The sequence below is a fragment of the Falco peregrinus genome, chromosome 5 (genome assembly GCF_023634155.1).
Source record: "Falco peregrinus isolate bFalPer1 chromosome 5, bFalPer1.pri, whole genome shotgun sequence".
NCBI classification, from domain to species: Eukaryota; Metazoa; Chordata; class Aves; order Falconiformes; family Falconidae; genus Falco; species Falco peregrinus.
Window position 1 is genome coordinate 83,443,985 of NC_073725.1, and position 497,399 is coordinate 83,941,383.

A 497,399-nucleotide genomic window follows, 5' to 3' on the forward strand; every position below is an offset into this window, starting at 1 on the left:
CCCATGTTGTGGCATCTGTTCCTCAGCAAAGATTCCCGGGGAATTCAATGCTTTCCAGCTGCTTATTCTCAATACTTTGTACTTATGCAATTCCTTACTAAAGGCCAATGAAGATCCTCTATAACATTGGTACATCAGTAATCAGAAAGGCAGAGAGGACATAGTGGAAGCTACATAGTGAACCTGGCCAAGTTCCAGTCGGGAAGCTGGGAGCAATGTTTCCAAAGCCCTTTCCTCTCAGTCACCCACCACTTCAGGACAAGTTGTAGCATTGTCCTGCTATGCTCCAAGCCCAACAGACCTCCTAGGAGCACACAGTCACAGCATTTGGCCGTGCCACATGTAGATGTCTGAGCTTGGTCTGTCACCTGCTAGCCACCATAACGTGTTCACTAGGAGCGTGTTCTTGCCCATGATATGTTGCTGGGCTGGAAAGGGAACACGTACACACATTTACACCAGAAGTTAATTTCTCAGTTCTTGCTAAAAGTGAAGTGCAGAACCATCTTCTCTATCTTACTGAATGTAGCATTTGTTTACCTTTCAGCAGTGATTTGTGATGCTGTACCCATCAATCTGGACAGCGAACTCCTTCTTTCTTGGAAATCAGTGAGAAACACAACATTAAACCAGAGCACAGGCAATGGCCCTTTAAGCATTGTCTGTTTAACTGTAGCATGATCTCTCCTGCACTCAAGTGCTTTCCATAAACAGCAAGTCATCCTGGAAGGGGAGGGAGAGGATGATAAATAATCCTGTTATTCATGCGACTGCGTTCTTTCATGAAACTGGGAAAAGGCAAAATAAAGTGGAGACTGCAAGACAGAACGAAATGCAAGGCAGTCAGTTGTGTTGCTGCAGTTATTTTGGGCTAGAAGAAAATCTGAAAAGAGAAAGGTGAGCAGGAAAGGTTTAAAATACCAAGAAGAAAGCCAAGAGACAAGGCATAAAGGAATAGCTTTCTCTGCATCCCTGCTTTCTGTCTCAGATAACGGCTGGGGCTGGCTGTAGCTCTGGCTGCCCACCGCCTGCTCCCATGACATGGTGACCTGTGCTGGAGGTTTTCTCCTGTGCACGCACCTTGCAGAGAGGTGGGAAGTGGGAAATGCTGGAGCTCCAATAAGGACAGCAGGGCAAGGAGAGAGGCAAAAGTGGGTAAGCCTGGGAAAGAAATCCCATGGAGCAATTGGGAAGCAAAGAAACCTGTTTGCTGAGGGTTCTAGCAAATGAGCTCTAGTTTTCCTGGGACAGTCTATGGTATTCTCTCCATCACGCTTTTCCCCTGTGCCAGGGGTGCCTCCCAGCTTGTGGTGGAGGCATTGGTGTCCACGCTGCAGCCACTCCAGTTCTGCATCTGCCTTCTCCATGCATCCCCCAGGCCCTGAGCTGGGACAGCTGGGGCCCAGGCATCCATCCCATTCAGTTGCTTCTGCTCATGGGTAGCCTTCTGCAGGGAGCCCGGACAGACAGCTGTGGGGTAATGTCTCAACCAGTGCAGCTGTTTGCTCTCTGCATGTGAGTCAGAGCCCTCCATTCCTAGGATGGTCCTGGAGGCAGCCTGGTACTGCTGCCGAATTGACCCATACCAGCCCAGTCTCTGGTTTGTAAGAGGATCTTATGCCGGGAGAGCGTGTCAGCCCTTCTGAGACTTCAGTAATGACACACATCCATTTCAGTGGCTTGGCATTGGGGATTAGGATAAGGCAGCCACATTCTTATAATCTTCCAAAAGTGCCTCTTCCCTGTGTAACTTCGGGCATCAGTGTAATTCCTTCAGGCTTATAAAAGCTTAAGCTGTTATAAACAAGGCAGCCTTGGACCCTAGGTATTGTAGAGAGAGAATTCCTCTCCATGTCCTAGATATTTCAGATGGAAAAACAAACAAACAAACAAAAAAAAAAAACCACAAAAATAGGGACATTTAAGATGTCAGCTTCTCTGCTAGTGTAAATGGGACCAGCTCCATCTAACTTCAGCCCAGTGTCTCTGTTCAACACCATCATTGTGCGAAGCTCCCGTTAAGGCAAATGGGAATTACATATGGTGTGATGAGAAAGCAACAGATACCTTTGTAAATACTGCACAATCACATGAGCCGCATGTATCTTTCCTGAGACACCCTGCCAAACTAGCAGGTGTTTTTTACATCAGGCCTTACGTTAACACACTCCTGCATATGTCTGGCTGCATCTGCTGCATTAACAATCATTCAGTGCATAATGGCTGGGTTAGTTTGGGAAGTTAAATACCACGGGCAACAGCCCAGCCACAATGCATACAAATGTTAAACTGCTTCTGTTTGTCTCACGGGGTTTATTACTGTTGTTCCTTCGCTATGACTTTTTCTTTTTTTCTTCCTCTTGCTGCATTTTTCCCTTGTTCCTGCCCATCCTTTCCCCAGTTTGTGCTTTCCACATCACCTCCATATCTTTATTTTCTCCATCTTTTGCCACAGCTTTCCTGTCTCATCTCAGGTTCTGTGGATGCCGGAGAAGATGAAGGCTGCAGCCAGCCATCTCCAACTTCTCCAACACACCCCGACAGCCCTGGAGCAACGGGATGCTCTTCCAGCTGGTGCATGTCTGAAGTCCAGGGGTAGTGCTATGAGGGCCGCTGGTTGGGGGTGCCACCATTTCAACTCTGGATGCTCTTAGTGGCTGCTGCAGAAGTGAAAAAGGCCAGATCAGGGACTGATGCTGATTGAGTGCCTGCTCCACTTCTACTCTGCATGCAGACAACAAGCATAACTGGTGGATCTGTGTCCAAGTCCAAAGCCGCTGGGTAAAATATGTGCCCCTAGCAACACCCAGTGTAAAATCCTGCTTTTACACAAGTCAGTGGTAGAAGTCTTTGGGGATTAGGCTTCTCTCGTAATTATCAATGATTTAAATTTTTATTTTTTATGGCCAGGCATGGAAGCCATTCAGAAACAAGGAAGGGCCAAATAAGAAGCCAACTATCATAGACTCCTACCAAACCACCGCCACCCCCACCCCGTCTATGTAGGGCTGATACCGAAGTCAAATAGAAATTCCCAAGGGCATCAAAGACGTGTGCATGTTCAGCTCCCACAGAAATGGCAGCTGGGGGCATTACTTAATGAGAAGGATTTGAAAAATACCCTTCTATTCTCCTTTGTTTAAAGTTAAAATGCCAAATTCAAACATCCATGCTAGCATGGTGTCCGTTTCCATTGCTCATGCTTTTAGTCTTGCAGTTGTTGTCATGGTCCTTCATGGAGGTCTCACCTTTGGTCCCAGGCTCTCTTGGCCTGAGATTTCGTGTTTTGCAGTACTTCCATGGTATATGCACATACACAAAGCACACCAGCTGGTGAGTCTTATTCACGGCTTAATCACTTCCCTCCGGAGGTGTGCGGTGTGATGTGTGGTCTTACTCAACCCTGGCTTTCTGAGGGATGGAGAGACAGGGTCAAACAGCGCAACCCAGCACTTACAAGCATGACTAACCCTGAGCATGGAGTTTTCTTTTGACATCATTAGGATGGACCTGCTTCTTTTCCTGGTGTTAAGCAAGCATTTAGTCTTTTGGAGTCTGCCTTACCACGCCCTTCCCATCTCATGCTCATCTCAGCATGACATTGCTAGTTGCCCACTGGGTTTCCACATATCTCTGCTGACTTTCCCCAGGCCATCCATCTGATCTCATAACCACATCTTCTCTGGTGGTTCACCATGTGCCCCTGGTCCCACCCTCACAGGGGTTTGCTGTATCACTGCTACTTTCCCATCCATCTGGAATTTCCCTTGAAGGCCCTGAGCCACCTACTCCCATAAATGTCATCAGAAACCTTTTGCTGGGAGGGACTTTCTGTGTTGTGTCTTGTGTTTTCTTTGCTTCATGGTTGTGTAATCCAAATTGGCTGTCAATTTAATTCAAAATGCCATTACACCAGAACGGGGCCTCAACATTCGCAGCACTTGAGAGATAAAATAGCGATAGGGAGCCAGATGGCTCAAGAGACTGGGAATCAGCGATGGAGTCTTTAAATTCTACATCACTGCTTCAAAATGCAGCTCTGATCCACAGTGACCTTTGTGGTCTCAGTCCAATTTCTAGTGTACGTATGATCGTGCCGGAAAAAATTCCCCCCTAAAACACCACCTGCTTTGGCTGGGAGGCCTGAAGAGGTACGTGGTGGTCTCCTCAAACCAGAGTGAAGTGTCACCGGCTGCACAAGGGTGACATGGTCACAGCAGCTCTGGCAGTACTAACGCATGATCTGTGGGGAGGGAAATTTTAACTGCAGCGCTGCCCACCTGGCCAGCTTCTTCAGGAAAGACATTTCCTTCTTGCCCAAACTACCTTTCAAGCCATTTTTAAAATAGCCCTGTTGCTAACTCTCATGAAGACTGTAACTTTGCAGTCCCAGAGGTCTTACTTTGATCCCACGTGTACCTAATGAAAGACTCCTCAGAGGTGAGGGACGCTTTGCCAAAGTAGCTGTAGAAAGAGTAAGAAGCAAGTAAGAAATTTGTCTCTGGAATGTCCCTGGGATAAAACTGGTGTGAGAACAAAATCTGGCCATGGACATGGGAGCCAAAAGCCTACTAAACTGAGCTACAATTTCATGCAGCATAGTCTTCCTTCCTGACAATGGTTATTTTCTAACCCAGCTGTGCATGAATTAGAAAGAAGCAGATGCCAGAGAAGAAGAGGTGACTATGAAATGACACTAAGGTCATTACACACAGAGCTGGAAAAAAGCAATCCAGCCTTCCAGGTTTCATTTACTAAAGCCATAATAATCTGATAGGGCATCAGATCCCTTACTGATAACGTCTTCAACTGTACATGAAGGTAACAGAGCAAAATGACTGTTCTTCCTTGCAAGGCTTCTTGGCTTGAATGTTGTCCCTCCTCAGCCCGTGGAGCTGTCTCCCAGGTTCCCCTTACCCCTGCTGGAAAGCTGCCCAGAAACACCCTCCCCAGCTTATGGGCCAAAACCAGAAGAGCCAAGACAGGCTGGTTATTTAGGTCTCTGCCGTGCAGGTCCATCTTAAGCCTTCATCCTTGTTCTGGCTGCACACGCTCGCTGCGTCCCTGGGTGCTCCTGGCTGATGGATGCACAGAGCCAGGCAGCCGCTGCTGCTCTGCGTGCCCCCCACAGCCGGTCCCACGCGTGTGTCTGCAGCCCCGCGGCGGCTCTGGGGATCCGCTTCATACCGTCAGCAATTGTTTGGTTTATATTCGTGTATCGGACTGTGACCCTGAACTGGCTTCTCCCTTTAAATTCCTTCCACTTGGCTCTGCCCACACTGTCCACAAAGCCACTCAAAGAAATGCAGCTTGGAAAAAAAAAATCTAAGAAGAAAACCCCCTTCACAACAAAATGTCCTTCTCTCTCTCCCAGCAGCTCTGCTTGGGTGCGGTTTTCTCAACACTCCCCCGCAACTCAGACGCAGAGTCTGTTCAGCGCCGCTCCCTCCGGCACTGCAGGCGACAGGGTCACCCCACGCCTGGGCACAAAGCACCCACAAACTGCCCATCCGCAGGGCTCATCCCGGCTCGCAAGGGGCCAGGCGCCTTCCCAGAGTCACCACATTGCTGCAAAAGTGCTCTTAGCCAGCTCTCATCCCAAGACCCGTATCACCCGTGCAGCATCTGCCGTTATGCGGTGCTGCATCTTGCGCTGAGCTCACGAGCGGGGCAGCGTGGCCCACAAGTCTTCTCGTCTGCAGTGAAGAGCCCGTGAAAACCCCTTTGCCATCTCATTCACTCCCTTATAGATATATAGGATTGCCCCCATAAAGCAACAGCTCCGTGCATGTGCTGGTGGGCGGATAGCTTTGCATTTGCCCTCATGATTTCATGCCAAAAACATTTGCAAGTTCAGCTCGTCGCTTGATTTCCCTCTCTCGCCTTCTCCCTTTTGCCGTTACTCACCAAGTCTAACAAAGGCACCCGGCCATCAGCTCTCCTGCCGGGGTTTCTGCTTCCATCCCTACAGCTTCAGCATTCCCTTGTCGTGCCCCGGGGGGGTTAAAGATTTTCTTAAAGACTTTCAGTAAGATCAAAATAAATCATGCCATACGCGTTGCTGTTATCAAGCCTACCCTTTCGCCTCTGTTTTCAGCAGCTATTTTGGGATGATTAATAATTTACAGCAAGGCTTGGCACAGCAATGGTTAAAGGGACGAAGCTGATCTGACGCAGGAGCCTTCTGGACAGAAGCAGTTTTATAAAGTCTTATAAGGGCTATTTTTTCTTTAGGAAAGGAGTGGATTTTATTTTTTTTTAAGTGTTGTGAGAACAGGAATGTTTCTTTTTTAGCCAATTCCACATACTTTTTGTTATAGGAGAAGATGTGGTCTGAGGGTTTTAGCAGAGGCTAAAACAGGGGAGAACTGGATCTATTTTGGTGGTGTATCAAGCAAATAGGAAATAATCGAAAGTGCTGCATTAAAAAATGACTTTAGCAGCAGCTCCAGGCAAACCCTGTCACGCAGATAGCCCTCCCCTTACCTGCATGGCACCCGACAGACCACGCCGCTGGGGGCAAACATGCAGGTTTGATCCATTTCCACCCTTTGGCCAAAATACATTCCTTTAATCATGCTCTCCTGGGAACTGAGGTTTCATGTGTAATTGTTTTTCTTGTTGGTAAAACGAAGCACGTTGGCTCCCAGAGGTTGTTGCAAGGCTGTTTTCAGGAGTGTAGGTTGGATGGTGGGCAGACAGGTCCTGCCCGGGGCTCTTCTGAGATGCTCTCACACGTATTGGTTAATGGGCAGCTGGTGGCTTTACTTGGGCTGAAGCACATTGAGTAAGCCTTGCTCCTCGGGGTGCCAGTGATGGCAGCATGGCAGCAGCCTTCTGCCTTGCATGGACTATTTTTCCTCACCTGTTGCTTGGGCTGAAATCAGAGCTCAGATTCACCCATTCTCGCCCCAGCACCCTGTCTCCATCACACCCTGCTCGGTGGAGAGGTGACAGTGGGTTTTCAGGACCCCACATGACAGACACGTCCCCTGCTAAGGCCACACACTGGTCCTATCACTTCAGACACACGTGCAGGTCTGCCAGCAGCCTCGCCTGTAACAATGGATGCAACGTGAAATGGATTAAAAAACAGAGGCCAGAATTTTTTTTAGGTTAACCTGCTAGTGCCAAAGGATCATGTCTGGCAGCAACATAAGGAGAGTTCTCATCAGTTTATATTTCTGCTTTTCTTCCCTTTAACAATCTAATTTTGTACGTTGCTGGGTGGAATCCAGATACGGATAATCCTCCTGCGGTTAGCACCACCCTAGCCGTGCCCTGTGGAAATAAGCGTGCTGCCTGTGGGAGCGGGAGGGATGCGGGTGCCGTGCTGCTCTAGAGACTATCTGGAGGGGTTCCAGAGGGTAACGGACAGCTCAGGGCCACAAGAAGGGCTGCTGGAGTCATGTGCAGAGCCTCTCATGAGCCATGGGCATTTTTGAAGAAAGCGACTTCTCATGTTTGCATCTCGCTTTCGTGCAGGGGAGAGTTGGTAGCTCTTGGAAAATGGAATACTTTGATTGTTGCAAAGGAGAAACTCACAATTTTCCCTGAAAAACTTCCACACCAAATGGAAAATCTCTGACAAACTATCCAGCCAGAATGACCTTTTGTACTGCAGTACAAACTGTGATGAACAGTTTTTCGACCAGGTTTTTCATCTGACATTATGAATCCTGATGGGGGATTAGCTAATATGGCTCGTTATCAGTGTATGCAGCATCAGAGAGGAAGATCTGAAGCTACATGAGATCTTGAAAACAACCATCCAATAATACCAGTATGCAATTAGAGGTGCTGCTAGAACCAAAAAGCAGGAGCTCTGGGCTAAAGTCAGTGCTGATGTTACTCCCGGCTATGGGTGAAGTTGCCCCAAGGCTGAATTTGCCTCAGAAGAGTCAAGCTGGGGAGCAGATTAACTTCTCAGAAACTCAGAGCGAATTAATTACAGGAATTAATTAGTATGGTCAGCAATGAAATCATGAGTCTATCGCAGAGGAAACAGGATGCGTTTCTAAAGGGCTCAGGGGGCCCCTTTGCTAGATATATGGGGCTAAGGTGATGAGAAGGAGGTCAGATAATAACCTTTCAAACCACCAAGGCAGACCAAATATGCTTTGCCATCGTCCGCTTGATTTCGATGTATGTGTGTCAAGTTTGGAAAACAAGGCTCCGTCTGTCCCTGCCGAAACAGAAGCAACAAAATAACGCTGCTTGTTAGGGAAATGCCAGAACAGAAAAAAAGATAATTGAAACATTCAGACTGGCAGCAAAGGGGGATAAAGGCAATAAATCTTGAAAGCACGCTGCGTTATCTCGGGTAGGAGCTGCTGGCGCTACTCTTTGGCCAGTGTTCCACCAGCCCAGGGAGGCTTCCTTCGGTGCCCGCTTATCTGGAGCGTCGGCCTCCAGCCAAGGCCACCAGCTTGCGATAGAAAAGGGATGCTGAATTGGGAGAGATACGTGCCCCTCCTGCTGCAGCTGTTTGCCCTCCTTGTCAGAGATGCTCTGTGTGGGGAAACTGCTGCAGGTGCAATGAGGTTTATGAAATAACCCTGCAGGAGCACAGTCAGAAAAATGCTGCAAACCGGGAGGCGGAGAAGGGTGGCTTCACTGGGGAAGGACAGATGGCCCCTTACGGAGCCGCTCCAAGGCCACTGAGCAGTCCTGGTGCTCCCGCATCGTCCAGAGGGCTCACTGGGCTGGAGGCTGCCGCTCTGGGACTGGCAGCCTCCCACACCATTTCAAGGGCTTTCTTGATATCTGCACAAGCCACTGTCCCCTAGTGATCCTGAACTTACTGTCACATGAATAATCTTGGAGTAAGTGGTCAAGGAACCCCCATAACTCAGCTACAAATCTGATACAAAAGAAGATGCAAACTTCCCTTCCAGATTTATGTGTAGCTGAAACATGGGCAATAGAGGGGGAAGACCTGCAAACAAAAATAGTATCCTCAAGTCTTCTGCCTATTACATGGCAACAAAGGTATGTGATGCTGCAAAGCTCTTGGCTCGTGGCCTCACCCGGCTCTCACACAAGTCCTGGAGAAGTTATGGAAGTCCAGTGGGAATGTGTGAGTTTTGATGAGGAGTATCCCTGCTTCCCAGTTGTGAGAGGAGTCAGCACAGAGATGTGCTGCAAGGCAATTGGATGCTAGTGACCCCTTCACTGCTGCCCAGCATCATGCCCCACGGCTTTGGTCACCCTGTTTTCCATGCTCAGGGCCTGCTCTCCTGTTGCAGTGCTAAGGTTTGTCCGTGAGTGATTTCTCAGATGGCAGGCTGTGCAGCGCTGAAGCCCAGCCTCAGCCAGGCAAAAAGGGTCACCTGGTGGGACATGGGCTCCAAGGAGCACATCAAAGCTGGAGGACTGCAATCCTTCTCTGAAGAGCAGCTCCCCTCTGGGATTTTTCAGAGACCCCCCTCTGCCCTTTTGCTTGCTTTGATGCTCTTCAGATGGAGACGGGATTTCAAAATGCTTCACTATAGGGAAAAAAATGTCGAGGAGAACGGTCGTTGTCTCCCCGCTTCTTTTCCCCATCTGCTTGAGGGCTTGATCCCGCAAGTACTACTGAGACAAAACTGCAGTCAGGGGGGGAAAGATGTTTTCTGAGACAGCTCCAAGGTGGGCAGTAATCAAAGAGCAATCAGCTCCTCTCCACGTTGCTTTACGCTTGTGAGGCAGCAGCTAGAGACCTGCTTTTTTGCTTTTTCTAAGGTGCCAGCATAGCTCCTTGCATGGAGCGCGTCAGTTTGAGGTCTCAAGGCATCACTGTAAGATCCCAGCTTGCTATGGAAATGTTGATCTGGTAAGGGTTACCTCTCTTCTGCAAAATGCAGCCCTTCCTTTTTTTTCAGCTGTAGTAATTTTTCTGCAATTATAACTTACCGCTGAACAGCTTAAACTGCAGCACTAATACAACGCAGGCAGCAGCCTCCCTCTACCTTGGGGTGGACAGCGTGTATCAGATGGCACCCGGATGGTTTCAGCATGAATCACTCGCTGCCTCTGTAACCAACATTCCCATAACTGAAATCTATCAAAAAGAACATAAACCACATCAGAAGCCAGTTCTCAGATACATATTTGCTAAGACTTTGGAAATCTCTTATATTAAACAGATCATCTCTTTGTAAGAGTATGAAGCTGCCCTAATTATACAAAGAGTGGGAAGGGACAAGCTTCCATCTGGGAAGGCTGTTTAACTTCTTCTGGCTTCCTAAAAAGCCATTGTCCTGTAAACTGAGCATTCCATCGCTAGCCTGGTAGACACAACATTCCCTGTCCTAACCGAAGGCCTGTGCAAGGCTGGCTTTGCTCTCGGCGGAACAGCAGTGCCCGCGCCAGCCGGCCTGGAGAGCCAGGGGACGAGGGGTGCGGGCAGGTGGGTGCTGGCTGCCCCCGAACTGTCCCCCCACCCCACCCCACCCCAGCACCATGTGCTGCCAGACACGGTCCTGCAGTGCCTTTTGCGGGTGGTCTCTCCGCAATGGCCTGTGGCCCATTGTTTTTTGGAAGGATGCGCTTTGCTCCAGGCACCTATTGCACATCGACCCCTTTCTCCCTCCACTTGCCGGTGCTCCCTGCCCCCCGCCCCTGCATGGGCTGCGCACCCAGCGTCAGCTCCAGGCGATGTGCAGAGCACGAGCTGTTCCTCTGCAGCCTTTTGGTTCCCTCCTTTGCTGGGCTGTGGGATACCAACAGCATTCCCATCCCTCACCTCCCCAGCGACCTTTTAAATTTGGGAATCAAACCTGGGAGCTTTCACATGGCAGGTCACGGGGCTGGCAGGGATGTCAGTAGCAGCCTCTGAAGACTTGATCTGCTGGCCCTTCGGCTTCTCCGCATGGCTGGGGGTATGACAAAACCCCAGATTGTCAGGGAGATTAACTGCTCTCTCTATTTTTTTATCTACCTATCTATCTTTATATATCTATAAAGGCTGCCCTGTTTCTTACCAGGTACCTGGGCAGCAGGCAGGGCCAGGTCTACTCACACTGACCACCCCAGGAGGGTGAACCCCAGGATACTAAACAGCATCTATCAAATGCCCTTTGCTTGCAAACCACGCGCAGGGTTTTTTCTGCAGCTAAAGAACCCGCTGTGAGTAGCAGTGAGGTGTCAGCTACTAACACCAGGTCAGATCTTATAGGGAAGATTTCACTTCCATGCCGTGATAAGCCTAAGCATTTTTATTCTGCACTGGCAGCTTTTATCCTTGGTTTCCTTCATCTGTCGGAGATAACACATTCAGTTTCTGTTTGTGTACATGCTATTGTACAGCTGCTGGGCCTTAAGTTCATGCTGCGTTGAAGGTGTATTTCTTTCAAAAGGTTTTACATTTCTAAAGGTAGCAAGTCACAAAATAAAACTATTGTCGCAAATATAATATGAAGTTAATCTTCATATAATCCACAGTAAATATTTATACACAATACAAAAGTGGCTGGATTTGTTTACAGTTTGAAATTGTTGGGAGAGAGGATTCCGTATAGATTAGCCAGCTAATCTGCTGTAATCTGCTTAAAAAGCAACTGAAATGGGTTTTCTTTCACGGAATCATGTTAGCCCTGTGCGCGCAGTGACTTCAGATATGGAACAGAGTCGAGCACAAAAGGGCATTTACCTTGTGGGCACTTGGAGCATTGCTTGCATTGCAGGAGAGCCATAAATTTCCTCTTCTGCCTTAAAGAATGGGACAGCTGCAGCAACTGAATTTAAGCCGAGATGGGTGTCAGGCTCTTCTGTCCCATTTCCTTGCTGCAGTGTTTGAACTCTATTGCCTGGGGATACGCTCATCTTTGATGAGGCACCTGCAAGGTGTTTGCACAGAAGCCGTCCTTTCTGAATTTATTCTGTTTCATTTCACTTCCTCCTAAGGAAGGTCTACATGAGGCGCCTCTGCTAGCATGCTCCCGAGTTAATAAGGAACGCATCCTGCTGGTTTTCTTGATGTTTCTGAGTTTTGGGAAGAATGGGAAATTATCCCATAATCTTTACTCACAACTCAACTTTGCTCACAAGGGAACTGCAGCTCAAGGTGGAAAAAGATTGTAGATACTCGCCCGACTTCACAGAAGGTCTCTGGCTGATCCAGGCTCCCACAGGACCAATGTGTTTCCTCTGTGCAGGGGCTGCCAGGTTTGGGCTTGGACCTTTAATAGCCCAAGTTGTTAAGAGCCAAGGATGGGCAACAGACTCAGAGATCCTCCTCCAACCAGGCATGGAGCTTGGCTGTGAGGTTCATTTCACACACGGCTGAGACGGTGTGAAGGGCGAGGAAATCTGCTTTTGTAGTTTTCCACAGCGCACCAGCATTCGGAGGTTGCAGAGGGATCCCTCCGAGCCCCTGTCCCCCACATGGCGATGCTCACACAGAGGTGACCTTGCTGAGACAACGTGCTGGCTGCAGCGTGTGTGAGTCCCAGCCCGGAGCCTGCTGCACCCTGTCCCTCCGGGATACGGGCAGGAGCCAGCAGGGAGCAGCCCCAGCTGAATCAACCCTGCCCTGGGTACCAGGCCACTTTATTTCCCATTTACACACCACACCTGGGATCAACCAGGTGATCATCAGCAGAGCCCACTGATGTAGAGGATGGAGTTGCTCACATCTCCCGGCTCCTCACTGGTTTTAAATCCCCCCCACCCCCCACCCCACCCCGTACACCCTGCACCAGGCAGCGGCGATCCCCCTGCCTGTAACCAGCTCCTCTGCCTGGGTCAGAGCAGTAGCCACAGCCCAGCTCTGCTCCTGGGGACCGAGACCCAGAATATCCCAGGGGAACCCAGGGAAGGAAAAACACATCGTGCCTCATCCTGTGGCCAGCAGCACCCGCAGGACTGCAGATCCCAGCCTGGGAAGGCTCTGGCCCATCACCTGTGCTGCCCTCTGGCAAATGTATCAGCTTTTGGTGTCATAGCTTTTTTTTTTTTTTTTTCCTTTTCTTTTTTTTTTTTTTTCCTACCACATATCCCCAGTGCCGGTAGATTATTTCAGTGTGGGTCCCTCTGAATAATACATTCATCCACAGTCCTTCCCCCACCCCGTCCTCAGCAAGGCCTTCATTAGTTGAATACAGTGGCTCGGCTCCAGCACACACAGCTGCCGTCACTGCTGCAATTCTTTTGCCTTGAGAAAAAGCATATACAATTTAATATGCTCCTGGCACAACAGCTTTTCTGTAGCAGAGGAGGCGGGTTTGTTTATGGCTATTTTGATAGGGCAGCTTTCATCCGGACACAGGTTCTGCTGCATCTCCCTGCTCACACAAGGGTGGCTTTGTTGAGCTGGTTCTCGTGTTCCTCGGGAACCTCTGGCCATTTCGGTACCTTCTCCTGCCCCCTGCAAATCCAAGTCTTAAATAGCCCTCTTTGGCTAATCCCGTATTTCACTAAAAGCTAAATCTCAGGCTTAGAGCCAGAAATGCAAGGCAATAGGCAAGGGTGCGATGCTTTACTGGGTACGTGTCAAGGATATGACCCATCCTGCCATCTCATGGGAATTCGGCCCATGGCAGTGTGTGCTGGACACATCTGAGTGTCCACGTCAGTGGGAGTGGAGCTCGTGATGCTGCTGGTGGCCGTTAGCGGTGACTTACAGCCTTGCCAGGCTCAGGAGCAGCAATATTGCTTTCTCAGATACCTTTGGCCTCGCCAAGAGCTGCACAAACCACGCGCGGGGGCATGAGTCCTTGCTCCCTACTGCAGGACCACGACCAGGGCTTTTCCCTCTCTGCAGGAGCTGGTGCTCAGAGGTGCAGACTCTCCTCCAGCAGCGATTCCTGCAGTCATCGTTACGCAAGTTAAACTGCAAAGAGCGATGCATCTCCCCGCTCGGCGCTTCTGCGGCACGTTCTGCTCCCTGGGCAGGGTGGGGTGCAGAGGAGATGCACCTCCAGGCTGGAAAGTCTCAATCAAATAACCCAGAGTCTGCAAATGCAGCCAACTACTTCTATCTGGCAAATTGCTTGAGCTGCCCCTGGATGAAAAGGAGAAATAATCTCTTGTATTTCTCAGCTGCTAAGTCTGTTCCCCCTCGCTGCCGTAGTGGAAATAAATGGTGGGAGGGTTCAGCCAGCACTAATTCATTGCCGCGTTCGATCTGAAGTGGCTGCGACTTTGTGCTTGGCCCACAAATACAACCAAGCAAATGAAACCGGCTAGAAACACAACTAATCATCCGATCATCGTAAACACATGGTAACGGAACAGAGTCACTCTGTAGCGCGTATAAATTCCACACATGTGGAGGAATGCAAAGCAGCTATTGTACCCCCACTTTGCAGATCCATTTCACTGTTTTCCCAGTTTATCTGGAAAATACATACTGCATGGTACTGTACGTCGTATTTCACTGCTATGCACCATGATGTCTTCTAATGGAACAATCGCCATGCTTGTAGTCTAAGGGCAATACAAAAGTGCTTTCAAATAATAACAATACATTTTCTGTATAAAGAGGATAGGGAGTAGCCACTTCCCAGAAAGGCTTGATTTCCCTAGAGCCAGCAGTATGAACATCCAGAGCGCCAGTAACAGCAGGCAGTGGTGAGAAAATCCCTACCTCATCATCAGTCTATACGTTCCGTCTCCAACTGCCAGTTCTTGCAAAGAGCGGAGGCTGTTGGCACCCACCGGGGGTAAGGTGCATGCACCCGGTGAGTCCCGGCAGCGCAAGGCTCGATTTATCCCCTCAGGGCTTGGGCGAGGGGCACTTTTTTTTGGCAAACCAACTCTTTCGGCTTCAAACCAGAGCTGTGAGTAGAGAGGAGCAGGGTTCTCACAGCCCAGCTACTAGAAATCACGAAGCAGCGCAGCATCTGCCAATTCATTCAGCGCTGCTGGCCCATGCAGCAACATGGCACGCGGCTGTTCCATGTTTGGAGACAGTTTATACTGGAATAGGAGCAGTCTTCTTGGGTAAAATGATTATTTTTTTCCTCCATGAGAGCTCACAACTTTTTTAAAGAGAACTCTGCACACTTAAAGTTGCCTAAGCACAAGAAGATGGGATGTGGGTTGCAGCTTGTCCGGGCAGTGGCATCTCTCTGCAATACTTTCGCAGAGAGTGATTGAAAACAAGGATTAAAACACAGCTGGGAAGGGCTGGAGCACTGGGAGGCGAAAAGTTACCAGTGCACTTCGGAGATAGGAGTCAGCCTATGCCCGAGGAGGCACTCATGCTTTGCTTTCCTTTCCCAGGCAACGTGCGGCCTCTTTTCTCAAAGCTGAATCCAGATTTTTAGACATCAGAAGAATCACTCTGGTATTGGAGCCTGATCAAGCGCAAAAAACATCCTCAGCCTTCACAAAAATACCAGATGGCTGCAGATGCCAGCTCCTTTTGGCCAGGCAGCTTTTTCAGAGAAAAGGCCAGCTTGTTGTGCGAGTGCTGCATCCCAGATAAAACTCTGCTGAGCAGCAAAGAGCCACAGAGAAACCCTCGGAGGAGGGGGAACGTGGAAGCCAATGCATTCCCGTAACATCAGCTTTTCAAGGCTACACATACGCTCACATCCAAATATGTTCTCCTTCTCCAGAGGGAAGTGGGACCTACCAAAGTGACTCTGGCTGTGGAAACGCTCTTGCGAGTTTCTGAGCAGTCGTACGCAGTTGAAGAAGGCGAAAATGAGCTCCAGCTAGAGCTGCCAAATCATTAGAAACAAATTAAAAAAACATGCCTGGGAACGTAAGAGTAGATAACTCGGTCTCTAAATGGTGAGCTGGTCTTTGGAATACCAAGTGTGAGCTTTTAAATTGGTCAGCGCTCGTTGGGCCAACGGTGCGACACCACTGACTCTTGTCTTTCGGCTCTGCTCGCTCCCCGCCCCCCTGCAGCAGTCTCTGGGGACGCTGCTGTGGGTGCCACGACCACGTTGACACGGCGCTGCGAGGCGCAGGCCACATCCCCTCTGGCTCTCTGTGAGGAGATCATCACGGCTTTGCCTCTGCACGAGACAATATTCTCCCTCTCTTGGCTGCTACACAGAAATGTGAGAAAACCACCAGGACCTCTCCCCTCAACAGGCCAGTGAAAGAATTCATGCACCAGTTAAGACTTGAAGAATGTGGCGCACGCACCTCGTGCAACCTTCGCAACGAGAAACGTCCCCCCTTGTGTGGCCACCCTGAAGACCACTTACCGCACACAGAACAAACCAGCAGCCAACAGCCACCCCAGCGTGTGCTGGGATCCCTCGGTTCTCTGCAATGGCTCGTGTTTTCCACCAGCTCCTGAGCAGGTAACACGGGGTCAGACCGTGCCCGCTTGAGGATCGAGGATTCCTGGGGTTCACGTGGCTCAAAAGCTTTAGGCAACCATCGCCGCAAAGGCGCGGGTGGGCGTGAGAGGGCCCGCGGTAACGATGCACACCCTGACACCCGGTCAGCCACGCCGGCTTTGTAGAAAACCTGGAGGTACAATTAGTTTCTATTCAAAAAAAGTCTTTTATTTTGTCTTTGGAGTCCTGAAATGGCTGCAACACAAAACCGACCAAAAAAGAATGACAATGAGGAGTGGTGAGATGCTCTTTTCTGGGGAGCGTGGGCTGGTAATGTCCCTCTGGAAGAACCTCAGAGAGAGCGGTCACTTCTGATTGCTACATCATGTGAGTAATTCTCTGGAAAGACGAGTCCTTCCCGCCTGAATCATAGCAAAGGGGGGAAAAATAACACGCTCCAAAAGTGGAAGCTGGTCAGCCCTTGGAGGCCGGGAGCCGCCCAGGATTCCTGCGCAGGGGCCACCGCGGAGAACTGCACAGAGTGAACCCACCAGCCCCGCGTGCTGCTCTGGGGCCATGGCTCCAGCACTGCAGCAAGCTTGGACCACGACACAGCCACTTAGGTGGCCACCAGAGCTCTTGTGGGTATGGCAGTAGCACAGCGTTTCAGGAGGCGCTGAATGCCTCCTGCTCACCCGGCAGCCCTGCTCTCCGGTGCCTTGACCACCCACCCTGATGCATGAGCTACAGGCGGTGCCTTCGGAGGCTCTGCCTTCTCCAAGAAGTTTGTCCTCGATGTAGTTCTTGGCCAGCCCATTGCATGAACACGAGCCACCAGTTACACCTGGCGCAGCAGCGCAGTTACAGCCCCAGTGCCAGCAAGGGCTTTGTGCTTCAGTCCCAGGGCAGGCGCCCGGCCAGCAGCTGAGGGGAGGAACGGCTGGGACGCTGGGGCACGGTGCTACCGGGGGGAAAGATGCTCCACTGGTACTGGAGAAGGAGCGAGCCTGTTCTTCCCAAGTCCTCCCACCGGCTGTACCCCAGACGCGGCAGCAGCCCCCTGGCTCTGAAGCCCTGCAGAGGGTCCCTACGACCAGCCAGCCAGCTCACACATGGCGTGTGCCACCTGTGCCTAACGCCTGGCCAAACTCTCATCTAACCACCACCACAAAGGTCCAAGAGACACCTTGAACCCCTGTTTCTTTACACAGACATATATGGTCACATTTAAGCAGAAGAAATTTTTTTCTTCATGCTAGTCCTCTAGAAAACCAGTTTGGTTTCCATGACTATATATAGCACAGGGATTCTTGGTCTATTTTTTGTCCCCTTTGCATCTGATTATTTTCAGTAGAGTTCAAACTTTTTATGATATGCAGATTTTAACTAGCACATGACTTCTATTCATACACACTTCCATTATTAATAAACCGACAATGGCCACATATAATGTAGAAGAATTTTATTCATACCGTAACCCTGTCTCATCGTTCACTGCAAATATTACAATTACCTTTAAAATGTCATTGAATATAATTTGTTCCACTTAAAGCACAGGAATCCTGGTGTTAAACAGTTACACTTCTCTTGAGATTGCTTATAACAGAACCATAATTAAAATGTATTTTCCATGAGCTGTAAAGGTTTAAAGCAAAGAATTTGGGGGGGGTGTGTGCTAGAGTAACTTCTGAAAACTGAGGCTAATACTTGGTGTTCAACAAGAAATGCACTTTGCATATGATGCGAAACACGGTTTTTTACCCATATAACAGAAATGCAGTAGGTAAAAGAACATACATGAGTGACTGGTAACCTTCAAAAAATATTTCTTTTAAAAATTGCACGAAAGAATACAAAAACAGTGAAGGAAATCAACAGTTTTGCAAATGCATATACATTTAGCTATACATGTATAATGGGGGTCTGCCTATATAAATGTATGTGATAAAAACTGCGAGGCTGAAAAATGAGAATGGTCGTATTTAATACCACATGCAAGAAGCATAACATAATCATCATAAATAGTAGCAACGAATATACACTGACAGGGCCACTGAAAATATGCTGAAATAAATTAAGCACCTTGAAGCGATGAGTCTGAAGTCAAGTAGCAGTTAGCTCTGTAAAAACCACGGTGGGTGGCTATTGGGCCCTCTTGGTGGGAGTCAACAGGAAAGTCCCAAGTTAATTTTTCTTAATTCCAAAGAAGAAAGCACATTGTATTACTCAGTAGGAGTAATTTTAGCCATGATCTTCACCAGCACCTCTGGTTTCAAAAGGGAGGCTGCTGCCTTATTTCACTGCATAACCTTTGGCATGTGAAAAGCACAGAAAGTTCCTATTTCCCCAGAAGAATGTTATCATAAAGGAGAAGGAGAGTTTTGCCACAACCGAAAAGCAGGCGGTGCTATCTGGGGTAGCGGAGATGCAGACCTGTGCTGCTGTTAGCAAGGACAAGTTTTCCTTCGAAGGAAAAGCTTTGCAAAGAAGAACCTAAATGATCCCACCCTGGAGGGCTGCGCAGCAGGGTAAGGTCTGGATCTGCAAAGAGCTCCGTGTGAGAGGAGACCCGTGTCCAGGCAGAGCAGCAGCGACTGCCAGCAAGGCTGCACGCCCCTGCGGGGATCTGGCCTCTCGGAGCCTCCTGCAAGGTCCTGGTGCTTCCTCTCCTGTGATACCTGACTTCGGCAGGACAGGCAGCATTCTGAAGCACATATTTGGCTTTCATAAAATCCTATAAAATCCTAAAATTTAGTCATATACTAGAAGAAAGGCATTTGAATTTGATTAAGTGGACCTTATTAAAAACACAGTGCTGTCGTTGCCCCTGAAGTACACCTGGCAGCACCTCTCCAGCACTCATACGATACTCAGGGAAGTGGCCGAGGACACTCTGCTGCAGATAAATAAGTTTTGAAGCTGCTTAATTCAGCAGAGAAGTTCCCATTGGACTTTTAAGGGATCTAATGCAAACCCTCATTTAAAAAAAGCTGAGGACAAATAACTTAGGTCCTAAAGGCTCCGTTTGAATTCTTACAAAACATTGTCCCTTGACCTCTTCACCCAGAAGACTGGAGCAGGCTGTTTGGCTTAGCATATCCTACAAAGCAGACCTGAAAGGTCTTGCAACACGGAGGAATATGGCCCCTATATCTAAGCCACAAACAAAATGACTCAAAAGCTCGACTTTTCCTTGGCCTCCTGGAATGATCAAAACCTTCCTCCACCTTCCTGTTAAGCTGCGTGGCTGTCACTCACCCCGTGGGATTTCAGAGACCTCCAGCCCACAACCAGTGAAAAGCCTTTAAAAAGTAGCAGGCAGAGGAACATCGCTTGGTCGAAGAAGTCTGACAAAAGGTGAGTAAGACCAGCTTTAAAGATAATGAGGGAAGTAGAAATTTGTGTGTATTTTAAATAGTTAAACCCACAGTTTTAAGCTACGTGATCCAACAATAGGTAAAAATCTTGCCTGCAAGCCAGGAGCCTAATCTTCCCTAAAGCTAGTCTTATCCAAACAGTTGTCTTCCTACTTACATGATACATGAGATTTGAACTGACATCCACTACATGACATAAACAGAAAAAATACGCATAAAATGCACACTTTTTTTTTTTTTCTTCATAAAGCTATGGAGCTGCACAGAGCAAATTTAAGTGCACAAGGTCACACAAAGGCAGCTTTCCAGAAGGAATCATTTAGACGGTGAGTGAAATGAAACTGTTGTATCTCTGAATGTTTCTCTTGAGGATTTCGGAACAGGGACCGAGCACTCGTTCGAAGCGGGGCCGATCCAGCTTTACGCACTTCAGGGGTCCGCGTGCCACCACCGTGGCAGCCCGGGGCCGATTGAGCAGTAACGCTATCTCACCTGGAAGCAGGGATAAATACACCGTCATCCCCCCCCTGCCTCTTTTTCGGAGGGTGCATATTCTAGCCACCATCCAGTTGCTTTGGTTGTAGAACATCTCCCTTTATATAGCTCTTGATAGACATTTTACATAATTCTGTTGACAGTACAAATGCATTACACATGCATAATGCATGCGTGCAAAATGCCTTTGAAAACAGATGCTTTCAGACTGTTTTGCCGATTCTGGATCTGTCTCCTGTCAGCTACAGTGGTGTAAACCAAGGAATGGTTTCAGCTTCACTGGAATCTCTCAGTATCGCTGAAAGCAGCGGCTGACCTGCGCATAACCCCTCTCATGTAAAAGAGTCGAACGCTAATTAAAACAATAACTACGACTCCATGGGCCTGTCTTTCTGAATCATACTTAAGCTGAATTTTCTTACCAAAATAATCTGACGGACCAAGTCTTCCAACTTCGACGTACTCCTCGTTGTCAGACCGGCGCTGCAGAACAGAAGCTGTGCCCTGGGAAGAGAAGCGCAGAGGGTCAGGTGGCTTTGCTTAAACCTGTTACGCATGGGAAAGTATCGAGCCTTTGGTGCCCCTTTTGCCTGTCACACTCCTTCAGTTCTGCTGTGAGACAGGCAACAATTTCAGTCAATTCCTCATCTATAAATGAATGGAATTACAAAATTTTAAAAAATCCATCAGTATGGCAAAGGATTTCTTTCTTATGAATTGTTTGGATGCAGACAGATTCAGCTCACACAGAAGAGAAGAGGAACAGGACAGAACTCAGGAACTCCCGTTTAACCAGTGCACATCATGCTGTGCAAATGTACACTTTAATGTAATTTAAAAATATGTTCTGGGTGGATGCAGAACCTTACAAGAGACATAGAAAAGATTTACATTAAAAGGAATAAAAAGGCAATTTTCCCAGTCACAATCTTGGAACACGATTTTGTAAGACAGCAACTAGAGTCTATTCCTTACTGGATCTATTGCTGAAATGGTTGGGAAAGGCAGTTTTTAATGCTTGTTGCAACAAAAGCAGTGATTTTTTTTTTAGTGGCTTTGCCCGCTTGTGGCCTGTAGTGATCTGGACACCTGCGAGTCAGTCGCTGGAGAGATGGAATGTGTCTTGTCTCCACTACCCTTAATAACTGCTGTACTTGACACGTGCTAATACATGTCAAAACTCAGTTACAGTCTATTTAAACCTTCAAAGAGGTTTTACATGCAGAAATATTCGAACCTGGAGGAAATCTTAAATTACTGTGGCACAAAGCTTTTGTAGAAGAATAGAGAAGGTATCTGCTTTTCTGCAAAAAATTACAGTAACATATGAAACTACCTTCTGAGTCCAAACCAAAAGCATAGGGAAAGGCAAATGTTAACATACTTTGATTTTCACTGAAATTAAAAAGATTTTTAAAAGCCAAGGTTTTTAAATAGACTGGGGAGACATTTTTTGACAGTGCAGTTGAACAGCACTGATGTTTTGATGTTGTTTTTTAAGATTTTCAGCTTGCAAAGTAATCTGTGAGGGCTGATCCTGCCCCAGCCAGGACAGGGAAGGGGAGGCAGCACAGTGATGTGGATGGACTATGCTCAGAAGATTGATGCCAGTTACTGGAAAATACCAGAGCCCTCACTCCGCAGTTGAACACCCAAGTCTTGCATCGCTTGGCTTGTCGGCACTGTTGGTGCCTGCAGCCAGCTGCAGGACCCCCCCACCCTGGAGCAGAAGCCTCCCTCCAGTGCAGAGTATTCAGTGCAGATTCACTGGCTGCAAACACCCTGCAGCTTCCTTCCACCAGCAGAAACTTGTGTGCCTCCAGGTGTGGTGGGGGTGCTTGAGGAGCCACCCAGCACCCTGAAACACCTTGGCTTCCATGCAGTTAAAGGCACCCAGCACGCTGCAGAACCAGCCCTTCACCTTTCCACTGCACATAAATACACCCTATAGCATCACAAACATCGTCATTGAATTGCAAATTGGAACAGCAATGTAAGGCTGCTTCAGGTCTGGCTTTTACTTTTCTAGGACCTGGGGGCCCAGGAACAACCAAGAGTGGTCCAATAGCCACTGCTCTGTAGCCAATGATCATAATTTGCTTTCTTCTGAACAAGCACACAACTAAGCTGCTGTAATACTGTTGTATTGCAACATGTCCTATTTCATAACAGGGTTATTTTTAAGCCCATACACTTTACAAATTGCTGGGCCTCTCTCTAGGTTAACTTATGTGCTACATAAATGAAGAGGTAAATCTTATTTCTTCTGTCAAGTTTCCAGCAAAAATTCCTTATCCTTGATAGAACTGAATTGTCCCGCCAGAGCTGATGTTTTTCAAGATCTTCCAGTAAATCTGCAAGGGCATGAACAGGCAAAGATAGTGTAATGAGTTTTGTTATTCACACTTGCTGCAGGTTTTCAGACCCAACATACACTCATAAGCAGCATTCTCGGAAATACCCCACACAGGGAATAACGCGTGTATCAACCTCTCTCTTGCCAAACTTCAGATCAGGTGCAGCTCACTAAATTGATGCTGTTCTTATTGCCTGCGCAGCGTCGATAGATTCAGCTTCAGAAGCTCTTCCAGCCCCTGTCCTCCTCTCTGTCCCCATATGGGGCCTGGCAAAAACCTAACCCCTTGACCCAAATAGCTGTCTGCAATCCATGTCTCCAGTCTCTTTCCCAAAACTATTTTTTAAAAAAAACCCTTTTATTACAGATGTCTTATTACACAAAACAAAAAAAAAAAATATCCCCAAAGTAATCATACTGGCCACTCAGGTCAAATGAAGAAAGGACTCAATTCCCCACTGCCCACCTCGAGCGTGTTGCCGTAAAGGTAATCACAACATCAAGCGATATTGCTTTCATCTCCCCAAGGATCAGCTTTTATTGTGGCTAATATTTTTTTGACAGGGTCCACATGATACAGGACTCCAATAAGCCGGTCTTCTGAAGCAATTTCTTCCACTGTTCCACTACAGTCGGCTTTTTTAATCCAAGAAACACCATGATATCTGTTGGAGGAGGACAGATGTGTCTGGCCTCCACAATAAACACTTGGCTTGGCAGGATAAAGCAATGCATATTCCAGATACATATTTTTCCACTCTTGTTTTAACAGTCACATAGGCTCTTCCCGTTGCCCAGTGAGAACAGGTCTATCATGGAGCAAAAGAAGTTTCCTGAAACCCTGACAGCCAGCACCCAGATCTAAGATCTGATTACACCGCGTGGCCTCTTGTTGCACCAGCCACCAGCTCCAGAAGTACATCCTGGAGCATTGTCAGAGTGACCTTCACGGGAAGACTGTCCACACCGTCAAACAAAGAAGGCGCATTTATAATTATCTATCCGTATCACCTTCACTGCATGTGTCTTATCTTTGGAATCAACGCTGTTCTGGCTGTATTAGAGGAAGAGTCCAATTGTAGATGACCAGTGCAACCAGGGCAAAAATAACACAGAAATAAAATAACAGAGAATAAAATACTACAGAAACAATCCTTCATTACCCACATATGTAATGACGTTGTCATACTAAATAAATTTGGTGCTGATCACTACCCTTGCTCCCATCACAGGTTTCATGGCTGTATTTTACTTATCAAATCTTTTTGACACAGTTGTTGAGCTTTCTATCTGTCTTGCACTTCAGCAAACCCCACCTCCTATAAATGATACAACTGAATAAATCTCCTGAGCCCTGTCCTGGGAGGTACGGGCATTATCTAGCAAGGATTCAAGGTGCTTATCGCTGTCACTCCCAAAAGCATTTGGTCTCGGTGGGAATGATTTCCCCTTAAACGGCACACAAACCTTGACAAGATCAGTCCCTCTGAAATAAATTGCACGATCCTAGATTTGCAGGGACAGGCTCTTTAGTGCTGCTCAATTTTAAATACTGTCTTGTACACTGATAGCCATTTCAGCCCCCCACCCCACCAAGCAAACCCTGCAGAGCACAGGCTCAAAGGCTGTCAAGATGTTTGACGCCATTTAATAAATCAGCACTTTGTGATGATATTAAACCGAAGGCAGACAGGCATGCCTTTCTGCTAGCAGACACTTGGGAGTGAAATTATGATCTTTGGTGGTTCCAGGAATATTCCCTTTCAGTAACTGGGGAGTGCCTGCATTCCCAAGAACCAATATCATTAACCTTCTCTCCTCTCCTCCAAGTAAATATGGGCATCTTATTGCAAAAACAACAAGAGTAGCAGTTCCAAAAGCACTGTGCCATCACCACCTCTCTGCCACCCTCACCCCACGCACCTGCTCACTCCCTCTGTCACTACTGTCATGGTGCTGAGAGTATTTATTTGACTCCTTCAAATGCATCAGCAGTTTGTTTTGTAAAAATTTATGGCTTAGATAGGGCACCATAATTTAAGATATGAAAAATAAATTAAGGTTTATAATCCATGAGCTCCCATCGTCTCCAAAGTAATGAGATTTTGATAGATATTTCACTTTTAAACTATCGGACCACATGGATGAGTAAGACATCCTACAGCATAAAGACAGTGACCCATGTGGATCAACACTGAGATTTCCCAGGCCTTATCCTGCATGTACTTACAAGCACTAATTGCTTCAGGAGCCCTAATTTATACTAAGTATGAATCCTACAGCCAGCAGTTGGCCTAAGTAGCCTGGCTACAGAAGACAAGTGTTCATGATGCCAAAACCTGATATCCTGCATTTACTCCTCCGCTGCAGCTCAGCAGGCTGGATGGGATCATTCCTGGGCAGCAAAAGGCAAAATGTGGAGGACAGTGATGTGTCTGTGTTACCTCTGGGTGGGACAGGCTGTGCAGTATGGTCCTTCACCAGAGGCAGTGGGTGGGAAGGGAAATTCAGCACAGTTTTTAAAACCTTTTTAGTTTAAAAGTCGATCTGGTTGATGTTTTGGTCTTGCTGGTCTAACCTCCCATTTTAAAGATATAGCAATCAGTAAAAAATACAGTGAGGCTCCACCTGCAATAAAGGACATATTTATCATTACTGAAACAAATACTGAATATTTGTTCTACCATGTGTATGCAACATCAGTGTCTATATCCTTCCAATACACTACGTGTACAGAATAGATTTCTGCTTTTAAAAGAAAAGAATCTTAATTTTCATAAGCAGGAAGACACTATTTCTATTTTCATTCTTACTTCATCCTTCTTTACTTACTGGTTTTTTAAAGAAAAGCATGGAAGACAGTTTTTCTTCCCATGCCCTCAAAACATTACATTTTTATCCTAGTTTTGAGCTTTAAAAGTTTTTCTAGCCTATTTTGTTTTCCTCTTCCCCATCCACTAGAAAAGAGCAGTGCAGCCTATAGAATTAGAGATGGAAAAGGTCAGGCTGATCCATCTGCTGTTGCTATTAACTCTATCAGTTGCTATTATGAACGTACCTTTGCGCTTTCTCGCTTTGTTAATCCGCACACTCTATAATTCACACGTTCAAAGGTAAGCCTTCCCTCACTCCACTCATACAAGCCCTCATTATATGTCACTATTAAATCTTCGCGAAGTTACTACAAAAGATGAAGGAAGAGGCTGTGAAGTGGTATAAACTGCTCCTGTTCACACAGCGAAGCAGATGGGACTGGATGGAAGCTATAGCAGATCTGAAATGAATTAAAAAATCTTTCACACAGTATGGTTCTGGGAGTATTTTATTTAATTGCAGGCAAGACAAGGTTTGTAGGAGTAATACCTTTTATTAGACCAACAGGCATAGCTAGAAAAGGGAGAACAGCTTTCAGGCACACATGCCTTTCTTCAAGATGCTGTTTCTCCAGAGATACCTAATAAAATACACCATTCACCTACCTACAAATACCCTGGGGAATGTTCTTACACTATGATAGCTACAACCATAATAAGTTGCACCTGATTTAATCATATCTGCCTGCTTACTGGTTCACACGTGATTAAATCATTCACAGAGCATCTCCAGATCATTACCTTAATTTAAGGAGAGCCAAAAGCTACAGCTCCTGCTGCTACAAAACTCCTGGAAATAGTGATTGCCTGCTGAATCTGCGAGACCTGCTATGATCTGTCAGCTAATGTTTCACTTCCCAATTAAAAAAGTTATCATTTAAATCAGTTGGTTGTCTGATGTGAAACTTCAAACAACTTTGGCCCGGTTTGGCAAACTTTACTTTTATGGCTCTCGTTTATGACGCACCTGTTGTAATGACTGTGGGGTGGGTTGCAGGGGGCTACAGGAACAGACCCCACGTTTGCACCGACTGGAAAAGTGGTGGTTGTTTGGTTTGTTTATCACTAGCAAGTTTATCTCCTTCCTGCATCCATTAGGGTTCACTACAGATTACAGTGCAAGACAATGCCCGAGCTAATGAGCTACTGAGAGCTTTCGAAAACAAATGTACACCATTTTACACATTCCATTTTTTAACTTGGTTGTGACTCTGGAAATCGTGAGTGCTGCTCATTTCAGTGCATTTTCAGAAAGCCAGCACCTTGGGAGTATCATTAGGTTTAATAATATAACGTCAAATGAGCTCAAAATGCAACATTAATGTAACGACATGTGCACCATGACACCTATACAAGCTCCTTGAGAGGGATCAATGCTGCAAAAAGGGCCTTTATACTGCAACAACCACAGTCTCAATGTATATGATTATCATTACGTTGTCACGATAACATTAATGCATCATATTCTTATTGGTCATAATTCTCAACAATACTCATGCACACTGCAATCTAGCAAAGATGGGAGGCGAACATCACTGCCCTGCTGGCACGGATCCCATACATTAGCTCTACAGCCACGCTTGATTATCAAACAATCTGCAGTTCGCCCTGTGCACCGGCTATATCACACCTGCATACGACTACCGTATGTATGACTAAATTTCCACCCCTTCTGCTTAGGCACACTTATATTAGGTTAGGAATAACATCCAGAGGCAAGAGAGAGGAACAAAGCTGTCTAGAGCAGTCACCAGAATAGCCACAAACATAAAGGTACTTTTAAAAATGACAATCAATCATAAACCGAGTGTAGCTCAGAACAGCAGAAACAACTGAGCCACAGGGCATTTCCTAGGGATATACGAGAGGCCAGGGTTAAGGCCCAGACATGACTACACCCAGCCCATCATTAATCACCAGGAAACGCCTTTGTCTTGATCGTTCAGTATTTAAAATTGTAGATGTTTGACACGGGAAGACCTTTTCAATCGTTTTGTTCATCCTCCCATTGCAGTATCTCAGACAACCTTCCCCTTCAGTGCTTCTTTGATACAGTCTGCATTAAACCTGTGCTGTAGCTATGTAACCCCCTTGAATTAAAATAAATGTTTAATATTTTACTATTATTATTTAATTAATCAAATTTTTGTTTTCTGTTTTATCTATGAATTTATTATTAATTATAATAATTTATTATTAGATGGAAGAAGACAAGATTCAGGCCGAGAGAGACCAGTCAACATAGCCAAAAGCCAAAAGAAGCAGAATATACTGTACCAACTGCCATTCGCTTCATGCATGGAGACTCCTGAAGTACTTAGGTGAAATAAAGTGGGTTTTGCACAAAGAATAAAAGAATAAAAAATTGGGATTTTGGGGTTTTTTTTAGCCTTTTCTGTTGAAAGGCTTTTCAGAATGAAGCCATGAAGTTTTATAGTCTTCTGACTTCAAAATGCTGCCCTTGAGCCACAGCAGCACAGCTAACATCAGGCTAGATCATGCAGGTGTCCAACAGAGGCACGTCCATGTGTTGAGGGACTCAAGACTTCACCGACAGTCACCACCATCCCTCACCACAGGCGGAGAGACACTGCAGTGGCCTCTGTGCTCCCAGCCTTGGTGCCACAGTAGTCCCAAGCTTCTCTTCCATACCACCCAGCTGCCAACTAGGACTGGGAAGCCCGGGAGCAAGGGGATGGTGACAGAGGGATACGGATACCAGCTCTGAGCCACAGGAGGAGCCCCTTGCCTGGGCGTGATCCTCCTTGGCTAGTTGTCCTGGCTCCATGCCTAGAAAGCTGGGAAGCAGTTGCACCACAGCCCAGCTTTTGGGGTCCCTCTGCATTTTTATCTTTACTCCATTCTAGGATTTTGGTTGTCCCTTTTATTACACCTTCAGTCCACCTGTCGCAGGGGTGATGAAAAGCAGATCCACTCAGTAAAGGTGGGCTCAGATGCTGGGTTTTAATGAATCATCTCAGTGATACTTGGCCTTGACTAATCAGTAGCTTCTGTGGGAAAACAACTGAATTAATATTCATCCCAGTGCCAGATTTTAAAGACCGTCTGTGCCAAACGCTGTGGATTATTGGCAACAAGACACTGTTTTCCTCCCTCAGACATGTCAGCGTACAAAGCAATAAAAGTCACAAAGGAAAAAAAATGTTGCATTTTAGAGATTCTTTCTTTCTACAAAGCTAGCCATTATCTTGACTCTCTCTGAAGCCAGGAAACATCCACTGAGTCAACATAAAAGTGACTCTGTAATGGGTTATTCATCAACTGTTCATATTTGTGACTGACCTGACAGGGCTCATCTCCTGGAAGCAGACAGTGCGGAGCGCTACCACCTACAGCCGGGGCAGGGTTGAATGTACGGGAGAGAAAACAAGAAAACAGTGCTGCACCTCCCTCACCCTGCCCGCAGAATCCTTTCTGGTGAAAATCGTTTTTAGCTGTTAATGTTGTTTTACGGCCCAATTACTCCTACCACCATCTGCTTCTTTGTGAAAACATTCTGTAGATGCTGAAGTAACCAGACCAAGCAAAAAGCTGAGACAGACATCGTCATTAAAGTCTCGTAACTAATGCTGTGACCAGGGCTGGGCGAGCAGCTGTGGCCAGCTAGGGCAACAGCTTCTGAGCAAAAAATAAAACTTGGAGCAAAGTGGGGGAAGAAGAGAAGAGAGTTTATCACGGAGATCAGGAAAATCCCCCGTGGAAACCTCTCCTTAAGTCCTTTCAGTTGGTGAGTCTTATGTATTCAAAGGACCAGATTCTGAAATTGAGAAGCAAAAATCTCATGAGCCCAAAGCTGCCTCTTCCTGGGGCACACTGTGGACAGCCTCGCATGCTCCCCAAAATCCACGCTACACAGCTGATGAATGAGCCCTAAGGGGTCTATTCTTCCCACAAATCTGCAGTCACCTCAGCAGTATCTGCAGAGGAGGGACAAAAGCCATCTCAGGAAGGGACAGCTTTAACACGGTCCAGAGAAAGTGATGAACTCCAGCAGGGATTAGGAAATTCTCCATTCTTCTTCCACTAGGTTAGACACTGCTGTATTTCAGGTCTTGTTTATATTGCAGTATTTTTGCTTAAAGACAGAGAAGCACTCCTCATGACAGAGCTCCTAGCTCCTAAGACTGCAGATGCCTATAATTTCAGTTTAGATTTAACGTGCCTCAGGCCATAAAGTTCTTGGTCACGTTGACTAAGTGTTTTGAATCAGGGCTTGTGAGCTCAGTCTTCAATGCCAAAAGAGCTTATAAGGATCCTGAGAACCTCCTGAAAACCTTGAGGGGTAAACAGCCTGTGCTGCTCTCCTTACTCGCAGAGAGGTGTTTTGTTACCTGGGAACCCCCGCTGCTTTTGGAGACTTCCCCAGTAGGAAGGCACTACTGGACAAGACTAAAGAGAGAAGAGTCAAAGCATCAACCATTCCTTAAAGCCAGTATTAGCTACGTAGAAAGTCACAGGCTGTTTAGAACACAGAGAAAATCTAGCACTGATTTTTATGAAAATTCAACTGGAGCACGTATATATTAAGAATGAAACTGCCAATTACTAACTTCGGGTTTTACTTCTCTGCGTGCCAAACAATCTCCCGGTTTTCCACATATCCTATAGTGGTAAAAGGCCAGGGCGTGTCTGTATTTCCAGCATAAACTTCAATTTTATGGGTTTACAAATCAGATGTTTTAAATTACAGCTGAATGAGACTGAAGACTCCTACACAAGTTGTCATGTCAAAAGTGAACTGGGGAAACATTCATACACAATTTTTTTTTTTTGCGCTGGGTATAGCATGTGCAAAAGAGAGGTTATGAAAACTACTTTTAAGCCTTTGAGAATGGTACGGCTACACTGCATCCTCCCGGTGGTTTTGCTTCAAGACCTAAGTTTACCAGCGTCCCAGTGACAGAGTAACATGGCAGGTCCTGCACGTACCTCATGATACTGGCATAAGCGATGTTCTCAGTCCCAGTGACCTGGAAGACCACTAGATCGCTCCTCAGCTGACATTTTAGCCCTCTGGGACTGCTGATAGCATCATTCCTGGGATGGCTTTTATTTTACAGCTAAAGATCAGCAGCTCCAGAGCTACTTTCCAAGAGAAGACAAATCCTTTGAACTATGTACCCAAAGACATTGCAAATGTTCCTTTAGCCAGTAAATAATCCTAGATTTTTATTATTTGCCAACCTTTGATTTATGGAAGACTTTTATAGAAAAACAAGGGAAGAAATAAGCCAATTTCTGTTAGCAATACAAAGTGCCAAGTAACTTCCACATAACCTGCAGTAGAAAATAATACCCATCATTTTTTGGGTGGTAAAATTGAACATAAAGCAAGCAGGATGGTCAGTCGATGTGTTAGCCTGGGATGCTGGCCATGGGGTTAACACTGCTTCCCTGCCTTAGACCTTCTGTGAAGGGCCAGACCTTCAAGGTGTCTAATTCCCATTAGTTGTTTTCAGCAGGAATGAAGAACTACTCGATTCTTGTGCCTGTGCTTCAGACCATCCCACTGCACCACACAGGTGTAGTGATGATAAACCCCATGAAGTTCATGAGATGTTCATGTAAGACAGACAAGTAGCTGGTTAAAAGCTTATATATATTATATACCAGAGTCACTATGACTCTTAAAATTATTTGGGCATACCACATGGATGTGCCAATCCAGGTGAGATTTTTTTCCGTAACAAACTATTGGCTGGGCTCATTGCTTTTACATCATTTTCCTGTGCATCAGACTGTTTTTTTAAAAAAAGCTTCATTTTCATACTACAAAAGCTAGCTGATCTTAATGGTCTTGGAGGAAGATGATGCAAGAGGACTTAATTCTGATTGTGGACTCAAGATTGAGTCATGACTGGGTTTGACAGTATTTTTTTAACCGTACATTTTTAAACTATTATACATTATTCTCCAGTCTCTTGGTTCATAGCAACTCACAGAATTTACATACAGTTGTCCTGGTTTCTGCCACAAATGAGGAACAAAATCTGCAAAGTTCTAAAATAGACTAGAAATATTGACTAATCTTAACAATTTCACAAAATTGTTAAGAAAATGCTCCATTCCACATCACTTCTGAGGTTTCAGATTTTGCAGAATTTACCATAGGTGACAGCATTGCGGTGGTTATTAGTGGGGCTGGAGAAAAGAGTTGGAAGGAAGGGCCAAAAGCTGCAGACACTGACATGTCCTCCATGGCTGGTGGGAAGAAGAAGGGGAGCAGCCAGTTGGTTCCTATGAAACACTGCCCCTTTCTGACAGAGGAGAGAGAAGGATACGCTCAAGACTGCGTGTATATAGATACTGCATGTATATATGCAGCCTGATCCAATGCCCACGGGAGTCAAAGTTAAACTGAGTTTAACAAGAGCTGGACTAAGCTGATGTTTAATGCCCTTTGACACAGCAAAACACTTCACCTCCATCCCCAGTCAGGATGGGACCCAATCACACACCTACCTTCCAGTCTCTGACGTCAGCTGGCCATTAAAAATGCCACCCTGAGCACAGATGAACATTGAGGCATGGCCAACGGAAACACTATTGCTCCAGCACAACTAGGTGATATCAAGAAAACTGAACGCACCTTTCCTGTAAGAGTTCCATGAGAAATTATGTGTCTGCAGTTAAAAACAAGGAAAGCTAAAAACGAGCCCTTGGTGATGGCTGGCTCTGTTTATTCGGCATATTTTGTTTATTAGGTACATTAGGAGTCGCTGTAGACTGCCTTTGACAAACATTTTTGGTATCAACAAAACCCCGGTAACACCAAGCAGTTCGGATTGTAGCCTTTGAAACTCCTTTTCTAGACAACATTCATCTTCCTAATTAATAATTAATCACACTGTGTTTTTAAAGAGATTATCAGGTGTGATAGCAGAGTGTGCCTAAGGCAGTGACTTCATTAACTATACGGAAGAGGTTTACTTTGTAGTTCTCCTGCCTGTTGCAGCGGTAGGTGCCAAAGGGGTCTCTCTTAGGTTAGAAAGTCAAAGAGCAACAATTTGGAGCAGGAAACAATTGTGCTATTATTTTTCTTTTTTTCTGTTACTTCTTAAGGAGCTTTTAAATCATAAATCTTCAGATGCTTGTTGTGCAATTGAAGACTCAAGTCGACTTTTCCTACAAAAAGGCCCAATTCTATGAAGAACGGAGCGCCCTTCCGAGTTACACCGAGGACCTTCCTCTGTTGGTGCACGTTGCCATGGTAGGAAGAGTTTACAAACACTGTTCCACCTAACAAGGCTTTGAACTGCATTTGTATAGAGACGCTCCATAGCGTGCCAAGAGTGTCAGCAGGGCTGGAAACACTGATTTCACCTACAGGACAGTATCTCAAGTACACTCTCAGCAAGAACTCGCAGCGGATCCTGCCCAGACCGGAGCCAGTTTGTGGCCCTGACTTGAAATGTCAACAGCAGCAAGAAAGCTAGCAGCCCCCTGAGGATTACAAGACTGTTTTCAATGTGATCAGCAAGAACAGCGCCGGACAAATAATCATTATCAAGTCATTTCATTCATTTCTGTCAATGAGGCAGCTCTATGCATTAATTTTGGAAGGATTTCTGCATCATCAATGAATTTTCTTCTCTTTATTTGTCAGTTTTACTAGTCCTATCGCCTGGTTTCAGTACTGACGGATACTTTCTGTCTTTTCCCATTAAGCTTTTGCTCACTTTCATGGAGCGTCATTAGGATTATTCCCACTGATGGAAAAGCAGGGAGGGTAACATTCTGCCCACAGACTGGACTGATAATACAGATGAGACTGAAAATCAGATGCCCTGACTGCCTCCTCTCTAGCCAGCAGGATAACAACAGAGAACACAAATCCCCAGATTTTTTGTGCTTTACACAAAGGAGTTGCAGAGGAGGGTGCAACTACCCCCTTGTAACTTAGCACTAATCTGCGATTAAATATACTAAATTTTAAAGTTAAACCCAAAAGTCTAATGTAAAACTACTTGGCATAATGGGTCCATTTCTCCTTGAATTTTCTCCTGTGAATTATCTTCTATTATTAGGTCTTTTATTTTTAGGCTGCTGCATGCTATTGCTGGGCAGCTCGACCAGCTATTAATTGGAAATGTTTTACTTCTTGTGCAGTTTTATTTCTCTGCTGTCTGCACCACTTAAACCAAGCCGTCCTCCGAGGGGATGACAGGCTGCGGAGAGCACATTTAAAGGACAGTTACAAGCTGTGCTCTTCGGGTGCAGTGTGGCACTATTATAAACCTTTTGCTGTTCTCTCCTCCTACACCTGCGTACGTTTGCGTCTATGCACGCATTTTTCTTAAGCCATGTCAAACTTTATGGAGTATTAGGGCCATATGGCAGCAGTTCAGCAAGCTCTCAGTATGCAACTGAGATTAAAACACTCCCTGAGCACAGTCAGCGGAGTCCCGTGACAATATCTGTGTGCCGTATACGGTGCTCGGTCATGGAAAGTAGATCCAAATGATCTGACATGGGGAGGGGTGGGAGCTGGAAGACCCAGCAGGGCACTTCACGGCTGCAGGTCCCTGCATTTTTGGCAGCTGCATTACAGGCTTCGAGGTACTGCGCCACCCAGCCAAGCTGGCAGCTGAACTTAAGAAGTGGTACATGATCATAACCGCTATTTTTAATACTATTGTCACTACCTTTCTCAGTAACCTAGACAACAGCAAAACCTCATTTCTTTCCAGTTTCAGAGCACTACTCCACTAGTCTGAACTACTGTTTCAGCTGAAGTCAGTGGCAAAGCACGAGTTGGGAATAAAATCAGCCCCCATTCAACTTCAACTGGCATTTCATTTAAAGGGTCTTCACATTTGCTGGGATATTTAACTCTGCAAAGCTCACATGCCTTTGCAAGCTACCACTTTAAAATGCTAGCTAAAAATATTTGCGTTATCTGAAGTCAGATGAATAAACCCTCCCTACTGCTGGGTACACAGTGTGGCAGTGTACAGTACAACTGCAAATTTATTTGTTAGAAACTGTACATCTGTTATGATTCACGCTTGCCAAAATATAATTCTTTATGGCAACAATTGTTTCATGGTGCTTACAGTTTTTCACCTCTGTGCCAGGAATCTCATATGGGATAATTCCATGACCTTGGAATCCAGCAGATACATTCCACATCTGTCTGGTCTGGGAAAGCCCAAGTTTGTTGTGTGAAAACCATAGTGGGAAAATAAGACCTGGAAATATCTGAAAAGACAGAAACTGTAGGGCTGCTTCTTTTTTTCTTTTTTTTCAACACCAGTTTCAAGTCCAGTAAATCAATCTCATTGTAGTGGTTACTTTGCTTTTGTAAGCAGACATTCACTTCTGATCCTATCTTCAAATTAAGGAATATGGTATAAAAATTAAAATAATTCTATCTCTGGAAAAAATCACAGCCTTTAAATTAATGAATATTAAAACTAAATCTTGTTGAAGGCTGCTTAAGATTTAGATGAAAAAGCACCCAACCCACTGCAAGTAAACATCTTACAAGTGCCTGTGCAGATTTAAGATGGCAGAAAACCTGTAGCTGTCCTGGAATCTCAGGGTAATACTTTTCTCATTACACTTTTTAACAAAAAATGAACCCTAAACAGCTTTGTGAGCAGTGAACTTAAAATTATCTGATTTCCTGTGACTCTTCCCTGTGCACATTTTCTATTATTCTAATAATTTGGCTGAGCTCCTGCTGCAGCCTTGCTCTCCATGGGGCACTGTAGCATTTTCATGCATACAGCCTGCACCTCAAATAACCTGCACCCTTCTACGATTTCTGCAACGCTGGAGACGAGATGGTAGACAGAAAGCCATGAAAGAAAGGTTACACTAAGAAAAACAGAGAAAAGGTGAATGTGCTTGCTTGACAGAAGGAGGAGACTAAATATTCTCGTCCATACTAACCAGTTTAAAGCAAGAATTGCTGTTCTGATCATTACCGAGGCTGGAAGTCTCCCTTTCAAAAGGGATTAATGGTTGCTCTTCAGTCTGTGAATCTTGAAGGTGCCAATTCCCTCACAACCTATGTCCTTCTGCAGGACCAATATACTCAAAAGATGGTATCCCAAAGGGATGTCACAGGGGAAGGCAGCATTGCAGGCTAACCAGAAAAGAACGATTAATTTATGAAGTTCGTACAAAACTGTACTTGCAACTTAAAATCCTCGTGTGAGTCCTGGTTGTCTTAGAGAAACTTTTATGATAGGAGTGACAAGATCCTACCTGGAACCAGTATTGGTGGTGCTGGTGCACCAAAGCTTTGTAAATTGATAACTGGTTGGTCTAAGGCATGCCATGGATGACCGTGGCTTAAAATAAATGAGTATCTTGCCCAAAAACTGTGGCAAATTTAGCTTTGTACTACTGGACGTGCTGCGCTCCAAAGGAGACTGCATTCCGGTGATATATGAAATGGTTTCTGCATATAAAGCAGCCAAACAAATTGGCTGCATTTCTAGTGTTTTGGATTATAAGGCCACAAACATCTAAAAACATACGAAAGAAGCTAATGGCTTTTCAACATACTGTGACAACAAACCAGCCAAAACTACTTTCAACCAGTTTGTAGAATAATGTGTTCCTGGCTGCTCGCATCGACTCTCCTGCAAAAAAGTTTAACATCAAAGATGTAAACTCCTGAGAACTCAGGTTTAAAATACGAAGCTTAAACTATGTGTGAGCAGGCAGAAATACTACTGCAGCACAAGAAACAGTTGATACTGGATGTTCATTCTTTAATGTAGAAAAATACAGGCAATTTCTAAAGTGTGAAACTATGTTAGATTTATAGCAGAAGGGTGAGGCGAGCAGATAGTTTATGATTATGCAGTATGTAGTGTTAATACTTTTCTACCCATTCAAGTCTTAACAGCTGTTCCATCAAGAAGGGGAAAAGAAAGGCCCTTGGTAATTCTTAAGCAAGCTGCCAATTTTCCACATGGGATTCGATGGCTAAGAAAATTAGGTTTTCCTAGTCTCACGCTGCAAGGAAGAACAGCGCACCTAATAACACTAGTAGAAATAAAATTCCACATTTCCTAATTTTTTCTTATATACTAAATATCTTGTTGACAAAAAAAAATCCTATCTAATAACTAGTCCCTTTTATTCTGACACTGTTATTTTGAAGGGGCACTGCTCATCACATATTTGAAGTTCCTTACCTGTCTAACTGTGTGACGTACAGGTGCAGTTATTTGCATTGACAATTTTGCGAGCATCAGAAGGAAAATGATGTTCATAAATCAAATATGTATTTCCAAGACACAAGAGGAAAGAATGACGAAATTTTAAGTATCAGATATTGATTATGAACCAAATTCTGGCTGCCTTGAATAGAGGCACCTGTCAAAAAATCTACAGATAAGGACCAAGCAAAGAAAAACCTGTTGGCCTCTAAGCCATCCAGAATGGGAGCTGTACAAGCTCTTTATCACCAGAGTGGGGCAGGGTCTTTCCTCCTAAACCACATGACAGCACAGCAGCCTGATGGAGCCAAAGATGTAGTCTGTGTACATACAACTGGATCCCAAGGCAAGACAATGATACCAGCTCCCTTACACCATCTGACCCACCCTCTCTCACAGTGAGGGATTCAGATCACCTCCTAGCTCCTGTGCCACCGCTGCCTCGTTGCTGGTCATGTAATACTTGGCCTGGCATATGCTCTTGAACTGTCACCACAGAGCCATATTTTGGTCATTCCTGGTCTATAGATTTGTGTATGCCCACTCATAGCTGGTAGTGAAAAGGTCCTACTTCAATACAAATACAACCATTTCCTAATGCTGTCTCGTTATTCGTAGTCTGAGACTCTCCAATACCTTTTTATAACTTTTTATATCACAGCAGCTAGGTATTTGTATGAGACATCAAGGATCTAAATATTTATGTCAGAGAGGAGGGAAAAAACCCTGTCAGCATCTGTTTGCAGAAGTGGGATGGTGGAACTGAAGTGTCAGATAATCTCCCAAAAAGATGTCAGCGTTTTCAGCTGCCTGACAGATCTGTCTGCCTGTGTGACAGTAAACAAGAAAATGGCTCAGCCATTTGGACTGAGTTTAAGGCAAAACAAAGAACAAATTATCCATTTTCAGATCAGGTCTCCTGCTCCAGTTTACAGATTTTCGTTTCTGATCTCCGAAGTAAGTCCCTTTGGGAACAATGATCAATGCACTGTGTGGCTGGCCAGCCTGGCTGAAGTATTGGCGATTTGGAACAAGAAAAATCTCATGTAGAAAACAAACCTTCAAACAGTAAAGGCACTAGACACACCTCAAAATTCCTCTGACTCTTCAATTTACTGGAAATCAGGGATCGTCCCACTTAAGACATTTCCATGGAACTGGTGTCTGAGTTCATTTGAATTGTGAGCAATTCTCCTGATTTGAGTGGGCTTAGTTTGGATTTATGCTGAAGAAGAGATTTAACTGAACCCGATTTCCTTTAATACAAAGTCTTGATCTTTACCAGGAAATGACAGCTTATCAAGATGCCAATCTTACCTCTGTAATAATGAAGAAGTCATCACCAGGCTCTCCCTGCACAACAATTTTTTCTCCATCTTCAAACTGGACAGGTTCCAGGGCATCAGCCACTGTCAGCCGCTCCCATTTGTCCAAGGACTCTAAAATATTGAAGATCATAAAGCTTTATTATAAAAAGACTCTAACTTTGGCTGAAGGTTCGTATCTAAACTGACAGCTCGGTTATGCCTGGTTCTGTTATACAAGAAACATTTCTTTCATCCAGGCACTTTGCATGAACCTCCAGTTGGGAAACATGAATGTATTTATTGTGTCTTACACACTTTAGCAACCACCCAGATACTAATCTTAAAAGTTGGGCACAAAAAAAGTTGGCTCTGGTTCCCTATGCCTGCGATCTGATCTGTGCTGCCCTGATGCTGCAGCAGATTGGAGCAGCCTAGGAGCTGTTTGGAGACACCAGCGATACGGGAGCACAGAGATTCTCTACCACATCCCACACCAGATGTCAGAACAAGTCCTACTGTCTTTTCATCAGTTGCTCTCAGCCAGTTCCTGATGGGCTGCTAGATAATGCAATGCAAAAATGCCAGTCTAGAAGATGACTCTTCCCCTGTGGGTGACACCACACACCACTGACGCTAACAGCAGGACCCAGGTAGCATGGGTGGCAGTGAGAGCAGAGGCTCAGTACAGTGATTTGAAGTGGCACCCCTGCTTCATTTGCCAGCGGGACGGTTTACAGAGTGGTTTTCTTTTCATTCCCCCGCTCAGAGAGAGAAATTATAAAACTTCCATGTAAACGACAATAAGAAAAAAATTACCAGTGTATTTTATGAGTAATAGAGCTAATACAGCCTGCTTCCTGTGGCCGGGTGGCCTGACCACCCACCTCCGCTGCCACAAATCCCCTGTGACACCTAGACGGCAAATTTGGGACAGCCTGCACAGCGGCTTAGCCAGGGCTGCTGGCTGTCCCACTGCCTTGCTCCTCCTGCATTCACAAGGGATGAATTTTACCTGTCCTGCCTCGGGGAGGGGAGGGGTGCCAACCTGTGTCTCTCTCCTCTGTCCCTTTACATGAGAATTCAGGACAATGACTTGTACTTGGACTTCTCTACTTTTATCAGGTTTGACTGAAAGAAGTGACAGGTTTAAAAGTTATTAAAAGAAACAGATAATACAATGATATAACCTTCACTGCCTTAAAAATCTGGGCTAAAATCCATGTACTAGAGCTCTGCTGATTCTTACTTATTATGAATTATTGAACTAATAGAAGTCAAGACATGGCTTCTGACACCAGGATTAGATCTGGGCTGTTCTCCAGACTCTGGTTTCCCATTTTGTTCAAAATATTGCTTAGAAGTACTGTGTGAGGTTGAGAGTTGTTCCTTAAAAGTTAAAAAGCCTTCTGGCTGAGCTCAGAAGTGCACAAGGAGTCTGATAACAAAACCAGATCAAAGTAATCAATGCACCAAAGGTAAGTTTTGAGTAGCCTGCCACCCGTATGTATTCACGTTTTTACTCCACTTTGTGTTGCAGTTTGGGAAATAATTATTTCTAATATTTTCCCCACATATGCACTCTCCTGGTGTACCTGGTGTATTTGTGACCTTTATTGCCGAAGCATTAATATTAAAGACCGAGCCCATATCGTCAATGCAACATTCAAAAAGTGCTCCATTTGACTAAAAAAAAGCTTAAAACTCTTTCATACAGACTAGAGCAGGTTTTATCTTTTTTTAGAAAAAAACAACTCAGTAATTAACAATGAAAAGAGTCTCTTGAAACAACTTCTTCAGCAGCTTTATGAAAAATTCAAAGCTAATTCTGTCTCTAGTCACAAAGCATCTCTCTTTTGTCTAAGGGAACTGCATCACCACATTTGGTTAATGATTCTTGCAAACAGAGCAGTATATAGAATATTGTACACAATAAAACTCCTAAAGTTTTAGTTGCAGAGTTAAAGTCAAGTATCAAATAAAATAGACCATATGCAATTTTTTTGCAATTTCTAAATTGTACATAACAATTCATGGCTTTACATTTACTTAAACTCCAGAAGAAAGAGTTAAAACGGCTTTATTGTATCTTGTTCGATACACTATAAGCAGCTACTGATAATCTAAAAAATCCTTAGATTTTTTATTTTTTTTTAAATTTGGCCCTTACAATTATATGGCTAGTTACAGACACTGGAAGGGCCTTGAAAAAAAAAATAAATATAAGAAGCAGGTAGAAGTTTTTCCACCAAGAAATCACCACGTTCTGGCCACATTAAGGCCTGAAGTGAAGTTGACTCCTCAGTGCTGTGTTGTGACTTCTAAGATATCTCTCTCTGTTTCTCAGGTGCCATCTACTTTTTAGACATGTGAAACAGATCCTTACACATTTCGCCTAAATCCTCTGTTCCTGAAATGATGCGTTACTTTGTCCACTGCTTTTCCGTGCTTAAAAAAGGTTCAAATCTTTAAATCCTTCCTCTTTTTTTTTTTTACTGAAATTCAAAAGCCGTACTAAAAACTAGGATATAATTACATTGCAAACTGCATGTTTAAGGAAGCACATCTTTGAATAACCTTTCTACTCTGGAATTGTTTTGAGATGTCTCATTGTTGTAATTGCCCCTCATTAGTGCAGGTGCAGAGATCCTTTTTTCTTTAAATACTCATTGTAATTTGGTATAATTTGTGCTCTTAATTTAGGAAGATTTAAATTAAGCATAAAAGAAGGCATTTAAATGACAAAACTTCATTAGTAAGTGAGCAACACACTTGGCCTTACTTTAAGCATACAAATATAATTGAAAATTTCATGGGTAGCACCCCTCAGAAGTTCAAGTGTATTTTCACTAAGACACTCTCATATTTCAGGCTCAAATGGTAGTTGAATACCATAAACAAGAAACGGAAATTGCTTATGTAGAAATATAAATACTTTAATTATCTAGCAAATTAAACCTGAACTGTTTTTTTCAAAATAGCCCCAGCAGAAACATGATGTTTCTCCTACAGAATCAACATTTCGTTGTACTGTCTAACACTGTCCTCCTCATTAGAAGCTTTTGTTCTCCTAATGGTGATTGATTGGTCAGGCATTATGGGTTTGTTGTTTTTCCTACTGAAGGCCATCAAGAACATGTCCAAATTTCGTGGCTATCACATTAATCAAAGGGAAACAAAATCCAAGGACAAGAAGCTAAACAGATGTTTTAAGAATGTGAGACATGGGCTATAAAATACACAGAAGAAAAAAAATCAGCCCATTTTGATTTCTAAGGTTAGTTTGTTTATGCACATAAATACAGTATTCTTCCAGAAAAAAGCTTCTCACCTATCACCTGGAGGATGTAACTAGACTTTATCACAAATTCATATCTGTGCACTGCTTTCTCCTCTATCCATATAATCCGTACTGCAATAGCAGCTACCAAAAGGTTACTGGTGCATGCCTGCTCCCGTATTTAAGGAAAGATTTCTCCTTCAAACACATGTTCTGTGCATATTAAAGAAGGAGAAAAACAAGTCCTAAAAAGGGCCTTTTATGCTTTCATTCCTTTGGAAGGGACACAACCGTGAGACCTTCTGTTTGACCACCATTGCTTTCATTGTGCCATCAAAGACCAAAATTCATTCTGCCAACATGTGTAACAGAGGAACTAACAGGCAAGTCCAAAGGGCAACTGACCCAAAATGGAGACCTTGCTCAGGAATTCTTCATACATCTTCCGCTTTCTCAGCGTGCTGCCCTATTATTAAAGAAGAGAGAAAAAGGAGGTAGAGCATTACACAAGGTATTTTTGTGATTTCTCCCTACAGCTGCTCTGGTTTTTTCCCCTGCCCTTCCAAATCTTAAGCATAGCCAGTATAAACAGCCTAAGGCAAATGTTTCCCCATAAAATGGGCGAGCTGTACTGCTGATAGGCAAAGAAGGAATCAAATTCAATCCTGGTGTAATTCCACTGACTTCACTGGTGTTACTGGACACCATGGATGAATTGTATCCATTATTTACAGGCACATATTTTAAAGCCAGAGAGCTTCATCAATTAACTGTTTAGTTAATTCAGTATATATCTTGTTACCAATGAGGCCCCACTAGAAGGGAATTTACGATTACAAAGTCGGATAAAACTTTAAATGTCCCCCTCACGGGTCCCATCCTTTTAGGTTAAAGTCTCTTCAATGCCAAAAGCGTTTATCTTTAAGCTTAGTCTATATTCTGTGTACTGTTGTATGTATCATTACTGCTGAGCAACCTATTCATATTATTATTTTAACAAGATTTAAGCATTTTGGAGCAGACAATCCATCAATGTATACACAGCCACCAGCACAGTCATTCCCACTCTACTAAGATTTTATCGTGTGATAAGTTACAGATACACCTTCTGCTAATATAGTGTTTGACAAACATAGAAATCCTAAGTAGCCATTCCAGCATCCATTATTGAAGGACGTTCAGGTATAAATAAATACAATGCAGTCTTACCAAAAATAATTAATTTATCCTTAACTCCTTCTGCAGCGACACAAATGACTTGAAAAGAAAAGCTTCCCAGGTACCAAAGAGGAACTCCAGGGTCTTCCTTGGTACCCTGCAGTTTACTCCACACTGTTATGTGCCAGCCTGCATTGTTTCTGCCTGGGTAGATTCCCTGTGGATGCTGAAGGCTGCCTGGTGCCTGCCAGTCAACTCTACAAAGCAGGAGTATAGCACAGAGATGACATACTCATCTTCTGAAGAAAGGAGAAATAAAGATGGCTTTTATTTATAGGCTGGGCAGAGAAGACAGAAGCAAATGTCAGTGTCTGCCATAGAAAAAGCTACTCCTCTATTCCTCCTCCAAGGGAGCACTGTAAGTGCTGGAAGCAGAGGCAGAAAGTGAGAACAGAGAAAGGAAAAGAAGAAACATCTCACCCTCCATGTGAAAGCGTTCAGAAATGCTCTACCCATGCAAAGGGGAAAGGCTAATGTACTCAAGTGCAATGACATAACTGAGAAATAAACATTGTCCCTCTTCCTACATGTGCTGTATAGATGAGGCTTGATTCAACGACCACCAAAGCAATATGAGTCTTTCCACCAGCATCAACAGGCTTTGGCTCCAGCTTCTGGCTGTGGCGCCTGCAGAAGGTGCCGGGTGCTCTCCTCTGGGGACAGGTCCCATTTGTGCCTCTCTCCTGGGCCATCCCTGCTCCAAACCAGCCGCAGCTTCAGCAGGAGCTGCCACTCTTCCCAGGTATCTCTGGATCAGCAGCAGCACCAGCTACCGAGGTCTCCCCCTCCACACCCTGTTCATAATTTCCGAGTCTGGTGATGACAGTTTGCCTCTGAGCGATAGCATCAGTAACCCTTGTCTGACCTCTCTGTCTGACAAACCTGGTTCTCAACCTCGGGGGCCCCCGAGAGCATTTGAAGTGCCAGAAAGAAAAAAATAAAAAAACTTCAAACGGAGGAGGCTCTGCAAACCATGCCAGATCCTGACAGCTTGCTGCGAGACAAAGAATGGAAAACTGGACACTGCGCAGTTGTTGCTTTCCTCCCTGCAATCGAGTGGAAACGAGACTAGCAAAATTGACAGCTGTGGAAAACCAGATTGGTGGTTTAGTCTGATGGGCTGGGGCACCCAGGGCCAGATGTGGAAAATGCTTTTTAAATGACTTGCGGACACAGATGAATTTTAAGAAGCAGTAATCAGTAGCCATAAGTGACGCCTGACCACAGCTTCAAGTATTTAGAGATGCAGACAAGACCCAGGAAGGTAAGAATTGCAGGCATCCCACCTGGCCCAGAGAGCAAAAGCCCATCACTTCCTACAGGAAAACAGGTGGGTTATGTCTTGGCTAAACTAAGCCAGGGCAGCAGCACGGAACCCATGGTGAAGACAAGTGCAAAAGCAAAACTGAAGTGGAAAGAATTAATTAAATGTGCTGTTATCATTTTTTGTATTGTAGCTGTTTCTAGAACCTCAGTGGGACTCCACTTAATGCACAGCTACACTGTCTTAAATATCCCATGTCTCAGAACGATACCACAAAGGTAAGGGAGAACAAGAGCCCAGCGAAGAACCAGTGGTTGAGACTTGTAAGTCCCATTTCCCAGCCCACGCACTGAAACTCAAGGTGACCCAACTGATGGCCCATCACTCACCCTGCCGGATGGCTCCATCCAACCCTCCATCTCTCCCAGGGGAGAGAACAACAGCCTCCAGGGTGCATGAGCCACCTGACAGCAGAGCTTCACCTAAGGGTGCCCAGGCTGGCACAGAAGCTTTCTCTGCGTTTTCAGAGCACATGAAGCTGGATCCCAATTGGCACAACCAGATCCCAATTTCTCTTCCAGAAAGGAAAAGCTTGGCTCACCCTCACACACATTGTTTTCACTTGAGTGTCTTTTCCTGCTCAAGATTTCACAAGCAGAGCAAGGGGAAGAGATTTTGAGCGAACATAAGCTAAAAACAAACCAACAGCAGAAATCTTACAACCAACCAAAGCATGTGCGTATTCCCATCAGTATTATTTATCTTTTTCTCCCTGTGAAAGAGAGAGAACGTGCCTGCTTCCCACCTTCCTTGATCAGCCTAATATTCCCTTCTAATCCCCTCCCACAGGCATGTCACGCCTGACTCCCAATGTCCCTTTTATACTTGTATAAATGTACATATCACCATATCACCATCATAACTACTGCTCCTACCCTTCAAGTCATTTCTGCAGAACTGTCAGTCGGCACATTCCCTGGGACATGTGCTAATTCTTATGCAATATTTTCATGGATCTTCTAAAAGGAGCAACAAATAAGACAGTAACGATATCTGCAGACTAGGAGATACTGTGAAAGCTTGCCAGAGCAGGAAAATAACAAGGACGGACCTGGAGACATCAGAAATGGGAGTAGAAAATAATAGAATGAGCTTCCATTTGGAAAACACAGCTAAGAAATGCAAAGAAAAAGATATCTAAAGCACAGATATTTGATGAACAGAAGAAAACTGGAAAGTTGTAAAGCTGAAAGAGATTTACAGACAGTAGGTGAGACCAGGTATGCAACATCAGACTGCAACAAGAATACAGCCAAGGCTATTCTGGTCTGTATACTCAAAGACATTATCCAGGAATGAAGTTTAGAGGCTACATCTCCATGGCTCAGATGTGACGGCACCTGGCGTGCTACACTCTGGTTTGGTACTCTCTCCTCCAGAACAGTGCTCCCAAACCACACAGAGCCTGAAGAAATGCTAAAACAGTTGGGGAGAGATGATAAGAAAGGAGCAAAACAAATTCAGCCTGTATATGTTAGCTCAACACTGGGATCACTGGTATGTCATCCTCAGAGCTAGCACGCATTGTTGCAAGGGTTTTAAGTAGACAGTAATAATTATCTACAGATATATGACAGAAAGAGAGGGCAATTAAGTACAGCATAACTTGACATAACTCAAAGTAATAGGGCAAAATGAAGAAAATCTAATTTAAGATCAATATCAAAAGAGTTTTCCCAACGTAGGAATTATTCTCTTGCAGAAAAGTCTCCCAAGGGAAGCAGTAGAAATCTTACTGCTTGAGCCAGATAAAAACAATAGTAAATGTACATGAATAATTCTGCACTGCCAGGGTTCTTGATGACATGTTTTAAAAAGTCTTTATTAATTCTGCTTTTTCTAACCTATTAATATCTTATTTCAATAGTCACTCCTTCTCCTTCTCTCCCCTTTCCTTTGTTCAGTTTCTCCCCAGTTCTGAGCTGTCATGCACAAGCTCATCTTCTGAAAAAATGGTTCCCGCTAACTACGAAGACTCGTTAATATTCTAAGCTGCAGTGCTCCTCCCTGAAACAGTCCCAAGGACAAACGAGACCATTTGCATTTGCCAATCCACTCAGAAAAGAGCTCAAAGCCAGTTTTAGGACCACTACAAATTGCAGCAAGCCTTAAGATTAGCTTAAACAATACACAGGCTAGGAAAAAAGTCCCAGAGATTATAACAGGTCTTGTTGAATAGGGCTGTTGGATCTCTTTTCCAATTGCCCATTCTTCATTCCCCCTGTTTTCTTCCATTTTTTCTTCCCATTCTTCCAGTCTGGTCTCTGTCTTCCCCTCTGCCCACCTCTTTGATTTGCCTCTCCAGCACGCTTCATGTCTTCTTTCTTGCTTCATTTTTTCAGGTGGAGTTGATTGGGTTCTTCCTAGAAATCCTCATCTTCAGTATGACGCCTAACAAATGGCTACTCAAAGTCAAAGCATGGCTCAAGTTTCAAATAAAAAGAGTTATCCTGGCAGGAGGTGCCGGAATGGCCTTCTGGACTGCTTCAGCCCTGTTTAATCCCTCCATAAACCTGATACTGAATGATGATTTGGGTGTTCATTCTTACAGGAGCATGAAAGAAAGAGTCACTGTGCACACTGGCCATGAAAACAAAATAGCCCACAAGATCCCAGTGCTATATTGCACAGATGTTGGATGGATTGCAGGCTTCAGATTTGCTTTATGTTTTGGCTACCACACAGCCCACATTTTATGGCAACACAAAGTCTTCTTACTATTTTATATAAGTAGAAAAAGGCACTAGTTGAAGAACTTGTTCTTAGGTTCAAAGCTGTGAAAAGGTGACAAAACAAAGCCAAAATAGCATAAATAAAGTGAGGCATAACATTAGGAGCTGACTAACCTTGATTTGTCATGACTTACATCCCAATATTACAAGTCCCTTTCTGCAAGCAGTTTGCCAAATAGGCAAAAAGTATTGTATCCCATGCAACTTCGCTCTCAGAACCAGGTATCTTGGACCATGGGAACTAGAGGATAGTTAAATTATCCTGAATCAAGCCTTCTTAAAGCAGAAATTACAAGCAATTAATACTTCAGATTTCCTTAGTCTGGGAACTGAATTGTCTGGGGGATCAATCTGATGTTGGGATACAGACGTTTGCTTCTCTGGTATTTGTGGTATTTGGTATATTTAGAATACAAATATTGTGCTGCCCTGGGATGTTCCCCGCTCTGTGATGCTCTTGAATCCCAAATGATAAGAAAAGAGCAGCAACATTTCAGCAACTGAATTACATGAGAATCCTATGACAAAAAACCCTTTGCATCCCTCCCAGAAGAATGTAAGCAAATAAATATAGAATATATACACAAATGTGTGAGTGTGTGTGCACACACAGAGAACATACATATAAAAAATTCTGCAATAGAGTGAAAAGTATGCAACTCAGCACAGATAATTTTAGGAAATAAATGGAACACACAGATGGACAGATAATTCGTGAGTGTACTGAGGGGGGAACGTGTTGAAGTGGTTTTTTGTAATCCATTTAGCACAATGAATTTCATGGTATAATACGTTGTCAAGAACTGCAGTGAAAGCCAAGCAATTTCACTGCAAATCCTGAAAAGCAAGAATTATCCCAACATTTACAATCACCACAGCTGCTAAAACAAACTTGAATGTGACCTTCAAGTCATCAGGGTACCTAAGCTGAGACAATGAAAGATAAAGAAATATATCTGTTTTAACAAACTTCCTTTGAGACAGGATAAATAATAAATGGATGACAAGTGTAACTAAAAGCCAGCAGGAAATTTTTGCATCAGGCTTTGTCCATCCAAAAAAAGGAAACCCCAAACTCCCAAACCTCCTGAGATGCATTTTATTCATGCCATAAACCAGTCAGGATCAATGAGACACGTAAGTGCAGAAAATAGCATTAAGCAGAAATAAAAACTAGAAATTACTAAATGCAAAGCAAAGAACAAAAATAGAGCCTGCAAGGAGAAATGAGGTAAAGGCAAGTGTCTCATGACAGGATAAAATCTTTTGGGCAAGTGTGGATCTGAAGGCATAACTTGGAAATAAATATTTACAACCTGAATAAAATTTCAACACTAGACTAAGAAAACATGTGGCTGGTCATGGCGGGGAAGGAATGCAGATGAAAGAAAAAACTATCTTGGGTTATGGAGAGGCTTTATCTGACTACAGAAAAAAAATGTATCTTTGGGAGAAAAAGGTCATTGATCTCTTGGACAAAAGTATTTGCAAACAGAAAAAAAAAAACTGCTCACTCTCAAGTTTTAAAACCCTCTTAAATGATATATTACAAAAGATATCTTAAATATTATTTCCCCTTATTTAAAGGCAGAAGCATTTCTACATCCAAATATCCAGCAACTTTCGAGAAACATAAGGTTAGGGGCTAAGTGGCTGAAACCCATGTTTCTGGAATTTAAAGTCAGCTACTACTACATCTTGAAACTGAGTACAGAAAAACCAGCCACATAATGGTGGACTTAGCTTCAAGTATGAAATGCAGCCATTGAAACATGATGTAATTAATTCTTAGGCTTGAGGAAATGTGCAGAGACACTATAACCTGCCCTCACACGAATGTACAAAGACAGATGTCTCATTTCACCTACAGCAATTATCCATGCTGCACCTACAAATAAATGAAAAGATGACAGAATTCACGTAGTCTGGATGGGTAAATTGCATTCACTGTGGACAGCACTTGAAATTGGTCATTTTCTATACCTGCAGCAATTAATTCACTATGCTACCTGAAGTATTTCCTATGTAACTATTGGGAATATTACAATTATACTGTCTCGGTATCTAATGTAATGTAACAGACCAAGGATTTTTAACGGCCCCAACAATTAAAAAACACAAGAGAGAGGGAGAGAAAACACCCCCATGTTAAGTTAAAGGTCTCATCAACTAGCAGAAACTGAGCTTGCTAGGTAAGGTAGAGTGGTCACTGGTTCAGATAATATGTAATTTAATTTGAAAACCACCTAGCAGTACACTAGAATCAAACAGTAGTATAACTGTAATATTCTAAGTTGCATGTATGGCTAAAGCTAGCATTAAAAACGGTGTCTTTTCCACTTGGGACTTGTGCTGGGTTTGGCTGGGATAGAGTTAAACCCTTTTAGTAAAATCCTGTCTCTGTATCAAATATTCATCTTCTGAAGACTGCTATCAGATGGTAATGGACATATGACCAAACTGGAAAGCTCACAGGGTTGGATGATGTTAGGTACCACTATTTTCATCAAGCTAAAACTGAAATTACCTCTAGGCTACAAGGCCTGTGAATCTGTCCTTCAATTCTTTAGTAGCAAGGTTACAGGCAGCTGTAAAAAGCTATGCTTAACAAGCCAAGGAATATGTGGCTTGTCTTGACATTTATTTCCCTCCTACATTCCTTCTCTTTTATACGTTGGATTCTTCCTTGCGGCATGCAGTTTCATCGCACCAGTTATCCCAGACATCCCTTCATTGCATCCATGTAGGACAAGAGACAAATAAGTTGAATGTGCCTCCTACATGTTAGGAAATTCTTCTGGTTTGTGTTTTAGAAGCACCTTGCAGTAAGGTCTCAGTTACTACTTTCTGCTTCCCCACACTGGGAAGCATTCACAACTATTCATCCTGCTTATCCACAAGAGAGAAGACAGTATGCTTCTCATCATTATCCTTCTATTTTGTCTTGGAGTGATCAGGCTGAATATTTTGGGATAGAGTAAATTTCCATCAGATATACTCTCCTAGACGTCAGTGTGATGTTCGTTTATGTGATACAGAACTCAGCCCATGAAATACAGACTGAAAAACAGCAAGGCTTCATACAGACATCCAACAGTCACCACACTATAAATAAAGATCACCCTTAATGCTCAGCTGCTTAAGAAAAAATCATTTAAGTTTAAAATCTACTCAATTCTTTTGGTAATTTTTCTGTTATCCATGACATCTACTGGAAATAGAGATGATCTCAAAATGCACACTCCTTTATTATTCTGAGAGCATAGTGTAATTTCCTTCAGATCAGAATGAAACAATGCAGCTTTTAGAGACAAGTCCTATTAGGAAAGAAGCTTTAAATAGAAAGATGTCTGCTAATTATCAAAAAGAAAGGGATATTTAATAGAGAAGCAAGATATGCACATGGACATCGGAAACAAACTAAAAAAAATGTTATGACATTGCTAAAGTTAATTATCTGTCAAAGTTTCCATTATAAACTCACCACTCAAAAACCAACAGCGAATCCACAAGCTAGCACACATCCCAGGTGCCCAGAAGGTCTGTTAAGCTTTCCTGCAGAGATGCGGGAGTTTGGAAGGAGCAGCGTAATGCAGCGTAAAGCAGGGACACTGCAGCTACCATCCTGTGATACGTGTGGCTGTGTGCTGGCTAACAAAGACGGAGGGCACAGTCCAACCAAGTTTGTTTGGTTTTTTTTTAGTAGAGTTGGATTTACTTTGTATTTCCTACCTTGAAGTGTATAATACAAGTCCAGACAAAGCCTTCACACGCAAGGGGCAGTGCTGAAAGACATTCTGAGGTTCACGATAAGGGAAGGATTTGCGTGGCTTCGGTGGGTAACAGAGGCCTCCTGAGGTTTTCATTCATGTCTAATAGGTATGCATAACATTACTCAGTTGCATTTCTGACTCAGCGTCTTGTCCCCTTTTCGTGCAGTTCAGTTAATTTAGTTACTCAATGTTATTGTCATGTCTTCTCTCTTTGATGTAGAAACACAGCCTGCACAGCCTTCTATCATCAGTGTACTCTGAACAGAAGCGCTGGCAGTACGAAAGCAAGTAAAAAATATCAACTCCATCAACAAGCCCTTCTCCATAAACTTACCATTAAAATGCGTCTGTAGCTGTCTCTGTCGATGCCCCAGAGCTTGAGATCTGTCTTGGCTTTGACGGTGGCGGCCCGGGGTGTTCCATAGATCAATGCCAGTTCTCCGAAGCTGCCTCCTTCTCCGATGCTGGTGACCCACTCCCCATTGACATAAACCTACCACAGCACAAGACAAAACAAGAAGCAAAACCAGTTTGGGGACTTAGTTGCAGTTTTCCTCCTACTGCCAGTTACCTAAAAAGCTATTAGCAATTTCCTTTCTGATCATCAACACTGGGGACACACAAGGAAAACAAGAGTATAACAGTTTCTGCAGTTGGTCCCCGAAGAGGGCAACAACCTGCTTTGCAGACAGAATTTCAAGTCATCTTGCTTCAATACAATGACTGTATTTACTCTCTGAGTTTTCAGCTCCCATGGTTAACTGGCATCATGTTTTCCCTCTTGTGTTCAAGGCTCAGACAGCCAACAAGCAGAACTGTCACAACTTTGGCTTTTTATTAAGACTGTCAAACTTGAAAGGAAGGAGATTTGTTGATATGTGTAATGAGGTTTGCTGAAAAGCACCATGGCCATGAAATGAAAAACAGTCAAAACAGGGAAGCAGCTTTTGAAAAGGAGTATTTTCTTCTTCCCTAAGCCTAGCGCATCCAAAACCCATTTAAATATAACTACTGAGACCCCTTTCTCCCTTAGTGAAGACTACTAAGTGCTTTGGACTTCAGAAGCTACATGCAGAATTACCCTTTGTCTTTAACATGAGATCTATAGGACTTACGAAACAGTATTTGACTCATAGACTATTTAGGTAACATATCTTCTCGAAACACGGTATGGATCGATACTGCTGTCACAGTATTTTTCCTGGATGACGTCTAATTTGAGAAGGATTCCTACACTTGAGTGCTATGTAAAACCTTCACTGGAGAAAGGGGAGCTCATGCAGGTGCTCTGTGGGCTGTATTTTCCTCTCTGTTCGTGGACAATACAGCTCATGAGACATACCCGTGTATTCAAAGACTGGTATGGACTGTGTATTCCCCCAGCATGCTAGGAGGCTCGCTGCTGTAAACCTACACAACAAACCCCTTCCCTTCCATAGGAAAGGCTGTGTGCATTTACCCAGTGCAGAATATATCCCAGTGTGTTACAGACCAGTAACAGCAGAAATCAACCAGAATTAATTTGATTTGCTTGGAAGCTCTGTGATGAAAAATAATATGAAGAAAATATGCAGGTATTCTCATCTCAAATAGAAAATTATGGAAAAGGAAAAGGCCATAACCTATTACCAATTACTGAGTAACAGACTAGCAGTTTTTAAAAAATATATGAATTTACAGCTGTGTTCAAGCTGGGCATGAGAAAAGACAGTGATAAAAATAAATGAACTGGGGTCAAAATTCAACAAACTCTCAGCATTAATTTTACTTCTATCTTCATTTTATGATGAAAATATGTATTACAAACTACAGGTGGCATCAATCTCAATTTATCTTCCCAATATTCAGTTAAGATCTGATCCAGCTCATACTGAGGCCAGTGAAATGCTGGTGCAGTAGAAGACAAATGAGGCCATGGAGCAGTTCAGCTGATCAAGAGACCGCTTAGGTATCAGCTGAAAAGGAGCAGTATTAGCATCACTGCTGAACTCCAGGCAACATTGTGGCTCTTGGTGTTCCTGGAGCATCTGAGGATTGAGGGGCTGAAATACAGGATAAAAATAATTCCAAACAGGCAGGTGGTAGCAGACTGCCGAGAAAGAGCTCAAGCGGCAAAAACTATAGCTTCATTTCTTTGCCACAACAGAATGAATGTCACGTAGGAGAATATCACACAAGAGAATAACAGCAGCATTTCCTTTCAAACTCTTACACTCACCGCAGAAAGAAAATCTCACAGGACACTGAATCTACTTCTGATTCTCCTCATGATGAAAAAAATAAAAGCACAAAAAGAAGTTTTAGAAAAGCCAGACAAACCCAAGCACTTCCCTGGTGGAACAAGCAAGTAATACTGTGGCTCCTGGATCTTTTTTTGTAAGACAAGCAGGAGAAATGGATGAATAAGACTAGGGTTCTGAAAGACATGTAATTGGAATGTACAAAAATTATTAAACTCAATTAATCCATTGCAAAATTTTCCAGATGCATACTTAAATGTAGCACTACTCCATTTCTGTGGGGATTTCACCAGACGGACCCAGGGTTTACTACAGGTCAATAATTCATGTCCTCAGTAAAGTCTCAGGGAAGAGACTGATAATTCCAATGAGTTTTGGACCACATCCTGAATGTCAACTGACATTGCATCCTTGACTTTTTCAGCACACCAAAACCACACGTTTCCATACCCTCTTTTGTTGAAAAGTGCAGGTTTTGTTATTGCAGAGGGGTGTGAATTAAAAGTCAGAAACAAATCCATTCCAACATGTATTTTTTTAAGAAATATGGTGAGATTTCTTATTAAAGCAGTATGCATGATACCATGCAGCCCAGAGAGGGGAATTGCCTTGGTAAAACTCAAGGTAGAGCAAGTGAAGGATGGACAGTTACTGTTGCACAGTTGTTATAGAGAGGCTACTACTGAACTGCTCTAAGACTTCTTTAATTTTGCTGTCTTACTTGACAAAGCTCCCCAAAATGTGTTTGACATCTCGCCTGCAAACAATTTATGCAAATGGCTACTCCTCCACCCTAAGGGTGTCAGGTTTAAAGTACTCTGAGGTGAAACCAAATCACTGAGATCTAACAGTCTTTGGGCCCAACAGTCAATCCCCCAATAAAAATGCCATTTCCAATATCAATCTCCAAAAGAGAAAACAGTTTGAGAATAACTGTTGTATTCTAGGAGGAAAACCATAGCACTTCATTTTCAGCAAAGGCCTAAGTCAACAAAAATATTTTGTCTTCATGATGAAGTTAAAGTGCATTGATGGCACATTACAAAGCCATTCTGCCCTTTAACAGAGAGATCAGTTCCACTGCGAATCCCTTTAAAATAGATTTTTTAAAAAAGTAGAAAGGAAAGTAGCTCTGTTTGTAAGGTGTGGGAAGCAAATCTATTTTAGGCTCAGAACAGCTTAGGAAAACCAATGTTATATGGCAGCAGCTCAGATGATCTTCTTTATCCTAAAAAATGCTGGGCTGAGGTTTTGGCTCAGGCAGTTTTAGGCATTTGTGAACTCTCACTAAAGTGGTGAGTACATAAATGAATTATTCCTAATTGTTACTTAACCTGCCAGTCACAGACCCCTAAGAGCAGGAACCTCCGTCTTTTGTGCAGCTGAAGAGCAAAGCAGAACTGCAGATGCCTAAATATGACCAAGCCATCAGGACCACCTACCTTCCACAGATCAAAAATACTATTCTATTGTTTTCCACCATGTAGTATGAGCACTGCAGTTTTTGCAGGCTTGAAAATCACACAACTTGGTTCATTTCATTGTTTTTTTTAGGAGGCAAATGGGAAAAATCTCCTGTGAAGATCAGCAGTTCCTTTCTTCATGGAATGTGATATACATAGGCGCTAACTGCGAGAGAAAATGCAATGAGTCACACAACGCTCAATGCAACAGGAATGCATCTTGGCCTCACCCATCTTCATGTTGTCTAAAGAAGCAGAAAGTAACCTTAACACGACCAGTAATATAGCCACTTTACTCTGAAGGCAGTATATGAACATCTATCTCTCAGCTTCATTAGAGTGAATTTACCTTTACTTTGATTTTGTATTGTTGATTTCAAGTTAACTTTTAGCTTTTTTTTTTTTTTTTTTTTTTTTTGCTGTCACTTTGTGATCTATGTGGACAATCTAATTTGTTCCAGGCATTGCAACTTTTAGATCTTAAATCTCCTCCCTCGGATCTGTTTGTAATAATTTGTGCTTTGTGTCTCATCAAGCCTTAATATTTGTTATCCAAAAATGAAGATGAGGTTTATTTATTCTTGGAAAAATAAGCAAGCCTTAGACATGAAGCATATTTATATGTGGGTAGTTTTCTCAAATAAAGCCAGTGCTTTATTTATAGTATGAATTTGCTTTTCTTAAATATAAATGTATGAACTTGGAGACTGCCTTGAGAATCCTTAAAAATTCAAGCTGAAAACCTCCAAACTTTAAAATGTTCTGTTTCAAATTTCAAAAAGCATCCTTCTGAAATTAGAAAGATCATTAATGATGGAAGAATTAAAGCAAAAAGCAATCAATGGAATGTAACCATAAAATATAACTGGTTTTAAAATCGAACAGTATTCTCACATAAACCACCATGTAATTTTCATCTTTGTATACACAAATTAGACAGTTTGTATATATATGAATAAGGGTGTCAAGAAGATTTGACATGCAATCAAAAGATTATCTTATCTATTGTCCACAGTATTAATGTATAGCTCCACATATAGATTTATATGGTAAATACAGAATCTATTTAAGAAAAAATACTGAAAAGTTTTCATTTTGATTTTCACCGTACTACAGTTTGGCTGCTGTTGTTTTACAAGAGGAAAACCTGAGAATGACTGTAGAGAAAGTTGCTGTGACATTAAATAGAATAGGAAGTTGTTGAGTCTAAAAAAAATACATGTTTTAAAAGTAGTTGATGGTGCTTTTTAAAGTACAAAAATGTGAGGTTATAAGATTAAAATAATAAACAGGAAATCACTTTTATATTTAGAAATACGGATTAGAGATTTCTGCAAGACACATACTTTAGCAGGTACTTTCAACATCTTTACTGGAAACTATAATTTAAGCTCTGCCAGCTACTTTTTGGCGTACGTTCATATTGCCTGAGCAGAAAAGCTTCCGGTAGACAACTGACCTCTAAGACTTCAAACCTCATACCATCATCTGCCTAGTATAAACATTACCCATCTGCGGGGACGGGTCACGGGTTAACAGTTCTCCTCAACCCTGAAGTGCTAAGGAGGCAGACTGCAACTGATAATGCTCTAATGTCCTTTCCCATCCAATGCCAGCTTTGGTCCAAGTACACCCGGTTTGTAGTATGCAGTATATGAGAAGAAACCCTCAGGTTCTCCAAGACCTACCTCTTCTTGATTTCTAAAAACCTTTCTTTTACCTGTGAAAGTCTGCGCCCTTTTCCGTTGGCCCACTGTCCATGCTGAGTATGTTTACCAACAACAGGGTATCGAGTCTTCTTTGGCTGTCCATATTGATGCCAAGAAGGAAATGTACATTCATGTATAAAAGAATACTTTATTCTGTGCTAATGAAGCTTGTTTATAACCGAAGAAAGTGTAAGAGCTGAGGATAAAGTGTTATTATATTTTAAGATATTTTATTGTACTTCTAATTTGACTCAGATAATTTTTAAGGGAAAATATTAGAATGCTCTCACTTACTCTTTGGGGTGCCTATGCCAAAACTCAAACAGAAAATTACTTTAAATGTTGCAGCTTTTTAAACTTAAAACACCACACACCAATTTCATTATTCTGGCTTTGTTAGCCGTTTCTGTTTGGTTTTGGTTGCTTTGTTAATAGATTATTATTCTTTTCAGTTTTGCCATGATTTTCTTCCAAGGGATGGGAATTTTATGACGGCAATTGCAACCTCCTTTATGTGTATCTTTGCACGTGTATGGAAAATCCAGGTGCTTAAGAGTAAGTTGCTCCTTGAATCCACCAGTCCCGGTATACCTGCCACTTCTGTGCAGATCATGGAAATGATGAAGGCACATAGCCTGGCCAGGGGTTAAAAGTCTCCATGCCTATGCCAACACCAGCTGAACTAGGCAGAAAATGGCTTGAGGCTTTAAGTCTCGGGGTCAATTGTCTGCACTCCAAGTCGCTTTTTTTCTTGGAGAAGGGTGGAAGCATGCCAAAAAAGTCTCTGGCAAGGCTTAAATGAACTGCAGCTCACTTACTAGCGGTCTGGATTTTTCTTCAGACAATAAGGATTTTAGCACTGCTGCCCAGAAAGTGGAACAACTCTTTCCTGGGGAGTACTATATATATATATACACTATATACCCCATACCCATGGGGTCTGGGAGGTGCTGCCTTACGCTGGAGCAAGTTACTCTGCACTAACTGCCCTGGTACAGACTTCATGCTGTTGGGGGAATATGGGCTCACCTCCCTGCAGCTTCCCAGCAAAGGTAGTTAATGTAGGTAACGTCTGCATCTGTCAGGGTGTAGTTGCAACTTGCTCCTGGATGAGCAAATGTTTCTTGCACCTTCCACAGTTATGTTGAAAAGGATTTCAGTGTGTGTTTTGGCTGAAGACATAAGAAAAGCTTAGGAAGGAGTGAGCACCTAGCTGAGGAGATGGGGAGAGCAGTGGTAAGGTGCAGCAGGATGAAGGAAGGGGGATGCTGAAGGGGAACAGCATGAGAACTGGTCACAGAAGAGTTCTGCAAGACTTAAGAGGGTCAGGAGCTTTGGTTGTTTCTGGAATAAGCTCAGTCTAAAGGACATCTCTTAAGTCTTGTTAGGATGTATTTGTCCCACAGGTCATGTCAGAACACTGTCTATATGTGTGTCTGTCAGGATTACATTATTGTGGATCTGTCCATTTTGATCTGTCCTAGCAACTATACACTGATTTTGGCAACAAGGGGAGTAGGAATTAAGAATGCTCGTGAAATTGAAATCTACTCAAAGAAACCCAGTTATTTCATTCATCCTCTAGTAAATCTGCTGTTGGAAGTCTCAAAGACAAGGCAGGAAAAACGTTATATCCTATATCATACATAACTGAATGGAGGACTGCAAACCACTCAGAATATGAAGAAAATTTCTGCCTTGAACTCCAATACCGTAAAACAAAGCCATGCACCATGCTCTTCATTTAGCAAAACAGTAAGTCCCACTGGAGTCAACAGAATTACTCACATGCTTAAAGGAGGAATGGTGCTTAGCTTGCCAAATCAGGGATCTGGGATAAAAATTTTCAAGAACATCAAGACAGTTTAAGAGCCTACGTGTAACTGCAATGCAGTGGCACTGAGGCCATTTACTCACTGTGGCATTTTTTCAAATCCTATCTCAGAAGCCTCAGGAGTCTCTGACTTGTTCTGGGAAATACAAGATTATTCTGCAAAAGACTTTCATGAACTCAAGAAACCATCAATGAAAAAAGATCTGGACATATGTCTCTTCTTGGGCCATTTGTGGTCGAGATGTTTTATGAAAAGATTTCAACTTTTCATAAGAAAACTGAGAACATCTGATACACAGCTAACATGATGTAGTAAAAGATATTTCGGAGTATATGCCAGGACATATCTGGGAAGGGAACCACGATGCCATCTCATCCAACAGAGGATACAGCAACTGGTGCTCTAAACAAGTTCTTCTCAACATTTGCAGAGCCACGGCCACCTCGGCCATTAGTGGCAACCACCAGTTACAGAAAATGCACAAACCACCTCATGCAACGGCTTCACAAGCAGGCACAAAACTGGGTAGGCCCTGTACATTTATTTTCCCCATTTTGTCACTGTTCTGTAAGAGCAATACGTCCATACAGAAGATTGTGATTGTCTTTTTGCAATTAACTGCAAGGGTTTCTGATATCACTCAGTCTCCCACTGTCCCTGAGCCAAATGCTGAAGAAAGCTTTCCTAAAGGTTTTGACTGAGGACAAATTATTTTTAAAGTGGATTAATCTACAACTTCAACATGTGCCTTTGCGTGTATTTGTGGGTCTGATTCAAAGCCAGTGAACTCATTAAGTCCAGTATCAGGCCCTAGCCAATTATTTTAAAATTAAATTTTAGCTCTGTTCTATAAATACTGCTCTTTTATTTTCTGGCCCTGTGGATGTGGCAATGTTTGCTAGTGAGAGGTATGCCTGATAGGAACAGTGAGTCAGACGGATTTCCTGAGGAGCAACTTCCACAGGCAGCGGCAGCATGTGAGGTTTCTCAGTTCCCAACAATACCAATTAGATGGTCTCCTGACACAAACAGACTGCTACAAAAAATAACTTTCACTAAAATAACTGTATGCCTCCTGCCTGGATTTAAAATACATCACTTTCTTCTTTAAATATGCCAAACAAAACTCATCTGGACATCTGAAAAGCAACATTGCTAATGAGCAAGCCTGTGCTATCTGACAACTGTGGATACGTAAGATGTGTGTAGAAAATTCAGTCAAATGAGGAACTTGTAGCAAAACTGCAAAAGTGTGAATTTCATACAGGATAAAAATGGTAAGAGGTGAATAGATTATGATTTGGAAAGCAGGTTCAGAAAGAAGCTTCTTTCCAAAGACTTGCTGATTAAACCACTGCATACTCCTCTAAACATTTTGTGGTCTAACAGATCACTTTAAACTTATAATAATCCTTGCTTTATTAATATGCTGCATTGTTCATTTATTTGGACCTAATTTTAAAAGCAAATTAAGGTTTCTAAGATGAAATTTGCTGCCTGAGGCTGTATCTCAATTTGGGAAAAAAACAAACAACACATAAGCTAAGCTAACTGATTAAAGAAAATATTTTCCTAATGGTTGATCTGAACCCTCAGGTGCATTCCAGCATGGTGGCCTGCTCTGCCAAAGACTGCACACCTCCAGGTGTGGTTAGGGTTCTGAAGATAATGTCATTTGCTTAGTTTTGATACCATATTTTCCTGCTTGGAATGGACAAATAAGCTAGGATGTAAAACATGCCAATTATAAAATTATGCACAAATGACTTAACACAACAAAAACAAAGTAATGAAACCAATCCTGGGAAATCTGTTTCAAGGAGACAGAACCACAGCACATTGTTGGATCAAGCTGTGTGCCAGAGCACACAATTTTATGATGCAGCTTCAAACTAAATATTATACTGTAAGAGTGTACTTACATCCACCTCGCCTTGGTCAATCACATAGAAGTTGTCTCCTTCATCACCTGGAAGCAAAATACAAAAGGTGATTGTTCCCTGAAGGTCTGCTAAACTACTCAATAATTTCCTGCCTCCGTATTTAATCCTGTACATATTTACACAGGTTTGTACACCAGATTACTTACAGAAAGATTCATTTTCTGAAACATCCTTGCCTATTTGCCTTCATAAATCACATTATCACTATGATTTATTCCTATTAATAACTTTTAATTGCATTAATGTCTCCCTTTCAATTGATTCAACACTTCATTCAGTGTAAACACACGAGGCTTTAATATAGCCTGAGGGTAATGAAGTACTCCACAACATGTGGCAGGCACGCAGGTAAGTTGCCAAGTGTGAGAACTATGATAGAGCACAATGAGGTGTTGAATATTCCCAACAACCATAAAAATATTTTCCATCTCTAATTACTCTCAGCTAGCCTGTGCCACCCTTATGCATTCTGAGCTGTGGTTTAGTTCCTATCTTTCGCTGAGGAATGAACACCTTAATTTGAAGTGCTATTTACCTACATTTAACTGTAGCACTTTGAAACCCTGGAGATCTACCAGTGTGGTTTTGTAGGAGACCTCTGCACATGTAGCAAAAGACCTGCATCCATGGACTTCCGACATAGCTGCACACTTAGATGCTTTCAGACTGTGGTTATTCTTCCCGTTAAGCAAATAGGGTGAAATCTCAAATGGAGAGATGTGAATTGTACAACCTTAGAAAATATACAAGGGAAAAAATGAGAGGAAGAATTACCCTGTTGTATGACTGTTTCTCCTGCAATGTGTGTGACGGGGAACATGGCATCAAATATGTCACTGGAAAAAAAAAGAAACATTTACTAATAAATCAGACCTATTTCTTATCTAGTCAGTAGACCTACCTTCATTGTTTCATTTAGCCTTCATTAACAGATTTTGCAGAAAAAGAAAAGGAAAATGTTAGTTGCAACTGGAAAATGAGCTGCTGCTTGGCAAGAAATCAAAATAACTAGTTAGGCACAAGCTGTGGTTTACAACTAAGTGAGACCATGATTCAGTGCATGCTATTTTGAAAGAATTCCTGAATTATATGCATATAGGCCACTTCTTATAGCACTGCACAAACTAGGCAGCCCAAGTATTTTATTGTCTGAGCAAACAGCTTTCAGATTTTCAGCTGCGATCAGTATGTGTCACAGCAGTAATTGCTAGATGCCTAAACGGGAGCTCTCCTCTTCTGAACATCTGGCCTCACATTTACAAGCCAAACCTGTTCCACAATACAGAGCACATTTGGAAAGGTAGATGGCTCTAAATTAATGTAGCATAAGAGCTGGCAGGAGATCGCGCTCATAGTGCACGAGAGGCAAAACTCTGAAAATCTTAGTGAGTTACTCGTGAGAAGGGAATTTGACCAATGCTACAGAAGAGCCTTGTGCTCATTAATCATCACTGAATTACACACCTTACTGTGGTCTCCAGCATACTGTCAAATATCCTTAAAAGGCCAGGCAGAGTAGTAAGGACGGGAACGCACCCTGCACCAACACTTTGGGCAACTTGCCCATATCCAGTCCTTTGTTTATTGAGGGAGACAGCAGGCTCTGTGGAGCCAGGGCTTCCTTTCCCCACATCAGATTTTGGGGAACTTATTTTCAGAAGCATGAACTGCACTGAGACGGGCGCTCCCTACCTCTCTTCCCCTTCCTATGCATCAGTCTCAAGGGCTAAAGGAAATAGCTCCCCGACACAAACAAAAGACAGTAAGGAGGAGTTGTTAACTAGTCTCTTCCTTGGTCTGGTCTGGGAATGGTCCGTCCAGGGACCACTGATGACAGCGACAAGATGAAAGGCTTCAGTGAATGGAGCAAAGTCCTCACGATCGTAATGGAGCGCCAACAGTGAGGAAACCTAACATTTTCATCAAAATAGCCAGAAGATCAGCAAACAAACCCATGCTACATTTCAATGCCTTATATGGGAAATGCATATTGTAAAATCCCATTATTAACCTATTTCCTGTTCAACTGTTCCAGAATTTATTCAGGCTCAGTTCTAGGAAATGTTTCACTCCTAAGTTCAAATTGGTCATGTCTTCCTCTTCAGCAGCCAGAATGTTTTTGCTCAGTATCACAGCTCTGTGTCAGCACCACCGGTAGGAGAACTGGGAGATATCAAACCAGGCACCTCCTGCCGCTCTGCAGTACCTGCAAGGGATGCTTAGCCCATGACCTATAATAAAATGTTCTGTTTTCCCCCTGTTGTTTCATCAAGCCCACCCTGTGCTATTCCTACTCACACTCAGGAAATACCTCCACCACAGATAAAAAGCCTGCTCAGAGGCTCTAAGGAGAAACCTCTTTCTCACCTCATTCTGAGCACCAATGCGAAGACCTATAATAAATTACTCTGAAAAGCATATGGATTGTATTCTTAAATCCACTAAACTTATTTTTAATGATCTTAAATGGGTTCTGCAGTTTCCCAGTTCAAGGGACTTGTCTGTTGGCAGAAGGCATCTGTCTGGTGCAGGCTGTGGAGCTGGTCCTGGGCCAGCCCTGGGTGCCCTCCACCTACAAGATATGGGTGAGGTTCAGATGAGATGGGGGAAACCACCACCACGGTAGGTGCCGAACTGGAACAACCACCAAGGGACCTTATGTCGATGAGGCAAGTTAGGCTGTTCTTCAGTAGCTCTGGGACCTGGAAATTCAGGCTCGTTTGCCTCCCTGTGGTTTCCCCTTGGCTGTGCCTGGGCACCTCACCGAGCTTTGAGAACAGCCCTGCAGCCTGCAGAAGATTTACTGGAGAAAAAGGGCACACTGCATGGCAGAGAAGAAAGTCTTCAATGCAATCCATCCAAAAATAGGCACAACATTGTGAATATCAATAACCAGACCAAAATGTGACTGTTCAAACAAACTTGGAAACCTTTTTTTTTTTTTTTTTAATAGAAATACAGAGGAAATAACTACCCTCAATTTTGCTCTTTCACCTTTGTTTTAAGGCTGTATTTTATTTATAACTAAACAATTGACTGTACAAACAGTGCCAAATAATTTATGTATAGCACTGCACCCGTCTCCAAAATGTTCCACGTTTCATTTCTACAATACCTTTTAGTTTTATCCAAAAAAACCTCTTTAAAACTCGCAGACTAAAACTTTCAGCTGACAGTGCAATGAACCCGAAGTCTATTAGCAGCAACAGCAGTTTTATACTAATATTCTGCTGTGTAGCAGTGTAGCAGAATGTTAGTGTAAATGTTCTAGCACCCCATATATGTTTTTCAGCAAAGACTTAATCTTATTAGACCAAGACTCAGATTTTTAAAGAGACCCTTGAAGAACATGTCATCAAACAGTAGTCTGAAATACATATGAACACACAGACACAAGGTAATCAAAGTTATGGTGCTGTTGATTTACATCTCCAAAGTGAAACACAAGCATACCTTTGATAAATAAATACATGTGATTAATAATATGACTGTCACTGGAAATACATCGTCATGTTTCTTTTCTACTAGGGAGCTATTGTTCTTAATTGATATGGTTAGGCCAAGGTCTCTCACAGTGATTAATGAGTCAGACTGTTTCTGCTTTTAGACGCTCAATTTGAGATTCATTAAATAGATCTCCAATGATATGGATCAGCAGGCAGCCTCAAAGTTTCTCAACCTACAAGTCTGGCAGCCAAGAACTGGGACATTCAGAATAAGACCAAAGAAACCCACCCTTCTGGAAATTATCAATTCCTAAAGTACCAATGGTCTAAGGTCCCTGTATGAAATCTGGCTTTTGATTTAATTCAGACTAAGTGTAGAATCTCTCTGGACATTTTTCTTACTGCCTTTATCCTGTGTCTGAAATAAACAAAAATGTCAGAAGGATCCATATACCAAAATACTTGGAAAATTTGAAAAATTTGTTCCTGACCCAAGCTAAAACCTGAAACTACAATAAACAGACATATTTTCCATCTCCCCAATAAATATCTGATGACCCATATTCAGTTTCAGCCATGTGTCCTGGGTCTGTACTATATAGAAAAAACAAACTTTAAATACTGAGTAAGTTAAGTGGCATTTGCTAAAGGCATAAACAATATGGCCAAGGCCAAAAATCTGGCCTCTTGTTTTTTCCTTTACCACGCACCTGGCTGTAAGTCATTCAAAATCACTCTCTGACCATTACAGTAAAAAAAAAAAAAAAGCCCTTACAAATACAGTGCTACAACCATCTCGCCACCAAGCAGAGATTGTAGCTATGCACTCCTACAGCTCTGCAAAAGTAGGGCTGTATTTCCTCAGTTTGAAGGTTTTGTTAAATAATTTGTGTGAAGCACATGCATACACATTCCTAACAACCAATTTTTTTTTTCAAGCACAAGTAGGTTTTTTATTCCAGCATAAACAGAAAGCCAGAAAATCAGTAAAGTCTTCACCAAATGTTGAACTACCATAATTTCATCTTCTGTCCGAGCTGCAGCACCAAGAACACAGCAGCCTCTGTCTTCTGCCCCTGCACCAGCTATTTAACTGTTGACACCAACCACGCTAGCAATGCTGGGCACTAAACTGATATGGAAACAGTTTGATTTTTTGCCAGGATTATGATGATTGTGCTGCAAATGAGAACTGCTTAGAGGGATTTCCTTATTTTGTGGAAATGTATCACTTGCCCTGTTTCCAAATGACTTGCTCAGGTGATAGAAGAAGAAAAGAGGGCACCTGGTATTTCAGCTGTTGTTTCATGAGACCGCAGCCAAGAGAGATGCACCGCACCCAGCGTGTCCCGGGCTCAGCATCAGTATTGGAGGGCTCCTCCTCACTATCTCCAGAGCCAAAACTTTTGAGAGGCTTACAATTTTCTCACAGCTTCCCTACCTACTTCCAGAGGCCCTCTGTCTGGTTAGTCATGGCACTGGGAGTCAACCATTTGTTCCCATAGGAAGGTATCAAGGGCAATTTTTGGCTTGGAAGTGTAGTTGCAGGTGGGACTGTATGTACCTGAATATGCACACTTGGATCCAAAGGGAGACACTAGCAGGACATTACTAATGTTTCCCAGGGGGATTTCTGCACATTAAATTATTTGTTAAGTTTTTTGATACTATCATTCAAAAACAAATTACAAGAAAAGATTGCGAGCAGTGTAGAACATACAGAGAACAGTTAACTAGTCCAACAAAATGAAACCAAGAAATGCGTTTAGACATGAAATCTCTATCTATTCAATCAAAAAATACCACCTGTCTTCTTAGGGAATATCAAAATTTAAAAGACTTTTTTAAAAAGGTCAAAGATATCAAAGGCTTGCAACAAGTTTTAACACATAAAGTGTCTTCCATGAGTGTACAGGAGAACTGCAAACAACTGTGATCAGAGCTGAAATCACAGGGGCTGATCCGCTGCTGTCTGTCACCTGCAATGACTTCTGGCCACCTGTCCAGGTTGAGCCAATTCCCTTCTCATACAAAGAAAGAAAATTCCACTCAAATCAATGACACTGCAGCTATTTAGACCAGAAAAGAGTCTACCACAGGGATTGCAAAATAAATATGATGAAACACTTTGCTGCTTTAATTCAGTAGCATTTTATAGACTGCATTTGCCAAGACGCAAATGACTGTGTTAAGAGGAAGCCAGGGCAGGGCCAAGGGTTTCTCTTTCTCAGGAGAAAAAGTGAATTATAAAAATAAATCATCTCATCTGCTTTTACACCAAAGCTGCCTGGAGTCGATGTAGTATATGGGATAGAAAAAAAAAAAAATGTGCACTGTAGGTAATATAGCGCTGGCAATGGGCAACCAAGAAGGAGCTTGTTAAAACAAAGAGAGAAGGAGGATTCCAAGCACTTTCAGAACCAGACCATGGCAATGGCCAAAATAGGGAAACTATGTAAGACAATTTATCAGTTTCACAATCAGATTTCCTTCCAGCCCTTGCTGTGCTGAATGCATTGCAGGAAAGGAAAACTGGAAGAGACAGAATGTATACGTGTTAGGCAAAAATGGAAAATCCTCGTTCTACCTGCAGGTTACAATTTGTCAAGAGTTCAATCAGAACAATTGCATTGTACAGGCAGACTCAGAAAGCCTTCAGTGTGTGCACTATACAGAGTTTTTTCTTTTGCTGTCTCTCTAGGAAAACAAAGCAAGCTCTGTATTGTTGAGGATAGCTTTAAAAGATATGTAGCTGCTCTGGCATAATTTAAAAAAAGACACATAATATTTTCTCGAGGTGAGGCTGCCCTAGCAGGAGGATTCCAGCATTTTAAACCTCTCCTACTTACATATCTTTAAAGTTTAGTAAACAGAGTTGATAGTAACTCCACCTTTCTTTAGCTGTAGCTCTCATATTGAGGTACTATTTTAAGATTTCTAAAGGTGGGGGTGGGGGTGGGGGAGGAGATTCTTCTCGTGTATGTCTAAGATTTTGTTATGATTCATTTCCAGAAAAGATAACAACTTTCTAGCAATTGTTCTACCAACTGCTTCTCCTGCTCTGTAAGGACGAAGAGTGCAGAATTTAAACCAAACTGGCTTCAATTAACATCTTTGTGGTGAAGGAATAAATGCAGTGCTTTACCACTGAATAAAATGCAAGGGCCTAAATATAAGGCTTCGATCCATACTGCTTGTTCCTAGGAATGCTGCAAGTCCTTGCTGATGTACAATACTGAAACCACCAAGAAACTATTACTACTATTTACTGACTACTGAGAATAAAAGCAATGCACCCAGGTAAAATAAAAGACTCCTTTTTTAGAAGTATTTAAAATTAACAGCTCCAAGCTTACAATTGCTATAATCAAATATGAGGTGTCGCAGGCATGTGCCTAAGAGAGTCAGTACTGAAGCCTTAACAAAAACATAACCCATCTACTTCTGTTAATCTATTTTCTTGTTAGGACAGCGACAAATTTAGTATAGCAGCATACAAAACTATTAACAATTGAGACTATTTAATTACTTCATCATAATGGCCAATGTTTAGTTATTATTACAATTAAGACATGCATTAATTTTATTATAATGACCATACAAGTCTTTGAGATGAGACATAAGAAGACATTCTGAATGGCAGGCTAACATTAGGATCCATGTCTAATTCCACAACATTTATTAAGTCACAAGTCCACATAACTAACCGACATATGAAACAGAAAGAAATAAAAAATTGTCTTCCATTTCTGTGAATTATTTCCATTTTTACTGTTTTATGAAGTCCTTTTATAAGTTCATTAATTATTACACCGAATCAACTGAATCTGACTTCATGAGCAAAGCATCAATTTATTTTACAGACTCTAGACATCTGTGTGTCAATGGTTCACATCATCTTCCACATGTCAACAATCATTTTCAAAGAGAAAGAGCTTCCGCAATGCCTACTGCAATATGAGATAAAAAAAGGGGCCAAGACTTGAGGCTCAAGAGTGACAAGGTCCAGTCCCACACCCTGCCCCACCACTTTCACCTTGGCCTGTTTTCCTTCCATCCACCTCTCAGAAGCATCACTTCATTCAAAGTCATGCTGCCGCGGCCTTGGGGTACCACACTTGTCCAAGAGGCAGGGCTGAGTGGAAATGTAACTCGGGTCCATCTCTCACCATCATCTCTACGAAACCTTTCACAAGGCTGAGGGAAGGCCCACACTTCCTTCAGCTACACTCAGTTCCAGACCCACCAGTCCGTTCACAAAAGAATCCCAGCGGAGAGGCACACGATGGATGCTGGGAGGTAGAGGAGGACATTACACAACGTCCATGTTAAACCGCGTATCGCACTGTGTCCAACGCCAGGCTGCAGCCACACAGCATCCCTCTAGCAGACCCAGCCTAACACCGGGCAGCACTCCAGTCTTTCACGGCAGAGTAGTTTCGTAGGTTTTTATACTTTGTAGCTCAAGGACAACTACAGACTGGGCCGTATCAACAGCAGTGTAGCCAGCGGGTTGATTATTTCCCTCTGTTCAGCCCTTGTAAGACTGCCCAGAGTACCATGTCCAGGTTTGGGCTCCCCCATACAAGAGAGAGATTAACAAACCGGAGAGAGTCCACAGGGGCCACCAAAATGGTCCAGGGCCTGCAGCATACAACACATGAAGAGAAGGTGGGAGAACTGTGTTTATTCTCTTATGAAAAGACAATCAGGGAGATCTTATTGCTGTCTACAAGTGCTTAATGGGAAGGTGTAGAGAAGACAGAGCCAGGCTTTTCTTAGAGGTGGACAGCATAAGGATGTTAAGGCAATAGACACAAATGTGAATGTAGGAAACCACCACCTGATATAAAAAAGGGAAAAAAAATCACTATGAGGGTGGCAAAACACTGGAAAAGGGGCCCAGGGAAGGGGACTGTCTCCAAACTCAGCTGGGCAATGCTACAGCACCAGTTCTGACTGGACATGCTTTGAGCAAGAGGTCAGAGCAGGGATGCCTGGAAGCCCCTTCCACCTGCTGGGAGCCCAGGGTTTGGCACTGAGCTTCTCCCAGTGGGAGAGACGAGGTGGTCCTGTGCTCAGCCGCAGACACGGGGGAGGCGAGGGAGCGTGAGTCAGGAGGCCAGCTGGAGGAAATCCCATGCATAATGCATGGAAAATATGCTCTCTGTGTACTGATGTAGGAATATCTGCGTGCTTCTGCATGAATAACTGCAACGAGACTGTAACTCAGCTTCACATCACTAATCCACAAAGTCTGTGCATATCAGGAGGCCTTGATTAGAAATTGGGTAACATGTTTTTTGGGGGGAAAAAACAGCTTGCTGAAATTGAATATTCCTGTAGAAAATGGCTGATGTAATTTCTCATTTAAAATGTTTTAAAAGTTTCAAAAATGTCTAAATGTCCTATTTTGATATCTTCAGAGGATCTACTTTTCTCTATGAAATGACTTCAAAATTAAGTTCCTTAGTTAAAGGTTAAAATCAAAATAAGGCATCGTTGAAAATGGTATGTCACTTGAGCTTAACCACATTTCTTTGCTTGTTTTCCATGTGTGAGTATTCACAAGGTTTTCATCTTGGAATTAAGATTCAAAATGGAGGAAAAAATTAAATGCCAAACCAAAAACAAACAAGAAAAAAAAAGAAGAAAAAAAAAAGAACGAAAAATGTAATTACTACTTGATTACAGTGTACTGATATATAAATACACAGAGAGAGAGAAACACACAAACTAAGCTTTTTTCTGGTTTAGCAGGTACAATATATTGATTAGGAACTGTTCCCTCACCCAGGAGGTACTGGACCCTAATGCAAAGATAGAGATGTTTCTGGAGGTTAAGTACTATAAGAATACAGCATTGCTGCAAGCATATTCTATCGAAGCTTCTACTTTGAGAAAGCTCCAAATACATTATTATTAGAAGCACAGAAGGGCACTATAACAAAGTCAAAGGAGTTATTTGTATGCGTTGTCATTGCAGAAGTGACCCTGGGAAACGCTTAGCACAATGACAAACCACATACTCCAGACAAAGTGGGCCAAATTCATCCCTGGCGTCACCAGAACAAGGCTGGTGTCTTTGAGCTGACTAAAGGGAAGCATGGCCCTTCAAGTCACAGATTAGTATATATGATTTACATTTTCCGCACAACTGATTACTTACCCTTTTCTCAAACATTTTGGAAAAGCAATGGCAGATACCACGCTGAAAAAATAAGCACTTTTAAGTTAATAGCTGAAAGAAAATTGCTTCTGGTGGGACAGAAAAACAACATCCCAAGAATAATTATCATCCCCAAAACAAGTCTCTGTTGTTATTAATACAAAGCAAATTTCACCAGTGATAAAGGGTAAGCATAACAAAGTTCCTATATGTGAACAATTTATTCCTTATGGTACTTTTAAATCTCTTCACTCTTTAATTTCAAGCTCCCTCTTCTGGACTATCCCAATGAAGCCGGAGAGTCACTATGCACTCCTCCTTACCCTTACTTTAGTAATCAGGTAATACAGCTAAAGAAGCCCTTGATAAATGGCACTGATACAGATCGCTAATCACTGTGTCCCAATTTCATGGTTACTACAGCTGAAGTTCTTTGAAAATATAGCAGTATATGCTGAGAGTTAAAGAGCTCCCAGAGGTCTGCAGTTATAAATGCACTATTATGCAAGCTCTTAGAGTAGATAATGGAGGAGATGTCCCTCACATAGGGACACAGGACAGATATCCCTAGGGATATCCTTATATAGGGATATAGGACATTTGAAATAATGAACTATGGTAAATTGTATTTCACATATACATAAGTAAATACACATAAAACCATACTAGGTACATTACCTTACTGCTCACATTATGCAGTGAAGAGAAATACCTTCCCCACAACAGGAACAGCATTTTGTTTTGTCTTTGAGATTGAGATGGAAGACATTCTTTCATGAAAATGAAATTATATATATTTATGTTTTCTTGCACCACTATGATTAGCAAACGGTTGACATAGAAAGTTTTATTTTAGTAATTCACCCAATTATCCTATTCAGAGCATGTCTAGAAACAAACTGCTGCGGTTGTGAAACTTGGACATGAACATAGTATTAATCTGTTGACATTATTTTCTTCTTTTTTTTTTCACTGTGCAAGAATCACTTCTAACAGTTTTCTATAAATATGGGAAAATTAAATTGCATTTGATAAGTATGGTTGTTCCTTCGAATCATATACTTACTGCTCCTACACACTATTTTGATGACTACAGCTTCTGCATCTGGAACAATGGCTTGAGTGCCACAAGACAGAACCTGTGCCTGGCAACTCTATCAGCATGAAAACAGATAAGAATTATCACATATTAAGTTAAATTATTTTCCCTTCCATGCCAGGTGGCTCTCGCTATTAACATAAAAATCAGGATACTGCAAGAACACTAAAGATGATGATGTCAAAGAATGACACAATGCTGAAGAATGACAAGATGCTCAATACAAATGCAGTTAGAGGGTTTTTTTTATTATGTTCATGTAAAATAGTTTTGTACATCAGCAAACTGCCAGGATAATTCTAGTAATATAAGTATCAATACACAGCACTGCTGAAAAAGCTTGGCAGTGATCAGAGACTGAAGCCAAGGCTCTGCAGAGCTGTAGTTCCCAAGTCACTCAGCATCATGCCTGCTGCGAGTCAGAGAAACGCATGCTGCAACTAATCAAGCAGTGTTTGACATGCATCTCCTCTGGCTGACAAGCACATAACATACGGCTGCAACCATCTCCCACATGTTGCTTAATTAATTTCCATCCTTGTTGTGTGCTCCCACACCTGGAGATATCAAACAGCTGCATATAATAAAAACATTTTAACCTGTGTTTGTGGATAGGATCCAGTTTATAATTGGATCAGTAAATGAAATCATTATAAAATAGCTGATAAAGGTTCTCTAGAATGAGTCAGAATGATTTTTTAAGTGTGTAAATCTAATGTTAAAGAGCTGATGAATAAAATTCATAGCTGACACAAAACCACATGTCCACAAGCACTTGCTTTTCTATTTGCATATCTATTATACCTTACAGACGTGTGCAAACTCATACACCCACACGTTTTTCTTATGTTTTCCTTAAGTTTATCGTTAGTCCCCTTCATCTCTGATTCACAGCATTTCTGAGATATAATCTTTTACAATAAAATGAACTAGAGATAAAATTGCCTTAGACAATAAATACTTCTTCTGTAGGAGCTTTTTAGTGAACTATCGCAATTAAGCAGATTCATTTTTTACAGCTCCACTCATTCAAAGGAGAAAACAGAGATCGATTAGATCAGACGATACATGCATTTTTTCTTAAGTGTTCTGTATTTGCAGGGGTCTGAAGGGAGCTTTTTAAGCATGAACTGCTGTTTAAATTTATAAATGCACAAACACAGACCTCTGGGTGTGCTTTCTTCATACCTATGTAAATAAATTCAGAGGCAGTTACATTATTTTGTTCCATCCTTCTTAGTAATTTTCTTTCCGAGTCTTCACTAACCTCCAAAACGTACATCAAAGACATCCTGAAGACACCCAGCAATATCACTGGCAGCAACACCTGCTACTTCGAACCTCACAGCATTAACTCCCCAACAGTTTGCTGTGTTTTAAAAACCTGCCTAGCAAACATGGCACTAATCTCTTTCTTCTACATTTTGCTACAAACATTAAAAAAATCAAGAGTGCCCTATATTAAATCCTGCAATGTAATATGCATGGGTCTTTTATCTTTTCATGACGATAGCAAATCTGGAAATCTCAGCTATGCTAGGCTTGCATTAGCATTGCTGGGATGGGAGGGAAAAAGCAGTGTTGTATATGCCTTCCTGCATATCTGCAGTACATTTTTTAAATGCCTGGTTGAAAGGGAACATGAAGAATTCATCGGGCAGACTGGTGGATCGGTATTAATGCAGACGTTTGCGGTCACTCTTAGTCCAATCCTTCAAACACCTTTTGCTTGGTTCTGCTAATTCTGTGTTTGCTTTTACACCAGTATCATTTTTAAGCAATTTCTGAGCAGGAAGAGTTACATTTTATGGCATTAAATAAACGAGAACAAATTCAGCCCCAAAACAAATTGCAAAAAAACCTTGCAGGAGTATATTATCACACGACTCGCGTTGCTTCCTCCCAACTAAATAACCCTCCCAGTTTACAGATTTCTGTTTAATTTGGCCTCTGGCATGACAGAAAGGAATTTTTTGCCCATTTACACAACTCTATGAATCAAACGTTGACAACAGTAAGCTGCTCTTCAATCTGACTTAGAGGCATGCACCAAAAAACAGCCAAGTGCTGTACTTGCTCCATCAGGTCTCTCACACAAACCAGCTACGATATGGCTTGTGGCATACAAATCCCTCGGGAAAAATAAAATGCTTCACAGTTCCTTCTCTTGAGGACTTGAAGTACCAGCAGGTATAATTGCTCCAAATCTTGAATCCTAGCTGGGTATGCTGCTGTGAACTGCTCCAACACTGGCACCTTAAAATACTCTGCCTGTAAGCTGAGAACTGATTTAGGTTAGGTTTAAAAAATAGTTTTAAAAATTAGATTTTGCTGTTTAAGAACCATACCTCCACTGGTTTAAATATATTTTTCATGTAGGTCAAGCAGGCTTTATCTGTGTTGATATGAAATTCCAAAATACAATAAAGAAATTAAGCAGAAATGTCTATACTAAAACCCACTTAAAAATAAATCCAATTAAAGGGAATAAATAGGACAAGAGAACAACTAATTCCTTGTCTTTGCTTCTCTGCAAGGAATATTCATGTAAATCCCCGGTCTGACATTTATGCTGTTTCATGTGACAGGGATCAGAATTCTCCATAGCAGAACCATTTACCCCGACAGCACCTTTATAACGCATAATAGAAACCTCTCCACATTCACAGAACATTTTCTATAGGCTCACAAAGGGTTTAACCCTGCAAGCTTTTATCCATGTGAATAGTCAGCACTCATACTTGAAATAAAAGGAGTAATTTAATGAAAAGGGGGTGGTAGAATCAGGGATTTGGAGTGAGAATGTTCGGGGATGAAGAACATCTCTTATCTGTGCTGGTGAAGTGGCTTGTAATCTCGAGTATTATATCTGTGCTTTGTAATGCAATAATAATAAGAACAAGAAGGAAAATTTTGAGCTCAGTGCCTGAGGTAAGTAACCATCCTGGATCCTTCAGGCTGCTTTATTTTAAAGAGAGGTTTCACAACCTGTGCACTCCCATCATATGCTTCCTTTATGTTTTCCTGCAGTCAGAGGAAGCGGAAGAAGGTCATAGGTGTTTAAACCCCACTTTGCATCTCACTCTTTTGGGGGAGGACATCAGGAGGGACCCCACTCATGACTGAACGGCTGGAGATAACATTTAGATGCAATGCTCATGTCTAAATATACAGGTAAGAAAGGGCAATGTCTGCGCGTGTTTAGGGGTGACAGCCTGGAGAGACTCACAGAGCAACTCTCCAGACTTTGGGACACTTCCGTTTGAATCTAGATTGAGATGTTAACACACCAAATCAAATGTAATTTGAAAAGAAAATTTTAATAAGAACACTGCAGAGATATTTCATCTTGGTGAGGGTCAAAAGAGAGGGGAGGAGGCAGGTGATGAAAAGTGTTTCTTAAATGGAGGAGATAAAGATGGCAGGAGATAAAAAGGTCAGGCTAGGTGGTCTAAAGATCCCTGCTAACCCTAAACTCAGTGACAGATACAGAAGAGCAAACACTTGATCTCAGGAACATTTGCTCATACAAAGCAAGTCTTGAAAAGAAGACCAGTAAAGAGCCAGCTATCAAAGCAATGCTTATACCCTGGTAGTAAGTAAATACATGATGAACCGCACAAATACACACTGGTACTACAGGCCACCTCCTTCTCCATGTGAAATAGCAACTTGCACTCACATTCCTGAGATCCCCCTCAAAAGCTGTACTGCACGCTTTCTGCAACGCCTCAACAGTAATATCAGAGGTTATTAAAAAAAATCTTAAATGAATAAACAGATCTGAAAAATAAACTACCAATGTGCCACAGGATTTGTAACAATAAGTTGACTTTAAAAAATAGACTAATACATGCAAAGGTCACTAAAATATTTATATTAATGATGGAGCTGAACACTAAGCAGATATTGACTTCTGTTGAGGTGAACCTCAAGATTTATTGGCCTAAGAGGTAAACACTGACTGAGATAAATCCAAGGTCAATATTTACTACCAAGGACAATAAATCTTGGTGGCCTATGAAACATGAAATAAATAAACATGTATGTGTGTATATATATTCATAGACACAAATATATCTACAGATATTTACATAAATTATTTGGAAAAATGATCATCAGCATGTTTTCTTAATCATGCTAGAGAGAACCAATGAGCAACTATGAACCAGCGTGAGATACATCTATTTGCATATGTCGGAACTGATGATATCGAAGGGTGACATTTCTGCTTTCCCAAGTGACTCCCTTTGCCCACTGAGCTGGGTGAAAGGTTTCTAAGACACAAAGGAAAGTCAGGACCTCAAGTGCAAACCAGCTGCTCTATTTCCATCTTCGCTTGAGAATCCATGCCTGTAACTTAACAAGCAGAGTTACACACAGCAAAGTAGTCTGAGTAATTGTCAAGCTCTGGACTTGTCAGTCAGAAAGATTTCTGATGGACCACTTCTGAATTCACTGCACCTTCATCTAAGGTCAAGTTTCTTCCCATGCAAGGCAACCGCAGGAGGGGAACATGTGGATATTCTGGAAGTGTTTTAACAAGAGGCACTTTTACTGTGGTTGTGGTCAATTTTGTATGAGCTCAGAACAAAGATGTATCAATCAAACTGAGCAAAATAAATAAAGAAGAGCATTGGACGACTTTTAGAGTTATAGGCTTTTTCCTTGAACTAGAAAAGCAAATAAATTTAACAGGAGTGCTGACAAAAGTAGACCTTCTTCCTCCAAACAGTATACAAGATCTAAGCCAAAAGGAAACAGATGACTTTGTGTGTTTGTAGGAAGTGATTAGAGAAGATAGAACTTAATTTATTAAGATGGGAGATGGTGATTCTTTTGTTGACTTTTCAGGTCAAGTGTTAAAACCTTCTGCAAATACTGCAGTAGATGCACTACAAGTAAGCCTTAATGGCTCAGGAGACGGCTTTTTTGATACTCTAGGTTTTTCTGGTTCTTTGAACAATTGTTTTGGAAAGCCAAGTCAGAGAAATCTGCAGTCCTTACCTATGCCTCCTGGTGGCCTCCCCTTTGCAAACTGCACCAGTTTGGGCAGCTGGAGGCTGGTTTGGACGAGCATACACTTACTGTCCCAATGTAGAACACTGCCTAAAATCAACAAGGACAGCTTCCACATGACTTCGGAATTTTTTCTGATGGACCCAAGTGATGACAGAACACACAAAAAAGGAAAAGGAAGGATGAAAAGGACAAAAGAATAAAAAAAAGGAAGAAAAGAGAGAACAAAGTGCTCTAAAAAAAATATTTCATTTATCTACCAGTCTGACAAGTCTCAGGGAGGAATGCGGCGCTGTGCAGGCAGCGCTGGCCACTGGATTTGCAGGAAGGAAGAGCAATTAGAAGTGCTGGCCAGGAAAAGGCCTGTTAGCACTGTTACCTTTAACTTAATCTTTAATCTCCTCCTATGCCTCCAACTTGTCACCACAGGCATTAATCACCTTGCAGGTCTTATAGCCATCTTGTGCTCATTTATATTATTTGTTTTAATGGCCTCTCTCATGACATTGGTGTTCGGTGGTGTATAGCTCTGCCCTTATTTCCTGCTGGCTGTTCTGCTATATCAAAGAGATGTGGTTTATTTTTACACAGGTTTCCTAAGGCTACAGTATAGCCACAGGTTTCAGTGATCATATCACAGTTGACCTCTACAGAGAGTACTCCAAAAATCCATGAAATTGTATTGCTCCAAATGTTTTAGATGCCTCTGAAGTCTCATTAATATGAACACTTTGTATTTCATTAAATTTTATTAACATTCTCAGTAATTCAAGGAATGGCAGAATGGCTGCACTTTTAAGCAGGATTTATTTCTTAGCTTGCAAAGAAAGAAAAAGTGATTTTCAACTATACAAAAATTGGAACATGGAAGGAAGATAATAAACTGACAAGCAAAAGACAAAATGTCTTTGTACTCTTCTAAATCCAGAAGAGATCTCAAGGTAAGTGTTCTCTCAACAGACAGAATCACTATATAAAACTTATAGCCAAGACTTTCAAAATTAGAAGCCAAAAATCCACATTTATGGGTTTTCAGAAGAACTGATAATTTCAGGACAGTCCTGTTCAGGAAAATGTAATGCCAAAATAGACTAAATTAATAAGCACAACTTTGAAATGCTCAGCAAAAGGACTGCTGTCTCCTTTGAGTAGAAGCTGTGTCCAGAACAGGCAGATCTTGTTTCTTGCAAATTATTTACCCCTGTGAGGATGCTCATAAAAGGGACTATCAGAGAACAGCGATAGCTATTACAATCTTCAGAATATTTACCTTTGATGTCACTTTCACTTTGAAATGAAATAGCACCAAAAATCTTCCTTCAAAATTGAAGTTCTTTTGGCTACTGTGAAAAGCCTGCTATGGATTCTTAATGCAATACAATATATATTTTATATGGTGAAACACTTAATATGGTAATTATTTCACAGCATGCAAAATAATGAGGAAATAATAAGGAAAGTTTTGGATGAAATTTTAAGAAAAGTAGTGACTCAGTGACCTGCTGGGAGAAAAAATGGAGATGCATAAACCTGTTTCAGTCTGATTCTTTTAATTAGAAATGAAGATTTCTAAAAATAGTGTCTACTTCACTAGCATTTTGAGGGGGAGATAGCTTAGTAGTTTGTTTTCATGCAGCTGAAAGCGAAATCTGTTAGACAACCCACAGTCTGAAATACTTATTCTGAAAGGTTCATGAAGATATATTTTTCCTGATGTGAAATCAGGAATGCAGCATCAATGCCTGACCTTTTATTAACCAACTCAGAAAAGACTGAACTAAAAGGCATTTTGTTCGTCATCTTTGATGGCTACAGATTTATGTCATCCCAAGGTAACCTGTGCAGCTATAGGTTCGCCATTAGTCCAACCTCAGTAATGCAAGGCTTAACAACAAATTTTGAAGGCAAGAATAATGAAAGTCATAGAGGTAACTGGAAAATAAGAGACACTGCAATATTTGCTTTGTCTCTTTATTTGATAACTGATATTCTAGACAAAATAAATCAATCCATTCTTCAAGGCATGTTCAGTGCTATGAGGTAAACTGCTGGTTAAAATGGGAAAGTTGATTAGGAAGAACCACCATAATGTATTTAAGGTGATAATTTAAAGTAGATTAACAACCATTGACATTGGAAGTGGAAGAACAAGCCCAGAGGTAATTTTATTAAGAATATTTCAAGGCTCAGTCTTAAGAAGGAGAGGTGCTGTGTTTGGAGGTATTGCACAGAGTATCACAGGAAAAAAATGGATGCTTTTGATGACTGAAGTAATAAAGTTGGAATGAAATTCAGTAATCTAACATGAAAGGCCATGCATGTTGAAGTTACAGCAACATTTTCTATTTTTAATCTGAATTTATTAAATCACTGGATAACTCAGAGCTATCCTTTTTATCCTTGGCTAGGAAAAAAAGCGAAACACCCTGTATCAGTATAAACCGGTTGCTTCCAAGTGAGCAAGTGCTAATGCCATTGTAAAAAGCACTTCAATATTGTGCAAAATTATAATCAACTGTGTGCAAATGAAACAAAGATAAAAGGTGCATTTGATTCAAAAAGATCCAGAAAAAGCTATTCTGGGGTGGTAAGTGTAATGGAGAGCCTATCTTTTATAAAAGAAGAAAAGAGTGAATCATTTACAGCAGCAAAAGGGGTAAAGAACAGACATCATTTTAATTTATAAATGCAGAGAGATGAGAGGCAAGGGTAAGTAAGGGTGAACATCAGAGTTGAAAAAGAGTTATTTTAACTAATGGATAATGAGGGCATGAAAAATCAACACATATAAACATTTAGTCTGGAAATGAGATACTCTTTTGCCATGGGAACAGTAGTGTTATGAAGCAGCTTTCCAACAACTGTAGCCCAATAAACTGCAGAAAATAAAAATATCTTCATTTAGGTTATCTGAGGGATCATACAACTTGGTTTTCTACAGTATCAGATGCTGAACTCAATGATTCAAGAGAACCTTTCAGACTGTATTCCCAAGGACAAGGAAAAAGATATTTCCTAGCAGGGCAACGAAAAATAAAACAAGTGCAGGATCACTGTCAGAGAAGACACGCTGACTTCTGACAGCCTACTCTTGTAACCGAGACAAAATAGCTGGAAACCTCATCAGATTTGTTCATCTCAACTTTTTAAAAGATGAGAGGCAGTGCCAAACACTCAAAACAATAACGTCTTGCCTTTATAAACAACCTTTAGTATCACTGGATATAAACCAGAGACTTGGACATCTGCTGAGCATGCCTATTGGATTGGCATCAGTGCTCTCCCCCTGGCTCGCACGGAAGGTGACGGGGTCAGGAATGAGACATCTTGTTCTTCAAAAACAATCTTCCATTTTGCCACTGGTAGCTTTCAGAATCCATTTCCTATATAGCTGAAGCCTGTTTAATTTTGCTTGCTTTAGGATGCTTTTTTGAGCATCCTCTAGACTTCAGTTAGAGCCAGAGAAACCATCTAACTGCACGTGTTGTGCTGAATTACTGACGATCAGGAGATGTGCGGAGTTCCATCTCTTGGCACAGCCATGGGTAATGCTGTATGTCCTGGTACATACTGGGAACAGATTGTCTGAGCCTGCTGTAAGAATTTCATGATTACAGATGTAGCTTGGGTCTGCCTTTCTCGCTGTTCCACCAAACACCCTTCTCTAGCCTTTAATCTATCTGCTAATAGATGTTATTTTTAAACTGGCCTAACATCCGTATTTTGCTCATTTCCGTAAGAGATGCAGACAGCCTTCATCCAGACAGACAGGGAATGAGAGTAACTCGGAAAGGTCAGTACCAGTGGGACAGCAATAAAAAAGGTGCAAGCCCCAAATAATGTTACCATTCCCATATCTTCTGAATTTTCCTCCTAATTCTTCCAACCTTGCAAGGAGACAACCCTACTTGGCATAACCCAGCATCATGCTCAAGGAGATGCAGAACAAACCAGTGCTGCATGCCACAGGGTTTTTCTCCGGCTAAAATTTCAGCACCAAAATAGAGTTGTGGATGAATACGGTAACTAGTAAAGCGCTGGGTGATTTAATCAGGTCAAGGGGGAAGGCAGGCATGGCAGTACTGGAATAAGCAGTGTGAGATCATTAACACCCAGCTGACGGATTAAAAGAAAGGCAAAGGAAATCTCTGAGGTCTCCCTGTTTCTTCTTTTTACCAGTCTGAAGACCAGACAGAAATATGGGCATGTGTAGGGGAGTGTGAGCTATTTTAACCAAAACATTTCATCCATCCCTAAATATGGTCACAAGATTTTAGATACTTGGCTTACTCTTAAACAGTAAGATTCTGAATTATCTCCAACTGTGTAGGCTGTAAAAGAAAATGCATAAACCAGCAATCCTGCAGACTCCCTAGAAACATATTCACTGCCAGTTTTTTTCTCTGTAGCTGTTATATTAATCAGTGTCTTAAGAAATTAGAATATCCTGTGATTATATCTCTTTCAAACCTAATAAGCAATGTTTTGCAATTAACTTCAACTCGCTTTCCTTAATATCATTATCTATCATCTAGAGCTTTAAGACATGGCAGAAGAAAATGCCAAAATTATGGTATCATGCATATAGGTTGCAATTTCCTTTCAATGAGCAGCAAACAGGAGTCTTTCAGTGGCATCTTGGTTACTCTCTTAAGATTTCTAACCCAAATGGAAAAAATGTGAAAAGATCAGCTGTTCTCAAAAATATTGCCAGAAAAACATATTCTAGGGATTTTGCCTGAATCGGAACTCAAATAATTTTCCAGATTCTGGCCTTGAACCAGAACTCAAGAGATCAGCCCAGATTTCAGGCTTCAGTTTTAAATCTTATCAGATATTCACATCTAAGCTCATCTCTCAAAGCAACATATTCACGTGTGTATAAGTGTGAGCATACACACAGTGAGTGTGACACTGGGGTGTAGTCAATGGATTTTATTTCTGTACTTGTAAATGTATATAATCCCGCAGAAACATCTCTCCTCATCTGCCATATGAAAGTGTTATATATACGGAATGAATGATATAAGGTATTATCAACATAAATTTGGAATAGTCAAATTATTTATAAACAGGCTTGGTAATATCAGATTTTAATTGACGAATGTTGATAAAAATGGAATTTATATTGCCTTTCAAGACCATGGGCTACAATATTTTTTTTTCTGAAACTGAACAGATGCCAGAAATAAATCAGAAATTGCAAAGTGGAAGAGAGATGTAAGGCAGCGCGCCGAGGGCCGGGAGGAGAAGAAAAGTGGAAAATTACCAGAATGTAAAACTGATGGATTTAAGGGAGAAAGGCAGAGTGGCATTGCTGTGAATACTGGGGAACAGACATAGAAAGAGAATCCAAGTTGACCAGAAATTATAATGAATAATGCAAGTCAGGAACTAAAAACGTTCTGTGAGTTAAACCCTGAGTTTTCAATAAAAGTAACTGCGATATCCTACCAACACCAAATCTCCAAGTGCAATAGATGGATTTTGCCAAGCAATAGACAAGCAAACATGGGTGAGTTTTCTCTCATATCTCATTGGCATTTTAGAAAAGCAAACTGTTATAAATTTCCTTTCATATACATGACCTTTAATTATGCTGATTTTTCATGACTCTCTGACTGGAAAGCTCGGTTATCCTATTACCAAGAGGCTGAATCAGGGAGAAAAGCACTAAAAAACAAGCAAACTAGGAGATAAATCAGAAACTTTCAAAAATGACCGTTAAGAAAATATACTGGTTTCAAAGTCATATAATTGCAGATATGTGGCGCAGATACAGTCTTATACTTCTGCATATTAAATCAACAAAAATAAGGAAAGGAAAAAGCATACTCCAGTAACAAGAAAACATTAATTCAATCACATTAGAAATACACTCTATTTTATGTAAGACTTCCAGTAACTATGAAAGGCAGCCAAGTTTAAACCACTCCCAGAATGTGTAAAAATGAATTAGTGACTTTCTGATTGAGTTAATTTTACAAAAGAGCTATCTAAAAGCACAATTTAATTCTCTCCTACCAATATTTTCTGTTGTTTTGCTCCCAGTCCACAGCTCCTTCACTTTGGCCGTCAATTTAGTATCGATTAATCTTCCTGTTCATAGTAGCTCCCACTGATGTCCACTGAGCTCCTCCAGATTGTAAGAGCTTTGTTTCATAGATCCACTTTCAGGATCAGATACTCACTTTGTAATTTTATTCATCAACCACAATAGCAAAGGATATCCAAAAAGTGTTCAACAGAGATAATGGTTACTTACCCTTGTTAATAAAAAGCCCAAAGCATAACAGCCAAAGAGCACCTTTTAAGAGTTGACTATTATTAATATACACTTCACAAAGCTTTCCATCATTCACTTTTCACTGTCGTTCATCCTTTCTACTGGTCTCCTGCACAGACTTTCTATCAAGCTACAGATCAGATCCTGCAGCTGGATTCTCCTTTCTCCTGGGAATTAACACAGTTAGATGTCATTGATAAGTATTGATTTACATTCATAAGGATCTTCTATGTCTGCCTTAACCTTTTATCTGATCCATTAGCAGCAGTTAACTGAGGACTATACAACAGGCTTTTGAGGGACTGCTCAAGTTCAACAGTGCTTAAACAACTTAGGTCACAGAGAAGGAAAATGTGCAGTTAGCAACTCCAAGCAGAGTCAGCAATTTATCTTGAATATAATCAACCGGTAACAAAACCCATCCTGCTGCATACTACTGCACTCGTGCTGCTTTGCTGTGCCAGCAGGACCAATCCTTCCAGTCCCTACAGCCACAAGCGGTACCACCACCTCCCTTTTGCCCTGCTCTTGTGGTGAGACCATGAGACTGGTGTCTCAGCACTGAATTTCATGTTTTCTCACCCAAAGGGTTGCAATTCTCTCTTTTACTTCGCATTCCACAGATTTTCACATGTGTAAAGGGAAAGCAGCTGTGCCATATTTTTAGCTTAACTAGCTGAAAGGAAAAGCAAAGGAAGCTAAAATCAGAAGTACTGTTTTGCGCTATGGAGCACATTAATGATGCCTTTCCAAGCTCATCAACACTCCCATCACAACTAACATGTTAATTTATATTCTTCATATAGTACTAATTATGTGTACAGCGGCATGATACCCTGTATGAGGAGCTATCTCACTATAAGAGATAAAAACATAATGTTCTGAACCTGACCTCATGACAATATAAGTAATGAATTACTCCAAAGAATACTGATTATCATAGGGTTAAAATATGGTCCTTAGAGATGCTTTAAGGATCATGTAATTAATAAAGATGCTAAATAACTGTATTTAGAGGTGGTGCAAGTGATGCAAAGTACATTTGAAAAGGCACAGGAGTAAGGCAATTCTGACTATATAACCCTTCAGTATTGAAAAGAATGGATGATTTCCATTCACCAAGAGCTATAGGAGGAACACTGCAATGTACGTTACTGTTTTCACCATCCTATTCTCCTTCAACTACACCTGTAACTGAAGTACTTGCCTAATCAAATGCACAGATATGTCAACAAAAGTATTAAGCAAATTACACACATCATTTCTAATTAGTAATTGAAAAAAGGGTCAAAATATTGATTTGCCAATTCTTCATGCTAATGAACAGCCTGAATTCCACGCAAGTCTTTTGTAGCCCCATTATCTAGAACTTTCAGCATTATTTAACTGAGAAACAAAAGACACACTCCATAGATGAACATCACTTTCTTCAGCTCTAACGGAGGCCACCCAGTGGCTAGGTACAGCAGTAAAAATACATTCTCTGGGTACCTACAGGTCTTTATAAAAGGATTTGTGAACACAAGACAGTGGGAAAAGGGATTCTGTGCCTTACCACTTAGCTTTGACTTTCTCTTTCAGACTACTAGGCAGCAATTTTGCAGCTGCTGTTAGACACAGCTCTCAAAGAGCACTGGGGATGTCCAGCTTCTGAGCAGCACACACAATGCTGATGCTGCTCTGGCAACAAATAGGGTTTGAAGTAGCATTTGCATCATCTGGAGCTGCTCTTTTCCCAGCACACAACCAGCCTTTTCTCTCATGATGCAGCACCTCCACAGAAAGATTTACATCCACACAGCATTCTGAGGAGTTTTAACATAAATACATATTTTGACAACTTTAAGCCTAGCCAGCTTGAAAATTCAGCTAAAGTGCTTTTAAGAAGTACTGCCAGTACATAATATATCATACGGGGTTAGCTGAGACAAAGGTTTAAATAATAGCGCACTTAAGAAATTCTGTATGATGGGTGCAGATTCAAAATATGTATTAGACTCACCTATAATCTCACATGTGTAAATAATATGAAAAGCCACTGAGCTATGTGCAGTAATTCCAGTGTAAAACAAGATCAGTGTCAAGACCACCGAAGACTTCTCAACCACAAAATTACACTGCTACAAAGATATTTAAAGTCAGTTGTAATACACTGAATGAACACACAGGAAGAAGAGCCAAGACAAAATGCAGCAAGAAAAGAGAGAAAATGCTTTTCTTGTGGTAGTTCATCCCTTGGTTTATACAAATTGCTGACCTGTTAAAGTGGAATTCTGTTTACACACTGAAATATAGGGCTTCATTTCTTCACACACAATAAAAATTTCAAGTAATTTGTATACTTACGGCAATCTCAAATCTAGCCTCTAGGGGTTAGGGTACCTTTTTTACTAGTTGTATTTTCTTTGTTATTTTATATGTCCCCTTTTTAATAACCTTGAACACAGTGACCCCAGGTGGCAGATACAACAATGGCTTCTTTCAGAAGCTAAGCCAGACCTTTCATGTTTCATCGTGAGACAGAAATCTCTGTGTCCTAACTCAAGAGTCCCCAGCATCAGTCCAGGCCAGCTCGGTCCTTGCTATGGGACTGGGGACAGTTCATTCCAAGCAAGTCAACAGAAGTCCTTACGGGACAGGTTTTCACCTCAGAACCTCGGTTCCCCATTTCTGCATTGAGGTTTCTCTAACAACACAGCCTTCAGCTTTGCTTGAGCACTGGCAGGAGCTGCGCAGCACAAACCTCTATATCTGGGCTAATTCGGGCTGCTGAGAAGCCAGGTGAGTAGCTGGCATAGGTCCTCATGCTGCTGCAGCCAGGCAGTTGCTTTGCCCTAACCTGACCATTTAGGTAGTTCTGTGCTATCAGCCTGCCCTGTAGACGTGCACAAAGTTGTGTATCAAAATGAGACACAGAACTAGATCCAACAAAAGACTACACATATTCTTCAAAACCTTAATTTGAATAGGACGTAGGCATCTTAATGACTTTCTCCATGCCTCAGCCACCCCACTTTGCTGTTCCAACTACCTCAACAGCTTACCGGTTTTTCTCATTATACTGCCTGGAAAAAAATTCAGCTGCAAGAAGTCTGCATTTTGTGACCCATAGTATAAAAGCACAAATAAAAGCATTACTAATGCAAAATACATTAACAGTAGGCAGACAACTCACAGTAGCTTTTCCATCTTTAAAAACCTGTGTTATTTCACAGGTAGAACAGATCAGTGAGTCACCTCTGTTCTGGTACGAGCCACACAGCAGCCAGAGCATCTGTAAGCCTTTGCTCAGAGGCTGCACTCCGAAGGAGAAAAGTGTGCTTCAGAGTTGATGTAAACAAATTAATTTAAGTACAAAGGCAGCCTTTTCAAGCTGTTCACCAAAAGAAAAGCTGCCCAACACTATTTATACTTTGATTTGTATCCATTAGCCATTACATTCATGTACAACATTAATAAGGTTCACGTGCGTGTTTTCTAGTCTTCAGCCAAACTAGCTCCCAGAGGGAAAGAAGCACAGGGCACACCAATGTCTTTCCAGTGAGATTACACTGACTGCTGAAGAGCTCCCTAATGGCAATGAAACTATCCTGCCATTGCCAGAGGGTGTCACTACGGCACTAGAACAAAGCAACAAAACAAAACAGATAAACAAGAAATGCGAAGAAATTTATCAGAAATAAGCTCTATGTAACCTTTGCGTGAATTGTTCATCATTTCACCCATGGGCTTTAAGAGCATGATTCTGGAATCTAAGAACAATATAATCCTGTATTTTCTTTTCCTCCCAGTATCTCTTGTGCTCTAATCTGATTTTTAACACTAAGTTTTGGAAGGAAGAAAGAACTACCTGTTAGACCTGTCTGCAGAATCTCTGTTGTTCCCACACAATTTAACTGTGTTTTCCACGAAAGCATCCTTTGAAAATGAAACTATTCTAAATGCACATCGTTCACATTCACAATAACTGTATTCGTCAGCCAATTGTTTTAATAGGAAGTTGCGGCAAAAGAAACCTAAATCTTCTGACATAATGATATATAGCCCAGGTAATTAAAGAGCCTACAGTAAGCATATTAAAGTGAAGATCAGATCTCAAGTGCTGAATTTGGCTAAAATCCTAAACCAGAAGAGGAAGGAAGTCCCAAAGCCCAACAGCACAGTAAACGAATGCACTCAGAAGGCAGTGAAAAAAAACCCTGCAACATAAGGAAGATCCTAAGGTGCACCAAATTCGTAGGTTTATTGTCTTTCTAGTCTAAATGCAATTTACTTACTACCAAAAAATGCCAGGAGTCAGATAACCATGAGCCTATATTAATATGGCATATTAACAGCCAAGAAAACTTGATGGATGTTGTAATCTACGAAGAACTCAGTTGGGACACGTATGTAAGGGATCAGGCATTAAAAAGGTGTATGTTGCTAGCTCCTGCTCTGAAGGTGACTGTCAGTATTAGAGGGTGGGATGAGTGTGAAAAGGAGAGCATTAAGTTTGGCTTATTGCTGCATATACTGCCCAAGCAATTGAGCAATTTTATTTCAGCTATATTTTAGTACCCGGGTAAACCACATTGCTGAGGACAGTTTTTATTAGGAAGGGCTGCTCCCACAAACTGCTGCAAAGCTCTTGTCAACCTGTCAAGGAATCAAACCCTGTGTTCTATTAATAGAACAATAATTTCATATTCTTGGAAATAAGTTCTAGTCAAAGCACAAGATTTAATAAATAAGAGAGGAGACATGACATGCCATTAAAGAACAGCAAGTAAACTTGGACAAAACACAACTTATCATTATTTTAAACTGAGTTTCTAAAAGCAAAGGAAAATCTGCATGGATGTTGTAACCATGTTGCAGAAAGCATCTGTACAAAGAACACGGGTCAACTGTGGTGATGAAACTGTCAGGACTTGAAATCAGGGCACCACTACAATATTTTGACATAGCAAATCCGGTCTATCGTGGTGAAGGTTCAGTTGGCTGTTCTGGGAATTATTAGGATGTCAAAAGGCCAAAGTCTGTTTCTGCATACTGAAAAGTAGTTCCCATTCACCTCATAAGCCAGTGAAGTGCCTCTGTTAGGGAAAAGAAGAGCAAACATTTCAAAGGTAGCGGCAAAGTCTTCTCACAAATCTTTTCAACAAAGAATAAAAAAAAGACAAAATTAAATTCAGGAGATATGTAAATCTCTTGTTTTGTTTCTCTTGTTTCTCCCTTGTTTTCATGACAAATACGGATCTCACAGGCTATCAGACAGATGAAAAATATGTGGAAACCTGAGCTGGAATTTGGTTTAATGACAGCAAACTTGGTCTTTCATCAAAAATGGAAAGAGGGATGTCAGGAGGTCTAGCCTTTATGTGGACCTTGTAGTAACTGTAAATATCAGGACAGTGAAGTGCTTTCCTATTAATGAGAATTATAGCTCTAGATTGTGCAGTTTATTCTGCTTACCTCAACTATCACATCTGGAAAATCATTCAATTGATGTCAGCCTTTACTCTAGGACATTCATTCACGTGAGCAAAGAACTTTCAGATCCTCTGGGGTCACGATATAAATCTACTTTTCTCACGTGGTCACATCCACAGACAGAAGAATAAACTAAATTTGATTCTGCAAACAGTGATGATAATTGCCAATCTTTTAGTTACTCAGCACAGAAGCGAGGTCTAAGAGTACACGGCACAAGAAAGCAGCTGATATGTGATCAGTAAAAGTGCTTTTGTAAGAAGCCAGCACTATGCACTGCTCGGAAGTACTGAAGTAAATCTCCCAGTTGCAAGCTTGAGCCAGCGTGGCTCTCTGGGCAAGAAAACTGAGTGTTCAGTGCTGAGACACCAGTCTCATCGTCTGAGCAGCAGCACTCTTCACGAAGCAAAGCAGAGCGCTCAGGGTACCACTTGCTGGGTGCCTTACCTTCTCCATCAGCAGCAAGATCAACCATGCTGTGCAACATTGACAGTTAACTGAAGAATAGATCCTAAGGCAACTACAGCTTTCCTGATACCATCTCACACAGACTACAAAATCTCAGAAGCTCCTGAATAACATCCCATTCTTTGTAATTGAACTAAAACAATAGTATAGCAGGAGTCCCAATATGTGCCTATTTCAGGCATCCAAAAATCAGTCAGGCTCCAAGCTGTAACAGCTTGGCTTTCAGGCGTACCAAAGCCATACGAGCATTTTGTTCACAAGAGATGGTTGCTGACTCTTCATTAAATGAAATAAATTTTCATGTCATCACATTTTGCCATCTTTGAAAAAAACCCCACAATATTCTGGAGCACTTCAGAAAGTGCTGCAAGAACTAGCAACAGCGGAGAGTCAAGCTTGATCCGAAGACTTCAAGCAATGGAAAATCTGCCACATCCCAAGCTAATTTAAATTATGGATCAGTTCCCTGATTACTCTAAAAAGAAAAAACTAAACTTTTCCAGTCTGAATGTGCCCAACTTCAGCCACCAGCTTTTGGATCTCGTGTGCCTCTGTCTGTTAAAGAGACCGTTGCTATCACTTACCTTTCCCTTCTAGATACAATAAATTCACCTTCATCCTGCTTTGTTAAACTAAATACACCCACCACATACAAAACTGGGAAGATACCGAGTGCCTTAAGATAGCATCTGATGCTGTTTTCTGGATTATACTTCTTATTTAATGCACCACACAGAGGAGCATGTTGTTTTATTTTTCTAATGCAAATTTCATCTGTCACAAGCATGTCTTCATATTGCTTATAAATCATAGGTTGAATAAATACAAAAAAATGAAATCCCTACAAAGAAAGTGATAGTTTTGTGGGGCTTTTTTTGAATTTCTGAAATCAAAAGGCAAACTGAAAACCCAATTTATTTTTCTGACTTTTTAAAAAAAGAAAAACAGAGAGAAAAGGGATCTGATGATGCCAAAGGGTTAAAGTATCCCGTTTCGGGCAGTCTGAAAATCTGAATTTAGCAGCTGACAGTGCATGGTGTGTCAGTCTCTTACAGCTGTTCCAGTGGATTCAAAGACCATCTTTGTTTCTTGAAATCTTAGCAACTGTTACTTTTTTCCGAAGACAATGATAGACCAGCTGTTACCTCACAAGATGTGAAGTACTTCAGGTCAAAGTCTTTAGTAAGGAACTTGTAAAACAAGAACTAAATCATTGTTTGGGTTTGTCAGATTATTTTCATTAAAACAAGAGTTAGCAGTCTAACAGACAAATAACTTACACTTGGTATTTCCATTAAGTGCACTAGAATGACAGAGCAATTTCATCTGGTTGCTGAGCTGAATCCTCTCTCTCTATAGGGAAAAAAATCACGATGAAACCTTGTAGTATGAGAGATTATTTTTTGTTTGAATGTCCGTTTCCTTCCGTCTTGCCAAAGATGGTGTTACTAAACAGATGTCACCTCATAAAGGAAATGCAGAGGTCTAACCATTCAGAGCATAAGATGGGGATTTTCAAGAGAAACCTGTAAGAGTTAGATGCTCACTTCCCACTATATATCAATCAACGTGAATATCTAGTTCCTTTAAGCTCTTTGAACATCATCTTCTAAATGCAAAACTAAGCAACTTAATCACACAGTTGATCCTCCAGTACCGGTACTGGTAATATTCTCACTTGAAGACACGTAGGCTTTCAAAGCCATGCAAGGTTGCAGAATCAATCACCTAATGAAGACTTATTAGAATAACAGTAACGGTTGACAAGTTACCTACAACCCTTCTGGGGGAAAAAAAAATAAAAGAAAGCATCATTTTAAAGAGCTTTAGTTGAAATAAACCCTTGTTCGTCCTTGCACAAAGACAAATTACTGCTTCCAGCTGCTCTGATGCAGAAGACAAAGACTTGCTGAGAGGAGTGGATGTTCTTTTATTCAACCTTTGTGTTTAATTCTGGAAAGCCTTAGCATTGAGTAATGCATTTTCAGAATCACTGCCAGCTAACTGTTGTGTAAAGAAGCACACAATGGCACGGTCATATATACTGCAGTGGTAGAAGAATTTTACAAGGCCTGTTAAACTCGGCAGTAGTCTAAATTTTTCTATTTTATAGACAGAGAGAAAGATAAGTTTAGACTCAAGATTTTTTCATGAGCATGCATGAACAGTATTTGTCTCAGGCTATTTTTTCTAGATCTAAGGATTTATGTAAATTACTTCTCTGTTTTAACTCTGTTTTTCAGAATGGGTGACATACTGCCCATATGTAAACCGCTACTTTATGCAGAATTAAAAATAACTACCATTAGGAATGGCGCCGCTAGTATTTGTGATGAAGAATATAAACTGTCTAACAAAACACTGAGGGTGAATCACAACCTCTAAAAAGCTATGAACTGACAGGATTTGTTTCTCAAGATAAAAATATCCATAAATACCAAATGTGTGTGCTTTCAGTTATGTTTAAGAGAATAACCTATCTACCAGGCCAAATACTGACATCACAAAGTATTTCCCTAGTACAAAGTCTGTACTATGTTAGGCTGTTGTGCAGGGATTGATACTAAAGTAGATACAATCTCCTGATGACTGCTGAGAGCAGAACTTTGCATAACTAATTTAAAGACTGCTGCCTGCAGGCACTACAATGGTAATTAAAGACAGTAATTCCTGGATAAATGAGATGGATGTACTGGAAAATAAAGTCAGTGTTAAATTCATGGCTAATCCTTGAATGGAGAATTGGATCATTTATTTTCCAAATGGCTGGGCAATTCTACCTGGTTTCATTTCCATCTCTGCTGCCAGATTACTGTTGTCTCCAAAATCCATAACTTTTTCTAGTTTAAGCAGTATTCCTCATTGGCAAGCTCCAGTTCAGCAGGACTGAATGTGCTTCCATTTAAACACATGAATAGTTCTTTTGACATCCATAGCAAGTCAATGGAACAACTCACAGTTAAACACGCACTTTTAAATACCATGCTGAATCAAGGCCATAAACAAGGGATAAAAGACACAAAGAAAAGCTGGATTGCCAGGCAGTTTACCTGGAAAATACCTTAGTGTTATCCAAAGAAGGAAAGATTTGTTTAGCATGCCTTGGCTGCTTTGAGAGATGAGTTTCTTCTTCTTGGTTGCTTACAAGTAGAATTCAAAAGACAGGCTGATCATCTAATACAACTGATGATCAGAAAAAATTCTTCCACACAGAGCACAGAGAGGTTTTGCACCAGCTTCTTCAGTACTAAATCTGTTACACATACATATAACTTGAACATACACATCTCCTCTGCCCCTACACTACCACGGTCTGCTGACCATCTCCTGGAGTTCTAGCACAGGTGGGACAGTCACACCTCTACAAACCATCAGAGGATGCAGCCCTCCCTGCTGTGCACCCTGCACAAAGTACAATGGGATGATGCTGCCATCCTCCACTCTCTGTTGCTACTCCCAAAAAAGATGGCGAAGAAACCCGTCCAACTCTTTGGTCACAAAAAAATCCTAATATAACCCCAAAAACCATGTTACTGACTCAACAAAGCCCTCCGCCCCCATTCTGACATGCTTACTGTCAATTTCTCTCTCATCTCTTACTCTTTCTCTTCATCTCTCGTCTTCTGAGTGGCTTAACTCTACATTTTGAGCATTCTTGGCAAGGAACAATAGCTCATTATAGAGGTATTCACACCATCTATTTCCATTCTCTGAGGGAAATTAAGGTGCAGTTTTGCCATCGCTTAATTTGATTTTGGTCCCTGCTTCTGCCAAGAGGGGAGGTGCTACCCTCTCCTCTCCTCCCTTCATCTAGCCAAAGTCTTTCTGCAGCCAGGTACAGGGTGGGAGGAAGGACCTGATCTGACTGACAATTAACCCTCCAGGGGAGGATCACTTTTCAGAGAGCTAATCTGGCTAACCGCAGCCATGAGAGCAACAGGAACATGCAGCCAAGGTTTGGAACTCATGGTGTCACCTCCTCCTTTGGTACCAGCTCAGAATTTGGCTTAAATCAATGGTGAAACCATACCCTGAGGCTCCTGAGGTGTTTTGAGCACCAGCTAACTTAGATGGCTACAGCAGGCAGAGTAAATATCCCCCCTTAACATCCATGCGGTTTTAGTACAACAAGGACTCTTGCAGATGCAGAAATACTAATGCAGTATCACGGGAAGGGCATTTTTCTTGCACTGTTCTGCACACTTAGACACATACGAAGCACAGGCAGAAGCTAGATTTATGTTTGTTTTTTAACAAAAGAGTTAGGTTACAAATGCAAGGAATATACAGGATGTCTACTGAATATGTCATAGCTGTGGCATCCTGTTTCTAAAATATCTTGCTCCTGAATGGTGCCATCTTAGGTTTCTTCCACATATATGAGGCTTTCCAGCTGGCCTGCAGCCAGTGCTTTAATAAAACATGGTATTATGCAGAAATGAATAAAACTTATAGCAATAATAATGTCCTTGAAATTCACTAATCACCACAAGTTCCAAGAATATTTTAATATGAGATCAACAGGAGAACAACTAAAAATCATCTGTTAGCTATGGAAAACCACTTTTCTAACATTAAATTATGTATGTATTGAAAAAAAGTGCCCAAGTCATTACTGACCTGGATAAAGACTGTGTTTTCTGAATTTGAAGACAATACCTGGCTGTAAAGGAGCTGTGAACACTTCAAAAAACATTAGGATGTAAAATGATTACAACTTGAAGAAATGGTCTGAGAAAATAGATATACTTTCAACAAAGACACAGCCGCTAAGTGTATTGGGTAGGAGTAATCAACAGCATAAATACATGCTGAAGATTCACTGCCAAGCAGCAATTCTGCTGGAAAGGATCCAGTGATTCCAGTGATGACATCCTAAATAGGAGTCAACAATATCCTGTTGCTGTGGAAAATATAAAGAAACCAGAAATAGGTGGACCAACTGGAGAAGACTGAGGAAAACAAAAAGGTCAGTCGTCTGAGGAACCTGGTCTGCGAAGGAAGATAGGGAGAAAGAGATTCATCTAGCTGCCGAAACAGAAGATGTGTGAAATAACAATAAACATTCAAGCAAATTAAAAAAAGAGAAAATAAAAATGTATAAAGAATGCACTAGTTTCCACTACTGAGGATCCAAAATAGAGCTAAAAGATTTCACCCATCCAGAAGACAAACTAAATTATGTTCACGATTTGCCTAACCTGTTTGTAACAATTATAGATTCTACAATCTACTGAAGTGTCCTTTCCACTAGAAATGACTACCACGTGTTTACATCCATCTTGTTCAATTTAAGTCTGATTCTGACGTTTTGTCTTCAGGGGACACAGGCACATGATTACTCATTCTGCCTCTGTGGCAACCCTTAACACATTTTAAGAACATTATTGTGTCTCAGTGCTGAGGAACTCTTAATTTGGACATTAATGTCTTTCAAACAGCATGTGTTTATGCCCAGTAAGTCCCTATAGGACCCCACTTTGCCACCAATCATGGCTTACAAAGCTGCCTGAATTGCAGAACACACGTTACTTAAAACACACCTGTAAGAAGGTAGTAGAACATTTTTCTGAAATGCTAACAGTAAGATGACGGTATCTACAACAACATGCCTCCAAGTTTATCTACAGTATCACAGTAGCATGTACCCTCCACATTGTTTGGAAAAAGGTAAGAATTTTTGTTTTAAGAAAATACTTGCTTGGCTTGCATGCCCAGTACAAGTGCCAATTTTCATCTTTACATGTTGGCCCCAACAAGCACATAAAATAAAAAATGCCCTTTATTCTCATACTTTTGCCACACAGGCAGCACACAAGAGTAAATGCAACATTGTGTGTTGCTGTAATAAATACAGCAGTTTCGTCTACTGTTTATTTTGCACCTTTGTAAGAGCTCAATATTTCAGTAAAAGCATTAAATACAACTTCCTGACCCTTGTTTCCAAAGAAGCTCCACACCAGTATACTGTTCAAACAAATGAATTTATTATTAATCCAATAAAATACACATAAGTATTTTGAAAGCTGCTGCAGGCATTACAGCTGCCTATATATTAGTAATGAAGAATAAATCCTGGTAAAAATTATGATATTAGCTAAAATGCTGAAAGTGGAGGCTGGCAGTGCATGTTAAATATTTATGTACTCTCTTTACTCCTTGATGAACAAGTTTTACATAGCATTTACATATACAATTTTACATAGCATTTACATAAAGATATGGTGAATGTTCATCTGTTCCACTCCTTTATGTGGTCAGGAGGTCACTGAGCTTCTGCATAGGGACTGACAGACGTGGCTCATGACTCACAGCAGAGCAGACAGGCACTGGTGACATCCTGGAACCAGGACTAACACTCCTGCTGCTCTCAGTCCTGCTCTCACCCACTGGTTATGCTTCAGTTCTGTTTCCTTCTCCTCCCCGACAATCATCAGCATTGGGTCCAACTTCCACTCCCACAGCAGATCACCTCTGAACCTTCTCAATGCCCCCCTTCTCGGTGGCTGCCCCCATCCACTAAAGACAGAACATCCTGTCAATGAAACGATGAAAAAATATCTTTTTTTATCCACAGAAGGAAGACGAACAATTTCTTCCTTTCCCCCCCCCCTTTATTATTCAGTATCTTGAATAGTCGCAGAGCCAAGTAGGTGTACTTGTATTCCAGCATTACATGTTGAACCGATAAAAATTCTTACTAGCTACACTGCCAGGTTAGAAGAGATTAAGACAATTAGACTAGCCCCTTGTCACCAATTTTGACTTTATACACCATTTCACAACTAGGAAGCCTTACAGGATGTTAATCTGCTGGATATCCAAGAATGGGAGAGGAAATAAAATGCTGCCAAGTTATGGGTGTAATTCTGTCTTTGCATAGATAGAAATCATTCACTGCTTGCTGACTGAACAAAACCAAAGCAGAAGAGAAGGCATCAGTACAATGCACCCTGCCTTGCTGATTTCTCCCATATGCAAAATTCTCAAATGTCACAGACCAAAAGAAGGGGGAAACTTATGCAAACTCTTAATGGCCTTCAGAATGGACCTGAACCATGAGATCATGTTGGAACCTGGAGGGATAAGATCAGCAACGAACTTCTTCCCCTTATTTAGCCATTAGAATCTGTAATGCAGGCCACCTAAGACAACTCTTGAATGTTAAGGTTAAATTCCCATCAGCATTCTGGAGGGACATCACAAATATAGATGCACTTGCTGAAATATGAACTTCTGCAAAGTCTGTAATTTCATCTTTAGGTTCTTTTTATCAAGGTACAAATGCCATAATCAAGGATTTTAGTTATTTTTTTTTACTGGAACTTCTTGGATCACTGTTGCAATGAAGAGCAGAGAAACAAGACTGCTTCTGCCCTCAACTGATGTTAAAGACAAACTGTCGCAAAGAACACTATCTATAAAAAATAAATCTATGCTTATAATGCAAAAAACCCTCACAGTTAGTGTTACCATTTTACTTTTCCCCAGTATAATGAAAGAGAGGGTGAATGCCTCTTACCTGGCTGTAGGTCCAGCTCCACCAACATTTTCTCTGAGGGCTGTTCATCCTTGAACAGACTGCAGAGCAATTCCTAGTTCTGGGTGCACAGCGCTGCCTTCTGTATCAGATGTTGTTCTACACTGCAGTGAGCTCCTTCAGAGCTGGCACACAAGAAGCCGTTTTGCAGGACTGTGCATATATACGTAAGGCTTTAGTGAGTACCAAGTCAGGACCAGAGTTGCTGATCTTGCAGTGATCATAACTACCAGGTCTTCAGAGTGCTCTCTGTCTGGGAAAACTGTCCTCTTGGTGGCCACCTCCACAGCTTCTGCATGATGTTTGCGCACCAGTATGAACTATGCTTTTCCAGAAAATCTTGCCACGGTCACATCTGAGCTTAACTAACATGCTTCACTGCTCACCAAGCAAGACAATTTGAGCCATCTCTTCTAAAAGAGTTTTTGAGTGGAGTCATGAAGGAAGTGGGGTACAGAAGAAACACAGAACAAAGGGCAAAACCCCCATGTGAACATAAGCCTGCCAACGTGTCATCATACAGGGTGAGGGAAAGGAGGAGAAATTAGAGCACACATGCCTAGGGACCTGTAGGATACAACAGCACTATCAAAATCCAAGCTTAACTACCCAGGCATTAAATACATCCTAACTGCAGAGTGAGTGAATAAGTCAAAGCCTGAGACAAAGTGAAAGGGCTTTGCCACACATGCCAATCAGGGCAGCAAACCCCACCAAGGCACACATTATATAAGGCTGTTCTGAGAAGACTGCAACTGTTTGGGCTGATAACCAGACAAGAAACAAGGATGAGCCCAAAGGTAGGCACACTGATACACATCTGCCCATCACCCCCTCAACATCCCTCCTTTCCCCACAGCTCATAAATATGCCTGTATCTCACAGAAATTTTTAATACAGTCCAGCATTTGTTAGCTGTGCAATATCTTAATAAACAATCAAAATCAAACTATACCTATTAAAACACAGTAAGAAATTAATTTGTAAAGCCCTGATGTTGCTTTAACTTTTTACAGCTGGTTTCTCATAAATTCAAAAAAATTTAAGGTAATGAGTGATATATCTATGTACATCTGAGGTTTTGTTGTCAGTGAGCATGTAACAGACCAGTTCTAGGCAAAGGAGGATGCACATAAAATACGTATCAGGTGCACATGTGTGGAAGCACAGTTAAAAAGCCACACATTCCTGGTTTTGCAAATGACAACAATAGCTCCCTTACAATTAAAAGCACATTTCCAGTTCAGATAATGGGCATTTTGCTGCTGTCTTTGAGAGAACCAGAACCCTACTCCAGAGTTTAATCAAGATCTTATTGAAGCCAGTGGAAAATTCTCATGAGAAAACAGTGGATCACCACATCACTTTGCAGCGCTGCACTGTTCTTTATAGTATTAGCAACTCCTGAAATAAACATTTTGGCAAAAGTTGCAGCTTTGCTGCTTTTAATACTCATGCAGTTTCCCTTTTATTGCACTCGTCAGTATAATTTTACACCAGAGACTGTGTGTATGTGCGTGTGTGTGTGTGCATGCATGAGATAGATGGCAAACCTTTTTTAAGTATGGCACATGAAAAGATGCTATCTAAAGTAAGACTTGAACAAAATTATTTCAGACACCAGTGCAAAAAGATACTTGTTTACCTTAACTTCAGCATGAATTCTCATGCAATTAATCATTGATATGGAATATCTGACACAGAGATAATGTGCTACAGACTGCCTTTATAAATAAGGGTTTATGTCAGACATAAGGACCTTCACAGCTGCCAAGCAGCAAGTGCAACACAAGTCACATGGACAGCACAGCCATAAAGTAGATTAAGATAAATATATTTTCAGAGAAGGAAAAATTTAAGAGTCATCCGTTGTAAATGAGGAATTAAGCCCTGCTAGTCCATCCCTCCTCCACCTGAACATCTCCTGCATCTTGGCAAATGGTCAACCATGAAATTAAATGAAACGATGATGCTGCCTTCAGTGTAGAAAGCACTAAGGAAAATAAACACCACCACTGCAGCACACTAAACGAAATATCCTCACCTAGCTTTCCACCATTCCAAGAGGACAGAACACAAATCAAGTAATATCTCACTTATGTTACTGAACTGAGCATCTGCATCAACAAGATGCAAACTGGAAGTGACGGCAATGCTATGCTCCAACTTGCTGACTTCTCCACACTTGACAAATGAAACCAGACAAGGGCAATAGCATGATGTCAAGAGTGAGCTTAGTAAAGTGCAGAGAGAACAGTTTATTCATTCATTGCAATCCTGCCTGCAAAAGCAGAATGCATGCATCCTTTTGAGTTCCTTTCCCCCGCCCCACTGTCAGCAACAGCTTGCCGTGCTCGTCATGAGGCTTGAATGAAGCACCTAGACACACCCCTGAGCAAGGGAGATGGTATACAGCTGAATATGCTCCAGTGCACAACCCAGAAACCAAGAAGCTTCTAAATCTTTTGACAGTAGAGGCAGCACACACCTGATCAAGGCACAGTTTGAGGACTGCAAAAGCAGACAGTCGACAACCCATCTGTAGCATAGACATGGGAATCTGTGCTCATCCCTTAATTCCTCATATATCCGTAACAGGAAAGCCTGGCTGATAGAGGTAAATGGGACATGGGGAATGCACAGAAGAGACCATGACCATGATGTACAATCAGCACAGTGCAAAAAAGCACTTCTCCTTCAATTTTTCTCTCTCAGCCTACTTTGATAACATAGTAAATGTCCCTTTTTCAGCCCTAAAACCTGTACTTTCAGTGTCTGTCACATCAGCCTGTCAATAACATAATTAGGATTTATAGCAGTTCTGTACAAGAATTCTCTGCTGTGGGTGAAAAAGATAGAAGAAATGTGAAAATTTAATCCTCTTCTAATTACTTCAACAATCTGCATGCTAATTGATATCCTAATAATTAGAATTGGAAAGTAATTAAACTGTGTAAACGCCTGCAAGAGGGACAAAATTTTGCACACGTGGAACATGCTTTGACTGAAAGCATTTGAGTAGCCCCACCAAATGACTGTACTGCTGATGTTCCACCAGTACTAAAAACATCAGTTTAGACAAAGTCTTTGTCCTTTCTAACCACAGGAGCACAGAACAGTACGGTTGGCAAGGACCTCATGACATCACTTAGCCTATCTACTGCAAAACAGGACTGACACTACTTATGAAATTCCTGGCAGACCATAGTCTAATCTGTTCTTAATGGCTCAAGTGGTCAAGACTCCATAACTTACCTAAGCAGCCAAAGACCTCATCTTAGTATGTGACTTGCCTCTTTCCTACAGCACTTCAAATCCATTATTATTTACCCTTTGGCATACACAGCAGTTTATTCCTCATATGCCATTATTCATACATAATTATAAGCTATTACTGTGTCCCTCTACCCCTGATTTTTTTCCTGCAGGCCAACCAATCCCATTCTTTCATCAGAAGTGATGTTATCTAGATCTGTGATCGTTTCCCACTGCTTTTCCCTGAACTTCCTTCAACTGTTTATTCTTGAAGTGCAGTGCCCAAACTGGACACTGTGTTTCAGTTGAAATCTTTCCAACATCAGGATATGTCTTGCATGTCTCCTGTTTAGTTAGCCCAGTAAAACATTAGTATTTTCTGAACTAATGTTCCGGCCACGATTCATAATAATCCACTTTTTTTTTTCAAGGAACTACCAAAACTACAAAACCATCTTATAGTTATAAAGGTGTTCTTTTTGCCTAAATGTACTTCTCTACTCTTGGCTAAGTGACAATCCACTCCACTTTTTCTAGAACATTTCTTCAACCTGTCAGCGTAATTCTGAATCCTAGCCTTGTCTCCCAATGTTTTAGCAGTTCTTCCGATCTTCATGTAGTCTAAAAATTCAACACTCCACCACTGAGGTCATTAATGACAAGAATCATAGAATCGTTTAGGTTCCTTAAGTAACCTAGAATAAAGTTCATCAGGCACAGCTGATTTGAAAATATAAATATGTCTGAATACTTTCTAACTTGTTATTGCCTTTTTTTAGCTTGTGATTTTACCCTCTGTCGTAATACCGTATGACAGTGCACCTAGTATGACTCAAATGAGACAGCAGTTCTGATCCAAGAGTTAAAATCTAATATAATTTCTTGTCCTTGATCAAGCTATAGACTCCTTTAAATCATAATGCACCTCATACCTTCGTTCATTGTCATCAAGATGAGCAAAGAGCACGTTCTTGGAGATGGCCTTTGCCAGAGCAGTCATAGTTTTATAGTCCTTTGGAATAACCTGTAGAGAAAAGAATGAAGGGTAATTACATGCCTGGTCGCATTTTTTCATAGTTCTTGAAATCTGTAGAAAATTCCACCGTTCAAGATAACTGATACAATTTGACTTCAAACACTAAGACAGTCTTAGATCATAATATAAAGCCACTAAGAAAGTAATAAATTACTGTTTTGATAATGTGAAGATAAGAATTTATGTGCTCAATATGACAACCAGAAAAGAAATAGAAGATCCAGGATGAGTGAGGAGAAGGATACCCATAAAATACTATAATTAGTAGGTACTGGCAGCTGTGTAGTCGCCTTTCAAATCTGTTGGACTGAGGAAAACATATTTCATAGTCTTCTTCCCCCACAAACAATATCAGAAGCAACCTCTTAAAACTAGAGAATGAGCAAAATTTCCTTAGGTAAAAGGTAAAAATGTGTTGATTAAACCACACTTTTCAGTACTGACAGCAGTATAAGGAACCAAGCTCCTTATAGGCCCACCTGGGTCAAAATCCTGTGCCTCTGTTTCATGGCAGACAAAAAGGACTTGCATTTGAGGATGAAGAGGCATTTTTATTTGTTAATTGGAGAGGTGGCAAAAGTTCTGTTGTACATTAATTTGCTCAAAATACATGCTGAAATTCAAGAGTATGTTTCATACTGGGTGAAGGGTTTTTTTATAAGACTTTTGCAAATTAGGCTTCCATTTTGGTAAGATATGAGTAAACACTGTATCTCTTTATTTACCAAGCGTCACCTTCTGCCAGTCAGAGACGGGGATTATGAGACACAAGAAATTTGTAACAAGGTTATGACTTGTAAAAGATGTTCTTTGACTTTAGTAATATGATTTTCCTTAATAGTTTCATTATAATGGGACACAATCAACTCTAGCAAAAGTTTTAAGTGTTAAATAAACTATACTCCAATCTGAAAATCAACACCTGTTTGCCTTTTTAATTACTGTACAAAAAAGGTCTGATAATTGGCATTTATCTTTCACATTTTCTTATAACAGAAATAGTACATCTATCTTAAGTTACTGTGTATGCTGATGTGTAGGTAGTTTCCTTTCCCCATCCAACCAGAAGCAGGATGCCTCAAATGGGAAAACTGATGTAGAACCAGTTCTCACAAAGAACTGATCGGATTTATTTCAAGGGAAAATACTGCACTATGAAGATCTAAAGCTAAACTCTGGCTTCAGGCTTAACTTATACTGACTGCTGTAGACATTAAACTACTCAAGTCTAGAAAAGCTTATATGTAGAAACTGAATATTTGTATCAGAGTGAAACATTATCTACCTAAAAGCTTAAATTCCTCAATGTTAAATGAAACGAGCATTTGGACAGTATCTTATTCTTGATTTTTGCCCTATCGGACAAACCCTGGATTGAATTGCAGTCCTGAATCCTTGCTCTATTGAGAATATCCTTAGCTGTTCAGCTCACTGCTAATGATCCAAAAGGGTAGATAATCAAATCACTAAGACATTGAACTCCAACCTTTCTGGCTGATTATGGAATAGTGTAGAGTAGCCTTTCACAGTCTAAATCTGCAGCAATGGAAGTCACAAGGCAAGAGACCAAAGTGGGACGGTTGGGGCAGGAACAAAGAAAACACAGAAGAGATTCTTTAGGTGTCACAGTAACCAGGCGTCTGACCAAAATCAAATGTTGGGAAGAATGACTTGGCCATTTCTTACAACACTCTTCCAACTAATTACTGAATGTTCTCTTCAAGCCGATGACCCTCTTTAGAGCAAGATTCCTATTCTGTTAGTTCTTAACTACATATTATGTCAGATGTATTGACAAATATTGCTTTCTCTAGTTTCAGAAATGAAGCAATGAAATAACCCTCTGCAGAGATCTTCCTTTGTGCTCCTCAGAATGGAGCTATGCCATGTGCTTGTTCAAATCCAAAGCTAAATCTCCTTTGATTTTCTCTCCAGTGACATAACTCGTTGCACTACCTTTACTACTACTTATCCTATAGCTCATCCCTTCAAGGGATCCTTTAAATTGGCATATGACCCAGATGTATTTCTATCCAACACCTGAATTCAAGCCAGTGGTTCTTCCTGGCTACTATCTAAAGTTCCATCTGTTTGCAATATTCTAACACAACCCTTGCCTTGCTTTTTACACTTTTAAATTAGTTTCATAATTTTCCCTTGCAGTGTCTCCCTTTATTTCTTTGTTCTAGAAATCTCTGTTACAAACACACATCCATGGGATTCATCTGCTGATGGTAGAAAACAACGCACTGACACAAACCCTCCCAGTGCTAGTTCAATACTCCTTGAAGCATCTGCAAGACAAGAAACCATCCCCTAAATTATAATTATTGAAGCTCAGTCAGTTCATAGGAAATTAAAATCATAACAGCCCTAGTCACAGAACACACAAAATATAATCTGCATTGCTTCTTCTGGCTCATGCCTACCAATGCTACTGTCAAGGCTTATTGACATCATTGTTGAAAAAGGAAGAAAATAAAGTTAACTTCAGGTTCCATTATAAACATAAAAGAATCACTCAGTGGTGTGGGAAGGAATATTTTCTTTGATTTTCAGAAGTCAGATGGAGCCCATATTAAGCAGAGACAAATGTGATCTCTTCATGGAAGTTTTTAAAGGGGATGTTGCAAACTGCACAGAAAGAAAAGTCTTTGAAAGTGGGTTTTAAAATATCACGCAAGTTTTTCAACAGTGCAGTGCATTAACAGCTTGACCACAGCGCTGTTAAAATTTACTGTATACTTGCAAGCATTACTTAACGGCCACAAAAATACTCTTCCATATTTGTTTTTAGAATGAAAGGCTCTCCTAATTCTTTGTTTCTTGGAACAGAAATCTCCAGAGCAGCCAGTGAACTTGTATCACAAGTGGATGACAAAAGCACATCTGACTGCAAAGGCAAAAAGTATTCTGCCAAAAAACAGTGACTGACAAAATGTATTTCCATAAAGAAAAAGCTTTTTGAGTTAAAGCTACTCCAGGCATGCACAAAAGCACATTAGTAGCATCTGTCAACCTTATGAAATGCATTTTTAGCCTAGCTCCCTAAACAAACATGACATATGCTATTGTAATGTCTGTCTTTTAATAACATTTGAAAGCTTTGGCCAGTTTAAAAAAAAAATTGCAGAGTTATTAAGAGGTATCAAGGATATAATATAGCTAGATATCTGTGTGAAAAAGGCAGTTAAAAAAAAAGAAATCCAAATTCGTGCTCCTACTGAAGAAATTATCTGATTTGGGATTGGCATTTCTTCAAAACAATGGTCACATAAAATTGCCCAAATACAGTCAACAGAATTCCAAAAATCCATGGGTTAGGTGGCACCAATCAACATGGGAACCATGTGCCTGAATGGTCTAGGGAATCTAAATGGCCTAGATTAGAAGAATACTTGAGCTAGAAGTACCTTTTTTTGGGAAAAAAAAAAAAAAGGAAATGCAGCAATAGAAAAGGCTGCTTCCCAAAACTGTGAGGTTCTGACAAAACTCAGAAGCTGCCAGAGTCTGTGAATATCAAGAAAATGGCTGAGAATTACCGACCCTGTTAGAGGGGAAAACAGATTAGCAGCACAACTCCAAAAGGAACAAATAGAGAATGCTGAAGCCACATTGATGGTGAAAGTACTTGGTCAAGGAGGCAGCAAAAGAACTTGGGTGTGAAGATGGTCAAGTCATGCATATGTGGGCATGAGGACACCATCCTACAGGCTGCCCCGTGAATCCAAATTATGAGCAAAATATGAGTCACTTGATCGTCCTGTACATCTCAGAATCAGATAGACAGTAACACATTACCTTTCTGACATAAGAAACAGCATCTTCCTCAGTGTACACTTCTGCACTGACCCCCCCTCTCCTGCGTCGGGCTTTTACCACTGGGTTGGGAGGAGGAGGGGAAATCTCATCATCATGAGAATCAGACTGGGAACTGGACTTCTGCCGAGCCAGTATTTGTTTGCATTCTTCCTGCAAGGCAAAAAAAGACAATGAAACATATCTTATTCATGTAGCTAACTTGCTGGATATACTCAATTCACTCTTTTATGACTTTTATAACTACCAGGAACCCCTTCACTTCTACCTTTGGGAAACTGTCAACTTACACATGTGTACTGCTGAAAGAAAATTAAAAATTTAATGTGAGCATGAAGGACTGACACTAACTACAATGTGTGTACAGGTATCATCACTCCAATACTTGACCTGTTCACCTCTTCCTTACACTGATGGAAACCAACGTATTATAAACTGCAGAAATATCTCTGCAGCTACTCCTGGCTGAGAAAGCGAAAGAACAAGCCTCTTTTGCTTACTTTCCAACATCACAGCTGTTATTTTCTCAGTTGGCTTGTACATATCTTTGTCTCTTGTACAGAGAACACATCAGAAGTCACACATCAATATATTAGATAGGTTTCTTCATCTTACTCTGCTTTGCAGTCTTACTGTCACCAGAAAGAACAAACATGCTCCCTACTCCAGAATTTCTGCCATATAAACATTTACAATCAACGGGACTACTGCCAAGCAAATAAGATCCAAGGTAGGCTCCAGAGGACTATGAAGAACGATGGCTGGCCTAGCACCAGCTGGCCAATAGGGAGGTTAATCTCCAAATTTCACTCTCATGGAATGGAGAATAAAATACAAAGGGGAATCTCTGAAGAGAGAGTAACAAGAGCAGGAAACAGTATAGAAGACCTTCAAGAAAGGATATCAGAGTTGCAAGACTGTCAATTCATACACTGAATTATTTGACTTATAAAGAATCAAGACAAACAAGATTACCCATAACTGTAACATTTTCCTGGAGCTCCATGTCCCATCCTTCAGCTTCCTGGGGTTCAAGGGAAAGCACACAGGAGTAAAACTTCCTTTGGATCATCCATGTCTATCAGCTAAAGAACTGGGGCCTGTCTGCTCGTTCCCAGGTGCCTGCTCATGCCCTGGTACCACCTCAGCCTGGCATCCTGCTCACAAAAGACTACACTGTTTTTGGTGCTTCTTCAGTGCCGCCTTAGCTGGTTCCTTCTAGTTTTCACTGAGCCTGCCTAACGTGGAGAAAAACTGGAGATAGGGTGGACCGCATGTCCTTCCTTGGCTTGTCTGATACGGGAAAACGACGGGCATGTACAAGAGAAACAGGAGCAGTGTAAGGGGGTAAGTCATCTTGTGCAGCAACAGTCCAGTAATTTTATTTGTAGAGATCTATTACATTGCCGTAATTGCATAACCCACACCCTGATAGTCTCAGGATTAGGTTGATCAACCTACACATAGCCAACTATCATCCAGTGACTCTCTAAACAACTCTGGTATTTTTGAGACAATTCAGATTAGCAGCATTGCAGGCTACCTGAAAAAAAACGTAGCAATGCTGAGGTCCCTGCACACCCCATAAAAGCAGTGTTCCTTTGACAGGGATGCCAAAACCTGGTCTCTGTCTTACACAGTTGATTTCCAATAAGACCTCCTAATCAGAGCTAATGTAAGGAGTCAGCGCAGGAAGGAGGATCTGGGAGCACCAGCACTAGACGTGGCAGATTACCAACACAGCCAGTTGGTCTCTTTGTCAGAGGAAATGAGTTATAGTGAACTCATCAGGTATGGCACCAGAAAAGAGCAGTACAGAAAACTGGCACAAATTCACAATTTCTAAGCTTGCAAGAAAAACAGATGAGTAATATATGTTTTGCCACTGATGTTTACAAATGTCTTACAAACCCAGTCATGCCACTTGTCTTTTGTGGTGTCATTCCAGTTTTTTTCCTCATTATCACTGATGCTGCCCCTCACATTAACCTAAGGAGCCTTTGACACCAATCTTTGATGCATTATTGCTTCCTGAAATAAATAACTAAATAGTATTTTGCATGCTGCATAATTCAAAGAAAGAAGTCACACATTCTTGTTTTGATTAAGGGACTACTGAAATATTTAAGAGACAAGCACAGAGATAAAGGCTGGCTAAAGATCTGACTTTTCAAGGTTCTGACCTGCCTCAGAAAGTGCCAAGTTCTTTCTAAGATCAGTAGGGTTTTTTAAATTGGGATTACAACACTGTAACTCTTGGGCCATTGCACAGTTGAGCTAGGTGCTGTAACCAAAACAAAAGGGAAAACCCCTGATCTCAGATACATTAAATCTCTACTGAAACTTTTTCATTTCCAATTCAATTTTCAAATAGCAGCACTGTCTATGTAAAAACTGACTCTGCTAGATTTTCCTATCATGTAAGAACTGCAAGTCCTATCTAAACATTCTCATCAACTTCTTCCCTACTCCTCTCTGTCTCTAGCTTCCTTGACTACAATTACGCACTTGTAGAAACACAAATAATTAAAATACAAATATGTGTGATATTAAATATAATATCTAGTCATCAAAACCAAACCTGCAAGAATTTCAAATAATATTACTGGCTACTGCAGCTTATGTATCTCTTTGATAGTGTTAAAATGCTGTTCATAGTAAATGAACACAACCAAATGCACCTTCTTCATAAGTGTAACAGAAAGGTCATGAAGACCTTTCTGGACAGCAAGCAGCTGAAAGTATCCTAAAAGGTGAGTACAACAAGAGGGCAATCAGGTAACTATTTCATGGTATGCAGCACTTACACTTTTTTTTTTTTACATAGCATATTTACTGATAGAGAAGTGGTTTGCCCCATCTGAATATCAAATACACACATCTTTTTCAGTACACATTGTATAAAAAGCACTTCCAAGGAATGAATAAATATCTCCTCTGCCCCAGCACAGATTTATATATGAAAGAAAGCTCAGTGAGATAAAATTAATATCACAAAGCATACTCTTAAATCCAAATACCTTTTAAAGTCAAAAAGATATTAAAGGATTATAAAAGTGAGTTACTATATGATTAATTTTAAAAGGAAGTCTCTTCACTACAAACTCCTTTTATATAAACAGCAGATAGTTGACGGGCTGGCTTTTCCATATGCTGCTATTTGTAGTCTAGGTAGTATTTCCATTACTGAGTTAAAGAGTGCCTTTTGAAAATAAAAGCCTATGTTCTGTCCTGGGTTAAGCTTTCAAAAAGCTGTCTTCCATATATCCTGAGGTAAAACTGCAAACATATAGCAAATATTTTAAAGGAGGAATGGACTCTCTGCAGAATAGTTCTTCAAACACTGATCATCAGACACAGCTTATGTGAATGCTTGTGCAGAACTCACTTTCATGTAAACACTTCACCATCTTTTGTTGTCATGACAACAAGCAATCGCATCCACTATTCAGCCAGCGCAGATGATTTATGATCATATTGCCCAGTTATGCCCACCTTAAAATGAGAAAACACACTGCAAAACAGTGTCATTGCCTTTGAGCACGCCCCAGGGAGCATCTTCTTCCTCCCTTCACACCAGTATCTGCACTGGCTTCAGTGGAGATGCTCCAGACTTGTAGGACATGTAGGGTCTGATCCAGTTATCCATAGTCCAGTGCCATTTCAGGTGACCTTGCTTGGCTTTCAGCTGCCAGCTGAGGAGGACACAAGTGTCATGCTGTCCTGTGTCACACCTACCAGCTCCAGTGGACACTGCACATAATTTAGGGAGTCTTAACTGACAGTAAGGGACCACACGAGCACCACTGACTGAAGCCTCCAGCATCACTGCCACAGTCCAATACAATGCTATATGAACACATCCAAAATCTACAAACCAACACTGACTGCCATGTGACAATAACACTCTATTTCATATGTACATAATCTAATCCTACTTCTATTCAAACCATGTTGTAAGTGACCAAAAACCTCGCTGAAGTTGTGAACAAAAGTCTTTCCTGGGATTTCTGGGGGAGACGGACAGTGAAACTGGAATACCATTACTGACTTTGATGACAATAAACTGGAAAGGAAATATACCATCATTGCCTCAAATTAAAAGAACAACTAATAAATACAACTGCCATGAACCAATTATCTTTAGAATGTCCACCTTCAGCTAAGATATTTGTGCTACAAGAGGCTGAGGTATTAAACACAGGAATTTAGCATGCTGTCCTTGGTGTATGGGGTCATTGCCTTTCCAGATTAAAGTTCCCACAAGTTTTTTAATGGTTTAAACGTCACAAGTGAAGCGGCCACAATGCTGAGACAGTTTTTAAGTTTACCTTTCCTTTCAGACTGCTTGCTGAAGAGCACTCATGCTTCCTGACCCAGAAGCTTTCTTCTCTAACAGCCAGAGCATTTCCAAACAGAAATTCCCCTCCAGTAGTTCCTCTCCCAGTCTCTCCTTTCAGGCTTTGTCACCACCTGGAAACTCAGATGTTTCAACTGAAGGAAGAAGAGCACCTAAGGAGGTTCCAAATCACTGTGCAGTTTTACATCAACATCCCAAGGAGACTTTTAAAAATAAGTCAGCTGTTTGGTATCACTGCTCACTATCTCTGCTCTGCCTCCTACAATTTATTCATTGCATTCAAAAGCAACAACACAAAGTACACTCTAAATGAACTAAGTTTTCTTCTTCTTTTTTTTTTTTTCCTCAAGCAGACTCATAAAGTTTTCTGACTGACAGACCTAGAATCTGCTTTATATTTATCCAGAGAAAATGTGCAGGATAGTTAGTTCATGCACATATAACTAACCTCCCTTTGAACTGGAATTGACCCAGAGGAGATGGTCTCAATACAGGAAGGCTTCTAACACCACCCCATTGCTCCTGGAGGCTGACATGATGATTTATAGCAACTAATAAAGGCCAAAGGCAAAGCACTTTGCTTTGTTGGAAGCACAGGACTGACCAGTGCCATCACTGAAAGCGGGAGAAATCTGGGAGGGCTTAATGTCCTTTCCAGTCTTGTCTTTGCCACGATGGACAACTCTATCTTTACAATCACTCAGCCTTGTAATCGGAGACTTTTCACACAATCCCAACGATTGTTCCACTGCCTTCCTGATGTGAAATGCCACCTTTTCTCCTACAGCATCACTAAGATAAATATCTTTAAAATCCACCCCTCCTACTAACGTATTTATCCACCTCATAGTAATCCACTGCTTTCATTAATACTACTGCATCCTCAGTGGCCTCTCTGCACCTCAGTTCATTCCCAATTTCCAATCTAGGCAAAATTCCCTTGCCAAAATCTACCTACTCTTCCACTGCTCAGCCTGCACCACTCGCCTTCTTGAGCCCCTTCACTGGCATACTTTTACCTCCTGCAACATATTAACACTTCTTGTCTTCCCCTCCAGTGTCTTGCTGTGTCTCAACCCATCACTACCTCTTCCCTACTTTCTTACATACACCTCACAGTAAACAGAGGTTATGTTACAAAACACAGACCATGTTTTTGATACGTAAAAGCTTATATAATCCGAGACAACTGTAGCCAACATTACTGATTTTTAAAATCCAGCCAAATAACAATATATGCAAGTACACCTTGCATAGGAAGAAACATGCCCACAGAAAAGCTCTATTTCTACTAGATAAATATAATTTCAACTAAAATGCTAAATATTATGCCATATGTTTCAGCAACAAGCAGAACACCTGTCACTCCGAAATTTCTAATCACTAGATATGCAATGCTAAAGCTGCTTATTAATTTCTTATTCCAGCCTTCTAACACAGCAGATCCTTAATTCAAGAAAAAAACACTAGTCTCAGTGAGGTTTAGATGTAAGAGGCAGCAGTAGACCATCAGAGCATAGGCAGAGATAGCTGATAACTGAGGTTATTGACAAAGAGGGAATCATAAATGCTGCTATGCCATTTTGCTCCTTAAAATACTTCTGTTGTGTAGGCCCCCTTCACATTTAGAAGCATACTGATGCCCTTTAGATCACATGTGATGTTAACAGCAAGGTTGGTTATTCAAAATCTTGTGTTCCTTCAATTATTTCAGAGTGGAAATTGTCTAAAAAACTTCTATATTTTATACTTCTCAATAAAATTTTACTCAGTTTATTTTCTCTGATGTTAATACACATGAAAATATGTGTGCTGGGCTACCCACCTTAAATATATACACTCATCTTTTTTTTTTCCCTTTCATCTTCCTCCCCCCCACAGGCATTTCATTTTTGAAACCCAAAACAACTTCCATCTGCTGTGAGTACTTTCATTGGTACAGGGGTATTAAGGCTAGATAGCAACATGAATTGCATGCTCAGGCAAGAATCCATGTGTCCCCCTTAACCCTTCAGTGGAACACTCACAACTCATTAAGTGTTTGGTTTGGTTTTGTTGTTGTGGGTTTTTTCCTTCACAATTTGCCAATAAATCCAAGCTAAAATAATTATGGACATGTTTTTATTTCGAGTTTCCCATAGCTCACTTTCTCAGTTCCCCAGTGTCTTGCCCAGGGGTGATGGAGCTGGCAGGCTGAGCTCCCAGGAGTTGCAGAACAACAGCTTGAGCTTACAAAGCTGTCAGGGTACAGCTCCAACACAGGCTGCCAAGCAGGCAAACACAGAGGTGCAGACCTCAGCAGAGCACACCAGAAAGCAATTAATTCCCCTGCCTCCAGCATTTCAAAATCTAAGGTCCTTTTCTTAATAGAAACAAAGTCAAATTTCAAATAACCTTAAATCTGCTATGAAAACTGCAGTTCTCCACCCAGTGTTCCTGGTGTCCAGTTGGACAGTCTCCACCCCCATCCTATGTGCCTAATTAAAATGAATTCATGCAGCATTAAAAATGTATTTCAAATAAGAAGTCATCTTTTTCTGCATTTAGGAGAATAATGAGGAATTACTTGAAAACTAACTGCATAAAAAGAGCAAAATCAAAATTCATCCTCATATTGGAAATCTGGTTTGACTAGTATAATTTTTTATATAGTCTTTCTCCTTGTTATCATTCCTATTTGGCATGCCCCTCGTTTTAAAATAATTATTGTGGGAAGACAGAAAAAGCTTAACAATCTCTGCTCCTCGAGTCACACCCTACAACTGAAAGAAAATAAAAGGAAATAACTTTGAACATAATTTAGTGCCTTCCAGAAAAGCTACTGCCTCACCTTCGCTAAGCAATCGGTTGCAATGGGAAGGGTCGGTAGCTGTCAAGAGTGCCATGCCCAAAGCTCTGACAACTGTAAAACAGAGAGAATGAGAAGGAATTGCAGGAGTACAGCCTCAAAACACTCACAATCCCTGAATCTGGAGTTTTACCTTGCCTGAGCAGAGTTGCTACATAATCTAACCAGCCTCTCAAAAAGATTAGCGAAGGATTTGCTGAGCTGCAGACAAGCAGGGGGGTAGGTACTCAGCCAGTTCTGCAGCCACAGACTCCAACAGACAGGATTTAAGCCCGGGCAAACTCTTTTTTCAAAAACTGATTGGTAAAATAAGGCTTGAGGGCCTCTACATCTCTTTGGGAGCCTATAAAAGGCTGCAGGCAGCTGTGGACAAATATGTGTATGTACCTGCTTCTAGCTGAAAAGGCCCATTAGTATCAAGAATTTTCTTTCCCAAAGTCTGCTGTGATCTAGTGAAACCTGCTGTCAAACAGTGCCTGACCCAGCACCATTTTTAACTTTACACAAATTTGGCAAGGTATTTCATTCATGTGTTTAAAGCTAAGTATGAACCTGTTTCCTTAAAGCCACTTAGATGCTTAAAGATTAACATGGATTAAGTATCCTGATGAATGTAAAACATGATAGCTGGAGATGCAAAACAAAGAGGACATCCAGACAGACTTCCCTTCTCATTCCATCACTGCACTCCATTTTCATGAGTTTTTGACTTTGAGACTGGGAAAGCTACTCACACCTGTAGACACACAAAGTAAACAGGGAGCTCAGCAATCCTCTAACATGTTCTGCATAAGCTCGTAAGAGCATGGCTTCATTTATAATCATATTTATTTTAGGAAAAAACTTTTTTTCTCTTTCTGCTCTTATCCCCTTTATCCTCCACCCTTCCTAAACCTCCTGTTTTAAGGGAAGTTTGCTGAAGTGTCCTATAAATTCACGCAGTTTTTCCTTTACCTGTTCCAAGAAAACTGTCACCTCTAATAACACTGCCTGTGGCCAACTACAGCAACCACAGAGGTCTGACCTGAGCTGATTTTCATCCAGCTCTCTCTGGTACTGATATCAGAGGAACGGCAGGAGCAGAGGCCACCCAAGCCTACTCAGAACCACAGTCACACAGCAAGGACAGCCAGTGCTCCCACCACTGCATTGCTATCAGCGTCTCGGGTAGCTCAGGTATGTTCCCACATGCTTTAGCAACATTTCTGACCACCAAGCAGATACTGCCAAATTGCTTTGCAAGCTTTGAAAGATACAAAAGTATTTGTCCTACTAGTCTTTATCAAACTGCTTAGTTAATGCATTTTTTCAATAGTCTTTCCTCCGTAGGATTTTCCTTCAAATCCATAACCTCTCCCCAGCTTATCTTAAAGGAATGAGTTATACTCAGTTGTATTTATACGAATGAATTTCATTGTTTTGCACAGGTTCTGGTGGAAGTGATTGAAAAATTTCTTGCTGTGAGAAAATGTAAATACTGCAAGAGACTACCATTGCAGAAGAAAAGCATGGTGTTCAAATTTTGATGCTCAAATACCTTTGGTTTTAAACCTCTTTATTATAAATAAATAAACTGTATTTTAGTAACGGTAATGAATTTGTAGTTTACTACATGCTTTCTTTTTAGTGCTAGTTTACAGCAAACCTGTGACACGCCATGACGTTTCTGAGCAGGTCTGTATGCAATACTGTCTAATATCAGTAGGTGGAGCTACGCAGATAATCTCATTCTGCTTTATTTAATTACAGATGGCAGAATCCAGATTTTTCTAAAACTCTCTTTCTGTATGGTACCTTAAGACATGCAGCATCAGTCTGGATCCATAAAACTACTGCCAATCCACAGCAACTCAAGAGAGTAAGTTCACTACGTGCAAGACAGTATTTCCTGTATGTGCACAGGGCAATAGCAGGGACCAGAAGAGAGGTCAGGTCCAAAAGGCATCAACAAAAAACACCTGGTTCAGCCAGCAAAGCCATTGCTCTGAAATACACTACATGCAAAATGACTTCAGCAAAGTACTTGGTAATGCCTAAATATATTCTGCAGGTTCCTGCTGCTTCCCCTTCTTCTGTGCCATTTTCTTACTTAGTTCTACTCTTTATTATAATTTTTTTCTGCTGAACAACAGTCTAGCTTAGCCTGGCAAGACAACTCCACCTCTGATCATATAATCACAGCACTAAACAGCCTGATGCTAACAAAAGTTTTGCAGTCTTGGTGTAGCTGAAAATACAAGGCTTTGCCTGTAATTCCTTAGTAATTAACTTTTTTACATATGGTAAGAACCAGAGATAAAAGACAGGTTCCCTGTTTCTTCGGCTATGCCTTTTTTAGTTCTCAAGTAAACAGGACCTAACTATAGCTGTTATAATAATGCCACATTTTATTAGCTAACATCTATTCCTCCACCCTAAGAAAGTCAATTAATACCCCTAAGGGAAAGGTTTTCCTCATCCCATCCACCAACAAGAGGTCCTATAGAGTCACAGGGAAATAGAAAACAAATTATTCAAACGAAAGTGTTACATAATTTTTAAAATCTCAGGTATCTAAACTGTTTTCCACTCTTTTCTGTGCTCAACGGAATGTTAGAGCTTTTTACAAAGTAACTGTTAATGTGATCAGAGGATATCATCTTGAAGTTTGTAGGTCACAGCATATGAAAACCGACTTGCAAACTTTAGAACATAAAAACTTAGGCTGATTCCCAGCAATTATTGGCATCTTAAGACAAGCAGGTCCTGCCAGAATTAAGTGAACAGAAAAAATATCTATTAAAGTTCTTGTACAATTATTTTCAGAGTTACGTTTTTTAATACTGTACTTGATACAAATAAGCTTCAAACTTCAAAAGGCATAAGGCGTTTCTATCTAACCTTGGCACTTCTCCAGCTGAAAACGATGACTGCAGAATCAAACATCAAACCTCAACCTCTAGCACTTTATTCGTAAGTATTTATTCATTTTCTCACTTTACAGCCCTCTCAGGCCATGTCTATACTTTGAAATAAAAAATGGCCCAGCTATGGACCTGAATACTAACCCAAGACAGTCCACATCCCTCAACTATTAGCTCATTCCCTGGCTCTGCTCTGAGCTGCTCATACTGATTCCTGCCAAAACAAACCTGCTCCTAGACGCATTAGACCTAAGAATTATATTTGGGGGCAGTTAGTGTCATATGGTCAGGGGTGAGTCCCTGGCCTTTTTTCATTTAGCAGTACAGATGTAGGCTGAAGGCAATGGGCCTAACTCTGACGTCATCAGAAGTAAGGTGAAAAGCATTTATGATCTGGTCTGATCTTGCATATGATAAAAAAAATCTTGCTTTACTGCGTTGATTTTATGAAATGTAGCTAAGAATTAGCAAAACGAAACAAATTTTTTCTTGTATTCACTTCTGAGGTAGCTCCAGTACAATGATATGGATCAAGCTCTACATGTTTTCCATAAGCTCTTTTTAACCACATAAAAAATATCCCACACTTCATCTCTCTAAAATGCCCACATGATTTTTTGACAGAAAAACCACTCTCTTCAGTGGAACATGTTGTCTATTTTATTGAGTTTGAAGAATAATCCCAAAATACCACACTTTGGTGGCAAAATGCATGACTTTGTTTAGACAATCGTGTTTAAACCCAAAGATTTTCACTCCTCTCCCCACCCAGCACCAAAATTAAACGAGCTAATAGCAAATGTGACACATCAGTGTATTGCTCATTCACATATAAAATTCTAATGGGCAATTGCTACATTCAGAATTCCATTAGGATTCTTCAAAGTACCTATGTATGACAAGTGTCTTCTAAAAACACAATAAAACTTATTGAAATGATTTCTCTATCATTACAAGCCTTCATTCAACTGTTATTATGCAACCAACCAAGTCAAAATACTATCCTACAGCACAGTGCAACTCATCTCAAGAAAGTCCTCAGAGGTGGTTGGGAAAGGAAGTTCAATTGCTATAGGAACAAGAATTACAGTGCTGGAAATCTCCAGAAGCATCCTAAAGCCTTTAGATTCAGCAGGCTTAGCTCCAAGGCTGCTCTAGAGAGTCAGTGGCAAGATTTTTTTCCTTCCATGCTAAGCATAACATTCACTGAATTCAATGCCTTCCTAAACCATCTTTTGTTTTGAGACAAGCAATATCCATCAGCTTCTGCATTTGCATCCTGTTCAATATCCTGCTACAGAATTCTTGTATCTGCTGTTCTTTGGGGAGTAACAGTAGATTACATGGAAGAATACATCATTACTCAATGGCAGGAACTGCCTTCCTGTCTCAATTCTGTGTACTGTGTTTAGATCAAGAAAGCCAAACTCCTCCAGTACAACAACTCAAGTAATTCCACTAGCTATGGAGAACATTCCAAAATACTACAGCGTATTTTAATATTTTTTGCAAAACCATCATTCCTCCTTCTTGCCAAGAAGTCCAGAATTACATAGATCCAGATGGATAACAGTTCATAACACAATAAAGGAAATTCAACAGATTTTATTCTCTTGAAATGGGCCTTGGCTCTCAGAAGTTTAGAATATGCAGAACTAAGATTATTTTTTTTAATAGTAAGCATTACAATCAAAACCCAATCTTTTATTTCCTACCCTTCTCTGATGTTCCAGAGCTTTTTTTTGGGCTTCCAACAGAATGCAATGTTTGCATTTTTTTAAAGCTATACAAATTTAGCATATACTCACTTATACAAAACTTTATCTGAAAAGTGGACGAGACGTTTAAAATGCTTGTATCACCTGTAATATATCAGGTCTATGATTTATTCACTAGTTATTATTGTTCTCGCTATCTCCTTACAGAATTCTGCCTCTAGAAGGAAAAAACTACATAAAACTTACATCTTAAGACTACAAAATTTAGACGTTTCCTTTAAAAAAAATCAAATGATCCTCTTCTAAAACTAAGTACATAAATAAAGTCTCTGGTAGACTGAGGACCTTCTGGAGGAATCCCTCCCAACCCCAGAGAAAAGTTGTGCTCACATAACATGCTCTTCCTCCAAAAGATACCCATAGGCTTTAGTAAGAATTTGTCTGGGAACGTTCTAAAATATTTCCCCCTCTATGCTGCTTTTGAAGGCAGTCACAGCGTATGAAGTCTAAGTGCATTTCTAGTTGGAGGATCCTGGAATAAGCAATGCAGACAGGCGACAGCAGTACATTAAACAGCAAACGGTTCAATGATCTTGAGAACTTGCTGGTTCCCTCATTTTGTTCACTTTTAGGGGAAGGGAAAACCGTATCACCTGACACTGGAATAAACAGGGAACAGCATCTTTTGCTTTCGTTTTTCACATAGAATAAAAAATTTAAGGATACCATGCGTCATAACGCAATGTATGCTCATAACTCTTCGGGTTATTTTTAACAAGGGCAGTTTGACAAAGAAATTTTAATCTTGGTGTTATGCACAAAAAATTCTATACAATAGCTAGCCAATATTACAGTAGATGTCAGCAAACAAATGGTTGGGGTTTTTTCTTCTAACAGCCTGTTTTTTAACAGTAGCCTGATAATTTAAAATTGAAAAAGGAAAAATGTACCAAAATATTTGAAACTTTTAAAATAGTCCTTTTCAGTTTAAAAATGGAAAATTGTAAGTCACCTGAAAATTACTGACCTTTTCTAATTTTTCAAAGTGTTCTCTGAGGAACTTCATGGGTCGGTCTGGCTTTGCTATGCAAAGGTTTACAATGCACTCTTTTAAAATCTGTTGGATGTTGTGCTTCTGAACATAGAGTTCACACCCCTTCAGGCTCTCATCTTCTTCCACACTGCAGGAAGAAGCAGCAGCCATCTTCAAGCTTGTAAACAGAAAACAGACCTAGGTAAGAAAATGGTGCAAGACAAAAGACAGTTCCCAAATCCTTTGTCAGAGAGATCTGAAGAGGAAAGACGTTTTAACGTTGCCTGTTGCCTATTCAAGACCTATCAATTCTGAACATTTTAATGTTCTGGGGTTGTACATGGAAATGCTGAAATGTGTCATTGTTGTACGACCAACATACTAGTAAGTACAAAAAGGGCATTTTAACTGCTAGATGGCGGTCAACCTTTGGAAAAAACGGTGCAATTAATCACACAAGGCCATGAGTTTCAAAGACAGCTATTAAATGACGGCATAAAGCTTTACTTTTCTATTCCCTCGGGGACTTCCCCTACCCCCCTGCCGCCACTAGAAACCCTGTTTCCCACAAAAGCAGGATTTAGGAAAATGCCAACATCTCCCCCTTTCACTGCAAACCACCCTTCCCGGTCCCGGGGATGGAGAGGAGGGGGCAGTTTGGTAACCGGGGAGGGAAACAACCCCCAACCCCTCTTTATTTCCCCAGGCGAGCATACGACCGCCCCATTACAAACCAACAACAGCGAGGGCAGTTTTTACACCGGCCTCCCAGCCGCCCCTGCCGGGACACCGGAACCCCGGAGGCGGCAGAGGCTGAGCGGGGCGAAGGGCAGCGGGGCAGGCCCTGGGAGGCGGGGGAGAGCCGAGGAGGCGTCCCCGGGCCCGGCCGGGCGTCCCCCGGGGCCCGAGGCAGCGCATCCCCCGGGCCCGGGCTGGCGGATCGGCCCTTCCCTGCCCCCGGCCAGCGCTGCCGGGGAGCGCCGGAGGGAGCGCGGGGCCGCCGGGAGACGCAGGGCGCCGGTAAATACCTGTGTGGCTGGAGCCGGCTGAGCGGCGGCGGCTCCTCTCTCCTTCCCCGGCGGTGGAGGCGGAGGAAGGGGCTCCCCCGCCGGTATCCGCACTGCAGCCGCCGCCGCCTCCTCCCCTCGCCGCTCGGCCGGGACCGCGGGGCGCCGCGGGGAGCCTCCCCCCTCTCCCCACCGCTCCCGCACGAAGGCTCCGGCCCCGCCGCCGCTCGCCCGCAGGAAGTGCCGCCGCCGTCAGTCACCGGCGGGCGCGGCCTCCCCGCCGCCTCCGAGGGAGAGGCGGCACGGAGCCGCACGGCATGGCACGGCACGGCACGGCTGCCCCACGCCGAGAACGGCCTGGCCATGCGGCGTGTGCCTCGCCACAAAGGGCAGCAGGGGCAGGAGAGGTGGCCTGCCAGGAAGGACAGCCTGGCCGTGAAGGCCAACAGCCAGGGTCACAAAGGACAGGCTGCCCGTGAGGTGGCCGGGCCAAAGGATGGGCTGGCCGTGAGACGTGGCCGGGGCACAGAGGATGGGCCGGCTGTGAGAGGTGGCCCGGCCACAGAAGCCAGCCTGGCCATGATGGAGGGGCTGCAGAGCCAAGGCAGGAACATGGCCCATGAGCCACCAGGCCCATTGCATCCGACCACTCGGGCAACTCGGGCTCACCAGCTTCATCACTTGGGTACTTAGAGCAAAGCCATCGCACCCAGCAGCACCTCTCTGCAAGGCCCCTGAGGAGCGTGGCTGTAGCTGGGACTCGGCTACGGGCCAGCGCATTTGCCGGGCCAGGTGCCAGCGCACCATCAGGAATGCTCCAGCACACGTTCCTATTTCCTCTGTTCCCAGGGAATCCACACTCATGGTTCCCACAGAATAGAAGGTGAATTAAGGACCCCAAAGGTTCACAGTCAAGCTAGGAAGAGTGTAACAAGAGAATAAAAGTCCTTGCTGCTAAACACAAGGGTATTTTAAAAGGGTAATTTGGATTAGTTCTGTAGTTTATTGCACTTTAAATTAAGTACAATTAGTCAGGAAAAAGACCCTGACAGCCCTTTTGGCTTGATGTGTGCTGATTGCAAGGTCACCAGAATGGCACGCAAAATGTTGTGTTGCATAAAGTGCACATAAATACAACATGAACACACTATAAATACATATTAACCAATACAAATGAGTGCTAAAAATTGTATAATGCCATTACAGAAACCAGTGACTTACTGCCACTGCAGTATTGACCCCTGTGGAGTAAACCCCGAAGTGATGCAAGCAGCATGTGACCCGTGGAAACCTCCAGGCGGTGCCAGCCCGGTCCGCAGCAGCTGTGCCGCCCTGGGGGGCACCGCCCGGCTGGCCTGGCCTCTCCCCTCAGGCCTTCCACTACCTACGGCCTCCCGGGGCTTTCTCTCACGTTTGCACGTTTTGTCGCCGGGTGATACGAATAACGGGTCCCTCTGCTGGCGGTAGCTACCGTACCTGCTGAAACTACCGCCCTGCCTCCTCGGTGCTTCGCTGCGGGGCGCGGGCTGTCCCCTCAGGGCGGTGAAGCGGGGCTGTCCCCCGCCGCGCGCCGGACGGCAAAGCGCGGCACCGGCTCGGCCGCGCCGCAAAGCGCTCCGCCCGCCGTCGTAAAAGCCTCACGCGTCTTTAGCAACGCCGCCGTATTTCCGTGGCGACGGTGAAGCATGGCGGCTGCGGTTGAGGCGGCCGAGGTGGCGCAGGCCCTGACTCGGCCCCTGAGCTGCCTGCAGGAGCCCGACTGCGGCCGGGCGGCGCGCCTGCGGGCGCTGGAGGCCATCCGGGCCGAGCTGCAGGGGCGGCCGCTCTCGGGGGCCGCGGTGCAGGAGGTTTTCGGGGCGCAGCTGGTGCGGCCGCTGGCGCGCTGCGTGGTGGGGGACGCGGCGGAGCGGTGCCGGGAGCTCGCCCTCCAGCTCCTCCGCCACGGGCTCAGCTACGGCGACCGGCCGGGCGAGGCGCTGCCCGTCCTCCTGCCGGCCCTGGCCCAGCGCCTCTGCCCGCCGCAGGGCTCTGAGCCCAGCGAGGAGCTGCGCCTCGGCCTCGTCCAGCTCCTGGGGGTCCTGCTGCAGCGCTGCGGGGCCTCCGTGGGGCCCTACCTCACCGATGTGATCCGCATCCTCCAGGCCACCCTCCTCGACCACTATGCCGAGGTCAGGCGTGAGAGCTGCAGGTGCGCCGTGGCCTGCGCCCAGGCCGTGCCAGGTGGGGCCTGGGGCCAGGCAGGGCAGGGGAGCCTTGGGCTGCTGTGGGCCTGCAGGCTGCTGGGGGGGCAGGGCCGCGGCGGGGACCGGGAGGAGCGTGCAGGGATACAACCACGAGAGAAGTTGCACACATCCTCACAGGTGTACTTTGCAGGCCTTGGATGATTTGTTGAACCATGCCAGGGATGCTGAGCACTTAGAACATGTGGGTAATAGTGGCAGGAGTGCATGTGGGCTAGTGTTCAGCTCTAATATGGCGTAAGGTTCAATCTGCCTGCTACCTAAATACAGTGGCGTTAATCGGACTGCTGCTCACAGTGTTACAGAAATCAGGTTGCTCAAGATGTCACCCATGTAGAGAAAGGTACATTTGAAGTTTCTGTCTCTCTGCCCTAACAGAGCACTTCCATATGCAATCAGAATCTCTCATAAAACCGCTAATGCAAACAATTTCGCATCAGCACTACAGAGTTCGTGTGGATGTAATTCAGGCTACTGGAGCAGTGATACAGTTTGGAAATGGAAAGTCTGTGGATGATGTTGTGTCTCATCTGGCCCAGAGGTTACTTGATGAGATTCCCAAGGTATGCCTTTTTTTTTTTTTTTCCTTTTTTTCCTCCCTGGATTTATTTCAAATATTTTAGAGTGGTTTTTTTTCATATTTCCCTCCCTCTCTCACCACCCCACCCTCTAATTTTCAGCTTTCATTCATTCAATTCAGATATGTAAATATGCCATGTACAGGCTTTGTCAACTATCGAAAGCTATCGAAAACCAAGGCTGGTAACCTATTCAGCCACTGTCTAATCCTGCAGGCTGTTGAAGTTTGTAGGCACCTTTTTGTTTTAATGCCTGTCTTCAATTCTATCTTAAATTCTTCTGTAAAATGTCTCTGGGACTTCATTCTACGGCCTTTTCAGATGCTAAACAAACAGGGTATTATTAAGGCAGTAATTTTAAAATGTGCAACTTAATCATAACTAAAATATTTACATTTTTTGAATGGGTATAGTCATTATTTAACTCTAGGTTTTTGTTATAGTGATCAAAGACAACTGTCTTCTGGAGATGTGCTTGGAAAGCTTTAAAATCCAGAGAAATTGACATTTTTTACATTTTCAGAGAGATTTAACCATGAGAATTTATAGAGTTTTCTGAGTTAGGTCTGTATCTCGTCGTCTTCTTGGAGATGTGGTTTTGTGCAGCAAGTACTCAACTAAGCCAGAGTGAGAACACAAGAGGGAGCATGATACCTTGTTTGTTACTTAAGGTGCTTGCTGCAAGTGAGGAAATTCTGAGTTCTTCTAATTTCTTCTGAGACTACTGATGCACTTTACCAAGTCTTACATGCCAAAATCAAATACTATCTTTTAATTTTTCTGGTATTTTCTTGACATGTTTAAAATAGTCCTTTTGTATCCATGTAGGTTCGACATGCTGTAACAACTGTCATTGGAGAATGGTTGTTGCATCTACGAGATAGATACTCATATTTCCACAAATTGATCCCTTTGTTACTTGGTAGCTTTACTGATGAAATTCCTGAAAATGGGTAAGCAGAACACCTTTTTTCCTTTTCTCTTTTTTTTCCGCCCCCTAAGGAGTAGTTGTATGTACAAGTGTTTGTATGTTCACAGATATATTCCTTGGAGGAAAAAAAAAAACACCCCACTCTTGTTTGTTTGATTTTTCTTCAACCCCAAACAATAGCATTTTCTTAAGTAACTTTTTTGCTGTATTGCCCTTTCATGCTACTGTTGTGGTTTAACCCCAGCCAGCAAACTCAGTATGAGGCAGCCGCTTGCTCCCTGTGCTCTGTGCCTGGTAGGATGGGGAGGAGAATTAGAAAAAGGTAAAACTCATGGGTTGAGAGAAGAACAATTTAATAATTGAAATAAAGTAAAATATTATTGTAATGATAATAACAACAACAAAAAAATGTAACTAAAAGGGGGCAGAAAGAGAGAGGAATAAAACCCAAGGGAAAAAACCAAAAAAACAAAACCAAGTGACACACAATACAGTTGCTCACCACCTGCTAACCCATACCCAGTCAGTCCCCAAGCAGCAATAGGCAGCCCTCATCCAACTCCCTGCATTTTATATACTGCACATGACGTCCTATATCCCTTTGGCTAGTTCAGGTCAGCTGTCCTGGCTCTGCTCCCTCCTGGCTCCTTGTGTACCTTCTCACTGGCAGAGCATGGGAAACTGAGAAGTCCTTGGTTTAGGGTAAGCACTACTTAGCAACAACTGAAACGTCAGTATGTTATCAACATTATTCTCATTCTAAATCCAAAACACAGCACTATCAGCTACTAAGAAGAAAACTTTATCCCAGCCGAAACCAGGACAGCTACATCCAAGTAAGTATGAAAGAGATGAAGATGGGGGAGTAGACAGAGACAGAATTATCCTTTGGAAGAGGTGACTTCTGTCCACTGAGTACAAAAGCATCATAAACTCTCAAGTTAATACACCTAGGTTAAAGGGCAGGAATGCTTCCCATCCTTCCAGCTGAATTTAAGAAGTCACGTTTTCTGGAAGTCTGATTTTAAAATGTTTTCCTTTTTGGGGCATGATGGTATAAAACTCTTCTATTTTATGTCTAGGAAACTGGCTTGGACTTACTGGGAAAAGATAGGCTTGCAGTGGGAGAAAGAGAATGAAGAAGATCTAAAGGATAAGATGGATTTTAGTGTTTCACCATCTCATTATCCCAAAGGAGGTAGGTGGTGTACTGAAAGTGTTTTTTAGTTCCTGAATAATCCCCAAGAGCTGCAGTGCAGTAATGACAGCAGAGCAGGATATGTAATACTCATTACAAGATGTAATATTAGTTAATGTATAGGGGTAGCATGTGTATATCAAAATAGAATATATAAAATGTATGTATATAAACAATTTGAATTACTTATATTAAATTTCAAAAACATTTGTTCAGTAACTATATTCATTTTTTCCATTAATCTGAAAATGCATTTTGGAGAAAGAGTAAATGAAAATGCCTCTGCTGCAAAAAAAATTAAAGCAGTGGTGCAGAAGCAGTAGGAAGTTCTACATTAGCCAGCAGCCAGGTGGAGAATGGGCATAAAGACAACGAGAAAGAAAGGCAGGATGAAAGAATTTGTGAGCTGTGTCCTTGAATAACAAGAACTAGACAAAATTAATGATCTGCAGAATTGCCATGGAAGAAAAATTTGCAGTGAAATTATTTCAGGCTTCTTTGAGACACTAGGATGCTAACTAAAATCTGCGAGTGTACATGAAGAACATGGGAACAGAAACAATAATTTCCTTTATTATACACAAAACTCCCAAGATATGCAGCAAGTGTAGATTGCTTTTAAGTACCATATGCTTTATAGGTAGCTTTAGAATGTTAGGTTTGCAGTAGCTTGAAGCTTGTTTCCTGTCTCAGGTTCTTAAAGTTAATGTTTAAAAATATGAGTATGGGTGTTGGTGAGAGAGGCTTTAAATGGGTCATTTATTGATTTCTAAACTCATATTTAACAGAAAAAAATAACTTCTGGTGTGAAAGCACAGGTTCATGCTTGACTTGTGCCTACGTGACAATCACATCACAGAATACCCAGCAGCAAAATCCTTTCCATGACAGTGGGTTCCGGAGTCCTTTCTTCTTTGAAATTACACTTCTTCCCCCCCCGCCCCCGAAGTTGTTTTACTCAGTAATGCTTGAATGGAAGGGGAAGCACTTCATAATGGTGACTGGTTTGACAGAACTGTTTAGCTTTGAAGACAAGCGAGTTGATCTGTTATCCTTTCCTTTTTTTTTTTTTTTTCTTTCCTCCTTATTTTATGTATAATATTACCTCAGGGGTTTGTAAATGGTGAAGAATGGTTTTACTTCAACTAGTGACGGCAGAAACATATTTCTTTTTTTTGGCAGTCGGGGAATTTTTTAACTGATGGAGTTGAGTGTCTAAGCACCAGTCAGTTATTTTGCAATGATCATGAGATAGTGAAGGTCATAAAAGGCTTCATATACTAGTCCTTGAAACAGTTGTTAACATTTGTATTGCTAATACTGTTCTTCAGTTTTCTCTAGGTGTTGGGTTTTTTGTGTACATGGTTTTGTTTGCTGGGGTTTTTTGGGTTTGGGTTCTTTTTTTGAAAGGGACATTATCAATTACTTCATAATTAAATTATATGTACTTCTGGAAATCTACTAAGCACAATAAATACACTTCACAAATTCAGGCAACATTCCAGCCCTGGATTCAATTGACGTTTTACGCATCTTGCTTGCTAGAATGATGGAATTAAGGCTTGAACGTATCATGTGCATGCACACACATACACAGGTGTATAATATATAATAAATTATTCTTCAGGTTTTTATATATATATATATATTTAAAGAAATGACCTGATAATTTTGGACTTGAGTCCCAAGTTAACAGTGACTTTAAGATACCATTTCCTGCTGTTTATCTTTACTTCTAAACTGTGTGTCTCATTATTGGTCAGGCTTTATGTGGTAGAGGAGAAGAACAATGAGAGGAAAGGATGACTGGCTGTTTAATCTCACAGATACAAAGCTTTATGAGAGACACTTGTATACCTTAGTTTTAAGTAATAATTTGTGGTGACCTACCAGACTGTATATGAATGGGTGTGTCCTTCCCCTTGTTTCCTCTTCACAAACATTCAATGTTGTTTTTTTTTTTAATATGATAATGATGTATTTTAACACTTTATTGCCTTTTCTTGCGATTTACTTAATATACTGGAATATCTTTTTACAACTGTGAGTTTATAGTACCTTTTACTACACTATCTTTGTCCCAACTGTCAAGCTAATGGACCTGACATACGAGCCCCACTGTGCTTTAATCTCATGATGACAGATACTGCAGGTCAGAGGAAGAACAGAGTTAGACCTCATACCTGGTGTAGTCCAACCAACTGAATAGCTCTCCACTGAGCAGCAGCAGTTGCTGTTAGAATATTGCCTTAGGATACAGGTGCAGACAGTTTATAGCAGGGAAGTCCTTGACAGGAGTAGCTACAGGGATAAGTGCCTGCATTTGAACATCTGAAATGAAGGAACTGCTGATAAAGGATGGTCCGAATTCTTTAAACAAAATTCTGCCTCAGGTCAAATAGGATGCCAGTCTGTATTTACTGTCTCAAGTTGATTTCTTTATTTGACCTTTTGCTATTCACTATCAGTTTTCATAATCCGAAGTGTGGTCCTTCGTTGACATAAGAAGCAGCAATTCTTGTCCCAATGCTTGAATTTAATTTTTTTTCCTGCTGTAGGTATTTCACAGCCATGTTTGTAAGCCTTTTGTGTTCTTCAGACCATTCACTTTAGTCCGTTTTCCTTTTAGCGTTTGTAGTTACATTGGTCAATGCGGCAAAATATCCTGAGACAGCTCAGCCATTTCCTTTCTGAGCATTTACAGAACTGTACCAGAAATAAAAAAATGTACTTGCACATTCAATGGTTTTTGACACCTCGTAATGAATAATGTCTCTTTCTTAAAACAGTGTGTGAAGATTGTGAGTGGCAATTATAAAACAGTGGTTCTCAAAGAACAACTTATCCGATTTTGTTTGTATAAGTAGATACAGTGTAAGGGAAAAAAATGTGGCCGTAGAAAGAGACACTTAAAAACTTTATTGCAGTTCTTTGGAAAACACTGTTATAGTTTTATGTGTAAAGTACAGAAGTGGAGGTTTGATAGTTGCTTGCAATATTGATCAATTGCTTCTGAGTATCGGTTATTTGTAAATGAACTAAGTAAATTGGATGATTACTAAGGACAGTAAGCATTTGTTGGGAAGGTTACTTTATTAGTTCTCTGGAAGTCTTCATCCTTTATTGAAGTAGGGAATATGTTTTTGTAACACTTCAGGATTTTGTTTAAAAACAAAACATAACCAAACCCCACTTTCCATGAAGTCTTTACCAATTAAATTCAATCTAAAGAAAAAAAAATCCCCATACCATTGTGAAATGTGTTATTTAATATAAAAATCAGACAGATGGAAGAGGCATATCAGTGAGCTGCTTTTCCTGAAAAGGCCTTAGAAGAGATATGTAATAGCTGTGATTTTTAAAACACTATCAGTTTGGTTGGCCTGATCTATTACATAGCACTTTGAAAATCAAGTGTCCTGGGACTTGTACATTTGCTAGACACGTTTTTTACCTTTTCCTTTAGAGGGCATGATTGACATTGTCTGTTTTACTGCAGTTCATGTCCCCTGTATTATTTGTGACTTCTACCTTTCTTTCCCTCTCCAAACTATATTTCATTAAGTGATGCCACAATGCTTGCATGAAAAAGTCTTTCTTCTGTGTTTCTTTATTGTTTTTTTAATGGGATTCGTGTTGCTGTAAAAATTAAAAGGAAATGACTAAGCTGGGTTCTCCAAAGTGGGTAATGTCCCATATTCATTTAAGTTCTCTTTCTCTTCTGTAAACTTTTAAAACATGTCATCTAAATCACTATCCAGTAATAAATAGAGATAAATAAATTTTCAGTGTGCTGCGTGGAGTTCAAATTCTGCAACATGTATTAAAGAAATGCAATTTGCATGGGTAAATTCCTCAGCAGCATTTGGAATGGTTTTGTTCCATGCTGAAGCAGACACCTATCACTCTTACCTTGGAGCCTTTAAACTTTTCTAACGTTTAATGTGCATTGGCTTTTCCTTTGATAGTTTTTTCATGCGTGTGTGGTTTCTTCTAGTGACTCGACCAGGACTAGGTTGTCGGGAACTTGTGTCAAGAAACCTCTACAAAATTCTTCCAGGTCTCTGTCATGATATAACAGACTGGGTTGAAAGCACAAGAATAAAAGCATCTGAGCTTCTGTATACGTTACTGCTACATACAGAGGATCACATAACACAACACATGGAGCTACTGCTTAGAACTTTGTACCAAGCATGCTTGGATGAAGAAAGCAATGTGGTTAAAAATGTAAGTTTAATCTGTTAAATCTATTGTGCGCTGAATAAAGAAGATGGACCCAGGACTATGAAGGACAGGGTCTGAGGGTTGACCTTACCTTAGGGCACTGCAAATTGCCCATGACTGAAGGCTCCAGCTCAGGTTTTTAGGAATGTTAAAAACATGTGAACATTATACTTGATTACTATGTTAAAATAAATGTATTCTTGTATTATTGGTATGAAGACCAATAATAACTTTATTTAAATACTGTTTAGTTTATGTACCAACCCCATGAAGCATTGATAATGTCTCTAAAAATCATAAACAGTGAATTAAAGTATAAATGCCTTGGGGCAACAAATTCAATTTAAAAAAAATGTGCAGGTCATGCCCCTTCAAGTTAATTTCACTTACCTCCCCCTGCTGCATAATCCAACCATAATTCCAACCAAATACTGAGGTATATTTATTCCATGTGATACCTGTATTCGTGTTTGATTACTTGACTTAATGCTTGTAAAATGGCTTTTTATTCATGTTTTTTTGTGAGGAATAATTAGTATCATTTTTTTCTAACAGTTGATACTCTCAACACTTTCAACAATAAATCAATAAAACAGATGTAGTTGAAGACATCAGATAAATTTAGCTCAGGATAGACGGGTGATACAAATATTTTTACAGTTCTAAGGCAAAATCTTCTGTTCATATTTCTACACAAGGAAGAGAACATACGTATAACAAAAACAAATCCATATAATTAAAGCTGTAAATCTTATTGCTTTGAGAAACTGGAAGAATGTGTTCTGCTTACTGGATGCAAGCAGTCCAGCCAATGTCAGAAAAACTGATTTCCTAAATCAGGCTTTTCTTTAAGATCCTGCTATCAGTTGAACTACGTAGACCACAAAATCAATCCATTTCTGAGATTATCCTTTTTCTTATTTTTTTCCCCTGCAATTTCTTGTGGTGTTTAGTCTTTCTTAGTACGAAGTGTTGTCTCCCTCCCTCCCTTAATTTTTTTCCTTACTAAGTTACCCCTTCTAGCTATTGCACCCCTTCCACCTCCCCTTTCACAACCAGCATCTGACTTTCAACCACATTACTCTGCAGTGAGATTGAGCTTGTAAACTAAGCCAGCCACACACTGATCAATAGTAGAGAGAAGTAATCCTGGAATACTGTCAGAAGTCATCTTTTTTCAAAAAGGGGTATATGGGCCTTAAGGGAAAAAATGCCCCAGGATTGAAATAAGATACATGCTACTTGTGGGTGTGCAGCTTCTCAAGTTCCTTGGTGCTTATATAAAAATACATAAGAAAACTTAAATAATTAGAAAAATAAACCCATGTAGCCCTTCTGTCCAGGTCAAATTTCCTATCTAGTGCTTGTTGCTATAAATGTAAATTCAAAAGTGTGTGTTCCAACAGCGTATAGTTTTCCCCTGCCTTTTTTTTTTTTTTTTTTTGACCATACTTGTCTCTTTCTTAGAATTCCACCACTAATCTTCTCACAGGTGCTTCCAAGAGATTTATTCCCAGTTAGGAGATGGTTTCTGTATTTAATCTTATTCTTCTTGTGCCAAAATTTAAGATTCAGCTTGTTGGTTTTTTTGTGAATGCCTTTTATCTCCTTTTGATGCTGCTTCCCAGGGTACTGTGATTATCCCCACTTAGTGTTTGTCACTGTAAAACCCATTTCAGAGCAGCCACCAACATGGAAAATATGCATGTCTTTTCTCCAACCTAACAATATCAAGTGAGATGTATAGGAGTAAAAGACCAGATGGTCTCTTATGCTTTATTTTCTTTTCTTGTTCTCCTGTTAAAAGGAGTAGATAAATTGATCCATAAAAATGTACCGATTCATATCTTTGAATTGTTTAATTGTATTGTCCTTTTCCAGTTTTCAGAGCACTAAGAGTCTTTTTCTTTCTCTGTGTCAAATACGGAGGAAGACAAGGTTCACATCTACGTAGAAAATGTCGTAACTGTTTTGAATCTTCACCCTTGTGAAAAGGAACAGCTATATATAGTGCAGATTTGAACTATAGAATTCATGGCTACATGCTTCTATTGAGACTAAAAGAACTAGGTTGATTTAGGTATTAATTAGGTGCAATTAAAAATCCATGGCTAAATCACTAGACTGAAAATTATACACAGAGGGAAGTAAGCTTTCATGTTTGGGGAAACGAGCCAACCATTAAATAAATGGGTTAGGAAGAAATGTTCCTGTTGCACAGATAATGGCACAGTAGTTGACTATATCTTTATTCATGCACCTGACTGGAAATACTGGGCATCGGTCGGGCAGTAAGCTCTGGTGTGATGGTATTTCATGTGGAATGCAACATACCAATATGTCTGCAAGGCAGAGATGGGATCAAAGGAAGCGAGTATCATGGGGAATACATAGTAATTTAAGCCTTCTCTGTTAAAGAAGTAAGAGATTGAAAGCACTGGGCAGTTACCCCATGGCAGTGCTTCCATACTAAGTGAGATCTGTAATCTTAATGTCAAAATATAGTACAACAGCAAAAAAAATTCTCTTTCTAGGTTTTATTGTTGTTGCTTTTAATAGATGGGTGGTGGGTGCATTAAGAGCATGCCTCAACAGCATTTGGAGGGCAAAATGCTAAACCACTAAATCTGCAACATCTGCTTATTATAAACTAGAGAGTTTTATTACACTGAAAGTTGTACACTTCATTTGTGTGCCTTACTTTCTCATGGAAGCTTGTCTGATGCTGAGAACAGTGCTCGCATGCCTTATGTTCTTACTGAACACATGTCAAGAAAATTTCTTCATGCATATAATCATTACTGAGTGGAAAAGGCTTACAAGGCAACTGCTGAAGCATTTAAAATAACAGCTGGAATCATAAAAACAAAAAGGCCATGATATGTTGAATGGTCTTTGTGTTTTCGGGAAAATCCTCAAGTTATTCCCATTCTTTTTTCAGTGTGTGAAAGCAGCAGAATTGATTGGGACGTTTGTCAGCCCTAAGGTGTCATTGAGATTAATCACAGCAGCCTTTGAGAAGACACCCAAGCCATCCTGTGTAATGGTTCTAACTGCGGTGATCCGCGGTAGCCCAAAAGGAATCTTACGGCCTCATTTGGCCGATCTTGCCGGCACACTGTCACAAGCTGGAGTTTGTCAACGATCTGAAGAGGTAAGAATCATGAAAATAAACAACAGGCTACAGTTTTAGATCGGTAGTTCTCCAACTTATTTTTTTGTTTGTTCTCCCTAAAAGTTCCCATTCCTATCCTCCTTGCACGCCTACCCCACCCTATCTCAGGGTATGGTTGTGGATATGTGTCTGAGACAAAACAGGAGCTTCCTTATCCTCCCTGGGCTATGTTGTGGTCTCCTGGTCAAATCTGCTATTCCCAAAAACTTGCTAGCAGTCCATCCTCACAGCAGATGTGAGTTCAAGTTTGAGAACTTCTGTAAAAGGCTCCAGATAGTGGGAGAAAAAGGGTGTTTAGTATGTACTGTACTAATAGAGGGCTACCTTGGCTGATCCAGAGGCAGAATTTAACCCATGTTTTGAAATGCCTTGTGTTCACAATCTGAAGGAGATCATATATTTCAATCCTAATCAGTAAAAATGACCAGAAACTTTTCACAGTTTGTTGTAATTGGTGTGTCAGGTTTCCAAGAAAGATTCCCTCTTGATACAATCTTTGGTTTGTTTTGTATTATTACTGTTTCCCACTTTAAAAGAAGGGTACCAGTGCTCTTACACATACGTTTAGGAGCATGCTTTCTAAACTGTTGGGCCTGGCTGCTTCTCTTTAAGTGAGAATCTAGGAGGAAGGCCTTTGTAAATCCAAAATTTAGTCCCAAGTGTACCCTTAACTAATGGCTGAGCCTGAAGACTATTTTCATTTTAGCATTTGAAGAATATTCATCAATTGCTATATAAGGAGGTGAGGGATTCTTTTCAACATGGAGATTTTTAACTTGTAGAATTTTTTTTTCTTTCAACTGTTTGGATGTGGAAACAGGTGTTAAAGATGCACAAAAAGAATCCTTACAATAATTTCCCTCACAAATGAAATCCCAGTTTTCGTTCCACCCAAAGCTTGTTAGACCTCTGCTCTTAAGATGACCAAAAAAGGGCCAGTGTTGTGTCTTCAGAAAACTCTTGACTTCATGTCAGATGCAGGCTTCCCTTTAAAACAGTTACTCATGTGTAGACTGAATCTAGCGTAATGGTCTTTTTGAGCCAATGTAAGATAGGTGTTTGAAGTTCTTCCCTCATTAGGTTTCTTCCCTAATGGAATATGTACCAGTGATGCAGGAATTAACCTTAATCTCCACGAAGTCTGTGATGATTAGGAACTCACATAACTGGAAGCACTATAAGCTGATTGTTCAAATAACAATTCCCTGAAGTATATCTGCAAAATTGCTGTGAGGTCTTAAGCTTACCGCTTCCATTTGGCATTAGATACGGTAGACACATTCATCCATAGCTGAAGCTTTTGGTGGAGTTGTTCTAACCTTTGGTCTTGGAAAACAGTCTTTATCAAATGAGATAAATTGGCTGAGGTAAAGGCAGACACTCAGGTTTTCTTGGTTTATGTATTTAACCATTATCTATTCAAAATAGTCAAACATGGAATAATTAAAAGAGTTCTAACAAATGCATTATTAATTAACAAATTACATTTCAGAATGAGAAAGTACTGTCAGTAAGCATTCCAAAAAGCTTTGATGTTTTTATTCACAGGGGAACTGTTGTGTGATTAAGAGTAGAGTCCTGTATTTTGTTAACAGGGCAAGGTAAATAAAAACACATGGTGAGGGAGGAAGACTATATTGTATTCTATAAGAAGTAGGATGTAGGTAATCAAAAGAACTAACATGAAATCATCAATATGTTACCAATTCAGGGGATTATACAATGTTCAGATTTTATTATTATCATTTCCCATCTCTCTCCCTTAAAGAGAATGTTATGTTTTTCTAACAAAACATAATAAATACATGCTTTTATTTAAAAATAGGTCTTTTATACGGAGCAGTTGCTTTGTTGTGTACAAGCATTGATTGAAGTATGCCAGGAAGACTGCAAAGAAATTAGCTTGCAGCTAATGAAAATTTTGGTGACAATAATGGCAATAGCATGTTCTCAGCACGTTAAAGAAAAGGTAAACTATGAGCTGCTTTAATATTTTGTGATGTTTCTGATTTTTGCTATTGATAAGACACTTGGTCTAAACAGAGCCATAATTATTTGTCTTGCTATTAGGTTTAAACTACAGAAATCCACAAAGATTGGTAGTTTGAAATTATTTGGTGTTGCGTGACCTTGAGTGTACCCTGTGTCTGTCTCCTCATCTTTTTCCGTAGCTGAAATTACTTGCAGTTTAGTCTCTTCAAAACGGGTAAAGACAACTTCTCCAGAAGAATAAATCATTAAAATCTTATTTGTGAGACCTAAGAACGTGTCCAATACTGCTAGTTTTATTTAGGGTTTGCTTATTTTCATTCTGTGTATGTACAATAATCTGTTTCAGAAATTACATAGAAATATAATAGGTAAACATTTAGATATACATAAACTTTCAAATTAATCAGATTCACCCATGAGAATGAAAGCAGCATGAGGGAATACTGGGATTCTGTGTTTAGTCATAAAACTGTTCTGCAAAGACTATCCCCATAGCACTGTTCTGGTGATTAGTTAATATTTAAAAGTCACTGTGAAGGCTGAAAGCATGTTATCACTTGTCAGTCAAAATATTGGTATTTCTGCTTGGCCAGTTCATAGTCATTAGATACTATGCCTGTTTCCAGGCAACAGTTTGAAGGTCTCAATTTAATGTTGAATCCTGCAAATCCACAGGGCTGTGATTAAGATTAACAGCGACAGAGACTAGGGTCTTACAGGTTATTTCTTTTGTAGAACTGGAGGACAAGGTAGTGCTAGGGTTAGGGTGGGACTGAAGTTGAGGTTAAAGTGCCAGAATTGCTGGATGTACTGTTGCATATCGCAACCATGACAAGACTAGAACATACACTGATGTTTCTAAGGCAAATACTAGCTCCTACATAAGTGTGATCTGCAAAAATCTGGTTAATATCAGAGTTTGGCTGACATAACAGAAAAGGATATTACTTGAGTAAGAAACTTAGGAGTTGGTCTTATTGCTACATCTTGTAAGGCTTTTTCACTGGCTGTGGGCTGTTCCAGTAGGGAGTAATGACTCGTGGCTACTCCAAGGTTGTGCGTCTCTCAGTGCATACTATATATGATTAATACCAGAATTATGTTTGGAGTTGGGTTTACAATTTGGGACAGCAGAGCCTGGAGAATTACATTTCTTCGTAACTGCTTGAAGGCTCACAGAGTCAGAATATGTGCTGATTCTGAGAAGGACCCTAGAATTCAATTTTATTTTGTGGCCAAAAACACCCAGCATGGGTCTGTAGGCTACAGTTGCAACTAGGTTTTGGTTTTGGTTTGGGTTGTTGATGTTTGCGTTAAAGTGTGTTTAGATTAAGTTTCAGATTAGATGGTTTGAAGTAGAACATGGGAAGCTCACAGTTGGGTGAGGGCTGCTGTTGGCCTAGAAGAACAGTTTACTAGGGTGGATATTAATCACTGGGCCATGGTTTAGGTGAAGTTTTGGGACAGGAGGTGTTCAACAGTTTAAACTTGTCACTGGATTCTGCAAAGCCCTGTCTGTGCTGTCGGTGCTGGTTGAGCTGCTGGTGCTTACTTTTTAGTTAGATATAAGTTACTGGATTATGTTAATGTTGGGTTCTACACAGGAGCACACAAGTTGCCAGGAAAAAACTCAGTTTATTTTTTGACTATTAAAGAACAATTCATCTATAGATCAAGAGTACCACTAGTGTTAAAAATGTGATAGTTTCATAATCAATTTTTTTTTTATTTTTAGACAAAGATCAGATTGATTTTTACAGTAGTTGACCTTTTTACCTCCCCACCAGAACCAAAAGCTTCAATGTTGCAGGAATGCCTTAAAATCAAGTACATCTGTAGATGCCCTGATAATAGATGAGCTTTTTTGGCTAAACATTATCTCAACCCCTTATTTCTCTCTTCCTCTTTCTTCCCCAAGCTAAATATCAAATAAATCAGTAAGCCATCCTCATGTAGCATAATTGTGACCTATCCAAGCTGTCTTTTTTTCAAACGTGTGCCTTAAATGCGATGGCTATTCTACTTCCTTTTCTCTTGCTCCCAGGCATGGTATTCCAGAGGCCTGCGTAGCATCAGTATTTACGGCCCCAGAGCTGACAGGCTGCTTCCAGCAGGCATACATTTAGAAAATTATTCTGCAAGAAGTAAAATAGAGCAAAGCTTGAAACAAGGATTGAAAAGACTTTGCAGGTCAAAGAGGGTACAGCATGAAGATCTGTCTCATGGAGGGCCAGTACAAGGATGGGATTTTGGCGGGGGGTTGTTCTGTGTGTGGTTTTCTTGGGGTTTTTTTGTTTTGTTTTTAAATAAACAATCTGTCCAAGTAAGCCTTGGACAGATGGATCTAGTATGTTTTGCCATATCTGGTCTGTTTAGCCTTACGGTGGTCTATAAAGTCAGCAACGAACCTTTGAAACCTTACAAACTCATACTCCTACAAAGAAAGCAGTTTCATGGAGATAAATTCTGATTTCCATGTACAGAAAAGTTAATCTCCCAAGATTATTAAAGGTTTAAGATATTCCTGCAGTTGCAGATGATTTTTAAACTTGACAGTACTTTGGATGAGAATCCTTTTTCTCATCAGCCTTTCTTTCAGCTAGACAGATAGAAAATCTGGCAACAAGATTACATAATTGCAATATTTCAATTTTGTCACAAAGACAAATATGGCTTGAATTTTTAAATTATTTTCTTTTCCCCAGTTACTGACTATTCTAAAACCTCCATGAGCTGTACAACTTGCAGAAGCCAAGAAGTCCCTGTTAAAATAGCATAAGACCATATCAAACAAATGTATTACGGCTAGCTTTACAAGTATACATTTGTTGTTTGGAAAAAATCTGCATAAAGGATCAAAAGATTTTGCATATAAACATAAATTGTTTTTTAAATTGCCGTATAGAACTTCAGTTCACACTTTACTATAAAGGGGACAGAAGATCACAGAGATAGCCAAGACCACAGGTGATGTGACCTGATTGTGAACACTCAGGGTCTTGCTTCATTTTTGGCCCCTTTGCTATGTGTTAATCAGTGTTCTGGTTGCTTAGGGCTAACGAGAAAGACCGAGACCACCAACCGAGCACTTCAGTATCGTGATGAGGAGTGTGGTTTACAGCCCCAAACAGACTGAAGCCAAATCAGTTGTTAGAGTCTGTTAAGCATGTATTGAGCTTGTCAGTGACTTAACTGGTGACCTAAAGATAAGAAATTGTTTCATTACCAGTGGCCTGTGCTATCTTGGCTCTTCTTTCGGCACATGTTAATTATTAGCATGAAAATAATGTATCACTGCATTTGTTAGCATTCAAATATAGGAAAGAAAATCACCCTTGCTATTTTATTTTTTAAACTGTGAAATACAACTTAATGGGAAGATATGCAGCAGTCTATTGGCATATTTAATTTATTGTCTTTATTTAATTGTACTCTTGAAACTAGTTTATTTTAAATCACCTGTGAACAATGTATGACTTTGTATTTCTTGTTCAATGGGAAAGAACATCTTGCAGATTGTGTGGGATTAATAATGGGGAACAGTTTCTTTCTAGACACATTCTGTAAAATTAATTTATGGATAAATTGATATTTTATATACAGGTTATTCTGAGTTATTTTGGCTAGCTGGCAGAATGCTTCCAGAAATGAGAAATCTATTGTGCTTGAGGCAGGCAAACCTGCTTTAGAATCAACCTTTGTCCTTAGCAAATCCTGATTTTTCTTATTTACCCCCCTCCCCCCCCCCCCCCGCCCCCGAGAAATCTCATTTATTTTCTCCACATCTGGTACTTCCATAATAACATCCTTCTCTGGCAAGTGATTAGTCCGTAAGATTCTAAAGGTCCTAGGCATGTATCAGCTAACTTGTGTGCTTGAGTTCAGCCTAAATATGTCAAAAACATGACTACAAATTGTCATTCTACTGAACCACTTAGGAGTCAAATGATGGCACTTCCAGCACTGCACTGCATCTTTCCCTGCTGGAGCTGCCCCTGCTGACAACATATGGCACTTCTCAGTGGGGTTTCTAACAGTGTCTTGCTCCCCATTCTCGATTCACTGTCCACTGAAATCACTAAGACTATAGATGCTACTTCCAGCCTGCTTTTAATCTCTTCCTTAGAGAAGTTTTGTACCTCTTGTAGGAGTCTTCAGGAATTGTAAAAGCAAATTTTCCTTTGTTTTGAAATAAATCTGCTACAAATGATTAAGAAAATCTATATGCTTCCTTGCCAAGCATGATCATGTCTGGAATTCATTTAGTAGTTCTTCTTACGTTTTATTTGTGTGTGTTATATTTGCCTGTCTTATCTGAATGTAAATATGAAGAAGGTATTTAAAATGTAACAGTGAATTTTGTTACTTCTGAGCAACACAAGTTGCAAATTTCAAAATGAACTTGCCCAGCTACTGGAAGGAGAGTGTCTTGCGTAATTAAAATTGGGGAGGTGGGGGAAGGGGGAGAGGACTAATACCATGTCCTTTCTGAGCTGCAACAGCAATAGTTTTTGGAAGCTGCCATACCCTGCTAGATGGGATTGTTAGAAATTCCCTCTATGCTAATGTTTTAAAGCATTCTTAAATGAAGGAGAAAAATCACTACATCTTTAAAACTACGAAGAGCGTTTTTATGATGTCGTTAGGTTTTGGATGGGTTTTCACACGGATTAGACATTCTTTCATTTTGCTGTTAGGTTGCTGTGTTCCTTATGATTTCATTTTGAAATCAGGACAAATGTTTCACTTCAAATAAAAGTTAGTGGATGTAGTATAGGCAGACACTAAATATCAGTCTTGATTGTCCTAGTAGAAACTATGGAAATCTTTTTATGTCCCTTCTATTCTTACAGTATAATTATGAGGTTTAGAAGTTGTGGGATTTTTCTTTAAAATTGTTTCAGTTAAGATAAAGTGTCCTGTCTCTTGTTTTGACAGGCAGAAGAAACGATGTCTTCATTAGCTGAAGTGCAGCAATTAGATAGTTCTCTTGATCTCTACAAGCAGCATATAACTCAGCTTATGGAATGGGTTTCAGTATCATGTGATTGTTGGACATGCTGTTCTCCAGAAATATTGCAGTTGGATGTCATCGCAACTCATTCAGGTACAATTTATTTAGTAGTTATAAAAAAATAAAATAATAATACAGTAATAATCTCCATAGCCTGAAGACATGCTGTATTTAATAATCAGAAACGTCACGAGACTGTGATGGAAAGCAAGACTGAAAATGTTGAAGCAGTTCAAATTCCAAAAGACTCCTTGGCTGCAAGGAGCTTACTAAAAGCACTTAAGCTTTCAGATGAATGAAATAGGTGAGGGTTATGTGGAGCCTAACTGATGTAGCTTATGTCTCCAAAAATTTATCTATTTTTTCCATCTATTCACTAGTCTTATAAAAGATACTATCTTTTTGTACGAACACTTCCTCACTTCTGTGTATAGATTAGTGAAACACTGGCATACGCTTTGCTTATGTTCACTGTGTAGATCTGAAGCTTCCTCTGACGCAGCTCTTCAGATTGCATCTGGAGGCAAGGGACACAGTGACAGGCAGTCCTTTTCACCTAGGCACCCATTTTAAGATTATTAAAATGCAAAGTCCTGTTTATTTGGTTTTTCCTTTCTATTAGTTAAAAAGGGGATGTAGATAGCTATTTCAGCTACATATGGGTGAAGTATTTTTATTGATTGCTACTGCAAATAGCTAAATGTGGACAGGTATGTTTTAAGGGACTATCTTCTGCATTTAATCCTGGAATTTCAAAAAGAGCCTCAACAAAACTATCTGAAGCACCTACTTGTTGGTTTGTGTGGCAACCAGCATTAAGTACTTTTTCCTTTTTCATCTGTGGAAAGAATCAGTGCAGGATCTGAGAGGCCAACTTTTCTGTATATTTCTGCTCCCGTTTCCATGACTGAGGAACTTCTAGACAGTTGTCTCTGTTTTTGTTAATGCTAAATAAATTATCAAATGTCTGGGCAAACATTTTGGCTTGTACCCAACACTGGTAATATGCTATTGTCTGTGTTTGCTGTCTGACACAGCAGTTCCTAGACCTTGGTGGGGTTTTTTTCTTAGTTTTCTTTTCATTCCCACACATAATGTTGTTTTAAATCAATTAATTAAGTTCACTCATTTCAATTTTCTGAGGTTTTACTGTTGTTCAGGAATATATGCTTCAGCTGAAATTAGCAATGTAGTTTATTTTCCATCTCTTGAATTTGCTCTTATCAGTTTGATATAATAGTAGTATCTTTTTAATGTCTCGGAACTCACATGAAGCAATGTATTTTGAATAAATGCTGTGAAAATAAAGACCTATTTGTTGGCAAAGAAATTTAGCAAATTGCAGTTCAACAGCCTGTATTGTTTCTGTCTAGACAGTGAAGATTTGGGGGGAGTATATTATTATTTTAAACATTAAATTTCCAGATATTATTAAATGCTATTGAACTTGTTTTGGAATCTTGAACGCTTCAATCTGTCCATTCCATGTGTGAGGAATATTCTTCTCATCAGAAATGCCAGTGTTGTGTCTCCTTCTGGGAAGATTTTCTGAGTGACTGGAGCTGAATTGGATGTGCATCACAAGGATGCAAAGCTGAAGAAGTTCCTAGAGGAAAGCAGTTTATTGCAAACGTAGAGCAGAAGGAGCATTCTACAGCAAGAAGCTTGCAGAACAAAGCATTTGTGTAGCCTATGTGTATTCTTCCTCTTTAAAACCATGCTCATGCTAATCATTATCAAGGAGAAAGGCACAAACTTCCTCCTGTTTTGGGAAAATAACTTCTTCACATGTTCAGATAACAGGGGCTTTTTGTTTGTTTTAGTGGTGAAAACAGAATTCATCGTAAGATGTGAAAATGTTAAACTAGAGAATGGATTTGGAAAATATTTTTATTTAAAGTAGCTTCTAAAATTCATCGTATTTCAGATTCTCTTGTAAAACGCAAAATAAGCATTATTTAAACATGGGGAAAGAATACTGCTGCAGTAATTCTGCTTTTCAAGTTTTGAGGTGGACCCTTCCAAACATGCCCTTTCCTGTGCCTCTGAGAGTCATGAACGTATTTCCCTGAATGCTACATGTGGAAAAACTTGAAAGAAGAAAAAAGCATAGTTAATGCTGCTGTTTGGAGTGGTGTCATGGTAACTTTGTGCATTAGCCTCGAGCTTTCAGAGCTACATAACTAATAGTGTTAATCCCCCCTCAAATGCATTAGTCTACCCAAAATGTCATCTCGTACCGGTGGTCCCAGCAACTAGCAGATGTCATTGATATGTCCATGCTATATAATGCCGTGTGGTACAGCAATACCATGCTGGCTACGTGAATGTGGGGTAAACCAATCTTCACGGAGCACCGTGCTGCCGTTGCTAAGACTATGGGTACCTGAGCCCCTGGACAGTTAGTCTGGGTATTTGTATATGGCCTAACAAGATGTAACATGGGTACATCAACGGTTGCCATGCAAGAGTGGAAAGTTAAGTACTATTTTAATACCAGACATATTACAGATTTTAACGCACTTGCACATTAAACATCTAAACAGAGCTTATTTGTACTCAGAAATAAGTCTTAAATGTTTATTTTCTAGGTCCTGTCGTAGGTGAAGCTCTAAATGATTTTATTCTCATTCTTAAGACGTGTCTTCAGCCAGACAAAGATCCCCAGATGAGGTTAAAACTTTTCACTGTTTTATCGCAGTTGTTCCAGAAAGCAAGTGAAACCGTCAATTCTCAGGGGTAAGTAGAGTTCTAATTTCACACAGCTATTTGAACAGTACAGTGGCATTAAAAAGTAATGACCGTGGTAGTTATTTAACCCCTATAATTGTGTCCATGTTAGCATGTCTGGAAGAAGAAAGACTTTCCCACCATCTTCTACTGCATATTTTTTTGCTGTATTTTTTAACAATGCTTAGAAGGGCAGAATGCAATAATTTTAAAAAAATTATAAATAAATTGAAGTCTGGACTTCTTCCACTGTAGTCTTCCTACTTCTGCCACTATGGATAATTAAAATGGATGTCATGCAGATCTGGATAGTCTTCAAAAAAGAAAGAGCTATAGTTGAAAAGAATACATGTTTGAAAGCCAAAATGGGGATTCTTAAGAGAGAACTGTGGAGGGCGTTAGTGGTTTGGTTTTTTTTTTCCTTTTACTCCCAGCCAGCTGCTAAATCCTTAAACTTTCCCTGTAGTCATTGCAAGGAAACACTAAAACACCCCCAAAAATGGGCATTTAAAAATGCCCGTGATGCAGCATGGTGTTTAAAAAGCATTGAACTAAATGTTTGATAAAGGATTAGTATCATTCTCAGTGACTGAAGATGGAAGTCTCCTGTTGCTTGGCACTTTATGCATTGCAAGTACAATCTAACTATAATTTATGGTGCTTATAAAACCACTCCATTTATAACAATGCCAACAGTGAGGCTCGTTTGTTATTATTAATTTACCCTTACTAGTAATGCAAACACTTCTGTAAAGTTGTCCTGAATATGTAACCCATATCTGCTCTCCTTTTCCTAGTGCCCGTTGCATTTAACATGTAATTGTATTCTTATGCTTTTTGTTTTTTGCAGTTTTAACTCTTAAAACAAAAAACAATCACAAGAAGTGTTTTTCCTAAAAGTACTTTAATAGGAATTGTCACTTATATTTAATTTTTTTTTCATTATTCTAATTGGCACTTAGTGGGGATTCTGTTATACTGAACATTTATTCGGGTTCCATGAGGCTGCGTTAGTATGAATGTAGACGTATTTTTACCGTTTTTAGATATATTTAGTATATTCATGGCCTACATCATACAGTGGGGGCAAGAGGAGGAACAAGCCTGGTGTTCCCATTCAGGGGGGGATTCCAGGTAAGCTGAAGAATCTCTGCCTAGGCATCCCTTAATGGATTTTGAGCTAGTGTGCTTAAGATGGAATATAATGAAGCTGTCCTTTTTTTAACTGAAAGCTTTTGTGCTGATAACTGGTGTTACCAGTTACTGTATTTTCAGGATCCAATGTCAAAATCCCTATTCATGTGAAAAAATCTTTGTAGTCAGTGGATCAGTTGTTTAAATAATGTAACTGAGCGGTAGTTACAAGATCCACTAGATATGCAAGAATCTTCCTAAAAGAAAGAGAAGCGAAGCACTCTGAAGTGTTCCAGGAACTGTTTGTTGTAAGCTAATCTGTTAAACCTCAGATCTGTATCATCTGAGAATGCAAAGATGTGGAGCCAAGAAACTCGTTTTATGTGTTCTGTGGTGCTCTGAGCACAACAATCATACTTACTAAGTGTGTAATAACGTAATTCAGTCTAAAAATGGGATAATGTGACTCTCCTATCTATTTATTTTCTTTTATGGCCTAATTTTACTGTCCCTTTATTTACTGCAGGATACATTATTAGCTCTTGTTCATCTGCTATACAATCACACTTACTATTTTCTACATTTGTTCATTCTTTCAAAGTATTTAGTCAAATTCAGACCTGGCCAACAAGTTAGTCACACTGGCATTTCTTCTTTATGCTATTTCTGAGGAGGAAGAGCAGGAGACCATTTAACTCAAAATGTATAACAGGTTACAGCAGAATAATGTTTGAAGAACAGAGTTAAATTCTTTGATCTGCCTCTTGTAGAGATCTGCAGAAAATCATTTAGGCTGCATCTAAGCAGTGTGACAGGTACGCTACATGGCATGCTACAGAGTCCTGATGTGCACTGATCCTGACAAGAGTGGCTAGAGGTAGGAAGGAGCTCTCTATTACCGGATAGCCTTATTCCTTCTTTATTTCTCACCTGTACAGCAGGATTGGTAGCACTTTGCTCTGAAGGTCTCTGAAGTGCTCAGGTAAGTATATCAAGTTAGGTCATGTAGGTACTGCTGGTAGAAAGATGATCAGTGCAGGACCATATGGAGAAATATCATCGAAGAGTGAACTTTTGTTTTGGCAGTAGTCAAGGTAAATAGGATGAAAAACAAAATCTTTCATCTGCAACCCAGTTGTTTGTATAAGTAATGGAACCAGAGAGGGGGAAAAGAAAACCAATGCAATAAGCTGCCAGCTTCACTAGGATTCCCAGGAAAGGGAAATTATCAGTGTGGAAAAAGTAGAAGAACATGTTTCAAAGTAATACTCTCAGTAAATATAGCCACACATCACACCAGCTGTACACAGGTAGCCACGAGGGAAGTTCTTGTGCTCGAAGCAGTATGAGTGAATGCCCTTTTGTCAACATTAGATATATCCATTGAGGTTTGTAGACCTGTTTGTATGAAGAACAACTCCTGGCTAAGGCTGCCCCAGTCTAACTCATAATGAGGCTCCCTGTCCTCTGACAACAAGAGCAATGCAATGAGTTTCACCCGTAGGTTTATCTTCAGAAACTAAAAAGCGGTACAGGGAGGTGAATGACTCTTTAAAGTCTTGATCCTACTTAACCATTGTCACAGCAAATGCATTAATGTAGGAACCAACATGCAAAGGTTTGAGGTTTGAAGAGGCTAGATTTAGACTAGGTATCAGGAAGAAATCCTTTACCGTGAGGGTGGTGAGGCACTGGGGCAGGCTGCCCACAGCAGCTGTGGGTGCCCCATCCCTGGCAGGGCTCAAGGCCAGGCTGGGTGGGGCCTGGGGCAACCTGGGCTGGTGGAAGGTGTCCCTGCCCGTGGCAGGGAGTTGGAACTCCGTGCTTTTTAAGGTCCCTTGCAACAGAAGCCATCTTATGAGTCAGTAATTACTGTGTGCACGGATCTTATTTTAGCTATTTCATATCCATTGGAGGATAAAGTCTCAACTCTGTAAATACAAACAGCACTGACAGGGTATGGTTCTTTCATGGAAATGACTTAATTAAGAATGTGACTTAGAACTAAGTTACGCAGATTTACAACTGTAGGATCTGAAAATGGAGAGGGGGGAATTTAATTGCATCAACAACAGCAAAAAATACATCTTAACGGTAATGAGAGATAGTGTAGTGAAGTAGTAATAAATTCTGGTTACACAATCACATTCGCTGCTGGCAGTAATTTGTTTAGCTCCTTAAAAACATTCTAACAGTTTAGATAGGAAGTCTTTCAGTTATTATGCTAAACACAGTTGTGTGGTCATTTGATTTTGTTTGAGTCCGACATGATTGAGTCGGATAATTGCCAGATACTGCTTTACTGATTCTATTTCAAGGCACTAGAACAAATATTCTCACAAATAGCATAGCCTTGTGGTTAACATAATGCTGATGGAATTTACCTTTATGTTTTGACAGATTGGTTTTTCTTTGCAGCTTAACAGAAGGCTTTATTAAAAACAGAAGCAGCTACTGATCAGATTGCGCAGTAGCACAGAGAGCACAAAACTTTTCTTAGCTTTGGAGCTAAGGAATTTTGGAACGATGGTGATCATTAGTTAAGAATTTTTTAATGGAAAATTATTAATTCTCAAAAATTTGTTTAAAATAACAAAGCTAAAGGTTTTTGATGAATTAAAGTGTGTCTAATGGGACATCAGATTTCTTGTTTATTACTGAGTCTTAAGTGCCACCTGCTGGGCAGGAAGCAGGAGGGGATCCCTGACGCTCGGACACGGTGCGCCCTTAGCCAGGGGCTGCCGCGATTGAGAGACGGGACGCAGCTTGATGCAAGCAAATGTCACTTTAATTAGCCTAATATCGTGATTATATACGCACAAGCAATTGTTACAACTTATTCTGATTGGTCCAAAAACTTGCTTATTCTATGACTGTGTGGCAACTCGCGCGAGGATCTCACACTAGCTATTAGCAATTCAGCAATAGTTAAAGATAACCATGTCTGCAGTTCTTGTACCATGTCCTTGAGCAAGCTGACAAACCCACCGCCTTATTCCTTGTATAGTCTCAACTTGATACTTAGTCCCTGTTTCTATACCCTTCAGTAATTTCTCATGTCCCTTATCACCAGAGCTTGTGACCCACAAGCTCGAGCACATTCCTTTCAGCTGATTGTTACTTGTGGTCCTGCTTCCCAGGCCCCCTCCTGCAAGGGGCTAAGCAGCAGCCAGGTGTATCTATTTCCATCATGCTGAAGATGGAGATTTTCAGTTTTGTCTGTGTGCATTAAATAGTTAAGGCTTGGCAGGCTAGCTGGTCATACTTCAGTCAGATTATACCAGGATGACACGGTCTAACTGCAGTGGATAAAGGGTAGTTACAAGAAAGAAGTAGATAACAATTAATTTTCTTTTTACATTGTTACAATATTATTATGGAATTTTTTAATGCTGGATTATTTTGTTTTTAAAATAAAGCTGTTGGGAGGATTTTTTTAAACATAGTGGTAATTGTTAACATCTACCCATTGTGGTCTTCCTGTGGCTTGGCACATCTCTGTAGGAGCCACTTATTCATCCTGGAAATGTAGGACTCCTAAAAAAAAGTCGGCAATAGCTTCTTCCTTTTCTGCCAAGCACCAGGGTGGTGATTTGCTGTTTTGCACTCAGGTGGCTGCAGTCCAGGTCTGTGGGAAGTTTGAGTAGAGTGGCACACCAGTTGAGGTAGATTCAGCCTGTTATTTCTCAGTCTGTTTTGGATGCTGCCAGCTGCTTTTTAAGGCAGAGAGACACAGTGAATAACCTAAGCCTTAGTTATCTGGTCACAGCCAGGCACAAATGTCTCTGATGCAGCAAAATCTTTTTTTAACTTGTGTGTAAGATCTATATCTTTGATTGAGCTGGAATTAAATAGGTGTGAGGGAATACTCCCTATTGCAATTGCCGACTCTCTAGGAACTTCTAGCATTATAATAGCCCATTCAGTAGAGGGGGAGGAAGAAGCATCAGGAAAAGTATCACAGATTTGTGTTTGTAATGAAAACAAACTAGTATTGGGACTGGCACCGCTGGAAAATCCTACAGACCTCTCATCCTTGAGGGAGACGAGTTTCTGAGCCAAGGGAAAGCTGTGTAGACTCCCTGCAGTATCAGTAGTTCGGGTCTCATCAATAGCATTCATACTTCTCACATTATAAATACTTTTCACTGGACAGTCTCAAAGGGCCTTACAAATATTAATGAATCCTCACAGCATTCATATGGGGTGTTATCTCCACTCCACAGACGGGGAAAATGAGACAGAGAGAAGGTAAGTAGTTTACCAAGATAACACAGTGAGTCATGGGCATCGTCTGAAGTGGGAGAAAGTCTAGCCTCCCCTTTCCATGAATGTTAGGTATTTGTTAAATATTATCTACAAAAATTAAGTTATGAAAAGCTTATCATAAACACTGCAATCACATTGGCTTATAAGAATTTTATTTTTTTACAGAGTCTTCTTTTTTCCTTTTCTGCCTATGTTTGTATGATGGAAAATTCTTTTTTACCTCCTGTCACTCTCTTTATCACTTTCTCATGAACCTTTATTTTGCTTTCTTATTTTTGGCTTCAGGCTGTTCCCTAGCTACCTTGAGACTGTGATAAAAGACATACTGGCTCCTAATCTGCAGTGGCATGCTGGAAGAACAGCAGCTGCCATCCGCACTACAGCTGTATCATGCCTTTGGGCTCTTATCCACTGTGAAATGCTTTCACCAGAAGAGGTAAATTCTCTCTTTCTCATCAAACGTACTTTGAAATCTTAGGCAAGAAGATAAAACAAATACGAGGGGGGAAAAAAAGAATGCATCTTTATTGTAGGTAATATTTCCAGAGGGACATCTAGTTTTCATAATAAAATTAATTAATTGTAATTGAGTATTAGTAATAGAAATGATCAGTAGTAGAGGGACAATGATATTCTGATAAGACACCTGAGGCTGGCAGTATGGTAAAGCTGTAGAACTCGCCATCATCAACATTTGTAGATCTTGTTGTAGTGTAATTATTACTCCTGTAGCACAAACTATTAACCACTATTAGCACAACAACTTGGGTACTTGACGTGACTGGACCCCTAACCAGCGCCTGTGCAGCGGCACTGGAGCTAGCCAGGACGTGTTTCTGTGTAGTGGGGCAAAGACAAGTTACCTGGTTGCCTTGGGGCCCACAGGTCCATTTAGGGAAAAAAAAAAAAATCAAAAATATTCCTGGAAAGGGCAGGAGGGCAGGAGAACTTGAGATGGGTCTTGAAAGGTATCTGAAGAAGCTGAAGTAGAGAGCTAACAAGGAGTACACTTGAAGAAATGTTACTCACCATAGTGATTAAGGATTAATTGAATCTGAGGGGGTTTTTGAAGCTGCTTTGCTAACAAAAAAGCATTTGGAAGTGATGCACTGGAAATACATTAAGGGCATTTAAAAAAAAATAAATTTAATTTAAAAGTTATTAAATGTTCATAGTCTGTGTTCATAACAAACCTTAATTGAACAAAGTGCTTGAACACATGTAACTGGCTGAGTTCACATATATGAAAACATTTATATCACGCTACTGTTCTAGTTAAACATTTTTTATGAATCCGTGCCTTAATGCCTGTTTTGCATTAATGTATACAAAATGTACATATTAATAGCAAATCACAAAACTCACTAAACACAGTATCACAACAGTCTTTACTGAAAAGGTTCCTTTTAGAATAAGAGCACCATCTACTGGTACGTGTGCATAACTTTAATCTCCAAAGTATTTAAAGTTTTACCTACAGGTTTTTTTTAAATAAAAAGGCAAGCAAGTGTAAAGCTTTTACAAGTTACGTAAAACTAATCTGCATATATACAGAGCATTCATGAACTGGATGATCGACTGGTGGATTTTCATTGCCCAAATGTGCTTAGAGGCAAAAATAGAGCTGTTTTATCTTCCAAGATTTTCAGGTTAACTTTCATGGTTACCTTTTTCTTTTTAAACTAAGCCAGCCATTATTGGTCAGACTTAATGGTAGCTTCTGTAACCAGTAAGCATATTGGTTTAGAGTGACTGAAAAGCTGTTGTTCTGTGTTTTTTCCTGTTAATTGTAGATCTTAAAAGTCAAAGACGGCCTAATGCCCCAGGTTATTGCTGCCATGGATGAAGACTCTAAAATTACTCGACTGATGGCTTTACGTATTGTTGGTGTATTTTTAAAAGTCTGTGGGAGGCAGTTTGATGAAGAAAAATTTACCAGCATTTACACAGGTAAGTGTAAAAGTTTAATTGTTTTACTCTTAAATAAAGATCTCAGTGTTGAAGAATTACCGTTGTTTTTATCTGAAGTATCATAGTTACCTTAGCTTTTAAGCATGAAAAGCTTCATGCTGGAGCAGTGGGCGGATTCACTATAGAGCTTTAGGAGTCACTTTGGAAGTTGCCCACCTCACCTACGGAATCACTGCAGCTGGTAGCAGTGAAAGCACTAAGGGACTGGGTAGTAGCAAAACCTGCTGTATGTCACTGGCGCCTGGCTTTAATGCCACGTAAAGAGCAAAAAGCCTTTGAGCAGTCTGAGATGCGAACAGGGGCAATTTTATTTAGACTCAGTTTTGCAGCTGTTCTTATTTTACTCCCATACTCTAATATTCTAATGCTATTTCTGCGTTCTCTTATCTAGTATTTTAACTATCTAGGTAGTTCTTCCCCAGGGTAATCTTATAGATATTAAGGAAATAAAAAAAGCACTGCACAAAATCGTACCATTAACAGCATCTTTGTATATGAGAGGCAGTTTAATGTCTTAATCCTGCAGAGACTAAGCATGGTCTTTAAGCAGTCTCATTATCAGTTTAAGCGTATAAAGTACACATACACATCTTAGAAAATCAAGGTGTTAAACGCTTCAGCAGGCATTGCTGGGTGTGACTCCAACAGCGCTTGCCTCTTGCAAGGCCTTTCTGTAGCAGCTTTTTAGCTGCAGTATTTCATTGCACGGAGGTGGTGTATCGCAGACCAGTGAACATCCTTTGGGAATGCCCTCACTCCCAGTTGAGCAGAACTGAGCAGCATTCCCAGCGTTATTATGCATTAGACCACTAGATGGAACTTCACTCAATATTACGGCCTTTGCAAGGCTTGCCAGTAGTTTATCTGCATTGCTTCCTAGTTTAGACTATATGAAATAATGTTCTAACTATAGTGAAAGCAGAACAGTAATGCATTATATAAATGGCAGTCACATTGTTCTCCTTGCTGTGTTTGAGGGCCAAGAGCAAGCCATTTCATTGTACCATAAATAGGCCTGAATAGGCAGTGGGTTGGGCTCTTTATTTAATAAAAAAAGGGGGGGGGGGGGGACCAGGGAGAGAAAAAAAACCCTAACCTAGAGCGCTGTAATGTCAAATAGAGCTATTTTCTGTAATGCTTCTTAGGATGATGTTTAAATGCTAAACAATGAATCAGGAGCAGTACAGTCTCTGCTATGCGACAGGATTTACGTTCTCAGAGATACACACAAATAAACCAGACTTTCCCCAACTCAGCATCTTAATGGCTGATACTTTTTCTTCCATGGCACAGTAGAAGTCTAACAACAAACATTTTTACTTTGGAGAAATACACGATCCGACAGTTATCAAAGTATATCTTTGCATCTTGCATATTCAAATAGTCTGCAATGCAGTAATATTTGATAGAAATACTGTGCTTTATAGAGCATAGAAATATTTAAGCTATGTACCTCAGTAATGCATTAACAGACATTCATAGTATCATGTTAGAAAGTACTAGAGATTGTTCAACTAATCTAAATGATTTTGTACATTTCTTTCAATGTTTTTGACAACATAACAATCCAATAACAACGCAGGGCGTGCTTTTTAGGAACAATGTATGCCATGTATTCACAATGTTCCAATGACAGAAATACATCATAAATTCAACAATCATTTCAACAATGACAAAAATACATTTGTTTTTTCAAATGCAAAAGATAACGTTGCTGTTCTCACAGTGCTGTTTGGTTATTTATATGCTCCTTTTTCAGAAGTTCTAAAGCGTCTGGATGATGCTTCGTGTGATGTACGACTGGCAGCTGCTCACACCTTAACTAACTGGTTTAAATGCTTAAAGGACAGTGATGTGAAATCTGCAATGGAAAGTCATATTGAGTTTCTGTACCAAGAACTGTTGATACATCTCGATGACCCAGATCAAAACACCCAAAATGCAGTCCTAGGTAAGACTTTCAGGTGTACGTATTTTTAACGATGCTTTTTAAATCATGTTTCAAGTGTTATGTGAAAGTAGCACGTGCAAGTAGAGACTAATCCTGACAGGCTAGGAGCTTTCCTTTGGGTTTCAGTGGGTGTGAGCTCAGACCTTCTGCCTGTGCGCAGCGTATGATGTTTTATCTGGCTTTCACCAGAAGGGGAATATCCGTGGATCTGATGCATCACAAGACTTTATAGATGGTGAACAGGTTATGGAGCATAGACACTAACCACTGCAGGATGTAACTGTATCCTAGTGTGCTTGATGGATTCTTTGGGATTTATGAATGTATCAGTCTGTGTTCAAGCATGTAAATGTCACAATACAGACCTCAGCAAATGAGGGAAGTATCGGGTTGTCATGACTGCACAACGTGTAGAACAACTTCCAGGTTAGGTTTTGGTTACTTTGAGGGAACATAAATAGTGAAATGCAGAGTGGCTAATGATTTAAAAAACATTACTTTTGTTTTACAGAAGTTTTAAAAGAAGGAAGCGTTTTATATCCAGAACTGCTCGTGAGAGAAATTGAAGGGGCTGTACGTAAGCATCAAACACCAGTGTATTGTAATAAACTGCTACATCACATTCAGTCAGCCAAAGAATCAGCTTTATGAATCAGTGCTGAAATTTTTTAGTGAACTGTATGTGAAATCTGTATTATCTGGATTACTTTAATCTTTTCATTTGCTTAAGAAAAGCTGAGTAATAAATTTATTGGTTTTTCTTTGTCAGTTCCCTATTAGCTCATTTAAAGTCAAATTGGCACAATTCTACGTTCTTTGCTGTTTGAACTGTTGTTTGTATTTGCTAGCAATAAAACTGTCTTAATTCACTTTGCATTGGAAGTTTTTCAGATACAAGGTTTAAAGGAGGAGTGTTTTTCAGGAATTTGACACTGCAATTGAGAAAGATTATTTAACAAATGTAATAGTCTAATGTCAAAGTTACTAATGTAATTCACTGAGGACTCAGTCTTTCAAGGAACATTTCAAACTGTGGATGAAATCAGACTTTGTAGAGTCGGTCTGTGAGGATCAGTTTTATCAGGACAAAACCCCAGCCAAACTCCTCTTGCATAAAGCAGCAAAAATTTTATAATGTTTCAAGTACTCATTATGCTGGTACAATAAGGAGCGTATTCTGAGTCGGTGTTACTAAAGGAATAGTTTTTATTGTCACTGCATTACATTTGATGACTAAGAATAAAAGACTTTTTTAAATTAAGGTTTACACATGGGAGGAAATATGTTTTGTCATTTAGATTAACAGTATTTATATTTTTGTATTAAATATACCGCATCTGCAGTTTTTATATGTACGCCGTTGTGCCTTGGAAAGCAAGAAATGTTTGTTTGCATATTTGAAATGAAATTCTGCAACATTAGGTTAAAGCTTGATTTATTTTGTAGAAGACTTGTGGTTTTAGTGTTGTCTTATTCTCAGCTGTGTAATAAAGTGAGCTGCTAGATTCTCGTCTACATCATTGTGGGGTAGTGTGCTATTTATTGTACACACAGATCATGGAAAATCAGGATCCTGATTTTTTTTTTTTTTTTTAATTCTCTGTATAACAGACAAAAAGTGCTCTTCGGCTTTGGCTTCATATCAAGTCTAAAACCAGAAAAATAGGCTCAGTAGGGTTTGGTAATACTCCTTTGCTGTAGGAAGTCCTCGTGTTTGTTTATCCTTCTGAGTTAACTTCACCTTTTCAGATTTGTGACATAATTGTTAACCCAACCATGATCTCTTTGCAGCAATATCTACTTGCATTCTCAAAGAAACATTTGAGAGAGATTAGCTAGACAAGACTTACTCCGAGCTTAAAAGCAAAGTCATGCAAACTCATGGCTACTTCTACACAATATGTTAGCTTGCTTTGAAAATTCAGCCAAAAAGGGACAATAATACTAACGATGCAGAATAATTGAGTAGTTTCTTATGGATCCAAAAGCTATTTTGCATTCCTGTAGAACAGGATACTCATTTTAGATCATATGTACTGTCTTAAAGTTGACTTTCTTTTCATGAAAAGCCAAAATTAGAACCGTTCCTGTATTGAGCAGCCTTTTAGTTTACTATTTAACTCACTATACCTGGAGGGTCAGCTGAAATTCTTAAAGGGGAAATGTGAGTAAAATAAAAATCCCTAGAAGACAGTAAATGGAGTGGAGAGGTGGTGGAGTCTCCAGCCTTGGAGATAGTCAAAACTTGACTTACCACAGCCCTGGGAAACCTGTTCTACCTGACTGTGCTTGGGCAGGGATTTGGACTGCATGATCTAGAGAGGCTTCTTCCAGCTTCAGCTGTTCTGTGATTCCATGACATCGTTTCCTTAGTCTAATTGATTAATAAAAAGCCAATTTAATTAGACTGGAAACAGACTACATAACTATCCTAGTTGACCCCATCGAGTTTTCATTCAACTGTTGGTTTCAACAAGTCTGTTCTCAAAAAGAATTGTTTCAAAGTGTTGCAAAGCAGCAGGTTCTTCCAACGCAACCTAAAGTTTTGCTTCAGCACTAAGAACCAGTTCTTATTGTAAAGTTCCCTTGAAAGTCCACCAAATAAATCCTACTTAACATTACTACAGGCACAATTTTATTTGCTTCCTATGTTGGCAAAATTTAGATTCTTTTACTTTACCACTAATTGTGGCCTCGTGATAGCTGCATTACAAATGTTGTACAGGTGCTTTTAATTATTCTTCTGATCAAAAGAAGAGATATTTGAAAACCCAACTTCAAATGTAGGATTAGAGGAAAGAACCTTCTTAGGGGAAGGGAAATCTAGTGAAAGTATTTAAAAATGTTCTAAACCTGGTACAGAAGTAGTAAGAGCTGAAGTATTCATCAAGCTTGATATCTCCAGCAGGCTGGGAAAATTTTTTTCTGCATAGGTTGAGCAATTTTGTTATCTTCCAGAGCAGTCTGCTGTGGGATGCCTCCCAAAGAGAAATCTCCGCATCGTCCAACAAACCAGCTTTTTTCTTGAGAGCCAGGAGAGCTTTTTGAATTGAATATTCTAATAGTCCTTCTAGAGACGTGTTAAAGAGCAAGCTGATCTTGTTCACAAATGTATGACAAACTAGATTATGTGCCGCTACGTCCTTTTATTAGAAAGTGTTCTCGACAGGAATTCAGCAATGCGCTGACCCTGCTTATAGTTTACCATAGTTCAATTCATATAACCCAAATTTCTCCAATCCAGTTATGAGGAAGTACTATAACTGAGTCTTCTGTGGATGGTATTTGAGCCTGCATTTTAAAGTTATGTTCTTTGAGGCTCAACTTTCTCAGCTTCAACCATTAACTGCATCAGTAGGAACACGACTGAAATGTACAATTTTTTTTTCTTTTTTGCTAGCTCAGCTATTACATGTACTAGATTTTATTTGCATTCATTGCCTAATGTTACTAAGATCATATTCATTACATAACTTTTTAAAGCCGGGACAATTTTTTTTGGGGCCACGCAGTTATCTCAAAATTTCAGACTCTTTAGATAAGCAGGCTTTAGCCCTGCCCTTCCTGTGACAAACAGATGTGCTTCTGTCTTCGTCCTTGTCAGCTACAAGACCTGTTGTGGAGGATCCGGGGACTTGGATTCTCAGCAAAAGAAAGGTTTTGGTAAGTGTATATCTAACTGAATATAGAATTTGTTGACTACCTGAAATAGAATCTATTAATTAGACATTGAGAGGGTACTGTCAAACGAGGCGCCTAGACTTTGAAAGTCTACATCAGAGAGCATTTCTAGGAGAGATGGGAGGTTAAGTATGTCCCCAGATCCATCCACTTCTCGTCCATGCAGGTCCTTACAGGCAGTCCAGATTTCCTCAGAAATGCTTTAGGCAGATTGCAGATCGCCTGTCTGCAGGTTTCTGGCAGTGCATCTGAGCCCGCGGTAAAGATGCACTGATGTACTTTGTTTGCGTACGCAGTGTGCTCCCCAGAGACTAACTGCTAGTTATGACCGGAAAGTTATTATAAACTATAATAACCCATCAGAACTTGAAGCCTAATCTCATCTCTCCATATAGAACTTCAGTTATTATAGTATAATATCTGTCTAGTTGTAAGTGGAAATAACCAGAAATAACTAGTATAGTATAGTACAGTTTTACTATACTATAGTATTATAGTATCATGTAACCATAACAGTTACGTTATTAAACTGTTTTATTTATTATTTACTGTATTTAAATTACTATACTATAATAGCTACAGTTCTCTATATGCATATTAATTTAGAGTTCCGGTGGGTTATTGCATAGGGTTTATCTCACCTGGGGGAAGTCCCTTGTCTGCACAATGCAAACACACGAGCATTGCCCCAGACCTACAGGACCGTCTTGGCCTGTGGAATTCAGCCGCCGCTTTCAGAGGAGCCAAGTTTCTGTTTCATTTGAAGAATCTGTGTTGTGATCACCGCATGGGAAGGTGAGCAACTCTTGGCTAGAAGAGTGGATCATGGTGGGTATGTAATGGACTGCTCCGTGCCTCAGCCCTTTCATGTGAAGCTCTGACCACATTTTAAAAAGAAAGAAAAATAAAGCAAAAAAAACCCATATCTTCATTATTAGACAGCTGAAGGATCAACAAAAATTAACAGTTAACAGGCTTGTGTCCATTTACTGAGATCAATCCCCCAAGGAAGCTCACGAACAGCAGTAACGGAGACGAGGCAGCAGATGAGAGCTGTGAGGAGAACGGCTGCTCCGTCAGCCTGCCTTGTATGTAATCGGCTTTTCTTGTTAATGTCTGAAATCCCCTGTAAGTCAGGACGATGGCAGGATCTAGTGGCAAAATGGAATTGAAGTACTTTACAGCTCTCATTTAACTGATAACCTAATTGTTCTCTATGGAGCGCCCGATGCCTTTGGCTGACAGCAATGATGGTGTAGAGGAAGGGCCCTGATGAGCATAACCATAAAGTGTGATGCAGATGGTGAGAAACTTTTTCTTTAATGAGCAAGAAATCATTTTTCCAGGTATTTTACACAATTTTCATACTCATGCATATATATGATTATCTCCGCTTGGACATAAGGTTACTGCACTTCCTCACACCAAGGAACAAACCCACAGCATCCCCCTTGCCTGGCACACCCCTGCCACGTGCTGCCACAGCACCCCAACCCTAGCATCCCTCCCCAGGCTGCTGCTGTGCTCCCTGTGACTCATTTCAGTGCTTCCCCAAGCCCACCACCTCCAGATGCTGAAGCAGGGATCTGGTCCCCTCACGGACCCATCACGGTGACGCAGTGCCGTCACTGGCCTGTGCTCAGCAATCCCCCAGCCCTGCACAGTGCCTCCTGGCACCCCTGCATCGGCATGGCATGCTGGCCCTCCGTAGCCATGGGAAGAGCAGCATTTCACCCTTTCCAACCTTCACAGTGGCATGCCCTGCCCAGTACCCAGTATTACCAGTCAGAAACACTTTGCCATACTGGTTTCTGTCACATTCAGTCTGTACCTTCACTTGCTGTGGGGACCTGTGCCTTTTGATAGCAAGGACCAGAATGCAGAGCAGAACAGGTTTGCTGGGTGTGAGTGCAGGAGTGTTATGGCAATGGGAGTGGGAGGGGAGCAATAATGTGGGAAACATGCTGGGGTGGGAAGGGAAGAAGAGGTAGGACTAGAGAAATGTGGACCTTGGGTTGGTTTGGCCTTGTATTGCAGTTTCCCTGTGTCCAGTGTTGGTTAAGAAAGCTTTTTTCCCCTAAATTCCTAACTGCCCTCTACAGTGTTAAAACGGAAACAATTTTAATAAAATCAATTTTTATTCTTACTGAACATTTTTCTACAGACTTCAGCTTAGCCAATAAAATCAAGTGAGCCCGCTTTATGTTCAGAGCTCGCTGGGCGCTGAAAAACTTTGAACTTTTGTTTGCCTCAGAGCGCTTTCTTCTGAAGCGTGGAAAAATTAACTCCCTATATGCACCAGCTTCTTTTAACAAAACAGGGACATGCAACCAAGTTTCCCTTAAATCCTAGAGGCCAAAGGTTCTATTGCTCCTTGTAGCTGAGGAGCGGAGGGAAGGCTGAATCTAAGCCACCCTCCTCCAGCCTCTTGGCCTGGGCCTGATGGAAAAACAACTGTTCAGGACACTTCAGAGTAGCCTGGGGAGCTGGAGCAGTGCCAGGGAGAGAGACATGCCTTGTCGTGCCGCACGGAGCGCAGCCAGCCCTGGCCAGGCTCCAGGGGAACAGGGGGAGAAACATCCCCAGGAGGGCCTGGCCTCACACCACCAAAGAAATTCAGGGAGATTGAAAGTAAGAAGTGATTTTGCCCTGACGATCTTAAGCCCTGAAACACTGTCTGCTCTAAAGACAAGAAAGCAGGTGGGGAGTAAGTACAGAAAAGGGAAGGGGTGGTCAGAAAAGCGAGGTGATTTACCCTTCTGCACAGCTGGGCGAGGGGTGCAGGTCTCCCCTGCGGGAGGCTTCCAGGTGTGACTGGTGTCAGCTCAGCTTTGGCTGCAGCATCTTGGGGCTTGCGCGGAGCTGGAGCCAAGCTCCTAAAGTAAACAGTAATTGCCTAAAATCAGTGCTACAGAGACGTCAGCTAATGTCTTAAGTTAATGTCTTTATTTTGCTGCTTTTTCCGTTTAAGGATGGGCTGATTTTACCCATTTTGAACACGAACAAGTACACAAGAGTCTATTTATTTGATAATTACGTATTACCCACTTTTTCCCAGCAAGTGGAGGCATTTCTCCAGCGTGCATGGGGAAATCACAACTTTCGGCCTGATCACCCTTTCCCAAGTGACACATTCCCTACCCTCTGTTTACCGCCATTTGCCCCGTCCCCGCTGCCCATGAGGAAACCTCTGGGCTGGGGGGCTGGAGGTGTAACGAAACGCGACTCCAGTCACAGGTTTCAGACTGAGGGCCTACGTCCCCCGAATACTCGGCCACCGGAGCCAGCTCCAGGCCACAAGGGCGCCGCTGACAGGGGCCGGCGGCCCCTCATCCCTGCGGGGCTGGGGCGCACCACCCGCCGGGCCCGCCCGCGGCGCCTGAGGGGAGGGCGGCGGGAGAAAGGGGGAGACGGCCCGGGACGGGCACGGCGGGGGGCGCAGGCATGGCGGGAAGACAGTCCCCGCGGTCGCCAGCGAAGCGGGGGGCGGCGCCCCGCAGGCCCCAGCCCCGCGGCAGGGCGGGGCAGCGCCGGGCGGGGCGGGGCGCGGCTCCCGGCGGCCTCGGCACGGTGGGCGGGGCCAGAACAATCTCAGCCGCCGCCGCCGCCGCACGGGCCCAGCGTTGCCCCCGCTGCACCGGTGTCAAGGTAACCGCAGCCGCTAGCAGCGGCAGCCCCGGCCTCGCCTGCGCGTCGCCCGCCGCCACCTGTTCGGGGCAGCGTTCCCTTCCCCGCCGCCGCGCCGGGGGTCTCCGCCGCCCCTCAGCGCTCGGGCCGCGTTTCCCCGCCGTTCCTCAGGGTCGGGCGGCGGAGCCCTGGGGGCAGCGCGTCGCGGAGCGGGCTGGGGCGGCGGGCTCAGCGCTGAACCTCTCCTCAGGGCCCGAAGCTGCTGGGATCGGCGCTGTGGAGCTGGGAGGAGAGCCACAGACCGCCGCCGCGGCTGCCTGCCCGCTCGGCCGCCCCCCGGCCTGGCGCTCGGAGCCTTTCCTTGCCAGAAGCGAGTACAGCCTGCGGCTTCCCGCCCCGAGCAGGGAAGAGCCCGTAAGCGTGCCGTGGTGCCTGCCCTCGCTGCAGCTGCTGCCCTCGAGTGCAAAGGTAACGTCCTATAACGGCTGTTGCGGGCTGGTGCTGGGTCCTGCCAAACCCATCCTCGCTGTCCCCTCGGCTGTCCCCTCAGGGGCCGGTGGCAGTGAACTGCTGCGGGGAGGGGTTGTTCCGCAGGCTTTCACTGTCAGAGGGTTTGGCATCGGTCACTTCAGCGAGCAGCCGCTTGTGGGTTTACTGCAAAATACGTCGTTTGGTGTTGCGCTTAGCCATAGAGCGGTGTTTGTGATGTTACAACAGCGTTTAGTTGCTCCTCAGTAACCACAGGGGTAGGAGGGTCAGAAGTGTGAGGCAGAACCTTGCTTCTGGCTGTATGGGTAGGTTTTATGCCTGCTGGATAGAAAAGGTGTTCAGTTTGCCTTGGTTTATGTTTGTTTGTTTATTAATAAAGAGGCATTGTTCATAACATCTTATAGGAAGGGGAAATCTTAACTAGCAAATTCCAGGTTCCACCTTTCTGAAGGCAACCCCCCTGCCCCACCATCTGGTTTTAAGTTTAACGTTGCGCAAAAAGGAAGTGAAATCTTTGCTCGTTTTGTAAAAATTTTCTCTCTCAGTGCTCTGCAACTGACTGTTACGAGCTAATGCTTCTGCTGAATCTCCAAGTTAATCTTCATGTCCAGTTCCTGCTCCCACCTACGGGGGTGTACTGCTGTCTGCTGATTTTCATAATATTGTGGAAGTGAATCGCAGGCTCCTTCCTCACTTCCTTTCCTTTTTCCCTGTGTGGAGGCTTTGATCGACAAGCTTACTAGGGCTTTGACATTGATATATTGGTAAATCTGGCACGTATGTGTATAGGTGTACCCCGAAATCTGCGGTGAGTGGTGAGCCGGAGGCAGTAGGGGGCTGTAAGAGGGGTAGGAGACGGTTAGGGGGCAGGCGCGGGGCTGGCGGCGTGTTGTCAGGCAGGTAGCGGTGGGGTAGCTTCATCGTCAAGGCGACCCTTCGGTAGCGTATCCAAATGCCCATTTTGAGCTGCCGGTGGTCCCGCAGAGCCCGGCCCGGCGGCGGAGGCAGCGCCCCCCCTCCCCCCTCCGCGGGTAACGCCCGGGGGCTGCCTGCGGCGGCGCGGCCGGTGGATTCAAACCCTGCGCGGCACCGGAGGTTGGGCCGGATCCCCCGGATCCTGCGGGCTTTGTTGGGGCCGGGAAGCCATTTTGGGATCCCGCGGTGTGGCATGGCACTGCACGGCCTGCCCGCCGGGGAGCGCGGCCTGAGCCCGGGCCTCCATCGCGGCGCCCGCGGCGGTGCTGGGCGCCGGCCGCCCCCCGTGCCGCTCCGGCGGGCCGGAGGCTGCGGGGCTACCCGGGCCCGCGGCGGCTGGTGGCGGGGCCCGCGGCGCGGCGCCTCCGAGGGCAGCGGCCTGGCCCGGCTGGTGCGGCGGGCGCGGGCCGGGCCGCCCCCGGCTGTCGCGGTACCGGGGCCGTGGCCGTGCGGGGCCGCAGGTGCCGTGTGCGCGGGCAGGCTGCGGTACGGCTGGGCGCTGGAGCCTGCCCCTTGCAGGGCGGCTGGAGGGGTGCTGAGCGCCAGCGTGCGGAATTGCTGCTTTGTGAAGACCCTCCGGTTTTGTTAGTGCCTCACAGATTATCGCCTGTGTCTGGGGGGTCTTTGCCTGTGTTTGGGGGGGTCTTTGCCTTAACGCTCGATGGTAACATCTGGTTTGAAATGGGGAATGCTATTGCTTGGGGTTTTCTTGTGTGTTTGGTCTTGTGGTTTTTGTCTGTTGGTGGTTGTTGTTGTTTTAAAGGAATACCGATGTTCTAACAACGCGTGTTTTAATGAAATGTTGGTTTTAGCTTGGAGCTCTTTGCCCTTCAGCCTGTTTAAACTAGTAGTTAATTGGGTACGTGGAAACATTCTTCATGGAGTATATTTACTTAGGAATTCGCCTTTCTTTTCTACCAAAAAGAGTAATTTTATAGGTTATTCTGGATAGTAGTAGAAAACAAACATTGAAATTACAAGTAAACAATGGCTTGCTCTCAGAAACTGATAGGGTTGCATACCCTGGGTTCATTGTTATTAATAATTTGCCCAAAAGTCCGCTTAGCTTCTTGCGGCGTTGGTATGTTAAATCATAATGACTTAAACTTTGCTTGCTTTAAAAGGTAAGGATAGAATAGGTTCTACTTGAAGTAGTACTACCAGTAATCTCGCTAAGACTTTACATGTATAATTTTTTTTACCCCTAGTAACATAAAGGATAAGACATGCAGTCTTGCAAATTTTCTTATTCTAAGACAGAATACTTTTACTCTGCAAGGGTCCCGTTTCGTGAAATGGCCATTTAGCACTTCCTTTGTCAGAAAGGGTTTGTGAGGAAATGTCTAGGTAGTATGTTTGTGAAAGTCTACTTACATTCCCCAGAATACACATGTGGGGGTTCATCCCTGTCCTTGCAAGGTGCTTGTAGTGTATATACAGTGTGTATTTGGTGTTGCCTGCCCCCATGATGCTTCTGTGCTTAAAGGCCACTGTCAGAGCATCTTGTCACCTGCAAAGCCAGGAAGTGTGCTGCCAGCCCTGCTAGGGTTTCAGTGAGGCTGGCTGATTCTGGAAGTGATTTTCAGATAAACAGGCTTAAGAGGTAGTGGTGCAGCCTCACGTCACTGGGATGCTTCATAGCCCCCATCTTCTGGAGGCAGCCGAGGGGCTTTGTGCAAAGGTAAATTCTGCAGCACTGATTATAGGAGGCCCTGTGCTTCCTTGTCTTCCGATAAGTCAGAATCGGTGTCTCCCCCGGCCCTCCTACTCTGCTGATGTATTGGAACACCGATTTAGTTGAATTGCAAGGGAGAGATGGTAGGTGAGATGATTGTTGTTGTCTGCCTCACCCAAAAAGCAAATAATCTTGCTGTCTCCTCTGCAGGAATGTGGAAGTTAGCTTGTAAGTCGAGGCACATCTAGCATCCATCTGCATTCTTGCTGAAATGTGTGCTTCTCCTTAATTTACCTTTAGGTTGTCTTCTAAACATATTCTTGTTACTTGGGTGTTTTTATGTAACTACATGCTTAGTTCTTTCCCTATACGTCCCTTAGTACTGAAAGACAGATATTTACAGGCTTCTGAAGAAGGAAAAAAGGCTACTTAAAGTTTGGGCACAATAATGCTTGCAACAAAGCTGATACTAAAAACCCTACACGAATCTAAGTCCAGAAGATCTGTGGTACCTGCATCAGAAATCTACTGGGTACCCAGTCATCTTTAAACTGGAACTAAGTAGTGCATCTATCTCTCAGGTTCTCTGCCAAGTTTTGTGGCTTTCAATTTCAAAAATATTTTATTAATATGTCTGTCTCGCTTCCAGTTTTATATGGAAGCTTCATAAACAAGAAGGATTAATACATGAAAGGTGGAGTGCTGTTATGTTTAACATTAACATATGAGTGAACAGATTAGAGGCAGTTACTGTCTTCCACCCACCCTGGTCTGTTCTCTAGTTTAAGCTTCTGCTGTAATGAGTATGTAGAATATTTCTAAAGAAATTGAGTTGATTGCTTGTTTTGTGGGGCTTTTTTTGAAGAGATGCATAACTAAAGCTGTTGAACTAGTAGTCAGATTTAAAAAAATACGCAGTTTTGTAGTAAACTTTAAATACATGTTTTTTAAAGTTGTGGTGGTTATCTGTGAAGATTATTTTCAAGTTCTGTTTATGTCAGTTAAGCCTGTTTTGCTGCTTTTAAAAATTGAGTAAAGATTTTTCCCTTTGACTCTTACTTTGTCTTATGCTCTAAAGTTAATTAAATCAAGCCCCTGAATCTAAGAGTGGTTTCTAACTATGTTGTGCTTTAGATGGCAAACCTGTTATCTTTACTGGAGATCTTGGTGCTATGAAAGCCAGCTATTAATAGACCTACGCATAAATACCTTCAAGGTATTTTCAGTTAGCGGTGCCATTGTCAAATACATATTTTATCTAGTACTAACTTAATGATATATTTCAAACCTTATCCAATAAGAAACACGATCTAAATTCTAGCACTTGATTACTTCAGCAATCAAGTAAAGGAAGAAGTGGTGGAGAAGGCAAAAAGAACAGGAAAGAAACTGAGCCAGTGTGTTATTTTTCAAAGTCTGCCGTTGCTCTCCCCATATGGGTAGCAGAGGCAGAGAGGAGTCGGGTAGCTGCTGCAAGCTGACTCGCATAGCCTAGCTTTCCATGCGGGAAAATACTGCTGGGTGTCAAAAGTACTATATCAGCTACTCAGCTACCAGTTAAAAACTAGGTTTTCAACAGTGACGTGTGCTAAGCAGTCAAGATCAGCTCCAGTGGAAACTCAACAGAGTTTTCCCTAGGTTGTGGTTTCAAAATAATTCTATTGGGATGGATAAATCTAAACAGATCAACCTTAATCATAGTTTTGAATTTCAGTAGGCATATGTCTGAGAAAACACTTGTTTTAAAAAACAGCAAAACAGATATCAGGTTATAAAATCCTTCATTTTGTAATTTGCCATCTTTCCATTTTTGTTACAGGGGAATCTGTCCCCACTTCCAACGTTCTAGAATGAGCTCTTAATTGTTATAAACATATGGCAGCGGTTGTTATGTATTCTAACAGTATTTGCTGCTTATTGTAGCAAGAGAATTAGACCGTTTTGCTAATACTTCCGCACTACTGATTCAAGCTTCCTCTAAACAACAAATTCTATATACAAGCCAGTGAAGGCATTATGGCTTTGGGATAAGTGAAGTAAGTCTAGAGAAAGATCACTTAATGGAAATGCTTTCTCTAGAATATATATATAAAAAATGTGTAAATAACAGGAATGAGACCTTATTTTTCATTAACCCCACAAATGCATGAGAGGTGCTTGCGTTCAGAAAGCTGCTACAATGTTTAGGCCTGTAAGTTTTGATTTTTAGAAACAAGAAGGAAACTTCAGTAATAATGGAAATATCTTTCCATCTTATTGACATAAGGATTTGGAGGCTACAGGTGGACTGGCTAAGAATATTTTAATGTTCCATATAGTAACAAATTTCTTTTTGAGCTGCTATTACCTGTACCTGTGACTTTGCTTTTTGTCTCTATTTCTTATGTACAAATGAAAAGTCTTTATTTCAGCATAGCCAAGTGCATCTCCAAAATGAGATACTTGATGTTTTGATTATAAGAATTGAAGTGTAGCTAGGGATATTTTTACCTTAATTTAGGCACGTCGTCACAGTTGTGTGGAATACCTTTTACTGCTGCTGAAACAGGAGCCGTGGATAATCTGAAAATAGCCAGGATTCTGATTTGCTAACCATGGACATCCAGGATAAACAAAGATTTGGCTACCACAAATAAGCTACTATGAAAGAGGGTTTTTTTTCTAAAAAAGCAGAACTTTTCTTGTGGCTAGTAAAACAGAGAAGACTTCAAGGTTTTCTGCAAGTATTTTGAACTTGGGACTCAAATGGTACATAATACCACAAGTAGTCACTCATGCAGCTCCGCAAGTTTCTTGGTATGACAGTATCAGGTTTTATTTTCTTCCTAAAGCTGTAACACCTTTCAAAGACCCCATGGAAATTTTTACAGGTGTTGGTTGGGTGGTTTCAGTTTGGCTGTTTTGGTTTTTTGGAAGCACATGGCACTCTGGAAAATGTACCTAATTCTAGCCATGCCACTCAGTTTGCAGTTGGCTCTTCTGCTAGCGTCAGTGTTTTTATTACAGGAATAAATTAACCAATACCAAATATTACAGCTCTAAGTGAAATGGAGGAAACTCCCTTACTGTGTAATGGATAGTATTCAGAGGTTGTAGAGTTAAGTGATTGGACTATAGGATAAAAACTTTCTCAAATTTCATCTCTGTTATGCTTTGCTGGGGCACAGAACAGCCTGTGCTTTGCTCAGTGGGCTTTCAAAGCAAAACTCATCGCGAAGAGATTCTCTGAAAGCAAGACTTTTTTTTTAAAAAAAAAAAAATTTTATGCTTAGTTTCTGGACGTGCTAGCCTAACTTAGTTCCTGTGGAAGTGCTGTAGTGTAGTTGTGGTAAGAGCTTGGCTCGTGTCACAGTAATGTTCCAGAGAACTCGGAAATTGCTGAAAATAGAGTATCATAAAGAAAGTTGAGGTCAGAAATACACTGAGCTTCATGCAGTAATGATAAGGGATATCTAGCACTAGCAGCAATACTGCTGACATACTGAGAGCTCCATGTTTCTGGTAACAGTACCTTTTTTATTTCAGTACTTCATAACACAGGCTGAACAATGCAAGGGCTCCTACATTGACTTTATGTAATTTTAAGTCGTTGCATTACTTTATTTTCACCTTTTACAGTATGATTTGAAACACTCAACATGGACTTTTCACGTCTACACATGTACACTCCTCCCCAATGTCTGCCAGAGAACACTGGCTATACATATGCACTCAGGTGAGAACTCTTTTCTTCTTGTAGAGAAACCGCATGTTCTCTGAATGTTCTTAATTCTGGAGAGTTTAGCTTTCATGGTAAGTAGACTTTGAAGAAGCATGCTTTTTACCTAGTCTGTTTTGAAAATAACTGCTGTGTCCTAAATGGAGGAAAGAATACATGTTGAACAGGACAATGACTAAGATAATGACTCAGTGTTTATTAGTTGCTATGAATAACTAGTCTCCGCCTAGTTACAATTGCTGTTTTATTTCTATAAATTCATCATCAAAATTCTTAGATGTTTTCTGGTTTGTCTTGTAACTTTTGTGCACTTGCTTTTGCGACTTGGCACCATTTTCACTTTAAAACACTGATTGGTACACACTCATCGCTACTAGTGCGGAACTTGGCTGGAAGTCACATATTAATTACTGCTTTTAGCAAAACTGCCTGTTATGTGACTGTAAAATCTGTATTCTAATGCACTTGTCTTTCTTGTATCTTTTTATTAAACTGACTATTATTAGACTGGTTCTGTTAAATCACTTTGGTTTTCTAAAAATTACTGTAATGTGCTTGCTGGTTTTTGTGTTATGTTTTAAAAATAAATGTTGTGATGCCCACTTGATGTTTTTTAGTCTTAATACAGCAGATTGTGGCTGCTGACTTAACAAGAGGAGAAGCTAGATAGATTAGTAAATGTATTTTGAAGCAGGTATAGATAGTGAGCCTGAGCTATCTGGTGTAGCTAATATTAAGTTAAAAAGACTAAAATTGTTTGTTAGGATGCAGTATGAGATTGCTTTTCTATTCTGTGTCTGTAAATTATTACTAAGTATTCAGTGTATACTAAAATGTAGTAATTGGTGTGGGGAATACTTGGCTTCTTGCCTATGAAACAGAAGTTTGCAAAAACTGTAGCGTTAAGAGATGGCTAACTTAATATTCTTGCTTTTGTGTACTCCAGAACTGTAGTGTTGACAGGTTGTCTTGGGGATCATGGGAGGGTTTTTTTTGGCTATAGCCTGATGTCAGTAGTGTTGCAAAATGGGATTTGTTTTATGTTTTATCAACTAAATTGCAACTCTTCCCAAACTTTTAGAAAAACATCAGTAAAATGTTGGTTAAATACAAGTGGGTTGACTGAAATTTCAAGAAAAGGCATGCTGGACAACGAAAGATGTTTTATGTGCCTTAAGTCAGCCAGCAGATTCACTACTATGTTACTATTTAGACAGCTCTACTACCTTTGAGATTGGTTGAAATATTTTAGCTCTCTTACAGAGGATAACTTCCCCACTGTGAGCAATGAAAGTATATTTTGTTTCTTCAGGTTGTTTCGATAGTGATTTTTAAGTCTCTGTGAGCATATCTTAAAACAAGCTGTGAAATTGTAATCTAATTTGATTGCTTTTCCTTAGTTGTTTTATTTGTCTGAAATGCTACTAGTATGTTCTACTGTATAATCTTCTCCACAGCAACTAATCTTTCTTGCAGACAAGAGGGAATAAGTAGGTCTTAGTATTAACTTAAGAAATTAAGATTGATTTATTGATTTTCTTTTTTTTTTCTTATGTGTATTTCCAAGAGTTTTAGCAAAGTAAAGTTCAGTGGCTTGCTTAAACTAATCTGGGGTTAAACCCCTTCTGCTCTGGGTTTTCCTTTTTGCCTACTATTTCGTTGGGTAAGAGCTCTGTTTCTCACTAAAGCGAACGAGAATACCACAGGAACAAAGATTAACCTGCCAGGAAAGGAAGATGCAGAATGATAAATCCTATTTGAAGCCTGGATCATAGTTCATTATGACTCTGGGTTTTGTGTAGAAGGCAGTTGGAGTGTTTGACTTCCTGTATAGACGAAGATTGTTGTTTTGCACAACTGAGAACTTGGGAAGAGGCCTTTGTGGAAAGGGAGACTTATGAGTCTTGAAGCTTTGTGGCCTCCTATTTTGCTGTGTTAAACTGTATTAGGTATAGATATTCAGGCATGGGTAGAGCTGCATAAGCTGAAGTTTAATAACTGACTTAATGAAGGCAAGTTTAGTTAAACTTGGTTGAAATTAACTTATTGTAATCCTTTCTTGTATAGAAAGGAGGGATTAGCAAGCACTTCCTTTAAAATTTCCTATTGAAAGATTCTGTGAAGCTCCAAATATTAAAATAATGGGGGAAAACTACTTGGTACACCACCTGCTTTCAAGGTGTCAAGAGAGTAAATGACAGTCTTTTGAGCAGACTCTTGTAGCTGTTCCTACCTTGGGTCAAGCAATATTTGAAGAATCTGAGGAAAGGGTGGGTTAGGCAAAGTTGCTAATCAGAAATACTTTCATGCTGAAATTAATTTTTTCTCCTCTCCCCCCACACCTGTATTTGTTTGCTTGCATTCTGATCTGGCTTGTTCTGCCTTTGACAGTTCAATCTTTATAAAATCTGTCTGTGAGTTTCTTTAAAGAAATTGGCTAGTGCTTGTAGCACTGCAGAAAGAAGTACAGTGAAGTTTGATACCACAGAGCTATTAATAGAATTGGTTATGACCTATTAATAGAATTTATATTAATGCACCTGGGATTACTGTGTTCATAGCTGTTTGTAGTGCTTCTGCTTGGTGCTTTTACTCCTCCAGCTCAAATCAGAAAAGCATTAAACTAATATAGCCAAGTAACCTTTATCTTCTTCAAAATGCAAGTCAAACTTGTGAATCTCACCCACTTACCAACATATAACTTACACCCCCTTTTCAGGCTAATCTTTCTTTTTAGTCACTGTCATCCTTTGAGTTGTTTTTGTCAATTTGGGTCCCTTTAACACTTCTTTCTTTTCACAAATATGATTTAATTGGATAAGAATTTGGTTTGACACGCACACCACACACACCCCACACCCCCCCCCCATGTCAGACACTAAATCGGGATGTAACTTTCTGCAAAACAGTTGAATAAAATCCTTTGGGTTTTTTGTATATGTTCTGGGACTGATTGAAGTAATAGCTAAATGACTCAAGGTAGTGGCCTTCTGCGGTTTATATAAGTAATGCCCTGGTCAGAACGCATATGAGCACTTGGATACTAATCATATGTCTACGTCCTTGTTAGGAGACATCTGTTTAGCTGTAGTTCTTTAGGTGTACTGCATTAATCTGTTGCTATCTTGAATAATCAAGAACATTAATGCCCATTTCATTCCAAGGAATACTTATAAATTAAATTACACTTAAGGTCCTCCAGGCAAAGCTATAGGCGTGCTAATATCTGCAGACCTCATTCTCATTCCAGTTATAAGTATATAACTTGAAAATTAACTCATTGAAGTTTAGGACAGTCTTATCCTGTAGACATCATGTGAAGGAGGTATCAAGGTAATAGCTAGGAAGCTGGAAATGTAAGACCAGATACTGTCAGCAGATCTGCCAGCTGCCATGGGAGCTGTTTTGTCAGGGGAAGGAACCAGAGTCTGCACTGTTTGTGCAAGTTATCTAGGAGTGTAGGCTAATTGCATCTCATCTTTGAGTTGTTTTTTTGGTTAGCCATATGTATTGAATAGAATTATCATAAACATACAGGTTTATTTCTGTCCTGTGAAAGGAAAGACAGGGGTTTTTGTTTGCTGTAATCTTTTCTGTAGAAGAAAGAAGGCTGCTTTCCAAAGTATGGAAAGTGAGATGGCAAGTTAGGAGACTTCTAGATACTGTCCTGCTTACAGAGGACAGATAATTCACATTCAGTGTGAAAATAATTATTACCCTGCATAAGCAAGAAAGAAACCCATTTTTTTTTTTTTAAGAGGAAAAGAGTCCATTCTTTTTTTAGTTAGTAGAGCCTGATTCCAAGATACGTATTCAACCCAAATTGGTATAAGTGCTCACTGAGTTACTTCATAACAGCAAGTGTTCATAAACAGAAACAAATTGAGGCTGGTCACAGCTGTTAGCTTGTCCTATGTACTTTGTGTTCTTGTGAATTGAGTATCTGTAAGAAGCATTGGGTGAAGAAGAGTGAAAGCAAATGCGTAGTACAAGTGTAAATAGCTAAACTGAGTTCTGAAGCAACTGTTTAGGGAGGGACTTAATAGTAAACTATTGTGACTCCGACCCTTTCAGAATGAACAACAGGAGGAGCCATATTTAACCCATGTTCTCACGTCACATCTGTCAGAATGCAAGCTAAATTAAATATTTTTGAAAACTGTAAAAATTATATCCTTCTGTACCTGACTAGATGTAGGCTAAATCTGTTTTCGTGTGAGGAGGCTTCTGTCTTATTTCTTCTCCCCCTTCCACCCAAATGTAAGCAAGGATTAATAAATATAATGTATACGGTAATGTGTGCTAGGTTTGTCTTAAGCTGTGCTCAGACTTTGGGTGCTGAGTGGTTCTAGAACTTGGCCTCCTGCTGCACAATAATGTTGCTGCACGATACCCCTTAACAACAAGCTGGGCTTTCAGTTCCATGACTGAATGTTTGCTTTGATTGTAAGTATGAGTATTCTGCTTTAGGCTAAACTTCTGTTTTAGTAAATGTGTTTTTTACTGGCTCCTGTTCAATCTGTTTGTGTGTGCCTTGTGTTGCTGCTTCCTCTCCATTCTAAGTTTCCGTGGAGGTTCTGAGAGCGCCAAGTGTTGGGTTCCTGGGCTGATGATGTGAAGCTTGTCTACATGTAAACTTGCCTCTGTAGGATAAACCAGAGAAAAACAGATTAAAGACTCTAAACATAATTTTATTTGTTCAGAGTTAAATATTTCTGATGATTTGTGTGAAGTTAAAAAAATGTTTTAAACACACTTTTTAAAGTAAGGATAGTTAAACTAATATAGCTAACATAGGGAAGTTTTTAAGTATCCTGCAGGGGGGGAAGTTACTACTTGTTGGGAGATGGAAGTTCAGAGTAGTGCGGCATGTGGATCTTTGGTTCTCGAAACAAGGAACTGGCAAAAAATAAACAAATATTTTGATTAAAAATGAATCTTTCCCCTGTAACTTAGAGTGCGTCATGATTTTTAATTTGCTGCTAGGCGTGGTGAAGAAACTGGCATGAATGGCTTCCTCTCTCAAACTGGTCCCAAAAGAACTAGGCTGTGTAATGAGTGCTTGCTCTGGCTAAACTTCAAATGTGGTTTCCATGGTGGCTGTTTCTTTCTAACTGTGATTTGCTTTCAGTCGTTAAACTTGCAATACAGATTGCTTAAGAGAACCTGGAATATCTACATACTGCTGAATTATTTGGGTTACATGGCATACCTTATGAGAATTGCTCCATAACCCTGAATAAACTGCTTTTAGTGGAAAACTTAAGACTAGCTTGAAGGGCATGTTTGTTACCAAGTTTAAAGAGAAAATTCCCCTATTAACTTTACTGTTCTTATTTTGCTGCAGTTCAAGTTACTCTTCATCTGCTTTGGACTTTGAGACTGAAAATAAAATAGATCCAGTATTTGATTCACCAAGGATGTCACGGCGTAGTTTACGGTTAGCTGCTGCAGGATTTAGTAAATCAGAGGAGGCACAAAATGATGCCCTTCGTGACAGCTCTTATGCCGGAAACTTTAGTTTCAGAGAACATTCTTCCAAGTAAGCATTTTTATCATCACAAGTTAATTTATTTGGTTTGAGTCTTGAGACTTCCTGTTTGATCACAATAGTATGAACACAGGTTACCTACTGTCTTATTCTTTGTTCTCAGTGTTGACTGCCATGCTTTGAAAATTATGTTCAGCATGTGTTTTTTAGTGAACTCCTTGTAAAAGTGTAGGTGCTTGACGGTGAGGATTTTCTTTTAAGCCTGATTTGGTCTGTCTAGTCACATCAGTGTTGAAATACCTTGACTGTTTATTCATTTAATAAAATGAGAGACAAACAGAAATTTTCATCTTTAGTTCTGTGTCTTACTTTGCTTTGTTTCCTAGGATGGCAAAGCAACACAGAAGTACAAATAAACGATCTGGCAGTGCAAGACAAACGCCAAGGAGAACTCTATCCAGCTCTTCCATTTTTAGCCAAAGCAGTTTCAATAGCCATGCCGGTGACTCATCAATGGATGTATTGGATGAATCTTTGATTCAAGAGCGGACAGAAGTTGGTCATTTCTGGGGTAAGCAATGACTGCTATTCCTTGTATCAAATTGTGAAAACTGTTTGGTTTCGTGTATATAAATGGATGTTCGCATCTCTCTTTTCCCCACCCATTTTTCCATCCTGCCCCCAAACATGTGCATGTACTTACACTTTTGCAGCAGATATCTGCTTGCTAAGATGCCTACTGTAAATTCACCGTCCAGTGTGTAAACTTGTTGACTATGCCAGTAAATGATTAGGATGTGTTGCACAGTCAGGTTAATATGCCAGGCAAACACATACAATCCATGGTGTTGCATCACAAAATTGTATGGAAGTATTTATCTCTTGTCATTGCTTTCTTCAAAATGTGCGTACAGCACTGTAGTTAAAGAATGGTCTTTGAAAAGCCAGAGGAAAAGCATTTTCTTGTTTGTTTATAGGCAGAAGCATGTTTTGAGTTAACATACCTTAATCTGAAAGTTTCAAATTGGTGGCACTTCAGGATTTCCTGAGAGGACTTTTGTGTGTGGCTGGCTGGTTTGGTTTTGCAAGTATATACAAGTATACTTTTCTGGAACCTGCTTTCTTCATTCAAGGGGAAAATAGGAGATGATCAACAACTTAGTATATCTCCCAATTCAGACTATTTTTTTTCTAGTCAGTATGCTCGTGACCTTCCCGGAGTCCTAATGTAAAGAATTGTTTCAATCTTAGAAGAATGCATTCTAAACTTTAGATTACCTGGCTCTTAAAACAGGATCTTAAAATACAGTAGTACCAAAGTAGTTACCAAGCAACAGAAACAGCGTCAGCTTGTAATTAGCTGCTTTAAAGTCACATGGCAGCTAAGAAAAGGTGTGGTTGTCATTCATGTTATTTTGTCTGCTGCTTCCTTGGTAGAATGCTTTTTACTAACTGTGGTCCTGCTACATTAATGTATGAATAGATGGGTCTAGTCATATAGTAGACTGCAGAATATATTAAATGCTAATCATAAAGTGGCTTTTATTTGCAGTCTTAAAATTAGTGGGACTTCTAATTTGAGTTCATGTCAGATATAGGTGATTACAGGACTTGGGAACAATTTTCTTTTCTTTTTCTTTTGAAGGTCTTGATGAGGAAGGTGACCCTAAAGGTAACTACACTTCCCTTTTCCTTCCAGATGCATTCTATTTAATGGTAACTAGTGATGGCAGTACTGATGTCAAGGCACTGAATGTTTTTTACTCTTGCTTTGCTAGTCAGTGATGCTGCACCAATACAGGGAAATGGTGATGTAGCAACAACAGAAGCAGAGACCTCAATGATCAATGGCTACACTTGCAGTGGCTGCAGCATGCTTTCTGAACGAAAGGAGGTTCTCACAGCACACTCAGCTTCTCCTGTGCCATCTTCCACAATTTACTCTAGGGATCGGAGCAGGAAACACGCATATAGTAAGTTACTTTCTCTTGTGTTTTATCTGGATAGCAGGATGGTATACAGTTGATGCATTTTCCATTCAAGCACTTTTTCTGCCCTGCTAAATTTAGCAATAACTAAATTCTAGGTATCAGCTTATATGAAATACCTTTTTCTGTGTCAGTTGAAACTTTATGTACTTGTCATCTTCTGATATATGATTATCAACTTTTTTCAATGCTGCTGTAGGAATTAAACATTTCAAAGTGAAGATGCTGTCATATCTTAAGAAGTTACTTTTCCAGACTGATTTGGAACACAATGGGTGGTTACAAGCAGCGCTAATCATGAGTCTCCTAATCTGGTATCAGATCTATCTGTGTCTCACACATATGATTCCAAATATACTTCCTAGTGACTATGTTCCTAAAGCTCAAAACCAAATGAATCTGCTGTAAAAAAAGGTTCTGCCTTTCTAAGGCAATCTTGTCCTCGGTGTCTTGGCTATGCCTCCTGCCACGTGCATAGTGTCTTGAATTTCCTGATTGTTGGTAGTCCTCAGTTACCATGAAGAAGTTGTTTCTTGAGCATCTTTGGATTAGAAAGGAACCAGTTCTGGGATTCTGTAGGTGTCTTATTCCTGAATGAAGTACATTTTCAGTAGCAAGTCAGTTTGTTTGAACTATAAGGTGTGACTTTAAATGCTTTGAGGCAAATATTTCTTTTTGGATAACATGTAGCACAGGTAGGAATTCTTTTGGCTTGGCATAATAAACTATTAAAGTGGCACTGCATGAAAAATGTTTTCTGTGCTCCTGAGTTTTGTATTCACGTATGAGAGTTTTCCAAGGAATTAATCTTTGTACATTGCTTGGAGCTTTAGTGCAGCAGTTTGGATTAAACTTGAAGGGGCAGGAAAAGAACATAATCATGACAGGTGTTTGGAGTATGGCTGATTCTAGGAAAGCAGCAGTATGGTGGATTGTAGCTTTGTACCCATGGCTCTGAAGAAGTGTGTGTGTGTGTCTAGCCCTTGAGGCAGACCACTGTAGTAACTTTCTCCAGTATAAAGGCAGAGAAGGGGAAATGTCCTCACCCTTTTAAATCCAAAATAAGAATGTAGTTTGTCTCTTTGGAGCTCTGACTCACCAAGTCAGTACCTACAGCTCACATCATTGAGAAATCCTGAGTTCTGTAAGCTGTTTAGAGTTCTTAGTTCTCACTAAGAAAAGGTATTCTTGCTGAAGTCATACATTCTGTCTTGAAGGTAGTTTCCCTAGGATGTGTAGTTCTTAGGAAAGCTTTGCTGTAATACATAATACATCCAGACTTATATTCCTGGCTAAACAAAGGCTTTCCATGCTTTGTCCTCATTCTTCCATAAGCTAATAACCACCATGGAATAGAAGTACATCTTTATGTAGGTGAATGATTTGTATTCACACTTTTTTTCATTAGGAGGAGCCTATTTCTACATGAGTAAGATTCTACGATCGGTCAAACATGCTACGGCATCTTTTGCATCACTGTTAGTGCAACTATTTCAAATGGTTTTGCTGAAGCTGGGTTATGAATTTAAAGGTACCTTTTCAGTTGTCTTCCTTGGTCTCCACACAAAGCTAATGTGTGTATATTGCTGGGCTTTTTCTTACAGACTTCATCTTCAGCACTATGGTGCTCTTTTTCTTCTAGTCTTTTGGCTGGCTCCTGTCTTTCTCCCTCTCTTACTCTTCATCTCAGTTGTGCTACCCTTTTCATACTTTCCCTGTTTTGGAAGTATCAAGATTAATGTATGAGAGATATGTTATAGTTAAGATTCACATGTTGGTTTTTACTAGGAAGTGGTAGAAGGTAACGTTTAAATTAAGAAACTTAAGTTGATTTTTAAAACCTGTTCAGTGTGCTAGTGTCAATCCTAATTTTTCCATGTCTTTTAGTTTTTGACTGTCTTGTTACGTTAAAGCCTACTGTGCACTTATGACTTGATTAGATCTGTTCTTGCAAAGCTAAAACTGCCATCATCACTGCGCTACTCTAAAGCACATCTTGTTTTCCCTGAAAACATTTTGATTCTTCTTTGGTGCTTTCTCTTCCATAATACATACTGTACGAGTGAAGATAAACTGCCATAGGCAGCAGATAACTGATTTTTCTGTGCCAATAAAACTTTGGTCTCTCCCATTCTTTCTGCCTTGTTGCCTTGCTACTTGCAAATGTTCTCTTCTGTCTTTTAAGATCTCTGATAAAACCAACACAAAGATGTAAGGGTTGGCCATTTTGACAGAATGATGGGAATAGGGACTCAAGATTTGACGAGTTGTTACTTAGGGTGTGCGGGTTTTTGACGAACTTTGCTATGAAAAGAACCAGAATATTAAATACCAAAAAGCCCCCTGTTATTTAAACAAGAAAAAGTAGTTGCACACAGTAGGCTTCTTCCTTGATAATATTTCAGGTTTTCTGTGAGTAACCTGGCTTTAATTGTGAACCAAGCCAGTTTTAGCTAAAATATGCCCATAGAAAAGGCTTTGAATTTGAGAACTGCATTCGTTGTATGCTTTTTGAATGTGTTGCAGCTAACTCAGACTACTGTGGAAGCATGAATGTAAAGGAGTTTTACAGAGAAGATAGCCATCTTGGTGTAAATGAGGAATCAATATGTAAGTGTAATGATCGATGTTGTCTTTTAGCCTTGGTTGTACCACAGGTTGTTGCTGTAATGTAATACCAGATGCCCCATGATGCTTTGGAAGCTACAAAGTAGATGTTTGTTTTGCAACTTAGATGTAGGGGGAAGAATGGTGATTGCCTGGTGTACTGGAGTATGTCAGCAAGAAGTTTTGTTCCACTGAAGTTTGCTTAGTGTTTTGTGGTTTGATAACTGATACTATGAAATAGAATTGTTCAAGCTATCTTGTGACAATCTTGATTTGGTCCTGGCTTTGTCCCATTAATTGACTGTTACCATAACCAACAGGTGATGACTGTAAGGGGAAGAAACATCTTGAAATATACACCACAGACCACATGCAATCCTCATGGGCTAAAAGGGTAGCAAGGACCATTTGGCACACCTTTTCTTATGCAGGTTGACTTGGACCTTTTTTCTTTTGCTTTTATTTTGCATTGCAATCTCATGATGTTAATCATACATAATGTTTTGTGGTTTTTTTCTACCTTCACCTCTCCCTAAAGTAGATTAAAAGTGTAAAGTGTCTATAAAATTAACTTAACACCTTTTTGACTTCTTGCTTTGATACTGGCTTTTGTACAAGCTTGGCAGACTGCTTACCTATTAGTAAAAGCAAGGTATGGAGACAGCATGCACCCTGAATGTTAGAAAGGACAAGTCAGATTGTTAATTTATTGCACTTCGGGCAAATCTGTAAGCTTGATAGGTTGAAAAACTGCCTTTAAATGAAAGCAAGGTATGAGGTATTGGTATGCAGATTATTCAAATAAAGGGGCTTTAACATTTTATTTTTGTTCTAGTGATAGTTAATTTTTACAGGAATCTTATATAGGGATAGAATCTTCCTTGTGAGATGAGCGTTCCCTAGCTTGAATGACAGAGGCATCAAGAATCTGTTGAGTGCTCTTTATTCAGCAAAGGAAAATGATTTGAGACACGAGTCACCTAAATGCTTTGCAAAATATTGGGTTGGTATATCTATAATCCCTCAGATTAGCAAATATGTCTGGGTTAATCTAAAACTGTAGGATTATTTTCTAAATGTATGCTACCTAGTTTGTTCTGTAGAACAAACAGTTGTAGTCTTGGATATAGTAATTGTTGGCTTCAGTGGGCTTTAGGTTACAGCCCACTGTACTCTGGTTTTGGTTTTTTTTAACACATGCAAAACTGACATACTGAAGAGTCTTGGGAACATTCAGTTTAATGAAAATTTACTGCTTGTAAGTTTTAGTAGGAAATGCTTTCTATTATTAATATTTCATAGGCATCATTATTGAATTCTTTCACTAGGATTTTAAAAATTTTATTGTTCCTTCTTCTACACATGAACCTGGATAACAAAGTCCATGTATAATTTGGAACAAATAAGATGCTTTTAAAGTAATGATGTGCTTAAAACTTTTATGGTAGAACTTTTTTTGCTATTCTTTATTATGCTTAGCATGGCATTGTTAAACGTGCTACAGAACGTAAACTCTGTTAATTTTGGAAAAGTGATATTCTAACTGCACAGATGCTGTTCATCCTGTGTATACATGAGAATTTTGTTTCTAAATTGTCATGGTTTTACTTGGCTTCATATTTATTAGTGGCTGGCTCTGCTTTTAAATTGTGAAGAACCAAGTTTGTAGATTACTGAAAGGTATGGTTTAAAATTATGCAGAACACATAATGGGCAGGGGATTGAGTCTTTTAATGCATACTGCAAAAGAATCTTAAGCGCATCTATGTATGTTACCACATAGAGTTAATTTGTTATGATCTAGGTTACTTTATGCTTCACGTGTTGCGAACAGTGGGAGCAACGGGATGGCTTGTTTCTCAGAAGGTGTTGTCTCTACTTTGGCTGGCCATTCTTTCTCCAGGTTACTATCCTAATCTGTGTGTGTGCATTGCCTGTTCTTGACAAACTAGGAATCTGCAGTATGTGGCTTGCACTAATTCAGCTATGTTTATGCCATAGCTTTTGTATCTTGAAATGCATGTGCTACTTCACTTTATTGACCAAAATATGCTTAATGAGAGGGTATATTTCTGTTCACAGGCATAATGGGAGACTAACCAGACTATTTCATGAGGGAATTAGTGCGTGATTAGTACAAAATGTGGGGTGTCAAGAATAATGGGGTGTGTTTGGTAGTCACTTCCTATCCTAGTACTTCTCTTAGCAAAAACTGATGCTGCTAATCTGTGCATTTGTTGAAACATACTGAGGTCTTCAGTGCATGGTAACTTTTAATTCAAGCACTAACACTGACTTTCCAGCAAGATAGCATTGTTATAACAGATGAGCATTTTCCTTTTTTTGCATGGCTGTTGGTTTTGTGAGTAGCTGATGTTATAAAGCTGTCATACTTGTGATATCTAGATGTTAGTAAGCTGCATGTGTTGCCTGTACTCATGCATTTCTCTGCCGTGCAATGTATTCTTGTCCACAGTTGCATGTCCCTCTGCTTGGCTTTGTTGAATGTGTGCCGCAGTAATTACATTTCACACTACCACTTTTTGTTTTCTAGGGAGGGCAGCTTCTGGCATGTTCAGTTTGCTTAGAACTAGGTGGTATCAACTTGTTACTCTGATGTCTTTGCCCAAGGTGGTTCTTCTAAAAAGGTGTGTATCCTTTGAAAAAATGTTGTGAGCCAATTATTTACTCAGTCATGTTTATAAAACAATAGCATGTGATGTATTTTTTTTCTTTTAAACTTTCCCCTCTCTTTCTCTAGATGCCTTCCGAAGACCTACAAGCTGCTACTGTTTCTTATCCCACTCCTTTTTCTACTAGGTATGGGAATTGTTTAGTTATAGTACAAATTGGTGTATCTTTACTAGAGTTGTTCCAAAGTAGCATTTGTAGTTGAACTTCTGGTTTATGAAGAAGATGCAGAAGCAAAAAAGAGCAAGTTTGGGAGCAGGGCAGTAACTGAACCTTTCAAAGTACTGACAAGTCAGTGAGCTTTCACCTTGCTGTGAAAGAAATACTCTTGAATTAATTTCATAGGGCTCTTTAGACAGAGCGTGGGTGAGTAAGTAAATGCACTGAAGTAATTTTCTCTTGCCTTCCTTTGTAAGAATAGCAATGATGTCAGAAAGAGTAGGCTGTGTATTCATTGCTTTGATTATTGTCAATCTCCGTGTAGGTGTGGTTAAGTTCTTCTACCGATCTTAAGTTTTTCCTTTGCTCTAGCGCATACTTTAGTTGCTTAAAATACTGCTATTCAGACTAGTTAGTTGACAGTGTTCCAGGCCAGCTGTCTACTTTGAAACAAACAAACTCAGTTTAAAATATTTACCAAAAGTGCTGGGCCATTTCTGAAAAGCAGTTTCATGTCTTGGCATGTCCTGAATAACTTGTAGCTACTTTGGGGAGAAGATGAAGCTTCTCAGAAACTTACAGTGGACATTCAAAATCCTCTGTACTAGGGAGAATAAGAAAGGGAGAAGTTACCCTGTGTAGAAAATACTGCTACTTCTCACTAAGATACTGCAAAAATAAGTGGAATCTTTCTGAAATGCTAGATTGTTTCCACAGAAGCCTAAGTTTCCTCCAACTTTTATTAGATACTGTGCAATGTGGTAAGTAGGGTATAAGGCAGGATATTTTCCATTGAGATAAAAATCAGTATTTACATCTGCCTTCAGTGAGCAAGGCTTGTCTTAATCAATAAATGAGATCTAGGTTCCAGGGAAGCAGTGGTGTGAGAATTAGGCTATATCATGATATATAAGCACAAGTTGCTTGCCTTATGACTGTGTGAGTGGTACTGACGGATGTTCCCTAAGAGTCTTGAGTTCTGGACTTAATTTTCAAGCTGGATCATGCTGATAGTCATTTAGACTGGAGTAGTGTCCATTGTGTGACATCTACCTTGCAAACTTAAGGTAGCTTGTGTCCTTAAGATGACTATTTCTAGATATAAGCAGTCGTAAGGGAGATTTTGTGCTTTTTGTTTCTGATCCAGGTATAGGGTTCTGGGGGTTTGGTGGCTCCATTTCATTATTACCTTCATTGAGCTGGACAAGAACTGACAGAATAGGGAGAATAGATGACTACACTCATCTTCCTGAACCGCAGGCTGATTCTTCTCACTCTGGAGGTTGCACAAAGGTAAGAGCAAGCCATCTAGGGAAGACCTTCCATATCTTTCAAGACCTCTTAACTCCCATGTCTTCAATATTTTGCAATAACTACTTGATACACAAGAGTCATGTAAATAAATGTCTTGATTTTTATATATTTTAAAAATATCTTCATACCTTAGGATACCATGACTGTCTTTGATGCTGGTCGTATAAGTCAGCTGGAGAAGCAGGTAGCATTCATGTCTGACAGATGCCATCACAGTGATGAAGAATATAGCAAAGTTTTGCTTCTACTTCGTAATCTTCAAGATCAGGTTGCCCAGATGAGCGACAAAAGTGAAACACTGAAGCTAATTAAAAATGTGGTGGGTCAGCATCTTAAAGACAAGGAACTGGAGGAAAAGGTAAGACAGTTATTGATGTTTTTTGATACTGATATAATTATTCTGTTTTAATAATGCAGACTATTAGCAATTTGACTCTAGGATTCTTTTCCTGTTACAGAGTTAACTGATAGGTAGTAAGTTCCAGGGAGTAGTCAGTGGCATTTGTTTCTCCTTTGGTATTGCTGACAAGAATTAATTCTGGATAGGTGGTCTAAAGTAGAATCTTACATTTCTGAAAAGCAGCTGGACTTAATGCTGTTTTCATACAGAGAAAGAAGACTATTGGAAGGACTGGTAACAAAGAAGGGGGTTTGTGGTAAACTTCCCTCTGTATAACCCCTACTACTGCTGAATCTGGTCTTCATATGTATTACAGATTCTATAATTTCTCACACTACCTGTAGGATAAATCACTTTAAGCACTCACAGAATTAAATTAAAATTAGGCTTTGTAGAAAATACCATTTCTGCTTTTTGTACTCCAAAAGAAAATACAACACCTTTTTCTTCCCCTTCTTTTCAAGACTGACTTCCTGGCTTTACATAAAGAACATCAGTTGCGCATCCTGACACTGGAAGAGCTTCTTGGAAAACTCTCTACTGAATCCAAGGTATTGAAAGTTCTGTTTGTATTAATTGTAACCCATTGATAACAAACAAAAACTCCCTTAGTTTATTTTATCCCAAACCCCGGTTTGTTTTACTCTAGCTACTACAGTTCTTTAAGTCTCAAAATTAATTTGTGTTCTTGCCTCCCCTTCTTGGAGGGGGTTTCAGTCCAAAGCTTAAAAATTACTACTTGACCAATGAGGCAGGTTCTATTTGGAATAAAATCTTAACTCTACAGAGGCACAAACATAAGTGTGGGGACACAGTCCTGTATGAGTGTTGCTAGAATCTCTCATTTAACATTATTTATTCTTTTTTCAGTCACTTGTGTTTCTTTGTATATGTTAAAACTAACTTTTGTATTTTTTAGGACATCCAGAAGGAGCTTGACGCAGCCAAAGCAAAACCAGTGAGGTATAAGCACTTTTCAAATATATTTTGCTTTTTCAGTCCTGATGCTAACTGATGGGGATATGCATGTTCTTCTTTGAAATATAACAATCCTTTCTGTCAGTTAACCAACCTTAAGAGTTTGTATCATCAGCAAGAGTATTTGTCTTATACTGGACTTTAACTGTGGTGCTGAACATCAGCACAAGTCCCACTTTAAGTGTGTGAGCAAACCTACATTTTATTTTATTTTTTTTTACTAGAGAAAGCTGTTCATAATAGTGCTGGAGAACGAGTGACTTCTCATCCTCTTATAAGTGCATTAGAATTTTTCTTCAGGTTCTTAGTGAAGTATACAGTAACTACTTTTGATAGGCTTTATATTTAAATTCTTGAATTGTATCAGGTCTAACCTTCAGCTCTTGCTTGTCAGCTGTACTACTTTCCACTCATGTACTGTGTAATACTAGGACAAAAACTGCAGCACTTAATTAAGTAGTTTCCCCATTGGGAAGAGGAAAAACACTTACTTGTGAATTGTCATTTAAATTAGATCTAAATTTAAAATGGCCTTAGAATGATGGCTGGCTGCTACCTTTTTCCATAGCATGTGCTGAATGCTGATCTATGTTGGTCGTTTGTGACCTGCTACTTAAGCTCAACTCTACACCTGCCTCTAAAGTTACTCTGGTTTAAGTAAGGTAGCCTGAAACTTGCTTTAACCAGTGGCAAACTCATGCAAATAAAGTTTGACTGGTTTGCCAGAACGCTTAAATTCCCCAAAATCTCTATATGTGTTTGAGTTATTAATGGTCAGCCTGGTCATATTCTGAAGTCATCACTGCTGGGTTTGTCCACAACTGCAAAATACTTTTCTTCGATTATATCAATCCTAAGTACCCCTTCAGTAACATTCTCAAGGAACTGCAAGCTCACAAGGTCTGTCACAGTGAATAACGGAACTAGAAAGCGCTTTGTATTAAACAAATACATTCTCACACCTTTGGAATTTGATGGAACAATTCAAACTACTCTTTGCTGATTATTTGCTCCTTGCTTTTATCAGAGATGATGATGAACATAATCAGCTTTTGTCCAGAATTAAAAAGCTGGAACTAGAGTTGACTCAGATGAAATCAGAGCTCTTAACTGGGGAAAGTGTGAAGACAAGTTGCGAGAAACTGGATGTCATTCCTGAAAAAGTAGGTTCTGTAACTGTCCCAGTAAAACTTCTCACTACTTGGTTTTGTTCACTAACTTTCTTGAAATGCAGTGCAGTAAGTAAGGCGGGGGCAGTACTCATAAAGAATGGTAGCATTTTATGTAGTGGTACTGTGAACTTTTCCATTGGTGCATAACATTTGAATAGACAAAAGTTTATGACTTGTTTTCTAGAATGGCAGGGGTTTTTTGCATTTAAGATACAGTGCGATAGTAGCTCTGTGTACAGTACTTTGCTGGTCTTACTGATGTATTTTGCTAACCTGTGGAAAAGAAACAATGTAAAAGCAAGTTAGGTTTGCTGTCTGAGCGTTGTATTAAAAAGTCACGCTTAAATTCTTTAAAAGCCATTTATAAAAGGTCTGGCTAGAATGTAGTCAACAAAATACAACAGTAAGTGTTAATACAAGATTATCAACTTGATTAAAATACCATCTTCTGATAACGCTCAAATGTGATCTAGTTGTTGTGTATGGAATTAAGGCATACCATGAGTGAGTGATTAACCAACTTGCTTAACTAGGCCTAACAAGTACACTGCTCCCCTTAAGAGTTGCCACAGTGCCTTCTCTGAACTGTTGCAGTAAACTTTTTATTCTGAAGTGTTAGTCAGACTTACTAATGTATACTGCATAGTTTGCTCGGGCTTAATTAGGTGTGTCTTGTTCAACCAAACTGATGAAGCATCCAGGTTTCCTGTATGTTCTTCTGCACACCTGACTGGTCTACTTTTCCTGTGTAAGTTAATGTAGTTAAAACACATGTGAAAGCTAGGCTTCTGTATAGTGCTCCATGTATATGTTGATTTCACATGTGCCTGTTACAGTATGTAGTGTTATTTAATGTTTTATAAAGACTTGTAATTTCTATTGTATTTGTTAATGGCTTCTACTAGGTAGACGCATGGGTCAAAGAATATGTCAAGCTAATGCTTTTTGGTGATCAACAAGAAGACTTTCCAGAATCGCTTCTCCAATGGCTTATGTCCAATTTTGTGAGCCAAAATGATCTGCAGACTTTGCTGCAGGATCTAGAGTTTCAAATCCTCAAGAATATTACTCTCCATATGTCTGTTACAAACCAAAAACTAACATCTGAAGTAGTAACAAATGCTGTGACTAATGCAGGGATTTCTGGAATCACAGAAGCGGTGAGTGAGTTTTAAGTTCTGTAAAGAGTCCTTTCATAGGCATTTTGTGGAGCATGCCTGTCAGTATAAATGGTAACGATTGTAAGAGATGTCAGGAATGTTAATTGAAATGGGAAGAAATACAGAAAACTCTTTTCTCAATTGTATTCTTACAGCATTGGTTGTTGCGAATGTTTGTGTGTTTTCAAATTACGTGATCTTGAAAATTCAAGAATTCCCAAGAAACAAGTATACCAAATAAATGCAGCTCAGGGTCTTGGGAAGGTGAGGGAAAGAATGTGACTTCTGAAGAAAACACCAGTCTAGATGCAGTAGGAGTTTTGTATTTTAAGACAGACAACCATGCATTAAAAATGGCCTCTGTCTTGAGGCTTTCAAAGACTTGTGATGGGAGTGCAGCATCCCAGAATTGTGTGTTAAATCTTTTTGATGCATCTCATAGATGTGTATATATCAATAATTCTATCACTTGATATTAAAATCTGTCTTTTTATTCTCTTTTTTCTTCTATGTGTACATCTGTAGCAAGTACAGATTATTGTAAACAATGCACTGAAACTGTACTCTCAAGACAAGATTGGTATGGTGGATTTTGCCTTGGAATCTGGAGGTAACTAGGAGAGGAAACACTGTTTTTACTACTCATGTTATTTGTGTAGTATTTACTAAAGATCTTAAAATGAAGACACATTAAAAATAACATTGTACTTGATAGAAGCATTGTATCCCCAGAAAACTACTAGACTCTAACAATACCTTTTAATGTTTTTTTCTTTGTACAAATCTGTGCCTTAAAAGTCTTCAGGAAGAAATGAGTAATTCTGCTAACCTGATACATCTTTATTTAGGTGGCAGCATTGTGAGTACTCGCTGTTCTGAAACCTATGAGACCAAAACAGCATTATTTAGCCTCTTTGGAATCCCTCTGTGGTACATGTCTCAGTCTCCTAGAGTGGTAATTCAGGTAATTAAAGGCTGAGTAAACAAATTCAGCAATGTTATTTTGTGTTAAGTGTTTGGATTGTTTTTTGGATGCTGGATGTTTGTCTGTAATATACTGGGGGGCATGGGTACTTTGAACTATGTTCCCAAGAGTGGGATTCTTCTGGTTGCTGGGCACTGCTGAAGTCCTACTCTGGCTAAATTAAGACCCTTATAGGAGGCTTGGGTGGTGCATTGGACTGCTGCAGAGTGAGCACTGGGAGGGTTCCTGTTTAGAAGTAATCTCAAGGTGGATCTTCAGAACATTTCTGGTAGTTCAGGTGGACATGCTGTCTTTCTGAAGAGTTCTACCAAATGGATTATATTCTGCCACTTGTTACCTAAGACTGTCCATAATAATCCAGGATTCATTACAACTCCTTATTATGAAAAAAATAATTACAAAACGCTTATGGTGTGTCCCATCTTGCTCTCTAGCCGGACATACATCCAGGAAACTGCTGGGCTTTCAGAGGGTCACCGGGATATCTTGTAGTTAAACTTTCAATGAAGATCTATCCAACTGCCTTTACAGTGGAACACATACCAAAAACACTTTCACCAACAGGAAATATTACCAGTGCTCCTAAGAATTTTTCAGTATATGTAAGTCTGTCTCTGAACTTAAGCTGATGTTTGTATGTGTAAAAGATGTGTTACTTATCTTGGAAAAGAATGACACGAGGGGGCAAAGCTAAAAAGATAAGCCTTTTCAGTCATTGCTCTTAAAATTGCTTACACTTCTTTAATGAGCTTTGAGATTAGGAATAAGAAGTGTTAAACTAATTTGGGGGGAGTTTTTTCTTTTCTCTTGCTTTATATAGTAGTAAACATTTTTGGAGGGAGATGGTGGCTTTTAATTTGGTATAGTTTTCTCAAACTGTTCCATCCTCGCCCTGCCCCCATTTTGGCTGTTTGCTTTATCTATGATGTGATTTAAATCTTTTCTGACATTGATTGTAGCTAGCATCACAGTTAGCCAAACAGAACACCACAGGCTATATATCAGCATAGCTGTGGCATCTGAGAACTTTCTATCCAGTTCTTTTAAATGCTTAAGCTGTCAGATGATCTGCAAGCATCTGAATCTTGACTTCTGTCTTGTTCATAACCTTGATATTTTCTCATTCTTGTTTGTTGTTAGCAGTTTGTATTGTACACTATGCTATAATAGTGGCTTTGCCATTGAAATTAAAGGGTTTAACCATGAAAAAGTATAAACATAGCACAACTATTTGCAGTGCAGGAAACTCAAGTACAGAGCCATGCCTGAACAAGCATCAAGTGACAGGGGGAACATTCTGATCCTGGTTTGACAGATCTGAGCGCTGTCTGTTGATACTTGGTTCAACAGACATGCTTCTGGTTTTGATTGGATTTCAGATTTGACGGAAGCAAAAACCTTTATCCTGTTGTTATAGGGTCTAGATGATGAATATCAAGAAGATGGCACACTTCTTGGACAGTATGTCTATGATCAAGAAGGGGAACCGCTGCAGATGTTTCCAGTGATGGTAAGTCTGGATGGTAAAAATGTCAGGAGAAAGGTACTCCTGCATTCTATGGTAGGGCACAATGAGCAGTGAAGGAAAAAAGCCCTGTTACCTGCTGGGCATTGTGGAAACTGAGGTAGAAAGTATCAACCTCATCTGCCTCGAAATCTGTGGTCTAAATAGATTAGAAGGGTGGAAAGGTTTGTGCTATCTGACACAAATGGTCATATGAAGAGTCTGTTTCATGCTGCTTCTGACTCCCTTCACAAATAACTAGTAGGGCAAGGAAGGTTCTCTTCAAAGTGGCAGAAAGCTCCCAAAGTGTGACTTAGTTTTTATTAATAAAAGTTGGTAGTTGCAGAATAAGAAAGCAACTTCAGTTGCACCTGTTTATACTGGAAGCCTAACTCTGGTTTGTATGTTTGCTTTTTCCTTCTCCAGGAGAAAAGTGAAAAGACATTCCAAATAGTGGAACTAAGAATTTTTTCTAACTGGGGACATGAAAAATATACATGCCTTTATCGGTTCAGAGTGCATGGGAAACCTGCCGAATAATCTCCTACACTACAGCATTGGTTTTTTTGTTGTACATTTTGTTCTCTGTTTGTATATACCGGAAAGCCTAGAACACTGGAATCTTTAAAGGATGAAGCTGCAAGATATATACTGCAGAACTATTGATCCTCTGATAAAGGCGGAAGACCGTCAGCAGAACTATATAGAAACTAAATTGTATTTGTTCTAATGCTCAGTTGTAATTGCCAGTTAGCTCTACATTTTTGTGTTCATGCTGAGAGAAGTAATGCATGCAAACTACTCTGGTTCGTAAAGCCCAGTTGGCAAATAAGTGCCACCTATTTTATTACAGATGAATGTATAGGGTTTTTTTAAAAGAATAAACCATACTTTCTGCAACTAGGAATCTGGTGGGGGTTTTTTGGGTTTTTAGTTGTTGTTTTTTTTTTCTTTAATCTGGGACTTAACTGCATACTTCTGCAAGGTTGGCACCATAAGCCAAAACCTTTGGTGCATTTTAAACACTGACTGGCTGAAGGTGTCCTTCAACTGACCGTTGGTTTTGACCTTTTTGGTAGATCCAAAAGGGCTTCTTTGATACATGTTGAATATAATAAATATTACTGTCAGGGAAAGCTAACACAACCAAAACTAGTTTAAACACCAGCGACTGAGAATGCTTAACTGTAATTTGTGGCTGTGAATTGCTCTAAAAGTCAGGGACAATAAGTTATTTTAGGGGGTTTTACCATAGCAACTTGGCCAGTTTGTTCTTTTGTGTTAATTCCAAATTGACCTTGATGCACTGACTAACTGGATCAGAGCTGATATGCCTGCTAAATTGCTTGGTAAACATTAGTATACAGCAGTTAATTTGTCAAAAGCGATCTCTTTGGGACAAGAATTCCTTAGGCTTGTTCACTGTTACACTCAGTAAATGTTGGACTGTGAGAATGCAATGTGTACAGGAAAACAAGACTGAAGTGAATCTCACTGCTTCACATTTACAAGTGGGACTTGTGCTCGGTACTGCTGCATTAAATAAATGTATGGGCATTTTTTAAATCCTCCCCAGGAACCTTAGTGGGGTATAAGATTAGAGTGATGTCTTGCTTTCACAAGCAACATTTCTGTATAGAATGAGATGAAACCGCTTGTTGCACCCCTTACTTAGAATTGCTACTTTGAAAATACTTCTTGGAAAAATTCCTAAAATGCATTTGTATGCAGAATTTTTCTTATTCTTCTAATGCATTTTATAGTTACACATGAACTGTTAACACATCAAACTGCTGACTGGTTTTCTGACTAGAGTTATGTATGTTGCACAACAGTCCTTGAATGTTTTTAAAAACAAAAGTCTCCATGTGCAAAACTTTTTTTTTTTTTTTTCACTTGAGCTGAGACAGAACCTATGGCCTATGCAGAGGAGCCAGATTACACATGTACAGGCATTTTCATATTACAGGTTACGTATTTAAAATTAGAATTATCCTGTGTAAATTGAAGTTAGGTAGCCGGGGCTGGGAATATTTTGAATAACACTAACTTATTTTTTAAAAATAAAAAAAAGTAAGATAGGACTTTGTGCAATGTATTTTTGTAAATGCTTTTCAAAATGTCTGTTACTCTTTGCTGCCTCCAAACTGACAAGATGCTATTGAGATGTTTAAATAAAAAGAATTTTAATTTTTGAAAGTGCATGTAATAATATTTGCAATAAGAAATAAAGCTTCTTTTTCTGTATTTTTGATCACCTCTTTACATGGCAGAGGAGGCTGTAAGGCTGAGGGAAGGTGCGGCTCGCTCGGGGTGGGCCGGGGGCACCTGCCTCTGCCCCCTGCCCCGACCCCCCCAGCCAGGGGGGCGGCGGCGCTGCGGGTGGGTGCCCGGTGCTCGCTTCTCCCTTCGGCCCCTGGCGCCCCGGGGCTCCGCGCCCCCGCCCCGGCCCCCGCGCGGAGGGTGAGGGTGCGTGTCAGCGCGGCCCCGCCCCCCCGGCCTTGCCCCGCCCCCGTGACGCCGTGCGCAGCCGCGCCGCGCTGAGCCTCGTGGGCCGCCGTCGGAGCGGGCGGAAGCCGGGCGGCGGGGCTGGCGGCGGGGCTGCGTGCGGCTGCGCTCGGCATCCCCTCCCTCCTTCCCTCCCCCTGCTCCGCGCTGATGGCGGCGGCGATTATGGCGGCGGAGCAGGAAGCCGCGAAAGGCGGCGGCAGGAACCGCGGCGGCGTGCAGCGCGTGGAGGGCAAGCTGCGCGCCAGCGTCGAGAAGGGCGACTACTACGAGGCGCACCAGATGTACCGGACGCTCTTCTTCAGGTAGGGCCCGGCGCGGCCCGCCGCCATACCCCCCCCCCGCCCGGCCTTCCAGAGCCTTCCCACGCACCCTACCCTACTGGCGCCCGCCGCGCCTACGGCCGCTCGTCATTGGCTGCTGTCTGTGCCCATCTCCGCCTTCTGCTTTCTCATTGGGCCGCGGGGGGGCGGGGTGGGGCGGGTACGTGCCGCACAGGGTAGGGTGAGCGGTGCCGGCCGGAGCAGGGCCTGGGCCCGGCCTAGGGGGCAGCGGGCGGCCCGCGGGTCTCTCCGGCCCGGCCGCCTGCCCCCCGGCCTGGGCCCGGCCGCTGCAGGGCTGGGGGGCGCGGCGCGGGGAGCCGCTGTTCGCCGCGGTTTGAAGGTGAACCCCTGCTGCGGCCCGAGCGGCCTGGCTGCGGGTATGCGGCAGTGCTGGGCCCGGCCCGGTGGGGACTGCCCGCCGGCCCCCGCGGCGCTCGGTGCCGCCATGTTCCCCAAAGGTCACGGACAGAGCTGCGTTTCCCGCCCGCCCCCCTGTCCCCAGACGTCTCTTGGCGGCCCCGCGGCACGAGGAGGCCGAGTAAGGCCCCCCCTACCGGGGGTTGGCCCCGGGGTGCCGCCCGGGCGGCCCCGCGGGCTCGGGCATGGGCTCGGGCCGTGTCCCCGGGCTCCCCAGCCGGCAGCTGTGCGCAGCCTGCGGGCACTGCGGCCTTGCCTGGCCGGCCGGCAGCAAACAGGGGCAGGGTTTGCAGGTTCTGGGCCGGTTGTGGCCCAGCCGGGACACAGGGCAGCTGTGTGTCCTGCCCGTCCCCTGCTGGAACCGCCTTGGGGAAGGGGCAGCTCTCGGGTGGCAGGGCTCGCCTGCACGGGGGAATTTTTTTTAGAATAAATTCAGGTTGATGTAGTATTTGTGTATGTGATAGTGATTAAGTAATATTCAGAAATATTACTACTGCCTGTTATAAGAAACTTATTGTTGTTGCCAAACTTCTTTAGATTTTTTAATTATTTTTCACATCTGATGTGACTTGTGGCGGTCACCCTTTCTCTCATCAAAATTTCAGATGTAGACCCTTGCTTTCAGGGACACAGAGTAAGGTGTTTCTTTTAGGAGCTGCTTTGATCGGTCCCAGCTTTGTTTACTTGGGGTTCTGCTGGTGGTGAACAGGTGAGAAAAGTGCCTTCTGAGCCTTGGTGGCACACCTGTGTGTCACCTGTCCCCAGACCTCATCTAAAAGTGTGAACAGGCCAGTGGGTATCTATAGAAAATAGCAGCCAGGCATGTGGCAAGAGGGTCTTTGCTGTACAGAGGGCCATGGGTAGTGCCCATAGAGGGTGTGTGGGCAGCTTCTGCTGCCACTGTACACTGGATAGCCTGCCCTACCCCATATACCAAGCACCATTAAATTAAAGCAGTTGTGTTTGCTGTAGCCGCCTGATAGGATCAGTGAGGGCACTGTCTAGGCCTGAACACTTAAATTGTATTTGAGAATAAATCTAAATTTAAGACAGAGCATGGCCTATTTTGTAGTAAGGATTATGTGATGTGGTGGGTGATGACTTGGCACAACCGGTCATTTCTCATCCAGTCTTCTGAATGTATTAGCTCACATACTTTACTTAAGCCTCACTGAATTAATTCGGAATCAAAGATTCTGCCTTCTCCATTATAAATGCAAGTGAAAGGAGGTGCTCAATTAAATGAGAAGGTGACATTAGCAAGGTGACTGTGAAATTTGTTTGGAAAGGCACAGAGGCCAAAAAAGGAGTCCTGTGTAGTCTTATCTGCCCTCTGTAAAAGGTATGTTAAATGTCAACAGTTTTCCAGAAGCCTGTTAACAGAGATTGAGATGATCTCATCTGAGGAATTATAATTGGTATAGCCAGTGCTTACTAGTTTTAAACAACAACAGCCTGTAAAACATTAGTCTGTTCGGTTGTAAGGTACATGTTAAACTTGAAATCCTGAATCAAGAGTTTCTAAAGTCATAAACTGAGATGTAGTTGAGGGTGGAGGAGGGGAAGAAGCGGAGGAGGAAAGATTACTGTAAGCCTGCCTCCTTCAGACTTATCTCCCTCCCTGGAGTACACTGAGCAGGTGGAAAACTGCTGTTCCTGCCTGACCCTGAGCAGTGAGTCCTGTGTTTCTCCGGACAGGAGTACCGGGGCCGGTATTGTTACTGTACAAGGCTGGCCAGGTTGAGCTGTTCTCTGTTTGTGACTTGGTGATTGAATCAAACTTCCAAGCTTAGCATCCTTGTTACGTTGGCATCTGTTTTCCTGATGCTTGTAGGCACAAAGAACAATGTGTTCCAGGATTCCTCTTGTTCGAAGTGCCATTTAGATTAATGTCATGATTTATTTTTTTTAAATAAAAGTCCTTTAAAAAAAACCAAGCACCCACCAGCTCTTACTATTGTAAAGCTGTTTTCAGTATCTTTTAGTGTCTGCTGTAATAGTTCCCAGATTAGGAGCTCCCAAACAGCATTGGGAATCTACTGGGAGTAGAATTTATGGAAGTGGATCCACACTGAATGTTCAGCACCTAGAAGCAAACCCCTGGATGTGAGGCCAACTATGAAAATGTTGGAGCTGCTGATCCCTTTGACTAACACGTGGAGCATTTACTATGGTGATTGCAAATCTGAATTGTTGAGGATACTTATTCCTAAAAGCCACTATTGTGCCATCTGTATTAACAGTTTGCTAACTCTTTTGGGTAAAAGACCTTGGGGGTTTTTGGAAGACGCTAAGTGGGACGGGAGGGCTGTCTCCTTCCTTGTTTGTTGTCTGATCTGATTTTACCAGTAGGACTTGTCCCTGGAGCTGTCACGTGTGACGGGAATCTCATGTGCAGCACAAGAGCTTTTGGGATCCACTGCTTGTTTTCTCTCTGGTTAGCGTGACCTCCTCCATACCCACACTGTCCCACTGCTCCTCTTGACTGCTGCCCCCCCAGAACCACTGACCCTCTCTGTTACCCTACGGGGATGCTCGTGCAAGGGGTGGGAGGGCTTGCTGCAGCAGGAGCAGGGAGGCTGCTCTGAGCACCACAAACAGAACGGAGTGAACACACAAGCTCAGCACAACCAAGTGTCATGAGGACAAGACGGATATTGCAGATACGAAAGCAGCATGGTAAAACTGATGTATTTTTTGATGTGAGCAAATCAGCTGCTGTTTTTAACTACTCAGAAAGCAGACTTCTTGAGAAGCAGTTAAGAGAAATGAAAATTGGAAACTGTAAAAGCAGTGTGGCAGCAGATGCAGGAAATGCTGCATTTATCATCTAGAGGTGTGAGTATCCTTTAGTTACCTTTAGTTAGCCGTAGTGATGATGTGCAGGAGGCTGCAATCACAGCACCATGGTAAGAGGCTCCTGCTCTTGAGGTAACCATTGGGAACAAATTCTTTTATTACCTGTTTCTTAGTTAACTCTTAAGCGAGGAAGGTTGAAGGAGGTGTTGTTTTGAAGCATCATATCTGAGAGCTAAGACTTGTTTCTTTTATGAATTGGTGACTGTAAAGTGTTGCATGGTAAATCTTGCTGGCTCTTCTTGTCTTATTGGAGCCCATCAGAGACAAGCTACTTTGGCTGAGCAGAGGACTAGTGTGCGCCTGATGTCCTGACATCCCCTGGCAGAGACCAGCAGTGGTCAGAGAGACTTAAGCCAGTCGAAAGGAGACATGGGTGGGGGAGGGCTGGAGCACTTGGGCAGCACTGCGTGTGCCAGCTGTCCAGGGTGTATTCCGAAAAGCATTTCACTGTGATGGCTTTAGTTTTGGAAAAGGCTCTGATGTGATGGTCTGAGCAGTGCAGTTCAGTGCATTGGCATCTTTTGCTGAGTTGAAATCCTGGGATCATTTCCTTTTCTTTGTTTCAGCCCAAATCAGGTCTGAATCTCTGTTTCTGTTTTTGTGCTCTTTGCTTGTATTCCATCAAGTCTGGAGCAGAAGACAAATTGCAGCTTGCAGTTAAATTTATATCATTATTGCAACTAACCTGATTTATAAGTAAATCCTTTATTGCCTTTATTTTAAATTTTAGTGGTCTTTAGTCCTTTAAATGTAAGTAATTTCAAGGATACACAACTTAGTGGTAATTTTTATCAAGGCTTTGGTATTATTTTCAGGTATATGTCACAAGGAAAACATGCAGAAGCAAGAGAACTAATGTATTCAGGGGCTTTGCTGTTCTTCAGTCATAACCAGGTAAGTCACTGGGTTTGTGTGTGTGGCTTTGGGGGTGGTGGTGTGTTATTCCAAGATATTGAGGGATGAATTCTCAGTGGTAATTGATTGGGGTAATTGCTTTGTAATCTTCTGTTTTATCTCTTTGTTGAGCCTTTCTCCGCAAAGAAGGATTATGTCAAACTGGAACATTAAGCAGAAGTGTTTGTGAGCATCCAAATGATAATTGTAACCACATTTGTTTTGCTTTCCTGGAGGCTTCTCTTTTGATGCCGTCAGATTAGTTTTTTGGTTTTTTTATAAGGGAAGGTTCAGACTTGATGCTGTGCCTCAGTTGTAGATGTTGATAAAAGTATCAAATCTGCCTCCAACAAAATTCTTACTGGCATTTTCTTTTATGTACTGGTATGTTAATCACTACCGACTATGTGTCTGTCTTGTAGCAAAACAGTGCTGCTGATCTGTCCATGCTGGTTTTGGAGTCTTTGGAGAAATCGGATGCAAAAGTAGCAGATGACCTTTTAGGTGAGGTGACCTTTGCGCTCAGTGTGATGGTGTTTAGATGTGCTTTCACTTCACAGTGATTGTTGTGAACAGTCTTGAAACCTGAAAGCCTTTTTGTATGCCCTCCCACATGGCTGAGGGTTACCTTCATCACAGAAGTGGACTGGGAGAAAACATTACTGGAGTGTAATGGATTCCTGATAATGTAGTGGGCATGCTTAAAACAAACATTGCTATCTTGTGGCACCATCCTCTCCATGATGCAGTGGTAATGTATTGTCTGTACAGTCATTGGTGTCCCCAGGGCTTTGGTGCATGGTGGTTTCCTACTCTAGCAGTGTGGTAGCGAGCACGTTATTTGCGATTCAGCTGTTTACAAGGAAATTTTTCTTCTTTGATGGTGAGATTTAGTAAGCAAGCAATTCGGGGAGACCTTCCTAAGAGGTGCCTGGCCAAACTACTGCTCCTATTAACAGCCCGTGTATGGAGACAGACTGACAAAGGCTGTTTGTGTACTTAGATTAGCTCTGACACTTTCATCCCATCTAATGACTTCTGGTGGAGCGTTTCCAAGCTATACCTCTCTGTCCCTTGCAGCTTCCCTATGAATGGCAAGCCATCCCCTAACCTGCAGTTTTTCCTCCTCCTTGGAACTGCATGGTCCTCTGGGATGTCCTGTCCTAAACAGTGAAACAGGGAAACTGTCGCCAGCTGACTGCAAGGCACAGCTTTTGGCTGTTAAGAGTCATGAATATTGCTGACTGATAGATACATGCAAGATTGACTTGATGTGTGGGAAGTGGCTCAAGTTCAAAGTCGCTCTTTTTTTAAGGTGGCTTATGGAGGCTGTTAAGGGAGCTTAAAGAAATGATAGCACTGCAACTTAAATGTTATATCTTGAAGATGAACTAGAAGCAGCAGATCATTGTATTTCTATTAATGCTGAATATTTGTGATTCTTAATGCTTCTAGAAAACTTGGCTAAGTTGTTTAGTTTAATGGATCCAAATTCTCCTGAAAGAGTGGCTTTCGTATCCAGAGCACTAAAATGGTCTAGCGGGGGATCGGGAAAGCTTGGACATCCAAAACTACACCAGTTACTAGCAATTACCCTGTGGAAAGGTAAGAAAAATCAACTGTTTTTCAGTGCTTTGTTTTAAAATGTTGAAAGTAGGATATTGTAAGATATCTACTTTGGAAATAATCTAAGGAAGCTGAGATGGAAATGACTGATTGAGCTCTGCAATAACTTCAGCTTGATGTTACTAACAAAAAAACCCTGGGGCTGTAACTATGTTAGGGCAATTCCCAAAACACAAGTGCTGTAAAGCTCTCTGTAAAAGGAAGGTTGATCCTTTAGACACTGAGGTAGTTTGATTGAGTCATTAGGAGTGTCGTGGTTTAACTCCAGCCTGCAGCTAAGCACCACACAGCTTCTCACTCACTCCCCCCGGTATCGGGATGGGGGAGAGAATCAGAAGAGTAAAAGTGAGAAAACTCATGGGTTGAGATAAAGACAGTTTAATAGGTAAAGCAAAACCCACACACACAAGCAAAGCGAAATGAGGAATTCATTCAGCACTCCATTCCCCATACCACCATGGCAGGTGGGTGCTCAGCCATCTCCAGGAAAGCTGGGCTCCATTACACGTAACAGTTACTTGGGAAGACAAGCGCCACCACTCCAGGTGTGTGTCCCCCTTCCTTCTTCTTCCCCCAGCTTTATATACTCATGATGTTGTGTGGTATGGAATATCCCTCTGGTCAGCTATCCCAGCTGTGTCCCCTCCCAATTTCTTGAGCCCCTCCAGCCCTCTTCCTGGCAGGGCCTGAGAAACTGAAAAGTCCTTGACTTAGTATAAACATTACTTAGCTACAACTAAAACATCAGTGTGTTATCAACATTATCCTCACACCAAATCCAAAACACAGCACTGCTGCAGCTGCTAAAAAGAGAATTAACTCTATCCCAGCTGAAACCAGGATAAGGAGGAAAATTGTTGGGGAACAGAGCTGTTCTGTTGTGGGTTTTTTGTTTTTAAATCGTGGATAAACATGACAAAGATTGAAATACATCACCTAGCATCTGAAAAAGTCTTTGGATCTGTAATTAGGTACTTTTTAAGACATGGTCAATATCTAGGCTTATTCCAGAATGAATGCTGTTGCCTTCGTTTTATGTGGGATTTTATCACTTGTGATGGTATGTAAGTTAAACCAAAAATGCACTAAATAATTGTTATAATTATGAATGATAGCCAGTTTTTAAAGTCTTCTATCCAAAACATAAACATGAGTGGGAACAGTTGAATAAGTGCCATCTCTTCTGTGGTTTCTTGTGAATTCATGACTGTGCAAGACGATTGTGTTTTAAAAATTTTTCAGTAGCTGGGAAGTGTTGATAGTGGTCTCATACAACAATCCTGACCCAATGGTCAACATTCCAGTTCACTGCCTTTCTGCAGGTCAGAGGCAAACCCATAACTGTTCTCATGGGACTTATATGTTAGCTTGGTGACTGCTGCCAGGCAGAAAGGGAGGATTTTCCTCAGAGCATTTAAGTTAGAAGCTGAGGTATAATTACGATAAGAAACGGTTGCATTCTGAAAGTAAAAATCCCCATTTTGTAGTTGTCTGCTCACTGTTCTCTTGAAGAGCAAAATGCATACATTTTCTGTCTGTAGTTTTTGAGCATTTTGTCAGAAAAGGTTCAGACTTTTAAAACAAAGCTTTTAAATTCAAAAAATTAGCCGCTAACCAGTTTTGATTTGTCATTGCAGTGATTTCTGCATGATGCTTTGCTTCAGGTTAAGTTCTAACCAATCTTGCCATTTTTTGCAACTTTTTTTCCTGTATAATTGCTCTTCTATTCAGCATATGGAAGCAATTTTAATTTTGATAGCGAGAGTGGGCTAAGCTAAAAATAGGAAATGCCTTCTTTCTGTGCACTTAGAAAGAAGGACGCTGAAGGTGCCGTTTGACTTCTTGGTGTACATGGTCTAATACAGAATTCCTTGATTTTCCTGAGCACTGATGACAGCACATGAAATGTCAACGTGCAGTTAGATAAAATGATGTGAGCACAGCTCAAGCTATTTGTCCCAGTGGTAGCTGTGTTTTGTGGTCGCATTGAATGGACTGTATTGTATAGCAGTTGTTCAAATGTATTTAGGATAATATATTTATCTCCCTTTGTATATTGTCTGTAACTTATAAAGGAAAAAGTCAACTCTTTGCTAATTGTCTTGTTCATATACCATGTGTGTAGCTCTTGTCCTTTTACCAACTGATTTGGTTTTGCATTCAGGTACGATGAACTGATTTCTTAAAAGCTGTTTTCTTTTTCCTTTTATAGAGCAAAACTATAGTGAATCTCGGTATCACTTCTTGCACTCCACAGATGGCGAAGGTTGTGCAAATATGCTAGTAGAATACTCCTCGTCCAGGGGATATCGCAGTGAGGTGGACATGTTTGTAGCACAGGCAGTACTACAGTAGGTGTTAAACTTCTCTGTAACTATTTTGCTAAGATGATACTGTGTTGGAGGCCAGTCTAATTTAATGATAACTGTAGGTTAAGCATGCAACCTTTTCAAAAGAAACTCTGAAACCGGCCAGAGCTGCTGAAACTCAAAAAAACGTCTCAAAACTGGTGTGCTGAATTGGTCAGCCTGAGGAGAGGAGAAAAAAAAAAAACAACCAAACAACATATTGGGGTTGAAACCTGAAATCATGTAAATTGCCTGAAGAATTAATGTAATCTGTTTTGGGCGCTGAAAGCACAATTCTTAGCTTTGTTAACACTGCTTTGTGTCTAGTTAGGGCTTACCATGTTCTTGCCAAGACTGGACCTAAGTAGGCTCTATACTCCCCTTCAGCGCAGTACTTGCTCTCAGTCTTGTCCTAAGAGACAATTTGTCTTGGGTCACCCTGGTCTGTGAGCAGCGGTGCAGTGGTTCTTGGTTTGACAGAGCTGCTGGTGGCTTTCCTTTACTGTAGGCATTTATTTTGTAGGAGGTGGGAATGCAAGCTATTATGTGCCTCTGCAGAGCTCATGTACAGTTAAGGTTGACAAAGCCAATTTTACTTTGCTTAATCAGCTGATGGCTTTCTTCAGTCAGGGAAAGCAGCTCATGGAGGAGTCTGAGGAGGAGGTGGAGACAGGACTGTGCAGCAGAGAGTCAGGGAGAGAGTAGGTGTTGGGGGAGAGGGAGGAGGTGAGAGCGAGTCTGTCTCTCTTTTGGCAGCAGGGAGCTGTCATGTCTGATTTGTCCTGCTTTCCATAGCTGGTTGATACAGATTGCAGTGATTTTTGAGCGGTAGAAAATCCTTTGTGGAAATCCAGTATGTTATGCAGGACTCTTCAGTTTTATGGGGCTTTGTTCTGGAGGGGGGAAATTCTGGGTGGAAGTTAATGAGTAAGAGGTTACTGCTACGGCATCCTTTACCGGCCTGTATCTCAAATACTGTGCTAAATCCTCTTAGGTGGCAGTTTATACTCTAATGAAAATAATTGCAGTTCCTTGCTCAGCAGTAAGGCAAAAGCACCCAGTGCCCTTGCACATGTGGGAGTACAGAGTTGGAGGCCAGCCTGCAACCAAAAATGAAGCTGCTCGTGGCAGCCTTCCCAGGGCTTGCTGACAGCATTTGTCCCAGTTAAAGTCTCTCGTTAGGCCTATGTGACTTGCAGAGATTGCCAGCTGAATTAACTGGACCTGCAGAAAGATTTGATCGGTTTGGGAAGTCGATCTGCTAACTGGTGACAGGTGGCTTGGGAGCTCAAAGTGTAGCTTTATTATGAGACTTGTAGACATTTAAGTGTGTTAAACTTATTAGTGGTCCTGGTGCCATGTTATTTGAGGTAGTGCTAATAGAATGACAGAGTCATTGAACACTGGCAGATACATACTGAAAAGAGATGTGTTTGGGAGTGGATGACGCCATGAGAGAGAGGTCTTTAATTCATTTCTTTACCTCAGCATAGTAAACTCTGGACCAGTCAATGCAATATCATGTTTAATTTGAATTACGTGGTGGCCAGTCTTCCCACATTTTGATTTAATTGATGCCTTTTTTTAGTAACTGTCCTGTATACAATCTGCTTAGGTCTCATTCTGTTAATATTTAATGTCAGTTCTCCCTCCCAGCCTGTTAATTCCACAATGTATTCTAGTAGTGATTTTCCCCCTTGGTTGATAGCCAAACCGTTGCCAAAGATGTGCATCTCTACCAGTTCAGTTTTGCCATCATTTTAAGCCTGAGATGGTTTCTGTGCACAAATGAAGTAGAGATGGTTGAGCTTTTGGCTTCCTGTCTTCCTTCTGCATGTAAAACTACTTGTCTGCCTTTTATTTTTAACTAGCCCTATTCTGTTTCCTTTTGCAGATTTCTCTGCTTGAAAAATAAGACCAGCGCATCAGTTGTTTTTACAACATACACACAGAAACATCCTTCAATAGAAAAGGGTCCACCCTTTGTTCAACCACTGCTAAACTTCATCTGGTTTCTGTTGCTGGCAGTTGATGGGTACAGTCTGATTTTTCTCATGTTGTTCTTGGTTTCCTTTGGAGTTGTTACTGAGATTACATTTTTGATTGTTTCCTTTCTAGAGGAAAACTAACAGTATTTACAGTATTGTGTGAACAGTATCAGCCTTCACTGAAAAGAGATCCCATGTATAATGAGGTGAGTTACTTGTACTTGTAAACAGGATTTGACCTACAGAATTAGTTAAACAATAGCTGAATGTCTCCTGGTTTGTGACTTGTAGATAGGAGTCAGTGATCTACCTTGTGTGGTGTGACTGCTGCCCCTAATATTTCCAGCTGTAAATGAAGTAGCTGATGATGTTGTTCATCTTGTGTCGTTTCAGTACCTAGATAGAATAGGACAGCTTTTCTTTGGTGTTCCGCCCAAGCAGACATCGTCCTACGGAGGATTACTAGGTGAGGTTTGTGCTGACCCTTGTTTCTGGGTACCACCAGTCTTTTTGGAGCAGTGGCTTAAATAAAGTGGCTGTGCTGGAAAAAGATCATTTGTTCTAAGGAATGTATCTGGGTTTTTGTAGCCTGTAGAAACAGTCCCTACTGTAGAATACAAGATTAGTTGGTCACATGTGAGATTTAATTGGGTGAAGGTGGTAGACTTTTCATCTTTGTGAAGGGGAGAAGCTGCAAATTACTCTTACGGTTGATTTTTCACATTATGATAAAACTTCCAAATGTAAAGAAAAATTTTACTTGTGTTAAAGCTTAATTTCCTCAGACTTCAGTGGCTGATTCTCCTTGAGTCAGGTCTGGGACTTTGGTAGAGATCTAACCAGTGCTGATAGAAAATGAATATTCCCAAAGTAGAAGTTCTGAAATTAATATTGCCCTTCTACCAGTAATGAAAGGCAGTGGATAAATTCAGCCGTCATTTCCTGACTCTTGAACAAAATGTGAGCAAATTGATCTGGATTACTTTTGTAACATTGAATGTTTTTCCTTGAGAACTAAACTTCTCTGTTTATAAACTGACTTGAGGCTTTACCTGCAAATGTCAATGCACTGATACCCAAAGCTGGATGAAAAACGTGAGTATAGATCCCAGATGTAAATGACAGCTTTTCAGCAATTCAGGCATCTTTAAATTGCATAAAACAGAGAAAACACATAAATGGTTTTGAGTCTCAAACAAGTGCTTTATAGTGTGATGCAGACCATTGCTGTTTTTTGGGAGTTTCACTGCTGGAGGTGTGTCTTTCCTCATTTCATTGTTGGGGTTTTTTTTCCCCCCCTCTTATGGTGCAACTATAGTACATAAGCATGCAACTTTGGTGTTTTTTTCCAGTGTATTCTTAGAAAAGGAACAGTGTCAAAATACAGCTTCCCAAATAATTAAATCCTTAATGGAAGCTGGTATGGAATAGTAATGCCTTGTTGAGACTCTTTTACTTCAAAATCCCCTTCTTTTTTTCTTTTTAGTACTGAAGTCTACACCCTAGCAGGATGGAAGGAGAATAGTTACAAGCTTTTGTGATGAGAATGTAAAACGAACAGTTTTGACTGTCCTGTATTTTATTCTAGGAAATCTTTTAAACAGTCTGATGGGAACTGGAGAAGATGATGACACAGAAGATGGTCAGGAAGACAGCAGTCCTATCGAGCTCGACTGAATGTTATTGTCATTGGGTGCCGTGTAAATCTGATGATTCGATGACTCCAAAGACAGTTTTGGAATTTGAATCCTGCAGTTGTTTCTTCGCGCCTAAAAGGGCTCCTCTGGTCTTTTAGAAATGGTTGCTGAAATGTTTATAATGTTTGGTCTATATTATTTATGTAAAAAAAAGAAAGAAACCAACAAAAAGTAGCCAAACGAACGAATTGGAGCAATTGTTAGCAGGTTTCCGATACAGCGGCTGGTGACCGATTAAAATATAGTCTTCTACGGTTTCTGATGCAGTATTCCCTTTTGCACAGTAATTCAGTAAAGCGTAAATATGGGTCCTGTACTTCACGGCCTACCCAATACCATCTTTGTTATGAGAAAGCCTCCTTGACCTCTGCCATCTCCAAGGAAGATCTCAAAAGGCAGGGCGATCGAGTAATTTATTTGCGAGGCTGGTGCCAAAAGTACTGTGAGACGAGCCAAGCAGCATAATTTGAGATGCACATCCAAGAGACATTGATACCAAGAACTTGCTTCCACTGCTGTGAGTAAGGTGCACGCCATTCCTACTGCCTTTCACTCTCCTTAAGGGCTGGCTCTGGCCAAGCCCACGCGTGTGTATAGCCAATACTTCCTGAAAAGCACAAGATTGAATTGCTCTCGAGTAAAAGCTGATCAGTGGAACATAGGTAATTGGCTTCCATGTGGATCTCTCTTGCCTAGGTACAAACATTTGGCATCTAAAATACCTCCTCTGGCTCTACTGCTTTGGAACAGATTATTTTTCAGCGTAAGTTCACAGCCATACGTAGAGGCAACGGCGTTACAGTAAGTGAAATGATTTGCTGCAAGCGATGTATGTGTTTGAACTGCAGCTGTATGTAGAGAAAAGGGATACTGCAGAACTTTTGGTTCTTTATGATATATTTATTTTTCTTGGGTGATTGAATCATTTAACACTTTCTGTAAAAAAAGAATAAATCGATGAATAATGGAGTAACTTCAACCCCAGTGGTAGGCATAGCCATTCTACATCTCCTCCTCTAATGCAGCACAGCAGATGTCGGTGGTACAGTGAACGGATGAAATGGTGGGGAAACACTTTATTTTTTCACGATGAAAATAAAAAGGCTTAGATTAATAAACAGCAATCATGCATGGGGGAGGGATTAATACAAATTTATTGACTGTATGAAAAAGGCATTGAAAGGAAGACTTTGTGTTAATTGTGAAGTCTCAAATAAACACTTTATACCAGGATGTGCAATACTGCTGCTTTCTAGTTTTACCAACAGAGATCTTACTTACCTTGCTGGTTTTTTGCTCCTCTGCATTTGGCTGTGGGTCATCCAGACCTCTGTGCAGCAATGGCATAGCTTTAGTCTGGCACTGTAATGTCTGGAGCAGATGTGGATTGCTTTGATTTGCAGCAAGTTCAGGGACGGACGCCCTACCCGGGATGATTGTGCAGACATTTAATAAATGATCTGGGATGCCGGCAGCAGTTCAGAGCCACGTCATTTCATTGCCTTTGTCGGTCTGTGAACATGCCTGTCTTGGGGCAGCTTAAGGTGTCCAGCCGCGGCAGCCCCCCCCCTCCGTGTCCTGCATCTGCGGCCGGTAGGGCAGCACCAGGCCCCCCCCCCCCCCCCCCCCCCCGGCACAGGGCAGCAGGGGGTCTGTATGCAATATACATACTCCGGAACTGCAGTGGTACATACAGATCGTGTGTGTGCATAAAGACTAAAATATATATATACACACACATAAACAGCCTTTGCATATATAATAATTTATAATTTAATAATTGTATGGTCTATATTTTATAATATTAATTATATTGAATTATACACGCACACAAACAATCTTTATAGCTAGCGATAAATACAAACAACTAACCAAGCCTGTCCTCTCCCTGCTTCTATCATGCCTGGGTTTTTAAATAAGTGACTGACTGTGTGTAAAATGTATATTTATAAGTCCTTTTTAATATAAATTAAATATCTATAGTTATGCATATACATATGCATGTTGATATATGTATGTTCATATGCAATAGTTCTCAAATTTATAATTATTTATACATTATGTACTTTATACCTATATAAAAACATGCATGTGTATATTTATAATATGGAATATTTTATGAATTTGCCATTACAAAAATGTCTCTACATATACAGGCATGTGTTTATGAAATGCATTTAGCTTACACATTTTACAAATACATATGTCTAATGATGGCTATGTGTATACATGTGTGTGTATGAACTATGGGCTATATTCAGCTCCTATGCACACGTAAGTGTATTATATATTCTGCTGTATCTACTATGCACATTTTATAGCTGTGTTTGAATATTCAACAGCGCTTTCATAGAATTTATCTCTATATTCCTAAGAACCATCTATCTTTTGTATATGTGTATGCATACATAAATAGAAAGTATGAGTATTACATACTGAATACATACAATATACACTATATAATACACATATGCAAATAAGTGTAATATATAGTATGTTACCCACACACACACACACACGTGTGTGCGCAGCTACTCCCCCTCCGTTCCCTGCTCCGGGCAGACGGTTCTGTGGGTGTCCCACACCCCGGGGCTCTGCCAGCACCCTCACCTACTTGTCATTTGTTTTTCTAAGCCCCCTTTCCCTCCCCTGCCCCAGCACCACACGGCCACGGCTCTGACATAATAATTTATTGGTTCAAATGACATTTAGTACCACAGTTGTCTTACCAGTGACAGAACGAATGCATACAGCCGATGAGATGCTCTCATTTACACACACCAACGTAAGAAATGTGTCGGACAGGTCTGTGTCTGGGGCCGGTACTTCAGCGGACGCTGGAAATTTCATTTTTGGGTAAAAATCCAGCACCTGGTATGCAGGTCCCAGCCCACCTGCCCCGACCGCAGGAATTACAGTGTTCAACACAGCGCTGAAACGTCACTTCAAGCAGCGGGTTTTTTTGTTTTTGGCAGGGAGGGGGGAAAAAGAAAAATCAACCAAAAAAAATAATTGAGATAATTAATGGGGAAAAAAAAAGTGCAACCACCAGTCCGGAGAAGCAACATGCCGTCGGCTGGAGGGACGTGCGCCAGCCGGGGGTGGGCTGGGGCAGGTTTTGCGGCACTGTCAGCAACACTGCACCTAAAGCTCACCCCCCCCCAGCCCACACCGGGCCCCCAAACGGTGTGAACCCCCTGAACCATGAAACAGAAACAACCCAGGGAACAGAGTACAGCCCGACCATGAAAGCTTTGCTTCCCCAACATCGCCTCGTGGCTCGGTTGCCCCTGTCCCACACCGGGCAGCCCTCCTCCGTGCCCTTCATTAACCCGGTAATGATGCCGACGCTGCCCGGTTCCTGCGTTATTTCGAAATGGCACCTGCCCCTTGCTGGGCACAGCGCCCCAAGCACCACCAAGCACCACCACTCCCCGGGTGAGGGCATTTACGGCTCATGTACCCGCTGGCCACGTTGCACGGTACCATTTCGCCTGTTCCCAGGTTGGTGCTTCACACCCCCCCGGGGGTGTCACCGCTCAGGGGCTGGCAGAGAGCTGGGGGCTGTGGGGTCGCTCACCCCCAGCCCCCAGCAGGGACCAGCTCCTGGAGAAAAGCCCCATCTCCTTCTCCCCCCCGATGTGCCACCAACAGTCTCGGCCACCCCGCTGAAGCTGGGGGTTCACCCCTTTTGGGGGTGGGGGGAGCGCAGGAGCACCTGTCCCGGCGGTACATCCCACGGAGCGGCCACAGAGCCCAGTGTCAGGTTGGACCAGCATCTTCTCCGACGTCGTTTTGCTGCCACCCTTCTTGGTTTCCGACATGATCAAGTGAATGATGAGGGGAAAGGGAAGTAGTATTATTATTATTACTGTTGTTATTATTATTATTCATTATTTTTAACATTTCAAATAAAACCACGTTGTGTTGTAAACAGAAGCTCACTCCTCAGGTCTGCCCAGCCAGTCCCCGCTAAGGTTTATGTTTGAAATGGGCTTCCACTGCAAGAAAAAAAACGGAAAATCAAGTTAAAAGCAGGACAAGCACCAGCAGGCGGCGGTGGCCCGGCACAAGCCCACCCTGCGGATAGTCCTTGCATTGCTGATGCTCCTTGGCTCTGATCATTCTTCTAACTGGGCGACCGAGCATCCTTACGGCACCACAGACACCACGCAAGAAATGGTGAAGAGGGAAGGAATCCATCCTCCTCCTCCCAGCGTGAGCCCCTTGGGCAGCCTTTGCATCCCTGCCCCCAGGCAGGGAAGGGCTGCCAGGCTCGCACCATGCAGGGGCAGCGATGCCACCACGTCCCCCATCCCTCTATCCATCCCATCCTCTGAGGGAAACCAAGGGGCCGAGGTTGGCATCCAGCCCTTGCCAGCACACACCTGCGTATTCCTGAGGCAGCATGGGCCGGCTTATAACTTTCTGAAAGGTCGTAATCCACTCCAGCTGGTCATCCTCCGTCTCACAGGCAAAGAGGAATTTCCGATCCGGGGTGACGATGGTTATCCCGTGCTGCCAGTGGTTTCCCTGTGTGGACGGCGGGAGCCCTTCCAGGACCTTGTAGCTGTTCTCCTTGCTCCCAATGAAAACCTCCCCTCTAGCAAAGGCGTCCTAGGAGACAGCAGAGTGGTCGGGCAGGCATGATTGCCAAGGGCAGCTCCGCATCCCAGGCAGCAGCCGAACACCGAAAGCACCAGCCACCCCCTGAATCCCTGCTCAGCTCTTCCCAGGGCCACCCTGCAACACCAGGGATCCAAAATCCAGATGCAGAAGTAGCTGCAGCTGGTGCACAGGGTCTCCAAAGCATTTTTGGTGAATATCTATGCACAGGGCTACTGCATGCTGACACTGGGCAAATCCACCCAGCGCTGATGGCTCAGTGCCCTCTTGGCTCTCCCATCAGCCTGAGCTTCACTGCAGATTATCGCTATTATTATTATTACAATTATTATTCCTGCAGGTAATTCCCAACAGACAGCCCAGGCACCTTCATCTTACCAGGGGATCTTTGAAATACATGAGCCGTCGGTCATCCATGGTGAACCATCGCTTCTTGAATCCCTCTGTTTGCTGAAGAGTCAAAAAATGCCAGATTAGGCACCACAGCAGCACAGCTCCTCTCTCACCGCACACGAGCCAGGGACATCGAGGCACTCGGAGGAGCCCCATGGGCTGGGGGAGCTGGGAGCAGAATCTGGGCCACCACAAGCCACCACAGCCAGGGTCCGGGCCAGCTATACCAGGTGGGCTTGCAGGAATGGGCAGTGAGGGGAGATGGGGTGATGGTTTGTGAAGTGGTTTGGGATTTTTTTTTAGTTTGCTCCCAGGTAAGGAAAGTGCACAAACACATTCACAGCGTTAAGACTTTGCCTCCCGCGCAAGGGTGGGATTGTCCCACCCACGGACCCTTCTCAGCCCGTACAGAGCAAGACTCATGTTTATGGGACTGCAGAAATGTTTTCTGTCCTACCTTTGGCCCCGTTTTCTCCATGTACCCTTCCTTCAGGTAGTTTCTAGAAAGCTTTGGCACCAGCTGGAGCAACCCAAGAGGAGAGAAAAGAGAGCGGCGTTAGACGGAGGGAGCGGGGGGTGCCTGGGCACGCAGGGCAGCGCTGGGGGTCACTGGAAGGAAAACCCACACCGAGCCCACCCCAGCCCCAAGCCCACCCAATGGCTCTGGCCGAGTCCTTCAGTCCCACTCCTCCAAAACACTCGGAAGAGGTGGGCATAGAAACACGAAGCATCTTTGAGCACTTCACCAGCCATGCCAGCAGCCTCCAGGAGAAGCCCCCTGGCCAAATCCCACCCCACCGGCCAGCTCTGGCGATCCATCTCTCGCGCTGGATGCAGCCGGAGCTCCTTGCACAAGCCTTAAAGCACCATCTGCCTGTAAAACCCCACCGACACACCGCCTGCGTGCCCCCCTTTCTGCAGATATCGCTGACAACAGCTACCAGCGCCGGGGATATTTTTAACGCTGCTTTAGTGAAGACAAGGCAGGAGCTGCAGGATCTTTGCAGATGCCTCTAAAAGCCTCTTGAGAGATGATGAGTCTCACCAAAACCAGGGCCAAGGAGCCTGGCCACGTGCCTCCCCACCCCTGCCTGTCATTGAAACATTTAAACGTCATTTCACCTGTCATTTAAACGGGTTATTAACAGCTCCGCTTGCCACACCACAACCCCGCAGCACCCAACTCTGCCCAACAGCAGCTCTGGTCAAGCAGGCGTGTGCTTCGAGGGCAAAGCCACCCCAAAGAACAGCCTAAAGAACCCCACAGCTGCTCCGGAGCAGACGGGAGCACCTTAGTCATGGATGCTTCACTGTGGGCAGTGAAGGGTTCTGCAGCATTCATAGCCCCAGCCTTTGGCTCCTGGGACACGGCTGAGGACACTTTGCTAAGCAAGGAGCTCATCGCCCTTGGCTCAGAGAGGTTCCTCCACCCTGCAGATGGGTCCCCAAAGCACCCTTCAGAGACCCTTGTTCCCCAGGAGGCAGCCTGGGCATCCTTAGGGTGCTGTACGCAATTTATACCTCTCTACTACATTTAACCCGGCTCCTGTTTACATTTAACACCTTTTCATCTCTCTGACAGGGTAAAGGAATCATAAATCAGATGCTAATGATGGCAACACCCAGGACGGAGCTACCTTGTGTACGTAACCCAGACTCCACAGAGGTCTCCCCAAGCTGAATGCTCTGAAGGGCTGTTCAGGATTTCAAGGTCATAAATTAAACCTCGTTAACATTACGCTCCTCTGTTTCCTCCGAAGAATAACCAATGAGAAGGGGATGATAAGTAAAAATTTAAATAGCTTATCTCCCACCAAAACTGCCTTAAGTATACAAACACCAACTGCTGGACAAACAGCAACTCTGTTAAGGTCTCTGGGGTTTTGGGGGCAATGTGGCTCAGACATGCAGCCAAATTTAACAGAAGTAGAGGAGATGGAGGGAGTAGAAATGATTAAGGCTGTACTACAGTGGGCTATCAAGGTTCCTCTTATGTTTTTTTGTATTTGCCCAGCTTAACTTCTTGCCAGAAAAGGAAGGTGTTGGCTCCAGGGGTCCTGGGAGTGCCCGGGCAGCCAGGGGACGGAGCCACCCTGCAGCTCGGAACCAGCCCCAGCCCACAACAGCACCCCTCCCAGGTAATTAACCGAAGGCAGGTAATGCAATTAGATTTCAAAATCTACAAAGTCAAGAAGGTCATAGAGAATAATCAACAACAAGCACCAGTGACGTTACACACCAGTTGCAGTGCAACTGCAACACAAGGCACTTACTGTCAGCTTGCGTTAATACTGCCTCGAGTATTACATTAGCAAAAGGTAATGCAATTAGTAGTTCCAGCTCCCGGAAAATACAAGACAGAGATTCATAGAACAAGCTGAGTGACCTCCACACAAGAACTCGTCCCAGAGTACACCACTGACATTCTTTTGCCTTCATTTTTCCTACCTTCCAGCCCTTGTTTCAGCTTTTAGAGCAACAAGCTTTGAGAAAGATGTTTATGGCTTCTGTACGTGTGACAACGCTGCAGTTACTCATCCGCATGACTCACATTTTGAGGGTGAACATGTGTGTGCACACACACACACGTGGTTTCCAAGGCTGGATGTTGGTAACAGGTGCTGCACGTGGGCTCAACATCCCACCATAGTAATTTCAGCCCAGTAATTGTAAAATGCTCTGAAGGATGGTGCACCCTCCAAGCCTTACAGCTTGCTAAAGTTAAACTTACAAGTTGCTAAAAATGAGCAAGAGGGAAGAAAAAAACATATAAAACCAACTCACATCAATGTCGCTGGCTCCAGGGAATGCCACTTGTAAGTAATGAAAACGTGCTGCCCGGATGGCATTGAACCAATCCACAATTTCCTAATAACAAGAAAAAAAAGCACAGTGAGTAACATAGTCTGCACATAAAATAACATGATCCTGCTCCGTTTCATCTCTCCCATCACTTTGTCCCAAGTGACAGAGCTCAGTTTAGTAGCAGTCCTAAAAAAATAAAGCACAGACATAAAAGAGAGCAGCAAATGGGTGAAGGATGGGGAACATCCCGCTGCTGTCCTGGGATGCGAGAGGCGTGCGGAGCTTTGCAGCCCCCTGCGAGCACCACGGGGCTTTCTGCAGGGGGAAGGATTTAAGCACATCTCTGAACTGGCAAAACCAGCAACAAATGAGCTTTTCAGATACTGAGCCCGGCATCGAGCCCGACTCTGTAAGCACTGCCTGGCTCGTGCTGGCAGGGCGCACAGACAGCCCGACACCCCTGCACCTGCCCACCAGCACCCCCCGCCCCCCCCAGCCACCCGCTGACTGCGGGGAATGCCTGAATCCCACCCACCTTCTAGCAACATGCTTCAATGTTCTGCTAAAAGTGTCTAAATATCTCCTTATCTTGGTGCTCCAGCCTATCAGTCATATCTGTGAGCCCTCTAAGGACAAGCACAGTGATACTGAAGTCACAGCTCAGTTCCCAGCAGCTCTGGCACTTCTTCCTTTCCTTGGTAAAAAAATATATCTCCATTTTTGGGTGTTGTTTTTTTTTTCCTACAAAATAGCTGGTTTATAACTTTGTTGGTTTTAAACTAATGTATTCCCTTGTCTCTGGTGGGACCCACAGAGCTTGTGCTACACGAAATAAACGCCACATTAATTTTAAGTGATCCACAGACAGGGAATTCTCAAACACCTCCTTCTGGTACGAGCCAGGGGCAGGGATGCTGGAAGGGCGGTGTAACTGCTGCCTGCACCGGGATGCTGAGCTGCGGGGAGAGGGATGCTGAACTCTCCGACTACCATTAATGCATGTGAAGCTTCACACGTCAGGGACAGGTTCAATGAGCCAGACTTAACCCTAAAATAAACAGTCACCCCTTCCAGGTGAGGTTGCTGTAGTGTAGGAAAGACCGTATCAAAGTACAAGTTGGCCTTTGGTAAGATTTAAACTTTTTTTTGTGCTTTAATGATTGGGGCGGGCGGGAGGCTTTTACGTGTAATTTTGGAGATCTCAGTTTCAAGGAGTTGAATTGGGGATATCTCAAAAACGGCCAAATGTGGCAAACAGCCATCCTCTACAAGGTCAAGTGCTTTGCTTTGGTTTGTTAACCTCCTTCAGGCTGAAGGGAAAAAAGAACAAAGTAACAGGACACACACAAACAATGTTTTGGAAAACTGTGACCTACTTCTCTGAGGTTTTACTTACTCACCACTTGCTCTCCTACCCTAAGCAGCTAAGCAGACCTCAGATAGCAGCACAAAGAGGATCAGCAAGAGGAACTGGCTCCTGAAGTTAACGAAGACCAAGCCAGGCTGGAGGTAATGAACAATAAGCTGTGATGTTAAAATGCTGGTATTTCATACAGCCACCAACCGGGTGGCTACATACACACACACGTGGGTCCCCTCCCAGCTCGGGGTGCGAGACAGGGTTCCACCCTGCAGAACAGCAGAGGCTGAAACCCTCACTGACTTCTAGCACTCCATCTTGGAGATGGATCTTGGAATATCGATCACCCATCACTGGAGGAAGGGGCACCGCCGCGTTTCTTTACACAAACCTATACCTGTGCATGCCAAGCCAGAAGGCTTAGTTGCTAAACATTTTCTGTGTGTATAATTACCAACAATGGCACGGATAGAGTGAGGGGATTATATCTGATGTACTAAACCAAAATTAAACTGCTAGGTGTTTTCAGACGGGAAGGTGTTGACTCGTCAGCAGAGATTCCTTTCACTGATTTAAGTCTCAGCAAACAGAGAAAATGAACTCCTGCCTGCACCTTTGCAAACGGCCTTTCCAGGCTCTCAGCTTCCTTCTGGTCTGCTTGCAGTGCCCCTGTGCTCCCCCTCCGCATGCCACCTGGGTGTCCCTCCAGTCTCCCTCCTGCACCAGAGACACCCCCATTGCCATGGCAGCCTCAGACTGACAACCCCTGAGACAAACAAACTTCTCACCATCCCTCCTGCCCATCCATCCCTGCAGCTCGAGCAATGAGCTGCTGATGATCAATACCACCTCTTCCCATCCTGAAAGCTCCTCGTGTGGCTTAGGAAAGAAGAAGCACTGGGGAAGAGATTTTTGCTAATTTGTCCAGAGAACGTCAACGATCTTGGTTTGCACCTTAAAGGGTGGCCTTTCCTGGAGACTCAGCCCACCTCCGAGCATCCCCGCATCCCGCATCCCGGTAACACCAGGGATGGCAGCAGCCACCACGGCAGCTCTCCCAGCTGCTCCTGCCATGGCTTTCAGAAGCCCTAGAGGGAGCTTCAGCCCTGGACAGGAGCTCAGAGCAGCAGGAAACACATTTCTGCAGCTCTCCTGCCTCCCACCCCACTGGAGATCTGGGGGCAGGTAAGGGCTGGCTCCAGCCTTGTGCCCACAGAGCTGTCCCTCCTGGTCCAAGAAGCACCAGTTCAGGTACCTCCAGGAGGGGTCACCACGCAGAGGATCGGTCCCCAGCTCCAGCAGGCGCCCCAGCTTCGCCCCGGCTGGCTTGGTACATCTGGTGGTGGGTAAGTGCTAACAAGGGACCACAACAACATCCTTTAAAATGGTCAGAGCCCAAGACACACCCTGCCCTGCCCCGCCAGGCACCTGCTGTTATTAGACACCCACGTGGCCAAAGCACCCAGATACGCCTGTTTCGAGGAGGGGGCTGGGGCTGGTTTCAGTCTTTGGTTTAGTGTCAGGACAGACGGCGGAGGATGAAGCCACCAGGCTGAGGTCACGCTGCAGCTCCAGCTCCAAGGACAGCATGATGCTGTCCCACCCCCTGCAGCCCTGGGGCAGCAGCACAGGGACCCGCTTCCTCTGCCCGTCCTTTATGGGTGCCTCACTCCAGCAAATGCCACCGGGATGGGGGGGGGGGGGGGGGGGGGCGGAGGGGCTCTCCCAGCTGTTTGAGAGGTTGAATAAACACACACGGGGTTATCCCACGGGAGAAGTGAGCCAGATTTCTTCTGGGGTACTGCAGCAGAAGGGACAAGTGGAGAGCAGCAGGAGATGCTCTGGATCACTGCTGAGCTCCTCAATGGAAAATAAAACTCCAAATCCTGCCCTGATGGAAGGCCAGCCCGGTCAGTGACAGGATCGGGCTGGGAGGGCTCAAACCCCAGAAACAGGAGCCAGGAGCCTGGGCCAGGCTCGAGCCCTTCGGGCTGGGGCGAGCAGCACCTCTGGGGTACCTGGGGACAGCCTGGGGCTGCTGGGGAGTACGGGAGGGAGCGAAGGGCAGTGGGGGACTACAGGCGAGTCCTGGGGGCTGCCCCTGATCCCAAAGGAGGGGGAGCTCACCCCAGGGAGCGTCACCTTCTGGCAGCCCTCGTTCAGCTGAAGGGGCAGATCTTTCCAGGGGAGTCCAAAGAAATTCAACCTGGGCATTATCTGACGGCATCAGAGTGCCTCCTGCCAAACCTCCGACACGAAGGCAAGAGCAATCGCATGAGATCTGCGAGACTGCTCCTTCCACAAGCCCCCAGCAGAAAGCTCAGCATTTTAAAGCCACAAAACAAGTAAGAATAAAACCCTGACTGCATTCCTTGCATGTAAGTGGGCCACCAAAGCCCAGCAAACCGCAAACACAGGCATGATGGTGGGATGCAGCTTTCACAGGAAGAGCTTTTTCCTCTTTTCAGTTTAAATTGTGGCCAAGGAGGTACCCCAGAGCAACCCAAGCGATGCTTTGCTGTGCTAAAAGCAGCACCCGGTGGCAAGCAGTTCCTGCTCTGCGCCATGGCACTTGCACATCTCACCAGGCAGCATGGATGGAGGGGAGGGTGAATTTGGGAGCAGCCCGGCTGGAGCATCTCCCCAGCACCCACAAATGCACGGAGCAAGACCCCACGGTGCTGCAGGGTGCAGAGGCCAGGCAGGCTGACCATCCTGCATGTCTACTATATGCATATATGCATGTGATCACATGCATATTACATGCACATTTCTGTGCATGTACAAAACCAGACGATGCACTAATTAACCTAATCTGAAACACTAATTGCCTTCTGCCAGGAGCACTTGCACTGCACAGGAACCACATTCAGCCTTGGCAGCACAGCCCTGTGGGCACGACAGGCATCACCCAGCTCCACTGCAACTGGAGCCTGAGCAGCAGCAGTGGCGAGATCAGCTTTGCTCATGCACAAGTGAAGAGTATCTTGGATTTTGGTGGCATTACTGGCCTATACAGTCTGCAGAGGAGTGACCGCAAAGAGCACGGACTGCTTATCCCTAGCAGGGCTGCCTGGCTCGCCATCCCTGGGCGAACAGCTGGGAAAGGCTGTGCACTGAGACAATCCTGCAAATCCCTGCTGTGCCTGTCCACGAGAGATCACCCCCAGAAAGCCCCTCTGACAGACAACGGGATGTAACATCAAAGGCTGAAGGCACCATGACAGCCAGAAGAAAGCAGATGCACTGTGAACGTGTTTTAGGCTCTGATTTTGCAGCCACTCCAGGGCTGCTGATATTTTATGGGGAGCCTCAAATATCTGGGGCAGGGAAGAAAGAGATGAAACTAAGGCTGTGAGATGGCATCCACTGCAAACTCCCAGGTCTGCTCTCTGCGTGGACATCAGTCCATGGAGACAAGACCCACAGGGCAGCGTGTTGACTGCTGCTGTTCTTCACAGTGGCCACCCAGGCTGGGACCCCTCTGGCAGCCTCTGGGGCGGCTGGGACCCCCCTCACTGCCCTGTCCTGCTGTCCCCGTTGTGCAAACGACTGCCCCAGACCCATGAGCCCTCTTCTTCACACCTCCCTTCAGTGGCACAAGGGCAAAGCAAGGGGATTTATTTCAATACGGACACGCATATTTGCATTTTATAAAGTACAAGGCAGGCAGGGAAACAACCAGTTCCTCAGTTCTCCTACCATCCAGTTTGCTCCGCTTTTGCAAGTCCTTGGACCAAGTCCCCTCACCTTTCATTGCTCCACTGCCCCCCGAGGAGCTTGCCTTAAATAACGCCTCTGCCCCTACGTCCGCTTGCAAGCAGAGGAACAGCAATTCCACCCCATTTGCATCTCGTTATTTAGAAGACACAGTCTGCAACCTTTGTGCTTGGAAGGACGAGACAAACACAACGCTGGCTGTGCATCCTGTACCCCCACCCCTTCCGACGATTCCCAGCTCAGTTAGAGCCCTGTGTGCCCCAGGCTGGCTCTGAGCAGCGCCAGTGCTCAGGACCACCACCCAAGCCCTCGTGGCACCGCCGCGCTCTCACCTTGCCATCTTCATGATAGACAAAGATGTTCCTTGTGCTATTGTCCTTCAAGTAAGTGATCTGCAGTCCGTGGGGGTTCCCGATTTTTGCAGGCTGGAAAGTCGCATTTAGATGTTCGATCTTCATAATTGCTTTGGGTTCTTTTGCCTGGAAAACACAGCTGAGTGAGCGAACACCTGTGAATTGGCTTTCAAGCCAGAAAACAGTTCCCTTGGTCAGAAAAAAACTCCTGATTGAGGCCATTACCTAAAAAACCCTGACTGCCAGCCCACAAAACTGCCCGGTGATGAGATATCAGAGGCTTTGCTCAGGCATCAGCAAGTGCTCTCTGCCAGCCTGGAAAAACGCTCTCTTCTGCAAAATTCAGCAAAGTTCAAGGGGAGAAAACTTTCAGCCCAGAAGCAAGATGGACAGGCCAAGTCTCTGATAGGGTGTTGTGCTACAAAGACAAGCATCTTCACCACATCTCCTGTTGTAGCTTCCGTTCAACTGCCTCCTGACCCCTAGATCTCCTCCAGCCTCTATACCTAATGATAAGCAACCAATGTTTACAGCGAGATGAACACTACCAACAAAGAAAGGAAACCATTCAGCCTGACAGAAAATAAAATAAAATATGCAGACTGCTAATTAACAGGCCAGGATGCTTTCTGCATCTCAAACACCCACAGCCAGTTCATCCTTGCCCAAGAAGACGGAGGATTAGCCCCCTTGCCAACTTCAGACCTGGATGCTAGGCTGGCAAGGGGCACCATGCCCACGTCCCCACCTGTCCCATCCTCTCACATGAGCCACTGGCTTCTGACTCTGCTCCTCCCCTTGCCCTCCAAACTTGAAACTTCCTTTTCAGAGGGACAAATATATACCTTACAGCCACCTCTTGGGTGGGTTAGCCCAACGGTGAGCCTGGACCCAGCCTTCCCAGGCACCAATCCCACCTGCACTCTGTGGCAGGTCACTTGAACCTCATTGAGTGGTTTGCCTTCCTACAGAACATCTCTGGAAGTTCACCACCCTTTCAGGAGTGCACTGAGAAGCGAACTAGCAAGCATGGATAAAACATCCCAAAAAATAAAAATTAGGCTCTTGGCAACACCAGTTTCAGGGTGCAGCCAGGGGCCAGCAGGGGGTCATGCTGTGCCACCATGGTCCCCAGCACCATGAGGAAGTCCGTAAGCTGGTGGAGATGCTAGTGCCGATGCTAGTGCCGCTTTGGGAACTTGGGGACTTGCCATGGGCACACAGACATCATGGGTGACCACAGCAGGGAAATCCCAGCAAAAAAGACACATCTAGACAGCACTGTTCCCTCCATGGCTATGGTCAACAACAAAGCAAAGCAGCTTTAAACTACCAGAGCATCAATAGCGACTGAATGGGGGCTGCTGGGACTTTCACTTCTCCCTCGGTAATGACTGTCTCCCTCCTGTCCACGGGATGCAGTTGCACCATACCGCACCGAGCTGAAGGAGAAGACGGTGCTATTGAAGCCAGCCGCTGGGTGTGGAGAAGCGTGGACGGAGGATGTTCCCCTCTTCTGCATGGCTCATCGTGACACCACGATTGCATCAGTTACTTGAGAAAACTGGCTGGAGCTCGGTCTGGGCTGCTCTCGGCTGCGGTGTCCAGGGGAGACTCAAAGGTCAGAGAAAACACCTTGGCTTCCTCCATTATGTGGTGTAGAGAACAGCAGAGCGTCTATCCATTCATCACAAATGCAATTTTCATGGTAATAGCTCCATTTCTCACTTACAATACATGAAATGTGCTCTGGGGAAAAAGACAAATGCTTCCACACTGCTTGATGCTGGAACAGAAAACGAGGGAGCTGTTCCTCGGGATGCTGGCCATGCCACACAAAGGAGGCTTCAGACCCCAGTGACTACTGCGAGGTGGCGATACCTTCGTCACAAACTAGCCAGCAATACGAAACCCACATCAGCTGCATGATGCGGCGCCAGAGCAGAGAAAAACTTCTTTGTTTAAGAAAAGCCTTATTAAAGGGCACCACAGCGGGAACGTGTAAGATGGCTGGTCAGGGCATCTCACGATGACTATGGTGGTGGTGGACCAAGAGCAAACCCTGCTAAAGAAAGCAGTGAGTTGTACCTGGCACCCTGGTCCTGGAGTGACTGGGGGCTCAGTGCTTATGAAAACTGTACAAATAAAATGGGGGCCCGAGGAATTACTTGTTCAAAGATGCTCTTACCAATGCGACTCCCTGTCTGCACACAGCAACCCCAGGTACTCACGTCGTTCTTGTTGAAGTACTTCAGTGCACCTTCCCTCTCAGATAACACAAATTTTCGGCTTAAGAATTGCCCGTTGTCACGTCCTCTCTTCCACAGAAATCCTTCTCGGTACCCTGCAGCAGAAAGCAATTGCTGAGAACCAGGGATAGAAATGCTGTAATTAAAAAAAGGGACAGGGTAAAGAAAAAGGAGAAGAGCTTCGACTTCAAAAACAAAGTGGACCAAACGTGTGACTGGATTGCTCAAGACATGAACGAAACAGGCCTCCTCCTTCAGATTTGCCCTTCTTATTCCGCTCTTGCTCTTTTCCAGCGGCTGGTGCTTCAGGTGTCCCTGAAGGACAGGCAGGCAAAGGGGGATTCCTGCCACGCAGTACAGGCGCAGGCTGGAGGAGCAAGGCCGTGTCCCTGCACGTGCTCCCAAAGGACAGCACCTGCCACATCTCCTGGCACCAGGGATGCTGCTCAACTTACACAAGCAGCACTTCTGAAGCAAGGGAAAGGCAGGTGAGGTCTGCCCTCCTCTGTGGATGCTGCTGAAAAATGAAAAACAGGGTGTGTGCACGCAGGGAAAGTGGCTCAGGGCAGACGGCTGTATCAGAGTAAGCCACAAATACATTTTTCACATGGAAAAAGGGGAAAACACCTGCAGTTCTTCCCATTGACTTCACGGCACTTTGGTTCAGAAAGCCACTAAGCCAGACACAGCATCCTCTCCCCTCGGAGTGGGCTCCTCCAGCCCCCAGGCACCCTGGCTGGCCATCACATGCCTCTTCTCTCCCTGGATATCAGCCCCATGGGCAGATTTGCTGCTTGGGAAGAACACTACTCAACATACATATGCTTTATCTAAAACTCAAAAGAGCCAGAAAGAGAGAAAAAAGAATCTAAACCCCTTAACTCCTCAAATGAGAAAAGCAAGTACAGCTGCTCCCTGCCAGCCCCTCCGGCGGCAGCCACACTGCCCAACTCATCACACAGTAAGCTCAGCTGACGCCCTCATAGCAAATGTTTCAAAACAAAGAAATACCAAGAACTGTCCAATACAACTTTTATGAATATTAACAGAGCGGTCTGATAGTCATCTTCCATTTATTTAAGATATAATTATACAGAAGTCCCCCTGAAAAAGTGTTTTCTCTCTCTCTTAGTTTCACCCCTTTTTGATTTTTGTTATTGGCTCTCAGGAACTAGGATTTTAAAATGTAAAGTTATATCTTTTACAACAACTTTCAAATAGGTCGCTAAACTTTTTTTTTTTTTTTAATATGCCAAGTGGCATCTTAAAGACTGTCCTTTACCTGCCTGCTACAAACCAGTGGCGTGCAGGAATTCCTCATTCAACCTGCTTTTCACTTGTCCACCTGATGCAGGAGCAATTTAAATCACAGATGAAAAGATGCAGAAAAATCCCTCAACCAGCTCCTCAACACTGACTCTACAGGTGTAAGCGACACAAAATATTTCCACAACACAAAACGCCAAAACAAGAAAAAAAATGCATGCCCATGCACACTTCTGTCTGGCCTTAGGAAATCCTGCGCCAAACGCTTCCTCCAGATCCTCAGAGACTTCACCAAATGCCAGGCAAAGCCATCGACATCTGCCACGAACAAGCGCAATGGCACAGCCGGTGCCGGTGCTAATGCTGAATGCTAACGGCACAGAGCATCGCAAATCCCGGCGGTGCATCCGACAGCTGGCACGCGGGACTGCAAATGGGCTGATAACTCGGTGCAGATCGAAGCGGTGGAAATATTTAAAGCTGTCAGCAGCCTTCCCTTTGTCTCTTTATTCTAGATGGGGCACGTGTTGCAGCGGGGCTCGATGTTAAACCATGGGGCCTCACCCTGCCTGTCCAAATGGGCACAGGCTGCCACCCAGGCACAGGCACGGGTGTTCCCAATGTGGAGCCTGCCGGGATCCCCGCTCGCGCGTTACTTACAGCTCGCTGGCACGAGTGAGCCAGGGCAAGCAGAGCGTGCACCTCTCCCCCATGAGGTCCCGTGGTCCCCGCTGCCTGTGCTCCCACGACCTTCTCCTTCCCCATGGCCAGCAACCGAGTCCCCATCGCTGCTCAGAGATGCAGACGGGACAGCCCAAACCCTCAGCTATCCTATGATCACAGCCAGCTGGTGATGCCACGCCACCGTCCACCTAACCCTTCCACCTCTGAGCCCTCCCCATCCCTCCAGTGCAGGACAAGCACTCCAGCCCATGTGGAGCATCACCGCCCACGTGGAGCATCATTGCCCACATGGAGCATCATCGCCCACATGCACTGGCAGCTGTATCCATGCGCACCAGCCCAGTAACCCACAGGGCTCATACCAGATACATCAGGGGAGGGACAACTCTGAAGCTCTTTCTCTGGTCCACCCACCCCCCCACCCACCCGAGGAACGACGTCCCCAAAGCCACAAGCAGAACTAACCCAATTCAGCCCATTGATTCAATCCCACCCCAGCTGCTACATACTTTTTCTAGTGAAAAGACACAGCTAACCTGTTGGAGGGCATTTGCAGCATCAGAAAGAGCAGAACCTACAGAGAGCAGGACTATCTGAAGGCTGAGCAAGGGGAAGCAGCCAAGAAACCCAGCCAAGGGCAGCTGCATCCGAGAGCAGCACGGGAAGGGCCCCGGCTGATACACTCATATCACCGCCGTGGCAGGAATTAATTGCCGAGGAACCGAAGCTCTGGCTGATTCAGAGTCAGATGCTGCTACCTGCCAGGCTTGTATCAGCAAACCCACTACATACCCTATCGCAGGCTGTACACGGCAGAGCTGAACAGGAATAATGTCTCTCTGACAGGAGACAGACAGGCACTAGGTGATGCCTGGCTGATATGTTTATAAAATACAAGATTTGCTTAACATGAAGCAGAGATGCTGCCAGGGCTCTGACGGCTGGCAATTCCTGACTGCTCTCTTGAACGGCAAAACGCTAAGCAGCTTGCTCTCAAAGTGTGCGGTTTAGAGACCAAGGACAGGCAGTCTCTGTTCCTGAAGGGTGCCGATTTTAATGTCAAGCCAGTTGGCGCAGCGGGAGAGTACTTCAAAAGCCATTGCTACTCACTCCACTAAACGTCAGAGGCTGTTTCAGAGCCTCTGTGCCTGACCCTTGGGGAGCACTAACATTGCGTGGCGGGCTGGAGAGTGCTGGGTCTGGAGGGAAGGACACCGGTGCCAAACGAGATTGGGGAGAGACAATGCGAGGGGGACAGTCACATCTCCGATGCTGGAGGAAAGTGCATCTTTTCCCTTAGAAATGCCCACCTGGGCGAGCTGGGCACACTGAGCTCAGCTCTCAGTGGCTCCACCGCAGAGCAGCTCAGCCCCACAAGTACGGGCTGTGGGTCTCATCCATTCATCTTGAGTGTGTCATTACAATCATCTGAATGGCGAGGGATGCTGCAGGCATTCCTTATTAAACTTGTTCCCCTCTACAACACATTTTTTTGTGATTTTTCTTAGCACTTAAGGGATGAAGAATAAAATTACTCTGCATTTCCCCAAAGAGAATCTCCAATAATTGCAAATCTGTAAAGTCCACCTAACACTTAACCCTGGCAGATGGGCATCATAATGGTTATATATGAAGAGAGGGAAACCCAGAGCGGTTTGGTGAGCTGCTCAGGACAAGACTGTGAGCCAGCGTCAAAGCCAGGCTGAAAATCCAGCTTTCCCTGCCCTCTTACACAGGCACATTCCATCATTTTGACCTTCTCCCTCCAACATTTTGTGGCAAAACACAGTATCCAAATTCTACTCCAAGGAAGGATTAAAAAACCTGAACACAACACTACACATTATCCCTTCCCATAGTTCACACGCCACCTCTTCCCAGACAGATAGCCTCTGCAAAAGAGCTCCTGGCTGCTCTGACAAAGCCAACTGCTAATTTCATTGTACTTCGGCACAGATTGTCATAAACCCTTTGCTTGCTAAGAAGCATCCCGTTCCTTCCTTCCTTCCTTCCTCCAGGGCTGCGTCCTGGGGAGCTGATCCTCTGCTCTGCCCCAACCCTGCTGCCTGTGCCCCTGTCAGCACCGATCACTGCAGAAGACCGTGAGCCGGACTTGAACCCAACATGAACCCCGCCAGGTTCCCCAGGCAAACAGTGTGTCAGCAGGACGCGTCCTCGGTGTCCTGATCTAAAGGGTTGTGAAAACAGCGAGAGGAGGTGCCGGGAAACAAAACTGCAGGAGGCTGAACTGGGAACAGATCTCACACCGGAGGGCATCGGGCTCTGAGAACTGAACCATCTCCTCCTCGTCTCTCTGGGCTGCACTGCCTTAGCAACACCTTCATCTGTAGAGGTATCTGGCCAAATTCACATCTTTATGAGGGCTGTTCTGCTTATGCTGAAGGTAAATGACTGCTAGCCCTGCAACACAGGCTGGTTGCTGGTGCTGGACCATGCGGCATCATGGTGCCAAGGCATTTGCTTCCTCTCCCAAGGTGCAGAACAAAGGATGCTGCCACCTGTCATCATCCCACTTGACCAGCAGCACCCAACCGTGACTGTAGGAAGGACTACCTGCTGGATACCTGCTGAAGGGCACCTGCAGGCACCCTTCAGAAATATCACTCTTGCTTTGCTAACACCACCGCTATTTGGTTGCCATGGCTTCTGCATCATAGCTTCAGCCACCTGCCAAGGAGAAAAACCACTTGCTTTTGTAGGCCATTCCAGCACAAACCTGTGACACTTGCAAAAAAACCCACCAAGCAGTCGTGACAAAGTTAGCCAGCAAATGGCACGTAATATAACCTGAAATCACGCTGCCCAGATGGGTATATTTGACCCATCACGTAGCTTCCAAGGTAAAATAAGGAACTGCCACTTCCACACTCACTTCATCGCTGCAGCTAAAACTCTGCAGGGCAAAGAAAACAGGGTCACCACGTTGGTTGACTGAAAAGATCTGGCACAGCCTTGCCTCAGCTCCGCTGAGCTGGTGGCTGGAGCTCCTCCAAGCCAGGCATCTAAAGCTGGCAGGACCCATTGGGTGCTCTAGTCTCGCCCAGCTTTCTCACCGTCTGAGAGGCTGCGGAGGAAGCAAGGGAGAGAATTTTCTATCAAGACAATCTGACATAAACACCATCTTTCCATCCAACTTCCGCCAGCAGTTTGTTCAAGTTCCCCATTTTTTCAGAAGAGGAATATTACTACTTCCCCACCTCAGAAAGCCGTTACGGTGATTAGTTAATGATGGGGTTTTTGGTCTCTGGGAACACGGATTATAGGAAGTACCCAAAATTACTCTCCATTTCAGCCTTTCTCCTCAGAGAAGAAAAAAACCCTTCTGTGAGCAGATAATCAGAACCATTGTCTTGAAAAAAAAAACACCAAAAAAAAAAACAAACGTGCATGGGCTTTGCTTTCTGTCAACCTAAGTAAAGCATTATAAACTTGGAATTAAACCACATGTGCTCTCCCATTTCTTTGGTGCTTTATTTTGCAATTCCACCTGGAAAGAGGCATCAGAACTGCTTGTTCCCATGACATTTCCGGGGTTGTGGTAAAACCAGGTCTGGTCCAGGGCTTTTAGGGGAAACACACTAGTGTATCCCAAACAGAGCACAGCAACAGAGCCAATACCATACCGGAGCCCAAACACTCCACTGTGTTGTTCTTTGTCTTCTTGTCACACTGCAAGACAAAGAATGGGAGGCTGAAATAGGAGAAAAAAATTTACTTGTGTGCGTATTCCAACAGCAATCACATCTGCCTGGAGTTTGGGCAGGGCACCTCCGCCTACAGCAGTAAGATTTTCTTTCCTCTAAGCAGTTAAAGTGCCTTGACCCCGATTCAGAGCTTTGGAGAAGATTTAAATACAACTACATCACTATGCTGCTAAAATTGCAGGGTATATATTGCCACCTCTCTGTATGTCAGAAGCTGAGTAGTCTGTTATATTAACAGTGTAAGATGTTAATTAAACCAGAACGGTAGATTGGTGCTTACTGGAGATGATGTGCCCACTTCTTCCGCAAGGTTAAGGAATTGCATAATTATTTGGAGCAGCTGAGTGGTGAATCCCTGAAATCCCGCATCACCACCGACACCAATGTCACAACCTCCTTTTAAAACAAAGAGTCTGAAGGATATTTGTTCTGCAATAAACCACACTGTCCATAGTCAGAGGGTGGGATGGAGAAGGCAGCGTATTCTAAGGTTTCCTGATGGGCTAGACTTCGATGAGTGTTGCAAAAAGAACTGCACACTCGTGTTTGGCTGTGTCAGTGTAACTTGTTTGATTTGATTGCCATGAATTGTAATATTCCTTCCTGTAGCACTCAGCACCAAAGCAACCCATTTCAACGAATTCAACTTGGATTTTTTAAGCATTTGCATTCCAGTAAAAAAAATTACAAAAAAAGGAATACTACGTTTTCTCGTGGAGTGAAAACACCACTGTTCGTTCAGAGACAAACTCATCCTCCCCATACATGAGGTAGTACCCCTGCAAGTGGTGTCAAGGTCAACTTAGGTGTCAAGGTCAACAAGGTGTCACCTTAGAGCTTGCAGTCAAGGCTGTGACTGCTCCACAGCCCCAGCAGCTTGCTTCCCCCACCCCCGTCTGCAGCTGTGCTGAGGAGCTTATAACTTCCCTGGAAATAATTCTGCAGTCATCTCCAGATAAATACACTTCCTGCTGGTTACACGTTCAGCACTGCAGATCCAGGCGTATCGGAGACGTCAGCATCCACACGTGCAGAAGGCAGAGGGACCTCGGAGGCTTGCATCTGATGAGACGGGCATCCTTCCCCCTGGTGTCCTCCTGCACAGACCAGGTGAGGAGCCACCAAGAGCTGCTACTGCTCAGGCACAGTTCAGTGCTTTGGAAATGAAGCCTCAGCAAGGAGCGCACAAGAATGCATTCAGTGATCCTGCAAACCAGTCCCTTTGCCCCGAGAAGGACACCTGGGAGGTAGGTTCTTGGCGCACCTTATGTGAGGATGGGTGCCTGGCGTGTCTCATGCCACATTCTCTTGCAGGCACGAGAAGGGAGTGATGTCCCTTCATCCCCCTTAAGACAACTCTATCCCCCTCTAAGACAACACAGCCTCATCACATCTCCTCGAACCAGGCAAAGGAGCCCAGGATCTCCCATGTGCCCGCACCCACACCAACCATTTCCTCGTGCACACATTTCTTAGAGGTGAGAATTTCCCAGCTCTTAATCAATCAGCCCTCTCTTAATGACCTTTTAGCATCCAATTACCTTTCCTAAAGACCATTTTGCAGAGAAGGGTTTCCTGTTGCCATCCAGTCTGTCTCTGCTGCCTTCCAGGAGCTCATAAAACAATTATTGTCCTGCCGCACTGTAGTGCCTCAGCTATGGATGCAAGCAGCTGATTAGATTGATTGCTTCCACAATACCCAATTAACCCACTCACTCTACAAATGATTGACTTAATCAAAGGCAATTAGCGCTTGAATGGCTACATCAGACAGAAAGCCAGGATTTAGTAGATGATTGAGATAACACCTTACAGACATCCCTTGCCCTTCTAAGGGAAAACATTAATGGTCAGCTCAGAGCTGGAACTAGCTGGAACCTTAGGTCTGTCGGTTTAGGTGGTACAGAAAACACAAGGGAGTAGGAATACATACATTTCCCTTTACTGATAAAGGGAACAGTGCCACATGCTACTCCTAAGGGGAACTTGAAAAGCATAGATGTTCTCCTTTTCCTCCTCTTCCTGCTCATGCTGGACTGGGAGCACTCACCAGCTGAACAGATCTCAACAACCAGCTTTCAGAAAACGGTAACTTCTGTCCCTACAGCTATAGATAGTCGGTCCCCAAGCGCTGGACGTACAAGGTTGTCTCCCATTACCAACCCTCCGAGCAAAGTCAAACATGTTTTACAAAACTATCTTCAATATTAATGTCTTGCATCTTCTCCCACAATGTGAAGCAGCCACCCAAAAAGACCAGATTTGGAGGCAGTACCATGCTCTGCAGAAATACAGGTGTCAGTGTCCTCAGTAACTGTTTTTCCTCTAGACAAATCACCCCAAACCAGCACAGCCAAGACAAAGCCTTACCATGGGAAGGTCAAGGCCAAGGAGAGCAACCCATGCCCCCTAAAAATGGAAAGACACCATTTTAGATCACATGTAGGACAACTTTAAGGTTGAAGCCAAGCATGGGAAAAAAACTCTCCAGATCACTGCAAAAATATATTGTCATCTTGCCTCACAGAACCATGGAATTGTTTAGATTGAAAAAGACCTTTAAGATCATGGAGTCCAACTGTTAGCCCAATGCCACCAAGTCCACCACTAAATCATAAGGTCCCTAAATGCCTCATCTACAGGTCTTTTAAATACCTCCAGGGACGGTGACTCTACCACCTCCCTGGGCAGCCTGTTCCAGTGCTTGACAGCCCTTTTGGTGAAGAAATTTTTCCTAATATCCAATCTAAACCTCACCTGGCGCAACTACCTTTCAGGTGGTAGTAGAGAGTGAGAACGTCTCCCTTCAGCCCCCTTTTCTCCAGCCTAAACCACCCCAGTTCCCTCAGCAGCCTTTGAAATGGAAAAAGTCATTTGTTCAGCTACCCGGCCACTGGGATCAGTACGTGAAATGGAGCCAAATACATCATCTGTATGGAAAAAACACAGGGCTGAGCTTAACAACACATCAAGATCCCGAGGCTGACGGAAAGACGATGAGGTCTGTGCCACACATAGGCATGTGGTATTTAAATGCAAGGTCGGTTCCCTGGGTTTCCAGTCCCTTTTAATGTCATTGTGAATACACTTGCATTGCTGGCTCACCGCTGAAAATCCAAATTGCTTCTAAGCAAAGCCCCAATAATAAAGCCGAAATCCATTAAGCCTGTGATGTTTGCCACTATTTAAATCTGATTAAAATCGTACACGACACCACTAAGCCTAACAGCCAGAAAACACTCCTGTCAGGTCTGATGTTTCGCCATGTAATCCAGACTCCCCTTCTTTCACGGGGTTGTCAGCTAAAAGGAGCCATAATAAGAGATTCATGTACCTAATCCAGCTTCCTAAGCTGTTTTTAACTGGTTTCTTTAATCACATGTTATGATTCCCTACGGAACAGCTCTCAGGTGACAAAGACATTAACACAGTCACTCATACTCCCAGGAGGTATCTCAGATGGGATCGCATTGCCCCTTGCACCGGCTGGCTGCAGCAGGAATGGAACAGACGAGGTGCCTCCGTGGAGCGCGGGGAAGCCAGCAGCGGGATGGGGAAGCCAACAACAGGACGAGGAAGCCAACAGCGGGACGAGGAAGCCAACAGCGGGATGAAAGGTGGGTAACTGAGGCAGCAGGACGTGACAACCTCTGGGCAAGCGACTGCAAGGTAACAGTGTGCAAAGGACAGCGGCCAGAGAAAAAACTCCTTTTAGTAGAGTGATTCTTGATCTCCCAGTGAGCACTCACCTGCCCTCAAAATACTGCATAGGAACAAATATCAGGAGTAAATATCAAAATACACAGTCCCCAAGCCTTCACCTGACGGCTGCAGGCACATCAGGCTTGGTGTCCACTGCAGAGAACACAGCTGCATCCTCCCTTTTATCAGTTTATCTTATAATTGACCATCAATACAGTACAACTTCCCCGGTAACTTAATTATTGAGAAAGTGTTTACATATTAAAGATAAGACAATAGCTGGCTGCTGCAGTACAATTCGATTGTATCTGCTGGGAGATGTTAAACCCCTTGCTACAGAAAATGTCTTTACTGGAAATCTTGTGCTTGTGTTACTGAGAATTGAATGTGGAATCTAATTTTACTTGGAAATCAAATGCTTCCTCTTCGAGTGGCATCCCCACATGTCCACCTGGGAGCTGCTGGCTGCTCAGAGGAAAAAAAAAAATCCAGTTACAGGTAAATAACCTTCAGGTTTTGATCTTTTGAAGCCAGTCTTTTGTTATAAAAAGGCAGATGAAAGCCGAGAGGTTCCCAGTGCGATGCTCATCCCATTCACCAGCACTGAATGCACTCAAAGCCTGATTTAGCTGGAAAGCCAGGCGAGAAAACATTTAAGGACAGGCACATGGTACTAAGCCATAATAATATCTGTACAGCAGTACGCTTCAGAAGCTGAATTTTGAGAGCCAAACCATAAACCAGGATCCTCCTTGGGCAAGACACAGTCCAAAAAATCCCGGCTGCTACCATCACGAGTTCCTTGCCCAGCAGCTGCACGGAAAGATGCACCACAGCTTTCTCACTCGGTACCCGGAGGAACCGCTGCTGCTGTCCCACGCACATCGCCCCCCACCCAGCGCTGCCCACAGGGCTGGTCCTGCCGGGACCTCTGCGAGGTGAGGGAGAACCCACCTACAGCCACACATGCTTTTATACAGCAAGCACAGAGGTGAGACACAGAGATGGGCACGAGGGACCTTGGCACCCTCCACACGTCCTGCAGATGGGCCAACCTCCCTGCTGCCGAGGCATCCGCTTGAAACAACTGTCAAGCACCAGGAGCCACCTGAAGGTCTGGGTTTCATACAGGCACCTTGCAGAGCCTCAGAGAACAGCTGTGGGATCAGGCTGAAATATCTTCCAAGGCCTCAATAGTTTTAGGTAGATCTCCTACCTACAACCAATAAATAAAACCTCAGCCTGGGCAGCTGCTCACGTAGATCAATCCAAGCAAGGACGAGCTGAATTTAATCCCCCAACAGAGCTTTACAGAAGTCAGCAGAGAAGCTCACCACTGAATTCAGATGGGTTTAGGACCGTCTGTCTGGGATATCTCAGAATAAAGCATTCCCCCCACGTAGGCAGCATTGCCATCCAACCATAAATCATGGAAGCCCGTCCTCACACACACATAACACTCCTCTTTGTTTGCTTTGGAGAGAAATCCAAATGGCTTCGCACACATCTGCTGCGGTGCTAACGGCTCCTGATCGTCTATTATTGAGTGCTCAACACATTTGCAGTCAAAGCTATTGCTTTATGCAGGGAAAGGAGAATGTTTTAATTTAGGACTCATCCCTCTCCTGGCTGCTGGCTCGACAGCTGTCCCAGCAAGCAGCTCCTATAGGATGCTCCGGCAGCTGTGCTACCGAGGGAGGGCATTCAGCAGTGCAGCCACAACCTCCAGGCTGTACAAGGACATTTGCACATCTTCGTATTTTCTAAAACTATCACCCGTCCCATCCCCTGGAGCAGTGCAATCCCACTTTACGAACTCCTGTAAATATACAAATCAAAGCTAAATACTGCCCCAATACATCACTGACCGAAACTTCCATTGACTTTGCTATGCTACAATTTCTTCTTCCAGCCTCTGCAATGGGTGGAAGTTTGAAACTCACTCCCTGCTAAGCAGCCTCCTTGTCTTTTAGGTATGGTGGGGATATACTGGTTGCTACTGATGTGCCACATCACTGCTTCCCGCAAGGGCTGCCCTGGTTATGGAAAGGGACCTGGCTCATCGAGGTAGCTGCTGTCTGCACCTCAACTGCAGCAATATTTTTAAACCCAGTCCTATTTAGCCAGCTGGGGAGGCACCTCCCAGTCCAATTTCACTGTAAGCATCCAAGAGGTGGGGTGCAACAGCTCCTCTGCTGCAGACTTTTAAGCATCGGAGATTTCAAGGTGAAAACTTGGGTGAGCTCACTATAGGGGGAAAATGCAGATGGAGACGGGCTGGTGTTGGTCAGAAAGAAGCATCAGCAAATGCTCACACTTCTTAGTTGAGGCCGATCTAAGGCTCAACTACATCTTTGGCAAAGTCCAGAAAAAGACATGACCTCACTCTGGAAAAAATGTGCTTTATCTGGTGAGAGACAGAAACTGCCTGGCCCTGCACAGGTCTCCAATGTAAAATGGATTTTTCTTTAATAGAAATTTGATTAAGCTAGGAGAGTTGCCATGAAATCAACCATTTCCATGCACTTTATTACTGTATTGCTGCTTAGTCACTCTCTTCTCACTAGGAGAGGGAAGATGCACGAGCCTGTTGGTCCCGTGTCACTACACAGGGAACATGCATGTGCACAGTATAAAAACACCGAGAAACACCGGGAGATCTGGGACACCGAGGATTACCTTCATAAACCATAGTTTATACTTAGGTATATACACAGTATATGTATATATATACATAGGATACTTCCCCTATTCTTTCCCTAAATGTTTGTCATCAAAAACACAGAGAATCAGCCTGATGCCTCTCTTTAGCTCTCTCCAATTAGTACAGATCCATTTATTGACCGTAAAAACCCAAGGTTACAGGAACAGGCAGCCTGAGCAATACCACAATATTGTATTTCAGGTTGGTTGACCTCAAATAAGGAAAGCTCAAGGACAGCAGTGGCTCACGCTAATTATAATTGGGGTGTTTCACACACTGATCTTATAAGCCAGACTGACTCTCCCAGGGAGCACCCACAGCTCAGGGCATCTCCAGGGAGCATCCAGAACACATCCCAAAATGCAGGCAGCACATTCAGCTGCCAAGGGAATCCAGGAGCAGGAAGGTCTCAGACCATCTCGCTCGTGAGAACCTGTACTAGTTCAGCAAATACAACTGACCACAAATGAAATACTTTTGATTTAAGTTGACAAATGTAAACACTTCTGTTAAGGATGATGCAAAATGAAACACCATTTCTCAGGTGTGGGTTTTTTTGAGGGGTAAAAAACCTAACCAAACATTTTGCACGAAGTGACTAGATGGAGGCAGAAAAAAGACCAAACCTCAACTATTTAAAATTCCATGGGCCAGCCGTTACCCCGTTCAGTAAGGCTCCCTCCCATGCCACTCCGCTTCCCCTGCAACAAGCATCACTGCTGCTTTACTCTTCACACGAGAGCCGCTGCTCTTTGTCTAATTATAGAAGCTTGGATCAGAGCTACTTTGAAGGCAGCTTGACAGAACCAGCTGTTAAAATTACAGCTGGCTCCTAAACTAGCTGTGAACATCCAGCTTTAGCTTGCAGCGGTGCTACCCCCTCCCCAGAGCCAGCTGCCAACACCTCACTTGGCTGATTGCTCCTCCTCCTCCACCGCTCCAGCTCAGACCCACAGCTCCTTGCCCATGATTTTTGGCTGCCTAAATGCTTTTCTGCTTTAGGGGAGCTGAAGACATCAGGGTATTTCTCTTTGCTAGATGTTTTTCTTCCTACAGCAGCTCTCTGCAAGATTCATCACCGCCCCATCACTTTGTCACTGCAACGTTCAAACACTTCCTGGAGTGCGTAAGAGCAGCCACTGGCCTCTTGCTGTGTGGTTCGGAGAGGTAGAAAAAAAATAAACATGCACCAAAGTTATCTTTAAAAGCAAAGCTTGTACATTTGGAGCCTTTTCCCGTGCCTTCTGGCGGTGACTTTGTGCGGTGTCTCCTTGGCAAGGCTGGGAAATGGTGCAGCATCTTCCTTTGGTTTTAAGGGAGCCTCAGGAGGCTGTGTTACTCCTCCGGAGGGGTGGCACTCCATCTGAATCAGCACTTCCAAACACTACTGGAAGGCACTAAAAGGCTGCTTGGGCTCCTGGTCATATGATGCCTGTCCTACCAAAATGTCAGCGCATCCTGGCACAGGAATGATGCAATGTGCTGGTCCCTGTCACAGGCCTGCTCCTCTTGCAGGAATAAAAATAATAATAAAACAAAAACACTGGCATCTCCCCTTGCATTCTCCTCTCTGGTTTAGCCTGTTAAACAGCTCTTTGATGTGCCTTGTCTTGGCTGCAATAACGTCCATGTTTGATGTTTAAATCATTTGTATTGCAAAGTTGCTATAGGGAGCGAGGGTGAGCGGTTCCAGGCACAGGCAGCTTCCCAGGAAGATCCATCTCCTCCACTGCGTTGCCTGCACTCACTGCTGATGCTGCAGCAGATGCCGTTAGTCTGGCTGGGGATTATATCTCTGGTGGGTTCTTTAGTGGATTTTTTTCAAATGGATCCCTTTCCTTTCAAGGCAATTTGGCTCAATATTTATTCACCCTGGAGACAGGCTGTGGCGTGAGTTTTTACTCTGCTCTGGATGAGGCTGCAGAGAGCAGGAGAGGTGACCTGCACAGCATCACCCCCCATCCGCTTCCCACGGCAGCGGTGTCAGGGCATGCCGAGGAAGAAGCAGCAGTTGTTTGTTTTAAAGCCACGACTACATTTCCCTGAAACCTCCAGGGAGAGGATGAGGAAAGGTTTCTTGGAGCAAGCCCTGACAGGGAGCTGTGTAATGTTAAATGCAGGATTACACTGAAAAGATGTGAAAAGGAGGCTGCGCATCAGTGAACAGTGTCCAATCTGCTTCAGCTGAACATACTTTTCCTTAGGGTTTCCTCCTTCACCCATTTCAATTTTTTTTCCCCAGAGCCTTTCAGCTTAAACTCTTCCTCCCCATTAGACAAAAATTTGGGGGGAATAACAAAGAACTCCAACCCTTAATCCCCTGCTTCTGTACCCAAACGCCAAGGCAGAAGGGCTGGGATATGGGTGCAGACACTGGACCTCACACCCGCCCACGGGGGCATCGCACCTTGCCCTGCAAACACGGCTGCCGATGCATGCCTGCATGCCGGGCAGCTGCGCTGGTGAGGACCCCGCCACAGGGGCTTGCACCCACCAAGCGAGGGACACCAAGCACTGTCGGACCCAGCAGCACACGTGCTCTGAAGAAGCACCATCCCCACAGTAAGTGAGATGTCTAACAGCTTGCTCTGGCCATGGGAGAGCCTGCCCTGGGGTGCAGGGAGGCAGTGCCTGGGAACCAGTGCCTACAGAGCCTGGCTCCCAGCGTGACTCACGTCCCGGCCGGCAGCTGATGTCAGTGCCCGGAGAACAGAAGCCCTCTCTGTGGCTCCAGCAGCAGGAGGAGGAGGTTTCTGTGCCAGGCAAGGTTGCTCGCTGGAGGGATGCTCGTACTTTAACCCCCTCCTGACACATCAGCCTCCAGTATCCTTGATACTCGGTCGGGAGAACTGCAGCGTTTGCAGTTTCCATCCAGACACTCACATACCCAGCCCTCTGCCAAATACTTTTTGATTATAACCCGTCCAGACCAGGGCTTCTTTTTCAGTGCATCCGTACAGCACCCAGAGCACTGGATGCAACCTGCACATAATGCTCTTATGCACCCTTGAAATGCAAAATCACTCTTATGCTCCCTTGAAAGGCAAACAGTGATGAGGATTGTACCCTTTCTGAATGGGCTAGAGCCCCACTGCCACTTAGCATCCCTCCCGGCCGTGCTGCCCATGGCTCCAACGACCACACGAGACATGCACCAGCAGAGCTTGCACAGCACCAGGCTCACGGCAGGCTGCAAAACTCAGCCAAAAAGCCAAATTCCCTGGTACGGTCCCTGCCTGCCGCAGGTTTCAGTGCCAGATTGTTCTATACTGTGGGACACTGAGATGGGGCAGAGGTCTGTATCAAAGAGCTACAGCGTCCCTGCACCCTGGGCTCCTCATTCAGACATAAATCCATCTGCTTCCTGAGGTCAGCCTTCATGTCCAGCTCCCCCAGGGTGCCAACACAAACTGCAAGGGGGTATCAGTGCCAAGCAGAGGGATTGCTCATGGTTTCAGCTGGGCAGAACGAAAACGCAGCCAGACTTTGGGACCAAGCAGCCAAGATCTTACAGACAAGGGCGGGATCGAGCGCGGATATTTGCAACACAATTTTGCTGAAATCCAGTAAGAGCCGAACTTGGTGCTTTGGTTCAGCCAAATACCGGAACCGGCTGCTGGGAATTTACTGGAAACAGTGATTTAACACAAGGCACCAGTGATGCAATCCCAGTGTGCATACCAAGCACCAGCATGCAGCGCAGGGAACTGGTGTTATGACTTCCTACCACAAAACATCTCCTCTTTCACAACCAAATATATGCTTCACAAAAGCCCACATGAATTTTCAACAAAATACCAGGCTACCCTGATCTTTGCTGCTTTTTAGCTGCACTGCTGTTGGGTTTTATTCCCATCTCTAGGTCTATGAGGAATCTGCCTACAGGGATGGGATAGAGAGGCTAAGATGGCTGTACCAAAAAGCACCTCACAGTGCAGGATGTTCTACAGATCTTGCAACAGCAGCATCTCCCCAACAGACGCTGCAGCCCTGCATCACAAAAACAAGCACTTTCCATCCATGATGGACAGCAGCAGAAAATGCCAGAGCTTCTTGCAAAGCCCAGCTCTAACACTTGAGCCTTTCAAACATCAGAAGAGGATTTAATCCATTTTACAACTAGCATCAGATAATAGTGACATTAAAAAGCAGTCGGAGCAAAGCAGCAACTCCTCTTTGAGGCTAATAAGTAGAAATAAATTAACTGATTTCTTTATATTGGAAATTCCTCTCTACGGACTAAGATCAAGGCCTGCTAAAGCTTTTGACAGCTCTGTTTGCCCATCAGCCATGTGTGCATTGAGGTTAAATAGAGATTTACACTCACAGAAACTCCTGAAAAACTCAGACCTTTGGATTGAGATTACAGATGTAGCCAGTATTTTCAGAAGTTCAGCTCAAAAAATGTCAGAAAAGCCAGTTATAATTAGGCTTCTTCTAAGTTTTTATATACGGTGTAAATCAAGAGGCAAGTCACTGACATTATGAGAGATGTGCCAGCTAAAAAACAGAATGAAGGGAAAAATAAACTCCTTATTTGTATGGTACTAGCCACTCTGCAGACACATAACACAGGCTGGGCTTTAAAGGCGACAAAATTTTGCAGCATTATGTGGCTCTCTATCTTTTGTCCTGGTATTCAGAGCCTAACATAAAGTTTATGAAGTGACATTTCAAATCTCACTGCTCTCACCAAAAGTGCCTCGACGGTCATCACTAGGTTTTGGGGGAAGGCGCTGGGTACGTTCATTCAAACCACTGCGACTGGTCTGCAGAGATTTCTGCACTGCTTAAAACACCAAACAGGTAGCCAAGATTATATACCAATTTTTCTTGACAAAGTGCTTAAGGTCCAATTACAAACCGATCTGAGCTGCTGTTGCAAAGCCAGTCGCTTTAGTCAGCGGATCTGCCCTGGTACTGCATGTCCGCAGGAGCTGCCCCCCCATTTGTGCCGCAGCCCCCCGAACAGAGGGCAGGGAGCGTGGCAGCTCCGCTCAGCCCCACACTGACACCAAAGGCTATTTTTATCATGAGGAGATGTTATAAGCTCATAAGGGACTGGGGAAAGGGAGAGAAGAGGAAGAGGGAAAAAAAATAAAATGCTAAACTATTTATATACCTTGTCAGGTCACATAAGAGGCGGCACGTTGCCCTGCGCTGCGGCCAGGTACGCCCGCCCTTGCACCAGCAGCCACACCGGTGTTAGGCACAGCACGGGAACAGTGGTAGATTATTTCAGACACACGCCAAGCCCAAACCAGCCAAATGCCCCCCACCCCCCAGAGGCAGCGGGATGCTCCTGCTCTCACCGGTGCACCCTGTGCCTCGCCAGGTACCGCTGCCAAGGGGCGAGGCGGGCAGGTGACCTTGTTCTGCACCACCACGCTGTCCTGCAGCACACACGGGTGCCTGGTCAAAGCCTGGCGAGTTGCTGCTGCTAAGCCTAGAAATGGTTGCTTTCACCTCCACCACGTGGTTTCTCTTACTGCTCTTGTGAGCTCGGTTTCCTAAGGAACCAAAGCTCATGTGAGCACTGCCTGTCCATCTCCCTCTCTCGCTTCACAGCATCTTGGACAATTGCAGCCAGATGTAGCTTCCCATAGCTGCTAAAACCTCCACTTTCCCTTGCTTATAAAGCAGTGGGATAATTTACACACCTACAAAATCAACCTCAGCCCTGTTTTTTGCAGAACCACCGTCAAGGTGGGGCACTGCCTCTTTTTCTTTGAGGGGCTGGTTCCTGCCTGCTCTTACCTTACACTGAACTGTCCTGCTGTCCTGCTCTGCACTTGCACAGCATCACCTTGAGCACCTGCAGGTCTTCACCTGGGAAAAGCCAGGAGAACTCCCCTGGAGTTGGTGGAAATATAAACAGGAACATCAGCCAAGGATGTGGTCTCCATTTGGGGGAAAAACAACGATGAAATAATCTTCACACTGGTCTGCCTGAGAGAAGCTGAGGTGGCAGCTGGCTACCGTCCTGACCACACACATTAGCTGGCTCAAACCTTCCCCAGTGCTAAGAGCAGCTCTTGATTTAGCTGATAACACCTTTGCAAGAATAGAGTTTCGATTCAACTATTTTACTTAACATGCTTGTCTCATCAGCAGTTCAAGGATGCTATAGGAAGCACCTACAGCACCTCTGCCCATCTGCAAGGAAAGGGTTTCACACAGCAGCTTTGTATTGCCTGTATCAGGTTGCTCCCGCGGTACCATCTCATCAGACGGTGCCAGGGCTTGCACAGGGAAGGGCATCTTACTGCCCACGGCTCCAACCACGGAGCAGATCCACTGTGGGGGAGCAGTCTCCCACATCAAGACTTTCAGAGAGCATAAACCAGCCCAAGCGTTGATGGAGCAACGCAGATTTACACCAGTCAAAGCAAAAATAGGGCAGGGAAAAGGAAAAAAACCACCCCACCCTTGCCTCTCTCGCACCGCTCATGGAATCCGGGAACAACCTGCTGCCATGACCTTGATACTGCTACAGTGCCCTGAACTAAGACTTCGCAGACGGCTTTTTCTTTAAGCCTTTTCACCAGCACCAGTTTCTCTGGCTTCAACCATCCCTCCCTGCAAGGGAGCTGCAGCCAAGCCCAACACGGCTGTACTGCATAGCAGTGATTTATTGGCACGGGTATGTGTATGTGAAAGGATGCTGGAGAAAACACCTCTCCTTTGAGCAGCATCGCTCCCTTTCACTACTTTATCCCCAGCGCTCTGCAGCATAAAAATCGTGCTGACTCCAGAGGATGCCCTGTTCTCCTGAGCCTGTGAGCCCAGCAACAAGGACCCCCCTGTCCTCTTGCAGGGTCTGGGGATCCCACACCAGGCATGCAGCAGGCTTTGCTACCCCCGAAGGGGACAGCATTTACCTGGTGACTGCTTCACAAACTCTTCTAACAGCTGCAACGCCACATACACCATGTGAAAGCCCTACTCTTCCTCAGGCAGAGCACCACCATCCCCAAGGACCGCGATGGGAGATGCGCTTCCAGCCTTTCCCAAGACCAACCCTCCCAACATCCCTGCACCACCACATTCTTGTAGTGCTGGGAGGGGCTCCCACCGCCTCTGGCCCTGGCTGATGGGCACGTTCCACCCTCAGGACCACATCCCATCATAGCAGGCTGTAACACAGGCAAACTAAATTGTGTCCATGCCCTCCTCCCCTGCAAAGCCCTCTCCTCACCCCAGCTCCCCTTCCCAGACCCCCAAGGCTGTGCTCTGCTAACAACTGAGGAGGGAGTGCTGCTGGCCAGAAAAGAGGGGTTTTTTTCTAAGAGATTAAAGAACGTAACGGAAATAAGTCAGCCTCTCAGAAACTCTCAACATACCATGATTCAAAAATAAAACCATTAGACTGGACACTTCTCATGTCAGCAATTTGACCTTCTCAAATTTTCTACGCCCTTTTTTTCTTCACCCACATGTGAAAAGCGTGCAAGTAGTAAGTTTGTTAATGCTCTGATTGTATTTTGAAGGTGGGAATTCACTGAAGTTGGCCATTTCCTGCAAAAAAATTCTGATGCAAAAGGACACAAAGCATTTTGTGGGGCAAATCCTGGTCACTTTGCCACAGTCCTGCGCAGCTGTGACCCTGCGGTCTCCCATCTCCTTCCTTCCCTCTCCGTTCTCATCCTCTCTTTTTGTAACCACAGCTCAGAAGACACCGCCTGTCCCTGGCCACCAGCACCGCACCAGCACCATGCAACCGCACCTGCTCTCCCGTGCTTGCAAAGGGGACCGGGACAGTTCAGGCAGCATGAGCTCCCTTCTGCATGAGCATCTCCTTAAAGACCACATGCATGAAGGGCTTAGCAAAGGACACCAGCAGCCCTCTAGCTGATACTTTATTTCTTTGCTCTGGTTGCCTGGCGGACTCCCCCGCGGTGCTACGGGCTGTCTGACATGCAATAAAACCTGTGCCCTTTTCAGTTGCCACTAGCACCGGTCTGTCCTCCAGGCGCTGCTCAGCCCTGTAATTCCACAGCCTGCACAGCAGAAGAGCAGAGCTTTGCCTCCGAGGTTGTGAAAAAAAAAAACCAACAACCGAACAGCGGAGCCAGTGTGGGGCTGACACTTGTAGCTCCCACCAGGCAGCTGAACTGGGGTAAGAGACAGCAGACTATGAGCTCTGTCAGTTAAAATAACTGGGTTTCAACTGCAGCACTGCTCACCGCTTTGTCTGATCGGGCCCAAAATAAACGACATGACATCACCGTGGGTCAGACTGAACTAATAAGGGTATCTTTCTCACGCTGAGAAAGAACGTATTTACGTCCCGTGCAATGTCTCCAGTGCTTTGCAGCCACAGCTCCCTCCAACTGTGCAAGTGCAGGGGAAAATGAATTCAGATTGCTGCCCGAATTATGCAAGAGCCACATGGAATGGAAAGTGCATATTAACAGATTTTACTATTTTAGGGTATTCTTTCATGTCTCATGCAGACAAATACAAAATAACGTATAAGCCAAGTAATCTTTGGGGTGCTGACAGAAGATAGTAGGAGCAAACAGGCACTTCCAGACAACTGCTACCCTTTGTAACTACCTGGGGAAACCTAGAACTCATCTGAATAATGACTATAAGATCTAGTCCATAGTGTTATAAATACAGGAATACAAACCAGAAGAGGCTAAAGCCCCAGTCATCTTCAGCTTTGCTAATATGCCCAAAATCTTGCCTGTATCTTCTAGCTTTCTCAGCTGCTCCAGTGGAAGCTGCAGTAACACCACACTCGGCAGCACAACCGGCCATCCCACCCAGCTATAGAACTACCAATCAAATAATCAAAGACTCCTCCAATCTCCACTCCCAAGCACAGGGTTTAAAACTTCAGCTAGTGTAAACCTGAATTCCTTCGCCACTTTTATGGGACCTACGACAATTTACATCAGCTGAGGAGCTCCAGCCTCCTATGACTGAAGAATGAAAGCAGTGATGCTTGTTGGCATTTATTATCCTATGTGGACAGGCTGGGACAGTCAGGATCATTCAGCCTGGAGAAGAGCAGGCTCCAGGGAGACCTCCCAGCAGCTTCCAGTGCCTAAAGGGGCCCACAGGAAAGCTGGGGAGGGGCTTTTGACATGGGCTTTTACTGCTAGGACAAGGGGGACAGCTTTAAGCTGAAAGAGGGAAGATTTAGATTAAATATCAGGAAGAAATTCTTTACTGTGAGGGTGGTGAGGCACTGGCGCAGGCTGCCCAGAGCAGCTGTGGGTGCCCCATCCCTGGCAGTGCTCAAGGCCAGGCTGGACGGGGCTGGGGGCACCCTGGGCTGGTGGAAGGTGTCCCTGCCCGTGGCAGGGGGTTGGAACTCGATGCTTTTTAAGATCCCTTCCAACCCAAACCATTCTATAATCTTTCTCCCTTGTAAATGATGCATCCCCATCCTGAATACAAACTGAATGTCTCAACATCAAAGACATGCAACAGCATCTGCCATGAGCAAGGGAGAACTGCTGTTCCCCAGCCCTGCTGCAGGGGAATCGTACCAGCGTGCAGAGCTGGCAGCAGCACTTTATAGCAGCTGTACCCTGCTGTGAATCTTCTCCTGCTCGTGACTGCTCTTCCACCATTTGATAAATTAACAGTAATAGGGTTTACTGGCCTATTTATAGGAAACACAAGAAAGCAGCATTAACAGTGAAGTTGCAGAAAGCTGCATTTGATGATGATGCTGTTTGTGCCCGGTTTACCCCACACCTTGCTGGAAAGCGCCTACACACCCTGGTCTAAGAGCATACAAATCATTGCTGAACTACCTCAGGCCACGCTTCCAAGGAAAGGGTGGCAACTGCTTTTGCCCAGCCTGGCATCCCTGTCTGTTGCTGGAGATACCCACCAGCCCCCTGCGACTGCATCAGCCACATCCATCCCACGGACAGGTGCCTCCACAGCCCTCACAGTGAAGTTAAGCCATTTTTCCTGACAAGCATTAAGAGATTAAATGCTTGGCATGAAGAGCTCTCCCATTTCACTTGCTAATATTAAAGCAAAAACCCAAAGACGTGTTATCCCTGCCCACAACCCCTCCCAGGCTGGGCTTCAGCTCATCCCAGGGCACCAATTCCTCCTGGCACCCTGGCAGTAACCAGACAGGTCCATCAGGAGCCAAACAAAGTTCAAGGAGCAAACAGCTCCCTTTTGCTCTCTCTCGGCCACATTCCCTCGTCTGTGGCCTGAGATGCATTACAGCAGCTGCGCCTCAACCAGTTTATAACATCACAGCGCTCCAGCCTTGCAAATCCTGTTCCCTTTTGCTTCCTCCATACCTCCCTTGGTTAAAATAAACCCATTAGATTAAGAGCAATCAAAAGCACCCAAACGAATTAACTTCCAGCAGGACTTTTGGGAAGAATTGCCCTAGCTGCTGCCTATCAACAGTGGAGGAAAATGTGCCAGCTTTGTAAAATTGATAAACACCTTCTCAAAAATTATCAAATCTTTCAATTGCCTTGAGATCCAGATCCGGACTTTGATGGCAGTTACAATCATCCTCTGTTTCTAAGAGAATTCAGCATCCGTGCCCCATTAAACTCCATTAAAAGGGAGAATTATCTGGACACTGACAGTAGTTTAGCCAGTTCATTTATCAGAAGGGATAAAGCCAACCTGAAACACATTAATGTGAGGGTCTTGCAACTGGTATTATTCTGTGCTGCTGTGCAACAAACGTATCGCTAGTGGAAGGGACATAGACCATGGCGTTAATCAGGATTGCTGGGGTGTGAATAATGTTTTGCTTCATAAAGTCTGGCTAGGGCAAACAAATAATTTAGCGCTCATACTATAGCTGAATTAAGAGCTCACATGCATAAAAGGATGTATCTAAGAACCGACAGTAGATCACCAAAACATTTAATCACTGTTGTACTAATCTCCTTGCACTATCTGAACTCAGGCTGACTCCTCACACTAAAATCAATGGTGCTAATATACTCATTAACGATGGCTTTTTTGGAGGAATGAAATCATCAGAGTTCAAATAACTAACTGGGGGCAGAGGAGCTGAAAGCTGTGAATAGCGTGTGGGCTTGTGCACCAAGGCTTCCTGGGGGAGCAAGAAACTCTCTAAAAATTCCCTTACAAAAGATTCCGTTGCAATCTCCCAGCCAGGGTAAGTGGCTGTGACTACACGTGGAACAGCACGTCCCTGAGAGGGGACACTTGATGGAGACTGAACCAAGAGCCACGGACCTACAGCCACGGCTCCTCGCCAGCTCCAGTGCTCAGCCCTGCTCACAGTGGGGATTCCTGCACGGGCAGTGTCTTTGCTTCCCAATCCTGGTTCCGCCGCCTCGACTCGCTCTCTGTCTCTCAAGGCAGACAGGCATTTCCCATCGGAGCAGGGGCTATGCAAGACCTTTTGGGTAGCTCTTGCCTTTACATCCCACACCACCCCTAACTTGTACCCTTCACCAGCAGCTGAAGAGTTTGCTGCATCCTCCTGCCAGGCTTCCCTGCGTGGCTATCTCAGCTCTGACCTGCACATCTGACACTCCTGTTGTGAGATTCATTTCTTCTGAGTCTGTCAGCTTGGCTGTGATAGCTTCTGCCTGGCATCTACAGGCTCCAGACAGCCTCTCCCCAAAGGATTTTCTGAAAGACACTGAATTTCTGGCCAGGGTTTCATCAGGCTGCCTGGAAAAGGATGTTGCTCAAAACTACTCAAAGATAGCATTTTCTTATTTTTTATGCAATTATTGAACAAATATCAGAATGCAAAATTGCCCCTGGGATTGGAAAATGGAATTAAATCTTCCAACAAACACGAGAAAATGGAAACCAATGTCTCTATTAGCAACAAAATGTTTCATGCTCAGAAACTGGTAATCTTAACACCCCTCCAGGGAATTCAGAACGGCGAGGAAAAAATGGTATAAAACAGCATTAGAAAGAAAGAGAGATATACATACATTCAAGTGAGACACAATGGACATGAGATGGGCAGGAGGGCGTCCTTGTGTCAGTCCCACCTCAGTGCATTCACAGGCAGTTCAGGAGGTTATGGGTGGAAAATAACGGCCACGACCCTCTGCAGTTCCCCTGAGCCTGGCACAGTTAGGCACAGGGGGTCACCCCTCGGCAGGGTGCACCCCCAAGCCGCTGCTGCAGCCACGAAGCTGTACTGACCCCAGCAAGGGTGAGAAGGGCAGAGCCGGGACACGTGGTGGGGCTGAGCTGCTTCTGCAAGCACCAGGCTCCAGCCTGTCTCGGAGGGCTCATGGACAGCGCAGCTCAGATCAGCTTTGATGGCACTGGCAACCACCAGCTGGGCAAACTGGTGGTCCAGCACTGCGTATGAGACAATGATGAAACAGCCCCATTTCACCCCAGCAATATGAGAACTGTCCCAACGCACACAGGAACATCTCTGTCAGGGACGTGGTTTAGTAGCAGACTCGGTGATGTTAGGTTAACGTTTGGGTCGATGACCTTAAGGGTCTTTTTCAATCTAAATGACTCTATGATCTCCATCATACTGCTTCCCTACAGGACACAGGGTTTTCCCTGGGCTCCCTTCTCAAGCCACAGCCCTGGGAAACAACCCACTGCCGGCCCAACAGCCCAAGAGCTGAAAAAAGCATCACCAACCCAGTCATATCACGCGGTCCAGAAGAAGGAGCACCATTTGGCACGGGGTGAAGTAATGGCATGAGCTACACCTGGGGGCTGTTACACTTCAGCAGAAGGGAAAAGCTGGCACTGGAAGTTTGGTGTGTGTCCCCAGCTTTGTTTTGTTGTAACACCAACCTGGCTATCCTAAGGAGGAGTCACCTGGCCAAAGCTCCCCTTTGAATTTACTGTCCAGAAGAAGCAACAAGTGACATCCCAATTGCACAGGTCATTTCCACGGCTCCTGTGCTGGATTTTAGTGACAGTACAATTCTCAACAACAATGTACAACCTAAAAGCACTGACATGCAACCTACATGATGCCCACCAGCCTGCATTCCCTTCCCCTCCTCCTCCCGAGAGCACTGTTCATTTTAAATGGCTCACCCTCTTCTCTTCTGCACTTCATGGCTTTTGAACTTCAAAGAGAGAGAAGAAATCCCTATCGCTTCACCATGCAGTTGAATATTATGCAGCCACACCACCAAAGAACACCTACAAAATACGTTGCTAAAATAAACTCCATTTGAACTCTTCCCATAATATCTTTCAGAAAGCTCAGAACACGCTTCCCTTCTGCCCACGCAGCACTGAAGCACCTACTTCACTTTAACCAGGTACACGCTCTTCTGGGGAGTCGAAAGGACTAATCATGTGCTTAAAATCAGGCATTTGTCTGAAGTGCCTAGGTGAATCTCAGCTTTTATAACTAGAAGTTGCATGGTACAAATTGGAAGCATTATTCCTGGGTGAACATTATACACACATTGCCAGATATATCCCAAAATTATCTAAGAAATCAAACTATTTATTGTTAATAGAATGTGTCCAACTCCAGCAGACCACTTTGAAAATCTAAAATAAAAAAGTGCACAATGTACTATATATGAATACGGATTCCCCACACACTATGTGCATGCCTCATGTACACAACATAGCAGAGCAGAAATGCTCTAAACATTAATTGAGAATATACAACATAAGATTTTAATTGTGGTTTTAATAAAAGCAAACTGCTGGAGCTACCTGCTTATCATTAGTCTTGAGAAGCAGCACAAAAATAATATTTTAACCTTTAATATGTAACATGGTCTTTGCTAATAAAATTATCCCAGAGTCATCAAAGCACATAGCTGGTGTCAACTACTTAATATGCAAAATAAATTAAATGCCACTTACATATAGCAAAGAAACAACCAGCTAATTTCATGCACTTGCATGCTGGTCCTTACACCGGTGCAGCCATGTCAGACACGGCCAAGCCCTGCATCTTCTCTTCAGATCCTGCTCTTCCGCAAGAAAATCACCCGACCCACTGCTCCGCAACCCACCCCCTTGCAAGGCCACCGCCGCTCTGCCCATCGTGCTGGGAGGCCTGAAACAAGCTCTGTCACACGTGCTGTGTCTTTGCAATTGCAAAACACTGCCCATTCATTGTACCACAAGGAGACCTGTTCCTACTGATGACGCTTGACATCTGGTAGAAAGACAGTCCGAGGGATTTGGGAAGAGCGGGGTGCACCCATCCACCGATAACCAAACCATGCTAACAATCCTCCTGCCCCGCGCCAAAGCCAAGTTCACCTCGGTGAGAAAAACACCCGTATCTCCGTTCCCACCCAGCTTTGTGCCTCCTGCTACCAGAAATGAACTTGCTGGTACTTTATCCGACTTGCTGTTGGTGAACAGCCCATGGAAGTCAACAGAAAGACTCTTTGATAACCCATTTATTTCCATCGGGTATTAAAATTCCCAATATTCCCAACAAAATACAGGGAACATCAGGAGGGATCTTTCCCAAAAGGCCACACTTTCTCCTCCTACTTACGACATACAAGCAGTAATCACTATAAAGAACGTATAAACAGAGGCAAAAAAAAAAGGAAGGTGCTGGACATCAAAAAACTTATCTGCCAAGAGAGTCTTTCACTACCTGCAGAATAAGGCTCCTGCTTCTCGCTGTGAATGAACTCTTTTCGTTCGTATTTGGCTCTGATCCACTGTTCCCGCAGCAGTCTGGAAAGAAAAAAAAAAAAACAACAGAGAAAAGGAAACATGGTCCAAGATACACTACGGAAGAATCCAAAATCATTAATTCTTCAAACCAAACACAAGTGAGATTTAAAAGCCATCCAAAAATTGCATTGTACAGTCCGGAGTCACGGGTTTCTTCTGTTTACTGTTAGACAGCAATAAATCATCTCCTTCTGCATACAGTCTTACTGGAAACTTATTAAATCAAATTTACAGATTTAGCAGAATAGCCCCATTCCCACCCACCCAATCAGCCTCACTTTATGAACAATTTTAAACCAAATTTCCCTCAGGCTGCATTCTTCAGTAAATGAGATCAGTAAATGAAAAAAACCCAACAAACTACATATAAAAGAAAAATCCTTGCCCTGAAGCTATCACTGCGGGAGCAGAAATTGGGAATGCCCGGTCCATGCATGCACACCATGGCCTTCTAGCAGGCAAAGCTGCAGAGATACTGTCTCCTTGCCACGCATGGGCAGCTGTTTTAAAAACAAAACCGTGATATGAGAGGTTAAAATTTTACTTGTGATGAGGAGGGGAAGCCCAGCCCAAGGGTGGGTAACCGGCGTGCTCCGGTGACCGTGGAGCTCGCTGCAGGGTGTCACATGCCTCCCAGGAACGACAGGAACCGAAGGGAGAGGTGACCTCCACAGGGACATAGGACAGTCACATCCCAGGCCCCAGCCAACCTCTTGGAAGGAACTGGGGTGTGAAAAAGCCTCAAAAAGAGCAGGAGAACGTGGCTGGGCAAGGAGACGAAGGCTGAGCCCCGTGGAACAGGGAGCCCAAACAGCAGAGGGTGGTGAGAACCCGCCTGGCACAGCTCCTCCAAACCCGTAAAGCCTGAGGAAGAAATCCACGGTGCGTGGCAAAAAACATGCCTATTACAAAGGCCTTTACGTTGCATGCTGAAAATGATACCCATGATTTATACCCCGAGACCTTAACTTGCAAAAAGGAAAAAATATCCCAAAGATGACAAATAATTTTTTTTTGCTATTTTTACCTGAAGTGCTGGAACTAATGAAGGTGTTCAGATCTAGAATGTGCTCGAAATTGCTTCGAACCATTTTTAACTGCACTTAGTTCTTAATTGCCTTAGAACCTCAAATAGCCCAAGCAGGCAGCAACCACACGCAGAAGTAAAGGCATGTGTCATTCCAGCCCTGCAGCAGGCATTTCAAAGTGGCCTGCACTGATGAGAGTAAAAGATCCCCCAGCACTGGGCATGCTCCGTAAAACCCATCACGCTCCAACACACCAGCCTCTCCACCAATTAAAACTGTTGATATGCTTAATTACCTTTTCTTTTTTACTGACTATGCAAGTTTAATGCTATCTTTTCAGCAGACACATTCCAGAAATGCTGGAAGAAGATAAGCGTACTAACATCGCTGATGAAAATTCATCTGCCGGTACAGCAAACACATTCATTGAATCTGCAAGACATTATTCAATGAGAACTGTGGCTGTAATCAGCTTCCTGGCAGTAAAGGAGGAAATAATTACATCTATTTTGTCCCAGCCATTGTTTCATCTCCTTGGTTGGGGCACCAGCCTCCTCCCGCGAGGCTTGGGGAGCACCGCAGCTTCCCCGCACCCAAAACTCAACTGTGAGCTTCTGCTGTAGCAGAAATAATGCACCAGCTCTGCCTTTCCCCCTTCTGTTCCTGTTTTCATGGCTGATCTTTAGTTGTTACACACACATCTGCAAGTTTGACTGTGAACTCTTAAGATGAACACCCAAATCCCTTCTGTTGTCACCCTGCGCTACGCTCTGGTTTGGGTACAACCCATCTTCAGCTCATCACTGGAGGTTCAGATGCATTTTGTGTGCAAGGGGGCTCTTCTGGGTTGAGCGGGATGCTCCTTCTGGATCTGATATCCATAACACAGCAGCCTGCAAACACGGAAGACTGATAACCCAAAAGGTAGCACTTAATTGCCTGTTTCTATACTTCTGCCGCTCATCAACAAAGCTACCAGAATTTAATCATGAAATTAACGCAAATACTTCAGATTTGTTACCCTTCTTGCAATTTTTCCAGCCCAGCTGTTGCAGACAGCTTGTTATCACTGTAGCCAAACTTGGACCTTTCCAACAAGACAATTAGGGAATTAACTAGAGGGAAGAAAATTCACACTACCCTCGGCTCCAGCTGACTTCAGTGGATTCAGCAGGAGCTGCAGCTGTTCCGAGTCTCCGAGACTCAGCCTTCCAGCACGAATGTTTAAATACAGTATAAATTAAGGTTCATGCGCAGCAGTGGGAAAACACTCTGCTGTATAATGCAGATAGTACAGCAGATACACTCTGCTGGTCTCACGCCTTAGGGAACACCGCGTGGCAATGACTGATTTCCCGGGACGCTGTCAGCAGCAGTGGCTCAGTATCTTTACAGCTTCTGTGCAAAGAAAGCGCTAACGGGGCAGTCGGGAGGCACCTCGCCCAAAGGGGTATCCCCAAGAAGCTGCAAAATGCTCTCCATAACCTCTCCCAGAATTTGGGCCAGAACACGAGTGGCTTTGATGGCAACTCCCACAGCTGACAGGGCTCCAGACGCGCCACGTTCCCAGCCCCCAGCAAGCACTTTCTAACAGCTCACGTGTTCTTCCCCTTCCTTCATCATCACAAAGCCAAGCTTTTCCAGTAGTAATTTCCCCCAAACCAAGACAGACCAAGAGCAGCCCATGGCTAGGACAACTCAGTGCAAGGCCAGTAGCTGCAGTTTGTGCTCCGGGGGTTATTTATAGAAAGCAGAACTACTTCAGCAAAAGAAATTGAAACAAAAATCCCCAATGAGGACAGCGAGGAGTTCAGCATCTCTCTGCAATACAGCAGAGAAGTCAAGCAGGGACTTGACCACACTCAGTCTCATGGACGGGAGGCAATCCTGCCATAAAGAGCTGCTTTTGAGTCTGGCATTAAACCCTGGTTTGACTGGCACAGCTCGGATGACTTTAAACAGGAGCAGGAATTTGCCCTGTTACCTATGGAATCTGAGAGCAATCAGAGGGCAGGGATCATCCAGAGGTCCCTCAAGCCATACAGGCCTTTCCACCATTTTCTGTGGACTTCAGACCTGATCTCCATTTCATTTTAAGTATGCCTTCAGGGCCTTTTAAACATCTGCTGCTGTGTTTTTGCTGAAATGCATTTTTCCTGAGGTGAATATGTACGTAAATAACCCGAGGTGGCCATCCTATGACGAATACAGGACCCTCCATCCAAACCCCACCTTTGATTTCAACAGGAGTTCTGAAAGGACTACATAGCAACAGCCTTGTGGTATTTTATTGCATTTCTGGTGATGGGATAAAGTATCAAACGCACCATTCGTGTTTGTTAGGAAAATATTAAGTGCACCATTCCTAAACTGCAGAGATGCACAGCTTTCGGGATCAACTCCAAAAGCTTTAACAGCCCACCTAAAGTCTGGCAAGCTGCTGGTTACAGGGAATGTGTCATTTTTGGCAATTAGAACAGAAAGGTCTTTGTAATTACCAAGATAAAAACTTGGGAGCAAAGGGAAAAAAAGAAACAACCACCAAAAACAAAAACCCTGAGGGAAAACCCCATTTCCAACAGAATAAGGGAAAATTTGTCCCCCGAATGGAACAGGACTGGGCTGCACTGGGGGGGGCAGCAGGTCTAGAGGCTGACAAAGCACCACCAACACCAAGAGCTCCAACTCTCATTTCCTCGCTTGGCCACCCCCATGAACACCAGCGCTCTGCCAAAGGGCCAGCCAAGGTGGTCTCGGAAACAGCCCACAGAGCAGATTTATCTTCGTCCCACATACTCAAAGCCTGCAGCAACAAACACCATGAGAAAAGCTGTTCAAGAAGTTTAATATCAAACTGTGGCCACATGGATTCATTGCGCTCCGCGGAGGAGTGCTGGCCAGCCAAAATTATGGGTGACAAAGAATTGGAGACTAAGACCCTCACCTGGGCTGGCTTTCCTGGGACGCACTATGGTGCACGCACCACAGACACCACAAGGCTGCTATGGCTTTTGGAGACATACTACAGACAGAAAGCCCCAGCCAGAGGTGAAAGTGGCCCAAAAGACATCAAACACCATCCGCTACCACCCCCTGATTGCATCTTTCTGAGCCACCATCAAGTCCAACAAAGACAAAAGAAACGAATGTCATCCAGGAATGCCATTTCCAAACCCCACATTTGTAGCTTCTGGAATTTGTCAGAGGTTTTTCCAGCAAAAAAAAAACCAATCTGCTTTCCACAGGCAGCTCTGTGGACACAGCTACGCCAAGTTTCTGTCAAACAAGTGTTTTAATGAAATTTTAAGTCCGAGTCCAAATTTTTGCTCAGACTGCAAGGAGAGCCACTGCAGCATAGACTAAAAGCCTGTCTAGCTTCACACTCTGCCTCCACATCTTTTCCTATCTGGGAAGTCCTCGCTGTGAGGACTTGCTTTTAAACGGCTTTGTGGAGGTACGGGACAGCTGTGGAGCTTCTTCTAGGTGCTGTGTGCATTACCCTGGCTTGCAGAGCCCCTGGAGCCATGTGCCATCCAACCCCCACAAGACCCATGGCCAACAGCAAACTTCTGGAGAAAAGCAAAAAACCTGGGGTTTTTACTACAGAGGCATCCGAATTTTGCATTATGGATGTGAAGAAGTTAAAGCTGAATTTCAGTATGCAAAATCATAACACGCTCAATTAAAATGCGAACTGGTTCCTTTTTCGTTTGGTTGTTTTACATGCACGGTCCAGTTCACCACAACGCTATTTTTCAGAATGGTTAAACACAGATTAAAAACATGTAGGAAGCAGTGCTGGGATGGTACTATCTTAACCTTGTAGCAATTTCCTTTGGAAATTGAAGGAATCAACATAAATTAACAGGCTTACAAGCTAACAACAAAGAGAAAACGAATGAGAAGCAGGGAAGGCACCACAGGCAGTTGGGACCGAAGGAGCGGGCAGGTCTTGGGTACTTGGCTGATGGCAGGGCGATGCTCAGGCAGAGACTTTCCAAGCCTGAGTGCCCAGTTTGAGCTGCCACAGGAGGCTCCACCACTTGGGAACTGATGAGTAGCCACTCCAAGAGGCCACGCTGCAGCACCTGAAGCTTTTCATCTGAGACACCAGTCACTTTTGAAAGCCACGGATGTTAAATCTGAAGACCCTTAATAATAAGCAAGAGCCTGAGCAAAACACTCGACTTTATCCTTCTGGCCATTAAGCGTTAAAGCAGTTTATCTATAAAGTACCATCAAAAAAAAAGAGGTGACAGAGGAAGAGAAGACCAAGTGAGAACTTTTTATCCTTGACCATCATCATGCCCTGTGCATGGAAGGGGAGGGGGCCAGGCTGACCTTCAGACACCAGGCTGAGGTGGTGAGCTTGGTAGCTCCTCTACCAAATGAGCCAAACTTTAAGTAAAGTAAGAAAAAAAAAAATTCCAGGGATTTACTTAGCATTTTTCTCTGTGCACATTTTAATCGTACCGTAATACAAGCCACTTCTGCTAATAACTGTTCTTTTCCAGATAACTGTATAGATGACTCCTCAAGATGTGAGCCTCACTGGCGTACATCCTCTCTCTGACTGACGTCTCATCACATTCCAGATCAGACAGCCACCCAGTACAACTCATACCATTTCATTCTGCCCCATTTTTTCCTACCAAGGTACTCAAATCTACTGGCAGTCAGAATATAAGCGTTCTGCCTAAGGAGCAGATGCAGCTCCTGCTTATCCAAGCACGGAGGGAGGAGCAGAGCCATGCACACAGTTCCACAGAATGATGCTCTGCGTTCCGAAATCAAGCAAAAAGGCAAGAGAAAATGACGTTAAGTACTGGGCAGGGACACAGATGTACCTCCAGTACTGCAAAAGCCCCATAACAGTTTGCCTCCACCTTGTGTCAATTTTCAGCCAAGCATATGTCTGAACAAAGCCTTTTTCCTTTGCTTTTACTCAAAAATGATGTTACCCTGTTGCTCACTGGTGACTCAAAACTCAACCATGTGCTTGCAGTGTGTCTGCCCCAGAAAGGACTGTTTTACAGCTCTCGCTCTGCTGCTGCGGTGTACAAAGCTGGGCCGTGACCACTCATGACCATCCAGAGGGAGTTTCTGTGGTTTAAGTTCCTCACCCAAGGCCCTCTGGGCCAACACTGCAGTGGTGTAGGAACATCCCTGAGTCTGGGACTTGTTTCAGCCTCAGGGACTCCCCAGTGGTACAGAAGGTGGCTGCACTGCTCACTGCTCCTGATGCACGGGCCAAGGTGCTGGCAGACAGAAGATGAGAGAAGACCAAAGGGATTTTATTATTTTTTTTTTTAATTGGGTGGGGGGTTTTGCCTATGAACAGCTGGTAAATTTTCCCTGGGCAATTCCAGACCACCCCTCCAACTTCTCCAGCCTTTGCCAAGCCAGGAAGCCACACTGGCATTTCTGGAGGATGCAGAAGCCAGATGCAGCAGGCAAACACCACGTATTTCCCAAGGAGTCAAACACAACCTCATAAGCAAGATGAAAAAAGGACAAGCTGGCACTGCAGCATTTCTTCCCTCTCGCTCTGAACTTTGCCGTTCTTCAAGCAACCAAAGTAGCACTCTCAAATCAAGAAGCTTCAAATGAACAAACAGCCTGTCTTTATTAGGGCCCGTACATTCGCATCCTGCCGTGCCAAGTCTGAGGGCAGCTCCCACAAAGCCTGCCCAGCTGCCGCAGCCGGCCAGCACAACTTGTCCTAATTAGAAGCATCCAAACCTCTCGATGCTGCAGAACGTGGGTTGGCACACAACGGCACGGTGCCAGCACTGGATGGAGGTGTCACCCATCGCGACGCTACCCAGGGCTGCAAGCCGGGAACGACTCATGCTATTGCAGCAACTGGACTGCAGCGAGGCAGGGAGAGAGCTAAATACATACCCCTCGAAAAAGCAGCACTCCCCTGCTCCTGTTTAGCATGCGCCTGTTGGAAAGCATAGAGCCTCCAACCAGAGAAAGAAAAATACAGCCTGGAACACACCACCCTTGCAACATTCCCAATACCCGCAGCTGCTTCTAACGCAGCAGTGTCAGAAGGAGATCTGCTACTGCAAGAAGTCGCATCTACCCCAATGCACCCTGCTGCCATTGCACAGACCCAGCAGCACTGGTCCAGAGGACACCTACACAAGCAGAGCTCCAGGCTCTGGTTCAGAAATCAGGGTATCCAGGTTGCAAATTGTGCCAGTACAAAACAGGTACAAGTTGGGAGCACAAAAGAGCCAGAAATTGGTCCTGCTGCCACTTGAAGGATGACCAGGCTTGCCTCATCCTCCCAATCGATCAATAACCAAAAAGAAACAATACCAAAAAAAAACCACTCCTTAACCCTCCTGCCTCCGTTTCTCACAGCTGCATGCCCATCAACGTGCCTCTCCACTGGGCAGCGGGAAGAGCTGGGATGGAGCGGCTGCCCCAATGCCACCAACTGGGTGCCAGCATGGTCCCTGTGTGCTCGCAGACAGCTCTGACAGGGCTGCGGCTGGAGCTCAGCCACCGCTTGGCAAAGCTCCCCGGAGTGCAACTACACCGCAGGATGGAGGAAGAAAAATATCATAGCGGCAAAGCCTGAGCTGCATTATCAAAGGAAGCCAAACCAACCAAGCACAGAACCCGCCACAGACATTTCTGCCAGCCCGACAGCAGAAGGAATAAAAATGCTTGTGGTCTTTAAGCTGCCTGAGCTGCAATGTGAGCTTTCGCTATCTCTCAGCCTGACCCACGCAAGGAGAGCTGGGTGCGATGTGCACCCGGATCTCAGGACACCCCAAGGTGCAGAGGGACCAGCCCCGCTTCCAGCCAGGCTCCCGCAGCAGGGATGCTCCCGAACAACTGGAATGCCAAATAGGCTCATGCCCTGTAAGCACAAACCCGCAGCTAAGGCTGGAGTGCAACGTTAATTACATTTAACTAAGACTTAAGAGCAAACAAAATTAAAATCCCCTAGAATTGTGTTTCTCCTATCAATGACAACTAGGTGAAAAAATCTCATTTTACCATCTTCAACATTACAAGTTCACACAAGTCTCAAAACAGCACAGCCAGCTGCTGGGATTTTGGAGCTCCGCGACACAAAGGTGGTACTGGATCTGCTCAGGACCACAACGCCTCACGAGAGCTGCCTGTTCACCAGGAGAGCATCCACCTCCCAGCTGCTGGCAGAGCCAGTGACCTCTCCTGCCCCCCAGGTAGCACAGAGAGCTCGGGGCACCCTTCCTCCTTGTGTCCAAGAGGCACTAAGGAGAAGGCAAAGGAAACAGGCATGAATAACGCTCTGCCAAAAGACTTTTTGTTTCAACCCAACTCTGCAGAGGAGCAAGAGAGAAATTTATCAGTGATTTTCCTTTTGTAGCTGCACCATCTTAGGAAGTACCATCTATTCACACAGCAAGATGCAAGAAGCAGTGGGTGCACAGGGATGAGAAGGATGCCAGAGCCACCTGCTGGGGCCCCACAGACCCCATGGGCATGGCGAGACATGCATCATAAAACTCTGGCCACCAAACCCTGCAGTAGCAGGATACATCTGTCCTTGGGCTGCCAGTCCTACTGTCAGGGGAGAAAGAGGCAGGATTTTGTGCACAGAGATGGATGAGTCAATGTCGTGCCCGGAATGTGAGAAAAAGCAGGAAGCCTGGCCTGTGTTAGGTGGAGGAACAGCAGTCCTGTTGTCGGAATGTGGGCAGGCAGGAGCAGGCAGGTTTTGTCCCTGACTGTCACAAGGCAAGTGTCCCCCACCTCCTCCAGCCACAGGGTCTGAGGTGTTGTTTTTCCAAATCCTTACCAAATCACAGCCCCAACCTTCCAGACCCTCACCCACAGAAGCACTTCTGAGTCCCCAGAAAACCCCACATGAAGCATCTTCCCAAAGCCAGGACTCAGGGGTGATGCTTGAAGACCAGTTCAAGGTGGGAGGAGAACCTGAAAGGTCCCACACACCCAACATGGTCAAACATAGGCAGACCCCTTCCCTCCCTCTGCCTTGGGAGAGACAGGGTTAAAAGCAAACAAACAAAAAGTTTACTTTGCTGAAGCTGCTTTTCTGAAATGAGAAAAAAAGCAAACCCAAACCAACGGCGTTGCCATGCTGCATTTGCACCATCCCCTCCCCTGGATCTGCAGGATTGCTCTGGCTGGGAGCGCCTTCCCGCTGGCTTCTCCTTGGGCTCCCTCCCGCACAGCAGAGGTGTTTCAGCAACAGCAAAGGTAAGAGGCTGGGGCTTTTTCTCCTGGGCAAAAATAATCCCAGCAAGAGAATTACAACACGGAGTTGTGCCCCTCCACAACACACAGTAGCTTTGACAATCCTCAAATCATTTCTGTACTTGTAAGAACCATGGAAGCTGCTGCCAGAAGCCATTTTGGATAAAAAACCAAGATCTCGAAACACTGCATAAATGGTTACTTTTTTTATTGTCAGGCCAGGCAGTGCCACTCACACCTGAGCCTTCCCAGATTTTGCATTTGAGCGTCATCAGACAGGGGGTAATGGATGCATCATCGAGGTATTTCATAGGCACGACAGGTACCTTCTTTTCTATACTTCATGTCTTTACTATAAAAGGCTTTTTGCACTTTTTGCAACATAGGAAGCCAGTAACTCTTCTTAATAGCTATTACAAGAAGATTAAAAATATAGATAAAGTCACTTCGAGGGCAGGCATAGGTACTCATGAACACCTTCGGCATGATTTCAGGTTTGGAAAACACAGCAGAGCCTTCCTACCCAAAGGCTAATGCCTCAGGCAGGGAGCCCTGTGAACCCTTCCAGCACTTCTCCTTCGGGCACCTCTTACCATGCCTGAATCCACCAGCCGGCTGCTCAGAGCCTTGCACACCATTTTCATGCCAAACCACATCTCCCTCTTCAACTAGCGGCACCCACATCAGGCAGCAATATTGGGAGGGACCTCAGGGACCAGCGCCCACTGGTTCACCAACGCTAAAACACTGGCTCTGGAAATTACGCCCTCCAGACCCTCTGTAAAGACTGGTTTCATGAGGATACAAAACACTCTTCATACTTTGCAGGGCTGAATCCAAAAAACAATTTCAGCTCATCCTCTTGCTCCCTGGATGATACAGCACATTCTGCTCAGCCCTCCTTGGGCTATGAAGTCTACCCCAACCTACTAGGGCGGTTTACTCTGCACCGTATGGGAGACACCTTTTCACTTGCCTTCGCAGAGGATTAGGCAAAAGAAAACCCACCACCTTGGCACTAAACCCCAGCATTTTTGCATTACAAGTGACCTAGCATCTCACACAGCAGGTAAGGAAGCTCTGTTGGGATGCAGAAGGGCTGTTTGGAAAGGTGAGGAAATCAATGGGTAGAAATTGGCATTGTTGTAGCCTTAGAAACTTGGAAGAGGTTGGGGGACAGACAAACTATTGACTTCCCTGCATCATCTTAACTGTACTTATTTAATAAGATCCCACACATAGTATAAACTCTACCATATGTGTGCAGAAGAAAAAAAAATAATCAGGCCCTTTTAGAAATGAAACCTTTGTGGCTAAAAAAAAAGTATTATGCGAAACCCAAGATATTACAGAGGCTGCAGCTGCACAAACAAATAAATGCTGTTTACCAGCAGAGGTATTTACTTACGGACAGTCAAGAAACGTTGGCTTATAATAAAACGGTGGCATTTTAGACTCATATTTTGCTTTTGCTACATTGTTTCCATTCGAGGCCATAAACTGTAAAAAGAGGAAAAAAGAGACTTTTAAAAAATGTTAACAGTATTTTCCTTTGTCCTATTTTGCTTCCACAAAGTAATAAAATTATTGGGATGGGGCCTCTGTTCACTAACTGAGAGGTTTCCCCAGGACTGTGCACAGAAGGGATGCTGTAAAGATTGTGCCTGCAAACCAAGGGCTCAGAAATTAATATTGATTATTATTGCCAGGGCTCTCCCACCGAGAGTGGATACGAATATGACACTGAGGATAGGTCCGTGCCCAGCCACACATGCACGATCCCCACAGGAGCAGAAGGCACACGCAGTGGCATTCCCATGCCTGCAAGTGGGAAATGAGACAGCTCCCAGGGAATCCAGCACAGAAATTAGGTAACCAGGGGGTGAAACCTTACACTAACTTTAAGTCTCCATATGTTACGGTTCCAGCAAGGTAAGAGTCTCTGACAATACGCCCTTTGCTTTGCATCACATCACTTGTTCCAAAGAGATAATTTGATTTTTGCAAAGCCGTGCCAGCAGCCTCAGAGAGGAGCTTGAAACAAAAAACCAAAACCAATTTATTTCTTCCCTGACAGCCCTCCTTTCCTTCTGATCTCGTATATGAATGGCTAGTTGAGAACCTGGGAAACAAAACCACGTATTTCCCTATTTATAAATTTTATTTAATTAATTTTACAAGTGTAGAGATCCCAATCTTTTCCAGGCAGCCATGCTAAATACGTTACGTCTTGTATCAAACGCCTAGCATACAAGCATAACAAGCAGCTAAGCTTTTTCCTTTTTTTACTTCCCCCTAAGCATTTTATTTCATTATTTTCATGTTTTTGAGCTTCTCAAGTTTACACATGCACTCTAGTCTCAAAAAAATCAGGGATGGGAAAATCCATGCAACACAAAGGCCTCTTTTCCTCATAAAACACAAGAGTCCATGAGCTGTGGCTTTCAGGAAAGCCTCAACTCTACAACACAGAAGGTAAAGATCAATGACAGCATTCTTCGTGCCTTTAGAGACACCAACAGTCAAAGGAGAGCAGTTTCCTGGGCAGGCTGGCCTCTAGCAGCATCACCCAAACCTAGGCACAGGGGTGGCATCAAGAGAGAGAATTCAAACCCATACTGTGAGGGTTCGGTTCTTCAAGATGTGAGTTTAAGAGTCTTCAACACCAAATGGAAAAAACCAGAAAATGCTGAGCTGGACCAGGGCTGGTAAACTTGAGGTCTAGTCTACCGTCAAGGCTAGGCTAGCAGTAATGTAAGAAACACAAGACAATTCATTTAAAATTAGTAATTTCTACACACTCTGTTTCATTGACACTTTTATTAGGGTGGGGAAATCCTCACAACTTCATGAAATGGCTATTCCATTTTCCAATCAGCATGACAGACCTTGTTGCCACATTGGGGAATTATCTAGACATGTTTTCTGAAATCCCATCTGTTGTGGCACCTTTCAAAAGGACTCAGGTTTACAGCTGCACTGGTAAAATGCAGCAACCCAAACTCACTGGTACTCCCAAGTCTCCAATGCACATACCTCCACTTGAGCATCATCCCAGTCATCCAGACGGACCGACTTCACTTTGCTGACTTGGGGAATATTGCGATGGATTCCTGAACAATTCAAGCAGATGAAGATCCCTAGGCTGTGGGATGCCCAGTCCGGATCTGAAAGCAAGAAGGAAAGAGACAATTCCACTTGACTGGTGTACTGGATTCAGCGCAGGAGGAAGGAGAGACAGGGCAGGACCAGGCATGGCAGGGGAGTTCGGAAGTCACCAGCTCCAAGTTCCCCGATTTTAAAAGCACCAAATAAATATACAAGCAAAACAGAGATACGTGCTAGTTTACACTGATAGTAGCACAAATGAAGCTAATAATTAACAGACCTGCAATCTCAAAAAAGCCCAATATACAGACAACTGCACATGCCTGAGACCTCCAAAACTCACTCCACGCTCACACGAAGGTAAGAGGTGAATGTCCAACTTCCATCAGCAAATCCCACCCAAGTGCTGCATGGAACAGAAATTGCACAATTACACCAAACAGCCCAGGGAAACTGCTATGCTGCTCCCTTGCCTTGCTATTTTTCATTTTATTTTATTTTGCTTATTTTTTACAGTGGGAGCGTTCCACAGACAGACTTCCCTCCCACAGCTATGACTGCCCAGCAGCACAGCCCTCCATGCCAGGAGGTGTTCAGCTCTTGCCTTAACGGAGAAACGCTGCCAGGGGCAGCTCTGCACTTTCTCTGAGCAAAACTATGCACTGTTTACAGCCCCGAGTTGACATCTCACACAAAGCACTTGAAAGACAAGTCCCTTGCCTCCAAATTCCTCCTCGGGAAAGGCATTGCCTGCAGGATGGGAGACAGAGAGGAACAGGCGGAGGGCAGGACACATCCACCAGTGTCCCTGGCGCTGCCTCGCCAATAAAGCCAATACAGGGATCTTTGTTTGAACTCCAACGAGCAAATGTCAGCCCCTGCTATTCCAGCTGCGCCCCGGCAGAAAGGGCTTCCTTGCAAGTCACCAAGTCAGCCCTACATCCTCCCCGTCCCCTCCACGGAGGTCCCCTCGCCCCAGCCTCCCCCAGACCCATGCGGGCGGGAGTCCCCGGCTGCCCCGTCGCATCGGGCTGTCGAGGGATAAGGGCAGGTCTTCCATTCTCACAAACCATTATCATTTGTTTATTCCCCCGCAGTAATTACACTAAATACTCACTCCTCACAGCGCAGCAATTATTTATAAAAAGCAAGGGAACGCGCTTTCTCCTCCTTATACATATTTAATGGTCTGGCTGTGTCAATGCAGTGGGAGCAGGCTGAGGGGCAAGGCAGCTCCTCCGCACGGGGGATGAGGGTCTGCCACCAGCCCTGCCCGCAGGGAGGGCCACGAGCCTCCCCAGCACACCCCAGGGAAGGCAGATTGGTTCCCCAGAGGTGGCTGTGTTCAGATATAAACCCCAGAGCTAAACGAGCAGCTTCATCGGACATGGCTGGGTGCCCACCCAGGAGGGGAGCAAATTCCCAAGCTGTTACAAGACCCACCAGCCTCAGCTCCCCCGGCACAGGGCTGGCACCAGCAGCCACAAATAAAGGTGTTGGTTTTCCGTTTCATGTGGTCTCTCATCCTCCTGCAAGACCCCAATGACCGCAGCTCAAGCCTGGCAAACACAAAACCAGTCAAGTTGATCTAAGTGCGCCACAGCCGCAACTAAATGCTGCCCACATCCAGCCATGCCAAGAGGACCCCCACCAGCCCCGACCCCCACACCCTCACCCTGCTCCTCCCACGAGGACCAGGTGACCCGGCTTCACACCCCAGGCCAGGCATCCCCACTTCTTCAGATCGTGAAGATTGCTGCCAGTTATTGGGTTACAGGTTGGCAACAAGAAGCAAGAGCTCTGCACGCTCACGCATGTTTCTGTGCTTGAGCTCCTTGTGCTGTCCTCTCCCACCTCCAAACACGTGGCTGTAATCAACATCTGGGACCCACCAAACCTCCCACCACAAAAGTACTCCAAGGTGCAGCACTGCTGCCCCGTGGTAGCCCAGGACCATGGGACCCAACGATGGGAGTCAGGCATGGTGAAAGCACTGGGGTCTCCTGCTGAAAAACCCACCTCTGACTTCCACTCAGAGGATCTGGCACGAGGAAAGGCAAGAGGGTCTGGAGGACGGGGCGGCCACAGAGCTGCAGCCAGTAGCGAGGAAGAGGAAGCCATGGCAGCAACAGTTGGAGTAGGGAGCTAACGTGGCCATGGGCTCCCAGCCGCTCCGTAACCGTGCTCAAGCCTTCCCGATGTACCAACATCTGATCAACGTGGTGCCAGACAAAGAGAAAGGCATATGAAAGCATGTGTTGGCCTCCACAGGTTTTATTAGGAGCCCCAATGCCTGTTTTAACAGATTTATCTTAGGCACGCAGGTGAATTTCTTCATATTGTCTACAACTTCCTAGACTCGTGTTTCCAAAGTCCTCTCTTGGAGCCCTCTATGGAGTTCCAAAGAAGTAACCCCTCTGTCGCCTGCAATGCTGTGAGCAACAGGACCAGGGGACATCACACCTTCCTCCAGCCAGGGAGGAGGACACGGCTGGGTGGAGGAACACTCCACAAGGAGATCCTCAGGCTCAGACAGGAGGCTCCAGCTCCAGTGGACACTGAGCCAACTCACACCCAAGCCATCTCTTCTTGGCAAGGGTAAACAGCACCTCAAGCAATGGGTTTCAATCACAACTGGCACTTTAAATTGTTCTCCTCATGGCAACAGTATTTTCTTTAAACCAGACTCTTAAATATGCTTCCCCCCTGCTCCACACCACGTCAAGCCACATCTAATTAAGAAAGGAAAAGCTGGACTAAATCATAGAATCAGGGAACCATATAGGCAGGGTCACATGTGCATGGTTTCCAGAAGACAGTACTTCAGGGAAGCAAACAGAGACACAGGGTCAGTGGTGACCCAACCCTTGGAAGGGATGCTCTCAGCTTGTTCAAGAAAACCACACCTGCTCGCTGTCTCCTCCTGGTCACCTTCCTTTCAGTGTTTCCTCTCTTGCCTAGACCCAAGCTCCATGTCCACCCAACACCAACAGCACCCCACACAGCAAACTTCGAGGAGCACCATGTCAGAGCTGCTCATTTCACTTGCCCCACCAGACCCGCTACCAGCGCTTTGCATTGCTGCTGTGTATTAATAGCGATTTCCTCTTTATCGCTCTTCTGGTTTTAAAAATACATATCTCTTAAATCCCAGATCACATGGCAAGGGTGGAAAGAAGAGTTGTAGATGCTCAGCAGGTTGTGTGCTGCTTTGCCGGGACAGCTGCGGCCCAGAACGCCACAGATTTGGCAGTTGGTTTTAGTGCCAAAGGGAACACCGGGCAGGAGAATTCAAAGGCCCTAAGTGCTGAGCTAGCCCCATCCAAAAAATTGCTAAGGAGCAAAATCCCCCAGAACCAACCAATCTACCAGGAGAAGTCTCTCTGAAATGTCACTGTTGTTATTAGAGGTCATGGCTCTTGCTCTCCTGGCTGAAGACATCTGGGCAACCCAGCCCAGGCCTCTCCCGGACTTTAGTTGAAAGCCAAAAGGAATTTCTAAGCATTGTCTAAACAGGCCAGAGGGATATGGACCCACACAAGCCCCCCAGGCTGGTGCAGTCTTCCGACCCCCCCACGCCACCACTCTGCCCACGGAAGGAGGAGGGTGGAGGATTCCCTGACTTCATCTTCTGGAGGGCTCTGCCAATGCCGCTTCCCCTTCTCACCCACTCCCCGCACTTGTGACTCCTTTTTTTGAGGAAACCTAGCTAGGAGATTGCTACACCCACGCATCTTCTGCTGGAACTGGTGACAGATCCCCAGGCAGAGGGCTGCTGGCCAGGGTGAGCACCCACTTCTGCAGGGATGCTTTTCCCAAGCCCTGTTGTAAGGTTTGGGGCTGTGGGCAGCTCCGGCGCTGCCCAAGCACGCCACAGTCCCTCTCTCTTCATTTCTGCTCTCCAGCACAAATGATGTGAAAAATTCATAGCTCCAGAACATGGCAAATAATGCCAGCGATCTCCAACCTAATCACAGACTCCAACTCTTCCAATGACTGCACCATTGCTTCAAGATAAGACAACATCTTATCAAGCACGTGAATAGCTTCACATAAGCATCTTCCTAACAGACAAGTGTGTTTTGGATCAGCACCATTAGTTTAGTGAACTAGTGACCCCCAGCTGTACGACTGACAAGCTGAGGTCTCCATAGCTAGGTGAAGTCCACCTTGCTAATAGACACTTAAACAGCTGGAATGTGTTCTCCATCCTGGACATCACTGGGGAGTTCAGTAATTTTATTTAAGCCATTTTGTCTGGGCAGGTCCCAAAAAAGCACACTGAAATGGCAATCTGGACCTTTTGAGTACTACCCAAAAAAGATAATTTTTTTTCTAAGCCTCCAGAGTTTCAATCAAACAGCAGTGAAGCCTAATGAAAACTTGCCAGCATGCTTAAGTTCCACACAAATTATTATATTCCATTATTTCAAGCCAAAAGGAATAAGGACTAACACAGAGCAAGGGGAACATTAAACCAAGTACACTGCTGTACGTGCAGAAAGTCTCTTATCCTGCAGCATCATTGCTCCAGGACAACCAATGCCAGCTCTAGAAGGCTTTCACTGCCCAGTGTGGTGGAGATTTCTGGTCACTTCCAAATAGATTATAAAAATGTAGTGACCCAACTTTCAAAACAAAAATTTAATGCAACGTCATTTTAAAAATTGAAAAAATAAACAAAGCTAAACTACACTCCGGAGAAGCGCATTGGGGTGGTTTTTTCCCCATCTTGTTTGTCTGAAAGGGAAGACACAGCCAGAGATTAGAGAAGCATCCAAAGCAAAAGTAAAACACTTGGGCAACAGGGCTAAATTCAGAAATCAGCTGCACCACCCCAGCCCCTTTTGCCACCACAAGCCCCAGGAAAACCCAGCACCGAGAACAACAGACTCTGCAGCTTGAACCCAACGTTACTGAACAGAAGAGCAGCCCATGGAGGGAAGAACGAAGGCTGGACCCAGAAAAATAACAAGCAAGAGGAACCAACCCAAAACATAGACAATTTACACAAACCAGGAGAGCAGACAAAATTGGAAGTGGGGTGGCAGTGGATTTTTTTTTAAATAAATTACCAATTTTTCCTGTATCCAGAATATAAACATAGGGCTCCAGTTTGAAAATCCCTGGATGCCATCAACACAAAAAAATCACATGAAGCAGAGCAGTAGTAGTCTCAAAATAGCCACGACACAAGAGCAAGAACTCGAGTCTCAAAACTTACCCCTGCTCCACCTTCTGCCTTAAACCACAGTTATCACTATACATAGCACAGTACATTGCTACAACAAGTATCTCTGAGAACGTGGCCAATGCACAGCAATACCCCATTAATGCATCTGCCAGCACACAAACGACCTGACCCTTAATTAGCTGCCTGGCTGCATCCCTGCTACACCAGCTGGGTGGGAGCCAGTGTTTTGTTGGGATGGAGATTCAACAGATTTTTTTGATATCTCTCTCCCCTGTTTGAGGTGATAAAGACCAATTAGAGGGGACAGAAGGACCTCTCCAGGTAGGCAAACCCTTTTTTACTCTGCGCTAAAAAGGTAACTCATGCCCTATGACACGGGATATAATCACAGGGATTTTGGTGCCACCAACACAAGCCAAAAGCCTTTTCTGCTTGCGGCTCAGCTGCTGCTGATTTCCTCAATGCCCCAGTCAGGACAACCTTGTGTTCCGCACCAAAGTTCTGTTGCTATTTACTTTGAGGAAAGATTAGGAGGTTAATAAACAGACTTTGGTCACGCATGTTTAAAAATAACAATAAAAGATGTTAAAACTGAAGCCAAACAGCCTCCCACCAACACTCCTAAGTAGGAAATTTTTTCAGTGAAGGCACTAAACTTGCCAAAGGCTTTTTATTCTGCTGGCAGGTCTCAGCAGCCCCCTCTGCTCGCTGCAGCCCACGACTGTGCTGCAACCCAGGCACCAGGGCTGGACAGAAAACACCGTCACATTAAACCTCCTTTGTTTCAAAAAGTCCTTTTCCCTGCAGAAAGCAGCATTGAGCTAAACATGACTGCTGTGGGATTTTTTTTTTTTTCCTTCTTACCCCTCCAATCTGCTTATGCCCGGGGAGAAGGGCTGGCAAATTCCCAGGAAAAAACAAATCACTCTTTTAAGTGAGAGGACAATGGAGGTGCGGGAACAAGTTTCCACTTTCAGACTGAAAACGAAAAGCCTGTTTCACGCCATTAGAGCGGTGAAGCTCTGGAACAGCTTTCCAGTAGGAGGTAGTGGGGGCAAGAGAGAGAACTAGCTGCACGGCAGAGCCCCATCGCTCCACGGCGGGGATGGGGAGATGTCGCTGCGGATGACAGCACTAGGCAGGACCCGATGACTCACTCGGTTGTCTTCCCGATCTGTGTTTTCAGGACCGGTGGTTGGATAGGGAAAGGAGAGGGCTGAGATTAATCCCTTTCAGTGACCCCCCCCCCGCCCCCCAATCCCGAGCAAATCAAGCAATCCCCAGCACTCCTGTGCTTCCCCTCTCATCACCACCCTCACTTCATGGCATCAAGGGAATGGAAAAGATTCACCTGCTTTAGAAATGGGAAGATGCTGGGCCTGCAGGAAAGGTGTTTACAACCACCTCAGCCACCCACCACCCGCCCTCTGGCTTTTATACACACCGTGACACCAAAATACCAGATCTGCCCAGCTTTGCAGCACAAAGCTCCGACACCAGCTCGCCTCCTTCTGTTCTTTCTCCATCCCTCGTCCCCTCTGAGCCTTGGGCACAGGGGCTGATGTTACCCAGGGTCCATGTCCCAGTAATTCATCCACAATAGGAAAGATAAAAACGATAAAAGCAAGCCACATAAACTGCAGGATCACTTTGATGGGATTTCCATTTCTGTCTTCAGAGCCTCCCTGTCCTCCTACAATGTAAAATGCTTCTCTCCCAGTGGAAACACAAGCCTAAGTCACACAAAAATGGAGTAAAGAGAGAAATACTCAAGGTATTGTTATGCCCTGAGATAACCATCCATCTCATGATGTGAGGAAAGATTGCCTGAGACAAAGAATCATTTAGGGAAAGAAAAAAAAAAAAAAAAAGAAAAGGCTGAACTGCCACATTAGTCTGAAGAAAAAAAGATTATTCTAATACATGAGAGCCATTACACACCAGCAATTCAGTAAGATTGCTCAGTTTGCACTTAAGACTGCGTTTACCATGCTGTCTTCACTGTGAAAGCACATCTTTAAACCCACCAAAACAAACAGCTGCAAACCAACATCCCGGACCCTGACTCCAATAGAGAAGTGCATAATGACAGGGCACCCAGTGCCCCAAATAACCACTTTATTGCAGTGGCTCCTACCCCAGAACTCAGTCTCAAAGATGTAGCTAACACAATCTCATTATTCATTACAGATGGATGACATTTCTGTAACTGAAACACTTTTTATCCAAAACAACCTTTCACTGCAAATTAAGGTTTTGTAAACATACAATTAATAAAAACCTAAGTAGAAACTTAAAAACAAAAGAACCAACCCCAAACCTGCAAGTGAAAAATGTAACCTCCCAGGTTTTGTTCCACTCAGATTTTCAGTTTCTACTTTAGCATCCTTTCTGCATCCCCAGCTTTCATGCTAGGGCCACGGTAAACCTGTTCTCCCTACCTGAGACATGCCCTCAAAATCTGGGAGGAGCTTTTGGAAGCTCTGCTTTTGCACGAGAGATTTTTTGCCAGACATACACACTGGTCCTGGGGAAAACACAGATCTGACCTTCCTGAGCATCACGTTCAATACCACATTCCACCCAGCAAGTGTACATATCCTGTGTGCAAACCAGGGGAACACACGCCCTGAACATAGCAGCCCTGCTTGTAGGACTTGGCCACTAAAATAATCCTCAATTAAGTGGCAAATTCTTGCCCAGACCCAGGCCATCGTCAGGTTTTGCCTGGATCTCCCCAAGGAGATGCAACGACGCTGCAGGGGACGAAGTTACACAGCCTAGGAGGAAAAGCACTGCCTCCCCTGATGCTCCCTGTCCATCCCGAGCTTTGATTTTTTGCACGGTCACAGCTTAGCTGGAAGGATGCCAAGCTGCGAGCTCTTCTGCATCAGGAACCCAGGTTTTTATTACCCGAGTATGTAATACCTGGGACAAGCTGTTACTTCAGGGCTGTGGCTATCGAGCCTCCTCACCCAAGTACCAGAACAGTAACAAAAGAAAATACCTTTTTTGACAGCAGAGAAGAAAAAAAAAAAAACAAACCAACTTTCACTGACTGGCTGATTTCTGAAACAGATATTTCCAAGAGCAAAAGAAAACCCAGCTGACTTCCAAAAACACAAATTAAAGTGACTAACAAAGAATTTTCCCATTACATTTCTGACCCATCCTGTTCTTTGTTATCAGTATCACTGAGCTAAATGGCTACCTCTTATCATGGATCCCGCACTAACTGGGGGTTTCAGGGAAAGAAACACACCCACCTGAGAAGCAGCAATAATTAATCAGGGATCTTGACCTTTTGCATCTCCCCCATCTGCACCACATCAGCACTATGATGATACACACATGTGGGAAAGCACAAGCCCTGCTTTCCTCATCTTCTGTTCATTCCTCGCCCTCCCTCTTCTTTCATTCTCACTTTATTTTCTCTGCTTTGGTACTTTTCTCGTGTCTAGCTGTCCACACAGTTCCAGCTTTTCCCTTTATTTTTGTGTGCATCCCACTTCTCAGCAAAGAACGTACTCGCATCCCATGCTGGAGGCTCTCTGGACCCATCCTGCATTATCTCACACTCAGAGACACCTGGCCTGCCACACCTGCCCGGGATGAGTAACAGAATTCAACCTGAATACGGTATGTATTACCTACAGACACAAGTTATATACTTTATGTTAAGCAGCCCAGGGCATGTCAAGTTTATTGTCACTCCCAGGCGGACAATCACGTTACAGCACCATGAGTAGCCCTCATTTGCCAAAGAAAGTGAAGCAAAACGATCACTAAAGAAATTGGGTTGACAAACAGAGATCCAGTCCCAGGGAAGTAATGCCGTGATGGTTCAGAAGAGAGGCTGAATAGTATTAATATAGCACATCTTGCGTTACAAAAGACACTGGCCCAAATTCTCCTCTCCGAGTTTCAGATTCACTAAGACATCTCTGCATGCAAATGTCACCAAAAGCAAAATGCACTTTTGCTGTTTTACAAGCCTATTCGGAGCCTTTAACAACAACCCTCTTTCCCTGACGTGATCTATTTTACTAACCTACAGCTTCACCTCCATCCTGCTGATGCTGAGAAACTTCCCGTTTTGCAGAGGGGCTTTATATTACACACAGGGCAAGGGAGGATCACCCCATTGATCTGAATAGCCCAGGCTCATCAAGCCTTCTCCAGGAAGGAAAAATTTAGGCAGACACCTCTTTGGTGAGCCCAAGCTGTGCTCAGCCAGGTAGCTCAGAGGTGGGCTGGTACAGTTAGGCAGTGCCAGGCAGCAGATGGGTGGGAGCAGGCAGAGCAGCGCTGCAAAGCAGTTCGCGCTACGCAGAAAGTTCTTTGTCCTTTGCAGCCAGGTACCCAGGGGACACAGCGCATCTGAAAGTGAACTGCGGTGTCCCAAGATGTAGCTTAGAGACATAAAAGCACTGGTAATGGTATGAACTGGAGGGTGGTATCCAATAGATGTTGGAATCCTAAATAGATCAACAGCTGGAAAAAATAAGGTTCAGCTGAAGCGTTGGGTTTTCTTTAACCTACAGAATGACAGAGGCTGGAAAGCACACCCTTTCCCTGCACCTCTTCAGAGCCATCCTGCTCAAGCCCATACAAATTTAGATGTTTCTACATCGTGATTGAAAATAATAATAATAATAATGAAAGTGACTCGCTATGCAATTTGCTAAGCTTCTCAGCGGCAGGTCCCACCACGCCATGCAGACCCCGCTCGGGAAGGGCAGAGGCTTCCCCCGCTCGCACATGGCGCAACGGGCGGGGAAGATGCTCCTCGCTCGGGTCCCCCGGCGCCGCGGGGGGAGCAGGGGCACGGCCGAGCGGTGCCGGGGGCAGGCGCCCGTCGCCGGCCCGGGCTTGGGGGTGGGTGCCCCCGCCGGGCGCTCGGCCCCAGGGCAGGAGCAGCGGCGACGGCCGGGCTGTTGGCGGGGGACGAGCCGCCTGCAGCGGCCCAGGGCACCCCCCGCCCTCTCCCCGGGCAGAGCCCCCCGCCCGCGGCCGGGCTACCGAGGCCCGGGCTGCACTGCAGACCGCGGGGACCCGCCGGGGATGACATCAGCGCTGCCACGGCCGGGTGCGGAGCCGGGCGGGGGGGGGGGGGCTGTACCTCGGCTCGGCGGGCACGGCGGCAGCGCGCCCCCAGCCCTCCACCCTGCCCCGCAGCATCCCCCGCTACATCCCCCGGCGGGGGGTGGCGGGCACCCCCTCGGCGGGCGCAGCCCCCGCCCTCCCCAGGATGAGCGGAGCCCCCCGCCCCGCCGCCGTCCTCCGTGCAGCCGTGCGGCTCCGTGCCGTGCGGGCAGGTGCGGCCGCCGCCCGCGCCCCCCGCCTCGCCCTGCCCTTACCCGGGGCGGCGCAGTCGGCGCACGCCGCGTTGCCCGGCCGCTGGAGCAGCTCCAGCAGCGCCTTCCTGCTCCTCTCCTTCGCCATGGGGGCGGCGGGCGGGCGGCGCGGGGCTCCGCTGGGCTCCGCCGCGGCTACGGCAGCCTCATGGCGCGGGGCGGGGGGCGCTGGCGAGGCGGGCGGCGCGCCCGGGCTGCTCCATCGGCCCCGCTCGCCCCGCGCAAGGTGAACGCCTCCGGCGGGGGGACGCACCGCGCCGGTTCCTGCCCTGGCCGCCTCCTCGCCCCGCCGCCGCTGCCAGAGCTGCCGCCGCAGCCGCCCGCCCGGGCACGGCGCCGGTTCCGCCTTCCTCCGGGCCCGGGGGGCCGGCGGCTCCCTGCGCCGCTCGCCCGCGACCTCCAGCGGCCGCTCGTCGCCGGGGCGCCCCGACCCCGTGGGGGTCCCCCCGCGTCAGGGCATCCCACCCCCCGGGTGTCCCCGGCCCCATGGGGTCCCCCCGCGTCAGGGCATCCCACCCCCCGGGTGTCCCCGGCCCCGTGGGGCTCCCCCTGCATCAGGGCATCCCACCACCGCGGGTGTCCTCACCCCCGGGTGTCCCCGGCCCCCGGCGGTCCCGCCCCAGGCTGAAGCTGGGGTGCCCGTGCATGCCCCGGCCCCACCACCCGCCGGGGGGAGGTCTCACCCACCGGGAGAGAGGGACTGGTGTATCACTGGGGAGGGGGTTGGAGGTCTTTGGCTGGGTAAGGTGGTGGCTTGCAGCACCCCATCGCTCACGGGGTGGGGTCTCCCGGCTGGAGCACCCCGGTGGGTTAGTGAGCAGTGCTTTTGGGGTGCCTCTGTAATACCAGCATCTTTTGGGGGTACTTGTAAACGTATCACTGGTACCCACCCATGCCTTTCCTTCACCGCCGTCCTGCTGAGCACACATCACTGTCACCTTCCATCCTTGCACCTTGGCAGGTCTGTCCTCCCAGCATCTGCCCGCGCTTTTTATACACCTCCATGGTGTCAAGGGAGTGTCAGGGGAGAACCCCCTCCCCCGTCCCCCGCCCTGGGCAGGGTGGCAGCGGGCCCCTGTCATCGTGGCTGTGCTGCTGGGACCGAGGGTGCAGCCACCCACGTATCTCCATGAGTGTACCACCGGGAGCCGGCAGCGTGACCTTGTAGCCAAGGTGGCCATTGGTACCCTGGGGTGCATGAGGAGGAGCGTGGCCAGCAGGGCGAGTCCCCCCCTCTGCTCTGCCCTGGTGACGCCATGTCTGGAGTGCGGTGTCCGGTGCTGGGCTCCCCAGGTCAGGAGAGACAGGGAGCTGCTGGAGAGGGGCCAGCGGGGGCTGCGGAGGTGATGGGGTCCCGGAGCATCTCCCCTGTGAGGGGAGGCTGAGAGAGCTGGGCCTGTTCAGCCCGGAGCAGGGAAGGCTGAGGGGAGCTTCTCAAGGTCTACAAACACCTTAAGGGCAGGTGCCGGGAGGACGGGGCCGGGCTCTTTGCGGTGGTGCCCAGCGGCAGGACAAGGGGCAACGGGCACAAGGTGCGGCACTGGAAGCTCCACCTGAACACGAGGCAGAACTCCTTTCCCTGGAGGGTGCCGGAGCACGGGCACAGGCTGCCCGCAGAGGCTGCGCTGTCTCCTCCTCTGGAGACGTTCAGAACCCGCCTGGATGTGGCTCTGTGTGACCTGCCCCAGGCGACCCTGCTGTGGCGGGGGCTGGGCTGGATGATCCCCAGAGGTCCCTCCCAACCCTGACCATCCTATGACTCTGTGATCTCATGCCACTTACGGGGTAAAGCTCCTGTCCATGTTTTACCAGCTAAGGACCAGAGGGTGACTCAGGGGGGTATGTGGGAAGCTTTTGGCCAAGGAGGGGTTCAGAGCTGTGCCTTGTAGGCTGGCGCTCTTAACCCCTGCTGAAACCTTCCTCTCAGGTATGGGTCACAGGCATGTGTGGTGCTGCTATGACCTACCTGTGGTTTATACAGCTCTGCTTATGGAAACATTTTTGGTTTTGCAGAGCAAGTCCCCCATTCAAATCATTCATCTCTGCTTCCTCCAGCAAAGCAGAGCACTCTCCTGCGAGCTCAGCTCACGCCATTCATGCTCCCCATGAGGTCCAGGGCATGCAGGAGTGTCTGCAGCAGGAAGGTCCCAGTAGCTCCTGGACAACTTCCACAACCAAATCACCATCTTGGTCCTGCAAATGTACACGATGTGAGCAGGTTCCAAGCAACACTTTGTGGGAGAAAACAGCATACACCCTTAAAAATGGGCAGAATCATGGCCGCGTACGTTTACAATGCTCCCCTTGCCCGGAATATATTTTCCTAAATGACCTTTGCGTATGTGCTCTCAGACAAGCACCTGTAACCAAGTTGATTTTTTGACTGTTTTAAACTGATGTTGGACTGTTCCTTGCTGACTGCAGCGTTACGCATCGTGCTGGGGTTTGCTGGTTTTACAAGTGGAGGCTGGTGATGTCTGGAAACCCACTCCCACGCTCACCAAAGGCATAATCCCCCACAGGGGCCTTTTGTGGAGAAGCTGAGCTGCTGCATCCAGACACTCACCTTCCCCAGCTTCTGGGTCACTAACACTAACCTGGAGCAGAGCACCGACATCTGACATCCCCCCAGTAAAACCAGCTCCAGACAGTATCTTATCCCCAATCCTCCACACCTGAGCTGTACTCAAGCTTGTCGGTGTAAACGCCCACCGGACCAGAGCTTTGCCTGAGGCCAGGTTAGGCTGGGTTTTCATTTGCACACCGGCTTTTCCAAAATATGCACTTGCTGAATTCTTCATGCAATAGCCGGGATGCTGCACATCATCATGAATTTACCGAGGGCAGGGGCTGGGAGGAGGGAGGGGGGTTGGTTTTAAAGTCTGTTTAGCTTTCCAGTAAGACTTATTGATTCTCTTAATTTTTTGTTCTCCTGGTTGCTAGGCAATCCCTCTCTCTCTCCTCCGCGTGCTGGAAACCAGGGCTGCAGACAGAAATTTATATCTTGTAATAAAATCAAATATAACAGAGCTTGTTGTCAATGATGAGAGGGGAGCATTTCATAAAGGACGGGCGGAGCAGGAGAACAGGGCCAGCGAGGGTCGATCAATAGCGGTACTCAGCATTTAAGTCCCATCACAATTACTCCAGACTTCACATCAGGAAACAAACAGCCCATGTGGGTGGAGGGGACATGGAAGAAGAAAGAGAAAAGTTGGAACTAAATGAGCCAGAATTGAAGATAAACTTTTGTTCAGTGGAAAATCAAAGGCTTGATTCCATCTCACCTATATACGCGTATGTCTGTGGATTTACTGCTGGTTTATCCAAGGTTAAGAGGCTGGGTGTTGCTCCAGTGTCAGTCAGCACAGTGCTGATCCAGGGCAGGCAGTGAGGCTCTCCTGGTGGACATTGGCTTCTAAAGATTGTGATTCCTGGTGCTGAGCAGGGACAGGGTCAGAGTCTACCATCCCACACAGGGTAAAGGGCGAAGGCTGCCCCAGCAAGGCTGGCTGGGCTCCCGGGAGGCTGACGGGCACTGCTGCTCAGGCTTGTCCATGTCGGACTGTCCCCTCCTGCCCATGCCCACAGAAGTGGACACCTTGTCTGAGCTTGTCCCCACATTTTGCCTGGGGGTATGACCTGCCAAGAGGATGCTTCGTGAATTTGCTCTTACCTCTCACAAATTCTCTGGCCAAACTGGAGACCAGTTATCGCTGTCAATACATCACCCTCATTCAGATGCTTTCTGTCTCTCTACTGCTAAGTGACCTGTTAAGTCTGATATAAATTTCTATACATATGTATAGAAATACATATTTATGTGTATAATGTGTTTGTAAACACACACGCTGTTAACTCTGTCTTTTCTGAATCACAAGGTTGTTGCCTTAGAAACGGACATTATTAATGTGATCTCCTAAGGTGCTAAGCACAGTGGCAGCAAGGGCAGCCTCTGGAAACGCTGGACTCTGAGGTCAGGGCAAAGGATGCTCAGAAATTCCTGGGAACCTTTCCTCAGCTTTGTGGTGATGCTCCGAAAATGCACAGACATAACTATACCTTCTACTTGCCCTTCCATATTAGCTTCTTTCACCCTGAGACTGCAGCAGGAAAGAGCTGCTTACATTGTTTTTTAGTTAATTTTGCAGCCCCAGCCCTGAAATGGCTAAATCAATGTCACAACCATGCAAGTAAAATGGTGTTAAACTCAACCCTTTATGTGACCCAGGAGTGCATTCACAGCATAACGGGGGGAAGTGTTACAAATTCCTGTGTGAACAGCAAACCTTAACAGAAATATCAATAATTCATGCTACTGCAACTGCATTCAAGCAAAACTCTCTAGAGTAATAGACACACCAGGCTGGATCCCTTAGGCTTCCTCAGCACCGCAGGGGAGGCAGCTCTTGCAGCTGGAGGTTTATGTGAACAAGCCATAGCACTGGCCACCCGCACCCATGCTAAAGCAGCTCGTTTCCGTTGCAGTATGGTTTCCTGTTCAAAAGAAGAAAAAAAAAAAAAGAAAGAATCCAAAATCCTAGAGATTTTTCCTTTAAGAAAAATGTGTATCTAATTTTCTGGGTTATCCAGTTAAAGCGAGAGCGGCTACAGCTGGAAGGGAGGAATGCCACAGAGCAGCAAGCTCAGACCAGGGCAATTAAAAACTCTTGAACTGAAAACCTGATACTGATGCCAACTTTCTCTGATTTTGATCAAATTGCTTTATGAACCGTGTGAGATTTTTCTCCTGTAGAAGAGGGAAAAGCACACGCACTGCATCTGTGTGGTTAGGATGTGTTGGTCAACTTGAAGAGGATGATGATGCAAGAGAAAATGATGCAAGGGTACAGAAATAACAGACGTGAAATCCTATGTCTGCAGAGCTGCTCTGCACCTGCACTGGCCCTCAAAGAAGGAAAGGCATCATGCAACTCTAAAAGTGCCTCACTGCCAAGTAATTTGCAGATCAGGGTTTCCTTACATTTGCATATTTGTTAACTTTGTTGCAAAGCTCAGTGTTACCACTGTGAAAAAGGGGGAGTCTTTCACTCCCATGATGCAATAGCTGGGCAGGTAATATCATGCACACCAGGCCACAGAGATCCTCGGTGAGGCAGAAGAAATGGGGAGAATGACGACAAGAAGGGGGATGCAGAGCAAAATCTCTCTGCTGATTGACCTACACACCATTTTTTTAGGCTTCTGCAACACCCTAGAGCTGAGAACTGCTCTCTCACAGCCGTGCCACAATAAAATGGAAAGTAGCTCCAACCACTTTTCTGTGGCAGCCTGTCATGTCCTCAGGACATCCTTTCAGTTTCTCTTCTGCCTGCGCTCTGGCCAGGCTCACCACAGCAATGGACTGGTTTGGAAATCGGTACATGGCCGCAGGGGCTGCTTAGTCACTCTAGCAGGGTGGCTGGGAGCCAAGAGACATCCCAGGGAGTGAGGGGGTAATTGATAGCTTGAGGATGTTGGATATTTGTACGTCTACTCCACAGCACAGGGGGAAACCTCAATGCAAGAAAAAACCCTCACTGCTACAGTCCCGTTGCTGTTGTACCAAACCCATTTCATACAGTGTAAAATACGACGCGGAGGGGGCAGCTGGGGCAATTGGCTCCATGGCAGTCACCAGGCACCCAACTGGAGCTATGCTGATTTCTACAGCCTAATGGCAGGCTCTCTTCAGCTCTCACAGAAGATGAAATCAGACCAATGGAGTCAATAATTCACCTACACCAGTGGGAGACCACTGCTTTTAGGATTATTCCTGATTTATACTAATTAAAAGACTTAGGCCTGGGGAAGTTCTGTATGGAGAAAGCCAACATATGTGTGAAGATATTCATATGTTGGGCTATCAACTCCTCCAAGAAAAGTCACAGTGATTATTCAGAGAGGGCCATCATCAATTCAGCCTGAGTCACAGACAGCAGCAGGACAGGTTCGATGTGCAAACCACAGGGCAAACACTTATCACGGAAATTGCTTTTGCTCAATTCCAATAATTTAATCTTTTCCTGGCTCAAATGGCTCATCCTTCCAGGAACAGCTTGGAGACATTCAAGCAGGAGTCTGGATGGCATGATGTCCTGTTGCAGGGTGGAGAAGGAAGCAGCCCAGCCAACTGCTGCCTGCTTTGGGGTCCTGGGAACTGCTGGCTGCTCCTGCCAGGGACCCAGTGCAAAGAGGATGGCAGAGACACTGTAGGCAGGACCACAGGACAGCGGGGCTGGAGCCCAGCACAACACTTCTGGTCTGGAAGTCTCTGCAGCACAGCCCAAGTCCCTCAGAAAGAAGACAAACCCTTTTAAAAGGGCACAGAGGAAAAGCAAAAAATAGTGCAATTGTAGGTCCCAGCAGGCAGTCTTGTATCACGGACTGCTGCTTTCAGCTGTCGGTCCGGCTCAGACGGCTGAGACCAAATCGCTTTCTGTAACATTGCTCAGCTGCAATTTGAATAAAGCGTTCGGTGGAAACAAAGTTGTGGTTTCTCTCTAGAAAGAGAATGGCCTGAGGGAAGATGCTGAACAACTGGAGATAGTAATTGAGCCTCCCCCCAATCAATGTTGTCCACAGAAAGTTGAGGACCACGTCCTACCCTTCTTCTAGCTGCTGGTGGGATTGTTTGGATGTCACTGCATGCCTCCTAAAAGCTCCCACAACATCAAGATACAGAGCATACTGCTCACTTGCTTATTTCCATACGCTTTGCCAGAGAAAAACCAGCAAAGAATTAATTAACAGCAATTATTTCTAGCAACAACAGAGCGGCCCTGCTCCAGAAGCCATGAAAACAACATCATGAGACCCCTGTGGCCGAAAAGCCTTCGTAAACAGGTGCAAAAATAAACAATTTTATAGCAGGCTATAAAAAGAGCCCAAGCCAGGCTGGGAATGGCAGAACAGCCATTTCAATGGCTGAGTCGGAGCAGCCACCCAGGCGACTTTTGGTGAAGGAGCTTTAATAAACAAACCAGAGCAGAAGCACCAACCCCAGTCAAAGAAGCAGCAGGACCAGGTTATTTCTGCAATAGAGGGTTTACTATACCTGTCACTTGGTGTTATTAGCGCTGCTAAAGTGATTTACTGTCTAAGTCAGTCCAACCGATTAGAGCTGTGATCTAAAGTACTAGCCAGCTCCAGTTTCAACAATAAACACCAGACACCCCACCCCCCCCCGAATATTACTTGCTAAAATAAGCTGAAATAAAGCCATTAATTCAGACATCCATCTGCTCAAATGAGTCCTTCTAGCCGGCACCACCACACCTGCAAGTCTCCCACTGTGCACGCTGAAAGGATGGAGGTAGATGTTCCAGACATGCTCTCATTTTTCACCCACCTGGTGGTTTTTCAGCAGCCAGCAAACTCGGCATTTCTGTCCCTTTGACCAGCACTTGCACATCTATTGCCAAAGCCCTGCAGCGACCTGGTTCCTGCTACCTCTCTGCGCTGCACGTGCACATGCGGAGCATCTCCCCACACGAGGAGGCCAGGATGCATCTCCTGCCAGAGATGTCCCCTCCCTGATGCCAGGCACTCTTTCCCACCGGACAGGCACTCTTTCCCACTGGCATCTGCAGCACAGTTTGAGGAGGGGGGAACTAAACCGAAACCCACACTCTGCTCACCAGTACCATTCACACCAATGTCTGTGCACACAGACTGTTTAACACCTGCTCCGTGGGCATCACCAGTGCTCTCCATACATGTACCAGTCTGGGATTGCGCTGCATGGACCCAGTACACATATACCTCTAGATCAGACAGAAATTTGAACGCATAGCGGGAGGGGGATAGACATGCTGCCGTAGCAAATGCTGTGAGCATGCACACTGGAGATGTGCCAAACAGCAGGCACACCCTGGAGCGTGTGGTCACAGTGATGGGTGGTGAGGACAAGGGGTTAAAGAGAGCCTGCTAAATCCATGGGTTGAAGGCAGCACAGCACAACTCCCACGTCCACACTAAAAAGCAAAAGCCGAGGGAGGCAACCCTGGCGATGAAAGCAACTAGCCTCGTTACACCCCTGGGATTTCCTATTTGGGGCTTGCTCACAGGGATGCAAAGGCTCATTTATCAGTGGGGGGTTTTGCTCCTGCTTGGTTCAGCACCCTGAGTTACCAGCAATTTTCTCAGCACGGCTGCTTCTGTGCAATGCCTGAGTGGCAGCAGCAATTTTTTTCCCATTTGGGTCTGCCTGCCCCAAAACTGGCTTCCTTGGTGTGGTGAAATCCTTTTGACCATCCAGCAAGCCATGCTACCATGGGGCTGTCAGAGCAACCCAGAGGGAAAAGCTCTTGGTGCCTTGGCAGCAGATTGCTCCTCTAAGCAGGCTGCAGCACACGGCATCACATCAAATCCTCAGGACGGTCCTGGTGTCCCAGATTCTGTAGTGCTATTGTCCTCCTGCCCACCCACCAAGGAGAAATTCAGTGCTTCCAAACCCTGCTGAAACCAAGAACAGGGTTTGATAACAGAGAAATGTAAATTTGAGCAAACAAAACTGGGCCTGACTCCCTTGCAGAGCACCTCCTCCCATGTGACTGCCTTCCCACGTGCTACCCTTGATTAGCAGCTTTGCAAGCAAGATGCTCGCAGTGAGGAAACTAGAAATCCTCCAGAAATCAGAGCTGTCAACTCCTAGAAGGATACTAAAATAGTCAAAGGACTCAGTTGCCCAAAGGGGCTGCAGAAGCAGCTCCCACTGCCTGCTTTTCAAAACTATCAAGGTGAAAGTAAAAGCCTGGGTCATTCTTGGTAATCTTGGTTTCTTCACCCCCCTGCTCTCTTTTTGCAAGGCTCCTTTCCACCACTGCTTCTGTCAGACCCTGCCATAATTCATAAGGACCTGAACAGAAAAGCATCTACAATACTGCGTGGCTTAAGGTATTGCTCATTACCAGGCAGCAGGACACACAGCCAGATGGACCACAACATCCCTCCCACATCGGTGGGAACCCACCTGGCTCCGCATGGGAGCTGGGAAAGACTGTTTGTGCAGACAGCTACACATCCCACCAGAGGCAGGGAAGCATGGGACAGCAAGGGCTGGATTCAGCCCACCAGATTTGACGCACCTGAACTGTTTTACGCTCATGGAGATAACTGTGGTCTTTGTTGGGCTATATGGTGAATGCCAGGCTTGTCTGAGGTGTTTTTCAACCAGCCAAGCCCAGCAGAAATCTGCAAGCATGAGTGGTGCGCCTGCTAATGCAAGTCTCAAGATCTCCTGGAATAATGGGAATGAACAATCAAGGGGTGACAGAGTCTGTGCAGTGCTAGAGAGAGAGCACATTCTTCAGAACCTCTAGGCAGAGCCATAAAAACCTGTCCCTGTATCACCACCAGTGTCAGGGAACAAAAAAAAATGCATCAAGGACTACCAAGTCCTCTGCACACACCCATTGGACCTCTAGGTGACTTTCTATGAAGCTCCTATTTTGAGCAGTGATCAATTATGCATTTCAAGCCATATGGCACCTTCATTCCAGAAGGAAGGCATTTTGTCTTGAAATCTGCAAGCTAGAAAATCTGCTGCATCCTGACAGAAATGCAACATTGCCAACTATTCACAGAAGCAGAATCAAGAGACAAAAAAAGAAAAAAAAAAAAAAAAAAGAGAACCAGGATAAGATTAATCAGATATCCAATTTCCATTGAAATAGCCTGGAAGGGGAAATGGACCTTTGTATGTGCCCTTCCAAACAGTCTTTTTATAATTAATCCCAGTCAGAGCTTTGGTTTTTGTAAAAAATCTGATACAATACGCAACATTCTCCATTTAGCAGAAGGATCTCTTCCAGAACGGATCTTCTCCAGGCAGAAAAGTACCTAGAGTCCTCTGGGGTCACAGGCTATGCTACCAGAAATGACCGCACTCTTGCATACTACCAGAAGCTTCATTCCCTTCCCAGGAATCATGGATGAGAAATACAGAAACATACTGCTCTCCAGTGGAACCAGAACACCCCAGGCACTTCCCAGAGCCTGGAGCAGCAAGTGATGCTGCAGATGCTTTTTGCGTGGGGAACAGGCTGCTCCTTCTCCCACAGCCTCATACACGCCAGGGTTAGTTGCAGCAGGTTAGTGGAAACGGCATTGCCCCCAGTGCTCTCCAGGGCTGCCTGGAGCCAGACAGCAACGGGGTGAAATTCAAGAGACGCTCTCACCGACCCAGCTCCCTCCCACCGTTAGCACTGGTTAAGCCCAACCTGCAAAAGCGGCACTAAGCGAAAGCTATTTTGATGGCTGCCACAAAGGGCAATCAGTCACCGAAGGCCAGCAGCTCCGTGGTTTCCAAAGGTAAGCAAGTGGGTGACTATTCACTGCAAGTGTCATGCCCAGCCGCAAGGACTCTGCGGCCTTGAAGCAGGCAGGACAAGCTGGGGAGGCTTTGGAGGAGGACCAACCGTGAAGGTCAGCTGGCTATGTCCGTTGCCTGCCTGCAACTATGCCCAACCCCCAGCCAGTCACTTTACAGGTGCCAACAGCCACAAGCCTTCTGCTACACCAGGTATCCCGCTTCCAGGTGGCAGCTGCAGCAACAATCTTTCCTTAGCATGGAAGTGCAGGTTCATTGTGCTCCTATGAAGGACTTTGGACCATGGCCCACTTCCAGCTCAAGAGGCTCTCTTTGTATAGGCTTTTCTGTGAAAGAACACCCAGAGCTCGGGAAAAGTTTAATAAACCCTTTCTTCCTTGTTCTGCAGGTCACTGCAGTTGTTTGGAGAGATACACCTAGAGCTCAAGGTCTCCCAGGGAAACATAACGACAGTTGGCTTGCAGCAATGTTCTCTCTGTAAATAACTGCCATGATCAACGTTAAGATCTTTGTGGTTGAATGGATTCTAATCTGACCAGAGAAAGGGGGAATGTGTGGGCAAGGCTCTAAGTGCCAACGTGCAAAACTGACCTGGAGCCCTCCGGGGATTCCCTGGGGCGGGTTCCCAAGCAGCAGGGTGCCTAGAGTTACGGCGTGAAGGAGGCTTGGCTGAGGAAAAATGACAGGAAAGACAATTACAACCCCCTCGCTTATCGATTTCTATTACTGTGTGAAGAGCTTACACAGATCTTCAACAGTCAGCACTTCCTCCCACTCTGGGCTATCCCTTCCACACCTGTACGATCACATCCAGGCTGGCAGTTCGTACATCACTCCCAGCCGAACCTCGCTGCACAACCGGGTGCATTTCTCCAGCTCCCAGGCTCAGGCAGCAGGTGGGGTGTCACAGCAGCGCCGGAGCAGGCAGTGCGCACTCAGGCTGCTCACATGATTAATGAACTTGTGTGGGACTTACCTTGCGCTCAGTGCCACACAGCAGAGTAGCTCATCAACTCCAAACAGCTTCATAAAGAAATCTGACAAACTGCCTCCCCCACCAGCACACACACCTCAGCTCAGCGTTTCCAGAATACAGATTCTCCCAACTTGGTGGCAGGCTTCTGGAGAGCTTCCTTCTGGGTAGGGGATCTGGAAAAGTAGCTTCAAACTTAACAGATTCCCTTCGGCTTACACACCACTGTCATTTTACAAGAGCACAAACCTGGGTACCACAAGCAAAGCTAATATATATAGAGGTTTTAAATGGAAAGGCTTTAATTAACATCTGTATGTTTGCAGGAATAAACTGAAGAGCATTCTGGGACTTCTCCCAGATAACTCTAGTGTTGGAGGGACTTGTCCCATAGAGCAAACTGGGAAAACTTTTTGACCCCAGGCTTGGCATTGACTAATGACTTGTTTTTCCACAACTCCTCAGTTGCATCAGATCTCAATCAAGAACAGCTGATGGCCCTCACCAGCTCTGACCCTTACAGCTCCACTGAACATATTCTCTTCTCCAGCCAACACCTTACGGCCAGGAAATACGTGCCCCTGCCAATTCCCTGAGTTTTCAGCTCCCCACTCACAGCCCCGTTCTTGACCTGGCATGAAGGGGACAGGCTGTGAAGCTGACTCACCGTGCTGGCTGGGAGGCATGATGAAACATGCCCATGGATCTGGTCAGGATGAGGACATTACCTTTGGGTTGGTGAAAGGTGCAAAACTTCTCACTCCAGCACTCCCTACTAGGGTGGCAATGACTATTTCTGTAGTTACTTTGTGAAGGATGAAGCGTGCTCTGGTCGTTTTGGTAGCCCAGCAGCACAGTCAGTCTGTGGTACACTGGGTCCTGCTGGCTACATCACCGTAACGCTACAGGAGGATTCCTGGCCTGCAAGTAGCACAGAGCACTGTTTTCCTCAGCTTGCCATAAAGGTTTTTGAAACTGCTTTTTTCCCTCCGCCATCCCTTCTGCATCCAAAATTTGGGCCTTGGTCACTATAAACAGTCTTCAGTGGTCCCTCCTTCAGTGTGTGATTTGAGACATTTCATTTAAATGGCAACTATTGCTCCAGCTCAAGTCAAAACTCACTCACTCAAGACTTCAAAAACTTCACCCCTTTTACTCTATAATAACCTGGAGGACAGAGTTGATATCAACTGTCTCAGGAAAAAACATGCATCTAACCCATGAAGTAATTGTCTGGCCAAACAACAGCACGGAGTAACACCAGAAAGATGAAACTACCACTGATAACAGCCCCGATTACTCCACCACCACTGGTGGGTTTTTTCATACCTACCAGGGATTCACTTCACCTTATAATATTCAGGGAGCACGGGAGCATGAAATTTGATTTCTTTCTTCTGAAGATGCTAAAGATTATTTTAATTCTTACTTGGTATCGCTGAAAGAATGCTCTTGTTCAGTGGTTTAATATAGTCTTTTAATATCTGTTTCAGCAATAAAATCTCTGCTTTTTTTTCTATAAATGTACTAATCTCACCAAGGAATATAATTTAAACAGTAGAATGAAGTAGAATAAAAATATGCAGCAGCAAGTGAACATTCTTTTCAAACAGGAACCCGCTCTGAACTATGTGCAGTCTGTTCAATCAGATTAGACATAAGCAACAATATAAATCCCAGCAACAACCACCAGCATTGAGAGCAGAAAACATTCTTTTACCCTCTCCCGGATCTCTGTGTGCACAGATGCACAGCCAAGAGAAGCAGAAGCAAAAGAAATAATAGCAGATAATAGGAAAGGTGAGATATATCAGAGGACACAAAGGAGACAGTACGGGAGAACTGCCTTGGCAAACTGTGTATCACCATCTGCAGACCCTGACCCTAAAGCTTGCAGTTTGAGCACCAGATACACAGAGAAATTATTTGGTGGGTTAAAAAAAGGGGGGGGGGGGCCCGGGGAAGCAGGTGGGACAGGGCAGCAAATACAGTGCAAATTACATCCAGAAAATTTACAAATTTATTGTCTGCTTGAAACATATTTTGAGGGGGCGCAATTATTTTAGCTTGAACTCAGTATTAAGAAAGCCTCATTTGCATTAGTGTATGGAAGAGAAATACCACTGGCTTTGATAATTCATGGTTCGGTTATACAAACACCTGTCAGGGATCTTAAAGGCATACACAGACCTGATGTCTCATCTACTGTATGACCTCTTCCATCATCTTCTCGATGTATGGGCTGCAACTACAGGTTTTGGAAAGAAATCGTGTATTTCTTAGACTCTTGATCTACCCTGGTTTTAAGTTAAAACATTTGTTTGTAAAGAATAAAATTGCCCCATCACATTTTTATATATATATATATATTTCAGTTACCTTAGAACACAAACAAATACCATTCCTGTCTCCACATTTCATGGTGAAACTGGATATTAAGAATACCATATGAAAGGTTTATTTGGAGAACTGAATACATTCATAATGAAAGATTCCTGGTTAAATGATGAAACGAAGTTAGGTGAACACTTTTGGCACGATAAATAAAAGCAGAATCACTACCTGACTGATGTCTGAAACTAGGAATAATCCCCCAACAATGAAGGTTAAAAGAATGAAAAAAAACCCTACCCCAGTACCCAACTGTTTTCTGTAGCAGGGTGAAGAGGAGATCACCCCAAAGATGGGCATTAATACCAGTAATTAATAAAAAGCAATTTGCGGATACCACAACAGCTTTATTTCCACCTGACAAGTAACTGCTGTAAGCATATTAGTAATGGCCACATAAGATTAATCTGTAGTTCCAAGACCTACACAATAAGGGGTTTTTTTGCTCTTATTTTAAAAAAAGACTTCACTGTTCTTACACTTCAGGCAGTAGTTGTTTCCTCCAGCTTCTTACGGATCTGTAAAAATAGGCTAGAGAAATTAAAAGAAAGAAATTAAGAAATACTTGAGTAAAGTAGACAAAGGCAATACTTTTGCTCATTAAAAAAAATAAGCTTACTTTAGGAAGATTAAACTTTGAAAAAAGGTTCCTTCAGGAAACAGTTCTTATTGCAATATGAACAGAATGTACAATATGTACTACATTAAAAGTTATGTTTTCCCATACATGAGGAGTAAAGTTGTCTGTCTTCATTACAAGTTTTCAGGTTTTGCTTCTGATTTCTCATCCATCATGTCTTTAAATCCCAATTTTTCCAGTGGTTCATTAGCCATAAGCTGCCTAGGTTAAAAACAAGAAAACACAAAAATATTTTGCAGAACACTGCCTATAACCAAGAAAATAGTATCATTTTCTATTTCACTTAGTATTATTCACTCTAAAGAAATCCAACATGTCCATACAGAGTACTGACGCTTGGCAAAGCCTCCAAAAGCTTAGTTTTGGGAAAGTGGCGTTCAGGAATACTTTATTTTTCTTAACAGCAGTCTTCCAATTAAATGTGTTATTTCCTGATATTAGACATTGAGTTAAGTTTCCTCAAATTGACCTAAGGCTTGGTTATCTTTAATCAACAGACTGCGTAAGAGCTTCCTAAAATTATACCTGTACCATTGATCAGATTTTTCGTGAATGTGGTTTAGAACACTTTGCCGTAGTGATTTTCAAATGGTTTTCGATCTGCAGCCTCCCTCAGCACCAGCAGTCTATGGCATCCTCGTACTGAAGCGCACTTGGTAAGGCCCTTCTGGGCCCTGCGCCACCACGGGCCAGCAAGCATTGCAAAGGAAAACAAGAATGGAAACATCCCGAGGAAAGCAACCACCGCCACTTCTTTCCCTTGATCTGAGAAACGAGTTAAACTTCCAACTCGCAACCATAGGTATAAAAAAGAAAAAAAAATAGGGCTTCATACTGAGAGAGTGGCTGCGCCCAGTGGCAGCTGGCCAGGCCTCGGGGCTGGGTATCCACACCACACCAAAAACAGCCAGGTGAACCGCTGAAGCCACAGCGGACACCCGTTCCGTCCGAGGCCACAGGCTCAGGCAGGGGCACTGCGGGTCCCCCCGCTCCCCGCAAAAGGCCCCGGGCCCCCCCGGCCGCCCCCAGCACCACCTGCCTGTCCATGCGGCACTGCAGGTAGGCCATGGCGCGCTGCCGGCAGGCACCGCTCTCGTAGCCGCTGTCGCGGAGACACTCCATGAACCGCTCCTTGAAGGTGCTGCACTCCCCTGCAAGAGACAGCGAGGGCCGGGCTCGACGGCGGCCCCGGGCCGGCGGAGGGCCGAGGGGAAGGGGGAGGCCCGGCGCTAGGCCGCGGGGAGGCCAGGCCGACGGCACCGCACCGAAGTGATCCAGCGGGAACGCGCCCTTGTCCGGCGGTCGCGCCTTGAAACTCTTGGTGCTGAAGTTCATGGCGGTGGACATGGCGCCGCCGCAGGGCCCGGGCCGGGCCGCACCGCCTCCCGCGCCGCCGGGGGGAGCCGCACGCCGGGAGGCCGCGCCGAGCGCCGAGCGCATCGAGCGGGGCACGTGACAGCCGCCGCCGCGCCGAGGGGCGGGGCCACGCCGCCACGGAAGCGGCTCCGGCACTGCTGTGCCAACCGGGCGCCTCGTGCCGGCGGGACGGTGCTCGGGGGCGGGGCGTCGCCTCGGCCGCGCAACGGGGCGCTGCCCCTGTGACGTCACTGCCGCAGGCCTCGGCCGCCCGTGCGGGTCACCATGGAGACGGCGCCGCCGGCCGCCATGTTGGGTCGGGCCGGGGCCGGCGGGGTCACAGAACCGCAGAGACAGAGGGTGCTCGGGGTTGGGAGGGACCTCTGGGGATCATCCAGCCCAGCCCCCGCCACAGCGGGGCCGCCTGGGGCAGGTCACACAGAGCCACATCCAGGCGGGTTCTGAACGTCTCCAGAGGAGGAGACAGCGCAGCCTCTGCGGGCAGCCTGTGCCCGTGCTCCGGCACCCTCCAGGGAAAGGAGTTCTGCCTCGTGTTCAGGTGGAGCTTCCAGTGCCGCACCTTGTGCCCGTTGCCCCTTGTCCTGCTGCTGGGCACCACCGCAAAGAGCCCGGCCCCGTCCTCCTGGCACCTGCCCTTAAGGTGTTTGTAGACCTTGAGAAGCTCCCCTCAGCCTTCCCTGCTCCGGGCTGAACAGGCCCAGCTCTCTCAGCCTCCCCTCACAGGGGAGATGCTCCGGGACCCCATCACCTCCGCAGCCCCCGCTGGCCCCTCTCCAGCAGCAATCTGCCCCCCTCAGACAGGGGGGTCCAGAACTGGACCCTGTGGTTGGTCCCACCTGAGCAGGAGGGTCATGCCGGTGGTGTTCCTGCTGTGCTTCCACCACCCCGGCATCCAGGGCATGACCATCCTCTGTAAAATAAAACTATTTCTTCTTATAAAAACTTAATTTTCCTAATTCACTTCTGGACTCCCTGGATGGGAAGGGTGAGAGCGATGGGCACAGGCAGCCTGGCCGCTGAGGGGCAGGAAAAAACAGTGTCCTCTCACATTTGTTCATTTGGAAATGAAGGGGGAAAGAGCAAAACTTAGAGCCTGGTGTTAGCAAATCAGTTTATGCAGGACCCAGCCTCACTTGAGTCTCTCCCATTTCCACCCAGGAGCTGGCAGCCCAGGCATGGGCTGAACCCAGGCTCCTCCTTCCCCTCCGACACAAAGAACAAGTTCCTCAGCTGTCACTGCTGAGCACTGGGTCCTATCTTAAAAACACATTTTTCAGGACCCAGCTCTGGCTGTTGGTGTGATCCAAGAGCCCTGGGGCTCAGCACAGAGAGCTGAGGCACCCCTGGGAGGCAGTATGAACTTTCCTTAGAAATCCAGCAGGATTTCAGAAGAGCCATCCCTGTCTTGCTGCAGTGCTGTGAACTATGCTACCAGCCACCTGTGGCAACAGCAGCGTGATTGCTCAGCCCTCATTAATCCTCACAGTTAACGTCCATGCACAAACCTGATGGACAGCACCGAGTTATTTTATGCTTCCTACAAGCAATCGGCAAGCAGGTGGCTTCTCATCATGCAGCATGAACGCCGATGAGGCCAGTAAACCCAAGCAGTCATTGGCAGATGCTTGGGAAATGGTGAGCTTCCAGACCCTCCAGAGAGAGAACCAAGAAAAACACCCCTTTAGCCCGCAGGTTTACAGCACACTCTCTTCAGAGTCTCAGATCTCATCCTGAAAGGTGGATGACAAATGGTGTTAATTTAACCCACCCAAGTGTTAACCATGGATTATGCTGTTAGAGTCTTTTTTCATCTTTGCCCATAGCTGCAATTGGTTTAGGATGGTCTTTCATCTGTTTTAAGTTGATTTTCTTTTAATTAAATGACCGAGATAAGTAGAAAGGATTCTAGGCTGGAGAAAAAAAAAAAAAAAAAGAAACAGCTGCAATTGTTAAGGACAGCCATTACGGAAATATTACCTGCAGCCCCATTTAAAATGCATTTTGTTTATGCTTTGATTGCTTTGTTATTACAGTATTGTAAATGGAAAATTACACCATGTCCTATTACATAAGCAACTGGTTTACACAGCCTAAAATATAAGGTTTTATTTATTATTATGTTTTCAGGGCTATGAACAATAGATGTTTTTTATCATACGGTAAATTGCACTTTTCCACTTGACTTCATTATAATACTTAACAGTAAAAGGGAGATACTCCTCTTTCATAAAAACATGCAGCAAACTGTCTCACTGATCTCAACGGACTGAGCAGCAGAGAAGCGGCTTTGGTTTCTCTGGACAAGCTTAACTGAAGTGTCAAGGCACTTGATTTTACCAAACTGAACCACCTGAATTACGTTCCTTAGTTTCTGGCACAGTGGTTGACTTGCTGATTCCCCATGCAATGAAGGAAAAAAGTGAAGGAAAAAGAAATGCAAGGATCCCACCGTGGAGTTATTCTCAAACAGACAGTGGCAATCCTTTCCAGTTCTGTTTAATATCTTAATTAATGACCTGTATGAGGGGACTGAGTACACCCTCAGTAAGTTGCAGACACCACCAAGCTGGGTGGGAGTGTTGATGTGCTGGAGGGCAGGGGGCTCTGCAGAGGGATCTGGGCAGGCTGGACCGATGGGCTGAGGCCAAGTGGATGAGGTTCAACCAGGCTCCGTGCCGGGCCCTGCCCGTGGGTCACAGCAGCCCCCGCAGCGCTGCGGGCTGGGCAGGGGGCTGGGAACTGCCCAGAGGGAAAGGGCCTGGGGGGGCTGGCCAACAGCCGCTGGGCAGGAGCCGGCCGTGTGCCCGGGTGGCCAAGGTGGCCAGCAGCAGCCTGGCTGGTACCCGAACCAGCGTGGCCAGCAGGGCCAGGGCAGTGCCCGTCCCCCTGCACTGGGCACTGGTGCGGCCGCCCCTCGAACCCTGGGCTCAGCTGTGGCCCCTCACTGCCAGGGGGACGTGGAGGGGCTGGAGCGTGTCCAGAGCCGGGCAGGGGCTGGGGAAGGGGCTGGGGCACAAGCCCTGTGGGGAGCGGCTGGGGGAGCTGGGGGGGGTCAGCCTGGAGAGCAGGGGGCTCGGGGGGGACCTGATCGCTCCCTCCAGCTGCCTGACAGGGGCTGTGGGCAGGGGGGGTCGGTCTCTGTGCCCAGGGAACAAGCGACAGGGCAAGAGCAAACGGCCTCGGGCTGTGCCAGGGGAGGTTTAGGTTGGAAATTGGGAAAAACTTCTTCCCCAAAGGAGCTGTCAAGCACTGGAACAGGCTGCCCGGGGAGGTGGTGGAGTCACCGTCCCTGGAGGATTTAAAAGATGCGTAGGTGTGGCCCTTAGGGCCATGGTTTAGTGGTGGGCTTGGCAGTGTTAACGGTTGGACTCAGTGATCTTAAGGGTCTTTTCCAAACTAAACAATTCCACAGCTCTATGCAAAGGCTATATCAACTTGCTGTATTATATTATATCCAAATGTTTTGGTTACCTGTTAATTAAATCAGTGTCTTTCTTTGGAGTCTTAAATGTTGTAGTTACCCAAATTTAGGTCAGGTGTAGTAGCAGGTGTTTGGTTATGCTTACTTAATGTTTTTATTGCAAATACCAGTTGTATCTTCTACAGTTTCCTTTAAAGGTACAGTTTGTCTTAGAATCTAATACATGTGCTTCAGCAGTTTAGCATGGGTTTTTCCCAAGGAGATCAAATGAAAACCCCAGTAGATAATCAGTACGAAGAAAAAAAAAATCTCATTTGCAGATTAAGCCAAGCAGTTCCAAAAGAATTTGGTAAAAACAGTGCCACAAACAGGGTATTAAATACTTTTCACATATTATCTTTCAAAGAAGTGAGAGACTTTCACAGCATCAGGGAAATTTGAAAAGCTGTTTCAGTCAAAAGGTGCCCATTATACAAGACAGATCAGATAATATTTGTAAAGCATGAGGCGTTTTACAGTATCTGGAGTCTGGAGTCCTGAGCCCTTTCCAAAAATCAGAAGGCTCAAATCAGAAGGCTCCCCAAATGAGGAAAAACCTTGGATCTTCCCCTTTCAATTACACAGCCTGACAGATTCAAAAGAAGAAAAATCCTTTGCTTGAATCAGAGCTGTTAGTCATTAATTATGGACTAGAGAGTCATTAATTATGGACTAGAGTAACGTTTAAAAAATGTTTACTCTTTTACAGTGTTGTCAGATCACACTGGAAACTTATTCCACTATTGGTGCTTACCTGTCAGTTGTACAAATGTACCTTCAGAAGGAGTTTTTACATACTTAGCATTACTTTTGGAAGCACCAGCTTGAGTAATACATCAGAGCAGAACCTTTATTCCTTTTTATGGGCAGGGTAAAGTCCATGACTTTCATTATTTTCCTTTCTCTCACCATGCTGCATCTTTTAAGAGCCTACAGATTCAAATTATCAGGTAGTTAATTTGAAAATAATTTATTGACGAGCCATGAAAGGCTTTGAGTATAGTACTAGGGGATTTTGTAGCTTGACTTGGGATAGCTGTAAGAAATTAATCAGTTGAACAAGACCAAGCACATTCAGACGCTGGAATTTGTGCCCTTGAGACTGCTGTTCCCAGCCCAGGCACAGAACACACCTCAGAGAAACATCCTTCCAGGATCACTCATTCCTATGCCTCACCCTCGCACTGCGAGCACACCGCCAGCTCTTACATAAGGTCTCTTGCTACATCACTGCCACAGGCTGTTGTAAACCATTTTTCTCCCTTTTAATTCAGGTTCCTAGACAAGAAAAAATGCAGAATATTGCTAGAATAGTCTGGGGAATGGGGATTTCTGTTGTGGATGATTAATGAAATATTATTGTTTTGCACTTACAGGGAAATTGTAGTTTCATGCCAGTAAGGTCAGGGCCTTAATATATTATGTGCTCTACAAAGATGTACAGAATGATAGCTCATTTTCTGTTATGACTGAGCCAAAGCCTCGTCAGGTTAGAGGGAAACGTGGTAGAAATAGTAACACTGCGCTGAAAGCCAAAGAAAACTTTTTTCTTACGTTGCTAGTTACAATTCTGGTGTATCTAAATCCACATCTCTAACTACATCAAGACAGGGGGCTCAAAAGTAAGATGCTGGGACCCTGGCTCTGTAGATACCTACCAACCACTTTGTGATATGCCCCAAATTGCCCTCAGATTAATATAAATTCTGCAATACTGTGTTGAGGTAGACTGAAGCTAGAGACCCAGAACAAAAAGATCCTTGGAGCTATGCTGAGGCATTTGATCTGTTCAGTCATATTTTGAAAATAAATTCTTTATAACCTGACTTTCTCAATACTGACTTCCCAGGTCAGGCTGCCTCGGCTTGTTGGCTTTAAGTGTGGGGTCTGGAAGATCACGCTTCTGCTATAGCCACAATGGATTTGACTGCAAATATTTTTATAGATATGCATATTATAAAGTGCATAACTAGCACTAAACCCCAGGTTCTCCCATGTATTTTGTCGGTGAGTGAGACTCATGAAGGAATGACATCTATTCAATCCAAGAACAAGGCTTTTATAAGCAACAAAGTTCCTGAGAATGGTTTGTTGCTAAAAGTGGGAAATGCTTAGCACAAGTGGGAAATACCATCACCTTAGGCTCTGCACAGGGACAACGCACTAGTCCCATGCACGTATTTTTTTATTTTCTTCTCCCAGTGACCAGACTCATCACATAGAATCTTTTGGGTCAGAATACGGAAAACCCCCAAGAATTTTTCATTGAAATTTTGCAGTGAAATAATGACTTTTAAAAGTATTTTTCAGGAGCCTTTATTCCCAAAGTAGATGTGCAACACACACTGATTTGACAGATAAATGAAAAGAAGTTCAGTACAAGTTATTTGTATCAAAATGAGCACAGCGAACACTTCAGATAGTGATTACTACCCTGCAGCAATTCTATAGAAATACCGACTTGCAGGATGGGAAGAAGTGGGTGTAAGCCAATAAAACAATGAAATAATTTTGAAAAAATTGAAAGAGGTCAAAGTCAGAAAGCTTTTGATTTCTTTTTGCATTGACATTTGTCACTGAACAAAATCCATTAGCAAGGAGCAGCCTGAGTTTTAACACATCTGAGACTTTAAAAATGTTAATGTTTAATAGGGTGTGCTCATGCTTTATATATCCCTGATAACAATGCATGGGCTGATACGCATCTCTTGAGGTTGTAAATCAGTGGCAGAGCCTTGCAAGGCACATAAGCACTTGGTGTTCACTCTCATGTTTTATTATGTTATCAGAACTCATTGACTGAATTATGGCCTTATAACAGCTCTTTGTCTGCATTATCCTACTGTTACTGTAGCATTATTAACTTGTGTCCCATTAGAAGATTATATGTCCTTCTCCAGATGAGCACAGAGAAGTTAGATGATCCTGTGGCTGTTTAATGTACAGGCTCCTTGTCTAGAGGAAGTGCTTATTTCCCTGAGCTATGCCCACAAAGTCTGCTTACCTGAAGATGCTATTGGTTCTGGCCTGGGCTGGTAGAAAGACAAAGACATGTGAGCAGGGAGCCACATTTTCTCCCCAGCCCCATGTGGGATGTCTCACCTGCAAGCCGGCAACTTAGTCACATGCTGTGTTCAGGATCGCATACTGGAAGCCAAGGTCTGTGAGGGAGAAATGGAGATGAGGACATCACGTTAGTTATATTTTAAAACTGCAATGATTCCCTCCCACGGCAGAACTCATCTGTCATTTCCCACAGTGCATGCATCAGTCCAGCAGGTTACAAGGCCATGGGCTCACTACTTGAGAAAGATTTCATCCTCTATTATCACCAGGTACAACCTGAAGCTTTACAGTGGAAGCCCTTGAGAAGGTGCTCTTGCTTTCTATGGCAGTAGCCAGCTCTACTCCAACAGAGCAGTGGTGGCTACATGTAAACAGAAACAATACACTTCCTCCGTTGGTACCCAACTGGGCCCATGTAGGGTTTTTTCCTCACTCATACTGTATCTTATCAAGTTTCAAGAGTCCCATGGTCATACCATTTGTTTGGAGAAGAGTCTGGCAGAACAGGATATTCTTGGAAACGTCTGGGAGAAGAGGGTGCAGACCAAGACCTGACAGCTGTGCAGCAAATCTTGAAATGGAACATGACCATCCATTGCCCTCCTTTCTTTGCCCACCCTGCCTGGTCCTCTTCTGCGCAGGGTAATGCCCCATTGTGAAAAACTCCACTCCTGCTAACAAGCCTTGAAGAACAGGCAGACGTGCAGGCACCTTTCATGTCAACCTAGTTAGAGTTTATTGATTCCCTTTGCCTTCAGCTAATGTACTTTTATTATTATTAATAAATAATCATAATTTTTCCATCACTGGAGCCAGCACCCGGGAGCCTTGGCGGATTCTAACAAAAGTATTATTAAAACTAAAGATTTCTAAAGGGTTGAACAGCAGCACGGCTCAGTAATCTGATAGAATCTGCAACTAGGGAGCAAAATATCCCTACCTGAGAATATGCGATAGAGCATCAAGTTGGCTGTTCGCCCAGAGCCACCATTTAAAACTGCAGTGTCCTGTTCATGATCACTTCTGCTTTATTGTCATCCCCCAGGGATGCAAAAGGTGCACATGGCTCCTGGGGAGCTGTTGCCCGGGCATGCGGGCTCTTGCAGGACCCTGCCCTGGCATGGTGCATGACTCAGTACACCTGGAGCGCCAAAACTGTTGCTGTGTTCTCCTCCTGGCTGGCACTCCCTCTGCCACAGCTGCCCAAGGAGCCTCTGACCTCCCCGCCCTGCCTGGCCAGCTGCAGAGCCTGATCCTGGCTCCTCGCGGGTTGCAAAGATCCAGGATCTCTTTCCTGATCTAGGCAGAAGGATTGCCTGGAGGGGATGGTTTCTCCTAGAGGATCGCATGCATCTGCTCATAAACAGGCAGGACAGATGGGAAGCAGTCATCACCAAACTTAGAGACAGACATGGACATCCAGGCACACAGTCCTCTGGACAGTAAACTGTGAAACAGTGACTGAAGTGGTTTCAAGGGCATTTTGGAATTGCAGGTAGAGGATTTTGGGGACAAAGATCAATAACAGTGTCAACCATGTAAACACTGTCTTGCTCAAGGAGGTGATTTTACTGGGGTGGCAGGAAAACAAAGAGAATCAGAGCTCTCACCTGATTAGACTCACCCGATTATCTCACCTGATAGACCTACTGTCACCTTCATTCCTGAATTGGCACATCCTCATGCCATCACCATTCCAATTCCTCCTTGGTCAGCCTTGTCTTCCCTGAGGACAGATTGCCTTCCTTGCCAGCTGCACCCTGGGCCATACATTATCGTGGGCTTTCCCTCCTGCGTCCTGCTTCCTCCATTGCATCACCAGTGGTCCAGCTGAGTTTTGTGACCTGGCACCACGACAGCAATCCAGCATGGGTCCTGTCCCTTCATTCTGCCCCTGAAATCATGTAGACCACAACATGCCCATAACACAGATTTTCACTGGAAAACAAACACCTTGCCCTAGTGTTGTAGAGAAATAAGATCTCCAGATTAAGATAATCCATGTCTCAGAATAAAATAGGGTGCTTTATTTGGCGGGGGAAAAAAGTAGATCTGGTCTAAATAGAAGTAAACAAGACTTCAGAGTCCTTTTCTCTGTGTAAAGCCACTTCAGGCTTGTTCAGGCGATGACAGAAGGGCTATAAAAGGACCCCAAGATGCTCACGCCCACACTCTGGTGCAGACATGGCCATACAGAGTCTGCTGCAGTACGTGGGCTCTAGTTTGCTGCTCTCTTTGGCAGCAGGGCTAGTCGCTCTCCTTTACTTCCTTACCAGCTTGAAGAAGTCGGTTTGCCATTTGCCTCCTGGGCCGCGACCTCTTCCTCTGATCGGAAACTTGAATGTGGTGGACCTGAAAAAGCCGTTCCAGTCGCTGACAGAGGTAGGGTCTGAGCGAGCAGGCAGGAGGAAAACATGCAATTCCTGCAGCGAGAAATGCAGCTAGGGAAATGGAGATGCGATTGTGTTAGCATTGCGTAGAGGGCAGAAATGAGATACATAGGCAGGCTGGCAGAGTGACTTTACCTTCAGAGGTATACACACACATACACCTATTTATATACATAAATATAATACACACATTCTTTCCTTTATACACACGCAAGTGTAGACCTCCACCCCTTGCAGTCAGCTCCATATCGTTGGTATTTTGAACCCTTCAGAGCCTGTAGAAGACTCGAATTGGATCAGTCTGCTGACGGATCAGGACTATTTGCCATGAAGAGATGTCTGTCTGCAGACAGACCTCTGCGAAGGAAGGGGGGGAGGAAGGGAGGGAGGGAATCATCCCCACAGTAGAGGAGATGGGTTCATACGTACATTTATTTCCAAAGCTAATTATATCCCTGCAATGCAAAGCTCAACTCTGCCTCCTCAACCCTTCCCCTGCACGCACACACTGCCCAGGTTTATTTAAGACTTGATGCATGGCTTTTCTGTATCTAGGTAAACAAATTGCTTTTTCTTACACAGCTCCATGGTTACTTTTATTTCTCAAAGAGAAAAAAAAGACTCAAATATTATAAAGCCAGGTGCAATATTTGTTTCAGAAAACGTCTGCTCTGTTCCCACAGGGAGGTGGGGACAAGTCAATGTGAATTCAGATTTCTTCTGGTTTCTGTAGAGACAGTTGAGGCGCCATGAGTGACTTGCCACATACCCTGCGTGTGTGCTTACCAGACACTACAAGGGGATAAACCCAGTCCCCAGTGAACTCCTTCAGCCACCTGAAGAGCCGTGGTGAGGGGCCAGTGCAGACACTGAAATTCTCCGGTTAGTTGCAGAAGAAAGGGCATCCTGGGCTGCAAAAGTACAGATTTCCTATAGCAGTGTTCATCTGCCTTGATTTACAGTGCAGAGGATTGTGCAGAGCACAATTTTGATGGTTCTCTGCTCCTGAGCTCCCGGCTGATCATAGGTATGTTTGAGGGTGCCAGTATGGAAAAGCAACTATTTTTGACAATACTGGGGGATTTTATGATACAAATTTCACAAGAAGGCACCAGACTCATTTCCTATAATCTGCCAAGCAGCTTGCTTTAGGCTTTCAGGCCTGCCACTTTCAATACTTTTGTTGCTGAGAAAAAACAGGGTTGATGCCAAGAAGTGCTAATGCAAAGAAATGACCAAAGGAAGGCTAGGAGGTGGCTGTGATTCCCTGCCCCTGGCTCTGCCACACACTCCGTAAGCTGCTGGGGATGAAAGAACCAGTGTTAATGTTATCTCCCAAGTCGTCAAACCACCATTTGATGAAAACAAATTCAATTTGTCTGCTGTAATAACAGAAGATGCTTCTAATCTGAAATTCAATTTCCGGAATGTATCTAATGCATAGCAAATGGTAACCCAGGCACATCGGAAGCAAGAAGACATTTGGAGCGGATGGTTTGCAGTGTGCTTAAACGAAGTCTAAAATACTGAGTGAATGATTAGATTGTCAAAGCCACCCTTCTGTGTAACAGATGATTCATATTTAATTTGCTATAAAAGCCTGGAGCTCCTGTGACATTATCTACAAGAATATGCTTCCTAGCTGGATTCAAGTTTCTGGTGGCCCGCAAATAATTTTGCAATGACTGCTACACTACCCACCTTGCCATAATTAGAGACAAGTGCTGTCCTGAAAGACAGAGCTATTGTCTAGCTTTGTTTTCGTAGTGTTTGTGGCTTCAACCTCAAAGATGTGTGCACACCCGCTTGCCTCAGGTCAACGGCATTAAAATAAACAGGCCTGCCTGCTACAGCATTTTCTAACCAGCCTCCGAGTGGTAGGATTGCTAGGCTGGCCTGTTACTGCAGAACACCACAGGAATGCAATGGCATTTTATTGACTTCTCTGATAGCAGACACCTTGTTGTGCAAACAGGGTGCAAGCAGAGATGCTGGCAATTGATAGCTGTTGCTCATTAGTTGCTTTACAGCAGCACCTGGAGACTTCAGGCAGGGCTGGGAGGCTCCTTTTGGGCTAGAAACCACCTAGGGTGGCTACTGATAGCGTTTGGGTCCCAATCTGGTTTTGGATTAACATATTTATTCACCTTGACAGCTCTCCAAGATATATGGCAATGTCTTCACTGTGTATTTTGGACCCAGGAAAGCTGTGGTACTGTCTGGATATGAAACCATCAAGGATGCCCTTTTAAATCATGCTGAAGAATTTGGAGAAAGGGCAGAAATACCCATATTTAGGCAAATGACACAGGGAAATGGTAAGCAACCTTTTGGTTGGTTATTGTTTGTAGTTTGTCTATGTTCATTATATTGCAGAGAGTATCATCCTCTTACAGACTGCTTTTTGTTTATAGAAAAGCCTATCAAGTAGCTTTGGTAGTAGTGTGTAAGAAGGCCTTACAAACATTTACTAACCACAGGTAACATGAGGATGTTACACCTTTATTTTAGGCATAGCATTCAGCCATGGAGAGCTATGGAAAACTATGAGAAGATTCACCTTGTCCACACTGCGAGATTTTGGAATGGGAAAGAGAACCATCGAGTTACGAATCCTGGAGGAAGTAAATTCCCTTATCAAATATTTTGAATCCTATCAGGGTGAGTGTGAAGACTTTCATCCAGAGACAGAAAACATGTCTAGCAGAACAATAAAGGTTAATGAAAGTTTAACTCTGAGCAAATGGTATCTCATGGTTAAAGTTCAGCATACACTGAAGTAGGTTATTATACTGAGGACTTAAAACATTGAAACCGAGTTCCCTACTGTGCATTCTGGGTGGTAACTGAGTTTTTTCTTTGGGAGCTCAGGACTACATTTCTGTAGGAAACCAGACTGGAACGAGCATAATCCCATCATCCTTTGTTTTCATTTCTTGAAATACAGGGAAACCATTCGATACAAAAATGATACTCAACAACTCTGTATCCAACGTCATCTGCTCTATATTGTTTGGAGAGAGGTTTGAATATGATGATCCTGTATTTCTAACTTTGCTGAAGATGATTAATGAAAATACTAAGCTCTTGGGCTCCCCTATGGTGCTGGTAAGAGCTTGATTTTATGTTTTAGCTTTTAGGTTTTGGGGGGATATGTGGTTGCCTGTGTTTGTCCTCCTGGCGTCCCACATCTTGCTTGAGAACAAGAGCGGTATCAGCCCACGAGCCTGCAAGGAACACACCTGCAGTTCTGTACCTGCAACACACAGATTCACAGGCCCCTGCAATTAGTCTGAGAAGCCTGTTTAGTAAAAGAAAAAAAAACAAACCACCAAGTCTTCACAAAAGGAACTACTTTACCCTCTTTGAAGAGCAGAAGTGCAATATGTCTCTCATATCAGAGATGGGCCCTGAAATGCAATCTTAAATCTGCCTCCTTATCTTACACCTTCAGTAACTGTCTTAGTTCTGTCTCCCCTATAAGCAGGTTTGACAAACTTCTTTTTCTTTTATTTTGGCCACTGAAACTGAATCTTGGGAAACTAACAGCTGATATAAGTCCATTTCTTCCTGACACAAAGTCTCTACTTTGAACACCAGTGGAGCAGTCTCTGAGCCGCTCTGCAGCTGGTGTAAATCCAGACTAGCAAAGCCTGAAAAGCACCACCCGAGCACAGCTCAGAGCTACACACTGTGTACAGACACTCTCCCAGGATGAGGCACCAGCTAACAGCCCTGGAAGGAGATTAAGCTGATGAATCTTCCAAAAGTCATGGCAAGGACTCGTGCAGAGGTATAAGAGAGAAAACACTCTGTTTCTGCAGCAATTCATAGCTGCTTGGACTGCACAAACAAATGTGGGGGAATTATGGCCTGAAATGTCAGGGCATGTGACAAGGGACCAGCAGGGTGATTTGATATACCAGTATGTGTTCACAATGCCAATTAACAGTAAAGACTTCTCTTGCTCCACAGTTATATAATTTCTACCCATCCCTTGGATTTCTCTCTGGAGCTTCCAAGACTGTGCTACAAAATGTCAGTGAACTGGGTGATTTTCTCCAGAAGCTCTTCCAGGAACACAAAGAAGAATTCAATGAAAGTAACTTAACAGGCTTTGTTGATGCCTTTCTGATGAAGCAACAACAGGTACTTTAAAGCTAAGTCTCAGAGTCTTTCTGTTCTCATAGCTCTGACTTCATATTAGGACTGGCCATCTGTCAGGGATTGGGAGTGAGTGGAAACAGAAGAACTGCAGTGAGCATAATATATCAAAGTTCGTACCCACAGTGAGCTGTGCTGTACTCACTCCATAGCTCCACTGAAAGTGCTGGTTAAAGGGAACTCGTCATGATGTCCCATGTGTGGGAAATGTTACCACTCAGCACACAGAAGGAGGAAATCATCCCAAACCTTCCTGCAAGAATGGGACAGTGATAAACTTCATTGCAGTAACTAAATTCCAGCTAACCTAATAACTAGACCTGGGGATCACACATACGCTTGGGACCAGTCAAATTCCATAGAGCACGGGCTCTAATGCTAAAATGCTAAATATCTCCTTTCCCAGAGCATATGGAATCACAACAAGCTGAAATGCAGATAAAAATGGTGGCAACACAGTTACATATTGGTACCGCTTGCTGTAAAACTTATGGCCGTTACCTGTATGTTTTGAAGGAGTCAAAGAAACCTCACACTATGTTCAGCAACAGAAACCTGTTGTTTTCAACCCTGGACCTCTTTACTGCTGGGACTGAGACTACTTCTACGACTGTGCGCTGGGGTCTTCTTCTGATGATGAAATACCCAGAAATTCAGAGTAAGCCTGAGAAGTCATCTTGTACAATATACTGTTGCATGCTTAAGGCTGTGGTTGTGGAAGGGAGTGGAACTCATTCAGTGTTGTCTAGAGTAATTATTCTGAGTACTCTGAGAGCGATAACAACCGTTGACTTTACAAAGGAATTTTATTCAGCTGGATTGCAATAAACCAGCCCAGCCAAGTGGGAGAGGCTAAGGGCCAGTCTACAGTTACAGTAAAGCTCCCCCATCGTTATTCTCCCGCAGGCTATGGGCTTACGTCACTGAAGGTCTCCTCAGGAGCTGATTCTGATCTTGTTTCAGTGGAAGGTTAGGGGTAACAAAGGTGTGTAATCAGGATCAGCCATGGGGTGTACTCTAGTAACTCAGTTTAAGCTCCCTTCGGTCAGCAACAAACCTGAAAGAGCCACACCATGCCCTGGCTTACCCACTTCTGCTATTCCCAAATACCCCTCAGAGTTTTCCCTTTTCTTCATCTTGGCCAAACTAGAAGCCATTTAAGTTGCAAGATAAGAGGGTTATCAGCTTTTTAATCCTGTCCTCTCCCCAAGGAAAGATTCAGGAAGAAATGAACCACGTCATTGAACCAGGAGAGCTGCCTAAGTTGGAGGACCGGAAAAAAATGCCTTATACAGATGCAGTGATACATGAAATACAAAGGTTTGCCAATATTGTCCCAATGGGTGTATCACGATCAACTCCTAGGGATGTAAATTTCCAAGGCTACGTGATTCCTAAGGTGAGCTTTGAGGCTAGCAGCTCACACTATATAGATTTCTTATAGTTTTGTTTAAAGCAGACAAGTAGAAAGGATACAAAAATCTCAAGAGACTGTGACATGTGGTTTAATCTATGATGTGATCCTTTGTCTTGGATCCAGGATAGCTGTTACGAACATGCACTGGACTGTGGTCTGTGACAGGCTTTGATTAAATCACACTGGTTTGAATCTTTTATGTCAAATGTGGAAATTCTACTTCAGCATCTTTCTTGAAAGACCTGACTCTGTAAGAAAGGAATGTTTCATTGTCCAGAAGGACAGCAGCAGCTACTGATAAACAGGCAGAGCCGCAGTGAGGCAGGGAAGCATCCCCCCTGTTCTGTTTGCTGTGGCTTAGCCTTATTTGCCTCTTCACATTAGAAAAAAGAAAGCAGCCTAGCTCAACTAGGAAAGTGATCTGCTGCAAACAGCTACCATGAGTTTCTGTGATCCCTTTCAGGGTACAGAGATTATTCCGCTGCTGACCTCCGCTCTGAATGACGAGTTACACTGGAAAACCCCGGATCAGTTCAACCCTTCTCACTTCCTGGATGCCAGTGGGAACTTCATTAGGAGAGAGGCTTTTATTCCATTCTCCATAGGTGAGAGGGGGGTTGTGCACCACCTGGGGCTAGGCTAATGGCACAGGGACACAGAACACAGGATGGGGGATTTCTGGTCCTTTCTCCTGTCCACCATTGCTGTAGGTAACCACCTGTTCTTTGAGATATCTTGGAGACACTGACTTACCCTCAGTTACTGAATCATTTCACATACCTACAGGCTTCTGTGTGGTTTGAGACCAAGTCAGTAGCACCTCTAACATACAGAGAGAAGGAAGGAAAAATTTCCTACCTCAGCAGCCTGCTCTTATGGACTGTATATCCAGTTTAGAATGTCTCAGACATCAACACTAACAGTCATGGTGCTGATCATTTACTTCTTTCCTGGTTGTTTTCAGGACGAAGGGCTTGCCTTGGAGAAGGACTGGCCAGAATGGAGCTGTTCCTCTTCTTTGCAGGCTTGCTCCGCAAATTTGTTTTCCAGCCCCCTCCAGGAGTGGATAAGTCAGACCTAGATCTCACTGCTGATGTCGGCTTTACCTTGAACCCCATGCCTCACCTGGTTTGTGCTGTGCCCTATAAATGATCAAATGACACGGTGTTAGAGTAGTGAACACTTCAAGGCTGAAAGCAAGTCTAGCTACAGGGGGAAAAAAGCTGTCTGTACCTGAGCTTTAGGAGAAGGAAGACACCGGGCACTGCTATTTTTCTCTCATTCATGCCATTTTTCCAACAGCTTTTGCAGTGCCTGTGTAATGCAAACCCTTCAGACACCCCTGAGTACTGCTCTCAGAAACAATGTGATTCGTTCCTGGAACAGCACATCAGAGATGCAGTTTTCAGGGCTGTTTGAAAGAATGAAATGGCTTCAGGCCGCCTCTATAGATGTAACCCATCAGGGACTCTCCCCTGAGAGCCTCCGTGGAGAATTTCCCAGCCTAAATTCCAAGCTCTATAGCAAAGCTGATTATCCATGGCCCAGCTGGAGACAACAGACACTTAATGCATCTAGAAATCTCCCCAGGACGGTTGTTCAGCTGAGCCTCAGACTGAGCTTCCATTGTGTGATACAACCTGCCTTATCTTTATTACAGAGTCCCAGACACGAGGGTGTAACATGGGCTGATGCCAAGAGCCAGGCACGGGACAGTTATCAGAAAACATCTGAGTGGTTTGGGAAGTGGGTTCATTCCAGCTCACACTTGGCACTTTATGCTGAAGAGCCTATTTATGATGGGGCCAATCTAGCAGCATTTCTACCACTCCCTCACCTCTCCTGGCTTCATGCTGGTTCTGGTACTTGCCTGGTCCCTTACTGGGTCATCTTAGATCACTAAACTGGCAGAAAATGACCTGCCACAGAAAGTGAAGAGTTTCTGCATCAGCGTGGCTAAAGCTGGACACAAGCCTGAGGCAGTGTGAGGGCGATGCAGCCTGGGACTGGGCAGCAGGATCAGAGATGAGAAAGGCTCAGCCCTCTTCTCCGCTTACACCTTGTTGCTTTCTAGATCCTCTCTACCCTCCACAGAGACAGAGAGGATCCTTCAGTGGATTATTCAACTGCCATAAGGTCTGAACTGCTCACTCTCTCCATTGACTTCCAGGTGAACCATCATCCACAGTCTCCCAATTCAACAGTCTTATGTATCAGGTGTGTTGGGATGAATAGGGACAATATTCATGTCCATATTCATCAAAAAAAAATGAAAACGGGGCTTCAACCTTTTACAAAATGTTACTGTCTGTCTTCAGCTCCTCACCAGATACATAGCCCCTGGCATTTCAAGCTGCCTTCCTCTTCAGACGTTCCTTGTGTCAGAGGTAGGCAGCAAGGTCTCCAGGCACAGTAACAGATCAGCCTGCACTGCTGAGCAAAAACCACCACCACAGACTCCCACGGAAGCTACATGTGCTTCCATCACAGGAAGCCGGAGCAGGGCCATCACAAAACCAACGGCAAGCAAAATTTTGGTGATCGCGAAAAGTGCTTTGGCCACTTACATAGGAACTGAAGTTAAAAATTCAGAGCTGGTAATGCTCACATTATTCCAGCAAGATCGTGCATGACTGTCAAAGCTAATAGGATTTTAAATGCAGTCACTGTGAAAATAGATGTGAAACTGGTAACAGAGTCTGGAAGGAGAAGCAGGTTAGACTTTGTTACCAAGTTGCTCACCTGTACCATTAACTTGTCGTATGGGGCTCTCTGCAGAAAGCTGGTGACACCCCAGAGACTGTGGCTATCCTAGAGCAGCTGTTTGATTACTACAACTAATGACTTATTCCATTAATTCATTCAGCTAGTAGGAGAGGGAACAATTAGCTGCACCCATTGAGGGAAGCGTGATATGTGTGTGAGACCTGAACGGGGGTGCAGGTACGAGAGAGGAGGCTCCTTCGTGTGCGGCGAGACAGGCAGGCAACTACCTGTGGGCTGGGGAGCAGGGAGTCACTGAAGATGCTTTTGTGTTGGTTTGGAGGCAGGAAAGGCAGGTTAGGATGAAAAGAAAAAAGGGAGAAACAGAACATTACAGAGACTCACAGGGCAGTTATGGTAAATCTGTAACATAAAACTAAAGTTATGGTCACCTAGAGCTGATCTGTGCTGCAAATGGAAGGAAAGAAAGGAGGAAAAGAATGTGAGGCGGGTGATAGGGTGGGCTGTGGCCGAGACACTGACTCTTCACACCAGCTTTAATTCACGCAGCTAAAGGCAGCACTCTGCTAGTTGTACCGTACTTTGTACTGGTACTGGTACTGCACTTGTACGTGCATTGTACTGTCGGGCCAGCTCCAGCTTCTGGTCACATCTCGAGGAGTCTGCTGGACAAGCTGTGTAACAAGAAAGGCGTCGCTGCTACACTTGCTTGCGCTTGTTTTGCTGTTGCTCTCTTTGCAGTCTACTGCAGGCCTGACCTTATCTCTTAAATAAATAAATATTTTGCTCTGTTGCTGGTGTTGCAGGATGAAGTTGATTTTGGGTCAAACTGATAAAGTTAGGCTCTACCCACACTGGAGAGGTGAGCACGGGGATTCCTGGGCAACATGCAGCCAGGACACAGTTAGCAATGCAAACAGTGAGCAACACTCACAGCCACAAACAGCTCAAAGGAAATCATTGAATCTCTGACTCCAGAAAATCACAACTGCTCTCTGAGGTGGGACGCGGCTCTGGGTGGCTCTCTGGTGTGGCCCCCTACAGTGATTCCTGTGGCTCTTGCCTTTGCTTAAAAGGGACTCATCACAGTAAAAGCCAGAAGGAATTATCTGAGGCTGCAGTCCTGGCGGCACTGTTGGTCACGAATAGGACCAGCATGGAAGGCACAGAGATTTTTGGGGATCTAAGTTAATTTAACGGATGTAGGGCTGGTGCCTTGCTAGCTGGCTCTCCCCAGGCTGGCCAACTGGCCACGCGGGGGCTGTGTTTAGGGGTCGATGGATGATACCCGTGCTCCACGTCCTCACCAGCTCCACCTGATTCACACGCTGTGGCAGGGGCTTGCCATGCGGGCATGAGGGATGGGAGGGCGACCAGCGAGCACCCCGAGGGGCCCGGCCCGGCTGCCCCAGGAATGCACCCGCAGGGTGTCAGTGCCTGGCAGGTGTTTTGTGCTCGACCCTGTGTGCTCAGGCAGGGGAGCACGTAGCAGCACGGCTCCAGAGCGAAACACAAAACACGAAACACGTACCAGACACATTATTGAGACAGGAATTTCTTGTCATCGCAAGAGCTTTACTTACCTTTGTCATTTTAATGCGTTGCACTCAGAGCCTGGTTTAAAAAAACCCAATGCACTCCCCCCAGCTTTTCAGAGATAATTTAAGTCTCTTTCTGAAAGGCCTTTTTATGATTTCAGCAGCTCCCAGGGCAAGGACGAAATACCAGGAGAGTGGCAGCAACATGTAACTTTTGCACCGCAGGAACAAACACTTTGGACAGAGCACAAAGCATGTGCCATCACAAGCTCGTCGCAATGCCCGCACTCTGCACCCTGTGCCAGCTCTCATCCTCCTTGCCTGTCTTTACAGCCCCTCTGCCTCTTTGCTCACTTGAGCAGGCAGGGTTGAGTCATCCTAGGCATGCTCTGGGGGAAACCGTTGCCTCCAGCCCATTTCTTGGAAACTAATAAAAAAAAAAAAATCCCAGAAATGTTGCAACACAATTGCTGCTTCTGCTTCTGGGCGGCTGTTGTGCCGTAACATCTCCACACCGCACAGGCAGCTCCAGTATGCAGCCAAGCAGCCGTTTGCTCTGGGACTGTGCTAACCATAGCTACATCCCACCTCAGATCAGGTCCGCTGCCTTCCCTACCTTCTTTACATTTACAAGGCTGACTGACCCGTATTTGCTGTGTAATGGCCTTTATATGATCTAACTTTTGGATAAATGTACCTTTAGCCTTGCACTTCCTAACCATGTAAGACAGCTCTTTCTTCCCTGAACAATCTTATTCCATTTGATGTTTATTCCCAATATCCTCCTGAAGACCACTACTCAACCAGGTAGATCTCAATTCTTTCTGTACAAGATTTAAACCTTTATGAGGGATGCAAGCTCCAGGTGTTTAGTATCTTTAACTTAAAATAATTCCATTCTCCTGTCTTGTTCCCCTTCTGAAACCTGCCAGGTCAGCGGGCTTCATTAATTTCATTAACTTCTTCCTTCTATCTCTTAGAAGCTGCTCTTGCAAAATGAAGAATCCTCCCAGAAGTTTCAAATCTAATTTTGTCTCCCCATTCTACTCATGAATCCACTCATGATCACTTGATCCAAGTTAATTTTCCGTGGCTAGCTATTACATGTCCTCTACTTCAGACACAAAGTCTGAAATCACATCCCTTCTGGGCAGTTTGGAGCCGACTTTATGAAGAAGTTTATGGGTTACAGCCCCCAGGGGTAGATGGGCTTTACCACTATTAATGACCTTTGATCTCCACTTGACATCAAGAAAGCTAAAGCCTCCCATAACATTTTTCTCTCCAGTAACATGGAGACCCCAGACCCTACCCAAATCTGAATCTGGAGGTTTCTAATAGGATTCAAAGAAACCTTTTCATTTCCCTGTGTCAGCGGAGCGTTGGAGGGTCATAGTACTGCTACTAAAGGACCTTGAGGTCTCAGGGGGAGGAGGAGGTTATAGAGGAATGCCAAGCACCTTTTCCCATGTATATGTTCTTGCACACACATGCATGGGTTTGTAATTTGAAACTCTCTTTACTTCTGGACAGGCTTTACAAACTGCTTAGACCACATTCTCTGAGGTGTTTAAAGAGGGTGGAGTATGCAATATTTATTTAGGTACTCTACAAACCTTAATAAGAATCGAGTGCTTGTAGCAATCGCAGAGAGCAAACAGAAAGCCAGCTGGCAGAAACTGAACAGTGCCACTGCATTTTTATTGCTTCTAACCCCCAAAACCCAGATTATTACTAAAAAAATGTCTTTTTTAATTTCATTTATTTCTGATCCTGCATTAATTTGCCTGCTGTGTGCAGCAGTATTACTAGCTGTAGTCTATTTTTCAACTGGCTATAAAAATTCAGCTTTTAAATTACCTCCTGGTCCAACTCCTCTTCCGATCATTGGTAACCTGCACTTGGTGGATCTTAGAAGGCAAGATAAATCACTAATGAAGGTAGGACAAAAACCCCAAACCCAGACCCTCATAGATTTTAAAGCTGCCTGGGATATATCAGTGAGAACCTTTAATCTTTTTTAATTCAGACTAAATTGTAAAGGTGTGGAAATTGCTTTATAATATTTTTCTGGGCTTTTTCTAGCCAATGTCTGTGTTGATGCGATGTCATTTATGAGCGATCAACCATTAAAAAAAGACCTCTGGGTAATATGGGATTTCTTCATGTAATTGCGATGATGTACATGAAGTATATAATGCTTGTGGGATTTGAAATATTAATTTGACAGCTCGGACACCCAGAAATCTTTTAAAGCATTAGGACATAACTAACATGAAATGAAATTGCTTCCCTCCCCTCTGCCCCGGAGAACTGGCAAGGGGAATTCCACGATGCAGTGACCCCAAAACTGCTTCAGAGAGGGCCAAATCCAGATGCCCCATTGCAAAATCCATTTCCCTCTTGATTAATTGGATATGCATTAAAATCTAGACAGCAGTACTAGAGAGGGATGGAGAAGTTGCGCTAAGGAAATCAGAATGAATAGCCTGTAAGCTCTTCTACTAGCCTGTAATTAAGAGAACTTACCCCACTTAACGGTGGTAAACTATTCTTCTGTGCAAGAGGAGGCTGGCACAGCCTGGGGTGTTCATGTCACACTCCCCCCTTGCTCTAGCAGACAGCACCCTTGGGGATCAACCTGCGCCGGGTCAGGGAGAGAGTGAGCAAACAGACAGTGGCGGTTCACAGTGAGGTGTCGGCGCAGCTCCCGTAACGCCGGTGCTCAGCAAACACTGGCCGTTTTCTGGGAGCAGCCGAGCGGTGGGTTAGCACTGCCATGGGGTGAGGCTCCCAGCACCGCTGGTGTAGGAGCAGTGGCAGGATTGGGGTCAGTTTACCCAGTGGGGCTGGGCAGATGTTGCTGCAGCCTCTGAACGGCTGTTTGGAATTACCTCCGCGTGCTTTCATCACCTGCTAGGCTGTGTTGGGTATTGTCTACTATTGCCTTTACTTTGGGATTACTCCAGAGGAGTTATCCCTCCATCTCACTCCACAGAGAGCAAAAAAAGGGGACTGCATTGAGCAACAGCAGCAGTGTTTGTTGGCTGGGCACCTGATGGGGTGCCCCTTTCTCCCCCACGAAAGCTGCCGGCGGAGCTGGCGCAGGCTAAGGCTGCACACACACCCCACGTGTTTGCTTAGGCAGCACGTTTGGACGGTGGCTGCCTATCCCCTTGCTCCAGCCCAGCCCGAACTCTTCTCGGCTGTTCCCATGTGCTGTTTTCAAGCTGCTGGGGAGCCAGCTGCAGCTGCAGCAATGGGGTGGCAGCAGGCAGCAGCAGGCAGCCTCCCACAGTCCCCCGTGCAGTGCCAAGGAGACACACGGGCAGGGTTGAGGGGGGGCATGACAGTCTCACCCTTGCAGAACGCAGACATGTAGCAGCAGGCACACGTATGACAATCCTTCTGGAGCGTGGATTCACCCATCAGCCAAGCTTGCTCTGCCACAGACCCCTTTCCTTGGCAAAGAGAAGCAGAGACCTGCCCACAGCACAGCGGCTCCGGGGGCACACGTGGGACATGCCAGCGGGACCACATGCTCCTGGAGGGATTTTCAGTTCCCTGAGCCACTGCGTTGCTTTTGAAAACCACTCAGCAAGGCACAGCTTTGGTGGGGAGCCGCGGAGAATTTGTCCTGGGGCATGTGGCAGTGGAAGAGCTTCTCTGTGTTATGGCAAAGATACATCCAGAGCCTTCTCAGTGCAAAATGAGCATCACTCTGTACAAGCACGGGGACAGCCAGCAGGTCAGGTAGCCTCCTGCTTCTGCTGCGGGTTTCCCTGCTGTGCCCAGCTGAGCTCTAGGTACCAAAGCCAGGTCCGAGCAGAGGGGCATGGATTTGCAATTTGTGGTCATCCAAGGCAAACTAAATGCCTGGCATGGAGCAAACAGCTCCTCTGGTCCCATGGCAGGGATGCAGGAGTGCTTCGGTATGAGAGGAGCATCGTATCAAAGCTTTCCTGTGTGACAGCATCATTATTTGCACTGAAATTCCTTCTCTGTTTTCCTCTTTCTCAGTTTGCGAACTTGTGTTGCCCTTTGAGGTCCAGTCTTTAACTCTAGGTGGGGGTTTTGTTTTTCATTTATTTTCTTCTTGACAGTAAAACCAGATTAGTAACGCAGTGATGGGGTTGGGGGTTCTTTCATGGCAAGAAGCCTAAAATCCATATGGATGCAAGCCAGGCATCTGTACAAAATGCCTTGTGTTTGACCGTGACGAGCTCCAGCCCACAGGTGCTGTTCTGCAGGCAGTGCCCAGCAGGATGCCAGGGCGCAATATGTCCTTTCAGAAAGCAACAGGCGTTTGCCCCATGCACTCTCCCTCCCTTCCTGACCATCACAGCTCGCCTCTTTTTCAGCTTGCGGAAAAATACGGCCCCATCTTCACCCTCCACTTTGGGTTCCAGAAAGTTGTGGTCCTGACCGGGTACGAAGTTGTGCGGGAGGCGCTTGTGAACTACACAGAGGAGTTTGTAGACAGACCATCCATCCCAATATTTGACCAAATTCAGAACGGAAACGGTACTAGAGCAATGAGCGGGAGCGGGTGGGAGGGATGACACCGTCGCTTAGTACCAGCCTAACTGTGGATCCCCGGAGCCCGGCTTTTAAACATCCCCCTTGGACCCTTCTGAAGCCAAGCTGGCAGAAAACATTTGGCTTTCCTCATTCGCATGCAATGCCTCCTGGCTTTTCACTATTTTTACTAATGCGCTTGCAGCTGATCCATATCCTAAACGTTAGAGGGTGAGGAGTGGGATTTTTAAAAGCACTGTGGTCATTCTGGGGTTAGTTCCCATAAGACGTGGCTCGCTGCCACCACCACATTTACAAACCTTCCTCAAGGTTTCAGGGGACTTTGGACTAACTGGTTTGGCTGTTCGGAGCTGTAGGGTTTTTCCCTTTCTCCCACTGCCAGGTGCCACAATTCTGGACATCGTCAGTCCCCCACGCCCAGAACAGGCTCTTGGGTGCACCAAAGTGAAACAGGTTCAGGCAGAAGCAATAGGCTGAGGCTGGAAATTTGGCCCCACAGACAACCCCGTAGTTTTTCCAAGGCAACTCTCCATCCCTGAGTATTTCAGAGGACTTTTTTTGCCTTGTTTTTCTATCCTCTGCTCCAGCTGAGGCTTTAGCTTTGAGCATCCAAAAGGCAGCTTTATATGCTAGTCACAGGCTGAAGTTGGGATTACAATTAGAAATTAAATTACCCAGCTATAATATCAATAGGTGAATTTATCGCTACATAAGGAAAAGGAATCGATGGAGAGAAAAACATTTTTCAGAGCTAATCTACATGTAAAATATCCCTGTGGGAGACTGTCAGTATTGCACTGTAAGTCCTTTCACGCTTACCTTCTCAGCTCAAGTCTGAGCCACTTAGAGGTGACCCAGAGCTGTAAATTCACAGGGGCTGTTAAGTAATAACGGTCACAAATTTTCCCATGAAACATTTTTTCTTCAGAAAATGCCGATTCGTGGACTCCAGAGGTGTTTGAAAGAAAGGAAAGATCTGGAAGAAATTGCATGAATTAAAGAAAAAATTAAAATTAAGTTTAGAAATTTGCTTTGACATTTTTAGAGCAAGAAGTTTTGCTTTCCAAACTACACTGCTTTAAAGCAGTGTTTATTCTAGAAAAAGCAAACACATTTAAAAACCTTGCAGCCAAGATGAAGATGTAAAGTACTGTGAATCCAGCTTTTTGATTGACACAGTCTGAGACAGTAAAAGAAAAAATTGTGTCAATAATCCAAAGACTATTTCCAACAGTCGGGATGAAATACCCATCCCTGCTTGGTGGTGTTAGTGATCATCAAGGCATGAGCTCAGAAACCTTCACAAAACACTAGTATCTTTGCCACTGCTGAAAACGCAGTGTCGCTGGGAATCTCAATAAACCATTCAGCAGCGACCAGGGTCGAGGTGACTGAATTATCCCACCCCACATAGATAGAATACCTTTATGACTGGAAAAGGACAAAGGTAGAAGCTTCAAAGATACAAGGTTGTTGATGAGGCCTTAGACTTGCAATCAAACAGGGTCAGAAAAGTTGCATGATTGACTTAGACCAACATCTCCTCAGCTCTACAGCCAACCCGTACTGGTCTGAAAGCCATACCAGCTTAGCTTGCGCTCAGGAGAGGGCTGGGGCAAACTGGGTTGGGTGGGAGCTTTTTTTTCCCCAACCTTCAGGCTCAGTGAGACTGGGAGAATGGAGCTGAGAGGATACAGGGAAGGGGCACACAGAAATGGGAGACCCTTAGTCCCTAAATCCATGGGAAACTGGGCAGCAGAAACACTTGTGGAGATCCCTGCTCATCCAGACCCCTACTTGGTTTCGTGCGGTGGGGCTGCTCCATGCCTGAGCCCAGCACCATGTCTCATGGCCTCCCCAGGTTTGTTCTTCTCTATTGGGGAGCTGTGGAGAACAACTCGGAGATTCACTGTATCCAGCATGCGCAACCTCGGCATGGGGAAAAAAATGATAGAAGGGAGAATTTTTGAGGAGCTTCACTTCCTTATTGAGATGATCAAATCCTTCAAAGGTGAGCACGGTGCTGTACAGCCTCATATGTGTCACTGCTGCTGCAACACCTCACTAACATTTCCATGCTCCTCCCATTGCAGGGGAACCTTTTAGCCTGCCGTCCTTCAACTGTGCTCCGATCAATATCACCTTCGCCATGCTCTTTGGGGACAGGTTTGACTATAAGGACCCAACATTTCTCACTCTCTTAAGACTCATAGATGAAGTTATGATTCTTCTGGGATCTCCATATTTGAACGTAAGTAACCCATCCCACAGCTTAACAATTTTTTCACACTAGCACATTACATCTGTGAGCCACACAAACCATAGGATTTATTTCAGCAGTTGTCAAATGTACAGAACCAGCCATTACACCTAAAATGTGACAGTTCTCATGTGCCACCTTCATCACCACAAATGTGCTGCCGGATTCCCCTTTGCTACTCTCCTTTTGAACCATTGTGCACATCTGTGCGGAGGGTCTGTTTCAACAGAACGGCATAAATGCTTAAAATTGGGTAGTGCTAAATAAGGCTCAAAGGCTGCAAACCCCTCCCTTATGGAAATCTGCCCGGGAAGTCCCTGGGATGCTAAGATGCTACTATTGCAAGACAAAACTGATACTTCTGCAGACTTACATGCCTCTCTTTTTAAATCCCTCCTTAGTATTTCAATTTCTACCCGTTCCTTGGATTTCTTTTCAAAACTCACAAGATTATGCTTGGTAAAATAGAAGATGTACGCGTCATTTTAAGGCAATACATGAAGGCAAGCAGGGAGGACATCAATGAGAACAGCGTGAGGAGCTACATTGATGCACTGATATTCAAGCAACAGGAGGTATTTGACTGCTTAGCTCTGTTGACCTGTTGACTGTTTGCAATGTCTCGTTTGGATTTTCTAGCCAAAACAGTTGCTGAGTCTTGATTTCAGTCATGTCATGTAAACCTATTTTACCTATGTTACTCTAGCAGCGTTGAAATGAGATGCCAGTCTCTTACTGTTGGTGTAATTTACTGCAGGGATTTTTCTATCAAAATTAAGGTATGAAAGGCACTTTCCCAGTCCACTCGTGAAATAGCAGCACTAATAATGTGAGATCAGCTTCTCGTTCCTAGTAGAAAATGATATGAATTTGCACGAAAGCTGACTCTGCCATTCTTTTTACAACATCAATTAATCATCAATACTGTTGCTCCAAGATGAATGATAAACTTAAATTACTTGAATGATAAATCACCAGTACAAGTCCTAGCCCTGCCCTGCATCTTACTTTAGCAGAGGCTCAGCAGTTTCACACATCAGTCGACTTCATTCAACACTAAATATTTGGGCTCTGAGCTTTTTCTTCTTTCCAGCTGGATCTGGGCCAACCTTAGGCACTAAGTATTCTACCCAGCTATGTGGAGGAAGGGTCGGTACAGCCCTAAAGCCCAACAGCAATGGCCTGAAAGGTCAGTTTGAATATTGCTGGGAATTCAAACCTGCCCTTGGAGAGGGGGAGTCCCCCAGGGCGAGGATTAGCTGAATCTCCTTCTGTACAGGGGAGAGACCGGGCTCTGCATCTGGCCCTGGGCTTCAGCCCGCTTCTGGCTGGAGATGGATGCTGAACCAAAACTCCACTCCAAACCTTCCATCTTTGGTGCTTCCACCTTCGGGGAATGCTGTGCATACAGGATCAGGCCTATTTTGTCACCCAGTTCCCAAACACAAGATCGTAGTGAACAGCGTCATAGGCGATGCAGTATTTCCCAGGCTTGCTGAATACAAAGTCTGACGGTTTGAAGACTTTTCTTACTGCTTGTGTTTTTAAAGGAGAAAAACAAGAAAGACAGCCTCTTCCATGATGACAACTTAATAGCATCCATACTCGACCTGGTCATGGCAGGGACAGAGACCATAGCCACAACGCTCCAGTGGGCCATCCTGCTGATGATGAAATACCCAGAGATTCAAAGTGAGCTCCTTTTGCCTACGCTCCATCCATGGCACAGCTGATCTGGGGAGGGGAGAGGCCTGCCTTAAGAGCTGAACCCCATCTCTTTATTGTTATGAACTCCTGATGTAATTAGATGCTGATCAAAGTCACAACAAAACAGTCCCTTTGCCTTGGGAGGAGAGAAGATGAGTGGAGATCAAAGCATGATGCTGGGGAAACAACCCATCCGCGTGCCTGAACTAGAAATAGAGTGGGGAAACCCAGGCTTGTGTTTTAAGAATCCCCTCCCTCCAGACCCTGGAAAAACATGTTTTTCACAAAACCAAATCTGAGGCGGGAGCTGGCTTCCTTGCTGGGGCACATCCTTTTTGTTTGTTCCTTCTAGAAAAGGTGCAGGAGGAGATTGGGAGAACTGTCAAAGCTGGAAGCTGGGCCACATACGAGGATCGGAAGAACATGCCATTTACAAATGCAGTGCTACATGAAGTACAGAGGTTTATCACCCTCCTGCCCCACGTTCCCCGCTGCACTGCTGTTGACACCCACTTCAGGGGCTACTTCCTTCCCAAGGTAGGCAACTGCTCCATGCCAGGAACACAGCACCCTCCTCACCTTGCCAGTGCCATGAGAGACCCGTTTCTTTAGAGGGAATTATAGGACAGAAGGCCAAAGTAGGTGTTCAAAATCATTCCCAGAAGAGTTTCTGTGTTGGGTCTATGAGACTAGTATTGTAGGACTCAGTTCAGCCCCTCTAATGCTCAGGACTTACTCCACCAGTGACCCTGGTTTACACCCTTGGTGGCATCTGCACAGTGCAGTATCTGCCAGGGAAGTTACAGGACCTGACCCCCTGTTTGGGGTTTTCATAGCACCACGTGGGGTTTGGCTTCTGTCCTTGGCACTGCTGCGAAAATCTCGGTGACCTCTCTCTCTACTGGCTGATGGGATAAACCCCTCAGGGTCTCCACCTACCCCAGGTGGAGCAAATCTCCTAAGACATAGAAGTCTGTGTCACAAAATGAACAAAAACCAGAGCACTTTTGCTGTCTTTTGTGCCTTCATGTACTTTTCTTCCAGGGTATAATTGTAATCCCGTCACTCACCTCAGTGCTGCTGGACAAGACGCAATGGGAGACACCGCATCAGTTCAACCCCAACCACTTCCTTGATGCTGAAGGGAATTTTGTAAAGAGAGGAGCTTTCCTGCCCTTCTCCACAGGTAACTAGAGGGCTGATCTGCACTGGCCTGGGGCTATGGTAGGACCATTTACCACAACATATGCAAAAGGCCTCTTCATGGCTGAGTAGTGCCTTTAACTCGGTCCCTAATCAACCAGGCAACTGAATGGAGTCAGTTATTCTGCATCCAGGCAAATGGCTGCTCTCAGAGCACAGCTCTCCCACCACTGAAGGCATGGGTTCCCAAAGGTTCAATAGGAGAGACGAGGAAGATGTATTGCATCCAAAAGAAGGTGGAAAAATGCCTCCAAGCCGTCAGGAGTAGGTGGATAATCAGACAGGACTGGTGGGGATGCCAGCACGGCTATGACGGGGTTTCATGAGCAATCCTGGAAGTGAGGGTACAATCCAGGGACCCTCAATTCCCATCTCGAGGCAAGTCCCACATGTGAGTGGGTCTGATGGACAAGGCCTCACCCACTGCCCACCAGAGCCAAAGAGATTCCCAGTAAGCCCTGCACCTTGACTGGGTGTTACAGCCAGCAGAGACCTACTATGGGACAGAGTACACCAAACCGTATTACTCATTACACGTATTATTGTGAAATCTTCAATCCAAGGCCCTGGGTTGCTCCCAGAAATCACCTTGGACTGTGATTCTTGCAGCGGCACTTTTGAGAGCTGCCAAGGATTCCCAGCAAGGACTGTTCTTTTAGAGGAAGATGTACATCCCCATGGTTATCGGAGGTGATAGGACACTTGGCATCCTGACACTACCTCCAACTGTCATTTTGGTCAAGTCACAAACTATTTTTTTTTTTTTTTTAAATCTCAATTCTACCTGCAAAATACAATTAACATTCTCTCCCCGGAGGCTCATAAACCCAGCCTGCCTTGGGCTTAAACTGAGCTAATGGTAGGAACAGTTGTTACACATCAGAAACTCTCCCCTGAGCCATCCTAAAAGAAGAAATATCACTTCCACAGTGCCTTCCTGACAGCCAGAAATGCTTCCAAAGGTTGCTCATTTCCAGAAACACCTGCCCTCAGCCCATGCCCTCAGCGTGCGTTATGAGGGGCAGAACTTGCTAGGACTTTAACAAATCCTAGCACTGCAGGAGCCTGTAAGTGCTATAAAGGGAGATGTCCTGCAGAACCCTCCCATGTCACCTTACGCTTCCCAGCTGTTCCTCTGAAAGGATGGCTTGAAGGGATTCCAGAACATGCTCCAACCAGACCCTCAGCAGTAACTTTGGGTGTTAGGAAGCCAGTCCTTGCTGTCCACCAAGTGCTTCAGCCATACGGGGACCATCATGCAGGGGCTGGGAATCTAGCACAAAAAGTGGGTAGGAAAGAAGGAACGCAGACTTTTTCTAAAAGTGGGATGTTAGGATCAATTCCATGGGAAAAGTGAGTTTCAAACCATTCCACTTTGGGAGGAGGTAGCATTTTCCTATCAGGTTCTTTTCAAAGAGAAAGGGTTAAAGATGTTGAGGGGTTGGAAGATCTAAGGAGAGAAGAGGGTACATCATGAACGCATAATAACCCTGCAACACGGCTGTCAGTTGCTGCTGCAGGTGTCTGTGTGACAAAAGAGACCAGGCAGGCACACTGTGCCAGTGTGACTGGGACAGCTACTTCTAGCTGCTTCTCTGCCCCAAAATGCTCTGGTGTATTTCAGGGTTTCGCTTCTGCTTCCAACATCTCAGATGCTACCGTGTCCATGGCAAACATTCTAGTTTGATCTTTCAAGTAATCACACTGCTTTCATCTGCAGGGCGAAGGAACTGCATTGGAGAAAGCCTCGCCAAGATGGAGCTGTTTGTCTTCTTTGTAGGGTTGCTTCAGACATTTACTTTTCAACCCCAACCAGGAGTTTCAGAGTCTGACTTGGACCTTACTGTCCCCCAAACGACTTTCACGTTAAGGCCTCAGCCTCAGGCAACCTGTGCTGTCCTGCGTGAATAACCACAGCCTTGCTGCCCAGCAGCCCAACAAGTGGGGAAGCTGCTTAGACCCAGCTTAGCTATGCTAGGACTCGCCATCCCCCCATCCTGCCACATCACCCTCTTCCACATCCCCTTCCCGCTGTCTCCATCCACTCCCACTCCACCACTACACCTGTCTCAGACAAGGCGCATGGAGCTGATGGAGGGATAGAGGAGGTGGTCTGGCGAAGGGGATGCAGCCCGTGAGTAGTAGGTGTGACACCCAGGCTCCCATGGCAACGCAGTGAGGTTCATCATGATGCAGAAATCTGCCTGAAATCCTGAGGAAAGACACACCCTGTTTGCCGGGAGCTGCAGAAATACACCGTGGGTCACGCACATGAACCATCCCTAAGCACCTCGTGAACTTTTTCCCAAGTTCCCTAATTATCCATAGCTTCTAGCAAAACCCTACCAGCCTAGGCAGCCAAGTCAAATGCTGAGAGTGAAAAAACAAATCGATTCATGTGATTTGAGGACAAAGTTACTTCTGCCTTGGAACAACGGCCTGAAAGATGCCCCAGACTCTGCAAACCTGTTCAGATACGCAAGTGCTGCTACCACCACGTTCAACACTGCTTCACAGTCTGAATAAAACAAGATCTACATTTCTAAGTTTGCAGTCTAAATCATAAGTTCACATGAGATTTGTACCAGCAACTGATCATAAAAGGCTAACGATACAGAAAACCCAGCTAGACCCATTTCTAGTTTTACGCATCTCTGTCTTTCCTGACTGTTAAGTGGGATCAAACACTGTTCCTCTCTTCAGACCTCCTGGTTAATGGTGAGAGCCAACAACAGCAGCCAGTCTGCTATTTGGGGTCTGGCCATGGGAACCAGCCATGCAACTGCCCTGCAAATAGTGTCTAATTTCACAGTGCCCATATTACACACACAGATGCAAGGAAAACTGGGATCAGGGATGAGACAAGACCCAGTGTGGGTTATTTTCCTTTCCTCTGTAGCTTTGTCTGGCTGTTGTCCCTGTCTCTAGCACTCTTGCCTGCCATCATCTTATTTCACAATCTTATTTCAGTTGACGTATAGCTCAGGCAATTTTCCATCCATTTATCTGTCTATGAATTGCCACCTCTCCATATGCATTTTCTTATCACGTGCTTTATCATATTATTTGTTTCCCCCTTCATGGGAATCCAATAAAGTTTTAATCCAATGTCTTCATCATATTTCATATGCCTGCCACCCAGCTTTGCATCTCACAGAAATGGAGATGCCATGAAAGGTTGACCCTGAGCCCAGAGTGACAACAAACATTATAATTCTACTTGTATCTTACAAGTGAGAGGTTCTGCATAGCCTCATCCTAGCAAAAAAAGCTCAACAGGAGACCCGCCATATCTGCAGAGTGGGTTCTCCAGGGCAAAGATCTTTCCCTTTGTGCTCAGCTATGGACTACTAGTCAGTCATGGGGATGGCATTTGTTTTTCACTTTTATGTCTTCAACTCTTGCTTGCAGAGGCTAAATGAAAGGTTGCCACCTTCACTGATGCTGATGCTGTCCCTCTGCTTAGTGCCTTGGACCCTGAGCCTCTCACCTCTTGCTCTCCCAAAGCATCACCTGCTGGTAACATCACTCTTGAGGAGTGGTGGCAGCAGGATGGGGTCTTCTGCAGGGAAGGCAGAGAGAGGCAGGTAAAGCACGTGAGGAGCAAGCCATATATCAACTCAATGAAGGAAGTTTTGGCTTTGCTGAAATAAAAAAAGACTTTTGTCTTTGGCTTCAGAGAGGCCAGGACGGTTCCTGCTCTAGCCCCCTCCAAAAGCAATATGAACTCAAAAGACAGATATTGCAGATAGCGAGTGCTCCAGGGGACAAAACTGGACTGGGTTCAAATCTGCATGAATTCACCGGTGGAACCTCGGACCTGAGCCCTTTCCATGGGCCCTTGGGTTCTTGGCTTCGCAGGAGCGAGATGGATCCCTTCCTACATGGCATAGCAGCCTTCGGAGCCCGCTCCTTTTGGACATCAGCTTCTGTACTGGCAGGCAGAGCAGAGCCAGAGGCAGTGCAGGTCACAGCCAGCGATTCAGCAGGCTGAGCAGTACCTGTGCCTCAACGAGAGCCATGAGCTACGAGGTGCAAACATCCATGGGAAACAGGTTTCTTTGATTCCTCTGGAAAGTGCCGTGCACCCTCCTTGCGCCTGTGCTAGCAGGTGGATGGAAGCGGTTGCTCCCCAGCACGCTGAATTAGCTGAATCTATCTCTGCAAGAGAAAGTGCCTGCCTCCCATGTATTGTGCAGCCAGACGATGGCAGAACATTGATTATGACTCAGCTATACATTTATCTAGCAGAAAACATTGGCTCGCAGGGGCAGAAATACCGTTTCCACATTCCTCAGTGGCCCCGAGGGTCTTCGCGCCAGCTGCAAAACATGTTTGTGCCTTGCAACACACTGCCCTGACCCAAGGCAAACATCTTGGGGCGGGACAGGTGGCTTGATTTTTCAAGTAAGATCCGAACAAATCCAACTCGCACCATGTCTGTGGCTCGTGCCACGCACGGCTGCCTGGGCAGCGTGTCCCGTAGCCCACCCTGCCAGCCCCGGCGCTGCACGCTGCTCTCAGGGGGGGCAATGGGCAGGTGCAAGGATGGCAGCGGTGGGGTAGATCGGTCAAATCAGGGCTGCCTCCTTATCTGCAGCCCCACTGCCCGCCGCCCTCAGCAAGAAGGTTGTGCAGAACATCATTTCTGTTTTCTTTTTGCCACGAGATGGCACCCCGATCCCTGGGAGTCCCAGGCAGCCCCCCCGCAGCCCTCGGGGGGCACCGCGCCTTCAGCCCCCCAGCTCTGCAGGGTGGGCAGAGAGAAACCCCGAGGCTTCCCGCACCCCCAGCCCAGCAGCGCTCACCTGCGAGCCGGGCTGGCAGCCAAGACGATTTTTCCAGACTGATGGCAAATAGACAAGTGGTATGCGGGGAACAGGAGAAGCCTTCTCCTCAGCCTTTTCAGCAGATGGGAATGCCAGGAAGCAGGAAGGGTCCTGACAAACCTCACAGACAGCTGGGAGAAGTGAGGAGACAGGAGATGGGCAGGTTTTGTGTCGCTTTGCCTGCACCTGCCCAGCTTCTGTGCTGCTTAATGAAAGAGCATTTTAGAAGCATCTTTGCATGCTTGCTTGTTCACACGCGGTGCTCTGAAAAGTTGTCCTTGTGTACCTGAGCTACCTTTGTAAAAATGTAGGGGGGCGAGTCTTCACTTGTCTGGGAAGAGCTGTTAAGCCCCACATCAGAGCAGGCATAGCAGAACTTGTACCCAGAAAGGGCCAAAGACTCCCACGGAACCATGCTGAGGTCCCTCAGAGCAAGGGGAACCTGAAAAGTCTTGGGGTTTAGTATCTGAGATTCAAAATCATAAGTCTGGAAAGCGTTGGAAGAGCATCCATCACACAGAAAGTGTAGACATCTGGGAATAATTTATCCTGTGTGCAACAGAGAATGGGAAAAGAGCAAGGGATGGATGACGTTTTTGTACCTACTGTTACTCTCTAAGTGAAGAAATTACCCACTCTTGGGAAACGCTGTCAGAAGCCCAGAACAAGGACAACTTTCTTACATTGTGTGTTTGTTGCGTGCAGCAGTGACTGTCCTGTCATTTCCAGTCATGTGCCTGGCTGGAATTTTCTAGGTCACCTTACCCACCAGTCCTCCTCTGCTTCTTACAAAAATTTGTTCAACAGGTATTTTAAGCACATAGCCAGTACTTGCAAGGCTTTGAGTAAGCAGACACTACTTGTAGCTGCTGCACAGGGATCTGATTTCTCCTTAGTACATCTGCTAGGCTCATACAAAACTATCACATGTACTTTTTTCATCTCGGAGCCTTGGCCTTAGCAGCGTAGCACAGCGCAGGTGCACTGTGGATGGGGCCTCATGGTGAATCCAGCCTCTGCAGTCGTGTCCACCTCAGATTCTTTAACCCCAGGTGGAGGCTTAAAAGTAAACTTCTGGATCAAGCCTGTGAAGAAGATGAAGAGTTCCATCGTGGCAAGACTTTCTCCAATGCAGTTTCGCCGCCCTGCAATGCCAAAAGCACAGTTTTTGGGGGCGTGATGGGGTACATGGTGCCTCAGCCTGACACCTCTTCCCTACGGCTTGGTAGCAATAGTGTGGGGGACAGTACAGGCCTCAGAAATGCAAAACAGCATGGCATGACACTCAGCAGCCATCACTGATGATCTCCTACAGGCATATGAACAGGGCTGTTTCACTCTGAGCCTGCAAGGAATTGATCAGGGACACCCTAAAACTTCCCAAGGCAGATGGAAGGCTGAACTCTTGCTTGAGGTGTTGAATTTTTTGTAGGTCCCAGTAGTGTCTTTAAACACCAGGGTCTGGTGTGCCTCCCAGTATGGGCTGAGGGGCTGTTTGCAAGTCAGCACAACCCAGGGCGGGTATTCCTAAACCATCCCACCACGGGTGCCTGTGCCTGACGCTGGGACCCTGCCACCGGGATGATATCTCCCAAGGACACTGGGAACTCGGTGCCCTGTGCAGGACCGAACGCTGTCATTACCTGCGGAGAAGGGCAGGAATGCTTTCTTCTTTATGAAGTTCCCATCCGCATCAAGGAAATGGTTGGGGTTGAATTCATCCGGCGTCTCCCATTGTGTTGTATCCAGCAGCACGGAGGTGAGCAGAGGAATCACTGTTGTTCCCTGCAGCACAACCACACTCTGCTTTAGCATGTGTGGATGTAGCAAGCTTCTGCCTTCCCTGTTCAGCCATGTAACTGTTCCTCCCTTTGGGCTGTGTCTGGAAGCAAACTTCTACCTCTGAAGAACTGAATTCTGCGCGGGTACGTGACCGTATGACCCCTAGTTAGCGTGGGTCCTGGAATTACTGACTAATCTCTGACTGAACAACAATTGCTGTTGGCTGTTCCTGAGTTACGAAGCAGAAGATGTGGCTTCCTCGGTGCCCAGCTGCTCTCTGCTTGCCTCAAGCAAGGCAGTGAGACAATGCCATGGTGCTCTGGAGGCAGCATTGCTCTGCAGGGCATGGATGGCAACAGAGAGCGAAGAGAATAAGGAACAGACTCCAGATCATGAAGACTGAGAGACGGGCAAGGGAAGTTGTGTGTGTAACCCTTGAGTCACACTGCCATCAGTCTGGACTCGGAGGAGACAGGGGATGAGGGAACTGGCTCTGCCCCACCAAAGGCCCTGTGCTTCCAGGTCCCCTACTCCCCGTGACGTTTTGCCCTGAGGGTCACTGGTGTGCTGCATCCCCCTCTTTGCCTGGAGAGCAGCAGGTACCTTGGGGATGAAGTAGCCTTTAAAGTGGGTGTCAGCCGAGGTGCACCGTGGAACGTGTGGCAGGAGGCTGACAAACCTCTGTACCTCGTGGATCACCGCGTTGGTAAATGGCATGTTTTTCCGGTCCTCGAAGGTAGGCAAGCACTCAGGGCCAAGAACTCGCTCAATCTCTGCGTGCACCTTTTCTGCAGGGCAAGAGAAAGGCACAGAGTTTCCCCCAGCGGTAAAGCACCTGCAAACCCCAGCTCAGGCTGACTGGTGGTTGGACTGCCCCAGGGCAGGAGGTCTGCAGCCCCTGGGAGCAGGTAGAGAACAACCCCTCGGACCCTCTGGTCCTGAACGGCAGCATACAACACTTGGATGGAGGTGGACAGGTTCCAGATGCTCAGACTGCGGGTGCTCTGGCACACGTGAGAGGCTACAAAACTTTTCCAGGTGTGCATCACCTCCGAAGTCGCTGTGGAGTACTTCAGTACGCGATGTAAGAAAAGCAAAACCATAAAGGCATCTTACCCTGAATCTCGGGGTACTTCAGCAGCAGCAGGATGGCCCATTGCAACGTTGTGGATGTTGTCTCAGTGCCAGCCATGAGCAGGTCGAGCGCAGAGGCCAATACATTCGCATCATGAAAAACTGTATTGCTTTTCTTTTGCTCCTTTAGGGAAATACAAAGAAAAAAACCACTGCTGTCAGCATGGAAAGAGAACTAGGGTGGGAAACCTAGACTTCAGTGACATTACAGTGGGATGCATGGGAATTGCAAGTGCCACAATACCCCGCCTTGACATTTCAGTACAGAAATGCTTCAGTTTTCAGCAGAAATATTTTCACACTTGAGATTTTGCTCCCCAAAAATGAATTAATTGGACAAACTGATTTATTTTCCAACATCATATGACATTTATCTGCTCTGGGCAGATAGTGGTTATCTGGTCAACTCAGGACTTCTATCCCCTGCCTGTGGATCCTGAGAAGGTGGGAAAATGATGAGAGGTGCAGGACAATGCCTTCCCAAGTCAGGGAGCTGGAATTTGTCTGCATATTCCAGGCCCTCCTAGGAGCCACAGGGAAGCCACAAAGGCCCAGGGTACCACTGGCCCATCAGCCCTGCTGCCCCTGCTTCATGCTGCTGGTGGGGAACGCTGTCGTTCCTGCATGCAGCAGCTGAGGCACTCGCACAAGGCACCAAGCCCAACTACCCATCCTGCCCCCGACCCCTCTCAAGTACACGGGTGCAAACACTTGGAGAAAAAGGGCAAATACAGACTGGTCCTTCCCTGCTGCACTCCCACACTATCGTTCCTGTTGGTAAATCCACTACGTGGGAGCTGGCGATGCGTTTGCTCAAACGCAGTGGGAACCCCTGCATCTCTGCAGCTGGGCATCTGCTGCCCTCTCCCAGTCCGTAGGGAGGGATGCGTCTGCCTGGAGCGTGTTGGGAAAATGCCATTAGCCCTCTCCCTCTCTCCAGCAAGGAAGGGATGGCAGCTGACACCTGAGGACAAGTTTTAGACATGCATGTGATACGGTCTAGTTCATTATTTCATGTTTTTCCTTCAGTAGGCAGTATTTAATATATTAAAATAGGAGAATGTTTACTCCAAATTTAAATATTTTCATATAGACTGTGGTAGAGCATGTTCATTAGACAAGCGACACAGAGCATTTCCATGTAAGATGTGACACTAGGGATCATCATACTGTTAAAATACCTCTTGTTTGAATACCAATGCATCAATGTAGCTCATCAGGTTGTTTTCATTCATATTTTCTTTGCTTTCCTTGATGCACTTCTTTAAGATCACACACACCTCTTCTACTTTTTTCAGAATCATTTTGTGAGGTTTGAGGAGAAATCCAAGGAATGGGTAGAAATTAAATAACTAAAAATAACAAAAACAAAAAAAATCAGAGATAAAAAAATTAAATTCACCCTTTACCTTGTAAAACTCATGTCACAATGGAGAAATCATTTCTGTGAGGAACCAAATGACATGTGATTGGTGTCTCTCTTTTTTGGTAACTAAAAAATTTTAGTGTATAAAAATGCCTCCTCTTGCTAAAAATTCTCTACAGAAATGAATGGAGCCTATCAGACTTGTCTAGACAGAGCCTATAAACATGAATTTAAAAAAATACAATTAAGAGAAAGGGATAGTAAACTCGTGAAACAATGAAATTAAATTTTTAAAGAGGTAATAAAGCAAAAAGATAAAGCATTACACATTATGCAAACTCCAAATGTTTAGCAAGTCAAAATACTTAGGTTTTAAAGTTGTTATATCATCATTTTTAACTTTCACATGAATTATAAATCAATTACACTTAGTTCTCAGCATCGTTAAATTTCACAGCACAATAAACAGTTACATTTTATGTGCAGGGGGGTTACTTACACCATTTCTCAATGTTATAAATAAACTGGCTGCAGAATAAGATTCACAAATCTCTTGTTCTTGCTAACTGGTTATAATTTTTGCTGTCTTCTGCAAAAACTAAACCTGGCATAGAGATTAAAAGAAAAGGGATATCGTACTACTGCAAATTGCAACTACTGTAATAGTTCTCACTCAGGTAATAAATTCATCAGCATTATTTTTAACAGTTTTTTGGATGACTGTTCCAATATTACCTTCAGTAACTAATGCTCTATTCCTTGTGACGGAGGATTAAGTTCAACAAGAGCTCTTGGCTCATATGAGAGCCTTTTAGTTGGAAAACTCTTCTTATGCAGTTTGCTAAATAAAGTGACTAAAAACAACAACGTGGAGGGCAGTGTCTATACCACTGCCGTGGATTTCCACTGACGCTCCTGGATGCTGCCCACCCCAAGTCCCACTCTGCTGGAAGCCTCAGTATTACATTTAATGGCCGTAGAAGAATCAAGCACATCCCTTCTGCTAGCATGGTCACATCAGCACTCTGCCCAAGTGCCACCACGTGGTGTTGGACCTCCTTCATAGGAGGATTTCTTGAAGGAGGAAAAACCCAAACCAAAGAATCTCATCCCTGCCCATGGCAGCAGTGTTGGATTAAGTGATCATTAAAGGTCCCTTCCAATCCCAACCACTCTATAATTCTATGAATCTTACGTTTCAGTAACCTAAAGGATCTCCAAAGCCATCCAGCAATGGTAAATCAGGTTGACCTACCAACTCTGATGACATAGTGGAGCATCTCAGCACAGACGGTAACTTACATGCAAGAACGGAGAGCCAAGAAGGTGCATAACTTCATCTATGAGCCTTAACAGAGTGAGAAATGTTGGGTCTTCATAATCAAACCTTCTTCCAAAGAGAATAGCAAAGGTGATATTGGTGGGAGCCATATTCAAAAATCGTAAGGGGAGAGGTCCACCTAGAAATTAACAAAATTGTAACTCTATTGGTCATTTCTGGAGCAACCCAGAGGCCTTCAAAGTGGCTCTGTAAAGCAGTATGAAACATCCGATGCCATCTCCAGCTCACCTTTGAAGGATTTGATCAACTCGATGAGAAAGTGAAGCTCCTCAAGCATCCTTTCTTCTCCAAGACGCTTCCCCATGCCGAGATCCCGCATGGTTGCTACGGTGAACCGCCGTGTTGTCTTCCAGAGCTCTTGAGAAGAGAAGAACACACCTACAGAGGGATTGCATGCCCTGTTTGCCGAGGTGGTATGGGATTTTCTCAGAAACAACAAAGGAACAGCTGGGGAGTGCAGGTATTTTGCAACCTGGAGGAACCTGCCTGGGAGATGACTGGGGGGGCTCTGTGGGGGCTGGTTTGGGAAAGCACCACCCCAGGTAGGTTCAGGAGGGCAGGAGGCAATATTTTAAAGAGTCAGGGGCTGTCCACACCCAAGCTGTGGGTTTGGCTTGTTTATAGCTTTGTCTCTTTGCAGCCACAGACAGTAGAAAGCTCTATGCATGTTCTGTGTCTCGGGCTGACTTGTTTTTTCCTTAGAAAAACGACCCAGCTGTCTCAGAGAGCAAGGCTGGGTGCAGATGACACTGCTCCATCCCTGCCACAAACAGGACAAACGATTTCATCAAACAACTTGCATTTTAGAGATGAACTGTATCCTGGGCAGGGGCACAAGGAGGGGTGGCAGGGAGACATCTTTGCTTACAGGTGGGGAACACTACAAACACTGAAGGTGTCTGGGGAGAATTCAGAAGTCCTTCCTTCTCAGGAGGGCTTCCAGGGCTGAACATAGTCTACATCTTCATACGGTGGTTGGGAAAGTACCGTAGCATACCCTTCCTCATACTGGGCCTCACTCTTCAAAACAAGATGAACCCCCCGCACCACATGCTGTATGCATTATATACATATTAGGTCATCAGATCTTTTCCTTTCAGCCCTGGATTATTCCCTTCAATGTTTTTCAATGTCTAGTCTTGGGCAATGTATCACTTTTTAACATGCGATTCAGAAACATGCCAAAAATCTGTTTACAGATGTAATTGTTTGAGGTACAAACAGCCTGTGCTATTGCACTCTTGCCAGTTCTTGCAGTCTTTGTCATGAGTCATGCGTGATCCATGCTTTGTCTGAACTCCCAGTAACTGCAGAAAAGAGATTGCATAAGGACCTCAGCCTTCACATTGTGAAAAATAATTTCCTTCCCTCTGCGCTGCAAAAAAACCCACCCTTGCAATGTGACCCAAGTGCCACTAAAAGCAAAAAACTGATAAGGAAAATAAGACCTCCAGAAGTATTTTTCTTAAGAAAACAAACAACTGTCCCCAAGCCCCACAAAACGTGGCCCTCAACAATCAAGACACAGCTCAAGACTCTTAAATACTGTTGCAATGGAAACAACACATTTGAGAAACAGCAGAGCAAGCACGTCTTTATCTTTTCAGCCTGCCTGTACCGTTCCCATGCTGGATGTGATGGAATATAGGTATGGCTGGTCTGTCCGCAAACACGTCTGCCGTGTTCAGCAGGGCGTCCTTTACTGCCTCATAGCCAGTCAGCACCACCACCTTCTGCAACCCCAAATGGACGGTGAACACGGGGCCGTATTTCTCTGAAATCTAGAAGGAGAGAAAAATCAGCGTGGAGGTCATCGGTGGGAGTGGTATGTCCTGCTGGGGTGGATGAAGAGTTGCCTTCCCTCTTCCTTCTGCGGCCAGGAGGGCTGCAGGGATGCTAGAGAGAAAGCCCCGAGACACTTAAGTGAAAGAGGAATCAAAGCAAACAAACACTGGTCTGTTTAACCCAACAGCTTCCATAAACCCACTGTTTTTCTGAGCTGGCTGGGCTCGGTTTGGCACACCGGGTTAAAAGGGGCAGAGCATCACAAGACATTTTGGGCAGCATAAAAGCATCACCAAGATCTGCCAGGCAGCTGTGGAGGAACTGCTGCCCAGGCAGGCTGTAAGGCTTCGTCCACCATGAGAGGATGAAAGAGGAGAGGTGTCCTTATTTCGTAGAATCGGAATCATAGGATGGTTTCTATTGGAAGGGACCTTAAAGACCACCTAGTTCCACCCCCCTGCCACGGGCAGGGACACCTTCCACCAGCCCAGGTTGTCCCCAGCCCCGTCCAGCCTGGCCTTGAGCACTGCCAGGGATGGGGCACCCACAGCTGCTCTGGGCAGCCTGGGCCAGTGCCTCACCACCCTCACAGTAAAGAATTTCCTCCTGATATCTAACCTAAATCTTCCCTCTTTCAGCTTAAAGCTGTCACTCCTTGTCCTATCGCTACGTGTCCTTGTAAAAAGTCCCTCTCCAGCTTTCTTGTAGGTCCCTTTAGGTACGGGAAAGCTGTTATAACAAGTTAAATAAAAGTTAAGCAAAACTTCTGTTTCAATTAATGCAAAGAGGTATATAATACAATTCACCATGGATGGATATATCAAGGCATAAGAAACCATCGCTCTTTCAGCGTGCCTTAGAAAATTACCACAATACCACACTCCACTTCTTATTTCTGCTGCACAGTAGTTTTCAAGCCAAGGCACAGCAGGACTTTATACTGAGGTCTGAGAAACGGGGCAGCAGGAGCTCTCTGGAGGCTCACAAACATGGTCCTGCCAGGCCTTACAAGGAATTATACTTGACTGAGAGCAACCGAGTTGAAACTGCATAAAGCATATTGTGAGCTCAAGCCTGGTGTCCTGTAAAAGGAGACCAGTTCTGGCAATGTAAACCAGAAGAGGCTCCAAAGCTTAGCAACCCCTCCTGCTGCACCAAAGCAACCAGGTAGCCCAGGCAGAGTCTAATCAGTGCTTCAGCAACATAGCCATACTTGCTGAATTTATGCAAAAAAATAGTTCACAGACACCGATTTCAATAATTTGTTCAAAATAATGTTTTGGATGCTGCATCATCTACTGTGCAGTTTTCACAGGGAAATCCTTTAGGGATTCTCCTTTCAGGGAGGATTTTCTGCTCCAGGTCATTTGTTTGCTAATACCTTAAAAGTCTTCTGGCAAGTCAGCTTTCAGGTCACTACTGCAGTTCCACCAGCCCAATACATCTCACCCCACTGTAGCTGCAGCCTGGGGGACCCTCTCAGGGCAGAGCAGACTGCAAAGGGCAGAGGACGGCGAGAGGGTCCCCTGGGCTGCCACCACAGCCCCCTGTCCCAGCCGGTTTCGGCAGCAGACCGCTTTGGCTGTTGGCTTCTTGATGCTGTAGTCCAGCGTGGGAAAGAAGGCATCGCTGTGGCCAGCGTGCCCAGCACCTCCCGAGCCTGTGCTTCACTAAGATGCCATCACCTTGCTCACCTCCTTTCCAGCCTCTGCTTTGCTTATTCTGCCCAGCACATCCATGCACCACCCCAAAACCCCTCTGCCCTACCCTCCTCTGCAGAAGGACTTCTGGTCTTGCCAGAAACAGGAACCACATTCCCAGCTGCTTCCCACCTCCCAAGCTCTGGATGTTGAGCCCACTGCGAGCTGGCTGGTGTAAAGGTGAAGGTGCATCTCCACCGGCATCTCCATCATGGAGGCCCCTCACATGGCACAGCGATGGGAATGAGACGGGGAAAGCCAGCTCCTCTTCCCTACACGAAGCTCAGGCTGCTGGCAACCTGATGTCAGGAGGCTTGGTGTAAGGTGCAGGATATTCACACCCCAGGTCCTGACACAGGGAAAGCCTGCTGAGCTACGTTTTGGCTCTGAGACACTAGATACATTGGAATTTTCCCCTTTTTTCTGGAACACAGATGTGAGGCAACTGTGACTTCTACAGAGAACCTTGTCCTGCTTAAGTCCAAGTCATTCACTGTTCCAAATGATTTCTCTTACATCTCTTCTTTGGACTGTGCTATATTAATTCCCATTCTCATGAAAAACTGGCAACACAAATAAGGAATATGAGCTATTTTGGCAACCATAATTAAGCATCCATCTTTCAAGTTGGCTACGTGAACACTCAAATATTTTAAAGTATTTCACAACAGAAAGAAGATGCCAAAATTTAAGTCCATCATCTGATCTGATGCAGATACTCAGTTTTCAATGTGTAAGTAAGTTCTCACGTAAGCACTGCTCGTATTTAACATCACCCTCTGCAGAGCTGGGATTTAACAGTTTCCTTGGTTATTCTGAATCCTTTAAAACATCACAGTTTTTTTTAAAATGCATTTGCCACCAAAAATCATCTCAGAACTGTCACCAGAGGAGAATTTTCAATAGATACATGCTGCCATTCAACACCCTAGAAACAAGGACACTTCTTCTTACCTTCATTAATGACTTGTCTTGCCTTCTGATGTCCAGCAAATGCAGGTTGCCAATGACTGGAAGAGGAAACGGACCAGGAGGCAAATTTAAAGCTGATTGCTTAAAAACTTTTAAAACATAGAGTGCGGCTGCTAAAAGCAACACACACACCCCACAGATGAAGAGGGCTGTGAAGGCCACCATGTTTTGGTGGAGCTTGCCTTTCTGGAAAGCCACCGAGAAACCTTCATTAGAATGCTTGTGTTATCGCGTTATATTTATTCAGAGTAAATGATGTCAGGGGTTTTGTTGCACTTTGCCTTTTGCAGGCATACGTTCCAGTTTTTGTGGAGAGCTGGGGGTGGAGGGGAAGATTGTGCAAAGTCCAGGCACAACTCATGGAGGTGCAGGCTTGCAGGTCCCTGCTGAGTGCAGTGGCACAGGTTTGCCCCATTGCCAAAGCCCAGCTCGGATTCTTCTGCCTGCAACAATTTCCCAGCACCTGGGAGTCCCATATCTGCTTTATTACTAGGCATCGGTCATGAAATTTCTCTTAAGATTCCTCTTCATCCCTCTCATCTTCATCTAACTCATCTCTGAACAGACAGCTCTCTACTTTCTGCCTTCTAGCCCTTCACCCTACAAATGCTGGTCACAAAATAATCCTTCAGGGTATTGCTCACCCACAGTACACTGAAGGAGAAGCAGGTCCTGCAGGCGAAGAGACTTGCTCCAGGCCATGCGTAACACTGGGTGAAGAGCTGGTGGAGAGCATCTGCCCTCCTCTCCCACCTTCCCTGCCCTCCCAGCGAAGCATTTTCTCCCAGTGAATGGGAACAGAACTGGGCCACATTCACATGCCAAAAAATCAGAAGCCATTTGTTGCCTTTGCAGGTCTGAAGCTCTGTTGCTTCTCTCTGCACTTGTCTTATTCATTGACACTTTGAAGCTGGGCTGTCCTAAAGAGCTGTCTGCACACCGTATGGAAAGCTACCCCCCTTTACCTCGGGGGAGCCCTATAGCCTGGCTTGAATGGCTCACCAGCCCGGTGCACAACACCTAACAAGGCATTTTTAGTTCTTACTCTTCCTTACTGTGGGCTGCGTTATAGAAAGCTTAATAAAATGCAGAATTTATGACCTCCTCTTGGTTGTTTGGGTTTTTTTTCCCCATCAGAGGCCAGTGAAAAACTAAACCACAAATGCAAACTCCAAAATCTTAGTGCAGTGCCATGCCTCCCTCTTCCATGAGCGGGTCTTGTAGTGAGGGGCATTGCTTCCTGCTCCCCATCCAGTGTTAACTGGTACCATTTTCACTCTATACACTACGAAATGGATATAAAAATCATGTCTTGGAGAGCTAGATTATTGAATCCATACAAATGTGGAAGCTCTGTAAAAGATCCGCTGTTCCCACTGGTTCCTGACAGTGCGACCTGTCAGAGACATTAGTGGAAACACACATCATTTCTGTAAAATTACCCTGACCTCACAAATGATGCAATGGTCCTGTAGGTAGGAAAAGAACATTTGACATCTTTTTTTGAGCTCTTTTAGATCACAAGGATTTTGTACTGCTCCGTACTGTGCTGTGAGATGGTATCAGCCTAGAGGATGCTTTGGGACTGTTCCAAGGTGCAGCAAGGTTCACGCTTACTCTGGACACAACACCCCTCCAAGCCTGGGCTCTCCCACCCGCCTCGGGCAGGCCACGGGCTGACTGAGGGGACGTGATCTCAGCTCATACCCAGTCCTCTCCCAAACCCTGCGCTGTCCAGGAACCATCCACCCATTCCAAACCCACTGATGTTACAAACAACAGCATCTGTGGTAAGAGCAGGAGACTGGGAGTCTGGACATGTGCGTTTGCGTCCTGGCTTGGACAATGACTTGTCTGTGTGGCTGTGAGGAGCGCAGGGCTAGGCTGTGTGCCAGGACTGCGCTCTGAATGCGGCCGCTGTGCCCCCAGCCCAGGGGCTGACAGCTCCTGCCCATCCCCTGCAGTCGTGGCATGGGGGTCTCTGGGGATCCCTCCGGAAAGGAGGTGAGCAGGACACGGTGTAGGAATGGCATCTTCTCATACCATCCGAATTGCCAAAAGCAAGAGGCAGAGAGATGTCACTCTGACACTAGAAATGTCTTTCTGATTCCCAAGGAGCAGGAGTCAAGGAAGCAACCAGCTCACCTCCGCCAGCCCTCTGCCCTCAGCCTGCCCAGTGTGAGGACACGTTACTCATTACCTGCTGGGTGAAGCAACCCGTGAAATAGGCAAAGATAACAGCATCTTAGGTGGCCTACGAAAACATTTTCACCTAAGAGTTTTAAGTTAAAAATTAAAATGAAAATTAATCTTTATCTAGGAGTAAATGATCTCTGTGAAAAAAAACCAAACACAAACAAAACAAAACCTGCAAAGTCAGGGCAGGGCTGTGTCACAAGTCACAGGAGAAACTACAGAAAGGGAAGCACAGAAGGAAAAGCCCTTACACAGAGTGCCCCGGGACCAAACCACCCATGGGGTTGTAGTTGGCAAAGAAAGTAATTCCTTGTATAATTATTTGGAGGTCAAGCCCTTCAAAATCAGCCACCCGTGGACAGAGATGACTAGGGAGAAGAAACCAAGGTCTCCTTCCCTGCCTCTGCACTTGGGGACAGCAACGGGCAGGCAGGGTTAAAATTCAGACTGTGATAATCATAATTTCTGGATGTATCCAACAGGAACTTTGCCCAGCTAGGGGCCCCAGGACGAGCACGCCGCTCGAGCCCTGCTCCTGCAGGAATCGGGAGACAGAGCCTTCAAACCCTTGCACTGTGGTATTCGGGAGGATCTTTATCAGGTCGATGAATCAGTCCCTCAGAGCGTCACCTGGCAGTTTTTAAAAGCATCATGTTATTCACCAGCATGTAGAGCAGTCGTGCCCGGAGCGGGTCGGGATGTGCTCTCCAGCCTGGCAGCGATGTCCCAGTCACACACAGCATCGTCCTGTCGGTGGGCAGCACTAATGAATTAACATCCCTCCTGGGCATTTGGTGCTAAGAGAATTTAATTTCTACTTGAGAGAAAAAGGCCTCTGTCCCAAACCAGGCTACCCATTTCTTTGATTCTAGAGTATTCCTCAAGGTGAGCGCGATGGAATAGCCTCCCCTCCCTCACGCTTGGCAGCTCCGTTCTGAAGCTGCTTTTCCTGGTGAGCCCCGAACCGAGGCGTTTGGCCTCCCTGGGGCCAGCCTGGCAGAAACTGCTCTCAGACCTTTTACTCTTTTTCTGAGGCTTCAGAGTTTGCTCTTCATCACCACACTGGGCTCCTCCTTCCCCGGCACCAGCACATTTTAAAGCAGGATTTGCCGTGCTTTTAAAATTCTCCTTCCCTGGCATTCTCATCCCACCTGCTCGGCCTCTGATCCTTGAAGCTTCAGTCCCAGGTTTTAGCTGGTGCTTAATTACGCACAAACACATTTAAGATAAATACTTCTTTGCTCCTCTCTTATTGCACGAAGATTTCAGCTTCTCCCCTTTTCCTTTCTCTCTGAAAAAAAAGCCTTTCCTGCCCTGCCCTGCCCTGATGGTACCCACGGGCAGCCCAGCCAGCACAGCAAGCTCTGCACATCCGAGCCTCTGCCCGGGTGGCAAAGCCACGTTGCCGTGCCCAGCGCTGTGGGAACAGCCACCTCTGCTGCCGACAGCGCCCTGGGACACATCCTCACGCGACCGCTGCCTTCCTGGCATCCTCAGAGCCCAAGAGCAGCAGTTCTTCCTAAGCAAACACGAAGTCACGGCAGGCGAAGCCTCCCACCTCCACAGTCCCACGCTGCCACACGGCACACGAAAGCCAGCCTTGCCCCGGTGCTGGGTCTGTCAGGCTGCAGCCCTAATACACCATTCCTCCCCCCACAAGTGGGCTTTTCCTCCCCCTCCCCGTCTCCACGCAGCCCCCACCAAGCAAGCAGCAGCGTGGCGGGGGGCCGTGCCCCGGGAGGCCGGTGGGATCAGCGGGAAGCTGCAGGACCCCGTGGAGGGCAGAGCAGCCAGCAGCCCTCCGGCGTGGGTGGCCCCGGCAGCGCTTTCTCTGCTCCACGCCTGCAGCTTGCAGGCCGCCACAGGAAAAAACTAAGCCCTTCTCCATTTATTTTTCTTGCAAGCTGTGTTTTAAATGTTACCCGGAACGGCCCTTTGAAGCAGCACGAGCTGCCTCAGACCTTCCTCTTCAGCTAATTAACACGTGCTGACAGCTGTGACAGCCTGGCACAGGGAAGCCAGGGCAGCCCCTAGCAAGCTCTGGCCCAGACTCCACCACCCACATTCCACCTTGCACAGCCAAAACGGTGCTGACCCTGAAACCAGCCAGCATCTTAAAATCTTTAATCCATGAGCAAGCTTTGTCTTCCAGGTTGGAGCTGCTATTGTGAACTTGTGTCTCATAACAGAGCTCAGGGGCATCAGCTCTCACCGGGTTTGGAGAGGTTTGGGGGTTTCTCTTTAGAGCTGCAGGCCAGGCATCTGTCAGAGGAAGGTTAATGTGCTTAGATGGTGTTAAGTAGGATACAAGCTTCTACAGTCCTGTGTAGATTGTCTCTTAAAAATCCCCATCGTATTTCTCGGTTCCTGGGGTCCATCACTCATTTCAGGGATGCTAGCCCTTCTCCAGCAGCAGCACTTTACCCTTCACTTGAATGTGAAGTGCACTCCAGCTAAAAAAAAGCCATTATAGAAGGTTTATAGAAGGAAAATCCAGATAGAAAAGGGAAATGATTAGTTCAAAGGCCACATGAGACAGTGATAGAAACATGAGCAGAATCGCAGTCGTCACTAACAGGCGTACCAAAAAGGGCAACACAGTAAACGTGCCCCCAGCAGATAATAAAGCAACTCAATCTATCACAGTTCAGATATTTTATCACCCATGGAGCACTTGAAACATGACTTGCAGTTGCAAAACCCAGCCTATGGTTTTAAACCTGTAGTCTCAGCAGTGGCAATGCTGAGAAACAAGCCCACCTCCATTCGTGAGCCGTATTAAATGAAGCCAGACCTCTCCTGGAAGCATTTTAGGGATTTGCAGATTGTGGGGTTCGGAAATGTTAACGCATCACTGCACTGCATCGCCAGCCAAAGGGACACAGCGCTCCTCTTGAGGTTACAGATTAATATTTAATCCAGTCAGTAATTTTAAGTTACAGTGTAGTGGTATTATCCGGCCAGGTTAACAGCAGGGACAGTCACCAACCTGCAGTAGGTGAATGAAGCGCTTGCTCATTTTAAAGGCTTCCAGCGCTAGCCAGCTTCATTTCCCTGCTGCTACTGATTCTGCAGGAACAAGGCAAAAAAAACCCTCGGGGTTTGCCCCATAAACCGTTAGCCAGTAAAAGTCTAATTAAGTCAGAGATACATGGTCTCAAACCAGTAAAAAATACAGCATCAGTGGCTGCACTGTTATTAACCTCATCAAACGCGGATGCATTGCAGCAGCTGTGGGCTGTGCATTGAAAATTGCATCACGTTCAGTCTTCCCCAATAAAACTTTTGCTCTCCCAAACCAGCAAAAAAGGAAAAAGGCAAGTTTTGCTAATGAAAACTGCTTTTTTCTTAATAGCGTACCAACTATGAGCATGAAGAAGACACAAAAGATCTTTTCTGAACAGGCTTTTCCCACCCATTACAACAGTCTTAAAGCTCCACAGCCTCAGCGAAACAGGAGGTGATGGGAAGCGAAGCCAGAAGTACTCAGAATACCTCATGGATTGCAGTTTTGTAACTATGATAACACAGGCCTAGTTGCTGGAATAAAACCTTCTAAGTCACCGTGAAATATTTGCAAGTATTCTCCCTTTTATAAAGAAGTGTCCACTGTAATCTCAAAAATACAAAAGCACGAAGGAATTCCTAGGTCTTTATATCTCAGCTGTTGACTGACACTACAACCCAAGTGGAGCACAGCCGTGCAGGTCAGCCAGGCTACTGCCCCGTCCCTGCGAGCCATGATCCCATCACCACCACGTCCCCACGCGCCGGGCAGGTGAGCCACCTGCAGGAAGCACCACTTGGTCCCAGAACTTTCCATCAGGGAGCTTCCTCACTCCAGTGAACAGGGGGTGTCCTCAGCTTGCCACCACGGTTTAAATTTCATCTGATCTCTTTTACTTTGGGTTTCTGCTGAAAGGGAAGGGACCCAGCAGGAGCTGAGCTCTGGGATGAGATGTCTTAGGGAAGATGCATCAACTTCACCAAGGCCAAATCTTGTCCCTCTTGCCATTACCAACAGCAGGAATTTGGGGCATGCTGCCTACACGGGCTCCAGCAACACTCACTTTCTCTCAAGTGTCCCAATGATGGTGCGTCCATGGTCCCTCTGTGTGGTGTTCCCAGTTTGGCTGGACACCGTGGTACCCTGTGTGCTGCCGACACCGGCTCCACGGGGGATTCCTGAACAAGCGCAGCTACATCTCCTACCCTGCTCGAACTAAGACCCGAGCAAGAGTGAGACTGGCAGAATTTAGCCCTAATTTGCAGTGTTATGGCCCTGTAAGGAGCACAGAGAAGTGTCTTTAAAAGGTGACTGCTTTCTAATTGCTTCTTAAAAAAGCCTTTAACGTTGACTCTCTTTGGCATGACTCAGGGCTGCATTTCTAAATCCAGATTTTCCCCGTTAAGTTTACTCTGGCTGTTTGGTTGGGTTGTATCCACATGCTATTTTTGTTGGGGTTTTTTTTGTTTGTTTTGGGGTTTTGTTTTTTTTTTTTTTTTTATCATCAAGCCTGTTTACAGCATAGAGGAACAATATGGGAACAGAAATAAAGCTGGGACAAACCCAAAGGAACGAGACCAGTAATGGTATTGCCAGCATCTCTGGCTTGAAGAGCAAGAGGCCCTGCAGCTGTGCAGTACCTCAGGGAGACCCAATTCCCTACTCCCTTCAGGGTATATATTTCAAACCTCAGTTGTGTTTGATTTACCCATCATCTGCAAACTTAATACCAACCAGTTAAAATACCTGCATGTCCTTCAGCTGCCAGCTTCAATCTGTGGTACATTATAGGAGAGAATATCTTCTAGAATCAAAAGGCTGGGGGATTGACTGGCACACCAGTATCACTTTTGGCTTCCTTAAAACCAGTAACCAAAGTATTCTGAACAGTAGCCTACAGCTACTGAATACTTTTCTGTCTCAAAATAGACACAAGTCGCCTCCCACCTTCTGCCATGAGCTTTTTGGTCACTGAGGTTTTGGTGGTTGAGTCCAGTTTCCTTTGCTATATTCCATGAGCACAGCCCATCTGGCTGCTGAGCCTTTGATCCAAGCGCTACCAGCTCTTTCTGTGAAGAACAGAGTCAAAAGGACACAAAGTGTTAGCGGGGAAGGTTTGAAAAAGGAAATATTTCCTATATTTGCATTTACATTTTTAATATAGTCCTGTTGTCTAGAGGCCAGATTTGGGGAATGGAAACCAGGAGCCTGGTTTCTATTTTCAGCACAGCCACTGATTGCTCTGTGTTGCTGGCAAATCTTTTAATCTCTTTCCCTCTGTTTTTCCCTTCTGTAATAAAGGGATGATCAGACCTCCCCAGCTATGCCTTGTGTGGCAGCATCCTCTGATGAAACGCAGCAAGGACAAAGTATTAATAATCATTCCATATAGAAAAGCCAAGAGGTCACAGATATTTAAGTACACTTTAGCTATTCAGTGCTCCTTTATGCATGCACCATGCCTTGATGTTAATAGAAGTTATTTATTAATATGGAATGGGAAAGTAGGCCCTTCAAGGCACAAAAATAACCATATCCAGAGCACCACTGAATAAATATAATATAAAGATGAAATCACTCCAAATACTGAACAAACGGAAAGGCAAGAAGATATTAAAGAGGAAAAAGTCACCCAGCCCTCCTCCCAGCTGGCATCTAACCACTCTCAGAACAAAAACATGGATGAAAAGGAGTGGCAGGTACCAAGAGGGGATGCTACAAGTGGTCCCAAGGTTGCCAGTCCTCCACTTCTTTACACCTCCAGCATCTTCCTGAGGAGAAGTCAAGGAGGTGGGTGAAGGACTGAGCTCCCTCATTGCGATATAGCAAAGCGCATGCTCAATCTCACGTGGAATCAGCCCTGTAGATTGTTCCATCAGTCCACGCCTGCATCCTCCAGGTCTGCCACATTGCCACTTGTCCTTTCCTCCCACAAAACTACGCTGGGGCTCCTTCCACACAGCCATCCTGCACCAACAGGTACCAAACCCCCTTTTCTGGGCTGCTCTGCAAAGCTACCGCCTTTCAGATCCCTGCAAACCCATCGCAGCTGGGCTACAACTACCTGGGATCTGCCAGACCTTCTCAGCCCCCTGCCTGCTTAACGCTAGCTGCGGCACCTCTGGCCAGATGTTATCTTCTCACAGCCACTGTCGCCATCACTTGTGTGAACACTCCCTTGTATGAATGATCTCTGACACTACTGTCAGGACCACGGGATGAGCAAAGCCCTGCCACTCCTACCGTCTAAGCCACTCTTGCTCATTTTACTTACATGAGCAGCTGCACTGGCAGATTTTGGGGAGGATTTGGGGGATCTTGGTGATGAGCAATCTGCAGCGGACATCTCTCCACTGGCCCACTGCAGCCACAGGAGGACGTTATCCTTAAAACCTTGAGCATCTTTCTGTCTATTCCTTAGGTCCGGTTATTAAAATAATTTCAAATAAATCAGTGTCGCATGATGTTGTGCAACAGGCAAGCTGCTCATTCTTAGCACAGCCTCTTGGATCTTGTTGATATAATGTGCATATGCTTTTGAGGCAGAGACCAGCATTTATTTTAAGCGGTGCTTTAGTATCAAGACGATCACCACTAGCTCATCACATTTACTATTCAGGATTATTGGACCACAAGTGACCTTTCAGATTCTTAAACTTGGATTACGAAGGGCTTTATATACTAAGCCTAATGACTTGAATTATAGCCTTAGCATCCTGACAATCAGAACAGGACTATAAGCATTTTACTTTCTTCTATCCACAAAACAGCTTGGGACGGATTTCAAATCCATTCCAAGGGTATGTCAAGCCAGTGCCCATCATAATGATCTAGTTGAGTTGCAAGAAAGATAAGATGACCTGGGTAAAGGTCATGTCTGAGAGAAATGGCAGGATTTTCTAGATAAGCCAGCTGAGACATCTGTCTGCCTTCCTCCAAGACAATCATTTTAGCATTTTCAAATATTAAAAAAATCACTCTGAAATGCTACAGCACATTTTAATCCATGGGGCTGCAGTAGCAGGACACAGTATTTTGTCATTTTCAAATCTCTGCAGCAAAAAAGGTTTGTGGGACTGATAACCATCTTCTGTAACTGGCTGAACTGGAAATACCTTTCAGCTCTCAAAAAAACCCCAAACAAAACACAAGTATCAGCAGCTTCTACGGCACCCGATACCCAGGCATGCATGCTGTAGTTGCCATTTTCAATCACCGTTCATGCAGTTCAACATTACAGTGAAATTTGCTTCCTGTGTAAAACATGTCTAGAGCTCCTGTTCCCCATTACCTGCCTTCAGCTGCCCCCTGCCAGGACCAGCGCTGGAGCCCACCAGAGCATCCTTCGAAGCGTTCCCGCAGACGATTCAAAACACCAGTAGCTTGCAGCTGTATAGCAGGTCAAAAGTTTAATTTGACCATTAAAGCAATTTTATGAGGTATACAAGACCCACAGCCGCAGCAACGATGCAAATAAAGGTTGATTGATACATTCTGCTGGCTGAAATGCCGTTCTATTAACAAGGAAGGGGAACATCAGCACAAGTGGAGCGCAAAAGCGTGCAAGACGTGCTGTTTGCAGAAGAACTGCATTTGTCACATTCCCTTCGTTCTTCTCTGGGAGTAGCAACCATCTGTAACACTCCTGCAGGGAACAGCACAAACCAAGACTCACCTGCCATGCTCTCATCTGTTACTGGGATCCCCCTCAAAAAAAAAAAAACTAAACAGAAATGAACTGAGGCACTCTGTCTGCTCTGAGTTACCCAGTTAACGCAACAAAAGTCAGTATTTTCTCATAAAACAATGTCAGAGATGTGTAGTCTTGATCTCTCTGTGGTCATTCCCCCCGCACCCTTTGTCCAAAGACAGCTGAAATAATAAAAAAGGGATTTAGAAAACAAAGGGGGAACCCCTGTGGGTTTTTTTCAGAAAGCCAATGAATATTTTCTAGGACTGAATGAATCTCTGGAAATAATTGTCAAGTCCACTGTAGTTTTCCTTCCACATACTGTGTTCTACAGTTGGCAATCTTGGCTGTTCAAAAGAAAAATAATACAGTATAATAAAGTGCAGAGAGATATTTCATGCCATATCACTGCACAGGTGATAATTTTTGAGTGACTTTTATTTAATTATTACAGATTCCGTATCCAGATAGCTATATACCTGGCCTACTTTGAAAGGAAAGTTAGTTTCTGCATTTCTGAACTTTGAAGGACTGTCGTCTTCCTCATCCTCTTTGCTAATTCAGTCAGCTGAACTTTTCCACGTATCAGTTAAAGTCAGTTATAATCTGCTCAGAAGCTCATACCAGAAGGAAAAGAGGATGCTGGTGCAATATTCATAATGCAACCGTCTGCTCACTGCAGAATTTCCATCTCTGAAATTAAAAAGTGTATTAGAACCACTGGAAAATGAAATTATCTAAAGAGTTTTCTTCTTTTTTGATAATAAAAATATCTAATAATAGACTGAGTCTACAAACTGTCCAAGGAGGTCATAATTTCTCAGAGCAGCATCTCACTGCGACAGTACCTTTGCCATCTTTACCCCTCAAACGGCTGCAGCCTGTACAAGGGGTGGAGCCGTCTCATTAGCAATCAGTAATTTGGCCAGTAAGTCTCAATTTCTATGAAGGGGCAGCCTAGGGAACGATCTTCCTGAAGGTGATAATCTCTGCAAACACGACTCGAGGAGCAAGGGGAGGTAACGGCACGGACTGGATGCTGGGAAGCACCGACACGTGTCACTACCCAAACAAGAGGCAGATACTCACAGGCATTAGCAGAGCACTGATGACCTTTTGTTTGAAGGTTTCTTTTTAGTCATATAAGGTAGTTTTTAAAGTGCTTAAATAACCTCTGCCACCTCCCCCAGTTTCTACAAGTCACGTGCAGTCTAGGATGAGGCCCAGCCTGGCACCATCTCTTCCAAACAGCAGCCCATTACATGTCCAGAGGTCAGGTGTGAATTTGCTTGATGGAACATCTTCCCAGGGAAGAGCTGACGGAGATGAAAATCCAGAGCCATCCTGAAGGAATCTGGGGTGTGTTTTAAAGGCAATTCAGTTCTTATGACTATGATACATTGAGAGCTTTAAATCCCCAATGCCTTCTGCTATCCCAGCTGAAGAGGCAAGCACCAGAAAGCATTTTTTCACAAAAAGATGCTTAGCGGAAGCAAATCATCGGTTGCACACAGATGGCGTGGGGTAGAGCTGAGGACCTAGAAGGGAAGCGTCACAACCATCTGCTGATGAATGTTCCTGCTTACTACAGGCACTGGAAGCTTCCAAAAATTTTTGGTAAGGGTTACCAAGTAACAGCTGTACTGACCTGAAAGGCATCATAGTCTACAAAAAGATGATGGGTACAGGCAGAGCTGTGCAGTTGAACTGGATGTGAGTGTTGCCTTTGACAGTCCTCAAAGCTGCCACTTGAAACGGGAGAATTCGGCTTGGACACAGGCTGCAGATTCATCACAGATGGCATCTCACATTGAGTGTGATCAGAGGAGAACGTAGTAGGACTCAAAGGAAAACTTGAGCATTAGTATCACTTTAGATTAATTATTTAACTGAAACCACAGCGGGTGTTTCCTTCATGGGACTGGAAGTGACCTGCAGGCATGAAAACACATCACACTTCTGGGGCGAGTTTCAAGTTCATCCACAGTAACTTCAACAGCTTCTCCAAGACCCATCTTACTGCACTAAGCAGCAGAACGTGGGCAATGGACTGCAGGCATCCCGGGGGTTTATGGGCTGCTTTGAACACACAGATACTGTAACGCAAATAGAGTAACATGGTCATCACAGATAAGGGACTAGAAGTCCTTCCCGGGGCCGAGATGCCACCAGTAGAGTGAAATGGTTTGACGCTGCTGCTGACCACCCTTAGACACTGGCACTGCACCCAGATGTCACCCATTTAACACCAGCAGTTTGTACGCGGGTCCTGCTTACAACCAGCCCTGGTATTTTCAGCTGGTTTGGCCCTCAGCACTAACCACAAGCAATAGAGTTCAGAGGAAAAAAAGGGGAGTTCAGAGAAGCTCCCTATTTATTCTTTCCAGCGTATCATAGTGCCCCATTAAAGAAGGACAAAAGATTTCCTTATGTAATAGGGATCCTATTTGTTATTTTTAACCTTACAGCAGCCAGGGTTTGTGCCAGGTGGCATTCTGCCTTACCCAGGCAACTCCAGGAGGTTACATTCCTGACTGTTATCCTTGCCCTCCGCTATGTTTGATGCCCATACATGGTTTCTTGGCTGGCTGTCACCGTGTCCATCAGCTAGCATCTATTTGTGACAACTCATGGAAATACCAGTTAACAAGGTAAATCAGGGTGCTGGCCAGTCATCTCCAGGATCCTGCAAGAGCTTCTGTTTCTCGTAAGGGCACTGTCTTTGTGAAAACCATGAAGTCTATTTACAGGAATCTATACTACCAGAGGAACGCTACCACTGTAGCTTAATCTTTCAATATGCCAAAATAGCTTTAAAACAGTTTGTTAATGAAGCCCACAGAAAGTAGACAAATCAAACAGTTGCAACTCCCAGCAGCTCCAGACTCAAATGGGGCAGCAAGGCCACATAAGGCATTAAGCTGTGGGCTGAGCATCCCAAGCAGCCGAGATCCTGCAGCCCCATGTCTCACAGAGCTCCGCAGACAAATGCTGCTGCTTACTTGGCAGACTCCACAAGCAGCATCACTGTACCGGATTCAGGCAATTTCATGGACTTAAGAAAGCCCAGCTGATACAAAGACTGCTGCCAAAGCCTGTTGTACCTCTAGACCAGTACAGGGAAACACAGTGTCAACATCCTCCTTCGGGTCCAAAGGAGCTCAACAGCAAACGATGATTTTCACAGTGCTGTAGCTAGGATTAGCTATTTATAACAAAATGAGTGACATATCCTGTGTCCCATGGCTTACAATTTTATAAAATATATGTGGGACCATAAGGAGAATAGATGGAAGTTGTCACAGCAAAAGGCTACATGATATTTCAATTAGCAGAAAACTTTTTTAAAAACGGAGTAACTAAAGCTAATAGGAAATGCAATTCCACCTTCCTATGAATAGGAGTGTCACTGGTAATCTTTATGTGCCCACATAACAGGGTTTTTTGCTTGTTCCTTCTAACACAATCCCCCTTCATTCAGTCTCCAGGCTGGAGGCACAGAGAGGTAGAATTTGAATTCTTCTGGCGATTTATACACATGTGGCATTTCTTGACCTTTAAGTATTTGATTTCAAAACCTATTTAACATTTTGACGTAGGTGTTTTCGTGGGTTTTGTTGGGGAATGCCAAACATTTTCTGCATGCAGGGAAAAAAAAAAAAAAAAGGCAGTAAGAGCAACCCTATGACTGTTCTGTTTTTAACCAAAAGTGCCCTCCCTCTGTGTCTGTAACACTAGTCAAACTTTCTTCGTAGCACAAGCTTCTTATTCAGCTTTGTTTTGACAAAGAAATATAAACCACTGTTTTGCTCTGCCCTTCCTCCACCATTTACTCAGTTTTATTTAGTTTGGTATTCCCTGCTCCTTGTAGGGAAAAAAAACATATATCAAAACAATAATTATTTTTGACTGTATTAAGTTGTTAACTATGTATGTTCTTATGAAGAATTTAAAATAGAATGTAATTATAATTCACTGCTAAAATGGTGCTTGCCTTTGCAGGACAAGCTATTTAATTGTGTCCTTGTTTGACTGGAATCACTGTAAACAACTAATATTCCTATTTGCAGGGACAGAAATAACTAACTCATTCAGCTGTACCGAAAGGAAGACATAAAAGGAAACCAAAGGCTAAACCAGAATAAGTCCCTGGAAAGTTTTATGTCAACAAAACTGGATTTAAATTAAGTAACATCAGTTCAGTATTTTGACTGTAAACGAATCAGAACATTAAAACATGTTTTAAAGGGAACATTTTGTGATGAAACATCTATGACTAGTTCCCATACCAAATGAATAGAAAAGTTCCTACTTATTTCTTCTGTGCAGGATCAAATCCACACAGCACAGTTACTTCCCTAGCTTTAGTACTACTTCATAGACCTCAATTTTAAAATCGAGAATAGCAGCAAAACTGCAAGTGAAACACTGAATAAAGGATTTGTATCGCAGTAATACACAATGGAAAATACAGCACTGGTGACATAATTAAGAGGTTGCATCACACTACATATGCATGAATGAGTAAAATTAAAATTACACAGACAATTTCCATTCTTATGTTTTCTAATTTTCTGAGTGCTTGACTTTGCAACGTAGATCTCTTTTATGGTTGTTTTTCTGACACTTATTTGCAGAAACGTCAGTAGACTTTAATGTTTGTTACTATGCCTTACTCAGTGGCAATAGGTTAAAAAAAAACAAACACAAAAACCCCAGAACAAATCCCAAACTCAAACCAAAGAGGTTCATTTCTAAACTACTTGAAACGATGGGAGATAAGTCAAGAGTCACCTTGTTTTAAAATCAACAGAAACACAGCAGAGCTTCTCCAGTGAGAGGAAAGAAAGAAACTACACATTCAACAGCTATGACACACCCTTTCCAAATAAGAACAGAGAATTCATTTACCCAGTAATTTTACAACGGTGATAACAAATTAAAATTGTAGGCAGACAGCAGAGAACCAAGAAGATACATAATCCATAGCAAGGATCAGCCAAATTAAGGGGAACTTTTTACACTGTCATATTTTGAGTAATTAGCACTTCCATTAGAGGCATGGTTCCAGCTTTAAGCAAATCTAAGTAATTAATGTCCCTTTATTTTGCCTAGAAGTCCTGACTTCAGCATTCTCTTAGAATACGAATTCTTCTAGCCAGAGCTACACAATGCAGATTAACTCAACTAGAAGACAATTAGAGTAGGCAGATGAAGATGTAGTTTGTCGGTCTGTACACACTGCTACTTGTAGCCTTGGATGCAATTTTTATTAACACAGTAGACTGATTTAAACAGACGAAGAGACATGATTTTGTCCTATCTGTAGTCATATGATTGCCTAACCTACAAGCAATATTGAGATTTGAAAATTCTACATGACCAAATGGCAAAATAATGAAGTGCCAGATTATATCTTGCTGTACAGCTCTGGCCAGCTACAGGAATTCAATAACTGATTATACACTTAATAATTTAAAATACATCATTTAAAATGCATGATGAAGGAAATCTTTCTATATTTATTCATCACGCAATGTAAATTCCCAGATTAAAATGCCAAGCTAAGCAGGAAGCAGAAGCTGGCCTGGTGGCTAGCATATGGAAAAGACAGAATTTGATTGCCAGAGATGTTATTGCATTTGCAACGCTGTGTGGGGTAAACTGTCTGTGTACTCACAATCTTGTCTTTAAAATGGGCCTAGCAATACATGGCTCCCAAAAATGTGTTTGTTTTTGCATTTCATGGATGTTTTGAAGATGAGTTGTTTGCCAGCCAGTTGAAAATTTTTAAGAAAAGGGGCAAAAAAGCAAGATTTAAGTGTCCTTTCCTATTCGCACTACAATATCAAATATTAGACAACACTTAAGACTTTTTATATTGAGCTTTGAAACCCAAGACATCTACAGCAACAATACAAAGCAGAAGTTTTACAAGCCTTATAGCCAATTTCAAGACGCCACTGACCATTGAACAGTACCATACACGAAGAGACACACAGCAGAAAGCAACATACTTTGCTTTCTCTACCAAACACAACCATAGCAACAATTACCTTAGGTTTTAACTTCTGAATTTTCCATAACTGCAAAAAGCAGAAGCCAAAGACCACATCCTTCATTCAGCAATCGGCAGCACTGAAGGGAAAGCTGGAACTGCAGCTGAGGAAGAGGAGAGCAGAGCAGGACCCCAGTTGCAGAGGTCTCTTACTGCACTGGTGAGAGGCTCCAACTGTTCTTTACCAAATGTTATTGTTCACATGGACTCCAGATTGGCAGGCCTTATGTGCTTTTAATATTACTTGATATAAAAAGAAGTATGACATTCTTGATCTACAAAGTCTTTCTTCTCACAGATTTGTCAACATTTGCACATGGTCAGAACCAAAGTCCAAGAAAGGCAAACCTTGCCAAATATGTCAAAATCATTAAAGGTTCACATCTTTTTGCCTAGACCTTACCTTAACAATGTTTTTTAGAAGTCTCTTCCAAAATACAGTTGCATTGTGCTTGTGCTTTTAAGCTACAAGATATATTAAATGCATGCAGACCCACATTTTTGTGTGAAAAAGTTTCTTCTTGGAGTGACAGTTTTTCCCCAGATGCATATTCTCAGATGCAAAATATAAGATCCAATGATCTTGTACAAGTTCACTAAATGTCAGTAATACTGGTCTTTGTTACAGACCCTTTTCACCAGCTTTTTACACTGGAAGATCAGTTTTATATACCTTTGGGCCTCAGAAGGGCTTTGACACTGTGTACACCCTCCACAGCCCCCAGCCAACCGTCGCCCCGTGGTACAGGAACAGCCCCTGAGCTGCTGACGAACCATCAGCAGCAAAACGGAGAGGCTGACCACCGCTGCCAACCTGCTCACCGCTGCACTGAACTCCATCCCAGTCACTGTGTCAGAGCAGGGCATGCTGGTCGTCAGTCTTTTTTGGCTGAAAACATCACCTTCAAGAAGTCAGAAAGCATACGTTATTTGTTGCTCGTAATATATTTCATAATTTTAAAGATTTGTGGTAATCCGTGACTGTGAAAGGCTGTCCAATCCACTCAAATGCTTGTTATTGAAAAATCAGGCCTGCGTATTGATAGGTTCTCCCCCCTTCACCCATCCAAATTAAAGCCATAATTCCCAAAGACAGTCACACTTTTAAACACTACATATTTTGTTATTAAAAAAGTATGAACAATGTCTGTAGAAACATTAAAGAATCAGGTCAAGAATGTTGTCTGAGTACAAGTGTTATTAAATAAGCCAATCATCCACGTTTTGAGTAATTAATGTCCTTGGTTTTTACTTGAAAGCCTCATTTTCAGCATGTTCATAGAAGACAAATGTCTCACGTCAAAGTGAATGAACACAAATTAACTCTTTTGGATGCCAATTACAAAAGAAAGATGAAAATGCAATATTGGCAGGCTAGAAACAAAACGTTGCAGCACAGCACTTCTCACAGGGTAAGTTTAGGTACAATCAGATGATTTCACTACATATAGTCAAAGGATTTGATCTGTTCCCATCTGTGCATTATCTGACTATCTAAACAATTGCCATAATACATCTCAAAACTTTAAAATATAAAAGGAAAACTAACAAAGCTGATGGTATCTCCAGATCACCATGTGAAGTACTAATAAGCAACTGTGTTATACAACCCATGTTCAACAGACTGAAAATGATCTCTCCCAAATCCACATGACATACTTCTAAAGCTGAACACGATAGATTACAGCTGGCTGAGCAAGCACTGTACTGCATGCTCATTTTAAAAGCTGCCATTGTAAAAGACCCTCCAGGCTTTTTGTTGGTTCCTTTGCTCTTCTTATTAAGAACTGCAAAGCTCCTCTTATTTAACAGTAATTACAGGGGGAGGTGGAGAAAAACTACCAAGAAAAAGAGGTTTATTTTTCTAAAGAAATGCAGTAAGATTACTTATAATAGCATGTCTATGGACCAAATATGTTATTTTTATTTCATCACCTCCAAACATAAATATTTGCAATTGGAAAAAAATTACAAGTACAAAATCTGAAAATTTAGTATTAGGGTTCATATTAGAAAATATGTTTTTATAACTGATTTACAGGCTCTGTATACGAGACCAGGTCCTCCACCAGACAACCATTAAGACACAAAAATACTCTCAGGACAGCAGTTGCAGAACTTGTCGTATGCGCTCACACTTCTCCAACAGGTCTGGGTCTTCTGCATTGGAACCGTCAAATTCCTTCATAAAAGCTTCAGCTTTCTGCACAGTTATGTCTCGTGCACTCCCTTGAAGACCTTGCAGATAATCCAGTAAAATGGTGAAATACTTGTCTGGAACCTTTAAAGAAAAAAACAAGGAAGAAAAAAAACCCTGTTTTATTTTCTTCTCTCTCAATGCTCATTCATAATCATGTCAACCCATCACCTGAAAGATAATTAGGAGAACCACATGGGCTTTTGCATTTGCCAATGCCCACCTCTGAGCGAGTGCTTCTTGCCAAGGTTCAGGCAAGGATCCAGGAGGGATGGACCACGGTGAGAGAACTGTCATGCGCTCAGATGGGCAAAGCATCTGAGAGGAAATTCTAAGCAGATGTGGAAATGCTGATCAGCAAATGCAAACACTCCCTGACAGTGAGCTCAAGGCTGTGAGGGTTGTTGGAAGAAAAAAAAAAAAAAAAACCCACTAGCCAAATCCTACTTTTGGGAACATGTATGCAAACCTTACTAAATTCAGTGAGAATTGCATGCACATGTCTGAGGAAAGAATTTAAATGGAATTACCCTTGCCCCTACCCAAAATTATTTGTTTGCCAAGATGAGCTACCACCCACCATCAAGTACTTTGACAGAATGCTTATACAAAGGAACAGAATTCTATTTGAAAAACAAATTTAATTCAGACATATGGAAATAATTTTTAAATCCTGCTGACTAAAACTGATAGGCTCTACTAACACGTCTAACATTAAAAGTAGCTTAGCCATCTATAGTTGCACTACCCACATTTCACTCCCTTTCTAATTAACTAGTGATAAGTTAAATTTTACCTTATCTGGTACAACATATAATTTAAATGATCATTACATCAAATAATTTTGGCAATAACCCAGCAAAGACTTTTGAATGTTTTATTCAGTCTTTCAAACCAATGTATTTTCAAAAGTATTAGGTGAACAGATGTACGTTGAAGCATATCTTAACTTTATGTTGTATATCTGTGGAACAGGTTTCAGCCAATAAGAGAATATTTTTGCTGTGAATCAGGAGATGTTAAAATGACCTAATTCTGCAAATATTTTTCTCCATATTTAACTTTACACATATAACTTTAAAAGGCATAGTCAACATGAGTCAAGTTAAACACATACGTAAGTATTTAAAGGACTGGAGACTAATTATTTGAGGGCTGTTTCAATTCTGCAAGGTATCAATATTTCAGAGAAGACAGAGCTTCAACAGATACTTAATTTACAACTTATTTCTCCATTGACATTTGGCAGCATAACTTTGATCACTAAAACTCCTACCACTCCAAAAGAAGAGGAAGAAAGAATATTCCAACACTGCCTTCATCAATCAAGGATATTACAAAGTAATAAATCAAAATTAAAGTCTGCATTCAGCCTTGTAACTTATATGTTATGGAAAACCTTCTAATTCTTCACACAAACACTCTTGCATTAAAGAAACAACACAGTTACAAAAAAATAATTATTTTACAGTAACTTACACTGACATAGATGATATATGAACTGTTGCTATAACATACGAATATACGAACATAACAAAAAAAGTATTTTTGAAACCTTTTTACTCACAGTAAACTGGTACTAATAACAGACAAAAACATTCAGACACAAACAATTTCAGCATGACAGTGCTCCTTAAACGCAAATGCTCAGTACCGGGTTTTAAAGCTCAACAACATTTCTCTGTTTCAAACCTTAGCCAAATTATCCACATAATTTACACCTCTTGTTCTCAGACCTCATGGTATAGTCATACCTCACTGTGGAATTACAGTTATTATTATATCACTTAAGCAAAGTGCTTGAAGGGGCAATTAAAAGCCTACTCTAAACTTAGAAATACTAAGTGAGACTTGTCACTGCCTGAAGCCTAGAAAACATTTAGCATTTGGCCCTAAGGATAAATGCTCAAGTGTTCAAAAAGTCTGATTTTTTTCTTTAACAGAGCTATTAGGTTTAAAGCGCTTACAGTACAGTTCTATACAGGCAAGATAATATGGTATTTTGTCCTAACTTACACGTACAATAAAGCCACAGCAAGGACTGGAACATAGAAAGTGCCAGCAAAAAGTTAATGAAATCCAAATTCTAATTCTTCAAATAAAAGAGCTGAAATTTCAGGGAGTCTTGGCGAAGTTTTACAAGAAGGAACGCAATCCTTCTTCTAAGATCAGCTTTTGGGCTGGCTTGAAATTGGATATCAAGATCTCCCACCACGGCTCTGGCAAGTGGAGGTGATGCTTATGGGACTATATTATTATTCTTTTGGTAAACTGCTTTGACCTTTTTCTTGTTTCTTTTTCTCTTGTGCACACCAACCTTGCCTCTGTTCTAACGAGCTAATATGCACTGCAGCTGACTAACATGGAAATCACCCAAAGTGAAATAATTACCATCATTGGGAAAAGGGGGGAAACACTACAAAATAGTAGCCAGAAAAGAACAGCTATCACTTTTAAATTATACTGGGTAACTCAAGAGTTTTCAGACTTTTTAGACTTGCAGATCATGTTTTGCAAAGCAAATACAGGTATCTGCACAGAGAACTTACTGCTTGCCTCTGCTGCCAGGCTTGTTTCTCTCAGTTACCTTCTGAGGTAGCTTCAGAAACCGCTCCAGGGCCTTGCAGTCCAGAAGCTGCAGAGAGCTGATGGAGTTACTTTCTAAAAATGTCCTGCCAGATGACAAAGATCAGCAAACGATCTAGTGTTTATTTTATACTGGATCCTGAAGAAGTATATACACTGTAAGTATACAGGCTTGGCTTGGAAGCTGTTCAGCCAGCCGGCAGATGGATTTTAAAGGGACTTTAAAAAGCCCTCATGTTGCAAAGGACTTTAAAACCTCAACTTATTTCTTACAGAAAGAGGCCTATCAGCACAGGAAACTCAGTTCACTCCTTTGCATGGCTTTTCAGTAGGCATCCAAGTGACACCATGAGATCAAAGACGTGGCTTAGGAAGAAAAGAAACTCATGTCTCCTTTTGTATTTTAGTCAAGCTTGGATATTCAACAGATTTTATGCTGTAATGGACAGGAAGCTGAATTTGGGTATAAAAAATATTCAAAAGAAGTTGGTCTGCCTTCCCTACAGTCCTGATGAAGAAAGAGACTTCATCATATGCTTAATTATAAGCACTTGAGCAGTTCTACTAACTTTTCTGAATCTGGATGCAGATGTTAATCATTATCTAAAGCTCATATTCAATGCATCTCTGATTATTTAACAACAAAATATGTGAATTTAAATAAATCATAGGACTTTCATCAGATTGAAAAAATAGAAAGGAAGTTTCATTCCAGTTGAGAAATAAGGAGCTAAGCTGTGTTCTGATACATAAAACAAATGCTACTTACAGTTAATTATTTCCCAATATATTTCAACACAAAACCCAAAGTAAACAGGTAAAAAAGTAAAAACATCATTCTGTCTGTAAAACAATTCCTACATAGCTTTAAAAAGCATACACTGATTTTGAAAGGCTGATAAAGTTTTTTAAAGAAGAAACTGAAAAATAGAAGACAGCGCAAACAACCTAGATACCTACATCAAATTTGTATTCTGCAACTAATCTTTTTACGGTATTACACTGTGTGACCACTTTTGCCTTCATGAAAGTCTGCTTTTAATTATCTGTCTCTCTAGAAGTATCTTTAATCATAAAGCTAACACCCTATGTCAGGTGATTTGATTGGCTTAAGAGCTGCTGAGTAATTCGGGTTGGGAAGATTAGTGTGTTTAAATGTTTAAGTCCACACAAAAAATCAGCCAAAACTAACTGAATGTCAACTAAACGAATCAATAAGGCAGGCACTGTGCAAATGGCGAGATGTTTGTTCTGTGACACAACAAAATGAATGACCTGCAACCCCCCATTCAGTAACACCATGGTCAGACAATTATTGGAAATCCAGTCTGTGTTGGTTTTTAAGTTATGAAAGGAATGGATTTCAGTAATGATGCAAGCGTAGCTTCTGGTTATACTTTATGCTTTTTACAATCAACATCAGGTTTCACTTCTATTTTAATTGGAAAGCTATTTTAACATCTTGGTGATCTGGCTGTATATCTTATATGGAGCCAGAGATATCTGAAGCAATATGAGAATGATGGTTTGCGGTATGGGGTTCCACATTCAGAAATTAAAATTAAGGATATGACTCAAATTCTCAGTAAGGTCCAGATTTATATAAAACACCAATCTGCTCTATTTATGCTTGACGTATATCAAGTATAAAAACCTAGCATACATGATCATCAACAAAACAAAAAGATTAATTACAAGCAATTAAAATGATTCAGCACTTTGCTTAAAACCAAAGGAATTGATTTATAAATTATTAAATTATTAAAAAAGCACATGGCTAGTACTAGCAACTTTTGGTTAATAAAGAATAGCTACAACTGATGTATAAAACTTTATATATTTCTTCTGAGAAAAACCAGCGTAAATACAAACCTTCTCTTTATCATACATGTGCAAGAGAAGCCAGGTCTGTCGTGTCTTTTGAAACTTCCATTCTTCTGGCTTTTCAGACCAGCTGTAGTAAATGAAAGAAAAAAAATCAAAATTGCTTACATGAAATACCTTGTGATCAAAACTTTAATTATTCATAAAATATTTCCTACAATGACTCCAAGTGATTTTGTATGCATGACATGGAGTTTCATGACATTGTGTGAGTGGCAAAAGGAACACGAGGGACAGCTACCTGGCTTCCGTGCAGAAAGTGAAAAGATTACAGGAAGACATTATAGCCAAGAATGTTGTAAATTTTCATCAGAAAATACTGATTCCTTGAAGATAAATGTTAAACCCCACTCCTCACCTCAGCTTTGCCTTGTCATTTTTGAGAAGTCATTGCCTTCCTTTGCCCCACAACAACTAAGCACCCCAAATCCTTAGTCCAGCTCAGGACTACCTGGGCATTTGGGGAGGTGGGGAGGATGATGAAGCAAGGCTGGGTTTCAGAAAGCTGATACTTCATAAAGAACCGAAACTGAGCAGCCTCTAGAGGACTGGATGGAGGGACTCATGCTACAATGGTCACCTCAACAATAGCTGAAGCCCATCACAGATGACCTGTTCTAGAGCAGAGAAAATTCATTTTCAGGAGCATATGTTTTAAGGCTGGGATTTGACTAAAAGTGTGACTTAAATATTGACGTTTACAGGACAGAAAAATGTTTTTTATATCTCACTCTCCCCAGGAATTCTGATTCCAGTATTTAGCTCAAAACTTCAGGCTGCTTCCGTACTGTTAATAGCGAGCAGGTACATGAATTATTAACATCTGCAAATGTTCTTTGATTGCTTAGCATATATATTTTAAATATGCAAAATTTTAACTGGGTTAGAACAGCACATTAATGTATATCTTGAACATGATTTTAAAGCTGGTATATTCTTTTTTAGATGAAAAAGGAATCACTTATTTCTACAAACAAATGAGCAAACTAGCAAATCTCACTATAAAATGAACACTACTTGATTTTTCTTTAAAGAAAAACAAGTCTTCAGAGGGTAGCTTGCAAGATGTCTTTAATGTTCTGGCTTGTTCTACACAGCAACAGAGAGCACAGAAATCAATTGAAAAGCCAGCTGGGTATGAGAATCAGTATTGTTTAAACACTGTCAAGTCTAATAAAGCAAAAGAGTCCTCATATTCAGTGACTGCTGCACCAGCAAATACATTGTTCAGTCAATTCAATGAAAGAGAAAAAAAAAAGACCACAAATTTGTACAGAAGGGTTTCATGGAAGTCTCTGCAGAAAACCCCAAGAAAAAAATTGTCTTGACTGTCAAATTTAGGATAAAGAAAAAGCAGCAGCAAGTCATTAGGGTTGTCACTAGCTAAATTCAATAAAAATGTCTGTAACCAACATATAAGGTAAAAACCAGGCAAATAACAGTAAACCAGGAAGGACAGACAAAACACTAATAACCACAATATATCACAATTTACATGCTCAAACTAAATCCACAGATGACCTGATTTAGAGGTCTCTTTTGGGGCACTGTTAACAAATAGCAAAAGTTTGCAGAACAAATATTGCACAAAAGCAGAAGCCCTAAAGCACTAATGCCAAAAGTTATAGAATCAAATAAAAAATATTACAGGGAAACTATCCTTTTCCCACCACCACCAACTTGGAAACCAAAGTACTTGCAAAATAAAGATCATTCAACCCCTGGTGTCACTTGCATTCACAACAAAGTGTGCAACTGTACAACAACCAGCAAAATTACACTTCTGAAGGAAATGACTTCTAAAAGACCTTAAAACCAAAGTAAATTACAATGATGGTGCCTGCCATTAAAAGAAACTCATTCTTTTAAACAATTACATGGAAGATGTTATAAGAAATGCTGTCTCTTTGCACAGCACGGAGAAGGTAAATTTAAAATCCTTTTTTATGTTAAGTAAGCCTGGAAACAGTTTACAGTATAATCTTTGCAAGGTGACAAGAATAAGCTGAATGACAGATCTGTGACCGCATCCTGTGAAAACAGTCCCTCTTCTAAGGAAAATCTTTAACACGTGTTATTTTATTCTTTATTTCTTTAAACTATACTATGTATTTACACATCGGTGATTATATCCATTGGTTAGACACACCACATAGTACTCTGAATATTTTATTCTCTGCTAATTTTATGTTTCTATCACTTACACTATCACCTGAGTACTTAGGCATTAATTTGAAAAATACAGCCTGATTTCACTAATCTCCTATAAAGCTATAGGATGTTAAAATATCTTTATTACCTAGTTTATAAACAACTGAGACCAACAAATGAGTGCACTATAAGGTTAATTGCTCTTATTAGCCTATTACCAAAACCATATGCTCTCTTCTACATGTTTAGGCAAGCCGTTATACTCCTGCATGTAAGATCCCACATTGACTTTCACTCTAGTGAATTCTCTCATAGAAACAAACAAAAGTTTCAGCTAGTCTTCCCGAAAGGTTTTGCTCTATATACACCATAATAATTCATATAAACAACAAATCCTTTAACATAATCAACCGCAGAATGTATGTTTGTGCCCATTACAGCACCAGAGCTTCACAAACTGTTTCTTTTGGTTTGTGCTCTGTCATCCTGTTAGAATCAAATGCTAAATGAGTGTGCTAAAAAAGTAGTCTTTTCCTTAAAAGGCTATGGGTGTACTCATATTTTCAGAAAATGCTCCCAGGTTTTTAACTGGTACTCCACCCATGGTTGCATCAATTCCTGTTCTCCCCCTTCAGGAAAAAGCCCCGTCTCTTGACCTTAATTCCTATCAGGCTGTGGGCAAAACACTCATGATAATGGATGCACAATCTTTAAGACAGATAACGTGGCAGTTGCTCCCTGTAACTGGACCCCCCCAACAGTTATTAAAATAGAAGTTTTCCACTGCTTCCTATGACTATGACAGCTTTTTTCCTACTCCTATGACAGTTTTAAAACCTATGGAAAGTATCACTCTAACAAAGTGAGAGGGGTAACTCCTTTTATCAGAATGACATAATTAGTACATTTTTAGAAACGCTCAACTTTTAAACTACAAAAGTTAAAGCTTTGTAATACAAAAGGGGTCTCATTTTGCTGTTTATATGGAGATAAGTTTCCTTGATATACTACAGCAGTAGAAAAGGCTTTTCCTTTGAGTGATTAAATATACAGAGTAAGACCATCTACATTACAGTATAAAAAAACTTTTTACAGACAATCACAACCTATTCCACAGTTTGAATTAATTTGGTAGCCTTTGGAAGTAAGTATCTCTGTCCAGATCAGATATATACTGTGGAATTGGATGAAAAATATACATGTGTAAAACATGTATGTTTCCAGTATGCCTTGGGCTAATTTTCAATATACTGTACAAACACTAATTGCCTTCTTTACACAGTTAATGTTTGAATCTTTCTTATAAGCTCTAGCTCATAAAAAAACACATTGGTTGACTTTAGTTAAAGAGAATTTTTATGTTTGTGCAAATGATCTTTCTAAATGGACTTGAAATTGAAGATACAGACAAAATGATTCAAATTAATCAAGCGGCTTAGGGAATTTTCCATTTGGGCTTTTGGTTTTTAGCATGAGAGTCTCATGTAAAAAAGCTGCCCACAATTCGACTGGTCTATCTCATAAATGACTTCTAGTCTGTACATTGAAGTAATCTCACACAAATCTATTCCCCAAACATGGGAATACAGGCAGCATAAGTAGGCAAACAGAAGACAACTGGTAGCGTGCAGGGCAGAGTCCTCTCTGGCATGACCCAGAAGAAAGAGAAGGGGAAGGGAAAGTAGCCAAATTGGTTCCAGAAACACAGAAAGAGAAAAACGTTACTGTTACAAATTGGATTCAGGAAGACAACACAATGCATCTGCTTAGATTACTGGCCAGGGCAAAACACTACAAAGCTGTCACAATTATTAAATAATCTCTTATGCATAGAAAAGCACTGTGCTAAGAACCAACCATTTTACTCATTCAGCTTGAAAAGATTATCACATAGGAGACAAGGCTCCAGAAACTAGAAAGACAGACAGGCATGTGACTGCTGAAGAAGACACAGGACCACTGCTGCATACCAAATGCAAGGACACCTAGACTCACCTACATCTACTGCTTCAGTTTTGTGCCACTGACAGTCCAGCCCACCCTGGATACACCTTCCAGCCTGGATACCTACCTAAGGTAAAGCAGGGTGCCACCAAATGTAGATTTCTCCAGCATATTAGCATCAGGGAATTAATCTGAAAGGTTCCTCCCGCCCTGAGGACCATATCAGAGTGCAGCCACCTCTTGTTCTCCTGTGATTGTCTCCATGAGGACCCTTATGACTTACTCTCTCAAGCTTCACTGAATCGCAAGAGAAGGACAGAGAACAGATTTGGTCCATTACACCACATTCAAGGCTGCACTGAAAAGATCTATCAAAAATATTAAAAGCAGCATACTACAGCACCATACAAAAACTGTCACATTCTTCCTACCTCATTTTATCTGGGTATTTTTCTGTTTTGATATACTCAATTATTCATCACCCTGAAACCTGTCTTTAAGAATCACCTATGTTCTTCTATGCGCCCCCACCAGGATGGCTGAACAGAAGTTGTGGCACATGATTAGGGCTTGGAGGAGTCAAATTAAGCACTTTATCCCTCAGGCTCTCTGCAACAGTGCAAAAGGCATCATTTCTGCACTCATTGCCCTATCCAAAAAATGTGGATAACAGGTGCTTCCTCAATAAAGAGCAACTATACTTTAAAAAATTCCCTTAAGGATATTTAAAGCCTTGCTGAAACACTTGGCACTTGAGTGATTTGCTGTAATATTTCACAATGCAATACATACAATAGCAGCGACTTTAAAATACCATGCACTTATGTGTAAAGTAAGCTCACTGCCCCTATAAGGCCCGATTTCGGAAACTAACTACTGCTGTCAGGTCAGTTCAGCAGGGAGTGTCACACCACATATGGCCAACAGCTGAGGATGGGAATCCAGCATCTCAAAAAGCATCCCTGGAACCGCTGGAAGCAGCATGGAGGGAGCAGAAATTTGGCATAAGCTTGTTCTTGAGGGAGAAGAGTCATTTTATGGATGGAGGTTTTATATGGATATAAAAAATATATATAGATGTGGATGGAAGTTTTATATACGCCTTATAGTGCATATAGTGAAGTAGGAATAATATATTTTTGTCCAGTTATAACACATACAATGATTTAAAGGAAATGTAAAAGTGTTTACTTTTATTGGGGGTATTCAGAATTTCTTCTATTTCTCTCAGGGGCATTTAAAATTAATTTACTTTCAAAAAGAAAAGTTTTCGAATGTCTGTCTTTGTCAACAACTGCATGCCCAGAAAGCCGACTTGCAGTGCGCTTCAGTGCTCAATGCAAGATAAGAGGAAATCTCATTTCAAGCACGTGTAAGGCTGATTTTCCTCATTCAGAAATATCCCAAATTTAAATTCTAAATATATTTTCAAAAACTCGATCAGAATGCAGCAGTTAAAACCTTAGACACACTAATCTGTGGCAGCACTCAAGATACAGACTTAGATACTATCATAGGTTTATTTTTAACTGTTTTTCTTGCGTTATGGATGACTATCTCCCAGCTCCAATTCCTGGAGAAAGTTAATATATTTATACTGATATTCTCAAATCCAGTTTGGAAACTAATTAAATTATGACTCAGATAAAGGTTTTCCTTATTTTCCTGGAAAAGATGTTAATGGAGCTCTTTTGCCAGAGGAAAACTTTCTAAAATTGTCAACAGATTTTAGAATTGGTGCCACATTTTTGGTTGAAAATCCTGGCACCATTTCTCAATCTGTGGTTTAAAAACAATTTTTAATATATTCTTCCATCTGGTTTAGACGCAGCATAATGTCTAAAGACTTGTGAAAAGGCAAGGGGAGAAAGCTTTCTTTTTCTTTTTTTTCTTTTTCTTTTTTTTTAGATTTAGGAATGACACATGCAAGAAATAAAAGTGCTTTTTAGTGTCCCATTTTTGTACTGATGTCCAATATATGGACAGATTGTATCTGATTGTATCTGATGTACAGCAAACTACACAGGTCACAGAATTTTCTTAGAAAGTATTTATAAAGCAAAAGGAAAAGGCCTTTGTGCCTTAAAGCAAAGCTTTGATTAAAATGTTTATCACAGCGTATCTTCTATTATAAGTACTTTTATCACATGCCATTATTTGTAACATTTTATATTATGTTTGCATCCTGAAGCTTCAGCCAAGCTAAAAATCCTCTTCCTCCCCGACTATAGGCACTGTTCAAATGCAACATGAGACATTCCCTTGAAGAGCTTCAAGTATAAACAGATGAGACAGATGATAAATGGAAAGGAAAGTTGACCCAGAATATTGTAACAATGCCTCAAAATCATGCAGCAGGTCATCGGTAGAGCTCTTATCTCTTATGTATGGCACAAAACACACAGGGTATCTTACTCTGATACAACGCATCAACTTTTCATAGAATAGATACCAACCTACCTGCAAATGCCAAGAGTGTTCCACTGGGAAAATAACCTTTACAGGTTTAGATTTTTTTTTCCAAATTCTTTTTCTACCACAGTTATTTAGTTGGTGGTATCTGTATTAGCCTGCCTGCAGCAAAATAGCATTTTGATCTGGAAATATATATATAGCAATAATAATATGCTGAGAACTTTCTGTTGTTTTCAGTAATAATAAAAAGGTCAGCAGTAGGCTTGAAAGCCCACAGCTAACATTGCTGTATTATTAAGCTAAATGTACTTTTTATTTTACATAAATTCATAAAAAGAAAACAAAGTAGGAGTTGAATTATCACAGAAGAATAAAGAAAATAGAATTTCAGCCCCTCACAGACAATCTGTTCTGCTCCTGCAAGCAATATACAACTAAGTGCTATCCCAATGCTGTGCTGAAGTCCCATCTCCTCTCCAGATGTCCATCTTTTCTGGCACTTAATCCTGGTCACACTGATGCCCAGACCAGAAATAAGGGAAAGGGGAAAATGAAAACAACTGTTATGCCTCCCTCCCATGAAGAACATCCTGGGGGGTACGAGAAGATTAAGAGGGCCCCATAGTCTGTATTAAAATCATGTAAGAAGCCAGCTGCAAGTAAAATAACTTTCAAAAGCTGGCAACAACCCATTTATATAAATGTTTTGTGATGATCAGATGAGGATACGCTACCAGACCCAGAAAAAACAAATACAGTGACTCCTCTTCAGCCTTACTGTTACACCACAAAGAGAGCCAGCTGTGGTACAGAATACTCCTGCCCAGGCATGGATTCAAGCTGAGTTGCAAACAGTAGCTCATTTTCATTGCTTTTTTAAATCAGCTTTTAAAGCTTTTAAAGGTTCTTCCCCCCTAACATCTCAAAGAAAAAAAGAATAATAAATTAAAAAATTAAGAACAAATGAAAAAACTAATTTATTAATCTTAAACTAATTGTTGTATTTTAAAGGAGGAATATGAAGAGCATGTAGGCTGAAATCAGGCTGAAATGACTGTTTGTGACTGATTCCATGCTGTTGGGAGAAGAATAAGTTCTGGGATGGTTCTCAGCTAGAGCAATTATCACTGGGTTTTACTGCTCACCAGGATAAGTAATGCACAGCCTTTCAAGCTAGATCTAGAAGATTCAATTCTGTTGTTCAGTGCCCCAAAACTACATTAACACGTAGTCATGGGTATACAGCTGGTGGAGCATTAGTATACCCTAACCTTGCTGTGAGTGTCAATACAAAAAAAATCTATAGTTTCAGCAGTGTTGGGTCATACTTACTACTTATAACTTACATACATACATACATACTAGCTACACTTAGAATATTAGTGTTAATGAAAGATTGAAGACAAGCTATAAAAAGATGGTATAAAAAGTCAAACATTTACTAATGTAATAAAAAAAGGTCTGTGTAATTTTAAGGCTTATCTCAAAGCTAGCAATGATTACAAAAAAAAAAAAAAAAAAACAAAACAAACAAACCCAAAACTTCTGGCTTTTAAGAAGAAAATACCAGAAACGTATGGAAATGTCAGGGTTTTCCATATAGTAATGCTGAAAGAGAAACCAACTTCTTGCAAAAATTTATTGGTGAAAGTTTTTGAGGAGGGACAAAGAAATGACCACTTAAAGAAGGATTTGAACACTGAAGATGCTGCGATTGATTTTGGTTTGAACCAGCCAGGATGCCAAAGTGCCAATTTATTGCTCAGTATACTGAGCTGAAAGTTTGTTACTCAATTATTATGCATGGGCTATTTCAAGAAGCCCTGAAGCTACAAAGTGAGGCTGGCACCCAATGAAGGTGCCTAAGGCAGCTGGCCCTCTGATCAGCAGCACTGCTGAAAATGTGTTGCTTTGTTGTAACCAGATGTCTCCAACTTCAGGTTGTGTAGTTTTTGTGCTGTTTCTACCTTTGCAAAGACCTAATGGACTTCCAAAGCCAGTAAGATCAGAAGTGTCCCTCTGCAGTTCTGAACTCTGTAGTAACATTTGAATATAACATGAAAACCCAATGCTCTCTTGTTAACCTAATGTGATGCCTGTGTGCCAAATGCCTACCTGTGCTACGTTCCAGCACCATGCACATTCTTCCTTTCTGACTCTCAGCATCCAGGATATCTAGTCCTAGTTGCAGGGAGCCCAGATGACCTCCCTTCCTCCCAAGATTCAAATCCTGTTCCTGCAGACTTCCCAACAGGGCTTCCCTGCACCCTTGAGGAATGGAGATGCTGAGACTGTGGAGCATGGTCTAGTGAACCTGATGGATGCAAGGGGTGCAACCCACCCACTGCTGTCTGCAGGATGGCCAGGCAGGCTGGGTACCAGCAGCATCTGTGAAGCACCTCCTGTGTCCTCTCCTTGCTTGACAAACAGCTGAAAAAAAAAAATCTCACCCTTCGTGGTGTTGAGGGCCTCCAGCTAAAGCCTCCAGAAAAGCTGAAATCCCTCCCTCTGAGAGAAGCCGAACCTTGAGCCTATGCTGTAGGACTGGCCCCATACCTACCCTACACTGCCAGCCTGTTCTGGTGACAATGTTCTGTAGGCATATAGAAGACATCCTGGATTGCCAGATTCTGACCTAGTCCCTTTATTTAACTAGGGGATTTATTTATTCTTTTAGGACAGTATCAAAACCCAGATACTTATTAATTTGGATGCAAGCCCCAGATGCACTGTTGCAGAAATTACATCTGCAGGCTTTTTTTTTTTTTTAAAATGAAATCCAAGTATTTTTATTGCCGGCTAATTAGACATAGCTCATCTTTGTTAAAGGAAGCCCCACGTGGCCCTCTTCAAATAACCCATTCACACAGATGGCTTTTACAGTGTACCTGAGAGGATACCACATTTGGGGGTATTCTGGACCAACAGCAAGAACATATATAGAAGCTTTCAAAAAAAGAAAAAGGAAAAAAAAAAAGACCCATCAACAATCCTTGTCATTTTTTACATCCCAATTTGGACATCCCACTGTCACATTCATTAGGAATTACAACAGAGGCAGATGGAGAGTGTTGCAGACCCCCAGCCATTTGAATATCCTAAATTGTAACCTTACAGATGATTTACTCTTTTTGCAAAAGAGTTCTAAAAAGGGACAAGCCCGTGAAAAAACTGAGATCAACCTAGAAGCGTACAGCAGTTGACAGCCCACTCGCATTTTCTTGATTTAGCTGATATGTTCAGATATCTCACTGCATAATAAAATCTGCTGCTCCACTATAGTATTCAGGACAGTATCAGATTCTCCTCCTCTAATATCCTGTGATGTGTGTTGCACTACTAACATTTTAAGTAATCTATGCTTAAAGACTGATCTGCCAATTAGTGCTTCCCGCAGATGGCTCTCATTCCAATTCAATTTTATTCATATAAAAGTAATTACTGATACCTTTTCCAGCATCATCATATTAATAAATGTCTGAAGCAGGAGACAAATTTTATTAAGGATCCAGTTTTATTATTTCAAAAATATTGATTGCTATTCTAACTCTGGCTTGGAAGCTTTGACAGCTCCCTGGAGCTAATTGATTAATAATCATTGCCAACTGCTTTTTAAATTTTAATTTTGGCTTTGGCTGACTAGACTAAATGATTCCCTAGAGCTACAAACTACTCACCACTATTATGAGTATTTGGGCACTGGATGAATAGTTTCAATGTGTTTGAAGAAGTGAGCAGCCACGTTAATTCTCCTAGATCTAAATTTTATGACACCAAGAAAACATAAAACCTTCCTATTGCATTTTGGCCATGTCAAGAACATAGTCTGAATGGAAGAAGATGGGTAAGTACAAAATGCCTTTTCTCAAATCCAGATGACAGGTTAAGGATGGGATGCCTGGGCTCAGAGCCAGGCGCTAGGCAAGGAGCTTGGAAAGCCAGGGGAGAGCAGACTTCAGAGGATGGGAGGAAAAAGCTATGCCTCATACTCCTTCAACGAAGCCTCACTGCAAATGAATTTTTTTTTAAAATAAAGCAAATAATCCTTGCAATCTGCTTTTAGTTTAAAAATATCAATAGGTAATTTCTTGTAATACTTCTATATGAAATGGGTAATTGTAATTATTCTGGTTTTATTTGACCTGAATAGTGCACAAGTTTTCCTCAAGACAAATGGAAAAGGTCAAAGTGATTGTGTGAAGCATTGAGCACCCACAACTTCGGTCAGCAATGACGGTGTCTAGTTACTGTCAGGATACGGTCCTGAAGCAGACTGGCCTGTTATTAAAGACTTCTGCTTCTGCATCTCCCTAATATATCTCACAAGGTTTCTAAAAGTAATTTTCGGATGAAATAATATATTAAAGCTGCTAAATTATTCAATTAGATGCAATCTCTTTTGTATAATACTATAGACAGATGAAAGCTGGATCTCAATGAGAAATATCTAATGGCTACATTTAATAAACTGTTAAGAAAATTCATTTATACTAAATTTTATTTTACTGGAAATGAGAGTCATTAAGAAAGGATGCATTAAATTTTCTTAACTAGGTTTGGAAATAAAGATGTTATTTTACAGGAAAGAGACTCAGGCAAAGAAACCTTAACTATTTTTACCCCTATATTTATGAGCTTAACACACATAATCTAGTTTTCCCTATCTAAGCAAGCACTTTACAGCACAACAGTTAATTATCATTAATACAATTTACAGCTGTGACAACATATGTGAAAATTTACAAGAAATTTTTAAAATCCCACTGAAAAAAACTATAAATAAATAAATGTAAACTGAAGTTTGAAAAAAATAAATTCACCAAGAATGCATGGGAAGCTTCCCCAGGCACATGAGAATGAGTCATCTCAAAAGCCACCAATCTCATCTGACACAAGATCACATGCAGGAGAAAAATCTCATATATAATGACTAAGAATAAAAGTGCTGTCTGTAACCTCCAGCTGGCTAACTGGGGAATTTTTGTTCCTAGTTTTATCAGCAGCAATAAAGTGGAATAAAGCTGCTCCGGTCATTTGAGTAATACTACAAAGGACCACAACTGCAAGGAGACCTCAACCATGGAAGACAGAAACCTCTCCCAAATTAGCTAGAAGAGTCTGGAATATTAATCCAGACACTGCATGCCCACCCAGAGATCAGTACAGTTGCTAGTGGCCTTTAGGAATGTCTTGAGATGCCACTACAGAAAAAGCTCCTCTTTCAAAATAAGGAATTAAAAAATTCTACAGGTCTGTTAGGACTAGACATTGGTATAGGGCCAAAGAAAACAGAGCCTGTGTTCAGATGAGAAGAAAGTTATGTCTAGTTTCCCTTGTGTCACTTGCATGAAAGGAGACCTTTGGATAATACAAGGACTTTGGTGAGTCACAAACTTCATCACTGTTTAATTTATCCATCTAAAAAATGGGGTAATATAAGAATGTCTCAAAAGCTGTCATAATAAGAATGAATAAATTAGTGTCAAAATATTTTTCACTTATTTTGCCAAAATACAGTCATGATATGCTATCAGGAATGGTACTATAGAAAAGCAAGTTACCATTACTATGACAGGGAGAAGATAGAGAAAATATTAAAAAAAAAAAAAATCGCTTTAAAGATGGGTCTAATTAGTCAATATATTTTTCAGCTGATCCTGTAAATGATAGATGTCAGATAAAAGGATTTGTGAATTCATGTTAATGATGCTATTAAATACAGTATTTCCCCATGAACATGTTTGAACCAAATGCCCAAGTAAATATTTTGACAGCTCTGTTTCACACTGAAAAAATGGCAGAAGCGCAAAGAGACAGAAGGTTTCAAAGTAAATTGCACTACAGCTTTTACTGAAATATGCTTTGAGATGTGTACTTGTGACCTTCCATAAAATTAATGCAAAGATTTAGAAAGACAAATTATTTTATTTGGAGCCATAATGTAGGATTAGAGTTTCCTAATCAATTTCTCCCTTGTCGCTAAATTTAGTAACCATTTATGGGTATGGAAATTACAAGAAGAAATCTCTTTGCTCTGCCATAAACTAAATAGGACGATGAGCAGGTTCAGAAAGGCAGAACAGCTACTGACTCTAAGAAAAATTTAGCAGAGACATGTGCATCCCTTGCTTTCTCCTTTTAAGCTGTACATTAGCGCGAAGCAAAGAGGTAAGAAAGCTACTTCAAACCCATTCGCTATAGAAAGGAGTTTATCCAGTACAACATTAATAGCTAAATCATAAGAGGTTTGGTTCAGGGAAAGTCACATTAGTCTGGCTGCTTTTCCAAAGCTCAGCTGAATGAGTTGTGCCCTAAGCATTTACTAATTTAGCTGGAAAATCATGCAGTTGTCAATGCTTCTAGAACTTCCTACTTCTGAATGAGTTGAAAATACCACAGGAACACCTGCAACATCTGAGAACTTCCACGCATAACTAAGCCTAAAAGTCTTAGAACCTGACATTTCAGTCTTCAAAGCAATCACTTGTTTTGCCTCTAGAAACCAGAGCTGCTTACCCAGCAAGCCAGAAATGGTAAAATACACCCAAAAATATTTATAAGTACCTAGGATCTTCACCACTTTTTACACCAGTATGGAGAGGACCTGCTAGAAATGACTGGAAATATTTTTAAAAGGCACTTCTGTCCATCTGGAGCATTTCCAGGATAATATTACAGATACCCAGAATATATTCCTACAGTTCATTTTCTTCCCAGAAATTCTTGGTAAAAATAGTTAAGATTGGCTCTGAGCTACTTAAAGTTGTTTTCTGTTCTAACTTTTGGTTGCTATTTTAGAATTATGTAGTAAATAACAACATTATTTGTCAGCATTAACTTTAACTGACAAGTTTATCTTTAGTAACAGCTAAAGAAGTGTTGTTACCTGCTCTGGCACTGGAAGCGGTATAACTTATAAATCAGCTCCGTGAAATGCCTGAGCTCGTTTGCAGAGCACCATGACTTCTTCATTCAGGCTCATCTGGCTGTTAACCCAGTTATTTCACTTCCAGACCCAAGTCAGTATTTCTGCATAGCACTGTGTCATGCAGGCACTTTCCTCTGTTCACTGCTGGCACGTTTTTAACCACCCGCATCGCAAAACTGGACTCACGTGGAAGAGCTGCTGATCAAAATTGTTGCCTGCCTTTTTTTTTTTTTTTTTTTTTTTGGTGAGCCTTGGATGGCTATAATATTTATAGGTGGGAAAAGAGATGAGATATAGATGAGGAACAGTAATCTCCATGAACTCACTAAATTAAGAGTAAGATGTTAACAGGCTCCTTGTAAAGCAGTGAAATTGTCGTATGAGAACAGCAGCTAACCCACCGAGAAATTCGTAACAGTTTAAAAGTAATTCCTGCACAATATGACATCCTGTGGATGTCATGCAGGGGTTAGAAAAACACTGGCATGGCTCCAGCAGAGTTCTGCGTATCACTTGCCATCAGGATACAGAAAAGTGAATCCATAAGTCACTGAGTGTATCATAGCGAATTAAAATCATCAAGTTGGGCTGCCGTTAGACATCTTGATTAAACAGGCAAAAGCTGTATGGCGCTATTACTGAGAGTGTAACGTGACATTCACAGAATCCTAAATGCATAGTTTGAATAACCAGATGATAACGAGAACACTAACATCTGGAAATGTGTATCATAAAACCAGTTCTGAAATGGTAGGGTATCTGACTTGCTGCAGCCAGGCTGAAGTAGGATGAGAAGCACTGTCCCTTTTACAGTCAGTGAAAAATACATTATGGCTATAGTTGGCATGTTCATGCCAACACTGTCATTAACGCAAAACTGAATAGTTCAGGGGGTCAACAAAAAAGTGAAGGTTTTTAGTGTGCAGCAAATTAAACGTGAATTCTCAATATGCTATGGCTCAAAGATAAATCCAGTGTTGTTGCCCATAAACCAAAGGCAGAGTGACAGGGAGCAAGAAGGAATCGCAGACTCTCAGTCCCTTCTGCATAAAGCTGGAAGGTGGCTCCAGTAAAAAAGCATGTTTACTTCAAGGTCTCACATTTCCAGAATGATCACAGACGCAGGAGTTCAAAGAAGAGCGATACAGCACATCGGTGCCTGGAAGGACTAGGAACAGATGAAGGATTACAGATGTATTGCTTCACTGAAGGGGCAGTGAGGTTGAGAAAACCGATACAGCCATGTGAGGAGTGTAAGCACCAGGATGGGGAGAAGTTATTTACAAAAAGTGGGGCAATATAATGATTTAGCAAACCTTGCTCAGTAACAGGTCCACCCTAGCAGGACAACTTTTCTCCTTCAAATACCCTAACAGCAAGCCTTCTGCAGAAGAGAATATGCTTCAGTACATTTACAGAATAGCCCTAAGCAGCACCCAAATCTGTAGAGTGAATATGCCTTCTCCACCTACCCCTACAAAAATAACTGCCAGCATACCGGCACCCTAAAAATAGGAAAGGTGTGGGCATTGCAACAGAGCGCTTTGTAGAGATTCTGAGTAATGCCAGGGCTGCTAGGGAACTGCAAACAAACTGAGGTGGCTTCATCAGATGCCACGGGGTACTGAAGTTACACAAGGGAGTGTAGGATAATGATAAGATAACTCACTCTTAATATGATGAGACTACTCTTCTGTGCCATGAACAAAGACAGTGGCTTCCTTTAAAATGAGGAAGATCTGTCCAGCTATTAACATCAGTTGGAAAACATTCAGTTCTACAGACACGCTGATTTAGGTCAAGGAGAGGAATCCCACTTAGAGGCAGGTCAGGCCCTGGTAAAAATTGAAAGTCAAGCCATATAGAAAGTTGGAGAAGTGATTAAACAAATTAACTGATCACTAGAGTATCAGGAAAAGTGCAAGCCTTTGAAATCAGATAGTAGCAACTGCCTGCCCAAGTCCATATAAAACAGCTACAGAACAACACCAAATGCAAATTTATCCTGTACCTGACTTTCTGGATTCATGAGGCTTCTTATGGAACCAATGAATATGAAACATGACTACAAGCATGTATTAATAGATTAATTACATCCATAGTTAATGCTTGTTCCAGAACCTTTAAAAAATAGTCCTATGATTATTAAAGCAAAACAAGCCTCCATCACTATTCCCTGATCTTTGAGGAAAAACTGCTCTTTCAAGGTATGCTAAAGCCCCAGTTGTTGAAGGGAATTCAGCAACATTGCTGTGTCTAATTACAATGGTTTCTCTGAAGCTCACATACTATTTTGCTACTGGCTAATTGAGATTCATCACTTGAGCACCTCCCCAATATTGTATTAAATTCAAGATAACTGATGAGCTTTTACATATTCTGCACCCTCCCTATCAGGAAGGAAACTCATTCTTCGTCCTGAAGGGTGGGGAAGGAAAGATTATACTAAATGGTAATGTTAGTTGCTATCAAACCCAAGGAGTCTGTCTCTGGAGGGAGGAAAAAAAAATATCTGTGTATGTTTACATTTTTAGTGCATCAGTTATTTCTAGTATCTAAAAGCTTAAGCCATTGATGGTGAAACATTAACACCAGTGCCAAGTTTGAAATTAATAAAGATTAAGGCCAGCAGCAAGCAGAATGACTTAAATGTTCAGAATGAAACATCAGAAATCATCACTGACCGTGTCTAAAAATCCACTTAACCTGTGGGAGGAAAAACAGCTTCAAAACATTATGGATTAACAAAGCAAACTAAATCTGACACAAGCCCACTAAATGGACATTAAATTTAGAAGCTATTTTTCAACATTAATGAGGATGGTTGCATTTGCACAGAAGCTCTCCCAAGAGTCACCTGGTCCCAAATGCGGTAGGATGAATGGTCTGTGATTTCCTGAAGGACCACCATCATCTCAGCTCTTTAGCCGCAGATCTCAAATGTTGCTGTCTCCCTTACAGCCCAGCACAAGCTTCTACTGGTTCCTTCAAAAACCAGAAACTTCTTAGACGCTAACACTGAGTGAGCACTAAGCTACCTATTAATGCCCTTCTCCAGATGGCCTCTGCTCCAGTAGGAGTAAAGACCTGATACATTTTATACAATTTTATATTATTTATATTGTATATAATATATTATATATGTTTAAAAATATCAAAAAGTGTCAAAAGAAGTGCTTCCAGCAACACCCCCCAGATTTCTGTATTCTCTGCAAAAAATAACAATGTTTCAGCTTTAAAGTCTCCCAGGCTTGGTACTGTTTGTAATAATGTTTGACCAAGGACTAGGATATGTTTCCATTCTGCAAACACAGCAGATAAATAACCGCCCTGGGCTGTACACTGCTTTCAGCAGAACTGCCACTGCACTCAGCAAAAACCACCTTGTGTTCTGCAGAGTCAGACTACATCCCCACTCGATGGGAAATTCTGTCTCCCACTTTCATGCCTCTGTAATGTGCCCTTGCTTTGTATTATTCTTTTAAGCATCTTTTTTTCCTTAAAGAAATCTCTGACATTCTCTGAATCTCACCTAAAATTAATCAAGGATGAGGAAAGTAAGATCTATAAATAAAACTGAAAAGACAATGCCTTGGTAAACATTCTGATGACATATATTACTAGTATAACACAAATCATTACACAAAGAAAAGAAATTTACTCCAGCAGCTTATTTTTAAAATTTTAACATGTGATAAATAGCATTGCAACTCCTAGGTAATGCACAGCAATATCCAGATAATCATATTTTCTGTCACTTCTACTTCAGATTATATCAGTCTTGTAATTCCACATACTTTGAGTGTCGTCTTTTCGGATCTCTGTCTATTACTTTGATGGGTGATGGAGAAAACCCTACATGCAGATCCATATAGCAGTGAGCTTCCTAAGCCAAACACAAGAACAGAAGCATTCTAGGGAGAGAGTGGCTTGCCAAGACAAACAAGTTCTGCCAACATTTTAACACCACAGAAGGTCAGTTAGGTTATAATTAAGTCTAATTACCATTCTCATGAATTGCAACATCTTTTCACTTGAAGGCACTTAATGCCCAGAAAAGGATGAATTTTTATTTTATATTTTCCAAGAATCAAAGTAATGAGAAGTTCTAATCTTAGCTTTAAACCTGAATCATCACGTACCATCATAAAGAAAAAAAGGCATTTCATCATTAAAAGGAAGACATTTGTACAGTTTATTCTACCACTAATACTTCCTCGTTCCTGCTTTTCCCTATTCCTCTGCAGCAATTCTACAGGTTTTCTTCTCTTCTGTTCAGTACCACTCTGTTTTATTCATTGTTCCACATTTTCCTTTTCCTTCTCAGTTTCATAACCTTTCTGCTTCCCTTTTTACTTTAGCTCCCTATTTTTAATCCCCTACATATCTTCAGATCTTCCTCTCTGCTCCAGCAGCAAGCTGGAGAACCTGATGGTAGACTTTCTTCTGTTTCCGCAGGCACGCTGTGACTGCTGCATGAGACAGAACTGCACTGGGAAACCACCTGAGCTTAGTTCAGCAAGGGAATAAGGTGAGATAACAAGTGGGGAAGCAAAGACTTTTTTTCCTGCCCCTTTCCTTTTCCCAGAGGTCAACAGAAAGTGAGAGAGGAAAAAACCAGGAGCTATTTGGCTGCTTCTCCTCCATCAGAAGTGCAAAACCTGGTGCATGCTTGTCCTGGTCTCAGTCAAATGAGAAAGCAGCTGAAAACCCTGGGCTATCAATGTCACCCAGCTCACAGGGGAAACCGTCAGCACCCTCAGGTCTAGCTAGGGGCTGCAGTTTGCTAGCTGGCATCAGCTGCTGCTGCACGGGACCATCCCATATGCACGGGAAAAAAAGCCTCTCAATTGCTAGGATGATCCTCCAATAAAATGATAATTTGACCTCTCTGGAGGCTGGCAAAGCATCAAGGACTATTTGTTTTTAAACTCGAATAATAAACCTGGAAAACTGGAAGAACTGGTCAGCTCGTAGCACGCTGTGCCCAGCAGTACAGAAGTTTACAAAGACCCCCGGCAGCAGGGGTACCCATCGGCAGTGCTATCAGACAGCCACATGCCTTGGTCTAGCCTTGCTCTTTGTGCAAAGCATCACTCAATCTAGCTCTGTTGCTGCAGTGCTGGTCCTAAAGCTGTCAGGAAGGGCAGTATGCAATTAGCGGTCCTGCCCTCAGCACACTGCGTGCCTTACTCCCTCTCATCAATGCTCTCTTCATTAACTCATCCCTACTAAAAGAATGAGGCACGTCTTTCTGAAAGTCACCTTGTGCCTCAGCAAAGAGGAGTGCTGCCTGTGGGCTGCATGCTACTTCCATTTTATTTTTTTAATGGGACATAAAACCCATTGCAGAAGCAGGGCTTTCTAAACACAGGACACTCACCCCCCCTCCCGCCCAAAACACTAAGTTATTAACTGTGGTTTATTCCCTCCAAGTAAAATTTTGCTGCTTGTCCCCGACCTTACTGCCTGAAACAGCAGTTCTCCTGGTGAAGAATTCCACATGCCAGAAAAGACTACTCTGCACTTTGAGTGAACTACTACCTCTTACAATACGTATGACCTACAAAAGAAGTTTCATTTTCCCTTGCATATCAGAAGTCTAGATGTGTAAGAAATTCTCTCACTGAATTTTTCTTTCAAAGTTATCAAACAAAATTCCACTAAAACAAATCCAGTATTTTCCTGTCATAGGCTAAAGCCTCATAAGTTTGTGCTTTCATACTGCAAATAGTCTCTTAAGAAAGAAAAATGTTTCAGTTACCATATGGTACTTCAAGTTCCACCTGTCCTACGGGAAATTCACGTCATCAGGGAATTAAGATGCCACTTAGCAACCCTTATGTCATGTAAGGCTTTTTATCGTATGTGGGGCAAACCATAAATCCACAGTATCCTTTTGTTTACCTCCAATTATATTAATCTCTTGCATCTGTAAGATTAGTTCATCCTCCCACATATTATTCAGGCCTGTAGTCTACAAAAACATGTAGACTGAAATCCTTGAGCCAAACCCCTTGAAGCTGCTGGGGGTTTTGCAATGGACTTCCAGAGCTCAAATTTTAGTTTCTTTTCCCCAGCTAATATATTACTTCTCTGATTACTTTAAATCCACTTGTTTCTTTTTCCACTTTTGCTGGGTTGAAAAAACATTTGAGGTGTAAAAGGATTAAGCTGTTTTTCTGTAATTTACAATGGTGCAAGACGGTCCCAGCACATTTGGGGCTAGAGCACTGCTGTGGTTATGTTTGCTTGGCAGTTCAACATCTTATGCCTATCCCTGTTAAGCCTACAAGATTCAAATTGTCTATTGCTGAAATAATCCCTTACAACCTATTGCTGTACATACAGCTCTTGGACTCTGTGTATTACAAGACTAAATGACATAGCAGGTTTACTATTTCAAGGTAATTTGGTACAGGTTAAGTGAAACTCTAGAGCCAAATTGGTTCAAATATTAGTTCAAATACAGCTTCATATTCTTTCACCTAACAAGGCAAAAATCCATATGGGTAACAGTGGAATAACAATCAAAAACCAACAGCTTGTTCCTTTGCTTTCCAAACCTGAAATCCATTATCTAGAGATCCACCACTTACTAGCAAACATACCAGAGTATAGTCTGAGCAGATGGTTCAAAGCTAGCTGTCAATCCATTTGCAGTTCAAAACAGTGAACTGCTCCAGCTGTTTTCCAGATCAAAAACATTACTGTCATTTTGCTATCGCTGCGTGCTGAGGGTTATGTAACAAAAATGCACATGTCCCTCTGCCTGGAATGCAATTAATTTCCTCCCTCCCCACTGAGAGTGGTAAGTAACAATTCAGACAGTCTGGATGCTTCAGTTTTGAGCATGGCCAGAGATGCAACCCTGGAATTATTCCACGTGGTAACCCACTATTTGTAACATGCCATGTCTTTTGGAGGTCCTACAGACAGGGTATATTCAGTAGTTTGGAAAAAAAAAACCCAAACACCATCTTCCTGTTTATATATAATCTCTTACTGTCTGTAGGGTACTATGAATGCCTTGCTGTAGTTCTTTAGTTTAAAGTTCCAACATAAAACACAGTCTATGGTTAAGTATTCTGAGTAAGTGCACTAACTAGGCAAAGTAATTGCTTCCGATCTGAAATCAGCTAATATACTTGCTGTATACTTTTGTATGCAAAAATAAGGCATTGTACACTATTAAAACAGTGCATAATCCCATCTCAACTTACAAAGATCCAAACATCACGCAGGATGTTAAAATCAGACTCCATAATGTTTAACCACTTGATGCAATTCGCTTATATAAAGAGAACAGTTGGAACTCCTTTGCTTAGAACAGCGCACTCAAACAAAACTAATTTCCTCAATGCAATCTTTTCTGCAATGTGAGTTTCATCTTTATAAGCGCAGCTAACCCGGTGATATTTATATATCGACTAAAAGTTCTTCAGGACAGGCGCTGTCTTTATATAAAATGTTTGCACCATACTTAACATCTCTCAGTTGTTCCTGTGACACAAATACAATGGGGTGATCAACTGTACGCTAGGGTGTCAACGGAGATGAAACATTAACTTAGTACTTAACTACAGCAATTTCCTTTAATGTGTTATTACTTGGTTCAGCTTGTTCTGGATTTCTGGCATTGTTTCCAGGTCACTTCTGTAGGGAGCACCTGCAGTGGTTTTACTGTTCTTACCTGGTTAAATAGGCCAGAGCCAGCTCAGATCCCGACGGCTTTTTGGGCTGAACTTTTTTAGTAGAGATTCCAGCTTCCCTCATCAGCTGTTTTTCCTTCTTCTTGCGCTCTTTTTTTAGTTTTCTTTCCAGTTTTCTCCTTTCCTCTGCAGTAAGTTCTTCCTCTTCTTTTGCTGCCTGAAATAATCAACATTTGATTAAATTGTTTATATTTCTATAGGAAAGTGAACAAAATATGCATAGATGCAATTGAAGGGCACAGGTAATATTTAAAACCAGAAGCTTCAAGTTCCATAGTTCTACTGTTCACTATACTTCCATCACCTCTCTACTCTGCTCAATTCACACAACTGTAAATACCGCACTTCCAGAAATCTATTTATTTATCTACTTATATTAGAGAAACTGCCTTCTATAGATGATTGTACTGTTCACAGCAGTACAGTAATCTGAGCACCTTATTTATAGCTATGTATTAAACATCATATCTAAAATTTGTTGTGCTGTTTGTTCTCCCATACTCAAACCTGAGAGGGGAATGTGAACAGCAGAGACTGTTTCATAGTGGAGGGAGGGGGAAGGATTTTTTTTTTTATTTTTTTATTTTTTTTTTTTTTTAGCATACGCACATTTAAGTGGGAGAAGTAGGGTTTCCTTAGTTTCTGGGGCTGTTTGTTGTGTAACGTCACACTTCCCTGAGCTGAGAAAACCTGTCTGCCACACAGGGGCTCCATCACCATTATGCCAAAAGGAGATTTGGGAACTACCACCTTCATCCAAGACGTCTTGGAGATCCTTTAGCAATCTTGGGTAAACATATGCACGATCTTCAATAAACATATACACATATATTCCACACAGGCTGAAATTTCTTTAGGTTTGCAGACAGAATAGTTAATTATTCACGTCTAAAACTATATTGCTGCAAATATATGTGTAAGTATACCCCAAAAGGAAAATAAGTATTTCATGTACAGATGAAGAGCATTAAATAGATACGCTGCATTTAGCAAGGAAAATCCAGTGTGAGATTACACAGTGTAGAAATAAAATGCTGTTCCATAGCAAGATGAGATTGACTCCAGGGATTCCTAAATGTCTAGGAATTCCTATCTTTCCAGGCAATAGTCTCACTGAATCGTTAAATGGCAACTAAAAGCATAAAATGAAACGGCCGCTGGTCTAATACTAGATAGCTGTTTCTTCAATGCCCTCGCCAAGACTTCCCTGAGAGATCTACTCTTTACAGAACCCTAACTACTCTGATGATCATCATACACAGACCTTCAAAAAACTGTAGACAAAATAGATTCTGGCTATCCAAACCCCTGTGTACCCCGGGAAGCAGAAGGCATTTGGACACTATGAAGCCACCAGTTCTGTGCAACCTCCCAGTAACAATGGAGCAATGAAAAAAGTAAGAAATTCTGCAGACAAGACTCTTACACTGTGTTTTTCTTGCTTCTAGGTATTTCCAAGTCCAAGACTGAAGGAGTGGTGCTAATTCTTAGCTTATATGATAGTTACAGATCCCACATGGTCCCAAATAAAACTTTGATACCTTCATCCTGGTTTAAGGAACTGCTGCTTTCTTAGCCACCTCCATCGGTCAGACACTGGAATAAAATGCAGGCTAAAGGTATGCACAAGGACCACTTAAATCTCACTTTCTCTTCCAAACAGAAGAATTTCCAACAGAAATCCAGTAGCAAAAATACTAGAAGCATTAGCTTTTCTGATGAGCTCAGGGTTTTCAGCTCCTGCTTGCTGTACTACTCCCCTACTATCACTTATAGCCAACTCAAAACTGCAAACATTGACAGACTTCTAAACTACAGGCTCAGATTGGAGTAGGTTGTCAGGCTCGCATTTTTTTTACCTAAACATATTCAGCACCTTTCTGTAAAGATCATTTAAATATCCTGCTCTTGACATTTAACAAGAAGAGATAGGGCTGTGGGCAACACTGTGGAAACAGTGTTTGCAGTAATGTGAAATGTGATAGAGGTGTTGCCCAAACAGTAATGATTTGTGAATGTCTTCATTACTTAATGCACTTCCTCAACAATTGTACTGGGTTTGTTAAGACAACCTGGGCAAGGAACAGATTCCTGTGAAGCCAGGCTATATTTATAAGACTACGAGGTCTCTGGGTAGGGAAAAGCCACCCACTGACAGCAGTGGAAATGGCATGGATGTAAGGTGGCCCAGGAAATGTCTACCTTACCTGTACACAAGTGGACTTTGAAGCAGACTCCAGTATGACAAGACAGAAAAATGGGAGATTGCATGCAAGTGTTTGGTTGAGTTATTTAAATCCATAATTCTTCTGCTCAAAATAAAGTACACTTTCTGTTCTGATGTTTCTGCCAAATCTGCATGTCCCTCAGACAAGTACTTGAGGTATAAGCTGATGGAAGTGGAGTATATAGAGACAAGTAAGGCAGTCTGGAGGAGCCACGCATGCCTACAGCAGCTGTACTTGCATCTCACATCCCAAGGCTGGGGAAGACAAAGGAGCCTAACTGCCACCAACATTTCCAAGATCAAGAATCACATTCACAGAGTGGACTTGATTCAGATCCAGCAGCTTTACTACAGCATCGTACTCCCCAGCAGAGTCCTCTGCTGAAGGGAACCCACAGAGGTCAAACTGAGTGCAAAAGAACGCTCTTCCTCCTCTCCCTGCTCCCTCCTCACCTGTCTGAGGAATCCGTAACTGAAACTGGAACGCACAAGGAGATCAACCGCCTTATGGAAAGTGGTTAAAACCACTTTATAGTGTTACATCAATTCATGTTAGTTGAGTGCTTTGGAATGAAAATCCAGACATGGTGCTAAATAACATTATTCTTGCCAACAATCGAGCAAAGGATGGCTAAACAAGACAATACCTGAACACAGTCTTATTTGTCAAAGACACCTGCTGAGGGCTAAACATTCGTTCAGTGTCAATTCGCATATCATCTAAGTTTACTCTGACTCATCCTTCCAACTTTGTTTTCAGAGAGAAAAAAAGGGGCAAGAAAGCAGAAATTAGAATAAATAGGAGTGGGACAGTAAAGAGGATTTGCTTTCTTTGTTCAAAGTACTTTTTAGTTAGTTTTACGGAAAAGCCAGCATTCATGTGCAAATACATGGGAAAAAGCAACATATGTTGCATTTGTATAGAAGACATTTTATAACTCATGCTGAGAATAAAATAATATTTAGGGTGAATGTAGGTACGTAATTGTTACACAGGAAACAACGTTTTCATTTGAAAAGCCACCCTGGTACTTACTAAAATAACAATCCAGCCACACAAAGCCCAGGAAAACACTGAGGGTGGTCATTTATAAAGTGTTTGTAAAAGATTACTACAGCAGCTGTCCAACAGACTACACACTACAGTTAATCTTCTTTTAAAAATAATGTAATGAATTTGTTTACTTTTCTGTGAGCCATGAAGCTTTCAAATAAAGTGACCGTGGCACATCATTAGAGCCAGTCTGATAAAGAGGCCTCCGCTTCTTCATACTTACAGTAAATGCATATCTCTGTACCTTCCCTTCCCCCCAGCATTCCTCGCATTATCAAAAAGCTTTTTCTCCCTCTCCCCAACCGCTCCATTAAAAACAAAACAAGTTGCTCCCTCCCTGTAGGTCCCAACATAAATACTGAGTCCTAACAACATTTATTTCCAGCACTGCAATTGATGCACCGTGGGCCGTCTGAAACAAGTGCATTGTTTTCCCTGCGGGGCTGGTGCTGTCCTGGCCCTGAAAGAGTCAGGATTTACAGCTGGAGGTACCTTCTGCCGGCCCACATCATCACCCGAGCAAAACTGGATTCATCAGGCTTCTGTTCGGGACTCCCAGCACGCATTCTGTGAAAGCGCTCACAACCTTACAGCTCCAACAACTTTTCTAGTTGCAACTATGCTTTTATCCATCCATGTCAACTTGATTAATCTAGTATATGTACCACAATCTGTCCATGACTGATTTAAAATTTGAAAGCCTGAAGTTTTAAGTGCTTCGTAAAATACCTACATTTGGTGGTATACTCTCCACTGAAGCCGAGCATAGTTTTATTGCAATCTGGAGGAAAAAACCCACAACCAACACCAACCTTCCCAAAACCTGGGACTCAAAAGAAAACAAAACTAAATGTTTCACTAGAATTTAAATCCTAGCTGTATTTATTTTAACTTGGATGACCTCTGTTATGATACTCTACTGATGCACCTCTCCTTTCTTTAAATCAACAGCCTTACTTTGTAATTTCACTTTCCCTGAACCTTATCTTGAATGTTTCTCTGAAAGATGTGTCCGAAGTCTTTGAGCCATTTGGATTAAGAGTTTTAGCATTCTGTCATTATTTAAATTCAAAAATCCCAACCAACAGGACTCCATTGTTTTGAGGTCATAAATATTCCATGTTGTCTCCTTCTATATTTATAAAGTGACATCACAATTTGTAGTGCTACAATTTAGTCTTAACTACAACATAGTGAAGTCCATATTTGAGTGTGAGAGACACTTGTTTATTGACGTGATAAATTTAAACCACATGCATACAGCAAAACACAACACTTGCTTATTTGCAAAGCCTGCTGAGAGTTACCACACCACCTTGGATCATGGGCTCATTAGATCTCAATCTAAACAAGGTCAGGCTAGGTCAGTACACTTGAATGAATGACCTTCAGAGGAGAGCCAGTGTTTTCTTGTGATTAAGGAGGTGGGAGTCTTCTACTTGGAAACTTTCCAGAGGGCCTGAAAAGGTGCTAAAAGGGATATTGCCACTGGTTGCCATATTTTAAGTAAAAGACAGACCCCCAGATTTTTAACACTTATGGTCATAAAAAAACATGTCATTTTTGCAATGGAATGGAGATGTGAGCTCAGACATCTTCAAGTAAATTCCATGTCCATCCGCAAAGTGCTATGACTGCCAATACAGTCCCTTTCACCAATGCCAGTTCTCTACTACAGTTTTGGAATTGTAGGTAAACATAGTAGTATACTGTAAATAGTCTAACGTATCTGACTCAAAATACATGGCAGCTTCAGTGGTGGCAGTTTTAGATACCGGTTAAATTTTTCCATTATTCTTTGTAATCCAGAAATACTGCATAAATTTAAAGCATTTTGTAAGTGATTTTTAGAAATGAGCTTACCCGTCATAAAGGGGGAGCCATCTCAAACTAAAGCATTTAATAATGTAAGGCAGTCCTGCTAAGCAATTCGGAACAGAGAAAAACTGTAACTGCAAGAGAAATTGGAAGAAAGATGTACCTAAAACTGGATCTCTTGAAGATATCCGACCGCTTTTTCTGCAACGAAAGTGGCAAAACCAAACATGTCTAGTTTATCAGCAACTGCATCTGCATAAAAGCCAGGGGACTACAAATTGTAATAGCTGGGCAACCAGTACCAAGATAGTATTAACAGCACAGTAATTGTGCTATGTTTTAGCAGAAAAGTGCATTTTTAAGTTTGTTTCCAGATTTATAGTTACCCAAATGTCCTTGACTACCTCATACTTGAGTAGAACTGAAGACATCATCTCAAAATTTCTGTTCCTCCTTGCTCATCACTGTTTCAGAGACATTTGCATCCCTAGTTGTCTGTTGCCAGCACAGCATAAGGTTGACAGAGTCAGAAACTGAAGAATTGCCGCAATGAACAAAATACTCATAGATTACAAATCTGCCTTTGGGATTCGCCTGTGTAGGTCTGAACTTTCCGCCTACTCAGGGTTCAGCTTTGCTGCCAAACCCATAGCAGTAACCACAGACCAAGCCACAACACCAAATTTAGTATTTATTAGTACCAGTGAATCCAGCTCCTCCAAAAGCCACTTTTATCCTTTTCCACCAGCACAGCAACACAAGTCTGTACAACAGCAAAGCAAGCAACATCAGAAATTCAGAGGAATAAATTACAACTTGACTAACAGCGACAAACATAAAAAGGGTGTCAAATTTTTGAACTCCAACAAAAAAGATGGGGAAACAGATGATACAGCTTATTTCATAGTAGAAGCATAGTATCGCCTTGTTTGTTCATTAAGCTCATATTATTGCATAACTTTTAATATAGGAAAATGTCAAAAGGGGCTTTGTTCACTGACCAAGAGCTGACGAGGAGCTACCAACCTGTCACGTAATGGCTTCTGCTTACAAGTAGTCTTTTGCCCCCAAAAGTCCCCATGCATGCTATCAGCACGCAAAACATTCTATCTTACATAACAGATATTAACCCAGACAACTGGCCATCTGCCAGCTTAAAAACAAAAAGCAAAATCTATAAACACAGTTCAAAACCTACAAAGAAGAAAGGCTGCAAATCCTTAGATGCAAAGTTCATAAAAGAAAGATTGACAAATGATTTACTGTCTGGGGCTTGCCAAAGAACCGTGCTACAGCTACAGCATTTGCATAAAATAGTTCACAGCCATATTGAATTTAAGTAACTATTTTCTATCATTTAGCACCTTAGGAAAAGAAGTATGACCACAGAAGGCATATGAAATTTCATTACCATCCAGAAAGCAAATTTTGAATGAAAAGTAACATTTAAAGAAGCATACCTCCATATAGCATGTCTGTAGCACTTACAGAGGAAGATTGTTTTAAAATTACACATTGCTCACAGAAAAAAATATACTTTTTCATAAAAGCTAGGTGTTTTTAGAATCTCAGCTCCTCACAACAAAAGCACTGGGAATAACTTACATTAAGTTGATTTGCAAAGGTTTCTGTAGATGCAACCAAGGCATAAAAGCCTCAAACAAGTTCTGCAGGAAGCCAGATTAAATAAAAACAAGCTTTTTACCTTTCTGATGCAGGAAAGGATTCTTTCAGTGGTTGTGTAAATATTTTTTTTAAAAAAAAAAGCATCCCTGTGTACACAGCTATAGTATCTCACAAGCACAGGTAATTAGGTAGCACCTTAAATTTGCAGCTGTAATTTAGAATAGATGCACCTTTATTAGCTTGAAACCCAGCTTAATTTACAACTATGTGATCTTTACATGTTTTGTAGATTTAGTCAATTCTGAAGAGCACATAACATGTTATCATTAGAACTGCTGAATACAAAGAAATTGAACAATTTACTAAATTAAGTGAAAGTATTTATAGGTGCACAGAACAATACGATTTACAAAACCTAGCTTGTTGAATTCCACTTTATAAACCATTTGCTCCTAAAAAATACATACTGTAGCAGATTAAGTTCTAAGGCATAAATTAGTTTCATATTTTATTTCTCATTTTTCTCCACCAGTATCGGTCCTGACTACAACAGAAATATTTAAGACACCACTTTGACTGCAGGCTTGGGGAATGCAGTTTTGCTTCATTTGCAACTACAGCACTGCCAGGAATTTTTACATATTTGCTGAAGGATTTTGCTTACTCTCTTACCCTTAATTAAACCATGTTAACCAATCAGGAGAAGTTGGAATTTAAAAAAAAAAGGAAACCCCTCGGAAATCATTTGTATCCACATCCCTGTGGCTTACACACAGCCCTTTTAACCCCTCCCCAGAAACACACAGAGGAATTTTAATAGGAGCATGAGACTGTCGCAGCACTCATTTCCATCACCACCAAAGTCGTCCCCTTTAGGGGTGCTGACAATTTTTCCAAAGCTTAAAAAGAAAAGACATTGGGTTGCGAGAGGAGGTAGTAGCAGAGCACTGGCTGTTTTGAAATCCTTGCTGGAGAATTAAAAAAAAATAAATAATAAAAAAAATAAAACAACCCCAAACCACGAGCTCGATCTCCTCCAATGAAAGAGGTACCACAGGGTGTAGGCAGGTTGCCAGGCAAGCTCGGCAGCGTGACCGCACTGCATTGAGTTTCTTTAATGAAAGCCAGGAAAGAACACATTACACAGTGTTTCTTCTGAGAGCCAGCTAGCCTCCAGTGATTGAAATCAATAAAAACAGTCGGCAAGGGGCCCAGTGGGGGAAGAGAGAAATCTCCACTACAGCATTCAGTTTGCTTTCCACTTTCTCCCTCCCCCCTAAAGTTAAAAACTCTGAAGATCACCATGACAAGCTACTTCGCTTCCAGCGCTGGGAAGACGCTGGTGGGGGTTTAAAGGAAGCAAGCACTTTCCTTCGCCTCCCTGCCTTCGCTCTCCCCCCCGCGCGAAGGAAATGAAAGGCTTGTTTGGAATTTGAATCCCGCCTGGAAAAACTTCATCGGACAAGTGCATCGTTCTGCATTTCAGGAAAGGGATGGATTTTACAGTCGGAGCATGCTAAAAGGTGAGAGGGGAAAGAAAAGCGGCAACTTGATTCAGCCAGAGCCCACATACGGGCTAGGATGTCCACCACAGCAGAGGGAACCTCTGAAGCTGCGGCAGAACTGCAAGCAAGCGCCTGAGATTGGCACAATCCACATCCTAAAGCAGCCGAAACAGGGAACACGTGACCGACACACCGACCCAGGTAAGCAGAACCCGCTTTTAACGATTCTCTGTACCGCGTCCAAAATCAGAGCGAGACCTTTCTGCTTCAGCCTCTACAGATTGCCCCATGTCATCCCTCGTTAACCTCAGGCAAGTTAACACATAAGCTTGACCCGTCTTGTCGGGCCACTAATCCTCACAACTATAAAACATGCACAAAAGCCCTTTGTTTACTGTTTTTGCGTTGAATTTGCTAGTTGACAAGGTAGGACGGGGCCGTTAAGTGCAGCCCCTCCAGGAGCTCACGCTCCCAGTCCAGGAGGGCCCACTCAGAGCGAGGAAGCACGACCGACACCGCACGCTGGAGCTGACTGTGATCTGAGAGAGTGCCAGTAATGAATTTCTAATATGGTCCATATTTATCTATTTTATTTATGTATTTTAATCACCATAGCAGCCACATACAGCACATACTTGCACCGAGTTCCATGTGCTGATCTGTAGCATGAATTACAGCAACTTGCATGCACGGGGGGCTAGCCTGTTTTGTCAAAAAGAACTTTGCAATGACTTGTTGATACAGCCGAGGGGGATTCCTGGACATTGTTTAGGAATGACCAGCAGAGGTTTACCCAGCATGTGTATGTTCTGCCATTATCTTAATGCATGAAGCTTTTACACAGATATTCCTATAAAAATGGGAAAAACACAGATCACAGCTGCAGATCACAATATGCTTCTCAAGTTTTTGGCCAACTTCAGATGATTTATCAGGACTTCAGTGAGACATGAAGGGTGAAATCAAAGCCTGCCTTCTGCAAGGCAAGCAAAAATGATGATAGCTATATTTCTTTTCCAGCAGTGGCAGGAATTCATTGGAACAGATAATAAATAGGTGCCTGTGGAGCAAGGGCAACCATGCTTGCCCCTCCATGCTGGTCATCATTACACATTGACAGCAACACACACACACTCACTGCCGGAGAGGGCTAGGAAGGGACTGGATGCCTCCTCTTCCACTCACTGTTTCGGCACCTCATTATCCCAAGCCTGTGGGGTACACAGTCTGGATGACTCTGATGGTAGATAGAGAGAAGAGACTTAACTTCCCAGCATCTCCTTTATTTCTGCACCAGCAGGCAGAATGCAAGAATTTAGTATGTCAAGTGCGTAAGTATTTCTGCAGGTGCGATGTTGCACTTTCTTTGGAAAACACAGCCTTTTAAGGGTGACGTCGTTATTTTCACATCACGTGGAAATGACCCACACACTTGAAGAGTGACCTGGAGAACACCTCCATGACCAGAAGTAAGGGACTGTTATTTTTTGCACATAATTTTAAGCTCAATTAAAACATGAACTGTTCTGATCAAGCTATGAAAATAGCTGAGGCAGTATTTAAATAGTAAGACATTTTTATGCTGATTTTATCAGTCCAGTTTTGAACTCTAGACACAAAAAAGTCACAAAATTATAGCTGAAGATGTAATTAAAGAACAGTAATTTACAATGAAAAAGTAAAGTTGTGATTTATAACACAATACATCCCCATATGAGAGTTTGAGCATATCCACAGACCCGCAATTTACCTTTTCAGTATCTGCTCCGTGTTTTGCCTCCCCCTGCACAGATCCTTTGCAGAAATGACAGCATCTTCATAGTTCAGGAATCACAGCAACCACTCCCACACCAACTGACAAGTCTGTTTTGCACTGCTCTTGGAGCTAAATTTATCCTTATGCAGAGGAACTCATTCAAGTCTTTACTTAAAATTTCAAACAAGGAAAGCTTAGTGGAACTCAGACAATGCATATCACTTGTACCGACATTCTCAAGCTCAAATGATATTCCTCCCCATTATCCCCTCAGCAGAAAATATAAGTATTATCATTAAAGCAGAGTGCAGGGTATTTTTGTTCACAGTGATGCATTTTTCAGAGGCTAAGTGGTGTGAGTTTCCACAGTATTTACTGTTAATGGAATGTGTTCTTTTCAAACGTGCAAGAGAGGAAAAAAAGGTATTTTCTCATTCAGAAGTTTTGACCAAATGCAGCTATTCTAGCAATCATACCACACAGCAAGACTTGGCAAAGTTTTTCAGTCATGGCAATGTTATTAAAGCAGATTCCCTGGACTTCAGACTCTTCCTTTGGAGTATGGAGATCCAGAAGAGTCCCATGTCACTCTGCTGGGTTGGATACAACAAAATAGAACAAACAGGAGCCAGTTTCTCACATTTCTACTAGTCTTAATAGTTCCATGTCATCAGCAACAATCACATTTTCGGCATAGTCAAGAGTTCCTAACTGTTCATACCAATTGTCCCTCCAGCAAAATATGTTGGTAAAAGGGCTTTCTGAAAACAGTATATAAGGCTTTGTAACAGTCAGCAAAGTAGAGGAAATGGTTTTAAAGGTGGAAGGACATTTTGTTTTAATCTCACCTGTCTAAATCTTTATGAAGGGAAAGATCTGGGATTCTACAAAACAAGCTGAATGGCTATTCCAAAAATGCTGAAATTCAACAATAAAAGTGCAAACATCAGGGTCTGCTAAACACCTGGATAGCCCATCTTGAGTGATATGTAATACTTGTGCCTGCACTGGTGGAAAAAAGAGTGCTGCCCTCTGTTTCAAATGGACATGATCTGATACTTCCGCAATACTGTAGAGCTTCACGGTTTCTCCTTTCTGACTTATACCAGTGGTTCATGTTCACAGTACTGGATTCATTCAGCTGAGTATATTTACTTTGCTCAGTCTCAAATTGACAGCTTCTCTGTAACGTACCCATTCTGACTCCAAAATGGAACATAATTAAACATACAGTTAGAGAAGATACATTTTTTTCCCCATCTATGGGAAAGACTAATGAAGCAGAAGCCTAATTATTAAAAGAAAAATAAATGGTTATCAATCTCTGGGAAAGGTGGTTTTCCTTACAATTCAAACCGGAATTCTTATGATTGACTTAGGAAGACATATTTTGTTAAAAACAAAAAAGCCATCAAAACCCATTAAAAACTTCCTACTTCTTTACCAAAAAATTGTCATTAGTTTCAGCTTCAGAGTCCAACAGGATGTATAGCTAGATGAAATCAATGTCCTGGTATACAGACACTCTACTTTCAAATCCTCTATATTCTCCCAGACCTCAACAAAACTTCTATTCATTAATTTCTTATAAATACAACTAGCATCACTTGTAGTTTGTTATACTAAGATCTTCTAGAAAACCTAGCTAAATACTCCAGAATATATTTCATACACATATTTATGTATACACTCAACTGCACACACATACATAGGCGGGAACTTGCAATTTTCAATTTGTGATGAACAAGAACCAAAAGGAGACCCTCAAGAAAAAAAAGTATGCAGGATTAGTTTCTTTAGCAGAATATGTTCATTTCATGACTTAGCAACCCTCAGCCCTAAAACAGACACACACAGCAACACCCAGAACACAAGCAACCCCTCAACTGCTCTGAACATTCATACCGTGACAACTGAGCCTAAGGGTACCAACAGCTTCAGCTCATGCCTTGCCACTTGATTTGCTTTACAATAGAATAAATGCTTTGGGAGACACAGAACTAGACCCTAATTTTGGTTATGAAAAGAAACATACCTTAACACAAAATAAGGAATTAATGTAATGGATATTACAGATTTCTATGTTTGACTTTATGCCCAGTGATAAACAGAGATGGGTGATCTACTGTGACAATTAATTTCTGTGAAATGATTATTCTTGTAAAGATATATAATTTCCATGAATAGACCTTTGAACACCTGTATGCAGAATCTGAACTTGTTTAAAGAAACAAGTACTATAAAGCTCCACTTGTATCTCATATACAGTTCAGTTTGCACTGAAAATCATGGTTTAAGAAGTTTTGCCTCAAGAAGAAAGGTAAAGGAATGATGTTTCTAAGACCTGGCATGAATTACATTAACTAGCTTTCCTTCAGGTCTGTTTGCTGCTCTTCCAACCACAACAATGAAGTGCAAGTAGTACCGTCTCATTAAACATAACTGGTAGCAAGAAAGAATCTGAATATATTGAGAGTCTGAAATGGTCTCCTGAAAGTTCCTTAAGAAAATGCATCCATATTTTCAGCATTCTGAAAGTCTCTGAAATTGAAGTGCAATCCATTCCCAGATCCTATTTATTTAGGAACACTTTACATGCTTGCTGTTCTTGTGAGCTCCCTGATAACCCTACATCTATGATACTAACTCTTTAAGCTCTCCAAATTTATCACACAGTCCCAGAATACTGAAATGACATCTGGTTTTTATAGCATCAGGTGTGCCCTCATTATGATTTTGTGAGGCAGAGCAGAAAATTGAAAAACAATTATGATTTAAGATCCTAAATTAAAACCTGTTGACTGTTTAGTAGAAATACTCCATAAAACCTGTTTGTATTTCAACAGACCACACTGAAGGATACCATTGTAAAAGCAGCACAAAACAAGGTGCTGGTGGTGTTTGCTTATTTTAGAATAAAGGCAACTAGCAAATTACCTTAAAATAAAATCGTATTATTCTATATTTCAATAATAAGTAGCTTACACATATTTATAAAATAAATACTATCATTTACCTGGATTGAATTTACAACTCATGTTAGTTTCAAAATCAAGCTTTACATGCAGAAGTTACATTTTACACCTTTGATAAAGCAAATATACACACAACAGAAAATGGCAGTTGCCCACCTAATTTTAAAGTCAAGTATTAAATATATTGGATAATTACAGACAGAACAACATGCAAAATACAAGAAAGCATGGACTGACTCACTAACAGGAAGACTAAGTTTACCACATACCTGTTCTGTTACCACGCAGTTTTGCAGGGATCAAAAGAAAATAAAATTTTAAGGTAGGAACAACAAGCAGCTGCTTCATTGCACACAGGGCAGCACAGCAAAAAGCACTGGTGATGGCCATTAGAAAATGCAGACTGTCAAAGGTAAATGTTTAAATTGTCAGTGAGAGAAGAGTCAACATTTCCATAGTGCACATGGGATAATGGCCAGAGTGGGAATAGATTGCAAAGCTTTGAAAGTGAAGTAGTTTATGCTTGGCAGAAGAAAAGGAGAGCAAAGGAAGAGAGAGATTAATAGCAAATGGAAGGTCCATCTCAAGGGAAATTCTGATCTTCAAGAAATTTTTAAAAAACTTAACTAGTCTGGAAGAAAGCCAAGATGTCTGAATTATTTTTTGAATGGCAACAGAAAAGCTTCCTGTTTCTTTTTACTTGCAAACAATACACCACACTTTGAAACAGAAAAATAAAACTAAAATGAAAACTAAAACAAAGATTCTATCATAACGGGACATTCCAGTATTATCAATGTGCAATGAGAAAGCAGGTATTTAAAATGAAATTAAAAGTCAAGATGTTTCCTAAAACACTCAAAATTGCAATCTCCAAAAGAAAAAAAAATCAGTTTGACAAATAAGTGTTCTTTTTTTTCCTTTTCTTTTTGTTTAAACTTTCTTTAGAGATTAGTACTTTTCCTTGGAATACTCAGAGCTAAAATCGTACTGGAAGGTCGTAAGGTAGAAATGGAGAAATGCCCCCCTGCCAGTGATGCAGGCAGCACAGTTATTGACACGTGGCGTCAAGGAGAACAGGGAACACTGGAAAAGTTAGAGAAGCTAGGAAAATCAACACCTGTTTCTCTTTCAAGATAGCAAAGACAAAACATTGCACTTCCTGCACAGGATTCTTCTGGATTCTCTGAATGGACTCTTCATTTATTTAATGCTTTCATAAGATCTGTCAATGGTCCTTAAAAACTTCTATTAATTGACTCCAAACATGCCAAAGCGGTTTTGAAGCACTGACTTCCCTACCACTGTACATGACTAGCCAGGCATCCAGTAACAATATGAGGTGTAAATTCATGACAAATTCCAACTTTCAGGTTATAAACAGGAGCATGATTCATACTTTTCCTGGCTTTGAAAATGTTTACCTTAATTTTTTTTGGTACTTCTGCACTCAGATCTTGCTATGATTAGACTTGGGATACAACTGGAAATGTAAGATAATGATCTGATTCATCAAACACTCTTGACAACTTTCATGATGGGAAGTATGGGTCATGTTGGCAGTTTTAAGCCGAACTCTGCAACTTGCCTGAAGTAACACAAATTTAAACCAACTGTGGAACTTCCTAGCTTAAAAAATTCCTAACTTTCAGGCACGTGATCAGCACAATGTATCACAGAACTACATTTTCTCCTTTCATACAGTATATATTTGTTTTTACATATATAAACCCAAATAGGTTTATAGCGCCTAGAGCCTCCAACGCGATAAACATACCCCAACTATTTTGTTTTCTGTACATTTTTGCATGTCAGCTCTTTTGCAGGTTTACGTGTCTGCCCTACATAGCTGCAATTAGCATGGCCCAATGTAACAAACAGAGCTGACAGCTATTGCTTTCTGCATCCTGCCCAGAGACTTTTGCACTCCCCGTACCTTGCAGGGAGCCCTCGGCTCAGGAAATAGGGCGACAATGCCTAAAGCCTCATTGGACTTGAAAAAACATACACAACAGAGTTCTTCAACAAGGTGGAAACACCACTTAGAGATCGCAAAAAAACCAGCAAACAAAACAAAGAAGAAAAAAACCCAAACAAACAAACAAACAACAACAGCAAAAGAAAAAAAACACCAAAAACACTTAAAGAGTTAGCCACGATGCTGTTCAGTCCCCAAAGGTGATACAGCTCCTCTCTTGCTCTAGATGTGTCACACCAAAATTTATGTATTTTGAAGTACCTGATTATCTTAAATCTGCCATACCTTATGAACAGTAAGAATAGAAAATGTGAAATAAATACATGAACTACCCAGACAATATTCCAGACTTTTCTGCACACAGAACCAGCAGGAAGGCCTTGAGATGACCGTCGTGCAGAACGACGATAGACCTGGGCCCTACAGTTTCCCTGCAATGTAACGCTGAGCTTAGCTGCCAGAGGAATTCTGCAGGAAAGAAACATAGCAAGCAAAACTCCACGTAGTAGGCAATACAGTTTGCATAACATTTTTCAGCCCCCAGCCAATAGTTAATTTAGGGAATCTGAGAGTTCGGAAAGGTACCGTACTGTGTTTTAACTACTGTAATTAACATAGCTAACAGTTCTAGTCTATGCTTTCTAATGGTTAGATGGATGACTCAGTTCCAGTTGCAGTCAGGCCTTCTAAGTTCTGTGTGTTTTTAAGCATCAGCAAAGCCTTCTAGTACTACACTGCTACGCTAGGCTTGGCCAAGGGCAAGATATTGTGGTTAGATCACATACATTTGTTTATTTAATGACTAATCTGAGATGCAATTTCATAATTACTTTGAAGATTTCTGCCGCCACGGGAAGGCAGCCATGGGACTTATTCTAATGACCAGCGCAAAGAAGAACAGTGATATACACTGGAGAATTCAAACAGCACACAAAATGGAGAGAAAAGTATAAACTCTACATACACGAGGCCCTCACTGGCAAAATATATAGAATGTTCTTAAGTTGACAGTTTTATAACTCCAAATGGTTTTGCAAATGAAATCCAAACAAAAGAGCAGAGATGTACGTTAAATCACTCCGCAATTGCTGCTTAGAAAAACCAGCAATCACCAACTCCAGCAAACAAAGAGTTGCTTTAAATAAGCTTAATGAATGGAAAAAATGTCAGATTATTTGTTGTTGTTCTTTCAGATTTATTTTTCTATATTTTTGAATCTATACACATAATGACACAGTTCACCCTGACAAATACCATATAACCAGCTATCAATCACATCAACTTTTTATATGCTGAGAGAAGTCAGATACCAAGTGATAAAATGAGTTCAGGCAGAGGGCATATGTTAAGCAGCTGTGAGTCCGTTTAAGCTGTCTATATGCCTAAAAGCTTAATGCCATTACACAGAGCTCTGATTTCTTCCTTTCCTGCTTTACACTAGAATATCCACATTATATATAATAGAAATTATTAACTTACTGGAAGAAATACAATCACACAGTGATTGCAGGAGTACAAACAATATGCTTATAAAATAGATGTATATTTTGCATACAGTAAAAGATTACACAACCAAATACTTATCTGTCGGCTCTAAAGAAAGCTTTACTTACAAATAAAAAAATATCAGGTAATAGCTTCAGGAACAATTTAAACCCACATAAGATAGCACTGCTGCCAAAAGACACACTCTCCATTTTCTCCCGGCTCTTCCCTGTGTTGGCCCAAGTGTTTGTACAGTTCTGTAAACTCATCTGGGTTAAAATTACCTCTCTATCCCTCCCCAAAGGTTACTTTAAAATCAAGTCAGTTCCTTAATTCAATTCACTGTGAATATTTCTGCCAGCAAAAAGAGGAGGTGCTGGCAAGGTGGAAGCAAGTGGCTGTGCAGCTTGTGGGATCCCATTTTTTGCAGCCTCTGGCTGAAGACACCATTCCTTAAAATAAATCTATGTGTAAAATACATAATGTTGCTCTGTGTGTCCTACCTTTTATGTATAGCGATGACGAGACTCAGCTTGCCAGCTCTCAGATTATCATAGATCTTTTGGCATTTGCTGCTTTGTAGGTGTGCCTTGCATTGCATGGTTTTGGGCTTTCAGTTCTTTCCCTCCAATTTCAAAATGACAGTAGAGGCCTGGTAAAGGCAGAAAACAATTTTTGCTTCTGAGGGCCTGAACTCAGGCTATTCCCATGAAGCACGAAGGTATGTCAGTCACCAAGAGTCTGGTTCTATTATGAAGACTGGCGACTACACTTCCAATGACGTCAGTCAGAGGCTGCAAAAAACTAGACAAAGGAGGCAGCAGGGACTGGGAAATATTTTAGTAAAAAGGAACAAGAAACTGAAGGGAGTCAGACGAATTAATGTTTATATGCAGGAGGGAACAGAAGGAGAAGTGAAAGTACAAAGAGCAGGAATATCTGGTAAGTGCACAGAAGGACACTGCGGGGCAGGAAGAAGGACCCCATGGAGCAGATGGGGTAACACAAGGACCAAAAAAAAGCTGACAGATGTGCTAAACCATGTGAAATACCAGAAAGGCAGAGAGCAGCGGAAGAAAGGGAAACAAAGGCAAAAGTAAGCACGTGAGAAAATTGAGGACATACAACCCTCGAGCACGTAACATGAACAGAACAGCTGCTGTTCTACATTTAGAGAGATGGTCAAGAGTAAAAATGGCATCACCCCAGACAAAGCACAGGACAGAGCAGGTAAACAGAAACACCTCAAAATGGAGAACAGGCAGCTTTCCCTGCTTATAGGTCAGATATGGATGCTTAATGTTGAGTGCAGAACCTGAAAACATCACCCAGAAGGCAGCTACTACTCCTCAGTTAGGCAAACAACAAGGTAGTATTTTTAAACATATGATATCCAATTTGTGAGTTAACCCAAGACTACCAATAATGTATGTATCTATTTTTATTATTCATAATGTGTCAGGCAAGAATCAGTCTATTGGGAATCCAAAAGAGTTATTTTTCCTTCTACACAGAGGGTAAGCATTTGCAATAGGACCATAACGACATGGACCAAATACCCTCACCAGGGATTTGATAATTTTGATAAAGATATTTTTCTTGCTGACACAAGCAAATAAAAAAAAAAATCAACAGATAACCACTATAGCAAATTATAAATGTTTACAGTGTACAGAACATACATTTTCATAATATTTATAGTATAAAAGAGAAGTCACCCTCTGGTCTTCTTAAGTGAGGTATATATTCGGTTATTTTCTCCCTTTAGATGGTGTTCTCTGGCTGCTAGAGCCATTACTCCTTGAATTGCAGTGTTTAACTGTTCAGCATATACACTGACTTCCTGCCCATCAAAAACTGAAGCACAGGCAGGAAACAGCCAGCCAGGGAAAAAGATAGACTCCAATTGGAGTTGTCAGGCTTTCCAGCCCTCTCAAGTTAGAACTGCAGTGAGAAGATGCTGGTTAGCTTCCTGCATTTTAGAATGAGCGAGAAAATCCTCTTCAACTTCCTGCCTACCCATCAGTGGTCAACAAACACATCAGAAGCAATTTTTTGCCTTTGTTGCAAAAATTCACAGGTTTTCTTGCTAATTCTGGGATGGGTAATGGTAGCAGTCAATTATTAAACCGCTCCAATAGTTTCACAGATGATTATTGAGTTCAAAATAAAATTTTACTGTTATTATTTAGCTAACAAACAAATGCTACCATCTAATAAAAACCCATACCCGTAACTTTATCAAGATATCTAATCTAATAAATGAAGTAAATTATCTTCGCATACAGTACAAATAAAAATGTATGACAAGATGTGGTCAAGGCAGTTAAAGATAGAGGAGAACAATACGTGTTGTCATTCTCTGTCCTTCCCTTTGCATTTCTTCTTGGAGTTGCATCACGTCTGAAGACATCATTCAGATCTGCAATTACTGAAAGCAAGCAGCAGTACCCTTTTAAAAGTTAAACTCTAGCAGCCTTTTAAAAAGGCTCATAATTATGCAAACAGAACACACAATAATCACTGATGTGTGTAACCTCACAGCGTATACACTGTGATATGCTAACTACGAGCAGAACAGAGCAGAGCAATCATAAGGATCAGGTCAGAACTTGAAATCTTACTGCAAAAACTTCAATTTGGTCCACTTCAAACTCTTAGTCATAGAAGCATGCATAGGAAGCATGCAAAAATGTATTTTTACATGCCTATGTGTCCCTGAGTATACTTGTGTTATTAGCTACTTAGTAAAAAATCTAACAGTGTGGAAAAGTTCACAGCTGCTGCTTCAAGAATAGGAAGGGGAATGGTCTCTAATACTAATGATTTAAATATTACCAGGATCTTGAGGCACAGCTATTGAGATAGAAGGTAATCAGACATCTAAATCAAACACCCTTCAAAAAAAAAAAAAAAAAAACCAAAACAAACAAAAAACCCCCAAACATTTCCATCTAGGATCTATTTTTATTTAGTGTCAGGACAGAAGACTCCTGCCTTCTGAACCCACCCACTTAGAAATGTGTTTATCTCAAAATCAAATTGATGTTCAACTACCAAGTTATCTTTTTGCCTAATTTATAATTATAATTTATGATTTTGCCTAATTTGCTAATGTAAAAGTAACTCAGTGAATCAACGTATCTACAGCAGAAGTAATAGCTTCTAAATAAACTGGACACACTGGTGTGCCTTTCTCATAAGCAAAAGGGTAAAAGAAAATGAGTAAGAACTTCCATAGTTTATGGGTTTTATGCAGAACTAAAAAAAAAAACCATCAGTAAATAATCTGGCTTTGTAATTTTACTCAACTTTGCTGTAAAATTGCTTCATCTTAGAATTTTGTTTTCTCATTTAAAAGTTACATACAGGCATATGAAACTGACTTCACCCAATACTGGCAGACTAACAAAAGACTGTAATTTTAACTATTCTTTATATTTTCAGTTCATTCAGAAAGAAAAAAAAACAACCAACCACATTACCAGCATTATACAGCACTACAATTTGGCTGGTCTTCCCCTAGTGAAACTACTGAATTTAAACATGCAGCTGCACTATTTTTCATGAATGCACACAACAGTAAGAATTATCCAAGTTGCAAAAACATTTGCCTGACTAATTTTCATCAGAGAAGTCTTTTATTTTGACCAAAGTACTTAGGGTCGTTGGTACAGAAGTAATGACACAGAAGAGTGTTCAGGTACAAAATGTCTAATTCTTCAAACATTAGGTTAATTTGTTTTCTAAACCTAAACCAATATTTGATCGGTTGGACAAATATTTGAAATGCATCTGGCTAGTTACCTATTTAGAAAGAGAACAAATTTATTTAAAAGGACTTTTTCCCCTTCAGTCACCACAGAACAAAAGTTAGATTGAGCTCACAAGATTTTAAGACATTTTTTAATCTGGTCTCAAATTAGACCCCTCCTAACAGATTATTGCTGTAAGGACACTAGTGGTACATAGGAAATGCTTTAGGAACAGGAGTGCTTTAACAGGAAAGAACAGGTACTCTCTAAGAACTGATAAGGCAAAACACTCTTTTATCTATTATTTAAATAATAACAGAGCTAGTTAAGGTGTAGTTTTATCTTTAATGTAGGTACTAGGTTTTACCTTTGAATTAGGTATTAAGTATGAGCTGTCTTTCGTGATTATTTCTGCTGTAAAAGTAACATCTGGAAGAACCATGATGTCTTCCAGTCATGTCCACAAGTAAGGTCTGTCCTTTTGTTTAAAAGAAATATTCAGCCTCTATTCTCCTTCTAATTCCCTCCAAGCACATCTATGATATTCTTAAACACGTTTCAGGTTGTCTCCACCTGTGCAGATGATCTCTTTCCCCTCATGTCAGGGCAAAGATCAGTATCCAAAGAACAAAAAATTAAATTTGGTCTCAGCCCAAGCCTTGAGATAGAATTTTACATTGCAACAAGATTTCATTAGAAACAGTCTTGATAATAATCATATGAAGGTGAGACATGGTGTGGGGGCACCTGAGCAAGCAAGGGGCATGCAGAAATCTGGATCCTGTCCCCACTCCTGGTCCACCAGTGCTGGCTGCAGGCGAGGTGGCTTTCTCCAGCTAGGCGTGGAAAGCCTCCCAGAGCAGAGAGATTCCACACCCTCCTCAGGCAGCGTGCTCTGGTGCTTAATTACAGTGAAAAATGTTTCCCTCATATTCAGCTATAATGCCCTGTTTCACTTCATGACCCTTTCTCACCTTTTCCCACTGTGCGCCTCAGCAAGGAGCTTGGCTCCAGCTTCTTGGTGACCTCCTCCTAGGGAGGGGATTTGGCCCAAGTAGAAAAGGAATTTTACATCAGTATTATGCTACTATTCTACTAGAAAATTTTTATCCATAATATTTAAATAAATATCCTTTTGAATAATACAGTACTCAAATATTTTAAGCACAGATCTAGAATATTTCCACAAAAAAAAAAATAAAGATGCAGTTAATAACATGCAGCTCAGGTACTCCCAAAGCTTTAATAAAGTGCAGGTAGATGCTACTGCTTGCCAAATTTTGAACCAGAGAACACCTATTCTTACTGCAGTGGAATACACCACTATACCATTCAGGTGAAAAGAATAAGCATTTGACATTAGAAACATTTATATTAAAATTTACACAAAATTTCTGATAGGCTGCAAAAGACAAAGTGTAAAGAAGTGAAAAGCATAACCATCTCAAGGTTTATCTTTGGTTTAAAACTGGAAGTATGAGAAAGAGTTGAAAAGAGTTGTTACTTGCAAATGAATAATTAACCTGGAAAGCTGGCTAAACTGTGCAGCCTATAAATTTACTAGAAATAAAAGCAGAAAAATAATTTTCTGATACAGTTCCTCTTACAAGCAATTACCAAGTTTTTTCAAGCATTTTGATCTACTCAAAGAGTAGATCTACTGCCAAACTTTTTGTATATCTTTTCTTTTAAATAAAAAAGTGCTTTAAACCCCACATTGAGAGGTGTCAGAAACATAACCCATATAAAAGAGCACACAGACCTCTAAAAGGCTTCTGAAATCCTTCACCCGTAATAAAAGCCTTAAAACTTTCATTACTTGCTTTTTAGCTTTTTAGAATAAGGATTTTATTTGAATTTCAACCGAATTAGGCTTAATGCTCCTGGTACTGTAACAATTTCAAATAATAATTTTCATCATTCTGTCCAAAAACTTAAATTGTCTGTCTTCCTTACAAAATTACGTGGTTACAATAGGACACTAACTGTAGATTCTCTGAAATACTTCAGAAGTTTCACTGAAGGAATGCCGTTTGTGAATTCTGCTTTAGCATATGTTCAGTATATATAGTTATTTAAGTGCTGTACAATAAACAATACAGCAACATAAGCTTTCAACACATTTGGAAGTGAAGTCATAAAAACTGTCTTGTTTTGGCCAAAGTGCAAAAATTTACACCCAACAAATGCTGCAAATAGGAAGCCGCAAAATCCACTACAAAGATAGAAAATTTTGTAGCATTTTTGTGGCTCTTTCCCCAGACCGATAATCGGAATCAAAAAAACTAGACCACAAAATACCTAAATTGCTTGGTTAGCAGGGCCTTTTGTTGCTGTCCCTCCATCTCACATGCTTATCTGCACATGACAGCCAACAGCACGAGGAATAAGCCACAGTAGCACTTCTGTACCTTCATTAACACAGAATCCAGAATACAAAGGGCTCCGTAATAAGTGGAAAGTGGATTTATGGTATCGGTACAGGCAATACATTTTAAGAGCTGTAGTGGCTCCACAGTAATTAATAACTTCTTGGGATAATTGTTCACAGAGTATTTGGCTTGTGGTGACTCACACTTGCAGAAATGAGTAATTATAAACTATTATAATAAGAATAAGATGGCTTTGCCAGAACAAGGTTGGACATAGCATCATCCTTCAGGAAGAAATGGTGGGTGAAGGTATAAGCTGCATTCCCACCAGTTCTTCTGTAAACTCTTAGGTGGAGACACCTCTGAGAAAACTGCAAATATCCTTTCAACGCTCATGGGGACACTGTGGTCTGCATACAGGTTTGTTCTGCAGCTGGTTGGCTGTTTCATGCCCATGTCCAGCAGGACAGGTACCACCAAGGGTGGGAAGACCTCCAGCATTAGTGCCAGGAACACTGCTCCTGGTACATGGTGTAGCACAGGGCTTGTGTCTGTCACTAAGAGCAGTACTGTTCAGTGTTGGCAGCGCTGAGTATCATCGTACTGGCCAGTTTGATGCTAGCATTTTGTATGATGCCTGGATCATTCGAGAAGCTTTTAGTATGAGATGTCAGCTGGATCGCTGGCTTAGGCTTTCCATTTTTGTCTACTGAAGGAGAGATTTCTCTCCGGTCACTCAAGACCAGTGCTCCCTCCTTCTCAGCTTTTGAGTGAAGTGAATTGAGGAGGGGGAAGGAATAAAAACACATGATGATAATTCAGTTTTGAATGCTCATACAGCTCACATGGTTGACATAAAATCACTCACAATTGTGAGTAATTAAAAACTGTAACTCAACAGATAAAAAGTGTTTGCAGGCAAAACCACAATCGGATCCTCCCTTGCAGTTTGTAAAACTGTCTAGTAAGGTCTGAAATTCTATATTTGCTCATATTATATCTGAAGGCATCTCAGTTCAAATGGTTTCCTGATTAAAGATAACATGGGACCAGAAAGAAATGAGTCTATCCAGAGCTGTAGAATCATTGCATGTTCAGCACTGAATCACTACAGAACCCTTTGACAGGAACAGTACTGAAACACTATGTATAACACAGATACCAAAACTAAACTTGCTGTGCTGTGCCTAAAAACTGTAACAAAAGAACTCATATGCTCTACAAAGAGGATCTCTCAAGGGCACTTTTACCCTGGGAGCCAGCTTATCAAATACTGTTCCAGTCTGGAAGTTCAGAAAGGAAAGCACACATTAGCATTTTTGTACCTTTAAGAAAGAAGGGGAAAACAAAATCTTTAAATACAACTCTCTCAGCACCAGATCCTTTATACCAAGTCACCATAAACCCGTATATTCCTGGTTACTGAAACAACGGTGGGTTAATATAGCAGGAGGAAATGCACCAAGGAAGTAATTTTATCTGTAATGTTCTTACAATGTGGGTGACAATGTAATAACTTGAATTTTTTCATTTTCAATATTATTTCTGAAATAGTTTCTTCCTTCTGCTCTGATTTACAGTATAAAATCCCCAAAATTATAAAAATACATTTCCATTTTTGTCTTTTTGGCTTTGCTGTACTTTTTTATAACTTTATCAGGCCTTAAATCCTAGGAATGCCCTTGCTCTGTCTGAAAGAGGAAAACTGAAATGCTGCTATAGGCAGATGCAAAAAGAACATTTAGTATCCAATTCTTTCAGCTGCAAAATCAAATGCACCCAATGGAACACAAAAAAGAATCAACATCAGGCATTCATTTCAAACACACTACACAAGCGATCAAAGAAAAATGGGAAGAAATCTAAAGCAAAGCTACTTGCATAACAGACTGCGTAAACCATTGAGTCTTTTGAGTGGGATAAGTATGTTTCAGACTGTGCCACTAATGTGACATTTTAATGGTGTGAGAACTATAAACAAAACTTCTTAAAGAGAGACAATAAACTATTAAGTCTGTTATACCATTTAAAGGACCAAATAAACAAACATACAACTTTTCCTGCCAAAAGTGGACATCACATGAATCCTGGTGATGGAAGCTACAGAGTTGAGAATGTTGGCACTTCTTCTGGACAATGAAACAAAACCACAGAAACCAGCAGGAGAAGCAGCCAAGTTTAGCCACCGTATTCAGGCATCACGATCCTATAAATACACATGCAGCATCTAAACAAGGCTACAATTGCCTTGTAAGAAAATGATCAGTTGTACTACACTAATAATATACTCTGAAATACTGAGGAATCACAATCAGTTTTCATGTAATAATAATAGAATGTTATTCCACACTTCAGTAATAACATTCTGCTGTAAATGTGCAGCAGACGTGTGCAGCAAAGGATCGGTAATTCAGATCCAGAGAATTATGCAGCATCTAGTCCAATCCAGTTACCAGTGAGGGCACAGGAGGAGGACACAGGAGGAGACATACTGAACTACAAGGCTTACGCTGATAAAGGAGCTGGCTGGAACTACTCTTTGTGTGAGCTCATTACTGTGAGCAGGATGCTATCACAGAAGTGCTTAAAATGAAAGCCGACAACATAGATTCCTGTTATTTTGCTTGACTCGGAAAAAAATCATTTACACTGAAAGCTTGCTCTTCATTCATATCACAAAGAGTGCAATGTAAAATATGTTATCGTAAGAAAAGCATGTCACAGGAAAAACCTCTTGATTTCATTTAATTTAAAAAGAGACAGAACTGGGTCGATTTGATATACCATCATGACTCTGCTTTGTTTATCAACAAATACCATGTACTACTGCCCATAATTCAATTTTAGCAGTATATTATCTAGCAGTTTTATAATCAGGATCATTTTTACTACTGGCAATGATATAAACTTGGACAAGGATAAAATTCAACATTATCAAATGGGAGGCATCAGGGTTATGATTTCTACGCACAAGTGGTAATTGGATTGGAAGGCAAAGTTCAAGAAAACAGTAATACTCTTGTGTATTAACAGAAGGCCTGTTCTGCTCTGTAGTGCACTACCCAAGGCCATTTCCTTCCTTAATATTAAAATTCTAATCAGCCTTCATTTCATCTACAGAAATTTATGACCTAGTCCAAGTTCTGTATATAGCTTCAGAAACAAACAGACTTGGAATATGAGACCCAGCATGTTATAAATTCTTAATTCAACTATAAAAAACTGTACATGCACAAGCGGAGAATGTTTAAAACATGCCGAGTTCCACACTGTGCAACACAGTGGAATTACTGCTACAAGCACTACAAACGTCTTAGCCTCTAAATGCATCTGTACTAATTACAGATTTGATGTTAAGATACTGGACACACTCTAGATGAAATGAAAATGAAGAACTATAACCACAAAAAATTATTTACAAATTTGTCTTAAGCAGTGCTTTCCAAACTGTGGGGCACCCGTTATGAGCAATATGCCTGTTTTTCCTAAGTGGCTTGTAAGCACTGCCAGAAAACCTGAGCATGTTCGCCTAAGCGCTGCTGCTGTTACAGTTGGTGCCTTTGGCAGGACCTGTGTTTGAGGGCTTGCAGAATACTCAAAAATAAGCTGTTTCTTCTAAATAGAGAATTTTAGTTAGCTCACTCAAATCCTTACCTGGTGGGGTATTTTTTTTTGCTCCTAAAGAGACACTTACCTCTGATTTGAATATCATATCTCAAAATTAAGCCAACAGCAAAGAAAAGGAAAAGGAAGTCTGGAAAACGGAACAAAAGCGTGAATACTCTGCAAGGTAAATCAGGGAAATGCCTAGAAGGGCAGAATTATAAATCTAAATGCTTAAGTCTCTAAACAAAATACTAAAACACCAAGCTCAAGCTTCAAACGGTAGTAACAAACCCTGAAGACCACAAGTCTGAAGGTATGCGTCTAGTCTTCATGCCTCCATATAGCTGGAGAGTAGGTACCTGTGTCAAAACAAGTGGGTGGGCCGCTGAGAACTGTGATGTAGCAATATCAACCACACCACTTCCTTCTTTTCTGTCCTAACAACAGGTTCAACCCACCTCCAGCTCCCCCATTCATGAGCACTACAGCGCTCACCATCCTTCTGCCTCTCTCCTACAATCCTCACCTCTAATAATGCTGATTAGTAATGCAAGATTTGCATACAAAGGCAGCTCTCTTCGGTTGCTATTTGTCCCAGTAGCAGGTTAGCTGAGAAATAACCACATACCAGGCACATCCCAGAAAGGGAGGCAATACAGACATCCCAGCTGCAGCTTGTCAGGAGATGGTCATGTTCAGATGGGCCAGCTGCTTGGCAAGAAAACGCCCATGTTGAAATCAGCTAGCAAGCCAGGAGGCACACACATACCCTTTTGGGGCGCTGCTTGGCCAGCAACGGTGCCGCTGAGCCCAACAGCACCCGCTGTCTCAGCTGCTAGGAGTTAGAGAAAGCACTCTTCCAGCTGTCAGCACTGCAGGTCTGACATAATAGAAATGTGTGAAACCTAAGTTTGTGTGCATGTGTATGCATGTGAAAATAAATAAAGGCAGATCAGCCTACAAGTTTGGGACATTGCACAAAACAAAATGGGATGGACTAAATCTTACGGCGCATAAATAATTTTCAGCAACCACTATCAAAAAAGAAGGGATGGTGAAGTACAAGAAACTACTCCAGCTGGCCATGTAACCACTGCTAAGGAATTCACCTAACGTCCCTGGGCCACAGCACTGCCTTCAGACACCAAAAACTTAAAAAGCTTTTAAATCCAGAATAGCTCCACTGTCTCACACCAGACTCTGTATACTGCAGTACCATGGGAAAGAGGGGAAATACGAGGAAGAAAAACTTCACTCAATCCATGCAGTTCAGCAGCAAGCAGAGTTGCCTAAATCTGTCAAGTAAAATGGCATCTTAATTGTAAAGTCATTTTCAGTATTTGAATGCAATTGGATGCAATATTCCTTTTCCAATCCATCAGATACACCTGAAAATTAGAAGCAACTCTGCAGACGCCCTAAGACTGATCCGCCTGCATGTTATCGGAACAAAAATCTTGACTGGCCAAACTTAGCATCCCGTACATGCTGTACTAGCAGGTGCTGCTGGAGCTACTTGTATTTCAGATTGCAGAAGCATTTCACTGATTGACCAACAGCTCTAAACTATATTTGGGAAAGCATCCCAGAGCTCTCAAACCTTCTGTTTAGTGTCTCTCAGCATTTATGAATAAATAAATAAGAAAATTCAGAAAATACCACTACAAACCAGCAATTGTAAAAAGTGAAAGAATATAATTATGTTTACAAGTTTAGTTGTAAAAGATTTCTACAAATTAGAGCCTGTAAATACATCTTATTTTATATAATAACAAAATCCTCACAGGACATACTGGCAATTTAGACAGACCTTCAGTGACAGGGTACACATGCAGACCCTATTGGTGATTTTCCACTTTTTCTGCTGTGTCTCAATTCTTTTAATAAAAGGTAGGGTTTGCAGGTTGCGGGGTTTTGTGTTTGGTTTTTAAACAGGCTACAGCTATGGTAGAGACTGTTCTTCCATGTTTTTATTAATTTTACATTTTTAAAGCATGCTACCAAATGTCTTCAGAAAGAATGTGACACACCATTTATTCTGCCTGCTTATTCTGGACTCAGTTACTCTTACAGAAATAATTAAAACAGCAGGAAATAATGCCCTGCTCAAACTGATAGACACAAATTGCAAAGGGAGACAAAATGCCAAAAAGAACAGGGAGCTGAGAGGAGCTGACACACACTGTACATATGAACCTAGAACTGAAGTTTATTGCCATATTAAAGTTGTCTGTCAGAAACATGAAGATTTCTGTAACACAACAAGTTACGTGCAAAGGCACTGAACTCTGACACACTGTGGAGAGCAGACGTACAGGGCTACAACGGAGTAGCAAAGGCAGCAAGTATCTGCCACTTAGAAATAACAAGTGACTACAAACATAGCATTTGTGCAGGTCTGTGGGTTTTTTTATCTAGCATAAAAATATTAACTGAGAAGCGTATCAAATTAGGCTTCTCAGCCTTAACATTTTCTGGCGATTTGAACATGGCCAGAGAATAAGATAAGCATCTTTATAAATCCAGTTCGCTTCACTTTAAATCCAAAAGATTGTGTCTAAGCTGCACAAGAACAGGAGCCTACATAAAATCAAATTTTGTATACAAAACCAACCCAGTTCTGCTCATCATCCTCTATTGGGAATCCTGTCTGCAGCAAGTGTTTTGTGAGCTCATTGTCCTTCACCAAAATACTGTACAACCTGCAATTGTTTTTGTAATATTTTTTTTTTTTTTTTTTTTTTTTTTTTTTTGCATCAGGGCACTTATCTTAGGGACAATATATAATTTCTTGTTTAAAAAAAGTTTTTTGTCTTAAGTTTACAGTAATGAAGTATTTTCATCAGCACTGATGAGTTAGAGATTACTTCAGCTTTTTTTGCAGGTTTTAAGAGTTTTTTTAAATCAGGCTGGTAAGTATTCCCCATTTACCAGTGCAGATCAGCTTAATTGCTTAGCAGCTAAAACTTGGAGCGAACAACGGTATTTTCAAAACAAATACATCAAGTTAAAGCAAGGGCAGTTGTGGTTCATCTGAATCATATGGCTCCAGATCTCAAATCTAAGCTAAGGAAATAGAGGTTATGACATCCTGCAGCTGGGACAAGTAGTGTTCATAAAGCAACGTTAAATCAAGGCCACTTGGCCAGTTCAGGCAGTTGCTTGCGTGGAAGTGAAAGATCCCATGAGAGCATTAAAAAAAAAAAGAAAGGTTTTGGTGTCCTAGCCAAACCCCCCTTCCTTCACTTAATGCTACCAGAGACTAAGTTTCATCAGAGCAAACGACTGTGGAAGGTTGCTGCCAAGGAATTGCTACTGATTTATTTACATCCAGTCACAGAGAACAGGAATTAAAACACTTTGCAAAACAGACTGGCAAGTTAATTACAAAAGGTCTTCCCATGCTATGCAAATACCAAGTGAGTGAGCCTGCCGCTTGGTAGGTTAGTTTCCAGAAAGATCAATTTGGTGATCACCATCAGGCTAATACACAAACGCTAATATCAACACAAAGGAAGTCACAGTAGCTGGGAGAAGTAGCTGGGAGCTTTAGCAAGGCAGCAATATGCATAGTGGGAGCAGGAGCATAGGCAGATAAAAGTTTTCATTCAGTCTGAGAATCTCAGGACAAAGTTATTTTCCAGTCTCCCATTCAGAAGCATTTTAAGATCTATTTATTGATACAGAAAGCATTGATAAAACACCCGAGAATTTACATTTTCATTTACAGCAGATGAAAAAAGTTTTCTAAATTTTTTGAGACAATACTGGTGGCTGAAGTAGAGGGACCATTCACTGCCTCCCTGAATACAGGAATAACTGCGCCTGTAGCGCTTTTTTTTGCCTTTTTTTTTTATTTTTTTAAAGCGGGGAGGAAGCATGAAACAGTAGTACTGGTTGGAGAGTTCCATGACACTGGATGCCAATGTCATGCTGTGTAAACATGTGGACCCATTAGACAATTGTTGGAAGCAGAGAATTCTAAATTTGATCTAGTGATAGGACTCATGCTGTTTGGGAAAAAAAAAAACAAAACATGGCGCTGCAAAACCACACAAGGGAAATGTTTCAGACCTGCTTAAAAAAAAAAAGAAAAAAGAAAAAAATACTATGTGAACAATGATGTATTAGATGGCCTGCAGATCTCAGCCTCTGGAGAGTCCTGACAGACAGAAAAAAAGACCAGAACTCTTGGCTCACAAACTGTTAAATAAGTTTATAACACGTATTTCAACCTGAAACGTTAAAAACTTTTTCATAGAGAAAAATTTATATTCACACGCAGAACACAAAATATTTTCCTTGCTAAAAGACAGTCTGCAACAATGATTTGTATCTTCTTCCACATTTCTAGTGCATATTACTGCCTGAACTAATGAATTCATTTTAGTGAAGCCTGCGCTCTACGGTATCCCCAGTGATGCTGGACCAGGGAAGGGAGTGGTAGTTAACTGCCTGCCTTTGGTTTGTGCTGGCAGTGCAACACTTTTTGCTTTATAGTACTTAATGGTCTAAAACACATGTTGAAATTAACTCCTTCATTAGCTATGCAGCTGCTCCTTATCTCTCTCATTTGTCTTCATTATAGCACTGCAAAATTTTATGCTGTGATTCAGAATTATATATGATTACTACGATACATGATTTATATTTGTTAGAATATAAAATACAGGCCTCATGAATAAAATCATACATTACATATGACACTTGAAAATGTACTCTATTCTTTAAGCTATCTAGAAATACTATGCTAATTCTGTCCACACTACAACTTCATTTCAAACTGATTAACAAGCTTTTTATTCCACTCAAGTTGCTTACATTAAAAGACAAAAAACAGTGTGTTCAGCTCCCAGCAAAACTGCAAACCCACTTTAAGGCTGTCACTACAAAACTTGTTACTCATGTCCACAGGCTTATAGATGTGAAGAGCAGTGTGTATAGCTCAGCATCTCAGTTATGATTCATGGTGTGATTTAATCATTCCTGAAACTCTGTGTACTACATGAAAGAAATTGTACTTCAACAGCAATGATCAGAAAGCAGAAGATAACGCAGAGAGCTAACCCCAAGAGCTGTTGAGTCACAAAGGAGGGAGGCAACGAGGTACACGTTACCTTTGTGAATCCAGAGTAGGTCAGCAGTAGCAAAGCTTCTCTTTGGTGACTGCTGAGTGACCACTGTGGACAGAACCTTTCTCCAGCCCACCCCTAAGAGCTCCATGAGCACGACAGCAGTCCTTGGAATGCAGATCTCAGTATTGCACCTTGCCATGCATATCAATAAGTTTGTGCAACTTAGCCAGCTGAATTCAACAGCAATTCGCATGTCTAATTCTAGTCATATTCATACATGTACGGATACGAGGCCACAGGCCACAACTAAGGCACTGAAGGACTGCATTTGTGAGAAGCCATCTGCCATGGCCTATCCCCACGTGGTTGGAGCTCCTGGAGCTCCAGAACCTGTTACAGCTGCTTCACAGGTGGGACTTCAGCAGTAAGAGGTATCACCCCGGTCTCTTCACATCCACTCATTTAACTACTTAAATCCTCCTTCCCACCTAACACACACAGAGGAAACGAGCTTTCCACATCCATTTTCTGCTCTAACACACAGAGCAGCTGTCTTACTAGGTCCTTGAACACAAATTTGTATGAAAGTATAAATGGAAGATCGGCTGATCTTGAGAAGAGAGGCCGGCCAGCCACTGCGACCAAACAGCCAGCCACTACAGCTTAGTTTTAAGACCACTAGAGTTGGTCTTAGGTGATTTCCATGCATGACATCGCAAATACACATTAGCCATGGAAATCCTTTTCTCTTAAGATCAAGACCACATAATAACAACAGTTTGTGCTTCTATTTACTATTCTTCATCAAATTATGAAACTAAAATTGCAAGCAAAATACTGGTTGCACTGTTTGTTTTTCTTGGGTCCTTAAACACCAGCCACAGTATGTGAAACAGAGGGCAAAGAGAGGCTGAGTGGAGCAGGGGAGCTGGGTAGCTCTAACAGTAACACCAAGTAGTAAAGACCAGAGCCAGTGCTAATAGTAGAGAAAATAAGGAAAAAAAATCTCCACCAGAAAGAGATCAGATCTTTTACAGACCATTATTGCACTTCTCAATAAAGCTTTAATACAAAAAGAATGAAGTGGCACAGGCTGCTACCTTAAACCATTTTTTCCCAAATTAAGTATTCTGCTTACCTCAAAATTCAGTCCTAATTAAGTACCCTTGAACTAGTTAATCTTTCATTTTAGAAGAAAGCTCATCTATTCTTAAAAGTTATCTTGCTCTCCAAATATTACTGTTCAATCATTTATCTAAGCTAAAATACTTAAACCTCTTTAATGCCTATGTATGTATATATATATTTTAACTGCAACACATAGGGAAATTAGTGCTTTACTTCATTTTTCTTCTTCAGATAAGTTACATCTGCATATTGAAATACTGGTTACAAATTCTGAGCAGTCAGATAAATTATACTTTAATTTTTATATTTTAATAAAATATACTTGTTCTCTGTATTTTTTCACCACAGTGTGCAAAGGAGCAGATACACTAACTCACTTTGATTACTGAGTATGTAACACAGTGCGCCAAACCCACTACTTTTTACAATAACCAAACTGACATTTATCATAATATCATATTACAACACAAACATTTGATATCAGGACTGTGAAGTGTCAGTTTTAACACACCAAACATGACATTTTCAGTGACAAAAAGGAAGTTATGTTTCTATTTTTAAATCTACAGCTTTTATGCAAGTTCCGCAATTCACCTCACAAATGTAAATAAAACCATCAACACCACTGTGATACTTTAATTCTATCAACTTTTCAGCTACAGTCAAGTCTGTACATGCAGCAATTCAACACCAAACATCATGAACAATTACGTTACAGATTTCCTAATCACTGGAAGAAAACATTGTATAGTGTAAATGCTACACACAAAAAAATGAAAGTGATCCATATTTATCAGAATTGATTAAATTTTTTTAAATTTCTTTCAACCACCTACAAACAACTGTTTTACCTTTTCTTTTCTTGTTTTCTTTTTTCTTCCCAGTGGCTCAATCTCAGACTGACATTCTCCTGGGCTGCACCTCATGTAAGTACAGCTATAGCAATACAGGGTGACTTACTGTATATATTTACTTCATCAATGTACAACTGTGACAATATTTACCAAAATTGGGACTTCTAGACATGCCATTTACTTCTGTGAAAAAGTACTGGATTACTAAGTCCTCACTGAAAAGTAAGCTAAGGCAAGCAATATTTACTCCCAGATTGTCCTTCTCAAAGATCACAAACCAGCCACTGAAGTAGTCTCAAAGATACATCCAATTTACTACATCTTTATGGGTTTGTGAAATCTGGACTTTATGGAAGTGTCCCGTGATCTTTAGGCACTCCAGGGCTTCTTTCTTCCCAGGCAGGGGAACCTCTGTCACCCAGAGGAACTGCAGGAACAGACTGGATGAACATCAGCACTCAGAGGGTTTAACTGGCATTATTTCTGCAAACTGCTTGCCAATCCATGTGAAGACAAAACTGAGGCTGTAGCACTTTCCTCACCACCTCTGCCACCAGGCCATCATGACAGTTAAAACTGCCTGAAAGCCCACTGCCCACATCAATGATTTCCATACATTGACAAGTGTCCATCAGGGAGAAGGAGAAAGGCAAAGCCAACACCTAGTCAACCAGCTTGGGCTAACGCTGCAGGAAAGACACACCTTTAAGAAAGCTAAACAGATCAAAAGGAAAGAGACACAAAACTCGGTCTTTTCTAAGTGGCCAACACCATTCATCTGAGCACTGATGGTGCAAATACCATCAATACTCCAAGGGTATATTTGCATGCAGCCTGAAGAATGTGCTGTCGTGCAGGGGTTGGTACCTGCTCAGAGTGGTGGGCAATAGGTGAGTTGTTCACACACGTACAGTTAATGAGCAAAGGACTATAAGCCAGGAATTATTTAATGTTGATACCAGCTCTGCCAGTACCAAGTGCTGTTCTGTTGCTCTCGGCAAGTCACTTCATCTTCTTGATGTTCTCCTATGTACAATGAACATAACATTTCTGTGCCCAGGGCCCATCTCCCCAGTGTTTAATTTCCAGTTTAATATTCTAGTCATAAATGCACTGCCTCCCTTTGATAAAGTACAGTCAGTATCAATAGGTAACACTTTTTAAAAACTTATTTCCAACTATTGTGAAACAGGAGCTGAATGTTTATGGAGTAGTTATTTTTTATGTCAGTTTATCATAGGGCCTCTTTAGCCACAAGCTTGCAGCCGGAGGCCCCAAGGCATTTTTGGGAATGGAAACTTTTTGAGTTCAGCTCTTAACAAATTTCCAGCCTGCAGTATGTTTTTCATTAGTTTACATGGTGTTATAATAAATGATGCACTTACTCTTTCATTTTATGATTTTTTTAAACATGCAACAATTTTTCTGTGTCTGTTTTTTATTACTTTCAATACACTCAACCACACTAATCTTAGAGTTTATGTATAAAAACAGAAAGAATATATTGAGTAAGAGATCAGCTACAGCAAGACACGCTTCTAGTTTAAATTTTTCACTGAAGGCCAATCATAAACCAATTACATGTATGCAGCTCCACAGACAGCCATCCTTTTAGGGGCCATTGTTAAAAAAACCAAAATGTCCGTTATCCCAAAACCTAGAGTGGCCTAGAGAAGACTCCTCTAAGGTATACACCTGCAAGACAGAACTAAAAAAGTTTGATCCCACTGGCCACATACAAAACATCCAAAAGCCTCCCTAAGCCTCCATGTAACAGAATTACAAAAAGAGTTTGTTTTTTTTATAAACCACAGGATCAGAGTAGTTAGGTTGGAAGGGACCTTTAAAGATAATCTAGTCAACTCCCCTGCAGTGAGCAGGAACATCTTCAACTAAATCAGGTTGTTTACAGCCCCATCCAACCTGACCTTGAATGTTTCCAGGGATGGGGCACCTACTGCCTCTCTGGGCAGCCCATGCCAGTGTTTCACCACCCTCATCGTAAAACATTTCTTCCTTATATCTAGTCTGAATCTACCCTCTTTTAGTTTAAAACCATTACCCCTTGTCCTGTTGCAATAGACTGACCTGGTACTTCTCTGCATCATTTTTGGGCCCCCCAAGAATGCTTTCAATGAACTAGAGCGAGTGGCAGGACACCAAGATAGCCAGGGGGCAGGAACACTTGCCCTGTGAAAGGCTGAAGGAACCTCAGGGTGGAGAAGAGAAGGTTTTGGGTGGCCCTTACAACCACTATGTTACACCTACAAGAGGCTTATTGAGAAGACAAATTGAGGCTCTTTCAAACAATGCACGGTATGATATAAAAAAGACAATGGGCATAAGTTAAAAAACAGATGGATTGCAACATAAGGGAAAATTTACTTTTTAATTTTTTTTTTACCATTAGGACAATCAAGCATTGGAACAGATTGTCCAGAGGTTACACAGTCTCCATCCTCAGAGATTTTCAGGACCTAGTCTGATCTCACAGCTGACCCTGCCTTTGGGCAGGAATTTGGAAAGATGACCTCCTAAGGTCCCTTCCAACCTGAATTATTTTATGATGAATTTGGTCCAGTAAAAAAATAGTTAAAATTTTAAATACCAGAAACAAAACTCATCCAGAATTTGTTCAGACTGACTTTTTATTTTTTCTTGCTACCTATTATAATCACAGGCACATTGGTTTGCTAATACTGTGGTGCAATAATTTTTTTTTAAATTATCACAGAAAAACAGCTGTGGATAGCATTTAACCTCAGACTCCCAATTTCTTAATTGAAATCTTAATTGAAATCTTCCACTGGTGGCTATAGCTTTTTGAAACAAAGTACAGACAGGAGAAAAGAGGCAAATAAAGGTTTACCTTAATGAGTTTTGGACACACAGTAACAGCAGCCATCAATAATCTTCATAGTGAAGTACCTGTGTCACAGCTAAAAGACTTTTTTTAAAAGATTACCTAAGCTGTCTTTCCCTGATTGCAGCTCATAGAGATGCCAGGTCTAATCTTTGTTAGGGTGAAGTACTATGATGCTTTGATCGTCACATTGGATTCTTTGCATCCCAGTATAAACTGGCCCCAGCAAATACAAATGCACTTATAAACAGGAGGTAACAGTGACCCAAACAATATCCCAAATATTTTAAAACTAGCAATATAAACAAATCATAGTATAAGGGAAAAATATAGTTTCTAAAAAAACCCCAAACACTTAACATTTCAGAATTTAAGTCTCCATCCTAAAAGCACAACTACCCACGTGTAAAATCAAGCCAAAGTTCTTTGTGCCATCTTGTCTTACCCAAAACTAGTTTGGTGAGCTCTCCAGGAAGCCAAAAGCAAATGCCTTTAACACTGTACTCTCGAACATCAGCTCTGGAATGTTTTCAAGGAATGTTCATCTTTCCAGATGCATTTCCACACATCATTGCTAGTAATTTAACTCAACACATACATAATACAGACATTGCAATAATTCAAGATAGACAAGATGAGCATGTCAAAAGGGTTACATGCTTCTTAGTTCGTGCAAGCCAAGTTCACTACACAAGATTCCCTCACAGCCCCCTGTTCCAGCCCATTGGCATTGCACACATGCCACCTTCCCATCCACAGTCATGCCAGGGGCTCCTTTCGTTACCCATGTCTCCTTCAGAACCTACTCCATTTATCACCATGAGGCTTTATGTCTCCATCTTGCCTCCAGTCTCTTGCTGCTTGCTAAGATATACGTCTCCTTCATATTGATTTCAGTACAATTATAAACCTTCATTCTCTCTCTCCCTACCAGCTTCCTTCCTCTCACAAATTAAAGGCTTGGTTCAGCTTTCCCTTTTGAAGTTTCAGTCTCCCTTCCTGCTAGACCAGAACATGTTAATTTTGCAAAAAGAACCATTACTAATATTTTGTATTTAGGAGACATGTTAAGGTTGTCAAACAACATGTTAAACTTGATTGTGAGAATAGCAGAGGTGAGATCAGACATACTATTATGCTGGAAATCATTATAGATGCCACCAGTGGGTAGGGGTAACTGCAACTACGGGTCTGCAACTGCTGAAAAGCCTACTGCTTTTTCTTATTTTTCTCTTCAGTAGTTAAAATTGATGCTTATTATCACTTACTGCCATTTACCATCCCCAGGTGCCAAAAAAAAAAACCCACACCAAAAACAAAGACTGTCCATACATTAGGTTCAAGAACACAGGGGAGGTCCTTTGGAAGAGAAAAGCTGAAACATTTGAGAAAAAGAGTATGAACATTAATCAACATTAATGATCAGGGTTTAACTTTAAGACATATTCCAGCAAAATTCACACAGCTAGGAAAAATACAGAAAATACATCTCTTTCTGTAGGGTATATACATCGGGAAATACAAACAGTATTCCCTCTGCCAACCCTTCTAAGGGGGAGCAGTTCTCCACTGTATGTATTTGCCTATTTTAAGTGTTTTATATATAGTTGATACACACATTTTTTTAAGATAGCCCTCCCTTTTTGTTTTCCCTCAATAGAAATCTTAAGGGTGTATTCCCAGGGGCTGACACCATCAGGAAAACTAGGCTATGCCAACAAGAAGGGATTCCAGTCAAACAGCATCATGTCTAGCATTATGTTTCATTTACAAATCTTTCATTTCTAAATGAATGCCAGCTCAAAGTACACATTAAACACATATACCTTCTGCTTAGGTATGTAGAGATTGTTAGAGATTAAGCCACTTTTAATTAAAGACTTAAGCAGGTGTCAGTTCACAATACTCTTTGAATTTGGTTTAAACAGATAGACATTCCATGATTACCCAGCAGCGCACTTTAAATACAAGCAGAATCAAAGAGATCTTCCTAAACAAAGCAAAGGAAAGCTACTTTGTTGGATGGTCTGAAGTTTGGTACTACTCATCTGTCATATATGGATCATCATACAATGAGTTGGAAAAAGCATTTTAAAACACTTCAAAAATAAACAAACACACTGCAAACAGTTCTACCAGGCAGAACCCCAGGCCACACAGGACCTATTAATTTCAGTGGGGTTTTGTTTTGCCTCTACATATGCACCTAACTATCCAAGGTTAATTTGCAGTATCAAGGCTTAAAGCAGATAATTCAAAAGCATTCTGGCCTCAAATAACCAGAGCTTTAAACACGGAAATGGAATTATTTCTAAGTAATCTTTTTCTTGGTGTCATACTTCACAGTGACAGAAATAAGAAGAGTACCCTGTTTCTCCATTACTCAAAGGTTCTTTATTTGCTTTTTAAGGGAAATCCAAAGATTAATTTAAAACCATCTGATGAAAATACTTTAATATTTACCTTCATATTTTCTTGTAATATATACTGAATTCAAGTGAAGTGATTTCCAAAATTATCCTGGATGCTTCTCATTTCAAGGTGTTAAATATTGGCTCTTATAAATTTCCATTACACGTTGTCTGACAATATTTGCTGCTCTGGACTACATGAACTGACTTTAATTCTTACAGAGGTAATGATAATGAAGTTTGTAGAAGTTGGGCACAGATGATATTTTATAATTTCATACGCATTACAAGCCCCACCTTTCCAGGTCTAATTTCATATAAAGTAAGTGTAAAAAATGGTTAGAACGGTCAAATGCATTAATTCTTTCGATCCTTTTTACTTATTATATCATCAGTAACAGCCACCTGCAAACTGGTCTCCTAATTATGCTGTAAATGATGGCACTATACTTTTAACATCTCTGCAGTGGTGTAACAGCTGACACCTGAAGACAATGAAAAAGCACACATGTAATCCCAGAATTTTCTAATTAGTAAATCACAAACTGAAGTCCCAAAGCCAAGACAAGGCTATTAATAGAGCTGTGGGAAGAAAATAACGAGGGAGATGAGACAGCAATCCGCCAGCTGACTAGGTCAATGCAAGGCATGTAGCAGGTAGCTGGGAGGATGGCTAACACAGACAGGGAGGCAAAGAGCACAGTTGCCAAAACAAAGGATGCTGACCAGTTGGAGCTATCATCTACAGGAACCAAGTACCAGCCTGCATCTCAGAAGCTGGTTAAGGGAACCTACACAGCATGGCTGCAAAAGCAAAGTTTAAAAACAGCATAGGATGACTAGCATAAAAGCACAATTCTTAGAGCTTCAACTGATTTTAAAGGAAAGACTAAAGGTCAGCACTCTTGTAAAAGTCAGGTTTCTACTTCTTCAGCATTAACTACAGCAATATTGCATACAGAGAGATGTGAAAAATAAAAAATGGTAGAAACCAAGATCTGTTTGACTGCTTCAGCAACAAGGTCTAAATCTGGAATAACCGCGAAGGCTTGAATCTCAAACATGCACCAGTGCATACATACTAGCTTCTAAATTTTATCAGTTTTTTATCTGGAGACAGTACGAGGAATCTCCCTTAGCCAGGAAGGAAAACTATTAAAGTCAAGTAAGATTCTTTCAGCTGCTATGGTAGGCACAGGTTATTAAGTGGATCTTTGTATGGCTGCTCCACCTCCAGTTTTATTTGCTGGGAGCTGGTTATGTAACTAACACAAAAGAAAATAACCATTTCTAAGTTGTTTTCCTTTGCAAGCTCTGGGCTCCCAGGAAGAACTGAGAGAATTCAAAATCAGCTTCCCTTCTGTTGCTCTCTTGGGTGTTTCTCTTTGAAGTGGCACCCTAAGTGGCTGCTCATTCACCAGTTTTGTAGGTAGCCTTTAAAGCAATGCTTTCCACCCTTCAAGCTTAAGTACAGAAACATACAATTAATTAAAGCAAGTTAGTGGTGTTATTATTTCAGCCTTTTATTTCTACTTGGTGTCAGACTCTAAGACACAAGTGTTCTTTGTAGTAGGATTTCAGGCACTCTGGAGAAAATCCTGAACTTTATATAGTGATCTGATATGGTTCCTGTAACACACAAACAATCCAAGAGAACTATTTAGCTATCGCTTAAAGGAAAAATACATTCCAAAACTCTAGAAACAGAGTCAAACTCCACAATGGCTCTAACTACTTTGCAGTGTTACTGTGCTGTATTCAACTGACTGTTTAACCCTTTGTTCTGACATGCGATTTTTAAATCACTTTTTTCCCCAAAAAGAAGAGTAAGCCTACAATTAAATTTTATATGGAATGATTCCAAAGTAGAATGGCTAGGAAATCTTTGTTTGTTAACAGACAAATGGACCACTTACCTGCCAGATGGCTGTAATGCAACAAAAAGTGCATCTAATGCTGCTTATAATAGCAGTGGCCAAGTGCCACATTACCGGTTTCCAAATATTTTCCTGGTGTGGAATGTTTGTAAACCATCCTCTTGCACTGCTGCCAAACTCCAGGAATACTCTGCAGGACAGTTTTAGTCCCTAACTAAAAAAAATCCCCACATTATTAAGAATGATTGTGGAGAAAATATTTCAGTAAATCTCTCCTAATGTAATGGCTTTCTCCTCTATTTCCACATAGCATGTATGTTGTTTATTTTCATTCTTTGAGCACAGGATTTTATAGCCATAATTATCTCATTTTCTCATAGTACAAACAGTCCAATTTTTATTCATTGAGGTCAGTATTGTTGTTGCATTCTTCCTCTGGGTTTTTTTCTTCCCTTCAAAATTCTATATTAACAAGTACAATGGATTTATGCTATCAAAATACCTGCTGGGGTAGAGATTTACTAATAAGTTGTATTTTCAATAGATCAAAAGTAGCAATAGTAAAATGGACAGCTAGGGGAAATGATGTAATGATGTTTTAACTCATTTCCATTCTCCATATCCTTTAAAAGTCATAGTTCTTCAACCATGCAACCTCATCTTAAAAGATTTTTGTGCAAGAATTTTCACCAAAATCTGGAGGGCTTTAAGAAGTAATATTCAATCAAGCAGATTTCAGAAGCTAGAGTGCTTCATGGTGTCAGGTTATGAAATCCTGCTAGCTAGCCAGTCTTGAGCATACAATCTTGCTGCTTTATGTCTTTTTTAAAGGGTTGGGAGGCTAAACCCAAGAACTTAAAGACTACGGTAGGGCCCTGGACTTTTTCCCTTCTTATACATCTCTCCTGTTTCTCCTGTGCTGCGAAGTGAGCAGTAGTGCCTTCAGCCTGTACTGTGGTCTTCACAAAATACACCCAGAGGGTTAAAGCCCTTCCTCCTCCCTTCCCACCACCTGAGGTCTGCAAAGGAAAGAGCTGCTGAAAGCCTGGTAACAGGAAAAGGTCAGGAGTAGGGTATTATATTCTGTATGTTTGGATTAGCCCACAATAGCTAAATAAACTGATCTAATGTCCAATGACATTTTCAAACAATAGCTAATAAAATCATCCAAAGTATGCAGAGACAAAAGATGCACACAGACACACCAGAATACATCTCTAATACCATCCACACGAGCAATGACCTAACAGTGAATTTCAGCAGTCTGGCCATCCAAATTAGAGGTCAAATATGAAGAGGCCCAAGTTAAAAAGCCTACCCATTAGAAAAGACACAAATACTCCTGCTTTGCCCATTATTATCACTGCCATTTGTATGCAGCTATCAGGTTTTGCCCGATGTTTTTGGCATAGAACCATATTTTTGAAACAGAATCACAGTCTTCTCAAAATAAATAAATAATAGACATACTACTGAAGTTAATCGCAAGCTCTGAATACTTCAGGAAGGCTCCCCTGAATTAGCTGGGTTAGCAGGTCTGAGGAATTTCCACTAAAACCACATGAGGATCCTGAGTCACATCAGCAAAGGAAGGAGCTGCAACAGATCCAGATGCTATCACTCCACTCCCAGCCTGTTTGTTGCTGCCCTTCTGCTGCAGGTTCCCACTCCTGTAACAATGGAGCTGGCACAAAGAAAGTAACATTCATGCACCTGTCTCAGCAGCTGAGTTCAACTGTGTCGGCTCTTAAAAGGGTGCAACTTTGTGGTCCATTTTGGAAATCAAGCTGCAAAAGTGCAAATGCATGCATCCCTCTGCAGAGGCCCGTATCCCTCACCAGAAGTACGGCTGTGCCATCCCATCATGGCCACGGTGCATCCAGCTACCGCAGCAAGTTTCACCAGAGCTCATTTGTGAATGGCCCTTAGGGAAAGCTGGTGGAATTTCTCAAACCAGAGACACTGGTTCTCAAGAATGAATGTATGATTAATGGGCTTGCAGCACTGGTACAATTGTGGTCGCCTTTTTAAAGTTTTCTGTCCAAGTCCTTACAACCTGAAATATTGTAGCAGATTAAAAAATGAAAGGGACTAAAGTTGTGCTCATATAAAAGAGAGTTCTAAAGCACTCATCTAAAATTTGCAAATAAGTCTTGCTTGCTTCAGCTGATTTGCACATTCAATTTCAATGTTTTTTAAGTAATTACCAAAGCATTTTCAGACATGTTATGACCAAATACCAAATTGCTGAATACTAAGATACACAAGGATAAAACACAAATAAGCAGTCCTGAATGAATCCCATTAATATTACATCTTACTTCATGCTTAACACAACAGTACTGCAAAAAATAAGAAGAAATGTCAGTGGGGACTGACCACATTCTGTGCAATGAACAAGGACATCTTTGCCCACACCATAGTCCCTTTATCGTGTACCACTAACTCTGCTCCTCTGAAGGTACCATCATTTCAGTTTAAGATAAAAGTATACTGAGGAATATTTCTGATAATCCTTTTCTATGAATACTATTCTTTAGACAATTTACACATGGGTATGAAGGGCCAAAATGTACACCCACTAATTCCCTAATGCCATAGTGATCCTTCAACAAAACCACTTCAGCTCATAAAAATAATATTCTGGCAACCACAGTCCTAAATAACTACTTTCACTTTTAACCTTGTGATTTGTTTAATCCATCTGAATCAGTAACTCTGTTACTGCATAGAGCACTCGTAAAAGATGAACTTTTGAAAGTCATTATATTGCCATACAAAACTGAACAGAACTTCTTAGGTTTTGTCTTATTTAGCTTCTGTAAGTAAAAAATACTACCAGAATTGTCTATCAATTCATATCAGATGTAGCAGTGTCAGAAACATGAGTACATCAAGCATGTGACTACATCATCTGAACCACTACAAATTATTCTGTAAACAAAAACCTGCACTGCTAAAATACAACTTTCATATTAACAGAGTTACTTGGAATTAGGAACTTTAGGACTGTACATTAACTTCACAGACCCATCAGCAACAAGAAATGTATTTGGGAGAGGATGGACAGGGAACTGCCATAATTAATCAATCAAGCCAATAGCAGCAGTATACTGCATGTGAAAATTAAGCATGTGAGGATACCCCCAAGGTTTCTGTGATCCCTGCTGCTTAGTGGCGGTAAAGAAGTAGTACTTTAGGTTATGTGTGCATTTCACACTCATACTGGACTCCTATCCAGCCGAATTTTTACCATGTGCACAGAAAAAACACATGGCTTATGTTTAAAGGCGTTTTGAAAATGGGCTAATTTTCCTGTCAGGTCACAGAAGAGGCTCCACCTTCAGTGAGGCTGGCACTTACTTATTTTGTAATGAGGCAGAGTTAAATAAGTCACTGAAGTAAATATCGACTATCCTTGTTCACCATTTCCCTCAGTCCCCTTGCAGCTGTCTGACCAGGACCAAGTCCCAACACAAAGTCCCATGGGTCCAACACAAGAAATACCTGGCCAAGCTCGACAAGTACAGATATTGTTAAAATGTGGACCTTTCCAGCCAAAGCACAACAGTCTCCTCTGCCCCACAACTACCCCAAAGTTACTCCAGACAGTCAGTGGCAAGTGATAGTTACAGATCATAATCGCATAGGGGATTATGTATCTTTACATTCAAACAAGCCTTGGGGAAAGTATGCTAGGAAAATCCAACTGGGACAATGTAAAAACATGGGCACTGCAAACTGAAATAAGTGATGAACTGGCAGGGCCTGTAAGAGAAAACACTCACTTCTATAAAACCAATACAGCAGCAGACTTGAAGGAGCCACATTATTACCTTCTGCTCTCCCCAGAGACTGAAGGAGTACTATTCCATCTCCCAATCTCTGCATTTTTCTCCTGCAAAAAGCCTATACGATAAAGTTTATGAGGTCTGAATTTCAAAAGGAAAGCACATTTCACCTTAAACTCTATGCCCAACTGTCACTGGTATTTAATCAACTGTAAATCAACACATTTGGAGGTTTTGCTCTGTGTTTCAAAATACAAACCATATATAATGGCTTAACCAAATGAATGATAAGCGTGAAATATTACAAGCCATAAAAAAAAGGCAAGGCATAATCCTGGGCTGCCCCACATTGTCTCCTCATAGGAATATTACAACTGACATTAAATAAGTGCTTGTTTATTTAACAATTTGACCAATCTCCAACAATACAGCATTTAATGGAAAATATTAACGTGGGACCTACAAACAGAGCTGCTATGTCATAAAGATTGTAAACAGAGAACTGGGGGGTGTTTTACTTTGATATAAACAATAAAAGCTTAGCCAAAAGGAACAAAAAAATAACTGAATTAGGCAAATACTTGATCATAAATACTGACAATCAAAAAAGTTCTCAGGTGTTAACCTTAGAGCCTTAGAGTCCTATTGGGAAGTTTTAGCTTATAAGATACTATAAGAATAAAAATAAGCAACTAATGGTCTAAAATAAGAAAACATGTGTTACACACACACTAAAGAAAATACACATGCTACATACATGCCTAACATGAATGACAAATTCTTCATTTACTTCAGGGGTCAACTGCTTTTTCGCTGATAAGTAAAAGCAGATTTTATACTTTACTGCTTTGGGGAGGAAGGAAGACACATAAATTAATTCTTCATTACAATTTAAAAAGGCAAATTATTTAAGCACTATTTGTATTCACACTAAGACAGAATCATGATATTACATGCTTTTTATTCAAATGGAAAGAATTTACATTTACCTACCATCTCATCAAAGTAAGATGATAGAGCAGTAGCATTTTCCTTGTATCTTTTTTCTTTCTAATTAAAATGGTCTTTCTGAATGCTTAAAGTAATTCTGAGGTTTACAGTAAAGTATTTTTTAAAACATACATTGGCTCTTTTTCAGATCTAATGTTGGTTACTGCTTAAACTCTCCAGAGGCCAAATGGATGTTACAGGCTTTTGCTAAATAGCATTTTTTTTTAAAGGCAGGAAAGGATATGACTACCAACAAACACAGCTGTGATGAGTAGCTCTAAAGAAAATCCAATTCTACTAACAATATTTTTGCCAGTTTGGCTTATTTTGCTCTGGGTTTATTACTCTGTTAACATGCACAGCTTTGCGGAATAACTACTGCTGTGGTAAAAAAAAAAAAAAAAAAAAAAATCTTTTCTCATACCAAAAAAGCTCTCCTGGTTTGATGCAGCCACTATTTGTCTCCCATTACACAACTACACCAAAGGTTGAACTGCTCTCAAACCACAGTAATCTCATGGAATCATTTAGGTTGGAAAAGACCTTTAAGATCATCAAGTCCAACCATTAATGTAGCATCGTCCTTTTATGGTTTGTCCTTTTGGGGGGGGGGGGGGGGGGGGGGGGATGGGGAAAGAAAGAAAAAAAAAAAAGATGACCCCTAAAATCCCCCTTTCACAAATACACACACAGTATGCAGAATAGTCCTTATGGCAGGATCAGGCCCCCGGTTTTTGCAACAGCCCTCTGCGCCAATAAGAGCGTGCAGCTGAAGCTTAAAGGATTATGTGTATGTATGTGCAGGGGAAGTCACATGTATACACAGTGTTCGGTGCCACTACCGAGGGCAGTGCAGCGGCGTCAGCAGGCTTTTTCTAAGCTCTCCCATTGTTTATTCCTACTAGAGAAATGAGATATTGGAGTTTCTGCTGAGCTCACTTTGAAAAGGGTCTGACTTGATGGGCAAAAATGTTTCTGCCAGTCATCAAGGAACAACAAGGCAGTGCCTACCAGGTGAGATTTTAAGTTCACCTTTTAGATTGCTTTTGGTTTTCAAGAGCCTAGAAACAATTTACCTTAACGCATATAAACCTTGAATCAGTGAAAATGAATAGTACTATTTTTAGAAACCAATGCTCAGGTTTTAGATAACATTTCTTTATGAAAAGCATCATTGTTTAAATTTGTCATGCTCCTACTTTTCTCTGGTTGTCCAAAAGAAAGTTAAAAGTAGGCTTTTTCTTATGCATACTGATTTTCATACTCTTGCACATTAGGCTGGATTTCTCATTTACTGTTTCTTTATGTACTGAATATGTGCTTTTAAGTTATTTATTAATCACTCTGAATAGATAAGATCTCAATTTTTCTGTATATTAAATCTAGAAGTATAACAATATAGCAGAAGTACAGCAGAGGAATTGATCAAAAGTTAATCTAATTAGTCTTTAATAAAGCAACAGTTCTCAATGAAAGTGAGATACTTATGAATCTTCTAGTCATGGCATAATAATAAAACACACAGCAAACCATACTGTGAAATATTACTGCAAAGCAGCTAAAAGACACAGCAGTAACTAATTAACTAATTAATCACAATCAAGCTGCATTTTCATTTGTATTATAAAAGAAGGTAAGCCAAAGGCAAACTTCAAAGCACCAAAAATTTCCTAACTGCTTTCAGCAGAAGCTTTGAATAAGCACAATGACAGCTGTCCTTTTTAGCCTCCATAAGCATTTTTTAACTATGTTAATCACCATGATATTTGCAAAACTGTTTTCTACCGTACTTAGCCGAAGACCTACTTTCCCTTAGGGCTCCATCAGCTGAACTTTATATCCTTCTTACATAAATGCTACAGCAGCATAAAAAGGAAGCACCCTATTTCTCATGCCAGCATCACATCCTTCATGTATTTGATGGGGCCCATAATTTAAGTTAAAGCAGTATCTCATGGATTTCAACAGAAGTTGGACTGATTCTAAAACGATGAAAAAATGTTAATCAAGTATCAGGACAATGTGATTCCTGTGAACATCTAGGTTTATGATCTGCATATCAGAATGATTCATTTGAACTTCTGCATGCAGGATCTGAACATCAGATAAGAGTTCATCAGAATATTCTGCATATTTTCCACAACAGCAAAAACATGGAAGGCTTATTTAAGTCAAGATAAGCTAGAAGGCTCCAGCACACTCCCTACAAACTGTGGTTTACTGTTGGTATGCACCCTCTCTCTGTCTCGGCTATGTAAAAACAACCATTTATCAATAATTGCTAAGAAACCATCTCTGGGACAAACTTATTACTCCTCAGGTTTCCACCCATTAGCACAGGGGGAAGCAGATTAAAAATTTATTTTTGTGGTGGGTTGACCCTGGCTGGACTCCAGGTGCCCACCAAAGCCACTCTGTCACTCCCCTCCTCAGCTTAACAGCTGAGAGAAAATACGACAAAAGGCTCATGGGTTGAGGTAAGGACAGGGCAAGATCACTGACCAGTTACTGTCATGGGCAAAATAGACAGCGACTCAGGGAAATTAGTTTAATTTATTGCCAATCAAATCAGAGTAGGGTAAAGAGAAATACAAACAAATATTAAAGCACCTTCCTCCCATCCCTCCCTTCTTCCCAGGCTCAGCTTCACCCTGTTTTCTCTCCCTGCTCCCTGCCAGTGGTACAGGGGAACGGGGAATGGGGGTTGCAGTCAGCTCATCACTCCTTGTCTCTGCTGTTCCTTCCTCCTCAGGGGGAGGGTCCTCACACCCTTCCCCTGCCCCAGCCTGGGTCCCATCTGTGGGGTGCAGCCCTTCAGGAACAGGCTGCTCCAGCCTAGGCCCCCGCGGGGTCACAAGCCCGGCCAGCAAACCTGCCCTGCTCCAGCCTGGGCCTCTCTCCATGAGCCCACGGGTCCTGCCAGGAGCTGCTCCAGCGTAGGCTTCCCATGGGGTCACAGCCTCCTTCGAGCACCCACCTGCTCCGGCACGAGGTCCTCCATGGGCTGCAGGTGGGGATCTGCCCACCCCCCCACCCATCCCCGTTAACCTCCACGGGCTGGGGGCACAGCCTGCCTCTCCATGGGCTTCCCTCGGGCTGCCAGGGAATCCCTGCTCCGACGCCTGGAGCCCCCCTGCCTCCTCCTGCGCTGCCCTGGGGGCTGCAGGGCCACTGCTCTCACATACTCTCAACTCCCCTCTCTGGCTGCAATCAAACAGTTTTGTGTGGTTTTCCCCTTCTTAAATGCATTATCCCAGAGGCACCACCACTGTCACTGATGAGCTCAGCCTTGGCCAGCGGCAGGTCCGTCTCTGAGCCAGCTTGCATTGGCTCTGTTGGCCACAGGGGAAAGTTCTAGCAGCTTCTCACAGAAGGCACCCCATAGCACCTGCTACCAAGATCTTGCCATGCAAACCCAATACAGTTTTAAACATCAAGGCTCTATACAGCTCCTGCAGTAATAAAATCTGCTATGGAAGTTGTGCTTTCTTCCTGTGGTGTGCAAGTCTCATGGTTTAACCCCAGCCAATAATTCAGTACCATGCAGCTGCTTGCTTACTCCCCCTTAGCCAGAGGAGCATCAGAACGGAACTCAAGGGTTGAGATAAGAACAATAATTGAAATAAAATTAATCCCAAACAACAATAATAATAAGTTATAATGAAAAGGAGGGAGAAGGGGTGAGGAATGAAATCCAAAAGGAAGGGGGAACAGGAAACACGTGATGCACAATACAACTGCTTGCCACCCACTGGCTGATGCCCAGCCAGTCCCAAGCAATGCTCAGCAGGCCCCAGCCAACACACACACCACACACACCCCAGTTTATATACTAAGCATGAGATCATATGGTATGGAACACCTTTTTGGCCAGTTCAGGTCAGCCGACCCAGCTGTGTCCCCTCCCAGCCCTCTTGCTGGCAAGGCCCTAGAAACTGAGAAGTCCTTGACCTAGTGCAAACACCACCCAGCAACAACCAAAAACATTAGTGTGCCATCAACATTGTTTTTACACTAAAATCAAAACACAGCACTGTACCAGCTACTAAGAAGAAAATTAACTCTATCCCAGCCGAAATCAGGATTGCAAGGTATTTTTTTTAAATGCGTGTGCCTATCAAGAACACCAAGAAATCCTTAAAAAAATCTGTTCAAATTAAAAAAAAAAACCCAAAACAGTAATTGCTGAATGTCATGTGAATAGATACACTGCAATTAGTGAGCACTAGTATTTATTATTTCAACATCATTTATTTGGCTGTATTCCTAGGAATTTGTGCAAATCCTAACCATAGCTTCCCAAGATACTGTGGGCTGGACAGAATGTGGGTAACAGGTGGCTACAGGTGGCATACTCAAGGTGTGACTTCACAGAGGTTTTTGTAATGGGAGATTTAAGTTTAGAGTGTCCTGGTTAACAGAGGTCTCAAGCTACTTTGCACATTTCTTCCCTCAAAATCACTTTTGGTTTTTTGCCCTTGGAAATATTTGCCCAGGCTCACACAGGGCTGGAAAAAACTCACAGGTTAAATAGTATCTAAGGAAGCATCCCCACCCACACACCTGTGAAAGTATGGCCAAGGACTCAAATCAAATAATGAAATACTTAAACCTGTCAAACCCTTTGCTAGCATTGTAGAACAGAAAGTGCTAAAGGTTATTACTGGCTTTTTCAAGTTTGATGAAAGAGTCATTCCATACATACAGGTGCAATGGGCAGCCTTGTAAGAAATCAAGATTATTGGCAGAAAATTGTGATAAATAAGGGGTAAAAAAACTCTGTCACTGATAAAGTGGAGTCGGGAGTGGCACATGACAAGCAGCAGATGGACAAATCAGAACCCATTCACATCAGCAAGGTGACTCTTAATTTCAAGCCCCTGGTAAATGAAAATGCCTACTCCAAATCTTACAGTCTAATAATAACCACCCTTAGATCAGCACTGATATTATACTAGCCCTCTCAGAATGTAAGATTAGAATATTTTATTCAGACATTATAAATGGAGTAAGATGCAATCAGTAAATATGCAAGTTCATCCAAGAGACAGGCAGAAAATACTATTTCCTTCACCAAGATAGAAATTAGAAGCCACAGGAGTGTCAAGAACAAGATCTCTCAGACTTGCTGACAATTATCAGCAAGATAACTGTTTATCTCCAACAGATGTGACAAATTTTGAAGTCATTTCAGCCTTAGTGCAATTCTGCCAAGGCCTGATTATCCCCTTCAGACTCTGTGGGGTTATACTCATTCTTAGAAATGTTATCTGAGAAAGAACTATGTCAATATTTTTGCATTTACTGGAAAACTGGTCCCTGCAGTCTGAGTCTGTTTCACAAGAGTTTCCTACACAAAGTGAGTCTTGATAAGTCACTGCGTCAGCTTTCACCAATGTTTCTAATAGGAAATTGCATTATATTATAGTTTCCAGGAAAACTACCATCTGTGCCTCCTGTCAGTCCTTGCAACTGGCAGCAAAATATCTGTAGGGAATGTTTTCATATTGCCAAATTTCAGCAGTGTTCCCGGCCACAAGTCCTAAGCACGGGCGAATATAACAAACAGTGGGTTAAGGTAAGAGCTGCTGTTTCCAGCCTGCCAACTCATTTTCAGAGTAATTCCAGTGGAGTTGGTGCACCTTTGATGCTCTGCACTGGGATAATTTCAGTCTGCAATATCTGGAATAGCAATAATTTGCATTAATTTTGATTGGCAAGAATCTGTCTTCTTTACTAAGTGACACTGATTTATGTGGACTAGAAGCACAATGTTCAGTTCATATACATTCCTTACCTGGAACCTGAGCAACTCCAAAATGCTAGAACTGCGCAGATCTAGCCACTTGCTGTCTTGTAAGAGGTGCAAATGATCTGTCTGCGCTGAGATCTAAACAAGGAAATTCACCATTGAACTGTTTTGTAATTTTATATTTTCTTAACTTTTAAAAAGGCCTCAGCAGAAAATTTTAAATTCATCTCCACAATCTGATGATTTTTACATTAAGAAAATGAACATACAAGTTTCACCAACATTTTTTCCCCCCCAAAAAATATCAGTCTTTACTGACTTATGTTAAGTGTCTGTATGTACTGGGGGGGGGGGGGGGGAACCCCTATAGTTAAACATTCATGACTATCATGTAAGAAAGATCCTTAAATGAAATTGCCCACCTAGTCAATTCCTTAAGAAAAAAATTAACTAAATACATTCATTAAAAACAGTGGGACAAAGTGCATCTACTATGCAAATCTACCAAGTCCCAGCTACTCTGAACATCAACATCATGGTAGTAAGAATGCTTTCTAAAGTTCATGTAAGCCTTGTTAGATCCATTCAGTTCAAGTATTTCATATGAAAAGAAACTGCAATTTAAATTCAGTTTTAAATGGAATGAAAATATTTGCTACAGTTAATAGGTTTGTGTGCTCTCCAAGAAACTGAAATTGTACATTTTAATTAAGTCTTTTGGTTTCTGTGGCTCACCAGTTACAAGCACAGTGGAAATTCTGCCATGGGTTAAATTTATTAAACTATTTTTTTCACTTAACCAGTTAAGAACTGAATGTATATAGCAATTTTCATCATCTTGACAATGAATTTTATTTAGGTCTGTTGCCACAGAGTTTTAAAGTAGGATAGCTGCATCAAAATCAGGTTCCAAGAACTCTGAAAACATGGGCCAGAACTGCAGTAGTGCTAACTGGCTGTTCGTATTCCATGCTCTGAATGGCTCTGTCTACTCTGCTGATGCTTAAAATCTGCCACTTCCTGTATCCAACTTTACAAATCCAGAACTTGAAGCATCTTATGAAGCCTATTTTCTAATACTACATTCATTCTAATTATCCCTGTTATTTAGTACACCGTAACTTACTGGAAGTATGAATACTAGATAAATTACAGGGGGTTTGTTTTGCATATAACTCATTTTTTTAAGAAAAGTATTACCTAGCAGATATTTCGACATCTCAAAATTGTATCTCATTTCAGAAACCCTGGCAGCTCAGGCTTGTAGACCAATACAGGCAGCCACTGCGTAAATTCATTCTGCCTGATGGAATACCCTATCTTTAAAACTGCACAAAACCAAGATATTTCATTTTTTGCAGCAGTGAAATCTTAACCCACCACACATCTATGATATATTAAAAGCTGGACTGTTCACCCTATGGTGAATCTTCTCATTGCACATAAGTGTTAAAAAAGAAAAGATGTCAAATTTTCCATATACATGCTTTTTCAGAATTCAGTGATAAAGCTAAGTCAGGAAGAGGTGGAGCAGGAGACCAGTCACACTCATCTGACACTGGGACTCTAAGACAAGTTAACAAAACATGACTGACTTTCTAGAGTTAACCCATGCAGAGCCCCCTGTGTAGCTATGAGGAGGGCATCATTAGCAACCCTAACTCCCACAGAGGCTCTATTACAAAGAAATAAACATTATAAAAAAGGAGGATTTATCTGGAGTGGCAGGTGTGCCTGGCAGACAGCATCTGTGTCTGAACATGGGACTCCTTCCACACAAATCTTTATGGGCACTGATGCTGGACCATCTCCTCTCCACAAAACTTGTCTCCCCATTTTACAGGAATTTCATTTGCCTCTTCTACCCCATAATACTTGGTTATTACAACCTTCCATACAACTACCATGCTCCCACTCTCTACCAGATTTAATGATCTCTTAAAAACACCCTTTGGCAGTTTTTATTTCTAATGGATATACATGTTATTTTGACCAATCTTCTATGAGCTCTGAAGACAGAAGAAAATTCTTCAGTTCTAACCTAATATACAGAAGATGTGTATCTTGAAAAAGTTACAGATTTTCCTCTTTCTGCCAAACCAAAGGAGCATCTGACATCATTTGTTGACACTTACTGATCTGTGACAGCAATTTGTAGACACTTACTTCTGACATGGCCTTACAGAAAATCAGATACCCAAAGAGATGAACAATCTAAATAGAAAAAAGCATGCAGCTGACATTGTTAAGTTTTATACTACATGGAATAATATATAGCAATAATGAAAGCAAAAGGTTAAAACGGAAAAAAATTGCATCTATTTAGTAGGTTGCCAAGAGGGATGGGGCAGTCAGCAGATTATCGTGGCATGAGTGGGATCTGAATGACCAGATATCTGCTACATAGATGACTTACCACACAGATGGTGCTTATGAGAATGAAAGAATAAACAAGTGACAGCGGCTGCCAGCATCTGTGGAACAATAAAAAGTCACCTAGCAAGTGAGAGCGGGGCCCACAGGAAGAAACTAAGCTTTGAAGTGCTCTGAAACAACATATATTCAGAATTTCTGGAAAAGCAGAGTGAGCAACTTCAAAGCAAAATGTGAAGACCAATTCCAGAAGCACAAGTATGTCTGTACTCATCCCATGTGTGACAAAGTCACACCCTTATAGTTCTTAAGAATTCAGTTTTTGTTGTTTATTCAAGATGCCTAAGACAGCCTGAGATGTCCTATGGGGAAGTAACAGAAAAGTCAGAAGGGAAAGAGCATCATACTTAGAAACCCTGTGCTAAGTCTGATACGGTACCATGTACGTGTCATACGAGCAAACAGTGATGGAAAGTGCAGCGTTAATTGTAATGGAGTCATCAGTGAGAAATAAAAGAGGAAAATATGGGCCAGACAGATGTGAAAAAACAAGGGTTTAAAAAAAAAAAAAAACACACATGAAAATGTATCTAAGCATTTATTTCTGGTCAGAAGGAACACTTAAAAGAGTAACACTGGACCAAGAAGAGGCCATATAGTATTCCACCTATAAAGCTGGAAATGGGCTCACAACACTCAAATTGTACAAAATTAAGCAGGGGTGGCCAATAGTTGTGTGGTGCAAGTCAAAGGTCTTTTTTTAAAAAAAAATTAATTATTTTTGCTACTAAAGCAAGTTCATGCTGCAAAGGGAATGGGTTCAGAAAAACAAATCATCAGTAAGCCTAATGATGAGAGTGAAATCAGTGGGACTAAAAGGCTGAGAACCTGCTCTTCCCATGAGTTCACTTGCCGGGTTGGCAAAATCCTTGTTCCATGCTCTCTCTCACAGGACTAAGGACAGACAGGGCTACCACAGAAAGAAAAACACACCCCTCTTCCAACTGACCTATGCTTGGGTTTTTTTATTTGTTCTTTTTTAAAAAAATCCAAGACAGGGTTATACTCAATGCTTCTTCATATCAATTATTCTTGTTATTTAGTCATGGCTTCTTTCACATTTTATTGCACTGAATTAACTACATAATAAAACAGAACCAATATCAATTATAAACATACCACCCGCCAAACTGGTCAATGATTGCACCACAAAGACATAAATGATAGGGTTGGAAGGGGCCTGTTTTTCAGCCCAGCACCCAGTATCAAGCAGGATTTTCTTCTCCACTAATGTTAAAAGCATTTTATCTGAGCTGTATCATTATATTATAAACAGCAGCAACTCAGCAACTGCATAAGTAAAGTATATTCTGAAACCTACCTGCCTGCACTGCTGCATTTTTTTCCCCTCACATCTAACCTGGGCCATCTAGTTTTATTTTTCTGTATACCCATCCACCCAACAAATCTTCTGTTAATCCCTAAGGTATGTATATAAGCTAGTAAGCCTAAAAATATGTCATGGTACCCAGACTGAGAGGTAACAGCAGTGTAACACTTGATTCTCTCACACTTGAGAGTTCAGCGTGTTCCCCTTGAGGACAACTAATTGCAGGTATGCTATTCTCCAGAAAAACCAATCATCTATTGTTTAAAGTTTTAAGAATTAATCCATAAGTAATATTTAGCATGATGCTTTCAAAAAGCACCTTTCAAACCCTGATGAGTAGCTAACCATTTAAGTCATGGTTTATGCATATACACAACACTTCTGGAAAAGCTCTTCACTTTTCTTGGTCCTGCTCTCCAGCAAAGCTCTATGCAGCGCTGAGTCTTCCCCTATGCAGTACCCTTGGGGTTCAGCCTCTCTAGGAATTAAGAGATCCTGTGGGAACTCCAGAAGACTTGAAGGCAGGAGTCTTAGTCCTATTTAGAGACTTAGCTTGTTGGCAACAGCTTCCTTAGCTATATATGGTTTATAATGATATTACAGCTTGTGAAAACACATATTCAGAGATTAGATAATCTAGATAAGAGCTATTTCACATACAGATGATAACAGAGCAAGTAGACAAATCATTTACTGTCTAAACAAAAAAAATGTGCAGAGCAAAAGATACAGCTGGATAAAGGGTTTGGGGGTTTTTAAGTCAAATAAAATAAGCAGAGCATATAAGGGTCATGCTTTAAACTGTTCACCAACCTGCTCCACAACTTAGTGCTGCATTATGAATGAAAATGTCTGAAAAAACTGACTGCAGCTATGGACTCTATACTAGAACTAAACAGCACTTCATTTTTTCTCATTAAAGTCCATTTTATGCACCACCTTTAAAAAAATCTCTGCTACTAAGTGCTCTTAACTTTTTGTGCAGTGTCGTAATAATTTTTTCTTAAATACCTCATGCAAATTTTTATCTAAATAAAACCACCTTCAACTTTTATAGCGTGTAAAGAAATTGGCTTTTAGCCAAGTATCAGAACTCTAGAACTACTTCTACCCTAATACCTTTCTTATTTTGCTGTTTCCCCAGTGAACTTAGTGATTAAAGCCCTTCTAAAGTTTTGAGGCAGCAAAGACTTGACACCACAGTTTGTAACACAGCTATAGCACACACACGCAGTTCTGACTGTGGACTATGTATCAAATAGGAATGTAGGAATTTTCTGCCATTTGGGAGTTGCAGTGCTTTTACCATATCCATAATGAATTGTTAAATACAAACCAAGAAGCACAGACTTTGCCTAAAAAAAAACCAAACTGCAGTCAGAATAACTCAACACAAACTGAGTAACCATTTTTAAGGTTTCTCTGGTATTTATTCCATAAACGCTTAATTTTTAATTAAAAGCTTTTTCATTGGTGTTTATTTGCAATGGAATAAAGCCTCAGAATCTCTAAATGTAAGAAGTGAGGCAGAGTTCTCTGTTTTGGTTGGTGATATCAGATAATAGATTTATACGGAAACTCTTTAGACTGATGAACTAAACAACAGAACAGCCATAGTACAAAATTCAGTATGGGATAATTTATCAGCCTACAGTTCCAAAACTCAAGTAATGATCCATCTTAAAGGTGTAGAGAATATACACACTCAAACCCATTAATTGCGAGTGACATGCAAATATTCTCAAGAACAATCAACTTTTCAAAAAAGGAAACAGAGTGGAATCCATAATACCATCACAAAGTGAGGCTCTCACAATGCTTTTTCACAACACCAAAACAATCTCCAAGTTCAAAGTAAATGCTCAGAAACTTTTCCTCTGACTTTTTATTACAAGCTTGTATTACAAGCTAGTTCACCTTTGCAAGCAGCACAAGCACCTGTGCTCTTCACAGTACAGTAATTTTAAAATACTGATTGTTTAGGATGTATGGCCTATAAAAATGAAACCTCAAAGCTACATATTCCTATCCCACGTTAAAAATAAAACCCATGCTCTTGAACCAGAGCTGTTGATTGCGCTGGCAGGGAATAGAACAGCCTCTCCAACGTCCCCAGAGAACCTCAGTGCAGATGACAATACCATAACAAATGTACATGCTCCAGCAGTCCGTATATTTTAAGTAGCAAATCTGAAACCCAGAGACTAAACTGAGCTGGATCCAACAGCTCGCTCCCCTCTGAGCACAGCCTCTCACTTCTTGAAACTGGCTGTAAACAGGGAAAGGGAGGGGCCTGCCGCCTGCCAACCCAAGCAGAAACTTGTGAGTAACTTATAGAGGAAAAACAAGTGCAGGGCAGGCAGGCACGCACAGTAGCACGCTGCCCGGGAGCTGGTGAGAGGGGATCACCATGTTTTCAAAGAGAAACAAGACCAGGCTTTGCAGCCGGCTTCCTTCCTCGGAAATGCTGCTTATCAAATGCATGGGGATCCGGCAACACGGAGAAATGTAAAACGTGAATTAAAGGTAAGAGGCTTTACAGCAGTGCTGCTGAGGTTGGGGCCGTGGGAAAGGCAGGCAGAAGGGCGAGCGGCGGCTGGCAGGATGCTCTTTCCTTCTACGTTTTAAGTTCTGATTTTAGTTTTCAATATGATAAAAGTATAAAAGCAGACCAGACCAGGGAAAGCATGAGGGAAGGCTGAATCAGGCCACAGTAAACAAGAGGACTGCAGCACTCACTTACACAACAGTCAGCCTGGGACTGCAAAACTTCTGACTGGAGAGGGGGTTGGTTTAGATTGATGGAGTAAAACTGCTGCATCCAAAGCATCGTAAGGACTTACCCAGACGTGGTCTGTGGAGACAAAACTGCCTTTAAATGACAAAAGACACGGCTGTGTAAGAAATGCTGAGCTGGGCCTGTACTACACAGCAAACAGGTTCAGCGCCTTCACAGGTAAGTGACAATTAAAGATGGGCGATTTCTACAATAGTGGCAAAAATACCTCATCTAGCAATTTAGAAGTCAACAACATTTCTTCAGAAAATATTTTTATTGCGGATTTTATTTTTGCTCATTTTGGAGGTAAGTTTTGTAATCATAAGATTACTATTTAACATAATGAATTGCCTACCATTTCTTTCATTAAAGTAGAATTGTCTTATTTAACTGCAGTTAGAGGGCATAAAGAAAAAAGGGGTAATTACTAAAAACACTTGTGAAACCAGACATCCCCCAGCTCTATAAAATACAAAGCATGGCAGCAAGGATTGTTGATCTTCTGAGGCAGTATACAGGCAAGTATTCTGTGGCTGATGTAATTCAGTCTGGAGTAATCAAAGCTCCATGCTTAAGGATAAACCTGCATAATGGAATTACATGATTGTAGCCATGCCTGTGCTTAGTCACCCCTGCACTCACCGTAATGCATATATTTGCAATATCTAGTTCCAGTCTGCTGCTTTGGTTGAATCAAGTCATAACAGTTCAATGAGATGTAACTTTGGTTGCCTTCAACTGTGCAAAACAGCTTTTCTTTTTCTTTCTTAAAAACTTAACAGATGCTTCCTGAAAGTAAACGGCGTTGTTTTTAGTGCTCAAAAATAGTATGAGGATTGAAAGACAGCATAAAGATACTACACTTTGTTTTCTCAAATCAGTTCTTTAGCTATATTATTGCATAAGAGTACAAATGAAAAATAAGTTTTTCTATGAAGGTGAAAGCTTTGAAAACAACCGAACTGCATCTTGTGCTGCTGCCACAGAAGTCACTCCTCTGAGAAATCCAGCATATGACCATGGAATAAAAATTCGTTTGCCCGGCTAAAATTACTGTATTTTTAGTCTGATTTCTGGCACAGGCTATGGTATTTAGAAAAAAATGCACACAAAACAACTGCAATGGGAAATAAAAAAAAAATGGAAGTTGACATGATTCTGGAACAAATTCTGTACTATGGTGAAGTGTCAAAGGATTAGCACTAGAGCGATGCAACCACATATCCATATGCTTATAAAACCCATACTGTATAATTTAGCCATATGGTTCATGGACTATAGCATGTTGTCTAGTAACATTCATTTTAATTGCACAGTGTTTATTGTGCATTTGATTAAATCTTGTTCCCTCTGGAAAGAGTGCAGGTACATGTACTTGCACTTTCCTATACATGCTAAAAGGGAAGCACACAAAACGCTGATATCTGACAGTGTCAGGGTACATGTGACATAGAATTCACCTGCTGCATAAATTCTCTGCTCTCCCCTAGAAATGGGCTGGCAGGAATAACCACCATGATTTTATGGCTGTGGATGTTTTGAGTTGGACTTTAGAGATTATTTCTTATTTCTGGATTTTGGAAAGCAACTTTTCATGATTGCTTTGAAATTCACTGATTTCAGTTAAAATGTCTTTTTATTCATGATAAAGCAAAGCTAGCTGGACAATGACTATTGATACTAGGATACTTTTTAAAGCATTCAAGCTATTTTGAGAGGAAATGATAGCTAATTCTTGCCTTTTTGGAAAACCAGCCTGCCCTGATATTAAGTTCCCTAGACTACAGAAGTCCATTGTTTTTTCAGAACTAAAAGCTTATAGGTTGGAAGTCTGAATACAGCCTGACCCATAAAAAAATCCCTTCACCTCATTTCCCAGTTTCCTCTAGTCATTGTGAATTTTATCAGTGATCCAGTTATACATCTACCATACTGCCTTGGACATGCCTCCTAACAAACTACCTTTTCAAGAGAAAGCTTATTTAACATGTTAGAGAACTCTATTCTCCATCTTATTGCTAAGATTTGTGCTTCGGCTTATATCCCTCAATTCTTCAGCAGCTACCCTGATATACTATTAACTACATAAAAGGTACTGTTTAATAATGTAAAAAAAGGTAGCAATCTTCATATTACATCAGTACTTACTGTAAAGATACAGTTTATTATTTACTTCTGTTGTGTCCTGTATCAACTCATTTGCCAGTAATTTCATTTAAATTAGAACTTCAGAACATTTAGTAGTCTCGAAATTCTGAATCACAAATGACTTTCTTCTAAACTAACAAGATCAAAAGGCATTTCAGTCACTGACCTTAAATTGATCCATTACATGACACATATAATCTCTATCCTTAAAATGTTTTCTTCATATTACATTAAGTGAAATGTAATGTAGTATTTCAACAACACTTTCTCTCTCTACAGAAAAGCTGGTAATCAGCAGAGAAGACACAAAAGCTAAAATCACTATGTGGCGCTGTGAAGCCTTAAACAACAGTACCGAGAACAGTGAGGACCAGCATCTCTGCCATGACTTTCACCTTGTGCTTTCAGTCTTCTCCCTACTCTACCTCATCATATGTTTCCCAATTGGCCTTTGTTACAATGGCTTGCTGGTCCTAGTGAATCTCTACAACAAAGCTACTATGACTATGCCAGATGTTTACTTTGTCAACATTGCCATTGCTGGTCTCATCATCAATGCTCTGGCACCGATGTACCTTCTAGGTCTTGCCAACACAAAATGGGCCATCTGGAATTCTAACAATGAAGTTTATATTACCTTACTTATTTTATTCAACGTCTCTTCTTTAGTTACCATGTACTCTACTACATTACTCAGTCTGGACTACTACATTGAACGTGCGCTACCTAGAACTTACATGTCAAGTGTGTACAACACCAAACATGTTTGTGGATTCATATGGGGTGGTGCCATGCTTACAAGTTTTTCATCTCTCCTGTTCTACGTCTGCAATCACGTATCCACTAAAATAATTGAATGTTCCAAGATGCAGAACAAAGAAGCAGCAGATGCCATTATGGTCTTTATTGGGTATGTGGTACCTGCTATTGCTGTACTGTATGCACTTGTACTAATCTTGCGAATACGCAAAGAGGCTACACCACTGGATCAAGACACTGGACGATTAGATCCATCAGTGCACAGGCTTTTGATTGCCACAGTCTGTACACAGTTCACATTATGGACACCCTATTATGTTACTCTTTTGGTAAGCACATTTACTAATGCACAAGGAAGAATTGCAGATGACAATTACAGTCGAATATTGCATTTTACCAAGATTTTAGCAAAATTCTTGGCTTTCTCAAGCAGCTTTGTAATGCCTCTGCTCTACAGATACATTAACAAAAACTTTCCCAACAAATTACGACGTTTGCTTAAAAAGATACACTGTGGGAATCAAGGGTGTTCTCACGAACGCACAGTAGTACAGCAAGTCATGACGTAGGTGTGAAGAAACCCTCTGGTGCTCTGTTACTGCAGTACTTAGCATACCAGTATTGGGACTGTGATACTGCTGTGTTGGCACTCAGAATCATTACTGTGAGAGTCCCAACCAAGAGGCTAGAAGGAGCTTTCCATTACAATTAAATGAAACAGTCTTAGTTTTCAAATAGTTAATTGTTTGCTGAAATCTTGGGAGACTCTGGTCTATGTGCTGTAATACCTGTGACATCTAATACTTCCAGTGCACTGATTTGGTTACAATGCATAAACTCTGTCTCGTAACTAATACTCCTGTCTGAAGAAATCACTAAGCAGTTTATTGAAGTCTTGACTGAAGACACAGCACCTTGTATCTTGCATAGAAAAAGGTATTACCTTATTCTCTGTACAAAGAAGTAATAGTGCTATCCTTAATGAAGTAAATAGCATTTTTCAATGAAGATGATACAATGATCTTTACTAAAGATCATATTATCCAATTATACTTGTCCAAATAGTAAATGATAATGATAAATTATTTAATTTCTTTCTCTGTCATTGAATCCCCTTTAAAAGAAGCTTAATATACCATTTTCAGAATTTTTTGCACACAAACTAACCTAAGTTTTAACATTTATGGTAAATGGATCTTTTTCTAGATAGAAAAATTAACAAAAATGTGGTTTAGTTTTACAGTGCTTTGTTTGCATCCTAAAACATTTCAAGAATTCAGAAATACTTATTAACCAATTCTAAGGGAACTGAGATACGTTTGTTCCAGATATTAAAATGAAGGACACAGTGGTTTACAAAGTTAAACCAAAATTTAACTAGTAAAGATTGTCTGGCTAAGTGTTATGGTCCACATATGTTCATGTAACAAGAGTAATTATCTTAAAAATAAATATGTTTATGATTAACATTTTGTATTTTCAAGGGATACATTTGCAACAAATAAATCTCTAATCTAGGGCATCATTGGAGGTTTGGAAACCATACAAATCCCCTCAACACACAGAATTTTTTAAATGGGAGTAATATAAAGGAATTCCAGTCAGCATCAGCTTTTTGCTGACCTCTCAGAAATGGAGTGCCTCCCAGCATGATTCTAGAAAACGCAGTAAAAGTATAGTTTCTGTATTTCACAGTGGGGATGAAGAAATCCAATCCATGTTGCCAAATTTTACTGAGTATATGAAATATGTAAGAAACAGACATGCTGCAGGAAGCAAGTTACCCACAACAGTAAGCTACAAAAACTTGACCCAAGAACTACCTGTTCCTATGCTGCTGTTGTATTATTGATGACAGAGGTGGGTAGAAGTTAAAGTGATACTCTCCCAGATAAGTTTTGGGGCAGCAAGACACTTTTGTCCCTCACTCTGCAACACAGCAGAATCATTTTGTTGCTTAGTCTGTCACAACACAACTCAGATTCCACGACTATTCAAAAAATGCGGCTTTTCAAGCCTCTGGTACAGAAAAAACATGGAGCAAAACCAGAACTGAACCTTTTCCATTGCTTATAGCACAATCTCATCTGGTAATTGGTCCTAATTTGTCAGCATAGAGACAGGCTTAAGTTCTAAGTGGAAAGCAGGTAAGGAACAGCCTTTTGAGTTACTTTTCCTTCTCTTCAATGTTATTCAGATTTCTTCTCATAGCCATCTTTGCTTGTCTTCTTCATATACAAGCCTCTCAAGTTACCAACATCCTGGTGGAAGCCTCTCCATTGATTGTAACTTTTTAAAATAGCATTTCATATTTTATTGAATTTTTTTAACCTTTAAACCCCATACAGTAATTAATCTATTTCTATGGTGTTTTCTCCACACAAAAACTATCCAGCACAACTACATCAATTTACTTCATAGTTTCAGCCTGTTGATGAAAACAATGTTAAGGAATGAAGCCTGCCTTTTTATCATTGTGTCCAGTTCACGCACTAATTTATAGTGCCTCTATGCTGACATGATACTGGCTGCTTTGATTGGTTTTTCCCCCCCTTGAGAGGTTTTCTATGAATTTCTACACATCTTCAGCATTCAAGCTTACTTCCATACAGAAGCACTTAAGAAATCTTTTCTTACAACTGTCAAGCAAATAGGCTGCTTTTCTTCCCATCTGAGGAAACTTCGATTTCCTAATGCACACCACATTAAATCTCTCATGTAAAATCTGTTAAAGAAATTCTGTCTCATTATGCAGGAAAAATTCCAGCAGGCAGGAACTGGCTTATCTGGTGTGAATAGAGGCTTCCAGAACTGGGACAGTGCCAGAATGGTGTGGCTTAGCAGGCAACATTAAGTGCAGTTCTAACTTCAATGTTGCTTCCCCTACTTCTATTTCCCCCTTATCCTAAGAAGTCTTACTTTCTGTCATAAGAGGACCATCACATTTGTTTCTGTTCCTTTCTCTCCATGTTAAATGCCCCATCTCAGATCATGGCTCTTAATTTTCTTCTTCTTTCTCACTTCTCTGCACTAGTTAATTTTCATTTTGCTCTTCAGTTTCCATCTATGTTTGGTCTCGTATACTTGGTACCATTCACAACTTCCATTTACTTCATTAAAGTGACTCCTTCACGATGACCAATATCTTATTCAATGATCTGACATTACAAATGGATTCACGTCATAAAATGGAAGCTGCTATTTAAGAGATAAAGAATAAGTTTTTATATAATTTACCCTTGAAGTCTCAATTATTTTTTCCTAATCTTTATTGCAGCAGAGTTAAGTATGTTTGTGTGTATTCTTGATAATATACTAGATTTGATAGCAATAATATAGACAAACAACTTCCATAATTTAATGAAAATTACTGATACCCACTCAACTGTTTTTAGGAGTTAACTTGATGTATCAATTGCCTCAAAGAAACTGCCATGGAGCTGCCTGACTGCTATTCTTTTAAGGAAATTCTGAACTTAATTACAGCGCCATCATATGGTATCTGTTGAAAAGCAGTATCCCAAACAGCAAGAACTTTGCAATATTTATATAAACAACAGTTGATAAGCAAGTGCAGTAAAATACTTAAGGAAATACATGGTATCATAAATATAGACTAATTTTAATGGACAAATCTTTAAGATACGAAGTTCTCCAGAATGGAGCCTTTGCATTTCACATACCTGAAGGATTCTGATTACTGTAAATAGAGGCTTATCTATTTTTCATTCAAATAAATATGAATAAAATACTGTATATATGCAAGATAAAAATCAGCCTACTGATGTAAAAACAATTTGCAAAGAATTTATTAAATTATTTCTTAAAGTGTCATATAAATGTAAACCTCTGCATAGTAAGGTGTACTGTATGTTGCTGTATGTATATACTGTATACTAGAAAGTAAGCACTAGTTAAGTGCCATTATTAACAGTGTTATTTTCTCACAAAATTAAACTTAATATTTGAATTGTTCTATGGCTTAGAGCCCTCTTGCTAAACTGCCTAAGTCAAATCAATGAACTAACAACAATGTTGTGCTCTGCTTCTGCTTGAATCATTAATATAGCTAGCTCAAGACATGTCCTTGACTAACCTAGTAGAGGTCCTAGTTTCAAAAGTTCCCATTTGAGAATCAAACTGAGTTGATCTCTGAAGACATAATTTCCATTAATTAAAGAAAGTGATCAACCCCTGGAAAATTTCTGGTTCTGTTAAAATGAAGAGATGTGGCCTCCAATATTATGTGAAATGGAAATATACAGAAATGGACTATCCACAAAGCTTCAGAAAGGAACTATTGACTCATAATACATTCTCAATAAATGGTGTTAAAAGTATATCTGGTCAGCGAGATGTGTGATTTTTTTTTTTGGCCTTGATGAAAACATTGTAGACAAGATTAAACTTGTGTTGCTTCACTGAATCAAAACATAACAAATAACATGTCTGATTTGACATCCAAATCATGCAAAGTTACCAGATTTTCCAGGCCATAATTTCAACATCATTAAAATCTCATTATTCATTAGTGGGAAGTTAGCTGAGAATGAAAGCAAAAAGGCACACACCCCCCTCAGGTTTTTTCAGCATAAAGAAACCTGCAACTAATAGAATAGAGTAACATTGCACCACAGAAGTACAAGGCTGGTGATTAATGCATGCATTGGCCATTGCCTTCTCACTTCCTCTCCTTTGTGCTGCCACAAATGAGACCTCAGAAATCAGCTTCCTGCAGAAGTTCTCTTGGATAGCAGAGCAACATAGCATAATAACCTGTACCTTTGGCATCCCAAAGTCAAGCTTTAAGAATATAGCATGCTTCATAATATATTTATTGCAGTAACCACTGCATATAACCAAAAGATCACTCACCAGGTATCCATGACTTTACCCCACATACATGAAAACATTTTCCTGGCTATACTTCAAAAGTTATTAATCTGTTCCCTGTAAATTCTTTGTAAAGTGCAGGAAGACAGTAAGTAAAAGCAAACTATTTTAAATGGTTATTGGTGAATTTCTTAAAGGAAAAAACTTAGTCCCAGGCACTTTTAAGTGTTAAGTCTCAGAAATAAATGAAAACAGCAACTGTTGGAAGTTGCAATATCATTTAGTCAAATACCAAGCTTTGACAAGATCCCCTTACTTCCATACAATGGTTTAAAGAGTACTGTCTGTTACTGTAATAGGAAAACCAGCATCTCTAAGTAGTCGTGATTTTCTGATGCTTCCTTCATCAGAGCTTTAAGATACAACCATCATACATAAAAAGGCTGTTTCTCATCAAGATTAGTAAAACCACTTTTATACAACAGAGACTTGAAGGATCTTAAATGAGAACCAAGCCAGTTACTAAGCAGCAAATTAACAGGCCTACAGGCTTGCAAAGATTGAACTTCTACATAAATTTAAGTAAAAACAGTTGATCAGGTACAACCAAGTCAGTAAGTTTATACTAGTGCAACCAGGCCAACATAGCATCAAAATCTGCCCTTTTCTGTCAATACAAAGAGATTTCACTGAAGACAACCACATTTTGCAGCAGTCACAGAAAGCATGCATTTAAGTAGCATATAATAGAAAAGTAGGCTCCAAGGCTGCAAAAAAAATACACCATTACCAGAAAACTCAAAAGGGAAGTAACTTTTTTTTTTTTAACTAAGACTCAGTTAAATTGTTTTTGTGCTCAGGATATGTAAACAGCTAAAACCCCATTTATCACTGCTCATTACAGATGAAAGCTGAAACCCTTCTCATGAGCTGTACTGCAGCAGCACAGCACTGGTAAGAGAAAACAAAAGCAAAATCTGGCCAAGTGCTGCTCTCAGTTTTGCTGTTAGCTGGGGACTTTGAGAACTACTGACTTGTACAGCTGCAGAAACTGAGGCAAAGTGCTCAACACACCAATGAAGCTGAAACATATGCTCCAAGATTAAGTTTTGCAGTTTCTTAGTAAGCAAAACCTTGTGTATTTCTTAGCTATCTCATGCAATACCTTTTCCAAGTGAAAGCAATGTAAACATACAAAACCAGCTGTGTAGACTGCCATGGCAACAGATTTGAAGTGTGAAATGATTCCTCTGTTGTATTTCCTTTAGCTTTCCATTATATACCAAAACACTTTGACATATGCTGAATACGTTCTTTTTCCATCAGGAGAGAAGAGGATTTATTATCTACTCTGTCATTCCACTTTCTTCACACCAAGTCCTTTCCCTGCCTTGGAAGTCCATGTTATTTCCTTATACTCCACTTCTAATTAGGAGTCACAAATATGGTCAAAATCATTCACAGCCTACAGCCGGCAGAATTCTTGTATTATTGCAATTCAGGACAGTAAAATATTTTTTAAATACTAGATTATCAGACCATTTATGAATATACAAATACATTTTTTAAAAAATACTTCCTACCAGAAGTTCTTTTAAAACAAACAAGATTTATTGCCAGAAAGAGAATCCATTTTATCTAGTTTAAAAGTACTTGATGATGCATTATAGGAAAAGATAAATAAGCAGCAGAATAAATACTCCCAACTCAGATGTCTGGAGAGAGGACTAATGGAGAAACAGATTGACATGGAAACATCTTGCAGGAAGTGTACCTGCAAGTATATTGCCTAACAGTAGAATAATTCTGCTATAAAAATGCAGAAAAAATGCTCAACTCTGGATAAAGTTAACCTTCAAAAGCAAAGAATTCATCTCCTATATTAAAGTGGGTTTATCACAAGTCTCACTGATATTGATAGAAGTTCTATGCATTACTGTGGTGGGTTGACCCTGGCTGGACTCCAGGTGCCCACCAAAGCCACTCTGTCACTCCCCTCCTCAGCTTAACAGCTGAGAGAAAATACGACAAAAGGCTCATGGGTTCAGGTAAGGACAGGGCAAGATCACTGACCAGTTACTGTCATGGGCAAAATAGACAGCGACTCAGGGAAATTAGTTTAATTTATTGCCAATCAAATCAGAGTAGGGTAAAGAGAAATACAAACAAATATTAAAGCACCTTCCTCCCATCCCTCCCTTCTTCCCAGGCTCAGCTTCACCCTGTTTTCTCTCCCTGCTCCCTGCCAGTGGTACAGGGGAACGGGGAATGGGGGTTGCAGTTAGCTCATCACTCCTTGTCTCTGCTGTTCCTTCCTCCTCAGGGGGAGGGTCCTCACACCCTTCCCCTGCCCCAGCCTGGGTCCCATCTGTGGGGTGCAGCCCTTCAGGAACAGGCTGCTCCAGCCTGGGCCCCCGCGGGGTCACAAGCCCGGCCAGCAAACCTGCTCCAGCCTGGGCCTCTCTCCATGAGCCCACGGGTCCTGCCAGGAGCTGCTCCAGCGTAGGCTTCCCATGGGGTCACAGCCTCCTTCGAGCACCCACCTGCTCCGGCACGAGGTCCTCCATGGGCTGCAGGTGGGGATCTGCCCCCCCCACCCCCACCCCCCGTTAACCTCCACGGGCTGGGGGCACAGCCTGCCTCTCCATGGGCTTCCCTCGGGCTGCCAGGGAATCCCTGCTCCGACGCCTGGAGCCCCCCTGCCTCCTCCTGCGCTGCCCTGGGGGCTGCAAGGCCACTGCTCTCACATACTCTCAACTCCCCTCTCGCTGCAATCAAACAGTTTTGTGTGGTTTTCCCCTTCTTAAATGCATTATCCCAGAGGCACCACCACTGTCACTGATGAGCTCAGCCTTGGCCAGCGGCAGGTCCGTCTCTGAGCCAGCTTGCATTGGCTCTGTTGGCCACAGGGGAAAGTTCTAGCAGCTTCTCACAGAAGGCACCCCATAGCACCTGCTACCAAAATCTTGCCATGCAAACCCAATACAACTACCAATTACAAAATTAATTGAAAAGCTTAATTTTAGCAACAACATTCGCAAATTCAAGCTAAAATTTATCTTGAAGCTAGCAGAATTTCCACAAGTGTTTCTTAACTAATCTCCAAAACCTTTGAAAATAATTTTGAAATTAATTCCGGTATTAGGTTACCAAAGCTGTTTCAGAAACTCCATCTGGTGGTCACTAGCAGAATACTCTAGCAGTTCCCAAAAGCCGTAAGATCAGTAAAACTAGTTAAAGGATTTAAGTTAATCATTAGGAAAAAACCTGAAACATTCCCAGTTTCTGGTTAAACACAGATTTGTACTAGCTGGTCCTGTCTGCAGGCACTAAGGGTATTACTGCAAGTATTTGTAAGAAGAAACCAAATTAAGCATAATTTCTATATCAAACTGCTGCAGTGAAGATGAGGCATTTAAGAGAAAATTCTGTTGCAAGAAACAGATCTCAACAATAGTTAATTTTGGTTTTGAACCTAACAGAAGGACATTTAGCCAGGCTATTAGGTCTGATTATTCACAAGAAAAATATTTATTTAAAAAGCATATGTTTCATAAAGCAATGTAAGAAACATCTGGTACTAGTCATTGTGGTTGACAAGATGCTCAAAGATCAAAGGAAGTGCCATTCCCATTCAGCTCCAGAGCACTGTAATTCTTTCTAATTTAGTTACGGTTTTACTAGTTCACAATGACAGATCCCCGTAATACAGAAGTTTCTGAAATTTTTCAGGTCAGCCTATGTGCAATTAAATAATCATTTTAGCACCTGCAGTGCTATGCAGAGACCAGCTCTCCTATAAAACTTGCCATTAGAAAAAGTTTTTTCCACCCTTGAATAGAAGAAGAGTATTATTTGGAAATACAGGCAATTTTTGAGCTCTCATACCTGAGTTACGTAGGTGATCTACCCATACTGAGGAATTTATTTTGTGATTGATAGAAACATTACTGTATAGTAGTAATAATAGTAACGTACTGTTTACGAAACAACTTACATTAAAAACAATGCCCAAATAAACCAATATAAAAATATTCACTAATAATGAATCATGAGCAAGCAAGATGTGAAGGCAGTGTAGAGCATGGCTGTTCTAGAATAAAAGGAAGAAATGTTGACTTATGACCAGCCTCTGAGGCATAGGTAATTATTAATATCAATGCTTATGTGTACACATCTCCAAATTGTGCATTTTTAACCCTATCCAAGTAGAGGCAGTAAGACTATAAAATTTTACAAATTCACATAGCTCCATGTACCTTACAAATGAGCATATGCATCTGAATTCCATTTAATAACAATAAAAAACCCCACAACACACTCAAAAAATTCCCAAAATCACACATGCAGGGAATGCAATAAAGCCATGCAAGTTTTAAAATTCCTTTAACTTTCTTCAAGCTAGCAATTCTTGGTTATATGTACAGGTTCCATGCTTTTGGGTTTTGGTTGGTTTGTTGTTGGGGTTTTTTTCTCCTTTAATTCAAAGGCCTAATGTTCCATGGTGTTTTAATCAAGGAGACAAATTTCCTTGCTGTCAAGTAGAAAAAGACTAAATATACAGAAAATTAAAAGCAAAGTCTTTCACAAGAACAGTTTTATGGAGTGACTGGGTACTGTGCATCAATATAACAGAAGCCTTAGAATAGATGCTCCTATGAAATTAGTTATTTCATTAATACAAGTGGCCTTAAGGTGCTAAAAAGCCACCAATAAAAGCTTCCAATATATAATTTCAGCCCTTGAATAGAGACAAAGCAATCTTGGACTAACTGTGGCTAATATCCCACACTCAAGGTTGTGGTGGTGGGGGTTGTTACATAATAACACTAGAGAAAAAATTAAGATGGAAATACATGGTAATTTATGAAAAATATCTTTAAGAAAAAATGTAGACTATGTTTTGAAATTCCAGTAACACAGCAATTGCTTTTCATCATAATACACTGGGGAATGAGCAATAACAGCCATTTAATATTCAAAACCAATCATATCATACTACACAGGGACAGTTTTCATAATAACATTAAATCAAAAAGGCAAGAAAGATGTTAATCAAGAGCAGAAGACAACAGCATAATCTAAGAACAGACTTCAGGCTTCTCACGCAGGATTAGCTCCCTAACAATAAGCACTACCCTAGAACAGACTTGTCCAATTCTTAGCCTAACTGCAAGCTCACTGCAGCCTTTGGTATCTGCCCTTGATGACTGTGGCTATTTGATGCCACACCAAGCAAACAAGAGCTCTACTGCTCAAATGAGTGTTGAGTCTTGCTACCAGCTAATCACAGCGATTCAGAAGGAAGGTGAGGAAAAAAGAATCACTATCTCCATAATACTTTACTGGATAGATCTGCTTCAAGCCAGAGAGTAAAAAGACTGAAGTCTCCATGGGTTCAGCATCTCACAAGCCAGAAGTATCAAACAGTGTTTGTCAGAGAACACAGAGAAGTTTCTCTCATCTGGCATACATGCGTATGAGAGAAACAGGCTTCACTTCAAACTAAACCTGCTGTCAGGGTTCTGTACTCTGCTAAACATATCAGTAATAGGGGTCAGTTCAGAGAAATTATTGGTTTTGGTCAAAAAAAGTGGCCAACATCTGCCTTCTTTAAAATAACATGTCACTCAGTACTGGATATATTTATTTTGCCATAGGAACAATAAAGCGTAACCAAGAGTTTTGCCCACCACAGCACACTGTAGGTGGCTAGTGGAACTGTATGTGTTATCAGCCAATCTTTAAATATTGTCACAGCATCTCACAGCTATTTAACTTCTGCAACTTCTACCTTTCTTGCCTCCACCCTATCCGGAACATCATTATCATACATAAACCATTTCTACTGAGAGCATGTATACTAATACATACTAATCACTAAGAAATCACAGAATCATAGAATTATTCAGGTTGGAAAATACCTTCAAGATCATCAAGTCCAACCCTTAACACTGCCAAGCCCACCACTATACTGTGTCTCTAAGTGCCACATCTGCACATCTTTTAAATCCTCCAGGGACGGTGACTCCACCACTTCCATGGGCAGCCTGCGCCAATGCTTGACAGCCCTTTCAGTGAAGACATTTTTCTCAATTTCCAACCTAAACCTCCCCTGGCACAGCCCGAGGCCGTTTGCTCTTGCCCTGTCGCTTGTTCCCTGGGCGCAGAGACCGACCCCCCCTGCCCACAGCCCCTGTCAGGCAGCTGGAGGGAGCGATCAGGTCCCCCCCGAGCCCCCTGCTCTCCAGGCTGACCCCCCCCAGCTCCCCCAGCCGCTCCCCACAGGGCTTGTGCCCCAGCCCCTTCCCCAGCCCCTGCCCGGCTCTGGACATGCTCCAGCCCCTCCACATCCCCCTAGCAGTGAGGGGCCACAGCTGAACCCAGGGTTCGAGGTAGCCAGGGCTGCTGGTAAATGATGGAGTGGCTGGGCGAGCTCCTCCGCCAGCTCCCGCAGCACCCTTGGGTGGATCCCAAGACTTGTGTGTCTCTAAGTGGCGTAGCAGGTCACTGACCTTTTCCCCTTGGATTATGGGGACTTGATCCTGCTCCCTGCCCGTCTTCCAGCTCAGGGGGCTGGGTACCTGGAGAACAACTGGTCTTTAAACTATTAAAGACTGAGGCAAAAAAGATACTAAGTACCTCAACCTTTTCCTCATCCTTTGTCACTATGTATCCCCCTGCATCCAATAAAAGATGGAGATTCTCCTTAGCCCTCCTTTTGTTGCTAATGTGCTCATAGAAACATAAATCACTAATAAAAACAGTGAAATTATGCATCATCTCAAACAGTCACTTAATCACCATGTTTTGCAGTTTTATAAAACATTTATACAACTAAACATGAGTCTGTTGGCCACTGTTTTCATATGACTAGTATCCTATAATCACTTAAGCAAATTAACCTGTTTTATTGTTTAAGGAAAGACACAGCTGGTCACACAACAGCAATATCTTGCTTTCCTTTTAGTAATGCATTAACTGTGACAATAACAGCACAGCGAGCTGCTGCCAAAACCACACCATACAGCTGTTAAGACTAACTTTTGTCTGTTTCCATAGATGAGGCAGAATTGCAGCTATCAAGGTGGGAATCAGTATGGTCTAAACAGAATAAAGAATACAGAACTGGGAAACCTCAATTTTCTAACCTCTTTTTCTTCCCTGGCTTTTGATTTATTCCATCAACTTAGAAGAATACATTACTCAGTAGCTAAGTTTCTCTACCTGTAAAATAGGTGTACTTTCTGATATGATTCTCTGAATCTATGTACACATTCTGAAATTGTAATGTGCTACTTGCTCCTGATTCAGAGTATGATAAAAATACCACTGAATAATGAAGCTTAATACAGGTTTCCATCCTCGTATGACAAAGTTTGTAAATGTGAACATGATTTTGAAGATGGAAGCTTTCTCTTAGATTATTTTTTCTTTTTAAAGATGGGAGGCATAAGAAATTGCTTTTCTCCTTTTGCTTTTCTGGTTATATTCATATAATTTTCCTCATTAGAGGATAAGTTCCCTTGGTGCTCTCCTTTACTACACATTGCATTGTCAGAAAAGCAGTTACTGAATAACAGGAAGTGAGTCTTAACACCGCTGTGTTAGAGCTTATCTTCACTTGAGTTACTCCTTGCTCACTGACTGCTAATTAACTCAGAATAATTTAAACCTTTGTAAAGAATGGTTTGAATATTCCTTAAACGTTTGGTGCAGCCACTGATTTGCGTTTGTTTTTTTTTTAGTAATAATCACAAAGGACACAGCCAGATATCCTTGTGTATGTCCACCTAATGCAACTTCAAAAGAAGTACAAAACCCAGCCGTTTGCTGGTGGCTCTCAGACAACAAATAACTCTACTCCCTCCCTGCCCACCAGCAGAGCCATGGTTATTTATCATGTGCCTAATCAGACTACGTCAGTGGAAAGTAAGCAACAAACCAATGCCATAACTGTTTAGCATTGCCTCGTGCATTCTGGAAACTAAAAAGTCAAGTTAGTATCTACTAGTTGGTGACCAAATACTTTCTGAAATTTTACTGCAATTTCAAAAACTACCATTTGACTATGCTTACATAGTTTAGTGTGCTCTCTGCACAGTCCTAAGTCCTAGAAAGAGTAAGGTGACACTTCAAATTTACATCTTTCATGGAAAATCAACTGGGGGAAAAACAAAACAAAACACCAAACACCTGACTTGCATACAATTAGAATGAATGTATTTTCTTTACCATTCTTAACTATAAGAAATTAATACCAGCAAAATAAACCCAGATTTGGGTACATCTCAAAAACAAATGCTATATACAAAACATTTACACTGCACTACCAGCTTTATCCCAGTTTCTCACCAACAGTTTGGAAGAATTACTGTAAATAAAAGGAAAGCAATCTACTCAGTCCAAAAAACAAACTATGCTAAGATGATTGAAACTGAAATCTGTACAGGAAGTTTGGAAACCACATTTCACAGAGCCACTGAACTACTAAAGAGCTGTTCTGGAGCACCGCTACTTTACAAATAACATGAACCTTAAACCTGAAAGTTCAACCTGAAAGCTGAAATGTCTCTGGGCCACTGCTGCAACCCAAGACCCTCCATACACATCTAGATTAAAAAAGTTATTTGGAGCCATAGTACTAACCTTCAGGTAGAAACGCAGGCCTAGCACTGAAATATTTTCTCCAGGTAACCCACAACTCCACTGTGAAATCTAGACTCATACATGTTTGTCTATTTCTTTGAAGTGCTCGGGCTCTTTCCAGATGTTTTTTCAATAATGATTGTTAAATACATTAAATGCAACAAGTAAGATGCCATGAAAACTGAGAGCACTGATCAAACACTGGTCACAAATTAATCTTCTCAGCCTATGAAAGCCACGACAGATTACTAAAAGATTACAATAAAAATGTTCTTCCCCATGTGCTGGTATGCTACCAATGCATTCCAGACAGAAAGGCTGCATGCACAAAAAAAAAAAAAAAAAAAAACACCAACCACCAAAAACAACCTAATAATGAGCCAGCCCTTTCCTTCTCATTTGTGTCTGAGGTTTTAAGAACACTATTCAACATAGTCACTAAGACTGATGCTGAGCCAGACCCAAAACATACTACAAACTCACAATTTTGTCTTTTAACACCTCATGGTCATTGCAGAGCATCTGGAAAATAAGTTAATGCATGTGTACAATACTGGGAGCATTCCAAGAGCCAGGACCTATGGAAAAACAGAAATACATGATTTTTAAGAGGAATCTTAATATTTTTGACACGCACTACTTTGTGTCAAGTTTTTGCCTTGTTAAGCAAGGGGCCTTGTTTGGCATTTATTCAATAGGCTTTTCCTTTTCCAGCCCTCTAGCACTTAAAACAGCACACTAGAAAAAAAAAAAAATGTAATTGCAAAGGCTAGCCAATGCACATAGGATTACTTCACAAACAGGAAAAAAAGAAATCCACTGGATGGCCTCAGATACTTAGAAATGGCAGGGACAAACACTACTTTTCTGTTCCAAAATATCTCAGTGCAGAGGATAATTTGAACTTTAGTCACATGATGAAACCATAGGTTTGCTAAACATGCAACGTGTATGGTGTGAATGACTTAAACCAAGTTCCTGTTTCCTTTTGAGAACTGTATGTTTTTGTAGTCAGCAAGCGTCTGGATTTTTTCATCGTGATGTACAGCAGCTAAAGAAGTTATTGTAATACATACACTCTACTTTCTACATAAATAAAAAGGGCTATATGCTCCAAACTATAATTATATTTCATCTGACTATTCACAGTGAAAGTCTCAGCCCGTTGTATCTGTGGAGCATTTTCTTGAAAGGGTAAGTGCTTTATATTACTTTGAATATGCAATGTTTTATTCATCACAAGAGGCTCAAACTGTGAAGCTAAAGTTTAAGGTTTTAGTTTTCTCTTCTTTAACATGATTTGAACTAAAGTAAAATACTGTATCTGGGAAACACTTGGAAAGCTAAAATGTATAATAAACCTGAAATTTATAATAAAGCTAAGCATTAAACTGAGAAAATGCGAAGACCGTTTTTCAGTAAGTACTTAACTCCCATTAAACTGATGATAGCTAGATGATGAAATACTGTTCAGCGGTCTGGACAAGAGTCTCCAACCGTTGCCTAAAAGTAGTCTTTTAAAGGACAGATATTGTTGAATAATCCTAACAACACAGCAGGAATTGTACAGGACAGGAAACATGTCAGCGATGCTCCTTGAAGATTATGTTCAGTTACTGCCGATTAATTTACATTCTGGAAAAGTAAATGGTTTCGGTTTCTCAGAAACTGATAGTTTTTCAGAAGCTAAGAGTAGTATTTCTTAAATCTTAAATTACTTAAATCTTTACAACCTCAAATAGTTGCCCAAGTGTAGGAATTTTGACATTACAAGAAAGATGAATATAGTATTTGACATTTCAGTCTTTCATATACTGCAGACTGACCCCACCTTTTAATTTGGCAGATGTAGTACAGACAGAAAGGACAAATTCACCCCCCCAAATTATGTGTGGTATTTTCATGGGTTAGTGCAGGATGTGCCCACCAAGAGCAGAATTTCACAAGGAATATTATGTGTATTACTTTATGACTGGATGAAAGAATATTTTCCTTCTAAAGACTGGTGAGAGAGTGCAGAAAGACTGCCCTGCTAAACCTTTTAGAGAGGAAGAGTTCTGACTGCCAAGGAGAAACTCCCCATTTTAGGAGCTCTTCTTTCTAGACTTCAAATAAACATTTCCTTGAAACCAAGCTCTCCGTTTGCAAGAGTTAACCATCAAAGTGGTGACGGGGGACCACCAAAAACAATGAAATCTTACAGACTAGGTCTTCTCAATACTCAAAAGTAGTCTTTTCACAACTTGCTATTTTTAAACTGCCTTCTGAACACTATGCTCATTTGCTTAGGTCTGCCTGCTGGAAGTGAAGGATAACATATTTTGCTGTGCTTCAGAAATAAAAGTCTAACTTACTTGCTTTAACTGCTGACACAAACCTCAGAGTCAATCATAGCGGGGAAACAAGGCCAGAAAGAAGAAAAAAAAAAAGAAAGAAAAAAAGTGAGGCCACATGAAGTTAAGGAATGATTCAAAACATGCAAATGATGGCCAATTAAAACAAAGTGTGGGGGAGAAGTAAAGAAGGGACAAAATACTGGAGCATAACAATACAGGGAAAGACAATGCAAGTAGCATATTACAAATTTCCCTTATTAATTAACCTAAGGGGAAACAGGAATAGGCCTGGCTTCTACCATAGTTTCAATATATGTGAGCTTTGACACACTATTACTCTCAGTTAGTAGTGCATAAATAGAAATGACAAAGTCAGCTTACATCATAATATTTTGTGAGAAAAAAAAAATTATTCAGGTCTAGAGGTGTTTCCACTCTAAGCTGACAGATTCCACTAAAAGAGTAAAGGACTTGGGGGGCCCCCACCAAACAGAGCATAAACATTACATGCATTTTAAAACAAAATGTATGCCCCTGCAGTAAACCCAGAAACCAGACAAGAACTGAGGGAATACCAGATTTTCTCACAGCAGAGGGAAATGACATCATAAATTCCTTTTTTTTTTTTTTTTATGATGGAAACTCAAAGTACTTTGACAAAAAAATGTGGTTGGCTGCATGGAGATTCTGAAATAAAAGATGTGAAAAATGAACCATCCTCCAATGCTCTGCTGCTCCAATGGAACATATCTTTTTATTTTAAATTAAATTCATATTACCAAAAGTCTATAAACATTTGCAAATATGTTCATCTTACTACAGCAAAAATTGTGAGCTCCTTCACCCCATTATTATTCTAAGCATACATTTACTTTAGTATAAGGAATGAATGCTTTGGGAATGTTTTAAAACTATAAAGGCTTACAATTTCTAAGAGTTGCTTTATATGATAGATGGGCACCTTACAGTCATAAGGCTCTCTAAAGCTATCCATTCTAATGTAAACAAATGTATAGAGAGGTTATGCCATCTGTGACTATATTCAATCAGTCAGCTGCAGAGGCTGCCAAGGAGTCACTTTTCTGACAGGGTCCAATTTATAATCTCAGCTAGAAAACCCTAATGCAGCAGCTTCATGAGGTGATGAGCAATATATCTTGTAAAATGATATATATCCTTAAATTTCTCTAAAATAGTTATGAAGAGACAAAATACTGCAAATAAGAATAGTAGGATAAGGTCATAAGTCAGAAATATGTATCTAGGTATGACCATGTTGCAGAGAAGGTAAATAAATATGCCTAATGCTTCTGCAGCCACCTGCACATGAGACTTTCCTACCACAATCTGAACTCAAAATCACCATTTGCTCTCTTTCAAATACTTAGTGAGACACCAAAACCAAGCAAGAAAATAGTCTGACATTATCACTTTGATCTTATTTTTTATTAAAGCAGAGTAAAAACTTCTAGGAATCAATTAAGGGGGAAAAATGTCTACAGTGTTAACTTGAATCTTATTTGCAAATACTTGTTCATATCTAACAATCTATTTTTAAGATTCAAAATTACATTGACTCAACTTGCTTCAGATGCTACTGCCAGTTTTGTCCATCAATGCCTTCCTACATTGTGTACTCCAGCTTAGAGGTTAGAACACAGCCAGTGTCTGACCAGACAACTTTTCCCCTCCTGTGAGGGTACCTGCAACACAAAAAAAAGCCCTTCCCTGGGTGCATCAGTCCTTGTAGTGGAATCTCTCCAAAAATAACCTTTTCTAGAAAGGAAGAAACTCTGTCTTTAAAAGGGGGCAAAGAACACTGCCGAATCAGAATATAACTCCACGGGTTTATATAAATGAAATTATAATTATACAAGATTATATACACACTTAATCAAAGCCACTTTGATAAGTCAACTTTTCTAATTAAAACCAGTATTAGAATTCCAATTTTGAGGAGAGATTAGAAATATCAGAAATATGAAGTAGAGTCAGAGGTAACAACCATAAATGAACTGTCAAACAGTATTAAGACACTGACTTATCTATAATGAATACCGCTTAAAAACATTAATGCATCTTTATGAACTTCTACCCATTTAAAGTTACTTTAAGAGTTAATATCACTAGAATCCCTTTATGGAAAATGCATTATTTACAACTAAGTATATCACTCTTGTTACTAATATAACTGTATAGAAACTTCTATACGAGAGCTTCACTGCTCTGTCTTTACCTGCTGTACTGTATGTACATCACTTATACAGACCAGCTTTGTGTGCAATGGAACAAAATAAAAACATCAAACTACCACAAAACTGAAATCCTTGTCAATAAAGGACTTTTTTTCCCCTGAAAACATTCTACACTGTAAAAGTGCCTTCATGTTTAATTTTTTCCAGTACTAAGTACCATGCTTAATCAGACATTCAAAATTCATTAGCAATAGCGGGTTCATTATCTTATGTTTTAAGAAATTTATCCTTTGTAACTAAGAATGTGTTATTTTCTGCATCAATCAGTACAAGGTACACAAATTTTCTTTTAGAAATTGAGTTAATTATGCTTTTAGGTGTTCTGTAAAATTTATATATCCATATCTATTACACTTAGGTTTTCATGAGCGCTTCTTATATTCTCCTACAAAGCATTTTGGCTTAAAAAAGGATCCTTCAAGCGTTTAGATGGTAGCAAAATTATTATATCAACATATCATAGTCATTACAGCTAACAGCCTATCCATATTACCCTTAAAATTCTCTATTTTCAGGAATTTATAACTCAGCTGTAAAAAATGTTCCTTGCTAAAACTTTGTCAAATAGGCCTATAATGCCCTGGTAATCATTTTCTCAAATTCGAGCATGCAGAAGAGCATTATTTTTTCCAGTTTTACACAACAGCTACATCTAAAAGTGACAGTATTATTAATGTATAAAGATGTTTTAGTATGAAAGCAGTTTTGTTCACAACAGTTCTTAAACATTCACATTAATTTTATATGGGCTCCTCAGTACAGACTGCAGTTATGAAAGGCTTTTTTTCATAACACAAAAGAAGCCAAACTAAAACAAAAAGGAACGTGACTTTTGCCTCATATTGTGATTATCTTTGCATTTTCCTTCAGTATGCAGTGTGAGCCTTGAGACTGTCTGCTAGGTTCAGATTATACAAAATTCCCACCCTTGGCACAATACAGTGAAGCTATTTTGTGGCTGTAGCTGTAGCTGCAGCCCACATGCTGCAGTTGCCCTGCATATTGCCTTACCCTTTTCTGGCAAGATGGTGAGGAAAAGGGGCTCCACCTAAGCACAGAACCAACTCCTCCTTCATCCACCAAGCGGCCAGCTCTCCCATTTATTCTGCAGGCAACATGAGTGAGATGAATCTTAGCTGTTGGCTGCAAGGCTGTGCTGCAGTTTAAGTCTTGCCTGCATCAAGTGAGAGAAAGGGGGCAGTGGTGAAAGCAGGAACCAAGGGAGGAAAAAAAAAAAAAAAAAAGCCGATTTCTGTGGCTAAAAATATGCAAGTTACCTTGAAATTAACATAGGAACATCAAATCCATCAAAAAAATTACTACATTTATTCTGAACAAATGGTTCATGTTCCTGACTGCACATAACATTTAATGCACAAATTAGAGACATTAAAAACTGTACTTTATAACCTGCTTCACCTGCCTTTTCCATTTCAGCTTCAAACTCCACTGAAAAGGAAATAAGCACAGTGTCAAAGGAAGGATGTCTTCTCACAACATGACATGGATCAGCTACCCAAGCAAGAACTTGGCTTTCATCTCCCCAGAGGAAATTGAAGCCTTCATTGCTTCTCAAAACATCATATCAAGACTTATGCACTGTTACATTGCCTTTTTTGTACCAACAGGATTAATAGCTGGCATATGTATTTTGATCATTTTCATAAAGAAATATTTGCAGTACAAAGTCATAGAAAACTTAGACTTACTTCTTCTGCACTTCACCATCAGTAATATTATAATGATTTTTTTGTCATTTACTGTCATTACTAGACCTGACTATTTAAAAGCAACCCACCTTACATGTAACATACTATCATTTTTTTTCAACTTCAGTTATTTCAATTCTCGGTATGTTTTGATTTTGATACTTCTCGTACTATTACTCAAGAGATTTCCATCAAGGACTGCTCTCAGCAAAGCAACCCAAAGACCCATATTGTGTGCTGGATTTGTACTTACATATGCCTTCTGTTTGTCACTGACTGAGGCAGTACTGGTTGGCACGGATAACTATCACTTGGAAACAGACTGCCAGTTAGATCCATTATTTGCATGGCCTGAATATGAGATCATTAAATTCACCTTTGGATTTGGAATCCCATCATTTCTTCAGATACTCTGTTTTACTGTTCTCTTTGCTAAAGCAGCACCTGCTGAAGCTCCAGCCTTACAACAGCATATTCGTACTTACCCTGCTGTGTACACTATAAACATAACAATATTTATATGCCACCTATTTTATAACCTTATGATTCTCTTCAGAACAACATTCAAATTACAGAAGAGCATTGGAACTCCAAAGAATGAGCTTGTGATGAATATTGCAGAAATAGTGTTGTTCTGCGAGAGCTGTGCTAGTTTGGTATTTATACTTTTTTTACATAAACCATCCAAGGATGAAATACTTAAAGTCATACAGAACTGCCGAAGGAAAAACACTGCCAACCATCACCTTGAAATACCAGTAACAACTATGACCCATGAAAGCAGGTCTCAGTAATACCTGCTGTTCTGAAGAACTCTCAATCCACTTTTTAGTTTGTTTGTGGGTTTTGGTTTGGTTACTCACTTCTTCAAAAAAAGGGCAACTGTTCCTTCTTTAGAACCCAAACTTGGACTATCTTACTGCTAGCAATACTGGGGGGGGGGGGGGGGGGGGGAAGATATTTAGTTCTAGTATTTGCAGTGATCTATAACAAAACATGTAGGGTCTGAAGTTGAGGGGGGTTTTTTGTTTGGTTGGCTTTTTTTACATTGCTTATTTTCTGCAAGTGTTACTTCAAAGCCAAGTAGAAAGAAAAGTACTGTTACCATAGAACTGTGCTTTAGTAATATTATCGATGCCCTGGCAAAGATGCAAACACAAACATAGCAGAAAGCAATTTTGAACAAAGGTAAAAATCTGCAGCCAAAGCATTTTCTCAGGTGTACTTCCTCTTTTGACTTCCTCCCCTACAAACTACTTATTTTTATAACATTGGTAAATTCCAGTAGCAGCAGCAATGAAGTATGGCTTAAGAATCCATCATAATCCTAAATAGTACGTGATACTATAAGTCTACTGTAACACTTGTTTATTTTTATATATATACACACACAGAAACTGAGTATTTCTTCCCTTTTTCCATTTTCCTCTTGTACTTTTTTTGGAAGCCTTAAGGTTTTTGTTTGAATTCTTGTGCCAGGAAAAAAAAATTCAAGTTAATGGAAATGCTGGTCCATAAAGGAAAGCTTTGGGTCTTTTGTGACACATTGAACTGGAAAGATCAACAAGATGGCTAATTAAAACTTTGTGCAAGAATGAAAGCTTTTTGTTAATGTACTCTCAGAGTCAACTTTGCATTAAGACTTACAGCAATTATTGATTTAAGCCATTCTTGATGAGTTCATTCAGAACTATGAAGTTGCATGCCTTGGAAGAGTCACATTCAGTAATACACTAACAAAAAAAAAGCCATCCCAGAACAGTATAACTGAGGCATGTTTTTAAAAAAGCAAACAAAAGCAGTGCCCCAATTTCAAACTGAAATCAGGGCTCTGCTGGAAACTAGATAGGAGCATTATATATTAGATGATAATTCATAAGTGGTGCAAAATGGGGGAAAAACCTGAATCAGAGATTAAAACAGCTGTGGTATAGGTAGCCCTGCACAATCAGCAGCCAATTCAGGCTAAGAAGTAGGCGCAAAGTTTTAAATGCTGGCTTTGAACACATTGTTACTGTAACTAAATTTGGCCAGTAGCCATCCTAATACTTTGGCTTAGGTTTCAGCTTTTCCTCTCTCAGAGGTGGAAAGAACAGAAACAACAGGGAAGGCACAAAATTGTACTAGATATTGGATAAAGACTTAGACTTAGATTGCAATATTATAAAAATCCAGTGATGTGATAAGGAAGGCTCAAGTGCCCTGAAGGGTTCTGAGAAAAGCCACTTTGATGCTTAAATATGGGCTTTTGCATGACACCCTGGTGCAAACAGAACTGATAGATTTTTTTTTTTTGCAGTTACATGCTTTGGAAAGTCTTTCTGGCAGGGTCCAGATTTGCATGGAGTGCTGGTGCAAATCAGCATGGGCTGTTTAAGACAGAGAAAAATGAGCACCAATTGATCAAGAGGCCCATCTTCTGCAAAAGAACAGCCAAGTGCATAAATGGAAGAATGAAGGACATTTTTTCAATAATAATATAGTATATAGAACAAGTATCTAGATATATGGAACCTGTCTTAGACATCCAAGTCCTGAAATTTATGGACCACGACTGTATCACATGCAAATAAGGGGCAATATGTAGTCTCACTATGACTGCAAGGACCAACATTTCTGCAAGACTTAAAAATCAACTGGTAAGATGTCTGCATTGCATTATGTCAGCCTGTTTTCCTGTTCAATTTTGTTCTGCTGCCAGCATGAACAGATGGATAATTAAAGAACACTACATATAAACAGACCATTATAGAACCTGGTCAGAAAGGAAATACGTAGATAAGAATCATTTCTTTGAGAACAAAAGCCAATTTCATACTTGTGAAAGGATTTCTCAGCTGGCATCAGAGGTTTTGTTTTGCACCTGAAAAGAGGAAGATAAAACAACATGGACTGAAGATCAGTCCTGCAGAAAGAAGTCTGAAGATATGAGTTGGAAAAGCCATACGTCAATGGAAAAAGCTAACAGACTGAAGGAAAGAGTATGTCGGAAGATGCAAGCTGTTTATCCCAATTTAGACAAAATATCATAGTTTCAGCTGCGCCACAGTTCAGTAGGTTATTTTCTAGCATGGGAATTATGCACTAGAGATTTTACTTTATTCACTGCTTCCTTATATTTTATATTTGAGAATGAAAGAATAAATATTGTGTTGTTTCAACCCAGTCAGTAAATGTTGGCTCTCGTTAACACTGGCTGGGACCTGGAAACTGGTCTAATGGTGAGTGAATCACAGTAATACATCTGTAAGGAGCCTGAGGGTTCCACGTGGGAGGAAGGATGCTTCGTGGTCCTCTCAGCAAGCAGCTAAAGCAGAACCACAACCAAGTGTCTCAGAGAAATAAAACCTGTAGGGGCCTACTGTCAGATCTAGGATTTGGGAACGAGTACATTGTGTAAAGAATGAACTACTACGTGTAAGTCTGAGTACTCCTGGGTGTAGCATCTCACAGACAGCAGCCAGAAGCAAATGAATGCACTCTGGTCTCTTCCCTGTCCATAGCTACTGCTGTGGGAAAAAAGAGTATTTTCTGTATGGCTGGTTATATTGTCATAAAGAAATCTCTATGTACAATGAAAAAACTTTGTATCTGAATAGGAGAAAACAAAGGTAAACAGGAGAGAAGAGGTCGGAATATGCAAAATAATAATTCAGATAGTTATGAATATACCTTATGAATACAGAAATGTTTTGTTAAAACATTCTTGATAACATTACTCAGAGCTTACATTAAAATTCAGGACAATGAATGTGTAGTCCTAGAGAAAAATCTACTTGCATCCAGCTAGAGTATAAGAGCAAACACCCCATATGGAATAGGGGAAGGAACAGAAGCAGTCCCTAGAAGGCATTCTAAAATAGTCTGACATGAGCAAAAAAACAGCAGCTTTGGTTAAGATTAAAAGTAATAATTTTTAAATTATTAATAATTTGAAGAAGAATACTTTTAAGAACAAAAAATTTCCCTGCTCAGACTTTTTTCCCCCCCCTATACCAGCAACATCTTTGTTGAACACTTACTTCTTCCAAGCTTCACCTAGTTTTGAACAGTGTGTTCCAGAAGAAATAGAGCATATATTTTTATAGGCATGCTGTCAAAATTAACGAAAAGGATATACTGGAAAATTCAAATAAGAATATTTTACTTCCGTACTGGTAATATTCGTATCTTTCTAAGACTTCGTCCTGCTTTTCAAAAAACCCTTCCATTCAGTAAAAGAAGAGAAATGAGCAGGCTGCTGAAGTTTAAGCATGAATTCCTGAGCTGGTAATACGTTTTGGAAAAGAACACATAGAGACTAAGGACTGATCTTTGCTGAACCAGCTGGCTCAAATTTGCTCTGATCCCACTGCAAAACAACATCTGAGCTAAAGAGAGACTGGATTTCACGTATTACTAAGCCTGGCCTTAGTTATATTGCGATTTCAAACTTACAGACCCTTGAAAGGGCTACAGCATTATCTAGCATGATTTTGAGGTAACTGCAGAAGATTTGGGGTAAGGTGAAAGCTCAATTCAGCCAAAATAAGTACTCTATATAATGTTTCCACCATGTACGTTGCACAACAAATCGAATCACTAATTGGCTAGAATGAAAGAATGCATTTTACTTCCACCATACAACTGTCTGGCAGAGGACTGCCAGACTCAACTACTAAAGTAAAAGTTATTGATGCTTTGCAATTTTTTTTAACCGCATTTGGATAGAGCCTGAGATCCTATGATGAATCATCTTTAACTATACAACATTGTGGTCCAATTCTGTAAAATTTTTATGTTATCCCCCAAGAGTTTTGCAATATACACATTTAAGAAAAATAAAAGGTTTTTAGCAGAAGAGTTTGAATGGGTACAAGTGTTATTCCTGCAAAAGAAAAGGCTGAACTTTGCATTTTTCTTACTAAAAATAATTTTTCATTCTCAGAATTATTAGCAACTAAAAAACCTAAACACACAATACACTCTATCCAAGGTTTTCTGCAGGCACAGAATACAGTTAATTCCCACTCAAACTACATTTGATTATTTGCAAGAAACAAAGTTACTGGGGCTGGACAGGATAAAGTATGATGGTGCTCTAGAATAGGGTAATGGATGCAGACAGATGTCATTCAGTGGTTGATAAAAGGTCATAGGCAGTATTGATGCTAACAGAAATATGAGAGAATTTGGAGGAGGAGATCAATTTACTTGCAAAACTTCAGGAACATTACAACAGCATCTGTATTTCCTCTGGAGGCAATTTCAGCAGAGATTCTTACACAAGTCTTATTTCTTCTGCATATGGTTATATTCCACTAAGCATTCAGATAACAATTGTAATTTATGCTTCCTTCCTCTTCCATACAATGCAGTACCTTACTTTTTTCAACTTTATACACCCTGATCCTGATCTAATTTCCCCAAAACCCAACAGCTTCACACCCAACACACTTCCACACTTCTGAGGGTCCAACAGCTCTTACATCCTACAGGGCTTACCGGGCTTATCCCACTGGAGAGGCCTCCCACTCACACCTCCCACTTTCTTCCTCCTCAGCTTCCACCTCTTTGCAACACCATAGAGGTACGTATGTTGAAGTCTGTTAAATTACGTAGAATATCTTCTATTATACCCCACTTTAAGCCTCTTGGTATACCTAAGTACATCATAGACAATTACACTAGTATTCCTTAAAGATGCTATGGTGTTAGACATGTTTGAGATATACAGTGTTTTACAAGTTGACTACTACAGATGTAAAAGTAAGCTGCTAGGAAAACTTTACAAGCTGGATTGCTGAGGTCTGACATTATATGAATGCTATCACACTGGTTGCTTTCACACATGTTCTGAGCAACAATCAAGGTAAGGTACATACAGGTGCAACTACAATACTGTGTAACTTAATACTGCCACAACTGTGACTATTGGTCGTTAAGGCACTCCCTATAACATCATGGAGTATCAGCAACTGACAGGGAAGGAGAAAGGGTACAATGTTCAGCAGCTGCTAAAATTAGTTTAAAGCATTTTCTGGAATATGGAAGTGATGAATAGTGAAATTAATTTATCTTAATAAGCAACGATAATTTGACTGCATAAACAAGAGCCTGAAGATGTTGTCATCTGTTTTAGGAAACAGAATTCAGAAGATTCATATGATCATCTTATAAAATATTTAGTGAAATACAGAACTCACTAATTAAAATATAATAATACTAGATTTGTCCTCTTATGCTTCGTAGTTCTGCTAGCAGGAAAAACAGCTGCTTCATGGGTCTTTCAAAAGAGAACTTCCTAACAATTCTGGAAGTATGACAAAGCGACTTATTTCTTATCATGAACTCAAACAAGAAAATTAGCACTCACAGTTAGACATTTTAATAGCAGATCAGCTGATATTCAGCTAGAAAAATCAAGGACAGTCAGACCAGCTGATTATTAAATCCAGGGCTCCATAATTACAAACAACTAACACCAAGAAGCTAACATTATTCATAAAGTAAAAAAATCCTTCTGACCCTTACAAGATCAGTGAAAGCTCTGAAGGACAGAATTAAGTACAGCAAAACCACATGATCAACAAACAACAATAAAGACTCTTTATAATCCTGTTCTTTAGGACAGCAAAAAATTAAGACCTTCAAAGCTAGTATCACAAGATTTTTCTAACGTTACAATTATTCCAATCCTAGAATGCAATCACTTTTATACACGCCTCAAAGCAAAACGCTTTCAGTTCTCTGTCCTCATAACCCTGTAGAAAGCCACTCCAGAAAGCCATTCCACACACAGTGGAAGTCATTTGTTCAGAAAATCTTTACCAGCACAAATTTTCTTTTAAGCTAAAAAAATGTATTCCAAAACTATTTATGAAGAGCCATCCTATAAAAACATCTTAAAGGGCATCTTTAGTAACACTGCCAAAATCCTGTGCTCCTACGCACAGCACACTTCAAGAAAAAACCAAAACCCAGCAAATAATGTATTTGCTTCAATGGCACTAGAAGGCAAAGTGCCTTCTACTCCCAAAGCCACTTGCGTAAAGAATTTTTGCTTCACTTTTCTACAGATGAGATCTTTTGTAATCTAGAACTATTTGACCACTGTAATAGATGTAATGCATCCATTATAGTGACATGCTAATTAATCACTTACTCCACACTTCTGAAACCATAACATTGTAATCTTGAAATCCTAAATGCAGAGATCCAATCCATCTTATTCCAGTAGCAGGAAAATGCTGCATCAATGTACAGCATATTCACAACTGGCACTTAACATTCAGGTATCAGATCAATATAATCTTAAAAAGCAACTTACAAGAAGTATTTCGCTTCTATGTGAAAGAAAGGTTTAACTTTCTTTCTGTTCTAAGAATTGTAGCCACCAGCAGGTGGTGTTTCTGGAAATGTCAAGTAGTTTTTCCCCCCCTACAGATGATATGCAAAACTCCACCTGCAGTACTGGTGGGTTTATGCAAGACCAAAGCTCCACATTCTCTGCAAAATAAGCTTATTTTATCCATGTGATTTTGAACTGAGCAATTCTAAGAAGTGTGAGGATGACCATGTATACCTGAAAATTTAAATTCAAACAGGCAAAGGGGGATCGACTTGAAGGTAGGAAAACTGAAATTTGTATTGTCAGTTTAGCAAATGACCCTTCTCTGCTGCTAGACTTCTCCCAATCAAATCCTCTCTTCAGATTGTTCAGAGGCTTTTAAAAAATACCATGCATAACTAATTATGGCTTTATATTAAAGTAAAATATGTTTACTTACAATTTACAAATAAATCTCTTAATTTTTGATCAGCTGAGCTGTAGGTTTGAATGGACTGTGTAACTTGAAAAAACGCTAAAGGCAGAAAGGAGGGTGAAATAAACATTAGGCAAAATAAAACTGACAAATATGAGAGAAAAGATGCTTGTCTAGTTCTAGTCAAAAAGAAACCAGCAGAAACAGGGTTAATTCTAGCCTTATAAGGCTGTTCAGCAGCACTTCAACTGCACACAAATTAGAACAACCCTGGGAATCTATAAAGCTTGTTTTATTGCCAAGGACATGCAGCAAGATCTGCATTTTGCTGTCGTAAACTAACCTTTATTTAAGATGTTTTAAAACCGAATAGACATTATATGATTTTTTTTTTTTACTGCTGAATCGTCAACAGGTGGCATTCACTGCAGCTTTGCACACCTAAATACAAGTTTTTACTGACAGAACAGTCGAAGTTGACACATCCATTAAGCACGTATCGGAGCAAGAGCCAGCCTTCTGTTGTCTGGAGGAAAATCAGCTCTGAAGAAATGGAATTAAGGTAAAATAAAGTGTTTCACAGTACATGGTTACCTGTTATGCTTGTAATTGCTTAGCTTTTGGTAGCCTTTCAAATGTGATTAAAATCTGATCACGGACTAACTGTTTAAAATCAGTTGCTTAGACTGTTATCTGTTATTGTATTCAAAGCAGTTTTACCACGATATTCAAAAATAAAAAGATGTTACATAAAACACTTAATGTCTGACTTCCATAGCTGCTTGAACCAAACACTGAACCTTCTTCAAATGTGTCATTTCATATTAATATTTTAGCATAAAGATTTACATAACGAAAATTATTCAAAACATGGCTACAGCTACTGTGTACTTATGCCTGTTTCATTAAGAAATAAAAATAATGGTTCCAAAGCTCTTAAGTATCTGCTAGCTACTTCTGGTAACCTGGACACATTTAAGCACACGCAGAGCTGTATTTCTGACTGGAAATACTCTTAACACTCCTACTCCATTAGTGGTCTGCTCCTCTTTCTCCCCCAGACCATACATCAGCATGATTTAGTTCATTAAAATGTGGAAACATGCATGAATTTTACTAGTAAACAATTAAACTTTTAAAAACATGTTTTAGTGCAATTAAAATCAAGGTTTTGTTAGCAAGATGAAGATTAAAGCAATTCAAAATTTTTAAAATTTAACACAAAATAATTTTCTTGCTTTTTTGTTTTGGGTGTCTTCTACCTAGGCATTTTTTTCTTTTAAATAAACTTCCCAGCAATGCTTCACATCCATAGCATTCAACATTTTTAAGTAAACAAATCAGATAACTGGTATTTTCCATTCCTATCCGGAAGTCAGTGCAGCATAATTAATCACAAAGAAAAACAAATTGAGTATAATAATGTTGGTGTAAATCAATATGCTGCTTCTATTACTTTCATTTCTAAAACTTGCGTTTTCACTGAAAGCAGGAGGAACTAACTGCTTTTCATCTCCATTGCCCTCAGCCACAGACTCTCTACTTAACAGCCTTACAAGCTGATGATGAAACAAATATATAAAGTTTTTCTTTAGTAGGCTAAGGTCACTCATCTGATTTTCTATATTTCTGCATTTTCCAATACTGAATCCCTGAAGGGTATACAGAATTTTAACAGATCTGCCCTCACAATATATTATCTAGAACAAATTTAAATTCTTTTAACAGAACCTTTGTATATATAGTCAAACATGATGTTTCCTGCAACCTCAGCTATGTAAGTTAAGTTAGCAGAAGCATATGGTACATGGTACAAAGCCGGCATATGAGATTAATTGTTTTCCATTTGCAAATTGCAGGTCCAAGGATGTTCTTTGATTATTAAAAGAAAACAAATGGAGCTAAAATTCTACCACCTTCCAACCTGCATGAAGAAACACTGTTGATGAAAAGCTTTTATTAAAGAGATCCAAGTACCATAATGCTAAAAAGATTCCTACATGATCTTAAGGCATACAGGAACTGCAAATTTTCTCATTTGCAATGTATATAGCATCCTGTAAAAAAATTTAAGAAATTACTATTTGCACTGTTATATTTCAGTCAATTTTAAGACTAATTAATTTGACTTCTAGAGAGTTTTAATTCCTATACAAAAGTGTACATCTTTTTCCACTTCAATCAAAATGTTTACTATGAACTTAGTTGAAAACAACCCAAAATCTGATTGTTTTGGCATTACCACCAAACTGTGAGTACCAATATCTTTTCTGCAGATATTTTAACCATGGAAATTTATTCTGCCTCAATATCACCTGTTTTATGTAACAGCACAACTTTTAACCTAAATGGATCACATTTGTGTAATGAAAGCATAACTTCTCGATTAGCTGATAAATCAGAACACCAACAATATGTTATTGGTCTTTTCTTATCATGTCTTTACACCATATTTCTTTTTCCTATTGGTTTTGTAGGAAACATTCTGATACTGGTTGTCAACATAAGCTTTCGTGAAAAAATGACTATTCCAGACCTTTACTTCATAAATCTTGCAGTAGCTGATCTCATTTTGGTTGCCGATTCTCTCATTGAGGTTTTTAATCTTGATGAAAAGTATTACGATATCACTATTATTTGTACCTTCATGTCTTTATTCCTTCAGATCAACATGTATAGCAGCATTTTCTTTCTGACATGGATGAGTTTTGACAGATACATAGCACTGGCAAAAGTAATGAGGTCCAACATATTTCGCACTATGCAACATGCTAGATTAAGCTGTGGTCTCATATGGATGGCGTCTATTTCTGCAGCACTAGTTCCATTTACAGCTGTGCATTTACAACACACCGGAGAGGTCTATTTTTGTTTTGCAGATGTAAAAGAAATCCAGTGGCTAGAAATAACCTTGGGGTTTATTATCCCCTTTGTGATAATCGGTCTTTGTTACTCATTAATTGTTCGAGTTCTTATAAAAGCACACAAGCATAGGAGTCTTCGTCTGCGGCGACAAAAGGCTCTTCGAATGATTTTTGTTGTTGTCTTGGTTTTCTTTATCTGCTGGCTACCTGAAAATGTCTTCATTAGTGTTCAACTTCTTCAAAAGAAAAGTGAGTCTGCCTCTTCAAGCAGCCCATCCTTCAGACACGATTATCCTTTAACAGGACATATTGTGAACCTAGCAGCTTTTTCTAATAGCTGTTTGAACCCCTTAATTTACAGTTTTCTAGGGGAAACTTTCCGAGACAAACTGCGACTGTATATTGAACAGAAAACAAAAATGTCAACATTACATCGCTTTTGTCAGGCTGCCTTAACATCTGTTATTCCTGACAGTAATGAGCAATCAGAAGTCTGATTTAGTAGTGGTTGTATAAAGCATACAATTGTGGAATTGTGCAAATAGTGAACAAATGCTTGCTACTAACAGAAAAAAGTGTTTGTGTACATATATGTATTGTATTGCTCTACTGGGTATTGAAGGATTATATTCAAAATGTTTTTATGACAAGACTTTAATGTAGAAGAATGTTTTAGTCAGATTTGTATTTAATTATGAACAGGATTATTAAAAGCTGAGCACTGAAGGAGCTTTATTCTGTATTATACATTTACAAATGACAATATAGAAGAAAATTTTATCAAGTTAGGAAGACTCTAGATGTAACCCGATTATCAGAGATGCTACTTTGCTGGTGTATATAAGATATTTCCACTGAAATAACATAGCTGCCATAACAGTGGGGGGAAATCATTACCACTTATTGATGTGGAGATGCAGAAAACCTTGATTTTTTTTTTTTATCCAAATATGTTAAGATAAATCACTTTGCTTAGAACTACATAGTACTATCATCACTGTATTCTAGCATGTCTTCCACATTTAACCTTTTTTAATCTTAATATAATCTAACAGTGGTGAGTTTTCGTCTCATAAATGTAATCTGTTTACATCAGTACTTGATAGAAACTGAAATAATTTGTAACTATATTGCTCATCTCAAAGAACTTCACAGAAGCAAAATGTAATTCTTCATTCTGTCTTTTTAAAATTGTCCAAGACAATCTTTCCCAGGACAGGCATAATCAGGCCTTTTGTAAAAAAGTGCACATGTACGTACATTCATATCTGCCTTCAGTCTTAAATGCAAGTTACACAAGATCTCTTTACATTTAGCAGGCCTATTTTGACTGCCAGAACAAAATGCTGTGGCTTTAAAGAGAGAGTCCCATTCTGCAATAGAGTATAAAAATTGCTTATGAAAATGACAGAAGCCTCAGTTTTTAGAAAGGAAGAACTTATGTAATGGGGAGCGTTACTAGCTATTACCAGACCTTCGCTTTGTGCACCACCCATCCCCACCTCCAGAAACCACTGGTCTTTCTAGATTTTAACATGCACGTTGGTTGCTTTGTTCATTTGAAGATTAATTATGCTAAGAAAACAAATGTTAGCACCACTTACTTGAAAACAATAGTTTTCAATTTCCACTAGAAATAATTGGGTTTTAAATCTAATTGACTTTTAGCACAGGTTACTGCTGAACTTGTTCAGAGAAAGCTATAATGGTCCTGGAGATCAGTGTGCAAGATCATTAAAACATAACTTGCTGCATCTCTGAAGTGAACAAATTCATTCCACCTCTGTGCTCATTGACTTAAGCACCAGAACTCTGCAGAATAAGATGCTTAGTCCTGTTTTCAAATGTCATATATGAATTAATTAGCACACAAACAGATTTTAAAGTATCTTTACACATAGACACTTAAAACAATTACTAAAGTTACTAAGCAATAAAGAAAACAGCAAAAACAATGATTCCAGTCATATTTCTCATGAAATATTTAGAGTTTCCTAGTGGAAGCTTTGGCCACAAAAGACTTGACCTATAAACAGAAAGGCCACAAGATGATGGCTGAATTTGAAATAGATAGCTAGATATTCTTGCAACCGAAACAGGAACTGCAGAGTGGAGTTTCCAGCAACTGCTGGTTATTTGCAAGTGACTGCTAGTCACAGTCTAAGGAAAAATGTCATTTACGCACATCCTCCCTGTAGAACACCAAATACATCTTCTCTCAAGAAAGATGCAAGCACTGCCATGCCTTCTCTGCTTAGAAGGACTTCCTAAATGCTTTAGCAAGAAATCTCACACCATTGTGCTACATCACACAGCCCTTTTTCCTCATCATTTTCAGTTTCTGAATTAACCACAATTACTCACATCCTATTGACTGCCAATGTACATTAATCACACCTTGAAAGATGGCCATTTCAGACAACACAGAACTGAAGGAACGGATAACTCTTGGCAATACAATTCTTTGCCCAAATAAGACACATCTGAGATTACAGATATATTAGGTTTGTGTAATCTTGACACTTGCCATGAATAAATAACTTCGTTGGAGTTACACAAATACACTTTCCCAATTGTAGTAGTTGTTTATTTTGGTTTTATAAGGGTAAACTCCTTTCCCCTGCTCCTTCCTTCCAATGTACAAACCTGGGTTTTGATTGATGCCATGGTAGAACTCCTTTCATCACTACTGTAGAAAACAGATTAAGAAAGTGTCTTTGCTCAGAATCTTATAATAATAAACAGACAGTAAAAGCCTGCTCATACATACTATGAAATAGATTTGACTGTGATATCAGGTTGTTAATGATCATGTAGAAACAAACTAGGAAAGATCAGATTACTGTAGTATGAAGAAAACAGTATTTACTCAACATGAAACAACCAATTGCATGTTTAAAACCAAATTACAAATTTAAACTACCTTATGAGTTTCCTCCTGTTAATATTGTGGTACAGGCTTATGAACTGTGCCTGAAATGACTAAATTTAAACATACACTAAAAGTACTCTCCTAGGTGAAAAAAAGGCACACTGCTTCCCAAATTTTTTTCTTTAACAGTAACTATGTACAAAATTTATAGAAATGCCACACAACTTTCATGTTTTTATATATACAACATGCTTTCTGCAGCCCATCATCTTGCAATAACTCGTTACCATGACTTATCCATGAACCAAAAAGACCTATGCTTTATGTAGTTTTCTGTAAAATTAAAGACTGTGATCACAAGTAAATAAAACCTTTTCTGGAGTGTAGGGGAAAGAGGAAATAAGAGTAAGAGTTTTGATACATCTTCTTTACTTTTCTCTCTGGTCTCTCACAAATTGTTTAATTTAAGGAAACTATTCTATATACCTTTCTAAAATGCCAGACTGACGACAACTATGAGATTTAAAAACCTCTTTATCACAGATGCTTACAATCTTTGCTATTATAGTCTATATCAAGTAATACCAGACTTTTCTTGTCTGAAGACAAAAAGCACACAGAAGAAATAAAAACAAAAATTTTAAAAACACACATATAGAATCCCTGAAACTGTTAACTACTTTTGAAAATAATACCTTAACACAAAAGTATCTTGGAGATAGAGTACTATGGAATGTCTAGAAACAGCAAAAACTAGCACCAGTCTGAACCCGATAAAACTGAAAGCAACCGTCTTCCCTCAGCTGTGTAAAAAGATATGAGAAATATAGTTATTCAAGACCACTTTAACATGTTAAAGAGATGCTGTAACATTGCATCCTTTTAACAGTTTTGGGAGGTACACTAAACACCAAATATGCAGGCACAACACACCCACATCTACAAAGAGCAAAGTCAGTCACTCTAAAGATAAAGCTTGATTCATTTATGAAAAGCATTACGTGATCTGAGGGCATGTGACAGGGAATTTGAATCAATGACTCAGGCGATCACAGATTCTGTGCAATACTTTGACATAATGCAGGCAAGATGCAAAAGTCATCCCTCCCTTCCTGTTTTGGTTCCACAGAGAATCAGAACACTACCATTCAGAATAATCAATCTATAAATCCCAAAAGACAACATATGCTATAAAATAAATCTTTAAAAAAAAGCAAAAATAAGAATTCTTAAAACATAGTTTTCTTCAATATTGTTTCTATCAAATGAAAAAGATACAGATTCATCTTATATTCCCCGATGTAATCAGGCATTTATATTATTAATTGAAAATGGCTTATCTGGCATTAAAAAAATCCGTTCTACTAAACCTGCAAATAGGCAAGCTTTAAGGAAAAAAGATGAGCGCAAAGTTTTAACAAGAAAATGCTTTTAGAATTTCAGACTAAGTAGCTAAACAAAATTCACTGACTATACAATGCAGGGTCTAATCTTTTTTCCACCCATCAAGTTATATTAGAAGCTAACTGATTTTTTTTTCCCCCATGTTAGGATTTCACTGTATTCTCTCAGCTGTTTATTAAGACTACAAAAGGGAAAAGGTTGTCTGGACCACTTAAAATGGTTAGGATTGTCACATAAAAAAATGTGTTAGAAAGTGGTTTACCATAAGTAAAAGCATGCCAAGTTCAACCCTGATTATAATTTAATTCCATTTGAACATGTTTCTGCATAAGCAGGAAAAACAAGTGAGTGTATGAAGAAGGAAGGTTTGAATTTTAATAGCTATTTATGAAGGTGAACCAATGAATTAATTTGATTTTGATTGAAAACAATGAAGATAAGGGTTTGATTTTAATCTAAGGGACAGTATCCTTCCTTTTCACCCCAAAAGTCTTACCTTCCCCATTCAGGCCATCAAATATTTAAAACTTTCATCACAGAAGAGCACAGGGCCAAATTCATTGTTTAATTCAATTGATTGAATTCTATCTTTGCAACAGAAGTTCACGCTTACATTACCATTTACATCTACAGCAGCCTAGCGGTACATAGTTAAACCGAGCCATTCCTCATCCAGCAACTGTTTACGTTAAGAAAATATTATTTTTACATTCTGTTTAATAAATAATTTATTTATAATCACAAATAAACCATTTCCACCACTTTATCTTTTTTATGTTAAATTTGCAACAACAGAAGATAGGGAACAAGTCATTTTTAAGACATGCATAGAGATCATCTTTTCTGTACATTCTTAAGCTCTGCTGTCAGCGGGGTATATTGTGGTACGTGCCCTGTGCAAAGCTTTAAAGAGACACTAGATTTGAAAGTCTGAACACTCTCCATTCTTATTTATAATTTAGGAGTCCTTTCTCCAGCAGTATTGTCCAAACTATTCCATATTGACATATGATACATCAAACTTTTAGCCCTTGGCTTTTGGCTTCCTTTTAGGCTTCCATTCCATCACATGGCAGTATGACACAGCCAGAAACTAAGAATAAGCAGTTGCACACTGAGCCAACCATCCAAGTTGACAAAAGAGCAATGCCTTCTCAGAACTTCAGACAGTGCAAGCTCAGTTCATTACTTTCAACTCAGTCTCTAATGTAAAATAACTGAAGTAGCACATATGTCCAGTGAATTACACTACAAAAATCTAAAGATGCGTATCTGAGTCTCACAAAACAACCTGTGTGTTCAGAATGGCTTAAGTTGTTCAACCCCAGTGATAAAACCACATTCAAATTTCCAACCTGTTTTCTCAAATTGTTTGAACAGCCTACTACAAGTATATACAGAAGTTTAAGTTCTAAATTAACAGCCTACTGAACTGTTCATTACCAAAAAGTAAAATTAACTTTTTAAACATACCTACTCTAAATAAATATCTAATGCAACAGAATAAGCTCTTCCAAAGCAGCAACTTTGCTTGCAAATCCCAACTCACTTGATCCACAAGCAAAATCACTGAAAAGGTTTAAAACCTTTGCAAATTGTGTGGAATGTGTTTTCTAGAAGAATATTAGGAAAACTGTGGGGAAAAAAAGACATACTAGAGCAACAGGAAAATTATTGGAATATTGTTAAATTATCCTTAGAAATTGGAGTTAAAGCTATTTTTACAGAAAGCTCAGTGGTAGAACTGCTTAATAGTGATGGAGAGAGATTTGTTTTCTGCCTCAGCAGCACAAACATTTCCTTTCCTGGGCATCCTCTCAATAGAAACAGTAATAAAGCGGCAAATAAGATTTTCTTCCTTTTAGTCTCTCTCCATTCCGAACTACAAAAGACAAACAGCCTCTACCTGCCTACAGAAACCTATTGACTCTTGTGTTCCAATACTTAGTTCATGAGTGAAGTGCACATAGCAAATTGAGAGAGAAAGCAACCTAATTTATAAACTCGCTTGGTTCTCAAATACAAAAAAAGAATTACTTCTGATATTGAAAGCTTAATACTTTTGGAGCAGTGATAAACATGATGTTCCTTTCTTACTTTAATGCAAAGATGCCTGATGAAGCGTTACGTGCTCAGAAGCACAGACTTGCTGGCAGAGGTGCTGCTAAAGTTGACATCAGATCACACAGAACCTAACTGCATGCTCAGCCCAGAACAAGGGGTCTACTAGGATACATGGAAAACCGTCCCTGTCCCCACTGTATCTGTGCTCTTCTTGATTCTTGCTAATACTGAGTGAGACCTCTTGGGTCTTGGCCAGAAGATTTTATTCCAAGAACTGTAGAATCAGGACCATCAACCACTCCTATTCTGAGCCCAAACTAGACCATGACTTAATCTGGACAAATCTTTGTAAAGAAGACGCCATGTTTTAAACGAAGCATGGTAAACTTTTACCATGAAAACAAACAATTAAAAAATCCATAAGTTTATTAAAAATGCCTCTAGAAAATCATTCAGCTACAGACTTGCATGTAAGAATAGCCATGAAAGATGGGACTTTCATAATAGGAAAAACGTCTCTATTCCAAAAGTAACTAGAAAAAAATGACCCAACCAATGAGGTACATGAAGGCTCCAAGGCCACAGAAAGGCCATGCGCAATTTCAGTAAGCTCTGTACTACCCTTCAGTGGAACAGTTCTGAAACCACCTTGTTGTTTTACAAGTGGGTAAATATGAATAACTCACATTTATGAGTCAGTACAAAGCGTAAAGGTAGGCTAGAATGACAGTTATTAAAAGTATGTATTTTCCCCACATAAGGTTTGATATTCTCTTTTATATAACCGTTCTGCTCCTTTTTAAGTGATGCAGCTCCAAGTCTTTGGTACATTCTCTGAACAATTTTGACATGTTTCAAACTAAGATGGTAGCAGCAAAGCTTTGTCTTCTCTTGTGTGTGTGTGTGTGTGTATATACATATGCTGTTTGCAAAAGCCTAGTTTACAGATTATTAAGATAATGCTGAGAAATTCAATAAAACATTGCTTGATGATCCTCTGTTTGTGCGATTCAGTTAGGTAAACACATTCAAAGACTGTTTGGTTCTTTAAGCAACAGGTTCCCCTGTCAAATACCGTCATGTTTGTGCCCTCATTATTTCTGGCAGATTCTAGAAGTCAAAAGATTAATTTTCTGTTCTAATTACCTGTTGGATATAACAGACAAGTACTTTCCAAGTATTTACTAATCTCTGTGGCTTTGATCTAATACCCAAGAGCCATTTTATCTATGCTGTAATTTATTAACATACATAAATATACACTAATCTTTCATGCATTTTGCAATATTGCATCTAAACACAAAAGGTATTTTGGAGGAGGAAACTTCTGGTAAAATAATTCTAGTTTCTGATTCATACTGTGGAAGCAGCCACCATGCCCCTATTATCCGCTCCAAAGCGTGGCGGGTTTTTTGTTTTTAATCTATTCCATCAACACACAATAATTTGTATTTTATAAAAATCCTTATACCAGACTCCCACGTTGTTTAAAAAAGCAGTAGCATTCTGTCAAGGACAGGGAAAACTGCTGCTTTTTAGAATAAACACATTTTAAATATCCAAATCTTTGCTGGTTTAGGTTTTTTGAACACATTAACATTAACAAAATAGTACCAAGAGCAATAAACAGGAAGTAACAAATCCACAAGAATCAGGCTTGCATTAATATGTTATATTATACAGACTTCCAAGTTCCTAGCCCTGTCAAGAACAATTGCCTTTGAATGCCTATTTCTTTACTCTTCATCCTATATCAGAATGTAGCAAACATTTATCCTTTCAAGCTTACAACTTAATTCCTTGCCAAGTGGAATGTGTTTTGTGAATTGAAACATCTAACGGGAGGAGTTTTTTTTAACTGAAGTTAAACATATTTTGACATTTTGTGCCAATTTTTCTATATTCAGCAGTTTGGGCCTTTTCCAGCAATTTTCATTTATGATGCCTCCCTCTATAATGAGTTAGAAGTCATCAACACTGAACCAGAAAAGAATCATAAATGACAAAGGGCAGAAAACTGAACAAAGGGTTCTGACTGGACTGGAGCTGAGTGACAAGTAGTGAAGCAGACCTAGCTTCTGCTCCTCACTTCAAAAACTGCTGGAAGACCATTACTCAGTCAGCCCACAAGTGGGAATCCTGTGCTGAATTTCAATTTTGTGAAGATATTTGCAGCTAAATCATGAAAGCAAGGATTTTTACTGGAAACCTAACAAGAACCATCAAGGAAGGTCTCATCACTAAGTAAAGAACGGGAGTTGAGAGAAGAATCAAGTACATGCTCAAAGAAGAGAAGGAAGAGTTTCCCCTCTTAATAGCAAAGAAGGGACAGTTGTATTTCTCCACCAAACTCCCCATCACTTTAATACCCTGTCTACATTAATAAAAGTAAGGAATTAACTTTGAATGTATACAGATTAAGGTAAATACCCAGAATTAGCATGAAACTCTTGCTGGTTAATATGTAATGAAGAATGCACAATTCCTTTAAACAAAAGTAAGAAATACACCACATATTGTTTATACCAAACACAGTTGGGGACATGAGCCTTTCGCCTGGGAAAACCATCTTCAAAGTAGCAACTGTTTTCCCAGCTGTGAAGACTCTTTCCTGGGAAATCTATTCCTACCATTATAAAAATAATTTTCAAAAGAATGTAAAATTATTCAGCCTAATCTATGCATATCCATATTTCAGACACTATTTTGTACCTTCTTAGACATGTCTGTTTACAAAAGGCCTACTATTCTCTATAAACACTATATGGTAGCACAATGAAATTTACCTCTTAAAAAATAAAACTATGGTTCATTTAATAAAATAAAGCAACTCTATCACTATTCTGATGAAAAAGTGTTAGCAGGAAACAAATATTTCAGTCCCATAAGCAGCTGTCCTCAGAGTTTGGGGAGTGGAGGGTGTGGTGTTTAATTTTCTTTTTCCTAATTTCAGGAATACCACATAGATGATAAGAAAGCAGACAAACCAAGTAAGATGTCACACAGTAAAGTCATACATGCCAAATGGCTTCAAATTTTTTCCCCACTATCAGAAGGCCACCATACAGCAAGCCAAAAAGACCAATGGACCAGCAAACTTGTCTCTGTACAAGTGAAAAAATTACAAACAAAAGATTAAACTAAAATTCAACTGAAAGGTGTCCCAAAGAAAAGAGAAATAGGCCCAACATTTCAATTACAGACTGGCCAAAACCAGCAGACTAAAAAGAGCACACATATCCACACTGACATTTAACTTCACCAGTTTAAGAAATAACTATCACCACCCTTTATCACCAGAAAACTGCTAACTGCTGATGTATCGTTACATCAAGGCATGGGGGGAGACGGAGGAATGGGGGAAGATGAAAGATTATGTCATCTTCTCTTCATAATATGTACAGAACTATTTGCATGTTAGAAATACTTTTTCAATGGTAAAAAAAAAGTACAAGACAGGATCCTTACTTTAGGAGGTTACACTAAAAAATCTTAACTTTTTGGAATTTTTTTTTCAATATTTAAGATCTTAAAACAAACAAAAAAAAAAAAATCAATAAGCCTGGATAACACTAATGCATACAACAGAGGATTAAGCTAGTAAAGCAGAACTAAACAAATGCAGGAAGAGCTGATACATCAAAAATGTATTTTGGAAACTACTTGCATTGCAATTGAACTATCTAAAATACAGCTAATATTGGTAGGCTGCTAATCAGAAGAAAATCCTGCAACATCACACTAAGTTGTAACCTCATGGCATTTTTTAAGATGGGAAAATAAAAAACAAGTTATTTTGATAGTTACAAGATAAGCTTCCCATTAAATAAAAATAAATTAGTGGAACAATAAAAGATTACTGAGTTTTGTTGAAATAATGAGTTGTGGATGATTTGCAAACACAGGCTTTAATATGCATTAATGGGTTGTCAAATAAATAAATACTGTAAAGCCAACCTTGGAAAGTGTATCTGCTTGATAGGTTTTGTGGCATGAATGTCTGGTTTGCATTCCTTAAACATTCAAATTACTACCCCATTTACCTGATTACAAGCAGATTAGAGATTGTATCAAAGTAGCAGTCCTAGCTACTCCCACCAAGCTCATGTCAAAATGTTTTATCTCCACAGCTTAAACATACTTCTATGGGGTTTTCCACACTACAAACAATTATTTTAAAGAATAATTTTTTGTGATTTGTTTTGCTGTAATACTAGCTTAATAACTCCTTATTGGTCTTTATGATAACCTCCAAAAAGCTGAACAGGAAAACCCTCTCCCTACTAAGTTTGCCATTTTCCATTTAGTAAACAGACCACTGTTTGGGCACCTGCACACTAGCCCTCTGACTAAAGAAACACCATGAGCTACTTGTTTATTTGCCATTGTTTGTACTATCTGCATGGAATCTCAAAAATTAAATTCCTTTCCCACTGATTTTGCCTTTATCGGGGGAAAATGTTGATTCCTCCTCCTCCTCCAACGATTTCCATTGCTGAAGATAATAAACATACAAGGAAACACCCACTGACTGTATGTGCATTACCTAAAGTACCTTTCAACCATGAACAACGGGATTTGATTTATAAAGATTGACTGCCTCTTAGTCATTGTAATTTTCCTTAGCTACAATGTTTACTAGACTAAATGGGGAAGGAACAGGAAATTAATATTGTTTTCTATGGATTATGCATTTTGAGTCTTGCCTAATAGATGTTCAACTCTGGAAGAACTTACTGTTATGTAGAAAGCCTGCAGCTCTGGAAACAGCACTGGAGAAACAAGATTTACCCTTAAATTACAAGGTTAAAAGATTCTGTGATACAATAAGGTCATTCTGGGTAGAACTCAAATAGCCTTCATAAACAAAGCAACCACAACATGTTGTTCCCCATCTACAGTGTTGTAAGTGTCAGTACTGCTGTTTCAATAAGCTTTGTGGCACTAAAGCAGCTGAAATTTTAAAGGGTGAAGAAATCCATAAACAGAAGCAAGACATGGGTAACTGCAAACAAGCACTTCTAGTGCTTCTGTTATTTCAAGATGACACGTTAACAACATTGTGGGGTTTTCAGTGAACTCAAAATTAATTTGTCTCAGACCTAGACCACCAAAAAGTTTTTATTCAAGAAGCCAGTATTTAACATCAAACCACCAGCCTAGATGGCACACTTTTCTTTACGCCTATGTTATGTGACAATTCAAAAGAATAAACTCGAACATTCAGAAGGTTTAACATACGAGTATGTTAGTTAACTACAAAATCATTAAAAAACAGGTAAAACTAATGTCCAGGCATTAAAAAAAAAATCAATTTTTGAAATGTGGGGTTTACTGCCTAGTAGCTAAATAAAACAGTAACATTATGAAAATCTGTCAGAAAAAACACAAGGCTGAGTTAAGTATAAAAACATATACCACATAGCTCCACTACAGATGTGTCGCTTAGAGCTGCATGGTTCTAAGATAATTCATGAAAACATTTATATTGGTCTTGAATTGCTCATTGCTATTTAATGTAAACAAAAGAAATTGAGTAGATGAAAATCAATAAAACATCAAGATTACTCTGAAAGGTCAAGTAGTTCCAAGGAAAAATGCTTTAGTCTTATGGTGGTAAGAAATTTTGAAATAAATTTCACGAAGGAATGATCAATGTACACTAAATCCAGTCACGACACATTTCAACTTGCCTGCCTGCAGCTCTATAAGAAAATCAATTAGAGATTTACATTTTCCACTTTGAAGACTAAAATTGCTGTACTAGAATAGGAAAAAAAAAAAGAAGTAAATCACAGGAAAGTGACTTAACGAACCAGTGAAACCTCTCTCCCACCAAAAGCAACGTGTTACATAGCTATCTTTTGACTTCTTTCCATCACATATGAGACTCCTTAGGAGAAACTGGAGTCTACCCACCCTTACTTAAATGCCAAAAAAAAAAAAAAAGGTGTATTTTTTAATGCACTTTCTGCATTGAAAGTCAATCACAGCTCATCAGAATCCAGTCACCATGATTCAGGAATTTCTGTAGATCTATCAAGTTCCCAGCTTATTTTAAAGTAACAGAAATAAAGAAAGTAAGACTGCAGCATAAACTCTCAGCAGTTGCCTTAACTTTTGTTCTGAATTTCTTCTTTGGAACCATCCAGACTCACTGCAGCCTCAGTTACTCCTCATCTTCCTGTACACACATATCAATTCTACCTTGTTTTCTACATTTTCCATGCTGACAACGTTTAATGACCAAAAGCACGTTAAAGCATAACTGTTATTGTGACTTAACCAAGTATTTCATACAAAGCTGGGAGTACACGTGCAAAGTAACAATCAAACTGGTAAACAGCTTATTTTCACTAACTATTTCTGAAGTAAAATTGTCTGCCTACTATTTTTCATTCTCAACAGCCGTTTCAAATGAATGTGGTCTACTAACTTAAGCTTTCCTACTATCAACAGTTTTAGTTTATAAAGCTGATGCCAACAAAATGTCTTGTCATAGACCTTATATGGAATTCCCTAAAACTCACATTACATAGATGTTGAAGCCACCCACTGACACCAACTTTTATAATTCTAAGAACCGTTGTGCCTAGTGGTGTTCCCCAATAGTATTAAGGATTATTCTTTCCATTTAATACTTGCTCTCTCTTTCACAGTCCTACAGTCTGCATGCCCAATAAAAACTAATTTGGGCATGCTAAAAACTTACCACTTGACATCAGATGGTCCAAGAAGGCCTCACGTGCCAGGGGTTTGAAGCCCACTTTGGATTTTTTCCACTTTTACATGAAATTATACAGACTGCCACAGGCAGTAAAGTTTTAATTTTGACATTTCAATTTCACACTGTTTTATCCAGGAAAATTATTTTCACTCAAATTGAATTATAGTACTGTGAATCTAAAGTCTATAGTACGTACCCAACAAAAGAAAGAAGAAAAATTCTCTTTTATTAAGCTATAAATACCAGATTTTCTATTTTTGCTTTGATATAGATGAAGATGCAAGATTGCATCTTTCCCTACTTTACTTAGGAACATTTCTACCAAGCTCAAAATTGCAAGAATTTGCAGATCTCTGAACAGCTATTGCCAACGGGTTATAGTATGCTTCACAAACTCTAAATGTAATAGCTAGAAACACTCAGGCATGCATAAGGTCTCAAAAATATTCTTGCCAATTAGCTCAAAGTCTAATAAAAAAATAACACGTATTACTTTTTAGTTTTAAAATTTCAATTGAGCTACACTCTCATGATGAAGTAACAAGCAGCTTTCACACCAATTTACACTAGGCCAGGAAACATAAGAAAGTTTTTAAGACTGGGGCTCAACATCACGTCAAGAATTCCTGGGGAAAACACCTTTGCCTTTCCTTCTCCGCTTCAACAGTGTCAAACTGTGTCATATTTCTTTGATCCATGTTCTACCATAATCACTCAGAACAGCAGAACTAAATTGCCCTGTTTATGTATTTCCATCACAAAAAACTTGCAGCTTTAAGTTTCCGCTAATTAACATCTTCATATTGCTAATTTCATTCTCATAAAATTAATTAATAAAATATTCAGTAATATAAAGAGACTGCTGACACCTTCTGGCCACTGAACATTCTGTCCAAAAATCAAGAGGATTTCCAAGTAAACATCTTTCATGTTTTTCCTACCACTCTGGATCACGTGAAAACCTAAGCTACGCCTATGTTGCCATATGACAGTTGCTAAAAGCCATTTGGTTCACCTTTCACCCACATTTGCTCACCTATTCTCTTTCACAGAAGCATCCAAAATAAACAGACATCATGTACTCTGCTACAATTGTATCCAGATGTGGCTTAATTTATCTTCTGCTTTTAACATTCACTCTAGGTATATCACATCCAAGGAATCATTGCAACTGAATCAAACAGGTCATTCCGATTCAGTAGTGAATCTCTAAACCCGCCACATAACAGGTAACAATATATCCAGATTTTATTGAATTAAACAGTCAATACTGGGAGGACCTACCTGCAGATTTTGTTTCTTCTCCTTTGGTTCACTTTCCAATTCCAGCTCTTCCTTTTGTGCCACAGGTTGCTTTAGCTTTTTTCTTTTTTCTGCCTTCTTTTCTTTTTTTCGCACATCCATTTTTGGCATCCTCAAATAGAACTATTCTGTAACAGAAACCACCAAACTGCAATTAGAAACTTTTTTTTTTAATATATTTTAAATGTCAGTCTTGTGTACAGAGTTACACTACAATTACACTGGTATGAGAACTATTTGTGACTACTTAACTACGCAATGTATGTCTGCACTGACTTTTGATCCATTTTGAAGAATTTTCTTCATGCTTACTTTAGAAGTTACATGCGCTAACTTCTGTAAAGCTTGAATATAATTTTCCTGTAGAAAACTGGATGCCTGCCTATCAGGCTCCGTTTTGGAAAATGCTTCATTGACCCTCCTGGTAATAATCCCCCATAACTGATGCTGTGCTTTCTGCAGGTTATAACACACCACTGAGCTGTTTGATCAACTGTCTGCCTCAGGTAACACCAACCAGACCTCTCACTCCTCAAAATACATTAATGTGACTGTTTAGTCACCTCATTAATAAACATATGTGTGCATACACATATCCACAAGCAAAGTCAGCCTACCCGATTACTAAACAGATAGTTTTAAAAATCAGTTGTGTTTAAACTGCAAGTTTTCTTGTTTTCACATAGATCAATGGGGAAAAACTATGATTAAAGAATTGGCTCAGGAGTTTTACCTTTCATCTTACGCCAACATAAAGGTGAAGGTGAGCAGGAGCTGCAGAAAGCAGATCTAGTTGTAACTGGTCATTATTTCTCTGAGGTAAAAATCTTATTTAAGCGGCTTTCCACAACTACCTCACACAAGCACTTTCTGTAGCAGCACAAACGCAACACTTGGCCATCACAAACATTTAGGCTGCCACACACGCCGGCACACACCCCGGCCCCGGCACCCCCAGCCAGGGGGGAACCGCCACCGCCTCGCCCAGCGGCACATCAGCCAGTACCAGGCCGCCGCCAGGCCCGGCCGGCGCCGCGGCTTACTGAGGAGCCAGGAAAGCCTTCGTGACTGGGAAGTTTTACAATTTGAGCAGTATGTTCTCAAGAGCAGTCCCCAGAGCGCCTTTGACAGCCGAAGGAACGTTACTGCCCTGCAACCAGCGGTACCCACCCGCTCCTCCGCGCCGCACGCCCAGCACCGAACTCCCACCCGCGGCGGGGGCCGGGGCACGACAGCCGCGCCGGGGAGGGGGGCGAAGCAACCCCCTCAGTCACCGTCACCGCGCCTGGGGCCCGGCCGCCCCGGCCCGCCCGCACCCCCCAGCCGGGCATTAAGAGTTCCCAGGCGCCCACCGCCCCCCGCGGCGACGAACGCGGCTCCACGGGCGGGAAGCACAGAGCGCGCGAACCCCCTCACCCCCCTCCCCACACGCACCTCTCAGACACGCCTCCTCTGCACATTTAACAGAGCCCCACGCTTGGCGCCGCAGCCCGCCTTCTCCCTCTCACTGGCTACGAGGAGAGAACGGAGGTGTCTGGTTGGTGTTCAGGATGCCAATCCCCCGGATGGCCAATAGGAAGCCAGGCTCGGACTTTAAACGCCCACCGGGAACACGCGTGTTGAGGAGTGCTCGGCCGGCTTGTGGAGGAGTGTTTGACGTCATCTTTCTGCGCCGAGATCCGCCTTGGAAAGCCTTCCCGCCTCCCGCGTAGGGGCAATACGTGGCCCCGCCCCCTGTTGCCTAGGTGATCCCCGCCCGGTTCTGAGAGGGACCCTCCCGCGCCCTGACAGGCACCCACCAGGCCCTGGAAGCACCCACGCCTGCACCGGCCGCGAGGGACACCCGGTGGGAGGCCAGCCCCGGTGCTCCCCGCACCGTGCGGCCTGCTCGCCCGTCGCCCGGCTGGGCGCCACGCCAGCTAACGCGGTGAGGTACGGCTCCCTGGGGAATGGCGGCAGTGCCTTCCAGCCAGCAGATCCTAAAGGCTCCGCGCCTGACACAGCGTTATCTGCTGTCCTGATCGGCCCTGAGGGAATGCGCTGGGAAGAGGCGAACGCTGTGGTTTGAAGGGACGGGAAAACATCCAGGACAAGGTTTCCAGGGGAACGAACTGGTTTCCATGTTTTCATTTTCTATAAATACCATATGCACAAATATTTCCATTGCCTCTTGGTAATTTAAGGGCAAGAATCTTTACCACAAACACACACGTAGGTGGAGTATTTTTTGCATGACAACCTGCCACAGGGTTTTTGTTTCCATTCGCTTTGGTCCCCAGCTGTGACTGCAGCAACCCCCTGTGCTGTTATATGCATGGATGGGAAGAGATAAACCTTCACCTCCTCATCCTTCAGCCACCCAAGCCAGGGTCACACCTGCCAGCCCTCTCCTCCCCATGCCGTGGGGTGCCAGTCCTGTCCCCCACCCCTCTACCCCACACTGGGCAGAGCCCCCTCGGCCTCTGTTCCATGTCCTTACATCCCAAATGATGCCGCTGCTCTCCACTGAAAGCCCCTTCCCATACCACCAGTGGGGTGCACGGCATCATTTGGGAATACATGGTCAATTATAATTTATTATAATTGTATAAATGTAAAAATAATTTATACAGAAATATGCAAACGTGTATTATACAGAAAGATTGTAGAAGTCCTAGTACCGCAGCAATGCGCTAGGGCTGAGCTATGGCATGAGAGCACACAAGATAATCAGTAGGTGGTGGTATCTAAAATTAGAGTTGTAATTTAAGGGTTTGTTCCACTGTGAATAGGGAAAGCATGTTTTCTATGTTTAGACTTCTTAAAATAATAATTGGTTTATTACATATCCTATTGTGACATCCTGTGGTTAAACACAGTATTACAGATACTGTCAAATCACAATTTTAGCCACAATTGCATAAAATTAGACTATATGGAACTAGGAGTAGTAACTCATACTGACATTACATACTCAGTTTGGCCAACTACAACCTTCCATATAGCTTTGATCTTCTCCAAAAATTTCTCCTGTATGAGAAGAAATCACATTGGGTCAAACATTAATATGGGATGGCACAGATATTTTGTTCTGTGTTGGCCAGAAATTACATTACATCTGCCTTTTCTGATGAAAGGCCTACAACTCAATGTGTTGATTGTTTACATGCTATCCCTGTGAAGGACCATTAATCCACATTGCTTCTTTAGGCAGTGATTCTTGTACTCTAAGGATTAAGGCTTTTCAAAGAGAAATGAGGGACACAACAGTCTTTGCACAAAGCAGTACACCTCAAGGTTGCATAAAGCATATGCATTAACCGCACTTGTGTCCATATTTTACAGTATTATCAAAGATTATTTTTCCCAGGTCAAAGAACACAGCATTCTCTGCTACACAGACTGCTCATCCACCTCAGCAGAACAGCACTGGGCACTCATAGCTGCAGGTGATTAAAGGGACTGCAATTACCCTTCAGTTAGTCTTAAGCCAACACTCCAGCCTGCCAACCCCAATGTGCTGAGGAATGACTCCAATGACACATGAAATTGAGGTCTTGACCCCCAACATAGTCAGTAAGCCATGGCATTTTTTCCTCACAATTAGTTGGATGAAAGGTCTACTTAGATCCCAGCTGGGAAATTGGCATTGTTCATTAACAGCACATTTCCATTTCATCAACCTACATTATTTCAGACCTCAAGCTAAGCAGCTGGATATTCATGCAGTTTCAAAGAGCCAAGATAGCTGATCAAGATAGTAGGTGGAATATTGTCTGTTATGTCTTCACGTGTTTAAGCTTTTCAAGATTATAGCAGGAGTAGCCTCCCTAGACAGTGCTGGGTTTTTTGTTTGGGTTTTTTTTTAACTCAGTTCTCATTACATGAGACAAAGAGTTAGTGCTGCTTTCTATGGCTTCCTTCCCCCCCCCCCCCCCCAACTGCAAAAACACCCACCCACACAGTCTAGATTTCTACCTAGGGGGCAGCAATTTATGAAGAATTACACTGTGCATGCCTCTGTGAGCACCAGCCTTCAGTGAATGGCTTAGGGAAGACATAGAAAAAAACAGGTGAGGTTTTATAAATCAAATACTTTCATTGACACTCAGAAACCAAGCGGAAGCTTATGTAAAACTGGCTTCATGTTGATGTATATTTGTCAAGCAGAATGTGGTATTGTAGGATTGAGACATACGACAGTAGCTTGTACCTCAGATTATCAGAGTTCACATGACCTATGCAAAGCTGGCTGTGCTTTGTATTAATTTTAGTCTTCTTCCTATCACCATTCCCCGGTTTCCTCCACCAAGTATTCTTCACAGCATAAAAGTCCTTATTCAAAACAAATAAAGTTGGTTTGCAAAGGGTGAGTTTATGGAATGTTTATTAACATTATGATACAAAAATAAGTTAATAGTATAGAAAATTTTAAAGAGCTATAGACAAGATTAACTTCAAAGTAGACAAAAGTTTTGATCCAGATGTGAAGAGCCTCTATCTGCATCTGAAAGACATAAGAACGCACTGTAAGAGTTACACAACTAGAACTTTCAGTCACAAGGAGATACAAACTGGCAGGGAAGGGCTTGGGCCATTTATTTTAGTTCAGATGCTTGCTATGCTTTCCTCAGCATTCTGATGACACACCATTTTTCCAGAACTTGACCAAGCCTCACACTGAGCAGGTGGGAGACCAACCTGTTGTTACAACATAATGCTTGTATCTATATAGCCGTTTTAATCACTACAGTACAGAGAAGTAAAGATTTACTTGTGCTGTCAGAACCCCAGTGCTGCATTCACAACCCCAATTAGAGGTCAACTACCAACTCCAGAGCAGTCTGAGGCATGACAGTGGCACTCCAACACAGTGTTGACACAAGACTGTTTTTGAACAATGTTTGTCTTTTCTGCTGCAGCTTATACCTGTTGTGCTGAAGACTCCCATTAGATGGCACTCCAACTGCTCCCGTTGACTTGAAGGTGGTTTGAGAGGCTCTCAACAGAGCTGCGTATCTGCAAAGAAATACAAGCAGGCTCAGCACCTTTTTATGCACACTGCCAGTAGTTTCACTTTTCCATCCACTTTACTTATCTGCATCTGTCACACAAGTCTTACAGTCTGAATGCACAAAACAGCACAGGTACATCTGCCCACAAGATACATTTTTATTAAAACTATGTTTAAACTTGGCTCGGCAGGGTGTTGATTGTTCTTGGTTACCGAGTACTGAGCAGAACTAAGATTCTAGTATTCAGATCCAGACCCCAAGGGGTACTTGAGTTGGCCAGTACCTATTCTCAGTTAGGAGAGACTGACACAGGTAAGCTTGGGAGAATTTTAGGAAAGCATTTGACAAGCTTTTGTCTTGGCTCACAGACTCTTAGAAAATAAGCCTGAACTACAAAGAGGAAATAGCGCCTATTTTATTGACATGAGCAGTAGTTCACAGAATTCCCTGTTTATCTGAGCTCCCCACCAATCCCCAATACCAGCTCTGAAACTTCAGCTTGAGCTTAAAGTATCATAAACACAGCTTACCCTGCCTTGGAAGTGGGGTGACTGCTCCCTTTACAGTCATGATCCAGAGGATGTCGATGCTTTATGCAGAAGTTGCCACCACACTGTTCACAAGTGACCTTTATCATCTCTTTCCTTTTGCAGCCTGGCTTTAAGCACTTGTTTGTAAAGATCTAAATGGAGGACACAAAGTTAGCAATGCTTGCTTGCTTTCTGTGATCAGCTTCCCAATGACCAAGCTGAAGCACAAATGCTCAAGCACCCTTAAGATTTAAAAGGAAAAAGCACAAGCTTCTACACTCTGTTACAGTCAGAAGACTTAACTTCACCAGCATCAGGCAGGCAGTTTAGACCTCAACAGCAGTTTCCTTACCCTCTGCTTTTGCTGTGCCGGATTGTATTTGCAGTCCTTATCCATGTGGGCTCCAACCACAATATCTGGTATCTCCCCTTTCTGTACTGGGATAGGTGCATTACAGAGTGGACACACTGGAACCTGCACATTCTAAGAACATACAACAGAGATTAGCATCATAGAACCATTTAGGCTGGAAAAAAGATTTAAGATCCTCAAGCCCAACTGTCAGACATTCAACTATTTTTCTGTCCTTCCACTTCTCTTACCCATATGTGATTAGGTATATTCACAAACATTTACTAATGCTTTTAAAGATATAATTCACAAAGGTTAGCTGCAAATCATTATCCAAAAAAAGTCAGACATGCTTTGCCAAACAAATTTGGGACAACACTTGTTAACTTTAAATATGCTTCTCAGCTTTCTGGAATTACAGCCTTTGAACACTTCAAAGCTCAAGCATGGGCCAGAGACCAGTTATTCTATGCCTCTCTTCTGTAGTTTCATTCTTCAGGGACTGGGGCTGCAGAAGGTTTTAGGCCACAATACACTACCTAAAATATAAAAAAGCACTCCTCTCTGGAAAGATGTAGTGTAAGGAACTAGAATCTAGCAGTACTGACCTCTGAAGTGCTGTGTTCCTGTATTTGAAATTCAGCTGTATCAACATTCACTTACATTTTGGTGCTCCCACCTGCTTTTATGGAAACCACAGGCCAAGTTTCACAACAGCCTTTGTACATGACTTCTGTACATAGCACTTCTGCACTGTGAATTACTGACTTCGTATAGGAACTTACTTTTTTGTAGGCAGAGCTACACTTGTGGTCATCATAACGGATGTGATCTTTACAGAAGACTTCCCCACATGCATCGCATTTCAAAGGAAGGAAGTCTGGGAGAAGAATAAAAAAACAGATTTGCATGAGCAGAGCCAACAGCTGTGAGAATACTCACAAAAGACTACAAATAAATTGTAAAGTAAATATTTCTTGTCTCATCACAAACCAGTCATCTCTAGGAAAGTATGCCATTCTTCACCAATTGTAAAACAAGAAAAGTAAGAGTGATGTTTTCCCTTTTTTAATCCACTGCCAGAATAACGCAAGTCATAAATAGCTCAGGAGCTACTTGAATGAGAAAACTTTATGGAGACATTGATCTAGAGCTAGGAGCTGAAGTATAAGGCCAAACCTCAGACCCAAAAGTCTTTTTATTCTTTAAAAAGCCTCCTTTAATACTTTAACAACACAGGAGAACAAAATACACCGGGCTCCACTATTACTTTTTCACCAACGCTATTTAAGGGGGGTTACAGCAGCAACACTCGTATCTGCCACTGCCCAAAGCGCCCTTGTACAAACTCGGGGTACAGGACTGCCCCCCCAGTACACCAGCTACTCATCCCCTACGCGTGCCGCCGGCCCGCCTCCCGGAGAATCCCTAGGGAGCCGGTCCCAGCTCACAGCTCCCTTCGGACAGGGCCGAAGCCCTCAACCGCGCCTTACCCAGCTGCTTGCAGGTGCGCTCAGAGCAGTGCTCGCCCAGCCCCGGGAGCTCCATACCGGCAGGGCAGCGGGACCAGAACAGGAGACCTCACACCCGAGAAGGCACCGCTCCACCACCGCCGCCTTTATGCGCCTCCTGCTGACTCAGCCCGGGCCGCGCCCACGTGCTGAGTCACGCTCCCGCCCGCCCCGGCCACCGCGGATGACGACACGGCGGCCCGAGCCAGTAGCGCCCCCCGCCCTCCGTCGCCGTCTGCTGCGCGTTCCAGGCGGGCGGCCAATGGGCGGGCGGGGGCCGTGCTGAGTCATGCGCCGGGGGCGGGGCCGTGGCGAGGCGCGGCTGGCCGGGGGCGGGGCATCGGGAGTCGCCGTGGCTGCGCGGCGTCGCGGCGTCGTTCGGGCTGGAAAAGGCCTTTGGGGGCATCGGGTCCGGTGTGCAGCTCGGCGCCGCCCAGCCCACCGCTGAACCACGGGCCGGAGCACCCGGCTGCCAGTGCTTTAGATACCTCCGGGGTGGTGACTCCACCACCTCCCCGGGCAGCCTGTTCCAGTGCTTGGCAGCCCCTTCGGGGAGGACATTTTTCCCAATTTCCAACCTAAACCTCCCCTGGCACAGCCTGAGGCCGTTTGCTCTTGCCTTGTCACTTGTTCCCTGGGCGCAGAGACCGACCCCCCCTGCCCGTAGCCCCCAGCTGGAGGGAGCGATCAGGTCCCCCCCGAGCCCCCTGCTCTCCAGGCTGACCCCCCCCAGCTCCCCCAGCCGCTCTCCACAGGGCTTGTGCCCCAGCCCCTTCCCCAGCCCCTGCCCGGCTCTGGACACGCTCCAGCCCCTCCACGTCCCCCTGGCAGTGAGGGGCCACAGCTGAACCCAGGGTTCGAGGTAGCCAGGGCTGCTGGTAAATGATGGAGTGGCTGGGCGAGCTCCTCCGCCAGCTCCCACAGCACCCTTGGGTGGATCCTGCCCGGCCCCACAGACCTGTGTGTGTCCCAGTGGAGCAGCAGGTCACTGAGTGTTTCCTCCTGGGCTGTCGGGACCGCGTTCTGCTCCTCCCATCCCTGCCTCCCTGCTCAGGGGGATCAGTACTTTGAGGGTAACTGGCCTTACTGTTAAGGACGGAGGCAAAGAAAGCATGAAGTACCTCAGCCTTTTCCTCGTCCTTTGTGGCAGTTCCCTGCTGCATCCAGTAAAGGACGGAGATTGTCCTTGGCCCTCCTTTTGCTTCTAATATATTTGTTACTTTCTTTTACAGCAGTGGCCAGTCTGAGTTCCAGCTGGGCTTTTGCCTCTAATCTTTGCCCCTCATAAGTTTGCATTACCCTTATAGTCCTCCAGAGCTGCCTGCTCCTCCTGCTAGCTCCTGACCTAGGAGCCTGTGGGGCAGGTGAACCCATCTGTCACCAGCAGGCGTGCTGCCGTCTAAACTGACCCATGGTCAAAAACCCCAAAATTCAGCCAGTGACACTAGGCTCGGAGCCAGGATAAAGATCGGCACCTGGGATGGGGAAGGGGATGGGGGAACAGGAAGGGGGAACAGGAAGGGAAGGCAGCAGGGCATGGGGAAGGGCACAGGGATGAGTTCAGGGTGAGCGTGAGAGGGGGTGACGATGGAGACAAGGGCCTCTCCAGCTTCTCCAGGGGATCACATCCACTGACACAAGCAGTCCTGCTGCTGTGAATACCCTGTTGTACAGGCACTTAAAGGGATAAGAGTGCACAGCTGTCATCGCCATGGGACACATATCTCAAATAAGAACATGTGGGAGAGTGCCCTGGAAAAGCCCATGTCAGACTGGTTTGCTCCAGAGAACACAGGAGTGCTTCAGCTCTTTGCCTCTTCCATTTTCATTTCATTTTTTCATCAGGGCTTAGGCTACTGCACCATCCCTCTGGACTGTGATGCTTAACTCATGTCACTTCCAAACTTCAAATATATCCAGAGAGCCAGGTGAGAGCGGGTGTTCTCACAGCAGGCTGGTGCTCAGCCCCACTGCAGGACCTTGGCATGTGCTAACTGGCTTGGGTGGACAAGCCACAGTGAACCACAACTGGTTTGAGTGGACTGTGCTGCCTGATCTTGGTGGACAAGCCTCAGCTGCAGCTGTGCATTGGCACAGGTTAATGGCATAAAAAATTCCCCAGTTGGTCTCTGGTTTTAAATGCTTCTCTCACTTTAACAAGGCACCTCAAAATCAAGGTGTAGTTTAGAATTGTTGATCTTTGAATGTGTGTAACGATACCAGCTTCGCACGGCGGAGATGAGGACTATTGATTTAATGACATTTGTTATGAGATTGAGAAATGACAAAATGTTGTTCTGCCCCTGCTCTCCCCAGAAAATACCAGACTTTCTCCTGTAGTACATGACTCAGATGCAGAGTGGAGCCACGCGATTGAACAGGAGCTTTAGTAAGGCGTGTGGTGGCTGACTGCAAAGGCCAATTTCTGCTGTCAAACTCTGGGAATGGCATGTGCCACTCATCTGTCTTCCACATCACCTGGCCAGCATTTGTGTGACTCCGGCTGTGTGTGCCAGCTCACAGCCAGCTGCACCAGTGTTACGGTCTTCTCAAAAGCACACTCCTGCTGGATTAAATGATACCACGTCATCAGCCAGACCCTCCTCCCAGGCCTTCCCAAGCATATTAATTTTCCCTCCTGAAGCCATAAAATTATGGAAGGTCCTCACTTAAAGCCCTTCCTCTAAAGAACAACTGAGATGACAGAGCATTGCAGTCTGCCACAAGTCTTTGGTTTCCAAAGGGCAGACTCTGATTTCATCCCTCTGCTGCAGCACTTGCTGCATGAGGTCTTTTTGGACAGCCATGCCACATCCGTGCTGGGAGCATCCACAGCCTGCCCTGGGGACCCCCTGGGGGGTGACATAGCCATGCAGGGAGGTACCAGCTCAGGTCAGGGAGCAGTGTGAAAGGCAGGGCTGTGCCAAGCGGACTGAGTCCTGCCCCTCTGCCAGGCATGGCTATACTCACATAGGAATTGGAGACTGATGTGAGAGGAAACCTTCCGGGTCATCCAGTTCAAGTCTCTATTAAACAGATAACTCCTACATGCAATTCTTTTCATAAACAAACCAAACCTGATATTAAAAGTACTTTATTCCCATCAGAAGGCTGTCCCGCAGCTGCCCTGCTCTCATGAAAAGAAGACAGCTTCAAGTTTCTAGTGTAAAATCTTTCCTGGCCATCTGCCTTCAAAACAGTGTTGTCCTCTGATTTACAGTTTCTTCTCACTGCGTCTGTATAACCAGCAGCTGAAGGAACCAGGCTTTGAAGGTGTGAGTTAGAGCTGCCGTTGTCCGGCTGTGTCGTAGAAGAGCATTCTGCAGCGGTGGTAGATGTTTCCATCAGACGTCCTGCTGTTCATCTGCTGATGGTCCCATCCTCAGGCTGTGGCTGCCTTTCTCCCTGCCCACAGAACCTGCCTTTTGAGTTGCATTTGATGCAAACCCTGGTGATCTTAAGCCCAGAGAGAGCTTTAGCAGGCAGTCTTCCTTTTGGCACACAGACATGGCTAGTTCTTGAGAACACACTCAAGCAGCATCTTCCACCAGGTTCCTTTGGCCAAGGACATGTGGTAAAAGGATTTGCCTTGGCTGAGCTGAGCCAGCTACCTGGTGTCTGCCAGGGCGGTGTGGTCAGCCGGAGCATGGTGCTCTCCCCAGCTTTGCCTGCTCTTCTGACCTGGGTGGTTTTGACAGCTGGGGCCAGGGAAGTGTTAAAAAGGAGGAAGCAGCAAGAAATATCCAAAGGCAAACAGTAATAGAAAGTCCAGTTATACAAGGTACTTCAAGACTGTTGCTCCGTTATGCATTTATACATCAGCTCTGTGATACTATTTACACAACACTCAAGGACTTGGGAAGTGCAAAGACTATCACGTGCCCTGCTGAGCATGCAGGCTAATTTTTTTCATACAAAGCACCCATCCAGCACCCAACAGGAGTGGGACCCCACTGATCTCTCTGGGAAGGCTTGCCAAAAAGCGGTGAGCTAGGCGGAGAGGAAGAGGCTAGTGTCTTTGCTGGCTGGCTGATGCTGCCCTGCAGAGTGGAGAGCCGCTGCCAAAGGGATCATGTTTTATGGTGGAGAAGGGAGGAGTTTGCGTATGGATAACAACAGAAATGGCTCTGCACAGATTAGATGCTCTTAAGGAGGACTGTAAATCCCAAGTCTAGAAACCCACATAGTACAGGCAGCCGTCTTAATAGAAATGAGGATTAGAAATTAGCCGAGGTCTTTAGTGATATTTTTAGAAGGTTGCTCCTGACAGGTTAGGCTGCTGAGAAGTGGAGGAAAGTGCCGAACCCTGTATTACTCAGGAAAGGATCACACAGTGCAGCATGTGATTAGAGGCTGGCTAGCTTAGCGACAAGGGGGATAGGTGGGTTAGAACTGATTCGGGAGGAATTAGCAAGGGAAATTGCTTGAGAAGCAGAATTTGATTAGGGGCAGCCAACATGGATTTATGAAAGGAAAGCTACGTGTAACTAACTTGCTGGAATCTGGGGGAGGTACCATTCCCTGGCAGCCTGCAGCGTGGTGGTTTTATACAACCTGATCTGCAAAGGGAAGGCATGGCCTTTGCCACCAGGGTGGTGACACTGGGTGAGATGGATGGGGGTCACCTCCCTCCCTTGTCTCTGCACAGTCTCTTCTGCCTCCTCTTTTCCCCTTCATCCCTTTCACTTCTTTTCTAGTGTTTTGTAGGGGAGGAGGGCTATTGCTTTTTCCTTTGTCCTGCAGTTCTGCTCTTTGTCCTTCCCTTCCTCTCCCTCCAGTCCCTGGGATTGCCTCTTGGTGGCTCTGCAGGGGTTAAACACCACCATCAACCCCACCTCCCCAGAGCCACCTGCCTTAGGACCCACACTGCATCCTAAAAGGGGAGTAAAAACCCCCTAGAGAGGATCACAGCCTTTCTCAGCCTCATGGATGCTTGCTCCTTCAAACAAGGCCCCCAAGAGTCGTTATTTTGGAGAAGGCTAGAATTGCTCTGCAGAAAACAGAAAATCCTTTGACAGCCTCAGACCTGCACACCACTGTCCTCCAGTACGGCCAGTCCAGCCTGGTGGAGGCCAACCAAAGAGGAGCAACGGCCAAGGGAGACTTCACCCAGCCAGAGGGACTGTCACGCTTCCCAGAGAAGAGAGAGAAGGTCTTCAAAGGCCTCCCCCGTCCCCTCTGTCATGGCAGCTCTAATTGCATGGCTGGAGAAAGTTCTTGCTGCTGTTCAATGCCATGGCTGACCTGATGGAAAACCCAAATGGGACAGCCCACGGGCAGCTTTGCTTCCTCCTGCACTGCCAGCCTGCGAGGGCAGGGGGACGTTTGTGGGATGTTAGGGGATGACTATCCCACATCGCTGCCAGCTACAGACATGGATGGGGACCCAGGGGTGTGGCAGGCTCCATTCTATCTCTCAAGGCAGGGTCTGTCCCCTTCCCACCCAGGTGTGTTATAACAGGCAGCACAGCACAGAGATGCCCATGGCTGAGAAAGCCAGGTACAATCCACCTCCTCTCTGTCTTGCATGCCCCAAACTCCTCCCAGCACTATCCAGAAGACACAGACAAGTCCCCTGTCCCTGGGGTTCCGAGGGCCACCCCATCACGCATGGTCCTCCTGCACCAGCTGGCAGCATCCAGCTTGCTGCTCCAGCTGAGAGTCACCTCTGCATTAACATTCCGGTGACTCCAGCTCACATTTGCCTCTTCCAGGCCTCTGAACTCCAGTCCTATCGTCCTGCCTTTCAGCTCTTAATTTCGTACCAGGCTCTTAAAACTGAATTTTATTTTTATTGCGATGACCCTGTGGTGCTGCCAGATCCCTCTGTGGAGGAGACGTGACATCTCCATTACATAGCTCAGATAAGTGTCTTAAAGAGACCACACACAAAGGAACCTAATGGTACCTATTTTTATTAGGTTTATTACAGGAGGGGAAGTAAAGCAGTCCGATCTCCCCACAGGATACTCCGTTAACAGCAGCAGACAGAGGAGAGATCTGTGGAGGCGGATCAGTTTTCCAAGAATATTAGCTACTGCTGCTCTAAAATTAGAGTCTAGGGAGAGCAGACAGGTTGACATAATTGAAAGGGCTGTCTGATGGGATGACATAGTTAAACGAGCCCATGATCAGCTTTAGAGTGACAGCTCAGCGACTTCTTCTAATCCCCAAAGGAGCACTGAGTTGCGAGGCTGTGATTTAACTAGTCCTGGATCTTATCTTGTGATGATGTCAATATTATTAGAACCCGTTTCTAAAGAGATGCCTCCAAAATCACTGTACATGAACCGACTGGTTTTACAGGCACGATTCTTCTGCAACTTCACCATGCAAAGCCCATAGTCGATACAAACACTCCTCTGCTGCCCTTACACACCTGATCCTGTCCCCATGGGCTGGGCTACAGGGGCAGACCCAGAAACAGGATTAAGAACCTCATTTCAGGATAGAGCTGAAAAATGTCCTTGAGCTTCCCGTTTTATTCAACATAATTTAATATCAAACACAAACTAACAAAGTTAGAGGTGAAATATAATAGCAGGAACCCCATAAAAAGTAACCTAATCTGTAAGATAAATAGACAACACTTTAGCCTGGGGAGATAGCAAATAAAAGAGAAATATGAGCAGAGCCATTCTAAATTCATAAGTAACTTTAAAGAGAAATAATGAAGATAAGTTCTCCAACTTTTAATGTCCTAAGATTCTTCTGAACCAAAAAAAGAGGCATTTTTAATGTTTTCCTCATACGCTTTCACAAGGTGGATGTCCCCAGCTAAATGCCCTGGCTCATTCACACACAAGCAGACACCCATAAGAAGTGGAAATGGTTTGGAGGGGCCATCCTGCAGTTCCTGATGGGGTGGGACACATCAGGGATGGAGCTCTTCTGAACCATCATGCTGTTGGAGCCTCTCAGTCGCTTTTGGTGGCCACCTCCCAATGCCTTGTTTCAGGTGCAAAACTCAGAGCATCCACTGCCTTCACAGCAACAAAGTCAGGCACAAGCCTGACTTTTATTATTTTATTTTTTTTTTAACCTTTTCTTTTTTCTTTTTTTTTTCTTTTTTTTTTTTTTGTGTGTGTGTGTGCCTACTTTAACTTCAAAGGCCTGGATTTTCCAAGCAGCCTAATGCATTTAGGCACCTAAATCCCATTGAGTTTCAAGTGTGTATCGGCCCTTAGGCTCCTTGGCAAATCCTTGCTAAGTGCCTAAGGGTTCATAGCCACAGCCACTGTTACGCTGCCGGATTTACACAGATACCATTATACTAGCACGAGCTCACTTCTTCAATAGAAGAGTCTCTTGTTTAAAGCCCCCTTCCTAAATGATGAAGTAAACTAGAAAGGGCCTCCTCTGATGGTTAGGTTTTTGGTGATATATACCTGTACAAGAATGTTAAATTATCTCCTTGAGTTATACTGCAAAAAAAAAAAAAAGCTTTGTTTTGTAGACCGAACTTCAATTACAGACCAAGTGCTCCTAATCCCCAGCTCTTGGCCCTGCAGGGGAAACCTCAGATTTGGTGTTTTAGAGGTAAAATCCACCATATCTCCCACTGCCTCTGATTACCTGCTGTGTCTCCAACCCCCTTTTAGAGCATCCAGGCAGGATGCACTAAAAGGACCATCCTTTTAGAAAGGATGCTTTTCCTTCTTCAGTATCACTATGTACTGTACAGGAAGAAAAAAACCTCAGCAGAATCAAATAATTTGCTTTGCTCTTTGGGAATGTCCCAGCCCAAAAGGAAAGAGCACAGATGGCAGCCGAGCCGACAGTGGGACAGGTACAGAGGGCACGTAGCTCTGAAAGGCTATCTCAAAGGGTAGGAAACATTGCAACAGCCTTTCTAATAGTGGTGGAAAAATAAATCCCTTATCAGGTGATTTGTGGTCATAGATCAAACACTAATGTCTTACAATGTCAGCAGCCAATACCTAGCAGAAAACAGATTAGGGGTCTGTGTGGCAGACTTCCCTGGGATAACAACTCTTCTTTTTGTTGAGTCCATACTGCAAGCAAGTGGCACAACGGGACCCAGTCCACAGCTACCAAGCCCCACATTTCCTAGACACTACCACGACACCATCAATCAGCAAGGGAAGTTAAAGCCCAAATCCTCCCTTTTCATTGCATTGCTGGCTTGAATTAAAGCATTTCACTGAAAACTGAGACTCTGTCCTTAACTACTTCATCTGATGATGATTTAACAGCAGTGCCAAAACTCAGTGTTATCTTTATTTTTCCTTTTTTGTGTAGATAAATGGAGCCATCCTTCTTTCCCATTTTGTAGCAGTAAGAAATAAACCTGAACCCTCATCAGTGGGGTTTGGTTTATGCTGTAGGTCCAGGAGGGGATGAAACCCATTTCTGGTGCAGATGAGCAGGACTTCTGTGGTTTAGCAGGGGAAGGTGGTCGGGGGGGTCCTGGTAGAGCTCAGGAACCAGAAGGAAAAGGAAAGATCCAGGGGGGAATAGCTGAGCAGGAGAGGAGACCCCTAATGCATGGATCCCACAGGGGGCAGACAGCCCTAAAGAGCTCAGTTCCAAAAGCGATGGCTCTGAGCCTGACAGCAGGAGTTCAGGTCATACCCTGCTCTGGGGCCACTGCTCGGCCAAGGGGGTAGGAGAGCATTTAGTCATTTCCCTTCTTTTCCCGAGAGCAGTCCCTCACCCACCGCTCCCAACCACCCCTTTCCCGGTGGCCTCCACCAGCCCACGGTGCAGCCACGTCCTTGGAGGCACCAGGCAGCCCTGGGAGGTGGTGGAGCACCCGCAGGGTGATGTTCCCCTTGGAAAGATGTCCATCCCATAAGGACAAGGACGCGTGACACTCGGAGCCGCGTGCCACGAGGTGGCACCATGTCACTGCTAACCCACACAGTGGGGTCACCTCGGTGGCCAAGCAGCTTCTGCAGGACCCTGCTCACCTGGCAGGCCTTGGGCCTCCAAGCAGCCCCATAGTTAAAGTCTTTTTCTTTTTTTTAGTAGCTGGGCAGCCCTCCCTTTTGTAAGGCCCAGCTGAGGGAGGAGGTGGTGCCACTGCCCTGTCCCATGGAGCATCCTCCCAACAGGACCACTCACCTGCGAGAGCCATCTGCATCTCCTGATCATCCTACAGCCAAGGGCACAAGGTTTGCAGAGCCACATTTCCCACCGGTTACAGCTCTCCTAAGGGGAGTCCTGGGCTCCTGTCCCTGCTGTCACAGTCGTTTGTTGGCACTGGGAGAGGCATCAGTGTCACGGTGGTGGTTGTGCCTGGCTGGGGTGTGCTGACATGCTGCAGGCACTGGCTGACCCCCCACCCTCCAGGGACCTGCATGCAGGAGAGCTTCTTTCTCCCACAGAGCCTGATCACGTCAAGGTAGGGAAGATTCACATAAGCCTATATCCCTGAGGAACTTTAAACTTCATACTTTGGCATGTTCAGATCACCTCCATCTTGGGAACACCAGTGCAGAAAAGAAATGCAGTGAGTGACAGTCCCCAACCCAAAGAACTTGCCCAGCACGTGGTTAGAGCCTTGATTAGGCTCCTGAGCTCCTGATTCCTGAATTACCACAGCCTGACCCAGTCCTCAGCATCCTTCAGCAAAGCCCTGTAGCTTAATGCCCTGTTCTGACCGAGGGGCAGGTACAACCCCAGGACCTGCCTGTCCTGACCACGCTGTCCTGGGCTCTGCTGACACACACCCAACAGTGGCATCAGAGGGACCAACTGCTCCGGTGCTCCATGGAAAACAAGGTGACTGCTGCACCCAGGTCACGCCTAGTGAAGGAAACACAAGTACACATTGTAGGAACCTATTAGTAGAAAATTTCTCAATGGAGGAGAGTTTCTGCACATGCTGAGGAAGCTCTGAGCAGCTCCTTCTGTTCTTGCTTTGGAACATGGACAAACCAGCCAAAAAAAGTGCACTTCTTTCCGACCAGGAAAGAGAGAACGCTGCTCAAAGGGAGCGCTCCCGCATCGGTTCCTTGTCCCTGGCAGTGCACTCAGCACTGTAATAGAGAGACTGGTAATACCTACATTATTCCTGACACAACGCTTTGCAGCTGAACAATACATTTGCCAATTCAATTTATTCAAACAAGTTCCTTGGGAAGACTGCAAAGCAAATCCAGGTGGCAATTACCGAATTCAGACTCTTCCCTGGACTCGGGGAAACAAAGGGGCAAGATATGAGAGAAATAGCGAGTTCTGCTGGAAATCCCACAACCACGGAATCCTAAGAGCTTTTAATCACGTGCTTGCTGGTATTCAGCTGAAAAATCCCTGTGTCATTGGGCAAGGAGACAGAGCAACATTGCAATTGCTCTGCTGTAGCACTTAGCACTTTGGAATATCTTTGCTACAAAAATTACATGCTTTTTTGTTTTCTTTTGAAAACACAGCAGTATCTGGGCTCCACGGCCCATTGCGGTGATGTGTAATTGGAGAAGTACATTCAATAGCTACCAAGACTGACAGTGTTGCAAGTCCCACTGTGTTGCGTACTGTCTAACCGTACTGCAGGCAGACAGGGCAGGGGTTGTCTGCGAGCTTAAATGAACCATCTAACACATCCAAAGCTTCGTTAGACACCTCCAGCCATATGCCAAAGCTCACTGGATCCCAGACCCTCTTTCCCAGCACGTCAGTGCGGACACAATCCCACAGCCCAGCACTGGTCCCTGTGCCTAGGACATAACTCCAAGAACAGTCTCCTGGATATCTGGAGGGAGAGAAAAACCTGCCGGGAGCCTCCACTTCAACTCTGGATGTGCAAGAAGGAAAGTTCTGTTGCAAAAGCACAGCTATGGAAAATTTCTTCTTTCTAGAGCCTGCAAACCCCACAGCATCAGCTTCCCACACCCTGTTCGTGGTCATGGGGTGAGCCCCCCAGATCACGCTTCATCTCCCCATCCCACTCCATCCCTCGCAGCCAGCCCCGGGGCAGCTGTAGCTCCTCTCCCACCAAAACAGTTACACCATGGATGAATTTGGCCCCAGGTGTAGAATTAGGTTAAGCCAAAAGGTGGCAGCATCTTATTCAGGATCGATTTTGCATGAATATTTCTCCTATTAGCCATTTTTCTTTTTAATCATAGAATGTAAGTTTGTAAATTACAGAGGTGGAGAGTAAATGTATTGCAACCTCTGGCAAATTGATATTTTTGCAGCAACGGTAAACTTTTTCTGATGGCAGATAATTGAAGGGAGCAAGCGTCAGATAAAATTCATAAAGATTTGGACCTATTGGAATAAGACAAATGATATTTAATGTTCAGAGTTGTAAAGTAATTACCCTGGGCTGCAATATAATAAATATATAGACACAGTAAATGGAGTTGGCTGACCAGGTGCTTTTGAAGTGGTGCTGTGCAGGGCCCTGTGGCAGCTGGGGGGATGGAGAGGGGACAGGCCCTTCAGTACAGGGGGATGCCCAGAAATGCTTTTCCTCAGGGGAAGGAAGGAGCTGCCTCCCACTCCTGCAGCAGAGCCCTGCTGCTGGGTGCGCAGCCAGGGAGCCATCATCATGCACAGCCCTTCTGCATTTCCAAAGGCAAAAGATGCTTTTGGTTACCCAGCTTCATCCATACCTCTCAGCAGTGATCAGACAGTGCATGTTCTCCAGCAAACCCACAGCCTCCTATTCTTATGGTCCAGCCAGTGAACATGGCCACTTTACATCAATCTCTTCTCCCAGCGCGCAAGAGAGCAGCCGGCAGCTGACAAAAAGGAGGGTGACCTGTTCCCTGGGGTGGTCACTGTTCTTTACCGGGGGGGACTGACCCCTGTAGGGACGGGCATCCCAACCAGAGCTTAATGCCGCTGCCACGGACCAGCAGCACACCTCCCATCTCAGAGGGAAGCTGCAGAGAGACTGTGACACTCAAACCCAGAAGGTGCTAGCCCCCACCTAGCTGCAACTCCCTTTCCACCAGCTGGGAAAGATGAGGAGATCCTTCTCTTATACTGAGGAGCCACCTTGACTCCCCTTTTATAGCCCTGCCTCGATCAGCCCTGTGATGGACCCTTCGTTTGCCAGACCATCTTCATTGCATGTAACATCTCACTGTGCTTTGAGGCATATCTAGACCTCACCAAAAACAAAACAAAACAAAACAACTAAGACAAAATGCTGGCAGTGCCCTATCCCACTTTTCAAAGCAGGATGTCAGTGCAAGCTTCCCTGGCAAGATACGTGCAGCACTAAAATGCTTTTCATGCAGGCACCTAGCATCAGCGGCTGTTTGGCAAGCACGTCCCAGCCACCCCAATGGTCAGGAAGAAAATGTGCTCAGACACACGCCGAGCTGGGAGGTCCCAACCCAGTCCTCCTTCAGGGCTCCTCAAACACCATCTCTGAGCAGCTGCTGGGAAACCATAAGCCAACAACAGGCCTTGTTCCTGCTCCACCGCCAGCCCTCCTACTGCTAATGTGCCTCTGCCCCTTTGAAGAAGTTGCTTAGAAATTCAGCAGCAATTATGCAAGCTTTAGTATTAAAAAATGCACGTGGATCTGAAAGCAAATATGAAGCTGCTGCTGTAACGCTAGCTTTAAGCTGTCTACAGTCCCTAGAAATTCTCAGTGGGATGTTTGAGAAGGATGTATATGTGTTGACAACATTAAATGATCCATGGCTCAAGGACAGAATTGAAACCATACATCTACTTCATACAGGCACTGATCACTGGGAGGGTGTTTTTCTTAAACTAACCACGGAAGGCCAGGCACCTCATCCTCCCCAGAAAGGCAGGGGTGGCTCGGGGAACAGAAGGTGCACACACGCTCCTACCACATCCCGGTGTGTAACAGAGCTCCAGTGAAAAGGGAGAGACACATGGACGCCATCAGCAGGAAAAATGTTATTGTGGCTGCACCATCTTTGAGGGAAATTGAGCATGTCACTTCGGTGCATCACCCTCTTCTCATCACCTCCCAAAGAAGCAGCGCCGCTTGCACACATCCGCGCAACATCTGGCGAGAGGGTGAGGAGGGGCAGGATGCTGCAAGAGTCACTGGGGCGAAAATTTGCCTGTTCTGTGTTACATGCCCCAGAGCACAGCCTTGGATGCCCGTGCGCCTTGGTGCTGCCTGCGGCACTGCAGCAAGCTGAGCCAGCCGCCAGCAGCCAGGGCCTCGCTCTCGAAAGCTGTAGCCTTTTCTATACGTGAAATTCCCAAGGACAAGGAAAAACTGGCAGACAACAAGGAGGATTAGGTCGTTCCCCAAGGAACACAAGAAATGCTGCAAGATTGTATTCTTGCCCGTTTCAGTGGGGTGATTAGGCAGTATTTGATGCTGGGAGGATGATTTCTGTTAGGCTATTTTGCCAGCCTTAGCCCAGCTATTAACAGTAGGTGGTGGGAAGTCATGTTTCCTGGATGCAATAAAGCCAGATTCCTTAAGGCTGCAGTCTCCTTGCCCCAAAATCCAGGCCTGCCACAGCCAGCACCCTGCCCCAGGGAAGGTCTCTCCTTGCTCCCCACCAGAGCTGGTTGCTGATGCTCTCTGGTTCTTGCTGCTTTGCAGATGCTACTGTGAGCTGCGGGGGGGGGGAACCTCCCTCCCTGGCTCGCCTGCTACTCCAACCCCATCGCTCTGGTCCCTAACTCAGGTACTGGTTTCCATCTTTTCAACTATTACCAAACTAAAGGGTACTTCTTTGCTCCCTCGTTTACACTGAATGTTTATTTAATAAGCTGGCCAGCTTCAATTAGGTCTGTGATTACTCATAGATGACAGCTCCAGCATAACAATGTTTACTCTCAAAATGTATCTCCAAGCGTAGCCTGCGATATATTTAAGGAGAAGGTATAAATCCATGAATGTTGAAATAGCTCTACCTATGGGAGTGGAGTTTCTCTTTAAACCCAGTTGGCAGCTGGGTAAAAATCTACCAGGGATATCAACCCCTTCCCCTGGAGATTCAGTTACCCTGGCGAGAACCTCACATGGTTGAGCTCTCCAGATGTCTTTGCCTTATCACTGACATACGGAACTCCTTGCTACAGGATCTGTGTAGTCTAAAGTTTAACAGCTTTAAGTGCATTTTCTAGCCTGTGTTTGGATGAAACTCCTGGATGATTTGTTCATGAAGCACCGTGGCTGGTGGCTGGAGGTGAAAACAGCAACATGGGGTCAGGTGTGTCCCTAAGGTGCTCCGGGTGCATCAGCAGGAGGATGTATTGCAAAAGGAACAGCCAAAGCCAATGTCTTGACAGGGCTTTGCTTTTCAGGAAATGTCAACGGGAGTTCTGGGTCTCGCTGGCTCTGAAAATTGCATTTTTTAGCCCCCAGAGTCTATTCTGGGGGTGGGGCCCAGCCTGGCTCCCCTACAAGCTTGGTACCCAAACCATTAGCTGGGCGAGAGTTACAGCACTAGGGAGTGCGGAGAGGTGGCTGTGAGGTGGCTCAGTGGCAGAGGATGGCTCTCCCTCATCCCACCATCCGCAGTCCATCCAAGGGGCCTGGACTGGCTGTGCAAAAGGGTCCCAAGCAGAGAGTCCTGCCTCTCTTGTACTACCTTATAGTGAAAACAGCTTCCATACATCCCTGCAGGTTAATCAGCTGCTTGGAGTCTAATTAGTGCCAAATGCGCTTATCAAGGAGACGCAGCTGCGTACGAAGCCGGGCACGCCAACGGCCAGGCACACCAGCCAGCATGTCCATCTCCTGCCCAGGACACAGCCTGGTCCTTCTCTGGGGTCTGCAGACCAACTGCAGCGACCCCCGTCTGGCCATCGCCCTGGGGAGGGAATGGAAAACCGAAGGTTTAGGAGGGAGAGGAAACTTCCTGGCTTTTATTCACCAAATGCTTTTGTTTCAGCCACATTTAATATCTTAGAAATTACGAGTCGCAGGGACCTGGGTGAGCCAGAGGAGAAGGCGTGATCTGTGAGGCCAATTAAGAGGACGATGGCACATGGTGAAACGGGAGCCCCTCGGGGGAGGCCAAGGTTACATAAATAAGTGTGTGAAGGAGCTGCACTGAATCTGCAGACACTCAGCCACTAGTGATGCCCCTTTGAATCTGGGAAAATTAAATATAAATAATAAATGTTTAACCACACAGCAAATAAATACAATGAGGCACCTTTAAAAATTATACTAATAAACAGCAAGCTGTTGTCCTTCTGCCCAGGGTGGCTGAGCATCTTCTGCGTATCTGAAACAAAGAACACAACAGAGGGGCTGTGTCTGGGGGGGCTGTGCTCAGCCGGATTGTCTCCACCCCCTGTCTCCCATCCCTGCCATGAACCCCAGGACAGCATGGAATAAAACACCCCACAAAACTGGAAATAAAATGGTGCCAAGCTTGCCCAGTAGAAGTCAGGGCCCCTGGGCCAGGTGCAGCTCACCTCTGCCTGTGTGATCCCAACAGACTTATTTCAGGAAGCTGGGAGCAGGATTAGGGCTTGGATCTCAGAGGAGAAGCCCAGAGCCTCCTGGTGATGATACAGATGTTCAGCGTGAGCTGTGAGGTCCCCAGAATCGCTCCGTGTCAGCACTCACTTTACAATAAGAGCTCTGCTTCTCAGCTTCCCTGTTTTACTGCTTCCTTGGAAGGGGAAAAATGAAATGGAGATATAAAAAATAAAGGGGTCATTTATAGTTAAGCACATTAGGATGGGAGCAAGAGAATAAAGCAGTAAGAATGACTCAGCCAGGGGCCTACAGGGACTTGTTCTCTGGTACTGGCACAGTCTTTACTAGGTCGCTTGAACCTTTTGCGCTCTGCTGCAGACCTCAGACCTGGGCTATATATCACCAGACTTGCCGTGGCATGCTGCAGATAAGCCCCTAACTATCCCCAAACCCAGGCTTCTCCCACTTGTGCCAGGAGTTATAGTTTATGGATGACTTTTATAGGCAGCCAGAGCAACTCGTCCAAAACCGAGGGATGCTGGGCAGTGCGGCAGAGAGCCTGTGATTAAATGCCTATCAAGTCACTTTCCTATGATGTAATTTCATTTCCTCCCAAATTCTGCAGGGAAGGAGCAGGGCAAAAGGCCTTCATTGCTGTAATTATACATTCCTGGGCAGTTTAATTATAGTCTTCAGCTTCTTAAACGCTTGCTCAATAAACCCACAGAGAGCTGCCATCCCACTATAGTTAGTTATCAGTTTCTTTTCTTCCCAACCCCTGGGATTTGGTGCCACATTTACCAGAGGTCACTGGAGCCAAAATCTCCATGGGGCTGCGCTGGCTGTCACCGGAGAGCTCATGCCAGAGCTAAATGTGTCCCTCAAGTTGGGTTGACTCAGTGGCAGCTGATGCTGGTGTTTGTATTTCTCTAGATCCGTAGCCTCTGACCAGTTTTGATGAGCCCCTGCACCAGCACTGAGCCCCCACATCTCACCAGTTTCTTAACAGCTTCAGATTCCCACTTATGAGAAACTGTAACCTGCTCTTAGCAAGAACTAGGTCCTGGACACGCCAGCCTGCGTAGGAAGAACCTTCTGCTGGTGACAAATGTCATACCCAGGGCTCAGTGCTAGCTTTGACACTTGAGCACAGTCACAAATATTCTCCAGCCTTTACATCCTTTCTCCATTTTAACTCGTGGCTTCATTAGACTAATTTGTTTCCAGGTTGGAGGATGAATAATGAGCCGCAGCCTGTGAATGCATAATTAAATTTTGATAGTGAATGTTTTCATCTAACCTTGTTTTTATTTTTATTCGCAGTACCTGAATTACAAGTTAGAGATTTAGGGCTGTAGTTTTGCCTTTGCATTAAACCCAGACCTGTACACCTACACGAGGTGCAACACCACTCTGCCATCTCCCAGGGCAGTGCCCAATGGTGACACCATGGGGTGTCATTTCCATCAGGTCTGGTCATCAGGGATGTTAAAGGAAAAATAGTTAATAACAAAATGGCTTTTCCCCTGCCACAGTCAACACAACACACAGTCCCTGGTCTGTGTGGAGTCTGTACACTGATAACTCCTCCCCAGTGGGATGGCACATCCCAACGGCAAAGGTCACCTGGAGCATCTCGGTGGGGCCCGTGATCCTGCTGCATTTCCTAATGTGGTATCCAAACTCCATCTGCCTTTTTTTGATCCCCTCAGATGTAGTTGGCTTTACTTCTATGATTATAATACATGTCTCCAAGTTCCCCAGACTGTCCCCAGCCCCCTGTGCCCTGCAAGTGCATCCTCGGCATTACTTGGCCATTAAGGTCTCTGTGCCCTGGATCTCTCTGCTCTCCGGTGATTTTCTCCAGTCTTCCTGTTGTTCTTTTCAGTGCTGCAGGGCTTCTCTCAGGCTTTTCTGCTGATCTTTTTGGCCTCTCACTGCTCCTACCATTGTCAGGAGGGTTTTCCATAATTCCCTGTTTATGGGGGTGGTTTTAGGGATAAGAAACCAGAGCAATCACTTGGTACCTAAAGGATGCTCCACAGGCTAGGGTAGGAGCAGAGCACATCTCGCAGCCTCTGCTCCTACACCAGGTGGGAGCCGAAGTGCTGGCGTGGCAGGCGAGGAGCCCAAGCAGGTACTTAGCACAAATGTTAATAGCATCATTGTTTATACTGTAGGATTGGAAAGGGTCTCCTGGGTCATCTGGGGCATTGCCCTTCAGTAACTCAGTCCGTACTCAAACTATCCCAAGGGTATTTTTAGTCAATTCATGAATTCTTTTAGGAATTCGGCCAGCGACCTGCGTCAGCAAACGATTCTTTTGCCTAATTGACTTCAAGTTCTGCACACCCTGTTTTAATACCGCCTTTAAAGTTTGAGGGTTTTTCTTCCTCTCAGAGCATCACCCACTGCTCAATTTCAGTAGCTTTTTTTTCCTATTTCTACTTTTTTATCTGCATTACAGCTGCTTCCACAGTGCTCGCTGACAAAGCCCCTTCACTGACAAAGCCCCCTTGCCTGCAGGGCTGAACCTCTCTGTGCATGGTGAGGTGGGCTCCACCAGGCGATACTGTGCATGGACTAGACAAGGTGACAAGGGTGGGAGATGACCCAAAGGGTCACCTTTGCCCACACAAACCTCCAGCAGCAGAGCTGGAACAGTCACAGAGGCAGGCTACCTCTCAGCTCCCATCATGCTAGCTGCAGCTGAGCAGCTGTTCAGAGGGTCCCCATTCCTTGATGTCTTCAACTTTAACTACTATCAAAATAGCAACAGACACTGAAGGAAAAGGAAGAGAATTAAGAGCAGGGTGTGTTACCAATCTTTTCTCAGTCATTAGTATTCTTCTATTTAGATCTACTGCTCTGTGCCATGTCATCACTGCATTATTACTTGCAACAGAGCCAATTTTGAGCATGCCATGAACAAATTTTTTTTGAGACAAGGTTGTGGGAAAGGCAATAAAGGTACGAGTCAGGGGGCTGCTACCAACATGCATCACCCAGCTGAAGAGATTACATGCCTATGCTCACCCTTGCTGCCTGGGGTCACTGTCCCTGCAGACCTGCCTGCTGGTGGTTTGTGTGGTTGCTCCCTAATCAGCTTCATCAGAATGAGCTGAAGTTAAACATGAAGCTTTCAGAAATCTGACTTGATCCGTTCAAAGTAGGTTATGGAGTACCCTCAGCAACGCACACACACACAGGTGTAACCTCCAACACGGGGTAGCATGGGGCAATAACACTTCTGCTGGCATTGGCCCCTCACTGACCTGTTATCCATCCATTTTCCTTTCCATCTTCCCTGACTTCGGTGAAAGGGCAACAACTCACACCTCCCTGTGATGCATAGCTTTGATTCAGCTGCGGACTTAGCAGAGGGGTTTACCCTGGGAATGGCTTTGGGTGTGCAACTTTTCCGTAGGAAGAGACAAGGAAGGAGGAAGCCTGGAGCAGGGAGCCTGACCTTGCTGGTCAGGCTGGAGCTTGAATGACCTATTTGAATCCTCGGGATCAGCCAGGCAGAATTTCTTTTAAATAAACTATGTGAAAGTGGAAGCTTCAGAAGACAATTTCTTTTTTTCCCAGAAATGCTACATTTTAGAGAAAAAATAACTGTAAAATGAAGATGGTCTGATTTGATGAAGTCAGCAGAGCTGTAGGCAGGACGAAGACCATGCTCTCCACATCAGTCTCCAATTCCTCATCAGAGCCAGCTGGTAAATATTTGCTTCTTCTAGTGATCAGCTGAAAGGTTCCTCAATTCCCACAGTACTATTATCTTCAAATTACTTTTATTCTGGTGAAAAGCAAAAGCCTAAATCCTGACTGTTTTTAATTGAAAACAAAGGAAAAAAAGGAAAAGGTTTTACAATAATGAAAGTGTGAACTGTAGTTTAAATAAGTACTTTCTAATTTTCTCCCAAATAGTTTGATACTTTAAAAACTCTGATGAAAGGATATTTTTGCGTAACTGTATCCTCTGTTTGGCAAATCAATCATATCAATTGGATTCACAGAGCAGAGA

At 42.7% G+C, this 497,399-nt stretch overlaps 13 protein-coding genes and 3 long non-coding RNA genes across 50 annotated transcripts; 7 read left to right on the plus strand and 9 right to left on the minus strand.

The window, feature by feature from the left end:
- Nucleotides 1-17,673: 17,673 nt before the first annotated feature.
- On the minus strand, nt 17,674-118,448 carry PRKAR1B (protein kinase cAMP-dependent type I regulatory subunit beta). 4 transcript variants are annotated; one of them, XM_005228962.4, is made up of 11 exons: nt 118,307-118,448; nt 115,818-116,001; nt 102,944-103,114; nt 99,039-99,130; nt 60,124-60,185; nt 59,329-59,375; nt 50,494-50,652; nt 41,518-41,578; nt 37,846-37,967; nt 20,521-20,602; nt 17,674-20,095 (listed from the first exon to the last, which is right to left on the minus strand). In XM_005228962.4, the coding sequence occupies exons 2-11, from the start codon at nt 115,992-115,994 to the stop codon at nt 19,923-19,925; spliced, it is 1,146 nt and encodes a 381-aa protein (XP_005229019.1). In that variant the 5' UTR covers nt 115,995-116,001; nt 118,307-118,448; the 3' UTR covers nt 17,674-19,922. The 4 variants fall into 4 exon arrangements, with proteins under 4 accessions (XP_005229019.1, XP_055661611.1, XP_055661612.1 ...); XM_055805636.1 differs by lacking the exon at nt 118,307-118,448 and adding an exon at nt 116,852-117,277; XM_055805637.1 differs by lacking the exon at nt 118,307-118,448 and adding an exon at nt 116,852-117,075 and having other exon boundaries at nt 115,818-116,021.
- Nucleotides 118,449-118,484: 36 nt separating this feature from the next.
- On the plus strand, nt 118,485-149,755 carry DNAAF5 (dynein axonemal assembly factor 5). Of its 3 annotated transcripts, none has more exons than XM_055805634.1 (14): nt 118,485-119,050; nt 119,449-119,633; nt 120,477-120,601; nt 121,662-121,777; nt 125,775-126,007; nt 128,946-129,158; nt 131,005-131,148; nt 136,110-136,278; nt 138,777-138,924; nt 139,972-140,049; nt 144,604-144,754; nt 146,112-146,268; nt 148,049-148,240; nt 148,752-149,755. In XM_055805634.1, exons 1-14 carry the CDS (start codon nt 118,516-118,518, stop codon nt 148,889-148,891), a joined length of 2,586 nt encoding a protein of 861 aa, XP_055661609.1. In that variant the 5' UTR covers nt 118,485-118,515; the 3' UTR covers nt 148,892-149,755. The 3 variants fall into 3 exon arrangements, with proteins under 3 accessions (XP_055661609.1, XP_055661610.1, XP_005229141.2); XM_055805635.1 differs by having other exon boundaries at nt 125,838-126,007; XM_005229084.4 differs by lacking the exon at nt 139,972-140,049 and having other exon boundaries at nt 118,486-119,050.
- A 2,059-nt stretch (nt 149,756-151,814) lies between these two features.
- Nucleotides 151,815-185,101, plus strand: SUN1 (Sad1 and UNC84 domain containing 1). Of its 15 annotated transcripts, none has more exons than XM_027779251.2 (25): nt 151,820-151,903; nt 152,614-152,716; nt 155,799-156,016; nt 162,306-162,402; nt 167,753-167,947; nt 168,283-168,467; nt 169,542-169,568; nt 169,675-169,869; nt 171,293-171,415; nt 172,411-172,494; nt 172,812-172,922; nt 174,296-174,394; nt 175,046-175,139; nt 175,253-175,311; nt 176,489-176,634; nt 176,789-177,013; nt 177,520-177,606; nt 177,975-178,018; nt 179,061-179,196; nt 180,111-180,365; nt 180,891-180,975; nt 181,214-181,329; nt 181,785-181,952; nt 182,768-182,860; nt 183,281-185,101. In XM_027779251.2, the coding sequence occupies exons 4-25, from the start codon at nt 162,326-162,328 to the stop codon at nt 183,392-183,394; spliced, it is 2,718 nt and encodes a 905-aa protein (XP_027635052.1). In that variant the 5' UTR covers nt 151,820-151,903; nt 152,614-152,716; nt 155,799-156,016; nt 162,306-162,325; the 3' UTR covers nt 183,395-185,101. The 15 variants fall into 15 exon arrangements, with proteins under 15 accessions (XP_005229020.1, XP_027635052.1, XP_013151229.1 ...); XM_013295775.2 differs by having other exon boundaries at nt 151,825-151,903; nt 152,551-152,716; XM_013295785.2 differs by lacking the exon at nt 152,614-152,716 and having other exon boundaries at nt 151,826-151,903.
- Nucleotides 185,102-185,434: 333 nt separating this feature from the next.
- On the plus strand, nt 185,435-198,747 carry GET4 (guided entry of tail-anchored proteins factor 4). Of its 3 annotated transcripts, none has more exons than XM_055805504.1 (9): nt 185,435-185,667; nt 189,777-189,855; nt 190,278-190,359; nt 191,311-191,460; nt 193,694-193,832; nt 195,724-195,864; nt 195,948-196,023; nt 196,211-196,283; nt 197,406-198,747. In XM_055805504.1, exons 1-9 carry the CDS (start codon nt 185,513-185,515, stop codon nt 197,492-197,494), a joined length of 984 nt encoding a protein of 327 aa, XP_055661479.1. In that variant the 5' UTR covers nt 185,435-185,512; the 3' UTR covers nt 197,495-198,747. The 3 variants fall into 3 exon arrangements, with proteins under 3 accessions (XP_055661479.1, XP_005229021.1, XP_027635105.1); XM_005228964.4 differs by lacking the exon at nt 185,435-185,667 and adding an exon at nt 186,484-188,275; XM_027779304.2 differs by lacking the exon at nt 185,435-185,667 and adding an exon at nt 188,399-188,781.
- A 1,442-nt stretch (nt 198,748-200,189) lies between these two features.
- On the minus strand, nt 200,190-263,008 carry ADAP1 (ArfGAP with dual PH domains 1). The gene is made up of 11 exons (XM_055805682.1): nt 262,661-263,008; nt 252,035-252,165; nt 250,407-250,498; nt 239,662-239,744; nt 213,003-213,115; nt 210,751-210,897; nt 205,318-205,401; nt 202,991-203,053; nt 202,519-202,590; nt 201,903-202,131; nt 200,190-201,515 (listed from the first exon to the last, which is right to left on the minus strand). The coding sequence occupies exons 1-11, from the start codon at nt 262,743-262,745 to the stop codon at nt 201,487-201,489; spliced, it is 1,128 nt and encodes a 375-aa protein (XP_055661657.1). The 5' UTR covers nt 262,746-263,008; the 3' UTR covers nt 200,190-201,486.
- Nucleotides 263,009-265,649: 2,641 nt separating this feature from the next.
- Nucleotides 265,650-269,808, minus strand: LOC129784646 (uncharacterized). The gene is made up of 2 exons (XR_008747647.1): nt 265,945-269,808; nt 265,650-265,808 (listed from the first exon to the last, which is right to left on the minus strand). It is a non-coding gene; the product is annotated as an uncharacterized LOC129784646 (long non-coding RNA).
- Nucleotides 269,809-275,965: 6,157 nt separating this feature from the next.
- LOC106112179 (cytochrome c oxidase assembly protein COX19) lies at nt 275,966-278,538 on the minus strand. Of its 3 annotated transcripts, XM_055806304.1 has the most exons (4): nt 278,260-278,530; nt 278,030-278,145; nt 277,082-277,191; nt 275,966-276,885 (listed from the first exon to the last, which is right to left on the minus strand). In XM_055806304.1, the coding sequence occupies exons 1-3, from the start codon at nt 278,432-278,434 to the stop codon at nt 277,108-277,110; spliced, it is 375 nt and encodes a 124-aa protein (XP_055662279.1). In that variant the 5' UTR covers nt 278,435-278,530; the 3' UTR covers nt 275,966-276,885; nt 277,082-277,107. The 3 variants fall into 3 exon arrangements, with proteins under 3 accessions (XP_055662279.1, XP_055662280.1, XP_055662278.1); XM_055806305.1 differs by having other exon boundaries at nt 275,966-277,195; nt 278,260-278,538; XM_055806303.1 differs by having other exon boundaries at nt 275,966-277,191.
- Nucleotides 278,539-284,308: 5,770 nt separating this feature from the next.
- On the minus strand, nt 284,309-287,291 carry LOC114010692 (uncharacterized). Its single transcript, XR_003552279.2, has 3 exons — nt 287,171-287,291; nt 286,535-286,791; nt 284,309-284,992 (listed from the first exon to the last, which is right to left on the minus strand). It is a non-coding gene; the product is annotated as an uncharacterized LOC114010692 (long non-coding RNA).
- On the plus strand, nt 286,928-294,086 carry LOC101915019 (cytochrome P450 2K4-like). Its single transcript, XM_027779339.1, has 9 exons — nt 286,928-287,279; nt 289,443-289,605; nt 289,799-289,948; nt 290,235-290,395; nt 291,263-291,436; nt 291,968-292,109; nt 292,663-292,850; nt 293,332-293,473; nt 293,833-294,086. The coding sequence occupies exons 1-9, from the start codon at nt 287,082-287,084 to the stop codon at nt 294,018-294,020; spliced, it is 1,506 nt and encodes a 501-aa protein (XP_027635140.1). The 5' UTR covers nt 286,928-287,081; the 3' UTR covers nt 294,021-294,086.
- Nucleotides 294,087-298,816: 4,730 nt separating this feature from the next.
- Nucleotides 298,817-311,668, plus strand: LOC101923323 (cytochrome P450 2W1-like). Its single transcript, XM_013295326.3, has 9 exons — nt 298,817-299,070; nt 301,492-301,654; nt 303,531-303,680; nt 303,763-303,920; nt 304,331-304,504; nt 305,480-305,621; nt 305,989-306,173; nt 306,681-306,822; nt 308,560-311,668. Exons 1-9 carry the CDS (start codon nt 298,873-298,875, stop codon nt 308,748-308,750), a joined length of 1,503 nt encoding a protein of 500 aa, XP_013150780.2. The 5' UTR covers nt 298,817-298,872; the 3' UTR covers nt 308,751-311,668.
- Nucleotides 311,669-312,192: 524 nt separating this feature from the next.
- LOC101915186 (cytochrome P450 2W1) lies at nt 312,193-321,969 on the minus strand. Its single transcript, XM_055806253.1, has 9 exons — nt 321,732-321,969; nt 318,911-319,073; nt 317,521-317,670; nt 317,253-317,410; nt 315,766-315,936; nt 314,567-314,708; nt 314,054-314,238; nt 313,312-313,453; nt 312,193-312,813 (listed from the first exon to the last, which is right to left on the minus strand). The coding sequence occupies exons 1-9, from the start codon at nt 321,912-321,914 to the stop codon at nt 312,626-312,628; spliced, it is 1,482 nt and encodes a 493-aa protein (XP_055662228.1). The 5' UTR covers nt 321,915-321,969; the 3' UTR covers nt 312,193-312,625.
- Nucleotides 321,970-326,052: 4,083 nt separating this feature from the next.
- Nucleotides 326,053-335,601, minus strand: LOC114010696 (uncharacterized). Its single transcript, XR_008747614.1, has 3 exons — nt 333,291-335,601; nt 328,900-329,021; nt 326,053-326,398 (listed from the first exon to the last, which is right to left on the minus strand). It is a non-coding gene; the product is annotated as an uncharacterized LOC114010696 (long non-coding RNA).
- A 922-nt stretch (nt 335,602-336,523) lies between these two features.
- On the minus strand, nt 336,524-472,295 carry C5H7orf50 (chromosome 5 C7orf50 homolog). Of its 6 annotated transcripts, XM_055806376.1 has the most exons (8): nt 471,795-471,984; nt 471,358-471,398; nt 470,607-470,752; nt 418,582-418,629; nt 416,461-416,553; nt 365,499-365,674; nt 344,356-344,437; nt 336,524-339,981 (listed from the first exon to the last, which is right to left on the minus strand). In XM_055806376.1, the coding sequence occupies exons 3-8, from the start codon at nt 470,733-470,735 to the stop codon at nt 339,799-339,801; spliced, it is 711 nt and encodes a 236-aa protein (XP_055662351.1). In that variant the 5' UTR covers nt 470,736-470,752; nt 471,358-471,398; nt 471,795-471,984; the 3' UTR covers nt 336,524-339,798. The 6 variants fall into 6 exon arrangements, with proteins under 6 accessions (XP_055662351.1, XP_055662350.1, XP_055662352.1 ...); XM_055806375.1 differs by lacking the exons at nt 471,358-471,398; nt 471,795-471,984 and adding an exon at nt 472,059-472,295; XM_055806377.1 differs by lacking the exon at nt 471,358-471,398.
- Nucleotides 373,120-430,204, plus strand: GPR146 (G protein-coupled receptor 146). 4 transcript variants are annotated; one of them, XM_027779376.2, is made up of 4 exons: nt 373,122-373,948; nt 398,762-398,803; nt 411,571-411,677; nt 425,385-430,204. In XM_027779376.2, the coding sequence occupies exons 3-4, from the start codon at nt 411,623-411,625 to the stop codon at nt 426,431-426,433; spliced, it is 1,104 nt and encodes a 367-aa protein (XP_027635177.1). In that variant the 5' UTR covers nt 373,122-373,948; nt 398,762-398,803; nt 411,571-411,622; the 3' UTR covers nt 426,434-430,204. The 4 variants fall into 4 exon arrangements, with proteins under 4 accessions (XP_027635189.1, XP_027635177.1, XP_027635171.1 ...); XM_027779388.2 differs by lacking the exon at nt 411,571-411,677 and having other exon boundaries at nt 373,120-373,948; XM_055806372.1 differs by lacking the exons at nt 373,122-373,948; nt 398,762-398,803 and adding an exon at nt 421,323-422,704.
- On the plus strand, nt 439,982-456,981 carry GPER1 (G protein-coupled estrogen receptor 1). Of its 3 annotated transcripts, none has more exons than XM_055806373.1 (3): nt 439,982-440,540; nt 445,375-453,953; nt 455,251-456,981. In XM_055806373.1, exon 3 carries the CDS (start codon nt 455,679-455,681, stop codon nt 456,750-456,752), a length of 1,074 nt encoding a protein of 357 aa, XP_055662348.1. In that variant the 5' UTR covers nt 439,982-440,540; nt 445,375-453,953; nt 455,251-455,678; the 3' UTR covers nt 456,753-456,981. The 3 variants fall into 3 exon arrangements, with proteins under 3 accessions (XP_055662348.1, XP_027635208.1, XP_027635203.1); XM_027779407.2 differs by lacking the exon at nt 455,251-456,981 and having other exon boundaries at nt 440,181-440,540; nt 445,375-446,302; nt 447,946-450,491; XM_027779402.2 differs by lacking the exon at nt 455,251-456,981 and having other exon boundaries at nt 440,184-440,540; nt 445,375-446,485; nt 447,946-450,491.
- A 2,678-nt stretch (nt 472,296-474,973) lies between the features above and the next one.
- Nucleotides 474,974-478,166, minus strand: ZFAND2A (zinc finger AN1-type containing 2A). Of its 2 annotated transcripts, XM_013296257.3 has the most exons (6): nt 477,994-478,165; nt 477,286-477,380; nt 476,501-476,632; nt 476,149-476,300; nt 475,533-475,622; nt 474,974-475,110 (listed from the first exon to the last, which is right to left on the minus strand). In XM_013296257.3, exons 1-6 carry the CDS (start codon nt 478,046-478,048, stop codon nt 475,101-475,103), a joined length of 534 nt encoding a protein of 177 aa, XP_013151711.2. In that variant the 5' UTR covers nt 478,049-478,165; the 3' UTR covers nt 474,974-475,100. The 2 variants fall into 2 exon arrangements, with proteins under 2 accessions (XP_013151711.2, XP_005229025.1); XM_005228968.3 differs by lacking the exons at nt 474,974-475,110; nt 475,533-475,622 and having other exon boundaries at nt 476,145-476,300; nt 477,994-478,166.
- Nucleotides 478,167-497,399: the final 19,233 nt, after the last annotated feature.

Coding starts and splice junctions, on each gene's coding strand:
- C5H7orf50 (XM_055806375.1), bottom strand. CDS start 470,735: ATGCCAAAAATGGATGTGCGAAAAAAAGAAAAGAAGGCAGAAAAAAGA. Junction 365,675..416,460: donor TGGAGTTGCTCAGGTTCCAG/GTAAGGAATGTA, acceptor TGATTATTTCAG/GCAGCAAAAGAAGAGGAAGA. Junction 339,982..344,355: donor ACATGTATGATAAAGAGAAG/GTTTGTATTTAC, acceptor TTTTCTTTAAAG/GTTCCAGACAAGTATTTCAC.
- GET4 (XM_055805504.1), top strand. CDS start 185,513: ATGGCGGCGGCGATTATGGCGGCGGAGCAGGAAGCCGCGAAAGGCGGC. Junction 193,833..195,723: donor GTAGCACAGGCAGTACTACA/GTAGGTGTTAAA, acceptor TTCCTTTTGCAG/ATTTCTCTGCTTGAAAAATA. Junction 196,024..196,210: donor GAGATCCCATGTATAATGAG/GTGAGTTACTTG, acceptor GTGTCGTTTCAG/TACCTAGATAGAATAGGACA.
- LOC101915019 (XM_027779339.1), top strand. CDS start 287,082: ATGGCCATACAGAGTCTGCTGCAGTACGTGGGCTCTAGTTTGCTGCTC. Junction 289,949..290,234: donor ATATTTTGAATCCTATCAGG/GTGAGTGTGAAG, acceptor CTTGAAATACAG/GGAAACCATTCGATACAAAA. Junction 293,474..293,832: donor TTTTATTCCATTCTCCATAG/GTGAGAGGGGGG, acceptor GGTTGTTTTCAG/GACGAAGGGCTTGCCTTGGA.
- DNAAF5 (XM_055805634.1), top strand. CDS start 118,516: ATGGCGGCTGCGGTTGAGGCGGCCGAGGTGGCGCAGGCCCTGACTCGG. Junction 120,602..121,661: donor GATGAAATTCCTGAAAATGG/GTAAGCAGAACA, acceptor TTTTATGTCTAG/GAAACTGGCTTGGACTTACT. Junction 131,149..136,109: donor CTCAGCACGTTAAAGAAAAG/GTAAACTATGAG, acceptor TTGTTTTGACAG/GCAGAAGAAACGATGTCTTC.
- ADAP1 (XM_055805682.1), bottom strand. CDS start 262,745: ATGGCGAAGGAGAGGAGCAGGAAGGCGCTGCTGGAGCTGCTCCAGCGG. Junction 213,116..239,661: donor GCAGGAGCCTTATTCTGCAG/GTAGTGAAAGAC, acceptor TTTCTGCTGCAG/GGTACCGAGAAGGATTTCTG. Junction 203,054..205,317: donor CTGGAGCCAGCGACATTGAT/GTGAGTTGGTTT, acceptor GGGTTGCTCCAG/CTGGTGCCAAAGCTTTCTAG.
- ZFAND2A (XM_013296257.3), bottom strand. CDS start 478,048: ATGGAGCTCCCGGGGCTGGGCGAGCACTGCTCTGAGCGCACCTGCAAG. Junction 476,633..477,285: donor GTAGCTCTGCCTACAAAAAA/GTAAGTTCCTAT, acceptor GTATGTTCTTAG/AATGTGCAGGTTCCAGTGTG. Junction 476,301..476,500: donor CGGCACAGCAAAAGCAGAGG/GTAAGGAAACTG, acceptor TCCTCCATTTAG/ATCTTTACAAACAAGTGCTT.
- LOC106112179 (XM_055806304.1), bottom strand. CDS start 278,434: ATGCGCTCGGCGCTCGGCGCGGCCTCCCGGCGTGCGGCTCCCCCCGGC. Junction 278,146..278,259: donor GTTCCCGCTGGATCACTTCG/GTGCGGTGCCGT, acceptor TGTCTCTTGCAG/GGGAGTGCAGCACCTTCAAG. Junction 277,192..278,029: donor AGTGCCGCATGGACAGGCAG/GTGGTGCTGGGG, acceptor TAACCTAGGCAG/CTTATGGCTAATGAACCACT.
- PRKAR1B (XM_055805636.1), bottom strand. CDS start 117,195: ATGGCCAGGCCGTTCTCGGCGTGGGGCAGCCGTGCCGTGCCGTGCCAT. Junction 50,653..59,328: donor TTGACCAAGGCGAGGTGGAT/GTAAGTACACTC, acceptor GTGCTGTGGTAG/GTTTATGTCAATGGGGAGTG. Junction 41,579..50,493: donor GCTACAGACGCATTTTAATG/GTAAGTTTATGG, acceptor CTTTAATAATAG/GGCAGCACGCTGAGAAAGCG.
- GPER1 (XM_055806373.1), top strand. CDS start 455,679: ATGGAAATTTATTCTGCCTCAATATCACCTGTTTTATGTAACAGCACA.
- LOC101923323 (XM_013295326.3), top strand. CDS start 298,873: ATGTCTTTTTTAATTTCATTTATTTCTGATCCTGCATTAATTTGCCTG. Junction 299,071..301,491: donor AAGATAAATCACTAATGAAG/GTAGGACAAAAA, acceptor CCTCTTTTTCAG/CTTGCGGAAAAATACGGCCC. Junction 301,655..303,530: donor CCAAATTCAGAACGGAAACG/GTACTAGAGCAA, acceptor TGGCCTCCCCAG/GTTTGTTCTTCTCTATTGGG.
- LOC101915186 (XM_055806253.1), bottom strand. CDS start 321,914: ATGGTGGCCTTCACAGCCCTCTTCATCTGTGGGGTGTGTGTGTTGCTT. Junction 317,671..318,910: donor TCACATCCAGCATGGGAACG/GTACAGGCAGGC, acceptor ATCCCTCTGTAG/GTGTGTTCTTCTCTTCTCAA. Junction 312,814..313,311: donor ATTCCTGCCCTTCTCCGCAG/GTAATGACAGCG, acceptor TTGGCATTGCAG/GGCGGCGAAACTGCATTGGA.
- GPR146 (XM_027779376.2), top strand. CDS start 411,623: ATGGGCAAAAATGTTTCTGCCAGTCATCAAGGAACAACAAGGCAGTGC. Junction 411,678..425,384: donor AACAAGGCAGTGCCTACCAG/GTGAGATTTTAA, acceptor CTCTCTCTACAG/AAAAGCTGGTAATCAGCAGA.
- SUN1 (XM_005228963.3), top strand. CDS start 162,326: ATGGACTTTTCACGTCTACACATGTACACTCCTCCCCAATGTCTGCCA. Junction 162,403..167,752: donor GGCTATACATATGCACTCAG/GTGAGAACTCTT, acceptor ATTTTGCTGCAG/TTCAAGTTACTCTTCATCTG. Junction 178,019..179,060: donor GCCAAAGCAAAACCAGTGAG/GTATAAGCACTT, acceptor TGCTTTTATCAG/AGATGATGATGAACATAATC.